Source organism: Lynx rufus, unplaced genomic scaffold (genome assembly GCF_022079265.1).
Source record: "Lynx rufus isolate CCGP_SWC_20201006 ecotype Redwood Valley unplaced genomic scaffold, mLynRuf1.p SCAF_32, whole genome shotgun sequence".
Taxonomy (NCBI): Eukaryota; Metazoa; Chordata; class Mammalia; order Carnivora; family Felidae; genus Lynx; species Lynx rufus.
Window position 1 is genome coordinate 2,292,428 of NW_025814848.1, and position 576,716 is coordinate 2,869,143.

At 46.9% G+C, this 576,716-nt stretch overlaps 2 protein-coding genes, 1 non-coding gene and 1 pseudogene across 3 annotated transcripts; all 4 read right to left on the reverse strand.

Annotated features, from left to right (window-relative positions):
• Positions 1 to 15,826: 15,826 nt before the first annotated feature.
• CUNH6orf118 (chromosome unknown C6orf118 homolog) lies at positions 15,827 to 43,521 on the reverse strand. The gene is made up of 10 exons (XM_047093137.1): positions 43,497 to 43,521; positions 36,741 to 37,423; positions 35,788 to 35,910; positions 34,900 to 34,959; positions 31,848 to 31,972; positions 25,396 to 25,454; positions 21,900 to 22,081; positions 18,835 to 18,888; positions 18,215 to 18,276; positions 15,827 to 15,935 (listed from the first exon to the last, which is right to left on the reverse strand). Exons 1-10 carry the CDS (start codon positions 43,519 to 43,521, stop codon positions 15,827 to 15,829), a joined length of 1,482 nt encoding a protein of 493 aa, XP_046949093.1.
• Positions 43,522 to 54,810: 11,289 nt separating this feature from the next.
• PDE10A (phosphodiesterase 10A) lies at positions 54,811 to 359,838 on the reverse strand. The gene is made up of 23 exons (XM_047093138.1): positions 358,989 to 359,838; positions 239,550 to 239,678; positions 178,483 to 178,511; positions 159,543 to 159,663; positions 158,479 to 158,528; positions 147,116 to 147,256; positions 144,098 to 144,253; positions 142,495 to 142,545; positions 141,410 to 141,468; positions 139,308 to 139,359; positions 131,162 to 131,304; positions 128,580 to 128,672; positions 125,634 to 125,820; positions 106,442 to 106,584; positions 103,816 to 103,899; positions 101,319 to 101,469; positions 97,936 to 98,091; positions 91,903 to 92,075; positions 73,087 to 73,198; positions 70,266 to 70,346; positions 66,578 to 66,666; positions 64,099 to 64,158; positions 54,811 to 54,877 (listed from the first exon to the last, which is right to left on the reverse strand). The coding sequence occupies exons 1-23, from the start codon at positions 359,836 to 359,838 to the stop codon at positions 54,811 to 54,813; spliced, it is 3,177 nt and encodes a 1,058-aa protein (XP_046949094.1).
• On the reverse strand, positions 129,106 to 129,178 carry TRNAK-CUU (transfer RNA lysine (anticodon CUU)). Its single transcript has one exon. It is a non-coding gene; the product is annotated as a tRNA-Lys (tRNA).
• Positions 359,839 to 450,098: 90,260 nt separating the features above from the next.
• Positions 450,099 to 451,792, reverse strand: LOC124521986 (glutathione S-transferase kappa 1-like; annotated as a pseudogene).
• Between the last annotated feature and the right edge of the window lie 124,924 nt (positions 451,793 to 576,716).

Here is a 576,716-nt window from a genome sequence, read left to right on the forward strand (position 1 = left end):
TTTTTAATTTTTTAAGTTTATTTATTTATGAGAAATAGAGACAGCATGAGCGGGGGAAAGGCAGAGAGAGGGAGGCACAGAATCCAAGGCAGGCTCCAGGCTCCAAGCTGTCAGTGCAGAGCCCGATGTGGGGCTGAAACTCACGAACTGTGAGATCACGACCTGAAGTTGGAGAAGTTGGACGCTCAACCGACTGAGTCACCCAGGCACCCTCCAAAATTTCTAACCCCCCAAAATTTCTAAGAGGAGCCAATATTACTTTTTTTTAATTGTTTTTAATGTTTATTTTATTTTTGAGAGAGAGAGAGAGAGAGGGACAGAGTGTGAACAGAGGAGGGGCAGAAAGAGAGAGAGGCACAGAATTCAGAGCAGACTCCAGGCTCTGAGCTGTCAGCACAGAGCCCAATGCGGGCTCAAACCCACAAACCGCGAGATCACGACCTGAGCTGAAGTCAGACACTCAACCAACGGAGCCACCCAGGCGCCCCAATATTACTTTTATAATAATAGCAAAACACATACTCTCAGAAAATAATATACATTCTGAAGTTTTACCCTTCCCCCTCCAGAAAAGCTCAACACCCTCATTTCCAAACCAGGGGAATGTAAGAATGAGTGAAAATTCTGTTAGTTGCTCAATCCATTTTTCAAAGATTGTCAAGAGAGTTTAATTTTAGGTTACAAGTGAATTACTGTCAAGAGAATGGGAAGGCAAGCCATCGACTGAGACCCGAGTTTTGCAAAAGACACATCTGATGCAGGACTGTCGTCCAAAACATGCAAAGAGCTCTTAAAACTCAACAATGAGGAAATATGAACAACCCGATTACAAAATGGGCAAAAGATCTGAACACACACCTCACCAAAGAAGACGTACAGATGACAAACCCCGTATGAAAAGATGCCCCATATCGTGTGCCATCGGGGAAATGCAAATGAGAACAAGGAGGTACCACTTTGCGCCGATCACAATGACCAAAGCCCAGAGCCCTGGGAACGCCAAACACTGGCGGAGATGTGGAGCCACAGAGCTTCCCTTACTGTTGGTGCGCGTGCAAGATGGCACAGCCACTTGGAAGGTAGTCTTGGAGTTCTTTACCAAATGAAATACAATCGTGCCAAATGCTCCAGCCACACTCCTTAGTATTAACCCAAATTAGTCGGATGCTTACGTCCACCCAAAAACCTGCATATTATAGCAGGTTTGTAGCAGCTTTGCTCGTCATTGCCCAAACCAACATGTCCTTCACAGGTGAGTGGATAAAGGAACTGCGGTAACTCCAAACGGTGGAATATTATTCAGCGCTGAAAAGGCACACGCTATCAGTCCACGAAAAGGCATAGAGGAAACATAAATGCATGTAACTCAGCAAAAGAGGCAAAGCTGAAAAGGCCACATACAGTATGATTCCAACCGTACGACATTTTGGGAAAGGCAAAACTACGGAGGCCGTGAAAATATCGGTGGTTGTCAGAGGTGGTTGGGGGAGGGATACGTATGCAGAGCACGGGTTTTTAGGGCAATAAACCTATTCTGTACGATGTTAAAGTGGTGATATGTCATTACACGCTGGTGGGGGCAGAGATGACTGGGGAAATCTCTGTCCTTGCTGCTCAATTTTGCTGTAAGCTAAAGCTACTCTAAAACATACCGTCTTTGAAAAAATAAAATAACGATTTATAAAGGTAAATAGACTGTCCCTGCCGTTAGGATTTCAAATCACTGCTTTTAACACAAAGAATAATGCGGAGATAGTGGAGAAGCCGGGAGAATAATCTTGAGGATCTATAAAGAGAACATTGCCCGGGCCCTTGGGTCCCCAAACACCCCAAAACCTGCCATCCACCACCTACGCCTGTCACCAGCCTGGGGCCAGCTACGTGCCTGGATTTACCTATAAAACATGCCAATAGGAGATCCTCTTTTTAAGTGCTACTAATGGAAGTTGCTTGCTATCCCTTGAAAAGAGTTCTGTCCTTTAAAGAAAACACAAATTCTCATCAAACCTAGTAAAGTAGCAAGAGAAACAAAGACACTGGCAGGTGCTTGTTCACTCCTCTTATGTATTTATTTTTTAAGTTTATTATGAGAGAGAGAGCGCAAGCAAGGGAGGGGCGGAGAGAGAGGGAGAGAGAGACTCCCAAGCAGCCTCCTTACTGTCAGTGCAGCGCCTGGCACGGGGTTCGATGCCACGAGCCGTGAGATCACGACCTGAGCTGAGATCGAGAGCTGAACGTTTAACCAAATGAGTCACGCAGGCGCTCCAAGAAAAGCAGCATTTCTTTAATGAGCTAAAAAGTGTCCAGAAACGCTAGATACTAAAAACGTCCTTGCAATCCTTACAATACTTCTATGTGTAATTAGAGTTTGCAGGTTATGTGACTTGATCTCTAACTTTGGCTCTAATGTACGAAGAAAATGCATGGAATTCCTTAGAAAATACATCCCCACCTTCTTCTCCAGCCAGCACACAGGCGGTGTTATGGGGTGGGGGCGGGAGCAGACTTAATATCTAACCTCAGCACCCCCCCCTTCATTTCCAAAACAAAACACAAAGCGGCCCGCAAGCGAGACGGCGTCACGACAGAATCCACTGCAACTCAGACTACCAGGAACGTCATTGTCCAGTGTCGTTCCCACCTAGTAACTAGTACCTCAGGTGCTGGGTAAGAGTGCTGGGATCACAGTCACACCTGCCCTCCTGTGTTGACACACCTGCCCCTCCTCACACTTCCTCCCAGGGATTCTAGGACTTTGGAGGACTGTCTCCCCCCACCCCCCCCCCCCACAGTAGGTTCCGGATTCCCCAGGGATTCTTGGCTTTTCCCGAGTCTCGTTTCATTCTAGCGCCGCCCCCCTCACCACACGCAGAGACCTGCCTTCAACGGTCCAGCGACATTCGAAACATCAACCCCCCCGCCCCCCACCCCGATGTCCCCTCTGACCGATGCCACCTCCCACTGTGCCTGGAGAGTGAGTCCCTGGGGCCCCAGCCCCGGAGTTTCTGATGCGGTACGTTGGGAGTGGATCTGAGAATGTCCCTTCCCAACACGTTCCCAGGGACGCTGGTGCTGCTGGTTAAGGAGCAGACCTGGAAAAGCACGGCCACACACGGCTGTTAGCACATCCCAAGGCAACGAGGAGTCCAAGTTCAGGGCACAGGCAAAGGGAATGGGGCCAGGAAAGAGACATAATAAAAGTCGCGCTAACACGAGCTGACATGGACTACTTCCTATGGTCCAGGCAGCATGTTAAATGCTTAAGCTTTATTTCCCCCATTTAATCCCCAGATGATTAATTACATGAAGGGAGATGATCATCACTGCGGTTTCCCAGACGGAGAAACACACAGACACGTAGAGCAGCTTGTGCAGCCGGGGCCGGGAGCCCTGGGGCCACCGCTTCTGGCCCACAGAGCGCCCCCAGCTCCCACATCTGGGCTGGAAACGCCAGATTCTCAGTTTCCCAGCTGTTCCACATGCCTCCCGTGAGCCCCTTCGGATCCACCGTCCTTCCTTCTCTGGCCTGCCCTGGAGAGGCAAGCCCTATCTGCACTTGACCAGCGCGGGTCTGCTGGGGACGGGCCCCGCTGGAGCCCCCAGCATGAACCGTGAGGCCACAGCACGTAACTGACCCTTTCCCCGGAGATCACCCCGGGGTTGCTGCGCCTCTGCCCTCTGCAGGTGGCCTCTCCTACATGCTGCCCTCCTTTAGGGGTCCAGGACTGCTCCCCATCGCTCAGTCCTCTGGCCCAGGTATGCCGACACTCCAGCAAAAGGACGAGGTGTGGGTTACTGCCCTGGCCCTTGTGGGTCTCTCACTGCAGCACCTCGGAAAACAGTTCTCTGTAAGTAAACTGTTCCGAGATTATCCTAATTTGAGGGTGCCTCCTTCCTGTAGTACGAGATCCGGGGGGAAGGCTGATGACAGCTCCCGGGAAAGTTTCTCTTCCCTGTAAAAGCAAGGAGCGACACAAAATACTCTCTTCCTTGGCCCTTGACCCATCAGGGAAGAAGTCTAAATATCAGGCCCAAATCCTAGAATGGCAGAACCAGGGAAGGGAGGGCGCTTGGATACTGGAAGGTGCTGTGCGGCCACTGGGCCAGTTCTGGGACTGCCCACCTCCGGGCTGCTGGACATTTAAAATAATATGTCTTTGGGGTGCCTGGGGGGCTCACTGAGTTGAGCATAGGACTCTTGATTTCAGCTTAGGTCATGATCCCTTGGGTCATTGAGCCCCATGTTGGACTCCGCCCTGAGCATAGAACATGCTTAAGATTCTTGCTCTCTTGGGGCGCCTGGGGGGCTCAGTCGGTTAAGCTGAGCTGACCAGCTCAGGTCATGATCTCACAGTTTGTGAGTTTGAGCCCCGTGTCGGGCTCTGTGCTGACAGCTCGGAGCCTGGAGCCTGCTTCAAATTCTGTGTCTCCCTCTCTCTCTGCCCCTCCCATGCTCACACTCTGTCTCTCTCTCAAGAATAAATAAACATCGGGGTGCCTGGGTGGCTCGGTCGGTTGAGTGTCCGACTTCAGCTCAGGTCATGATCTCACAGTTTGTGAGTTCGAGCCCCACATCGGGCTCTGTGCTGACCGCTCGGAGCCCAGAAACTGCTTCTGATTCTGTGTCTCCCTCTGTCTCTCTGCCCCTCCTCTGCTCATGCTATGTCTCTCTCAAAAATAAATAAACGTTAAAAAAATTTAAAAAAAGATTTTCTCTCTCTCTCTCTACCTCCTTCTACCCCTCTCCCCTACTTGCGCTCTCTCTCTCTCTCTCTCTCTCTCAAGTGATTTTGGAATAACTTGAATTTTTTTCATGTTTGTATTTTTTATTTTTGAGACGCAGAGAGACAGAGCGCCAGCGGGGGAGGGGCAGAGAGAGAGGGAGACACAGAGCCCAACACGGGGTTCGAACCCCATGAAGCGTGAGATCCTGACCTGAGCCCAAGTCAGACGCTTAACCGACCGAGCCACCCAGGCGCCCCTCTCGACTGCCAGCTTGGATTAGATTTCAGCAGTTTTTCTACTAACTGTCCGTTTTCTGTGCCAGGATCCCACCCCGGAACGCCCCATCGCACTTTGTTTTTGGTTTTGTGGTTTCCGTCCTTCCCAGAAACCATCTTTGGCCCCCCAGCCCCCCGGGGACATTCTCCTGGTGGCCGTCTGGCAGCTTTAGTGCTCTGGTGTTTCTGTAAGGTGCGGGCGCAGCTCTCGTGGGTTTCCACGGACCCCAGGAGGCAGGGCCTGAGGCCGCTGTCACCTCCCTTACGCACACACGGCTCCTCTCGCAACGCGCGCTGAGGACACTTTTCCTTCCCTGTGGGGTTGCGTTGCCGTCTTCCTCAAAAACGTCTGACCGTGTGAGTGAGTCTGTTTCTGGTCTCTTCCTATCGTTTTACCAATACCGCACACTCTCGATGAACTTTATGGGAAGTTTCGAAGGCAGGTGAGTGGAGTGCCTGCCTCTCGGTCCTTTCCACGTACATTTCAAAACGACCTGGTCAGGTTCTAGAGAAAAAGCACCCCCAGGACTTCTGTGCCCCCCAGAGAGGAGCTGGAGAGAAGAAGGGTGATACCGAGCGGTGTAAGTTACCCTTTCCTTCCGGGGCTTGGGGCTTCCAGAGCCAACTGTCATCGGGTTTAGAAAGAAAGCAGGAGCCCGTTAACACTGTCCACACTCGCGGCCACGACAGACTCTCAGGCTTCATGGTCTCAAGCAGCAAGCCCACTGCACGGCTCCCCGGTGTCTGTGCACCCCCACCATGGTGCCTCGCACACAGACTCAAACATCAGCCCACAGACCGTCGAAGTGAAAGCACGTGGTCCTTTCAGATGCCCAACTCCGAGGGGCGCCCGGGGGGCTCAGTCGGTTGAGCGTCCGGCTTCGGCTCGGGTCACGATCTCGCAGTTCGTGGGTTCGAGCCCCGCGTCGGGCTCCGTGCTGACGGCTCGGAGCCCGGAGCCTGCTTGGGATTCTGTGTCTCCCCTTCTCTCTGCCCCTCCCCTGCTCATTCTGTCTCTCCCTCTCTCTCAAAAATAAATAAACATTAACAAAACTTAGAATCTGGCAACCCTGTACAAGCGGACAGGCCCAAATTAAAGATGCCATCAAGTGCCGTTCAACAACTACCTGAACAAAAAGACTGATTTGTTATGATAGAAACTAGCATGTCCCTACCGACCTCATAACCAAACTAAGGCAGGCATACGCTTTAGAAAACTACGAAGACCTTTTTTTATTACAAATAACATAATTTCAACTTTCTTGTTGTTTTACTTGGAGAAACAAAGTAGCACTAATACTAGACGTCTTGTATATTCCTGACAGGTGAATAGATGCATGATTACTTAGAACCCGGAATCCAATTGTGTGAACTCTCTTCTTCCAAATAGAAATCAATGCTTTGTATTTGCTCAATGCAACACAAGGTACCATGGGCCCATTGCACAGAATTAAGATGAAAAACGCATACAACAAATGGTCGTGACATACTTGGGTAGTCAATAAGCAATTAAAAATAGTTACTGATGTGTCTCCCTCTCTCTCTGCCCTCCCCCCACCCGCTCTCACTCTCTCTCCCAAAAATAAATAATAAAACATTAAGAAAATAAAAAAATAGCTACTGAATATTTGCTACATGCCAGAGAACACACAGAAGGGGGAAAAAAAGAGGTAAGTCTAGTTCAAGATGCTCACTCTTGTTAATAAGCAAAGAAAATGAAATATTTTTAAAAGTTTCAGTAAAAATCGGGGTGCCTGGGTGGCTCAGTCATTGGAACATCTGACTCTTGCTTTCGGCTCAGGTCATGATCTCACTGTTCGAGGGATCGAGCCCCATGTCGGGCTCCACTCTAACAGTGCAGGGCCTGCTTGGGGTTCTCTCTCCTTCTCTCTGCCCCTCCCCTGCATCCCTGCATGCACACACATTCTCTCTCTCTCTCTCTCTCTCTCCCCCTCAAAAGAAATAAACTTGAATTTTTTTTTTAAATTACCATACTGCTCAAAACCATCTATATATTCAATGTAGTCCCCATCACAATTCTAATGGCATTTTTCACAGAAATAGAAAAACAATCCTACAATTTCTATAGAACCACAAAAAACCCTGAATAGCCAAAACAATCCCGAGAAAGAACGAAGCTGGAGGCATTATTCTTTCCGATTTCAAATTACACTAGGTTAACATAAAATAAACAAAACTTCTAGAATGTCTTAAAAGAAACGAAGAGAGTTTTATCTGAGCCCAAGTTAGGACGGCCATCCAGGATACGCCATCTTCACAAAGAAGAGAGCACTCTGGGAAAGGAACTTTTGGGGGAGGGTCATATACTTTGTTTACATTAAAAAGTGACAAATCGGGGAGCCTGGGTGGCGCAGTCTGTTAAGCGTCTGACTTCAGCCAGGACGCGTGAGTTCGAGCCCCGCGTCGGGCTCTGGGCTGATGGCTCAGAGCCTGGAGCCTGTTTCCGATTCTGTGTCTCCCTCTCTCTCTGCCCCTCCCCCGTTCATGCTCTGTCTCTCTCTGTCCCAAAAATAAATAAACGTTGAAAAAAAAAAAAGTTACAAATCAAAACCAAAGGACATTGCAGAAAGTTGCAGACCTTATCTTAACCTTCAGGTATATTCAGGGCCGTATGACTTTAATCTTATGAGAACCAGGGAAGTTTCTTCCTTTTTCTTATCTTTTGTGTTCAGAATGCTCCTTTTTGGTTATTTTCTTTAACAAAGCAGTGGTATCGTGTGTGCTTGGGGCAGAAATAGAGCACATGCTTTGAGGTTTTGCCGAGTCATTCTGACCTTGGTAAATGTTAAAGTACAGCTTCCCTGGGAGCCCAGGAGCAGAGTCCACAAACATGAAAAGTGGAAAACTTCCTTTATCAACTACAAAGCTATAATCAAACAGTGTGATACTGGCATTAAAATAGACACGTAGACCAACGGAAAGAATCGAGGTCCCGGAAATAAACGTCCACATGTACAATCCACTCACATTTGACAAGGGAGCCAGGAAGACTCGACAGATAAAGGAGAGCGTCTGCAATAAACGGTGTCAGGAAAATGGATAACCGCGTGCAGAAGAAAGAAATTGGACAGCTACCTTACATAACTCATGAAAGTTAACTCGAAATGGATTAAAGACTTAACGACTGAGTTCTGGAAAACTCCTGGAAGAAAACGGGGGCGGCGGGGGAAAGCAACTTAACATGGGTCTTGCCAATGATTTTTCTTTGGCTAAGACATCAAAAGCATCAACCACAAAAATGAAAATTAATAAATGGGACTACATCAAACTGAGAAGCTTCTGCACAGCAAAAGAAACCAACAACAAAATGGAAAGACAACCTACTGAAAGAGAGAAAATATCTGTAAATCACGTATCAGATAAGCGTTAGCATCTAAAATATGTAAAGAACTCCTTTCACCCAACAGCAAAATAACAAACAATCCAATTTAAAAATGGGCAGAGCCCTGAACGCTGCAATAAACGGAAGAGTGTGTATATATTTTCGAGTTAGTGTTTTTGTTTCCTATACCATATGATTACACTTCTATGTGAAATCTGAAAAACAAAACAAGCAAATGGAAAGGACTCATAAATACAGAGAACTGGTGGCTGCACGAAGGAAAAGGGGTGGGGGCGGAGGAGGGCATTAAGTACAAACTTCTAGCTCTAAAATAAATGAGTCACGGAGATGAAAAGTACAGCAGAGGGCAGAGAGTCAATATCATTGCAACAACCTCCTCTGGTGGCTACACTCGCTGCGGTAAGCATTGAGTAATATATAGAACTGCCCAGTCACTGTGTTGAAACTCACATAACATTGCGTGTCAACTGTTTACCTCGGTTTGAAAAAAAGACCTAGTAAGTGTTGTCAAAGAAGTGGAGAAAAGGGAACGCTTACGAACCGTTGGCGGGAGTGTGGCAAATTGGTGAAGCCACTGCAGAAAACAGTATGGAGATTCCTCAAAAAAATTAAACATAGAACTGCCCTATGATCAGAAATTCCGATTCTGGCTATAAATCCGAAAAAACTGAAATTAGTAGGTCAGAGATATCTACACACCCATGCTCATTACAGCATTATTCACGTAGTCGAGATATGGAAACAGACTGAAAGTCAACAAATGAATGGAATGAATGATGGAGATATATATATATGTGTAAATAAAATATATAAATACGCAATTTTTATATATGTCACACATCTGTATATACTCCATTATATATGTGTGTTATATATAATTATGTATTATATTACATTATATAATATGTACATCATATATAAAAGTAAAACGTATGCATGTATAACATATATTTTTTTATGTTCTATAGATGTGAATATATGTGTCCATTTGGGCATATATATAATGAAATATTACTCAGCCATGAGGAAGAAGGAAATCCTGCCATTTGGGACAACATGGATGAACTTGAGGGCATTATGCTAAGTAAAATAAGTCAGAGAGAGAAAGACAAATACTTTGTGGTCTCACTTATGTGTGGAATCTAGAAAAGCTCACGTCGTAAGGAGAATGGAATGATGGCTACCGGGGTGGGGGTGGGGTGAAGGAAAAGGGGAGGTAAGGGTCAAAGGGGGCAAATGTACAGTTACAAGATGAGCAAGTTCTGGCTATAATGTACAATACGGTGATTACGGTTCATAACCCTGCATGATATCCTTGAGAGTGGTTGCGAGTAAACGCGACGTGTTGTCCCCACAAAAGAATGGTAATTCTGTGATGTGACAGATGGGGTAGCTGACTCCACGGTGGTGACCGTTTCCCGGCATATAAACGTACGTACGTAGGCTTTAAAGTGACGGAATGTTATATGTCAAATGTCTCTCTCAGTAAAACTGGAGGGAAAAAAGAAGCTCTTCGCAGAACGGTCAAGGTCTCGGGCCCTGCACAACCCCAAACAGAGCAGAGACCTCCGATGGCCGCAGTGTCGATGCCAAATGAACAAACCTTTTAGAATATTTGGTTTTTTTTTTTTTTTTTTGAAAAAGGAAGAGAGTTTTATCGGAGCCCAAGCGAGGACACCTGCCGGGGATACACAATCTTCACGAAGAAGAGAGTGAAGGAACGTGTGAGACAGGACTGTGTATGTTTTTGTGCTATCAAGAATTAGGAACCCTCAGCAGCAAGGCCATTCCAGAAAACTGCAGAAAATTGATCTCACGCTTGCTGGATGGGCAAGGTCACAGGCTTCCCGGCTTGGGAACCCAGGGAGATATTTACTCTCTAGTTTGAAGTGTTTCTTTGAGGCCACTTGCTAACAAAGCAGATGTCCGATGCGAGCTCGGGGCAGAAACAGAGCCCGCGCTTTGAAGTTCGCTTAAGTCGTTGTGACCTTGGTAAGAGCACAGCTTCGCTGGGAGCCCGGGGGCAGGGCCCGCAAACATTAAGAGATGAACATTCCCCTTATGAGCAGATGTGAGGGCGCGAGGCCATTTACGGCAACGTGGCGAACGGCCAGCTGCTCAAACACGAGACACAGCACCTGGCAGGGGAGGAAGTCCAGAAGAACCTGGAGACAGAATTCTGGGTTAGAGGGAAGGGAGGGAGGCCCTGCAAACTGCTCTCCAGTCAGAACCCAGAAAGGCCTCTGAGGGTGCGGGGGGCAGCCCAGAGTGAGCGCAGCCCGGCAGGGAGAGGACAGCTGGGAACCGACGGGACCACCCCTAAGTCAGCACCCGGAAGAGACACCCGGCCTTGAAACTTACCGGCCCTCCTGCTCGGCGCCCACTTCACCTCCACAGTCACCGTCGTAACTCAAGGGCATTCACTCGCAGCTTCCAGTGGGTTACCTGGGGGCTCACTTCAACCCGAGCCCCCCCCCGCACCTGCCCTCCTGTACACCTGGGCCTGGGAGCCCTGTCTTCTTCCCGCTCGGTCCTCTCCTTCTGTCCTGACCCGGGACTCCAGGCTCCGGGCTCCCGCCCTGTTCACCTCCTCCTCCCTCTGGAGACCCTCCACGGGGGCTCCCCTCGTCCTCTGGATCCCGCTTCCACCCCCTGCTGACTCCCCGGGGTCTGTCTCCTCCCAGCACCCCGGGGCCACAGGCTCAGCTCCGCCGGACGTCTCCCTCTGGATGTAATTCCCCGGAGACGGCAAGCTTCGTCTGTCCCCAACTGAACTAACCTCTACCCTGTGTCCCCTGTCTTAGTGAAGGACAGCAGCAGCTGAGTTGCCATCCAAGCCAGACACCGGGAGTCACCTCGGAATCCTGCACCCCTTGGTTTCCTCATCCAGTCCCTCCCGCCGACTTAGACCCCTTGCACTTGGTCCCTCTTGTGTCCTCACTGCCACCCCCACGGCTCAGACTCACATCACCTCCAGCCTGGCCTCCCACAACAGTCTCCTCCTGGCATCCTTCTCTCCAGTCCCACCTCCCACAACACTTTTCTGGACAGTCTTATTTGACTCCATCCTTTCATTTTCCAGAACCACCAGCCCCCAGTGTCAGGAGATACACACACACACACACACACGCACGCACGCACACACCCCACAGCCATCACCACCACCAATGCCCACGCCAGTGCCTATCCGCTTGCCGTTTCACTCACACGGCTCCTTCTACCCACTCCTTCTACCACTCCCCTCATGGGAACATGAGGTAAGGAATAACCCACAGAGTCGACTGGGCTTTTTGTCCCTTGTCCCTCCTGGATAGTATGAATGACATCTGCGGGCTCATCTTTGTTCTCTCCTTACACCATCACGAATACCCCGCAGCCCCATGACAAATTATCGCATTCATTGCTTTACACAAAATATTAGATTGGGATGAAATTTAAATTCTAGAGAATACATTGAGAAATTTTAAATAATTCCCTGAGCTACAAAATAAGAATAATAACCGTAACCGACCTCATAGGATCACATGAGAATTAAAGAACACAGGCAAAGTGTATAGACCAGTGTCCCCTCTATGATGAGGGCTGAACAAGTGTCCGCATAACTGTCATTATGTAGCAATTGATAGAAAATAATATAACCAACGCTTATGAATCCGCTTTCAATATTAAACTACATTAAGATCTTAGAATATTTGCTTCATGTTCTTCTTTTTTAAAAGAAATAAAACACTACAGATACGGCTAAAATACTAAAGCCAGCCTGAGCCTTCCCGTTCCTCCCTCCTCTCTTCCCTACAGTTAATCGACATCCTAGAAGCAGTGAATTTCATACCAATGCATGTTTAATTATGTGTGCTTTTATTTTCTAATTATATTAATAGCACTACCATTGTGTGTACTCTCCTGAGACTTGCTTTTTTCAACCAACATTGTGTTTCGTATATTTCGCCACGTGGACATATTTAGCGCGATTTCTCTTATCTGCTTTGCGGTGTTCCACTTAAAGACTTGACCACCAGGACCATTCCTACCCGACTCAGAAACCATGGTGCTTCTTCTACAGTATCATTCAGTGAACACCAATAGATAAATATTTAGATGACAGATGATGATGATGATAGACAGATAGATAGATAGACAGGACAGATAGAGAACAAGAAAGAATGAGAGACAGAGCAATCTCCTTGCGACACTTTAGGGCAAACACAGCAAATCAAGATAGACTAGGTTGAGCTACAATAACAACTTGACCCTAACATCCACTGCCTGACTGAATAAAGCTCACGTGGTAATCGTGTTGCATATCCAAAATGGTGGGCTGTGTTTAAGAACTCGGTTCGCAGAGGATCCAGTGTCCCAGGAGCCTCACCACCTAGAATACAAGTCTTCACAGCTTCTGCCATAAATATCTCTTTCATAGTCTACACTCTGATTAACTCTCTCTCTCTGCTCGCTTATTTCTTTTCATAAAGCACAACGCCATCCTCTCTAAAGCAGACAAATCCCACCCTGTCACTACATCCAGCTCAAAGGCCAAGGTCCCCACGGGATACACAGTGCTTTCTCCATCAGTCGAGAACCAGGATAATTACAAGGAAGTTACAAATGGCTATTTATACAAAGGGTAAGAAGTCCTTGCTCCGTAGCCTTACAGAGAAGATTTTGTAAGGGTCCCCTACTAAGGAGCAGAGTGAAGTCCTGGCTGCATCAGGACAGAGCTCTCCTTCATCATCCTTGTCACTGGTTTGGTCCCCTTTTGTCCCCTTGGGCGTCTGTGAAGTGGCCTTTGGGGAATACATTCTCTTAGGGGATATGCGGTTTCCTTCCTTCCTGCTCCTCTTTGTGGATGTTCAGGGAACCCAGCGGTTAAAGCTTTTGAGCAGCAACGGACTTACTTACCTTGGGTTCCTGATCGCCTTTAATAGCAAAACTCCCTCAAAACTCAGTGCACATCCAACCTGTTTGCTTCCGGTCTGTTCCACGAGCCCACGACTCGCTTAGAGGTGCTCTCAGAGCCCTTTGCTTCCTCATCCTCACGGCCCAGAGGCTGTGGGGTTTGGTGGAAAGGCCGCACCTGTAATTCGTTCTTTACTTTCCGACACATAATCAGGCGGCGGCTCTTTCAAAATCTCACCTCGGACATCTGTAAATTCAAAGCCGCCCGCTTTTCCCACACGGAGAAGTCGCATTTCTGACCCCTGTATTCCCTTTTATTTCGTTTTACAAATACGCCCATCTTTGCAGAGTGCACCTTTCTTGTGTGCGATCACAACCATCCCACGTTGGCCCAAACAAGTTACACGGCCCTCGCGCAAGGAGGGCTGCAAGATGCTGGGGACACACAGGTATTCGGTGAGCTTTTTGCCAGATCACATCCCCCACCGTTCACGTCAACTCACACCTGCTCCAGCAGTGGGGAAGAATGTGCCCACCGGTGTCCTCGTACGCGTTTAGTTTATCAGGCTTTCTTTTTTGTTGCTGCTTTTCTTTTTTTTTTTTTTTTAATTTTTTTTTTCAACGTTTTTATTTATTTTTGGGACAGAGAGAGACAGAGCATGAACGGGGGAGGGGCAGAGAGAGAGGGAGACACAGAATCGGAAACAGGCTCCAGGCTCTGAGCCATCAGCCCAGAGCCCGACGCGGGGCTCGAACTCACGGACCGCAAGATCGTGACCTGGCTGAAGTCGGACGCCCAACCGACTGCGCCACCCAGGAGCCCCTGTTGCTGCTTTTCTTTTCACACGTCTGCCCCACAAACTGTCAACTCCCTAAGGATTGAGGCCACGTCTTCCTTTCCCCACTTCCCACAACTAGCCAACTGTCTGAAACAGACCCGTAATGTTGATCTGATGCATGTCGCTTGAATACATGAATGAATGCTAGGATAACTTATTGCTTTCTTTTCTTTTCTTTTTTTACTTCTATTGCTTTTCAATGAAAAGCTTACCAATCCAAAGGATACACACGACAAAGTGCCTGCTATCAGAGTTTGATCCCAGCTCTATTTTTTACCGTGTAGTTTAAGCAGATCAATTCACCACTTCCCATTTTCATTCTCTCCCCGGTATAATGGGAAATTTAGTGCCTACTTAATAAGATTCCGGTGAGCATATATAATCAATAGAAGGCAACTTGAACATAGGGAATTCAAAAACATTAGTAAAGTCCAATTTATTTCTGTATATGATAAACATCTGCTGTTTCAGCTGCCACCTTTTCGTCTCTAAAAGCAGAGTGAATCATGCCCCAGGAAGAGCTAATGGATTTAAACCTGTGGCAAGAACACCACCTGACATTGACCTCCTGGCCCACAGAAAGCAGACCCTGCCCATCTTGTTTCTCTCTCTCCCTGACCTCAAACTCTACTCTTCCAGGTTGGGATCAAATCCCTCATGTAACTCGACCCTTATGCCGATTTTCACAACAGCCCTGTATACGGTTGCCCAAAGAAATTGGGACTGGTACTGGGGCGCCTGGGGAGCTCAGTCGATTGAGCATCTGACTTTGGCTCAGGTCACGATCTCACAGTTCATGGGTTCGAGCCCCGCGTCGGGCTCTTTGCTGACAGCTCGGAGCCTGGAACCTGCTTCGGGTTCTGTGTCTCCCTCTCTCTCTGCCCCTCTCCTGCTCGTGCTCTGTCTCTCAAAAAAATACATAAATAAACATTAAAAAAATGCTTTTCAAGAAAGTGGACTTGTATTAACTCTAAGCGCTCAGGCCACATTATAGGCAAAGTGGGGGCCAAAAAAATCAAGTCACAACGTTGTCATGAAGATCACAATCAGTTGAGACGTGTGTGGTGCAAAGCCAGGCCAGGCTGGAATGTTTCAGAGCACTGCAACACTTACAATCAGTAAAGATGATTTAATTGAGTGAGTATTAACTACATGATCACTACATCTTATCAAATGTATGTATATAAACTTGCACTGACAAACAAGAAACATATTTGATCAAGCATAAGAGACTCTTAAAAACTGAGAACAAACTGAGGGTTGATGGGGAGTGGGAGGGAGGGGAGGCTAGGGGATGGGTATTGAGGAGGGCACCTTTTGGGATGAGCCCTGGGTGTTGTATGGAAACCAATATGACAATAAATTACATATATTGAAAAAAAAAGAAAAAGAAAAAAATATGAATCAAAGATTTAAATAAATAATAATAAGACAAAAAAAAGGAAACATATTTGATCTGTATTGTAGCAGGGATGAATTTCTTATTTCTATCAAATAAGCAAAAAGTAGTTTTCCTTGGAGAAAACTATTAAATGAAAGCAGAAAATACCCTAACAACTACTATTGTTATGAATATGTACACAAAGTAAAACTAATCACATGCACACATGTATTTATTCCAGTATCTTGATGCATATGGTGCATTAACTTTATTAGAAATTAAAACTGAAAAAAACTGACAAAATGAGATGTATCTTGATTACTTTATACATCTGCAGACATTCACGCTATGCACATGATGGCTGTGAATTTTCATGGGTCGTTTTTCCAGTCCCTTGAGGGCTGTTGTCTGTTTCCTTCAAGTTTACAAATTCCGTAATGAAATCCCAAAGGTTCCTTAAACACAACAAATGAATACGATAGATGAGAAAGAAAGTACCTTAAGCATAAAAGGAAATTTTTAAATAAACATCTATTTCGGCACATATTTACTCAAAGACACACGGCGAGACTTTGTAATCTTCCACTTTGATTCTAAAGGATTTTTTGTAGCATTTTGGCCTTGAGTGTAGCAAAGATTCTCCCTAACTAGGGGCCCAACCCCCTGCAGCATTTTCCAGACTACACACAGTGTGACAGCAGAAGCAGAATTCACCTTGAAGATCGTCATGTTTAAACCTTAGGTCCATTCGCTCTCGTGGCCAGAACTATGGAAGGAGCCTCCCCAGTTTGGTACTTTTAATTCCGTCTTCTTTTCCACTGAGGACACCCAATATGATCTAAGACCCGACAAAACCTGGATCCGCCCGTACGGTTCACTCAGCAACCATGCCAACACCTTTCTCTGGTGACTTTCTCTACGACGTAAACTGGAAAGTAGGGTGTTCTGTTTCATAGAGTCCTTTGCAGCTAAAGATGCCCTGGGGACACAGTGCTGGGCCATGAGATACGTGTGGATCCCTGGGAAGGGCCTTCCCCTCTCAATAAAACAGAAAAGCCTCATGATGAGAAGCTCCTTGGCCTTTGTCCCTTTCTTCCCCCTTTCTTCCTCCGTGGGACAGAGATTCATGCCTCTCGACAGGCATATTTAAAAAAAAATTTTAATGTTTATTCACTTTTGAAAGAGAGAGCATCAGTGGGGGAGGGACAGAGAGAGAGGGAGACACAGAATCTGAAGCAGGCTCTGGGCTCTGAGCTGTCAGCACAGAGCCCCACGCGGGACTCGAACTCACGGACCGCGAGATCGTGACCTGAGCCGAAGTCAGATGCTTAACCGACAGAGCCACCCAGGTTCCCCTGGAGACAGCCACATTGAGGAGGAAAACGATACTCAAGGGGAACAGAGAAGGAAGAGAGAAAGACACCAGTTCCCAATATTATCATTGAACCTAGGCGCCCTACAACTAAACGTCTTTTTTACTGTTTTTACAAATTAGTCTTTTCCATGCTTAAACCAGTAGTTTTCTGTTGCTCTCGGCCTTACCAAATCCTGAGATTTGAACTATAGGACCAACTGCAAGAAAATTAACCATAAAAGGCTAAACATGTAAAACAGATAATATAAATCAGACATTTCATTTTTAAATTAAAGTTGTCAGACCAATACCTATATAGGCTTCTTCAAAAATTTAATATCTCTAGGGGGCCTGGGGGAGCATCCAACGGTTGAGCATCCAACTTCGGCTCAGGTGATGATCTTGCAGTTTGTGAGTTCGAGCCCCACATTGGGCTCTGTGCTGACAGCTCAGAGCCTGGAGGCCGCTTCAGATTCTGTGTCTCCCCCTCTCTCTGCCCCTCCCCCGCTCATGCTCTGTCTCTGTCTCTCAATAAATAAATGTTTAAAAAAATTTTTTTTAATTTTTTTTTCAACGTTTTTTATTTTTTTGGGGGACAGAGAGAGACAGAGCATGAATGGGGGAGGGGCAGAGAGAGAGGGAGACACAGAATCGGAAACAGGCTCCAGGCTCTGAGCCGTCAGCCCAGAGCCCGATGCGGGGCTCGAACCCACGGACCGCGAGATCGTGACCTGGCTGAAGTCGGATGCTTAACCGACCGCGCCACCCAGGCGCCCCTAAAAAATTTTTTTAAATTTAATATCTCTAAAAGCTATATAATTTGAGAAAAGAAAGCCACCCCTAGTCACACATCTCCCCACTTTCCCGATCCTTGCCCATGAGAATTTAGTCTCAATTCTTCACTTCTTTCCAAATAATTTATTTCTATATTGCTAAACAATATATACTGACTGAGATTTAAATCTTGGGCTAAGCATTCTTTTATACGTGTGTGTGTGTGTGTGTGTGTATATATACATACATTTTTTAATGTTTATTTATTTTTGAAGGAGACAGAGACAGAGTATGAGTGGTGGGGGGTGGGCAGAGAGAGAGGGAGACACAGAATCCGAAGCAGGTTCCAAGCTCCAAGCTGTCAGCACAGAGCCTGACGCGGGGCTCGAACCCACGAACCATGAGATCGTGACCTGAGCCGAAGTCGAACGCTCAACCAACGGAGTTGGGCTAAGCATTCTTAAGCACAGGATGAAACATGTCTATTTAACACTCATGAATATAAACACTTCCAAAGTAGTGTTTAGTCTAATCTCGGTTTGAATGGATGGTTTTGAGAGTAGCATGAGATTGTCCCGCTTCTCCTATCATGACATCAATACTTACTGCTGCTCCCACTCACTTGTCTCATGCTTCTCTAGGTTCTGCTTCACATTGTTTTCAATAATCTACCAAGAATAAAAAATCATTGTTTCCGTATAATGGCATGGTATTGCTCATACATATCAACAAGAACATTGAACCAGAATGGAATACAATTTCCGGAATCAGGCATAACATACCATGTATCCCATATATAATACAGAGGAATATATATATATATATATCCTAGAAGTAGAACTATAACCACTTAAGCAGCAGATTCTTAGTACGAATTTTGGAGGGCTAGCCTGAAAGTCATTAGAGGAGCCAGTTCTCTACATTCCTTGTCACCACGTAAACTCATTACAGTTCATTGTTAGGTGTGGAAGGGTTAGAGGAACGGTCAATTCTGATTGGTATATCCAACTATTCAAAAAGGTTGTTTATTTTTTTCACTAACACATTAGGTTACACCTGTCCGGTTTTAAACTACTGTCTACATACTGAGATATTCCTAGCATTACAGAAATTATCGTTTAGAAAGATAATGCATATATTCTTATTTTGTATATGACACAATACAAGAAGCACACAGCACTAAGGGAAATATTTCTATTGAAAAACACTGATTCACATAAACTTACATGTATTTTCTTCTTTAAAATTCGATTTGCTGTTTCTAATTTTATAGCTTCAGTCTGAAGGAGAAATGGTTTTAAAAGTAAGATACTTGGTTAAGAATATATGTTAAATACTTTTCCCCACTTATGGAACAAAAATATGTAAATGATGTTATTCTAAGTTCAAAAGTAGCCAATAGCACATCATTTAAAAACATGAATAAACGAAGCGTGACTGGAAGGACAGGTAGTAAGACAGATCCTAGCCCTCTAGATCAAAAACGAGAGGACATAAGGGTTGATATTACAAAAACCTAGAGAATTTTAGGGAAATTCTAAAGCAGTTCCTCAATTTTCATAACTAATCACAGAATCTGTTAAAGTGGCTTGATACAATATAAAAATACAAATATCAATAAGTCACATATATACCAGCAATAACTGATTACAAACTGTAATGTAAAATGTTTTTAAAGTTTCCATTAACAATAGTAACAGATGCCATAAAGTCCCGAGAGCAAACATAAAAAATTAAGAGCCAATGCATAAAAATAAATTAAATATACGTAAAATGACCCTTGATGGGAGTGTGAATATTGTAAAGCTGTAACTTCTTCCCGAATTAATCTATAGGTTCGCTGTAAACACAACCAAAATACTGAGAGTATTATTACTGAAACTTGAAAAATATTTAATACTGTGAGTGAGAATATCCAAGATAATTGTGAGCAAAATAATGACGGGCAGAGGGTGTAAACATTTGCTCGTTCAGATTAGCAGTTACATCAGTGAACCTAGATAGTATATAATTAAAAACCTAAATTGAGCTTTCATCCCAATTCTACTGCTTTCTCACTGTGACCTCAATCAAGTTACTGAGTGTATCTGTGCTGTGGTTTCCTTATTTGAAAAAGAGGGTTAATAATGGCTTAGGGTTGTTGGAAATTATACGAAATAGTATTTTTTAAATGTTCACAGTAGTATCTGGCACACTGTAAATCCCTGGTGCATTTAGTTATTTTTTATTTTGGTTAGAAATGACATATTTCAGGGGCGCCTGGGTGGCTCAGTCGGTTAAGCGTCTGACTTCAGCTCAGGTCACGATCTCGTGGTTCGTGAGTTCGAGCCCCGCGAAGGGCTCTGTGTTGACAGCTCGGAGCCTGAAGCCTGCTTGGGTTCTGTGTCTCCTTCTCTCTGCCCCTCCCCCACTTGCAGTCTGCCTCTCTCTGTCTCTCAAAAATAAATAAATGTAAAAAAAAAGTTTTTTAAAAATAAATGACATATATCAAATCCAAAACCAGAAATGAATTATTTCATAAGAGAGTAAAAGCAATTCTATTGTAGCTTCTAGCATTTGATTTAAGGAGCAAAATATAAATAATAAATAGCTAAAGTAATATAAATTAGTGATATGGAACCCTTATACAGACTTTTCTATTTCCTAGATTCAATCCACTTCAAGAGGTTTTAATCATGAAGGAAAAATTTACATAATTTTACATTACATTTGTGATGTATCTTGTGACACATTTACATTATTACATGATTTAAAGCTATAACATATTTAAAGTTATATTATATAATTATATATACATTGCATAATATATAATACAATTTAATATAATATATTTAAAGTTATAATATATTTAAAACTATAACATATTATTTTCAATGTTTAAAAATTCGACTGTAAATTAGTGTTCATTCTCAGGACATTATGTCATTTAAAAAAGAATAGACTGTAGGGGTACCTGAGTGGCTTAGTCGGTTAACCCTCGACTTCGGTTAGGTCGTGATCTCATGTTCGTGGATTCGAACCCCGGGTCGGGCTCTGTGCTGACAGCTCAGAGCCTGGAGCCTGCTTTGGATTCTGTGTGTGTGTGTGTCTCTCTCTCTGCCCCTCCCCCCTCTCAAAATAAAGAAACAGAAAAAAAAAAAGGACTATAAACAAAATCACAGAAAGAAATCTGAACATACTATTTTAAAAGAAAGAGAGAGAGAAGTCAAAATAAGTTTAAACCACTACTAACTTCCTATACACTTTATAATTCTGCTTTTTAAAAAAATTTTAATGTTTATTTTTGAGAGAGAGAGAGAGAGAAAGAACATGAGTGGGAGGGGGCAGAGAGAGAGGGAGACACAGAATCTGAAGCAGCTCCAGGCTCTGAGCTGTCAGCACAGAGCCCGACGCGGGGCTTGAACTCATGAACCGCGAGATTGTGACCTGAGCCGAAGTCGGACATTCAACTGACTGAGCCACCCAGGCGTCCCTTTATAATTCTGCTTTTTAAAAAAAGATTGAAAAAATAGTGCTGGAAAAATCTATGTAATTATATAACCATGAGACAAAGAATAATCATATATCATTTATAAACTCTATAACAAAGTGGTAACATTGAGTCAGATATTGCACAAATTAATTAGGTTACAACATACAAAAAGTAGAGTACCATAACATTTCAAAACACAGACTACAATTTATATTATTCATCATTGGTTCGTCAAAATGGTTAGTAATAACTGTTAAAGACTACTTCTAGTATAGTAGACTTCCTTTTCCACGGCAGTAGTGAATTTCTATCTTCTAGCATAATTGTACAACTCACTGAAAATCTAACTATGAAGTTTCAGTGTGACACAATGAAAACTGTTAGGGCTTTGGAACCCCCAAAGTATTAAGCTCGAATCCCAGCTTTGCCACCTCTAACCTGTGTCACGTGGGGCAGGTAGTTCTGAACCCCTCTGAGCTTCAGCTCAAGCTACTTAGTACATATCGGATGACAATTGTCATCACCTTCATGACAAGCATCTTCTATACAAAATTGTTAAGAGACATCAATTGACCTGAAAGAGATCCACTTTGCACCTTACCAGAACTCTACATAATTTTCATCACCTTTATTTTTGTTGTTTTAGCTAGATCTCTTCATTATTCTAACCGTTTGCTACAAATGTTTTGCAATTAAAATATATTTGGACCCAACTGTCCATTATTTTTCACCCAATGGCCAAATGAAATTGCTTCAGGTGTTTGCCAACCTCTTCAGGCAAAAGAACAATGTAGACATTCAAATGAATAAACTACATACCTCTATGCTTTTAATCCTATTTTCAGTGATATGTGAAATTCCAGTATGAATCAGAGTCGTTTTAATTTCTCTTTCAAGAGCATGAATTTCATCCCATTTACTGAGTATTTCACACCTCTTCTTTTCAACCTTCTCAATAAGGGTAAGGTGATCCTCATCCATTACATTTTTCTTAGATGATTCTGAAAATATTTTTAAAAGCAAAGTATTACTGTGTTTAATATGTCGTCTCTTATGAATAGTATTATGCATTATTAACACTGGTGTATGTTATATACTGCCATATATAATGTGTGTATATATATATGTGTGTGTATAATATATATATAAAATATATAATGTGTATATATATATTATATATGTGTATATATATAATGTGTATAATGTGTATATATATGCATATATATGTTATATATATTATATATAATGTGTATATATATGCATATATATGTTATATATATTATATATAATGTGTATATATATAATATGTATAATGTGTGTATAATATATATATATTATATATACATAATGTGTGTATATATAATGTGTATGTGTATATATATATGTGTATAATATATATATTATATATTATATATAACGTGTATATATATGTGTATATATATGTGTGTATTATATATATATTATATATATATTACATATATATAAAGTGTGTATATATATATTGTGTATAATGTGTATAGTGTGTGTATATATATGTAATGCTAAAATATAATAATGTAAGTCAAGGTTCAAGCACATCAATAAAAATGATCTGATCCGAGAATGGGGACACGCCTCTTCTAATTCATTTATATTATCAAAAAGTATCTACTGAGTGCCCAATCTGAGCACCTAACACAGTGTGGGGAAGGTATGAGGACAACTCTGCAGAATCACGGCAAAGTCGATAACCAAATGATGAACAGGCGTTAGAGAGGCGGAAGGGGACGGGGAGACGGAGAGGGGGCGGAAGGGCAGATTTCAGCACATTTCAGTAAAAAGAAAGGTATGCAGTACTGTGGGGACTTTGAGGGCCAGGTGAGTGGCATCGGTAAATAACACTAGGAAGGAAGCAGGGGGAATTCCCGAAAAGGCCTTATAATCTATGTTGGGACATCAGTCGAAGCTGTGGAAGGCTTTTAGGCCGGGAGAAACACAACCACACAAAGGTCACTGTCTACAGCACCAAAAGTGGAAGAGAAAGAGCGAGGCTGGAACAGGAAAACCAGTCAGACAGCCACTGCCATCATTCAAACAAGATCAGATCAGGATGGTGCCTCTCGCCTAGAGAAGCGGAGAGATACAAAAATGATTTAAGGGACTGGAAACAAGGAGGGCTCACTGGATCTGAATGTAGAGGAAGAGGTAGATATCCAAGTAACCCCTAGGTTTCAGCTCTGCCACAGCTAGGGACAGATGCGGTGCGAAGGAAGTGAGTTCACTGCAGCAGAGAGGTAAGATTCCATGTTGGCCATTAACTCCAAGCTCTGCTGAGGTGGTTGATGGGGTGAGGAGGGAAAGATTTCTGCCACAGGTTTCCTGACTTGACCTCCATGTGTTTGGTGGTGTCATTCATTGAAACAGAGAGTTTAGTCTTGATGGTGTTGGGGCGAGGCACCTATGGGATACTCAAGTGGACACGTCCAGAGGGAAGTTGGATATACAAACCTGAAGCCAAAAAAGAGATCTGGGCTGGAAAGAGTTGGAATCAAAGATGTGTGTGTTGAACCAAAGACATGCCAAGGCTCCAACAGACATCAATATCTAAGGATTCAGAAAGGAGGTGGAGACATTGACAGTAACTCACTTGATTATACAGTACTTGAGTTACTAGAATGTAACTCATTAGAGGTAACTCACTAGAGCGGGAAGACAATTTTTTGAGAAAGAATGACTACCCCTTTCTGATAGAAAAAAAAAAAAGGCAAGTCGAAAGAGTGATAATGCTTACCTATACAAAATGAACAAGATGGAAACCACTGCCATCATTCAAACTTGCCAGATTTGGAGGAAGGGAAAACTCTGAAGGTGAGTTCTGAAATCTGGGGAATGAGCTAAACAGATGCATGAGGAACTAACCAAGCGGGTAGAAACAGCCATAGTTAAGCTTCTACCCACGAAGTCTGATCCCCACCTTAACCTAAGCTGAGCGTTTTAACCTGCAACAATTGACTGAGGGCACAGAAGTCAAAAGGGATGTGAAGTCACTAAAATGACCCAACTGTTACCCCTTTTCTACCTAAGGAGGAAGACTGAGGCACCAACATGGGGAAATTCCACAGGAAATGTATGGTTGGAGGAGAGGCTCCTGAATGAGAAAGCTTTGGGAAAAAAAGAAAAGGATGAACACAAGCCACAGATTTCTTCAATAGCACTGGAAAAGTGTCAGAAACAGCTAGAATCAAATATTTAGAAAAGCTTACTTCAGTTTTAGAAATTAGTAACATCCTCTTGCTTATTTTTTTATATCTTTCATTTTAGCCTGTTAGCAATTGACAATAAAGCCCTTAGATTTAAAAGAAAAATGGGACAAACACCATATGATTCCACTCGTAAATGGAATCTTAAGAAGAAGGAGGAGAAGGAGAAGAAGAAACAAACACAAAGCAGAATCAGACCTATAACTACAGAGAAAAAACTGATGGTGGGCAGAGGGAAGGGGATGGAGGGATGGATAAAGGGGGTGAAGGGGAGAGGGAGGCATAGGGCTCCAGTTACGGAATGAGTAAGTCATGGGAATGAAAAGCAGAGCATAAGGAATGCAGTCAATGATACTATAACAGCAATGTACCGGGGCTCATGGTAGCCGTGCTCGCGGTGAGTGCAGAGCATATGCATAAACTTGTCAAATCACCAAGTTGTGCACCTGAAACTAATGTAAACATTGTGTGTCGATGCTACTCAAATTAAAATTAAGAAAAAAGGGAAATGGTGGGCTTGTGTTAGGAGACAGCAAGGAAACGGAAAATGGTGAGCTGGAGTTCCATCCATGACCCGTGTGTAAGAGGATCCCAAGAATAGGCAACGTGGATGCAGGAGAAGGATGGACCCCACCACGCTCCGAGCCCTGAGAAGGAGTCAGAAGACGAGCACTGAGCCAGCCCCACAAGAGACCCTCGGAGGATGGCCAGCAGGTAAATCACACGGGTGTTGCTCACAGGAAGAAAGAACTAGCAGAAGGAAGCAAGAGACTCCAGCAAGAACCTTTGAGGCCAAGGTCTTCTAAGAACTTAAAACAGGTCATATCTGTGAGTATATCCTAAAAGCTGCTGGGGGGGTGGTGGTTTAAAAGCTTAACCAACTGAGCCACCCAGGCGCCCCTCATTTGGTCAGTTTCTCGGGCTCTCGTCCAAATGTCTTGGTCAAAACTTGACGGAATTCTTTCTACAGGAGGTCTTGGCTTAATTCAGTGTTCTACTAAAAACCACAAAGATCTGAGAGAAGAACGAATTAGTGCACAGGTTGTATCTGGCTCCCGAGAAACACAATTACTTGCCCGACTCTTCCTTAGCTGATTGCAGCAACGTGCGTTCCACCTCTAGTTCACTTCTGAGTCTACAGGTTTGATAATAAAAAGAGAGTAAAATATCAGAACTCCGTTTGCACCGTTCTTCGTCTATTTTATGCCACAGGTCTTTTTTTAAAAAAATTGACAAATACCAAGTGATCTCAGTTTCTATCAAAAAAGGTGATTTTGCACATCGACGTAAGATGAGAGCCTACAGCCGTCAAATTAAATAAACAAAAGGATACTTTCTTACCAAGATTGCACAAGCCACTAGCTGAAGAAGCTGGAAAATAAATAAATGATCTCCCATAGGGTTTATGGATATTATTTTGTTACTTGAATTTTCTACGAAGCAGGGAAGCAAAGAAACCAGCGTTTACACTCTGAGACGAACCAGAGACGAGGGCCAGTGGAAGCCCGTCACTGCTGTTGGAAGGCACACCGCATGTCCCCTGTGCATTTCGATTTCCTCCCACAGATACAATTCACAAATTCCAGTACATTTACGCTAAAAGTAAAATGCGAGAAATTTTAGGAGCGCCTAGGTGGCTCAGTCAGTTAAGCGTCCAACTCTCGCTGTGGCTCAGGTCACAATCTTACAGTCTGTGGGATCAAGCCCCACATTGGGCTCTGTGCTGAGCCTGAAGCCTGCTTGGGATTCTCTGTCTCCCTCTCTCTCTATATCCCTCTCCCTCCCGGACTCTCTCCTTCTCTCTCAAAACAAATAAATAAACTTAAAAAACATTTTAAAAGAAGGAAATGAAAACAGTTGTAATTTCTTTGTATCCTCCCCCTGGTTCCAAAGGAAAAAACAAAAACAAAAACACGAACACAATAATTAAACTAAATCAACTGTATTATCTCTGATTTGGAGGGAAAAAGATGGGGGCGCTAATATGTACAGAAAGCCCCTGCGATTTGGTTACCAACATCACTACCACAAATGAGTCGATGCTGCCTGCCTACAAGAGGCCTAATGGTTAAATATTTCCACATACGTTAGCTCATTGCATCAGAGATTAAAAGAAATAGAAAGGTATTATGACCCCCAATGTTAAGAGATTGAGATTAAGTGAATTAATAATAATCTTAACAGTCTTTTCAGCATGTAGATCCAGAGCATTTAGTTTCTAGAAATGTTTAATGTATTACAGTTTCAAGTGTGATGTTCTGTCCCATTGATTTTTCTTCTTCTGAGACTTTAATTATGTACAATGGATCTTCTTTGCCTGTCTTCCATTTCAACCACTTTTTCTCTGACTTTCTTTTCTTATCTCATTTTCATTCTCTTGCTTGTTCTCCCGCTTTTCTCTAACGCTCTTTATTGTAGTGTCACTCAAGACTATTCCTGCTGGGAGCATCATAATTTAGTCTGGATCTATGACATAATCTTGACTTTTCCAACTAGCTTTTCCTCAGTGGCCAAACCTTGATTCACATCTTCCTTTTTATTGCCATCCATTGCTGTGCTTATTGTTTACATTACTGACTCCAGATCGTTTTCATATCCAGAAACGCTCTTCAGGGAATATTTAAGTGTGGAGCGTTGTGGCAGTTTCCTTCTCCGACTTTTTGTTGTCGGCTGGCTGAGATTTTCATCAACTAAATTGCTTGGGCCCCCATTTTCTGTTCTCTCTTGAAGCCATTTGTACAGACAGAGATCACTTGCACCTCTGCACTGTGGTGGGCAGGGCTAGTGGTTCGGGGAGTGTGTGAGGTACGGGTTTCTAAATCCCCCTCCTCTGCTTCTTTTTCTCTTCAATGCACAGCTTTAAAGGATGCCGATCACTTCCTTTTAAACCTGTTCCCACCATATCATCATTTCGGAATTGGCTCTTTGCTTCCACACTCACTCCAAAGTCCTCTCCTTCTAAGTCAGTGCTCTGAGAGATCAACCAGTAACCTCTGTTATTATCTGTATTATTTAGGGAAGCTGCTCTCTCTCCCTCCCTCCTTCTCTCTCTTCCTCTCCCTCTATCTCTCCCTTCTGCCCCTCCCTTTCTTCCCCCACCCCCTATCCTTGTCTCTCTCTCCCTTTCCCTCTGCCTCCCTCCATTTCTCTCCTCACCCCTCTCTCTTTCTCTCCCTCCCTTTCAAGCCTCACCCCTCTGCCAGCAGAAGAGATATAATAAAGATTAGAGTAGAAATAAACAATATAGAATAAAAAAAAAACAGAGAACAGATCAATGAAACTAAGAGGTGGTTTCTTTGAAAAAAATAAACAAAATTGATAACCGGCTAGACTTCTCAAAAAGAAGAGATAGGGGATAAATAGATAAAATCACGAATGAAATTGGACTTACCACAACCAACCCTTCCAAAATACAAACAATTATCAGAGAATACGATGAAAAATTCTATGCCAGCAAACTGGACAACCTGGAAGAATTGGACAAACTCGTAGACACCCACACGCTGCCAAAACTCAAGTGGGAAGAAAGAGAAAACTTGGACAGACCCACAACTAGTGAAGAAATTGAATCAGTTATCAAAAATCTCCCAACAAATAAGAGTCCTGGGCCAGATGGCTTCCCAGGGGAATTCTACCAGACATTTAAAGCAGAGTTAATACCGATCTTTCTCAAGCTGTTCCAAAAAATAGAAACGGAAGGAAAGCTTCTGCACTCATTCTATGAAGCCAGCATTCCCTTGATTCCCAAACCAGACAGAGACTCCACAAAAAAGGAGAAGTACAGGCCAATTTCCCTGATGAAGAGGGATGCAAAAATGCAGCCCCTCCTGGGCTGCAGGGCTGGTACAGTATTTGCAAATCATTGTGATATATCACATTAATAAAATAAAAAATAAATAAAATAAAATAAAATAATAAATAAAAAGAAAGGATAAGAACCATATGATCCTGTCAATAGATGTAGAAAAAGTATTTGACAAAATACAGCAACTTTTCTTCACAAAAAACCCTCAAGAAAGTTGGGACAGAAGGAACATACTTAAACATCATAAAAGCCATATATGAAAAACCCACAGCTAACATAATGCTCAATGAAAACTGAGAGCTTTCCCCCTGAGATGAGATCAGGAACATGACAGGGATGTCCACTCTCACCACTGTTGTTTAACATAGTGTTGGAAGTCCTAGCCTCAGCAATCATACAACAAAATGAAATAAAAGGCATCAAAGCTGGCAAAGACGAAGTCAAACTTGCACTTTTCATAGACGACGTGATACTCTACATGGAAAACCCAAAAGATTCCACAAAAAAGCTGCTAGAACTGATATGCGAATTCAGCAGAGTCACAGGGCACAAAACCAATGTACAGAAATCAGTTGGCATTCCTATACAACAATAATGAAGCAAGAGAAAGATAAATCGAGAAATCTATCCCATTTGCAATTGCACCAAGAACCATAAAATACCTAGGAATAAACCTAACCAAAGAGGTAAAAGATATGTATGCCAAAAACTATAGAAAACGTATGAAGTAAATTGAAGAAGACACAAATAAATGGAAAAACATTCCATGCTCATGCATTGGAAGAATGGATATTGTTAAAATGTCAATACTACCCAAAGCAATCTACACATTCAATGCAATCCCGATCAAAATTGCACTGGCATTCTTCTCAAAGCTAGAACAAACAATCCTAAAATTTGTATGGAACCACAAAAGACCCTGAATAGCCAAAGTGATGTTGAAAAAAAAAAACCAAAGCGGGAGGCATCACAATCCCAGACTTTAGCCTCTACTACAAAGCTGTAACCATCAAGATGGTATGGTATTTGCACAAAAACAGACACACAGACCAGTGGAATAGAAAAGAGAACCCAGAATGTACCCACAAACGTATGGCCAACTAATCTTTGACAAAGCAGGAAAGAGTATCCAATGGAAAAAAGACAGTCTCTTTAGCAAATGGTGCTGGGAGAACTGGACAGCAACACGCAGAAGAATGAAACTAGACCACTTTCTTACACCATTCACAAAAATAAATTCAAAATGGATGAAAGACTTAAATGTGAGACAAGAAACCATCAAAACCCTAAAGGAGAAAATAGGCAACAGCCTCCTTGACTTCAGCCGCAGCAATTTCCTGCTCGACACGTCTCCAAAGGCAAGGGAATTAAAAGCAAAAATGGACTATTGGGACCTCATCAAGATAAAAAGCTTCTGCACTGCAAAGGAAACCATCAACAAAACTAAAAGGCAACCGACGGAATGGGAAAAGATATTCGCAAATGACATATCGGATAAAGGGTTACTCTCCAAAATCTATAAAGAACTTACCAAACTCCACACCCAAAAAACAAAACAAATAATCCAGTGAAGAAATGGGCAAAAGACATGAATAGACACTTCTGGAAAGAAGACATCCAGATGGCCAACCCACACATGAAAAGATGCTCAACATCACTCATCATCAGGGAAATACAAATCAAAGCCACGACGAGATATCACCTCACACCAGTCAGAGTGGCTAAAATGAACAAATCAGGAGACTCTAGATGCTGGCGAGGATATGGAGAAACGGAACCCTCCCGCACTGTTGGTGGGAGTGCAAACTGGTGCAGCCGCTCTGGAAAACAGTGTGGAGGGTCCTCAAAAAATTAAAACTAGAACTACCCTACAACCCAGCAACAATGCTACTAGGAATTTACCCAAGCGATACAGGAGTGCTGACTCATAGGGGCACATATACCCCAATATTTATAGCAGCACTTTCAACAATAGCCAAATTATGGAAAGAGCCCAAATGTCCATCAATGGATGAATGGATAAAGAAGATATGGTTTATATATACAATGGAATACTACTTGGCAATAAGGAAGAACGAAATCCCGCCATGTGCAGCAATGTGGATGGAACTGGAGGGTATTATGCTGAGTGAAATAAGTCAGGCAGAGAAAGACAGATACCACATGTTTTCACTCATGTGGAATCTGAGAAACTTAATAGAAGACCATGGGGGAGGGGAAGGGGGGAAAACAATAGTTTCAAACGGAGAGGGAGGGAGGTAAACCATCAGAGACTCTTAAATCCAGAGAACAAACTGAGGGTTGATGGGAGAGTGGGGGAAGGGAAAATGGGTGATGGGCATTAAGGAGGGCACCTGTTGGGATGAGCACTGGGTGTTGTATGGAAGCCATGAACCACGGGAATCTACCCCCAAAACCAAGAGCACACTTTACGCACCGTAGGTCAGCCAATTTGACAATAAATTATATTTAAAAAAATTATATTTTAAATTATATTTTAAAAAGACCTAAGTCAATGGAATGGCATCCCAGGATCACAGCTTGGAAGGCGCAATGTGGTCAAGGTGATGATACCCTCCCAGGCCATCTACCAATCAATTCAATCCCTACCAAAGTCCCAAAGGCCATTTCAGCAGAAATGAAAAGGACGTATCTTTAATACAAAGTCTGCAAAAGGGGGCGCCTTCGTGGCTCAGTCATTTCAGTGTCCAACTTCTGCTCAGGTCAATATCTCGTGGTTCATGAGTTCGAGCACCACATCCGGTGCATTGCTGTCAGCACAGAGCCCGCTTCAGATCCTCTGTCCTCCTCTCTCTCTGCCCCTTCCCCACTTGCTCTCTCAAAAACAAATCAACATTGAAAAAAAAAAAAACACCTCACTCCCCTCTCTCTCCTCCTTCCTCCTACCCCCTTTCTTTTTCTCCCCATCCCTCTATCCTTCTCTCTCCCTTTCCCTCTCTCTCCCTCCCACTCTCTCTTCACCTCTCTCCTTCTCTCTCTCACTGGTCTTGGAACATGTTATGTTTTCTACCAGTTGCATTGTTCTCCCTTCCCCCATTGCCCTTTCTGTCACAAAGGTTTGTAGAAAGACCGTAGATAACGATTCACTGCCGTTTGATGTGCCTTTTTCCATTTTCAGGTATTCTGAAGTCTAGATGCTTTTTGTCTTCTAGTTACACTGAAGGCACCGTTTCATTTTTTGGTTTTTGTTTTGTTTGGTTTGGTTTGGTTTGGTTTGGTTTGGTTTTTGTTTCCTGTTTTGTTTTCTTGAGTGTGCTGGCTTTGCTTCAATCTTTTTTTTTTTAACCCTCTACAAAACATGCGCCCTATCCAATTGTTATTTCATCTGGAAGACTATACAGAAAGGTCGAAAGATGTTTTTAAGTTAAGAGAAAATAATAGCCCATTCACGAAAGGTGTCTTGACTTTGCAGCCGGGTCATCTACCAGTAGGTCCCCAGGAGACCACCATGGAAGACGAGATTCCCTCGGAAGCCATCCCAAACCACCCTCCCCCATACAAACGCTGGGTTTGGTTGAATTTCCCAGTCACAGATGTGATGGCTTGGGAAAGGGGCCAGATGACAGGCACACTGTTAGCGAAGGCAACACATCTCACCCAACAATGCAGGAAAAAATGTAAATACACGCTTGTCACGTGGTTTTAATACATTGCACAATAGTATAATCCCAACGTAAATCAAATCAGACTGTCAACCCTCACTTGTCATTATGCTCCAGGGCAGCCTTGGTGGCCGTCACAATCGCCCTCAGCTCCTCCCTGGCCTGGTTGACATCTGCTGTCTTCACGGACCTCTTCTCCAGCCCCTTGGCATTAGCCAGCAGAGTCTAGGAGGACAAGGCCGTAACGGATGAGACGCACACAGGAAGGAATATTACAGTGTATTCAAGATATTTTGAGTCAAAATAGAAATTCTAGGTAAAACAGGTAAATAGAGAGGAAAATATGGGAGGGGGGATAACTCGTCATGTAAAGATCTGGACAAAATATTGTTTTAAAATTTATGAAGGCTTTATTTTATGAAGACATTTAAAAAGTGGTGGGGTTTCACCACAGGATGTGGAGACACAAAGATCCCTGCCTCTTTAGGTGATGGGCTGCCACATTTCCAGAAACAGAAAGAAAGAGGTGATGCCCTGTTGGCCAGGGAACTTTTCATGCTGGTGTCTGACTGAAATTAGCGCACATATGTTCATCTGGACTCAACGTGAAAAACCCAAGGAACAGGGTAGGCCGCCAACCGGAGCCTTTGCTTGTTCCTCTCAAACAAAAGCTTACTTTTCTGGGGCGCCTGGGTGGCTCAGCGAGTTAAGCATCTGACTCTTGGTTTTAGCTCAAGTCATGATCTCACAGTTCGTGAGAGGGAGCCCCGCGTCGGGCTCCGTGCCCCGACAGTGCGGATCCTACTTGGGATTCTCTCTCCCCCTCTCTCGGCCACTTCCCCACTCATGCTGCTCACTCGCTCGCTCTCTCTCAAAATAAATAAACTTTTAAAAAAAGGCTGTCTCTCCCTCTTCCTCTGCCCCTAAGATGAGGTAAGATAAAGTAAAATAGGGGCGCCTGGGTGGCGCAGTCGGTTAAGCGTCCGACTTCAGCCAGGTCACGATCTCGCGGTCCGTGAGTTCGAGCCCCGCGTCGGGCTCTGGGCTGATGGCTCAGAGCCTGGAGCCTGTTTCCGATTCTGTGTCTCCCTCTCTCTCTGCCCCTCCCCCGTTCATGCTCTGTCTCTCTCTGTCCCAAAAAAATAAATAAACGTTGAAAAAAAAAAAAAAAGATAAAGTAAAATAAGACAAAATAAAATTAAAATAAAATAATAAAATAATTACAGATGAAAAGAAAAGATTTAAGGAGTAAATCAGAACTGACCTCCTGTAAGGCTGTGATGTTTTTCAAATACAAGGCAACTGTACTTCCCAATTTATAAGACAGAATTCTTAAACTTTATTGAACTCAAAAAGTCAAAAGTAGTTTTAGTAATGCTACATCCTCTTAGTTTTTGTGAACGAGGGAGTTGATCTCGCAGTCTATTTTCCTTACTAGAACATCCACAGGCACGACCTCAGCCTGGAGGGGACACCTGGGGGCTGTCAGCAGTTAGGCGAGGACACCATGCACTTATACGTGCTGCATTATAGCTGTCACAATACACTTTTTTTTTAAGTTCATTTATTTATTTTAAGAGAGAGAGAATCCCAAGCAGGCTCCGTGCGTCAGCACGAACCCCAAGATCATGACCCGAGACGAGACGAAGAGTCGGATGCTTAACCAACTGAGCCACCCAGGGGCCCCCGCTGCAACACACTCGCCATGCTTTCCCTACGTGCTGTCTGGTAATTCCTGACATGGCACCATCTATGTTCCCAGACTGTTTCTATGTGGTTACTTCAGTGGTTTGGGAACAGAGATTTGTGTCAGTATATGTCCCGCTCTGATCTCTGCTCCCTATGTCTGTGTCCAGGTCCAAACTCCCCTCTTCTTATAAGGACACCAGTCGCTGGATTAGGACCCACCCTAAGGACCTCACCCTAACTTAATTATACTTGCACAGACCCTAGTTCCCAGTAAGGTCACACTCACAGCCCCCCGGGTGGACACGATGTTTTGGAGGACACTATTCAGCCCAGCACAGTTGCCTCATGGGAAAAGATGTATAATCTAGAAGGCCATTGCTAAGCATCAATGAGATAAGGACCACACACACACACACACACACACACACACACAAGCTATGGTAGCCAATGTACAATAAAGAACAGCTTAAAGTTGGAAATGCTGCTTTGAGATATTTATGGGGCATTTTCTTAGTTTTATATTGCTGTCATAACAAATACCCACAAAATTATTGGCCTAATACAAACTCCTCATCTCTGTCCTGTGGGGCAGAAGTCTGGTTGGTTCTGCTGGGCCCTGCTGGGGTCTCTCTGGGCAGAACTCTCGGTACCAGCTGGGCTCCCTTCCTTTCTGAAGGCTCTGGGGCGGACTGTCCTCCAGGATCACTCAGGTTGTCGGGCAGGGCCCACTTCGTTGCAGTTGTAGGACTTGAGGTCCTGTCCCTGTCGCCTGTCAGCTCCTGGACACCTCTCCCCAGGGCCCCACCTGGCCCCCCACCCCCATCCCAGAGCCCCCAGTGGCCACAGAATCCTTCCATCACAGGGAATCTCTCCGACTCCCCTTCTGGCCCCACCCAGGGAAGCAGACATAGGCCTCAGCTTGTAGGGGTCCGTGGGATTAGATTGGGCCCCCTAGGTAATTCAAGATAGTTTCCCTATCTTTAGGTCTGTAATCTGCCTGCCCCAGACACCTAAGTGTCAACATCCAATGGGATTATACCTGGACACAGGTATAATCTGGAACTCCCAGGAAGTATCTGGGTGCCATAGACAGAGCTGGGGATCATCAGTATAAAGGTGAGCAAATATATCGTACAACCAGAGAAAGAGGGAGAAAAGGGCAAGTGCTGAGTGAAACAGCCATGGGAGGACAGGGTTAATGAGCCAGAGAGATCCCTGAGAACTGGTGGCCAGAGACATTGGCACAACACGAGCAACGTGTATGCCCCTCCTCCACCCCACCGCTGGTGCTCACTGCGAGCAGAAGGTGAAGTCCTTACCCACAAGGCCCTCAGCTGGTCTCCAGCTTTTCTACTATGGAAGCAGATGGGGCCTCTTGGATTCTGAATGTTTTCTCCTGCCCGTGAAATATGAAAGAATGAAGAAACAGGCTCTATTTAGGCACTTGCATGATCATTCGTTACCTTATACTGTGATGCGGTCTGGGACCGCAGGAGTATTGCCATGTAGAGTTCGTATTCATCCTATACCAAAAAAAAAAAAAAAAAAAAAAATCCATTGAAAAAGTGTTTAACACTACTATGTAAGTTTCTTTGCATGTATAAATAATACGGAAGTTAAGGATGTCAGTCTAGATCATTTCAAAAATATAAAATGTTCCTTCAACATATTAACCAATACGCACAATAAAGTGTATAAAATCTCGCCAACCTGGAAGTAGGTCTGAATGTTAACTATGGACCACATCAGAAGAGTATCATCAAATACTCTGACACGCACACACAGCACGTGATCTCCTGCCATATGGGTGCTCTGGGGACTTGGGTCCTGCCGACCCGCCAGAGATGGGCTCCCTAGGGATGGGGACATTCTCTGGAGAACAGGCCACTGTATTCCTGCTTTTAAGTATCCTCGTCTTTAGGATTTGGATAAGAGAAAGATGTGTAAGAAACCCCGTTTCAACTTGCTTTTGATATGAAGCTCAACGTTCATCATGAAATCACAACAAACTTATAATTCCATAAGAATTTATATAAACTTATTATGCATAATTATAAATGTTTATATGTTATATATATATATACAACTTGTAAAAGTCTATAAATAATTGGGAAGCTTTAGAGGGAAAGAAAATGGGCTTAAGGAGTGAGCTAGCTGGTTGTTTATTCACATGTCCCACTGGTGATTTGCATGGCCATAAGCACATTACTTTGAGTCTGTGAGTCACTTTCCGTCTCTGTAAAATGGAAGCCATGATACTTGGCAGGAATTCTGTGAGAACAGCAATCCTGTGCACAGAATGTCATGTATGGCTCTCAACTGTTATGTGACAAATATACACTTATTATTACCTTAACTTCTTTCAAGATATCCCCAAATATCAAAGAACTATTGCAAATATCTTCAAAGACTTTTCCATAGACCTGCAGTCTGTTGAACTGTTGGGAGTCACATACACACACGTTTTGGAGCTCCTGGTGGAGAAACAGAACCAGACATTTCACGATGTCTTAATTTTCCTTTCCAAAGAGTTTCTCAGGGGGAGGAATGAGAATTTCCATGGGGTTTTCTATCAGCGGGTCCAGCTCATACCAGCCCAGAGCTGGGTCTGGGCAGAGCCAGGTGGCCAACCGAGGAGCCTGAGGATGTCTGTTTGCCTGATTGTCCAAGGCGTGTTTGTCTTTGTTTTCTTCATTCACCTCCTTGCACCCTGTATTTAAGGACTCACTGCACCCACAGGGTCCTTCTCTTTCCATTAGTCCTCTCAGCCAAACAGGTTTGGTTACTTCTCAGGCACACTGCTACTTCCTCTCTTCCCGTAGTCTCTCTCTTGCATCACATGCCCGGTCACTGTGCACGACTCACGGCCCCTGGGAGTTCACTAAAGCACCTCCCATCACACTAATTATCTTCCACAGACATGAGTGACTCCGGGCAGAATCTACCTCTGTCACCTGACTGTACCCCCGCCTCACTCTGCCCTCAGTGCTTTCATAGCAAGTTAGGCAAACCTTTCCTCAGATGCATCTGCTATCCATGAACATTGTATATCACAGTTGCCGGGCAGCGTCTGATGCTCTCCCTATGAAATCACCTCCAACTGATTAAGTTTCTGGATTTAGCCTTCTTCTACTTCTCCCCGTGGTGATTTACCTCGTGTCAGATGTTCCCAGCCGCTGGTGGATATCCTACATCCTACCCGGAAATGTAAATGAGGTGTCTGAATGCGGACGTCCACCCACAACATTTGGACACCCGGAACTCCCGCAGTGTGCCCATGCGACTGCAAGGTCAACCTCCTTACCTGTTCCAACTTCTTCTCATGCCGTGTCGCTGCCTGCCTCCCAGTGAAGTCGTTCTTCCGGAGATGGTGCTTCGCAAGAACTTCTTTTTGGAAACGCAAGAACTTCCTGTACTTGTCTGTCTTCGTCAGGCCGGCTAAGTACGAGCTGATGTACTGATACTCATCCTTACGTCGGGGAGGCATCACGCACTGACGGCTGGACTCCACCGCTCTGTACTTGAGAACCTTCATCTCTGGCAACCTCAGCTCTTCTCTCCTCCGCCGCTCGGGAGAACCCTCTCTCCTCGGAGACTTCCTTTGAATGAAATCCTCTTCTGCAGTGTGGGAACTATGCTCCGCGGGGTTCAAATACCTGAACAGCGGTGCGTTCTGTGCCTCATTGGGCCCCAGAGCTGTATTGATGGTAAAATAAGCCAGAGCGTCTTTCATCTTGGTGATCTCCTTATCGGATTTTCCGATCGGCTTTTCCACCTGGAAGATCTTTTCCCCTTTTGGTCTATTGGCGTTGGGCCAGTGATACAGGACGGTCTCAGGAGGCCTGTAGAGCTTATTGGGATTCAAGTGCCCAGAGGTGTAAAGATAGACATCCTCTCTGTGATCTTTCTGAAGCTTGTTCAGAAGTGTCCTTAGATTACATAAAGTCTGAACACCTGGCACCTCACAGTGTTTCCACCGCAGGTAAACTGGTCAGGAAAGATAATGAGAAATAAACTGGTCAGCAAAGATAATTAAGTCGGAGGTTCCACAATAAGACAATAAGACCGCTGTGCGTATCTGCTGGGCTGCTACCTCCCAGTCCCAGAGGAGGAGCTGACAGACACGAGAGGAAACAGCACGCAGGCCAGGCCTGCTGCAAACGGGGGGCTGCTAGGTGCACATGATGTGCAGGTCTGATCAGAGAGCCCAGGGCCCCGCAGGGGCGCACCCGGCTGGCTCAGTTGGTAGAGCGTAAGACTCTCGATCTTGGGGTGGGAGGTTTTAGTCCTATGTTGGGTGTGGAGATTACTTCAAAATAAAGTAAGACAGAGAGGGAGAGAAAGAGAGGAAAGAAAGAAAGAAAGAAAGAAAGAAAGAAAGAAAGAAAGAAAGAAAGAAAGAAAGAAAGAAAAGAAGGAAGGAGGAAAGGAAGAGAGAGAGAAAGAAAGGAGGGAGGGAGGAAGGGAGAAGGGGGGGAGAAAGGGAGAAAGAAGGAAAGAAAGAAAGAAACCAGGGCCCTACAAAGCCAAGAAGAAGGAGGATGGGGCTTTCGATTCAGCAGAGGGTTTCTTACAATGTTAGCAAAGGTTCTGAAAGGGAAGTTTAACGGCATAATTAGAATTCATAATGATGATGCTCAGAGACACCCAACGTAGGAAATAAACACAGGTGTTTTCTCTCTCGATACTGAAATGTCTCAGCGTCCCTGACCAAACCCCCAGGGACTGACAAGTCCGTCACCCCTTCTGCTCCCATCCCCGCTTGTAGAAGCTAAGGAGCCACGGAGTAAACCCCGTGGGAGAGCTGACGGGGACCCCAGCTCCTTCCACAAAGGGCCCAGCTTCTCCTATGTCCCCGTGGTGGGGTGCCACGTGGGCACATGGTCCAGGACATAAAACTGGAAAAACCTGGCTGTTTGAATCAGACTCCTAACCACGTGAGCTCTAAATGCTTACATAATCTCTCTGAATCATAATTTCTTCCTCTGAAAGATCAGGATAATCATCCTACTCAAAAGGGTTGATTGACAGCTAAATGGAATCGCTTTTGGCAAAGAAGCACACGGCCTAGAACAGACACTCCATGAACGGTATCTATTTTCAGGAAAGGACCACAGCACAGGGAACACCTTGCCAAATGCTTCTGGTAGAACCAGAGTTGACCCAGACTTCAACTCGAGGAAAGGAGATTTCGGCCACGCGCCGTGAGGGCCCCGGAGCCACGAGCATACGGCATAACTTTCCAGAGAACCCCGGAGGAGTAGCTGACCAGATCTGCGGTCCCACACGTCAACCTGGGCTGGGGAGGGCGCTGGCAACAGAGCCCTTGAGGGCCCACCCTGAACACCCCCCATCCAAGCGTTGCCCACATCCGTGACCCTGGGCCCCACGATGACTCCATCTGTGACTAGTTTCGTCCCCATGCTGTAAAAGGGAAGCAGAAGGACTTATGTGACCCACTCGGGTCCAGACACCTCTCGAGGCAGGTAGCGTGTTGGGTGGGCCTCACCTAATCACACGAAGATGGTCATAGAGGAGGGGTCAGAGGTCGGGGGGCATGAGGAGAACTGATCCCTGAATACAGCATTTGTACCAAACTGTTGGATCAGCTCTCTTATCCCACAAGTGCCTGGGCTCCAGGGGAGGGCTTTCTGGGACCCGTGCCACATCCAAACCCTGACCGGTCCACGTCCAGAAGCAGTGACAATAAATCAGGACACAGTATTTCCTGTGTTTTCACCTGTGAAAAGTAAGAAAGGCCCAGAGAACATGAAGAACCGGGGTAACTTCTGTTACCATATAACAAATTACTACAAACAGCAGCTTCAAACCCGTGTTTAGCTCAAGGTTATGTGGGTCCGGACTTCGGCCTGAAGGGGTTGGATTCTCCACTGGGGATATCACAACACAGATATCAAAATGTGGGCCTGGCTGAGCTCTTGGAAGCCTTGGAAGTGGGGTGGGGAACCTGCTTGCAGCCTTATTCCTATTGTTGAGCGAATTGAGTTCTCGCGACGGTAGGACCGAGGTCCCCACTTCCTCGTTGGCTGTTGGTGGGGGTCACGCTCAGCTCCTAGTGGCTGCCCTCGTTCTAAAAATATGACTTCCTTTTCCACATTTATTCATGAAGCAAAACAGTTAACTCTTGGTCTCTTTCTGAGACCCTTCATCCTTCATCCCTGAACCCCCTTCACATACTTCTCATGCTCCCCGACCTCTGACCCCTCCACTATGACCAGCTTTGTGTGATTAGATCAGGCCCACCCAACATGCTACCTGTCTTGAGGTCTCTGGTGCCGTGGGATACAGCACGATCGCAGAGCACTCCGTCCCCCTGTTCAAAGGCTTGGGGACTATGCCAAGTGTCCACGAGAGGTCAGGCAAACTTGAGCCATTCCAGAATTCTACCCACCTCGGGGATACTGCCAAGCCCAGACCACAGTCTCCCCTTCTCCCTGTTGGTTAGCTTCTTACTTCAAAGAAACCACTCATAAAATGTTAAAATATCAACAGAACATTTTTTCAAGACAGATGATCATACGTAATCAAAGGCATCAACACTTAAAGAAGGTGCTAAAACCACATCGTATTTGTTGGGCTTCTCCAGAGGACAGAACCAAAAGGGTGTAGAGAGAGAGAATATATAGAGATTTCTTCTAAGGAATCGGCTCACGTGATTATGCTACAAACCCACCTCATGCCCAAGGCGTTCTGCTGGAGAATTCCCTCTTGCTCTGGGGAGGGTCAGTGTTTATTCGAGTAAGGCCTTCGACAGCAGACGAGGCCCGCCCACATTTCAGAGAGCAATCTGCTCTACTCAAAGTCTACTGAGATAAATGTTACCTTCATCCAACAAACATCCTCAGCAGAGACATCCAGAATGAAATTTGACCAAACCATCTGGGCACCGTGGCCTAGCTGCGCTGAGAACTAAAATTCCCCATCACCCACATGATACCAACTCTCTTTGGAAAGCAGGAGAAAGAGGCATTTCTGGTGTTGTGCTATCCTGTCGATTTTATTTCCCAGGAGGCTTTGGAACCACCGGAAAATTAGCAAAATCATTCTCCTCAGAGCGGCCAGAGCAGAGGCCCAGGGCCGCGGGGAACCGGCCAAGCCAGGCTGGGTGCTTGAACTCCTGAAAGAATCTACAGGGGGAAGCCTCCATCTGTGCAGATACTCGGGTTGGTTTTGCCCCCTCCGGCATTTTAATCGCCTGTCGGGGGTCTACAACGCTTCTCGAGATCGTAATCCCTCTCTCCTGAACTCCGCACACGGCCTCGTCCTGTCCTCGTTCACTCTCTGCCACCAACCGTCACACGCTTCCGGGGCGATTTCGACAGTTCCTCCAGGGAAGAAACTGTGTTTTTATTAACATCAGCCGCGTCAGAAAGAGACCAAGAGTTAAATATAAAATTTTACTCCGCACCACACCGTGCTCTCTCCCTCAGAGGATTCCGCACCAGGAATCATGTTCGTTTTGTTTTGTTTAAGTTTATTTATTTATTTTGGGGGGGAGGGAGGGAGAGTCCCCAGCAGGCTCCACACTGCTCGCCTGGAGCCTGACATCGGGCCCGAACCCATGAACTGTGACATCATCGCCTGAGCTGAAATCAAGAGCCAGACACTTAACTGACTGAGCCCCCCAGGCGCCCCCATCCCACCGGGAATCCCAAAGTCCAGTAGGAATGAGCTATGAGTACCCGCGACAGGGAGACCGTGGGAGCGTCTATAGTGCGGTAGTGAGAAGCGGGAAAGCACCTCACCTTAATTATCCCGAAATCGCTGGGCCCGGAAGGCGGATTCGTGAGCCCACCTCCCATTTCTATGCTCCTAACAAAGGGACTTTGCAGAATTAAAGTTATGCCCTTAAAATAGGGTTTCCTGACTTACCTGGGGGGGCGCGATCTAATCCCATGGGCCCCTAACAGCACAGAACCTTCCCTGGCTGGGGCCAGAAGGGGAGTCGGAGAGATTCCCTGTGATGGAAGGATTCCGTGGCCACTGGGGGCTCTGGGATTAGGGGTGGGGGGCCAGGTGGGGCCCTGGGGAGAGGCGTCCAGGAGCTGACAGGCGACAGGGACAGGACCTCAAGCCCTACAACCGCAACGAAGTGGGTCCTGCCCGACCACCTGAGTGATCCTGGAGGACAGTCCGCCCCAGAGCCTTCAGAAAGGAAGGGAGCCCAGCTGGTACCGAGAGTTCTGCCCAGAGAGACCCCAGCAGGGCCCAGCAGAACCAACCAGACTTCTGCCCCACAGGACAGAGATGCGGAGTTTGGTTTGCTTTGTGTCACTACATCTGTGGTCATCCGTTACAGCAGCAGCAGAAAACGAACGAATACAGCAAGGGGAGTGCAGGCTACGCGGTATCCAGGACTGGACAGGCCAGTTGGTGATGACGGTCAGGGGAAGGCTTGCGGCCAGTGGGAGGGGTGGGAAAACCACCCAAGAGACTTGACAATTCGGGAGAGCCAGCACTGCGGGGAGAGGGGATGGGTGGCCACCCCTGAACACCATCGCCCCCTCCCTGGAACCCCCCACCCCAGGGTCCCCCACCCCCTAGATCCCAAAAGGAAGAACGCAGTGATGCCTCCCAAAGTCAGGGAGAAGCTTCAGTTCCTTTTATTATTATTAATTAGTTAATTCATTCAGCAGCACAAGCTGGGAAGGGGCAGAAATGGAGGGAGGGAGGGGGAGAAAAAGAGAGAGAGGGAGAGAGAGAGGGAGAGAGAGAGAGAGAGAGCCAAGCCACCTCCTCGCTGTCAGCACAGAGCCTGACTCCGGGGCTCAATCCCACCAACCTTGAGATCGAGATCGTGACCTGAGCCAAAAAGCAAGAGTCCGAGGCGAAACTGACTGAGCCCCCAGGCGCCCAGAGGCTTCAGTTTCTTTACCTACGTGTTAAACAAAAAAAAACAACCTCAAAAGCCTGGGACGCTGTAAATGTCTAACCACCGCCTGCGGCACAGCCTGTGCGAGGCCTCGGCCCTTACTTTTTTGCATTTCACCCGATCTCCTGGTGTGGGGCCGGCCTGGCAACGAATTTCTCCTCCTCCTTTTCACTGTACAGAATATGCACTTATTAAGAAATACCAAAACAAAAAACAAAAAAAAAAAAGGACGCGCTGGTGTATTTCCCACCACCGCGTGGCACGTTTTGCACACACCACGCAGCCGCCCCGTGACTGGAACCTTCTCGGGCAGTGCCGGGGTGGGGGGGGGGGGGGCGGCGCTTAGGGACCACGCACACAGACACTGCAAGGCCAGCGTGAGTGACCACGTCTGGGAGCCCCCGCCACCCCAAGGAGCCCCGCAGACACCGCGGGGGCGCGCGCAGAAACGCGTATTCCGCGCCAGGCCGTCTGAACAATCGGCCACCGTCCGTGGCGGGCAACGGACCTCTCGGTGCGCGGGCACAAAGGGACTCTGAAAGGGCTGAAACAGCGCACCTGGAAATCCATTCAGACCACGTGCCCGGGGACTGGAGATTATCATGGGCCATTATCGTGCAGAGTCTTTATTAAAAAAAAGGGGGGGACGGGGGTGGTGGAGAGGTTTCGCGAACACAGCTCGTCGAGTCATTGCACGGGGAACAGAAGAAAGGGTCCGAAACCACGGGAAACCACCTGGCGGGGCGGCCCGCCTGCGGTCTGCGGCTGCCCAGCGAGGCCCCGCAGGACGCGGCGCCGCGGGACGGGCCCCGAAGCGGGGCCCTTTACAAAGGGCGCTCCCAACGGCTTCTAGAAATCCCGCCCTCACCCCTCCTCCCGCCGGGGGACGCACACGAGCACGTGCCCACACGCACGCTCGAGTGCACACACGCACGTGCGCGCACACGACCTTGTTCCTTTGAACGTGACCCTGAGCTGTTCCGGGGAGGCACCGCATCCCCCGCCCCCCTCCGCACGCAGTCCCAAACCCGGGTGACCCGGCGGCCGAGGCGCAGCCGCCAGAAGCGGTTTCATTCGTCACACCAGGCTCAGGGCAGCCGGGGCCTGGACGATCACACCGCGAACGGACGTCAGGCGGCGCCCACGGCGCGCTCGGGGCGCACTTACACTCGGGCTCTGACTCCCGGGCCATCGTCGCTCCGCCGCAGCTCCCGGGAGCCCGCGGTTACCACGGAGACGGACAAACATTCGGAGCCCCGCCCCCGCGGGGAGGGGCCCTCTGCTGCTGGGCAACCGCCACCCGGCCCCGCCCTCCGCCCCTCCCTCCCTTATATGTCTTCTCAAACGGGAAGTACTACATTTCCCGGCTTATTATTATTATTATCATTTTTAATAAAACACTTCTTACGATTTGATAACCGTCAAAATACCCTTGTACGTTAATACTCTGCCAAAGCCTGAGGAGCACAAAAGGCAACTGGTCTTTGGCTGGCCATCTATTTTATAGAGCCCTGCGGGTTGCGCGATGCGCAACTCAGGCAACTGTACAAGGAGTTCCAGCACACAGTAGGTGCCTGTCACTAAGTTATCACTTAGTTATTTTTGTGTTATTTTCCATGACTCTCCTAGTAGGAAACTGAGATCACGTGAGGTAAAAACTTGGCCACGATCAGTTAGAAGAAGAGAAGAATGTAAACGCACCTCTGTTTGCAGCCTCTCATCAGGCTGTGACGTGTCAACGGAGGAAAAGCTAAAAATCTCTACGTTTCCTATCTCTGAGAACTGTCAATCTATTTAAATTTCTTGCAGCCAGGGAGAATTCAAGTGGCGTGGCGAGGTGGCGGCTGGTCTCAGACATGATTTCGGGCAGCCCCGAACTGCTGACCAGCTCCCCAGGGAGAAAGTGATGCTAAGGCGCATCGGTGTCCCAGAAATTTGGGCACAGAATCTTCTTTTATCCCCAGTGATGCTGGTCAGACACTTTGCGAACGTTTTGGAAACCATGCGGTTGCCCCGACCCTAGCGAACTCAAGCGGTCCATAATTAGGAACGTTTGAATTTGACCTGGAAAAAAATAATAAGAATAATAGCGGCAGTGTTTTCCTGGTTCTCTCTCTCCAACATTCACAGTCTTAGGCATCTGATCATAACTAGAAATACTGACATGAAAATGCCCACAAAAGGTAAGGACATCTAAGCACTGGCCCAGGACAGGAAAAGCGGTGTTCCCCACATTCCTTTAATTATAAATGAGGGTCAGGGATGTGGCAATCCAGGTGTTTGTATTACCAACCATTTGAGATGAAACCATGAGCTTTTCCGCTCCGAGTTGCTTAGCGACTTGGTGGCAGGCAGACGGGTGACAGAGGCATTCTCCTCTCTCCTTCCACAGGTGGGCTAAGGGGACAGGGCTCCCTGGCTTCGGGAGAGACTTCCACGAGAAGTGGGGGCCCCCGGGGCCAGTGGGTCACCCCCAGGGTTCAGCCTGTGCCGCCCTCACGCTGGCGCGAGAATGGATTTGGCTTATTCTACATGGAATTACCGAGTCTTGGTTTAGATCAGAAAGAAATTGATGTATTTGTTCCCAAGACCTGAGTTTCTCCCAAGTGACCCCTTATGGTCGGACACATACAGTTAAATTCATCCACCCTGCATCCACTAAAAATCAGGAAGCCAGTGGTCAAATCAACACCAAACATTAAAGCCCACTGCAGCTCTCCTGTTGCTAGAGATTTCAACAAAGTGAGGCACAAAGTTATCATTACCAGTGAAATGAAGTGACCTGCGCAAACCAGATCTTCCTCGAGGCCGGATTTCTATTTCTTTTTAATTTTTTTTTTCAACGTTTATTTATTTTTGGGACAGAGAGAGACAGAGCATGAACGGGGGAGGGGCAGAGAGAGAGGGAGACACAGAATGGGAAACAGGCTCCAGGCTCTGAGCCATCAGCCCAGAGCCCGACGCGGGGCTCGAACTCACGGACCGCGAGATCGTGACCTGGCTGAAGTCGGACGCCCAACCGACTGCGCCACCCAGGCGCCCCTGGATTTCTATTTCTATTCGTAGGAACGAATCCCCAGGAAGGGCTCGCCGGGCGAACTGCGCGCGCAGGCGTTTGGATTTGTGTTCTGCTATTGCGTCTTTTCAGCTCTAGGTGGCGCCGGAACACATCTTAAAACCCTCGCCTGCGTTCCTGCCTCCACGGGAGACTCGGGCCTTCATCCCAGGGAATTCCCTTGTCCACGGGTCCAAGAAGAAAACAGGAAGCGTTGTCTGCCCTGACCACTTTGCCAAGAATGCCGACACGCACGATTTGTTCCCTGCTCTACAGACGCCCGGGGCAGAGGAGACAAACCACTTCCGCGCAGGAGGCGGCAGAGGGAGCGCGCGGAGACAGGTGCACCGGGGCCCGGAGGAGGGCCGTCTGGGAGCGCTCCTGGAGGACCCCGCGTTCAAGGTGCCCACGACGGGCCTGCAGCAGGACGGGGCAGAGCCTCCTGTGCGGTCATTACAACCGACGGGTTGGAAACGTACTTGGCCAAAAGTGAACGTTTTTAGTTACGGCCTTTGCACCCATTGGAATGTGTTGTGCACGAACGGAAAAGGCCAAGACAACTTTTCGAGCACCTCTGTGCTTTCTAAGCTCCGGAGTGACAGAGCGGTGTGTTTAGGGAACTCCGGGGAGGGAGACTGTGGGCTGAGAGTCTGTGCCAGCCTGACAGGAGCACGTGGAAAGCGACGGGGAGTCTGGGAGCTGCAGAGGCCGGACGGCATCTCAGTTCGGTCCTGCCCACCGCAAGGAGCCCGGGGAGAATTCAGCACGCGGGGAGACCACAGATTTCCCTCTCCCTGCTGCTTCACCCTGTGGACGGTGAACGGGGGCAGTGACGAGTCAGGAACTGCATCCCAGCTCTGCACCCTTAAAAGTGCTGCGCGCACCGACACCCCCAAGTCTCCCCCCTCCGGCCTCACGCAGTGGAAGCGGACTCTCCATCCACCAAAGGGCCCAGGGGGCTGGGGTCCCTGCCCTTTGCCCTCCCCTCTCCAGGGGCCGCACCCGCCGGGAAGACTCTCCCCGCTGTTCGTTCTGTCGCCATCGGATGGAAGGTTTCCCGGAAAACAAACGTGTTCTTGTTCTTCCAATCTTGAAAATACAGGAGAGCGAAACCTTGGCTCTGACTCGGCACGTGTCGAAGGCAAAGGCCCCCTCACCCTGACCGGACCCAGCAGATCGCTGTCAGAGACCCGCCCGGGGAGGGCATGCGGCTGGCAGGTGCAGGTGGGTCGCCAACCCAGCGCGGCCTGACCCCGGGAGGGCAGGGTCTCCCGCCGGGCCCGTGTCTGCCGCAAGGGGCGCTGTCTCCTCGACTTTTGCCCCAAAGGTCCTTTAATGCAAAGAACTGTGTTTTTAGGTGGCGGGTAAGGACAAAGGAACGACAAGACCCAGAAAGATTGAAAAATGAAGAAGAAGGTGTAGCAGGGACACAGATCCCCCAGAAGGGTCCCCGTGACTCTCCCCACCCGTGTCCTCTGCAGGCCTCCTCCTCCTCCAAAAGTAAAACAAACCTTCATCCCATCACGTTTGTACATAAAACCGCATTTCTTTCCTTTCTTTTTTTAAAGTTTATTTTGAGATAGAGCAGAGGAGAGGCAGAGGGAGAGGGGGAGAGAGAATCCCAAGCAGGCTCTGTGCTGTTGCTGGCTCAGAGCCCGACTGGGGTCTCCATCTCATGAAGCGTCAGCTCCTGACCTGGGTCCAGATCAAGAGCCCGGGGCTCACAGGTTGATCCCCGGCCCCCCGGCGCCCTGACATGTCTTTCCTTTCAAACTGCCAGTTGCTACCTGTCTAAAACTGTTTCAGCGTTCCATCCAAATGTTTGTCTCACCTGTGAAAATTGCTGCCTTGGGCCAGGACGTGTCATTAAAAACAATGAAAATATGTTTGATGTAATGGCTTTTCACCTAACAGCGTGGTTTTCCAGAAGAATTTCAGCCATTAAGTGAGGGATGAAAACTCCGCCTACCAGCGCCTCCTTCCTCCGGAGCCTCTAGCCTGTCCTCAAAGACGACCCACATCCCTTGGGTAGCCTCCAGGAGGCAGGCGGGCCCACACGGGTGGGCGCAGCGACCCCCCTCCACGCTTCCCCTGCACACAGCACGGCCGGCCTCTCTCTCCGTCCTGGACCCGCCGTCCTTCTCTTACAAAAACATTTTGGAAATCATCCCACACCCGTACCTGTAGGGCCTTTTCTTTTTTCTTTCTTAAGTCTATTTATTTATTTTGAGAGAGAGATGTGGAAGGGCAGTGAGGGAGAGAGAGGGAGAGAATCCCAAAGAGCCTCCTTGCTTGTCAGAGCAGAGCCCGATGTGGGGCTCAAAGCCACGATCCATGAGATCATGGCCAGAACTGAAACCAAGAGCTGGATGCTTAACCGCCCGAGCCACCCAGGTGCCCCAAGAACCTGACTTGTAAAACAGCTGTATTGTATTCCATTCTATGTATAATCAGCACACAATTAACTGACGTTTCTTCTGTCTCCGCTCTTTTGTATTGAACTGCTGCGCTTGCCTTTAGACCATTCCTTCGGTGTGAGAATATGCAGGGAATGGGACTGTCCTCCACGGAGGCCGGGTCCACCGGTACCCGCCACAGGGAGGTGATGTGGGGCCCGGAGCCGACGGTCAAGAAAGAATTCTCGAGACGACGTTTTTGGTGCAAAAAGAGGTGTTTTTATTATGGCACGGGACGGGACCCGTGGGCAGGAAGAGCTGCCCTGGGGTCGTGAGGAGTGACTGATTATATACTTTTTGATTAGTGGGGGTGAGGGATAAGAAGGTCTCTAAGGAATTTGGAAGCAAAGCTTCCAGGACCTCGAGGGACTAGCTGCTGTTAAGTTTATTTACTTTACTTCTTTATTTATTCTAGTAAAACATTTGTCTTGAACGCCTTCAGGGGAACGGGCCACGTTTGAATGATGCTCGCTAACACGCATCTGGGGTGGGGGGGTTACGGCTACCCGAGGGAAGTAACACTAACCAGAGCGGAGGTGTCGTGGTAAGACAGTAAAGGAAGGCCTTGTTGGAGCTGGGGGACTGTCACAGTCTGCGAGCCTCAGTGACTCAGGACTCCTGTCTGGAGGCTGGGAGCTGCAGCAAAGTCCGGCCTTCGCTCCACTGCCTCCCCTCAAGGATGCCTGCCCCCCGCCACCCCAGCCCCACCCCACCCCCGCTTCCTCTCCCCCGAATAAGTGGCATCGATCAGTGTTACCGCACCTCGGGCCCCCGCCGATACGAAGCTGCCGATTGGCTGGTGAGGGAGGGAAAAATCTGCAATTAAACCGTGAAGGAAATAAGCAAGATGCGACGATTTTTAAAAGCAACGTCAGGCTTACTGTTTCAGGTCAGAGGACCAGAGAGGCCTCTCCGTGTTTCCTGTGGCTGCTCTGGCCACCACAGATTTAGTAGCTTACAACAGTACAAAGTCAGAAGTTCCGGCCAGGTTCACAGGATCGGATCCAGGAGCGGGCAGGGCGGCGTTCCCGGGGAGGCTCCAGGGGAGAATCTCTTCCCTTGCCTTTCTGGGGTCCAGACGAGGAGGGAGCGAAAGGCAAGCTGGGGGCAAAGCCAACACCCCACAGCTCCCCCCCCCCCACCCCAGGTGGGATCTGTGTGACCCTCCTCGGGCACTCCCGGCTGCCCGAGAACAAAGAAGAGGGAAAATCAAATGGCTAACTGATCACAGTCAGGCAGGACTGTGTAATGATTGACAAAAAACAAGGCAAGCTCCAGAAATTTACAGACTCAATTTCCTAGAGCCCTAACATCACCCTCCCCTCCACAGGATAGAAAATCTTACATATCAGTCACTCCTCACTACCCCAGTGCAGCCCACAGGTCCTGTCCCCGTGCTGTAATAAAAACACCTTCTTCTACCAAAACGACTCAAGAATCCCTTCTTGGCTGTTGGGTCCCAAACCGCAACACTTCCGACCACATCCCAGACGGGCCTGCATTCCTGGGCTCCTGGCCCCTTCTTCCGCCTTCAGGGTCATCGATAAGCCAGGGGGGGTGGATTCTTTCTGATGAGGTTTTTGGAGTATGGGGGGGGGGGTTCGTGGGGGCCCGAGCCGATGGCCAGGAAAGAATTCTTGAGACGTCTTTGGTGCCCCTCTCCCATTTAGAAATACTCTGGGGACTGCACTGGGTCCCCGTGGACAGGAGGGTCGTTCTCCTCATCCTCAAGTCACCTGAGAGCAGCCTTCACCCCGCCGGCTGGCCCTGACCTACCCTCCCGCTCCGGGCATCAGGTTGCGGACCCTTCTGGGGACGCCCATTCCGCCTCCCGGGGCCGCGCTCAGGACCAGAGAGGAGACGGCTGGAGTCTGGGCAGTGAATGGAAGGCAGAGACTGGCCTGGAGCGGGACGGACCCGCTGCTCCAGGTCGTCTCTGACAGGACGTGAAGGCCAGCTCGAGTAGGGGGCCGCAGATGGTCACGGATTGGGGCTCTGTTGAGTTTTGGTTGATGTTTCATGATGGGAGAGAGCGGAGCATGTTTAAGGAACGGGGCCCGCGGAGGAGGAAAGGTTGACAGTGTCCAAGGTGGAGGACGCTGGATCGCGTGGCCGGTACACCTCTCAAGGGTACACCTCTCAAAGGCACACGTCAGCTGCCAAAGGCAAGGGGGGCAGGAGCTCCCTGTCCCTGCGGGAAACAAAACGAAAGCAGCCGGCTACTCCATATTGTCTGCGGGCCTCCGGTCATTCTGATGTCAACGCGATGCTTGGGGAAAGTACACCTAAAAGCGAGCCGGCAGCTCCCACGCGGGATTGCGTGGTGGCACCGCCTTTGAGGCCCAGAACCCTCGCCAGAGTGCCTTTTTCCAGAAACTGGCGATCCTGGTATTAGGTGTGGCCTTTTAATTTCCCCGAGGGAGCGGCCCCGCGCAAGGGCAAACACAGGCCAACTGCTCAGCGATCCTGCCTGAGCCCTGCACCAGCCCAGCCCCCGCTGCAAACGGAGGGCGCTGCGCAAGGGGACCGGGACTCTCCGCCACCTGGTTCAAAACTTCTGGGCCTTGCTGATCACTTCCTGTTGCTTAGCCTTACTTCGCACGGCTTGTATTTCCACCGGAAGCTGAGGGTTGCTCACGGTAAGAACGAGAATCTCGGCCCATCCCTCCCTGAATGCGAAACTAGGCAGGAGCGGGGAGCTCACCTCGCTGGAGTCCCTGAGTCCCAGGTGTGACTGTCCCGCCCGACGGACGGGCCTTAAGGGTAAGGCAGGGTTTTCTTCACGTCCCCGAGCGCAGATGGTCAGGAAGGGCGGCGTGGCAGCCGTCCGGGTAGAAAAGTGGAGGAAAGGGGAATTCTTTGTTTTGTCTTCCCAAGGGGCGTTTTCCTGGCCATGTGCCCGAGGAAGGATTATTCTCCCGAGGTTGGGGTGGAGGGGACACGGTTACCGAGAGAAGAAATCGAGCCTGAGTTTAAGTCACTGTAAAAAGGGAAAGTGTGTCAGCAATGCTGTGCAAGTGACTCACGGAGCGCGCTGGCCGTGGGGACAGGGCGCAGGGGAGGGGGGTGAGAGCGCCCCCCCACCCCGGCGCCCTCAGCGCCCCTCCCCTCACCCCCCCCCCACTGGGGCCCCTCAGTGACCCCCTCCCACCACCCCCCGCTGGGCCCTCTCAGCGCCCCTCCCCCCCCACTGGGTCTGCTCATCGCCCCCTCCCCCCACCCCCCCTGGGTCCCCTGGGGGGAGGGCCCCCCTGGCACCCCAGAGGCTCGCACCTGCCGCTCCCCCCCCCACCCTAAGGACCCAGACCGCCCCCACTTCTCCACTGCACGTGTTCTGAGAGCCCAGAAGGATTCACACCCGACCCGGGGGGGTGGGGGGGAGGATTTTGAGAATCTTCAACAATTCTTTCTTTCTAGCAGCCCCCAAACTTAGTTGATCACGCTGTTTTCTTATTTTTCTTCTCTTTTCTTTTTCTTTTTTCTTTCCTTTCCTTTTCTTTCTTTCCTTTTCTTTTCTTTCTTTTTCTTTCCTTTCCTTTTCTTTCTTTCCTTTTGTTCTTTTCTTCTCTTTTCTTTCAAGGTAGGACTCTGATGAGACAACATGCTTTTAAAAAGCTAAATTCAGGGACACCTGGGTGGCTCAGTGGGTTAAGCCTCCAACTTTGGCTCAGGTCATGATCTCATGATTGGTGAGTTCAAGCCCAGCACCAGGCTCTGTGCTGGCCGCTCAGAGCCTGGAGCCCGTTTCAGAGTCTGTGTCTCCCTCTGTCTCTGCCCGCCCCCTGCTCACTCTCTCTCTCTCTCTCTCTCTCTCAAAAATAAACATTAGAAAAAATTAAGAAAAGCCAAATTCGTTTTATTCCCTTTCTAAGCCTCTTTGTCCTCAAATAGCACCAACGTGGTTGCTTTTGGGGAGATTGCAGGGTAAGGTCAAGCGGTATGATTTTTCTTTGTCCTCTGGGGACTTGTCTATCCCCACCTCTGGGGAGGGTTGTGACGCAGGCAGAGGACAGCGGTTGTTTGCAATGGCTCTCCTTTCTTGGGCTTGGTGTTTGTTTTGGAAAACTAATTTCTTGGGAGGAAGCATGGCTCCGGGAGAAGAAAAGAGCCTTTGCAGGGGAGAAGCAGAACAGGAGAGGAGCCTCCGAAACTTGAGACGAGAGGGTGGTAGGGGGCTTTCCCAGACCACCCAGCTCTCAAGGCACCGGGCGCGGTGCAGGAGATCTGAGTGGACCCCGAATGTCCAGGGGGTCCCCCGGAGTGCCCCGCACTGATCCCGCTCTCCGGCTGCCCTGGACAAAGGGCACCTCACGGGAACCGGTGTGGAGCAGAGGACTCCCTCCATGCAAAGCCCAGGGACTCTCACGTGAGCTCGAGTCCCTGCTGATACGTGACAGCAAGTTTCCCACCAGCCAGCAGGAAGGGAGTTGCAAGTCAGATGCGGGTTTTGAAAATGAATCGAACACTTTTGTACTCCTGTATTATAGGGTCAGACTCGTACGCACGAACGGTATCATGTGCTATTCTTTCAAAAAAGAACAGTAGAATGGACAGCCGCGTACCCACCACCCACATGCAAAACTTCACATTTTGACTTATTTGCTTTCTCTGTTTCTCTCTCCGTCCTGCTGAAACTTGTGACTCAGCAGCAGACATCATGAGTCGTTGGCCCTGAGTCCTGGAGCACACATCTGAAATACAGACCTCGTCCCGAAGCACAGGCCGTCTTTACACCTAAGAACTCCCAGTCCTTACCGGTTGTCTGCTAATACCCAGCCCAGTATTAAAACTTCCCTAATCACCCACAAAATATCAATTATAGCTCCCTTTTCAGACACGAATCCATACATTTGTTACCTCTTCTTTCAATAGCTTTACTGTATAATTTACAGACGACACAATTCACCCGTCTAAAGTGTCTCTTTTCACAAACGGTCCCACTTTTCCATTTCTGTTAATGACATTGACATTTGTCTCGTCAACTGCCCACTTTTGGGGTTTGTCAGGCTGTTTCCTTTTGTGCTGTGGTTGAACTTGCCCGCTGGCCTGTGTCGTCCGTCAAGTGGAGGTTGGGTTTAGGGTGGACGGTAAGAACACCTCGTGGCTGGTGATCCGTACCTTCTGTTACTGGTGATGTAGGATTTGGTCACTGCCTTGTGGGGGGCGGTGGTTACCACGCCGTCTTGTTGCTGTGACGGTAGGTCCTTCCCTCTGTGATTGGTGAGCGGGCTGTGATGTATACGTGGGGTCACGAAGCTGTCCAGTCTCACAGGAATCTTCCTTCCATGGGCTCTCCCTGCCTCATGGCTTACTTTTTCTCCTTAAGTGCGACTTTCCGAGGAAGGAGTTTGTGCGTGAGTCGCCCCCAAAACTGCCTAATGAACTCAGTCCTTTTTACTTTGCGTCTCAGTACGGACTTACAGAACTTTATTTATCCCATGGAAAGTCATCAATTATACTCATGATGCTTTTTCAAAGTTTTATCGAAATACATGTAATCTCTCACCAAGCACTCTTCCAAGGTGTGCATTCAGCGGTCAATGGCACGTCCACAGTGGAGTGGTTCGTGGTACATTCGCAGAGATGTGCGCCCACGGCTCTTCTCTCCAGGGGACATTCGTCGTCCCAGAACAAAGCCCACACGCGAGCAGAGGCTCTCCGTGTTCATTTCCCTGCCAGCCCGCAGCAACCGCTGACTCTTCTGTCTCTGCGAATTCACCTGCTCCAAACATTTCGTATAAATGGACTCATACGAAGTGTCGTCGTCGTGGCGTGTCAGCGCTTCCTCCCGTTTTGTGACCGAATGCCACTCTGTCGTGTGGCTCCAACACGTTTGAGTGTCCATTCGTCACGTGACAGACACTTGGCTTGTTTCCCCGTTTGGATATTCCGAGTGATGCTGCCGTGAACATCTGTGTACAACCTTTTGCGTAAACCTACGTATTCATTTCTCTTGGGTCTAGAACCGGGGGTAGAATTGCTGGGTTGTAGGGAAACGTTATGGTGAACATTTTGAGAAAGTGCCAACCTGTTTTCCCAAGTGGCCGCGCTGTTCCGCAGTCCCGCAAAAAAAAAAACAAAACAAAAACCATGGTGGCTGTAACTTCTCCACCTCTCCACCCTCCCTTGTTAGTGTCTTGTTTGTTCCGGCCATTTCTGTGGGTGTGATGTGGCCTTTCATTGCATTTCCCTAATAACTAATGGTGTTGAATGCCTGTTCATGTGCGTCTTGGCCATTTATAGATCTTCCTTCGAGAAATGTCTATTCAGATCCTTTGTCTATTTCTCGATTGGGTGACTTCCCTTTTTATCGTGGAGTTTTAACAACGGTTTAGGTATTTTGGATGCGAGACCCTTACCATATATGTGATTTGCAGCTATTTTCTTTCATTTTGTGCGTGGAGTTTTTACTCTTTTGATGGTGTCCTCTGAAGCAGAACTGTTCTTTTTGCAGTGAAGTCTGATGTTTCTATTTTTTCCTTTTGTTGCTGGTAGTTTTGGTGCCATAGCGAAGAGACCATTGCCTACCCCAAGGTCACTTCCATCAGTTATCTGCTAGAACGCCGTCTCATTAGACAGGTTCACCACCGTCCATCACCGCTCTGTCTCTCGCCTGCCCTGATTTTCTTGCTTGCAGTTGCCCCTACCTGACACGCTCCGTTCGCACTGGCTCGCCTGTCCCCCTCCGTCTTCCACACCGGACTGTCCCTTCCTTGAACGTAAAGCTTCTCTCGCTTTTTCCCGGGGCTGGATGCCCAGTGTCTGCAACAGAGCCAGGCTCATGGCGGGAAGTCACCATAGCCGAGGAAACGATGCCCAGGCAGAGCACAAGGCAAAACGGCCCCATGCCAGAGCCCAAGCGGGGCTGGCCAAATGCGTCAGAGCAAAGGCCCTGGGCGGCTGGAATCTTACAGAGCGCACTGGAGGACTGCAAAGGAGCCGACGCAAAACAAAGGCAAGACAAACAGATTTAAAAAGAGCAGAGATATCCTGGGAGGGCTCTGTGCGCTGGAGACTTTTTACAAACAGTAGGCGCCCTGAGACGGGAGAGCAAATCCTGGTGTGACGGTTCATTCCGTGTGTCAGCATCTGGCTGAGCGTCAGTCCAGGTGTGTCCGGGGAGGGGTGTGGCTGGACCACAACGGCGCTGGAATCGGTGAACTGCCCGCGCCCGGCTGTCCTCCCACGGGGGGCCAGCCCCTCCCACCGGCTGGAGGCCTGAGCAGAGCAAAAGGAGGAAAAAGGGGAATCTCGCTCTCTCTGCCCGACCCGGAGCTGGAACATCGGTCTCTCCTGCCCTTGGACTAGAACGTAAACCACAGCTTTCCGGGGTCTCCAGCTTGCAGGTGGCTGGTCACGGGGCTCCTCGGCTTTCAACACCGTGGGAGCCAGTCCTCGTAATAAATGCCTCTGTGTGTGTGTGTGTGTGTGTGTGTGCGTGTGTCAGTCAGGGTTCTCCTGAGAAACAGAACCAATGGGATGTACACACACACACACACACACATATATACACACATATGTAACGTGTATGTGTAGACATCCCACCAGCTCTGTTTCTCAGGAGCAACACAGAAATAACGACTAATACAGCTGGGCCGACCCCGATAGACTCTGAATGCTAGCAGGGCATCGAACAGGAGTAGCACTTTTATTCTGAAAGAAAAGCAACTTTAGGGAATTTGAATAATTCCGTTGGTGATGGCTGCACCTCACTGTGCTGTGTGGACCGAGATGTCAGCTCCTCCGTAAATCCTGTCTGTCGGGACAGCACGTAGGGGGGTGTCTCGGCCGGCCTGTGTAAAGAACAATCTAAGGAATTCTCTGAACCACTGGAACCAGAAATGTGAAACCGGGGATGGGATATGCCGGGATAGCAAATACACATTTCACTAGCCCTGACTTCAGTGACAAAAATGTGACTATTTTTCTAGAACCGTGTTCAATTTGCCTTGAATTCCTAATTTGTCCAATATAGGAAACTTTTTCTAATGTTTATTTTTGAGACAGAGAGAGAGAGAGAGAGTGCAAGCAGAGGAGGGGCAGAGAGAGAGGGAGACACAGAATCCGAAGCGGGCTCCAGGGACTGAGCTGTCAGCACAGAGCCCGACGCGGGGCTCGAACTCATGAACCGCGAGATCATGACCCGAGCCGAAGTCGGACGCTCAACCGACTGAGCCACTCAGGCGCCCCATTTCTAAAACCTTAAAAAAGACTCGGGCATAAAGAAGGCGAGACAGCTTTCGCCAAATAACTGAAAGGCTGTCAGATGGAAGAGGGAGGGGACTTATCCACGTGACACGCTCGTACCTTGGAGTAGAAATTATAAAGCTACAGATTTCTGGGCAACTTCAGATAGAATTTTCTGGCCACCAGAGCTGTCCAACAGTAGTCCGGCTTGTATTAGAGTATTACAGTATTACAGTACCCCTGGAGTGAGAAGTCGGATGACCACGTATCAGAAACGGCACGTAAAAGATCTTGTGTTGCGGCTGGAAGGTTGGACCAGTGCCCCCCCAGTCGTGGTTCCACGTGGACACAACTCAGTTCCCAGGAGGCTCAGGAAATGGGGTGTTCCGACGCATGCCTTTTACGGGGTCCTTTTTTTGGTCTACGGCCAGTCCGGGTCCAGAGACGCCTGCCAGGGTGAACAGGGGAAAGCTATTTTCTTGATGTACTTTAATTTTATTCACGTGTCTCAGTCCTTCCGTGTGCTGAAAGGTCTGAATCATTTTCTCCCCAGTGACTTAGCCTTTCCCATACGCTAAGAGCATTCTTCTGAGCAAGACTTCTACGTAATTAGTGATACAGACGTCAGAAAGACCAGATCCTGATTATGCGTAATTACCGTGTGAAAATTTAGAAGTGTGTGTTTCACATACGTTCCTGATGTTTCTTTTCTGGTCAGTTTCCTTTCTCTCCTCAACATCAGTGAGGGAAAAGCCTAAATCTGTCATGCAGCCGGTGAGAGGCTTCTTTTTTTGTGTTTTGACGACGGGAGAAGGGAGTAGAAGAGGAAGGCAGCATAGAGGTCACGGAACAACTCTGCTGTTCCAGCATCGCGCTTTGGTATTCTCATGAGAACAGCGTCAGCCGTGTGTTATTTGGGAAGTGTTTAAAAATCATGAAACGTGTGAGATTTTCAGGTCTGTAAATGAGTAGTTGCCCCTCTCTCGGAACCGTGACGATGTGGACATTAACTGCTGGGCAAGTGGCCAAGTATCAGAGGCTTCGGGGAGGTGAAGGGGTCAATTCGAAACCTATGGAAACGGTGTCTCCTGCTCCTAATTCCCCTCCTTCCACACGTCAAGTGCCCGGTAAGCATGTTGAATGCATGTTGGCCTGAGAAGTGTTGCTTTTTAGGGTTCCTTTCGCTTTAGGAAATGGGTACGACGGGGAAACGTTCCTCTCCTCAAAGCTCTTGAGTTACAGAAGGCTGGTGGAAAAATCAGCCATGGGCATATAAAGGATCCAGTTTCGATCAGCTGTCCAGGGTACCAGTCTACAGCCCGAATTACCAAAGAAGTTCATGGCTATATTAGCTCCTGAAATGTATGATAATAAATGCTTTTTATTCGGTTTCACGGGAAATGAATACTGAACAAAACTCCTGTCTACAACACAATACGGTGCTATGCACTCGGAGGGCGTTCTGTTAGTAAGAGTTGGGTGGGGGGGGCAGTTCCTTTTTAAGGGATTTCTACACTTTTGTCTAATTCACAAGGCTGTGGACTCCCATATTTAATACCATAACAGGTCTTTATTTCAGGAGACATTTATCGTGTTTGCTCCCGAATTTCGTCTTAATACCTTTCTGGTGACGGAGGGTCTGTGGATATACAATTGAACTCCTCACCCTTTCGGTCTTAAAGATTTATCGTTTGCCTGCCCACCTGATGGTCAGCAGAGATGTCAAATAAGCACAGTTTCTTGAAGCAGAGGTTTAAAGCTAAAGCCACGAGTGTGCTTATCGTGGTATACAGATTACGTGAGGTTTAGCCTAGAACATTTTCGTCGCTCTAGCAGAAGGAATCCCCGCACTTGCACACAGACACGTGCGTGCGACACGAGTCCTTCCCGCTCCTGAGTCTTCCCGCCCCCCCCCAACAATTTGGATGGTTTCTGGGGATCCCGAAGGCCAGGGAAGCTACTTTGGAAGTCTCAGGGTCAGCGCTCAGGGCCATTAGCTTTGTAACCTGATGCTTGAGTTGCTCTCAAATACTCTTCCAACCTTTCAAACGACACAATGGGATTCATAGATAATGTTACACGATTTCACATCGCACTCAGGCGGTCTCTTCCTTTCCGCTAGGAAACGGCTGCGGCAAACATACCACATCATGTCACCGTGGACCTGGGGTTTTCTGTGCAGACAAAGCCCGAGTGTTTGCAAACACGCTTCCGTGGAGCCAGCGTGTGTCCTCCCCAACGTACGGAACATCTCTTACCTTCCCCGCAAATGATAAAACGTGAAAGAGGATACTTTAAAAACTCTGTATTCAATTATTCACACCAAAGGATATCCATTAAAATTATGAACAGCTCTACATATATTTCATGTATCATACATATATATATATACTTTGTATGTATAGTTACATATCGACAAAAGGTTTCTTGCTGCTCTAAGCATGTGAGTAAAACAAAGCTACATTTTTCAGTGTAACACCCATATGTGCATATATACCGGCAGTCTGAATTATGAGTTTATTTACAACTGGCCTCGGTTATAATAAATGATGACTGTTCTATTATACAAACATAACAGTAAAGGTTTCTTTTAGGTACAAAGACTGCAAATGAAAACGTGAAAAAAATTACACACATGTACAATATTTATAATTTATAAATGCCAAGGTAAGACCTCTTTAAATTATTGCCCTTGCGCATTTTACAAAGATCTTTAATGTGTCATCCATACAAAATAATTGGGTTTGAAATCTGCCAACTCATCAACTACCATGAAGCCGGAAACTCTTTCTCCTTCCAAAAGAGAGCCCATTAAAACTTTGGATGCAGACCCATCACCCCCACAAATCTGTTTATCGAGCGCGCCGTGTTTCTGATGGCTCGTAGCCCATCTTACGCCCTAGCGGTGTGGGCTCAGCAAGATTACTGCCAGCAAATTCTTCGGCACCTTGACTAGGGAGGGAGATAGGATCTCTTCTATTCGTACGGACCTACAGAGAAAGCCACCTCTTCAGAAAGTTTCAAGAGGCTGCATTTCCATGAAGTTTGGGTAACTTTCACAGTGTTTTGGGTGAGCACGTTATTTCACACGGGTCACTGGGTCGGGTCCGGCGAGGCGGTGGAGGCATCGTATAGACATTCCTCCTACAAAGAAGTCTATCGTCCTTCCCACGCGCACACGAAATGGATACGCAGAACAGACACCACAGACAGATCGTATGGGAAACAATCCTGCCGATCTGGCTTTTACTCGGGCTGTTTGAGATACGGCACGGGACTGGCTTATCGTTCAAGCGGCTAAAGAAAACACCCACAAGTCGCAACGCCTGGGGTCTAGTCATCTTTCAGGTGGGCCGGAGTACCAGCTGGGGCGCTTTTCAACCTTAACTTGTAGTAGGAATGAAAACGGTCCGTTTAAACTTCTGCAGCTATACCTCAAAACCCTCAGCTGGCACCCCCCACCAGCCAACTGACGTCTCTACTCGCCACGGCGGACTGGGCTCTAACTTGGGGTCCGGGTCCTCGGGTGACACTCATCGACGCCCCGGGAGAGGCACGCTCGGGTCTAGCCCGCGTTCAGTGCCCGTTTTCCTGACCCTCGCCGTGAAGGTCGGTCACACCGCACGCTGGGTAGACAGCCCCGTGGTCCACCGAGGGGCCGAGGGGGGCGGAAACTTGACAGGCGAGCGAAGGGAGTGGTGCTTCTTTGAATTTCGAATACTGTTTCTTCGGGAACATTCTCGTCTTTCTCTTTGTCCCACCCCTTTACTTTAGAACCAGAACACAAATGAAACGTTTTTCTCTCTTTTCTGCTGTTTTTTTTTTTTTTACCGTCACGGAAATGCATCGAATGCTTCAGACAACCGAAATATCCAGTACAAAAAAAAAGGACAAAACACACAAAGTGTCAAGCACTGCCTGGGGGATCACTAATTCGAACTTAAGATGAAGTGGTGAAAGAAATCGGCAGAATGCGTCTCAGGGTAAATACTTAAGCGAAGGCAAAACGGAACAGCCACGCACTGCTGGGGAAGGGGGGCTGTCGACAACGGGTAATTCACATCTCACAGAGGTTTTTAAAGCCAGGCTGATAACTTGCAGCCAAAAGGGTCACACTAGTGCGACCGAAGGAAGGAGTCTTTCAAGAATTAAGCCCCAAATAAAACCAGCGCGGTGTAGAAAGCAAACACAGGTCCGAAACAGATACAGAAGTGATTTTCAAAATCCAAGTCATGCGTATGTACCTGAAGCCCAACGAAATCACACCGTAATCGTGTCGCAGTTCTTGGAAATGCTTGCAAAAAAGCCTGCATCTGAACGGTTCATTGGTTACAGTCATGAGGGTGTGTGCGAAGGACATCAAATAAAGGACAGAAATCTGAGGAGAGAACGGTCCTTCCCATTCAATTTGATCAAATTAACTACAGATGTGTCCCTTTAAATGTTTTTACTTATAATTAAGCAAGAAGAAGAAAACAATAAATCTATGAATAAAGACGTAAAATCACAGAGTTTAAAATAAAGGCACAGGCCCAGGCATGGCGAAGAATTTAGTCCTATTAAAGCTCAAACCTTAATTTTGAGTTAAAAGACCAGAAACGTAATAGTCAAACTAAATCTATTACAAAATCCAGGTAGCTAAGGATTTTATGCATCTATGTGTATCACGTACAAACATATCTAGAGTGCCCAATCATACCAATAAAGCAAAATTCACTGAGATTAATTGTGGAAAAGTAAAAAAAAAAAAGAATCTAAAGCTATCTAAAAAGCATGCTCAAAAGAGGAAACCTACGCTGAATAAATCCAGTTTCCAAGTAGTTCTGTCGTCGTCACCGTGAGAACACGTCACCTCGAGCGACACCGTACCATTTGCACAGACGCCTTCCCACGGAGGGAAGCGTCCAGAATGAGGACGGCTGTGCTGAGAAATCCAGCTTCGTCTCTCCTCCATGACTCTGACGAGCCTCACAGAGTGATGAGGGCTGGGATGTGGATCTCAATCTGGCCCATAAAAGGGCCACTTCTGAGACTGACTTTCCACATCCATTTATATTTGTTTAAGTTTTTCTAATGAATTAAACCAAAGTCAGCTATTAATTAATAAGATGCTTGGGAGTTTTAGAATTCTATTCCACTGCCTAAGTTCGATATTTCATGTTGCTGGCAGGCATTTCCAAGAAAATTTCTAGTTAAAAAATACAGTCAGTATCTCTGGGGAAGATGATGTACGAATTGCATTTGACAACAAAGCTGTGTCTATTATCCGTCAGCACAACCACTAACAATTTCCACAAATCGAACAAGCTACACATACTCACAGCTGGTTACCAAATTTATGCGGACGGAAGTTTTGGCCCCACATGAAATACCACCTTAATGAGAAACTTGTCAAAATTTCTGGTAATTAAAGCCATCTGCCCTTTGAAGAAAAGATCTGGGAGAAAGATGAGGACAGAACTCAAAAGTTTGTCTGCCAAAATATAAAAATACTCCTAACTGCATTGTTTCCAAAGCAGATTACTGACTAAATACCACTGCATCTTGGGCCCAGTTTAGGCCAATCTATGATTCCGAAGTAGTACTAAGGAATATTCATAGTTTACGTTAGAACGTAGTCCTTTGTTCAAACTTCGCTTTGATCATGAGGATACCTTAGGAGAAATCAGCCAGTCGATAAATCCACGTACATTTTTTCGGAAAGTTGTTCAAAGAACACATCACCTGACATAATACACCTGGCTATGCCAAAATACGAGAACTTTCTCGAATAATCTTCGAACGGCACTCTTAAAATGGAAAGATAGTCATAGGATTCCTCCCCCTCATGACTGTTTTCTGTATCAAAAAGCCCAATTCACGCATTCTTTTAAGATCCTTTTAATTAAACCCATCTTAAATGATACTTCCTCCCCTGGTCCCTTGCATTTCAGTCGTCGAGTTAAATTAGATGCCTGTACTAATTCTCGCGAGTGAGGTTCGATTTGGTGGGTCCAGTTTCATACATGCGGGTGCGGAAAAACATGCAACATTTTAGAATCCAATCCTGTAAACGCACTAACGTGAAAAGGGATGTTTTCTAGTCCGCTCTTTATCAAACAATATACATTTTCCAACACGCGTCAGTTTTTGAAGAAAGGGGCTCTTACTTTTTATTGATGTCTTGCATCTGTCTCCCTTATACATATGTCCTTTCATACATGTGTGTATATCTGCGTGCGTGCGCGTGTGTGTGTCTAATTACAGTGGTATTTCATTTTACCTCGTATTGCGTAACAGCAAATGGAGCCCCACATAGGGAAGATGGCAACTTTCAAAAGCCCACAGGGAAACTGAACACATAGTGTTAATTCTAAAATAAGAACGTTCACATGTAGCTAACTCTTCTACAACGTAAATCGTATTGTAGAAACATTTAATCTTTTTGGCAAAAACCATATGGATAATAATGTGTACATCACTGAATATGTAAAAGAGTATTTCCAAAATTGATTTTATTGAAAGTAATATGCCGGTCTCCTGCCACGGGAACAGTAGCTAAGCTATTTGTTATGAATCAGCCCATCACTTCTTGAGACTCGAATTCCTTCGGGGTCGGGACTAACCACAGCTTTGGAGGTGACCTTGCCATGGTGCTGAAAATCAACAGCATGAATGGGCACCAGAAGCGACTGGCTTGTAATCCTTGTACGAAGGGGTCCAGACTCTTGTGTATTCTTCAAAACGTTTACGCTGTACAGTAATAAGAGTCTACCCAAAATTATACAGAAGAAACTCTCCAAATCACAGGTTGCGGTGTAGATCCTTGACCTCGAGCAGAGGAAAGAGGACAGAAGTTAGCCCCGAAGCATCCGCACCGGGTTCCACTTCCCGGTCACGGACGGAGAGCGTGGGGAGTGCGACTGAGGAGCACAAAAGGGGACGAGCGGGTAGTGGGCACGGCAGATCAAAGTAAAAATTACACACGACTTAAATTTCACGGTTTAATGTGATTTTAAGAGAAACGTATGGTATTTTAATGAAAGAATTCGTAGAAGAAACCTCTCATTTTGAGTGTGAGTCTCAAATTTTGCAATGACACCAAGTGAAAATATAAAGAAATCATTATTAAAATTCACATTTTACATCCCCTAAGACCTGTCTGTTAAGAAAGACTCATATGCTTGGCTTTTGTTTTGTTCTTTATGCAAAGGGTTTAGAAAATTTGCCTACAATGATGGGAAAAAAAAAAACAACACCAACTAAAAAATATTCTTTGCCGTTTTTTGGTGGATACTTGTGGTTCGGAGATTTGTTATGGTGTATACTTGCCTCTTTTCTCAGGACAGAAAGTCTACCTCATTCAGTGTTCGACCTATTCATCTAAGCCCTTCAGTATAAACCTAAAGAACACACTTTCGTCCACCTAACTTTTAATTCACGAGGCTCTGAAACAGGAGTCTGACTACCGTCCATCGCTGATTGCAGAAAGACACTTCTTACGCTGTCCCCTCAATGACGCTTGTCCTGAGGCCGTCTGCTACACTTCACGCTAATTACAAGTAGGTCACACACAAACATTCACAACAGTAATATGTAAAAATTCCTATTTAGAACCAACAACGTCAAAGCAACATTGGTGTTAGAGCCAAAGTACAATATCAGAGTAGTACCATTTTAACCCCTCACTAGAAAGATACAATGGAAAAGTACCCCCTTCTGAATGATTGTTGTCCTATCCCATTAAGGCCTCAGCAATATGCGCCTATTAGAAAAGGCCAGTTCACAGGTCAAACGGGGTCACGTGGACAGCCGATCTGGCCCCGGGGTGGTCCTGGTTGGTCACCGTCTACGATGCGTTACAGACGAGACTGGCGGGGAGTCATCCACTTGCCGTGTTTCCCGATGTCACCTTGTCGAAGAGGTCTGCAGCCCAGTTACCAGGTGTAGGTTTCCCCCCCCCAAAAATAAAAGGAAGAAAAGTCAAAGAAGCAGGACGGGCGTCTTCAGGTGGGACAGCTGGTCGCGTAGCGGTCAGTCCCCCATCTTCACTGGCAGCTTCTCAGATGGCTCGTGGGCCCCCGGCTGGGACGAGACCCACACGGCACTCTCCTCCCCTCGGATCACCTTCTCCCACTGGCTCAGGTTATTCCTACGGATAAGAGATGCGGGGACAGGTGATGCTTGAAAAAGGATTTCCGGACTCGGGTCTCAGAATTTAACCACACCGCCCTGAGGCATAGCTGAGCAAGAGGGCTTTCTGGTGCCCTCCTGACTCCGATAATGGCTTTTGTGCCGTGGCCACGCAGGACCCCGCTAGGTCTCCCTGATGTGGCCCTGCACCTTGACTTACTCAGCAGAGCCTCAAGCCACCAAGGCGTGGGGGGGGGGGGCCGTTCCCACGAGCTCCAGGCAAGGGTACAAAAGGAGAGCTCAGCTCGGGACTTATCACCTCCTCATCAGTTAGAAAGGCTGACTGGAGGGGCGCCTGGGTGGCTCAGTCAGTTAAGCGTCCGACTCTTGGTTCCAGCTCAGGTCATGATCTCACAGTTCGTGAGTTCGAGCCCCAGGTCGGGCTCTGTGCTGACAGTGCAGAGCCTGCTTGGGATTCTCTCCCTCCCCCTCTCTGTGTCCCTCCCGTTTGCTCTCTCTCTCTCTCAAAATAAATAAACATTAAAAGAAAAAAAACTGACTTGGAAAGGGGCACAAGCCGTCGGGAGTACTACCCAGGAGCACGGAGAGAAATGGAAAGGAAGGGAGGCTCCAGCAGCAAAAACGTTCGCCAACAGCACCAACAGCCAGGAGCCCGTGCTCTGCAGGTGGAAACAGTGCGCCGCCTGGGCTCCCTGTCACGTCATACCCGAAACCGGAAGGCGGTCCTATTCCGAACACCGTGTCACATATAAAAATTCACCGTAAGTTACACGTGACACAAAAGTGGGAAGTCTCCTTGTTGCACTAAAGCCATCTTCGTGCTCTGGCAACCTCTGGTGTCGGGTGTCGGCTCCCCCCCCCCCCGGCCCTTCTCTCTCCGCATCTGCAGCTCAACCTTCCGGAACAGTGTGGCACAGCGTGGCCGCCACCACCGCGGGACCAACATCCTGCCTCCCGTGGTTAACCGGGAAGAGATCTTAGCAACATCTCCCGCCTTGCAGCTTGCTTTCTTCTACACAAAGTGCACGTGAGACACACAATTCACACAGAGCACACGCACGGGAAGACGCCTCTGGACAAAAGCAATCTCTAAAAACATAACCTGAAAACTGTAACGTTTTACCTTCTGTGCCACGTTATCGCATGATATTTTCCCGGAGCCTAAAGGGGGTTTTTGACATATCGGAAAAAAGACCCATACTAATTTTGCTCTCTCCTCGGACACCAGTGATACATGATGACTTTTTTAAGTGTTAAGAAGGTTAAAATGGCCTTTAACGGATTACGTGGTCCCGCCAAGTACAACGAAGCAAGAATGCGTCAAAGCTGCCGCGACAGAAGAATCCCAGTGTTGACCGTGATGATGATAATATACTAGAGAGTAGTCCCTTCTGTTGGTTCTAAGTATTTAGCATAAAACACAGATAACGTTTAGATAGGAAAAGACTTTGGACTGTTGCCTAGGTTCTCTTTAATCACCTGGATTTTGAGTGATTTCTCTTTGGTGGGGCACTGACTTTTCCAACTGATCCCATCAGGATTGAGTCCTAGTTAAACTCCCTGTTGTCCACAGGGCTTAGTCCTGGTGTAAAAAGATAATACTTTAATAAACTAACCACTGCTGAACGTCTGACGGTTCAACAAAATAGGCTGGGATGTCTTACATTCATGTTTAAAACTATCAGTGTGTCCACGCAGTCCCCCGCCCCCCCGCTCAGTGTGCCCACCCCAAGCCCCAGGGTGCTTCATGGTTAAGCTGTTAGGGAAATCAGCTGGACACCAGCTCACGTGCAGAATATCAGCACGTATGGCCGCTCTGCTCATAGCCCTTTGACATCCCCACAGGGGACTTCTTCTCGAAGTCAAATGGAAATCTTACAAAAATTCCAATGTCCTTAGCTGAGCTCATCCCTCAAAAGCGAGTGACGGTGAAGGGGCTCAGAGACGTCTGAGGCCAGGGTGGGTGACAGTCGGCTTACAGCTCTTCTGGGGAAAAGACAGAACTCCCCGAGGAAGAAGATCCCACGCTGGTTCCCGCTCCTCGTGTGCCTAATAAGCTGTGTGACTGAGGCGGAGCCCCTCCCCACAAGCAGCCTCGAACACACAGCACGGCCCCTGTCTTTTCACACACACACTGGCCATAGATCCCTGGGTCATAACAAACCAAATCCCAAGCCACACGCCTTCTGGCTCCTTTTTGGCGGTTGCGTGACTTTATGAATGTCCTTAACATTCATAAAGTGTACCTAGAAAAACACACGGCCCATAAAATTACGTCCATTGTAAACCTTCGGGAAGACACAACACACGCCGATGGGACAGAACAATCCTATATGGAGTCTTAGTCGTTTTTAAAACTGATGCCCCCCCCCCAAAAAAAATAAGACTAACATCCCAGCTTACGCCACGGTACGTACCTGCACGCCTGCAGGAGAGGCTCCGTGGGCGGGAAGATCTGGGTGAGGGTCGTATAGCAGGGGATGGCCACGGCGTTGTAGAAGCCCAACTGCCCCCGTGCAGAGCCACGGACAAGAAGACACAAGACCGCACGTTAGCGACTCTAGTGGATGCCGCTTCTCAAGCGAAGCTTCCACTTTTCCACTTCTCAAGCCTAACTACGGAATTAAGTGTTCTAGTGTTGCTCTGTGATATCTGGGCTCGGCGAATACCGCTGCGGAGGGCGTTCGAAATGCCTTAAAGTAGTTTTTGAAATAACACACAGGAAAAGAAGTTAAACCGAAACCCAAGGGCAACAGCCAGTGAGACTCCATTTATGGATCAGTCAAGTTATCAATTCAAGTACTGTTCTTGTTGCTGGTCAAAAAATTAGTTTTCTTTTTTTTTTTTTTTCTTTTTAATGTTTGTTTTTGAGAGAGAGAGAGAGACAGACAGAGCGGGAATGGGACAGGGGCAGAGAGAGAGGGAGACACAGAATCCGAAGCAGGCTCCAGGCTCTGAGCTGTCAGCACAGAACCTGATGCGGGGCTCGAACTCCGGGAACAGAGAGATCATGACCTGAGCCCAAGTCGGATGCTTACCCGACTGAGCCACCCAGGCGCCCCCAAAAGTTAGTTTTCTACCACAGACATTTCAGAGTCAAACCTGCTATTTTTCTACATGGAGGCCTCTTTATAACTTAATATTGGGGAATCAGCACAGGGTGTTTTGTGGGTCTGTTACCCTTGGCCTTTGGTGCATTGTTTGGTCTCCTGAGATGTTCTTAATCTCCCTCCCTTTTTTTTTTTTTGACCTACAACAAATCTCATTGACTATATCACAGTTCTTCTCAGGTTACAGTTCTTTTAATATGCCAGATTTCACAGTTTTTGATCTCTGACACTTAAAAAAAAATATTAAGGGACATTTTATTAGGAATTTCAGGCCACAGTAGAAATAAGTGCTTCCAGCCCAGACTGGGCTACTGAAGGCCAGATGAAAAAGACCTTTTAGACTGTTAGCAGGGAACACAGAGGGTCTAGCTACAATTACCACCAGATATGACTGCCTCTTTGGATGAGGTGACCCCCCAAAGCAGGGCTTACCAAATTCTTTTAAAAAAAAGTGAACTTCAATGAGATGCACCCAAGGTACAGAAGAGCGGACTCTCCTTGGTGGTTACTTTCTGCCTTCTGCTGCTGTGCAGACTATCTGCACTCAAACTCATACTGTAAATGGGTTCGGCAATTTTGGCATAAAGCCAAACTCTTCTCTTAATTCAATGGTGCTGGAACACGGTCCATTCTCCGACGGCACCTTCAGCCATCCTGGGCTTTCGGCTGGGACGAAAGCTTAACTATCCAGAAAGAACTCTGTTAGGTAGGTATCTACCCGTGCGATTGCTAGATTGTAGGGTAGCTCTATTTTTAAGTTAAATTTGTTTTTAATGTTTATCTACTCAGGGAGAGAGAGAGAGCACGGGCAGGGGAGGGGCAGAGAAACAGAGGGAGAGAGAGGATCCCAAGCACGCTCTAGTGTGGTCACGGCAGAGTCAGACGCCTCAATCTCATAAACTGTGAGACCACGGCCTGAGCCGCAATCAAGAGTTGGATTTTAACCGACCGAGCCACCCAGGCACCCCTTTAACTTTTTGAGGAACCTCTATTCTGTTTTCCAGAGTGGCTGTGCCACTTGGCATTCCCATCAATAGTGCATGAGGGTTCCTTTTTCTCCACATCCTTGCCGACACCTGTTGTTTCCTGTGTTGCTACTTTTAGCCACTTTGACAGGTGTGAGGTGATATCTCATTGTGGTTTGGATTTGTATTTCCCTGATGAGGAGTGATGTTGAGCATCTTTTCATGTGTCTGTTGGCCATCTGGATACCTTCTTTGGAAAAAATGTCTATTCACATCTTCTGCCTATGTCTTCACTGGATTATTTGGGTTTTTTTCGGTGTTGCATTTGATAAGTTCTTTATAGATTTTTGATACTAACCCTTTATCAGATATATCATTGATACAAAAGTACTGATTCAAAGGGGCCCATGCACCCCAATGTTTATAGTAGCATTATGAACAGCCTACTTATGGGAAGACCCCAAATGTCCATCGACAGATGAATGGATAAAGAGGATGTGGTTTATATACACAATGGAATATTATGTAACCATCAAAAAGAATGAAATCTTGCCATTTGCAATGACGTGGATGGAGCTAGAATGTATTACGCTAAGCAAGTAAGTCAGAGAGAGACAAATATCATATGATTTCACTCATATGTGGAATTTGCGAAGCAAAACAGATGAACACAGGGAAGAGGAAAAAAAGAGGAGAGGGAAACGAACCACAAGAGACTCTTGATGGTAGAGAAGAAACTGAGGGCTGCGGGAGGGGTGTGGGTGGGGGATGGGCTAGATGGGTGATGGGCATTAAGGAGGGCATTTGTTGAGATGAGCACTGGGTGTCGGATGTAGGTGATGGATCACTGGGTTCTACTCTTGAAACCAATATTGCCCTGTATGTTAACTAACTAGAATTTATATAAAAATTTGAAAAAGGAAAAAAAAAAGAACTTTGTCAGATCCCTATCTTAAGCCATTGTAGCAAGATAAGATTCAGAGGAATTAACAAATCAAATAGAAAGCCATGAAACATAGGGTGAGTAAAGAAAACAGAGGCAAATGCTTAATCACATGGTGGGACAGGACAGGATGAGCAGAGGCCAGGGAGGGCAGACAGGTCTCAGGAGCACCTACGTGGGAAAGCTCCATAAACAATATTAAAAAGAAACTAAACTGCAAAATACACACGAGACAGGCCTGCCAGGTGCACGTTCAGCAGGAAGGAACAACAGGCCCCCCCATCAGCAAAGCTGGCCAAGGACGCGAGCACCCCGTGGACGGAAGGCAGTGAGGAGGAGAAAGCCACAGGGCCTTTGCCTTTCTCTGTGCTGGCGTCTTCGAAACCTGTGGACCTGCCTGAACTGCTGTATTAATAGTAGGAAAACTTGAGACCTCATCCAAAACCATCATCCTGTGCGTTTTCTCAAATGTTTTCTAAACTAAATTCTAGGTTACAATTATTTGTCCGCAGCTAACTTCCTCGTGACGGCGTTTGAAGAACGGTACTTTCGAAAGACCGTGGGTCTGAGAAGTACCTTGTACCACACATGCACACACGCAGAACTGACAAGGCACAGAGCTGTCAAAACATCACAAAACTGACATCAACCATGGGGTAAGACCTGAACAAATATTAATTAATGTCAACTGACCGGAAGAGAAAACCCAACATGTACTAGAACACTGTGCGTTACTTGTTGGGAGGAGAGGACCTGATCAAAACTTAGAACGCTTCTCTCTAAAGGATACCTTTGCACGATGACGAAAGGTTTTCTGCTTGTTAAAAATATTAACAACTCAAATCCATCCATTCCTCTATTTCAAGTCACTGATTACTGTGCTCAGATCTGTAGCAAGAACTGAAGGCAGGAGCAGCTGTGGATTCCTGAAATCCAACTAGAACTTCCTGACCCTGGTCTTGTTACCCGCAAACTCCACCTGAGTAGAGATTTCCAGCCCTAGGCTCTGCAGGACGGTGGATACTTTTTATTCACGGATGACTCTGGGAGCGCCTCACGTTATCCGACCTTCCAGCAGGACCCATACCTGGCCCTGTGGGACCTCGTCCTTCTTGTCTCTGTCCATCATGGGGATGGGCTGTATTCCCAGCTTCTTCATCTCGTCACCCTAAGATAAACAGGGAAAGCCAAGATTGCTCAACTTATCAACGGTCACAAAGTTCTGACATTAACGAGTTCCCTTTATGCATGAATTTCCTTCAAAATGGATAACGTTTCTGGCTACTGATCCACACAAGCGTCAAAACAAAAACTTAACGTATCAGTTTGGCGTCTATCCTGATGCCGTCTGTTCCGGTTCCGCTGTGTGCGAGTTAGTGACAGGTACGACAAGAGGAGCAGAGTAACCAGGGAGGCCCAGTGATGGCCAACAGAGCCTGGAACAGACCTCGCGGCCTTCTCCTCACTTACGTTTCAAGGGAGTCTTCGTGTGTGTTGAACTGGACGGAGCGAGGCTCTAGAGAGAAATGTTGTATATCGAGAATAAACACGAGCCTGCTAGAATGGTGTAACTGGCTGTAAGCATGGCAAAGGTTATAATCACAGATGTTTATATTGAAGGCTGACTGTGTCGCAGCCTCTGGGGTAGGTAACCTGTGGCTACTCTTTCATTCAACCTTCACGGAATACTAGGGAGTTAGAAATTATTGTCCCCGTTTTATAGATTTGAAAAATTCTTTCCCTCTTTTTTAGTTATTTGTTAAAGACCGTTAAAATCTTTCTTAATACATCCCAACTTTTTCCTTACTACCCATGTCCCTCACATTTCTTAATTATTCGATTATTTTCATTATTTCGCAATCATGCTTACGTTTAGAAGTCAGATGCACAGAACTAAGGCCATCCTAGATTTGCTAAGGTCCAGAAATAAATGTCTATGACCCTCATGAAGATTTCCAGGTACAGGACAAAGGAAGCCGTCCTAACAACATGAAGGCACGTGAGCACAGCTTTTGCGATAGTGTGGTCGCTTTTAAATGTTAACGTCAGGGGTTCTCAAACTTTTTCGTTTTCCGTTCTGAGTGAGTGAAGCTAGCCAGGCCTCTTGCTCGAGGATACCACAAGTGCAGTACGTGAACAGATCTCGACTAAACAATGACCTGACTATGTACTATACTCCCAGACCAGGATAAATGCTAACCAGGAAAACAACAGAGTGTTGTGGAAGGTACACAACGGGGACCATCCCTAGAGCAAGGCCTGCCCAGGAAGGCTGCAGAGGGCAGGGCGGGGCCAGGGAAGCCGCCCTGGGTTGGCGACGAGAGGGCCTTGGGTCAGGGAGTCCAGACAGGTTGAGACATGGCATAGTCTGGAGGGGCAGTGGTCTGTGTAGATGAAATCCGTGCTTTCGGTCTTTATCACAACGGCACGCGGGGGCAGACCGTCAACAGCGCTAACGTGGCCACTAGCCCACAGATGGGGCAACCGAGGCACGGGGCTAGGTGGGGGGCTGGCCTGAGGCTTCATCCCCAAGTACAAAAGCAGGATTTTCATCTCAAGCAGCAGGACATCAACGACCACACTCTGAGTCACTGCTATTCTGACTCCAAGCGAAAAGGCAAGGACTCCGGTTAGAACGCTGCGGTAATTTGGGCGCAGGGCGGCCAAGTCCTGGAGCGGGGAGGCATGGTGGGTGCTGGGCAGAGAGTGGACCTAGCGAACCCCAGGGAGGTCAACAGGCAAGACGCAGCGACATCCGTCTCCTCTCATGGACTACAAGGTCCGTGAAGACGGTGTCCTTGGGCACACTGGGAGCTTGGTCAATCTCTCTGCGCCGTTTCATCAGTGCAGAATAGAGAGGGAAAAAAAATCTACGTAACACATCTGTCACATTTTCATTCGTGTTTTAGAATCCAAATATAGTTATTAAAGTATGGGTTATATCAGTTAAATAAAATTATCTGCAAAACAATAAGCTAGCTTTAGACCAGTTTCCTTATGTGGTATTTACCGAATGTACCTCACGCGAGAGTGTGTATGCACAATGTGTAAGGCATTCTGGAAAAATAACACAAGTATAATCAGCTCGAGGCCTGCGGTCCTCATGCAGCAAAAATTTTTCTCTTTGCCATCATGAAAACAATTTAATGTCATAAATGGTTTCTGCTAAATTTTCAACTGAATGGTTTTCTGGTTTTTACTTTTTACAACCATTCTTTCATACGGGTGAGGCCTAAGGTTTGAGTCACCAACTACCAAACTCTCCACCCTTCAAATTTAATTTTACTTCTTCCAACCAAATGAGGTACCCGAAGATTTAGTTTCACTCCCCCCACCTCACTGTAATCTTTGAATTTGCAGCAGCCTAGCTATTTGTGGATTCATTTGAACAAGAGAATATTCCACTTACTCGTGGACAATTCAGAAAGAAAACGGAGAAATAAAACACTGATATTTTGATCAGAAATAAAAATTTCTGATAATTTAGATAACCCAGTCAAGAAAAGGTATGAATGAAAGTAATATCCATGGTTGTTCCACGTATCAGGAGTTTTAGGAGTTCAAAGCACACATGCTCTGTAGAACTCCTAATTTGCAGCTGAATTAACTATCTGGGATATTCGCAGAAACTCGTACATCTCTGGTACAAGAGAATTATCCCCCAAATTTCCAAGTGCGGACACATACAGCATGTGACACTGAGGGACTCACAATGGGCTGTACGTCTGCGTAAATGTCTTTGTATCTGTGCAGAAATGCTAATTCCTCTACTGCACGTGATTGACAACGGTTTTCCGAAGGAACCAGCACCCAGAGCAACTAAGATACTGTTACTTAAATACCCGCACGTTTACGTTCTCGTCCAATTTGTTCTCATTTCCGCGTTCATATAAAAAGCGAAAACATACCTCAGCCCAGAATTCTGCATATATATCATTTGCTGTCAGTTTTGTAACCGGCCACAGTTTTGTTACGGAACAAAGATCACAGGCAGTCATCATCAAACCAATGACACGGTCTCTGGAACACAGGAACATAAAACGGGTCAGCGTGGCGTGGGCAAGACAGGCTAGAAAGACGTCTGCATTTTCAGGAAAAAGAGGCTTTAAGCAGGCATTCCTTCGCGACGAGGAGGAGGGAGCTGACGGTACAAAGCCAGCAGGCAGGGACGTGAGTGCAACGAAAGCGCGGCGTTAGCCCAACTGGAAGGGCATCGGTCACCTCGGTCACCGGCCGCGGGAAGGATTCGGCGCGTGTCCCTGCTGCCTGGGTACCACGGCTGAAACCAGAGAGGATGCAGGCATGTACCTAAACCCTAAGTCCTGTACTGCGCTTATACTGGGCCAGATTCACCCCTTCCACGGAGTTCTGGAAACGCACGGGGCAAAGAAACCCTGAAGAAAACCATCTACCCCGATCCTCTTGTTTCTGGAAGAGAAACGTGAGGTGCGAAGAAGTGAAGCGAGGTCCCCAAGGCGCGAGCAGCTGGAGACCAGGCCACAGCGGACACGGGTCTGTCCCCCGAGTCTGGGCTGGGCGGCGGGGGGGCTGTCGCCGGGCGCTGTGCGGACCCCGACCTCCGCGGCTTCGCACCCACACTCTGACTTCCCTTTTCCAAATATGGGTTGGTTTCATCCTTCCTCTCGAAGAAAAAGAAAACACTGCTTAAAGCCTTCCAGCGGACGTCCGCCCTGTAATTTTAAGGGATGTGGTGTAGAGACGTGTGTTCGCCCTGAAGGAAATCTACACCTACGGTCACCCCAACTGCTAATGAGGAAGGAATTTTCATATGCCGACTTTAACTTTTTTTTTTTTTTCAACGTTTTTTTTATTTATTTTTGGGACAGAGAGAGACAGAGCATGAACGGGGGAGGGGCAGAGAGAGAGGGAGACACAGAATCAGAAACAGGCTCCAGGCTCTGAGCCATCAGCCCAGAGCCCGACGCGGGGCTCGAACTCACGGACCGCGAGATCGTGACCTGGCTGAAGTCGGACGCTTAACCGACTGCGCCACCCAGGCGCCCCGCCGACTTTAACTTTTGTGAAGCAAATTACCTAAGTTTGAGAAGGCGAATGATGAAGAAAGATACAAAACTGTGTAGCGGGTGAGATGTGGCCATTGCCAACTCAGTGCAATGAGTCTTTGGGATCCGTGGCACCTAAAGGCTGCCTGCTTGTGGCTCACAGATGGTCCCCTTTGGGGGGCACAGTCCTGCCCTGGGTCCAGAGCCCATGTCGACGAGGGCACACGGCACCAACACCTATCCGTCGCTTTGGCAGAGTTTCCGATCTAGTGGTACCCGTTGGCACGATTCCTGGACGTCTGGGGGCCCCTGCTTTGTCTGTGACCTGCGTCTGGGATGCTGATCACTCACGACGTTCCTTAATTTCCCATCAGCCACTTCCTTCCTTTAGGCCATTTGCCTCAGTAACGATCTCTTCTACCATTTTACTTTTCATAAGAACACGTCTCTACTGGGGCAGAACGAGTAACTTTAAAAACGTTGATGAGACTTCTGTGTATCCTTCCTGTGACCCCAAACAGATGCCATGTAAAGTTCCAAACCCCTTAATGTGATCAGGAAACTCCCTATTTTCTTGATGAGCTAGTTTCCTAATCATTTTGCAGTTTCAAGGAAGAATATTTCTGGATTTGGGCTTCTAAACGGGTGAGTTTATTATCTGCTTATTCAACAGGGAAGTTCATTAAACAGAAATAGAACATGAAATAAACCGATTATTCTGTTTCATAAGATTGAAATAATCCAATCTCATTCAATCTGTATTCACATATATATCTCAACATTTCCTTCTCTTGGCTAAATATTCTAATAAGCTTTGTCTCAAAAAAGATTTTCTAGCTCATAAATCTATGAAACAAGGCATGTTAACAGAACCGGGCGCTGTAAAACACAAGGAACCAATTTCCTCCCTGGAAAGGATTTCACGGGTAGCGTTGGTACTCTTAGGGTTGAAAAGATTACGACCCAGTTGTCATTCAGATGTTACTGTCAAAACAACTTAGACAAAACAACTTAACAGTAGTTATTTTACTGTTAAGTAAATAAATAAATAAATAACAGATTACAATTTTTTTAATTAAATGCCTTTAATAAGTAAAATTACTTATTTTTCATTCTCAGTGACAAATCAGTTAGACGTTCACGGTTGTCTGGAAATATTAATGTAAAATGGAATCGTTTTATTTCTTTCTACGAGTGGGATATAGGCCCAATGGAGATAGATGAGTGATTCATAATGCATTCTAACAACCAACTGTCAAAGGGGTCGGGGTCACGGTTCAGTGTACTAATGATGCGACCTTACATAACCTAGCCACCGAAAGCAACAACGAGGCCAACGCAATGTCACAGATGATTCTGTGGTAAGTAATCTCAGGGGGTTTGACTACATTTATTTACTCCCAACATTCTGAACGTCTCTATGGATCAGGCCCAGTTCTAGTAACGAACCGAGTAGACCCTGCTCTTCCAGAACTAACATTCTAACAGGGAAAAGCAGAAAACCATGCCGAACGTTGCGCTGAACAGGTTTGTAAAAAGTGTTTTGAGAGGCAAAACCACGAAGCTCCGTGAGAGAGTCCTGAGAGAGATGAACAGGCATGCAAGTCCTGATGTGTCACGAACAAGTGTGGTGTGTTTGAGGAACAAACGACAAGCCGGTCTGGTGCACATCAGGTGCCGCCCAGTCTGGACACAAGGTGGGAGACTGTTGTTCCAAGTCAGAAGGTCAGACCGGGGAGGATGTGAGCAGGGGGGTGACACGGTCCAGGCTGTGGAGAGATCGCTGTGGACAATCACGCACACAACCTCAGGGGCCAGGGCAGATGGGGACAGACCGTTGAGGAGGACACCACAGCGGTCCAATGACAGCAGCATGACTCGATGGCAGGAGTGGACACAGGGAAGGGAGAGGAAGAGGGCTCCGGATATCCGCCTCTCACCAGGGGACACATTCGTCTTCTCGGAGCCATCCTAACCTGAAAATTCTCTTCCCACAGCGGAAGATCACAGGACCACAGAACTCCACACAGGTGGGTTACTGATGGGCAGAAAGGAAGCCCCAGCTCTCCCATACTGCCCCCCCCAGCGCCCTCCGACCCCCCCTTCTCTATAAAGTTCATCAGTCAAGGATGATGAATGATGTCCTATTGAAGAAAAGTAGAAACGCACAGCTGGACCAGATGAAACAGAATTAACTTTATAAAAGAGTTCAGGTAGAGACATGACGAAATATAAAGAATGAATTCTCTATGGGGCGCCTGGGGGGCTCAGTTGGGTGAGCATCTTTGGCTCAGGTCACGACCTCACGGACTGTGAGTTCAAGCCCCGGGTCGGGCTCTGTGCTGACAGCTCAGAGCCTGGAGCCTGCTTCGGATTCTGTGTCTTCCTCTCTCTCTGCTCCTCCCCTGCTCAGTCCCTCTCTCTCCTTAAATTTAAATAAACTTGGGGCGCCTGGGGGGCTCAATCGGGTGAGCATCTTCGGCTCAGGTCATGATCTCATGGTCTGTGAGTTCGAGCCCCACATTGGGCTTTTTGTGCTGACAGCTCAGAGACTGGAGCCTGCTTCGGATTCTGTGTCTTTGTCTCTCTCTCTGCCCCTTCCCTGCTTGTGCTCTGTCTCTCTCTCTCCCTCTCTCAAAAACAAATAAACATTTAAAAAAATTATAAAAAAAATGAATTCTCATATGGTTATTATTACATTTCCTTATTTGTGTTAATATCTGGAATTCAAGAAGAATGAATGGCTCGTTCAATTTCCATACCGAGCTGGGAACGGTAGACTCAGTGTCTCCAATTCCCTATCATCACTGCTCCCTAGGCTCTGACCTCATTCCGGTCTCCCAAATATCCACTAACATCTTAACAGTCGAATAACAGACACACAATGAAGTTTATTTAAAAACATACTTCCAGCTTATGGGCTACACACATTAAACTCACAGAGAGAAAAGTAGCTTTGGAGAAGCATCCTTTTTAAAGACTTTGCAGAGAACCCCTGGCCACTGTATGTGTGTGTGTGTGTGTGTGTGTGTGTGTGTGTGTGTGTGTATTTTTTTTTTTTTTTTTTTTTTTTTGGAGAAAGAGAAAGAGAGCACACAAGCAGGAAGAGGGGCAGAGACAGGAGAGAGAATCCCAAGCAGGCTCTGTGAGCGTGGCTCGATCCCATGACTGTGAGATCACGACTTGAGCTGATATGAAGGGTCAGATGCTTAACCGACTGAGCCACCCAGGCGCCCCTGGCCTATTCTAGAGCTTCATAAAAATGTTTTCACATAGTACACACTATTTCGCTCAACAAAGTATTTGTGTGACTCATTCATGTTGTTGCATGAATCGGCAGTTCCTAATTTTTTTTTTTTTATTGCTGGATAGAACAGTACTCCATTGTATAAATGTCACAAAGTGACTATCCATGCACCTGTTGTTGGAATTTGGGTTCCTTCCAGTTTAGATATATCATGAATAAGGCTGCTGTAAACATTTGTGTCTGAGTCTCTGTGTGAACAATATGCTTTTATTTCTCTTGAGTAACCTAAGAGTGGAATCACAAAGAAACACACATTTAGTTTTATAACAAACTTCCAAAGTTCTTTCCAAAGCAGCTGTACGTTTTACCCCCCCACAACCAGTATATTAGTATTTTAGCAGCTCCATATCGTTGCCAACAACTGGGTATCGTTGATCTTTTTAATGTGGCCAGTCTAGTGAATGTGTAGTGGCATATCATGGTATTAACTTGGTTTTCCTTACATCTAAATATGTTGAGCAAAATTTATGTTCTTAGTGGGGGTTGGGTCTGGAAAAAATCTTTCTATTGCAAGCACTAAAAAAAGGGGGAAAAAAAGAACGATAGATGATACAAAAAAGGAGAGAAAAGGGAATCATATAAAATAATCAATTAAAGCTACAAAAGGTGGGAAAAGAGTGGAAGACAAAAATAGGAAGAACAACTGAGAGGAATAGAAAACAGTAATAAGTATGACACATATTAACGCAACTGTATCAATAATTACTTTAAATGTCAGTGGTCTAAATATACCAATTAAAACAGGTCATCAGAGTAGACCGAAAAACAAGACCCAACCAGGCCATATGTTGTCTACAAAAAACTCAGATTAAATATAAAGACACATATAGATTAAAAGTCAATGAAAGGAGAAAGATACCAGGGAACATTATTCATAAGAAAATGGGAACAGCTATATTAATTTCAGACAGAACAGACTTCAGAGCATGGAAAGTTATCAGCAATAAAAAGGAGCATTTTATAATAATAAAGGGGTCAGTTCTCCACACAGAGAAGGAAACAGTCAACAACACTAAAAGGCAACCGACGGAACGGGAGAAGATATTTTCAAACAACATATCTGATAAAGGGTTAGTATCCAAAATCTATAAAGAACTTCTCAAACTCAACACCCAAAAAAACAAACAACCCAGTTAAGAAATGAGCAGAAGACACTGAAAAAAAATTTTCCAAGGAAGACATCCAGATGGTTAACAGAGACATGAAAAGATGCTCAACGTCACTCATCATCAGGGAAACAAATCAAAACCACGAGATACCGCCTCACACCAGTCAGAATGGCTAAAATTAACAACACAAGAAACAACAGGTGTTGCCAGGATGTGGAGAAAGGGGAACCCCTCTTGCACTGCTGGTGGGAATGAGAACTGGGGCAGCCACTCTGGAAAACAGTACGAAGGTTCCTCAAAAAGTTAAAAATAAAATTACCCTATGACCCAGCAACTGTGCTACTAGGTATTTACTCAAAGGATACAAAAATACAGATTCAAAGTGGTACCTGCACCCCAATGTTTAGAGCAGCATTATCAACAACAGCCAATCTCAGGAGAGAGCCCAAATGTCCACTGACTGATGAACAGATAAAGAAGACGTGTTATATGCATACAATGGATACAATGGAATATTACTCACCCACCAAGAGAACGAAATCTTGTCATTTGCAAGGACGTGGATGGAGACAGAATGTATTATGCTAAGCGAAATAAGTCAATCAGAGAAAGACAAATATCATATGATTTCACTCGTATGTGGAATTTGAGAAACAAAACAGATGAACATATGGGAAGGGTGGGGAGAGAAGAAAAGGAAACAAGCCATAAGAGATGCTTAACAACAGAGAACAAACTGAGGGGTGACAGAGGAAGGTCGGTGGGAGACGGGCTAAATGGGTGATGGGTATTAAGAAAGGCGCTTGTGATGAGCACTGGGTGTTGCATGCAAGTGATGAACCAATGATTTCTACTTCTGAAACCAATATTGCACTGTACACATTGACTAAAAAAAAGTCAAAAAAAAAAACTAAAAAAAGAAAAAAATGATAGAACTGCTAAGGACAAATAGATAAATCCACTATTATATCTGGAGACTTCAGATTATATCTGGAGACTCAGAAATGGACAGATCCGGTGAGGGCACGTGAGTATTCAATAACTTTATCAAACCACTGGATATAATTGACATCTGTAGTCTACTTTATCTAACAACTGTAGAAAACACATTCTTGTCAAACTCACTTGGAACATTCACAAAGACAGACTGTTTTCCAAGCCACAGAATACACCTTAACAAATTTAAAAGAATACAAATCATGCAGGGCATGCTCTTCGACAACAATGGAATTAACGACTTATCTAGTTATAGCTACCAGTGACAGAAAAATAGCTGGAAAAATCCCCCATATACCTGGAGATTAAATAAAGCACTTTGAAATAACACTCAGATCCTAGGAGAAATCGAGAAAAAATTTGAAATGTTTATGGCTAAATGAAAATGAAAACACAGCTTACGCAACTTCTGGGGCACAGGGAAAGAAGTGTTTGGAGAGAAATTGAAAACGCTGAATACGTGCACACTTTAATGAAGATAAAGTAAAAACATCTAAGCTTCTACTTCAGGAAACTAGAAAAAGAAGAGCCAAGTAAATCCAAATCCAAATGAAGCAGAAAAAAAGAAGAATTAGAGTAGAAATCAATGAACTTGAAAACAGGAAATCAATAGAGAAAATCAACCAAATCAAAAGCTGGGTTCTCTGAAACGATCAATAAAAATAAGCCTCTCTAGCCAGTCTAACTTACAACAACAACAAACCAAAGAGGTAATTTGTACTAGGAATTTGTATCTCATTCTCAGAAATGGGAGAGTGAATGTCACTACGGATTCCACGGCCACTAAAAGGACAATGAAGGGAATACTCTCAGCAACCCTATGCCCACAAATTTGATAACGTGGATGATATGGACCAATGTCTTGAATTTGCCAAAACAAACACAAGAAGAAATAGATAATCCAAATAGGCCGATATCTATTAAAGAAGTTGAATCAATAATTAACAACCTTCCAAAACAGAAACACCAGACCCAGATGGATTCAGATGGTGAATCCGACCAAATATTTAAGGAAGAAATTATACTAATTTTCTATAATCTCTTTCAGAGGACAGAAGCAGAGGAAACATGTCCTAACACATTCCATGAGGCCAGCATCACCCTAATACCAAAACTGTGCAAAGACATTACAAGGAAACTACAGAATGGTACTTCTCATGAGTATAATAAATGCAAAAATCCTCTATATGACATTAGCAAATCTAACACTGTATAAAAAGAATTATATACCATCCCAAGGATGAGTTATTCCAGGTATGTAAATAAATTTCAGTACTCAAAAATCAATTAATGTAATCCATCATACCAACAGACTAAAAAGAAAAATCACAGTATCCTGTCAGTAGATGCAGTAAAAACATTTGACAGAATCCAACAGTCATTCACGAGCTAAGCACGGGGGTTGCAGGGACTGTCTTAACTTGATAAATATCTACAAAAAACCTATAGTCAACATCATACTTAATGGTGGGAAACTCAAAGCTTTCTGACTAAGATCAGGAACAAGGCAAGAATGTTCTCTTTCACTACACCTTTTCAGTACTGTACTAGAAGTCCTTGCTAATGCAATAAGACAAGAAAAAGAAATAAGCGATATACTGTTTGAGAAAGAAGGACTAAAACTGTCTTCATTTACACATGGTATGACTGTCAATGTAGAAAGTTTGAAAGAATCAATAAAACCATTTCTGGAACTAATAAATGATTACAGCAAGGTCACAGGATACAAAGTTAACATAGCAAAGGCAATCATTTCCTATATACCAGCAAAGAACAAGTGACATTTGAAATTAAAAACACATTACTGTTTACATTAGAATCACCTACAAAATGAAATACATGTTCATAGGGAGAAGCAAAAGCCCCAGGATAGCCAACACAATATGGAAGGAAAACAAAGTTGGAGGACAGATACTACCTGACTTCAGTATTTACTATAAAGCTACAGTAATCAAGAAAATGAGGTAGTGGAGAAAGAATAAACAAACGTATCAACAGAACAGAGAGCCCAAAACAGATCCACATAAATATAGGAAAATCATCTGTGACAGAGGCAAAAGCAATACAGTGGAACAAAGTAGTCTTTTCAACAAAGGGTGTTGGAAAAACTGGACATCCACTTGCAAAAAAAAAAAAAAAAAAAAGAATCTAGACACAGACGTTAAACTCTTCACCAAAAATTGACTTAAAATGGATCATAGACGTAAGTGTAAAATACAAACCCAAAATACTCCTATACGGATACCAAAGAATAATCTTCTACTATCTTGAAGCTCTCTTCTACGGCTGGCATTACACTTTGTAAACACCTGGTACTCAGTAAGTGTTGGCATACAGATGGAAAGGCTGATGTCAGCCACTGTGCCTGAAAGTACTGCGTGCCCAGCCCTTGAGGACTGGCTGATGGGGAGTTCTCCCAGCTTCTGACTCCTGGTTGTGCTGCACAAGCCCCTGGCGGAGCCTCCACCCCCATGTGGCATCAGTTGATCTCCTGTCCTCTACGGCAGAGCTTGTTTTTTTTTCTTGCTGTACCCTCCCCCCATTCTGCGACTTCCTCCATGCTGTCCGTCTGTCTTTCTGCTGCTGCAAGTGTTTGCTCTGGCCTAGAAACACTGAGAACAGAAAACTATTCAGTTCTAGGCACGTGTACAAATTCTTCACCTTCCCAATAGCCTGGCCAGTTTCTTCTTACCAGGACGCAGTGAGTCTCCATCTCAGAATTTCTTGAGATTGGCGAGCTGAAGGCTCTTGCTCTTCTCTCAATGGCACCGGCCAGCTCTGATGACGTCCTCACTGAAGGGGCAGGCAACCATGGGATTCCAAGGGCTCCCAGGAACAGGAATGGAACAGAAGGAAGAAGGCCTCTTCTGGTGAAGCTCAAAGGCTCCCACCCTGCATACGGGCCCATGTGCCCGCACGTGCCCAGCTTGAGTCAGGACACTAAGCTCACCTTGCCCCATTGGTTTGGGTGTTAGTTCATGGCAGCTCTGATTACAGACAAGATCAAACCATACAGTTTTTGATTCCATGTAATGCTATAGTGAAAATGAGCTTAAAACTGCTTTCCACTATGGTCATTATGACTCTCTTACCTTCCCTTCTCCATGAAACCTTTCATGAATCATGGCTGGAGAATCTCACTATACCCCACTGTCCCAAGAAGCTGAAAGGTACGATTCCTGGTTTCTTTCCCCAGCAATGAACCCAGTCCTCCCTGCAGGACTGTTATCCCTGATCCAAGGTTAGAACATCCAGTAGGCCATGGCCTGGTAGGAGACGTTCCCTTACCTAATTGCTACCTATCCAAGAAGGACGACAGGTGTCTGGTGTAAATTTACCTGGGTGGGGATGAGACAGGACAAGGCAGCCAAACAGGCCCAAAAGGTGGCTGTCCCCTACCCAGGAAGCCTCAGGGAAGTCTCCAGGCCTGGCCAGGGTCTTCCCTCCCCAAACTCAAATCTATTTGCCCCCAGGGTCGGTTGGGCTCTTTTGAGTGGAGAAGACAGAAAAATCACTTAGGCCTCTGTATTAGTCTGTCAGGGTTGCTGCAACAAAGTACCACAGACTTGGTGGCTGAAACAACACAGCACTGTCTCACAGTTCTGGAGGCCAGAAGTCCAAGATCAAGATGTCTGCAAGGTGGGCTCCTTGTGAGGACCATGAGGGAAGGATCTGTTCCAGACCGTTCTTCTCGGCTTGCAGGTGGCCATCTTCTCCCTGTGTCTTCACACAGTCTTCTGCCATGTCTGTATCTCAATTTCTTCTTCTAAAGATCTCAGTCATACAGGATTAAGATCTACCTCTACGGCCTCATTTTGTCTACCTCTTTCAAGACTGTACCTTCAAATGCTGCCACATTCTGGGAATTAGGATTTCAACACAGGAGTTTTTTTTGGGGGGGGAGAGGGGTGGGGCGGGGGACACAATTCAGCCCATGGCAGTACCTAGAACAAAATTTTATTTTGAGGATGTTCCTGGTCTGGAGCTGAGCTGGGCCAATGTGGATGGCTGTTCCCGTCTCAATCTCTCTCAAACCTTCCCATTCCCTCAGATGAAGTCCAACATCCCTTTGTCTCTCTATAGAATTTGCACTGGGCAGAAGTAGGGCAAGTGGCTGTCTTGTCCTTTGTTGCATATCCAGCACCTGGTCCAGGCTTGGCACATTCACATGGTGTGGCTTGACTTTTGACTTCCTTAAAGGTTGTTTTGAAAATTATAAGTTCTTAACATGATAAAGTCCAATCTATCATTTGAAGATTAGTGTTTTTGTCTTGTTTCTTCCAGCTTCATTGAGATATGATTGACAAATAAAAGTTGTATATATTTAGGTTGTACGACATGGTGATTTGATACACGTATACACTGTGAAATGATTACCACAATCAAATTAATTAACACATCCTTCAGTGCAGTTACGTTTGTGTGTATAAGAACACTTAAGATCTACTCTCTTAGCAAAATTGCAAGTATAAAATACAGTATTATTAACTATAATCACCATGCTATACCTTAGATCCCCAGACATTTTTCATCTTACAACTGAAAGCATGTACCTTTTGACCAACATCTCTGAAGGTTAGTGCTTTCTGTGTGCCAAGGAATCTCTGCCTACCCAAGGTCATGAAGACTTTCTCTTATGTTTTATTCTAGAGATTTTATAAGTTTAGCTTTTACATTTAAGTCTATCATCCAACTGAAAACTCAGTAACTCAAGAGCCGTTTGTTGAAAAGACTATCTGTTCCTCCATTGAATTATTGACATCTCGGTTGAAAATCAACAGGCTACATAGTATGTCTTCTGTAACCTGTTCCCTGTTCCACCAATTTATTTGTCTACCCTAACACCAATATACACTGTCTTGATTACTAGTACTTTATAGTAAGCCTTGAAAGCAGGTAGTGTTAAGTCCTCCATTTAGGCTTTCGCTTTGTCAAAGTTGTCTGGACTCTTCTAGACCTTCTGTATTTCTATCTAAACCTGAGGTGAGCTTGTCAATGTCTACAAAAAAGCCTGATAGGGCTTCAACTGGGATTGGATTTTTGGAGGAGTATTTGCAGAGAATTGGCATCTTAGCAATACTGACTTTTGCAATTCATAATCATGACACATCAGTCTAGCCATATAGTGCTCTTTCTCTCAAAAATGTTCTGCATTTGTAGTATAGAGATTTATATATCATGTTAAATCTATTCAAGTGTTTTTTTTAAATGACATAGCAAGTAGAAGTGTTTTATTAGCTTCAGTTTCCAATTGATAGTTATTCATATATAAAAATAAATGATTTTTTTAAAATGTTGACCATATATCCCTGTAAACTTGCTAAATTCACTTATTAAGTCTAGCAGACTTTTTGGAGATTCCTTGCGATTTTATTTTTAGTAGATGATGGCATGTGATTTACAAATAAGGACAGATTTATTTTTTCCCTTCAACTCTTATGACTTTAATTCCTTTTCTCACTGTAATGCACTGGCTAGGACTCCCAGCTCAAAGTAGACTAGAAGTGATCATGGTGGGCATCCTTCATTTGCTTCTAGACTTGAGGAAAAAACCCTTATATACCACTATCATCATACTGGGTATAGTGTTTTGAAGATGCTCTTTAAGAAATTAAATAAGATCCCTTATATTCCTCGTTTGCTTAGATATTCCCCCCATTAATAAGGGTTTTGTCAAATGCTTTTTCTACAATCTTTTGAAATGATCATATAGTTTCTTCTTTATTTTGAATATTCCTGTGAATTATATTAGCAAATGCTATTCCTGAGATAAAAGCCACTTGTTATGTTTTATGTTTTTTTGTGTGTGACTGAAATTGTTAGACTTTGTTATAAATTTTACATCTATGTCTATGAAGCATATTGATCTTTAATTTACTATTTCTTTTTTTTCCTTTCTTTCAATGTTTATTTATTTTTGAGAGAGAGTGTTAGCAGGGGAGGACAGAGAGAGAGAGAGACACAAATCTGAAAGAGACTCCAGGCTCTAAGCTGCGCAGAGCCTGACGCAGGGCTCGAACTCAGGAATGCCGAGATCATGACCTCAGCTGAAGTCAGAAGCTTAACCGACTGAGCCACCCAGGCGCCCCTTTGATTTTTCTGTAATGTGCTTGTCAGATGTTGGTATCAGGATTATGCAGGCTTCATAAAATAAGGTGGTTACAATCCCCTTCTTCATAAACATTTTGTATAAGATTGATATTCTTTCTTCCACAAATGTTTGACAGAATTCACAAGTGAAACCATGAGAGAGCCACAGAGATTGTGGTCCCAAATCTGGATTCATATTTCCCTCATATCCTTAGTGACCTATGGACCAAGGTCAAAACAGAAACAGAAACCACCCTAAAAATGCTTAAAGGCACGAATCCCTAAGTTTAGAGTGATCCATGAAGAATTTAATTGGCTGCTAGAGTAACAGTCAATTATCTTCAGAGAAAGGTAACAGAATCCAGAAAGATAACACAGCATATTATCCACAATGTAGTAAATAAATAAATAAATCTTTGAAAAAACTGGAAAACGTACTCCATAATCTGGAGAAAAAATAGTCAACAAAAAAGGTTCATAGAAAACTCAGATGGTGAAAGTGTAGGAAGAACTTGTAAATAACTGATATGTCAAAGAATCTTCAGAAAAATATGTATTTGAGTACAAAGGGTGAAGACATAAGGAATTTTCAGAGACACATAAAAGCTACAAAAATAACCCAGAAGAAATCTCAGAACTGAAAAGCACACTATATAAGCTAAATAAACTAAAATACACCACTGGATGGAGTTAACAACAGACTGGGAAGAACCCTGGAAAGGATCAGTGGAATTAAAGACACAGACCAACCAATTAACCCAAACAGAGGGACAGAGAAGAGAAAGACTGAAACCACAATGCAGAGTTTTAGCAGCCTCTACTATCGCATTAAGCGATCTCTCACACGCATAATTGGAGCTGCAGGGAAAAAAGTGATAAATGGGGCAGAAAAAACATTTGAAGAAATATAACGGTGGAAAGTCGTCTACATGTCACTGAAATCGGCAGCCCACAGTCCCAGATGGCTCAGCGGAAGGACCTCAAGCAGGACCAGGAGCCCGAGGAAATCTTAAACAGCCAGGATACAAAGACATGTTATATACAGAAGAATCACCATTAGAATGACCACTGACTTCTCATCAGGAAACAAAAATGAAGGCCAGGAGACAACTGAACATTTTTAAAATGCTAAAAGAAAATCTGTCAACTTAGAATTGTCAGTCCTGCAAAAATCTCTGAAAAGTAAAGCCAAAATAAAGGTTTTTTTTTCAGATGAACAAAGGCCGAAAGAAACTGCTGTCAACACATACTTTAAGAAATGTTAAAGGAACTTCTCTAGACTAAAATAAGATGATACCAGATAGAAATCTGGAACTGCTCAAATAAATGCAAAGCACTGGAAACAGTGTGTGTGTGTATATATATATATATATGTGTATATATATATATATATATATGGGAAAATATGACAGATTATTTTTCTTTCTTTTTAACTCTTTAATAGCCAATTGACTATTTAATTGAAAATGTTAGCAACCTATCCGGGATACAGAACAAATGTATCAGTATAATACTTAGCAACAGCATAAAAGACAAAAAGGGGTGTAAGTGGGTTGTTTTTTAAGGTTTTTACATTATACAGAAATGGAATGATAGAAATTCAAAGACCCTGATAAAAACGAAGACTGTACATTCAAGAGCAACCACTTAAAACATAAAGAGGTGTAATGATAAAAGCCATTTAGAAGGGGCACCTGGGTGGCTCAGTCAGTTAAGCGTCCGACTTCGGCTCAGGTCATGATCTTGAGGTTCATGGGTTCGAGCCCCACGTCGGGCTCTGTGCTGACGGCTCAGACTGGAGCCTGCTTCGGATTCTGTGTCTCCCCCCCTCCCTGCCCCTCCCATGCTCATGCTCTGTCTCTCTTCGTCCCTTGATAGTAAATAAACGTTAAACTCAAGGCAGCTAACTCAAGGCAGGAGAGGAGGGACAAAGAACAAAGCGTTAAAGAGAAAACAAGCAAGGTAATGAGACAACCACACACACAGTAACTTTAAATGCAGACAGACTGAACAGTCCATTGTGAAGTTAGTGATTTCGGGCCTCAACTACTGCTGGGAACAAGACACACTGTAAATACCGAGACAGGGAGGATGACAGCACAGGGGCAGAAAAGAGTAAAACGGTAAGCATACAGAAGCTGGGGTGGCTCGTAACACAGAAGACCTCAAAGCAAGAAGTATTACAGACAAAAAGAGAACTGATTTGCCTGATAAGAGGGCAAATCACCAAGAACACACAACAAACATAAATGTGTAAGCACCTAATAAAGTTTCTAAACACATGACGTGAAATTGAGAAATATACAGACATTCATAACTTTATGGAGACTGGAAGTTGTATTTCCAGTTAAAAATGGGGGAAGAAACATTCATAGGTGATAAAAATCTGTAAAACGACTTATAAATTTTACCAAGAAACCGAGAGGACCTGTGTAGACAAACTATAAAATGTGGTCAGTATTAAAGACTCATGCCAATGTCTTTGAAGGCAATATACTTACATTTATAAACACAGCCACAATCAAAATGCCAACGTGGATATTTTTAACTGACAGCAGGATATTTTTTTCTTTCTAAGTATTCACAATGAGGGGGATAAAAGTCATGATGTCTATAATTTACATTCAAGTGGCACATTGCAAAAGAAAGGTAAAAATGTATGGTCAAATGCCAACAATTTTTGAATGCAGGAAGTGGGTATAAATTGCAGACTCTGAATATAATTTCTACTTCTTTGTAAGTCTGCAAATTTTTTAATAAAAATGTTAAAGATGCATTTATTAACTAACAATTTCAACAAAGTTTTTGGAAGGTAAATGGAAGATGAAGATTATCTTACCGGGTATGTTATGATAAATTTCAACACAGTTACAGTGATCAAAACAGTATGATCACAGTTGAGGATTAGATAATTACATTTAAATGATTTAAGGAATCCAAACAATTATTCAAGTTTATATGAGAACTTCAACCAGTGGAAGAATGAATTAATTAAACGGTATTGATTCAACCCACCGGGAATAAATAAAAGACATAACTTCAGAAGAACTAAGATCGAACTATGAAAGTCAAAATTATCAAAATATATGAATAGAATTTTAAGTACTATTTATATTACTGTGAGGACGGGGGAGGCCATTTGAAGCAAGACAGAAAACCAGATTTGATAAAAACAAATGAAAGATTTGGCCTCATGGAATTAAATTTCTTTATGGTCAGAAGAATTTCCGAATAGAATTTTTGAAAATGACCTAAAGAAAATGTTCGTGACATAGAGAAACTTTTAGTATCCTTAATAATATATATAATACAAACTGATTTATAAAAAAGTAAGCAATTCAACAAAAAATACAAAAGTTCTGAGCACACACATACATAGAAGTAGGAACAATAAATAGTCAACAAAAAAAGAAATGATCTTTAATGCAGTGAGCTATCAGAAAATGGCATTATTTAATGAGCAATGGTTTTCACCCATATGTTAGGACGAGTGTGAGTTTCTATAATCCTTTTAGAAAATGTATTATGTTCATAAATTTCTAGCACCATGCACTACACAACACATATTTTTAAAGGACCACTAGGTCGGGGCGCCTGGGTGGCGCAGTCGGTTAAGCGTCCGACTTCAGCCAGGTCATGATCTCGCGGTCCGTGGGTTCAAGCCGCGCGTTGGGCTCTGTGCTGACAGCTCAGAGCCTGGAGCCTGTTTTGGATTCTGTGTCTCCCTCTCTCTGACCCTCCCCCGTTCATGCTCTGTCTCTCTCTGTCTCAAAAATAAATAAACGTTAAAAAAATTTTTTTTTAAATAAATAAATAAAGGACCACTAGGTAACACTAACTAAGCAAGTTTATTGCAGCTTTATTTGTACTGCAAAACTAGAAATGTCTAACCATCAATATAGTCTAACCATCAATATAGGGAAAGGTTTAACAAGCCTTTATGTAGTACTCTATACAAGATGTTACATATATTTGTGTGTATATGTGTATATACATATGTATATACATATGTATACACACACACACACACACACACACACACACAAAGTGCCTGGGATGATATTATACCAAATAGACTGTTGGCATGGAGTGCAGAAGAACATAATATTCTTCTTCTAGCAAACCGTAAGAGACTCTTAACTATAGAGAACAAACTGAGGGTTGGTGGAAGAATGGGCTAAATGGGTGATGGGCAGGGTCCCCTGGGTGGCTCAGTCGGTTGGGCATCTGACTTCGGCTCAGGTCATGATCTCGCGGTTTGTGAGTTCGAGCCCCGCGTCGGGCTCTGTGCTGACAGCTCGGAGCCCGGAGCCTGCTTCGGATTCTGTGTCTCCCTCTCTCTGCTCCTCCCCAACTCATGCTCTCTCTCGATCACACTATGTTAACTAACTAGAATTTAAATAAAAATTTGAACAGAAATACAAAGAACATTCTTCTTATATATACTTCTGCCCTTGTTGAACTGTTAAGGCAAACATGCATTACCTTTAAAATTATTAACTGCCCCCAAATTATTTAATCTTCTACAACTAGACAGTATACACCACTAAGACACACACATATGCACTAAGCACAAAATATAATTTTTGCAATTAGATTTTTTAATTCTCTATTTTATAATACTTACTATTGTAACCATTTTGCTAAAAGTATATACAAGAAACTTGGTATTAATTACACGGTTCTTACTTATAACCTAAAAAAAAAAGACGTACGCACGTGGGTTTGGGTAAGCCGAAGACGACCTTCCTGCAGGGTAGTATTTTCCCCATCTTATCACCGCTATAAGAAAGAACTGTGAACAAACACCTGTTCCTACAAGAGCTGCACACAAAGCCCGTTGCAGGTTCAGAGACACGATCGTTGTAGATCACGGGCGTCCCCCGGGCTGCAGGTGGAAGACGATTGTGCTGGGAAGAACCTTTGTGGCCCTTCATGACACACTGATCCCTTCCATGATGCCGGGAGGGCCCTGACAGTGTGTTCAGACTGCCTGAGGGGAAAATAAGATGTCTCTGTTTTCTTGAAGCAAGGTTCCCCAGATTGTGTAAGTTTCAGGCTCCACAAAATCCAGATCTGCCTGTCTGAAGGCGGACTGAACCACCCACAACTGTGGCTTACCCAAAGGAATGGACAGCATTATATCCTGTGTATATAATATTCTTGAAGAGGGCAACTTTTATCCATAGTCATTAGTAGACTTCGTGTTTTGTGTTTGTGGTACCTGAGTGGATGGCTTCTAAAACCCTTCAAACAGACTCCTCCAGAAAGAAATGTTCCGATCAGTCCTTAACGCATCACGGAGGAAAAACGAAAGCACCCGGACAAAGAGAATACAGACCCAAGTTCAGCAGGACTGGAAGAGATCGCTAAATGGACGTCCACAAATCTCAGATAAAGATGGCATCACTTAAGATGGCCTTGGTCAGACACAGAAACAGCAAAGGGAAAGTCTTAGCGATAAAAGCTGGCGGTCACACCTCCCAAGTGACAAGCAGGAAGGTTAGCCAGCGGACCGAGGTCTAATGTACAGCCGGTGGCCAGCTTCACAGTGAACACACCTCAAGTATTTCTGAATCCACCGGGCAAGAGACACCTTCTCAGAAAAAATAATTTCCGACTAATTTCGCTGGCTGCATTAGAGCATTTTAAGTAATCTAACCCCTCTTGTGACTCCATGTCTGAAATGCGCTTCCGGATTGCCACTCGGCTTCCCAAGTGATCTGACCACACCGAGTGCCCATATTCTGATGCCGGTAACTAGAATACACGTTTGTAGATCAGTGAAACGGAATCCCGGTTTTACACGTCAATCACATTGGCTTGGCCAAGATGATCTGGTTTCTGAAAAATGAATCCGTTTTCATCGGAGTTTGAATCTGTGAAGCCCAAGACTGAAAACCCTGGACTGAAATAAATTCAAGGAGAGGCCTCTTGGCAAGCACCCGTTCCTGGGTGAGCAGTTGAAATCGCAATTCATATTTTAATTATCCCCACCGTGGACTCAGCAATCGTGTCAGACAAGGAAATACGCAAAGTCAGCATAAAGTGCACGTGACCCAAAAAGAAAACACACAATTTCTTTTACATTTCTGCTTTCAAATACAAACATATGCTAAACTGCATTTCTGTTTTTAAGGATACGCTCATTCCAGGTAATACTTCCTAGGCTTCTAAACTTTGAAAAATTATTTTTACCTATGCGATTGATTATTAAGGTTTAGCGATCCGGTCTGGTACATCTCCTCCAGCTGCTTCCTGTTTCCAAAGTACAAAGCAAGGTCTGTGGCAATGATGGCTTTACGGATGATCTCAAGCACCTGTTCGTATTCACTGGAGCTGAGGGTGGAGAAGATATTGTGCCCTTCCAGCTATGGAAAAAACACAAAGAAACACCACCAATAGGAAGCACAAGCTCTCATCTCACGACACATCCCCGTCCCGTCACGTGAAACAACACAGTTTGGCCAGTGGCATCTGGCACACAAATGACACGTTTGGGGGAAACAAAAGAACAGTTTGTAATGATGAAGGAAATCAACGTTGCGGTTTCTCTTTAGGCTACAAAACCCAAGCTACCGCGTAAATGCATCCTTTAACGACCGTAACATCATTCGCTACCACAAAATCCCAGGGATTCGAATACACACCTTGGTGTTGGATAGTTCTAGGAAGTAATTCAAGGACTAGAAAATGCATTTAAGTAAGAGACATTTCTTCTTAAACTAATGCAAGCCTTTGGTCATTTTTTATATTATACTGGAAATTAATGGGCTTAAAAAGTCACGTGTATCTTCATCCACTTCAAGTCTAATGAACAGTGAACACTTTTTCCATATCCTAAAACAAAATGTCCCACAACCTCAAAATAGTTAAGTTAGGCATATTAAAGTTTCTCTCTACAGGCAACAGCACTTTCACGTAAAGCACACGTCACTGAGGTGCAGACACTGGGGCCCAACCTCTCTTCTGTTCTCATGGGAGGTGGGACGGTAGACCGTCAGCCTAGACAAGACCAAAACGTGGGTCATTTGGACTCTATTTCCTCAGAAGCTATTCTTTTGCTTATGAAATCTCTTAAAAACTTTTTATAATAACTTCTTCCTCTGAGAATTATAAGCCTTTATTGGTAATTGAGATAAAAATGGGCCAATTTGTTCAAACAAGAAAGACTGAAATAATAAAGACGCATTCAACTGTGGGCTCATCAATTACTGTTCAATTATTCATGATTAGCCAACACAATCTTACTGTAATCAATGGTTAATTGCTTTCACTTGTTTTAAGCTATCTTTATTGGCTGATACAATACGTTAAAAACTTGAAATTATGAAAGTGTACTTTTTTACAAAGTCAGACATCTCACTAAAACATTGTCACCTTCCCACCATGCTGAAACAAGGCTGTACATGCACCACTCGTTTTCTTGTTCTTTTTTTTTAAGTTTATTGATTTATTTTGATAGGGAGAGAGAAAGAGAGAGAGAGAGAGAGAGCATGAGCAGGGGAGGGGCAGAGAGAGAAAGGGAGCGAGAGAATCCCAAGCAGGCTCCATGCTGTTGGCGCAGAGCCTGACATGGGGCTGCAGCTCACGAACCACGAGATCGTGACCTGACCCGAAATCAGGAGTCAGATCAGCCGACTGAGCTGCCCAGGTGCCCCTGCACCACTTGTTTTCTATCACCAGAATCTTTCTTACCTACTCTTAAGCTTTTATAAATATTTACATTATCCTATGATAAATGCAGCAAATGGAGTTAGTTCTAGTTGGCTATTTTCTTCTTTGAAGAGAGACAGTGGGGGAAGGGCCAGAGGAGAGAGAGAGAGAGAGAGAGAGAGAGAGAGAGAGAGAGAGAGAGAGAGAATCTCAGGCAGGCTCTGTGCTGACTTGGGGGCTCGAGCCCACGACCCTGGGATTGCGACCTGAGCCGAAGTCAAGAGTCGGATGCTCTGCCGACTGAGGCACCCAGGCGCCCCAGACTTGGGTATCTTGCAGACAATAACGATAGGAAGGCCTGATGTCTGCGGAACGTTTTAAATTGAGAAGGCGTTTTCATACGTGTGATTTCACTCTCAAGTCATAAAACCGCGCGACTGTGACGTCTGGCTGAGCTGAAGTATCTGCTGAAACAGCACAAGCCTCTTCTGTGACCACAGAGCAACGGCAGAGTTTCACATCGACCGGCTGCGTCGGCGATTTGAGCCGCACGATCTCACCGGCGGCCGCCTTCGCGGACGATCAACAGAGCCAAAGGGTACACGTGACGGCAGACAGGGCCTCGGCACAAGGAATAGCCACCAGCCCCGTCGGCCACCACGGGGAGGGGACTCGGGCTCTGGGAAGGCGGACGAACTCCGTGAGCCGTTAAGCCCCGTCCCACGTCCACTCGCCGAAATCTCAGCGCAGGAGGCTAAAGAGCCCCGCTCTGCCTGCTGCTACGAAGCCTGCTTTGCTCTCATCTGCCCCTAATTCCAGCGAGGCGGCTGGGCCGTTTCAATACTTTGTCACCCGCGCTCCCCAGCCATTACCACGTATCAGACTGGTGTGGGTCCTTGGAACACGTGCACCACTGTCAGGCTGTCTGAGGGGGAATCACACGTGACACGCATGTAATGCTTCATTCTATCAGCAACGGACCATTACGTGATGATGTCTAAATGTATTCTACCACACAGTTGACAAAACGGGGACCTCTTAGCCTGGGTTCCAGAAATCCTCTCAGGGACCACAAAGTTGTGAACTCACTGCAAATATATACATATATATATATATATATACACATATACATAAATAAATAAAATAAATAAATAAATATATATATATCACGTCCAGCATATGATATATTGTATATTATATATGATATTATATATATCATATCATATGCTGAACATGTCCTTCGTAAGCACAGTATTTCATCGGATTCTCAAAAGTGTAAGTGTCCATGATCTGTGGCAGAGGGAGACCCATTTTAAAGGATCTGTATATTTGTTGGCGACTTCAGTTTATTATGTCTTTGACTACTTTTTGATATTAAAGGGAATTCGGTGGAAAAGCTCAGGAGAGGATCTTTACAATGAAAAGTAGTAACTAGGATCCTTTTAGTTCCTCCTTCAATATTTTGCAAGAGCAAAGGCAATAAATGAACAACAAACAGTAAGAGGCCCCTTCCCTTCAAGAGGATCCAGTCTATACTCTTCAGCACGTTCTTTTCTTCCAAAGCACAGAAAATAAGGAGACACAGCGACCGCACGCAGCAGATAAACAGCTTGAACTCTTTTAAGAGCTCTAATTTCCCATCAGTGAGCTTGATGAAACCCCATTAATGCTTCTACGTATCAACTGGTAAGTTTCCCATAATCTCCCAGGTTACAGTGTCAGAGGTTTATTTTATGCTAATTCAAGCCGGGTGTGAGGGTACTTGCAGCACACTTAGCACCTACTCCAGCCGTGGCCCTAAACGAGGGAAGTGCACCCTTGGAGGAGTTCACAGTGTAGCGGGAGAGAGGCAGACAGGTGCAGTCAAGGGCTCCGGGAGAGCGTGGGCGGGGACACGGATTCCGAGGGACCAGGAGTCGCACGCGTACAGGGAGCAGCGTGCGACCACACGTGTTCGGTGGGAACCACACAATTTCCGTGCTGCTCAAGCGCATCGTCTCCACAGAGAAACGGTGACAGGGGGCCAGAGTTCCAACAGAGGCCTCATGTCAGAACCGAAATAATCATGGGAAGGTAGGTAGTAGGGTCACGACAGGAGGAGGCCTGTTTTAGGGTAATCATTGGCTACAACACGGGTAGCAGGTAGGGTAGGACGGGAGCAGGTGGGCATACTCACCCATCTGTCCTCGGCAGGCTTTTACAGATTATTATTAATCATAAATCGTTCTCCCCAAAGCCCTGTGCTGCTTAGCTCTATCAAAGAGATTCCTCAGGGAAGGCCTGGGAGCTCAGCTTTCAATACCCCATGCCCACCAAGCGAGCTCACCCCCCAGCCACGCGGCCCGGGTGGGTGCGAGTCTCACCACGGGAAGCCACAGGCTGAATCATTCGGGGGACGTGAGATGAACAAAGCCCGTGGCGTTGAGCATTCGCGACCGCCACAGCTTGATGCGCATTCTGGTATCTGATCACCTACTGTATCAAACCACGTGCTAGGACTGTAATTAAGAACTCAGGGTTTGGGGTCAAACAATTCTAGTTTTTAATCCTGGTCCGTTACTCACTAGCTGTATGATAAGGGACAAGTTACTTAACCTCTTCGATGTATATCACTCTCATCTGTAAAATGGAAATAAACGGTAATAAAAATCAATGTGCTAATATGTGCACAATTCTTAAGTTTCTGATTTATTTATGTATACTAAGTATTAAGTAATAACTATCAGAATATTTATACTGAATGCCTGATGAGTGATTGAATGATTACTCTGACGATGGTGGTGACGAAAAGGACCAAATCTCCAGGATGACTTCTGCAGTCAGAGCAGAGGGGGTAGTGAGGACACTCGGCAAATACACACCTATGCCCACAGCTCAGTTTGGTAGCCAAAGATCACGTCTATCCATTCAGAACGCATCCACAGAAAAGGACAGATTTAAGCTGGCCTCTGTACCATTATATACCAAATTATTTATCTTCGGTCGGGCCATGTTGACAGGGGAAGGATAGTTCCAGATCCACAGTCATTGGGTAGCCACGGTGATAAAGATCTGTGGAGATCAGGACAGCGGCAGGCAAAACCTTCCATAATCTTTTATACAGATACACAGAGGTATCACGGACGTCCATGCGATCTAACAATACAGTACTGTCTCATAGTTTAGTGACTGGAACCTGGAATTTTTACTGCTCCTCTCAGATATCACCTTAAATCGGTCAAGTCTGGAGCGGTCTTGACAAAACATAAAACTGTCCGGCCTTGGTGACGGGACGTTGGGGGCAAGGGGAACAACGACTCCAAGGTCATCCCCCTGTGGTGGCTGGGTGGTGGAGGCCGCCCCCATTTTGGTCACATCGGACGCTGAGTTGAGGTGTCTGGAGAGAGAAGTCTCCCTGCGCCCTGGTCTGAGACGCTGGTGTGACAGCCACAGCCTATCGGTGACCACGAGGACCCCAGAGAGAAGGCGGGGGGAGCAGGGAGAATGGCAGTGTGAGGGCAGAGCTCTGGACGCGGACCTCCCTCAGTCCACACTGCAAGCTCATGGCGGGGGGGGGGGGGGGGGGGAGGGTACAACTTGTCTTTGTTGTTACCACAACCCCTGGGCCTAAAATGGGTGTTGGCGGCTGGGAGGAGCTCAATGAATATGTTTGCTATCAAAATGGAATTCAAGGGGGCAGTTAGATGGGTCTGAGGAGAGCTACTCAGAGAAGTATCCTAAGCATAAAATGTCAAATCAGCAGAGAGTACGGTAATTTCCAGAAAAGGAAGGAAGCCTTTCCTGAACAGAGACAGGGCCATCTGTTTATGACCCTGATACGCCTTTCCCTGTCACAACCCCCACGGGAGGTTTTAGGTCACGTCAGGGTATGGATTCGGTGACGCCTGTCCGAGTCTAGGTCAAGTAGCAAGAACACCTTAAAGGCGGTAAGTTGAGGGGCGCCTGGGTGGCGCAGTCGGTTAAGCGTCCGACTTCAGCCAGGTCACGATCTCGCGGTCCGTGAGTTCGAGCCCCGCGTCAGGCTCTGGGCTGATGGCTCAGAGCCTGGAGCCTGTTTCCGATTCTGTGTCTCCCTCTCTCTCTGCCCCTCCCCGTTCATGCTCTGTCTCTCTCTGTCCCAAAAAAATAAATAAACGTTGAAAAAAAAAAATTAAAAAAAAAAAAGGCGGCAAGTTGAGAAGAATGCACACAAAAGAACAACTAAAAGGACTTCCGTGCACTTAAACCTGGACCTGCCCAACCCTCCAGGTATACGTCCAGTATGTCGGGGTTTGAGAACATGACGATCGTATGAAGAAATACAACACGCGAAACACACTTTGCCTTAGAGGAGCACCTACTTCAAACTCGAGCATGGCCGCAAAACAGATACGTATTCAAAACCTTCACCGAGGGTTCATGGTCAGAGCGCCCCACAATTACCTACTGAGGATATACACACGAGCTTCTGCGGGGACGTACAGCTGCAGCTGTTGAAGGAGGCCCAACCGAAACCCCGCGTTTACTCGGAACCACTAGAACCTCCCGGGAGGGGACCGCGGAGGCCGCGGGCGGGCAGGCGGTGTGAGGTCTCACCTGCAGGATGGACACCGTCTGGGAGAAGTGGTGCTGTTCCATGGTGGACGTAGAGTAGAGGGCGGCCAGGGGGTGATCAAATTTCTGCAGGTAGCTGTTACTGAAGCCCCTGTGGTCCAGGTCGTGACACAGACACGCAATTAGCAGCCCTTTGCGCTTAAAAAAAAAAAAAAATCCAGTGCACAGATGTTCAGAACAAAGAAGCGGATAGGAGAAGATTTACAGCTTATCATTCCTATCGTGGGGACAGAGTCCTGCCATTGGAACAGCCAACATCCTTAGGAATCTCTGACGTTCCACATGATCTGTCTTCTTTCTTAACCCCTTTCGTTGTTTTTCTGCTTTTAAAATAGACAATTGATCATTCTTGAGTGTTCCTGCCCAACTCCGGGGAAAAGTTCACGGTGGTTATCAAATTAAAGCAAACGTTCCCAAGAATTACAGGGCAAGGAACTCTGTAGGAGGGGACCGTTTCAGCATTTCATTCAAAACCCGTTCCGGGTTAAACTCCAACAATATCATTGTTATTACAAACAAACAAGGAAGAAAAGAAGTAAACCCTACGGCAGGTGAAAAAACGGCCAGCTGTACGGTGAGAGAGAGACCACAGAGTGGGTGCAAGGGGGTGAAGGGTTAATACAGCAAGGCAGGCCACAGAAAGTCCACGCGAGCAGACCTTTGCGGGAGCAAGGGAGAAGCAGGGGGTCCTGGGAGAGGAGCGCAGGGGTGGGTGCGGGGAGCAGGTGGGCCTGTCCCGACAGTCAGAGGGTCAGGAGGGAAGCAGGGCTGCAGGGAGGGGACAGAGAATCCTGGCAGAGAAGGGAGGCGGACCATCTTCTGTGGGAACCAGGGAAGGAAGACAGGGTTTCTGGCAGAGCAGTGGGCATTGTGCGGCCAAGGGGAGACAGCGACCGAAAAGGGCGAAACGCTGGGCGCTGACCCTCCGTTGGCACGGTGCAGGGCGCTGGTGACCTGGGCCGGAGCGTGTTCGGGGGGTGGGCCGGAGAAGATCGGGGAGAGCACTGGAGCCAGCCGCTGCGGCAGCTGTTCTGCGGGTTTGGGGAAACGGGGAGCTAAGAACTCGGGGGGGAGCCGAGCGGAAAGGCAGGCGGAGGGTGCGTTACGATGGAGGTGACAACGCGGTGCTCCCACACGCGGACCAGACAGTCCAGCAGAGACCGCACGGATGGAGGAGAGGAAGGGAAGAACCACCAGGGCAGGGACGAGGTCAAGTGGCAAGGCCAGCTCTGGACAGGAGCCTGGCGGGTGTTCGGTGAGTGGGTGGTCACAGCCCACAGAAGGCAGATGCTGGCAGGGAGGAGGGGGTCTGCAGAAACCCCACGAGGTTAGCTGTCCGTGTCCGCCCTGCCCCTTTCGTAGCCTCCCTGGGCACAACGGTTTCTCCTACAACCTAACGAGCAGGGGGGGCCTCCCGGACGCCCCTCCACTGCCACAGGCTCGCTGGCCATAGGATAACTGAATTACTCATGTTCTGAGCAGCACTTGGGTTTGCTGCAACATATTTTGTGCTGCTGTGTTACCCAGGATGAATCTGGTAAGAGATTCCAAGATTTTAAAATCTTGCACGATACACAAATAGAGAAAAACTACTATGTACCTCTTCTCAATTTTTTTTAATGTATTTTAGTTTTGTTGACGTAATATTCAATAGTTTTACTGAATGTATGCCAGAATTAAGCATGTGAAAATAATTCACGAGGTGAGGAGTTACTTTTGTTAATATGCTACTTTAACAAGATCAAATGATCATTTCTAACAGCTCTTTTAGAGATTAAATACCCTTTTTTAAAAAACATATTTAAAATGTTTACACATATTATTTTGGGATTATTTTCAGGCAAAAGGACCTGAGGTTTTGTGAAAACATAATGATGTAATTCTAAAAACAAACTAGGAGCTTAAACGAGAGTTAATTTGTGGCCACTACATTTTCGCACTTATCTTAAACTTTGCCATTTTTTTTAATGTACATTTCAACGCAACCTGAAAGATGGTTTCTACGGTTGTCAAAATCACAGACTATCCTCTGGCGAAGAAGACAATGAAATTGCTTTCTCTTTTTTTTAATGTTTGTTTGTTTGTTTATTTAGAGAGACAGAGAACGCATGAGTGGGAAGAGGTGCAGAGAGAGAGGAGAGAGAATCCCAAGCAGGTGCCATGCTGTCAGCACAGAGCCTAACGAGGGGCTCGATCCCACAACCATGAGATCGTTTCCTGAGCGGAAATCAAGAGTCGGATGCTTAACCCACTGAGCCACCCAGGCATTCCTGAAATTGCTTTCTTAGAAGGAACTGAATGGAAAAAATGCTGCATGTCTCAAAAATATGGGGTTTCATGGAGTGGAAAATCAGCATAATTTATATGAGAAAAGAATAAATTTCATTTTCTTGATAATAAATAAGTTGTTAGGCTAACCAAGATCTACCAAGAGATTAGCAATAAAAAAGCAAAAACGTCAACACTTTTTCTAAAATGCACTTTCCGAGTCTCCTGCCCAGACTGTGACTCTGGGGGGACGGGACGGGACGCGCACAGGATGGCCCTCAGGAGTGCCGGGCTCTAGTGTGAACGTGCCCGTGAGAGAAGGGCTGTGTCTTCGTCACCGAGCTGACAGCCTCCTTGTCGGCACGGCCAACATGTTCTCTGAAGCAGGGGAGGAGGAGGGCTAGGGAGGAGGGGAGGGGGATTCGAGTCGGGCTTTTTTTGCAGGCACCGCCAGGACCACACGGGGAAAGGACATGCTTGGCGGTCGGCTCGGCTGGGCCCGAGGTGCTCCCATCACGGAGGGGCGGGTGGGGCGGACGACACAGGGGCCGGCCAGCGGTGCAGGAAAGGACCAGGCAGCCCCAAATCTCTTAGTCTGTCCCCGGCTCTGGGTATGTAAAGTCAGGTGGGTCCGTGAAGCATCACAGAGCCCGGCTCCTCACGAGGCAGGAGATCATTTACGTCCTCACTGTTCTTCATGTTCTGGCTTCTCAAATCAGTAGGATTTGCCTACACTACCCAGGACACAAGGGCAGTGAGAAAAATCTACTTGGTTCGTGTAACAAAGACTTCCAGAAGACTGAAGCTTTAACAGGGAAAAAAAACTACAAAACTAGTGTTTCCTTGGCGGGGGGGAAGGGGGGTTGGGAATGTTTTGGTGAAGCTGGAATTTCTGTATCTACCTTTGTGATAGAAAATAATATGAAAAACACACGGGCACAGCCACTTTAAAAGCGTGCTCCTACGAAATTACCGAACCGTCCTGGGGGAACAGGTCACGGAGCCACATCCGGAAGGTGCTCCAGACATACAGCGTCTGAATCCACTCGTGTTATTTGAAATGGAGGGAAAAAAAAAAAAAGCGTGTGGACGCCCACCTCCAGGTCGGTGAAAAGCCCGTGGTTGTTCTGGAGTATGGCATACATGCAGTGCGCCACGGTGACCGCGTGTTTCCAGTTGTGGTAAGGAACCCTCCGGTAGTTCTTCTTCACGGACATGATGAAACGACACAACTTTTCGAGCTCGAAGCTGTGCGGAGAAGAGGAGAAACCGTTACGACAGAAACCGGTAAAGAGCCGATACGTTCTCGCTAGAGCTCTGGTTTAAACACGTACGTCTGGGGGCGCCTGGGAGGCTCAGTCAGTTAAGCATCCCACTCTTGGGTTCAGCTCAGGTCTCGAGCTCACTGTTCGTGGGATCGAGCCCCGTGTCAGGCTCTGTGCCGACAGCGCGGGGCCTGCTTGGGATTCATTCTCTCTCTCTCTCTCTCTCTCTCTCTCTCCCCCTCTCTTTGCCCCTCCTCCGCTCAGGTGCACCCATACCTTCTGTGTCTCAAAATGAAATAATAAACGTTAAAAAAAAGAAACACATCCATCTGTACCCGTATACACTTGCAACTATGAAAATGTGCACAGTGACTGGGTCCAGGAGCGCCAAAGCCTCTCTCATCACTTCCCTTCTGTTTCTCTGGCTGGTTAAGAGAGGAGGACTCTTTCAGAGCTTCTGATCTGATACAATCGCTGGCCCACCAGGGGGCCAGTACCAGAAGGGGCGTGTAGGAGCGTGTCGCTAACTCACTTCACCCTCACGTCCCCACACCGTGCTCAATAGACAGCAACGTATCATCACTCTGCTTAAGGGCATTGTGAGCTAATATTTTCCAAAAAAGCATATTCAGATTCCCAAACTTCAAATATAGCATAGGAATTTCCTAGATGAGTGATTATCCTCTCGAAGTATTGTGGTGCACTCAAATTATTAAGTGGCAAACGGCCACGCCAAAACCCTGACACTGTACATAGAATGATATGACGCGTTTTAAACGTTTTTTTAATGTCTGTTTATTTTTGAGAGACAGAGAACGCACGTGCCAGAGTTGGGGGGGAGGTGGAGAGAGAAAGGGGGGGGACCGAGGATGCAAAGCAGGCTCTGCGCTGACAGCAGAGAGCCCGACAAGGGGCTCGAACTCACAAACCGTGAGATCATGACCCGAGCCAAAGTTGGATGCTTAACCGACTGAGCCACCCGGGCGCCCAATGATACGTTTTTATCATGCAACATTGTTATTATATTTTATTTTCATATTTCATGTATTTCTACTTATTTAAGTCCCTACCAACTCTCTCAAGGAATTTATGGCAGCTTAAAATAAAAGCACATCAATATAGAACAAGGCTCTTTGAAACACCAGGAAGATGACAGTCCATAGAACTTCTAAAAATATATAACCTTTACTCTCCTCCACTGAAGATTTTTTTGAAATTTTTAAAAAAAGTTTTATTTATTTTTGACAGAGAGAGAGAGAGAGAGAGAGCGAGTGAGCATGAGCAGGGGAGGGGCAGAGAGAGAGGGAGACACAGAATCCGAAGCAGGCTCCAGGCTCCGAGCTGTCGGCACAGAGCCCGACGGGGGGCTCGAACTCACAGAGCACGAGATCATGACCTGAGCCAAAGTAGGACGCTCAACCGACTGAGCCGCCCAGGTGCCCCTCCACTGAAGATTTTCAAATGTCCTTGAAGAATAAGGTAGGTCATTTTTAAGAGTTCCAACGGGTCAAACTCTCAACTGATATCTAAGAAATAAGTGTTGTTAATTACCCTGTGTGCATTCTTTCAAAAGAGCAACTTATAAAAGTCACCAATAAAAGTAGGAGAAGGCAGAGAGTTCAATGGCAAAGGAGTGACAATTTAGCTTCAGAGAAACTAAGGGCCTCTATAAGCCACTTTATGATTAAATGAGTGAAAAAGAGAAAAAGAAAATTATTCCTTGCATTTTTTTTTAATTACTTGCATTTTAAGTATGTGTTTAAGTTGTAAAAACTTAAATGGAAAGTCATGAAAGGTCTATGGGACAGGCCACAAGAGGGGGAAAGACCCACAGGGAAAGGGAACCACAGTGAAATCACTATATAAAGCACTTGGCACTGAATTAGGAGACCTGTGTCCTTCACACCTGTTCGAACAAATACAGCATGTAGGTTGAAAGGTGATGCTAAATTTAATGCACATTTTCCAAAGACACACTTGAAAATAGTATGTAGTGATGTGGAGAAATAACCCCTACCTCTTCCCATTACACGGCCTAAGGTAATTTTCACCTGTATCTTTATCATCACCTAGTAGAGACACGGTCGTTAGCCAAGGGACAGCCACCCTGGCAAAGAGCTCAGGGGTAGCCCTAAGGGAAATCCAAATCCGAAAATCAACTTGTCCAGTAATCTCAGCCTTTTTTAATTTAAATATTAAAAACAGTTATTTATATAAAGCATCTTTTCAAATAGTTATCGACCAAGGAAGTGGCCAGGCATGTAGGCAGGGGGAGGAAGAGGTCATATCACTCAAGAGGTTAAGAAGGAAGTTTCTGGGTCATTCATACCAGGATGTCCCACAGGACCGATGGACCATGTAGACAAAAATCCCAGGCCACATGTTTTCAAAAGGACCAATGTCAAAGTGGAATCTGAAACGAAAGAACACAAGGCTGATTAGTAAATATAATTAGGGTAAACATAAACACAAATAAAGTAATTTAATTTTGTGTCTTTTAAGAAACTAAAAAACCACTGAGAGTCTAGCCATCTCTCTTCCTGCGTTCTTAGTCACATCTTTGTTGTATTAAATGTTTCCAGGAGGAAATTCCACACATTCCCTCAGGAACTTAGCCCAATATTTAAGCCATTGCTTAATCTTCTATGAAACAATCTCTAAAAAATGATGTTGCGGTCGTTATCAGAGCAATGAGAGCGTACAAAATAACTCTACTGTGAATCCTACATGTGTTTTACACAACTTACAGACAAGGGGGGAAAGCAATTTTTTTTAGAGTGGAAAATCATTCTATCTCCCATCTAAATCCAGAGAGAAACTTCATAAATACAAACATCCGAAGTTATTACCTATTTTCCATTTGCTAATTTAACTACTAAGATTTAACCTGCACAGACACGGCGGTAAACTATTGAAAAGAACCATCTTCCTCCAGTTACACTTCCGACGCCACACGTGTGAGTTTTCCACACCCAGCAATTCTCCAACCCTCTGCAGACACCAACCGATGATGCCCTCTAACGCAGTGTACTTCCGACCCCACCGCAGCTAGCGTAGCCTGCGCGGGTCACGGGCTCGGTCCCGCAATACTGCCCCCGGCTGCAGGTGCCAATCGCGAGGCCGTCCACCCCTCTGACCATCAGCTATAAAGCTGAGGTTCCCACAACCCCCACCTCGGGTGTTGCAAGGCAGAACGGCTCACAGAACTCAGGGGAGCACCTCACTTACTACTACCAGTTTATTATTAGGGATGCAAGTCAGGAACAGGCAAATGAAGAGATGCATGGGCCACGGCACGGGGGAAGGGGTGGGCTCTCAGGCCTCGGCAGGGGCACCACCCTCCTGGCACCTAATGTGTGTGCCAACCGGAGAGCCCTCCGAACCCCTTGTTGAGGGTTTCCGGAGGTTCCGTTCCACGGGCACATTTGCTTAAATCATTGGTCGCTGGTGACTGACTCAATCCCCAGCCCCTGTCCCTTCCCAGGAGGTCTGAGGGTGGGGCTGAAAATTACAACCCCCTAACCACGCGGTTGGCTCCTTGGACAACCGGCCCCCACCCTCCTAGAGTCCTTCAATAGCAGAAACTCAAGTGTGGTCGAACAAGGTTCATTCTGAACAAGGAAAGACACTTCTCTCACTCCAGTCATTCGGGAAACTCCAGGGGTTTAGGAGCTCTGAGCCAGGACCCGGCTCCCAAGACCAAATATACAGATTTCTTATTCTATCACAATGTGTATTGTACACAAACCATCAGAGGGTAAGTTGAGGCAAATAAGAAATCCTAAGAGCTTATTTGAGCAAAAATCTATTCCAGCAGGGCGGTGGGAAGCCTGTAGGGACAGGAACCAGCAGAGACCCCGGTGCAGAAACGCTGCAAGAGCCAAGAAAGGCAGTTGCTGCTGACTGCGGCTTCAGGCCCAGTTGGCTGTCCGTGCCTGGCCGTCCTCGGGGTTTCCATCACGTAGCCTTGAGGCCCTTTGGGTTTAGACTTTGGTTTGCTTACGCCAGCTGCTCCAGCATTAGAGTCACCTCAGTCTGATGGCCTTCTTGTTTAATGAACAGTTCCGATGATAGGGCAAGTGTCAGCTCTGGGTTACTTCTGAAGATCTCTGGTATGTAGTTGAGTGCTGGCTTGCACTTAAAAGTTTTAATTTTTAACGTTTATTTATTTTTGAGAGAGAGACAGAGTGAGAGCAGAGGAGGGGCAGAGAGAGAGAGAGAGGAAGATTGCTGGCTTGCACTTAGAATGAACATACATATCATCAGAGGTCCTACCACCAGGAACTCACATATATTAACACAGGATCAGAAAAGAAAATGTGAAAGGTGAACTCACTCTTACTAAATTCTAAAATTTAGTTTTTAAATTTAAAATTGCACGGGGGGCGCCTGGGTGGCGCAGTCGGTTAAGCGTCTGACTTCAGCCAGGTCATGATCTCCCGGTCCGTGAGTTCGAGCCCCGCGTCGGGCTCTGGGCTGACGGCTCAGAGCCTGGAGCCTGTTTCCGATTCTGTGTCTCCCTCTCTCTCTGCCCCTCCCCCGTTCATGCTCTGTCTCTCTCTGTCCCAAAAATAAATAAACGTTGAAAAAAAAAATTAAAAAAAAAAAATAAAATAAAATTGCACGGAAACAGAAACCTTTAGATCCCTGATCTTCAACGCCACTTTGAACATCAGGTACTATCTGGTGTGAAGTAGGCGGAAGACTAACGAGAAAAAGCTAACATCTCAGTTAACCCATTTCAAAATGGCGGTCAGATGTTTTTTCCTAAAGATAAAAGAGGCGTGGCCTTTCTTTCCACCTTCCATCACGAGAAGGGAAGTCACGGTGGAAGGGAAAATGGGAACCCACAGAGCACGTGTAACGTGGGGTCCATGACTCTAATTGTACACCCAGTTCGTGTCAGGCGGAATCAAGTTAAAACTGTTCCGGAAGCAACAGGACAAAACACTCACAACTCGATCTCCTTGCAGAGGCGCACCGGGAGGTTAAAGTGCATGAGGCCTTGCCACTCTTCCGCGGTACAGATGCTGTGGTAGGACAGCTTCTCCATCGTCACCCGGTAAATGCACTCGGAATGTCGGATCCTGTGATACATCTGGATGGCAAACCCGCAAAGTTAAGGGTAAATTAAATGAGCGTTTCAAGTAGTTATGTCACTAAAGTTCAGAATTCGGTACAAAAGAATCAGTCAGAACTATAACTGAAAACACTATTATTATCCATTAACTATGATCACCATACGTTTCCATATACAACGAAGACACCCACACATGTGCCTTTGAAGATACAAAACACCTCAGATTTTTTTAAATTGTATCTCCATTTTAAAAGGCTTATTAAATTCTGCAATTCTCTCTGGATAGTGAGATTATTTGGTATTTGGTGGTCCCTTTCTTCTTAGATTTCCAGCCTCCAGTACTGGGATAAACTCCAACGTCTGTTGTTTCTAGACCACCAAGTCTATGGTATTTTGTTACGGCACCCCAAACACACTGAGACAGAGACTAAATGAGTCAGGAGTTAAGACTGTTTTTCTAAGTCTTCTTTTAAAAATATTTATCTTAGGGGCACCCGGGTGGCTCAGTCGGTTAAGCGTCTGACTTCAGCTCAGGCCATGATCTCATAGTTTGTGGGTTCGAGCCCCGTGTCGGGCTCTGTGCTGACAGCTCAGAGCCTGGAGCCTGCTTTTGATTCTGTGTCTCCCCTCTCTCTCTGCCCCTCCCTGCTTATACTTTGCCTCTGCATCTTTCTCTCTCAAAAATAAATAAAGATTAAAAAATTAAAAAATATATATTTATCTTAATTCTTGGTGACGTCAAAGTCCTCGGGTCCACGCAGTCTCGACAATGTTTAATCGTGAAGTCCTTTATCAGTAAAAGAATTTTAGAGATGCATGCCTAATAAATGTATACTCCTTTAGCAATTACATGCACATACAATGTGTGGATATATTGTTTATACTAAAATAGAAATTTAAAAAGATAAAAAATAGAAAGTATGCATTTTTTAATATTTTATTACTGAATAAGACTTTGTTCTTATTAAACAATCACATATTTTATTTTATTTTTATTTTTTTTAAACAATCACATATTTTAAAATGAAAGCACGAATTACATGTATGTTGTCAGCTGTCAAGCTTTTTCTTTAATAATTTGTGCCACGGTGATGTTAAGGTCTGGGTTCAGTCTGATTTATTTCAATACTTAGATTTTGAGTTATACTATTCGAAAAAGATATGCCGAAAACTACGCAGTTCCATCCAAATGGAATAAACGTAGTACTGGCTGTTCTTAAACATCACACTCGGAGCTTTGTTCCCTAGCCACTAATATTTTTGGCTTAAATTCACATAACTTTCCATCTCCCCTGGTGAGTATCAGTTAATCCCGCAAACGAATTAGTTGCATCTTTATATATTATCGAACAGGTTCATTATGAAACTTAAAGAACTCTTCATGGAGAAGAGTTTAGTAAGTTAAAAGCTGTTTCATAAATCAAAATCGTAAAAAAAAAACATTCCATTTTAAAGGAAGAAAGAGAGGTAAAAGGGAATAAAGAAGAAAACAGAAAGCAACAAGACGGGGGATTTATCCTTAAACATAAAATGTGATAGTTGAAACATTCTGGGTAAGAGGCAAAAATTGCCAGACCGGATAAAAAACAAGACCCATCTTATGCGTTTTACCAAAAAATCCTACCTTAAAAATAAAGACCCAGATGAGGTAAAATGATGGAAATTATATACCATTTAATACCACTCAAAAGAAAGCTGGGGTGGCTGTATTACTATCAGATGAGGTAGATTTTGAGCAAAGACTATTAGCAGGGGTAAAGAAGGATAATTTTGAATGATAAAGGGGGTCGATTTGTCAAGAGGCCATGATGCTCTTAAACGTCAGCTGGTTTTCAACAGGTGCGCAGGGGCAAGGTGGTGCACAAAGGACAGTAAAGGTGACAGACGGTGCCAGGCCGACTGGACACCCACGCGCAAATAAATGCACGACTACCCTCACCTTGCACCCTATACAAAGTTGACTCAAAATGGATCACAGATGTAAATGTAAAACCTAAACTTCGAGAAGGAAACATAGGAGGAAATCTTTGTGACTTTAGGTTAGGCGAACATTTCTTTGATACAGTGCTAAACGGCATGATCATAAAAAGAAAACAACTAATAATTGGACTTCTTCAAGGTTAAGAACTGCTCTTAGAAAGAAACTGATAAGAGAATAACAAGACAAGCCAAACGCTGGAAGCAAATATTTGTAAATAACCTACTGATAAATGACTATTTACTTGGCAGCATGAAATACACAGCTGTCAGACCCAGGGGACCACGGGGCTATCAGACCCAGGGGACCAGAGGGTTATCAGCCTGGCTGAGCTTGTGGCTCATGGTTCTGGGATCTGAAGGCCTGTGTAGGAAGACAGACTTGGCTGTGCTCTGCGAGAGGATCTGCTGAATTAAGAGCTCTGTGAAGAGAAGAGAAGCCTGTGTGAGACTGTGTTGGAAAACAGTCCCTCCCCATTGAAGAAATGAAATCTTGACCTGTAGCTTACGTAGCTGGAGTTTCTCAGTGTATACTGTTGGCATATAATATTATAATTGTGAGCTAAAAAAGTAACAAACAAAACTGGTCTAAGAACAACGAACACTTGGGGTACACGGGCAAAGTTACAAGGCCCTGTGCATACCGGTCTCCCACAGAGGAAATAATTGCAGATGAATCTGAGTAAGTACGTAAATATCAAATAAATAAGAAAATGAATAAAAAAATTCAACAAAGGAGAGACCAACACAAGGCCGAATCCACAGATGGGTAATCCTAAGATCTGAGTTAACGAAAGACAATGGAGAGATTAAAAATATACCGTGGCAAAAATGTACCGTTTGGCACGTCACTTCCTATGCCTACAAAGCTCCTCTAGTTTACGGAAGCCACAAGCACCAAAAAGGCAAAGGAATGAGAATTATTTTTTCTTGACCAGATCCTAGGGAGATGTGTTTAAGATGCTTTCTTTCTTCAAGCCAGGCCCAAACAAACTATCATGGACAACCCAGAAAGAAACCTTTCCACGCTGAGATTTGCAAGTGTGACAATATTATTCTCCAGGCCCTTTGCTTGATGAAAAACCAACAGGGGAGCAGAAAAAAAAACATGTACAGACACAAATCTATATTATTTTTGGTGTTATGCTCCTACTAACAAGGACAGTTTAGTTTAGAAGAAAGCAAAGAGAATTAAGTCACAAGAAAAGTGACCCAAGCTGTGTGTCCTGACACGCTTCGTTGTATGGAAAATGGAGATGTCCTGTAAGATTCGCTGACTTCTCTTACTCTGTCAACGTACAGGTTTTCTCTTAGGGTAGGCCTCAAAGCTCCCTCTGTTAGCTCTTTCTTGCTACTTTCCAGTAAAAACTGAGGGAAATACCAATTAAAAAAAAAAAAAAAGCAGCTTAGCCCATGGAAACAACCCACCAGCTATATATGTAGCAATGAAGTGGGATTTTATGAAACGGACTACGATGACTATTCGCAAAACACAAATATCACGACTAACTAGAGCTAAGCACAAAGGGAGTATTGTTGAGAACCACGTCCTAAGAACCTTACCTACACTACCTGATTTAGTCCTAACGGCAAGCCCATGCTTGGTGTTATTGCTACTCGTTAGTTTAGGAAATAGACACTCAAAAGCAAACCAAATTTCTCAAGGTCCAAAGTGGGTAAGTTGGAAGCAATGGTCTTAAAATGGCCGGATTTCATTCTTTCTCATTGCCAAGTAGTATTCCATTGTATATATATACCACATCTTCTTTATTCATTTATCGGTGGATAGACATTTGGGATCTTTCCATTATTTGGCTATTGTTGAAAGCGCTGCTACAAACACTGGGGTACACGTGCCCCTGTGAATCAGTACTCCTGTATCCTTTGGATAAATTCCTAGTAGCGCTCCTGCTGGGTCGTAGGGTAGTTCTATTTTTAATTTCCGGAAGAATTTCCACATTGATTTCCAGAGCGACTGCACCAGCTTGCATTGCCACCAACAGTGCAAGAGGACTCCTCATTCTCCACATCCTCGCCAGCATCTGTTGTTGCCCGAGTTGTTAATTTTAGCCATTCTGACGGAGGTGGTATCTCATTGTGGTTTTGATTTGTATTTCCCTGATGATGAGCGATTTTGAGCATCTTTTCATGTGTCTGTCTTGCCATTTTCAACAATGTGGATGGAACTGGAGACTGCTATGCTAAGTGAAATAGGTCAGAGAAAGACAGATGTCGTATGTTTTCACTCATATGTGGAATTTGAGACACTTAACAGAAGACCATGGGAGAGGGGAAGGGGAAAAAGAAAATAGTTTCAAACAGAGAGGGAGACAAACCTTAAGAGACTCTTAAATACAGAGAACAAACTGAAGGTTGATGGGAGGGGTGATGGAGCGGTGGAGGGGAAAATGAGTGATGGGCATTGAGGAGGGCACTTGTCGGGATGAGCACCGGGTGTTGTATGGAAGCGATGAATCATGGGAATCTACTTCCGAAGCCAAGAGCCCACTGTATACACTGTATGTTAACTAACTTGACAATAAATTATATTTAGAAAAGCAAAAAAAATTAAAGTTAACACGTTAAAAAATTAAAAATTAAAGTTAACACGTTAAAAAATTAAAAATTCAGCAAAAATAAAATGCACATCTCTCTGATTTCTAGCTTGAGACAGAATAATATTCAGCAACCTTCAACTCAAAAAGTGATCAGAGAATGATTTAAAAGGGCAGAGGGAAAGAGTGTCAAATGTGAAAGAAAAACTGCACATCTGAAAGCGATGCCTTGAAAATCAACACAAGAATGGAAACTGCCTGTACTCAGCGCCTTGCGGCTTCAACAAATACAGACATACGTGTGAGACATGAAACCACCTAGGCTTCAGGGTCAGTTAATTCTTAATCTGTACCTAGCATAGGACCTAACACGTTCAAGCGTTCAGCTCCTATTTGGGGAATGAATAAATGGGCATATCATTTATAAACCTTATAGTCCTAGAGCCCCCCCAAAAATCTAAGTCCATTAAAACCCGTTACCTATACACTCGTAGATTTGGAAAAGGATTAAAAGGTTTCTATTTCGTGTTACCTATTTCGTGTTACCTAAAAGATGCAGTCTCAGAATTTTTATTCAGTCATTTTTTTCTAAGAGAATTCAAGTTAAGGATGTTAGAGGGGGGAAAAGTGGGTGTTACCATGTTCCTACAAACAAAGAGGTAAATTTTAGGTGGGTATTTCTTTTAATATTTATTAATTTATTTTGAAAGAGAGAGAGAAAGCAAGCAGCCTCCACACTGTCACTGCTGAGCCCAAGCGAGGCTCGGTCCCAGGAACGGTGAGATCATGACCTGAGCAGAAATCAGGAGTCGGACGCTTAACCAACTGAGTCCAAGCGTCCCTTGGCGGGTATTTCTGAGAAAAGTTTTGTTGAAGGTATGAAAAACTCAAGTGTTGTACCCAACATTCAGTTCATCATCTACAGACACAAATTCAACTTACGCAATTCTCCTCTGAAGTACACCACGAATTATTAAACTTTCTACCAACTTATTCCAAACTATTTGATTGATCCTATCTTTGCCTTCTCATTTACATTACATTGTCTGTGAAGGTGTTTCCTGAACTTTCCCCCATTCCGGCAAAATTTCACACTCTCTTAGGTACCACCTACTCTGTATCTTGTATAGAAAACTTAAAAACACGCCTTACTGTCTCTCCCTTCAGCAGTCTCAGGGAAGGGCAGTGTCATGTGAAAGGTCTACCTGCATTCAGACCCTGGCTCTCTCATACACATGCTGCTGTGTGACCTTGTGTAAATTGCTTAAACTCTGGACGGCTGTTTTTTCTTGTGCCAGATGGAAATGATAATAGCCTCACTCTGGACTGGTCTGAGACTGTGGTTTTTGTATGTAAAATGTCCAAAACAGAACCCGTCACGGAGTAAGTGTCGTACTGAGTTAAGAGTGGTTCTTACTATGATGATCTTACATTCACCGTCCGGGACAGAGAAGATACTCACTGCTTGGTTGGTGAATTCAGGAACGAATACAGGTTAAGCCATTTATTAAATCTGTCCCTAGCCAATTGGTTTCATTTTAATAATGATTTTCCCCCCCACATTCCTTTAATGGCAAATGGCTTCTGATCCAAACTGTAAAGATCTAACCTGCTTTAAAGGATTGCCTTCTCTAGGCAGAGGATGGAACAGGTATTATCGCTATCCTGTTGGCTTTCGGCATCGTTATCAAATTATTTACTTGAAAGCATAATATGCGTGACTAAATTAATTAACTCTTTTACTTTTAAAAGAGCTTTCAAGCTTTTTTAAAGTGGTTGTTGCCTTCCTGCTAACAGTACGATCATTATCTATTAATGAAATGGAGATGTTGCCAGTCAGAGGTATGCCCCCTGCATGATACAAGAGGTGTAATCAAAAGGAAGCACAGGAGAGCTAAAGAATAGGAGTGTTCATACGGCCCATGTGCCCTGCCTCTTGGACAAAACTTTTAATCAAAGACGACTGAGCCAAACAACAATAAGATATGCTGTTCTATTATCACGTTCACTGTTAGAAGCAATTTTCAGGGGCGCCTGGGTGGTTCAGTAGGTTAAGCATCTGACGTCACCTCAGGTCATGATCTCCCAGTTCGAGGGTTCAAGCCCCGCGTCGGGCTCTGCGCTGACAGCTCGGAGCCCGGAGCCTGCTTCGGATTCTGTGTCTCCCCCTCTCTCTGCCCCTCCCCCACTTGCACCGTCTATCTCTCTCTCTCTCTCTCTCTCTCTCTCAAAAATAAACATTAAACATTGTTTTTAAATAATAATAAGGAAGCAATTTTCATGTAGGAAACAGAATAATTTCAAGAGCGGAAGTATTTAAAAATTTCTAGGACCGACATACTTAATCTGACTCTGTATCAACGGACCATTAAAAAGTACTTCATCCTGGGGCGCCTGGGTGGGTCAGCCAACTGAATGTCAGACTCTTGGTTTCGGCTTAGGTCACGATCTCAGGGTTCACGGGTCCAAGCTCCACGTCAGGCTCCAGGCTGACAGTGCAGAGCCTGCTTGGGATCCTCTCTCTCCCTCTCCCTCTGCCCCTCTCCTGCTCGCGTGCTCTCTCTCTCAAAATAAACTTAAAAAAAAAAAAAAAGTACTTCCTTCGTACTAGTAGCACAAAGCTTTTCACATTTATGATCTTAATAAAAGTTTATGTATATCCTCTAGAAACAAATAGAACATTGAGGGAAAGACAAGGAGCCCACAGGTGTGATTAATGCTTAGGACAGAGTTCATTTACTACAAGGTGTTTTTCCTAAGCTTCGTATGATGGTTGGGGGGAGAATGCTCAAATGCGGAAGCAAATTTGCTCAAAAAAATCATGTCAGTGCCAGCACGAGGACCGGATTCAGGTCTTAGCCTCTACTCTCGTGGTCTGTGGACCACTCTTTTTAGTTGAAGAAGGTTCTGGAAAACCCCATTGTAAAGAAACCAGCGGCTGGCTTACCGAAACTGGGAACAGTCTTCTTTTTTATTTGGAAGGATTCGTGCTCCAACTAACAAAAGAAGTATTACTTTAAAGAAGACATGTGAGTTGGTCTTTTTCTGAATAGGAGCACTTTTGAAATAAACTCAGCTCCAAGAATCCCTCAGGCGGGAAGGCCAAGAAGGGAAGTGGAGAACAGGAGTCACCCTGGAGCAGGTTCAGATAAAGAGGCTGTTGTTTTGAGTTGGAGAACCTGTCCAAACAATATAATTTTTATAACTTTTAGTGAGAAGAAATATTGCGGTAACAAAACCAAAACAAAACAAAAAACAGTCACAAACTCCACAGAGAGCTGCCATTGCATCACACAGTTTGGCAACTTGGACCGTAAGTAATTTCCTAAAAAAAAAAAAAGAAAAAAAAAATCAGTGGAAAGACAGACTGCCTGTTAACTGAGTCAGGACTTTTCAGGAGTGTTATTTTTCTTGTGTAAATCTGGTTTTAGTGTGGTATAAACATTTAATCACGTTTGCACCCGGGTTTTATGATGCAACACCCTGCGGGTTTGGAGACCTTGGGACTCGCCGGGCCAGCCATTAATAACACGGCTGAATCAACTCAGGAGTGTTTTGTTTTGTTTTTAAATTAATTTATTGAAACTCATGTTAGTTAACAGACAGTGTAATATCGGTTTCAGGAGAATTTAATGATTCATCACTTACATACAACACCCAGGGCTCATCCCAGCAAGTGCCCTCCTTAATGCCCATCCCCCATCCGCCTCCTCTCCAGCACCCCTCAGCTTGTTCTCTGTATTTGGGTCTCTTACGATTGATCTCTCTCTCTGTTTTCATCTTACTTTTCTTTCCCCTCCCCGACGTTCATCTGTTTTGTTTCTTAAATTCCACATGAGTGAAACCATATATTTATCTTTCTCTGACTCATTTCACTTAGCATAATACCCTCTAGTTCCATCCACATTGTTGCAAATGGCAAGATTCATTCTTTTTGACGTCTAATATTCCATTGTGCGTGTGTACATGTACACGTAGATGTACCCCACGTATTCTTTGTCCATTTATCTATCGACAGACATTTGGGCTCTTTCTATACTTGGACTCTTGTGGACAGTGCTGTTATAAACATTGGGGTGCGTGTGCCCCTTTGTATCCTTCTGTACACCAAGCAGTGCAGTTGCTGGGTTGTAGGATAGTTCTATTTTTTATTTTTTGGAGGATCCTCCATACTCTTTTCCAGAGTGGCTGCACCGATCTGCATTTCCACCAACAGTGCAAAACAGTCCCCCTACCTCCGCATCCTTGCCAACGTCTATTGTTTCTTGAGTTGTTCACTTTATCCATTCTGACAGGTGTGAGGTGGCGTCTCATTGTTTTGATTCGTATTTCCCTAATGATAAGTGATTTTGAGCATCTTTTTATGTGTCTGTTAGCAATCTGGACATCTTAGGAAAAGTGTCTGTACGTGTCGTCTACCCATTTCTTCATCGGATTATTTGTTTTGTTTTTCAGGCGTTAAGCTTGGTAAGCTCTTTATAGATTTTGGGTATTAAGCCTTTATGCGCTTTGTAATTGGAAAATATCTTCCACTCTGTTGGCTGCCTTCGAGTTTTGTTGATTGCATCATTTGCTGTGCAGAAGCTTTTAATCTTGATGAAATCTCAAAGTTGACTTTTGCTTTTATTTCCCTTTCCTCTGGAGACATGTCTAGTAAGAAACTGCTGTGGCTGAGGTCAAAGAGGGTGCTACCTGTTTTCTCCTCTAGGATTTTGATGGATAGCAATCCATCTTATTAGGTCTTATTAGGTTGGGTCTTATTAGGTCTTATTAGGTTGGGTCTTATTTATTCAAACATAAATCCATTCTGAATTTACTTTTGTGTACGGTGTGAGAAAGTGGTCCAGTTTGATTCTTCTGTATGTTGCTGTCTGGTTTTCCCAGCACCACTTGCTGAAGAGACTGTCTTTTTTCCACTGGATACTCTTTCCTGCTTTGTCAAAGATTAGTTAGCCATACGTTTGTGGGTTCATTTCTGGGTTCTCTATTCTTTTTTTTTAACCTTTTTAAAGTTTAATTTTGAGAGAGACAGAAACGGCATGAGTGGTGGAGGGGGAGACGGAGTGGGGGAGAGGGAGAGCATCACAAGCAGGATCTGCACTGTGAGTGCAGAGCCCAACGAGGGGCTCAGACTCACAAACCGGGAGATCATGACCTGAGCTGAAATTGAGAGTTGGACGCTTAACCGACTGAGCCACCCAGGCGCCCCTGGGTTCTCTCTTCTGTTCCACTGATGTAGGTGTCGGTTTTTCTGCCAGTATCACACTGTGTTGATGATTACAGCTTTGTAATGCAGCTTGAAGTCCAAAATTGTGACGCCTCCAGCTCTGGCTTTCTTTTTCAACATGACTGTGGTTATCCGGGATCTTATCTGGTTCCATACAAATTTTAGAATTGTTTGCTCTAGCTCTGTGAAGAACGCTGGTGCTATTTTGATAGGGATTGCACTGAAGACATAGATTGCTTTGGGTAGTATCGACATTTTAGCAGTATTTGTTCTTCCAATCTACGAGCGTGGAACGTTTTTCCACTTCCTTGTGTCTTCAATTTCTTACATAAGCTTTCTATAGTTTTCAGAGTACAGATCTTTTACCTCTTTGGTTAGGTTTATTCCTAGGTATCTTGCGGTTTTTGGTGCAACTGTAGATAGGGTCGGTTCCTTGATTTCTCTTTCTGCTGCTTCATTATTGGTGTATAGAAATGCAACTGATTTCTGTACATTGATTTTTTATCCTCCGATTTTGCTGAATTCATGTATTAGTTCTAGCAGCGTTCTGAGGGAGTCTTTCAGGTTTTCCATGTAGAGCACCACGTCATGAGTGAAGAATGAAAGTTTGACTTCTTCTTTGCCAATCTGTTGTCTGATTGCTGAGGCGAGGACTTCCAGTACTATGTTGAACAACAGTAGTGAAAGTGGATATCCCTGTTATGTTCCTGACTTTAGGGGGAAAGCTCTCAGTTTTTCCCCATTGAGGATGATATTAGCTGTGGGTCTTTCATACATGACCTTTATGATGTTGAGTTATGTTCCTTCTATCCCTACTTTCTTGGGTTTTTTTTTATTAAGAAAAGATGTTGTACTTTGTCAAATGCTTTTTCTCCATCTATTGAGAGGATCATATGGTTCTTCTCCTTTCTTTTATTAATGTGGTACATCAGGTTGATTGATCTGTGAACACTGAACCAGCCCTGCAGCCCAGGAATAAATCCCAGTTGATGATGGTGAATAATTCTTTTAATGTACCGTAAAATTCGGTTTCCTATATCTTGTTGAGAATTTTTGCATCCAGGTTCATCAGGAATATTGGACTGTAATTCTCCTTTCTAGAGGGGTCTTTGTCTGGTTTTGCAACCAAGGTAATGCTGGCTTCATAGATAAGTTTGGAAGCTTTCCTTCCATTTCCATTTTTTGCAATAGTTTGAAAAGAAAAGGTATTAACTCTTTTAAATGTCTGGTAGAATTCCCCTAGGAAGCCATCTCACCCAGGACTCTTGTTTCTTGAGTGATTTTTGATAATTGATTCAATTTCTTTGCTGGTTATGGGCCTGTTCAGATTGTCTATTTCTTCCTGTTTCAGTTTTGGTACTGTTTGAGTTTCTAGGAGTTTTTCCATTTCTTCCAGATTGTCTAGTTTGTTGGCATGTAATTTTTCACAGTATTCTCTTATAATCGTTTGTATTTCTGTGGTGTTGCTTGTGATCTCTCCTCTTTCATTCACGATTTTATTTTTTTGTGTCCTCTCTTTTCTTTTTGACAAGTACAGCTAGGGATTTATCAGTTTTGTTTATGGTTCCAAAGAACTAGCATTTAGTTTCATTGATCTGTTCTGCTGGGTTTTTATTTGTTGGTTTCCATATCGTTTATTTCTGTTCTAATCTTTACTTTTTCCCTTCTTCTGTTGGCTTTAGGCTTTATTTGCTGCTTTTCTAGTTCCTTTAGGTATAAGGTGAGGTTGTGTATTTGGGACCTTCTTACTTCTTGAGAATTGCAATGCACTTCCCTCTTAGGACTGCCTTTGCTGCATCCCAAAGGATTTGGACTGTGGTGTTTTCATTTTCATTTGCTTCCAAGTATTTTTTTAACTTCTTCTTTAATTTCCTAATTGACCCATTCATTCTTGAGCAGGATGTTCTTTCACTTCTATGTATTTGAGGGCTTTTCAAAATTCTTTCTTGTGGTTGATTTTAAGTTTCATAGCGCTGTGATCTGAGAATATGCACAGTATGATCTCGATCTTCTTGTATCTGTTGAGGGCTGATTTGTGACCCAGATGTGATCTATTCTGGAGAATGTTCCAGGTACACTTGGGGAAAATGTGTATTCTGCTGCTTTAGGGTAAAATGTTCTGAATATATCTGTTAAATCCCTCTGTTCCAGTGTGTCATTCGCTGCCATTGTTTCCTTGTTGATTTTCTGCTTAGAGGATCTGTCCATTGTTGTAAGTGGGGTATTAAAGTCTCTTACTATCATGATATTATTAACAATGAGTTTCTATATGTTGGTTATTAACTGATTTGTATATCTGGGTGTTTTCAAGTTGGGGGCATAAATATTTACAATTGTTAGATCTCCTTGATGGATACACCCCTTAATTACGATATAATGACCTTCTTCATTTCTTGTTACAGTCTTTGTTTTAAATCTAGTTTGTCTGATAGAAGTATGGCGACTCTTTCTTTTGACCTCCAGAAGCATGGTAGATTGTTCTCCATCCCCTCACTTTCAATCTGAAGGTATTTAGCTCTAAAAAGAGTCCCTTGTCGGCAGCACATAGATGGATCTTTTTTTTTTCCTGTTTTTAAAAAGTCCATTCTGATACCCTAAGTCTTTTCATTGGGGCATTTAATCCATTTACATTCAGAGGGATTACTGAAAGATAGGAATTTAGTGCCATTGTGTTACCAGTAGACTTGGTGTTTCTGGTGATGTTCACTGGTCCTTTCTTGTCTTCGTTGCTTTTGGTCTTCTTTTCTCCACTTAGAGAATCCCCCTTAAAATTTCTTGCAGGGCTGCTTTAGTGGTCACGAACTCCTTTAGTTTTTGTTTGTCTGGGAAAGTCTGGATCTCTCCTATTCTGAATGACAGCCTTGCCGAGTAAAGGACTCTTAGTGCATATTTTTCCTATTCAGCATGTTGAATATTTCCTGCCACTCCCCTCTGGCCTGCCAAGTTTCAGTGGACAGGTCTGCTATATGTGTTTACCCTTGTAGGTGAAGGACCTTTGGGCCCTAGCTACTTTCAGAATTCTCTTTTTATATTTGTATTTTGTAAGTTTCACCATGAATTCTCCCTTTGTATTTTGCAAGTTTCACTATGATCAACAGTGTTGATCTATTTTTGTTGATTTTGAAGGGAGTCCTCTGTGCCTGTTGGACTTGGATGCCTGTTTCCTTCCCCAGATTGGGGAAGTTCTCAGCTATAATTTGTTCAAATGATCCTCTGCCCTGTTTTCCAGCTCTTCTTCTGGGACTCTCATAATACAGATATTGTTTTGTTTCATGGAATCACTTAGTTCTCTAAGTCTCCCCTTGTGATAGAATATCCTTTCCTTCTTTTTTTCAAGCGTTATTATTTTCCATAATTTTATCTTCTGTATCAATGATTCTTTCCTCTGCTTCCTTGATCCTCATTGTCAGTACGTCTAGTTTGTTTTGCATCCCAGTTATGGCATTTTTTATTTCATCCTGATTAGTTCTTAGGTCTTTGACCTCTGCACCAAGGGTTTCTCTGGTGTCTTCTATGCTTTTTTTTTTCAAACTCAGCTAGTAGTCTTATGACTGTTGTTCTAAGTTCTTGTTCAGATATATTGCATACATCTGTTTTGAGCGAGTCCCTGGCTGTGATTTCTTTTTGACCTTTCTTTTGGGGAGAATTCCTCTGTCTTGTCATTTTGGCTAAGTTTCTGTCTTTTGGGTGTTTCAGCAGTCCATCACCTTAACCACTAGGCCACCTCATCCCACTCTTTTGGGTGTTTTAAAAGCATGTTATTTTTCCTGCACCTGAGAGTACTGCTATATGAGAAAGACGTCATACACTGTCCAGGGCCTAGCACTCCAGGAAGTGTTTCTGGTGTATCTTATACGCATTCCTCTGCTCGTTCCCGCTTGTCAGTCCACTTCAGAGCTCCTCGCCTGTAGTGGGGAGTGTTTGAACCTTAATGAGGTGTGTTTTATTTGTTGAAGTACCCCTGAAAAAAAGTGTCGGTGGGGGGAAGCCTGATCCCCAAAAAGAGAGAAAATGAAAGGGAGCCAAAAAATAAACCCAGAGAATCAAAAAACATGAAGGCTGATTCCAAAGAAAAAGAAAGGAAAAAAAGAAGAAAAGAAAAAAGGAATAAAAAAGCCTGATGGAAAAAAAAGAGAAAAGGACATGACAAAACAAACAAGAAACTAGGAGCCTGATTCCAAAAGTACAAACGAAGAAGAAAGAAGAAAACAACTGTAGGTGTTGCTCTGAAGGAGCTGATTTTCAGAACACTTGGGGCCTGGAAGGTGCTGGCTGTGTTGGGCTTCAGGAGAGGCCTGCTGCGTTGGCTCAGGGTCAGTCTGGCCCCCACACATAAGCAGCTGGCAGGCCTGCGGCGGGGTGGGGTTCGGTGTAAACGGGTCCTGCCTCCACCGGGGGCCTGTGTGTTGCACTCTGAGGTCGCACCGTGTTGGTGTTGGGGGTAAGATGGCACCACCCCAATCTCTGGTCCTCGGACAGGGATCTCACACCCTGCCCTGTTCAGGCAGCCCTCACGGAATAGCGAGGGCGGTCAGCTCGCCCTGCGCCACGACTGTCCTGCCTTTTATCTTTGGCACAGGGCTGGGATTCAAAACTCAAAGTATTAAAAGCACGGGGCACCGCACGGATGTGCCCTCCTTCCTCTGGAGTCGAACCTCTCCACGCCGTGCGACGTCCTCTGTCCCTGAGAAACAGTCCCACGCCTGCACAGCGTGCGGAATCTATGGTGTAGCACCGCTGAAGGCAGCAAAGGTTATATTTCCTCTGGGTGCATTTTTGTCCCCTGCTGACAGAAGGCCTTTGGATGGCACCTGCAGGGTCTTTTATCCTTGGGAAGCAATAAACCCTCTTCCAACAGTACTCCAGGAAGGGGACTGTTCTCTCCCAGTGCGCCCCGGAGATCCTATACGCTCCGGGGCCGACTCCCTCCTCCCCAGGAGCACAGGCCACAGCTCCGCCCCGGAGAAAGTCATGCACTTCTAAAACCTCACAGTTTGAGCTCCAAGCGCTGTTTGCAAAAGAGAACTGGGACACTCAGTACTTCTCGCTCTCCCGTCTGTGGGCCGAAGAGGTTTTCCCCTTGTGCAAACTTTATGCCACACTTTCCCAATCCTTCCCTCTCTCTCTCCCTTTTGTCTCTCCACGGAAAGGGTTCCCTCCCCCTCCGTGGCACCGCCGTCTTTCTCTGCCCCAAATCATTTCCACGTACCTCCCACCTGTCACGCAGTCTCCCTCCAACTGTGGAGATCCTCGGCCACTCTGCAGATCCACTTCCCGGGTGTTCTAAAAATCTGACCTCAATAGAGCCGTGTTTGAGGGACGAGGAAAGCCCAGGGTCCCCCTGCTTCTCTGCCATCTTAACTCCTCCCCAACTCAGGAGTGTTTAAACCGACAGTGATGCGTTCTTCAAGGGACACGTGGAATCCCGGATAGACCTTAAGAGGACTGATTTCTACCTCCTTAACTTCCACACATACACTCACCTAAAAATGACTTTTTTCCACCTCCCATTTCAAATTAACCCCTTCCTTAAATTGCTCTAGTATAAAAACCTCCTAAAACAAATGGAAATATAAAATATGGCATTAATGAAATCTAATAATGGTTTCTAAAGCTTTCACAAAATATTGAAGGTGGACAGAAATAAATTTTCAGCCGATAGATCATTTAAAATAACTTTTGATCGACCATTGAAAATAACTTTTTCCATATCTTAGCTCAGGTGGAATTCAAATGAAGAGAAACTGCTAAAATAAAATGCTTTCCGTTATTTCCTTATTAATGAAAGCAATACTTCAGGCCTCCTTGGAAAGAAAAGGGACAAGTAGGAATAAAACTGATGTTGAATAGTGGGAATCGAGTTTTTCAGTGTCAAAGAAGAAAGTTCCAACGATGGCAATGAGATGGCTTGAAGGAATTCTGTGGTGTAAGAGCAGAGGTGTCAATACGTATCTCAGGGAAAGAGAGAAAGAGGAAGCGACTCCAGAGGCTTAGGTAAAATCTCTCTTCTCAAATGGTGAGAAAAAGGGAAAACGTTTCAGAGGAGAAACCTGTCCGACAGCACCTTAACCAAACGAGGAATCGAACGTCACCAAAGGATGTGTCCCTGCTCAGGGGTCTGCTGGGAACACATCAGCCTGTGAGAGTCCTGCCAAAATTATAACCTCAATATAATCGTGAGGAAACGTCAGACAAGTCCAAATTAAGAAACATTCTACAAAATCACCGGCCTATATGCTTAAAAAATACCCAGGTCGTGAAAGGCCAAGAGTAAGGAATGGGTCCAGACGAAAGGATGCTAAAGAAGTCTGTAGTTTAGGGACGCCTGGGGGGCTCAGTGGGTTAAGCGTCTGACTCCTGATTTCGAATCAGGTCACGATCTCAGGGTTCATGAGTTCGAGCCCCACGTCGAGTTCTGCGCGGACAGCTGTGGAGCCTGCTTGGGACTCTCTCTCTCCCCCTTTCTCTCTCCCCCTCCTCTGCTCACACACACACTCTCTCTCTCTCAAAATAAATAAACATAAAAAAGAAGAAGTTTGTAAGTAAGATACCTGGCATAGGTTAGGGGCTGAATTCAGTCCCCAAATTCCCATGTTGAAACCTTAAATCTGTAGTGCCTCAGAACGTGACATGTTTGGAGACAGGGCCTTTACGAGGCGATTAGGGTAAAATGAGGGCAAAAGGCTGGGCCTGAATTCGGTAGGACACGTGTCCTTCGGAGCAAAGGGGAACAGAACCCAGACGTGCACAGGAGGAGGACCGTACGTAGACACAGGGAGAAGAGGGCCACCTAGAGACCAAGGAGAGAGGCCTCAGAAGAAACCGAAGTCACTGACACACTGGGACTTGCAGTTGCCAGACTGTGGCTGATCACTTCCTATGGTCTAAGCCAGCCAGTCTACAGTGCGGGTCATGACAGTCCTGACAAACTTGTACGGTTCCAACAGGAATTTCTGGACTTTGAAATTCTGCAGTGGAAAAATGAGATGATGTACTTGTCTTTAGAAAATACAAACAAAAGTACTTGGGCGTTAGGGGACATTTTGTCTAAAACACGCTCTCAGATCAGAGAAACACAACATCTATGAATGGGATGGAGAGAGAAAAAGAAAGAAAGAAAGAAAGAAAGAAAGAAAGAAAGAAAGAAAGAAAGAAAGAAAGAAAGGAAGAAAGAAAGAAAGAAAAGAAGAAAATCAAGGTAAAAATGGCAACATACCAACACTGGGGAGCACAGGTAATGGTATGAGGGAACCTTTGTATTATTTTTGTAACGTTGCCTTCTGTCTGAAGTTATTTTAAAATAAAAAGTATAAAAAACTTACACTAAGCTTAGTTTCAGTCTAAAATAGGTAAAATGTATTTATAGGTATATTAACCATTTTTTAAGCCACAGACATCTTATTAGGATAGAATAGTTTCCAATAATTGATATTTTTTACTTTTGATAATCATTTATCAAAATTTCGTAACATGGTTACTTTGATCACATAATGACATATACTATCGCAAGCCAAAATTAGTTTTTAACACTTATTATACATGTTTTAGCTTATCTTAATAAATAAAACACTTTAAAGCATAAAACATGTTACATTAGATCAAACTTCTGTGGGGTACAGAAATACATATTCAGAGAGAGAAAAGAATGATGCTAGAGTTTACGATCATATGACCTTATTGTTATATATTTAAATGGACTATAATGTTCTCAAGTTGCTACAGTAGATTCCACCGGAAACATTTAAAAAAAAACCCATAAAGGGGTGCCTGGGTGGTTCAGTCGGTTAAGCATCCAACTTCAGCTCAGGTCATGATCTCACAGTTTTGTGAGTTCGAGGCCCGTGTCGGGCTCTGTGCTGACAGCTGGGAGCCCGGAGCCTGCTTCAGATTCTGTGTCTCTGGCTCTCTCTGTCCCTCCCCTGCTCATGCTCTCTCTCTGTCTCGAAAATAAATAAAAACACTAAAGAAAATTTAAAAAACCGATAAAAACCAATATTCAGGATATACTAGAAATTATATTCTCTGCAACTTTTTTAAAAGTTTACTTATTTATTTTGGGGGGAGGGCAGAGAGAGAGACAGAGAATCCCAAGCAGACTCTGTGCTGTCAGTGTAGAGCCTGACGCAGGCCTTGAACTCACAAACTGTGAGATCATGACTTGAACTGAAATCAAGACTCGGGCATGTAACCAACTAAGCCCCCCAGAGGTCCCCTCTCTGCAACTTTTAAACTAAAGAAAACAAATGTAAGCCTGTCTATATATAAATATATATGTATATATATATGTATATATATATATATATATATATATATACATATATATATAGATTTATGAGAAATACAGGTACAGAAAATGTTTAAAGCAAAAAGTATTTGCCGGCTCTACTAGTGTATTTCTGATGAACTGGGTGGCAGGAGAGGTCCCCGTGAGAGGGCACAGGGTGACGCAGAGGAGGGGTGTTTTTACTAAACAGCACTGAGTTGCATACGGTTGTCCCTAGTCACCAGAGTACTGCTTTTTGCCACTTTTGTTCCTAATCATCTCTCAGCTGTTTCCATCAGCTATGTGGCTGTCCCTATGGAACTCGAGGTTCTATCTCCAAAAAGTACACTTTTCCGCATTAGTATGGTGGTGACTCCCATTTACATTGGTTTAGCTTTGTAAAAGGTTACAATTTTCCCGGACTTTTAAATGCCAGTAATATCATTAAAGGATTATCAGAGTTTACCTAATACCAAATGTTTATCTCAACTATTTTAAAGTGAGGCCTAAAAAACAAACGGAAACTCACTTAATAGATCATTCAGCGACCAGGGCACATGTGTTGTGGGGGGGTCGAGCGCACTGACCCCTAATCTGACCACCGTGCTGAGACGTGCCCCACGCGGTCTCACGAGTGGGACTGTCCCGGGGGGGTGTCAACACAGGAGTCACTGCCATCTTTTGTACAAGACTCTCCAATGCAGGACATATGACAGACAGTAAGGGTTTAGATAACATTTCCTTACTCATTTCAGTAGATACCGTGACAGGTAAACCTTATATTTGAACATTGCACCTTTACATAACCACATTTTTGTTTTTAACAGATTCATCTTGAAACAAATGCAAATTATTAGAAGAGTTTTTTTTTTTTTTCTCCAAAGCATTTTAAGACCTCTCGTGAAATATGTACAACCAGGAATCACTTTTCTGGGTTATGAAGGAAATGCTGGGGCGGGGGGGTAAAACCTTTCCACTGCTTTACCTAAAAGGGTTCAAAGTGGATACGGAGTAGTAAAAAGACATTTAAAACAGCGTCACTTACATTGGCACAGTGTAGGGCTAACGCACAGAAGACAGCAAACATCTTGAAGTTGTTCTCGTCCGTTTTCGAGAAGGCACTACCGCTCAGTTTGTTGACCATCTGCACCACGCCTATGACACTCCCCCGACTCACGATGGGCATGCACAGTATGTTCCGCGTGGTGTAGCCCGTGTACAAGTCCACTTCCCTGTGGTAGCATTCGAGAGCAAAACACACACACACACACACACACACACACACACACACACAGAAGAAAGTGAACTATACATTCCGTCATAAGTCTCAAGTGAGTTTTGCGATTTACATGCTTCCATTACAAAGGAACTGTAATGGGGCCACTTAGCTTCTAAATTCAAGGACAGTGTGACATTTGGAAGTACTGAGCTAAAATCTTTTCAAACGCGTCCTAACCAATTTGTTCTTTTATTTTCAAGAGTTTTTCAGGACAGTCTCTAGGGGGCTTTCAGTTTATCATCCGGTGTTGAGAATCCAGCATGGTCAGGTCAACACAGACAAACCGGATGCAGAGGAAAAAATATAATAAATTCGGTAAAATAGCGTTCTTTTGGACTTGGCTGTATGTTATGAGAGATGTAACTTGCTAGTAAACAAACTTAAATGGGAGTTATCACCTTACGAATTTAGAGCAGGGGTCAGCACACTGCAGACTGTGGGCCAAAACAGCCCTCTGCTACTTTGTTAACATTTTTATTTCTTTAATGTATATTTATTTATTCATATGAGAAAGAGAGAGACAGAGAACGAGAGAGAATTAGAGAGCAGGGGAGGGGCAGAGAGAGAGGGAGGGAGAGAATCCCAAGCAGGCTCCGCAGCTGTCAGCACAGAGCCTGATGTGGGGCTCGAACTCACGATCCGTGAGATCATGACCTGAGCCGAAATCAAGAGTCAGACGCTTCACCGACGGAGCCCCCCGGGCGGCCCTGTTAACAGTTTTAATGGAACACAACCGCACCATTCTTGAATGGATTGTCACCACCCTGCAACACAGCTGAGGACTTGTGCCAGAGACGTTATGGCCCCAAATACTTACTAACTGATCCTTAATAGAAAATGTTTGCGGCCTCCTGATTTCGAGAAAATATTTTTTACAAATAGGACTCAGTTCCACAGACACAGCCAGATAGCTAGAGGCGGCCATTCGTGCCTGGCTTCCTGCACTTAGAGTAATGTTTTGAGACCGATCCATATCGTAGCAGGTACCACGGTACAAATGGTCCAGCACCTCTCATGGCTGCGCAGTGTCCCAGGGTATGGAATACCCATCTTATTTACCCACTCACCAGTTCACGGATATTAGTATTTGCTGACAGCCCGTTTTTTGGCAATTGTGAAAGATGCTGTTTTGCAGATGTGCAGACAAATCTCTGGGTGGATACGTGTTGTTTTTCTGGATCCCTCGGAGTGCAGCCGACTGAGTGCAGTCACTATGTGCTTAACTCTACAAGAAACTGCAGAACTGTTCTCCACAGTGGCTGCACCTTTATCCATTCCCACCAGCAAGGTATGAGAACCCAGGTTTCTCCACATCCTCGCCAGCACTTGCCGGGGCCACTTTTTAAAAACTATCCGTTCACACTGCTGTGTAACGAGATCTCATCGTCAAATTATATCTCCCTCACATCAGGCATCTTTTCATGTGTCTAATGGCCATTCATGCATCTTCTTTTGTGAAATGTTTGTTAAAATGTGGGGTTCTATTCATTACGGTAGAGTATCCTATTACAACGGAAGAGTTGTTTACATATTCTGGAGACAGTATTTTGTCAGATTCAAGCTTTGCAAATATTTTCTCACAGTCTGTTGTTTGCCTTTTCATGGTTCTTAAAAGTTGACCCATAAAATTTTTATCTAACAGTTTTATAAATAAGGATATATAAATATTTTCAATGTTTAAGCGCTAAAATAATAAGTTTGGGTTTTTTTTGGGAAAAAACCTGAGATTTTCTACATGCTCGTAATTTATGGATAAAACATTACTAAGATAAAGTTGTGTTTATATACAAGTTGCACATGTTCGTCATTAATCAAGTTTCTGAAAAAAATGCTTACTGTTTATTTAATTGCCTCTTAAAGTAAACCAAATGTTTGAATAGAACACTAACATCAAAATGTTTGAACTATTACTCCCTACCAGTCACAGCATCAATCTTGAGACTTTCAATTTTTAAGATTTGTTAAAATCAGATTATATAATTTGGTTTCTAATTCTCCAAAGAAACTCAAAACAAAATAAAAAACCTTTATAAGCCATCTGATATCCAACTTGAATAATATCCGATAAAAGCGGCAATCCATGGAGCCCCTGCTTTCTGTCTGTTGCAAAGTTGCCCGATCTCTTATGAGTATTTTCTCTAATTTTAGACAGGCGCGCGCGCGCACACACACACACACACACACACCCTACAAAATAGGCATCACTGTACCATTTTAAAGATGAGAAAACTGAGACTCCAAGAGATAAAGTAACTCACTCCAGGTCACTCCAGAGTTAATTAATGATGGGACAGGGATTCCAAGGTAGGAAATTTCATCAGGAGAGGTTACTGCCTTGTAAGGTACGGTTTGATGGAGAATATGCCCAGGAAAAAATGAGAACACTATAATATCAATAATAAAATGATAATAATAATAATAATAAAAATGAAAGCAGCCTTAGAAGTTTAAACTGCTCCTGTATAAATGTGTTTATCGCATCTTAATCTCCTGTAGCTGGATAGCATTAGTGGTTTGGAGTCCATCATTTTATAAATATCTGAAAACACTTGAGGACTGATAAGAGAGTTGGTTCAAAGAAAGTGTCACAGAGCGCCCAGGAGGAAGGACCTCACGGCGATGGCAGGTGGGGAACTGGGGGCGCGTCATTACAGAGGCTCCAGCCAAGTGGGACGTGACAGAGAGAAGGATGGGCCGTAAGCTATTTCTTACCTGTTGAAGCGTGGGTCTGCATAGGCATCTGGAATGTTCAGGACTTCCCCTGTTCTTGCTACCTGACCAGCAATCCCTTTCTCAATTGAAAATCTGCAGATATAAAACCAGAGGGACATGCTAATTAAAATATAGATGATGTCAAATAATTCGGAACATGGAACATTTCACCACCCACTAAAGAGTAAGCGAAAAAGCATGGTTTTAATTTAAATACTCGCACTAATTTTACGTTTACGTACTCAAAATCACCTTATTAGGACATAATACGGAAAGGTAAAGTAGAAAACCACTGCACGGTCATCACGGGAGAGCTTGTTGTAGGATATAATCCACAATACATTAAACTACACTGGGTCACAAGTTGAAATTGAACAATGAACTAGCAGTCTCCTCTCATGACCAATAATAATCTTTTATAGTTGCAAAGCACCTTGTAATTTACAAGACGCAATATAAGTTTTCTTTAACTATTTATACCTATTTTTATTTATTTATTTATTTGTTAATTTTTAAGTAGGCTCTATGCCCAGTACGGGGCTTGAACTCATGACCCTGAGATCAAGAGCCTCACGCTCTACCGACTGAGCCAGCCAGGCACTCCTGAACATAAATTTTCTTAACGAATTCTCACTGTGGTGTGAACGGAAGCCCATAAGGTTCAGTAATTTGTCAGTACTCCTAAAATACTGGTGGCACAACAGAAACGAGGTCCACACCAGTACACGTCCCACCACACCACACATATAGCCAAACTCATAGGTTAAACGAGAGTTTATACCTGACTTGAGACACTATGCAGGACTAGGACTTGAAGGCATTTATAACACAAGCGCTGCCTAAAAATAACACAACTTACAACGTCTAGTATCTTTAATTCTCTAATTTGCCACATTTAAAAACAGTCAAAATGCACGCTTTCTTTGATTACCCTTAATTATGTTTTGATATATCAGCGTTTTCTTTTACAAATATATTCTCATTTTATAGTTTTCTCGTTGTGATATCATCATAACTCATGTGCTCGCTTCAGAATTAGTTAAGAAAGATGTCTACAGTCTACGATATCTACAGATTTCAAAAGCTGGAAAATAATTTTCGTAATATTACATTTTCGACATTATAGGAAATCACTGTTCCTGAAATAAAGCTCAACTTTAAGGCTGTTCCCTAGGGGAAAAAATAAAAGGAAAGTCGACACAAAAGAGAATGAACTTTCTTAAAAGAGCAAAAAATGAACCTAACATTGCATAGAAAGCAAGCTTGTTTCGTCCTGGTTTTCTTGCGCTTCGAACAAGACGAACAGAACAAATTAGACGGCTGTAGGAAAAGAGTGTTAGAACCATTTCATGATTTATGCCTGATTTTCCTGCTTGGCTGCCTCTGTCAGCGGAGGCCCCGGCAAGGCAGGCGTTCACATCTACGGCTGGCATCAGCTGGCCACTGGAGCGAGCGCGGCCGGCACATTCCCCTCACTGTCTCTCCCAGGCCCGTCCACGCAAACTTCGAGTGACCGTCTCCAAAAGGAGATCGATACCAGCACCGTTAAGGGACACTGAGCCTTCGGCAAGAGAACTCCCTTCACCTAAATGACTACGTGCAGACTGACTTACTGAGGGGCTAAAGAGCAAATACGCCAGAAATAAAACAAGTAAAAATAACAAATCTAAACAGTGCCACGACTTCGGACTGTGAATGCCTGAGTGTGGAATGCAGGGCCCGGCACAGAAGGGGAAGCGCTCAGGGGCAGGGGCAGTGGCGAGGCCTGGCTCGGGGCCACACGCACGTTTCTGGCACCTGATCCGCTCTCTTACACGACAGACCAGAGAAGAGCGGAACTTAGTTCGTGAGGAATTGTGTTTTCCTACGGCGTTTGCAACCACCAGAGCGCCTTACGCTCTTGCGTGGAAAAACAGTTGCACGAGACGTATAAGCAAAGGAACGCAAGGACGATCTCTGGGCGTCAGTGACGGTGCTCCCCGCAGCGGTTCAGATTGTGCGACCTGACTGTGGCAGGCACGCCTTACAGTCAGACCCCATTCCGTCCATTTAAGCGACGGCAGCTGCCACTTAAGGAACGAAGAAGGCTGTAGTTTCCAGATGCAGCGGGCGTGTGCTATCTGACTGACCACACCAGCTGTTCGGTTACGGACTCGTGTGCTTAAGTCATTCAGTCTATCAGGTCCGTTTCCGCTACGGTCTGGACGCTGAGACCGCCGTCGGCTGGGAAGGGGCGGGGGCGATACCCCGCCGCTCCTACACAGAGGACCTGCAGACTCCAGGTGGGATGTCCCTTTACCTACCTGGGAGCACTAGTAAGTTTTTCCAACATGATTTCCAAAAGGACCGCCTCCGGAAGACGGCATTTCCAGGAGTGACGCTAAAGCTTCCTAGGCGCGGTTTCGCTGGCACTGCAATGTCATTCCCAGAAGTACTACCTTCAGGAGGCGGGTCCTGGTGGGAATGATATCACAGTATGACAAGTACTGTCAGCATACCTGTGAACAGGCACAGAAAGGTGGGTAACGGAACACCTGCACAGCCGCACTCGCAGTATAGGGACATTCTACTTCTAGCTGTACCTGATTTCTTTGGTCTTCTTGAAGACAGGTTTTCCTTCCTTTTCCTCTCCGATATCAAAAAGGTCTGAATATAACTCCTTGTTCTTATGGTCTACCTGGAAAAGTGCACAACGGTCGGCATTCACCAGATTTTTTGCATATATCTAAAGACAAACGATAAAGCGAGAGTGAGCCGACGAGAAATTCAGAGTTTAAAAGGCAAACGTTATCAGACATAAATCTAAATGTCAGCTGACCTATACTCCACCTGGGCAGCAAATGAGCGCGGTAACTAAACAAATGTGAGCATATAAACACTCTGTTAACGTGCTGACACCGGCCGGCACCGATACGGACAAACAAACAGCCGCGGGGTATGCACGTCGTGCTGTTGCCGACACCGCACGGGTCTCGAAGGGGCTGGAACGCAGTTACCGGCCCCGCCCCCTCAGAGCCCTTCCCTCACGCCGGTCCCTCTTCCAGAACCTCTGGGCTTACCCTTGTGCCCCCCGGGTGAGCCATTCTGCCGGGCTGGTATTTGCGACACGTCGGTCGTGAACAAAATACGAAACGTAATCTCTTGTGAAGTTCGTATTCACATTTGTTGCCCCTACTTGCTGCACTAACGATCCTGTGTAATTATTACTAAGCGTTTCCCGGGTGCCCACACATTTACACACTCCGGGTGCCTTGATTCACTTAATCCTCACGGTAATAACATTAAGTCAGGGAGCATTTTCATCTCCACTTTACGTGTGAGGACAACCGAGGCAGGAGGTAACTCCTCATCCACTATCCCATGGCCAGTCAATGGCAGACCGCGTGTTTGAACTCGCGCTAGCTACTTTCATGGCCTGGTTCTTGTAATAAAAACACCCTTTTCCATTTCTAACTGGAACACTCTGTTCACTTTGTCATTCACTTGTTCATCAGTCTCTTTCCGCAGTTACTTCTTTAATGCTAACATATCCCACTGACCCTGCCGGGTCGGGACTACGGCTGGAGAATTCCGGCAACCTCAGACCCCAGATTTTAGACATGAGATTTATTCCTTGGAGAAAAAGAGCTGATTCTTGGAGAAAAACAGCCATCACAAAAGTCTGTGCAAGAGGGACATGGGCCACCTTGTGGCCACCGGAAAATATATAATCTCATGTGAAACTAATTTATTGATTTAATGAAAAGAAGTCAGCATGGGTTAGATACACTGGTTCATCTCATATCATATACTTGTCTTTATAGATTGTACTCATTCACTGAGTTCAGGCTGTGCCAGGGACTGATTTTACTGCATATTAAGATTATGAGAACTTGACAGTTTGTCTCTTTCCATTAGCCTGTGAGTTCTGGGACAGCAGAAGCTGCTTCTTTTTCCCACAGTATTGCAAATGCCCAGCACAAGGCCTAGAGTAGAGGTCAGCTAACTAAGTCCATCAGCCAAAGCCAGGCCGTTGCCTGTTTTTATAGATAAAATTTTATTGGGAAAGGATTATGTTCATTCCTTTACGCAATGTTTAAGGCTGCTACAATAGCAGAGCTCAGTGTCTGCAATAGTGTTTGGCCCATGGAGCATAAAACTTTACCAGAAAGGTTTGCCAACCCTTAGGTTAAAACACATAAGCCCTCCGTAACCCAAGAAGTGTCAATAAATATTGGAGGAAGGATGAACGACATCAAGTTAGGGAGACAGTAATGGGACTGTGTTTTGGCAAACGGAAGAATCGCCCATTTATTCTGCAAACTCATGGTATCTTGAACTTTTAAATAATAACAATGGTCCTGAACTATTAGTGATTACGTTATGAAAAGCAAAATTTGCATCCCTACTGACTAGGTCATGTTAAATGCTTAATACTTTGGCACGTACTTATGTTAATAACTATAAAAATCTAAACAGAACGGCCAATTTTCTAGAAAAGTGAGTTGCCAAGTAATTGAAAAATCTGAGCAGAAATAGAATAATAGGGCTCCTGGGTGGCTCAGTCAGTTAAGAATCTGACTCTTGGTTTCGGCTCAGGTCATGATCTCACAGTGCGTGAGACTGAGGCCTGTGTCGGGCTCTGAGGGGACAGTGCGGAGCCTGCTTGGGATTCTTTCTCTCTGCCCCTCTATTTATTTCTCTCAAAGTAAATAAACATTAAAAAAAAAAAAGAAGAAGAAGAAACAGAATAATACAGACAATTGAAAAATTGTCAAAGCATTATCCCCAAAAAAGGCATCAGGCCCAAATGATCTCAACTATGAATCACTTAAGAATCTTCAACAAATAAATTTCCACCCTATGTTCAGAAAGAACACAAGTTTTTCAAGTTATTTTTGAAGCCCTGCTATGCCAAGGATACTGAAAATTAACAAAGATACTATAAAAAAGCAAATCACAGACCAATTTACCTTGGAACTCAGAGAAAACTCATAAATAAAAATTTTAGTAAATCAGACTTAGGAATTAATGTATTACAATATTTAAAAACTATTCAGAACTGTTCAGTATCATAAACTCTAATATTTCATAATAGCAATAAAACAAAGGAAGAGATGATGCAATTATCTTCATGTCGCCAAAAAGGCACGTGAAGCAATTCAGCCATCCTTCACGACAAAAACTTTGGTCAACGGAAACCGAAGACTGGATCCACACACACGTGTGTGTATGTGTACGTCTATACCCATATCCTAAGCCCCCACAATGTCTGGCTTTGACAACCGACGGGGCCACACCCGGCGGACCCACAGCGCTATGGGAACCTGGGACACTTGCCTTAAGGGGCTCACACACAGACTCACTCGCCTCAGGGACCAGCGCACAAGCAGCAGTTGGAGAAGCTCCTAGAATGTACCTGAAGGAGATTCATTTGCTAATTTTAAAGTGCCTGCCAGATGGGCAGGAGCCCTGGGGGACGCAAAAGCGCTGGTGCCTTTTCTGCACTCCCCCTGTACCTTAACAGCGCTGATGGGTGCACCCCAGAGGCCGTGAAAGCCGGTGGGTGCACCCCAGCCCAGCGCTGCCCGTCAGCCTCACTACCGCTGGCGGGCGTGAGCAGTCCACACAGGGGGTCCTCCTTGATCACCTGGCTCTGGCGGCCAGGGCGGGGGTGGGGGGCTTGCATCACCGGGGCCTACAGGACCGCCACAATCCAGGCTACCCCACGCCCCATCCCCCCAGGGCACGACACCGACAACAGACTGAAACACACCCCTCCTTCCTGTGAAAAAGGCCTGTGGACTTGTCACGGAGCTTGGACCCGAGGAGCCGTCGCAGGCTTGCCCACCTGGAGACCCCAGAGGAGCACCAGGGGCGGTTGGTCGAGGACGCCATCTTCGTGCTCTCCTCGGCCCTGTCACAGCTCGCCAGTACCTCTCAGAAAAGAGCTCGTACGCTCGTCTGGAGCCCCAAGTTTTACAAACGTCCCCCAGTTCAGCCGCCCTGGAGGCCAGCTCCACAGCTGAGGCCCACGTACGGTCGTACGTACATCTGCATCCTCTAAAAGCTGCTGCCTGACATTCTCCTTCTCGTCAGCCAGGAACGAGGCGCTGACACACCCTTCCGCGTGTAGCACTGTTAGGTCTTAGCACACCCTTCACGAGGGGGCCTACCAAGAATACATCCGGCTGTGGAGACGACCGCAAAGGTGTGAAAGACCATCAGGCACCAGGGGAAGCTGAACGATGAGGCCTGCACAAGGTGCCCCTGCAAGGCCGGGGGGAGACAGCTGTCTCACCTCGTACAGAGAAACAACACAGAGACGGGCGCCTGGGGTGGGGGGCTCTGTGGGTTGAGCGTCCGACTTCGGCTCAGCTCATGGTCTCACGGCCTGTGAGTCTGAGCCCCGCATGGGGCTCTGTGTTGACAGCTCGGAGCCTGGAGCCTGCTTCGGATTCTGTGTCTCCCTCTCTCTCTCTGCCCCTCCCCCGCTCACGCTCTCTCTCTCTCTCTCTCTCTCTCTCTCAAAAATAAATAAACATTTTTAAAAAAGAAAACAAACACAGAGAGTTGAGCAAAATGAAGAAAATAGAGAACATGTTCCAAACAAAGGAACAAGATAAAGCATCAGAAAAAGAAACTAATGAAATGGAGATCGGTAACTTAGATAGAACTCAAGAACGGTCATAAAGACGCTCACCCAACACGGGGAAGAGACCAACACAGTGAGAACGGACAACACACTCAATGATGAAAAGCTGAGAGCTTTCCTCTGAGATCAGGAATAAGACAAGGATGCCACTCTCGCCGTTTTGTTCAACAAAGTATTAGCACTTCTAGCCAGAATAGTGACGTAAGAGAAAGAAAAGGCATCCACATTCGATAAAAAGAAGTAAAACTGACATGATTTTATAGAGAGAAAACCCTAAACACTCCGCGGGCACACACGCACACACGCACACACACACGCACACGTGCGCGCGCACACACACACACACACACACAAAACCTTTTAGAACTAATGAACAACTTCAGTAAAACTGCAGGGTATAAAATGAACATACAGAAATCTGCTGCATTTCTATACACTAACAAATTATTAGAAACAGAAATTAAGAAAACAATCCCATTTACAACTGCATCAAAAGAATAAAATACCGAGGAACAAATTTCATCAAGGAAAGGAGAGACCTGTATGCTGGAAATTGTAAGACACTGATGAAAAAAGTTGAAGACACAAATAATTGGAAAGATACTCCATGCTCATGGGTTGGAGGAACTAATATTGTTAAGATGACTGTGTTATCCAAAACATCTACAGATTCCATGCAATCCCTATCAAAATCCCAATGGAATTTTTCACAGAACTAGAACAAAGAATCCTAAAATTCCACACACGATGCTTCAAATAGCCAAAGCAATCTTGAGAAAGAACCAAGAAGTATCACGGTCCCTGATTTCAAACGATATGACAAAGCTGTAATAATCAAAGCAGTATGGTTCTGGCATAAAGACAAAGTAGAGGGTCCACACAGATGGTCAATCTGTGACACAGGCGGCAAGAATATAAATGGGGAAAGGGTCGTCTCTTCCACAAAGGGTGCCGGGAAAACCAGACAGCCAGGATGCAAAGGAATGAAACTGGTCTAGTATTTTGTAACACATGAAAAAACTAACTCACAATGGATTAGAGGCTTGAATGGGAGACCTGAAACCATGAAATTACAAGAACAAAAATACAGGCAGTAAGTCCTCTGACCCTGGTCTTGGCAATGTTTTTTTTTTTTTTTCTTCTGGTTTGTTTTTTGTTTCTTTTTGTTTTTGGATCTGATTCCAAAAGCAACGGCAACAAAAGGAAAAGTGGGGATACACAAACAAGAAATCTTTTGCACAGCAAAGGAAACCATCAACAAAATGAAGAGGAGGTCTATTGAATGGGAGAAAATATTTACAAATCATGTATCCAGTAAGGGATGAACATCCAAAATATATAAAAAATGCATACAACGAAACAGCAAAACACAACAATCCAATTAACAAATGGGCAGAGGATTTGAACAGATATTTTTCCAAAAAAGACATCGGATGGTCAACAGGTATGTGAAAAAGATGCTTAATTAACATCATGAATCGTCACGAAAATGCAAACCAAAACCTCTATGACGTATTACCTAAAACTCTTGAAATCAAGAGTCAGAAGCGCAACTGACTGAGCCGCCCAGGTGTCCGAATTATGCCTCATTTAAAAAAAACATACAGGGGCGCCTGGGTGGCGCAGTCGGTTAAGCGTCCGACTTCAGCCAGGTCACGATCTCGCGGTCCGGGAGTTCGAGCCCCGCGTCGGGCTCTGGGCTGATGGCTCAGAGCCTGGAGCCTGTTTCCGATTCTGTGTCTCCCTCTCTCTCTGCCCCTCCCCCGTTCATGCTCTGTCTCTCTCTGTCCCAAAATAAATAAAAAACGTTGAAAAAAAAAATTTTTTTAAAAAAAACATACAATTTGCGGTAGTGGGTGACTCATTTGGTTGAGCGTCCAACTCTTGATTTCACTTCAGGTCACGATGACACGGTTCACGAGATAGAGCCCCAGGCTGACAGCACAGAGTCTGCTTGGGTTTCTCTCTCTCCCCTTCCTCACTTGTGCACAGGTGTCTCTCAAAATATATAAACATTAAAAAAAACCCCGCAATTAGGTAATAGAAAGAAGAGAGCGCATATATTTGATAAGGCAAATTTTCCTGTTCAGTGTGCTATTGAATATGTCGGAAAATCAAAAAAAAATCAACTGAAAAACAATCACAGGTTGTGAGAAAGGCTTCTTCTGTTTTAAGATCAGTGATGCTGAACATAACGTTCACATTTTCATTCTCCCCAAATAGAGGCTTTCAGTTTGAACTGGTACTCTTATGTGCTGAAATCAGAAATCCTAGACCTGTTTTGGGAACATTTATGAACTCCAAACATCAGAGGGTCATTCTAAAAGCCACCTGCCTCTCTCATTCATGCCCGCATGTATGCACGTGCACACACACGCGCACACACACGCAGCTTTACTCGTAAGTGGAAAGCAACTTCTCGATAACAAGAGTGGATTTAAGATCCAGTGAAAACAAGGCACACTGTTGGATGGAAGCAGGGAGAGTAACAAATTTTCCTCAGGGTGTAAGCTCCCATATCTCATCGTTAGGTATGTTGGTTGTAGGACCCCAGCAGATACTACGTAACTACTTAAGGACTTTTCCTCGTATTCCTAATTTGCTAGGAGTTTGCATCTACTGGGTGTTGAGTATTATAAAGTTTTTGTAATCCGTTCTTAAAATAATGTAATTTTTCTCCCTTTACTCAATTAGAATCGGGAACTACATTAATTTATTACTTAACGTCGAACTGCTCTTGCATTCCTGGGGTGAATGCTCCTTAGCTGATGCCACCTTTCCTCCTGGGTTTGCTGTTTATCACTGATTTTGGATGTTTGCGTCTATATTCCGCTCAATGGCTTTCCTTTTTTCTACCGTTGGGGAATATGAGCGTTAGGTCAAAAAGTCAAGGAATAGCCAGTGTCGGTGAGAACGGGGAGAAGCCGGAACCCGGGTGCACTGCTGACGGGAACAGAACCTGGTGCAACTGCACGGAAAACAGCCTAGCAGCTCCTCCGGAAGTGAAACACACAATCCCCGCGCGACCCGGCAGTGCCACTCCCTAAGTACGGAACAACTGAAAACACGTATTCAAGCGAAGAAAGCTATACAGATGTTCAAAGCAGTACTTTTCCCATCAGGCAAAATGTGGCAACAATCCAAACGTTTATCAGCTGACGATGGGCAAAGAACGTGCACGTCTATCCACATAACAGAGTATTATTCAGCCACAGAAATGAGTGAAGTGCTGATATTTGCTACAGCACGGGAGGACTTGAACACAGTACGGTAAGGGAAAAAAGCCAGGCACAAAACCCACATATTACATGATCTCTTTTATGGGAGATGTCTAGAACAGGTAAATCCACAGAAAAAGAATTAGGTTAGCGGTTGCTTAGGATGGGGGCGGGGGTGGGCAGGAAGGAGAATGGGGGCCTCAGTAGATGATGGCTAAAATGACACGGAGTGCATTTTTTAAGTAATGAAAATGTTCTAAATCGACTGGTGATGGCTTCACGTATCTTTGAATATGCTAAAAACCACTGAACTGACCTCTTGAAACGGATGAATAGTGTGGTATGTGAATTATATCTCAAGAAAAACTGTCTTAAAAAAGATAAATAATACAAGAACCAGTCAACAAGTATTTTCCCTAGTCAAGCTATGTTAATCCATGTATTTATATTTCTATATTCTTAATATTTTTCACTTCATAGAAGTCTACTTCCTGTGGCTTTCAGCTCCAAGTGCCCACTAGTCTTCCAGAAGAGAGGAACACGTAAGACTAAAACTAAACAGAACGAGCCTCAAGTGGTTGGGAATCCCCAGTACGGTCGATATGCACAAGGTCTTTTGGAGAATATAAGAAGGCACCGAATGTTTTTCAAAGTTTAGCTCGCCACTAAATAATGAAAAGCTCAGACATTTTCCCAAAAGTTACTCAAACCCCCTCACAATGAACAAAAGTCACAAAGAAATCAAACCAACACCTGTAGATCACTAAGTGCCGTCTTTCCATCATGATTTTAAGACAGCTTATGCCTCTAATAATGCATTAAAATGTTCCCCCATATATTAGGACATGAATCATTTTCGAACAAAAACCAACCTACCATTATGTGTTCAAGTAGAGAGTCTATTGCGACTATGTTATCAAAATATGTCCTGAAAAAAAAGGAACAGAAAACTGGTAATTACTCCAAATAGGAACACAGAACATCTTAAACTTTGCATACATTTCCCAGTTTTGTCTACGTTTAAGTAAAAAACGTAAAGATACATGTTGTTTGATTTTTGTCCTTTTGTGGAAACAACCAATAACAAGTTACTTTAGAGATAAATGAAACCTTATCAGTAACTTTGGTATGGAGTATCTAATTTCGGAGAGTATTTTATTGGTAAGTACCTATTTTGAGAGCAAGTCTGTAGCATTTAAGTAAAACTATGAAGGGATAAAATTGCTCACCATTTTTAATATTTTCATGAATAACTCTGATCTGAAATAAAAATGTTCAAATTTGCTTAATCTCATTAATACAGTTAAAATGTAAATTAGCACTGAAAACCTGGAAAGTTAAAACACAGTTGCACTGTACCGAGAAAGCCATGTAACTCACTGGAGAAGAAACGTCAGAATACAAGAAATAATGACGACCTGATCATTTTACACGAGTAACTTGCGTTCATTATTACAAACAGCAGGTAAATACTTAGGAGATACGTGGCAGCTACATTAAAATGTCAACCTGATAAACGAGGAATGAGTAGGCATGTATTCTAGGGGATATTTTAATATAGGATCTACTGGTTCCTGGGAACTTAGCAAGGGGCTCAGAATTAAGATAACTGAATAGTGATAAACAATGCCTTTCGCTTAAAAGACAAATTACCCAGCTCGGAGCCACTGAGACGCTGCTAATGTAACGTACCACAAGCAAAGGGGGAAGGCCCAGTGGGCTTCCCCGAGGGAAGAGATTTACAGGGGTCGAATCGGGCTGTGGAAGCCTTGCAAGGTGTTCAACTACACTAGCAAAGGAAGGTGAGTGGCTTCCCTTCCTGTGCGCTTGGGTGGTCAAGTCATGTGTCCCAGAAGTACTGTTTGATTCTGTCTCGGGGACACAGGGGCCTGGCGATCAAAGGAAAGCACCCTCATTCCCACGCTTCTCTAATTGCGTATTTCAAAACATCACGTAACACAAAGCAGCACCTTCAGACTAATGAGTGCTGGGGTCCCAACAGTCCTTGACGAGGAAGGTGTCAAGTGCCACCAAAGTGGCCCGTGCGGGAGAACGCGGTCCCGGCCCCTGCCGGTGGCCGTGGAACAGCAGGTACCTTATTGCTCCGTTAACTTGCCAGAGGACGTGGCCCTGAAGCGGCCACCTCCTGGGCCATTATTTCAGATTTCGGCCATTCAGCAGATGGCTCAGATCTACAGACAACCCCGCTGGGAGCAGGGGAACCAATACGAACCGACGCTGCGGTGAACGTCTCTACCTGCTTCCGCCCCCACCCAAGGAAGCTTTTCCAGGGCAAACTTCAGGGAAATGGAACATTTTCTCTCAGGTGGTATTTGAGCTCCCATACATGGGAAAATTAAAGTAATAGTAATATTGCCGATACGGGGGCGCCTGGGTGGCTCAGTCGGCGAAGCGTCCGACTCTCGGTTTCGGCTCAGGTCGTGATCTCATGGTTCGTGAGTTCCAGCCCCAGGTTGGCTCTGTGCTGACAGCGTAGAGCCTGCTTGGGATTCTCTGTCTCTCCTTCTCTCTCTTTCTCTGCCCCTCCCTGCTCACTTTCTCCCTCAAAACAAATAAATAAACTTAAAAAAGATATTGCTCATCTGGTTTAATTTACTGACATTTTCAGAAAATGCCAGAGAGGGTTTTTGGAAAATAATAAACTAGAACATTTCCTCTTCTACTGCTCTCGGCTTTCTCCTGCAAAAACAGAAATACTTAGTACCTTTAACATGCGCTAGTGAGTCTAATTAGAAGATATGCACCAAATTGCAAATAAGTATTATCGCATATACGTCTGCAATCCTTCCCTTGTACAGTGACCACGGGTGCGAACGTAACTTCACGGTCCGGGACGGGAACCTTTCTTACCAGACTACCGACTGCAGAATACACAGTACCTATTGCCGTCGGAGCCTGCACTGAGGGTAAACCCCTGATCCGGAAGAACTACGTCACCCCTAGAAACCAACACTTACTTGGATACGTCAAGTAGGAAGTCATTCAATTCGGTCTGCTTGGCAAGGCCTCTGCACACCTGCCAAAGAGAATGATGACTATTAATTGTAAGAGAGCTCCCCTTACGAAAAGGAACAATTCCAGAATACTATTTTCCCTCACTGTATTTTGAAAGACGTGACACGATCACTTTTTATAACATGGTAATACTATCAATGGCAAGTTGAGACTTGAGATACTTCAATCCCAAGTATCTACGGAAGGCTTACGTGTGCTAAGCTCTGTTTTACGCACTTTATTATCTCACTTAATCAGCGCAGAACACCATGGACTGGGGATTTGCTTTCCTCATTGAAGCAAGAAGTCGTGCAGAACCACGCTCCCGCTCCAGAGTCACTGAGGGACGGGGCCAGCATTCAGACCCAGGCGACCAACCTCCACGGCCGCTCTTTAAAACTACTTCCCACTTTACACGACTGACACGTGGGCACGCATTCCACTTATACGCGAGACGGTCAGGTCCGAGAGGTCCTTGCTCCCCACGCTATCACTCTCTGTGTGCTTTTTCTCCTCCTATCCCACAACCTGAGTTTGCTGGAACAGATTTTTCCGCAACAAAGAGAGGTGGAAGGTACGAGGGGAGAATTGTTTGGCTGCTGTGTCCCCGAATTCTGAGGCTGAGTTACTGGGAGACTCAATAAAGTCTGTGGTCTTTCCAATTAGAGCGTATTTTCAAGAGAAGCCAGTGTCTGAAATTGGACACGAAAGTTTCCATATACCATTTAGTTCAGAGGATGCCTTAATTTAGGAAATGGGACTCATGATAATATCAATGTTACTGCCAGCAGGAGGCCGTCAGTGGAAAGCAAATACTGTGACAGAGCCCACACCATTTACTGTACAAACGATTTATAGTCATACATAAATACACGGCAGTAATTGCAAGATATTTAAGGCAGGGAGTAAATAAATATAAGTGAGTAGACACAAGAGTTGAGAAATAACAAAACACCTAATATCCAAAAATGACACACTAGGGTCACTTAGTAAGCCCCCCCCCCCAGTGGGGCACCGGAGCCCCCGGGAAAACACCCCCGGGACACACCTGCACCTGATGGATGGCTACTGAAGCCCAGGCAAGATTTGCTGTCGCGACCTACAAAAAAAAGGGATGACACACGTTTTGATTAGTCACATGCAGAGACCCCAACACAGCGCCTCCAGCATAACCGCGTATGAGTAATTTCCTGAGCCCACTGAGTATCTGAATATTTTGCCAAACGCAGAGCATCGAATATGTAGAAGGTTTCTCTTTCGTATTTCCTGCTCCTTTATAATGGAGCCTAACGCTCTCTCGATCCTCTTAATTTGGGATAAAAAAGCAAGACAAAGGCTCGAGAGAGCTAGCCCCCGACGATTTTCACAGAAAATGATTACTTTCCAGTTGAACAAAAACACTATTAAAATGGCCTCGGTGACTAGCATAAAACGATGAAGTATTTGCAACCTTCTGCTGACAAGTTCTCAAATTCCTGGCCCTGCCGCTTCTTTTATTGTTCGTTCGCTTCCCCAACATTTGCTGGGTGCCTAGTAGGTACCGGGCACTCCTCTAGATGCCGGGGACCCGGCCACCAGCAGCGACACCGCAACAGCTCACGGCGGACCGTGGGAGAGAGAAAGACGAGGAGGAGAGTCAGCGAGGTGCACGGCGCGCCAGCTGCTGACAAGGGGCCAGAGAGAAAAGGAGGCACCAGAGGGAGAGGAAATGCTGGGGGAGCCGCCCGAGTCCACATGCAGTGCTCAGGGAAGGCCTCCTCCGCGAGAGGGCAGCACGTGGGGACAACTCCTGAGGGGGGCAGCTGGGTCAGGACGAGGACACGCAGAGCCCAGGCCGAGGGACAGCACGTGTGAGGGCTCCGAGCCGGAGCGGGTCAGCCTTGCTCGAGGGTCCAGCGTGGCTGGGGGAGGGGGGAGCAGGAGGTGGGGGTCATCCCGGTAAGTGGACAAGGCCCCTGAGGGACGGGCGCATATGCACCCTGGGAGTGACACACACATCCCGGCAGTAACTGGTTTTAGGGTTAATGAGCCAATTGTGATCCAGGGAATACTTCACGGAGCCCACTGGTTTCCAAATGTATTTGGTGCTGGAGCCTTTACTCAGGATACGCTCTAGGGAGAGGTCGTTTTTAAGAAAACTTTATAAAGACAACCAGAAAGTGAAAATTCTACAAAGGCATCCTGCTACTTTATTTAGTTCATAATACGGCATACTTCAATTTGTCTTGTTAGAATGGATTCCTACTAAAATAAATTATTGGGTTTCTTTTTTTATTAACGCGTAGGTATTATTTTTGAGAAAGAGAGACTGCCCATGCATACGACCTTGACTGGGGGAGGGGCAGAGAGCGAGGGAGACACAGAGTCCGAAGCAGGCTCCAGGTCCTGAGCTGTCAGCACAGAGCCCAAAGGCGGGGCTCGAGCTCACGAACGATGAGATCGTGACCTGAGCCGAAGCTGGACACTTAGCCGACTGAGCCACCCAGGCGCCCCTAGATTACTATACGTCTAATTGAATCAGTTTTCCCTCTAAATAAGTACAAAAGTTTTTAAAAACCATCAAAACGTTGTTAAGCAACGTGTGGTTTGCGCTCTTCACTCATCCATTAACTGAACAATATTAATGAGTAGCCTCAGCGGGCTAGCCTCACCTCCTGATGACTCATACAGAAGGCTTCTTTGCCCCAGTGCCGATACAGCTCAAGGATGCCAATCAAATCACCGATTGCAGTGACAATTGGTAAACAAAGAACAGACTGTATACGAGTCCCAGACTCCAGGCCAGTACCTCTTGGAAATCGTTCGTCCTGAAAAATAAAGGGAGAAAAGATACAAATTCAGTTTCAGTAAGAGATGGAATTGTTATGTTATGATTCTTATTTGTCAGAAATCGCCTAATACTTGCAGTAAAACACAGCTAGTCTCTTTAAAAGGAAAACCAAATGACAATGGACACTATAAACTGTATTATCTTAGGGGGCTTATCTTAGGGGGCACACGCAGCCCGATGTTTATGGCAGCACTATCGACAACAGCCAAACTACGGAAAGAGCCCAAATGTTCATCGACTAACAAACGGATCAAGAAGACGTGGTGCATGGATACAAGGGAATACTACTCAACCACCAAAGAGAATGAAATCGTGCCATTTGCCACGACGTGGATGGAACCAGGGTGTATTATGCTAAGCGAAATGCCTCAGAGACAAATACCATACGATTTCACTCATATGTGGAATTTAAGAAACAGAACAGGTGAATACATGGGAATGGGGGAAAAAGAGACAGGGACTGGATTTAAGACATTTTTAAATACAGAGAACAGACTGAGGGTTGTTGGAGGGCGGTGGGCGGGGGATGGGCTAGAAGGGTGAGGGGCATTAAGGACACTTGTTGAGATGAGCACAGGGTGTCATATGTGAGTGATGAAATCACTAAAGTCTACTTCTGAAACCAATTACTGTACTATATGTTAGCTAACTAGAATTTAAATAATAATTTGGGAAAAAAAAGTTTATCTTTAGGAACCTGGCACCTATACACTGATACTGCTTTAATGTTTCTTTATCCCTGTGGAGTAGAATTTACTTAATTAATGAATATATATTAATTTCATGCCATAATAAAAGGAATTATGCTGGCTAACACGTATTTATCCGTCACCGTCTATGTGCCGTAACTTTTCCGGGGCCTTTACCGGTATAATGTCACGAGTGAAAATGACTCCACGTGTAAACACCACAAGAAGGAAAGTTTATTGTTTCTTTTCTTTTTTTCAGGTTAGAATAATGTCAAAGTGTGTGGGTTTTTCAAAAAGTGTTTAATGTTTTATTTATTTTTGAGAGAGACAGAGACAGAGAGCAGGAGAGGGGCAGAGAGAGGGAGACACAGAGTTGGAAGCAGGCTCCAGGCTCTGAGCTGTCGGCACGGCTCAAACTCACAAATTGTGAGATTATGACCCGAGCAGAAGTCGGATGCTTAACCAACTGAACCACCCAGGCACCGCAAATAATGTCAAAGTGCACGTTAACGATGATCTTTCTGATTGAATCTCAAAGGCCCATATTAAGTATTCAAATCATCTAATAATTATCAATTACTTATAAAGAATGAAATTGGTCCTTTGACTTTAATAACTTTCTAGCTTAACAAATCACTCAAAGGAATACAGGGAAATCAAATGAATTAATCCCAAAACACTAATTCTCCTTATTGAATTTCTGCTGTTCTGTAGGAAGCTTTTCATAAATCAACAGCACAGATCAGTATTGCTGACTTATAGGTCTTTTGAAAGCTTGAATATACACCAGGACATGTTCAAGGGACAACCTATATGGTATCTTAACACTTTCCACAACTGCAGTGTATTTGAGATGGGACATCGTGTGAGTTTACAGTGCAAACATGCTGATTTGGCATATTCATATGTTGTAATATGACTGCCATTGTAGCAGTTTGCATTTCTATCTCGTCACGTGATTAGCCTACAACTAGATCTAGTCTTTCAGGGACCTTCATCATCTACATCCGCATCTATACAGATAACTGGAGGCAAAACCGCAATTAAAACCCAGGTCTCTCGACTCCGAGTTAGCACTTTCCAGAGCAATTTCCTTACACCTGTTTGCCTACCTGTCCATTTCAGCCTAAACTCAGGGAGTGACTCTTCATCACGAGGCTCACCTATCGCGTGGAAGACTGCACTAAGGGCTCCGTTTCGTCACGTTCCCTACGTCCGCGTCCTCCGTCAGTACCCTCCAGTATCGAGTCCGGGTTTGCTTACGTGATTCACTTGAACCAACGCGAGGGTGGGAAATGCGATACCAGCAGAGGCTTGAAAACTCACTTGCATGTTCCAAGTCTTCTCTGGAAGCCTTGCCACCATCGCTGAGAACATTCCAGGCTGGCCTTACTTAGGGGTGGGTGGGGTGGGGAGCTGGGGAGGTGTGGGAGTGACAAACACAGAGAACTGAGGCCATCTAAGGCCAGCCAGTTGACGTCAGTCGACGGCCAGTTGACGTCAGATGCACAAGCAAGCCTAGCTGAAGGTGGCCCAATCCAGGGCTCAGGAGAAGTGACAAGTGGCTGTTGGGTGACAGCACTGATACTCGGGCAGCACAGCCCTCAGCACCAGCTGACTCATTCGCGTGCATCTTGCTACGACATGAAACACAAAACAGTACTCATCCAGGGGCGCCTGGGGGGCTCAGTCAGTGAGACGACGGCTCAGGTCACGATCCCACGGTGCACAGGACGGAGCCCCGGGTCATGCTCTGCACTGACAGCAGGGAGCCTCCTCGGGATTCTCTCCCTCCCTCTCTCTGACCCTTCCTTGCTCGTGCTCTCTCTCTCTCAAAATAAATAAATAACCAAAAAACAAAACAAAACACCCATACCAATCATTTAGTTTACATGAATATAAACCTACAATTTATGTTCAAATGTACTGGTATGGACTGAAATAGGAGCTAAAAGTAGCCCTCGGTGGGTATCGTAAGATAGGATTTTCTGAGGACAAAAGTTCATTTACAAACAAATTCATTTATTGATCTGTATCTTGCTCTAATGCTTTTATAAAATGACTTGAATCGTAACAGCAAAATGATATGCCACCTGCATGAAATAAATATTTCAGGTTACGAATGTCACAAAAAGCAAAAAGCCATTTACCCCAAGGATGTCTTCCACGAGCAACGTTTTTCTGGATTTGGCCACGTAGGCAGAGATGGTGGTACCCTGGGCGATGGGCCCGGCAGGGATGAGCCGGGGTTTCCCTTCCTTGATTCCAGGAGGGGTGAACACACACAGACTCTAGAAGAAGGAAAGAACACGTCTTACGGATTTTACAGACCTCCCTGTACTTCCGCACTAACAGACAGACTCCTAGGTATTACTTATCAGTCACGAGGCATCTTTGAGCCAACGAAAACGAGGAAGATGTTTTGCAATGATCAAAGTGGGGTGTGTGAGGTGAAATTCTCTCCGGTATTCCCAATGGGACACAAAACACAGGCTTGATGTAGGACTAAAATCAATGTCCAGGCACAGCAAACCTCGCAAAATGGCCTCTTATCTCGATATATGGAAAATAATAAAATACAAAGTAAGTGGTCCTTGGGGTCCAGATACTGCCAAATGAGAAACAGAGAACATCGGGTCCAACCTGCCCCAGAGGCTGGCACACAGATCTGGAGACAGGATCAGTGACTACAAGTCAAGTTGTTCAGAACATTGTTTCTTCCTCTTTTTTTTATGACTCAATCACTCCATTCTTTAAACTGGCCTGACTATAAAATGACAGATTCAAAATACTCTCGATAAACATTTTGCTCTTCTCTGTGCAAAAAATTACGGACAAATCTGGGTGCATCTTTCCCTGTCAAATGACCAGGTGGGAAGGTAAAGTCCTGAAGGTATCTTAAAATAAATGTTTTTTTTTTAATATGATCAGTTATTTTTACTAAATCCAGTACTTTGAATAAATTTCTACTAAGAATTGCTAACCAAAACAAATCCCCTAGAGATTGGGGGCACTATTTTGACATCACTATATTACGATTATCTACTCAATTTGAAAAGTATTAAGGTTCAGTAAATTCTCCCAGCACTTTACTTTTATCTTAGACTGGACTGCTGTAAGTTAAAGCCTGAAGACCTGTGAAGCAGTAAGATTAGACAATCCTCTTAAGCTATACATGTTCCTATTAATACTTACTAAGCAAATTCTCGGTAAAGACATCGAATTGGATCTAATTATACACGTATTAGATCAGTGGTCTTCAAGGCTTTGTAATGTCAGAGAATACTTTCTTCCTATAAAATCTTAACTTATAATCACAGGAGAGTAAACCCTATAAACTCGAGCTACTTCAATCAGCCAGGAGTAGGGAGAAGGAAAGGAAAGCAAAGCATAGGCGCACCCCAACTGCTTGAAATAAGTCATTACTTACAGATTAGAGGTGAAGTTCAAAATATTTTTATTCATGCCTATAGCTCTATCAGTTTGGACTGTGCCTAAGTAGTATTTGCTATTAAGTACAATGCCTGTGAAAAATATTTTTAAAATGATTCTTATTAAGGGATTAAGTTTAAAACGCTTATTACAAGTTATGCACTTTTAAAAGATTTTTAAGATTTAACTACATATAAGATGGTAAATGACAACTTCACCTTATTTTTAGAGGTTAGACTTCAGTGTCGCTATTTTTAAAGTTACTATAATTCTATTACCCACCAATATGCACATGGCATAGATGATGTAATCAGATTTCTTACCATCACCACATGACAAGCCAGTGTGCCACCCTCTCTTAAGATTGAAAGAAGAGTAGAAAAATTATTCAAGAATGGGAAGACAGGATCATTGCAAGAAAAAGGTGTGAAGGATACGGTATATCTAGCCGGAAGAAAAATCAGAGTTAATGACGATTTTCTCAAACTATGAGAAAGTTAATCCTAAGAAAGCTGCCGAGAAACGTTCTCTTTCTTTACCAAAGACAGAAGGCAGGAAATGAACTTCAATTGAACTGAGGGCTTGCAGAGCTCCTACAGGACTTCCCATGGCCATGACTGTGACAGAAGGTAAACTCTGGGGCAGGCTCACAGCAGTGGTTTGGGCTTTTTTTTTTTTTTTTTTTTTTTTTTTTTTAAATAGTCTTTGGCTTTGTTTGTGTTTGAAGATCTGCAACAGACATGGTTTTTGGATGGCTTTGTGATATATGCCCTTCACGGCTAGATTTAATAATATCTTAAGTTACAATTAACCTTCAAAAGTCAATCATGAAAGAATAGCTTATACGTCCCTATATTACTAGGAGATCATGTATTAATATCATAAAATGTTTACTGCCTCTATAGAGTTCATATATGGGGCACAAGCAACAGATAAGCAAACACCGTACCAAGGTTGTCTGGAAAGCTAGTCTATGTATTGGGCTTCCTGACAATAAAAGGTTTGGAAATCTTTCAATTACTTGATTGAACCTGAAAAACCTGTAAACAATAAATAATTACCAAAAAATTAAGTAGCTCTTTACTGTGGAAACTTTATCCTTGTTTTACCAATTACCTTCTGATTTTTGTTCATATTTACGGGATAGAAATGTTTCCAAATGGGAGCCAAGGACAAATGCTAACAAGTACTGAATAAGTTGCCAGATGAAGGCCAAGGGCTCTGGCAGGAAGGGAGAAATGAGGACCAGCCTGGGACTGACACCAGTTTCTGACGTGGTTTCACTTTCTCCCCTGTGCATTAGGGGCTTTCCTGTTCTTTTTTTGTTTCTATGTTTTACTCCATACAATTTCCTGTGCAAAAGTTCCCTTCATAACATCCATTTCTGATTGAAGAGCAGTCACTGGCTTGAATTATGTGTTCAGTAATGGGTTCTTTATGACCTTCCCAGTTGTACGGACTGATTGGCAGCTATTATCACAAACAGAAAAAGTCAGTAACAAACTTGGCTTGAATTATGTGTTCAGTAATGGGTTCTTTATGACCTTCCCAGTTGTACGGACTGATTGGCAGCTATTATCACAAACAGAAAAAGTCAGTAACAAACCTCTGAATTAGAGGCTGAATTTTACAGGTATTCAAGGGATGGGGAAGATCTGTGAAACCTACCTTTATTTACCCTACAGAAATAAGCAAATGGACAGCTGTGTACTGAATAGTTACTCCCCAGTGGTTAAACTAACACCTCCACCAAATACTTGGGTCTCTTTCTGAATTCTCAACTCTGTGCCAGTAGACTGATTGGTCTACCATACCGTTTTAATTACGACAAGTTTGTAGTACATTTTGTGATCTGACAAGGCAAGTCTTGCTTTGGTTCTGAATGTTTCAAAACATTCACAGTTTATTTTATAAGATAGACTTTGCATTTTTCATTGGTAACGGGGGCTGCATTAATGCATTAACCAATAATGAGTGTAAGTTCTAGGGACACTTACAAAGGAAATAGTAACTTCATTTAAAAAAATCATTATGATCTTTGGCATATGGGTTTGACTGGGATGTTCATATGATTAAGATTAAAAAATATTATTTTTATAGGAGGGCGAAAGGAAACTTCTATCAAACATCGCTATGCAATATTTTAGAATGTATTAAGACTACTTACGCATGTACTTATAATACATAATTTATCTATAAAATCCAATGTTGAACTGAGTCTCTAAAATTAATTCTTTCTCTAACACTGTATAAATCTATGAAAGCTTTGATCACCACAAATATATTTTAGAGGCTAGAGATAAAAACAACTAAAAACAAGGAAAAATTCCAAAGTTTCAAACCAGAACCACCCCTACTCTTTCCAGAGAAGAAATCAACTGCACTCAGAGCATGCAACTTGACAAATACTGCTTATTTCTAAGATGAGGTAATTTAAAGCCGCTAAGATTGGTAACAGTTGTCATGAGCAGTAGATTGGCTCAGTGAAGCAATAAGGAAGCATTCAAATTATTAAAAAAAAAAAAAGCAAATTTGGAGAAATCAATTTGATGGAAAACGAACACTAGAAAAGACTATTACGATTTAATTAAAAAAAAAACTGATTTTTTGGTGAAATGGGAAAATCACTGACGTCAATTAGATACTTCCGGTGATAGACATTGTTCTCATCTTCCTTCCTATACGCAATTCAAAGATCACTTTATTCATGAAACTTCATTTCTTATGTTAAGGGTTCAACTCACAATCAGTTAAATTTTAGAAATACTTTTAAAAATATATCACTTAAGCTTACCCTTAAGTTGTTTTTCTCCCAAGACACTAGATGGCAGTGGTTAGTAAACGAATTTAGATCTATGCACGTGGGCATGACCACCTGGCCCCAAATCCACCTGGAATTTTAAAGACAGAACTAACTCTGCAGTATTCTTTTTAGACTTTTTTTTTTAAAGTTTGTTTGTTTCTTCTTCTTCTGAGAGAGAGAGAGAGAGAGAGAGATAATGGGAGGGGCAGAGAGAGAGAATCCCAAAGCCTGACGCAGAGCTTAAACTCACCCCAAACCAAGAGTCAGACATGTAACCAACTGAGCCACCCGGCACCCCCCACCCTGCAGGAGTCTTAAAATTAACCTACTGAAGTTCACTGTGCAGTTAAGAAAGTCACACGATTCCTTTAAACTACTTGCTATAAACTGATTCTAACACCAATATATGAAAAGCCAGGTACGAATGTACTATATGAATTAAAAATTTAGGAGTTTGAAAGGTTTTACGCTTTTCCAAACAACTCTTATTGAGAACACAAGAAAAAACTGTAATGATAATATTATAAAGGATGTTATATATCAGAGTAAAAGACCAGGTATGGAAGAGAAAAATGGTAAAAACAGTAAAAGTTTAATTAAGCAAAATCCTATCACAGGAAAACTAGGTTTCCAACAAGTATTTCAACAGCACCATGTACACATTGATGTCAGCCCCTGGTAAGGCTCAGGACATATAAATACACTCCTTCATGCCCCAACTCTGGACCTGTCGCAAACTACTCCTTCTACCTAAGAAAGTCCTTTATTTCCCGTCTTATCTACTAAGTGCGAGGTCTTCCAGGCCCCGCTGACACAGAGCTAATCATCGAGTTGTTTTTAAAGGGATCCCCCCCCAAGACCCCCTCAAATTCGGCATCCCAGAACACCTGGGGTTTCTCTCCGTTTGCACTCAAGACCAGATGTTATAATCAACTGTGGATTTCTCGATTTCCCCTATATTCTTTGATGACAGGAATGTTTTGTTTGGCTTTGTTTTGTTTTTTATAATCTTCGTATGCTCATCGATTCAGCATAGATTTTTGGCACATGAAAAGTATTTTAAGGGGCGCCTGGGTGGCGCAGTCGGTTAAGCGTCCGACTTCAGCCAGGTCACGATCTCGCGGTCCGTGGGTTCGAGCCCCGCGTCGGGCTCTGGGCTGATGGCTCAGAGCCTGGAGCCTGTTTCCGATTCTGTGTCTCCCTCTCTCTCTGCCCCTACCCCATTCATGCTCTGTCTCTCTCTGTCCCAAAAATAAATAAAAAAAACATTGAAAAAAAAAAAATAAAAAAAAAAAAAAAAAAAAAAAAAAAAGAAAAGTATTTTAAGTGGTTTGTTGAATGAATCGCATCCATGACATAACATTTAACCAACGGAAGTTAGATTAAGCTTCAGGAAGTTTAAGACTCTTGTCAAAGTCACAAAGTGGTGAACTGGAACTCACAGGGGCCAACTCCAGAATCATGATTCTTTGGGAAGCCGTCCTTCTTCCCAGCTCTGAAACAGCGTGCACAGCACGGGACCCGTCTTTCCTGAAGGGCTGGCGGGGGTGCGGGGGGGAAATGAAAGAGAAGAGCACTGGGGGTGGGGTGTTGAACGAGGGAGCCCATTCCGGCTCACCACTGCTCTCGGGGACAGCAAACTGCCCAAACAAGGTTGGTACTCAACAGCCTGCTGAATACATGTCCTACTCAAACAATAGCCTGCTGAATACATGTCCTACTGGCTTTTAGAAGAGCTTTTATTTTATTTTATTTTATTTTATTTTATTTTATTTTATTTTATTTTAGAAGAGCTTTATTTTAATACCGTTTTCAGTTTCTTCCATTCACTGGTCTATTAGGTTTTCTATTTGCATTAAACAGGACAATTTATATTTTCCTCAAAAACTGACCATTTTTTTCCCTACATTTTCACTTTTATTAGTACAAGTATCCTCTCATAATTTATCATTTTCATCCTGTTTTATTTTCTAAATTATTAAACATAAATAACTGTGTCTTCTCTTTTTGTTAATTAGGTCAATAAATACCTGATATCTGTATAAAGTCTTTAGATTCCCTTGTTTATATGGATTTTCTCTTTCTAAATCCATAGGTTAAAAAGGCACATCCCAAGGGGACAGATACTTTAATTTATGACTGTGTCTCTAGTACCTGAGGTTACTACCATGTAATCGTACCCAATAAAAATGTGTTGAATTCATGAATTAACTTATTTTGTCCCTTATTTATTAATGCTCAAAAATGCATACAAGATGCTTCGAGGATCTGCACTATCCACTGTGGACAGCCTTGCCCAGGGTTGTAGCAATACGACAATTCATTTTTGTAAACCTTATTGCCTGAATATCCCAGTAACTATATTTGTTTTTTTCCCAAGAAGTGACATTGCACATTAATTTTGTTTAATTTCCTTGTTTTTAGCCATTATGGGTATCTGAACTCTTCAATGGGGGCTAAACACATCAAAGTAGGATCTAACCCAAAGAGGAAAGGGAAACCCATGTTGGTAAATCCTAAAATTATATATATATATATATATACATATATATATATATATATATATATATGTATGTATACGTATATATATACACACACACACTTTTTGGATAAACCTACTTGCAGATATTACTAACATTCTCCAAATTGTATTTTTGCTTGTCAATCACTAAAACACTATTGTATATTTCTGTCCTTTTGGGGTTTTTTTGGTGTGACTGTTTTGCTTTACAAATTTTAATGCATCAACACTTACTGGGTAAACTAAGTAACAGGTCTTCCCTCGCTGCAGACTAAACCCTTCATAAATGCCAAGTGATCTCCTGCTCCAATTTAATGCTTTTATTCCCCAAACTCATCTTTGTCATTGATCCTGTGGTACTTTCTCTCCTTTTGTTTTCATTTTTCTGGAATAGGTCTGCTTCACCTAAAATTCTCTTTTTATTTTCAATCATTCTTAAGTCCTTTTCTATATGTGCCTCTATAAAAAAAACAGAAGACAGTTGTGAGTTTTTTAAACCTAACTTACAATTTTTTTCTTTCAGTAACTGGGTCTATCCTACTTGTAATTTTGTTGTGACATATTTTGGTAGAGAGTTCCACAATCTATTTTATGTTTTACTTTTAGTGTTTTAACACTATTTCGTTTGTTTTCTATCTTTTCCTGAACTTTCCATGTTTTCTTTAAATTTTTTCTCTCCAACAATATTAATGTGGGTTTTTAATTCTACTAGGGGAACTTCTGACATACATAAATTTTATTTAAGTTATATTTATCAATGCATCAATTTCAGAAATTAATTAATTTCTGCTGGTTCTTATTTATAAAAAAAGAAAACAATACTTTTATAAGTATAAGCATTTTATAATTCTCCCTGTGTCCATCTTAATCCTTGGAATTTTTGATACAGACTAAAAATTTTATCTCAGTCTGTTTGGGCTATCTTATTATAATTTTTTTCACTAAAGCATATACATTTTGTTATATATGTGAGTTATTTAAGTAAGGCTTTATAACTATGATTCAAAATCCTGAGGCAATTTAAAAAAGATTGACAAGGGGAGCCTGGGTGGCTCAGTCGGTTAAGCGTCCAACTTCAGCTCAGGTCATGATCTCGCAGTTTGTGAGTTCGAGCCCCGCATCGGGCTCTGTGCTGACAGCTCATGGCCCGGAGCCTGCTTCGGATTCTGTGTCTCCCTCTCTCTCCGCCCCTCCCCTGCTCACGCTCTGTCTTAAAAATAAATGAAACATTGAAAAATATATGTAAAATAAAATAAAAAAGATTTACAAATATCTATAACATGCCCCTTTTTACAAAGGAAGGAATAGAAGAAAATACATGTGTATCTGCTCATCCCGGCCAAAAAAAAAAAAAAAAAGCTTTATTTTATTAATATGGTTGGCTTACATATTAGAAGTATGTCAACATCTGTTCAAGCAATAGGGCAGATTAGATAATTTGATACTCCTGAAAAAATCAATTTAAAAAAATTTTAAAGGCTGGATAAAGTACATTTTCAATCCTTTCTAATGCATTGCTGGGCTGAGAAGAATGGACAGAATGCACAGGAATCTAAAAAGAAGTCAATAACGGAACTTGCGAGGCAAGCAAATCCCAAGTTGGATTTTTCTAGAGAGGGAGCAAAGCCTGGATGTACTGACCCTCCCTCAGGAAAGCACCGCGGGAGACAAGACCTGCTGGAGGCCAGGACCGGAACGGGCTGGCGCCTCATCGATGCTGGTGGTTACGGTCAATATAGCTACAGGCGCAAGGAGATTACTAGGACACCAGATTGTCTTGAATTTACTGCTGGAGGGAAAATGAAAATCTCTTCTGAGAAATCGTAACTGTGCATCACGTGGCTATGAGGCTGGAATCCATACTGCTCTGTAGTCTGAAAAAAAATCTCATGAGATAATTTAAAGTCGTGCTGGATTGGTATTGCCTTAGGTGACCGGCCAAAACGAATACATATCCTGTCTCCAGGAAAAGAACGTCAACACAACCCTCAAGAACACCCATTTTAAAAGGCCCGAGGAAGAGTATGATTCACGGTCAAAACATCAAACAAAATGAGACACACAAGCCAATAAGCCACCAGCTGTGACAGGTGGGTGAAACAAAAGCCAAGAAATGTAAATTCTGGGTGAATAAAAAACAATATAAAAGAGCTTTAGTTAATATATCCCAAGAAATAAAAGATAAACTTGAAAAAATATCCAGGGAATAAAAAACTATATTGAAGAACTGAGAGAAAATCAAAAAGAACCCGAAAGCAACTATGTTAAAGTCAACATACAGAGAGAGAATTTTTATTAATCTGAATTCTCTATCCGACAAAGATGTATTTCAAGGAAGTGTTGAAATAAAGACCTACTGCAACAAAAACTGAGAGACTCCCACCAGTGTACCCTCACTAAGGGAAATTCTACAGGATAGAAGAGACCCGATTCCAAATGGAAGACTTGAACGCACAGAAAGAAAAATGTGGCCGACCAAACACAGTAGTACCCCTAGGTCTCTGCTTTCACGAAGCGTACATTCTAGAGAGAGCCAGATGAACCAATTGTCCCACAAAGCACAAATGTACACTCACAGCTACGTTCTACGAAGGAGAAGCATGCGATACTAAGAAGGCTCGACAGAGTGAGATCTGACTCGGGAAGGTCAGAATTAGCCACATCTTGGCCACGCTCTCTGCTGTTCCCAGGCCACACGTGGACCAAGGAAGCAGTGACCCCAGAGAGAACCACGCCGAGTACCATTAGCTGACCTCGGGAATTCAGGAATGTAGAATAAAGAGCCGACTAGAGCCTGGATGGACAGACTATCATCCCCTCAATTAAGTGACAGAAGTAAAAGAATTAGAAGCGATATACATAGAATACGCTTTAGATGTTGTGGACACAGAAGGTTTTTCTAAGTCACATATTCCAGGAAGCTACTTCACGGAGGTCAATGTACAAACAAGCCTGCAAAAATAAAGCCAAACCTGCAGCCAAGTGACTAAGAGTCTGGGATCTGGGAATCTAAACCCAGGCTCTCCGGTCAAGCACTTCTTGAGGCTCTCACCGCCTGCAGACCCCTGGCCTCTTGTGGCCTGCCCTTTCTGACCTCCGAAACCACTCTTCCCCCACTACCCCCTCCAATTCTCTTTCACACACAGCAGAAGAGGGTCATCCCATGGGGCCCTCAGTGCCCGGGTTCACTCACTTCTTTTCGTGTCAACAGTTAGAAATGCTGAGTCCAGCATCCAGGTTTCATCAGAGCACTGGATTGGTCCAAGTTTGGGTCACAAACAGCTGTTACTGAAGGAAAAGGGTCACACAGCAGGTACTCAGCTGCCAAGGCCAAGCCCTGTGAGCTGTCTGCAGATCCCAGGGCGTCATAATGAGACTTGCACTCTCCTGATCGCACCGAGCTCACATACACACTGGTACGTTTTAAATACAATTGCAGATGATATACTAGTTTTTTTTTTTAAAGGAATTCTTGATTTTTAAATAAAAGTCCCAAAATTTTAGAAATAAGTTTTTAGAATGAACAGGGAAGAATGAGATCTCTTTGTTATTTTAGTAGCTTAGCCATTTAAAACTACCAGTGTCTGAAGTATCATTTAAAGTTTTTGGAAGCAGGAGTGGTATCTGAATAATTCAACTTAATGGAACTCTTGTCTCTGTACATGGAAGGCACTAGGAGAGATGCTGGGTGAATGCAAAGATTAGTAAGAAAAGGTCCTTGCCCCAAAGAGCTTTTAATCCTGTAACGTAAATTTTTACGATGCAAGGGGAGGGAACAAAAAGGATCAACGATGGGTTCAGTGAATCGGCCGGGCAACATTTTTGTGCAACGACTTTTCATCCTTTGCATTACTGTATTATTCACGAGCACCATTAAACGTCTCGGAATACTTACGTCTCTATTCCTATTACCATTTTATAAACCATAAATAGCACACATTCTGATTACTCATGAATACAAGCATCACAGTGCAAAAAGAAACCCCAAATCTCCAAGAACAATGCCTAACACATAAGAAATACACAGTGAAATTTTTCCAAATGTATTTATAAATGCTTTCTATACAGTTAACCTCTGAACGTAATTCTTATTGGCTCAGAATATTCTTTTAAGATGTCACGTGTGTGGTTTTAACGGCACAACAAAAATCAAATGCCAGTAAGCTGAACATCTTGAACGGCTTATGCACGCTGCATTTGACCATGGGCTGTGCTCTGAGTAAGCTGCAACAGAAACAGAGGCTCCAGCCTGTGGCACGCAACACTAAGACAGGCACACCACGGAACAGTGTGAGCTACGGCCACCGCGGCTCAGGGGTCTCCACGGCGTAACGCCGTCCCCGCACTGTTTCAGTGGCCTTCAGGAAGTCCAAAGAACTCACCTAAAAAATGCTCCACTTTCATCCTTGCTTTATTCTACTGCAGGCAGCGTGTTGAAAAGGGCATACGCCGTCCCTGACACCCCAGCCCACAGTGCGAAGCATCTTCTGTACAAAACGGTCTAGAGGTGCCATTCATAAGACAGGACACCACAGGCCCAAACCAAAACAGTGAGTCAACTGTGACATTTCACGCCCAAACGTTGCCACGCTGGTGAGATTGTCACCTGGCAACAACCGTAGACGGAAACGAAATACAAAATGAGTTTGAAGTACTTCATTGCCATGTGTGTGTGGTTTGCAGCCCAGCTGACCTTTTTCAAAGAGCTTATGACACGTTCTCATCTAGAGCACCCGAATCTAAATTCAGATACTTACGTTGTTGCACTCTCCAAGGAAATACAGTGCAAATCCATCAGCTTTTGTGGCTGCCAAAGTAATAAAAAAGGAAGAAACTCATCTCAATGGAAGAACAGACCACGTGTGAATTCTTTAAGGTGAGACCTCAGAGAGGAATCTCGTGAAAGGGCTTGTTAACATAAATAATGGTCATGCAGCGAATCGAGCCAACCAATTTATGGCTTTATTCAATGACATAGAACATTTTCATTCATTATTTATCAGCTATTGCAAACTTTCAGACGTGACATCCTCACATGCACACAGCAGCCAATGCACTACGCAATGATATGTTTGTGAAACTTTAAACGTTACAACTATTGGAAAACATGTTTCGTTTAGGAACTGGATTTAATTGTTAAAGTACTAAAAAATACCAGACACAATATTCATAATAATGAGTAATCAAGGCAAGCATCACCCAAAGAGGATGACGCACGTATCCATGCAGCCTCACGAAGAGAACACGGCTGAACTCTCCTAACACTGCTTCAGGGCCATGTGAAGGCAGTTCCCACGGCAGGTAACCGATATTCCTCCCGGAGGATCGCTTGCCTATAGACTCACGGTTCACTCCTTTTCACTCGTGCGGCCTTGGGTCAAATATTTGGCCTGCCTTTGCCACAGCTTCCCCATCAGAAAAGAGGTGATCAAAGTACGTATATCTGCCATCTGCCCCAATAAATTTAAAATGCTTTGTGTTGCTTAAAAATTAAGGATTTCCTTCGTAAAGATGTGACTTAATTCAACAAAACTACACGTTCCAAAGAAACTAGGCTTTATTTAGAAAGCATAGTATATTCCATTTGCACATCTGGCAGATACTTTTTTGAGACTGGGTAAGTTAGGAAGTTTTAGGTTTGACTCATTCTGGTCGTTTCAGAATAGAGTATTTTCACTTCAAACTTAGCCCGAGAATAGAAGCAAATAAATGACTTGCATTTGCCTTGTAGTAAGTATATTACTCTTTCCATTTTCTGCAACAGAATAAAAGACACTTTGGTTCAAAAGTTCTACAAGAAGGAATATAAAACATTTCTTACCTATTTTAATGATGCTGCTCAATTCATAAAGGAGTAACTGATTGTCTCCTCCTGTATCCAATCGCTGTTCGATATAGCTGTTTAATTCATACACAACTCCCTGCATATTCGTATCTTGGTACTTTTAATAAAAAAAAAAGAAGAAAGAAAGAAAGAAAAAGAAAGGGCATAATTAAATATAATAAGATAAAAATTCCTTAATTTATAAAACATTTTATTAATTACATAACTTTGTGTGTGTGTATGTATAATTTTATGCTTTTACACATTATGCTTTTAAAGAACATTTATTTAAATATTATAATCTACTAAAAAATTGATTGCAAATTAAATTGCTGTGACATAGAATTATTTACAGGGGTGCCTGGGTGGCTCAGTCAGTTAAGCCTCCGACTTCGGCTCAGGTCATGATCTCACAGCGCGTGAGTTCAAGCCTTGCATCTGTCTCTGTGCTGACAGCTCAGAGCCTGGAGCCTGTTTCAGATTCTGTCTCCCTCTCTCTCTGCCCCTCTCCTGTTCACGCTCTGTCTCTGTCTCTCAAAAATAAATAATAAATAAAAACTTAAAAAATTATCGGAGCGCCTGGGTGGTTCAGTCGGTTGAGTGTCCGACTTCAGTTCAGGTCACGATCTCACCGTTTGTTGAGTTCGAGCCCCATGTTGGGCTCTGTGCTGACAGTTCAGAGCCCGGAGCCTGCGCTGGATTCTGTGTCTCCTTCTCTCTCTGCCCCTCCCCCACCTGTGCTCTGTCTCTCTCTCTGTCTCTCAAAAATAAATCAAGGTAAAAAAAAAAAAATTTAAAAAAAGAATTATTTATAGGCGCCATGTATATTTCTATTAAAATATCAAGTGTTACAAATTACAACTTTATTTCTGAAGTTTTATATAGCTATTCGGTAAAAGTAGCATAAAAGTTTGCTAACCGAATGAAACACTGTAAAATGCTAGAATTGTCAACTGATCTGTGCTGCGCTGGGTAAAACGAAGGTTATTATTCTCCAGCCACCTGCCACGATGGGGCCACTACCCTGGTCCGATCCAAACTCTACCCCCGGCTCAGGAGGGAGCAGCTCTCATGGCCACCCCGTGGCAGGACCAGCTAGCTGCCCCTGGAAGCCCAAAGCTCCGGGCTGCAGGGACACCAGCAGTAGAGGGGTTTGGGGAAAAGGCGGACGCTAGATCTTAGCTACTCCAGCACAAGCTACCGCTGTGACTTCTCTCCAAGGACCCAAAGGCTATCTTCTAATAAGCTTCCTCACCACTAAGCTTGCCGCCCTAAGCCTGTTCTCCAAACAACAACCATGGTAAGTTGTATAAACAAAATAAAATTCTGTCACTTCCTGGCTTAAAGTCCTTCCCACTGCACTTAGAATAGCAGACTCCCCACGGGGTGGCCTCTCACATTCTACAAAATGCGGTCACTGTCTGCCTACGACACCGTCTCAAGCCCCCTTTCTCTTTCTTAACCACGCAGATATCTTTCGCTCCTAGAGGTCGATTACTCGCCATGCTTCTTCTTCCTTAAATTCCAGTGTAAGTGTCATATCAGTGTCAGGTGTCCGATATCACGATTTGGCAACTCCATGCATCGCCCAGGGCTCATCACAAGTGCACCCTTTAATCCCCATCACCTATTTCCCCCATCGTCCACCCCCCTCCGCTCTGGCAGCCATCAGTGTGTTCTCTATAGCGAAGAGTCTGTTTCTTGGTTTGTCCTTCTTCCTCTTTTTTAACCCCCCCCTTTGTTTTCCATTTGTTTCGTTTCTTAAATTCCACGTATGAGTGAAATCATATGCTCCTTGTCTTTTGCTGACTGACTGAGCTCAGCATGACGTCCTCTAGCTCCATCCACGTCGTTGCAAAGCACTGTTCTCAACGAACGGCTGGGGAATGAAGGGATGTGAATGAACAGACCAAAGAATGGATGAGTCAGTCCCTCAGTCATTCTGCCAACAGGTACCCGTGATCCTGGCAGTCTATCACACACCCTCCCCTGCACAGAAGAGATCCCAGGGCATTCACACAACAACGTGCAGTCAACGGAGATGCTGGGTTCCAGGGGCTTGTGCTGGCTTGGGAGTACGTTCCAAAAGTGGCCAACGCTTTTTCAAATACAACTGAAACACCAGACCTTCCTGGTATCTCTTCCAGTCTGAGCAAGACTGGACTGCTAGAGTGGATTTCTTCTAGAAGAATCCCCGAGCTGCATTATCACAGACGATCCCTGCACCAAGGCTGTGCGAAACACGGCCCGGAGGGTGCGCTGGCACGTGTGCGCAAGTGTGTGGTTGGGCCAAGAAGGCCCATCCAAGGGGGTTTCCTCAATGCACGGCGGGGGGTGGGGGTGGGGCCTGGCGCGGCAGGGCCATGTGGCTACGACAACACTCAGAGACGAAGCCGGGGTGGCTCGCATCCTGGACGGACCTGAAGCCGCCGTCGGAATGACCCGGCCAGGCGGCTGCCTGATCCCAGTGTCCCCGGAGCTGGGAGAGACAGGGTGGCCTGCTATCTTCTCATCCGTGTCCACGGGAAAAGTTCCGGGTTTCAGCGGACACAAGTTTGACTTGATTCTCCGCGGCAAGTCACGGTGCCTGGACGAATTCCAGGCTGGAGCCAATTCACAGGCCCAGGATCCTCTGAGTGAAGGAGGGGCAGGGGACGTCAGGGCAGCCAGGGGGCCGTAGTTCAGGTGCGTCTCAAACGCGAGCCCCAGCTGGCGTGCAAACCCCTGTGGTGACTGCAGTCCGGAACACACGTGTGCCCCAGGCGTCCCCAGAGGCTGACAGAATCCCACCCTGACGATCGTCGCCGAAAAGGGGTGAAGACGCAAGACCCGCAGAAGCCTGGAGCGACAGCTTCCCCAGGAGCGAGAACGACAGAAAGGAACTAGCACGCGGGACCCCAAGGCATCAGAACGGAAGCCCGCCGGCACGCCTTCCTTCTTGCGCTTGAACACCAGCCGCAAGACTGCCGGCCGCTCCTCCGAGACCCTCACCTAGTGCTGCCGCTCCCGTGTCTGCCCCCGGATCGGGCTCTCTGGGAGGTGCATTCTCTGCTCTGGCCTCTGCTGGGCCTCCTACCTGGGGTCCGCCTCCCCCCCTTTAACCCGGGCACCCTGTCGGCTTGGCTGCACCCGGCCGCACGCAGACCACAGGCCCCCCGACCAGGTGCTGTGGCTCCGTACCGCGCACGCCGTATCAGTCACAACTTCCCAGTTGCGGTCCGGCTGCAGATACTGCCCAGGTCCTCTGCTCGGGTAGACAGCCCGGTGTCAGGGCAAGGCCGGCAGAAAAAATCAAGAGCACTCTGAAAGCCCGATGCCCCCAAAGCGTGGCAGGGCCGTATGGGGTCGCAAAAGCCTATGCTGTTCCCTCACCATCTGTAAACAGCATCCTAACTCGACTGCTGCCAGTTTTGAGGAACTCCAGAGAAAAGATTCCGTCCTAACATACTCTCTCTCTCTTCCTCACCAGTAATTAGAAACATTTGCTGTACATTTTTTCCCCCAAAGTCCTGGGAAAGAGCTTATCGGAGACTGAGGCTAACCCAAAGGAGAGCGAGGCTAAGAGACACAGATTAAGTCATGAGGACAGCGTCTGAATCCCTAGATCCGGACACACAGAGACCCTCCTGCCTAAAAACCTCACGCTAGACACACGGTGTTCGCGAACCAATTCGTTCTTTGAACACTTTCTCTGTCTTCTGGGGAGGGGAACTGTAGCTGGTCTCAAGCTGGGTTCTCGGTCACCCGACAGGAGTCCCTATAAACACGATACACGGGCAGACCCCTTGCTCTGACCACGCACCTCGGAGAGCACAGCCGTTCCCGAGGCCTGGGTGTGGGGCGGAGAGGAACCAACAGCTGTTCCCCACCTCTTCTGGGCCGGACGGGGTGTCACCCGTGGGAACAAGGAGGCGATGCACAACACGGACAGCTTATCGCGGGGTTTCCTTCCGCCGTGCCTCCGAGCTTTCGTCTTCCCGTTTGCGAAACAAGGAGGTTAAAGCGCACTGCCTTTAAAATACTTTTCAACACGCGCTGTCTGTGATAATCTGTGCCCTAGGGTTTGAATTTCGTCGTCAGACTTCGAATTCTAATCTTTAACCTGGCGGACGGGTGAGTACACCCCGCTTCCTTTGATTCCTAGTGACACGATTGCATCATAAGAGCAGAATATCCTCTCATGGCTACTCTTGCATATTAATGTCCCATCAACTCTCCAACATTAAAGCCCCATCGACACAGCAAAGATGACTCACAAGAGCCAAGTGGTCAGTAGACGAATGAATCAAGACAATGCCACACACACACCATGTATGTATACAAACTAGAGGAGATATAATATCAGAATATTATTCAGTCCGTGGGGCGCCTGGGTGGCTCAGTCACAGTTACATGTCCGACTTCGGCTCAGGTCATGATCTCACGGCTCGTGACTCTGAGCCCCGTGTCGGGCTCTGTGCTGACAGCTCGCAGCCTGGAGCTGCTTCAGAATCTGTGTTTCCCTCTCTCTCTGCCCCTCCCCCCTGCTCATGCTCTGTGTCTCTCTCTCTCTCAAAAATAAACATGAAACAGAAGTCCAGTCCTAAAAAAGGAGGAAATCCTGCTAATTTGTGGTAACACAGATGAAACTAGAGGGCATTCTGCTAATTAAAATAAGCTAGACACAGAAAGACAAACGCTGTATTATCTCACTTACATGTGGAATCTAAAAGGCCAACCTCACAGAGTATAGATCAGATTGGCAGGTGTCCGGGGCTGGGGTGTGGGGGAAATGGGGGAGAAGACGGTCAAAGGTTACAAACTTTCTGGGGGGAATGCACACTGGTGCAGCCACTGTGGAAAACAGTCCAGAGGCTCCACAAGAAACTAAAAATAGAATTACCATATGACCCCGTCATTCTACTTCTGAGTTTTTTACCCAAAGATTATGAAAACACTAATTTGAAAAGCTGTACGCACCCTTACGCTTATAGCAGCATTACTGACGACAGGCAAAGCACGGAAGCAGCCCGAGTGCCCGTGAAAAGATGAACGGACAAAGAAGGTGTGGTGATACACAATGGGAGATTACGCAGCCATAAAAAAGGATGAGATCCTGCCATCTGCAACAATATGGATGGATCTAGACGGTATGATGCCAAGGGTCGGAGAAAGACAAATACCAGATGATTTCACTTATACGTGGGATTTAGGAAACAAAACAAAGAATGAGAAAAAGGAACAAAAACCAGACTCTTACGTACAGAGAACAAATCAATGGTTATCAGGAGAGAGGTGGGTGGGGGTGGGGAAAAGAGGTGCAAGGGACTAAAGAGTGCACGTATTGTGAGGAGCACCGGGTAACAGGTGGAACTGTTGAGTCACCGTATCCTACACCTGAAACTAACGTAGCACTGTGTGTCAATTACACCGGAATTAAAATGAAAAAGATGATCATTTAAAAAAAGAGACAGAGGAACTTAAAAGAGTAAAACAGACACAGACACATACCAATCCAGTGGCACATGTAACCGCTTAAGGACCCCGATTTGAACAAAACGACTTAAAAAGAATCTTTTCAGACAGTTGAGGGAAACTGAACATGGCCCGAGGATGAAGGTGTTGTTGCTACGTGGGACTGTCAGGCATGAACATGGCATGTAATTGAGGTTTTTGTGTAAAAAAAATGTCATTTCCCAATAGAAACCTATACAGAAGCCTTTAGGGCTGAAATTACACGATGACAGAGATTTGCTTTAAACTACACCAGCAATCAAAAAGGGGAGGGGATGTGCAGATGAAACGAACAGCCACGCGGTCATCACTGAAGCTGGGTGGCAGGTATGCGGTGGTCAGTATGCAATTCTCTCTTCTTTTACGTAGAGCAAGTGTCTATACACAAAAGGAAGTTAAAACGCAAAGAAAAGAAGAGACCAGGAACAGCCCAGGGAAGCACCGATCCCCCCGCTGCTCGTTTACTCAGCAGCCTTCCTTCGTGTCCACAGAAGACGGACACAACCCGCACCCTGTGTGAGTTTCAGAAAGCAAAGGACTTGGACGCAGCGTGGCCTTCAGCAGGTAGGGGACAAGCCAGCCAACTCTAGGACGTCTCTGCCCATTTGTGATAACTTCTACACAAGTGAACGTGAAATACTAACTATGCACACTGAATAAAAAAGCTTACAAACTTTCAGGTATAAGATGAGAAAGTTCTGGAATCTGATGTAAAGGACGGGTCTGGAACCAAAACTGCTGTAGTCCAAATGGAAAACCGCTGGAAGGAGCCTTCCGGTGCTGTCGCCACACACACCCCAGCCCTGGCGGGCACGGGTGCGTCCCTTAACTTGACTGCAGTGACCGCTTCGTAGGCACACGTGGATCAAGCCATCGTGTACTCGACGATGTACACGTGCGCTGAAGTATATACCATTCTCATTCGTCAAAAATAAAAATAAAATAATTTTTAAGCAAAAGAATCCTTCAGAAAATAATAAACATCTCAGTAAAAATAATAACAGCAACGACGACAAAGGACACGGAACATTTAATCTCTCCGTAAAATCTCCTTGGTCCTTCTGAATCAGTCTTTGCCCCCAAGGCTACCACTATTTGTGACTTTTGTCCCCTACAGATTAGCCTTGCCCGTTAGAATGTTATCTAAACGGACTCATGCAACGTGTCCCGTTTTGAACTCGAGTCTATCAGCCTGCCGCGAGATCACTGAGAGGCCGTCCACTGCCATGTCCCAGGGGTCTGTCCCTTCCACGGCTCGCCGCATGCTGTTGCGTGAACAAAAACAATGTGTTTCTCTGTTCTACCACTGTGGGTCGTATGGGATGTTTGTGTTTTCTGGCTCTGGGATATTATGAATAAAGCTGCTGCGAACATCTTCGTGTGAACCCAGAAGAACCCAGAAGTCTTCCTGTGGACACAGGTTTTCGATTATCTTAGGCAAATCTGTAAGAGTGAAATTCGTGGGTCGAAAAGTAAATGTATGTTTAACTTTACAAGAAACTGCCAAACCCTTTACGGTGCTCTATATTAAGTATGGTTATCAAAGTGATTTAGGTATTTTAGGCTAAAATAAATTACAAATAGGTCATCAGGTCACGCAAACACCACTGGCAGAAAAGTTCTAACCAAGAATGAGCTCTCACGTGGGACGATACACATTGGCTGTGAGCCTCAAAGGCAAAGTGAATGGGGGGGGTAGCAAAGAGGGTACCACTGACACTTTTACAAAAAAAGTTTTAAAATCCAAGCAGGGGCGCCTGGGTGGCTCAGTTGGTTAAGCATCTGACTCTTGATTTCAGCTCGGGTCACGATCTCATGGCTTTGTGGGCTCGAGCCCCGCGTCAGGCTCTCCACTGACAGCGAGAAGCCTGCTTGGGATTCTCTGTCTCTCCCTCTCTCTCTGCCCCTCCCCCACTTGCGCCATCCCTGTCGAAACAAATACACTTAAAAGAAGTTTTCGAATCCTAAATATCAACCAAGGGATTAGTACACTCATCCTGAGCTTATCCTAATACTATGCGGAAAAAGCAAGAGCAAAAGCAGCTGCCTTTACTCGTCCTGCTCTGTCATGAGCACAGAGGAAAAGCCACGCAGAAGTGTTTCGGGGTGTTCCACAGCAAGGCGGGTCCCCCATGGCGCAGGAGAAGCAAGTACACAGACAGCATCTTACAGAGACCCTGGAGACCACAGGAGAGCAAAGAGCAGAGTATAGGGTCGGGACTGAGCAGGAAAGACCTTACGCCGTGAGTTCCCGTTAAAAGTGGTAGAAACAAGCAGGCTGGGATCCCGAAAACCATGTCGGCTCAATGTAAGGGAAGAGAAATAATGGAAACTTAACAATCCTAAAGGACATTATTGTAAGTTTTCAAAGGGTTGTCTAGAATATGAACTAATTTCATTTAGGGCGAAAAAAGATCCATGAGAGGAAAGGCCCTTTCTTAACAATAATTTAGGAAAAGGGAGTCCGTGAGATACGACAGTTTTAAATCACTGAGGGACACTGAGGGCAAGCATTTCTGGAAGGTGTAAGAAGGCTAGTACGAAAGGATTAAGTTATCACAGCAGCTGAATGATAAACTTAAGCAAACCTGTCTAAGTGCTTAACTCAACAGATACCTTTCTGAACATCGCAGGTGATCAGATCTTTTTCAACCACGTATTCAGATAACGCCCCAACTCCCGTGAAATTTAAATCCTCGCTGGGGAAAACATAAGCGAACATCAGCTTGGGGGGCTGGGGGGTCAGACGGTGACGCTCAGATCACGATCTCACGGCTCCTGAGACCGAGCCCCGAGGGGGCTCTGTGCTGCCAGCTCAGAGCCCGCGTGGGATTCTCTCTCCCTCTCGATATAAACGAACAAATAAACACTTAAAAAAAGGCAACGACAGCACCTACGACAGAAGTAAAACACTTGCACGCCAGAAACCAGGCCTCGGGATGTGAGCCAGCCACAGTGAGCGACGCTGTTCTGTGTAGCGTGCGGTGCTCCCAGGGCGTGGACCCTAAGGACCCCCTCACGGGACGAGACACTGCGTGCTGGCGGTGTTCGCTGGACTCGGGTGTAGACACGTCCAGGCACCGGGGCTCCAGCCGCACGGGCGGGACTGAGAAAGTGACACGCGCGCCATCTCGCAGGCAGCAAAGCCGGGGTCCCCTCCCCTCCCGCGCAGCTGGCGCCCACGATCCCCCCTCCTTCGGAGGCGAAGCCCCACGCACCCGCCGCCTAAGACTTCTGTCCTCTCTCGCGCGGGCTCCCGCCGCTCCAATGAGATGCTGTGACGTCACCAGGGACCTCCACGTGTCCAGACCCCAAGGGTCACACGCGACCCCCGGGAGCAGGCGTGCGTGACGTCAGCCTGCTGCTCGGTGCGCACCGTGAACGCCCGCACCCCTGCCGCACGCCCACGCGGACGCCGCTCCGCTACCTCCTGTGCCACCCGTGTGAACGTCCTGTCGCCGGGCTGCTCGGCGCGTCCCCTTCTCTACTCGAGCCACGCTGGCGCCCTCGGCCATCCCCTCCAGCCCCACACCGTCACACCCCGTCCCCGGGCCGGCAGGTCCCACTCACTCGTATTACGCCCGGCCACCTCCTCACCTGCCCCGTCCAGAACCCTCTCAGCTCTCTCAAGCGGCACGCCAACCCTGGGCACCTGATGACCTCCCCCACCCCTCGACTTCCTGCACACACACCACTACCCACCCCCCCACTCCTGCCCCATGTATGGCAACCCACCCTCCCAGGGTCGGACAGACCCCCCCCCGGGCCAGCGTTTCCCCTCCTGTTCTACACCACGCATCCGGGGCAGCCAGCTCTACCTTCCAGATGCATCTAGAACTGCACCGACCACCCCAGGCGCCGCTCCCCACCCCCCTCATCGCTATCCTGCTCCAAACCCTCCTCCTCTCTTGCAGGATCACTGCGCCAACCTCCTCACCATCACCCTTGGCAATGAAAAATTATTCCTCTAAAGTGCTGCTGAATAAACTTACTTTGCATTTCTACCCTTAGGTCTGCACTAGTAAAAGCGGCCGATAGCTTTTTCTGTTTTGTATCATGCTCTAACTTTTGTGTCACGAATAAACTTTCCTCCTTGAACGAGTTCCTACCATAACGTTTGAAATACATACCTTATATCAGGTAGGAGTTTTCTTCTCTTTAATGTTTGGTGGAACTATCCAGTAAAACTTTCGGACATCAGGCCATTTTAGGTGGTTTTTACTAACTTTTCAGATTTTTCATCAGCTAATAGTATATTTAGGTTCCTAAACGCTTCTTCAGTTTTGATGACTTAACAATGTCCTCAAACTGACCATGACATCCAAATTTTCCAATGTATGCATATATAGTATTCGCTCTTAAATTATGAATGGTCTCCTTGTTTATAGTTATACTCCCTTTCTGATTCCTGAATTAAGGATTATATTTCTTGAATACATAGCCAAATATTGTCTATTTTGCTGATTAAGAAAATATGTTTTGCATTATTAATCACTTCTATATTTTAAATCAAGGACCAATGATTTCTTCTCTTATTAATTTCCCCCTCTTCTGCTTTTTAAAAGTTTACTTTTGGTGTTCTAATAAATGAACATAGGAATACAAATTTTCATCCTATTTTGGCTGCATCCCTTAAATTTGGTTGACTTTATCCCCAGTTTACATTTGAGGCTTTGAAATACTATTTTTTTAAAAGATCACCCAGATAAACAGTGGCCAAAGTAGCGATTCAAATCTAGGAATTCAAACCTAAGTGTGATTTACATTTACACTAGGATCAGACAAGCTCTTTTCAATGTATCACAACAAAAGGCACAGAGACGCAGTTCACACGAAAAGAAGACCAGCTATTTAACTATGGAAAGATGCTTATTTGCTCTAAGTAAAAATATTAAAACAATGTCACTGCCGGGGCGCCTGGGTGGCGTAGTCGGTTAAGCGTCCGACTTCAGCCAGGTCACGATCTCGCGGTCCGTGAGTTCGAGCCCCGCGTCAGGCTCTGGGCTGATGGCTCAGAGCCTGGAGCTTGTTTCCGATTCTGTGTCTCCCTCTCTCTCTGCCCCTCCCCCGTTCATGCTCTGTCTCTCTCTGTCCCAAAAATAAATAAACGTTGAAAAACAAAAACAAAAACAAAAAACAATGTCACTGCCATTTATACACAAGAAGATGTATAACTGTTAATTTGGCTAAAATGAAAGCACAAACTGGAAAAGTTGATAAATGTGTATTAAATGAGTATTAAATGCCATAAAATATGTCCGTTAACCTACTAACCTCAGATCCTGGCATTTTTCCTTTGGAAGTATTTCACAAGAATAAAATTTCCAGGGCGTCTGGGTGGCTCAGTCAGTTAAGCATCCAACTTCAGCTCAGGTCAGGATCTCACAGTTCATGAGTTCGAGTCCCCCATCAGGCTCAAGCCCTGCTTCAAGTAACCTCAAGCCCCGCTTTGGGCTCCACACTTTCTTTCCCTCTCTCTCTCTCTCTCTTCCCCTCGTGGGACTCTCTCTCTCTCAAAAATGAATAAGTAAATAAAACTGCCATACACATAAAGATAGTAAGTAAGTCTATGAAAAATTAGAAACAATCTAAAGATCCAACGATCCAACTGTGAGAAAGTAAACTAATACCACAGAGAAATTCAAGGGGATCGTTTCAGTCACTAAATATAATATGAGACTGCGTAACATAAGGACCTACTTACAGCATAATGCAAACTAAAAACACCAAAAAACACAACTGTATGTGCCCTGTAACTACTACTGCATAAATATGTGCCCGTGAAGAAAAGACCAGAAGGAAATCTTCGTTAACAGCCATCGCTGACGGCATTAAGGTGATCTTAATTTTATTTCAGAAGCGTAGTTCTGGTTTTTTCAAAAATGCAAGTGTAAGTGATTTTCAGTAGACTGAAGCAGCACTGGGTAAGGTGGATGGATGGGCACAGGATTCAAAGCACAGCTGTTAGAAGAGCCTTTGCAAAGAAAGTTAGTGCATGATACTCGACCTCAAATGCAGAAATAAGAGACACTGTGACACACAAACCAACAAACAAAAGAGGCTTATATCAAATAGCCTGAGTCTTCTCATAAATATAGAGTCAGCTATAATTTGAGAATGATGGAGACGAGGTTAGCGTTCATGATTCAGAGGGGAGGAAAAATCCTGAACACCTGCCACACAAAAGAAGTCTCATCAAGCTTACCAAAGGAAGGCAAAGAGCACCCGCACTTAGCAAAACAGCTCATACTTAATGGAAACAAACGACACAGCCAAGAGGAAATGGAGACATTCACAGCCGAGTATCCACAGTGCTTTTCCTAACACCGCTGCAATGTGCCCTCAGAAAATTCCACTCACAGGAAAATTCCACACCTATATCATAATGATCTGGTCAGTCCTTTAACGATTTCACAAGGCTCACATGCTTTTAATTTCCAGGGCATTCATTCATGTCACACGGTGTAATGGCATGCTCGCCCTGAAACGGATTCGGACAATAACTCTGGAAATCCCGAATTCTCACTCAGTGACTGGTTAGTCAAGGAGCACAGGTATGACGACATCAAGTCGGCTGCTGGTCAAGCTTTTACTTCCAGTCACATGATGTAGGAGGTTATCCGAACGTTCTTCACGCTTACTTTTTGAGAGAAGATGCGTCTCAATCATCCGTCCTGGATTTTATGCAGCATCTCAAGAGCGGTCGATTAAGGAAATACTACCCGCCAACCCCTCAGGGTCCAACACTCTTGATGCAAAATGTCGAGCAAAAGCAATTTTAAGTTGTAAAGAAGGAAGCACACAGATAGTACAAATGAAAACAAAAGAACCGAAGAGCAGGGAGAAAACTCCTTGTGTGAAATTACCAACACTTGCCTCAAGACAAATGCTCAATTTTATATAAACTCTTTGCCTTCCGCGAGAAACTGAGCACTGCTCTTACAACTGAGTTAGGAGTGAACGCATTTAGAAGTAAAATAATCTGTCTTGAGTTACCCAACTTCCTGTTAGGCTGGGTGAGGTCCCCACACCGCTGTTAGCATCTGTCGGTATTCAGACGTACCTCTTTACCACTTCGACTTTTGACTATCACAAAGCAGTAGGACTTCAATCCAATAAAACCAGATTCTATAAAGAGAAGGTTGAAATAAATCTCTGACAGTGAAATGAACAAACAAAAAAACAAAACCAAACCAAAGCAAGGGGTGGAGAAGAGAGAAGGAGAGAGGGAGGGAGGGAGGGAGGGAGGGAGGAAGGGAGAGGGAGAGAGAAGTCTGCAAATGTTTGCAGGCTACTGTTTTCTAGAGATCCCATCACATCTAAGAAAGCTCGGACCCACCATCACCTGGATGCCGGTCCTACTGCACACACCTACCGACCCGACCCACCTCCCCTCCTCCCTCCCTGCTGACAAGAACCCTTCCGCTGAGCCCTGGAACTCACTGTCCGTCATCAGCAAACCCTTTCTCCTCTTAAACTCCTCTGAGAGGAAAAACCGTTTACCTTTTTGCCCGGACTGGAAACCTTTCCTTCCCTCCCGGTCATACCGCTTCCTAGACTGAAGCGGATTATCACACGATGCAAAATTAAGCTGCAGAACGTATGATTGTGGGTATGAGGCACGTCACGCAGAAATTCTTAATAAATACAGTAACCGATATTTTACAAACACGAGCAAGACACTGACTATCTCAGGAAAAGCGATGAGTCACAAGTTGCGATTCCATTACAATCTCTCCCCTCTCACTTGGTCAAGAACTAAAGATAAAAACAGAGAAACGGGGCAACTGCCACCGTTGGTGGCCACGTGCCACCAATTTCAAGGTGACATTAAACTAGTGACACCAAACTGAAAACAGGCACCAAGGGCCGACTCAAAATTGCCCGTCCTGAGAACAGCACCGTTGCATGAAGTCAGTAGCAAATGCTCTGGGGAAACTGATGACCCAGGACGCCAACTGCCGTGAGCTCCCCCTGCTTACGCCGCAGGGCCCCGTGTTTAGAAATGCACTGAGCAGAAATCCAAGGGAACCAGGATTCACTAACGGAATTGAGCGTTCCTTCAGTTTTACAAAATTACTCAACAGACCGGATGTAGCCGTACTGTTTCCCAGGCCAGGTGAAAACGACAACACTGCAAAGAAATCTTGATTCCAGTACAAGCGGTTTGTTTCCCTTAACCTACAGACAAGTGACAGATAAGCTTCTCCTGTGGGGATGTCCACAACTCTGTTCGATCACTGTTCTCCTGGGTCACCCCCCAATGAACTGGTGTCATTGAACGTCACTCGCTGGGATTCCATCACAGTATCCGAAAGGAGAACTCGGACAACACTCACACTTACGGTATGCAGAGACGAGGAACTTCTACCTCTGAACACCAAACCTAGCATCATTCGAGGATAAACAAACATAAAAAATAGAAGCCGACAACGTAGCCTCTTAACATAAATAACAATATCAGAGAGAAAGGAAAACCACCAAAAATACGCAAGGTGTCGGTCGGTATTACAGGAGGATGCCCAGGACAAAGCTGACTGTGGGTGTCGTGAGAGGGAGAATCGGTGCAAGATGAAGTTTGGGAAAGCAGCTGCTTTCAAAAAATTAACGAGTTAGTAAGAATTTATCGATGATGTCAAAAGGCACACTGAAATGAAGAGAAAGAACCAAAATACAGAAGGAACTTTAATTAAAAAGAGCCATTGTACGTTTAAGCAGAATCAGCACCAGTACAGAATTATGCTGCCAAAGTCCATGTCGATGATGCAGAGAGAAAATCCGAGTGGTTCTTCTAAGATACGTTAGGAGAACGGGAGAAGAGAAAGACCGGATATCTGGTGATCTGGAAGAGAACAAAATAAAGAGGACAGCCCCAATGGGCCAAGAAAGACACACACAAAACACGCTGAACGAAAGCAGGACTTGTAAAATGGATTCAGAAAGCTCATCGCGTGCCAGGCTCAATTAACAAAAGCTAAAACATTTACATACGACCTGGGACAAGTAATGAATTCTAACAGCAAATGACAGTTTGCTAAATATTCAGAAAAGAAAACAGCAACATTTACAAGGGAAAAAAAAATCAAGACGTAACGGAACATATCTACAGCATTTTGAGAGACAGAGATGATATCCAAGAATTCTAGACCCAGCTAGAATCTGGTTATGTCCTAGCAACTCTGCATCCAAATACACTTCTTATCCTGGTATTTTCTCTCCCTTTCCTGGTCATGATTGTTTTGACTTACAAGCTGGAACCACGTCAACATAGCACCAACAGTAATAACACAAGAAAAGATTGATCGTGCTGATTAGATGCAAACGAGTGACAGATGTGGCTGACAGCACATCCCTCCAGATGTTGGCCTGCTCAGCCTCTGTGACCTGGGCTTTCCTGCACTTGGCCCTAGCCTCCTCCTCCTGATGGCCTCCCTGCCCTGCACGCTGCAGGCAGCCTCCCGTCTCAGGCCTCTGCACCTGCTGTGCCACTGCCTGGAAGGCTGTACTTGCCCACCCCCCCCCCCGTACCCCCCAACCCCCGGCAAGGTTCACGGCCTCATGTCTCTTCTGTCCGTCCTCAGTCACCGCCCTCGTGAGCCACGCCTGGCTGCACGTGCCCGCATGCAGCCCGACACCGCGCACCCTGGTTCTGTCTCTACCGCATCCATTACCATGGGACCCAGTGCACGCGTTCGGCACTTGTGTTTACCGACTCCTCCCCACACTGATGGAAACACTGCGATGGGAGAAGTTCCGCCTAGTTTCCTCCTTGACGGGCCCAGAGGAAGGGGGATCAGTCTCTACGTGGCGAGTGAGTGACGGTGTGTGACCAGAAGAGTACAGCCGACTGCTCAGGATTATGCTGACTTTAGCAAAGGCGTCTGACACAGCATCTCCCATCCTTCTTACGGGTGAAATCTCCACGCGTGGCACTGCCCCCTTTATTCAATAAACTGAAAAGGGGGCGTAGGAAAACACCTTGGAAACATGACTCAAATTTGTAGCTTCAAAACAGAGAAATAGAGAATGTTAGGTAGCAGAGGTAAGACTTTCCTCAAAATGCTGGGATGGTTCAAAACCAGGTAAAATGCAGCTTAAATAAATGTACAGCCTTAGAGTTAAATTTATTTATTTTTAATCTGTGACAAAGAACTTTTCTTTTTTTCCTTTTTTAATTTTCTTTAGTGTTTATTTTTGAGAGCAAGAGCGTGAGTAGGGGAGGAGCAGAGAGAGAGAGAGGGAAACACAGAATCCGAAGCAGGCTCCAGGCTCCGAGCTGTCCGCACAGAGCCCGATGCGGGGCTCGAACTCACGGACCGCGAGATCATGACCTGAGCCGAAGTCGGACACTCAACCGACTGAGCCCCCCAGGCGCCCTGTGACAAAGAAGTTTTCTTGGTTCTCTTCACTTTACTGACTTTTCCTTCTTAATCTCCTTTGCGAAACTTTCCATGTCTCCTCCACGAAACAACCGGAGTGTCCAGAGTTTAGTGCTCAGACCCTTTTTCTCCAAAGACAAACTGCCTCAGTGATGTCGTTTTGTCCCCTGGCACTGTCCATGAGACACCGTCCCCCAGGAACCTCTACGTCTCTAGCCATGACCTTTCCTCCCGGCTCAACAGAAGCACCTTCTTTCTAACCATCTCTGTGATGTCTGTCTGAGAAGTCCAGTCTCACCAGCCTCACTCCCCGACACTCGTCCTGCTGTCCCCCCCACTCCGAGTTACTTGTAAAGAAAAACTTCTTTCTAGCAGGTGCTGACACCAAATGAGCCAGGAGTCGTTCCTGAGCCCTGTCTTCTTACCACAGATAAGCCGTGAGCAAAGCCTGTGAGCTCTTGCTTCCTAGTACACCTGACGAATGCTCACACCCCACGGTTAAAGCCCGCACGCCAGCCATCACCACCCCCTGCCTGCACCCCCTAAACTACCCTCAGGCCTTCTGTGCCCACGCTCTCCCCACTGTGTATACTCTCAGCCCAGCAGCTACGGGGACTCGCCTAATGTTTAAGTTAGACTGTGACCCAGAGACACCTGGGTGGCTCAGTCGGTTAGGCACCCAACTTTGGCTTAGGTCATGATCTTGTGGACCGTGAGTTCGAGCCCCTTGTAGGGCTCTGTGAGGACAGCTCAGAGCCTGGAGCCTGCTTTGGATTCTGCGTCTCCCTCTCTCGCTGCCCCTCTCTTGCTCGTGTGCGCGCTCTCTCTCTCTCTCTCTCTCTCTCAAAAATAAACATTAACAAATTTGTTTTTAAAGTTAGACCGTGACCCAGTGGTTTCCAATCGTTCTCAGAATTCCACCCACAGCCTGTGCAGTGAGTTCCCAGGCCTGAACCCCCCCCCTTCTACTCCGGCCCCAGCCCTCGCTGCCCTTCTGCCCTTCGTCTCCTCCTTCTGGACGGTTTTCTTATTCCCTCCGGTCTCTGCTCAACTGTCAACTTCTCAAATAAACTCCCCCGACCACACTCTGTCTACAAGTCTCTTTACAAAGGGAATTCTCCCTTAAAACCGTATTACAGATGCACTGTTTCCAAGGAGTTACCTGTCCCACCTCACGGTCTCGGCGTCCTGCCACAATGGGTCTGTAATGTCAAGTCACAGCTGCTGCCTTCTAAAAACGTACTGATAATGTACCCTTTGTCTAGAGAGCGTCAGCCAGACTCTAAGGAAGCATTTTGAGAAACTGTTTTAAAAGTATGTTTCACCAGAAAAGAGAGGACACAATCCCTCTACTCAAAGATGCTTTGCCCAGAAAGAGGCGCACTGAGGATGCCATGACACGGTCATTATCTGAATCCGAGATGTCCTGCAGCGATATTTTGTGTAACTAAAATACACAGAAACGTATTCAGTAAAAAAAAAAAAAAAAAAAAAAAAAAGGCCACTCTTCGCCTATACAACTGTTCTACCCAAATATAACCTAGTTTATATTTAAAGGAGTGGGATGCGATCGCGAAATCGGTTATAGCACCGCGGTAGGAAATCTCTGTATCTGGGGACACTGGAGGCAAAGGAAGAGGGTTCTGGAGAACAAGGGAACAGAGTTAACATCCTGACATAAGCCGAGGACAGAAATACAATTCCAACCGTTGTCAGCACAATAGAATGTCGGGAAAACACACAGATCGGCTACAACAACCCTATTCCTTTCCCCACCTCCCTCAAAACAACACCAAAATCTAAAATTTCTTCAGAATTGTAAACGCTAAACTGAGGGTAGGCATTCCTTATAGTTTAAGTCAAAAACCAAGAAGGACGACTGGTGAGCCAACTGGAGCTTCCTTCCCGACTGCCCTGATTCACTCACAAAGTGCACAGAGCTGCTTCAGACATGTGACAAGACAGTGGCACTCCAGCAGCTTACGACCCGACCCGCGCTCGCTTCTCAGCCGCCCTCTTTGTCCTCAAGCATCACGTCTTAGCCTTTGCCGCTCCTCCCAGGGGACACAGAAGCTCCAGGCTGACCCTTCCGGCCCCTGCTACACCTTGGAGCACCCAGACTGGGGAACTTCCCACTTGCGAGCTCTGTTAACCTGTGGCGGTCTCCGATCCAACCCCGTAGAGGTTGCTGTGGACGGAGGGGATGGTGCCCAGCCTGCAGGGATGGCCTGGTCATTTTTGAACTTCCTTTCTTCAGATTTTCTAAAGTAAAGGAAGATACCTGTGCAGGTGAGCCTATGAAGAGCACTTCAGCTTGTATTTTATAATAGCGATGTCTCCCCTAAAGTCGCGTCCAACGCAATTCAAACTGAGTATTTCCGCTACTGAATCCACGATTAAGATCTTTATGGATACAGTATAATTAAAATGTGTTTCTACGTAATTCGTTATGACTCTGCAGTCCAAGGACAGCATGCTCCGGGCTTTCGGTACTCGTGCCCCATCAACTCTTAAGTTTGCTAGGTCTCTTAAAGTTCCCCCTAAGTCATTTCTCTTGGACGTGAAAACGGCGCATTTCATGTTTCCTAAAAGTACGGAGGAAGGTCACGTCTTGAACACACAAGTGGCCACCTCCTGTTGTCCCAGAGAGAAGGTGCATGAACTCAAAGGCAGGGGATGGGCAGGTAACGGGCACCTTGCGGGGGAGCGTGGGGAGGGGAGCCTGGGCTGGGAAAACGCTGTGCCGGTCGGTGTCGGCTTGTCTTACGGTTTCTCAAGAGAAGCCAGAAATCCAGTCCTTCCACGCAGTCTCTCGGTGCCTCATGCCGGCAACCCATTCAGAAAACCCCATGAGCATGTGCAGGCCAGACGAGACGCAGCTGTTGGCCGTGCATGGTTTGGGGCCTCCAGTTGCCAACCACTCATGAGCAATGCTCCGGAGAGGACAGGCAGTGCTCGTCGTTCTGTTTCTAGTGCTTGAACATGTGAGAGCACTGCGGACACGAACGTCCGAGAGTATTCATTTCCCACACGGTGGGAGCAGGAATTGTATTCGCGTTACTTACCCTGCTGACTTCCTTAGGAGCCGATTCATCTGGGGGAAAAGGAAGGGAAAACACAATTAGAGACTCTGAGTAGCTTCTGAAATGCAGACTATGTCATTCACGCTCAATAAACTAGAAGGCCGTCTGGCTATGCTTCCTATTACAAAATCTAAGAATTTGGCCTCAACCGTCCGTCAAGTAAAGGTTACACATGATAGAGTTAGAGGTACGTGCGAAGCTGGAGGGAAAATGAAATACCACTGGTCGTTTTCGAGACTGCCTTGTTAGAGGCTCTGAAACCGCAGCGTCTGCAAACAACCTTCTAGATGCCACAACCGCACGGACATCGCAAGTGACCCTTAACGTCTGTGCTGCCGGGTTAATTACAGCATTCCTTCCCTGCTGGAAGAAGACGCGTCCCCGCACGGCACCCTGGTGGAGGCTCGAAGACCCCGGTCCACGATGCCGCTCTGCACCGTGGGTCCCGGGGGCGCTGGGGGCCTGCCTGGGCCAGCCTGTCGGCAGTGGTACCGCAAAGCGAGCCTGGTGGATGGGTGGCGCCTGGTCTAGGTGAGACGCTCGGGACGGCTCTCCCCCGGGGGGGGAGGGGGGGGCTGGCCACGTGACCCGAACATGCCTACGTGGCCAACAGGGTACAAGGAACAAAGTGGCCAAGACGCTGCTCGAGGTCACTGGTTCCGACCCACAGCACACGCATGTGGCCCTCGCCGAGAGGCACTGGACCGGAGCCGTCCCTGGGAGGCCACCCGGAATTCAGTGCTACTGCCGACTCGCGTCCTCACCAACCAGATCGTGTCTAAGTAGCAACATTAGCGCACACCGAACACGCCCCAGAGCTCGTGTGCTCCGTGACTCGAAAGCACCGCCGGACTTATCCCGACGCTGGCAAAACCGCGCCCCCCGAGTTCAAACGGGGTTTGCGCTTCCTCTTTCGACATCCTTACGAAGTAAACGGCTGAGTCCCGTCGTTTGCTTTTTCCTCATCTTTCTCCAACTCGCTGCTTATTTCCACAGACACCAACTCCGGTGCCAAACCGCACGGCAACCGGCAGCCTCCAGACCCGCCCCTGAATCCAGTACCTGCCCTGGCGACCGTACTCCACACGCACGCAGGCGCGCGCACGCACAGAAACGCACACACGCATGCGTACAGCCACGCACGCGCAAGCAGGTGCGCACACGCGGAGGCGCACAGGAACTCACCCACGCACGCGTACAGCCACGTGCATGCAGGCGCACCCATGCGCACCCGGGCACACTTGCACCCACGTCCGTCCTGTCCCTCAGATGCTTCAGAACGGAAAGGCAATCAGATTTCAAAGCTGGCTGCATAACGACTTCACCTGGGGCCGTTCGGAAATGACCAAGTGTGGCACCCCTGGGGAGCAGATGGGCAACACGCAGCCCTCAGTTTTGCAAGTATTCCATTAATACACACTTGTTGACGACATACTCCTTCTAATTGTTCCCTAGCGATTTGAGTACTGCATCTGACTGCCCCGAGAAGATCCATCCCTAAGCACGTTACAGGAAAAAAACTTACGTTGCCCTCCACGCGGAAATGCCATCACAGCAGTAGTCTACCTACTCTTCGACTCTCAACCCCTTACCTCTCCTGAAGCCCCCTGGAGACGGGAGGGAACCATTCGATTTGATCATTACCGCCAATTTCTTAAACGGATTCGAAAGGGAGGAAGGCTTCTACGTTTTTAATTTTTATCTAAGACCTTCTATTAAGTGTGGTCAAACGTCCCAATGGATTAGGAAGCACATAATGAAAAGCAGCCGTTGTACAAACAGGTTTACTCTCCGGACCGAATGGCCTTCCCGACTGTGGCATGTGGATCCTTCCCCTCTCCAGTCATCACTAAGATCTGAAGGCTGGTTCAGATGTTCCCTTTGGTTTCTCCTTTAGTTGTACTTGGCACTTCTCAAACTTGAGCGTGCGTAAGACGCTCCACCAGGATGTATTTATAAAAACCGACTAGTGTTTGCTTTAGGGGCAATATAAAGTATTTGAAAGAAAAAATTTTACCCATAGCTGATTTCTAGGTTCCCACCATACGCAAGGATTCACAAATGTACCCCTATCTCTCCCTCCGACTCAGGAGTCAAGTTTTGTTAAATGGATGTCATATCTATTATACTTAGGGAACGTGGTATTTTAGCGGAAGAAATTAATGGGCACAGTGAAATCTGCTGGAAGAAGGAAGCTGCTTCCTCTTTCCTAAATGCGGAATATTCACGTAGCTGAACTCTCTTGCCCAAAGAAAATGCACACACGTGGAAGAGAGCTCTTAGAATGTCTCCCCTATGGAAGAGTGGTGCCTCAAGGACAGAGACCAGGGGCTTGGGGCATGCACCACCGTTGGAAGCCCACACCCGCAGTCACCTGGGACACTGCTTCGGGCAAGCTGGCCGACTCCTTTGGCCACCTTACAAGTCTGAACTGAAAGAACATCCTGCCGCCATAATTCGCTTCTGAAAAACAACTTTCCCCACAAAGACATTTTCAAAGTAACGGAGCAGAAAATCACCCCATCCTCCTCATGCAAAACATCTCACCGTCGCAGGGGAAGAGCCCAGGGCTCAGACTGTCTCCTGAGAGCCCACGACTGCCACGTCTCGGTGCCCTTCCAACACGCACCGAGGACTGAACTGTCGCCACCACGGAGCACAGAGTTCAGCAGGAAAGCTTGTTTAAAAATGAAAGGTGTTGGGGATCATGGAAAAGTAAGGAACTCCCATGGATGCAAGATTCTGAATAATTCACGAGCATCGAATTAGTAACAAGAATGTTCACAAGAGCAGATATGGATTTTTACGCAGCTGTAGGGGTTCGATCAACATTTGTTTATTCAACAGATATGTACCATGGAATCGTTATGTGGCGGGCATGATCCCTGTTCTCAAGGCGCTCACACTCTGGCAGGATAAATAAACAAGAAAACAAAACCTAATTTGAGAGCGGGATTGTTTACAACTGTTTAAAGAGACACTTATTTTTTAACAACAGGAGAAAAAAAAGAAAGCATCTTCAATCTCAACATTATTTTAGTAACTTTTCAATGTCTTAGGGAGATAGCTCATGGAATAAAAAACCGAATTTCATTTCTATAAATAAATGTTCCCTTTGCTTTCTCCTTTAGTTTTGCTTGGTGCTTCTCAAACTTGAGCGTGCATAAGGCGCTCCACCAGGATGTATTTATAAAAAGCAACTAGTTTTTTGCTTTAGGGACAATTTGAAGTATTTGATTCATGGGGATTACCTTCATGGGAAGTAGTTAACTTTGACTATTTTATAAATCTTTAAAACTCTGCATACATTCGTACTTTTATTTTTGTGATCACTTTTGCTATTTCCTTGATATGAAGTGGGATTTCAGGAATGAACACACACATAATTAGAACGTAAAGGAACTTCTACTATGTGACGGCTGATTTAAGTTCTGTGGCTGCTTATCATGTCCTTCTTTACTCTGTGGTTAGCCTGTGGCTTTATTACTCTACGTCCAGAGAAGGTATTTTGACCAATCCCTACTTTTTAAATTGATCGATCATTTCCTTGAAGTATAACATACACTTTTACTAAATCTTCCTTGGGTAAGTTCTCTACTTTCAGCGCTCACTCTACCGGAGAAGACAGAAGTCCAAGATGTCACAAATTGGTATTATGCATCCGAAGAAGAGACACAATGACCAGAAGTGACAGAAATTGGTGTTCTCTGGAAGGACTTCCCTGTGCCTCTATCACTTTGCCTTCTGGGCTTTGCAGGCATTCTAATACTCCTAGATGGAGCATATCTGTCTTCCTGTTATGGAAAATACTTAGTTCCTGTGAAAATTAATACGCCAGCCATCTTTTCACTATACAGTTGATCACTGAACATGGGTTCGAACTGAACAGGTCCACTGATAACATGGGTGTTTTTTTTAATAAATACAGCGTAGTTCTGTAAATGTATTTTCTCTTATGATCGTATAATATTTTCTGTTCTCTAGTTTACCCTGTAGTAAGACCACCGTACATCCATTAACTTACAAAATACGTGTTAATCTACTGTTTCCAGGATTGGTAAGGCTTCTTCTGGTCAACAGTAGGCTATTAGGGGTTATGTTTTCTCGATGTTCGACCACAGTGGGGGTGGGGGGAGGCAGGTCGGCACCCCGAAGCCCCTCGTGGCTCGGGAGCTGGCACGGCTCCCTTCAGCCTCCTCCGGGTGCTTCTGGCATTCCGCAATAGCCGTGGCGCTAACTGTCTAAAGTCAGCTGTCTTCTTACAACAAAGCACTCTGAATGATTCCATCCCCACGCATTTACCAAGCACCTAATGCTGCCAGACGCTGAATAAACGTCTCAGTTGGCGCGGTCCGAAGGGAAGGCCTTACATCTCACGGCTTCGAGACATCCACCTGCACAGTGACCCACCCCAGCGGGTGGCGGGAGCCGGCTCCAAGTCATGGGGGAGGCAAATGGAAACCAGCCGACCATGAAGCCTGCTCAGCCTAGGGGCTCCCACGCATGCGAGTTAATTTCCCTATGTCTTTAGCCAGTCTTATAAGCTAAAACTAAAAACACTTCAAAAAAGCATGAAGGAAATGTAACGAGACGTTCCTAGGATATTACGTTTATACCACTCAATTAATACACTGCTACTTAAAATAAAGGCTTAAGAAAGCTCTTCCATTCCTACCAAAAAATAAACAAATTCCTTTGCTTAGGATTGAAGTCCTCACAGTTTGGTTCTGCTCTCTTTTTCCCACTGGAATACACAACACACAGGACCCCCTTCCGCCCCAGTAAGACTGGTCTTTCCAGAGCCCCAAGCAGGATTTGCTACCTCTTAACTCAAAATCTTCATACCTTGAAACTACAATTATTGAGTATCCCCATTACGTGCCTGGTACTCTTGTAGGTGCCTGCAACACACCTCAGAACAAGGGAAAGAGAAGGCAATCCCTGTCCTCATGAAGCTTAATTCTAAAGGCCGGAGGGAGTCCATAAACATGATAAAAAACTAAATTATCCGGCGAGTTCCAAGTGGTCCTGCCTCAAAGTGGAAACAAAGCAAAGCAGATTAGGAAGCATCAGAGAGCGACGGGGAAAGGGCAGGAGCAGCACTAAGTGCAGCACTAAGGTGGTCTCAGTGTGGGCCCAGCGCGGGCAGGGAGTTGTAAAAGCAGCTACCTGAGGGAAAAGCATTCTAGGCAGAGGGATCAGCCCGAGCAAAGCCCCTGAGACATGAGTGTCCCTGCAGTTTCTTGCCGCCAAAGTTGATTCCCCCTTCTTTCAAGAATTAGCTCAATTTGGATTTCGCCCATGAGGCCCTCTCAAAAGCAACAGGCCCACCACATCCTTCACTGTTTTTATGCACTCCTCTCCTGCTGAGAAAGCAGAGTGCTACAGAAAAAAAAGAAAAGAAAAGAAAACGAAAAGAAAAGAAAAGAAAAGAAAAGAAAAGAAAGGGAAAAGAAAGGGAAAAGAAAAGAAAAGGGAAAAGAAAAGAAAGGGAAAAGAAAAGAAAAGAAAAGAAAAGAAAAGAAAAGAAAAGAAAAGAAAAGAAAAGAAAAGAAAAAAGAAAGAAAAAACCTGCGAAAAAAATTTTAAAAAATTACAAATAAAAAATTATTGAGCTTTCCTAAAACTCTTACAATGTCTGTGCATTTTAGGAAATATCTTTATCACGTTGCTTCAATATCAGGGATGAGGAGAAATGAGAAATCCAAAGCTTACGTCTTACTTATCACAATGGCAAAGCCTATAGCATCTACACGGTCTGGGAGTTTTCTGAGGATGGGAGAACCGTCCCAGGACGTACTGGCCACCTCCAGATTCCCAAGATTCTCCAGACTATTTGTGATTCCATGAAGTCTGGCTCGTCACACGCTACCATGTCAGCAGAGATCTCAACTGAAAACCGAAAATAGTAGAAGATCCTGGCACTAAATAGATGATCAGCACTAAGAATTCCGAAAAAGGCTTCAATTTTACGGACTCGATCTTTTTTCAAATTGCAATCGCAATGAGGAAAACTAAGAACAAGCTGGAAGTGTGCTGCCCGAGTTTCTAGTTGTCAGCAAACCTCTGACTTCACTTTACGAATGTGTCTAAGTCACTCGTGGGTCTGCTGTGGCCTGATTACTACTAACTCAAGTCTCTCCCCTCTTTGGAATTCTCTAAAGCCGCTCCAAGGAAACATAGAGTAAGGACGACCGGATTATGTGTCCACAGAGTTGTTGCACGCTCACTGCACTCACTCCAGAACATCGAGTGTGCGGGAGACGGAGGGAGTTGAGAATTCTGCCTTTCTTTTTGAGTTCCTAAGTGCAATGAAAACAGCAAGGCTTTTAAAAGAGTCTCATTGTATTAAAATTTTTTTTTATCAAAAAAAATCCTCAGCATCTGGAGAAAGGTGAGGATCGTGAGGGGTTCTCTTTCTGCCTGAGACAGGCTGGGCGGGGCAGCCCAGGAGACCCGCTCAGGGAGCTGGTCCGGCCAGGCCGGGGGGCAAGGTGGTCTCGGTGGGAAGAGGGCAGCAGGCCATATGCAGGTGAGGGCGGTCGGTGTGAAGTTCACTTACATCAGGGAACTGCTTTTCTCTAGGAAAATGTTCATTTATATCGGACGCTATGTTTTCTTTACCACCCAAAGGAATAAGAGAAACCAGGCGACTGCTCAGTGCTCCCGAGATACTAACAAAAAATACTAGAACCGAAAAAACTAGAACTGAAAAGAATTTAACTGTCCACAATTTTTAGCACACTGGCTCCTTCTTGTTACCACAATCCTACTTCTTCAACGTTTCTGGTATCCGTTAAGAAATTACGACTTTTAGGTAATTCTGTATTAAAAGACTTTTGCGTTTCAAAGGCAGCAGTTTATAGCAATGAATCATTGAGTGCTTACTTTCCCTTTGTCTGAGGCTTGTTATGGGTAACATTGCCTACAGTAGGAAAATAATAGGCCACTTCTGTTCACGCAGGATTAACTGCTACAGAAACTTCCAGTCATAAACAAGTAGAAAACCAGACAAAATACATGAAACAAAAGCTTTTAGACACTGGTCACACCAGGCAGTTCAACACGGTCATCCCAGAGATAAAACATTTGAAAAGAACCTCCACGCTCATTCGGAATAAACACTCACAGCAACGAGGAATTTAGTGGGATCTTGTTACCCTTACAAAGGGCGCCTGTGAGAAACCTACAGGTGCCGCCATACCTGATGGTGAAAGATTTAAATCCTTCCCTCTTACTGTCTCTGTGCAACATTATCCTGGAGGTTCTAGCCAGCAAAATAAAACACAAAAGTGAGTGTGTGTGTGTGTGTGTGTGTGTGTACCTGGACAGGTAGACATACACATATAAACTTGTAAGTTGCATAAAATGTATATTACATGTAAATATCATATATGTGGTGTACAAGGGATTGGAAAGCAAAAAATAACACTCTTTATTCACAGAGGACGCGAGCCCTCAGCTAGAAAGTCCTAAGGAATCTTCCCAAAAACCCACTAGGATGAATCAGTGAAGTTAGTAAGGTCGTGAAGTGCAAGATGAAAAAAAAAAAAAATCAAGGACCAAATAGAGACACACACTGTGAGGATAATGCCGATGGCCAAGAAAAGCCAAGTCAATTCAGAAAACTAAAGAAGTTGGAGAAGCCCCACAACATCCCAAGAGTCTCTGCAGCGATTATCAGCCAAAGCCGGGTGGTACTTTTCTCCACATCCTCAGCAGTACTTATCTCTTGTCTACTTGGTCACATCTCATTGTAGTTTCTATTCGTATGTCCCTGATGATGAGTGATATTAACGTTCCATAATTTATGTATGATTTTATTTCTCACTTATACCTCGGCAAAGCTGAAACAAAAAGAAAATAGTGCAATGGCACTAACATAATGACGGACATGCAGTTCAGTGAGCCCCAACAGAATCCAGAAATAGACGTATCCAGACATGTGATTTTTCAACAGAGCTACCAAAGTGATTCACTGGAGAAAAATCATCTTTTTAACAAATGCTTCTGGAAGAAATAGATATTGATGTGGAAAATAACAAAAACAAAAATTTGACCCTTACCTTACATCACATATACAAGTTTACTTGAAATGAATCACTGACCTATATACAAGAGTGAAAACTATATAACATAAGAGAAAATCTTGAGTTAAGCATATTTCTTGGATTAGAATAAAAAAACTATAGAGGAAAAAATGACAAGACAGACTTTATCAAAATTAAACATATTGGCTCTTCAAAAAGACTGTCGAGGAAACAAAAAGACCACAAAAGGAGAGATACAGAGGATTACGTATCTAACAAAAAACTTATACCCAAAATATATAAAGCGATCTTACAACTCAATATTAAGATAATGAATATCCCCAACTTAAAAATGGGCAAAATATTGGGACACCTGGGTGGCTCAGTCAATTAGGTGTCTAACTCTTGATTTCGGCTCAGCTCACGACGTCACGGTTCGCGAGATCGGGTCCCGTGTCAGACTCTGTGCGGACAGCACGGAGCCTACTTGGGGTTCTCTCTCTTCCTCTCTCTGTCCCTGCCCCATGCATTCATTCTCTCTCTCTCTCAAAATAAGTAAACAAATAATAAATATAAATAAATAAGCATATATAAACATATATTTATAAAATAATATAAATCAATATAAATCAAAATCAGCAAAACATCTGAACAGATGCTTCACAAAAAAAGACCTAGAAACGGCAAACAAATTCATTTAAAAAATGGCCAATGTCTTCAGATATTTGGGAAAGAAATGCAAACTGCTGCTACCATAAGACACCATCCACACCCATTAGAACATAAAGGAAACGGGAAAAATGGGAAGCAACTGGACACTTGTGAGCTGCTCAAAGTGTGCTCTACCCAAGTAACAAAACATCCCTGAGCAACAGAAACGAAGAAAGCAGCACACCGGTGACCCAGAGACGCGTCACGCTAAGTGAGGGAAAGCACACACGAACACTACACACGGGAAGATGCATCTACAGGAAACCGTGGAAGCAGGACAAAGGCAGATCGGGGGCTGCGGGGACTAGAGACGGGGGACAGAGGGGAGACTGGCTGCACAGGGGGACACGGAGACATTCTACGACGGCAGAAATGTTGGCGTGGTGGTGGTCACGTGAAAACTCAATGAACTATACACTTACAATCGGTCAGATTTACCGTACATAAGATACACCTAATAAGCCGATTAAGCAGAAAGCGGTGTCGTGGCTTTAGCTCAGCGTGAAGCCGTTCTTTGCTCCACAGTTGGCTTGTGTTTCCCTCAAGACGCCATCCTGACCAGAATGTCCTCTTGACCCCCCCCCACTTCGGGGCCAGCCGGGGCCCTGGGGAGAAGGGAGGGTTGTGTCCCGCCATCCCCTCTGTCAGTCCCACGATCACCAACCTGGGAGTCGTCCCTCCGTATTTGCTAAGAACCTCACCACCTGACCAGTTTCATTCCTTTCCCTCGAAGCTGCCTCCAGTCATTCCGTAGGGCTCTCCGTCCACACGGAAGAACACACAGGGCAGAGGACAAGCAAAACCAAAGGAATTTCACAGGGAAGCGTAAAGTCGCTCTGGCAATAGGCTCTCAGATTCAGTGAGGGTTTCAGGCAAGACGCAGGGCTGGTAGCACGAGCCAGAGCCCGTACGGAGGCCTAGGAGACAGGGGAGAGCCTCTGTCCCCACCCTTTGTGAATTAACAGGCTCTGAGACACGGCAGCCCTTAGATGTCTGACCGGTGGGTTCAACGGAAGGAGGACAGTGTGGGAAGGTCAAAGCCTACTCACTATCGCTACCACAACGTTCTCTAAATTCCCCTCCATGCCCAGTTCTCTGATGCAAGAAAGGAGTTTGTCAGAAGCTGCCCAAGACTGGACTCTTACATGCACACCTTGGAAAACAGGTTGGCAGCTTCTGAAATCCTAGTCCTGGGTATTTATCTAAGACTAAGTATGCAAAACACCAAGTATCCAAGAAACACCAAGCTAGTGCAAAAAAAAAAAAAAAAAAAAAAAAAGGTTTTAAAGTAGAACTAACTGAGACCTTCAATTGCTAAGATTATATGTTTCCTACTACTAGTAGGAAATGGAATCCAGGAGCAAGAGGAGATCAGATACACAAAATTACAGACGCTTCTGCACATCTAGTTCCAGGTCAATCTTAATGCTGCACTTACACAAGGAAGACTAAAGAATCAGCGGGGGAGGGGCAGAGAGCGAGGGAGACACAGAATCCCAAGCAGGCTCCGGGCTCCGAGCTGTCGGCACAGAGCCCGACGCGGGGCTCGAACTCACGGACCGCGAGATCATGACCTGAGCCGAAGTCGGACGCATTTTAATGTAAGAATATGACTTGTTGGGGCTCCTGGGCGGCTCGGTCGGTTGAGCGTCCGACTTCGGCTCAGGTCATGATCTCGTGGTCTGTGAGTTTGCCCCTCCCCCGCTCATGCTGTCTCTCTCTGTCTCAGAAATAAAGAAAAACATTTAAAAAAATAATAAAATAAAATAATCAAAATGCGTTAAAGACCAATATTATGACCTCTTTCTATTAACACTATAGAAAATTAACCAAAAAAGCTGCAGTATTGAGTATCTAGAATTTAAAAGTAAGTATAGCATTTTTTATCTGAGATAAATGATAATAAACTCTTCACCTCTACTAAGAGCCTGGGCCGACACACTTGAGGTCTCTAAAACCGGCTGTGGTTCTGGGTCTCAGGTGGAGCCAGGACCACGGGTGGATCGGGGGTTTCCAACCTGGCACCGCCATTCGCTTGTCACCAGAGGACCTGCAGCGTTTGGTGCTATTGCGATCTAAATTTTGGAGCTTCCAGTAGTTTCCAAACTTTTTCTAACAGGGCAAGGTTCTCTTTTCAAATAAAATCTCATATGGAATAAACCGACAGATTAAATAGGTGGAAAGAAACACAGTAGCAGATCCTGTAATTGGCTTAGTATCGATCCCAGCCTCCTGTAAGATCTCCTTCCTGCCCCGGAGGTTAAAAACCACGCTGCCAAATTTCCTCGCGCCTGACCAGAGTTACCACTAATGTGAGACTGAGTGCAGAACTGAGTTGACGGGAAGACAGACAGGGGTAAGCTCCCCCCTTTCCTGGGAGGATCAAAGCAAAGACACATGGATCTATAGCCACCAGATTCCTACCTCCCCGGGCTTCCCGGAGCGAAGCAAGTAGTTTGCAGTCCCCGGGGGAGGAGGAACCTCTAGGGCCTGGAAGTCTTTCTCGGTCACTCTTCCCACAGTTGGTCCCTTCAGCCCTTCTGATAATTTTTAAGTCGCTCAATATCTTTCTCTCTGTTTAAACTAGCTTAGATTGGTTCCTGTTACCTATAACCAAACCTTACAGAAGTATTTTATCAGGAAAAATTCACTCTCAAAGTTACAAATTATTACCTATCTCATTATGAAGTCAACAAATGAGAAGAAGCTGTTTGGATGAACATAAAAGTTTGAAACACACATTATGGAAGACACCTGCAGTCTTACATCAGGCTCAGAATTACATTCATTTCTGGATTTTTTTTTTTCCTCAGGGACCCATAATGGTTCACACAGATAACAAGATACGAGAGAGACAACACTGTTTTGGAAAGTTTGTGGTTGTCTCATAGACTTCCTTACAAATTCAAAGTCTCTTGATTGAAATGACTCAGAAACTTGACAGATACGTTTTACAAAATTTTCTTTCAAAGTTGAATCTCTAAACACGCAGCCAGTACAAACACAAATTTCTCATAACAAGAAACATACAAACACACAATAAACCAACTCTTGCATATGTTTTTGTGATTGGAATATGTACTGAATTAACTTTTTTGAAACAAACTCGGGCAGGGGCACCTGGGTGGCTCAGTCGGTTGGCCAGAAGCCCTGAAGCCCTTCTGTAGAAGGCTGGAATTAAGAACAGCGTGAAAGCCACTACTGCTCACGTGATCCCATTTCCATCTTTTTTATGCCACAATTAAAGAGAAAAGAGAACACTGCTAATCCTAGGTCTGTGAATGACTTGTAAGATGAACTCCATTCAAATATAATAAGCACAGGGGGTTCAGGTATGAGGCACTTGGCCCAGATAACCATGCGTTAAATCCAAGAACACAAGACTTACATACATTCAGGGTGCGTAAATTTCAACCCCCCAAATATTTCCCTGGGGTTGAAATTTTAGCATTTCATCTCTCTCATTTACTACCGTGTAAACACTTAAATGTTTTCAGTTTTAGTTCTAAATAACATTCATTGGAATCCCCTGCTGTACGGAGATGTCATCTGCTGAGCAGATGACAACTCCTTAGGAAGGAAGGAAGGCCCAGCCCGGTGCACCCCCAGCAGAAAGTGTGGCCCCTGCCCCACACTTCTCTGTCCTACACTGGCTTTTGTTTTCTCTGTTACTTACTAATATACCATGCGCCCATTTATTATTTAATCGCTTCGTCTTCCCTCCATCCCCACCTACAGTGAAAATTCAAGGAGGGCAAAGACGTCTCTTGTGGAGTTCTTTAAGTTCAGCACCTAGAACTGTGTCTGATGCAAGGTAGAGGATTCTAAATGAATGAACGGCTGTTAAATGAACGGCTGTATATAACCACTTGATCATATTTATCCAGGGGTATAAATAGGGTATATAAGTTTATTGATAATTATGAATATTTATCCAATGCCTACTATGTTCTCAGCCTGAAATATCAAAAGATATATTATTTTCTAGCAATGAACCGAATCACACTCATTTAATAATTTCACACCTGCCACAGCACCAAAAGTACAGGGTAAATGAAATCAGTAACATACAACAGACCTGAAGCCACTATTAGAGGAACAGAAAATTTAAACAACCCTCTGATATAGGTCAAAGAATTTATCCACACGTGGCATTACAGAGGCTTCGAATCTACTAGGAAATATTTTTATAAAATGCTGATAAAGTAATGATTTAAAATCAGCAGACAACTCAAATGAACGTTTAAAAATATAAAAGCACGTAACCATTTCAGAAGGTTCGCGGCTGTAGAAATGGGAGCCGAGATCTTAATATAAAAATAACCTGGAGGTTTAGGACAAAATGGCACCTAATGCTATGATAATCTTCTTAGCACCACCTTAGAAAACATAATGTTCACTAATGTTATAGCAGGAAGGAAAAAATGACGAGGAGCTTTGATAGGTGGGTTTTATTTTAATACTGTGAAAGAATAAAATACTAAATCCTGATATTTGTACACAAACAAGCCTAATACATGTAAAGGATCACCTCCCAGGATTTTATTAGGAAGTGAAAGGATTTTATTTCCTGTTAGATGATTACTCTTTTTCACCGCACTGCTACCCTCCATGGGTGAATGAAAATGGTCAGCTACACCACCGTTTCTCTAAAACCTCATCAGCTTCCATCATTAAATCCTTAGGCAAATAAGGAGGAAATATAGATCCGTGGACCCAACTATGCTTTCAACGAAAGAAAAATGTTTCATAGCTGCAAATTTACTTGCAATGGCAATTTAGACGGTGTTAGTCTATCTTACATTACTTTAGCGTGATCTACGTTTCTTAAAGTGAGGCATGACCCTCCCTGGGGCATGACTTTGTCTCCCAGGTACTGGTGAATGCTTCAAAAACAACTACTGAATGGAGGCAGGAACATCACTTGATGGCCCGCATTGGTTTGCAGGACAAAGGGGCAGTGAGAAAGATGCACGGTTACTAGAAGTTCTTCCGAACAAGACCATCGTCTTGATGGCAAGAGCGGCGGGAAATCCAGGAACACTTGCTGAGGAGGCCAGGACTACCCTGGAACAGGTTTAAGGTAAGAAAGCAGAAATCGTGCCAATGCGATTGTCCCTCCCATTGTATATTCCCAGTTGCTGCATGTGCTGTCCTCCCCAGACATACCCTTTCTTTCAGCATTTCTGACTTTTTTTATTAAAATTTTTTTAAAGTTTATTTATTATTAAGAGACAGAGAGACACAGAGTGTGAGCAAGGGAGGGGCAGAGAGAGAGGGAGACACAGAATCTGAAGCTGGCTCCAGGCTCCGAGATGTCAGCACAGAGCCCGACGCGGGACTCAAACCCATGAACTGCGAGATCATGACCTGAGCCGAAGTCGGTCGCCCAACTGACTGAGCCACCCAGGCGCCCCATTTCTGCCTTTTAAAAAAATCATTTCTAACACGTGCTGGGTAAACATTTTCAAAAATTGCTTATGCTACTTTCACTTCTATGATCCTTGTAAAAATAAGTTCTATTTCCATTTAGATCTGTCACAATAATGCTGTAAGACAGTCAGCGACCCAAATGTTTAGAGCAAAAAGGTCCGTGTACATAAATTATTTCTAAAAACAAGAAAACATAACAAAGTAAAAGAAAAAGTTAACGGGGTAAATTATGTTTCTATAGTCTAGTAAGTTCAACAGCTGTTTGGAATAGTTCAAACAACCTTTCCTAGGTATCCTGATTATTTTATTTGTCTAAGATTATAGTGAGCACATTGCAAATATCTGAAGAAATCAAGTAAGAACATTCTATAGATTTCAGTCATGTTCAAAAATATAAACTTTTATTATTTCATTTTTAATATATAAATATGTAAAAGGCAGAAAAACTAGAAAATACAAATAAATGAAGACGAAATTTAAATCATGAAGTACAATACAAAAATCAGACTTACACATCATAGAAGTTTTAGGTGGCGCCTATATTGTTTCCATGCTTCAATATGCAAGTAAATATAATTCACATTTCATAAAATAGTGTCATTCTATAGTAAACTTATATTTCATTTGCTTTTTTTTTTTTTTTTTTTTTTTTTTTTTTTTTTTAATTTTTTTTTTCAACGTTTTTATTTTATTTTTGGGACAGAGAGAGACAGAGCATGAACGGGGGAGGGGCAGAGAGAGAGGGAGACACAGAATCGGAAACAGGCTCCAGGCTCTGAGCCATCAGCCCAGAGCCCGACGCGGGACTCGAACTCACGGACCGCGAGATCGTGACCTGGCTGAAGTCGGACGCTTAACCGACTGCGCCACCCAGGCGCCCTCATTTGCTTTTTAAAAACTAAAAATACCAGCGTCCTTATACGTAAGTAAATATAGGTACAACATGATCATTTTATGATTATGCCACATAGATTATGCTACATTGTGTACGTGCTATGTAGCATTCCATTGGCCAAATTATATTCACTAATGTCGCTCTCTCTGTCACACACACACACACACACACACGTGGACTTGTGCACGAGTTCCCAGTGTCCTACACAATGCAAAAAAAAAAAAAAAACCAAAAAAAAAAAATCTTGCCTGCCCGAGTGTATGTGTGTGTATTTTTCATGCTAACACAGTTAAGTTCTTAAATCTTTGGTTTCCACTGACACCATTGATGCTTCTGTAAATGTTTAAAAAGCACAGCTTTTCCTCAATAGGATGTCTGATTCAAATAATATCTTCATACCTAGCTAGAAATTTTCCGTTAAAACTTTTTTAATCCACAGAGGGGAAAATTGTAGGGCTAAACGATACCTCGGAGAGGGTGTAGTCCACGCTCACGATACCAGAGCCTCACAACCTCCTAAAAGACCACGTGACCTTGGTGCCCTCCCCCTGGCCCAACACTCCCCACGCTCCCCCCGTCTGCAGGTTAAACCATCTTTTTCCTCGCTAAAATGAAGTCACTTACGTGAGACAAATGGCTGGCTCTGTTTTGTTCAGTGCTCTCCCTCCTGTGCCTGGCTTCCCACTTGGACACGGACGAGTTGTTCCTTATCTATTTGGTGAATAAAATTCATCAGTCGATACTAGAGTCTCTCTAACGACTGCTGGTCCAAATGGTCACCTGGGTCGCCAAACTCCCCGCTTACATATTCCTACTGCTACACAAAGGCTTGCACGCTGCTTGGGTGTTACATACACCTGCACTCGTCCCTTGGAATTGCGGGAAGAGCACCTCCCGGGGGCTGTGGGGAGACCGGGACAGGGCTACGGTCTCCCTTCCCAACCCAGTTTAATCATCTAAAAAAAAAAAAGATAGATTCAGTCCATTTTACAGACAGTACTCAGGAGCCAAAGAAGGGTCACAATCAGGGACATTCTGGAGGGGGCTCACGTTTCAAAGGGCAAAGACGGTGGGAGTTCCAGATAAAAGGCAATGGCATTCCCAGGACTCCGAGGAACAAGGGGACAGGTGGTGACCAGGCCTGAAGACACGGAGCTCGGGCAGGGCCGCCAGCACGGGAAGCTTAGCCGGCAGGTGCGAGGCTGGAAGGCCGGGACGGAACGTCTCTGCAGGAGTCAACGAGGCGGGCAGTGTGGGTGAGGGCGGGGTACAACCCTGAAACCGTCCTGTGCGAGACCATCAGGCCATCCCTGAGGCTGCTGCCCTCGGAGAAAGTCTACGGAGGGGCCCAAACTCCGGCTCTGCCCACGGGACGAGCAGTGTTCAAGCCCGCACTGAAACCGTCCTGTGCACTGGGGACAGGGACGCACACAGAGAACAGGTGGGTCACCCTGAAGACCAAGGACGGCACCGGAGGGGAGGGAGGCGGGGCGGGGCTGGCCAGACCGCGCCAGGCGCGGAGCGGCCCACCCCCTGTCCTCCCTGTCACAGCTGCAGTGGTCGTGCTCGAGGCCGAAGCCTTAAAATGTAGGTTTGGGAAAGGATCGAGCTCCCGTGTCCTCTAAGAAACGTCTTCAACGGTTTGGCAAGGCCTGACCGCCTTTGAGGAAAACCACAGACCTCCTCTCAGAAAATTAAATGCACGCTCCCCAGCTCCGCGTAGGACGTCGGAGGGGCTACGCGGACCCCAGGTTGACTTTGGGATTGTCTGGCTGTAAACCGGTTCCATTCACAAGTTGGTAGATATGAACACACCTTAATTACGAGTTCCCAAAACTTGTCTCGTGTGGTGCTTTGAATATCCTGAAGGTAGCATGCGTCCAGACACGTGATACAGACACAACCGATGGAACGATACCAAAACGTATCGTACACACAGGCATAATCTCACTGCTCCCGTTGTCCAATCCACGCTGCCTCCCTCGTGGCGACCGATGCTCCCCCTCTGGGGGCCATCTTGTCCCACCTGTTCCCACTCGCCTAGAAGCACAGCCATGTAATCAAAGTACTTGGGGTTTTTTCTCACCAACACGGCCTTGAACCGCACACGTTACACGGCAGCTTACTTCCGTCACTTCGAATTCCACGGATATTCTCTCGACAAGAGAGCCACCCATCTCTGCACGAAGTCTACAACGTTCCGTAAGGCAACCACACCGCCGTTTCCTCACCATCCCCTGTGCACAGTCGGTCGGGTTGATTTCAGTATCTCACCGCTGCGATAAATATTTTGGCGTATACATCTTCATTCTCTCTAGAAAGCACCGCGCGTTCCTTCAAAGCAAAAAGTGACTGCACTCTGGTGTCTCTGTTGGGGAAACCCGGCCTCCGTTCTAGTTTTTTTCTAACCAGCGATCGATCGTCAGTTCAGCAGGTATCTACCAGCAACCTTGGCTGTGACCTACATGCTACTGACCAACACCGTTCGGTGCCCCTGGAGTGAGTTCTGGCTGAGACTGCCTGCCATCCCTCCTGCCTCACAAGTGTCTCTCCGCTTCCCTACCTGGCACGGGCTTCTTGCAGGGCTAAAATGCCATTCTGTCTCTGCAGCACGGGTGGGCTGAGCAGGAACTCCCACGAGGTCCCGATTTGGGCAGGAGGTTCGTGGACAGGTACAGACCCTGCCCTTGTGGCTCCTGCAGTCCAGGAGAGCTGCGACTCCGCCTGGACAGACGGACTCCCCTGCACGTCCACACCCCATGCCCTTGAACTGAGAAGGCACAGAACCACAGTGAGCAGGGCAGAAGGTGGAGACCCGAGGACAAAGCCTCCTGACTTCCCACGCCTCACAAATGCTGGGGATTGAGATAACACGGTATTTGTAAACTCATGTTCCTGTACCCCCGATACGCATGAGTCAGTGGACTTCCATCGGGATCCGCCTGGAAGACAGACGCCACGGGCATCAGGGTCCACCCGTCCCGAGCCACATTCAGCAAGTGTCTCCAGGACATTCTGCATCTAGCAGGGTGTCGGCCCATCTCCTGCCAGATTTGTCCAGATCCCTGCCCCGATGGGAACTGCTGAGGCCTCTGCGCACTGCCTGTCAACCCAGCTGACGGACGTGAAGCAGGGATGCTCCCCCCCTCGCCCCTGTGTGGGGTCGCCGCACGGCCTCAGTGGATTTCTGACTATTAGTCTCCCAAGTCCTATGATGAAAGCAGAACGTAGCAAAAAGAGCAGACGTTGCTCACGGAACAACGTTTCTGTGGGACGGTGTCGTCCTTGAGAAAACTCCGGATGACGATACAACACATCACGGGAAAGAAAAAAAAATGATGCTCCCGAGCATCAAATCATAGCTGAATGGTTGTCAGCTGCTTTTTTATCCTTCCTACTTCGCTTTTCAAATTAAACATTTAACGACATACTTCTTGAGAACTAACAAGTTTTATTAAGAGTTCCTATTCTCTGGGTGTCTTCTAAGTTAATGAGAATATTTTTAAAATTGTTTTGAGTTCGGTGGACACGCAATGGCACATTAGTTTCAGGTGTATGGACGCAGTGACTCAACTTCTTTAGACACTAGGCTGTACTCACCACAAACGTAGCTGCCACTGTCACCCCACGCACCACGAGTCCAGTGTCCCTGACTATATATATTCCCTGTGCTGTGCCTCTTACTCCCGTGACTTACTCACTCCGTAACGGGAAGCCTGTCCCTCCCTCTCCCCTTCACCCATCTCCCCCCGCCCCTATGGCCACCATCAGTTCATTCTTTGGATTTATACATCTGAGTCTGCTTTTTTGTTTATTCATGTTTTTAGATCCCCCATATGAGTCATATGTATTTGCCTTTCCTAGTCTGACTTATTTCATTAGCCTAATACCCTCTAGGTCCATCTGCGGGGCGCCTGGGAGGCTCAGTGGGTCAAGCGTCTGACTTCAACTCCGGTCAGGATCTCACGGTTCAGGAGTTCGAGCCCTGCTGTCAGCACAGACTCTGCCTCGGATCCACTGTTCCCCTCTCTCTTTACTCTTCTGCCGCCTGAACATCTCTCTCTTTCAAAAATAAACATTTTAGGGGCGCCTGGGTGGCGCAGTCGGTTAAGCGTCCGACTTCAGCCAGGTCACGATCTCGCGGTCCGTGAGTTCGAGCCCCGCGTCAGGCTCTGGGCTGATGGCTCAGAGCCTGGAGCCTGTTTCCGATTCTGTGTCTCCCTCTCTCTCTGCCCCTCCCCCGTTCATGCTCTGTCTCTCTCTGTCCCAAAAAAAATAAACAAACGTTGAAAAAAAAATTTTTTTTAAATAAACATTTTAAATAAACGCCCTCTAGGTCCATCTATATTGTCATAAATGGCCCAATCCCATCCTTTTTAATGGTGCTTAATATTCCACTGTGTGTGTGTGTGTGTGTGTGTGTGTGTGTGTGTGTGTGTGCATCACATCTTCCTTATCCATCCTTGTATCCGTGGACACTTAGGTTGCTTCTGTATCCTGGCTACTGTCAATAACACTGCAGTGAACACAGCAGTGCATTTTTAGCTTTTCAAATCAGTGTTTTCATTTTCTTTGGGTAAATATGCAGGACACCATCCACCAAATACAAAGGCAGCCTACTGAGTGGGACAAGATATCTGAGAATGACATATCCAATAAGGGGTTAATATCCAAAATACATAAAGAATTTTCATAACTCAACGTGCCCCAAACAAATCACCCAACTAAAAAATAGGCAGGGGACCTGAATAGACGTTGGTTCAGAAAAGACACACAGATGGCCAATAGACGAATGGCCAATAGACAAATGCAAACATGCTCAATATGACTAACTATCAGAAAATTCAAATCGAAACCACAATGAGGGATCACCTTACGTTGGTCAGAATGTCTACAATCAAAAAGATAAGAAATAATAAGTGCCGGAGAAGATGTGCAGAAAAAGAAACATTCGTACACTGATGGAAATGGTAAATTGGTACAGTCATCCTGGGAAAAGAGTATGGAGGTTCCTCAAAAAATTAAAAACAGTAATATCATATGACCCGTATTTAAAATTTGTTTGGTCCCTGGGGCTCCTCGGTGGCTCTGTTGGTCGAGCATCCAGTTCTGGTCGTGATCTCACAGTCACGGGATCGAGCCCATGCTGAAGCGTGGAGCCTGCTTGGGATTCTCTCTCTCCCTCCCTCTGCCCCTCCACCACTTGTGCTCTCTCTTAAAATAAATGAACATTAGAAATAAAATTTGGTCCCTTAAAAAATGCTTTGAACATCTTACACAGAACTGTCTTATCAACAAATTCTGTGCTATTCACAAAATGTCATCCAAGAAGAAACCGTGTTTTCTGTAGCTCAAATGAACTACCTCAAAAAAGAATATGCACACACATATTTTTTTAAAAACCACTTGAATAATTGTTTCAAAGACTACATCTAAAAAAAAAAAAGAAGAACCAGGAAAGACTCTGTCTAAATAAGGCCCAGAAGGATGGCGGGCGGGTTTCTCAAATTGGAAAGCAGCATTTTAAAAAGTCGTTACTGGGGCACCTGGGTGGCTCAGTTGGTTGAGCGTCTGACTCTTGATTTCGGCTTAGGTCATGATCCCAGGGTTGTGGGATTGAGCCCCGCATCAGGGTCCGTGCTGAGTGTGGAGCCTGTTTGGGATTCTCGCCCTCTCTCTCTGTCTCTCTCTCTCTGCCTATCTCCCCCACACGTGAGCTCTTTCTCTCTTTCTCAAATAAAATTAAAAAAAATTAAATAACTGATTAACTGATATTAAACCAACCTGATATTCCCACTTGGTCATACTGTATCACCTTTTTTATATGTTACTGAATTTGGTTTCCTAATTTGTTTAAAGACTATTCACGCATATACATGAGGGACACTGATCTACAGTTTTCTCGTGATGCCTTAGTCTGGCTTTCACAGAGTAATACAGGACTCACAGAACAAGTTGGGAAGTTTTCCTCCTCCTCTGTTTTCTGAAAGAGTTTGTAAAAGGTTGGCATTACTCCACTTGAAAGGTCTGCTACGATTTCCCAGTAGAGTCAACAGGGAACAAGCTTTTTGTTGTGTGAAGACATTTAATCATTATACGCCTATTCCGACTGTCTATTTGTCGCTGAGTCAGTTTTGGTGATTGGCATCTTTCCAGGAACTGTTTCATTTGAGTTGTCGAATTCTGGCATAAGCGGTGAGGGGCGCCTGGGGGGCTCCGTCGGTCAAGTGTCCACCTTCGGCTCAGGCCAAGATCTCACAGTTTACGGGTTTGAGCCCCAGGTTGGGCTCTTTGTTAACGGTACAGGGCCTGCTCGGGACTCTCTTTCCCTCTCTCTCTCTCTCTCTCTGCCCCTCCCCGATTCGCACTTTCTTTCTCTCTCTCTCTCTCTCAAGATAAACAACTTTTATACATAAATAAACTAATTAATTAATTCTGGCATAAGGTTGTTCACCCCCCATCCACGGCAGATGGGTCTGTCCTCCAGAAGGGAAGGAGCATACCTAACACTTCTGTCATTTTCAGGTGTCATTTTCAGGTCTGCTCGAGTTCTAGGTGGCGCCCGGGTGTTTCCCGAGGGTTGACCAGCAGAAGCTGTGAAGATTTCTCCACCCTAGGGACAGGTTTGCCTCAATCTTGATTGAGATCTCAGGCTGGTGCATCCAGCTACTGACCCAGCCTTCCCCACTCCCCAACCCCCGAAACGCCACGGGGTTGGGGGGAAGGGAGTCGCCCGCCACGCCAAACTGAGTAAACCCTTTAACTCAGCACCTCGGCACCGACCAGGCACGGGCCAGGGGTAGTGCAAGCAGCCCCAGGCCATAACACGAAAAGTGCCCACAAGTTCTTGCCTGAAGGTCACGGTTTTCAAGTCATAAATGCTTCTCGCGTTGTCATATGCCTTTCACGGACATCCAGAGACCAAAATGGCTGTTTTTGTCCAGCTGTGCATTTATAATTGTTTTGGGGAAAAGCACTGGCCACGTTCTTCACTCAGCCACAGCTACAAGTCTAACTTTGCATTCAAACTCATCATTTTTACTACGGAGCAGCAATCGTCAGTGTGGTTCCAAGACTTCCGGGCTCCCAGAGCCTGTTCAGAGGCTCCCGGGTAAAAACGGTTTTCATAACAATACTAAAATGTCACGTGCTGGGGCGCCTGGGTGGCTCGGTCCGATGGGCGTCTGACTTCGGCTCAGGTCATGGTCCCGTGGTTTGTGAGTTCAAGCCCCGCGTCGGGTTCACTGCTGTCAGTACAGAGCCTGCTTTCGATCCTGTGTCCCTGCCTCTCTCTGCCCCTTCCCTACTCGTTCTCTCTCTCTCTCAAAAATAAATAAACATAAAAAAAAACCCTTTAAAATGTCATTTGCCTATCTCTCCTTTTCTCAGCAGCATACATTGTATTTTCAGGAGCTACAGGATACTCTCATAATTCGTGGACTGCATCTTTAGTTTTCTAACATTTTCTAAGTTGTTCTCAGGTCGCAGGTTTAGGACGGAAACGTGTTTTCGGAGGTTGGCTCATGTTCTCAAGACTCGCACGTGCTATTCTCTGGTGTCTTTGGTTACAGGCGTGATAGTCTTTGTCACTTCCATTGACATCCAACAAATAGTTCTCTTGAAATCGCAGGTGGTCTTTGCACCCCATGGACACATAGAAGGCATTACACCGAGAGGCAGACACTTCAGTTAGAAAATAAACAAGTCACGGGGATGAAAAGCACAGCGCGGGGAACACGGTCAACACCAGTGTCATAACTCTGTAGGGCGGCAGATGGCGGCCACACCTGTCACGGTGAGCATCGCATGGGGCACGGACGCGTCCAATCCCAGTCGGGACGCCGGTAACTAATGCAGCACCGTGTATCAACTCCACCTCGAGTAAAAAGTATCCACCAGCTACAACTGCTATCATTTACCACTGAATGTTTTCATTATTTTATCCTCAAGTAAAATAGATTTATAGTGTATTTTCTTACGTGTAACAAACGATCATGGGCTTGAAAAAGGGAATCTCAGGAAACTCATTTTCTCAACCCACAGCCACACTAGTTGTGTTGCACGACACTTAAGAAAGATGAAACCGACCTATCAGAAGACTCTCTGACCCATGGAAGGGAGGGATCTACACCAAAGACACGGGGTGATACTGTAAATCCGAAACAAAAATAGGATAAAATATCACTCTCTTGGCTTCAATAATTCGCCTTATCCTATCTTCTGCCACAGAACATTTGCAAACGGTATTGGGCTACCAGTTAAGTTGCAAGGTTCTTCTGAGGCCAATCATTCGGTGTACAGAAAGAAAAAGGAACTGAATATATTAAACACAGACAAGACACGCTTTTACAAGCCCCCAAATGGTCTGTTACAGCTTTTCAAACTAGAAATGCCCAAACCACCGGCTTCGGGGCGAGTTTACTATTCGGCGCTGACTGGAGAAACGCACAGAGCCGCTGAGAAAGTAATCAAGGCCGTGGGGTGGGCACGGCCAAATGCCTGCCGCAGGAAAGGTCAGTACGCAATTCACAATCCTGTCCCTTTTCCACGGATACAGTAGCTCATTGGAGACTTAACTGCACACACACAGAATTAACGACTACAAATCTGAAGGAGTCTATCGACGTGTCTGCAGTCATCGCTTTCACCCTATTTGTCTGAAGTCAGCTCGTATTAGTCATCAAGAGCTTTTATGTGATTCTTGGACAACAAACACGAGAGGAGCTGAAATATCAAAGCGCTGGACAACTTTTTCAAGGATCCTAGTTCACGCCGGAGCAACGGGGCTGACACCTGTTTTGGTAAAACTGCCGGAGGCTGGCACAAATCAAGGTAACGATGTCAAACTGCACCAGCGGTCATTGTGTTTTTTGACGCCACACACCCGCAAAAACCGTAAATGTTCTATGTAAGTTATTACGCAGCGAGCACGGGAGGTAATGACCTATTCTAAGTGGCGAGTAACCTTTTGATCTCTCACACGCCGATAGGAACAGCAATGCCAGTTTCGCTTGAGGACGACCTTGATGTAGGAGGCCAGTACCGCTCCCCTTGCCCACTGACCATCAACGGAAGGCAAGAGTCACCAACAGGATCCGAGTGGGTCACGTCGGGAGCAGCCTCTCCTCCCCGCCCCTTTGGGTTATCACAGGTGCAGATTCACCTGCACTGCAGCCTGAAGTGTTGCAGACGGACTGCTTGCTCTGGGCCCCCGTCACAGCCCAGCCTTTTGTGTTATCCAGTGTAGAGGACGGAAAAGGTTCTCAGGTGTGGAATATGCTTCCAGAACCTAACTAGGCTACCAGCAGTAGGCTAACTGCTTCGTGGTAACAGGTTTCAGATGCAGTTATTCACCGTGCGGGCAATGGCCCGGGACCACGGAACACCTACAAATTTTGCTGACTTGAGGAGGACTTCCTAATCATGGTGGGGTTCACCTCCGGTGGCAGGTGGGTAACCATTTCACAAATGACTCCCTGGAGAAACTATGCTCTGATTGGTAGCATTTCCCAATTTCTGGGGTGCAAATACCCCAATGATGTACTAAAACCAGCCTGCATAGGCTTATAAGGGCCAACTATAAAACTTTTAGGAATCCTGCAAGCTGGTTAATATAGCCATTATTTAAAATTTAATTATATTATTATATCTTATAAGATGAGTAAATACAATCCAACGGAAGGAAATATATGACAAGATTGCCTAAGGGGAGAAAGAGGATTCTGGGAAGACAGTAGAGTAGGAAGCACCAGGAATCGGTCTCCTCCTCCAGACGACAATGTCACTGGCAGAAACTGTTCCATACGACTATTTTAATACGAGTGTATTAAAGGCTCGACATTTTCAGGGACTACTAGGATGGTAAATTACAGTTCAGTTTGGTCAACTTCAGCTCTTAGCACAGTAGCAGCTACCCATCGCCACCCCCATGGCAGGGAGCTGGGCACAGTATTCCTGGAGTTGCTTCTACACAGCCTACGGCAGTCGGCGTGAACAAAAAGGGCCCTGTCCTCCAAATATCCAGGATCTCTGCTCTGATCACTGATCTCGGAAGTGCTACTTCAGATCTCGGAAGTACAAAGAGGCGAGCAGTCATTGTTACTGCGCTGCCCCGATTATTGCAAAGGTCTCTCCTCTGGCTAAAGAGACTTTCTGGGAAATTAAGGAACTGGTCTTCTTTTTATCCACCCTTCATTTTCTCATTTTCTCCTCTGGGAGCCAGGAATTAAAGACATTCAAAAGCAACTGCATAGACCATGCATACCTAGGGAAAGAAGCAGGCTGAGAAAAGACCTGAGAACCCTGTAAGCTCACATCGTCGGCTGATCCTCAGGACAGAAATAGCCTATAAAAGGCAAAAGCAAAACAAATTAAAAAAACCCTGGAGAAGAGGTGAACTGATTTCCAGAGCCATCTATTATGTTCAAGCATCTAATTTTAAACGACAACAACAACAAAATCAAAAGGCACGCAAAGAAATAATAGAGGATAGCTTACTCAAAAAAATCAATCAATCAACACAGTCCCAACAGAGACCTAACGGCAGATCTATAAACAAAGACTTTAAGAGACTCTCGTCACCATGCTCAAGCTGAACAGAACTTAAGGGGCCTGTAGGACACTATCAACTGGATCAAGGTACACGTTGTGGGAGTTCCGGAAGAGGAGAATATTTAAAGAAACAAACTACCCAAACTTGATGAAAGACATGAATGTAAACATCCAAGAAACTTAACAAATTCCAAGTGAGGTGTACTCAGGGACGCACACAACGTGTGTCATAATCAAATGTTCAAAAGACAAAGAGAGAATCTTGAAAGCGGAAAACAAGTGATTCATCACATACAAGGGATCCTCAGTAAGATAATGAACAGATTTCTCCTCAGGAAATTGGGAGGCTTGAAGGCAGCGGGCCAACAAATTCGAAGTGCAGAAAGGAAACAAAAATTGTCCGCTGGCATCATTTTACCAATGGTTTGCAACTCCAGTGTTTCTTTTTTACATCGTTTAAGAGACGAATGTATTTTTTTTTTAATTATTACTCTACTGGTGTTACTGTAACTTTGGTTTGTTTGTAACTCCACATTTTGTTTCCCATATGAAATGAATGCATTTAAAATAATTATTAGTTTGGGGCGCCTGGGTGGCTCAGTCGGTTGGGTGTCTGACTTCGGCTCAGGTCATGATCTCTCGGTTCGTGAATTTGAGCCCCGCGTCGGGCTCTGTGCTGATGGCTCGGAGCCTGGAGCCTGCTTCGGATTCTGTGTCTCCCTCTTTCTCTGGCCCTTCCCCTCTTGAGCTCTGTCTCTCTCTCTCTCTCTCTCAAAAATAAATAAACATTAAAAAAAAATTTTTAATAATAAAATAATTATTAGTTTATGTTTCGAAGCACACAATGTATAAAAATGTAATTCTGTGACATAAATAACTGAGAGGGCTTGGAATAGAGCTTAAAGGAGCAGAATTTTTGTATATTACTGAAGTTAAGGTGGTATAAATTCAAGTGTTATCACTCTAGGATATCAAATGTAATCAGCGTGGTAACAACCACAAAGAAATAGCTATAGAACACACACAGCACGCACGCACACACACACACACACACTAAGGAATTTAAATGTGTCACAACAATAAAATTTAGCTAAACACAAAATAGGACAAAGATGAGGGACAGAAAAAAAAACCAGTATAAGACTTGTGAAAAAGAACTAGGAAAACACAAGTAATTTCCTCTTTATCAGGAGTCATTTTAAATGTAAACAGTTTAAACTCTCTAATCACAATACAGAGATTGGCAGAATAGATTAAAAACATTATACAACTATATGCCATCTAAAAGAGGCTCACTTTAGATACAAAGACACAGATAGGTTGAAAGTGAAAGGTCAGAAAAAGATATTCCATACACATAATAGCCAAGAGAGAGCAAAGATGGGTATGACTATCAGACAAAATAGATTTTAAATCAAAAATGCTGACAAGAGACAGAGAAAATTACACATTAATTTGTAATAGAGCAACAAGATATCATAATTACAAACTTTTAAGCACCTAATAAAAGATCATCAAAATACAGGAAGCAGAAATTAACAGAACTGAAGAGAGACATAGGCAGTTCTACAGTAATAGTTGGAAACCTCAATACCCTACTCTCCAGGATGGATAAGCCAATCAGACAGAAGAGAAGCTAAAAAAAAAAAAAAAAATAGAGGAATTGAACAACATAATAACCCAACTATGTCTGAACGACATATACAGAATACTACCCAACAACAACAGAATACACATTCTTTTCAAGGGCACATGGGACATTTCACAGGACCACATTAGACCGCAAATAAAGTCTCAAGACACTTTAAAAGGTAGATTCAAAGCATCTTCTCCAACTACAACTGAGATGAAGTTCTGTCAGTAACAAAAGGAATACTGGACAATTCACAAATTTGTAGCAAGTAAACAAGACACTCTTAAAAAAAACAATGTGAAGAAGAAATCACAATGGAAATTAGAAAATACTTAAAAATGAATGAAAACAACACAACATACCAAGACTTCTGGGACACAGAGAAACCACTGTTTACATTAATATTTATATTATTATAACTGTCAATGCTTGTGCTAAAAACATTAATAAGAAAGCTCTCAAAGCAACTACTTAACTTTACAACTATAGTAACTAGAAAAAGAAGAACTAAGTCCAGAATCAGCCGGAGGAAAAATATTATAAAGATTATAGCAGAGGTAAATGAAAAAGAACAGAAAAACCATACAGAAAAATCCACAAAATCAAAAACTGTTTCTTTGAAAGGATCAACAAAATTGACAAGTCCTAGATAGAGGGACTAAAGAAAAAAGAAAGAAGATTCCAGTTACTAAAATCATGTGGGGACACGACTAACAATTCTACAGAAATAAAAAGGATGGAAAGAGAAGTACTAGAAACAATTATATACCAAGACATTGGATAACCTCGATGAAGTGCATAAATTCTTAGAAACACAAACCTACCAAGAATAAACGATGAAGAAAAAGAAAATGTGAGGAGACTGGTGACTAATAGGAGACTGAATCAATAATCAAAAACCTGGGACGCCTGGGTGGCGCAGTCGGTTAAGCGTCTGACTCTTGATTTTAGCTCAGGTCATGATCTCACGCTTGGTAAGTTCAAGCCCCACATCGGGCTCTGCACGGCCACTGTGGAGCCTGCTTGGGATTCTCTCTCTCTCCCTCTATCTGTGCCTTTCCCCTGTGCATGCTCTCTCTCTCTCCAAGTAAATAAATGAACTTAAAAAAATAATCAAAAATCTCCCAACCAAGGAAAGCCCTGAACAGGATAGCTTCATTGGTGAATGCTATCCAACATGTAAGGAAGGGCTAATGCTAATCTTTTATAAACTTCTCAAAAAATAAAAAATAAAAACAAAAAACAAAACAACAAAGAGGAAAGAAAACTTCCTAACTCACTGCTTGAGGCCAGCATTACCTTGATAGCTCAACATACAAATACTGGTCAATACAATAGGCCACATTGACAGAAAGAAGGAAAACAAAACTACATGATCTCTGAATTGATTCAGAAGCTGCGTTTGACAAAATTGAACACCTTTTTATGACAAAAACACTCAACAAACTAGGAACAGAAAGAAACCACTCCAACAAAATAAAAGCCCCAGTATAAAAAGCTCATAGCAAATATGTCCAGTGGTGACAGAGGAAAACGTTTCTCTCTGATCAAAAACAAAACACGGATGCCCGCTTTCTACACTTCTGTTCAACACAGAACAGGCACTGGAAGTTCTACCAGAGTAATTAGAAAGGAAAAAAATATAAATAAATAAAAGGCATCTATACTGGAAAGTAGTAAAATTATCTGTGTTCACAGAGGATATGTTTTCATATGGTAAAAAAACAACCTAAAAATTCCACACAACAAAACTGTGTTGGATTTAATAAATGAATTCAGCAAAGTAGCAGGATACGAAGTCGACACACAGAAAGCACTTGGATTTCTGTACACTAACAGTGAACAATCCAGAAAGGAAACCAAGAAAACAATGTCATTTACAAGACCATTAAAAAGAATCAAATATTTAGGAATCAACTTAAACAAGGAGGTAAAAGACTTGCACAATGAAAGCTACACAACATTGATGAAATAAAGTAAAGAAGACTTGAATAAGTGCAAACACAACCCACATTCGTAGAGGGGAAGATGTAGACTATTACGACGTCAGTACTACCCGAAGTGATCAACAGATTCTGTGCAATCCACATCAAAATCCCAAATACGACTTTTGGAAAAATAGAAAAACCTTTCCTGGAATTCATATGGAATCTCAAGGGACCCCCAGAAGCCAAAACAATCTTCAAAAGGAAGAACGAAGCTGGAGGACTCACACTTTCTGATTTTAAAACTTACTAGAAAACTATACTATGGTAATCAAAATCACTGAGGGACTGGCACCAAGGCAGACATACAGACCAACAGAATAAAAAGCCCAGACATAAACTTGCTCATATACTAGTCAAATGATTTTTGACAAGAGTGTTGAAACCACTCAATTGTGAAACAGTCTTTTCGACCAACGGGCGTTGGGAAAACTGGATACTCGCATGCAAAGAGAGAGAAGAGCCTTACGCAACACCACATTGAAAGATTAGCTCAGAATAGATCAAATACCTAAACACAAGAGTTAAAACTACAAAACGCTTAAAAGAAAACAAAGTGCAGAAGCTTCATGACATTAGATTTGGCCCTGATTTCTTGGATACAAAGGTACAGATAACCAAAGAAAAAATAGCAGATCTGAACTTCATGAAAACTTGAACAAACTGTGTATCAAAAGACACTATCGACAGAGTAGAAAGGCAGCCCACGGAACTGGAGAAAATATTTGTGAGTCACGTATCCCATAAGGGATGGCGATCCAGAATATACAGATAACTCCTAAAACTCAACAACAACAAAAACAACCTGATTAAAAAATGGGCAAAGGACTTGAGTGAACATTTCCCCAAAGAAGACAAGTAAGCCAGTAAGTGCATGGAAAGATGCCCGGTGTCACGAATCATTAGGAAAACTGAGATCAAAACTTGAAGATACCACGTCACACCCATTATGCTGGCTACTGTCGAAACAATAGAAAACAGCAAGTGTTGGCAAGGGTGTGGAGAAAACTTCCAGCACTTTCAGCAGGCGGCGGGAGACGGCCCTCGGTGCCACTGCCGTGAAGGCGGTAGGGCGGCTCCACAATCAAACACAGAGTGACTGCGGCGCCCTTCGCTCAGCTGGCTTTTAGGGAACAAAAACTCCCGAGCTATGAGTAAGACGAGCACATCGTATTTTACATGCCCAGCTGTATCAGAAAATATGACGTTAGTGCATCATCGAATTAAAGACATTAAATGAATGTATATATTATGAACAAGTCACTGCATACAGCACTTACAGGGAGCAGGCAGAATTCTCTCTTTAGACCATAACTTCTTAAAAGATTTTAGTCTTTCATTAAAAGTCAGCGATAGGAGAGCTGGGAGATTCTGACAATGAAATAGGTCTCCAATTTAAAAAAAAAATTTTTTTTTTAGTGTTTATTTATTTTTGAGAGACAGGGAGAGACAGCGTGAGCAGGGGAGGGGCAGAGAGAGAAGGAGACACAGAATAAAGCAGGCTCCAGGCTCCGAGCTGTCAGCACAGAGCCCGATGCGGGGCTCAACTCATAGACCATGAGATCACGACCTGAGCCTAAGTCGGAGGCTCAACTGACTGAGCCACCCAGGCGCCCCAATAGGTCTCCAATTTTTAAAACTCATACTCCCTTATACTCTGAAAAATTGAGAACCTCAGAAAACCTTTATTTACGTGTAAGTATTGATATCTGCTATAACAGAAACAAAAACCTTGGGGCGCTTGGGTGGCTCAGTCGGTTAAGCGTCTGACTTCGGCTCAGGTCATGATCTCACGGTCTGTGGGTTCGAGCCCCGTGTCGGGCTCTGTGCTGACAGCTCAGCCTGGAGCCTGCTTCTGATAATGTGTCTCCCTCTCACTCTGTCTCTCTCTCAAAAATAAACAAACATTAAAACATTTTTAAAAAAAGAAACAAAGACCATTAAAAATGTATATTTTTCAATTTTAAAATAATATTAATAGGGACGCCTGGGTGGCGCAGTCGGTTGAGCATCCGACTTCAGCCAGGTCACGATCTCGCGGTCCGTGAGTTCGAGCCCCGCGTCAGGCTCTGGGCTGATGGCTCGGAGCCTGGAGCCTGTTTCCGATTCTGTGTCTCCCTCTCTCTCTGCCCCTCCCCCGTTCATGCTCTGTCTCGCTCTGTCCCAAAAATAAAAAAATAAAAAACGTTGAAAATAAAAAAAAATTAAAAAAAATAATAATATTAATAATCCCACAGAAAACACACATACACAATTTATGAAAAAATAACTATTTTCCAAAGCAAAAAAAAAAATGTACTGGGAAGAGGTCCGTTGTTTTATATTTTATAAATCTTCTTAAAGTCTTAACTGAGAAGGCTGGCTTCTCTAATCTGCCTCTGCATTTAATATTTTGTGACCTGTTATTCTGGTGGAACCGAATGAAGAAAATCCGACCTCACAAACGTACATAGTTGGAGAAAGGAGGAGTATTTTTAAAGGCTTTTCACAGCTGTACGTATTCTTTGAAATGAAACCAAGCTTTGGCAAGGAGTAGTTTCCTGCAGATTGGCTGCAAGGTGGATTTGGACCGTTTGGACCTTTTTACTTGGTTGGTAGAGCGGATGCTGTGAATTTTCACCCAGAGGCCCTGGAGCAACGAGGAACTAACTCATCCCCGCTCTGAACGGCGCCGGCGGAGGACCCGGTTCCTCTAGGAGGACTGCCTCGAGTGGGGACAGCCAGCTCACTCAAAGTCACGCCCATCCAGGGGGCAGACTCTCCGGAGCCTTAGCCAACTGTGGGGGTGGACCCAGCCCCAGACCTGAGCCCACTCAGGCCACCCAACTTTAGGATTACATGGAGGGCTGGCTCAACTCTGTGGAGAACTTACCCAGACACCCTGTTCAACTCCTCCCTCTGCCAGACCCTTCCTTTTTCCCTTTTCTTTTCTTTTTTTTTTTTAATGTCTATTTTTGAGAGAGAGAGAGAGACAGAGAGAGACAGAGCATGAGCATGAGCAGGGGAGGGGCAGAGAGAAAGGGAGACACAGAATCTGAAGCAGCTCCAGGCTCCGAGCTGTCGGCACAGAGCCCGATGAGGGGCTCGAACCCACAAACTAGAGGCTTAAACGACTGTCCCGGTCCTTCCTTTCTTTTCCATTTCCATCTCGTTCCCCATCCTCTCCTCTGCAGGTGTTGATCCCCTGAAAATTCTGACAAACCTCCCCCACGCTAAACTCCGCTTCAGAGTCGGGTTTCCCAGGAAACCCACCTTGTGACAAGAAGTCTAGAAATGTCTCAGGGCTTGAGGTGACAGGGGAGCGCTCCGTGGGTACAGACCGGCCAGTTTTTCAAAATTATTTCAATATTCAGTATGAGCAGAGTTGTGTTCGTGAGGGGAGTCACAGACCTACCTACAGTTCACAGATCCAGTCACCTCCTTACTGGTCCCTTCTGGCCAAATCGCCTCCCTTCCTAATCTATCCATCTTAAATGCCAGATCATTAACTCTTCCCTCACCTACACTCTTTCTTCTACGTTTCTGTGGCAAAACCACAACCCCAATTACATTCCACTTTTTGTCGACCTGGCGGCTGGACACATGCAACTGAACTTGGTTGGGAGAAAGCCCCAAATCACGCTGACTGCTAATCAATTTCAGTTGACGAAATCCAGTCCTCAAGGGGGGAGGGGGCGCGTCCATGCTGCCAAACCATCATCACACAGATATGGCGCATTCATGGCCCTGCCTGGCCACTCCCCACCTTCCGCTCTGTTCTCAAACGTCCCATGCCTCCTCCCCCCATCTCACCATTTTAAGTTGAACGCTTGGAAGGTGTCTAGGAAAACCGCCATCTTCCACCACCGTCCACGTGTCTCCCCATCACAGCGGCGTCAATACCTTTGGCCTTTCCTCCTATTGCGATGAACGCACGGACTGTCCTTGCCCATCTAGGAAGTCATGGCTCCAGCGATCCCCCCTCTCTCGGGCATCAACAATTTTTCCGCACTCTCGGAACATTCTCCAGCACCATACCATCCCCTTGTTTCGCCCAGGTTAAAAACAAAACAAACAAAAACAAAACAAACTAAACGAAAGCATCCCACTCCAGTTACCATTCCCTTTCTCCTCTTCCTTTACGATAAACCTTAAGACCCGCGCATATGCCTCACCTCCACGTCCTCTCTTCCACGCTCTCCTAAACCCAGCCCAACCCACACTGCCACGTCACCAAAACTAGACTTAGCAAAATCCCTGCTACCCCCACAGAGCTGGAGTGCTCGGTTCTTCATCCTCCGCTCATCAGGTTCACAAGCAGCATCTGACGCAACTGTTCGGTCTATGCTACAGGTTTTCTGCCCTTGGCACCCGGGACACCGCGCTCCCTCGGTTATCTTAGCTCACGGGCCACTCCCTTTCTGTTCCCGCTGTTAGTTCCTTTTCCCCAAAATATTATGTTCAAGTGCTACCAGGCCGAGTGCTTACAGACCATCTATACTCAACTCCCTTGGTGATCTCACCCAGTCTCGTGGCTCTAAATGCCATTTATACGCTCGTGATTCCCCAATTTATATCTTCAGTTCTAACCACACTTGGAACGTCAGACGTCAGGCCTACCTGACTCCAGGTGTGTCTAATAAACACCTCACGCTCACTACGTCCAGAACTGAACTCCTGATGCCTAGCTTCCCCTCCGCCCCAATGTGCTCTTTTCATATTCTTCCCGTCTTCAAACTTCTATTTCTGAAATAAAGACTAAAGAGATGCTTTCAAGTTAAAAATTGGTGTTAAAATAGGTTCAACACATCTGTTGTTATGAAGTAATTACGTGTCTATTAAGGCATGAATTACTTTTATGTGGACATTCAAACAGAGAAATGGGAATCTTCAACACTGTAAGTCATCCTTATAAATTACTGTCCTGCTTTAATGTTTTTAATTATCTCACAGAAGAAACTGCATCGCTCTTGGACAAAGCTAACTTAACCTATATTAAATGAATGGATCTATCCCAGGACTCAAATCTCATTTGACAGTTTAGCATCACACAATCTCAACTGGATCAGTCAAATCGGGAGGAGAATATAAAATTTCCACACTGGCTTTATAGGTTAATAGGTTGAAATTAAAAAAAAAAAAAAAAAAAAAAGCATGTGCTTTCTCTATACAAATCATCATTTCCAAAATTAGTAAATACACATTTCCAAAATTTGGTTGTATTAGAACATCTACAAAAATTAGAATGTGAAGAATCTGACCGCAGAGTTGTATTTATTAAGAAAGTAGGAAAGAATAAATATGTTTTTAAATGACAATAAATGCAAAAGATAACATACTTCAACTTTACATTACGTTAACATTATTGGGGCGTCAGAACCCCAGCCTGACCATATAGCATTTAATTAGAACTGATTGACCAGCATGTAGTAAACCCACGAGAGAATGAATGGAGGAGTAGATAAGAAACACACTGAGTGTAGGGGCGCCTGGGTGGCTCAGTCGGTTAAATGTCCGACTTCAGCTCAGGTCATGATCTCCCAGTTCGTGAGTTCGAGCCCCGCGTCGGGCTCTGTGCTGACAGCTCAGGGACTAGAGCCTGCTTTGGATTCTGTGTCTCCCTCTCTCTCGGCCCTCCCCTGCTCATGCTCGGTCTCTTTCTGTCTCAAAAAGAAATAAAAACATTAAAAAAAAATTTTTTTTAAATACACTGAGTGTATAAACTGAGAGTCAACCAATCAATTAAGCTACACACTCTGAAGACAGTGTGACCAGTTTTAATTAAAGCCCACTTTAATAACAGCCTAGCCTCTGTGTGTCTGGAAACTGAGTCTAGCCATGCATTATTATCAAGAAATAAGCGTATAATCACACTGTGATTATGATAATATTGAAATTAAGCATAATTCTTGCAACTCTAGACATTTTCCAGAAATAATTTTTAGAGTTAATAATATCCCTCCTAATTTTTTTAAAAAAAACATACTTCCATTAACACCACAGACACATAAGTGCGATCAAATTAACAATTTCCAACTAAGTTTACTATCCCAAAAAGCATGAAAGCACAGTGAGAATTCAAGGTGAATATGTGATCATTCTAATGTTCTAACAGTGCAGAAAAGCAGCAGAATGGCAGCAAATTGCCTGAATACTGTAATTTTAATTATATTTACTGACTACGATTACCTATAACCATACTTTCTTAGTCTAAACCCCAGTGTCAAAAGTATAACATAAAACTCCTGAACAGATTCACATTAATGACTGCTTAAGTTTGAGTTACATTATTCCCAAAGATCTACCCACATCAAAAAGCTCTTTCTCTCCTATCTTTATTGATCAAAGAACCTTCTCCTGCCATCATAGAAAACAGCCGCACTTGATGGCAGTAGTTTTGATGACAATGTAAAATCACTTAGCAGTCTGACACCACTTCACATTTGAAAAAAACGCAAGGACAAATTATAAGCAACTTTTACATTTCCAGCGTAATTTTCCATCAGTGGAAAAGAATGAGGCTCATACATGAGCTTCTTGGGCTTTGAAATAAGTCACAGGCTTCTTTGTTATCATTTATCAAAATAAAATCATTAAGGAAAAACTCTAAACACTGAAAAAGGCATTTAAAATAACAAATACGTTTCACTTTGAATTACACACAGAAGTATTTCCTTTACCATGCTGGACAGCAACAAAGCCATAGTAGGATAAAGGACCAATCTTTAGGCAATGGACCATGGGTACAAATGACTCATTTTCTGTGTTGAACAATATATGAATTACTCTAAAGTCTCCAGTTTCCAATTAATATTTTTTAAAAAACTATAGTTTTCACATGATGAGCTAACAAGCTTCTGTCACAATTTTATCGTTAATCACAACTGATCTCATTATAGACATTAGAGTACTTTTGAACTATTCATTCACTCAATCTTTCATTCATTCAATAAGTATTTAATACACCCCCATTATATCCAACACTGCATAAGATATTACAAGCTTGGCCAATACTTGGAGAGTTCTGCCACCAAATGCTTCCTCTGTATAATTTAGAGACTAGTAAAGAAAGTACATTTTTATGAAAGGTAAGCTAGGTAGGAGAAGTATGAAATGGATTGCCTTCTCCAGATATTTAAACACATACTGTGACAAGTCTTAAATGGACTCAGATCCCTATCCCTACCCTCAGACCAAAACAGAAGACAAGACTGGTCAACACAGAAAAATATTCCAGTAAAAACAATTATGACCAAGAATTTCCCGTGAAATCTCTTATTCTAAGGAATTATTTAAAATAGCATTGGGGCGCCTGGGTGGCTCAGTCGGTTAAGCGTCCGACTTCGGCTCAGGTCATGATCTCACGGTCCGTGAGTTCGAGCCCCGCGTCGGGCTCTGTGCTGACAGCTCGGAGCCTGGGGCTTGCTTCTGTTTCTGTGTCTCCCCCTCTCTCTGCCCCTCCCCCGCCCATGCTCTGTCTCTTTCTGTCTCAAAAAGAAATAAAAACATTAAAAAAAATAGCATTAAAAGTATTCACAATCCCCCCAAACTGGAAATAACTAAATGGGCTTTAGCAGACGGATGGACGAGCAAACCGGGGTACGTCCACAACACAGAACACTGCCTAGGGCTTTGTGAGTAATTAGTATGCGTCAGGTGCTGATCCCTACGTTTGCCCTGTGAAGGAAGTTTTACCTCATTTTATCTTTTATTTTTATTGAGATATAATTGACAAACATTATATTAGCTTCAGATGTACATATATACAAATGATGATTCACTCTTTGTATATGTTGCAAAATGATCACCACAGTAAGTCTAGTTAATATCCGTCAACATACGTAGTTAGAATTTCTTTAACCTCATTTTAGAAATGAGGCAACAGTAGTTTTAGTACAGAAATTAAATGAGGTCATTCAGCTAAATATTAAGTGACAGACCCCAGGCTTAAACTCAGAGCTGTCTGATTCCAAAGCCGTTTGCTGAAACGCCGTTTGCTGAATGCTATGACGTGGCTGGAAAATACTGTCTTCTAAAAAAAAAAATCACAGCTTGATTCCAATCCACAAATTACGAGAGGAGAGCAAATTAATGAGAATAAATACAGGACACAAACTAAAAGGACAAAAATGAGTAGCTGGGCTCCAATGAAGAAAACTCTTTTCTCATTGGAAAAAAAAATAATTAGAGACAGTATTTAACAAATGTCTGCGATTTATCAGGAAGCCATAATTTCACCGGGTGCTGCGGAAATCCACAGAACAGAACTTTTTTACGTTGATATCAGTGTCATTTACGAACTAGAAGAGGCAGCAAGTATTTCTTCCTTTGAAGGATGGAACAATCCAGCCTCTGCTTCAACGAAGGCATTCAAGAACGAAACGATGGAAACCAGACCTTCAGATACAGTACGGGCTGCCCACGACGAAAACCGGGCTTACGGTTTGGGACGAATGAGCTCTCTAGCGCTTGTTAAGGCCTCTGTTGCAAAGTTATTACCACCTGCAGTTCTGGCCCAAGGAGTTGTAACGACAGAAGTGAATCAAATCTGTCTATTCACACTAAGTAAAATGATAAAAAAATTTTCTAAAATACAATAGTACTTTCATACGTGCTTACTCTATTGAAGGCTGTAGTAAAACTCAAGAGGGTATGGGCAAAATTATTTTAGGTGACGAAAACAGAATTCAGACATCATTAAAGCCAAGACGTAAAATAAGTTCAAGCAATCTGAAACTGGGAAGGAACTACGGGAATTAAAATTCGTGGCACTGAAGACCTCACCCTGTTTAAGCAGACAGATGTGAGAACCTCTGCTCCGGGAAGGCTAATCCCTGAGAACCCCCAGAGGAGTCTGGGGGCGGGGGCGCGACTTCATGGCCAAGGAGAGGGCCCAGCCCGGGGCGGGCGGGTCAGGCCCCTGCCCTGCCTCGTCAGGCCTCCGTCCAGCCTCCCCTCTGCTTCCCGCTGTTCATGTGAACGGCTCTCCACCTGCTTCACAAAAACTGCCTTTGGTTTCAAGTTAAAGGTATTCCTGGATGTGAGAGTTAAATGGAAAACAGGGAAAGAAGAACTCTGCCCTCAGCTTTCTTTTAACCTGTGAAACTGATGGGTCTCTAAGAATTCCTGGGGTTCCTTTGCTGCAGCTGTGACGGTTGTTAAAAATATTTCTTTCCTTCAAGTTGGGGGTAGAAATTCTGTGACACGACTTTTTCCTTTTTTTTTTTTTTTCTTTTTATTAATACTCTCACCACCGGCTGGTTAGGTGAGGGAAAAAAATCTCTAAGTACTATCTTACAGAAACCTTTTTCTAAACGCTCCTTTGCATCTTTCATTTGGGGCTCTGGAGTACTGCAAGGTGCTGGAAAACGGAAAGGTCTGGGGAGCCTATCTCACAAAATGAAAACGTGGACAGGAGTTCAGAGGTCTTCACGCTGCCTCTGCTCCCCTCAAGTCTTATCAACTAAGCCACATGAGCACCGTGCTGCCTTTTCAGTTATGAAAGTCCATTCAGAACGGAAATCCTGAGGTGCCCCCGAACCCGTATCAGGGCTGAATGAGGACCTCTGCCCACTTCTTTCTGCAAAGTAACTAAATTACCTCCTCCTTCAAATATACCTTTTTTTTTGTTTCTCATAGGAGGTGAACAATAGTTTGAAGCATATTCTATCAAAAAAATCTCAATAGACTACTCATTGTCTGAATTTATTTTTTCTTGAGAGAGAGAGAGAGAGACAGAGAGAGAGAGAGAGAGAGATGGGCAGAGAGAAAGAGAGACAGAACCCGAAGCAGGCTCCAGGCTCTGAGCTGTCAGCAGAGAGCCCGACGCAGGGCTCGAACCCACGAACCGTGAAATCATGACCTGAGCCGAAGCCGGACGCTTAACTGACTGAGCCACCCAGGTGCCCCGCGAAAGAGAGAATCTTAAGCAGGTTCCACGCTCAGCACAGAACCTGGCGTGGGACACGATCCCACAACCTGGGAACAGGATCTGAGCTGAAATCAAGAATCAGACACTTAACTGAATGAGCCACCCAGGTACCCCGGATCTGAAAATTTTTTATAACTTTCAAGATGTAAGTCACGCGATCACCTTAAATACCCCCTTTACTTTTGAAAAGACTCCCAATTCTATCACCTAGAATCCTAGGTGGTCATTTCATAGAGCACAGACGTAGTGGAACGCACATGAAATCAGCAGCAGGAGGTGACTCCGCTCGCAGGACTTCACGCACAATGCTGGAACCAAGTTCTAAGGTGCCTGTCGGTCAGACAGAGCACCTAGGAAAGCGAAGCCCACGGATTTCTGAGCTCAAGCACTAAAAGCCCCCGATTCTCTGGGCCCAGACCCGGTCAGCAGCTTACAGTAGAACAAGACACGTGTATTGTGTAATTTTACCCTTAGGTAAGCAGTCAGTCAGTCACTGGACTCGTTCACTCAATGACGCTTCCTGAGTGGGTGACGGATGAAGAAGAACGTCACGAGGACACGTCCTGAGCCCGGGAGCCTGCTGATCACAGTGCACGGGGACAAGAGCTCAGCAAAGTCATCACCCGAGGGCGGGTCCAAACCCTCTCAGGCTCTAAGATGCGCCCCAGTATTGGGTTTGTGTGGTTGTTTATAAAATTTACAAAAGTCAGGCATTTTTGACTCTGACCTGCCTCTGTCACATGTGGGGCATGTTGAGAGGGACCGGGCAGGTGGAGCGTTTTCAGGACCCAGCCAAAGGGAAATTGATCTGGGGGCGTATTTAATTTGGATTTAGTGGGATGTGTTTGAGTGGTTTAGTCACTTCCATGACGGTTAAACTATTACTTACCCTCCCAGGAATACCCCTAACATGTCCTGTGACACCAGACTAGGGCAGGGACACCGGATATCAGCGACAAACTGGTTAACATGTGTTGTCAATCCGAGGAAAACAAGAAAAACTGGAAAACCCCTAAAATATTATAGCTTACAGATGAAAAAAGTTTGAGGCAGATTTCCCCACATTTGGTAACAATCCTAAAATATTTACACGGCTTTATCAATAATGAGTTGTAAAGTTAAAAGAAAATTTTCCAAATTAGCAAAACAAATTTTATCTTATTTTTCTCAATCATGCTAGCAGAAGATTATTTTTCCATCCTCTCTATGTGAAACAAATATACAAAAGTGTCATTGGGAGAGTCCAAGAGTGTGCAGCAAAAAAAAAAGTAGTATAAGGTTACGTGAGGGAATAAATTAATATAGCTTTGTATTAATTTTATGGATTTGTGTGATGTTTGTGATATGTTCCAACTTTAAAAAATTCTTAATTTATGGTATTTCTTTTCTCAATCCAAAGAAATATTCACATTTATGCCAAATTTTCTTATATATATATATGTACATATATATTATACATATACATGTATATATATATTTTATATGTATATACATATATACTATATATATACATATATTTTATATGTATATACATATATACTATATATATACATACACTTTATATGTATATACATATATACTATATATATATACATACACTTTATATGTATATACATATATACTATATACATATACTTTATATGTATATACATATATACTATATATATATACTTTATATGTATATACATATATACTATATATATACATATATTTTATATGTATATACATATATACTATATATATACATATATTTTGTATGTATATACATATATACTATATATATACATATATTTTATATGTATATACATGTATATATATATTTTACATACATATATTTACTTATTTTGAGACAGAAAGAGGTGGGGGGCAGAGGGGTAGAGAAAGAGGGACAGAGAGAGAATCCTAAGCAGGCTCCTCCCTGTCAGCATAGAACCTGATGTGGGGCTTAAGACTCGTGAACCATGAGATCATGATCTGAGCCAAAATCAAGAGTCAGACACATAACTCACTGAGCTTCCCAGGTAACGCAAAAGAGACCTTCTTAAAGAAAACTTGGTATATGGGGCACCGGGGTGGCTCAGTCAGTTAAGCGTCCAACTCTTGATTTTGGCTCGGGTCGTGATCTCACAGTTCATGAAGTTGAGCCCCACGCTGGGCTCTGTGCTGACAGCACGGAGCCTGCTTAGGATTCTCTCTCTCTGCCCTTCCCTGTTCGTGCTCTCTCCCCTTCAAAATAAATAAATATTAAAAAAAAAAAAGAAGGTCTCTCCCTCTCTCCAGCCTGGTAAAACACGAATCTACTCCCTACGTACAGAATCACCCAAGCTACGAAAGCCAGCCAGTGGTGATGTAGGCAGCATGTGGGCGCATCTAAGTCAACCTGGGAATACCCCCTAAAGACTCCCAAGAAGATGGGATAGTTGAATTAAAGTTTAATGAAAATATTTTCATTGTGTAAAATATGCATAAAATTACCATTTGATCCATTTTATAGTTCAGTGGTATTTAATGTTTCACAGTATTGCGCAATCTCTGAGCTTTCTCGTCTCGTAAAAATGAAAAGTCTGTGCCCATTAACCACTCACTCGCCATCCCCTCCCCTCCCAGCCCCTGGCACCCACCATTCTACTTCTGCCTCCAAGAATCTGACTAGTCAAGACACCCCATGTAAGTGGAACATACAATATTTGCCCTTTTGTAACTGGTCTATTTCATTTGGCATAATTTCCTCAAGGTTCGTCCGTGTGGAAGCATGCGTCAGAATTTCCTTCCTTTTTAAGGCTGAATAATGTTCCGCCATGTGCGTATATCACACGTGGCATCCATCCACGCCTCAGTGGACACCCGGGTTGCTTACACCATTTGACCATTGCAAATAGTACGACTCTGCTCACAGATGTATAACTATCTCTTCCGGCCCCCGCTTTCGCTTCTTTTGCACACGCACCCGGAAGGGGGACTGCTGGATCGTATGGCGAGCTTAGTTTTAGTTTTCTGAGAAACCGCCCCAGTTACTCACAGCAATCGCTTCATTTGACATTCCTACCAGCGGCGCATGAGGGTTTCAATCGCTCCACGGTCTCGCCAACACCTGTTACTTTCTGGGTCGTGCTCAATGTTACTACGGCCATCCCAATGGGTGTGAGATGGTATCTCACTGTGGTTTTGATTTGCATTTCCCTGATGATGAGTGATGTTGAACACCTTTTCATGTACTAACCTGGCAATCTGTGTATCTTCTTAAAGAAATATCTATCCGAGTCCTTTGTTCTTTTTTAAATCTGGGGTTTTCTTGTTAAGTTGTATGAGTTCTTTAGATGGCCTTACCAGATGCATGCTTTATAGATATTTTCTCTTATTTCATGGGTTGCCTTTTCACTCTGCGGACTGTCTCCTGAGATGCATACGCTGAATGTGAAGGACAAGTGTGGATAATCAAAACAAGGGAGGGGCGCCTGGGTGGCTCAGTTGGTTAGGCGTCTGACTTCAGGTCAGGTTATGATCTCACGGCTCGTGAGTTCGAGCCCCGCCTCGGGCTCTGTGCTGACAGCTCGGAGCCCGGAGCCTGCTTCCGATTCTGCGTCTCCTCCTCTCTCTCTGCCCCTCCCCCACTCGTGCTCGCTCTCCCTCTCTCTCAAAAATAAGTAAACATTAAAAAAAATAATAAAAAAGTAAAACCAGGGAGGGGGGGAAAAGGGCATCGATGTCAGTTGTGCTAGTATGGGAGCATGAAACAAAATCCTGTGTTGGTATTCTGTGTAGATTAAACGCAGGGTGCGTGTGAAGAAAGAGAAACAAATGTAGATGGGAAGAATGGCCATGAAAAGTCAGCTTCCAAATTGCCTTGAATGGACTCTGAACTCTATCCCCAAAGTTCTGCACCAACGTAGGATTTTAGCCGTGGGCGTAACATGGGAAAATAGTAAGGGCAAACGCAGGAGTTTACATTTTCAAGCACCCACTGTAACATCAGCACAGAGGACAGATTTTAGAAAGGTTCTTTTGCAAAGACCCCATGTACATCTCAGCCAGGCAGGCTCCGTACACTGGCTGGAACAGCCACCCCTTCCCGCCGTCCCCGCTCTGCGAAAGCTCCCTGCTCCCTGCCGTGACCGACCACAGTGCGTCTTCCACTGCAGCTACTTGCTCTGTCAGTCGTCTTGGGAAAAACCCATCTGATAAAAGCAATGCGACAAAGACGTTACAATCCAGGAACAACTTGACATGTAAAACCTCTCGGATGTACGAGCAGTTTAAAAAGCGGCTGGCTGGGTAAGGAAATGTCTTCTCTCAGTGGCGAGCCCCCTTTTCTGCGGACAGCTAAAACAAAAACATGTGTAAACCGATATAAAGTCTTCATTTTATTGCCAAATGAAAAACAAATCGGTAATGTGACCATAGAAATACTTCCTCATGAGAAAATGGACTACTTGGCAGGCATCAAAATATCAGGCTCTTGGCATATTTGAAAAGTAGCCACCGGAAGGTGCCTCTTTACCTCTTTGCCTTGAAATTAGATCATGAAACACGCAGCAGATTCTGTTGCCTTACCAATGACCATTTCTTCTTCCTCACCAAAGGTGCCACGAGGTGCTAAAGTGTCTTCCTTCTGAGGGCTGATGGAGCGGAGGTGGGTGGGGGACGGGCTAAAAGGGTGACGGGCATTGAGGAGGGCACCTGTTGCGACGAGCACCGGGTGCTGTATGTAAGCGATGAATCACTGGGTTCTCCTCCTGAAGCCATTATTCCCCTATACGTTCACTAACTTGGATTTCAATAAAATTAAAAAAAAAAAAAAATAGACGACGGGACAAAAAATTAAATCAAATCAAATCAATCAATCAACTGTTTTTCTTCCGGTCGCCCTGTGCTCAAGGAAGGAGTCATCTTCCCACCCTGGTCTAGGGAATGTTAGTTGGGAGGCCAGTTCTACGAACTCTGTTTTCCTGGTGACGGACTGACCGATGGTGCAAATCAGGCAGGCGGAGTACATAGACAGGCCCCCCACACACACTTTCCATACCTGCTACTGTCTGCCCACCGTGGAATGTTACGGCATAATGTTGCGAATAAATACCCCGTATGACAATGTAGACAGTCAAAGCGACTCTGCGTGATTCCGGAAGCACCGGAAGGTCAGTGCCAGGTAACCAAATACAGAGCGTGCGTTCCACTCCTGTGACACTTCACCTACACGTCTCAAATAAGGAAGCTGGGAGGCAGTAGGTAAAGGACATCCTCCTGGCAGATTCTAGGCCAGACCAGGCAAGAAAAAAAGCTGTCACCGTACCCCACGTCCCCCCCCTCCCCAGACGGCCTCACTAATCAAAGATAACATCACTCTTCCCTACTGAACATGGATACAGCCTCAGAGTCCTTACTAATCTCCTTCCACCTAATGGCAATCACCAAGTAGCTGTCTAATTATTGCCTATTTGCTATCCCGCACCTTGCTAACATTTGCCGGATACAGAGAGCCTGGAGACTCAGGGTTATACAACCGTCACATTGGAATAACCTCTTTAGGGTAGCATTTGCCCAGCAAATGTCTCCACATCCTTGTGCGAGGCCCCTGAGTGGGACTCTGCCAATAGGGAATCCACCAGACCTTTCAGAGCCAATCTCTAGAGCTGGTGTCATTACCCTGAAGTCAGGCTCGCGTTGTGCCACGTGTTGGCCTAAGCAAGGGGAAACGGTGTCATGGCTAAGGGTCCAGCCTCTAGGGGCGCCTGGGTGGCTCGGTCAGTCTGACTTCGGCTCAGGTCATGATCTCAGGGTTGGTGAGTTGGAGCCAACTGACAGTGCAGAGCCTGCTTGGGATTCTCTCCCTCCCTCCCTCCCTCTCTCTTTCTCTCTCTCTCTCTCTTTCTCTCTCTCTCCTCCTCCTCCTCCACCAACTCATGCTTTTTTTGTTTCTCTCTCAGAATAAATAAATAAACTTAAAAAAAAAAAAAGAGTACAGCCTCTAGGGTAAAAACACCGTGTTTGTATCCCAAATCTGATGCTTCACCACCTTATTTCATTTGCCTCATCTTTAAAATGGGGATGATGATAATATCCTTCTCGTAACACTTTGTTAAGGGTTACCTGAGTTAACAGAAGTAATGCATTTAGAATCGTGGTTGACAAACAGGTGCAATGTATTTGCTATTATATTTTGAAAATTTAATCTTTACACAAATTTACAACTCTACTAAGATCTTTGGTTTCTTTTTTTTAAACTATTTGAGTAAGTTAATACACTTTTTTAATCCGTAGGCACATCTCCTCTACCTGCTCCTTCCTGTTTTTTGGTTGTTTTCTTAATAGCATAAAAATACAATTTTAAACTTTTCTTCTTATAAAAAGTATGGGGAGTTTCTGCAATCTCATGGGCTTTGCTACACTGACTCATTATCTTTTCTATAAATGTTTACTAGTCAGGAATTAAATCCATTTCATAATGCTGTAATTTTATTAGTAATCCCCAGTTTTACTGAAACTCTGCATGTCCATATATAACTTACGTGTATCCCTTCATTCAATAAATATTTAGAGCAAGAATCCTACATAACAGAATACTGTTCTAGGCAATGGACTTGCAGTTCTTAAATTTAGCAAAAATGATTTAAATATATGCTGCATGTAACACTTTTAAATGTGTATGGGCAAAGTATAATAAGCCTTTTTTATGTGAAAACAATATTATAAGAAAAAAATAGGGCCGCTTAGGTGGCTCAGTCGGTTGAGTCTCCATCTGACTTCGGCTCAGGTCATGATCTCGCGGTCCCTGGGTTTGAGCCCCGCGTCGGGCTCTGTGCTGACAGCTCAGAGGCTGGAGCCCATCTCAGATTCTGTGTCTTCCTCTCCCTTTCTGCCCCACCCCCACTCTCACTCTGTCGCTCTCTGTCTCTCTCTCTACAAAATAAACAAAAAAATTTTTTAAAAAGAAAAAATATTTTGCATCCAAAGCCACTTCTCTAACTTCCTCTTTAGAGCATCACACACAAAAAAGAACTGAAGTTACAAACCTTAGAAATTACCAGTGTTTAACACATTCCACCTTAAATTTTAGAATTTCATATAAAAATTTTATAAAGACAGTTCTAATAGGACTTATTCTAGAACTTAATTTTCTGAGCCCCACCGTAAAATGATGTACAAAACACTGAATAGGCACTACAGTATGAGGATAATCATGAACCAAACTGAAATCTCAGTGCCTCCACTGACATTTAAAAGAATATTTTAATTTTTTTCACGTTTTTTTTATCTCTGAGAGGGAGAGAGAGACACAGCACAAGCAGGGGAGGGGCAGAAAGAGAGGGAGACACAGAATCCGAAGCAGGCTCCGGGCTCCGAGCTGTCAGCACAGAGCCCGCCGCGGGGCTCGAACCCAGGAACCGCGAGATCATGACCTGAGCTGAAGTCAGATGCTTAACCCACTGAGCCACTCAGGCGCCCCTAAAAGAATATTTTAAGGCTGTGAGTGAGAAGTAGTATTAACTCCATCTCAAATAATTCTCATGCATATGTAATTATGAAAATATGGTTGTTTGCAAGTGTTTTAAATCTTTAAGTGAAAAACATCACATAAATTCCAAAGTAAGTAGTTTTGACTATGATTGACCTAAGGAGATTCAAATTTTAAAACCCTTACCCTGAGATCAACGCCTCAAACAGCCCTAGAATTAATGGCTCCTTATTGATTGCAAGCGTTTGGTGTTTACAATTAGTCAAAGACAAAGCATTCCTTTCATCATTTTTATCACTTCCTGTTCCACTGTTTTGGAAGTGTGAGAACTGTCCTTATTTTGTTGTGTCTCTGCACAGTGTTCTGGGCTTTATGAGTCATTCTTAATAACGTTTCACGATTTACACAGATTGGAGGGATGAGGGCTTTCCCTCCTCCCGAATCTGGTCCACGCCGTGTGCACTTTCCTCCAAATACATTCGGCATTTTTCCATTTAGGTTTTAACTTGTGCCAAAACCAAAGGGAGCGTTCGTTTACTCCGCTTGAAAATGTCAAAGTTGTACGGGTTCAATAAAAAGTTTGCGGCAGAACTTTACTCCTTGATGTTTCACAAACACAGGCATGCACAGTTTTTGCTTCCGTTTCAAAAGATTGAGCAACTGCATTACGAGATCTGTAAGTTACTGATACTGACGTCACCAGCACGTGGGTGGGAACAATTGGCTGGAGATTGAAACTTTGCTGCACTGATTTTTTTCATACTGAACAAGGCACTATAGAGGGTAAAAATCCGTTCAAAATCTATCTTATCAAATCTCCTTCAATCCTGTACATAACCTCATGTTGCCCTTCAGATAAACTCCAAAGCCTTTAAACACAACCTCAGAGGTCCTGCACAACTGGTCTCTGCTCACCTCTGTGTCCAGCTCCTTCGTGATGCTGCACAGGGCTCTCCCCCCCGGCCCTGGGGAGTGCTCCCCACTCATGCTCCCTCTCTTCCAACCAGCAAACTCATCCTGCAGACCTCGCACTCTACTGTCCCACAGAACCCTGTCCTAGCTGCAACACAGTAAGAGCTCGTTACATTAACTCATTATACGCCAACCTTCCTTTTTTAGCACTTTCTCCCTAAACTTTGTCCAGTTTTATGGCAATATGATCGACATACCACACACTGTAGAAGTTAGGGTGTACAGAGTAATTATCTGACTTCATAGATCAGGAAATGATGATTACAGTAAGTTCAGTTAACATCCATCATCCACGTAGACACAAAAAGTGTCCTTTTCCTTATGAGGAGCACTTTTAGGACCCACTCTCATAACAACTTTCTTCTGCATCATACCTCAGTGTTAGCTACAGTCATCACGCTGTGCACCTTACGTCCCTGGCACGTATTTATAATTGGACGTTTGTGCTTTGGACCACCTTCCTCCAGTTCCCCCTCAAACCACCCCAAACTCCGGTAAACACAAATCTGATCCCTTTTAGTGTTTTTTTTTTTTTTATGCCACATAAAAGTAAGACCATACAGTATTTAGCTCTGTCTGACGGACTTTACGCAGCACAATGTCCTCAGAGTGGAACCACGCAGCTCCAAGTGGTAGGATTTCTTCCCTTGTCACAGCCAAATGATATTCCACGTGCACAGAGACCACCGCTGTTTTATCCTTTCATCCGTTGGTGGACACTTCAATGTCTTGGCTACTGTAAATAAGGCTGCAGTGAACATAAGGACGAAGATAGTTCTTCTACACCGGTGTGTTCGCTTCCTTCAGACATATTCTCAGCAGTGGAACTGCTGGTTCGTAGGGTAGTTCTATTTTTAATCTTTTAGGACCCTCCAGACTGTTTTCCACAGAGGCGGTACCCGCTGACATTCCACCAACGACGCGCGAGGGCCCCCTTTCCTCTCCATCCTCACCAGCATTTGTTATGTCATCGTTGTAAATTTCATGAAGTCTTTAGCGCAGCGAACATGCGGTATTGTATTCGTTTCGGGTGTACAAGGTAGTGAGTCGACAATTGTGTGCGTTACTCCCGGCTCGTCCTAAGCGTGCTCTTTAATCCCCATCACCACCTAGTTCACCCATCCCTCCACCCACCTCCCTTCCGGTAAGCGTCAGCTCGTTCTCCAGAGTTGGTTTCTCTTTTCTTCCCTGTGTTTCTCACAGGCCACATAGGAGTGAGACATATGGCATTCGTCTTCTACTAAATGACTTACTTCACTTAGGATTACACTCTGTAAGTGCATCCTTATCACCGTAAATGGCAAGATTTCATCCTTCTTTACGGCTGAATAAAATCCCATTGTATACACACACTCCTTTATCCATTCACCTATCAACGGACATTTGGTTCACGTCCATAGTGGACTCTTTTTTTTGTATTCTTTGGGGAAATACCCAGCAGTGTGATTACTGGATTGTACAGTTGCTCTATTTTTAATTTTTTGAGTAACCTCCAAACTGTTTCCCACAAGGGCTGTACCAGTTTGCATTCCCAAAGCTAGTGCAGGAGGGTTCCTTTTTCTTCACATCCTTGCCAACGTTTGCTGTTTCTCGTGTCGTCGATTTTAGCCATTCTGATAGGTGTGAGGTGACATCTTATTGTAGTTTTTTTTAATTTATATTTCCCTGATCATGAGGGATGGAGCATCTTTTCATGTATCTGTTGGCCATCTGGATGTCTTCTTTAGAAAAACATCTATTCATATCTTCTGCCTTTAATTGATTATTTGTTTTGAGGGTGTTGAGCTGTGCATGTTATATATTTTGGATATAAACACCTTATTGGATATGTCATTTGCAGTATCTTCTCCCATTCAAATAGGTTGCCTTTTAGTTTTGCTGACTGTTTCCTTTGCTATGTAGAAATTTTATTTTGACATAATGCCAGTAGTTTAATTTTGCTTTCATTTCCCCTGCCTCAGGGGACATACCTAGAAAACCGTTGCCACAGCCTATGTCAGACCTTACTGCCTGTGCTCTCTTATAGGATTTTTACACTTTCAGGTCTCACATTTAGGTCTTCAATCCATTTTTACTTTATTCTTTGTGTACGGCATAAGAAAGTGGTCCCGTTTATTTCTTTTGCATGTAGCCGTCCAGTTGTCCCAACACCCTTTGTTGAAGAGACTGTCTGTTTCTCACTGGATATTCTTTCCTACATTATCAAAGATTAATTGACCATATAGTTGTGGGTTCATTTCGGGGTTCTATTCTGTTCTATGGATCTGTATGTCTATTTTTGTGCAAGTAGCATACTGTTTAGATCACTACAGCTTTGTAATACAACCTGATGTCTGGACCAGTGATGCCTCCAGCTCTGCTTTCCTTTTTCAAGATTGACTTGGCAATTTGGGTTTGTTTTTTTTGTGTGTGTGTGTGTGTGGTTCCATATGAATTTTAGGATGTTTTCTGTTGTTCTAGTTTTGTGAAAAACGCTGTTAGTATTTTGACAGGGATGATTAGATCTGTAGATGGCTTTGGGTGGGATAGACATCTTAACAATATTTGTTCTTCTAATCCATGAGCATGGGATGTCTTTCCATTTCTTTGTGTCTTCATCAATTTCTTTCATCAGTGTTTTATCAGAGGATAGGTCTCTCACCTCCTTGGTTAGGTTTATTCCTAGGTGTCTTACGATTCTTAAAACAACTGTAAATAGGATATCTTTCCTGATTCCTTTTTCTGCGGCTTCAATATTTGTGTGTCGAAACGGAACAGATTTCTGCACGTTGATTCTGTATCCTGCAACTTTACTGAATTCCTTGATCAGCTCGAGTAGATCTTCCGTGGAGTCTTTCACGGTATCTGTAAACAGGAAAAGTTTTACTTCTTCCTTGCTAATTTGGATGCCTTGTATTCCTTTTTCTTCTCTGACTGCCGTGGCTAGGACTTCAAGTATGAGGCTGGATAAAATGGTGAGAGTAGACATCTTTGTCTTGGTCCTGACCTTAGGGGAAACAGTTTTTCACCCCTGAGTAGAAGGGTAGCTGTGAGTTTTTTATATATGACCTTTATCATGTTGAGGTGTGTTCCCTCTAAACCTACTTTCTTGAGAGCTTTTATCATGAATGGATGTTGTACTTTGTCAAATGCTTTTTCTGCATCTACTGAAATGTCCCCATGGTTTTTTTGTCCGTTCTCTTACCGACGTGATGCAGGACAATGACTGATTCTATTGCATCCCGCTTGATTGTGGCAAATGATTTTTTTAAATGTATTGTTGGATTTGGTTTGCTAATATTTTGTTGAGGATTTTTGATTTTTGCATTTATGCTCATCAGAGATTTTGGCCTTTAGTTCTCTTCTGTCATGTCTCTATCTGCCTTTGGTATCAGGGTAATTAACGTAGGCCTCGTCGAATGAATTTGGAAATTTTCCCTCCTCTTCCATTTTTTGGAATAGTTTGAGAAGAACAGGTATTAACTCTTCTTTAAATGTCTGGTAGAATTCACCATCTGGTCCCGAACTTTTCTTCCTTGGGAGTTTTTTTGTTTTTATTAGAGATTACATTTTATTGCTGGAAATTGGTCTGTTCGAAATTTTTATTTAAATCTTTATTTTATATTGGGGCGCCTGGGTGGCTTGGTCGGTTAAGCGTCCGACTTCGGCTCAGGTCATGATCTCACGGTCTGTGAGTTCAAGGCCCGTGTCGGGCTCTGTGCTGACAGCTCAGAGCCTGAAGCCTGCTTCCGATTCTGTGTCTCCCTCTCTCTCTGCTCCTCCCCTGTTCATGCTCTGTCTCTCTCTGTCTCAAAAATAAATCTTTATTTTATTGAGAGAGAGAGAGAGAGAGAGAGAGCGAGCAGGCACAGGGGAGGGGCAGAGAGTGAGGGAAAGAGAGAATCCCAAACAGAGGTTCAAACTCATGAACCATGAGATCATGACCTGAGCTGATATCAAGAGTCGGATGTTAACTGACTGAGCCACCCAGTCGCCCCCATTCTGCTCAAATTTTCTATTTCTTCCTAGTTCAAGTTTGGAAGGTTGCATGTTTCTAGAAATTTATCCATTTTTTTCTATGTTTTCCAATTTGCTGGCATATAATTTTTTTTAAATATTCTCTTATAATCCTTTGTATTTCTGTGGGGTCAGTTATTTTTCCTCTTCCATTTCTGATTTTGCTTTTTGAGCTCCCTCTCTCTCTTTTCTTTGATGAGTCTGGCTAAAGGTTTATCAATCTTGTTGATCTTTTCAAAGAACCAGCTCCTGATTTCACTGATCTGTTCTATTGTGGGTTTTTTTTGTTTTGTTTTGTTTTGTTTTTTAGTTTCGATTTTGTATGTTTCTGCTCTAATCTCTATTATTTCCTTCCTTCTACTGGTTTGGGGGTTTGTCAGTTCCCTTTCTAGCTCCTTTAGGTGTGAGGGTAGATTGATTATCTGATATTTTTCTTGCTTCTTGAGGTAGGCCTGTACTGCTATAAACTTCCCTCTTAGAACCACTTTTGTTGCATCCCAAAGATTTTGGACCTGTCTCTTCTCTTTTTTGATGCTAGCCATTCTAGCAAGAGCTGATACCTTACTGTTGTTTTGATTTTCATTTCCCTAGTTGGTGATGTTGAACATCTTTTCATGTACCTGTTGGCCATTCCTATATATTCTTTGGAAAAATGTCTACTTGGGTCCCTCGCCCCGTTTTAATTGGATTATTTGTTTCATGTTTTGTTTTTGTTTTTGTTTTTTCTTTTGCTGTTGACTTACATGAGTTCCTTATATATTTTGGATATTAACCTCTTATCACACAGATGGTTTTACCATTCATAGGTTGTCTTTTCACTGGTGAGTTTTCCTTTTGATGTGCAAAGGCTTTTTAGTTTGATGTAGTCCCACTTATTTATGTTTGCTTTTGTTGCTGTGCTCTAGGTGTCCTATCCAAATATTATTGCCAAGACCCATGTGAAGGAACTTTTTTCCTATGTTTTCCTCTAGAAGTTTTATGGTTTCAGGTCTTCCATTTAAATCTCTGACCTATTTTGAGTTAACTGTCATGAATGGTGTAAGATAGAGGTCAAGTTTCATCTCTTCCCATGTGAATGTCCGATTTTCCCAGCACCATTTAACGAACAGACTGTCCTTTCTCCACGGAGTATAACTGACTCTACTGTGAAATATTAGTTGACCTCATATACTTATTTATTTCTGAGCTTTATTCTGTTCCACTGGCCTATTTTTTTTTTTATGCCAGTATCATACTGTTTTGCTTAATATATCCTGAAATCAGAAAGTGTAATTCCTCCTGCTTCATTCTTCCTTCTCAGGAATGCTTTGGCTATTCAGTCTTTTGTAGTTTCATATAAATTTTAGGTTTGTTTCTTCTACTTCTGTGAAGACATGCCATTGGAATCTTGATAGGAATTGCACTGAATCTACAGATGGCTTTTGGTAGTACTGACATTTTAACAGTATTAATTCTTCCAACTTATACATACAGGATAATCTCCATTTACTTGTGCCTTCTCCAATTTCTTTCATCAGTTGTCTTGTAATTTTCAGACCAGAGCTTTCGCCTCCTGGAGCAAATGTATTCCTAAGTGTTTTATTATTTTTGATATTACTATAAATGGCATCACTTTCTTTTTTAGATAATTTGTTGTTTGTGTATAGAAACAGTACTGATTTTTCCATATTAATTTTGTGTCCTGCAACTTTATTGAATTCATTGATAAGACCTAATAATAATTTTTTGGTGGAGGTCTTTAGGACCTTCTGTATATAAAATCATGCCATCTGCAAATAGAGACATTTTACCTCTTCCTTTCCAATCGGATACATTTTACTTCTTTTTCTTGCCTAACTCCTCAGGCTAGGACTTCTGGTACCATATTGAATAGACGTGTCAAGAGCGGACAGCTTTGTCTTGTTCCTGATCTTAGAGAAAATGCTTTCAACCTTAGCATGTTATATAATTTACTTAGGATGGAGGGACTGGGTGAAACCGGTCAAAAGTTACAAACTTCAAATTATAAGGATGTAATGTACAACGTGATGACTATAGTTAACATTGCTGTATGGTATATTTGAAAGTCACTAAGAGAATAAATTGTAAACTTTTCATTTTGTGCCCCCTGTAGAAACACTACGTTCCATTACAACTGAATTCATGTCCAGTGCTTAGCAACTGCAAAACACACAGTAGATAGTTGGTAACTTTTAGTAAAATGAATGAATTTTAAACCAAAAATGATGACCCTGGGACAGAAATTGAGCTGTGTGTTTTTCTAGACCCCATTTCAGCCACCAACTTCCTATGTAACAGTCTTAATGACCAATGATAACATATTAGTGAGGGAGAAGCAAAATGCAGAGAAAAGCCAATAAGGGACTGGGAAATATACATTGTTTATTATACCTTGCAATGGAAAAGTAATCAAACAAGCAGAGGATAATTGGTGTAAACTGAATTAGAATGACTGAAACCTGGGGAAAAACCTTCCATACAAGAAACTCTAGAAGTTCCTTCTGATGTTTACTCTATTTCTTTTTTATTAAAAAAGCAACATATACAAGAATATAAACTTATAAATCCCCCAAATCCAGAAACAACCACAATGACATATTTAACTAGCTCTTCGTCTACACAATTATATGTATGATTATTACCTTGTAAAAGACAGCACTATATCCTGTTCTGCAACTCACCATGCTTCAGTGAAGCTACCAATTAAAACACCTATTTTAGGGGTTTTTTTTTTTTTCCACTTTTCCTATTACAGTCAATGTGGAACATGAATAACCAGTTAAAATGAGAGCAGAAAGACAAAACATTTTAACACTCCCTTCTCCCCACTCTTAAAATACGAAAAATATTCCAACCCTCCCTCCCAGGCTATCCCAGAAGCAAACCACAGCAAGCCCCACAGTCCTGCCTTGGATGCTACCAGCCAACACCAGCACCGCGTTCGCCCTTGCCCAGGCCCTCCGTGCCCAGGCCCTCCGTGCCCAGGCCCTCCGTGCCCAGGACGGGGGCTCTCAAATGTTAAACTTGCACTAGAATTACCTGAGGGGGCTTATCAAAACACAGATTTTAGGTCCCACTGCAGGAGTTTCTGACTCCGGGGGTTTTGAGTGAGATGAGGCCTATGGCATTTCTAACTAGTTCCCGGAGGATGTCCACGGTGATGTGGGAATCCCACCAGAGAATCGGTGGCCTCGATGAAGAACCAATGCCCACAAAGAGCCTTCTCAATCTGCACACCTCTTAGTGGCCTCGGTTCTCCCAGCATGGTCCTGAAAACCCACACTGCACCACTCAACACTGGATTACACAGCCTCGGTTGCTGTACTCTCACAGTACCTTCTTTCCACACCAGAAGATTACGCGTCCCTTAAGGACAGTACACACAAGGAACATGGCTCCTGTGACTCACCAGGACCCCGGGACACAGCAAATAGATGCATCTGCTTAATCCACAGGCCCCACCTGACTAGCTAAAAGCAAACAATGTGCATCTTAAAATCTCGAGCAAATTTATTTCTAGTAAAAATTTCTGTTTGCTAGACATTGGGCTACATGTTTTCCAACATCCACACCAACAAATCCTGAAACGATCTTACTCTCTGATTATGTGTTTATTATCTGTGTTCTCCTATCAGAAAGTGACCTTCGAGGGAGCAAGTTTTTAGCCCTTGTTCTCTAATTACGTTCCCATAGTAGGTACTCAGGATTTCATTCATTCATTCATTCATTCATTCATTCATTCAAGAGAAAGAGAACAGAAGCATGAGAGAGGGGCAGAGGCAAAGGAAGAGAAGAATCCCAAGCAGGCTCTAACCAAGATCATGACCCGCGACGAAATCAAGAGGCGGACTCTTAACCGACTGAGCCATCCAAGAGCCCCTCAAGAAATACTTGCTAATCGGCATACTGAATCATTGGTTAGGGAAATAAGTAGTATCTGCTCACATTCCAGCTACAACTTGGCCACTCAACTAGAAATTATTATTCAATCTTTAATCAAATAATCTAGATCACTGTGAAACGTTCGGGCAGCTTTTAAAAAGTAGATTCAAAAACTGAGAAATGGTTATACCACTCATCTCTCACAAGTTTTCATTTGAGTTTTAAAAACCTGTGTTAAGTAAAACATCAACTTAAATGTTGAAATACATTCTATTAAGTAGATGCAATAATTTTAATTCAACATCCTTTTCTATTACATGGACAATCAGAAAATACGATTTTTACTCAAAGAAACACCGATGAAAATAAAGTACTTTCAAAAATCCACTAGCTCATAACATTTTCGTTCATTAGAATCACTTATAAACAAAATTTCTGCCGAGGAAATGCAGTAATGATGTCGAATGTACAAATAATGGGTACCGGTGGTAGGAACTTTACAGATACTGCAAAAACTGCTTCCGAAATCAATCTAGCTTGTAACAAAGCTACTAAAATTATTTGAACTAGTTTCATAATCACTAACAATGTGTGATGACCTGAATTAATCTTTAAAATTATCAAAATCCCAATCAACTTGATTAGATTGCTACAGAGCCCAAACACTCTCAAAAAGAATATATTAAAGATACACCTTTGCACTCAGATGAACAATTAACAGAATTCATGGAATACATCAAGTAACTCTTTGCAAATGAACTTTATCCCCCTTCTAGTAACCAGATTGTGAACTTATGATTATTTATAATGCAAATCAAGGCATTCAACACATTTTGTTTCCATTCCAAAAAAGAAAATAAAAAGACCGAGATATGAAATTTCTATGTGAAGACGTAACTTCCATAATCGACACAAAGCAATTTCAAGGAGAAGAAAGTGCACGAAATGAAGTTCCAAGTAAACCATTTCAATGATGTGGGTTTTTCCTTATTCATGATATGGACTAATAGTTAACACGTAATTTATTAGTGTCCTACTTACTAAAACCTTCTAACGTTGCATGCCTTGGCAAACTAATTCATGCCCCATTAATTTAATATCCCGCGACATTATAAACACTAGCACAGAAACCATCTGTTACACGCTAAGCAGGACTAATGCTCCTGAATCTGCATTTCAGGCTGCATATAGTGGGTTTAGGGGACAGGATGGAAATCTCACTAATTCTAGGTAAGAAGTATTTAGTAGTTTTATTTGAATGAAAATTGTTCCATCTCTAGAATCATGGAGAGGTGAAAAATATGGAGTAACTCCATCCTCTGAGGAAAAAAAAAAAAAGGAAGCCATTCATGTATTTGTTGAAAATATTTAAGGCAGGTGACAGCACCAATGTTTTCATTATTAATTATTGGACATGTATGGGCACACTGACGGTGAGATGGTTTGCTATTTGATATTTCAGACATATAAACACAGTAGTAACAAATTCTTGGACATAAAAGACACTGCTACTCATGATTCTTAAAGGACTTGGGTTCAATCAATCGCCCTCTTCAATACCAAAAAGCTTCCCTTTAGAATACGAATATCACAGTTACGTTTTGGGGGTTTTAAACAAAGCCCATGTATTTTAAATATTATTCTAATACCAGGAGATGCCAAATACAGTCATACTGGCTGTACATACGTTTTTACTAACGTAGAACTAAGTTTTTTACATTAGAAGCCAAAAGGGGACATCGCTGAGAGTCCAAGTAATTCAGGATTCTTCCCGAGCATAACTGAAATACTGAAATGGCATTAGGGACGTCAAACTGTGTTCCGTCTTGGAACCTTCCCACCGGAAATGCAAAGGGTAGGATCTTCATCGTATCCTAACGTTGATTTATCACTTTGACAGTTCTGCCTTGATACTTGTGGAGATGTTAAATAGTTTAGTAATCTAAGTCTGGATGAGTACCAGCTGGGCCTGTCAAATGTACCTTGCGTAAAAATTAACAAAAAGCACAAAATTTAGTAAAACAACTCAATTCATGACCTAGGTAACTTTGTTTTCTTCCTGAAAGTTTTCCCAAATCCAAGTATGGCTGTGAGTTACGGGTACAGTCCCCGATACTTTCAGGGAATATTTATACACTCTCTAAATGAGAACCTAAAGTTTTAAAAGAAAGAACCCCTACCTCCAATTCCCGGCATCGCTTGAAAACCACCTGTTTGGGATTTTGGATCCGAGGTCCACCTCCAAAAGGCAATTTGCCTCGCAAGTACAGATAGAACTCTGCGCATTTAAAATGCAAATGTTATGAAAGCAGGGAAATCAAACTGAGAACAGTAACAGTACAGAGTCTGAAAATGTCAATCTCTGAAGACACTGGGGGGTTCGGCTTTCCCCAACCCCCTTCTCTGCCAACACAGAGCAGAGCGATTGGCTGTGGGGCGGACCCCTCTGCAGACCATCTGGCTCAGAGCCCCCGGGCCTGGACTATGTCCAGCCTCGGTCAGACTAACCGGAAGGAGGCAGAAACTTACGACTCTCTTCGACTGGTCTGAGCACCAACTCGCCGGAAACCTAACCATCCAGAATCTCAATAGCGCTTTACAGAGTTTGCTACGTACACGAAAAGACAACGCACCGGGCGGGATTTACAAATCACACTATAGAATCCCTTCCCTCTGGAAGCTTTCCAGCGAGCAGGGGGAGACAGGAAGAGCATGAAAGTAGTTCTGGTTCCACGCACAATACTGACAACCGGTGGCCACTCGGAGGTTGAGACTCCAACCCTCCTTTGTTCGTTCATTCAAAACGTTCAGAGCGCCCCTCCCCGCGGCATCGGGGGTGCTGCCGGCGAGGGATACACAAGTAACTGCGACTCCCGCGGCCAGTGCCCCCCAGGGGCTCACCGGTACCGTCCGGGGATCACCCTCGACCCAGCAAGGGAAGGCGGCCACGTAAGCCTCGCTCGCTGCCGGCAGATGTGAACGGTCAACACCCGCAAAAACCCCGGACGCTACAGCCGCCCTGGTCACGCAGACCCGGTGCACCGGGAGTACCGCCGCGGGGCAATCGGCCCCCCACTCCGTCTTCAGCTTCTCTGAGCCCCGAACGAGCAAGGCGCTCGATAGAACAGCACGTGCACGAAGGAAGGCCAGCGGTTTGGACAGCGTGACGTCATCGTGACGCCATCGCGACAAAACCGCTTGCAAGCAGCGTGCCAGCCGGACGTGTGAGAAGCAGACGTCATCTGGTATTCACCCATTCGCTTGAATCTGAAATTTCGCAGATGGCCTTTCTCGGAACGGAGTACCGCACCCCTTCACGTGACCTCCCCGTAGTGTAGACCACTTCCACACGAGGCCGGCTTATCCGTGGTTGAAAAATAAGCTACGTGAGCGTTTACCGAGTCCTTGTGCATAAAGCACGGTTTCCCTCCGTCCGCTTTCTCTCACTAAACTGACACAAAGGGAAACGATCCGGACAGGCCCGACTTTCAATAATATTCTTCCAGAACTCCTGTCTCTCACGCTTTCTGTTCCCGGGTCTGGCGTGGAAACAGAAATACCCACCCCCCCCCCCCCCCAAAAGCCCTCTCCACAAAAATGTCCTTCCTCCGAGCATTTCCCACGAAGCCCCTTGGAAGGAGAAGGAGGCCTCGTTGAGGAGAACACAAAATTGTAAAAAGAGCAAGGGCGCGATGGAGAAGAGACACAAGGCTTCAGCCTTAATCCAGAATCACACACAAGACACGAGGACCCGGAACTGGCTTTTAGTAGTTCCGCACACGTGGGCGGGGCTGTCCTCAGGCCACGCCCACAGGGTTAGCCCTAAACCTGGGTTGCCAGGGGCTGCAGGGGCTGCGTCCTGAGTCCCGAGACGGTTCTCCCAGTTGGAAGGGGCGCAGGGGCCCAGCCGCCGGCAGGCAGGCAGGCGTACCATGAAAGGTTCCTTTGTAGTGTTTCCACCCTAAGCTGCGCGCAGCCTGTCTGCAGGGGCCCCACCGCTACAGGGAAGCCCCAGGTCACACGCATTCAGCTTCTCTTGGTTCCTGATCCCAGCAGTGGTCCTGAGCCCTCCGGGGGGCCACCAAGCGAGATGGCCTCTGTGTGAGGACAATTTTGTCTTCAGGTACAAGGGAGCACTGCTTCAGCTCCACTCTGCTATTCTCAATAATCATTTACCTCTTGAGTGGATGTACTCAACAGTGTAAAGTAGTATTTGGATTAACTAATACAGAAAACAGATTTGAAAGACACGGAATGGCACATCCAAATAGTTATAAAAATCTAAGGGTCGTTTAACAACATCACTGTAACACTAAGACGCGACGCAAGATTTGTCATCTTCTGAGCCCTATACTCAATTTCCCATCTCGTAAATATCCCTTATTCTTGCACTATATTATTATCCATCATTATACAGCAAGTTGATGAAATCTGCATCTTTATATGAGGTGCCTTAAACACAACTGAGTCACACGTTCAAAGCGTCAAACATCTCAGACTGCTTCCAAATGTCTGAGGTATGTTATAGCTGAATATGCCACATCAAGCTTTGTTCTCACTATTAAAAGCTGTGATTGTTTTCAAAAAAAAATGCTACGTTCGTTTCTGCAATTTATTTCTATTTCTCTCTCCCTCTCAATCCGCACACACACACAGACTCACGTACATGTACTGTAAATCTAATTTGTGTTTCAATGTCAAAAGCTCTCTTTTGTAAAGGTTTCTTTATTATAAAAACTCTGCAAGAAAATTATAGACACTTTGAAAATTAGAGGAAACTCAGCCCAAGGAGCGTACGAGGGCCACAGATCTAACAGCATAACATCTTAATAATGATCATTTATAAGCTTTACTTACGGCATTCTGTTACACTAAATAAATTTCCAGAAAAAATAGCATATATTTGTTTCTAGCATAAAAGTTCTTCATAGAGTCGAAATCACATGTAATATAAATTTCTACTATAAGAAGAACATTCTGGGAAACACGAAGTCTTATTTGGCCAAATATAAATTCATTTAAAACTATGCCACAATATTCAAATCCAATATATTAACACATGTTCAGCTTGGGAGGAAATTTATTTCACTTCCCATCCCTTTTGAGTCCACATTTCTTTTGTCATAAATATAACAGCATCTTAAGTTCATGAGTGTGAACAAAATGTCTAACGCAAAGTCAAGAGTTCTCTTCCTACTGTGTCCACGTGAAAATTATTTAATGATTTCTCTTTGCAAAATGCAGTAATATAAATACGTTTTTGAAATATAAAGAACATTTGCATAATCATTAATAGCAACTGCTGAACAAAATCAAGGCTAATAGTACCTTCTGCATTTTCAACATGTCATATCCAAATCAATTTTCACAAGTCCTTTGCCAAGTTTTTGTAGCCAAGGATCTTACTTCAGTGGATTTATTTCCTCTCATTCTAACTTCTTTTATCTTTTGAAACACAGTCAAACTTTTACAGAGTTAAAAATGCTAATTCTGTCTACTTTATACTTTCTAGCATGTACTAAACACTCGGTTTTGTTTGTTTGTTTTTGTCACCGTAAACTAGAAAACAATCCCCGCTCGATCCGAATGAGATCTTACCTTCTGGTTTGTTGTTTTTCCTCTTCAGCCATTTTTCTACGGTCTCGGCACTAACGCTCTCAGATACAAACTCATCTAACACCTGGGGATGAAGGGAAAGATACGCCTTCACTTTTTCATCTGTCAGACCTGGGAAAGAATTAAAAAGAGTAACATTAACCTGGATGACACCTCTGTGAGCATCAAACATATAGAAAAATGGCCCGTTATGCTAAGATTGATCTGAAATATAAAAAGAACACAAAGATGTGTACACATACATGGAATATTATCCATCCACAAAGAGGACTTAAGTCCTGATACATGTTACAACACAGGGGAAACCCGAAAACAGTATGGTAAATAAAAAAACCCAAACACCAAGGATAGATATCCTCGGATTCCACTTCTATGAACTACCTAGAACAGGCAAATTCACAGAGACAAAGTAGATTAGGAGTTACCAGGGACTGAGGGAGGGGAGGATGGGGAATTTACTACTTAATCGGTTTCCAGGGAAGGCAAAGTTGTAGAAGGAGACAGAGATCATGGTCACAGTACACACGGGGAGTGTAATTAATGCCAATGAATTATACACTTGCAATGTTCAAAATGGCAAGTTTTAGGTTATGTATATTTTGCCAGTATAAAAAAAAATAGTAAAAATGGCAAAAGTTAAAACTTTAGCAACTTGAAACTACAGACATGGGGCGCCTGGGCAGCTCAGTCGGGTAAGCGTCTGACTTCAGCTCAGGTCATGATCTCACAGTTCACGAGTTCGAGCCCCGCACTGGGCTCTGTGCTGACAGCTCGGAGCCTGGAGCCTGCTTCGGATTCTGTGTCTCCCTCTCTCTGCCCCTCCCTTGCCTGTGCTATGTCTCTCTCTCTCTCTCTCAAAAATAAATAAACATTAAAAAACATTTTTTTTAAGCTACAGGCGTTACATCACGTTACACAGCTGCTTTCCAACAGCACCTTTCAGTGTGTACTTGGGCCGGCACTGTGCTCCCGTGCTGTGCAGGGAAGCCTCACCAAGCACTCAGATCTTTCTGGAAATAGTAACCACTGCTTTCAATACTCAAGGTGAGTGAGACTCAAGGAGGGGAAGTGAACAGGAGAATATAATACTGGTGCGGTTGAGGTGCTAAAAAGGTGTTCGCGGCACAAACTCACGTCTTTCGTTGTTGGCGGCACAAAGTATCCTTTCTCTCGGGCACGGAATCCAATGGTATTAACAACAATCAGCTCAGGATGATCAACTGTTCCCTGCTATTCCATGTTATGTGGTCAGTGTCAGTGAAATCAATTTTCGGTCTGATAACAACTGTTGAATATACACACGGGATTTTCAGGCCAAGTGCTTTTGCACATTTTCATGCTGAACACACAAAATCGTGTGTTGTGAGACTGGTGCTTCGTGCTGGTACGCCATTCATCAGCCAACTCCAAATCACAGACAGGCTGTCAATAATTGTAAATCTGTGACGGCAATTATTTTTCACTACCGTGTCCCCTCTGTGAATTACTCAATAAATTACCATCCTTAGGGACAGTCAGATAGAAAAGGAAATAGAAAATTGTACTTTCAGTTGACCAAAAGAAGAAAAGGAAGCATATCCTTATGACTCCAGGGAATAAGCTGCCTGTTCCCGACATCAGACCAGCCACAGAATTAACATGTGTTAATTAATTCTGCCGGGGACTAAAGTCACAACCCCTACGATGCTTCGATGCTTCGAGAGAATGGTATAGTCGAGAAGGCAAATAATTTCTTCAATGAATTCACTACTAAAACAGTCAATTTACGCTACAGACAGATGGATAGCTACGGATGTATAATTACACAGTTGTATTAGACAAAAGAAAACTCTGACCCTGTCTGGCCAGGGGGCAAAAGAGTCCCCGTTGTGTAAAATTCAGTTTGAGAAGTTCTACCAGGTGCTGAAGATAAGACTCAATAAAGTGAGAGGGGGCTCTCCTGACAGAATAAATCACAGTCCCCAGGTACAAAAGGCACAGGACGTTGAAGTAAACTGACGGCTGACTTGACCTCCAAGAAGACAGACAATGCAAATTTCACACTCTCTTCAACGGTGTCCTTTGGTCCTTCACAGCGGTTCATGTCTGACACTTGATTCCTTCCTAAAACTTCATCACTTTTGTGACTGTTCTTGTCCCAACTTCCTATCTGCTCCTTACTTCAGCTTTCTCCTCGCTCATCTAGGACGATGACAGCAAAATGTGAAGCAGGAACCCTAATGTATTTTTGATCTCTGGTCCCTGGACATTCTTCCATCTGGACTCGAAACGAAGTGAGTCACCTCCATCCCCTTCTTCCCAAAGTGGTTTCAACTCTCAGCTCTCCTCTTTTCTGCTGCCAGTGCTCCCCAGTGTCCCAGAGACCCAGGCCGGAAATAGAAAGTCGGCACTGACTCATTCTCCTGGTGGTCTCCGTTCATCTTACTGCACTACGATACCCATCCTGTTTGCCATCTTGCGTATGACATTAAAGGGCTTGTGTCTGGGGCGCCTGGGTGGCGCAGTCGGTTAAGCGTCCGACTTCAGCCAGGTCACGATCTCGCGGTCCGGGAGTTCGAGCCCCGCGTCAGGCTCTGGGCTGATGGCTCGGAGCCTGGAGCCTGTTTCCCATTCTGTGTCTCCCTCTCTCTCTCTACCCCTCCCCCGTTCATGCTCTGTCTCTCTCTGTCCCAAAAATAAATAAAAAACGTTGAAAAAAAAATTAAAAAAAAAATAAATAAATAAATAAAGGGCTTGTGTCTAAAACATACAAAGAACACTTACAACTCGACAAGAAGAAAACAGGCAACCCAATTAAAACTGAGTCGAGATCTGAACAGACATTTCATCGGAAAAGATACAGATACGATAAATAAGCACATGAAAAGATGCCCATCTGTCCTTCGTGAAGTGAGGTTAAAAGTGAGATCCCACTATATACACCTGTGAGAATGGCTAACGTTGGACTATCATTTTTGGCAAGGATACGGGGCACTGACATTCCTCATTCGCTGCTGGTGAGAATGCAAAACGGGAATGACTTTGGAAGACTGGCAGCTTCTTTACAAAGCCAGATACGATCTTAGCGTGTGACCTGGCACCCACACTACTAGGTGCTTAGCCGGCTGACCTGACACTTACGTCCCCACAAAACCTGCGTGTGAACGCGGACAGCAGCTTTATTCACCGCCATCCCGAATGGAAGGTGCCGAAACGGTCTTGCAGCAGGGCAGTGGACACACAAGCTGTGGCGCCTCCGCACAATGAGATATTATTTATATTAAAGAGAAAATGTGCCAACGAGCCACGAAAAAATATGGATTAGGCTTCGACGCGTATTGCTAAGTGCAAAGGACTAGTGCGCAAAGGCCGCGTGTTGTGTAATTCTAATTATACGATGCTGTGGAAAAGGCCAAACTACAGCCGGAGAGAACAGAGAGACCCACGGCTGCCAGGGCTGTAGGGAAGGGAGAAAGACGCACACGGCATCTCTGCGGGTGAGAAAACTACCCCACATGACCCTCTGATGGTGAGGAAGGGCGTATTCATCAGAACTCACAGGTGTAGTAAAATTTTAAGAAAACACTGGGAAAAGTCAGGCTGTCTAATGGGAGGCAGCATACGGCCAAAGAATCTGAATGCATTACAAATGTATGAAACCACCTCAGCAAAGGAAGAGGGGGGATAAGGTGCTGAGCTAAGTAACTTGAGAAATGAGCGGAGTCTGTAAGACTAAAAGCAAAAGAAATTCCACGGAGTGCATGTACTCGAGTTGATCGAGTAGAATTTAACAATTCTCACACCACGAGTCATTTATCCCGGAACTGAACAATTAAATAAGTGCATGGTGGGAATGAGGCTTCTCAGCGGTAGAGTAAGCAAGAGGAGGAGTCTAGAATGATCTATGGGATAACGGATTAGAGTTCGACACATCAGTATGGACTCCTATTTAAATTAACACAGGCAGAGATGCTTACACATTCAAATACTGGTAGGTAGGCTCTATATACACTCAGGTCAGTAGACATACGTCCATTTGCTCGTTAGGTTAGCTGAGAGGGCCTAGAAGCAACAATAAGCCAGTACCCACAAGTTCACGTAGCACCCAGATCTTTGCTTCTAATACCACTCCCCAATAAAAGGAACCACAGCTCCTTGGAGAAATGGCCGAGTCTAGGAGCAGTGCACAAGATACGGAAGATGAGCCGTCAAGTAAGGGAGTTATACGCAAAACGATGGGGTATGTCAAGGATACAAAAGCTGATTGAAAGAGTCCCCAGTTATTAAAACGGGGAGCCATTTGAGTAGCAAAATAAAGCCATGGATGATAATCCAAAGAGTGAAATAATAACCCTTCCTAGAGGCTGAATGTTTGTGTGCCATCCTCCAAACTCCTGTGTTAAAACCCTAATTGCCAAAGGTGATGGCGCTAGTGGGTGGGGCCTCCGCGAAATGCCTCAGCCATGAGGGTGGGACCTCATGAACGGGATTCTCGCTTCCTAAGAGGCTCCAGAGACCCCTGGACTCTTTCCACCGCGCGCAGATACACGAAGTCCGTGACCTGAAAGCAGGCCCTCACCCAACCAAGCAGGTGCCATGACCTGAGACTTCCAGCCTCAGAACTGTAGGCAATACATTTCTGTTGTCTAGACGCCACCCGGTCTGTGGTATCATAGCAGCCTGAATGGACTAAGACGGCCCCAGAGTCCATGCTGATATAAATAAATGACTGAATAAATAAACAGAGAAGAACAAATAACCACTCAGAAGAATTCCAAACAATCTACGTAGACACTGCCCTTCAGGAGGCAGAGGATAACTCCCCACTCCTTGACTCTTCTTTTGTATAAATTACTCAAAACTAAATTTTTTTTTTTAATTTTTTTTTTCAACGTTTATTTATTTTTGGGACAGAGAGAGACAGAGCATGAACAGGGGAGGGGCAGAGAGAGAGGGAGACACAGAACCAGAAACAGGCTCCAGGCTCTGAGCCATCAGCCCAGAGCCCGACGCGGGGCTCGAACTCACGGACCGCGAGATCGTGACCTGGCTGCAGTCGGACGCTTAACCGACTGCGCCACCCAGGCGCCCCAAAACTAAATTTTTAAAGATCAGTTGAGTCATAAATGAGTTACGGCGTCTAAGTAAACATCTAGGCTAAAAAAGTTCATCAAATCCTGTATTCAATTACGGAGAAGGAATGACAGGTCACACACGCCGTTTTGGCTGGAAATGCCATTTAGGATTCCAAAGAGTATCACCTGGCTTTACCTCTCAAAGGTCTCAAAAAATCGGAGTACAATTTTCTTCCCAAATTACCAATCACATCTCATGAAAATAACTACCTCCTTCAGCAAGAGGGGCATCATGGTAGCGGGAGGCATTATGGCCTGGCGATCAAAAGTACGGGCACAACTTAGCTTCCTTTTCTCACCTGCTGACCCGGGCAAAGTGCCTCACCTCTCAGCCTGGCTTCCTATTTGCACGGGAATGAGATTCAAATGGGAATGGGAATAATAACAGAATCTACCTCATGGGTCATTACAACAACTCAATAACATAATCAATTCACAGACACCATTTCTGCCCGGTCCATTCAAGAACGGTACCAAAAATGATGTTTTTTTTACCTGTATGAAGCCAATGTTTACATTTGTCTAGAGGCTCTAATCACAGGTTTGTAACGTTTCATTTCTCTACCATTAAAACTCCAGATTTTCTAAAACTTCCATTTTTTACAGTATTTTACTTTTAGGTAATCTCTACACGCACCGTGGGGCTCGAACCCACACCCTGAGATCAAGAGTTGCACGCTCCAACTGAGCCAGCCAGGCACCCCTAAACTTCCATTTTTATCGTAGCATTTAATGTATACTCCAGGCCCTTAGCCATCAAAAGCAACCTCCCTCACTTTTTTTCTAACGTTTTATCCACCTTTACTTGCTATCAACATCCAATTTTGCAAAGAACCTTCGGGCCAACACAGGACCAACCCAGAATAAGATACGGAAATAACAACTCCCCACTCTTGGAAAGTGGTACATGTATGGATGTTTTTGTTTGGTTTCTGACTTTGGTTTAATGTTTCCATAGCTTCCCATGGCCTGTACGTTCCGCTTATGTCAAAAAAAAAATTATTGTTTTTTATTTGTTTGCTTTTGTTTTTTTGCGAATAAACCCAGTGAAAGCCAGAAGGTTAGACCAGGGCGGTCCTTAGCACACAGTAGCATCCAACGATTACAAATTTGCCACCAAAACTCCACACGAGGAATCCCACAGATTACAAGTAACATGCAATTTTTTTTTAATATTTTTTTTCAACGTTTATTTATTTTTGGGACAGAGAGAGACAGAGCATGAACGGGGGAGGGGCAGAGAGAGAGGGAGACACAGAATCGGAAACAGGCTCCAGGCTCCGAGCCATCAGCCCAGAGCCTGACGCGGGGCTCGAACTCCCGGACCGCGAGATCGTGACCTGGCTGAAGTCGGACGCTTAACCGACTGCGCCACCCAGGCGCCCCAAGTAACGTGCAACTTTGAAACAACGTACATAAAAAATACTTCACGGGGCGCCTGGGTGGCTCAGCGGGTTAAGCAAGCAAAGCTTGATTTCAGCCCGGGTCACGACCACGTTTGTAAGACGGGGCCCCAAGTCCGGCCCTGCGATGACAGTGTGGAGCCTGCTTGGGATTCTCCGGCAGGGGTGCTGAGGGGCAGAGGTTGGGGCAGGGGTGCAGACAGAAGGGGAAGCACAAAGACCCTGACACACTGAACGTGCGCACGGAGTTAGAGACCGCTGGATGAATTTCCTTATTTCCATACCGCCCACCGAAGACGCCACGAAGGATTGCAACCTAAACAAAACCAACGCGAAAACAGCAGAGTGGGTCATGGAACGGTGAGCTGGAGCACTGAACCTGAAGGCAGGTAACAAAGAGCAAAACAAAGACTGATAAGGAGATTTGTAAAGACAGTCGATTCCGTGGCCGGTGGTAACTGAGCCAACAACCTGAGGAACAGATAAGGAACAGCTTTCTTTCGGTGCCGAGTAACTCTTCTCAAGAAACAGACACACAGGTAGAAGCCACAGGGATTCCTCCTACTTCGGTATTTTATTAGGGGACCACAGGGTGATAACGAAAAGGATTAGCTTCGCCGTGTTTCCGTCAGTGGTAATGCAGAGTATCAGGGACGAAATGCTAAGATCAGTCCCATTCATTCTTCATCTTTTTTTAAACCCAGTACAAACACTACTTTCCTTCATCTCAGCAGAAATCTCACGAGCCTCTCGTCGTACCACCCTTTTGGTTACTGCTGTCTGCAACCTACAAGTTCAGTTTTTTCCAATGGAGACTCCGTATCCGTGTGTGTGCGCGTGTGCGCCCGTGCACACACTCACACACACACACACACACACACAACCACACGAAAACACATAATGGGCTCTCATGTCCTCAACACCCAGCTTCAACAATAATCAACTCGTAGCCAATATTTTCCATCTGTGCCCCCCACCCACTCTCTTCTCATATAATTTTGAAACAATCTCATGCATCATTTCAGTACGTTCATAGATGTCAACGTCTATCTCTGAAAAACAACTATTCTAACCACGAATGTTATTATCACACGCATGGAGATATTAGTCATTATTTTTAATACCACCGACATCCAGATGTTGAAGTTCCTATTTTTCACTGTTTGTTTTAAGTAGCTTAAATGAACCCAGACCTTGGTAAGGTCTATATGCTACAGTTGGAGTTCTTTGGTATTTTCCCGAGGTCTCTCTTATCCCATCTGTTTTGTTGTCCCCATTATAATTTATTATTGAAGAAAACACATCTTTTGTTCTATGCTTTTCTACAGTCTGTGTTTATCTCACTGTGCCCCTATGGTGGTGTTTACGATGTTTATCTGCTCTTTGCGTTTCCTGAAAACTGAAGTTAGATCTAGAGACAAACTGAGGTTCAACTTGGGGAGGGAGGGGTGCGGGGGGGGGCAAGTTTCAAAGTGGTGCTGTGCTCTTCTGTCAAAAGGCTTATACCGTCTGGCTGTCTCTCTCTGTCTGCGACATTAGCAGCATCTATGATCCAAGAGTTACTAATTGGTTAGGGCTTGAAAACGGTGATTTCCTAATCCTGTAATGCGTTCTTCACTTATTAACTGAAATATCACAAAGAGAAACGGCACCTTGTTAACTATTCAGTTTGTATAAACAAGACTGGGTAAATGCTTAATTTGTTCCCCTTTATTTACAATTTTCACAGGGAATTGGTTCAGTAGCAATCTCTTGTAGGTGAGCAACTAACAAAAATAGTATTAGTACGAAATCACAGATTTGAAAACATCTGATCTGTTTCTTCAGCTGTAGTTACAGGCCTAAGTTGGAGAGACCGAGGTTTGGTTCCAGACCGCCACAACAAAGCAAATATCTCAACCTCGACGGCTGCTGACCGATCAGTGGTGGACACTGGCCGATCAGAGCGGTGCACGCTGAAGCCTAGGGCGCTGGTGTCCATTTCAAATGTAAAACAAGATAACAACGAACTTGAACTCTTCCTTTCACAGACGATTTTTCTGCAGCACACGATTCTGTTTAATAGCATTCTACCCACAGAACTTCTTTCAAAATTTGAGTCAATCCTGGGGCGCCTGGGTGGCTCAGTGGGTTAAGCGTCCAACTCCGGCTCAGGTCACGATCTTGGGGTTCATGAGTTCGAGCCCCGCGTCGGGCTCTGTGCTGACAGCTCGGAGCCTGGAGCCTGCTTCGGATTCTGTGTCTCCCTCTCTCTCTGCCCCTCCCCTGCTCACGCTGTCTCTCCCGGTCTCTCAAAAATAAACAAATAAATAAATGTAAACAACAACAACAACAACAACAAGAAACATTTGAGTCAATCCTCTCAAACCTGCCGCTGCTTTATCAACTAAGTTTATAGCATATTCGAAATCCTGTTGTTGTTTCAACAGCCTTCACAGCATCTTCACCAGGCGCAGGGTCCATCTCAAGAAACCACTTTCTTTGTTCATCCGTAAGAAGTAACTCCTCATCCGTTCAAGTTTCATCATGACACTCCAGCCACTTAGTCCCATCTTTAGGCTCTGCTTCTAATCCTAGTTTTCTTGCTATTTCCACCATAGCTGCAGTCACCGCCTCCACTGAAGTCTTGAACCCCTCAAAGTCCTCTATGAGGGTTGGATCAACTTCTTCCAAACTCCATTAAATACCAGTATCAGACTGGTATTCTGATCTCTTCTCATGAACTATGAATACTCTTCATGGCGTCTAGAATGGTGAATCCTTTCCACGGGGTTTTTAGTTTACTTTGCCCACATCCATCAGAGGAATCACTATCTACGGCAGCTATAGCCTTAGGAAGTGTATTTCTTTCTTTCTTTCTCTTTCTTTTTCTCTTTCTTTCTTTCTGTCTTTCTTTCTCTTTCTTTTTCTCTTTCTTTTTCTTTCTCTTTCTTTCTCTTTCTTTGTCTTTCTTTCTTTCTTTCTTTCTTTAACGTTCATTTGTTTTTGAGAGACAGAGAAACAGATAGGGCACGAGCAGGGAAGGGGCAGAGAGAGAGAGGGAGACACAGAATCCGAAGCAGGCTCCAGGCTCTGAGCTGTCAGCACAGAGCCCGACACCGGGCTCAAACTCACGAACTGGGAGATCATGACCTGAGCCGAAGTCAGACGCTTAACCAACTGAGCCACCCAGGCACCCCGGAAATATATTTCTTAAATAGTAAGACTCGAGGGTCAAAACTACTCCTTGATCCATGGGCTGCAGGACGGATGCTGGATTAGCAGGCACGAAAACAACATTCCTCTGGCTGTCCATCTCCATCAGAGCTCTTGGGTGACCAGGCACATTATCAACGAGCAGTCCTATTTTTTAAAAAATCTTTCTCTGAGCAGCAGGCTTAAAGTATTCAGTAAACCATGTTGCAAACAGACGTGCTGCCATTCAGGTTTCATGGCTCCATTTGTAGAACGTAAGGCAAAGCAGGTCCGTACATTCTGAAGGGCCCTACTGATGAAGTGGAGAAGCAGGAAAATGTTCACCGTCAGTCCAGAAGGCTGACCTATGGCCTGCACAGGTCCCGGAAGGATCAGATACACCCTGGCGGCTACATTCTTAAAGCGTCTCATGACTGCCTGTCCAACAGCCTCACCGATAGTTCACATCAAACTGACAAGCACCTGGGAAATCTTGCAAAAGCGGTTTTACAAGTAGAAATTCAAAAAACCATTTACGATCTAATACCTCCCGCGCGTCCTCTCCCACTCGAGCATGTAACCACCAGCTTCACGCGGCCAAGGCAGCTCTTTCTCCCTGTAGGTCCTGTCTTCATGCTACTTAAATTAACTTCCTAAGCTGCACCCTACAACGTTTGTTTATTTTTGGGACAGAGGGAGATAGAGCATGAGCAGGGGAGGGGCAGAGAGAGAGACACAGAATCGGAAGCAGGCTCCAGGCTCCGAGCTGTCAGCACAGAGCCCAAGGTGGGGCTCGAACCCACGAACCGCGAGATCATGACCTGAGCCGAAGTTGGATGTTCAACCGACGGAGCCACCCAGGCGCCCCCCTAAACTGCACCCTGAAATGTCGTAAGGATTCTTTCCTGAGACACCTGGGTGGCTCTGTCGGTTAAGCATCCGACTCTTGATTTCAGCTCAGGTCAGGAGCTCACACTTGCCCGAGTTTGAGGCCCCGGGTCAGGCTCTGCACAGAGCCCACGTGACAGCCTCCCTGTCTCTGCCCCCCCCGCCCCCCGCACTCTGTCTCTTTCACAATAAATAAATAAACTTAAAAAAAACCACAAAACTCTTTCCTGACCTTCTTGAGCATCAGGCTCAACGGAAACGCAACACTATGGTTTCTGGAACAGTAAACGGGCATCGGCCTGAAGCTGGGCACCGACTTCTTTCAGCTACAACAGTCCACGATGGCATCTGCCTCCAACAGAAGGCACTTTTGTCTACATTGAAAATCTAGACTTAGCGTAGCCACCTTCATCAATCATCTCCGCTCCATCTTCGGGATGATTTGCCGCCTCACCTGGACCTCTGATGTCACGGAGGCGGCTCGTTTGCCGACGCCTCATGCACCGATCCTTCCAGCGTCAGACTCTCCTCCTGCAGCTTCCTCACCTCTCTCGGCCTTCAGCAAAGTCCGGAGAATTAAGGCCTTGCTCTGGGCCGGTCTCGGCTTAGGGGAAACAGGGCTCACTTCATCTATCCAGGCTACGAGAACTTTCTCCATTTCAGCAATAAGGCTGCTTCGCTTGCGTATCATTTGCGCGTTCATTGGAGCAGCACTCTTAGTTTCATCCAAGAACCTTTCTTTTGATTTCACAACGTGGCTCCCTGGTGGATGCAAAAGGCCCAGCAGTTGGCCTTTCTCAGCTTTCAACACGCCCTCCTCAGGAAGCGATGTGAAGTGAAGGACGTGGGACTCCACCGTAGGGTGTGGGGTAACTGGCCTCATTTCGATCCTGCCGTGTTTCAGGGGCTCGGGAGGCCCCCAGAGAGGGGCACACGGGGAACGGCTGGTCCATGAAAGAGTCAGAAAGCACAGTTATCGAGTAAGTGTGCCATCGCACCCGGGCGCCCTCCATGGTGCCCCGAAACAGTTACAACGGTAACATCCTGATCACCGTAACAAACACGGTAATAACGAGAAAGGGTGAAGTATGCCAAGAATTGCCAAAACGTGCCTCGGAGACACAAAGCGAGCAAGCGCCGTCGGAAAAACGGTAAACTTGGCGGATGCGGCGTCGCCACAAACCTTCAACTCGTACAACAAACAAACGCATTCTTTGTGAGGTACAATAAAACGAGGTGTGCCTGTACATGGGTCGTCACCCTCGCACTATAAAAAGGGAAAATGAACACAGACAAGTAGTTGGATCCGTTTTCTACTGGCCACGGGGCCAATAATGGAGGTGGGAACAAAGATAACAAGCCTAAAAACTCGCCTTTTTCTTTTTTAATGTGTATTTATTTTTGAGGGAAATGAGCAAGTGAGCAGGGGAGGGGAGAGAGAGAGAGGGAGACAGAGGATGACAAGCGGGCTCCACACCAACAGCACAGTGCCGGACGCGGGGCCTGAACTCAGGAACCGTGAGATCACGACCTGAGCCGAAGTCAGACCCGAAAGCGGCTGAGCCCCACCCCGGGGCGTCCTGAAAACTCACCTCTCAAAGCACAATTGCCCTGTTTCTTCCGTTCTCTCCTGTCTGATCTTAATATATTTTAACAGGATCACCACCGACTAGTGTCACCCCCCCAATGTGTAATTATGTCACACGTTTTAACTCAATTTATAAATTGAAACACCTGACCGCGCAATCTGAGACTCTGATATGAGGGTGGGAAGAAAATCTGGGAGCAGAAACGGCCCGAGTCATGGGCTAGCCCTGAAAATCGGTCTAATCTGAGCCTCTGCTGTCACCCACGCCCTTCTTTCCTTACAGGTGCGGCCCCTTCCCTGCCGTGCTCTCTGTCTGGCTAGGAGCACCCAGCCAGTCTAAAGGCACCTTCCCGGAGACCTGTCACTAGGCACCCCTTCTGCACCCACTGCCCTGCTCCATGAGCCCTCCCTCTAGTCGCTGTGACACTCCAAGGCCTCGGCCCACGCTGGAACCTTCCTTTCGGTTAGCGTGATCTTATAAGCTGCAGCCTTCTCCAAGGAGACAACCAGCTCCACGAGGGCAGGGACTGATGTTCCGACATCAGCTACGCGGCACGGCCCCCGGACCCTGACCGTCCACCGCTATCCACGCAGCACGGTCCCGGGCTCTGTGCGGAAAAGACAACACGGGGGCCTGAGACCGCTCCCGTCCTAGAGGCCGCCGGCGGGCCCCGAGAACGCGGCTCTGGAGCAGCCCCGAGGGCCCCCGTGCCCGGGATGCCGGTGTGGACAGCACAGCTGATGCCCAACACGCGTTCTCCTTCCAGGAGTCCGCAGGTGTGGACAGTGCCGGGGGGGAGGGTGCCTATGCGACCAGCCCCAGGAAAAACACGGAGTCCCAAGTCTCTGTTGAGTCCTCCTGGTAGACGGCACTTTACACGTGTTGTCACAATTGTTGCTGAGGAATCCGAGCTCCCCGTGACGTCCCTGAGACAGGACTGCTGGCCGCACAGGCCAGGTCTCCCGGGTCGTGGCCTCGTGCACCTTCCCCTTGCCGATGTTGCATTGTCTGCCCTTTTGCCGTAAGAAATCTTAACCATGAGTATGACCACACGCTGCGTCCCGCAGTCACCCTCACAAGTTACGAAAGTTACAAAAACCGTCTCGGGAGCGCCCGGCACAGGAGCACGGTCGTTAAATGAATTAACCAACGAGTCATTCTTTGTCTTGATGTGACCTCCCAGAAGTGCAGATGTGTGTGCTCGAAGCCGTGCCGAGTCCTGCAAGATCACGTCCTGCAAGGTGCGTCCAGGCCTGTGTCCAAGGGTCCAAGGAAAAGACCCCTCCTCCTGTCAGCCCACTGCTCCTACTCAAGTTCCCAATCTTCCTTGAGACCAGATGAGAGTCTCTCTTTCTCTAGCACTACCCTTCATGTTTCTTTTTCCATCCAAACAGTTTACGGTCTACAGGGTTTTCTGAAAAATTAGAACGTCTTTATGTTTTGAATATGCTTTCCTAATTGTGACATCCTCCAGCCCACCTAGACTGTAACACCAGTTCAGGAAATATATCCTTGTGAATAGTGCAACATGGAACCCTTTATATCCATGTGTTTCCCCACAAAGTGCTACTACACATGAGCTTATGAATATAAGGCTTTATAGAGCAGTTTCTTCCACCCGTTTATCAAAAAAGGGAAGGGAAAATGGGCTCTAAAGGTAATTTCTTCTTTGGGCTTCTTTAATGAAAAAGGCAAAATCCTTTCCATGCCATAAATAAAGGTTATCATGTGCCAGATGTCAATGGTTTTCAGTATCACTGACATGACTCCAAAGTTATAACAAAACACATAGATTAGATGCTTCTCTGGATTTTGTCAAGCCCCACAGCCAATGATGTCACTGTTTTCAACCAAGGAGGAAAAACAGGTAGGAAAGTAAGAACAGAGGCCTTATTATTTTCCCCAGAAAAAGGAAAACAATCCTAAAAATCACGTTGGCCCACAAAAGACCGCGCCGAGCCTCAGGGAATGCTGAGAGAATACAACAATGACGATTTCAAACTTAACTGCAAATTTATAGTAATCAAAACTGTATGGTGCTGGCAGCGAGAGCCCGGAAATAGACCTTCACATACACACTCAACTCGTAACTGACAAGGGAGCCTCCAAGACTGAAGGGGACAAGACAGCCTCTTCAACGAGTAGTGCTGGGAAAACTGAAGAACCACCCACAGAAGAATAAAATCGGATCCTTATTTTACACCACGAACAAAAATGAACTCAAAATATAATAAAGACTTAAAAGAAGACCTGAAGCTGGGGTGCCTGGGTAGCTCACTTGGTTAAGCATCCGACTCTATTTCAGCTCTGGTCATGATCCCAAGGTCATGGGCTTGAGCCCTGCATCAGGCTCCGTGCTGAGCGTGGAGCCTGCTTGGGATTCTCCCTCTCTCTCGCTCTCTCGCTCTCTCCCTTCCGTGGCCCCTTTCCCCAGCTTGTTCTCTCTCTCAAATAAAATAAAATACGACCTGAAACCATAAAACTCCTAGAAGAAAACATGGAAAAAGCTCCTTGACATTGGTCTTGACAATGATTTTATGGAAATGACACCCAAAGCACAAGCAACAGAAGCAAAAGTAGGCAGGACGACCTCAAACTCAAAACCTCCTGCACGGCAAAAAAAAAACAAAAAAAAACAAAAAAAAACAAAAAAAAACAAAAAAAAAACCGTCAGCAAAATAAAAAGGCAGCCTATGCGTAAGAGAAAATATTTGCAAACTAGTTGATAAGGGATTAATATTCAAAACATATAAGGAATTCATATAGTTCAAAAACAAAACCAAAAAAAACCAATCTGATTAAAAAATGAGCAAAGGACCTGAATAGACATTTTTCCAAAGAGCACATAAAAATGGTCACCAGATACACAAAAAGATGCTCGGAGAAAAACAAACACCACGTGATCTCTCACATGCAGAATTTAAGTAACAAATCAATCGAGCAAACAAAGGAAAGAGAGGCCAAAAAACAGACTGGTAAATACAGGCCACAAACTGGTGGTCGCCAGAGGGGAGGGGGGTCGGGGGTGGGGACAGAGAAATCGGGTGAGGAGGACACCTGTGGTGATGAGCGCTGAGAAACGCACGGAATCGGTGAATCGTCACACTGTACGCCTGAAACTAACACAACACTGTATGTTAATTACACTAGAATCAAAAAAAAAAAAAAAGAAAAGAAAAGATGCTCAACATCACTCATCATCGGGGAAACGCCATCGAAACCACAATGAGGTATCAACCGCACATGTGAGAAGGACCATCATCAAAACAGGAAATAGCAAGTGTCGGCATTTTCGTGGGAAAAGGGGAACCCTTGTGCACTGCTGGTGGGACTGTAACTGGGTGCAGCCACTGTGGGAAACAGTATGGAGGCTCCTCAGACGACAGCAACCCCACGTCCGGGTATACACCTGAGGGAAATCCAATCCCTGTCTTGACGAGATGTTGGCATCCCTATGTTCATTGCAGCGTCATTCCCAACAACCAGGCCACGGACACAACCTAACCGTCCAACAGCAGATGAATGAATCAAGAAGGCGGGGTGTTAACACACACACGCACGCACACACACACACAGGAATATTACTCAGCCATAAAAGAAGAAGGAAACTGCCTTTTGTGACAAGACAGATGGACCTTGAGGATGTTGTATTCACTTAAATAAGGCAGACAGAGGAAGACAAATACTGTATGATGTCATTTATAGGTAGAACCTAAAGAAGCCAAACTCAAAGAAATACAGACTGGAATGGGGGTCGCCAGAAGCTGGCGGGGGAGGGAGTCAGCGTACAAACATATCGCTATAAGTTCTGGGGATCTAATGTGCAGCCTGGGGACTATAATTAACAAAGCCATCCTATACATCTGACAGTTGTTAAGAGAGTAGGTCCTAAAAGTTATCGCCCCACACAAAAAACGCGGGGGGTGGTGATGTTAACTGACCTTCTCGTGGTAATCATCTCTCAGTATATACATGTACGGAATCATCAACTTGTGCACTTCACAACTATACAGAAGACAATCATATCTCAATAAAGTTGAAAAAATCTAATGCCTTATAATAATTATCCCTGCCTTCCATCCACCTCACCTAAATAATCTCTTCCTACCCAAGTACATTCCTACAGAAAGACGATTCGCCTACGACCTAAAGCAGTCATTGAATGAACCTTGATGGAATATATTGCCAGGATTCTGACCTACATAAATGACTATTTATTCCAAGTGAATTAACAGCTGCAGGGTGCTTTGGTTGCAGAGGAGACACTGCTTCTAACGATCCTAATTTGCGAGGGCAAATCCCCCACTGCAGTATTTCTAAGCCAAAATAAAATTAAATATGTGCTTCCCCTTGGCTGAGAACATCAATGAAACTTTCTTTAACTGAGAAAGGCACATAAAAACCTAAGCTGCTCAAAGTGATAAGGATGAAAACAACAATTTTTCAACTAAAATTAAAAGAATTAGCTTAAGTACACCAAAATTCACCCTCTTCATGACTCATAAAACTACATTTCCAAAGGAAAGTCTAAAAACAGAGGCAGATATTCAGGCACAGGTTATGCAGGACAAAGGGTTTAAGACTCACCTCTTTACCTCAAGTTCAGTTATAAATCCAAAGTAACCTGGCGGGAGGCAGCACACCCTCGCTCCCCAGGTTCTGAGCTACCAGACCCAAGCTCAAATATGGGCTATGTGCACAAAGAAAGTCACTTAACCCTCTAAGACTCCTCGTCCCCACGAACAAAAGATGGGCCCAATCATGGGACCTACTCCCTGGGGAGTAGGGATATAGGGATATCTGTAGGAATACAGGCAAAGATGTGCACACATCCGAAGTGGTTAGTGAATTATATTTAATGACATCCATCCAAACCAGTAAGAAATCCTAGAATTTAAGTTTTTGACCGAAATCCAAATGTAATTTGACCTCACAAAACCCGTACTTACCTATATTTGGCGCATACTTCATCTAGGTGTTTTTCAGAAATAGTAACGCTTTAGATATACCCGTGACTGTTTAAACTGACAATTATGAAACGCAGGGACTGCCCAGCTAACCCGTATACCTGACCGCTCACCGCACAGGAACCCAGGCAGGTCTAAATTCAAGAGCTCCCAGGCAGGACCACACAAGCATAGGTGCCAAAGACTGGATTAAGTCAATCAACTACTGGAAAGAGCCAGAGGATCATGGAGTTCAAGGGCATGGATATAACGACGCTGCACAGAGTGCAGAGGGTGAGGTTAGCTGAGGGCAAATCCATAAGTAAACCTGAGGGCTGTCTTGAAGGCGGTAATCGGTGAATCAGAAGATGGGTAACAACAGGAAAGGAGCAAACGGGCTAGAGATCAAGACAGAAGCAATCCAAGAAAGTTCAAGGTTTGGGCCCTGAAGACAGCTGGGATGGACAAAACTCCCTTTTCTGGATGGTGGTGACACCGGGGAAACGGTTCGAGAGTTGGGATGGTTGATCTGGAGGAAAGGCACAAGGACCGAGCAGCCATCGACTCTGAAAAGCAGCAGGTCGAGTCAATGTTATTAACATGATCCGTACGGTAACATCAACCAATGGACGGAGAGCCAACTCTGTCCCCAAAAGCGAAAGTGGTTCCTCCGATGTTGGACAACAGCCCCTGCACACAGAAAAGCCGAATGCTGAATAAATACACTCGGCACCTCGGCCACAAAACACGCAACGAATCCGTGGACCATCGTCTCAGCTACCGACCAACACACTTACACTAATAACAAGAAAAATTTTAAACCTACTACTAGATACTGATATCTTTGGTGAAGCGTTTGCTAAAATGTTACAAAAAAAAATTAATGATAAGCACTGCCATGGAAATAAACCTTACAGTAGTATACAGTGCTTGAAGAAAGCTTTTTAAAAGCACTTTACAAAGGAGAGAAAATCAGTTTCATGTGATGCAATTTAATGTGCTGAAATAGAACAGAAAAGTGGAGAAAAGAGAAACATACCAAAAAAAAAAAAGATGCTGCAAGACATACACAGACAGACTTTGAATCAATAAGCACAGTGTTCGCTGTTTTACGACCAGGACTTAGAGAAGACAGTCAGAATGACAACAGTCATTTCTCAGGCCCGTTTAATGCCCCGGTGATTATGTTCTTTTAGTATTCACATCAGCATCTTTCTTTAGCTGAGTTTAAAAGAAGTATACCCTAAAAGTGAAAGTACACAAATTCCGTATGTTAGGGATTTCTATAAACAATTCCTAATTTTACTTGCCAAAAGGAATTTTAAAAGTCATGTATTCACATACAAATTTGAAACGAAGAAAATGAAAGAATACCGACATCTCGTCAAAAGGACTGAAAGTCGTTTTTCTTTACTAGAAAGCATACCTTCTTAAGATTTTGTATTATAAATTGATCCAGCAATTGTATTTTTCTGAACTTCCTCTGTGACAGTATGTTATTACTTTTTTACGCTTCTGCAACGTAATTGATTTAAAAATATTATTGAGGTCTTACGTGCCAGGGATCATACCGTGTTTCAGGATGAAATCAGGGAACGCAAGAAAAAGTCGGAAGACCAGTCAGATAACCGTGCTGCAAGGCTGATAAAGTACGTCGACTGAATGCAGAATGTGCCCGACACCAGTCCTTCTACACACTGAGATTCAGCAAACGTTTACTGAATGCGTACTAAGAACGGGACGTACCTATGTGGTTCAGGTACAATAAGCAAACAATATCCTTAAGCTTACGGAGTCTCAAAATTCTCTTTACTACTGGGTAAGGCTAGCCAACGAGAGCTAGCAACAAATTTAAAAAGACAACGAAGGGGCAGGAAACGCCAAAGGTGACTCCACCATTTCCAGCTCAGGTAACTGACGGTGACTTGAAACACAGGAGGTAACAGACGATTCACGGAAAAGAGAGCGGTTTTGGTTTGAGATGTGCCAGACTGCGGTGGCCCACGAGATTATCTGTACGGTGATGGCTACCAAGCAGTAGGAAATCTACGTCTGCAGCTCAGAAGAAAGGAGGGGCTACGCGGTACATACTGGAAGTCGTCCACATTGATACCAGATGTACAAATGAATCAGATTTCCCAGGAATACTGCATTACAACCTACAGAGCCAAAGAAAATGTTAATCTGCATCTCTGACCTCTTTTTTAAAATCAGGGAAGAAAAGAGGGGCACCCGGGTGGCTCAGTCGGTTGAGCGCCCCACTTCGGCTCAGGTCACGATCTCGCGGTCCATGAGTTCGAGCCCCACGTCGGGCTCTGTGCTGACAGCTCAGAGCCCGGAGCCTGCTTCCGATTCTGTGTCTCCCTCTCTCTCTGCCCCTAACCCACTCGCATTCTGTCTCTCTCTCAAAAATAAATATTTAAGAAAAACATTTTTTTTAATTTTTTTAAACCATAATGAGATATCACTTCACACCTGTTAGAAAGGCTAAAATCAAGACCACAGGGAACAGTGAGCGATGGCAAATATGGAGAGTAAAAGGAATCCTCACGTACTGTTGTTAGTGGGAATGCAAACTGGTGCAGCCACTTAGAAAACAGTATGGAGGAGGTTCCTCACAAAATTTGGAAACAATTACTGTATAATCCAGTAATTCCACTACTGGGTATTTACTCAAAGAATATGAAAAGACTCATTCGAAAAGATATATGCACCCCTGTAGTTATTGCAGCATTATTTGCAATAGCCAAATTATGGAAGTATCCCAAGTGTCCATCAACAGATGAATGGATAAAGAAGATGTGGTTTATATACACACACATATACAATGGAATATTACTCAGCCAAAAAACAAAACAAAACAAAACAAAACAATGAAATCTTGCCATTCGCAACACCATGAATGGAGCTAGAGTATACTGCTAACTGAAATAAGTCAGAGAAAGGCAAATACCATACAACTTCACTCAAGTGTAATTTAAGAAACAAAATGAATGCACAAAGACAAAAAAAAGAGAGAGAGAGAGAGAGACAAGCCAAGAAACAGACTCTTCACCACAGAGAACGAGCTGACGGCTACGAGTGGGGAGGTGGGGGGGGGGAGGGTGAACTAGGTGATGGGGATTAACGAGACGAGCCCTGAGTAATGTGCAGAACCGCTGAAACGAATATGACGCTGTATATCAACTATGCTGGAATTAAAATTTTTACATAATTATAAAACTTATGCCATTCTAAACATTCAAGGCATGTATACACTTTTTTTCAGGTGGACTCTAGAGTCAGCCTTTGGATCCAACCCCTCTTTATTCAAATCATGCAGATTCAAGACCGTCACCTACAGAAAGGCCTTCGGTGACCAGCAGTACCCTAAGATTCAGGGCCCGCGCCCCGTGTAATACGCACGGCTGTGAATCTGACGGGTTCTACTCTCATCGTCAGGATGTGTTACACCAGAGCCTGGCATTAAAATAAGGAGATGACCCAGCTGGGTCTGACCTGAGCCCACGAGCCCTTTTAGGAGCCAAGATTTTCTCCCGCTGGTGCTGGTGGCAGAAGAGGAAAGGCGGGCCGGAAGCACAAGGAGGGCCCAAGGCGCCTCGGCTGCCTCGAAGATGAGAAGCCACGTGTCGAGGACGGCAGACAGGCTCCGGGTGCGGGGGGGAGCCCCACACGGACGGCCGGCGAGGGGATGGGGACCTCGGTCCCACAATCACAAGGAACTGAATTCGGTCAATGGCAAGAATGAGTTTGGGAGCAGAGCTTTCCCGAGAGCCTCGAGGTGAGAATTCAGTACGGCGGACGCCTTAATGTTAGCCTTGCGATAACGTGAGCCAACGAAACAACACAAAACAGGCCATACGGCTCCAGTTTTAGTCCACAGAACCGCGAGCTAATAAACGGGCACTGTTTTCAGCCACTGAGTTTGCAGTGATTTGTTTTGCAAAAAATAGATCACCAATATGCTTCTGAAAGCTGGATTATTTTTATGACTATTCCAGTTTAAGAGGAATTTTTTTAAAGTTTATTTATTTTTTTGAGGGAGACAGAGAGAAAGAGCGTGAGCAGGGGAGGAGCACAGAGACAGGGAGACACGGAATCCAAATCAGGGTCCAGGCTCCGAGCTGTCAGTACACAGCCCGACGTGGGGCTCGAACCCACGCACCGCGAGATCATGACCTGAGCCGAAGTCAGACGCTTAACCGACTGAGCCATCCAGGCACCCCAGTAAAGAGGAATTTTTAATGCAGTTCCCAAACTATGTTACCTATAACCAATTTAACAAAAAGTGTAACTACCAACAGTTGTGAAAGATGTAGACATTTTTTCTTTTTTTTAATGTTTATTTATTTTTGAGACGGAGACAGAGTGTGAGCGGGGGAGGGGCGGGGGAGGGGAGAGGGAGACACAGAATCTAAAGTAGGCTCTAGGCTCTGAGCTGTCAGCACAGAGCCTGTGTGGGGCTCGAACCCACAAACTGTGACATCACGACCTGAGCTGAAGTCAGACGCTCAACAAACTGAGCCACCCAGGTGCCCTGACATTGTTTTCGTTAATAAACATACAAACTCAGAAGAGAACCTCTCCATCTTCCCTATCTCATATGAGCGGTAAAAGGCAGAAGGAGATAAGCACAGAAGTTCTGAAGGAGCATGTGCGTGATTATGATGATGGGAGGCACCAACTGGTAGTGAAATATTCCTGAAAGGCTACACTTTGTGAAAACAAGTATTCATTCAACTCGCTATAACACTCCCAGCACACCAAAGCAAGCATCTAATCCATATTCCCTGAAGGGCATGGGCAGAAGACTGTACGTTCCAAAGGGAATCGCATAAAGCAGATTGTATTAGTCAGCTTGGAATGTTATGGTGGAGAGAGCGCTTGTCCTCTGGGGCCTCTTCTTAGGAAGAACACTAATCCTACGGGATTACGGGCTCACTCTTATGACATCATTCAGTCTTAATTATTTCCTTACTCCAAATACAGTCACATTGGAGGTTAAGGCTTCAACATATGAATTTGAGGGGAACACAGTTCAGTCCACAGCAGCGGGGATTCTCATCTAAATATCTTAAATTATTTCACTTGGTGATATATTCTCAAAAAAAGGTATTTTAAAATTACTTAAATTTTAAAACATCAATAAATGCAAAACATGGGCAGATATCGTTAAGTTTCAGTTTAAAGGGGTATTAAACACCTATTTGAGTGGGAATATGTGGTTACAAGATACTAATATCAAAGGCTCCGTTAGCAGGCAAACAGGTGAACAACCCAAGGAGGGGATAAACCCATAAAAGGTTAGACAGTCAGCAATATACTGAGAATCGGCTTTTTAAAAAAAGCATATGGTTTGGGGACGCCTGGGTGGCTCAGCGGGTTAAGCATCTGGCTCTTGGTTTCAGCTCAGGTCACGATCTCAAAGTTTCATGGGTTTGTGCCCCGCATCAGGCTCCGCACTGATGGTGCAAAGCCAGCTTGGGATTCCCTGTCTCCCTCTCAAAATAAATACACTTAAAAAAAAAGGCTTATTGAATAACTGTGCCTATCTTACTTAAAAAAAAAAAAGCATATGGTTTCACTAGTTAATTATCTCAAATATTTAAGAAAATAATAGCAATCCACACAAAGTCGAGAAGGAAGATGACCCAAACTCATGAGGCATCTTGCCCTGATATCAACGACCAATATGCCTCATGAACACAGAACAAAAATCCTTAACAAAATATTAGAAAATTAAATCTAACAGCACAGAATAAGGAATATGCGCCACCATCGAGAAGGTTTTCCCCCAGAAATTTGAGTTTTGTTTAACATCCAAAAATCAATTAACACGACACGTCAAGTTAATAGAATAAAGGACAAAAACCGTATCATCATATAAATGGATACAGAGTTCTATGACAAAATCGATTATATTCGTGATATAAACTCCCAGCAAAGTAAAAACAGAAAGGAGTTTTCTTGACCAGATAAAAGGCATGCATGAAAATGTACAGCAAACATCATAGTTCATGGTCAAAAGCTTTCTTCAGACAAGGAACAAGGCAAAGCGGTCAGCTTGTCAGCTCTCGTCATTTCCATTCAACACTGTACTAATGGTTCCAGCTAGGGTAATAAAGCCAGAAAAAAAGCGAAAGGAAGTAAAAGCATATAGATTAACAAAGAAGTAAAGTGGCATATACCTGCAAGCAACATACATAAAAATCCTAAAGAGTCTACAAAAAATTACGAAAATAAGCATACTGAGGTCACAGGATAGAATTCACCCTGAAAAATCAATTAGTTTGCTAAACATTAGGAATAACCAAAAATGAACATAAGCAATAGCATCAGAAAGAATAAAATACATAGAAATAACTCACAAAATAGGTTTGAGATCCACCCTCTGAAAACTAAGAACACTGCAACCACAAAGTATATACCATGTACATCAGTATCATCAGGATGTCTGTCCCCTCCAGACTGATCTATAGCTTTTTGTAAGAAACTGAGAAGCTGATCCAAAAACATGTCTGGATTCAGAAGACCTAAAATAACCAGAACAATTGTGAAAAAGAGAAGGAGAAGACTTCCGTATCTGAGATTGACACCCACTATAAAAGCTAGGGCAGTATATCGATAATACACTCTTACAGTATGCCACTCTACCTAAAATGGTCGAATCCATGCATTTCCAAAATAAAACTTCTGCAAAACCTTCCCCTTAAGAGTCTCTGTCATCTCTATAAGTAACAACTCCAGTCTCCCAGTTGCTCAGGGCAAAACCTCCCGGTCATCCTTGACCCTGTCTCTCGCTCACTAGGTCCAGCTGGCACCCAATCCAGAATCCAACCACTCAACACCTTTACTCCTGCTCGCCAGGCTCTAGCCGCCTCCTCGCTCACCTGCACCTTTCGGTAGTTTGCTGAATCCTAAATGGTTCCCTGGCCCTCCATCACTGTATTCTCTACACTGCAACGGAGGGATCCTGTGAAAATTTAAGTCAGACCAGATCACCCCACAGCTCAAGTGGCTTCCACATCAGAGTCATGGCCAGTCCCCCAAACAACCTCCACGGCCCTCCCATCGCTATTTTCCCTCTTGCTCACCTCAGTCCATGCCAGGAGTGCTGCCCCAGGGCATTTGCACATGGGTGTCCTTGCCTGGGAAGCTCTTGGCCCAGTTGTCCAAATGACCCACCCCCCCAACTCCTTCACATCTCAACCCACTCCACTGTCATTTTCTCACGGATGGCTCCCTGGCTGCCCTTTGTAAAACTGCCAATTATTCCACCCCCCCCCCAAAAAAAACAAACAAATGCACAGAAAGTCTCCTCTCTGTTTTATCTTTCTTTTAGTATCTACAGCCAACACACCAGTTTTATTTTCTTCACTACTTCATTCCCAGCCTACAAGAGTGCCTGGCATATAATAAATACCTAACACATTATCTGCCGAATGAATGAACGTGTGTGTCTTTTGACAACTCCTATTTTGAAAATTCAGCAAACTAACTTTTTTATATAAATAAGCATATGGTTCAAAATAAGACTTGGTTAAATCACGTAAGACTTTAGAATCCGGAGAGAAGAATCGGAAAGCTTCGGAAAACAGAAATGACGACAAAAGCAGAAGTTTATTACTGTAAAAGGAGTATGGCTTTTTTTCTGGGATAGCAGGTTAAAGCGTTTCAGGTGTTTTAGAACTCAATCTTCGAGCGGTGCGCCTGGCCGGCTCGGTCACAAGAGCACGCGACTCCTGATATCAGGGTTGTGAGTTCCAGCCCCATGTGGGGTATAGCGATTGTAAAAGAAAATATATGAACTTAAAAGCAAAAAAAAAAAAAAAAAAAAAAAAAAAAAAAGAGGGGCGCCCGGGGGGCTCAGTCAGTTAGGCATCCGACGTCGGCTCAGGTCATGATCTCACGGTTCGTGGGTTCGAGCCCTGCGCTGAGCTCTGTGCTGACAGCTTGGAGCCTGGAGTCAGCTTCAGATTCTGTGTCTGCCCTTTCCCCACTCGTATTCTGTGTGCATCCTCTCTCTCAAAAAATAAATAAATAAACATGAAAAGAAAGAAAGAAAACGTGGGGAGGAATTATGACACCTGCCCTTTAACTGTAAACTGAAATCACTACAATTATTGCAGATTGTCAAAACTCACAGACCTCGGGTATTTTGTTCACCAGAAAACTACCTCTGCCTGCAAAATCTAAGAAGCTACAGTCATAGAATTTGGCACCGTCTTCCAGTAGTTGCCAAATTATAACCATTATTTACCAAATTCTGCTGTAGAGGTAAGAGATGTATTTTTTAAGTCAGTGAGTTTCTATTTCAGAAATACCCAGTATTTCTGTGGCTAAAAATGAAATCTAATAAAAGTTGACAAGTTTGTCTTCGACAATTGAAACAGAAATATGCATTTGGGGGAAAAATACTAAAAATACACCTTCCACTGCTACACAATATGGTCTTCATAATGTCTCTTAAAATAGAGAAATAGACTCGTATCGCCCACCAAGGGAGAAATTGTGAGCAACTGTTCTTGCAGAAAATTAAAAGAAAAAAAAAAACTCCTATAACAAATAAAAGCTCTCGGTTTTCATCTTCCAAAAGGATCATTTTTAAAGATCCAAGAGGGGGCTCTGTTGGTTAAGCGGCCGACTTCGGCTCAGGTCATGATCTGGTGGTCTGTGAGTTCGAGCCCCGCGTCGGGCTCCGTGCTGACAGCTGGGAGCCTGGAGCCTGCTTCGGACTCTGTGTCTCCCCCTCTCTCTGTGCCCCTCCTCTGCTCGTGCTCTGTCTCTCTTGCTCTCAAAAATGAATAAAACATAAAACAATTAAAAAAATAAATAAAGACCCAAGAGGCATCATACATCAAGGAGTTCCCCCCAAGACTACAACTCTGACAAGATTATTTCTTTCTCCTCACTCTCCAAATCTTGACCTTGCTGTTCAACAAGTCTTGATCCCATCAACAAAAGGCCCAGCCTTTTGAGTCTGCAGGCTCAGGCCATGCTGAGGCCCTCCGCTCCACAGGACACTTGGACGTTTCAGTCCCTGTGGCTCCACGCTGTGAGGGCCGCACATCCAGGAGAAGCTCAAAACGCACATCGGTAGGTCCTCTCGCGGTAAGTGCGGTCAAGCCGCCTCTGACTTCAATGCTGAAAGAGCTTTTAATCCTTACGAATAACAAGGTCTTAACTCCCCTCACACACTGTGGACAACTGATCACTGAAATCAGGCCAATAATCACCAAGATGAAGTCATCAGAGACCAACCACATGAACGTCAATTCCGTATTTAAACCCAGGAAATCCCTCTCCTTAGCACACAAAATTTTATGAACTAATTTCAGTAACATTAGTTTCCCCGGGTCACATAGGAAGTTTTTTTCATCACTTTTCAGCGGCACTGTGTATTGTTTCAAAATTCTGTAAGAAACTTAAATGATTTAAATGTTATAATGGAATTCAATTCTATCAGATAAAAAGACTCCCAGAAAGACAACACATTTTCTAACGTAATTACACTGAAAAATAAAGTAACACTGATATGATCTGAGGCTGATGTCAGAAAAAGCATCTATGCTCTCCCCAAGCTGTTCCTCAGCAAAAGAACTAAACTAGACCAGCACAGCAATCATTAGTTTACTAGACACACAAGCTGTTTATTTTAATAATAAAAACAATTCTAATGTTTAAAAGATTTCAAAAGATGGAAACCAAATGTTTATTCACATTCAAACGGAGGGCGCGGCACCATGGAGAAACAGAAGATAGCGTGTTCTTAAATCTCACCCACGAAGAAAAGTAATGGATTTGTCCCTTTTCAATCAATACGTGAAACCTCCGGATTCTCCAACTGATTTACATTAAAACACAGAGCCTATCATTAGCTCTTCTTCAATACAACCTTCGGGTAAGTATCTTTACAACAATTTAAACCAAAGGTGAAAAAAAAATCTGGAGAGTATCAAAGAACATTCCTTGTTAATCCCACCCATCAAGAATGACAACCCACGTTTCTTCAAGACGTGTGTGCAAAAGCAGCTGATTTACTCAGCCTCTGGACTCCCTTGCTGCTCCGTTCCGTCCTCACCCCACCACACCGTTCCCGGCACCCCGGCATGACCCGTGTTGTGTGACCAGAGTCAGTAACCTGAGTCACCCGAGAACGAGAGTTTGTCACACTCAGATCCTTGGATTCCCGGCTTCCTGGCCTGGCACATGGTAAGTCTAAAACCACTGCTCTCAGCCAGGGGTGATCTCGTCCCCAGGAAGACATGTGGCGAGCGGTATCTGGAGATATTCTGTGTTGTCAAGGCAGGACGGGAGGGGCAGGGGGACGGGCACTGGCGTCTCGCGGGTACCAGCCAGGGATGCTGTTCAACATCCTACCACGCACGGGCTGGACCCACACAAAGCGCCAGTGGCGCTGAGGTTGAGAAATCCTGTTTGAGTGACTTTTGCTGCAAGAACGGATTCTACAGCTTGCCCACACGTGGAGGTCTCAGAAGAACATAAAGAAGTAAGCGAGGGGGGGAAGGGAGGGAGGAGAAAAGAAAGAAGAGGACGGCTGGACGTTACAAGAGCAGCCTAGTGACTCCTGTGGGGATGTGCTACAAGAAATGCAGCTGAAGACGTGGACAGAATGCTGCTTTCGCGGTCTTGGCATCTGGAATTGAGGACTCCAGGTCACCTCTCAACCAGAAGGCCTATGAGATTACGGCAATTCCAAACCACGGAGGGGCTGTTACAGGTTGAACTGCATCCCCCCCAGATTCCTACATCCAAGCTCTAACCCCCGGGACCTCGGGACGCGACCTGCTTTGGAAACAGGGTCAGGGGAGACGTACTGGTTGAAACGAGATCCTGCTGGAATCGCGCGGGCCCTACACGCAGCGTGACTGGTGTCCTTACACAAGCAAGGCCCCGCAAGGGGACAGCATGTGAAAACGGAAGCAGGCGTCCGGGTGGCCGTGCCACACGCCCAGGGACACCAAGACGGCCAGCGAAGCGTCAGAGGCCGGGAGAGGGGCCTGGAACGGAGGTCTTCCCTCTGGTCCTCAGGAGGAGGCCGCCCTGCCAAAGCCTGCTTTCTGATCCCAGCTTCCAGAATAGGGAGAGTCCGCTTCTGCTGTTTACGGCGCACGGTCTGTGGTAGTTGGGGTGGCAGCCGTACGGAACCAAGACGGGCCGTCCTCTGAAGGCCCGGAGGACCTGGGCGGTCTTCCACGGGCGGACGGCCCAGGGGGTCCGACTGGTTTCGTCTCTATCACGGTCACGGCTACCGTGGCGGACAGACATCCTCCGCACGGCGGTGAGCATAAACAGCAGGAGTCCAACCGTGAGGTATCTGTGGCTAAACTAATTTCTTCAGTGCTCTGGGAATAAACTCACGATTGATTATGTGTCCCAACAGAGATAGGAAATACCCTAGTTCAAATTACAATCCGGAATTTATTCGGCTTTCCCGTTTTAAGAAGATAAAGTATAACGAATAATTTTTTTTAAAGGGAAGAAAAAAAAAAACAACAGAAGAAAGGTCACAAGGAAGTGATCTGGACTGAGAAGTGCTCCCAGAGTTTTCCAGAAACCTCGAGTAGTTTCCCAGGCTGGAGTCCACTAACCCCAAGTCAATGAGCTCCAAGGCGCCCCAGGAACTCCCTTACATGTCCGTGAATGGTGCTTTCTTGAACACAAGGGCATTTTCCCGGGGGAACGGTCCACACGCGTACCTCGGAATCTCAAAGACTTCTACAGTCCCGTCAACTGAGCTAGAACCCGATCCTTTTCCTTCAATCACGTCCTAAAGCTCACAGACCACATACGCTTCCTCTGCTGACTGGACATTTTGGTTTGACTTTTCTTTTTTAATGTTTATTTATTTTTGAGAGACAGAGAGAGACAGAGCATGAGCAGGGCAGGGGCAGGGAGAGAGGGAGACATAGAATCCGAAGCGGGCTCCGGGCTCTGAGCCATCAGCACAGAGCCCGATGCAGGGCTGGAACCCACGAACCACGGATTGACTTTATTAACCAAGTAAACCATCTCTCTGCAATGCAGTCCCCAAGTTTGATCAAGTAAATTCTATCACATTCTCACAGAAGAGCGATGTATCTTTTTTTTTTTTTTTTTTTGCTTTAACATTTGAAACACTGTATTAACTGAAAGCTCTCTGAAGGGTGTCTATTCCTCTCCCTGTAGGACGATGGTACACCATTCTCCCCTCTCCACATCGGCAAACACACAGTGAGAAAAGAAGTACGTTTGAAATGCACGTTGAGGTCCATTTCTGAAACCCAGGACTTTATTTTTTTTAATCATCCAAATAATGGTGTTTCTCCTCCTGTGATATGAACTTTAGACAAGTGTGTAAAATATTACCTTCAGGGTAATTTCAGTACTTACTTTCTGGAGATTAAATATCCCCAAGCAAAATACAGTAGGAGGAAAACTTCCTCCTAAGATACGTGTGTATCTGGTGACGAGGTCTAGATATGAACTTCCTGCGGCACCGCAGATAAACAAAAGCGGTGCGCTCCCAACTCCCAAATCCAGGAGGAGCGAGGGCACAGAGGTAGCGACGGTCAGCACATCCAAGGCACGGCGACAACACACGTCCTCCAGCGTCCCGCCGAGCAGCGGGGCAGGGCCTGTGGGGAGCAGGGGCAGGGCCCGCTTCTCCTCAGGGAAGTCCCCGCACCCCCTCGAGGCCTGAACCCAAAAGAAAAACAATCTTCTCGCGGCGCCTGCAGGGCTCAGTCGGTTAAGCATCCGACTCTTGGTTTCGGCTCAGGTCACGATCTCACGGTTCGTGGGTTCGAGCCCCACGTTGGGCTCTGGGCTGACCGCTCGGAGCCCGCTTGGGATTCTCTCCCTCCCCCCCCCCCCCCGTGTCCCCCTCTCTCTCAAAATAAATAAGTAAACTTAAAAATAAGAAGGGAATCAATCTTCTCAGCAGGCCCTGGTGGGTGCTTCCCTCCAGATGAGAAGGGGTGCCCACCAGCACAGCAGAGAGGCGGGGAGAGCATGACAGGGAGGAGTCCGGCAACCCCGCTCATTCAGAAAGTACCGCCAGGGAGAGAACTCGGCAGGGGATGACAGCGGAAGTTGTTAGCGTCCCGGGGGGGAAGAAACAACACTCAGCCAAGCTGCCTGAGCCCCGGGTGCAGTTTCGTACACGAGGAGGAGAAGCAGGAAACCAAAACGAAGAGGGAGACAGAAGGAGCGGGGCAGACGACCTAAGAGAAGCGGGGGAGCAGGAGTGGGGGGAGCATCTAGGCATCAGCTGTCCTGACGCTCCTTCCACGCCCCAATGGGACCCGCACGGAGCTCTGCTCTACAAACAGAACCACCTCCGTGTGTTCCCATTCCACAGATGGGAAAACCGGGGCAAAGAGAGGCCACGTCGCTCGGCGGGTAGGTGGCTTAGCCTGACTCCAGAGTTTGGTTCTAGATCACTGTGCTGTGATTAAGATGGTCTTTGCACGTTCCCTGGGCACCTAAAAATTATACTTTCTATAGGCCAATTTAGATTTTCAGTTCCAAGTGATCATAATGAATTAAAGGTTCCATTCCTACTGTATGCAGACCTCTCACAGGAGGAAAAGAGTTATTAAATAGTGTTTCTGTACCCAACAACCAATAATATATTCATGTACAAATTCTTATTATCCAGGCTATTCTTCAATTGTAATCTTTATTTATGATCATTACATTCATCAAACCTTTCCTCTCAAATCTGAAGCTAAGAAAGTACATAAGGAAGGATTTTTATCCCCTCAAAAAAGTATTTTCATTGCATCTTTGCTCATTCTAGTATGTTCCCACAAGCTCTGCACACCGGCAAGCCCGCCTGCCCGCCTCTCCTCCCTCATCCTCCCCAACCAGTCCTCTCTCCTGCTCTCCGGCCCTCTCTCTCCTGCTCTCCGGGGCTATGAGAACATTCCCGGCCTGGGCGGTTCCCTCTGACTTTTCTGTTCTCTTTTCCTTTCTTGCTCTCCTCTAGATTTAACAAGACTCCTTCCCTTTCCATCCCCCAGGCCCACAGCCGTTCACAGTCCCATAGCTGGCGTTAGCACTACTGGAAACGGTGTGAATTATTTACACGATTATCTGCTCTCTGCCCAGCCCGGCTACAACAGAAGCCTCCTGAGAACAGGCACTTTACGGGTTTGACTCCCTTCACTCCACACACGGTACAGTGCCTAAGAGGTGTTCAAATATCTGTTGAATGAGTTTTCCCACGGTTCATTCAGCTAAGAGACTTGACAAACTGATTACGTTTCACTTTCTTTAGGAATAAAGAGCAGAAGCAAGACTGAAGAGTCCAACCCGCCTTTAACAGGTAAACTGGTTTTGTTTCACATTTAGAAACTAGAACAGTCTATGGCTCCTAAAACGGAACACAAGAACCCAACGGGAGACACAAAAAGGTATTCTGGGTGGATATATTAACATCCAAAACTAAAGACGAGGCGTTCTCAGAATGCCAAATTCTACTTGGGCTTGGGAGTTGGGCAAGTACGTGATTAACCGCACACGCGGGTCCCGAGGACGTACGCTTCTACCTTTCCTCTGACGCCAGGGGTGCCTGGGCCTCTCACCACAAACGCTCAGGCCTCAGAAAAGGCAGGGTTACCAAAAGCACGAGACTCGTGTGCCTCTGTGCCCAGGGTAAACTGTGTCATTACAACGCAGTTTGCGTCGCTCGGCTGCACCACTCTTAAACACCAGTTAGGGTGAAGTCTCTCCTGAAGCTGGGCCAGCTTGTCGTCCGTCCAGCCCGGCATCTGGGAGACCGTCTAAACACGCAAGCCATTTTGCAAATGAACACTTCACAGATTCAGCGCAGGTACATCATCACGGGCAATGCAACCCTAAATACACAGCTCACTGGCAAGGAGTCAAGCACACGAGTTCAAATATGAAGCGTGGAACACGCCCACTATTTTGGACAAAAAGGAACCGGGTCTTCCTGTGGTGGGTCCGACAGACTCACACACACACACGTAAACATAAAATAAGGTGCATATGTGCACGTGTATCAGACACACAGAAACAATTTGAGGTCTCGGTCCTACCACTAACAGGTAGAATAATCTGGCAAGTCAGGTAGCCTTCCTAAGACGTTTGCTCACCTATGAAGTAATTACATAGCCATCTCATGGCTCTGATGAGAACTGAAAATAACACGTAAAGGACAGGACACTTGGGTCACAGAAATGGTACCTATAATGATGACACAAATGAAGACACACAAACCCACCCCCCTCCCCCCACCTCAACCACATAGGTTCGAGCTTGTATTCTCTCTCTTTCTCCTGGGAATCCTGAGTCTTCAAGTAGAAGGGACTACTCTTTGTGACTTTGTAAGAAATATGAAAATGAAATATCTCTTAGGCATAAAACACTTGTCTGAAATGTTTCTCCCCCAAAAGTCCTTGAAAAAAAAAAAATCCTCAACTCCAACTCCCTATTCTTCAGAATAAGTACTGACAGTCGAGACTTTCAAGCAAAGGTGTGCCGAGAAGCCCAAGCCCGTTCTCCAAAGCAGGGCCGCCGAGAGCGCTGGGGCCTGCCCCCTGCTGCACGAAGGACTGGCAGGGGAGCTGGGAGGCGGCCACGGCCCTCTAGTCCCGCTTCCCTTGGGCGCACGTGAACTCCAGGGTGAGAACGGGGCTGACAAGACCGCTCTGACACTCCTGCTCAGACAGGGAAAGGTTTTGACTAGAGACGTCTTTCTGATAAAAGAGATTATGCAGCAACAATTTATGTTACCAATCCTTCCTCAAACTCTTCAGACTTAAGAGTTAGAAATACCATCCGTGGCCACCTGCCCAGGAATGTCCCATGCCTGAATGAGCTAGAGACACCTACCGCCGACAGCTCAGCTCCTGTCTAGTCCAACACATGAGGTGGCCCACCGCCCCCCCAAAGGACTCCACGCTACGCTCAGAGGACGCTGCCACAACGACTTATTTAATCAATGCAGATTAAGTACCATACACTCTGTCTCTCGTTTTTTGCTATGTCCTTGTAAGTTACTATCAAGTAATTCACTGACTAGGAGCTTATCTGACACCTAACGATGTCTTCCTAAGATCCAAACGTTTTATCCTCCACTTGCCAAACAGAAATGCAATAGATAAATCAGGGTTTCTTTGTGGGAGAGAGAAATCGACTCTTCCTCCCTAACAATCTTAATTAAAGAGGAGAAGCCAGGGGCGCCTGGGGGGCTCACTCGGTTGAGCGTCTGACTTCGGCTCAGGTCATGATCTCACAGTCTGTGGGTTCAAGCCCCGCGTCGGGCTCTGTGCTGACAGCTCAGAGCCTGGAGCCTGCTTCCGATCCTGTGTCTCCCTCCCTCTCTGCTCCTCCCCCACTCTCACTTTGTCTCACTCTGTCTCTCAAAAATAAATAAATGTAAAAAAAAAAGTTAAAAAAAAAAAAAAAAAGAGGAGAAGCCAGGGACTAGAATTGGGCTTATACTAAACATTTTCTTCTAAGTATGTAAAAAAATTATGACATTATCATCAAAGTGCATTACAAGAGGAGACTTTATACTGTGGTATTTATGCATTGAGAAGTCAGGAATTTCCTTTAAGAAATAAAATGGGTAACATTCCAGGGGAAATACACAAAAATACATAATAAAGACATATAAGACTACAGACCAAAAATATCCCGGGACAAGGAGCATTTCACTGAATCCATTCTATTTCCAAGTTTTAAAAAGCCATGTATATACAAATTCTGAGACTATTTTACCGATGTATAACTTCACTTCTCAACAAGACATACAAAATTAGGACTGTTAAGAATCAACGTGGAACATAAAAGCCAAGTCTTAGAAGCAGAAGCAAGCTGGAAATCACCGAATGCCTCCTTTTATAAGTGAAGCAGCCACAGCCCAGCTAAGTGACCGAGCAGGTGTGACAGAAGGAGCACCCAGATGCCCCACATCTCAGTGTAACATCATTCCACCTAACAATTCTGAACCTTTGGGTTTTTTCATTTTTTAAAAAAAGGCATTCCTCCTGGCCCTTTTTTAAGTCTCTCAGCAGCTTTCACAGGGCGTGCTGAGCTCCAAACTGTTACTGGTGATAAAGACATTTCCTGTCTCTGACACGGTAACATACTGCTAGGCTGTTACCAACTTTTTAGTTCAAAGGACTGCAGAGGAAATATTTTTAACAGGGCCAAGGGTATCTTTAAAAATAATGAATCGTTCACATCCCTCCTATAATCTATAGGAGCTTTGGGGGAAACAATTATAGTGACTCTCACTGAAATACATTCAAGTCTAACAGAATGAGTGCCAATTCCATTTTTTACAGAATTTTTTGAGGGCAGTTTTAGGTTTCCCAGTAAAACTGAGAAGAAGATTCAAAGAACTGCCACAGGCCCACCCCCACACACGCACAGCCTCCCCCACCGTCGACGTCCTGCACTACATGGGACAGAAGTTACAATCAATGACCCTGTGCGGACACATCCTCCTCACTCAGAAGCCCACGGCTGAGGGGCGCCTGGGTGGGTCAGTTGGTTAAGCGTCCGACGCCTGACCCTGGTTCAGGTCGTGATCTCATGGTTTGTGAGTTTGAGCCCCAGGTCGGGCTGTGTGCTACCACGGTGGAGCCGGCTTGGGATCCTCTCTCTCCCTCTCTCTCTCCCTCTCACTCTCTCTCACAATAACTAAAACTCAGAAAAATAAAAAAATGAAGTCCACGGCCGACGGTATAGTTCACACGCAGAACTCCACGGGTCTGGACAAATGCAGGACCACACATATCCGTCATTTCGGCACCGCGCGCAGTACTGTCACTGACAAACGGTCCTCTACGCTCTGCCTGTTCCTCCCTCCCCACACTTCCAACCCCTCACCTTTCTACTGACGCCACAGTTTTGCCTTTTCTAGAACGTCCTATAGTCAAAATCATATGGCACGTAACCTTTACAGAGTGTTTTCTTTCACTTAGTAATAGGCATTTAAAATTCTCCCGCGTCGTATCACAGCTTGACCGCTCGTTTTAGCCCCAGGTCATATGAGCTTTTTGTATATTTTAGGTACTAGTCCTGCCCCAGTCCCACCTCCTGCAAACAGTTTCAACCAGCCTGCAGTTTGTCTTCTCCTTCTCTTGACGTGGTCTTTCAGAGGGCAAACGTTTTTAATTTAATTAAGTCCAGCTTACCGATCTTTCTGTCATGGGCCCGATATCTCTTTCAGCCTTTGGGGGTGTAACTAAAAAGCCGTTGCTCAGAAACAGAGTCATGTAGGGCTTCTGCTACGCTCTTCTAGGAGTTTCATGGTTTCCCATTCCACATGTAGGTCTATGATCCATCTTGGGGTAGTTTTTGGTGAAGGGTGTAAGATCTATGTCTAGAATCTTGTTGTTGTTTTGGGGTTTCTGCATGTGAACGTCCGGCTGTTCCAGCACCATCTGCCGAAGCAACCATCCTTTCCCTCGTGCACTGCCCTTGCTCCTTTGAGCTGATCACATCTTTGTGGGCCTATTCTGTTCTGCTCATCTATTTATCTACTTGTTCTCACCAATACCTCATAGTCTTGTTACTGTAGTTTCACAGTAAGTCAAGATGCTGGGTATTATCAGTCCTCCAATTTTGTTCTTCTTCAAGACTATGTTGGCTACTCTGGGTCTTTGGCCCTCTATATAAACTTCCCAATCAGTGTGCTAATATCTACCGAACAACCTGCTGGGATTTGGACGGGGATTGCATTTACTATGTAGATCCAGTTGGAAAGAAGTGACATCTTGGCACCCGTTCTCCCTATGCAGGAACACGGACTATCTTTCCATTTACTCAGTTCCCTGGTTTCATTCATCAGAGTTTTGTGGGTTTCCTCGGATTCTGTATATATTTTCTTAGGTCTGTATCTAAGTATTTCATTTTGGGGGGTGCTAACATAAATGGTATCAGACGTTTAATTTAAAACCCCCTTGTTCAGGGGCGCCTAGGTGGCTCAGTCGATTGAGCTTCTGACTTCGGCTCAGGTCATGATCTTGCAGTCTGTGAGTTCGAGTCCCACGTCGGGCTCTGTACAGACAGCTCACAGCCTGGAGCCTGTTTCGGATTCTGTGTCTCCCTCTCTCTCTGCCCCTCCCCTGCTCGTGCTCTGGCTCTCTCTCTCTCAAAAATAAATAAACATTTAAAAAAAAATTTTTTAAATAAATAAATAAATAAATAAATAAATAAATAAATAAATAAATAAAATTCCCTCGTTCATTGCTGGTACACAGGAAACCAACTGATTTCTGCGTATGAACTTTAGATCTCTGCAACCCGGCTACTGCAGCTTATTCATTCCAGGAGTAGTTTTGCTGGTTCTTTCAAATTTTCTACATAGCCAATCATAATATCTGTGATAGAAGACTTTCATTTCTTCCTTCCCAATCTGTGTTACCTTTATTTCCTTTTCTTGTCTTATTGCATTAACTAGAACTTCCAGTACAAGGTTGAAAAGAAACAGTGAGAGGGAACATCTCTGTCTGGCACCCGATCTTAATGAGAAAACATCAACTTTCTCATCGTTAAGGATGATGCTAGCTGTAGGTTTTTTGTAGACAGACTGACTTAGCAAAAATGGCAAAGCAGGGAGCTTAAAGGGCCTGTCCCTCCACAGAAACACCCCCCACCCCGAAAAAAGAGCAAAAACTGGCCAAGTCAACTTTGTCAGAACTTTGAAAAACAGTCAGATGTTTACAGTAACGAGAGAGACTGAATCCAGGAAAATTCAACTTAAAAACGGATGAAGAGCTTTGCGCCGTTTTAACTGCCTTTGCTGCGCCCCCTCCCTTGCTCAGCAGTGGGCCTGAGGATGGCAGCCCGTTTCCAGGGTTGGACCCTGGTCCCCGGTTCCAGAGAGCACAAAGCAGACCTCACTCTCAGGATCCTGGTGGGCCGTGTGACGTGTCTGGGGGCTCTCTGGAGGACGCACCTCAAATACGTGACTTTGCTTCACCTAATTCAGAACTCTCTTGGGCAGAAGGTAGCCCCTCAAATGCTTTCCTGGAAACCACTGAAAAGCAAAGGAATCACCCACTGCTGGGGTAGGGTTTCGGGGGGAAAGGGGACGGCAAAATGTTACAGCTGAAGCCAACAACAGACACACTTGAAAACCCGGGAGGAAAAGCTGGGGAGACAGAACACTGCTCCCAACTTACACCAGGGATGGCACACATGCTAAGAAAAGAGCCGAGAAGGCCCTAAAGTGTCAAATTCTGACCTCTGGCTGATGTTCAGCCTCAATGCAAACAGAAAGCAAAGACTAAGGCAGTTGTAAAACACAAGGCTGGGCATCAAAACGTGTCCCAGCACAGAGCCAATATACAAAGACAGGGAGAGTTGTGATTTTCCCTTCTTTGTGGCTCCAGATATTCACCGAGATCTCTTCTCCACACAGCAGCTGACCGTATTTAAAGGAGAAGAGACTTCAGAGAGCACACATGATAAACAACAGTTTAGAAAAGTAGTTTTCCCTGAAGAAATAAGAATGTTTGCGTCCACTGCAAAACATCTGCACAGGAACGTTTACAGCAGCTCTACTCGAAATTACCAAAATCTAGAAACAACCCCCATGTCCTTCAATGGGTGAGTGGTTCGACACACTGTGGTGCCACCATACGTATATATAGAAATACACATAATGACCAAAAAGGGTAAGACTGGTACGAGTAAAATAAAAGTAATAAACTAAATTTATCTCATCAAAGAAAAACTGCATCACGCTGTACAGAATCTTCTAAAAAGCTGCCTGTGAAGTTAACTATAAATCAAATTCATTTTCCTAACCATTTCTATCATAAAAATAGGTTCCGCACAGAAAAAAAACGTAAAGCTACATAATTAAAGAGATTACTTTGGGGCGCCTGGGTGGCGCAGTCGGTTAAGCGTCCGACTTCAGCCAGGTCACGATCTCACGGTCCGTGGGTTCGAGCCCCGCGTCGGGCTCTGGGCTGATGGCCCAGAGCCTGGAGCCTGTTTCCGATTCCGTGTCTCCCTCTCTCTCTGCCCCTCCCCCGTTCATGCTCTGTCTCGCTCTGTCCCAAAAATAAAAAAAAATAAAAAAAAAACGTTAAAAAAAAAAAAAGAGAGATTACTTTGTCGTAATAACATAATAACCATAATAAAGAAGCGCGAATACACACTGACATTACTTTTAAAGGAACAGTCTCCATCTAGTTTAACTGACTGGCGAACTGAAGAAACACACGCTTACTATCAAACTACTCCCCCATGCCTCCCTGGTTGCACAGATCCTCCTGGTGGGATTTTACAGGTGCCCGACACACATCCGTGTGCTGACGTGAGCGAAAAGGTAGGAAGGCAAAGGTAGCATCCGAGGACTCCGGGGTGCTGGCTACTCGGTGAGCCTCTGCACACCTGACTGAAGATACGGCCTCCGCTCTCAACTTGCTATCTTACAGATGTTTTCTTAAGTTCAAAAGTACAAGACAGAAAAACGCTTAAACGCTAAATTCTGCATTAGCCAGTCAAAGCGCAAGAGCATTTCAGGGCTAACGAGTTCTCACGTTCCCGTTTATAATCGCTTAGGCGGCACCAGGTTCTACGCTCCGTATATTCACCTTCCCCACGTGTAACCCTCCTTTTGCGCGCTGTCCTCCCTCTCGCCCCGCTTTCCCTCCTTCTCCTCCATTTGGCAAACCAGACAACTGAGGGTCAGACACATTAAAAGATCCGTCCGAAGTCAAACAACTAGTCAACAGCAACCACAGAATTAAAACCCGGTGAGGTTGGCTTGAAATAAAACAATAATACAGTCCTTTTTTTCTTCGTCCCCACTCAGGATTTCTAAATGTAGTGAGGGAGTCACCAACATCTGGTGAAGTCTGGTGACTTCCCTGAGTCACAGAGGGCTACCAGAGCGGGGTGAGATCTGAACCGAGTCCGCAAGGACTAAGGACAGTGGCCAGAGGGAGAAGGAAGGCTATCGGACAAAGGAACAGCCCGGGTCGGAGTCTGGCCTGAGTGTTGGGCATACTGCAGGTTAAAGCAATCACACTTTTAAAAAACACACCTATAGGGGGCGCCTGGGTGGTTCAGCCAGTTAAGCATCTGACCTCAGCTCAGGTCATGATCTCACGGTTCAGGGGTTCGAGCTCTGCATCGGGCTCTGTGCTGACAACTGCTTCAGATTCTGGGTCTCCCTCTGTCTCTGCCCACCTCCCCACTGGTGCGCTGTCTCTGTCTTTCAAAAATAAGTGTTAAAAACAAATTTTAAAAACACACCCAGCTTTTGTATGTAAAATATGGCAAAATGAACAAGTCCAAATCCCATTCACATCCCCATATACTGCTGGTGGGAGTGTAAATCGGTACAATCGTGTTGGAAAAGCATTCGGCAGCATCTAGAGAAGGTGCACTTACGCATGCCCTGTCATCCAACAGCCCCACCCTCCGGCAACACAGACCTTCTGTCCACCAAGACACAACCAGTACTAGAATACTGAAGGAGCACCGAAAACACCAATCATCCAACGACAGTAGAATCCAAAAATAGGGGCGCCTGCGTGGCTCAGTCGGTTGAGCGTCCGACTTTGGCCCAGGTCACGATCTCATGGTTCATGAGTTTGAGCCCCGCGTCAGGCTCCACGCTGACAGCTCAGAGCCTGGAGCCCGCTTTGGATTCTGTGTCTCCCTCGCTCTCTGCCCCTCCCCAACTAGACCTCTGTCTCTGTCGCTCAAAAATAAACAAACGTTAAAATAAATAAATACAATAAAAAAAAAAAAAACTGGTCCGTCATACACTGGAACACCATACAACAAGAACAAACCAGTTACAACCGCATGCAACAAAATGTGTGAAGTTCGCAAACAGAATGCTGAACAGAAGAAACGAGAGACCAACAGTACGTACTGCACGATCCTGCCTACAAACCGTTTTTTTAAATTCCCACCTATAACAGGTCATAGAAAGTGGTCATCCTTAGGTATAGGAACTGCAAGGGGGCACAGTAGGAGCTTTGGAATTATTACTATTATCACCCCCATTTCTCAGTCAAGGAAACTAAGGTTCAGAGAGGTTACGTTACTTACAATTAAGTAAGTGGTAGAAATGGCATTCAAATCCAGATTTATGAAATTTTTAGAAATATACAGCCATGAGGGAGGCTGGGCGGCTCAGTCGATTAAATGTCTGATTTCGACTCGGGTCAGAATCTCACAGTTCATGAGTCTGAGACCCGTGTCAGCTTCTGCACTGACAGCACAGAGCCTGCTTGGAATTCTCTCTCTCACTCTCTCTCTCTCTCGCTCTCGCTCTCTCTCTGCCCCTCTCCCACTCAATTGTGTGAATGTGCTCTCAAAAAAAAAAAAAAAAACCAACAAAAATACACACACACACGCACACACACACACACACACAGGGCCATGGATTAAAAGCTACTCAGGAAAACCATCATGTTTTCCACCAGCGTGAAGCCTTCATAATGAGCTGTGACCGCGAACAGTGCCTTTTCTAGGCTCTTCCCTTCCACACAAACATCTGTTTGTCACCTCTAAGAAACCATTCCCAATCTCCCCCTACACTCTCATCAGACTCTGTAACTAGCTTGTCTTAAAATTACTTTTCAATAACTTTGTAAAAACCATCATTTATGGAGGGCTAAGTGCCAGGCGTTTCATCAGCCTTTTCTCAGTAAGGATATGGGGGTTCGAGACAGAAATAATCCAGTGTCACATAGCTAAAAAATACTGAAACTCAGATCCAAACCCAAGACTTTCTGAATCCAAATCCAAAGCTCTACTTACTTACTCTATTATGTTTCCAGCTTTCATTTCACCTTATTGGTAGTGATCGATTTATCTACTTTGACCTCAAGATTCTCGAACTTATTCATTTATATCATCTGCTCTAAATAAAGGGCCTAGCAAACAACAGGTGCTCAGGGAAGGTTTTCAAAAGAACTGAGTCGTCAGTAGGTGCAATTTCCTCCAAAGATAAAAAAAATAAAGGTTCTATTATACTACGTCAGTGCTTATTAGATCACTCAAATATTCACCAAATGCCTATGCCCCCAGACACCCTGACATTTTCTGCAGAAATAACTAAAAACACACTATTCTCTTACAAAGTTTATAGGAACAGGGTAGCTATTAGCGACATGTGCTTACAGAGCACGTGGAAAGTTGCTACTCCAAAGTGAGATCCGCTCTCAGTCTAAAATACACACTGGCTTTCAAAGACAACAGTACAAATGAAAAAAATATAAAATATCTCTTCACATAATCTTTGTACTAACTACATGCTAAAACTCTAATATTTTGGAAATATTAAATTAAGTATATTATTGAAATTAACTTTCACGGTTTACTTTTTTAAACTAGCTGCTAGAAAATTTTAACTTAGTACGTGGTTCACGTTGTATTTCCACGGGACAGCACTGCTCTAAGGACCCTTTTTTACCTCTTTATTCAAGATCTCTTTCCGTTAACTTAGACTTTTAAAATGCACACTGAGTCTAAGTGACGGTCCACTCAGCTGCCATCCTAGGTCTTGGCTTCCACGTGAAGCAGTGACCTCACTATTTTTTCCTTTCCTTGCGAGAGTGTTATCAGACTGGTTAGTATTCAAAGGACATGGTCCCACTTTGCCAAACTACTTAAATACCGATTTTGACTTTACTGTTGTTAAGTGACTATCGTGTGTACAACAAATAACACTCCTGATTTATATAAAGTAAGGTGTATCAATATAATACTTCTTTAATATTCTTCATATCAGTACATCATCTCTTGCGATGATACTGAAAGCCTGGAGGTGGGTAGGGCTATTATTCTTACCCCTTTTCTGATGCAAAGCCTGAGACAAAAGTGAGTGACTTGCCCGAGAACAGAAGGCTTGTCATTGGCAGAGAGCAGACTCCAACCAGGTTTTCAGACCCATCTCAGCGGTGCTTCAGAATAAGCAATTAGTCTTTGTATTAGCTTCCTGCAGGGGCCATAACAAATCACCACTAACGGGAGACCTCGAACAACAGAACTTCATTCCCTCGCAGCTCTGGAGGCCAGAACTCGGAAGCCCAGGCAGAGCCTGCCTGGGCCGTACCCCTGGGGGCCGTCTGGAAGACTGTTTCCGGCTGCTGGCACCTCCTGACCCTGTAGCCTCATCCCTTTAATCTCTGCCTCTCCTGACACCCCCTTTCCCATCACACTGCCACTTCCTCTTTCGGCTGTGATATCTCCCTCTCTCTTATAAAGACACTTGTTGGATTTCATGTCCATCCAAGTAATCCAGGATGAACTCATCACAAGATGCTTAACTTGATTGCACCTGCTAAGACTCTCTTTCCCAACAAGGTAACAGCCACAGGTTCTGGGTTTAGGACGTGGACACATGGAGGGTGGTAGGGATTCGGGGGGGGGGGGGGGGAGGGGCGGGGACCATTCAACCCCCTGCTTGCCTTTAGCCCCTAGAGCCTCTGGTCTGGACAGGAGCTTGACTCTGTCCTCCAGTTCATAAGTCCTGACTTTTCTTCCCAGGAAGGATAAAAACAAAACACTATGATGACTGATTAGGGAAAAAGTAAGGATTTGGAGAATCAGGCAGACCTGGACCCAAAAAGGTGCCTCAACGTTTGGTAACTGTGTGACTTTGGAAAAACAATTCCATCTCCCTAGGTCTCAGTTCTATCTTCTCTGATAAAGTAACACCTCCCTGATGGGATTCTATGATCATTAAATTAAAAAACAAGAAACAAACAAACAACAACAACAAAAAAAAACAAAGGAAACCATCAGCACTGTGCCAGTATCACCTTGGCCCCTGCACCACCTTCTCTTCCAGATTTATGCTTTCGGTCAAGTGATGTCTAGGGTCGTATCTCACAGTGAGTGTTATTTAGAAAGCCCAGCACCCATCTGTTATGTGCAGCCTTAAGAAAATCTATGGTGTATGGAACCAGAAAAGACCCCAAATAGCCAAAGCAATCTTGAAAAAGAAAACCAAAGCAGGAGGCCTCACAATCCCAGACTTCAAGCTATACTACAAGGCTGTAATCATCAAGACAGTGTGGTACTGGCACAAGAACAGACACTCAGACCAATGGAATAGAATAGAGAACCCAGAAATGGACCCACAAACGTATGGCCAACTCACGTTTGACAAAGCAGAAAAGAATAGCCAATGGAATAAAGACAGTCTCTTCAGCAAGTGGTGCTGGGAAAACTGGACAGTGACATGCAGAAGAATGAACCCGAACCACTTTCTTACACCATACCCAAAAATAAACTCAAAGTAGATGAAAGACCTCAGTGTAAGACAGGAAGCCATCAAAATCCTCAAGGAGAAAGCGGGCAAAAACCTCTTTAATCTCGGCCGCAGCAACTTCTTACTCAACACGTCTCCTGAGGCAAGGGAAACAAAAGCGAAAATGAACTAATAGGACCTCATCAAAATAAAAAGCTTCTGCACAGCGAAGGAAAAAATCAGCAAATCTAAAAGGCAACCGACAGAATGGGAAAAGATATTTGCAAATGACATATCAGATAAAGGGTTAGTATCCAAAATCTATAAAGAACTTCTCAAACTCAACACCCAAAAAACAAACAGTCCAGTGAAGAAATGGGCAAAAGACATGAACAGACACTTCTCCAAGGAAGACATCCCAATGGCCAACCAACACATGAAAAAATCCTCAATATCGCTCATCATCAGGGAAATACAAATCAAAACCACGATGAGATACCACCTGACACCTGGCAGAATGGCTAACATGAACAACTCAGGCAACAACAGATGTTGGCGAGGATGCGGAGAGAGAGGATCTCTTTTGCACTGTTGGTGGGAATGCAAGCTGGTGCAGCCGCTCTGGAAAACAGTATGGAGGTTCCTCAAAAAACTAAAAATAGAACTACCCTACGACCCAGCAATTGCACCGCTGGGCATTTATCCAAGGGATACAGGTGTGCTGTTTCGAAGGAACACATGCACCCCCATGGTTACAGCAGCACTATTGACAATAGCCAAAGTATGGAAAGAGCCCAAATGTCCATCGATGGATGAATGGATAAAGAAAATGTGGTATATATACACAATGGAGTATTACTCGGCAATCGAAAAGAATGAAATTTAGCCATTTGCAACTACATGGATGGAACCAGAGGGTATTATGCTCAGCGAAATTAGTCAGAGAAAGACAAATATGATATGACTTCACTCATATGAGGAATTTAAGGTACAAAACAGATGAACATAAGGGAAGAGAAACAAAAATAATATAAAAACAGGGAGGGGGAAAAACATAAGACACTCTTAAATATGGAGAACAAACTGAGGGTTGCTGGAGGGGGTGTGGGAGGGGGGATGGGCTAAATGGGTAAGGGGCACTAAGGAATCTACTCCTGGAATCATTGATTCACTATATGCTAACTAATTTGGATGTAAATTTTAAAAAAGAAAAAAGAAAATTAAAAAAAGAAAATCTATGGTGTAAAAATATAAAAATCTGAATTTACTAAAAGGATGAGTTATCATATGCTCTACAAAAGGTTCCTTTGACTTAGAAAAGAATTCAACATCTAGGTTTACCTTCAATACCAAAGCAAATCTGCAAACCTCTGTTAAAGATTCGCTTGCTCTGCAAACAGCTTACGCCCAAGAAAGGCTTTATTAAGAAGAGTCCACCTGCATAAAGGAGGAGCTAATTTGCAGTTTCTTACTAATCAGCCCTTTCTCCTGCTGTGACCGGTGCCATAAGGAAGAAAGAACACTGCTGGCCTCGTCGCAAACTTACCACACGGATCAAAGTGGTTTTCTTCAAAGAAAGCTGAAGCCGACCTGGCCGACTGGTGATCTGATCCTTATTTGCTGATGTTAATTGGTCTTTGAAGACACTATTGATCTGAAGATATTTTTGACCCACATTTCCTGAAAATATTAAAGTTAAATAGGGCGGAGAGAAGTGTTACCAGGAGAGTCCAGTCACAGCATTTTGGCTCAGGAAATAACACTGACAGGACTGTGCTCTATATGCCGAAAACACTAGAAAGTCATAGGAGGCCACGTAAAAGGGTAGAATCCAAGGTGACCGTGTCCTCTGGCAACCCCTGCAAACTAATAAAGTCTCTGAAAAATCTAACGATTTTTTTAAAAGGCAGAATGAATCTTTTAAATAACCGCGTAAATATTGCGCCCCCAAAAAACGAACATGGAAAAAGAGACTATTAATCTGATCTGACATCTAAAACATGCAACTGTCTGACCACACTCTCCCTCCTGCTTAAATGCAGTTGCCCCCACGAGAGAAACCACCGAGACAAATGGGAGAGCCCCTGGTAACGATCGATGCAACGCACATGATGCGTCTTACCATACGCTTTCAAAAATACAAACATGAAATTACAATTCCATTATCTTCCTATTTTAATATCAAGAAGCTAGAACGCTTTATCTAAGAGAAGTATGTATTCAGAACCAAAATCAACCTTCTCAAGGATTCCTTCGTTTTAAAATCAGAATCACTTGATTCTGTTTAATAACAGTTTATAAACTTCTTTCTCAACCTAAAAGAGTCTTCAAAGTTTTTGTTGGAAGACCTAAGCTATGTAGGATGTTCAGTACGTCAATTTTCCAAACACTGACTGAAGTCTCTCTCCACAGGTAGCCTGATCTTCAAAGGCAGAAACTACCATCTTATTCATCTTCTTTTCCCCAGAGCCTGGAATTACCGTGGATTCTTGTCCGTATAAAGTCCACACGAACACCACATTAGCAAATACTGAACCACTCATCACCCCCAAGGGGAAATACAGGGTTAGTTAGGCTCCTGGGAACTTCTAGTCACAACATTTTCATTCAACTGACCAATACGTAGCCCTGATTTATGTGTGTGTCTATGTAAAGACACCTTATTTAATATACATTATTGATTCGTTAATGTCGAAGTCACCGCCAACAGCACCCTAATGCATGCCTGGACAAAGCTTCCATAATACCATCTGCATTTTCTCCATAAGGCACATCACAGCCTTTTTGTGCTTAAGAACACTGGATTCGATGGCACTTCGGACTCGGCGTGGGGGCCTTTTTAAACAGCCAAATCACAACTAAAAAGCACAAAAATGAGAAATACAGGACATTACACTGATTTCATTTACGGAACGGCTAACTGAAATTGAGAAGGCAGAGTGTTGCATCGTCGAACCTCAGCCTGGAAGGCACACGTGGGATGAGTCCAATTTTCCGCCGCTCTGCGTGTGCACGTGTCCACGAATGACGGCAAAAGCACGAATACCGATTTGGGGGTTACAGATAATTTTAGTGAGTAGACATCCGCAAATACAGAATCCGTAAATAATGAGGACTGACTCTGTTTTCACATAGTAGGCATCTGACGAATATTTTAGAACTGAATTGAGTAAGTGCTCCCATTACTTCCAGTAATTTCATTATTAATAATGATTATTATTAAAATCATTGTATTCTTGTAATCCCATCTAAGACACGCCCGTTTTACACTGAATCCACTGGGGCAGGAAGCTGTCCACATCAAGACCCACGCTATCCGTCAGCAGTCAAGCTAACCAACTGAGTCTGTGGGAACCAAGCCTCTGCCAACAGGCTATTTTCTTTGTCGATTCTACTAGTTCTTTGCTGATAAATGTGAAAACACGGAACAGCACACGCCATGAGATTCTGCTGGGAAACGAAGGGATCAAGTCCTGCCAATAGACCGGAACAAGAAATTACACACCGCTTAGGCGTCGGCACTGAGACACTAAACACATTCATTCCTGTGCTTAAGCGTCAATATCACCGCTATGGATAAAGTCATCACCGAGGGGAAAGTAAGGTCAGAGTGCTGACAGAACGTAAGTTCTTTTCACACTTTGTCCTTGGAAAGACAGTTCTCTGATTTGTGACTGTAGCCATTTTCAAACACGGCGATATCCGAGAAGCATCTTACTTCACCTCTTAGACAAACCGATTTGACTCTTCGAGCAAGTTCTCACTCACACGCGTTCGGTGACGAGCCGATTGGCCCGCTCGGTCTCAGAGCCCACGGTCATCCTCCACGGGGCAGCAAATACAGCAGAAGTTTCCAGCCACCTGCTCCCGCAACGGCTTTTCCTCCTCGGCTCACGTACACGCCCCTCAACCTGCTACCTCCCTGTCAATATCGTGCCCCCCTCCCCCCAGTTCTTCACCATCCGTGAGCCAAATTCTCCCTGGTGGCGAAGGAGTGCCAGGATTTCGATTCTGCACACCACCCGTGTAAGCCTCCCGCACACGGCACATCTGATTTCTGGAAAGGTTCGTGAATGTCACCTATTAGCTCTGAGACTCCCAATTCCCTGCCTCAACTCTGAATCACTTTTCTTTTTTTTTTTTTTTTAATTTTTTTTTTTGACGTTTATTTTTGAGACAGAGAGAGACAAAGCATGAATGGGAGAGGGTCAGAGAGAGGGAGACACAGAATCTGAAACAGGCTCCAGGCTCTGAGCTGTCAGCACAGAGCCCGACGCGGGGCTCGAACTCACGGACCGCGAGATCGTGACCTGAGCCGAAGTCGGCCGCTTAACCGACTGAGCCACCCAGGCGCCCCCTGAATCACTTTTCTGACAATAAGTTAACGGCTGTTGAAAAGGGACATGATTTTTCTGGTCACTGACACCAGCTAACTCACGGAATAAAATTCCACCTGTGCAAGACAGCTTGCCAGGTTTTTCTCTGAGCTCGGCCACTTCCGGACCCACGGAGCAAGTTCATCCTTCAATGCCTCAACTTCCTTGCCTGTAAAATGGGGCTAACGATAGTATCTACAGCCCACAGGACTGCTGTAAGGATTAAATGAGGAGAAGAGATTACAACTGCTCAAAACAGTGCTCAGCAAATGTTGGCCGTCACTAACACACGAATATAAAATATCAGTTTATAGAAGTCAAAAAACAAATTACTGTATTGCTATAAAAGTGGCCTCAGTAGAATATCATAGCTTAAGGACAGACCTGGAGAAATTCAGTGGCATTTCTAAATTCCCAAGACACTTTCTTGACTTCCTTGGTGATAGAAGTATAGATGTTAAACAGATAATTCCTGCTTCTAATTGGTTGTACATGCTGATTACTGTGATCTATAATTCTCATTGCTAACTTCATTCAACTAGGGTATATTTGGAAATGTAAAATTAGGCAATAATGCAGAACTTGAATTGCACTAATCTGAGCTGATCTCAGGATGAGCAACTAATAATTTTTGGTATATAGTGAGCTAGGTTATTCAGGTTTATAGACCTTTCATTTTGATATGGGCCCCTTGGGCTCCCTTTTTAAATTTTTTTTATTAAGTTTATACATTTAGTTTTTGAGAGTGAGAGGGCAACCTAGGGAGAGAGGGAGAGAGAGAGAGAGAGAGAGAGAGAGAGAGAGAGAGAGAGAGAGAGAGAACGAATCCCACGCAGGCTCCATACTGTCAGCGCAGAGCCCGATGTGGGGCTCAAACCCATGAACTGTAAGATCATGACCTAAGCTGAAATCAAGAGTCAGATGCTTAACCACCCAGGCGCCCCAAATTGGGCTCCCTTTTTTAACAAGAGAGGCACAAAATTCCAGGTTTGAATGTTATCTTTCCTCTTTAGGATTTCATAATGAGCCATTGATACAGTTAAGCATTTTACTGGATGACATACTGTTCAGACTTTATCACTATAATGACAATTTGGCTCTAGAACATGCTCCGTCTGGATTTTTTTTTTTTTTAATGAGTAGAGAGAATATGTTTGGCATATGTACCAGTAGATTATCACCAGTCTTGAACAGCTAAATCTCATGAATCTCATATTCCTCCTCATTTCAGCGTAAATGCCAGTAAATATGTTGCGACACATGGCCTGCCAGATGTTGTGTTGCTGAACGATCTCAGTCCGTGGTCAGTCTCTCCCCTTCCCCATAGGTTCCAAAAGACAGAGGTGAAGGTACAGATATTGAGGACAGTGTATATAAGTTTTTGTACTGGCCACCTACTGAACTACCCCGTTCATCGTATCTGCCAGCGTTCTTTTTTCACAAAAAAATACCGAATGTGAAGCCTCGTAAGGGGTAACAAACATACCACAGAATACCATGCACGATGAATTAAACATATTTTCGCTAACAAACATCCATTTCTGCCAAACAATTCAGAAAGAATACTAAACTGTTTAAGCAGACAGGAACCTGGCCTACAGTCAAGAACAGCAATATAGTTGAAAGAGAAAGACTTCAGTAGAGCTGCTTTTGCAGACAAAGAGCCGTTTCCCACTCTGCACAAAGTGTGGGAAAGGAGCCAAGGGCACTGCTTATCAGCTGTCTGACATCAGAGCAGGGCTGTGTGCGTCAGCCGGCCCAGGAGGGACCCCTGGCTTATGGCAAAGGCCCGTGTGCTTCTTCTCTTATCAGTTTACAGCGTCTGGCACCTTCGGCCATTCCTGTGTGAACCCAAGAGGCAGGGAGGTGTGTAATTGTCGGGTAGGGTGTAGGCTAAAGTTGTGAGCTAAGCAGGTTTGAGCCACTGAGGAATGAAACAAACAGCCTAACATACTACATTAATTACAATAAAAGTTTCTGCCCTCAAATTCAACCTTTAAAGCAAGTGTTTCATTTTTTAAAAAGGTGCTCTAGCTATACATGACAACTCTCTCCACTTAACGCAGATGTACGTCAGAGTTCTAGTTCCAGAAGAGTCATCCCGTTAAACTCCATTTAGGAGAGTTAGAGAGACAGCGATCTGTTAGAAAATGTGCATGTAACGCTTACGTTAGCTCCATTGAAACAGGTGTTTGGGGGCTGAGAATCGGATTAAAACTGCTTTCAAGTGCTCGCCAACGTGTGCATCTGGAAACACGGGGTCTGAAAGGCAGGCGGAGGCACACCCAGTGACCCGGTGGGGCTCAGGCATAGCCCTCCAACCAGGAGCGAGAATTTCCTGAAGAGGGAAACTGCCTTCTAGAAACTACCCACAATTAATTTTTAAAAACACCTGACTTAAAATTACCTTAAGTTTTTAATATTTGAAGAAATATCACACTTGCTAACCCAAAATTAAGCTTGTCGACGTAATAAACTCGCGTTTTGAAGATCCAAAACAAAAGACTTCTACGGACTAGTTTCAATTCAGCTTGTACGTCAAATAGTCCTCTATTAAAAAACTACAAGGTGTTTATTCCATGATTTATAGCTGTCTCCAGTTACACTTCACGAACGACATGGGACCCTGCTGACACAGCCAATAAAACAGACTTAAGAAATTACAAACCTACTGCTTATTATCCCTTCAAGCTTCCGTGTTAAATTCAAATGAAAATCATCAACTTGCACCCAGATACTCCCTTCTGTGGGTTGGGAGTCATGATGTCATAAACCTCGACCAAGTAGAAACCTGGTTCTCTCCTTCTGGGACAAAAAATCCCCTCACTGCCCACACCTTCTGTTAAGGGCTGAAAGGCGTCCCCACAAAATTCTACGTAGAAGCCCTAACCCTCAATGGGAGGACCCCTGGAGATGGGGCTCCTGGGGAGGGGATGAGGTCACCGAGCGGGGCCCCCGGGGCGGGATTCGCGCCCTTCTGCGAAGACAAGCCACGCGAGCGCGTGGCAAGAAGAGGGCCGTGTGCAAGCCGGGAAGAGAACTCTCATCAGGAACTGGAACAGCCTGGACCTTGACCCTGGCCTTCCAGCCAGAACTGTGAGAATAGGCGGCCGTTGTGTCAGCCCCCCAGTCTAGGGCACCTTGTCACAGCAGCCGAGCGGACCAACACCCCTTTTCCTGTCCTCACACCTCAGTCCTCCTCTCATTCCTACGGAGTCGGCTCTGTGCCCTCACCCGCACCCTTCCATCTGTGTCCCCGGCCTTCTCGGCCATCTCCGCCGCCCTACTGAGCGTGAAGAATTGTCGCAGCGATGCCTCAGCTACCACCACGGAATCCCTTGCCTATCCCTGCACAACGTAAACCCAAACATCCAAGTCCTTTCTCTGGCCTCAATTGTTCAGAGGAGACCGCACAGCTGTGCCAAACCCTCAATTTCTCCCGGGATGACTCCGTGTCCTGGTCCCCAGGACAGAACCAAGACTTCCTTCACTCTTCCGCACCCACACACATCGTTGTCTCCCTGACACGTGACCTGACTGCTTTGATTTCCGGGAGGATCCTTCCCTTTTCCTCCTCAGCATCTCTCTGAACCGTTACCCGCATCCTACCTTCTCCCTTACCCCAGCCAGCTCTTCCCCTCCCCCGCACCCCCCTCCCCCGGGACCCCGGAGATCCCTTCTTTGTTTCTTTCACTCGATTATCCCTTTCCACATCTCAGGTCCTCAAACTCTTTTCATCCCCTTCTCACAGATTTCTAATACGCTCGGGCGCCCACCAATCCCGACGTGACAACAATCAAACTTCCCTCAAGCCGGGGAAACTCATCACGTATTCTCTTTTTCCTTCTTCCACCATCCCGCGCTCGCCGTCCTGCCCTCAGTCAGATTCGCGCCTCCATCACCACACTGTGACATCAGACCCCATCGCTGCCCTGGAACAGCTTTCGGAGATTCGAGCCAAACTTCCCTGAGCAGTTCAATCCGATCATCTCGGCCTCCTGACGGCCTCAGTCTTCACCTGCTCAGACTCAGCCATATCAGATGTTAGGAACCAATCCCGTGCTTTCTTGATAATTTCTCCTACGTAACACACCAGAGAAGGTCTGTTATCCAACAATCAATTTGCCTAAAGCAAATAAATCATCGCACAGACTATACCCATCCTGAGAAGCGTAAAATGAAAAACAGCCAACCAGAACTTCACAGAGACTCTCAAAATCTGTTACAACCCATCCGATACTAAACGCTGCAAGCTCTAGAAAACAATAAAAACCTGCCAACGATGCCGTAAGGAGTCACTGAGGGTTGATGTCCAAAAAACGTCAACGTACGCACAAAACAAGTTTCAGTCGATCGGTAATTTTAAGACACTGGCAGATTAACACTTAGGGCTACAAAGTACTAGTCTGCTACCTACCGAAGTGGCCCTTCCAAGTGTCTTTTGCTGACTTAGAGCCTCTACTCACCTGTTAAATGTTGGGATTTTGTCTCTCCTATCCTCATTCTATATCCTTTTCCTTCCAAGTCTTCTCAACCCCCATGTCTTCAACTGTCACATCTCTGTGGGTGACTTCTACATCTGTACTTTTAGCTTCTAAACAACAACAACAAAAATCAAATAACGATCAGATAATTGATACCTTACCTTCCTGCATCTTTACTTGCCCCTCTTCTGCACCCCATCTCTAAGTGAACCGCCCTCCCACCCCCCGCCAGTCACCGAAGCCAACTAGCCCAGCCATCCTGCAATCTACTCCCTCCCTCAGTCCTCAGGCACGCATAAGCCGCTGAATCCTGGTCCTCCTACCTCCAGGACACCTCTGCACCCTAGTAGCCTGTTCAATTCTCACCGTGACTGCCCCCTGACCCCCGTAGCAGCCCTTTCCTCTCCTCACACCAGGGAAGGTCACTGTGGCCACTCCAGAACAAATCCTGATTGGACAAATCGATCATGAGAGCAACCTGGTCCCCTGCGAGTCAGCCGGTTAGCCACTCTCCCTCCAACACGCTAACCAGGCTACAGTGAGAGCATCTATCTCGCCACCATCAGAGCAAAGCCAACTGGCAGAGTCGGTGCAGCAAAGAAGCAGATCCTAGGAATGTCAATGAGCCACGAATTCATCAGCCCTGGAGCTGCCCTGCCTCGGGGCTCCTGGTTTGAGCGCATCACCTTTCGTACTCTTCAAGCGATCTGGATGGGTTGCAACCTAAAGGTACCCGATTAAGGACACAGTCCTGTGAACCAGCCCTACCGCCTCCCCCGCCCCCACCACAGTTAACTAGCGTTTCTGCTCTCAGGTCTCCGGGTCAGCATCTCTGCACGCTACCCTGGGTGGGGGAACCCACCCCCTGGGGACGCGCAGGTCGGCAGGACGGACACCGGGAGCACAGGCCCTCGGGGCGGCCGGCCTGCCACCCCACACTGCACGCGGGTCCACGGCCAGGGACACCGGGAAGCTGCGAGCAGGCTGGGCAGGTCCTGAGGCTGTGGCCGTCCGCGTCCGGACGACCCCACGCCTCCACGGGCCGCGGGGCCCCTAACACGCCAGCACCCACGCGCGGACCCTTCACCGCGTACTCTGGGGCCCACCTCCCGGCCGCCCTGCACCGGGAGGTCCACCCAGACCCCGCCCGGGGTCCCTCCGGGGCCTCCACGCCCCACCAGCCGCCATACCCGACGGCAGGGCGGGGGGAGGCGGGCACTTCCGGTGACGTCACGCGCAGGCCGGAAGTACAGCCCGGCCGCCGGCGTCTCGGGGACCCGGAGTTTTCCTCCGACTGAGGTGGGCACGCGGCCTGGAACCCGGGACCCACAACTGGAGGACGGGCTGAAGAAACAAGAACACCTGGAAGACTGTTTAAACAAGCAACATTGCACAGCCCCTTGCCCCTGCCAGCACCCCTCCCCCCTCCCCCCGCACCCCCGGCTGAAAAAGAACACACGAGGATGCCACTCTCCTCGGTGGGCTGCGAGATGCAGGGGCAACACGGCTGAGTAACCTGCTGGGTTCCCGCGGTGCGCGGAGCTGCAGGCCCAGGGAGGCCGCATCCCTGTTCGTTCAGTGGCCGCGGGTGTCTTGTTATCCGCGTGGGTAAACTGGACCCCTTGCCCCTCCCCGAGGCCTTTTCCTCCCCGCAAGAATCCAGGCGTGTCGGTGACTTTAAGATCCTCTTCTGCGAACACCACAACCCGGTGGCACACTGACAGTTTTGTAGGGTGGGAGCAATGCGCGTTTTAAGGTTTTAAGCAAAAGGGCAATAATCTGTTTCACATTTGTATTTTAAAATGCAGCATTTAGTCAGTTGCTCGCTGTTTCAAAACCAAGTGAAAAAACTCAGATATGGAAGCACCTCCACGACCTGGAGCCAAATACACCCTCCTCTCCCCCTCCCCCTCCCCTCTGCTCCGACTCTAAGTACTGCCGCCCATTCCCACCTCAATCCTCTCCTAACAAATATGCATGCCCTCCTCGGCCACCGAACTTTCTCTACTTCTGTTCTTACATGCATAATACAAAGTCACTGTCTCCACCTGATTTCTCTCCATGTCTGCCTTAAAGCTCTGTCTGAGGGTCAACCATCCGGCTGTGCAAGATAATGTAAGACATCAGTGCCACTCCTGTCCTTAAGGTGTTCATAGTCAGACCACTAAGAACACAGCGTTGGAACAACCGTGCAAGAGGCCTAAAGGAAAAGGGAGAACAGACTTACCAGTTGACTAAAGGTGGTAGGCCCATGGGGATGAACCCGGTTTTCCACCTCCAGTAGCTATGTGTATGGCACCACTACCCAATGAGAAAGAACACGAGAACTTCAAATTTGGACAGGTTAAATTCTACAATTTTTAGTATAGTAAGAAAAACAGATGAAAATAGACCTTAATTTCCTTTGTAGATCCATTATAATGACAGTGAGGGAAGAAAACCCAAGTAAAAAGGCCTGTCAACTGTTCAGTTCTAACCTGCCATATCTCTAACGCCCATAAAAATGGAAACATTGAGTTGTCTATTGAAGCCTTATAATTGAGAACAGTTTGGACCATTTAATACTAATTTGAGTTATCAGCACACTTGGACAGAGGGATAGCGCTATGGACTGAATGTGTGTGTTCCCTGAAAATCCGTACGTTGAAGCCCTAATCTTCAGTGTTTCAAGGTGAAACCTTTGGGAGGTAATGAGCTCATGATGGTGGAGGCCTCCAGATGGGATTAGTGCTCCAGAAGAGACAGGAGAGACTTTCTCTCACCCTCTCTCTCTGCCATGAGGATAATGGAGGAAGGTGGCCGTCTGCAAACTCTCAGTAGGAGAACTCTCAGTACGAGCCAAATCCTCCTGCACCTCCAGAATCAGCCTGTGCCTCCAGAAAGGAGGAGCATAAATGTCTGTGGTTTAGACCACCCAGCCTACGTATTTGTAACAGCAGCCCAAACTGAGTAAGAGGGGAATATGCATGTCACTGAAAAGGTATGATAAACAGAATTAACAAAACAGTGAATTTCTCGTAATGTGCTGCTAAGGCATTCAAGCTTTGAGAAATTTCCTTTGAGGATTCTGATGAGCAAAAGTGCTAAATCCTACTGGGGGTGGGGATTAATTTATTCTGTTTGGCACAAAGGATTTGAATAGCCCTACGCTGATCTCATATTTAAAGCAGAAAAAAGGAAGCAATCAGTAGTTTCGAGAGGAGCATTGAGTACAAGTCCAAGGACAAGGAATTTTGTTCTGGCCATTTCATGAACTTGCCACACAAGCCTAGAAAAATCACAAAAGGTAATTTTAGTGATTTGGCTTTTATCTCTTCACCCAACGATGCATTGATTAGTCCATTCAACAACTGTTTTTGAGCGTCAACAAAATGCCAGGTACTAGAAATCTAGAGATAATAAAAACAGGGTCCTTGGGGCGCCTGGGTGGCTCAGTGGGTTAAGCGTCTGACTTCGGCTCAGGTCATGATCTCACGGTTCGTGAGTTCCAGCCCGGCATCGGGCTCTGTGCTGACAGCTCAGAGCCTGGAGCCTGCTTCAGATTCTGTGTCTCCCTCTTTCTCTGCCCCTCCCCCACTCATGTTCAGTCTTTCATTTCTAGAAGTACAAAGCAATACAATAAAAAGTAAGCAAACTATAGCAAAAGTGTTAAAGTTAATGCAAGGTTAAAAACACAAAACCAATGGGAAAATAAAAACTGTGAGGAGGGCTTCGTAAGTAGGAGCCTATGTTTTAAATCATTATACTTCACAAATCTCTAGCTCAATTTAATAACAAGTTAGAGATCCATATTTCAAATTAAGTACATTTTTCCAAGATGAATTTGTTCTTATCAAATGAACTACTCACCAAGTCTTAATAAATCTACCTATTTTAAAAGCACAATAAAAGATGAAATTTAAAAAGGTTTTGAGAAAACATACTGAATATAAAAATGGGACTCGATTCGAAAGAACGAAAATCATACATACACCAAAGGAAACAACACAGATTCATGAATCATGGGAACAGATGCCCAAAAAACTCCAAATTCTACTCTTTGGGGATTTTTATTAGCTATACAATCAAGTATAGATGATTCTTTCTGAGCTTTTATTTCTTGAACTTCATTTTGTTGGCCTTTTCAAATTGTTATACATTCAAAAATTAAAGCAATATAAAGACGGTATACACAGAGAAGTCTGATTGTCACCAGACCCCCCCTCCCCCCGCCACCAACACACGCACAAATTATGATTTCCTGTGTATCTTGCCAATGTTCCTTCAGGTAGCAAATAATGAACTTGCATGAATGCAAGCGAAGCACATCAACTGTACCCACCACCAAAATACCAGCCTTCACAAGCTGCTTGATTCATGCAAAGCTTTTCTGAGCCAACTGCTTACGATAATAACAGTCAACATTTGTCGAGTGCCTACCATGTACCAGGATGTACCAGGCAGTATTCTAATCACTTTCCATTTATTAAATTATTTAATCTTCAAAATGACCCTATGACAGATCAGTAGGTCTACGTCTTACAGAAGAGGAAAAGAGGACTAAGAGACTAAGTAACTAGCTAAAGTTTACCCAGCAAATACGTAACTGAGCCATGTTTCCAATGAGTGTGCCTTCGGATTCCATAGTCTCGAATTCCTACTCTCCTCCTACCTGTCAACCTTACTGCCTCTCAACCGTTCACAGGTTAAAAGCCAAATGTTGTGGTTGGCCAAAAAATAACCTTTCAAAAGACGGCCGTGCCTCCTCCCCGGAACCTGGGGATGTTACTTTATATGGTGAAACATGAAATTAAAGATTTTGAGAGGAAGAGCTTAGCCCGCATTCTCCAGGTGGGCCCCTAAATGTTCACACCTTCAAGGTATCCCACACAGCGCTATAGCCGCTCAAATAATTCTCTTCCCAGGAAAGCGGAAAGAAAAAGACAAGAATGCACAAATTGTGTTAAAGTATATATGGGGAGAAACCAATCAGAACAATTCAAGGAGAAAGCTGCACACCAAACACTGGGCTCTCAAATTTAAATTTAATAGTTAAATTGCTCATCTTTCGCAGCAGTTTAAGGAAAACCAAATGAGGAATTTCCTTTCGGCTCTAGGTTCTTCGATGGGGATAAGTTAGTTTTGCTATAAACATTTAGCATTTATTCCCGAGGAAGATGAAGACATTTCTCAATTTACTGCACTGTATCATTTTATTAACACTAGCAGGACTGATAGAAAAACTAACCACTGCATGTCTCATCAAGTAAAAACTGTAAGAAACCTAGCAGTTAGCAAGTTCTAGGCCCACCCATCGTGACTGAGGGCCAAATGTGGAGGAAAACTCCAGGCTCGTACCTCACAAGGGAAAATACTGTTTATCAGGCGGGCGGGGGGGGACCTTATTTTCATAGAGCACCCGAGAGCAGAGTTAGAAAACACTGAAACGTATGCAAACCTACACAGCTTAAAAGTTTTTGCAACCGGGATTAACAAATCTACCAAAATGCTTGTTATTTCTTAGAAATAACAACAAGATTTAGTCAGTCTTAAAGCATACAGCTTAATAGAATGCTACATTGAATGCAGCCTTAAAAGCCTTCCTCCAAAAAGCCTTTCTGGTCCCAGTTTGTCAGATGATCACGTATGACCTTGGATAAACCGACTTTAAATCCATCCGTAAGTAAGTTGGTGGTTTCCCCAAATTTAAAGTATGAATGATTTCTTTTCCTCCTTCCCTGATTCATATGATAGAAGAACTAAGGCATAAGTCCTCCGGGAAAGCCCTGTTCAAAAGCAAACCAAAACAAGACATACTTTTCACATGCCTTCCAGGAAAAAGAAATGACTATTTCTGCCTTTTTAGAATTCAGGCTGCAAACTACAGAGGTTAAATGAAGACAAGCACCTTATAAAAGGTCTCCACACAGAAACACCCAGAAAACACTGCTGCCCAGCTATCAGAACCCTGTGGGTCTCAGAGATCCAGCGACCAGAGCTGAGTTCCACCCCTGCAAGTACAATGCTCCCTTGACATTTTGTTTCTGTTGCCAATCCTATGAAACTAGATGACCCTATTCTATTTTAACCAGTATTAGCCTTTATACTTTCCCTATTACCAACCAGAAATGTTATCTTCTGTCCTTAAGGGAATTTATAAAGTTGAACAAATATTGCTTTAAAAACTGGATGGGTTTTCTTTCTAACTACATGTCTACTGCATTTCAAATTGAGTTATTCTGGTTATAACAGACACTAGGAGAAAATACCTCTCCCATCCCCACCCCTCCCCAGCCTTGGCTTAATACTAGAGCAAAATCCTGGTGGCATTAAACTACGGAGGAGTGAGAAAAATGAATATACCGGGTCCCCTGCCATCCAAGTCAGTGCTTTCAAATATATTCCAAGATAAATATGAACTAAAACGCCTGCATTTAAGCTACATTGGGAGAGACACTAAAAATAAATTGCATTTAAAAAAGCACTGTTTTAAGAAAGCGTGGACGTGTAACTCAATCACAACAACCACGAGGAAATCATAGATTTTTACAGCTATTTCCCCTCGGTTAACAAAGTGCTTGAATCAAAACGAATTCGACAATGGGACAGAGTTGTTTCGCCCAGATACCTTCCCGTGGCATCGTATCAGGATTCGTTATAAACGAGCACGGTCAAAAGGGAATCACGCTGCAACCTTCTTGCCTATAAATCTTCACAGCCAGCACCAAGGGGGCTTTTCTCCCCAAGCCCCCCAAATAGCTGAAAGCATCTCAAGCGCTTTCCCTGACAAGTATTTTGAGCACGCCTCTGTCAGTTTTTCAAGGCAGAACTTGGAATAAGGTTTAAGTTTTGTACTTGGAATAAAGCTGGTGCGGTAGTCCCGGGTCAATGGAGAAATTGTTTGTTTATTGTTTTGTCTTGCTTTGCTCTACTCTAGTAAACCTGTCAGTCAGTACTGGCTGTGGTCTCTCCTTCAAAGCCCAGGGTTTCCAGTAACAAGAACCACAGCTGGATGGGACGGGCTGCCAGAGATGTGAACGACCACAAGCATTACTCATCCGGTCCTGCCCTGCTCTGCAATCTTGGCCCAAAGGCAATGTCACGTTCACCTCACACTTGGGACACACAAGCGAAGAGCTCACACAGCTCCTCGGAAGACCCTTAAAAATGCTAATGTAGCCGCTGAATATAGAGCAGCCTGACGTAAATTAAAAATATAACCTACCTGAGATTGCCTTCAACGGGTTTTATGCCGTGTGCCAGAAGGAACTTAATCCACAAAGCCGACCCAGTCACTCAGTAGTCTTTTTGTTTAAAAGACTACACTGTGTGTTTGTAACAAAGATCTCAAATATCTACTTTAAAATACAAATAAAAATGCTGTTACACTTAAAAAAACATTCGTTATAGTATAGTCGGTTTTAATTGAAATCCACAAATATATATGTATCATATATATATATGAATGATACAGTTCAAAATGCCCTCATTAGGGAAGTTGATGATATGATTCAATTTTTTTTTTAATTAAAAAAAATGTTTAACGTTTATTTATTATTGAGAAACAGAGAGAGTGCATGAGCATGGGAGGGACAGACAGAAGGGGAGACACAGAGTCTGAAGCAGGATCCAGGCTCTGAGCCCCGGACGCGGGGCTCAAACTCACAAATCGCGAGATCACGACCTGAGCCGAAGACAGACGCTTAACCTACTGAGCCCCCAGATGCCCCTATATGATTCAATATTCTAAAATGAGCAAAAGCAGCATGAATATGGGATACTACAATAAAACAATTTTTAAAATATCAATTCACATATCGACTATTACATCAACAAAATCTACAGGTAGTATTAGGACATTACATAAGTCACATTTCAATTCCTTTAAAGTCTTACAGTAAATATTTATGTTTTAATAAAGAGATTTTGATTGTAACTTAAGAAATTTTAAAAAGGCAAATGCACTCCTAAACTATTCATCTTGTAAGGACACTGACCTTATGAGTCATGTAGGTGATTCTGATTAAGGTAAGGATGCGAAGAGTACCGAGTCAAAATTCCAGACGCGCTGAACACTTTCCTGATTTCTTGTTCTATCGCAGCCCACAAAACAAATTATTCTAAGTGTGCTAAATCATCAATATTAATACTTGTACCAGGAGATGAGATTCTTGCTGAATTAAACTGGCCTGTAGTACATGAGCTTTCTATTAATTGCTTTCTACATGGATTACTTGACATAAATTTTTTTTCATTCCTGGTAAGGAAGAACTCTATAGTATTGGATTTGAATTAGAGGTAGCAGTATTTAATAAACAATAAACTTAGTAAGTAAATATATATATATATATATATATATATATATATATATATATATTTTTTTTTTTTTTTTTTGGCTTTAAATACTGAAAACCCCTTAATGGAATAACACCCAAATTGCAGTGAGCACATCTAGTGCTCAAGTCTTGGTGACTAAATACCCTTCTCCGTTAACAGGACCAAGGCTCCTTGGAGAAATGGCTGATTCCTGGTATGAAATAGGAAAACATAAAGTAAATGTGGAAAAATCTGTGCTAGAAGGCCAAGAAACACCTAAGACTAACAGGCAGTATGGGCACCGGACTAAGAAAATGTTCTGCAAGGATTCGTACAAGCCAAATCTGGGGCAGTTTGAGGATCAGAAATCATATATATAGCTATGGGCTGTAATACATTAAATACAAAAGGAGAATGGATAAATGTGGTAATGTATTATTGTACATTGAAACGTACAAGAAACTCACGAGTCCATGTTAATACCCAAAGTAAAACAAGGAAGGGGGTAGCTCTTATGTACAAGATAATTCAAAATTTAAATGAGGAGGGAATACTGGAATCTTTCAAAACACATCCTTTTGTAAACCTCAAAGTAACAGTTCAAGCAAAATTCATCAACAAATGGGAAAACCACTTGAATAACTGGGTGTTGAGAACTAACAGTCCCACCACCTGCAAGTACCATTACCCAGATCACTCATTACAAAGGAGAAAAGATACCTTTACAGTAGAGACATCTGGCTGACACCAACTGAACCTGAGGGCAAATTTAGCATCACTAAAAATAGAACGGACATTATGTGATACAGTGAAAATGTGTGCTAAGCCAGAGAACCATATACTCTCCTGCATAGTTTGAAAGAGAAGTAGCATCTAAAGGGATGGCAGGAGGGAAGGCTGGTAAAACAAGACCCAGACCGTGAAGTAGGGATTATCTCCAACCTACGGATGAAGAAACGGAACTTCAGAGAAGTCGGATAACTCTCTCAGAATCCAGTCTCATCATTGGCCGAGCTGAAGTTCGCACCAAGTCCGTCTGGTCTAAAACCCAGATGCTTTTGACTACAGGAGCCTGGCAACCTCAACCCGATCGTCCATTCTCGCACATTTTGCAAAGCAACTTGGCCAAAACTTTGACGCTATCCTTCATGACTTTCTCCCCACCTCCACACCCCATGCACCAGGCTGTACCTGTTGGCTGCACCTTTAAAATATATTCACGACCCCACCACGGCTCATCCAGTCTACTGCCTACTGTGGCCCAGGCCACCATGATCCTTTGCCTGGACTGCTCACTGGCCTCCTAACTTGTCTCCCTGTGTCTGCTTCTCAACGCAGAAGCCGGAATGGTGTAAGTCAGAACAGGTCATTTCTCTCCTTACAAACCCTTTCACGGCTTCCTATGTTATTCAAAGAACAGACAAAACTTTTAATGGGGCTCTGAATACCCTACACAATCTTTCTTTTGTCCCTTACTCTCTCACTCTGGCCTCTCTGCTTCGCCTCCCAATATTCCAGCCATGCTCTCAAATCAGGTTTTTACACTTGCTCCTGGTTCCCTTGGAAAACCTGGTCACGAGGAATCTGCATGGCTCACCTGCTTGACATCTTTGCTCAGATCTTACCTTCTTGGTACAGCCTTCCCTGCTTGTATCAAAAGTGTAAGTACACTCCATCTCCCCCTTCACTGTTGCGTTTTTCTCCCGAGCACTCACCTCCAACCTGATGCACGATTTACTTATTTTAATTTTTTTTAACGTGTATTCCATTTTTGAGAGACAAAGAGAGCCACAGCACGAGCAGGGGAACAGCAGAGAGAGGGGGAGACAGAATCCGAAGCAGGCTCCGGGCCCTGAGCTGTCAGCACAGAGCCCAACTGGGGGCCCCTGGGGGTGGTTCAGTCGGTTCAGCGTCTGACTCTTGATTTCGCCTCAGGCCGTGATCTCACGGTTTCTGAGTTCGAGCTCCGTGTCAGGCTCTGCAGTACAGAGCCTGCTGGGGATCCTCTCTCTCCCTCTCTCTCTGCCCCTCCCCTGCACCCTCTCTCTTGTCTCTTTCTCGTTCTCTCAGAATAAACACCAAAAACAAAACAAAAAAACACTTTAAAAAGACTTTTACCCCACTTATTTTTGGTTGAGGGGGGAAGAAAAACGAAACCTGTCAATCCACTGGTTAATTAAAATACCAATATGTATTTTGGCAACTCTTTAATTGCATCTGAGAATGGTTAAAATTTCGTTCTGCGAAAGTTTAGAGGCAAACTTTATTACTCATAATTGAATTTCTGTTCTTATTTCCACATTTTGGAAAGAGATCGCTCCATGTGACTAGCTATATCAAAGAGATCTTAAAAATATAACTTTTAAGAGTTACGGGCAAACGCACTGGTAACTTACTGTCAAAGTTATCTCTTCAAACAGGAAAAGCAACTGACAAAATACTCTTCAGCAAAACTGTACTTAAAAGTTGCCAAACTTAAAACATTGGTTCAGAAGTGGTTCCCCATCACGAAAAAGGAAGTTCTTCCCCTGATCGGTAAAGAAGGTACCAACGTGTGACGTTGGGCCACGGGCTCGTCCTAAGGTTCAGATGTGTAAAATGGTCATGATAATGAGAGCAACCTCAGAGGGATTATCGTAAAGGATAATAAGGATAACGGATGTAAAACTTTTAATATACTGCCTAGAATGTGATAGTTGCTCAATAAATTGTTCCTCGGGTTCTTCTATTTTCCGCTAAGCTTATACAGGGGGTACAATCACAAATCCTTTTTCAAAGAAAAAAGTTCCATCATCTCTCGATTTTTTTCGGATAGACATTACTAATCGCAGATGAGCGGTTAGAAACTTGGTTCACTACCAGCCAGGAGCCACTGGGCTGTGGAGCTCAAAGGCAAATACGTCGTGACTGGCCTTGCACCCGTTCACCCTCTGTCGTCTCTGGAAGAGATCTCCAGTCGTCTCTCTGGAATGCCTTCCTCTCACCTGCCACCCCACCCAGATGCGCCTCCCAACCCTTCAGAGAGGTGAGCCGCAAGCCCTTCCAGAAAGTACCTCCACAGCAGCCCGAACTCTGACCCAGACAGCCCAGCACCTTCTGATCTCTCCTCCTCGCCGGTTAACTTCAGAATCGCTGCGTTACAGGACGATCGGGGATGAACTTGAAAGAACACGCTCAACCCCTCCCTACGGTGACCTCCAGGGTCTCCGCCACGTGTGTTCCACGCGCGCTGCCCAAAACCGCGCAGGGGGAAACCGGGCACCCGGCACGGCCGCCCTGACCTTCAGAAGGCGACGGGACCTGCGCGTGCACTCTGTGCCCAGTGTACCCCCCTCGCCTGCAAGCGGGTTGGACGTGTCCCTGCGGCACAGATGCAGGGCGCCCTTCCCGCGCGTCGGACCAACAGCATCCCAGCCGGCTCTGGCTGGGTCCCCATCGGCCCTTCTTGTGCGTCTTGGAATGAGCAACAGTCGGAGGAAGCCTTAAAGCCCCTGCCTCCGTCACGAGCCCCACGCTGACTAGGAAGACCTTAGGGGCGCCTCTGTGTCACTGCCGTGTCATAAAACAGCTACTTCGAGAGGCCCAGGGCCTTTCAACAGGCTTAGCAGAGCACCGGGTACACCGTAAGCGCCTAATAAGCATTCGCTGCCGCCTCCTTTGGACAGGCCCCCTCCTCACCATATAATGTGGCCATACCACAGTTGGCCGCTAACCGCCAGGGCACGCGGGCACAGGCAGGAGCGCTTCTCGGGCCACCAGCTCGGAGCCTCTAAGCAGGCCTCCCTGGCCTCCTGGGCAGCCTGACCCCTCCGGGCCGCACCGGGCATGCGGGCAGCCCTGGGGGCAGAGACTTGCACGGGCCCCCAGATCACCTCCTTCCCACGCAGAGTCACAGCGGGCACCAGTGGGGACTTCTCCTGCCCAACTCTCACAGGCCAAGGATCCACCAACCGCCCTCCAACAGATTCCAACTGCCGAGGCGGAGGCCGACCTCGTTCCCTTCGGCGCCGCTGACATCACAGTGCGTGCCTGGAATCTTCGCCGGACCGCACGTCACACGCCCCTGCCCGGTCAGAGGCCTTCATCTGGCTCGGTCTACGCTTCCCACCCACACGGGCACCTGGCCCCTTACACTCACCCACCTTCACCCCTCCGGGGATTCCGGGGGACACTCACTGGGTTTTTGGCACTACGGGGGGACCCACGGCCAAGAGAGCCTGCAGACTTTTCCAGCATGCTAACCACTCCGCAGAGAAAGAGAAAGAGAGAGAGAGAGAGAGAGAGAGAGGCCAGCCAGCGCACAGTTCTAAAGCACGACTGTCTGCGACGGTGACAGTGAATGAGCTCTCTGTAAAGTGAGGTTTCAAGATCAGGGAAAACTGAATCCAAAGACAAAGTGGGTTGTCCACTGAGGGTCCTTGTTTCTATTTAAAAAGCCAAAACGCGTGTGTTTGTGTGCGTGTGTGGATGTCCTAACGTGTCCCACAACTGACAACATCCCAACTCTTCCCGGCCGGGCTCACTGTGACGAAATCACAGCTGCCTTCCTCCCCCCTCTTCTGCTGTGGGACCACACTCCCCGCGCGTTGACTTCCTTGCTGCGTCCTTCTCCCTGGGTCCCGCGGAGCTTCGCGTCGGCAGATCTACGTCCGTGTATTTCCTCATCAAACCTGCCACTCACGCAACGCATGCTCTAGAAAGCTCTTGAGACCACTTCATCAAGGACACAGAAGAGTATCTGCCCACAGACGTATCCACAGGGCCCGCCACGCTGCCTCTACTCACTGGGACAGGATCGTTATCAAGTATAACCACACAGAAGTATTTCCAGTACGGCTCCCAGGCTATTCCCTCCACGCTTGTGCCCCAAATAAGGAACTAATTCTTGAAACACACCTAAGGCAGAAAGCAACATTAGCCAAATCTCGTGTCCGAAGATGTATGTAAATACGACTTTGATATTTTCCCCCTAGCTACTCAAATGCAGTAACATTAATATGTTGTTTTGCAAACAGTTCTGTACGACCCATAATTTGCCAACATTCACTGAGGGCTTGCTACGTAATGCTGCGTTTTACGTCACTTAGTGACATAAATAGAATTCTAATACGCGATGCTTCCAACTGCCCTAGGAAGGAGAAAGGAGGAAGCCAGTGCACAAAAACCGGAGACTCCTAGACTCTAAGACGCAGTTGCCCCAGCCCCCAAACTCACTTCACAAGAGTCACTGCTTTCGAGATGTCCTTGTCTCTCGACGCCCCACTCGCGGACATTTTTACACTAAGAACTTGCCAACAGACAACTTCTAGTCCTTCAAAAAACTTCACCTTGATTAGTCAGGCAGGCTGTTCTCTGATGTTTTTATTTTGTTCTCCATGCATTAAATAACCAGTAAGGTCTGCCATGCCTGCCTCATTTATTATTGATATTTTATGATTATACGGTTTCCTCTCAAAGTCTCTCGGTATAAAGAGTTCCATACTGAAGAGCCTCACGACTACTGCAGTATTGAACCCAACTTTATGCTGGTTTCAGTAACCATTGTTATATGGTAGATGTCAGAAAATGAAGGAGAAAAATTGCGTTTATAATCCATATTTTTAAATTTTTTTAACGTTTATTTGAGAGAGAGAGAGAGAGAGAGAGCAGGGCAGGGGAAGAGAGAGAGGGAGACAGAATCTGAAGCAGGCTCCGGGCTCCGATCTGTCAGCACAGAGCCCGACGCGGGGCTTGAACTCATGGACCGTGAGACCATGACCCGAGCCGAAGTCAGATGCTTAACCGACTGAGCCACCCCAGAGGCCCCTATAATCAATACTTTTTTTAAAAGCAGACACCACGATCAGGGTATGCTGAGCAAAACAGGTGGCTGAGACCGGTCTGTACTTTCCGTGCTGTCCTTTTCTCTGTTCACCACTCACCCGGCCCCGGCCGTCTCCATAGGCCTCGCCAGGGACAGGAACGTCAGTCAAGAAAGTAACTCTAGCTGAGGTCTCAGGCCATGGTAGCAAACACGGGCAGCAAACCAGTCCCCCCGCCGCCAGCCCACACGGCCGCCCCACCCACCTCTGCAACCCACGTTACCCCCTTTCTCAACTGAACACTCGAGAGAGCCAGCAGCCACCTTAAGGAAGTGACACTGCACTATCAACCTCCTGGCCCCTGGGACTTCGTTAACAAGTTGTACCACTGTAGGGGCGCCCGGGGGGCTCAGTCGGTGAAGCCTCCGACTTCGGCTCAGGTCACGATCTCAACAGTTCCCGAGTTCAAGCCCCACGTGGGGCTCTGTGCTGACGGCTCGGAGCCTGGAGCCTGCTTCCGATTCTGTGTCTCCCTCTTTCTCTCTGCCCCTCCCCGCCCTCGAAAGTAGATAAACATTTAAAAAAATTTTTAAAAGAACGTTGCAACCTGTACTCTTCCTGTTCAAGACCATCATTGCACGCACACGCGGTTTAAGACACCGGGGGAAAGTTAACAGGGTCACGTACGGGGAGGGGAATTTCTCCCTTTATGCCGAACGTTGTTCACATCAATGAGTTTTCTAAGTGAATAATCACGACACGAGAAAGGAACGTCAACAGTAATAAAAAGCTATCAGAAAACGAACCTCTTCTGCATTCCTAACCTTTATTACAAACTTCTCGCTCACATTCACCAAATCCAAAACTTGGTAGCTCTCCTGGGCTCCTGCTTTCCCTCACGTGTGAAATTTTAGAAACAAACACATCTTTATCAATTTGAACTCCTCAGAATCGTTTACGTCTATTCTCGCCACCCCGTCCCCTCTACCTTAATTTGAGCCGTCATCATGTCGCTCTACGGCAGTCTACTAACCGGCTTCCTGTCCTTCACCTTGGACCCCCCTCCCCCCACCCCCGACTCCGCCCTTGGCATTGCTTCCACACTTCCAGAACCTACACTAAAAGAAGGAAGCAAGCCGGCCAGCCAGCAAGCCACGGCACAGGTTCAACCCGTCCAGCGATGCCTTCCGGTTTGTGCAGAATTCAGTCAGCTCAGTCTGCCCAGGACAGCTGCCAAAACATCATCGCCCACCATGTCCCCCACTGTCCTCCATGTTTTTCTAAGAATAAGCTTCTTACGCCTCCCTCGATCTTCCATGATTTTGTTCATGCTATCTCCCTTAGCCCGGAATGTGCCTCCCTTGCCTATCTCCGCTGACAGGAAAATTACTTCTGATTAGGAACTCGAGCCAAGCGTCACCTCCTCCATCAAAGTCTTCTCCTTGTCCCTCAAATGGAAGGCTCCTTCCTCTGTGCTCAAGCTGCCACTGAATCAATAAAATCAAACAGGAGCCCCGTGTACTGGACGCCGTTGGTTCCGGGAACTTCAAACGCTGCGTGCATCCCATATTAACGCTACTTGGAGGTAGGCACCCTTCTGCATTTTATATCTTATAAAATGTTGAAACCGCTCCCATCTGAGGAATGACAAAACAGAAGTCAGATGGGTTGGGTGGGAGGGCAGGAGAGCGAGAACTTGTCCAAAACCTTACAGTAAAAGAGACTTTGCTACCAAATATTCCCAGCTACCCACTAGGTTGCATCACTTTTATTAACGTTTCATTGTACTTAACTTGCTTAAATTTCTCCCTTTCTCTGCAAAATCCCAATCTTCTTGGGGACAGGGACTATTTCTGATTCATGCTTGGATCCTCAGGCCTAGTACAGAGCTGGACACACAACTGGTCGCTGGGCAATGCAGCCACGTGAGTCAGGGAGGGCGCAGTCTGAAGGGGTACAGGCTTTGGGGTCACACACCATGACCCTGAACAAATGATTTCAGCTCCAAGCCTCAGTGTCCCTACAAGTGCAAAAGTGATGAAACGAACTTTGTATAAGGGCTACTGAAAAGATGTCATGAGATAACACAGATAAAGCACCCGACACACAGCCTGGAACGCAGCAGATTCTCAAAAATGCGGTCAATGGTTACAATATCAACGAAGAAAAAGAAACTCACGATAGGGGCAAGCATCAGCCGTAATGGCTAAGTTTTGCCAATGTAACAAACTATCCCAGCATCTTAGTACCTCAGAACACCAGGGATTTCTTTGCACTCACTCAACTTGCCCATGGAAGTCCTGGTGGCTTACCTCTACTTGGCTCTCACTCAAGAACTCAGAATAGGGGTGCCTGGGTGGCACAAGTCGGTCGAGCGTCTGAATTCGGCTCGGGTCATGATCTCTCGGTCCATGAGTTCGAGCCCCGCGTCGGGCTCTGTGCTGACAGCTCGGAGCCTGGAGCCTGCTTCGGATTCTGTGTCTCCCTCTCTCTCTCTGCTCCTTCCCCACTCGCACTCTGTCTTTCTCTCTCCCTCTCTCAAAAATAAAGATTAAAAAAAGAAGAACTCAGAATAAAACCTCATATGGAATGTCACTGCCTACCATGACAGGGGAAGAGAACACGGTAAACCGTGAACTGGCTATTAAAGACACCTCACCTCCTTCCACATTTTATTGGTCAGGGCAAGCCACATGATCATAAGCTTGAAGGAGGGGGAGAAACGGAGTCTTGTGTTGACGACTGACCACAGGGGGAATGGAAAAGCATTTCTTAGAGTAGTAGGTGAACCGGGTGTATCTACAAGTGGGAGGAAAGTTGAGGGTAGGCAGAGGGACAAGAATGGACAGGGGTCGGCACAGACCAAAGGGTAAGTCAGGTCTGGAGATGGGCATCTGTGGTGTGGCGTCATGTGGCTGAAACACAGGATGTGTGGGGACTGCAGGAGCCCGGGCCAATCAACGAAGATAGGTTGACTCAGACTGCTGAGGGCATTTATGCTATAACAACGGTCATATGAGTGGTGGGGACCCAGGAGATCGGAATGGTATTTGGAATTAAGTATGATCATTATAGCGTTCTTGATATTCCAATAGGAAGTGTATTTATTCTGTTGTTACCTTGTCATAATTATTTTATTTACTGATTTTTTATTTTAGACAGGGTGTGAGCAGGGGCGAGGGGCAGAGAGAGAGAGAGGGTGGGAAAGAGAGAGAAAATCTCAAAGTAGGCTCCTTGCTCAGTGCAGAGCCCGACGCGGGGCTTGATCCCACGACCCTGGGATGATGACCTGAGCCGGAACCAAGAGTCGGATGCTCAACCGACTGAGCCACTCAGGAGCCCCCACCTTGTCATAATTATACTCACTTTCTATTTTTCTTGCTTCACAACCTGGAAATAGCAACATCACTTTTTTCAAAGTATTATTTCCACTTAGATGGAGAAAAAAGTTAACTTCCAGAAATCCACTGACAATAGGACCTAAAGACGTGCACACCCATCACCACAAAGAAAGAGCGGCTTCTCCTCACTGGAAAGGGTTACACTACGCACCCCGTCCTTGCTTGAGTGTAGACAATGAAGCTTGTTTTTTTTTATTTTTTTTTAATGTTCATTTATTTTGAGGGAGAGAGATAGGGTGAGCAGGGGGAGGGGCAGAGAGAGAAAGAGACACAGGATCAGAAGCAGGCTCCAGGGTCCGAGCTGCCGGCACAGAGCCCGACGCGGGGCTCGAACCCACGGACCGCGAGATCATGACCTGAGCCGAAGTCAGACGCTCACCCCACTGAGCCACCCAGGCGCCCCTCCAACTTCAAGTTTTAATGAAATGTCTTTTCGTACAAACAGCTGAGGGCCCACATCAGTGTTCCAGTCAGTCCCAACACTGTTCCTGACCCCCGGCTCCGCTTGTAACTCTCTCCTAAAACCATGTTCTTTTCCACCGAACGAAATGCCGGTGTTTGTTTCTCCACCTTTTCCACTGCCAGAGACAAGACTCGCCACTCATACTAGCTAAGCAAAAACAAAACAGAACGACCAAAACAAAAGGTGTGCAGCTCTGAGGCCGTCACCCAGCCCAGTGGCCAACTGTGTGCAAAAGAGAAGTACGGGACCACTGTACTAAACCACGGAGATCTTCAGGGCACCTGTTACTACGTTATGACGGAGCCTGTCCCGACCGTCAGGACACACGGGACCGACAGCATGCCCACCCCTCTGCTTCACCACCGCGGTGGAACAAGAAAACTGCATCACCTGTGGTCCTGCCAGTCCTGAGGACAGACCCTGAGCAGCACTGATGGGGTCGAATCCTTGGCCCAGATGACGGGACACTATGGAGTGCCAGCCCCGATTCCCAGGCCTTCTAACGCAGCAGGAGAGGAAGGCCTGCCACCAGAGGGGCGTGGGAGAGAGAAAGCAGCACGTACTAACCCATAGGATTCTCTCTCTCTCTACCACCAACTTCTCGTCTTGAGTAAACACCCGCTAGCTTATCAGCATCGTAAGTGCAGCCATCACGTATGTTCATTGCCTTGAAAGCAACAGGAAGAAAATTCTCGATAAATATTAATCCAGTTTCTCTAAGAAAGCCTGCCACAATGTTTGGATCGAACAAGCTACGTTTGTTTTGTACGACTGGGAGTGCAATAAAATAAAGATCACGCACCGAGGCGTAACGAAGATCACGCACTGTTTGGCTTATTCGATCTCGTTCATTCAAACTCAAGTCTCTTTCCCACCATATGAAGACTTGCCTGATTCTGTTTGAAAATTAAACCGTTGGGAGGGCCTGGGCATCTCATCCGGTTAAGCATCTGACTCTCGATTTCATTCGGCTCAGGTCACGATCTCTTGGTTCACGAGATCGAGCCTCATACTGGGCTCTGCACGGACATCGAGAGCCTGCTTGGGATTCTCACCCTTCTCTCTCTGCCCCTCCCTTGCAGGCACACACACAGTCTCTCTCTCTCTCTCTCTCTCTGTCCTCTCTCTCTGTCGAAATAAATAAACATTTAAAAAAGAAAAGTATACTGTCCTCACGATTTGCCGCAGAGAGCTTCAGTTGGTTTCCAAGATCAGATACTATCTTCCCTGCTTCTTTTGCATGCTCCTATACCCCCCTTTCCCTAGTACGGACACATACATCGTAAACGTGTGAAAGACAAATTTCATTTAGGGTTCCGGAAGTCACCCGGTATACGGAACGATACCACTAGGAACGAATGCCCACACAAGGGCATCGCGCTAAGTGACCTACTCTGAATCTGAAAGTGGACCAAATGAGCCCCATGTTGCCCCAAGAAGAGTAGAAAGTAGTTTTTGATGTGAAATCTGCGTTCTTCCCCTATTTCTCTGAACGACTGCGACCCGAGGGGAGGAGCTTTTCATTCCCTTCCCCAACCCCACCATGTAAATAAACGTCCGGGCACTTTCCTCTTCCACAGATGCTGTGAAACCGTCTTCGCATCCGAAGATGATATGAGAAGTACAGCTGTATGGCTTTGTCCCACCGAGACGAACGCTGGTTTAAAGCATACGTTACGAAATTACTCACACAGCCAGCAAGAGAAAGTCGCCTCGCTGTTATTTCTTTCATGAATAACCATAAAAATACCTAGGCATCCACACATCAGAAACTAAACCCTACCATTTTAGCAGGTAGGGCATAAATTCAAGCAGAATGACACAAGAGCTATCAGCAAAGTCCTTGATTACATGTGCAATCGGAGACAATGCTTGAAGCTGAAGGTGCATTCAAATCTGACACACGACGCATCTAAAAATTCAAACAGAAAAGGATATTTCCTCTTTACGTAGGAGATCGTGGCTCTTTTATACCTACTTTTCCTGCATACAGGCATCCTTTGAACTGAAAACCAAATCTCTCGCTTTGTTTTTGTTCCTCGTATCACACGGTGAACTAGAAGGGAATGTTAGTTTCCCAGCAGCAGCTGCCTCTTCAAGAGTAATGTTGTATATTCTTTGTGTGTGTTTGGATTTTTATTTACGTTTCACGCTCGGTAACTCACTGGCCAACGAACTGATAACTTAGTTGATTACAGTCAAGACATCTCCTACTCGTAGACGCTGAGGAAGCCCACAGAACTGTAAAGTGGAGGTTGTAAAACGTATTATTTGCCACAACTAAGCGTGGAACTACCTAAGTGAGTCCATATGAGAGTTCCTCATCTGAACAGGAATACGAAAGTGAAAGACATAGTAATATTTTAATTAACAACTGTACCCCAGCCTTTAGTTCTCTCCCTTCAGCCTCAGCCTCCCATATTTGCTAACACCCACTTATTATTTTGACTCATCTATCCAACAAACATTCAGATGCAGTTTGAACTGAACTCAACGTCTCCCTCCCCAGGCCAGCCCTTCTCCTGGGACCCTTTTCTCCACGCCCATATGTGAAGCCCGGAAGTCGTCCTGTGTTCCCAGCCACCCTCCCATCTCTGACACGTGCAGCCACAGCCCCAAGTTGTGCTAACTATGGCACACAGACATCTCTCAAGTGTTTCCACTCGTCCCATCCCTTCTGTCACTTAGGGTCCCACGCACTTCTGGACTCTTTCTCCACTCTAACTACTCGGTCTTAAATCCTGCCCCTCCAAACCACTGTTCACAGACGCCAAGTAATCCTTGTAAATGCTACTTTTATGCTTCGTGCTCCCATCCTTAAAAACCATTAGCCAATTCTCATCATTTGGAGATGAAGCCGAAACTGTTAAAAGAACGAAGCCCAAAGTTAGTAGAAGAAAGAAAGTAACAAAGACTAGTGCAGCAATAAATGAAACGGAGATTAAAAACACAACAGAAACGATCAATGAAACTAATAGCTGGTTTGTCAAAAAGATGAACAAAATTGGCATACCTTTAGCTAAACTCACTGGGGAAAAAAGATAGAGTACTCAAAATCAGAAATGCAAGAGATGTTACAACTGATACAACAATATACAAAGGGGCATAATAGACAGATATACACAATCCTATGCCAACAAACTGGACAACCTAGAAGAAGAAATGGGTAAATTCCTAGAAACGTACAACCTACCAAACTGCGTGATGATGAAATGGAAAATGGGAACTAGCAAGAAGACTGCGTCAGTCACCAAAAACCTCCCAACAAACAAAAGCCCACAAGAATTAATAACAATCCAGGGGCACCTGGGTGGCTCGGTAGGTTAGGGGTCCAACTTCAGCTCAGGTCACGATCTCACGGTCCCTGAGTTTGAGCCCCGCGTCAGGCTCTCTGCCGTCGGTTCAGAGCCTGCTTCAGATCCTCTGTCTCCCTCTCTCTCTGCCCTTCCTTGGCTCTCTCTCAAAAATAAAACATTTAAAGAAAATCCACAAATCCATGTGATACATCACTGTAACAAAATGAAGGATAAAAATCATATGATCATCTCAATAGATGGAGAAAGCGCGTGTGAGGAAATTCAACATCCATTTATGATGAAAACTCTCAACAAAGCAGATACAGACAAAATGTACCTCAACGCGATAAAGACAACATATGACAAGCCCCCAGCTAACATCATACTCAATGGTTAAAAGCTGAAAGCTTTTCCTCTAAGATCCGGAACAGACAAGGATGTCCACAGTTTTGGAAGCCCAGCCAGAGCAGCTGGGCAAGAAAAAGAAATAAAAAGCGTCCAAGTTGGAAAGGAAGAAGTAAAACTGTCACTATTTGCAGATAACATACTGCTATACATAGAAAATCCTAGAGACTCCATCAAAAAACTGTTAGAATAAGCGAATTCAGTGAAGGTGCACAATACAAAATCGGAATACAAAACTCAGCTGTTTCCATACACTGATAACAAACTATCAGAGAGATTAAGAAAACAGTCCCATTTACCGCTGCCTCAAAAAGAATAAAATACGTAATAAAATCAACCAAGGAAGCAAAAGACTGCACATTGAAAACTATAGGACATCAGTGAGTGGAACGGAAGAGAATACAAATAAATGGAAAGATACTCTGTGTTCACACGTTAGAAAAGTTAATATAGTTAAAATGTCCGTACTACCCCAAGCAACATACAGATTCAATGAAATCTTCATCAAAACCCCAAGAGTACTTCTCACGGAAGTAGAACAATCCTGGAATTTGTAGGGAACCACAAAAGACCCTGCAGAGCCAAAGCAACCTTGAGGATAAAGAGCAAAGCTGGAGGCATCACACCCCTTATTTTTCAAACTATGTTACAAAGCTGTAGTAATTAAAACAGTATGGTGCTGGTATAGAAACAGACACATGTGTCAATGGAACAGAACAGACAGCCCATAAATAAACCCATGCATATAGTCCACTGATTTATGACAAAGGAACCAAGAACATACAACGGGGAAAAGACAGGCTCTTCAACACATGGTGTTGGGAAAACTGGACAGCCACGTACATGCAACAGAACGAAACTGGACCACTGTCTTACATCATAGACAAAACTTAACTCGAGGGCTTGAACATAAGACCTAAAACCATAAAACGCCTAGACGAAAACACAGGTGGTAAGCCCCCTGACGTCAGTCTCAGGATATTTTTAAATCTGACACCAAAAGCAAGGCAACAAAAGCAAAAATAAATAAGTGGGACTATGTCAAACTAAAATACTTCTGCACTGCCAGGAAACCATCAAGAAAATGAAAAGGCAACCGACTGAATGGGAGAAGATATTTACAAATCATGTATCCCGTAAGGGGTTAATATCTCAACTATACAAAGAACTCCTACAACTAAATAGCAAAAACAATCTGATTAATAAATGGGCAGAAGATCTGAACACACATTTTCCAAAGGAGATAGACAGATGGGCAACAGATACATAAGATGCTCAACCTCGCTAACCGTCAGGGAAACGCAAATCAAAACCACAGTGAGAGAGGACCTCACACTCGTTAGAACAGCTATTATCAAAAAGACAAGAAATAACAACCGTTGACAATGACAGAGACAGAGAGGGAAAAAAACCTTTGCGGAATGTAAACTGGTGCAACTATGACGAAGTACAGTATGGAAATTCCTCAAAACATTAAAAACAGGGGCATCTGGGTGGCTCAGTCAGTTGAGCATCTGACTCTTGATCTCGGCTCAGGTCATGATCTCACGGTTTGCGAGACAAACCCCGCGTCGGGCTCTGTGCTGACAGCGTGGAGCCTGCCTGGGATTCTCTCCCTCCCTCTACCTCTGCCCTCCCTGATCATGTTCTCTCTCTCTCTCTCAAAATAAACAGATAAACTTAAAAATAATACCTATAAAAAGATTAAAAATAATAGAACTACCATATGCTACAGAAATCCTACTTCTGGGTTTTTATCGAAAGAAAACGAAAAATACGTCTGCACTCCCATATTCACCGCGACAATGTTTACAACAGCCCAGATACAGAGACAACCTAAGTGTCCACGGGTGGGTGAATAGGTAAAGAAATTGTGGTGCATATACACAGTGGAATATTACTCAGCCTTAAAAAAAAAAGTCATCTTGCGATCTGTAATAATACGAATGGACTTCAAGGGCATTTTGCTAAGAGAATTAAATCAGAGAAAGAAAAGTACAACAGGATCTCTCTTATATGTAGAGTCTGAAAACAAAAACTCCAACAAACTCATAGATACAGAGAACCGATTGGAGGTTGCAACAGGCAGAGGGTTAGGGGTGAGAAATGAGTGATGGGATTTTTGTGGTGTTTTTTTTTTTTTTTTTTTTTTTTTAGCTCAAATATATTGAATAAAATTTTAAAAACAAAGCGCATCTCTGGTACATACAAAAATAAATAAATAAATAAATAAATAAATGTCAATATGGCTTCTAAATATCTGATCCCAAATCACCTCTTCAGCTTCACCCCCCACCACTCAGCTCCCTACTATAAACTCCAAGCGCCCGGACCTCCATGGTAGGTCGTGCGTCCACGGGTAGGTCGTGCGTGTGTCTCATGCCTGGCCTTGACTCTTGCAGGACACCCTCCCTCCCACCCCCCTTCTTCCCCACCTGCTGGTTAACTCCTACTTGTCCTTCAAGACTCGCCGTGACCCATTCCAGTGGGTTTTCCCCCAACACACCAAACCACCAAGCCATTATCAGGTGTTCTCCGATCTTGTCTCTGGAACCGAGACTTGCCTTCCTCTGTTCACTGTTCTATTTCCAGCACCTAGAAGAGTTTCTGGCACACAGGAGGCACTCACTAACTATCTGAATTAAATGAAGCGGGATGGAGAACACGTTAAAACCCCTGCACAGACTCGGGGAGTCTCCTGATGAAACAGAAACAAGGAATGCTAAGCGTGGGAACTGCTCATTGTCAAGAATGGGATGAAACAGGAATCAAAGCAAAATGTTAAATCCATTGGGTGGAATTTGCAAAAATACATAGAAAATAAATAGCCTCACCCCATTCATTATTTTAAGACAAAGCAAATTTGATAAGGTAGCTAACTGTCATAACAATTAGGCGAAACCTATCATTTTACGTGTCAGTGTTCCAAAAACACGTTTTATGCAGACACTCTCAACAAACTCTTGCTGGATGTTTCTGATACCGAAGTGATGAAGAGAAGTTTGGATATCTTCCATATGTGACACACAGAAGCAAACGGCAAAGATTATCCGGCTCTGATGAAAGCAGTGAGATATTATCACTTTGTGGGTTTGATAAAAGAAGAAGGAAAAAAAAAGCGATGATACGGCATCAGATGTGTGAGTCTGATATTCTTTTACGTAGGATACTTAAAGTCGTCTCTTGAAACTCCTTTTAGCAAAGCAGTATTTTGGGCATAAGAACAAGACTTAATTCAGTTCAGGTTAATTTTATCAGCTTACCCACCACTCAGTGTGTTTTGCTAAAATTCAAGTGTCTTTTCACTTTTCTGCTGCTCTGGTTCGGCCCCTCCCTCCGCGTCCTCTGCCTGAGTTTACACCATTCCCCGTCTGTGGTCACTTTCATTTTCTGGTTCCTGTGATCTAACCCCCTGGGTCTGCAGCATCGCAGGGGAACGTATGCATCACACGCTGAAGACCAAAGTGGAGGGAAAGAAAGAAAGCAAAACCTATTTTCATTGATTCACGTTAGATTTTGTAATCCTGGATTTTACCCACAGACTTCAATTTTCTTCCTTTAGTTTTTACGCCCGATTTGCAGTTTGGCAACACTGGCTTTCTAGTAAGTTCCCTGAACTTCATTTCGTCTGTTCTTCCCTCCGAGGGCACACAAGGCATTCTCCAGGTCAGCTGTGTCATTGGTCCCTATCCGCACGACACGGGACGCAAGTCAGCAGAACTGAATGTAAGCCGTGCCTGGCACGTCTAGTCTCCTTACCCGAAACCCTGCCGGGAACCAATTTATAAAATTATTCTGAAAATAAGTGCTGTCTTCAGTGCAAGGCCCAGTCCCAAAGAGGCCGAAGCCCCCTAACCATAGTCAGCAAGGAGGCAGCACAAGGTCCCAGGAAACAGCCTTCAACAGCCACTGCGTGATTTCAGGAAATAGCAGCTCCTTGGTAGCCACAGTCAACACTCTTTAAAAGACAATTGCACCTCTTCCCCAAGTGGTTTCACTCCTTTGGAGAAGCATTTTCTTCAGGCAGACAGCCTAACGGGGGTGGGCCTTCTGTGCAAGATTCTAAAGTTTGTGTTAGCAACTATTACAAAATACAGGTTAACACATCCAGAAGAGGCAATGTCATTGCTACAAGCACAAATTCGTGTCCTACTAGCAAATTATTACACGGCCACTGAACGTCCGAAGACTAGCTTCCTTCTAGCACAAATGCATTTCGCCAACAGACGACGTATCACGATCGGTTTCTCCCGAGTCCCACAATTCAAAACGCACTACAGTTTCCTCCACAAATGGACCAGCGGGTTCCTAAACAACAGAGAAAAAAAAGGCACACACGATATGGTGCACCACCCGTATTTTCACAAAAAGTTCTCAACGCCATTCAACTCTCTGAGATCATTTTTTCAACGTATGCCACTGAAAATATTTTACTTTTGAATTATCCCGGCAGACGTCTCTCGCGTGGATGCAGAATGAGTCAGTGCTGTTCCCGTGTTAGATGCCTAGAATCAACACGAAGGGCATGGCTTCAAGCAAACGTATCTTCCTACCAGAAGGGTTCGTAACAACACAAGACTGACCTTTCCCCAGATGCGCTTTCCCACGTGCGGTTACGTCTGCATCAAACCGGAATGCTGGAGCAGCACAGGTTCAAGCACGGCAAAAGCCTGCAAGGGCACAGGTTCCCCTGGAAGGAAGAGTCCCTACGCATCACCTGACTCCATCAGGCAAGCGGGCCCCTTGCGATGGCAGAATGCCGAAGGAGGCAGGGCCGCGATTTCGGGAAGGGGTCAGCCTTAGGAACCGCGGTATCGACTGCGATGCCACACCTCTTCAACTCCATAGGAACGATTTACATCTGGCCAGCCATCGGCCCTCTGTACTGAAGGCGGGAGGGGGAGGGGAAGCGGGAGCCTGTAGCCCTGCTCCTTGGCAAGTGTGGTACCCACGGACAGCCCTCCGGCTTGCTGGGAGCGAGGGGTTTCTCAGTAATAGGATGCTCTGAGCCGAAAGAGGGAAAGCCCCGGGCCAGCCAGGACCCACCGGTCAGCCTACCCAGGGCACATGTGACTAAGCCAAGGGAAGCGTCAGCCAAACACAAGGTCCATCTTTCGCCACTTTAATTTCAATACAGTTAACACACAGGGTTGTTAGTTTCGGGCGTACGATATAGAGAGTCAACGCTTCCGTACGTTCCTCAGGGCTCATCGGTATACGTGTACTCCTTAATCTCCATCACTGATGTCCCCCACCCCCCGCCCAACCTCCCCTCAGGTAACCATCAGCGTGTTGTCTATAGTTAAGAGTCACTTTGGGGGTTTCTTCTTTCCTTTCTTCATTTGTTTCTTAAGTTCCACATACGAGTGAAATCATACGGTTTTTCTCTCTCTCTTATTGATTTAGCATCATACCCTAGCTCCAACCCTGTTGTTGCAAATGGCAAGATTTCATTCTTTTTTGTGGCCGAATAATATTCCATTGTATATTCATATCACGCCTTCGCTATCCATTCATCCACCGATGGACACGTGGGTTGCTTCCCTAATTTAGCTATTGTAAATAGTGCTGCTATGAACACCCGGGTTCACGTATCCCTTGGATTTAGTGTTTTTGTACTGAGTAAATACCCAGGAGTTCAATTACTGGATCGTGGGGTAGCTCTGTTTTCAACTTTCTGAGGAACTCCCGTATCGTTTTCCATAGTGGCTGCACCAGTGTGCATTCCCAACAACAGTGCAGCAGGGTTCCTACTTTTCTCTACATCCTCACCAACATTTGTTGCTTCTTGTGTATCTGATTTTAGCCACTCTGACAGGTGCGAGGCGATAACCTCATTGTACTTTTGATACGCATTTCCCTAATGGTGAGTGGCACTGAGCACTTTTTCATGTGTCTATTGGCCCTCCGGATGTCTTCTTTGGAGAACTATCTCCCTGTCTTCTGCCGGTTTTAATCGGATTATTGGTTTGGGAGATATTGAGTTGTATAAGTTCTTTATATACTTTGGATACTAACCCTTTATCAGATATGTCATTTGCAAATATCTTCTCCCATTCGGCAGTTTGCCTTTTAGTTTGTTGACTGTTTCCTTTGCTGTGCAGAAGCTTTTTATTTTGATGAGATCCCAACAGTTTATTTTTGCTTTTATTTCCCTGGTCTCAGGAGACATATCGGGAAAAATTTTGCTATGGCCCATGTGAGAGACATTACCACCTGTGGTTTCTTCTAGGATTTTCATGGTTTCAGGTCTCACATTTAGGTCTTTCATCCATTTTGAGTTTTGTTTTGTTTTGTTTTTTCTGTATGGTGTAAGAAAGGGGTCCAGTTTCATTCTTTTACATGTAGATGTCCAGTTTTCCCAAAACCATTTGTTTAAGAAACTATCTTTCTGCCATGGAATATTCGTTCCTGCTTTGTCAAAGAGTAACTGACCATATAATGTGGGTTGATTTCTGGGTCTTCTCTTCTGTTCCATTGATCTGTAGGTCTACTCAGTATTATACTGTTTTAATGACTACAGTTTTGAAAAATTTTTTTTTTCAACGTTTATTTATTTTTGGGACAGAGAGAGACAGAGCATGAACGGGGGAGGGGCAGAGAGAGAGGGAGACACAGAATCGGAAACAGGCTCCAGGCTCTGAGCCATCAGCCCAGAGCCTGACGCGGGGCTCGAACTCACGGACCGCGAGATCGTGACCTGGCTGAAGTCGGACGCTTAACCGACTGCGCCACCCAGGCGCCCCATGACTACAGTTTTGAAATATACCTTGAAATCTGGAATTGTGATGCATCCAGCTTTAGTTTTCTTTCTCAAAATTGCTCACAAAATCAATCTTTTTTAAATTTATATTTATTTCGACAGAGAGGGTGAGAATGAGCAGGGAAGGGACACAGAGAGAGGGAGAGAGAGAATCCCAAGCAGGTCCCGTGCTGTCAGCACAGAGCCCAACGCAGGGGTCAAAACCACGAACCATGAGATCACGATCCGAGCCTAAATCAAGAGTCAGACACTCAACCGACTGAGGCACCCAGGTACCCCACAAAATCAGTAAATAATAAAGAATAAACACCACTGCCCTTCTGCCTTTAGGATCCACATGTATTTGCACACTTCTCCGTAGTGAAGCGGACTGTCGACAGTGGAATAATCACACAAAAATTAAGGCTGCTTTTCCCTAAAATAAGTTACATATATTGTTAGAAAAGTGACCAATAAAACCATCAGAAGAATACACTGAGCCTGCTTCTCTGATAATATACAGACATATACGTACACACTGTGTGTTGTTACATGTGTTTGCTACATTGGTAAATCTGCTACGTAAGAAAACCAACTACGGTTATAGACCACATAACTGTAGTAATTTGGAGGTTTTCTCACTCTATGATGGCATAACAAAATGCTAACTTAGAAGTTACACAGGCAGAAAAGAAACTGGGGCAGAATTCACCCTGATAGCAACCCTCGAGTCTAAATCCCAGAGCCTGCATCTGGCCCGAAACCTGCCCATTCCGCAAACACAGAAAAGGCACTTGAAGATTCTCCAGACGTGGTCCTGTGTTGCCCATCTGTATTAGCCTCCTTCTCCTCCCACCACAGCGGCTCACGTCCATGTCAGACATAAAACCGGCTGCAGTTCACATGCAAATAGCCTGCCTTCCTGGAGGAGACAATGGTCCACTGTGAAGGAAGGACCAGGAACAGAGAGGGGGAAAAAAGTCACTTGAGCCGGAAGATCCAAGAAGCACATGGGTCTTTTCCACAAGAGGGGGTTCAGGACCCCTCCAGTTATACCTGCACACGAGTCAGCCCTGCCCCTTGGCCCCCACCTTGACCAGATACCATCCCTGGGGCAAGACCATGGTGACCAGTACTGGCCTCCCGTCCTCTTGTAATAGGCTCGTTCACGTGAGCTTCACGGCCAGCGGCGTGAACCCTCCGATGAGGTGTGAAGGACGGCACGGGCTGGATAAGCATCAAAGTGCAAAAAGTCAAAAGCAATGCTATGTGGGTAACAACCAGAAGAACCTCTGAGTGCAGACGGGCCGTGGGCCCGTGCCCTGCTTAGCACGGGAGCGATGTGTAGGGTACTGATCAAGTGTAGACGAATCTTAAGAATCAGACAAACCCGGAGCGCCCCGGACAAGTTACTGAAACTGGTGTGGCGTGGCATCTAAAATCCCTAGATGACGGGGAGGTTGCAGGGATTACGTGAGGTGACATATCTGATCAGCACCCAATGAGAGCTATCCTGCCCTATCGAGGCCTCAACACGCACTGAGCTACAATCTTGCAGTGAAGAATCCGTTTCAAAAATGCCAAGACACATTGTAACCTTTCCCTATTCGTATCCCTTCACACATCGCCATTACTCGTGTGGTTTTCCTATCAATTCTTATTCTCTACTTTTAAAAAAACTGGCTCAGTATTCTGGGCCATGACACTTTTTATTTTTGTTTTTAACCATGGACCAGTGTCTGTGTCCGTGGAATACAGACACCAGATTGTTTTCTTTCGTGTCTCCTCTCCCACCCTGACGCCACCCCAGCAGTGTGTGAATATGGGGAGGTGAGACAGGGAGGAGAAATGGAAGAGGAGAGGGGTGCCCAGGGGGCGCAGTCGGTTAAGCGTCCGACTTCTGCTCAGGTCATGATCTCACGGTTTGTGAGTTCGAGCCCCGCGTCGGGCTCTGTGCTGACAGCTCGGAGCCCGGAGCCTGCTTCGGATGCTGTGTTTCCTTCTCTCTCTGCCCTCCCCCGACTCACGCTCTGTCTCTCTCTGTCAAAAATAAATAAACACATGGGGCACCTGGGTGGCTCAGTCGGCTGAGCGTCCGACTTCAGCTCAGGTCATGATCTCACAGTCCGTGAGTTTAAGCCCCGCATCGGGCTCTGTGCGACAGCACGGAGCCCGGAGCCTGCTTCGGATTCTGTGTCTCCCTCTCTCTCTGCCCCTCCCCCGTTCATGCTCTGTCTCTCTCGGTCTCAAAAATAAATAAAACATTAAAAAAAATTTTTTTTAAATAAAATAAATAAACATAAAAAATAAATAAATAAATAAATAAAAGTATGAATTGCCTATAATGCTCACAATATACACTTTAGAAGGTCAAAAGGCATTCTTCTGACATTGAAAAGACCTTCTGTCTTTCGAATCTGGCAAGCTGTGTGGGATCCTCATCTGTAAAGGAATATGGGAGGTTGATCGAGAAGACCAAATCCCAGACGCAGAGAGGCCTCTCCCTCGTCTGTCACACCCACTGTTACTAACTGATAGGTTACTTTCCTAAACTGTTTTCCTTTCTTCCCAGGAGAGCCAGGCCGTGGTGCCCAGCTGTTTTGTCACACATCAGGCTAGATGTTATTGTGAAGGTACGTTTTAGATGCGATGGACATTTAAATTTTTTTTTTCAACGTTTATTTATTTTTGGGACAGAGAGAGACAGAGCATGAACGGGGGAGGGGCAGAGAGAGAGGGAGACACAGAATCGGAAACAGGCTCCAGGCTCTGAGCCATCAGCCCAGAGCCTGACGCGGGGCTCGAACTCACGGACCGCGAGATCGTGACCTGGCTGAAGTTGGACGCTTAACCGACTGCGCCACCCAGGCGCCCCATAGATGCGATGGACATTTAAATCAGGCGACTCTGGGTAAAACGGAGGACCTTCCGTAAATGTGGTGGGCCTCGTCCAATCAGTCAAAGGCCTTGAGGGCAAAGACTGAGGTTTCCTCCAAGGAGGAATTCTCAAGACTGCAACACAGAAACCCTGCCCAAGTTTCCAGCCTGCTGCCCTACAAAATTTGGACTCTGAGACTGCAAACACTAGCGTTTGCCTGAACTTCCAGCCTGCCCTACAAACTTTAGATTTGCCAACCCCCACAATCACGTGAGCCAACTCCTTAAAGTGAGTCTGCCTGTCTCTGTCTCTCTCTCTCTCTCTCTCTCTGCGCTCACACCCCCACAACTGGCTCTGATTGGAGTTGGTCTGTTTCCCCGGGCGGCCCGAACTAACACGCTTCCTCTCCGCCCTAAATACCTAATAAAGTCCATATGGTAGAACACACACAAGTATGCAAGCACGTGCACGCGCACGCACGCACACACACAGGGGAGCCAGCAGAAAACACCTGCTGCTGAAAAGTTTATGCCAGAAAGAAACCCTGTAAAGGAAGAAATTCCTTTATGATCAACTTAGATCTAAGGGACTCTCATGCCCTGTGCCTTCTAACCTATGGCACAGGAAGTGCAGAGAGGAGGAGAGAGAGAGAGAGAGAGGAAACCAGAGGAATCTAAACACTGGCAAAAAGCAAATGCTTGGGAGCGCCTGGGGGCTCAGTGGGTTGAGCATCTGACTTCAGCTCAGGTCACGATCTCACAGTTCGTGGGTTCGAGCCCCAGGTCTGGCTCTGTGCAGACAGCACCGAGCCTCCTTCTGATTCTCTGTCCCTCTCTCTCTCCCCCCCTCCCTCCCTCCCTCTCTCTCTCAAAAATAAATAAACATTTAAAAAAAAAAAGCAAATGCTTGAAATTATCAAAGAAAGCACATTACAAACATAAGCTTTTAAAAATGGCACAAAATTATGAAAACATTTTAAAGAACAATGAAATGGTAGCTGGGAATACATCACAGAAGATAAAGCCTAGAGTTCAGTGACTGCAACTTACTAATAAGGTTGCCTCTCAATCTTTCACTTGAAAGCAGTTTATTCTTCTTGCTTGATACACGGTGCTAAACCTCACTTATCTGGAGTATTAGCCAATGAGGAGGTACGTCAGCATAACAAACAAAAACAACTGTAAATGATAAAAACCTCCAATCATCAGGATTTAAGAGACTACTCCAGAGTTAGAACCTTCAACTTCAGAAATCAAGAGAACAGTACCACCTGGGATCAGCTTTGCCCCGGTTCTCTCCGCGTTCAGAGGCCTCATGATGTAACCTGACATTTTTTTCCCCTTATATATTCAGCGAGGATTACCACCAGCCCCTCACCGGGATGTACGGAGGCTTAACTACAATAACCCAGGCAAAATGTTCAGGACGGTGCCTGACACAGAAGTTCCATCTACTTCTATCCAGAAAAGGGTCAGCGATACGAGTCTGCTCTGATTTGGGAGTCACGGTGACATACATCATTTTCAAGCAAAGTTTCAAAGGCTTCTACCCAAAATGGTTCATTTTTTTCAAGTGCGGCACTTGAAAAGGTGGCGAAACCCACTAAACTGGTCTAAACCTCCAGAATGACAGATTATAGAGATTCTGCAATTACATTTTCCTCAGAGTAACGAGAACTGCAATGCTCTGAATACTCGAAGTGCCAGACTTAAAAAAAAAAGAATCCACACATTGAAAAGACCCCTTACTTAACTGAAAGCAGACCTTTGTGTTAAAAAGGCACAGACTTTTGTCCCAGTTAGAATCCCTGATACCACGATTGTCACGGTGTGTGTGTGTGTGTGTGTGTGTGTGTGTGTGGTTTTTTAAATACAGAGATAAATGACTTTACCCTATTTCAGGATTTTTAATGTGCAAGTGGGTAGATGGTGTGGGAGGGCGTGATGAGTAACCGTGGAGAGAACTTTTGCAGAGCTCCTAAGAGTCGAAAAGTTAGGCTGTGCAGGGAGAGAGCGGGAGAACGAGCGAGATAGAGAGGGAGAAACACTCGACAGAATCAGCTAGAACACAGAGAAACTTAATTACAAAGGGCCCATGGCATAGCATGTGTTCTTTGTTCCCCTTAGACAACAATATGACAACAAAATTAGGAAAAAAATTCCAGAAAGCTGCCTGCCACCCAAAGTGTGACCTTAACAGCACATAAGGTTCCACAGAAAAACGTTTCTGCCAACCTGGGGCTCGTAAATATCACCATCGGTCCTGCATTTGGAAAGCCAGAAGTCACGTCCTTTGAATGACACATTCAAACCGAAACCTTTTATTTTCTTAATTAGATATAAATTAATTTATACACCGTCCAAGTAAAGCAGGAAGAAACATTAAAAACTACTTTCAATTAGCCCAGTTTGGAGTTAGGAGGTTTCTCTTAATTAAAGCACACTTGAGAATTTTAATCAGCTGAGAAGCAGCAATTGCTTTCAATTTAAAAACTAACAAGAATAAATTGTTATCATATTAAATCATTTTTCCTGTAGCAGTTTCATTTTGGTTTCAATTAAACCCCACTGTCGATATAAAGAACTCAGTCGCAATTAGGAAGAATCGTCCGTGAGCCACTCGTCATCCAAAACCACTTCACGTTCCTTGAAACCTTTAACTTCAGTACAAAAGCAGGGAATCCAAGCGTGGCTATTTCACCATTGATTTGAACGTACTTGGAGCTGTAATTATGGGGAAAACGGATTTTAGTCATTCCATGCGATTTAACATATAATGACTTGCAGGAACCATACAGACTTGGCCTTGCTCCTTCCCCTGCCTTCTGCTGAATGAATGATTGAGGGACGTAGGTGTGTGGATGGAATAGAAGTTTCTCCAGGTAGATCTCTGGAGCCTTTATTTTATCTGGATGAAGATTAAGCAAAGCTTCCCACCGTCTGTACTGCCCAGGAAGTGGGGCTGAAGTAGAAGAGTGGGGTTGGCGGGGGTCGAGCTTTCCATGACGGACATGAGCATATCCACAGTCAACTAGGTCCATTGAAATATCCATACTACTTGGGTTTTAACAGTCATATTGAGATATAATCCACACGCCACATAACTAACTCATTTAAAGTGTACAATTCGATGGTCTGTGGCATATTTTTTTCAATTGTGGTTAAAAAGTATGTAACAAAATTTGCCATTTTGACCATTCGTTTGTTTTTGTTCTATTTTAGAGAGACAGACACGGCGCACGTGACAGGGGAGAAGGGCAGAGGGAGAGAGAGAATCTTAAGCAGGCTCCACCCTCAGAGGGAGCCCGACTCAGGACTTGATCCCACGACCCTGGGATCATGACCTGAGCCAAAATCAAAAGTCAGATGTCCACCCAGGCGCCCCCATTTCCACCATTTTTAAGTGCGTACTTCAATGGCAGTCATTACGTTCACGATGTTGTGTAACCACTGCCGTAGGGTTAGGGTTTCAAAACTTTTTCAGCACCCCAAACAGAAACTCTGCGACCATTAAATAATAATCTCCTATTCTCTCCTCCCCCCACCCCATGGTAACCTATTCTACTTTCTGTCTCAATAAATTTGCTGGATAATCTGTATAAGTGGAATCACACAGTATTTATCCTTTTGTATCCGGCATAATGTGTTTGAGATTCATCCATGTTGTGGCATGTGTCAGAATTTCTGTCCTTTTTAAGGCTGAATAATATTCAACTGCATAGACAGATAGATAGATAGATAGACCCTACTTTGTTTATCCATTCATCTGCTGATGGACACCTGGGGTGTTTGGACCCTTGACTGTTGTGAGTAATGCTGTGATGAACATTAACATTCAAGTATTTGTTCTAATCCCAGGTTAGGGTTCCTTCGGACACACACCTAGGAGTGGAATTGCTGGGTCACGTGGTAATTCTATGTTTAGCATTTGAAGAACCACCAAACTGTTTGCCCTTCTGGCTGAACTGATTTATATTCCCAGCAGCAGCATACAAGGGTTCTAAGTTCTCCACATCCTTCCCATTTTACCCATTATAGCTATTGTAGTAGGTGAGGGACGCTATCTCATTCTGCTTCTGATTTGCATTTTCCTAATGACTGATGACGAGCATCTTTTCATGTGCTTATTGGCAATTTGTTTATCTTCTTTAGAGAAATATCTATCCAAGTCCTTTGAGCATTTTGTAATTGAGTTGTCTTTTTGTTGTGGAGTTATAGAAGTTCTTTGTATCTTTTCTGGATATTAAACCTTCATCAGATTTCCAAGTATCTCCTCCCACTCCATAGGTTGTCTTTTCACTTGCTTGATAGTGTCCCCTTAACACACAAAAGTTCTTCATTTTGATGAGGCCCAATGTATCTATTTTTTTCTTTTGTTGCTTGTGCTTCTGGTGTCCTATCTAGAATCCACTGCCCCCAGCAGTTGTTTGTGAAGGAAGTCTGTCCTTATCATGCTTTGTTCTAGTTGTTATCCTACATCCCATGCTGACAAGGCTCCCGTCCTGACCGCCATGACTAACCCTGGTAGGATGCCTTTACAGAGCGTATTTGGAGAAGAAATTTTTTTCTGCTGAAAATTCTTAGAGGCACGTACACTTGACTACCCTATCATTTTGATACAGATAGGGAACAAGGTGAAGTAATCTCATGGAAAGCATGATGCCTGCAGCCTACAGAAAGATCTATGGTGTAGGGCCTTTCTACGCACGGAGAGCGGGTCTTCTGGGTAGAAAGGGGGAAGAATAAAGGCAATCTTGGGGAGACAGAAGAAAAAGCACAGCTCTTCCAGAATCAGCTGGACGGGGTCCTTATGCGCACGGAGCCTAACGCTCTCTGTCTAGCTCTCCTGCAAGCCAGTCCAGTGCGACGCATTTTATTTTAACAATAACTATTGCCATCAAAATAATTACACTTATGTTTTCCTGTGCAGTGTGTGTGAGGCCAACGTTTTCTTTTGATCAGACAGAGGAAGGTTCATTTCAGCTTAGCCACTTGGCATTTCATTAATGCGTGCATCATCCTTAATGTCTACCTGGGGGAAGGGGTGAGACATTTAAAAAAAAAAAATCAATCCTCTTGGCATTGGTTACAGTGAGACAATCTGAACAATAACGAACTGTCATCAGTCATTTCCTTCCAAAAATAAATGGTGCCTTATCTGCATCAGTACAGATTTATTGATTACAGTATGTCTGAATTAAATAATCTCCCACATTTTTATTACCCGATGAAATGTTATAGAATCGTAGATAAATACTATTACACACGTAATTTAAAACTATCATGAAGAGTGAAGAGGGGAGAAAGGAGACGACCCCCCAAAGCGGTGTGTGTGTGCTAGGAAGTGTCTTACAAACGTCTGTCAGGTATTTAGATCTCTTCAAAAAACCTAACTTCTTTTTTTTAAGTTTATTTATTTTGGGAGAGCGAGGGAGAGAGCGCACAAGCGGGTGAGGGGCAGAGAGCAAGAGAGACTGAGTCCCAAGCAGGTTCCGTGCCATCAGCACAGAGCCCGACGTGGGGCTCGAACCCATGAGCGGTGAGATCATGACTTGAGCCGAGATCAAGAATCAGACACCTAACCGAGGCCCCTGAAATCCAACCTTAACAAAAGTAACCTCAGATGCAGAAGTGGAGTACAAACCACCACCACCACTAATGCTCCAAGGGGACGGTGACATAACTATTTATTTACAGAGGGCACCAAGAGGCTGAGCTAAAGGAGGCCCGCTAAGCAGGGGGCCACAGAAGCTAGGCTGCTTTCCAGTCCAAGGACGCAGAATTCCAGGCCAAGTAGAAAGCTCCGGAAGGAGGCTGAGAAGTCAAACGTCAGCTAACAGCTAGTCAGAGTGCCTGGACCATGGAGACGGTGGGACCTCTCTCCCTGGAAAGAGCTTTCCTTCCGCCGTAACTTTGAACAAACTTCCTACACACCAGAGACTCACTGCTTGGAGGACGAGACCCCTGAAGAAAAGACAACTGTGCCCTGCACCTTCCCGGTTGACAAGAAGCTGTAAGGGGAGGGCTCGCCGCAATCACCGTATTTCAAAAAGCCACCCAAGCTGATCCTCTCCATTAAGTTAATGTCCCTGACACACAGCTCCGAAGTGGCCTCTCCACGCCCTGTGCTGCCACAGGAACAGACACCTGGGGACCTCAGGAGCCCGGTGGCTTCGGTGCAGAAGAGGGTTAGGAGGGACGTGAAGGTTCAAGCGATGGGGTCCCTCCTGGGAGCGGGAAGGAGCACGACAACAAAAATGATCTGCCTCGGTATCTTGAGAAGGTGGGATCTCTTTGGTAGAGACATTATCAACTTTCTACTTACAGGCTAACCCCTTCTTCATAATTACAGAAATTACAGGCTGGAAAAAAAGCAAAAAAGTCTCCTTGGAAGAAAGAAAGAATGCGGTAATTAACAAAAGCAACCAACAAATAAACATTTAGAAACCCAGCATTTATGTCTCCAAAGGAAACAGGGAACAGGAGTTCGGAGGAGTACTGGAGAAAAGGAATGGTTTAGATCATTTTTCTTTATAAACACTCCTCTTCTCACACAATCGGTATGTCCCTGAAGCTATGTATAAAAACAGAATCCTTACCAATCGAATTCAAAATTCCGTTTTCTTTTTATTTTTTTATTTATTTTTTTTCCTTTTGATTTTGGCTCAGCTCATGATATCACTGTCATGCTCCACACTGGGCTTGAGCCTGCTTGAGATCCTCTCTCCCTCTGCATTTTCTTTTTAATTCTATCAGTGGAACTATTGCTTTCCAAAATGAATGTCCTGAGTGGTTCTCAAAGTAAAGATCGCATCAGCAGGTGCTGGGCCCCACTCTCAGAGTTCCTGGTTCAGTAGATCTGGGGCGGGACCCAGGGCACTGGTAGAACCTCTACCTCAGGCCAGCTTGGCCAATTCCGAGGTGTTTGTCTGGCGTGGGGTGCGGGATGTGCCTGCAGCACCGCCCAGGTGAAGTTCATCTGTGCTGGTGGAGTATCACGTCACGAGTTGCCACGCTGCAGGTGCTGGCTGGTCCTTCCAAGAAAGAACACGGCTCGCTCGGCAGAAGGAGCCCGGATGTTTTGGGAGAAAGACCCACCGCTGGCCCTCAATCCCGCGTGACCATGAAATGCTGGCTTCTCATGCAAAACAAGGGCAAAACACCCTGCTGTTTCCGGATTGTACTAAGTGGTAACAAACGACCTTGCTCCGGACGGTACGCGCTGTGAGTGTTCATAAAGTACAGGGAGAAAACATACATTGAACAGAAATGAGAGGGGCACCTGGGTGGCTCAGTCGGTTAAGCGTCCGACTTCGGCTCAGGTCATGATCTCACGGTCCGTGAGTTCGAGCCCCGCGTCGGGCTCTGGGCTGACAGCTCAGAGCCTGGAGCCTGTTTCAGATTCTGTGTCTCCCTCTCTCTCGGAACCTCCCCCGTTCATACTCTGTCTCTGTCTCAAAAATAAATAAACATTAAAAAAAATAAAAAAAAAAAAAAGAAATGAGAAAGAAAGCAAAAGAGAAGAGGAAAATACGATAGCGGAAATAGGGATGAGAGGAAACTCACGCTGCAGAACGTGACCCACACACTACAGATAAGCCACCGATTTGACTGTAAACTTCCGGCAGCATGGCAAAAGTACAAACTGCTCATTCACACCGCTCAGGGTCCACAGAACGAAAGCAGACCGTTCGTTCTGGGCAAACGGAACACTGTTCCTGCTGTCCGGAGAATGAGCGCATTGACAGGGTCACAGGCCGTGGTCTGGGTGGGTCCGCGGGTCTCTGGCCTGTCTTAACTCAAGCCTGGATGTGGCAATCATCGCTCTACGGTGCCTCCTGAAAGTGGGGTCCAAACCCCCCCCAACCGCCACTTAAACGAAGACCCACTTGCCTTAATCAAGAGTGGAGAGAGAGGGGGCAGGGAACATGCTAGAACCGCCAAGCTGCACATGGAGTGGAACCACCCCACCTCCGCCCAGAAGCAGCGAGTGTCTTCCCCCGGGGCAGGGGAAGTCTTCTCCTTGGAAAAGGGCTTGGATTCATTCTGGTGGAGACACGAGCAGGTGAGTGAGAGCCCAGAAGAAGCGAGTGTCCTGGACGCACGCCTCGCATAGAGAACGGATTTCTGAAAGGCATCAGAAGAAGGTAATATCCCCAAAGGGAGCTTCCTTGTTATAATCTTTGCGAGGAGCAGTGGTTATTATTTTTATCATTTTAGGAGACTGAACGTAGGCACCAATTTAGTCTTGGCATAAACATACCATCACAGATTGCATTTGTCGGCACAGCACAAAGTCAAGCGTGCGTGTGTGTGTGTTCACTGCAGTTGGGAAGGAGGGGGAGTTCGATGGTGTGCTGCCTCTTACTGGATGTACGCTCAGCCCCTTCCATCGGTGATCAGGTGAGGAAACTTGCAAACACTCTTAGGTCCATGTTTGTAGACAATTAACTTAGGAAAAGTCTGGCCCGAGCAAGTATCAGGCCAGATTTGTAAATTACAGCATCTGACACAGGAAGCGGCTGCTTTGAGTTAAGAGTACATTTACAGGTCTTTTAATTTACCCCAAAGGGGACGTGTGACAAATCTCAACATTCTCTTACCTATGCATTTTGTCAATTTTTCTCAAAGACGTGGGGTTACTTCCTAGAAGAGTTTCACTTATATCCAAATAAATGAGCAGGTCTGTTCAAATCAAAAACGTGGAAGATCATAATCCTTGGTGAGATATAGAATCTGGGGCATTCAAGGAAAAAAAGATCCCTTTAACAACCACCTGAGGAATAATCATAAACCGAAAATAAAGAGATAGGCATATCACGTTCTAAGTTAACGATAACCAAAGCTTCTGTTTTCCTGACAGAAAAGTGTTACTGTACAATTAGAGTAAGCTTCCTGGATGCAATGTTTCAAAGAGTAAACATTCAAAATAACTGCAAATATCACAAGCGAAGCGTTATCGTTATGTGAGCATCTCAATGTCACGTGAGCCCTTCCCATGACCTCTAGGACGTCCCTTCCCATTTGTTCTCTGTTTTTCTATAGATTCCAAATGTGTAATTCTATCTGTGGATAGACATTTACATGCATGCACTCAAGAAAAAAATCTCTTGTTCACCTCAGGTCATATGATGCATACAACGAAAAGAATCCCGTATTTTTTATCCTGGGGTTAGCACACATCCTGGAAAACGTCTCACATGCTCGCCCCACACACATTTTATCATGTTAGCAAACATCCAAGTGAGTTCACTGGCTCCTTGCAAAGAAAATCTTGACCCACAACATACATACACACACGCGCGCACACGCACACACGCGCGCGCGCACACACACACACACACACACACCTCCAGACAAAATAACAATTATTCTGAGGAGCAAACGGAGGGTGAAAATAAGGAAACGTGATTTGATAAGTTATATTTATGGAATCCAGAGTCTTCCTACCGACATAGAATTATGAGGATTAAACATCAATCATAAAAAAAGCAGCACTCTAATCGTATTACAATTTACAGCTCTTTGGAAAAGCTTCACAAGGAAAACCTCAGTCGGCAGCAGCCCTTACAGGAAACCTGACATTCCAGACGTTCCGTGGCCCCGTGGCCAAGCTCTAAGTGAATCCCAGGAACAGCAGCTGTCTGTTCCGTCTACTTCCCACTGCAAACGAAATACTCGCTATTCACACGGGGGAATCTGCCGCACAGGCAATCGTGTTGCGAAGACGGGACAGACTGTTTATGCGCCACACGAACTCGTTTGTGAAGAATGAATTGGAGGTACAGCAATGAGCCCCCTTTGCTTACTTTAATCAGGCATTATTCTATCTACCGTCCAAACCTCCCGCCTTCCAGACCAGCCCCAGTCCCGCCCCTCCTCACCTCGGAAGACCGGGCGGTCTATGGAGAGGGCACAGGGGTGAGTCAACCTCCACGGGGGCTGAGTGACAGTCACCGGGTCACCTGACACCTCAAAACTGATTTTATGTAAAAAACGGCCTACCTTTAGCAAGATGGCTATGACCACACCTGAGATGATTAATGTGGGAGTCCTCCATAACAGAAATAACAGCTGGTGGGTATTCAGTGCGTGGTCCTACGCACCGAATATTTAGCTAATTTAATCCTAGGAACAAGGTGATATTCTTTCTATTCCGTTTCATAGAGGAGGTAAGTGGGGCAAGACGAAATTACGCAACTGATTTGTCAGAGACAGTAGGTGACGGGCCAGGATGGGGGGCTGCGGAGAGGGTGGCGAAGAAGAGGAACACGGCCATCGCCCACGTGTCCTGCCCACCGCCAACCCCCCACCCCCACCCCCGCCAGGCCTGCCTTGGCTTCCAGTGTGTGTTCATGGCCAAATCAACCCATCTATGACATGCGCGGATCGTACCTGACCATGAATGACGGACAGCAACCTGTCCTCACCTCCCCCAAACTGGCCCTCTATGGCGGACGGCGGTAACATCCCCACAGAGATGTCACAACATTACCCGTGTCTGCCATGAGAGTTCAGTCACTGTTCATCAAATACTTTTGGGAGCACCTATGTATCAGGCAGCATAACAGCATCAGAAAGACAAAGGCGTCGATTTTGTATGCAAAAGGCTCTACGCCAACACTACCAATTTCTTCCTCCAAGGGTGCAGAAATAAAGAACCCAGGCACCCTCCTATCGCGAGTGTGCGCCTTCCTGGCACAGGCAGGAGAGATCCTCCCAGATTTGGACTAAAGCCTTTGCGGAGCGATCACTGAATTCCCTGGGGAATGATATTTACAACAAAGCGGGCGGGGGGGGTGCAAAGCAGAAGGCAAAATCTGGCTTGAGTTTCGCCTAACAGCCAAAAAATAATTTCTACAACTGTGCCTGGTCTCTACGTCTTGAAGCAAAAAAATGCTTGTTAGCAACTATTCTCCATAATCCAAGTTTCCCATAAGGTTCTTATTCCAGTCTGCACCTCCCTTCTCCGGTCCCATGCTTGGTGTTAGTAAATGCTGTCAGTAACATCGCTCCCAAAAATGGGTCAGAATTTCTTGATGCTGGATGAAAGGGCCCAACTCAAAATGGAGTTCAATCAGACTTCAAGACTGTGTCTTATGTGAAATGCCTGGGTGTAAAGCCTCCTACTTTTTGCCCCCCCCCACGCCCCCTCCCAAAAAAAACCCAAAACTATTTTACTCTTTTCTGTTTGGAAACAATTCTAATAATGAAGCACAACACCCTTCCCCTGTTTTTTATAACCACTTTACAATTCTGATCACTTAGCAGTCAAAACTAAATGAAAACAAAAGCTAAATGCAAAAGGATTTTAACAATGAGGAAGGAAGGAAGGAAGGAAGGAAGGAAGGAAGGAGGAAGGAAGGAGGAAGGAAGGATGGAAAGAAGGAGGAAGGAAGGAGAAAGGAAGGAAGGAATGAGGAAGGAAACGAATGAAGGAAGGAGGAAGGAAATTAAGGAAAGAAGGAAGGAGGGAGGGAGGACGGAAGGAGGAAGGAAATGAATGAAAGAAGGAGGAAGGAAGGAGGAAGGAAATTAAGGAAAGAAAGAAGGAGGGAGGGAGGAAGGAAGGAGGAAGTAAAGAAGGAAGGAAGAAGGAAGGAAGGAGGAAGGAAGGAATGAGCAAGGAAGGAAGGAAGGAAGAGGGGAGGAGGAAGGAAAGAAGGAAGGAGGAAGGAAGAAGGAAAGAAGGAAGGAAGGAAAGAAGGAAGGAGGAAGGAGGGAGGGAGGAAGGAAGGAAGGAGGAAGGAAAGAAACAAGAAGGAAGGAGGAAGGAAGGAAGGAAGAAGGAAGGAAGGAAAGAACAAAGGAAGGAGGGAGGGAGGGAGGAAGGAGGGAAGATAGAAGGAAGGAGGAAGGAAGGGAGGAAGGAAGGAGGAAGGAAGGAAGGAAGGAAGGAAGGAAGGAAGGAAGGAAGGAAGTTTAAGAAGGAAGAGCTCAAGTCATTTTTGTATCACAGAAAATCTAGCTTTAAAAGAAAAATAATTTCCCTTATGGGGGACCTGGGTGGCTCAGTCGGTGAGCGTCCAACTTCGGCTCAGGTCATGATCTTGCCATTCCGGAGTTCCAGCCCGGCGTCGGGGTCTGTACTGACAGCTCAGAGCCTGGAGTGTGTATGTCTCCCTCTCCTGCCCCACCTCCACTCATGCTCCGTCTCTCTCTCTCTCTCAAAAATAAACAAGGATTATAAAAAAAACATATCAAAAAAATAAAAAGAAAAGAAAATTTCCTCAAACTCATTATTGCCACCGCTGTGGCGCATTCTGAAAGAAAGTACGTAAGCCGTACTCGTGTGCTCGGATCAGCTAATCTGCACCAGTGTCTGGGAGAGAACGTTAATGCTGTATTTTCTATGTTGTTAACATAGCTACGCAGATAAATGCAAAAATAAAACAAAAAATTTTTAAAGCATGTACTACGAAATCTTAAAACTTGATCATTTAAATATATACTAGTCAAAATTGGTAAAAGTTAAGTTCGTCATCCCAAGGTTAATTCACCCACACAACACCCACACCGTATAATAAGGTATGTATTTAGTTGCCTACCTAGCAACCTAAAATAGAATATGCGAACAACAATGGCAAATTAAGTACTATGCTCAGAGAGAACTAGTCTCCCGGTACCCAGAACACACACTTGCCACTCAAACATTATATAACAATGAGAATTATTAACTTTTATATTCTGTGTCCCCCAGATCTTGTAACAATGCCCTAACCATGCATCACATTTGCGCCGAAGTTTACCGTTTAGAAAGCACTTTCACGTTCATTATTTCCTCTTTATCCAGGCAAAAACGTAAGGGAGGGAGGGCGAGAGGAGAGAAGGAGAGAAACATTCAGAAACTCCCCCTACCAGGAGACAGAGGAACTAACATCCAAACTGTTTGACCTTCAAGCTCCGGGTCATTCGATCCCACGTCTTACCTCCTTTACAGGACGCCCTGACACCTTCAGAGGACAGATTTGCTGCTCTAGGCTTTTCACTCATTATCTTACTGTGCACCACTGTAAACTCAAGAGATGAACTTTATCTTTATAGGAAGCAGCACCTGTTACACTTCTCAACTGCGCTTATTAAGGAAGACGAAACATGAAGGGAGACGTAAAACACAACCTCTGCGGCGTCAGGTGAACCGAAGTACACTATTTACTCAATAAACATACATCATTTATCAAATAAGTACAGCTATATTATCCTAGGTCAATAAAGGTGATAGGAGAGTAAAGGTCGCTACCCAAGAAACGCCTCTCAGGCACAAAGATTATCCTAAACTGGTTAACTTTTAAGAAACAGCAACACAAGAAAAGCTCTGAAAACCAAGGAAAGCTCACCCTGTTGTAAGAGACATTTACATGTATAAGGGAAATCTCCATTTGTAAGGGTATCTCCCTCAGCACCAGGGAGAGGAGGAAGGCTTTAAATCTCTAGAAGGCCAAGACTCAAATCCGCATAATAATCACACCCTTGTTTACCGTGGGGAACCTGGTCCCCACCAGAACGGACTCCCCACCCCCAACATCTTTCGTCTTTACCTGGAGATGGGACTTAAGGTGATAGCTCAGGCCATTTGGGGGGAGTAACTCGTTTTCCTGGGTCTCTCCAACACATACAGGGGATCTATGTGTTATTAAACTTTTGTTTGATTTTCTCCCGCTAATCTGCCTCATGTCAGTTTGATTCTTGGACCGTCTAGAAAAACCTTGAAGGGCAGAGGAACATTTGTTCCTCCCCCAACGAGGACTACAAGTAAAACTGTCACGTCACTTTATCAACTAATTGGATTGCCAAATTTAGACAAGCTTACTCACGGCCCTCCAACATGGGAAGAGAAGCAGCTAATGACTTTAGCTCAACGAAAAAGTAAAGAGCATGAAAACAAAGTAAAAACGCAGGAGAACTCCCAGGACATCCCTCTTAACTGCGACCAAGCTCTGCGGTCCTCCGCTGCCTGCCCTCTGGGCTTTCTCGTTCCCAACGGCTGAAAGGACATCATATTCTTATATCTGGAAGTCAGACACGTACAGCAAAGTTTTGATAAACCATGCAAGGGTGTACCTAAGATACTGACCTAGATCACACACAGCTTGTGTAAGTAAGAGTTTATACATTTGTTTATAAACAATTACTGATTGAAAATAATTTATAAGTCTGGCAGAGAATAAGATACGTCACCCAGCCAGTGCAGTACCTTACGCGGGCTGTTACTTTGCCCTGCGGCCAACCGGAAAATACGAAGAATGCGTACACGCAGAAAATAACGATCAGCCATCCAAGGTCCCTACTCCCCTAAGCGCTGCCCACACAGTCAGAAGGGCTGTTCTTCATCCAGGGGCTGGCCCGCGGTTCCCATCTGCAGGGCTCAGAGCTTACCCACAAATGTGGTCCTCTGCTCGACCTGACCAGAGAGGAAGGGGGGCACCACGCTGCCTAGGGGACAGAGGGGACACAGGCTTTCCTGGGCAGCACGTGAACACCAGCACAGGGTGACTGATGCACACGGACCCACAGAGGAAGAAAAAAAAAATGGGGGGAAAAAAAACCTAAAAGTTGGAAAAAAGGTGAGCAAAACCCCAGAACTGTCTTAATTATGTATCAAGTGCTAGCTAGAGCGGCAAAGAGAACTATAAGCCTTAAGAGTTCTTTACAAGGCATTTCTATGTTATAAGAGAACAATAATTAATGCTCAATGACAGGTAAGATAGAAGAAGGGCACCACACATTTTTGAAAGGCTCTTATGCAAAATAACTAAAATCATTAGAAGTAGGGGCTTTAAAATTACACTTGAGTTACCCGGAAAACACCCTGGCCCCAGGAAGGCCAGATCGGGGAGGCCACGACGGGTGATGGCGCACAAAGGCAGCGTCCGCTCCCTCAGCCCACGTCTTCCTACGGCACAGGCAAGGTCCCAGGACCGTGCCTCAGTGGGACCAGTTCCGGGGGCCAAGCTCTTAGGTTCCGGGACTTACTTAGCTTATGATTTGTCCGCTTTGGACTGTCTTAAGAACCAAACGAGATCACGGATGATATAAAACAATTCAGAAAACAGGTGATCTTTCCAGATCTGGAAAGCGTGGCTATCCACGGAACTTCATCCGCGGAACTGTCCAGCTTACGGAGTCGCCTGCACGGCAGGCCAGCAGCACCTGCCTCCTGGGGCCACCCCTTCCTCCATTTCAGGGGCATGTCCTCCTGTGAACTGGGTTTCGTCCGCCATCTGTCAAGGAGGCCATCATAAACTCCCACGTGCACTTCCTCTGCTCCCCCTGCGGGGAATGTGGCACGTCACCGTGGCCCTGGGGAAGGCAGCAACCGCGACACCACTGGCCCAAGATGCCAGCTCAGGCCCCCACACCTGTCGGTCCTGCGCCAGAACACCCTCCCGCCCACAACCCACTTCCTGCCAAGCGACCACACTGGCTGATCAGACTTCCCCTCCTCCTCTGACTCGTCCTCCCTTGGGGACCCCATCCCACTCGCCCACGTTGGTTCAGCCACCAGGTGCACTGGTGTCTTGCAGGTCGTAGTGTATAGGTCGCCCTTTATGGCCTTCGGATCCTTGGGTGGGGGGAATGCCCTCTGGCCCAGGAATCCACTCGCACCCCAGCACCCCACTCGCTAATCCAGGCCCAGGGCCCCTGAGCATGCGCTCCCTCTCTTGCAACATACTAAACTTCCAAAACATTTGGTAGGCTCCCAAGAAGACATACAAACATGTTTATCACAAGTTTAAATACGTGCAAACATGTATATATGTATTTATTTTTTTACAGCAAATACGCTCTATACGCATTTTTGTCAAAACCTTGGAGGTGAGGCATAGTTCATTCAGTTAAGGTCTACCGTAGAACTTCACCAGAAAGCTAATCTTCAATGAGGTCAGACCTGATTTCTGTCTGGAAAGGTTATTCTATAATTCAGGTACACGTTCTCACTTGCAACCCCGTGACAACGTCTCACTTCTGAATTATAATTCAAAGATGGATGGATGGATGGATGGGTGGATGGATGGATGGATGGACGGACGGACAGACGGACGGACAGAAACACAGGGGCCCTGCAGTTCGTAACCCTGACGAAATACATTTGGCCTCACCCGCCGAAGCCCTCCTTGCTTTGCTCTGCCTGGATTCTCACCCACAGAACCTTCTCAGACCGCACCCCAGCTTCATCCCCCACACGTGCACTCTGGGACAGCGAACCACAGTGAGGTTCTGGGTAGGAAAGAGTCTTTTTCTTCTTTTGGAAATGGGAGAGGAGCACGCGTGAAACAGCAGACAGGGAGAGCCAGCAGACCTGCTGTTCGGCAGCATTCTCGGGCAAATTCAGTTTGAAAAGGGTCGACACGAACGTTGAGCATAGAGAAATTCATTTCTCTACAGTAATCTTTGCCCAAGTACGCTCTCAAAAGTGGGTGCACCAGGGGCGCCTGGGTGGCTCAGTCGGTTAAGTGTCCGGCTCTTGATTTCGGCTCAGGTCATGATCTCACGGTTTGTGAGTTCGAGCCCCACGTCGGGCTCTGCGTTGATGGCGTGGAGCCTGCTTCGGATTCTGTCTCTCCTTCTCTCTGCCCCTTACCTGCTTGTGGTCCTTCTGTCCCAAAATAAATACACTTAAAAAAAAAAAAAAGAATTCCCATTTCAAGCAATCCCGTAACCCTGGAACATCCCCATCATCTCCTCTAGGTGAAGGGCGTTCCCAGTATCCCCGTCTGCTGCGTTTATCCCCGGGCATCATACATATGAAGGGAGGCCCCAGTGGTTCTCCCTCTGTAACGCAGCCATTACACGATTCATTCATTACCCCACAGGCTGGCGTTCCTCGACAATGGTGTATTCTAACACCTCGTGATACATTGTCCTACGTCACACATACAACATGTTATACGCTCAGCACAGGACCCCTGCTAAAATCATCCTAACGTATCTAAATCATAAGTAAGGCCAGATTATCCAAATCTCCACTAGGATCACTAATCAACACTTTGGGGGAAAAAAAAAGGAAAACACAAGAATGCATGGGACACAGGGATTCCTTGACAAAACTGGCCACTCTGAGCACACCGCCATCGACCTCCGTGAGCATTAACCTAGTAATCCACAAAACAGGACACGGCAGTCAATATCCTCTCTCCGAGCAGGTTCACCGTCCACACAAAAAGTAAAGCATTCCGCCAAAAGAAAGCGCACACACGTCCTACAGTTCTCGGAGATGCCTGCAAATATATTTGTATGTGTCTCTTGACTTCTACCTTATTCTTTGTAAAGTGACTTAGGACCACAAGACACTAAAAGGGAGAGAACCATGGATACAAATTCTACGCAGAAAGCCCCAAAGTTCCTTTTTCGTGACAATGCTGCCCTTATGACACCCGCGAGATCATGACCTGAAGCGAAATCGGACAGTTAACCAACTGAGCCACCCAGGCATCCTGATTTAGTATTTATTTTAAAGTAGTCTAGGGGCGCCTGGGTGGCGCAGTCGGTTAAGCGTCCGACTTCAGCCAGGTCACGATCTCGCGGTCCGTGAGTTCGAGCCCCGCGTCGGGCTCTGGGCTGATGGCTCAGAGCCTGGAGCCTGTTTCCGATTCTGTGTCTCCCTCTCTCTCTGCCCCTCGCCCGTTCATGCTCTGTCTCTCTCTGTCCCAAAAATAAATAAACGTTGAAAAAAAAAAAAACTTTAAAGTAGTCTCTTTATCATGAGGCTTATGCAGTCACCATACTTGTGAATAATTAATAGCGCTGATTAATAATGTAATCAATGCTGTATATAACCTGATTCAGAAAAAAGCAATGATATACTTTACTAAACTAAATCCCATCTGTGCCAAATTTTTAAGTAAAGCTACACTCCCTACAATTTTGAAATATTATTTACAACAATCACTTGGAAAGGCTGAGGACTAGGAACCCGAAAATGTGGAAACTTGATCATCTGAATGCTCTCTGAATAGAATGTTCTGATTTATTTAACATTCTCTCTAACGGAGTGTTAATTGCAAAACCTTTTCTGTTCTCAAACTGTTGCTAAAATCCTTTTCAAAATGTGTCATGTCCATGTTCCTTCCCATACAGCTTACAAGAATATAAATCAAACTTTCTTTTTTTAAAAAAATTCATTTTTATGTTTATTTAATTTAGAGAGGGGCGGCAGAGTCGGAGAGCGAGAGAGAGAGAGAGAGAATATCCCAAGCAGACTCCAGACTCCAGCTGTCAGCCCAGAACCCAAAGTGGGGCTCGAACTCAGGAACTGTGAGATCATGACTTGAGCGGAGATCAAGAGTCAGCTGCTTAACTGACTGAGCCACCCAGGTGTCCCTAGGTAACCTTTCTTTGATACTGAAACGCCTTGCCGCCAGATAAACGAATTGTCACCTTGAAACATCGTCTATAAGGGGTGCCTGGGTGGCTCAGTCGGTTGAGCGTCCGACTTCGGCTCAGGTCACGATCTCGCGGTCCGTGAGTTCGAGCCCCACGTCGGGCTCGGTGCTGACGGCTCGGAGCCTGGAGCCTGCTTCCGATTCTGTGTCTCCCTCTCTCTCTGACCCTTCCCGGCTCTGTGCACGTGCTCTCTCTCCCAAAAATAAATAAATAAATAAATAAATATTAAAACAAACAGACGCCGTATGTATGTAGAACATACAGAGCACAACTGTTTGGAATTCTATCGATCTGAAGAAAACTCTTGGAACTTGAATTAATACTTTTTAAAAAACCATCTGCCTCAGACTCTATGAATGGAATGAAGGCAGTAAACAGGGTCTCCTCTGGGTGTCGTCTTAGCAGCAGAAGCCAGGTCCCCTGCCCCCAGGCCTCTCCTGATGACTGCCCAGCAGCGGGGCTTGCTACAGGCGAGGGGACAGTCACCTGCGGTGTCCGCGGCTCCCTCGGGTGCAAACCCTGAGCCTCCCCACTTTAGGAGAGCTCGCGTGGCCCTCCGGCAAGAAGAGTCTGGAAGTACAGGGCTGGTCCTCCCCAAAACAGCCCTCCCCCAGCCAGAGGAGGCCAGGGGTGAACGCCCCCCAGCCCCACACACTTGACCTGGGAGGAAGGAGTCCCTGCCAGGATCCAGCCCTTTTCTGCCCACATCTCAATGCAATTAAGTCACCTTCTGGTGGCCGCAACTCCGGTCTGGGACCCTCCCGTACGTAGCTGCCCCCTCCCTCCTACTGGAATCACCTCTCAAATAAATCACCCGCCCTAATCCCAAGGTCTGCTTTCAGGGAACACCAAAGAAACTGGAATTCTTCCAAAGCTCTCTTTGGGGAAACTTGAGGAATGAAGAGAAGGAGCGCAGCCTAGGGCTCTGACACAGACACACGGCCACACTCACGTCCGGGGAAACCCAGAGGCGCCATCGTCGGAGCTCGTGAGCAGTTCATGGACACGGACACCAGCCCAGCACGAACCTCCACCCAGAACAAGCCCCCGCACGCCTACAAAGATCCCCAGATTCTTCCACCCGAGGACACTCCCAGGACACTCCTTAGCAAGTCGGGAAAGGAAGGCAAAATCGCCCAGCGAGCTAAGCAGCAGGTCAAACCCTAAAATAGGAGCGAGGTCTTCTCTGGAAAGCGGGCCAGCCTGGCACAGGCCGGCGAGCAGGACGCGGGGCCGCAAGGACGTTCCCTGCAGACCCTGTCACAGAGTCGGTTTCCTCTGAAAACCAGAAGCAATGTGTTAAGGATTTCTGAAAACCGCTCTGTGTTCGCTTCTGGTTTTCACACTAAAAACCTAAACTGGGCTTCTCGTACTTAGAATCAAAACAAAAATTTTACAGAAGTAAACTGTCTTCAACTTAAGAAAACTGCGAGGTAGGAGGCCTTACAAGAGATGTGCTATTTCTCCTCCGGAGGAAGAGTATTGGGGGGAAACGAACATCTACTGAGAGCCCATTTTACCGAGCAGGCAACTGGCAATCTGGGGAATTAAGCAGAGTTGACATCCGAGCCCAAACTTTACTCCAAAATCCAGGCTTCCAGTGTCCCACACGGCTTCTTGGGGACCCCTCATTCAGTATACACTCGGTAGTCATCTGAGATACACAGACAGCAAACCTCAAGCTCCCGATGTCAGGGACAGAGAGATGAACTGGCCATCAGTTTTGGTATCAGGACGGGGCATCACCGCCCAGGTGCTCCGTACGAAGAACAGAAGGAAGGAGGGGCACACTCACCAGGCGGCATAGTTGAATGCCCGTCTGGAATTTCTTTTAATGCTTACGAACTGTTACCTGCTGAAAAGCAGAAGGCAGTTACATAACTTTTTTTTTTCAAATGTATTTGCCCACTCCACAGTATTAAAGGATTCCAAAATATCATGACAGATAAAAGTGTAATTCCTCAAATTATTTGTGAAATTTTAAACTAAAATACTATAATAATAGGTTTCAGATAAATGCAAACCAGATTTAAGTTTATTTATTTATTCAGAGAGAAAGAACATGTGTGCATGAGTTGGGCAGGTGCAGGGAGAGAGGGAGGGAGAGAACCCCAAGCAGACCCTACGCTGTCAGTGGAGCCCGATGTAGGGCTCGAACTCACAAACTCACGAACCCGAACCGTGAGATCATGACCTGAGCTGAAACCAAGAGTCAGACGTTCAACTGACTGAGCCACCCAGGTGCCCCTGTAGAAAGTTTTTTAAAGGTATCTAAAATGTAGACTCACAGAGCTCCCGGCTGGCTCAGTCAGTAGAGCGTGGGACTCTTGATCTCAGGGTTGCGAGTTCGAGCCCCACGTTGGGTGTGGAGATTATTTCAAAACAAAATCTTCCAAAAGATAATAAAATAAAATGTAGACTCAAAATTCACCCTCAAGGAGACCATGGCTAACGGGTACCTTCTTACCTTTCCAGAATTTAATTTTGGAATTAAATTCCAGAAGAAAAATGGAATACACAGATAGGAATAAGAGCACTCATGTAGTTAGCTAAGAATACAGACCAACAGGGGCGCCTGGGTGGCTTGGTCGGTTGGGCATCCGACTTCGGCTCAGGTCATGATCTCACGGTCCGTGAGTTCGAGCCCCACGTCAGGCTCTGGGCTGACGGCTCAGAGCCTGGAGCCTGCTTCTCATTCTGTGTCTCCCTCTCTCTCTGCTCCTCCCCCGTTCATGCTCTGTCTCTCTCTGGCTCAAAAATAAATAAACGTTAAAAAAAAATAAAAAATAAAAATAAAAAAGAATACAGACCAACAGGGGCGCCTGGGTGGCTCAGTCCCTTAAGCATGTGACTTTGGCTCAGGTCATGATCTCACGGTTCAGGAGTTCAAGCCCTGCGTGGGGCTCTCTGCCGTCAGCGCAGAGCCTGCTTTGAATCCTCTGTCCTTCCCCCCCCCTCCCCGCCCCTCCCCTGCTCATGTGCACAAGGTCTCTCTCTCTCAAATAAACATAAAAAAAGAAAAAAGAATATAGACCACCAATCTACAAAACCCTGAAGTAAATAACCAGTTGCAAAGAAAAAAGCTAAACCATACAAACTGAGTGTGAGTTACAGTGTCCTCTGGATAACGGGCCCAGAGATGTGAGACACATCTTCCCAAGGCACACACCTCACCTGAGCCTTTCCCGGGCTGCAGAGCTCCCCCCGCCCCCCGCCGTCCCCCACCCCAACCTCAAGCAGCAGGGAGGCCCCCTGGAAGCATTCCTCTGCAGTCAGGCCAAGGGAATGTGAGCAATTCAGACACCCAAGAGAACAGAGGTCACATCTGCTGGGGGTGCAGGAGATCCATAAATGGGGAAAAACGACTATAACAGCAGCTCCAAAACTAGATTCCCCTAAATGGAAGAATTCTAATGACAATCACTTTTTTTTCCCGAGTTCTTTCTCTTTCCAGAAATTCTTCCCTTTTATTTTCAACACATTGCCCTTTAATTCTTTGCCAAGAAAGGGGAACGGGTCTCAGACTCCAGCCACTTCCTGGTATCTGTGTTTCCAGAAGCTGTGCTTCCTGTGACTATAAAGAAACGCCTTCCCCAGCCAACCGGATGCTTTGGGTGCCCTCTGCTTCATCTCCCTGCCACCTGCAAAGGTCCTCGTGGGGGGCGGCCACGCCACCCTCTCGAGAAAGGCTGTCTCCCGGGGCTCACTCAGAGTCCCAGGCGGTGACGATGGCCCACGTGCTCCGGCACTTACTCTGTCCAAGGCACTACTGTTAATACTTGACGTTATGTCATTTCATCCCCAGGGCGTCGTAGGACAGTCCACTGAGGGCTTGTCCTACCCCAGGTCCTTGGTAACCGCCTAACAAATAGAGATGTATACCCACTTTTTTTTTTTTAATTTTTTAAGTTTATTTATTCATTTCGAGAGAGACAGAGGCAGCATGAGTCAGGGACAGGCAGAGAAAGAGAGAGCAAGAGAGAGGATCCCCGGCAGGCTCCACGCTGCCAGCACGAACCCGACGCGGGGCTTGAACTCACGAAGGGCGAGATCAATGAAACCAAGAGTCGGACGGACGCTTCGCCGACTGAGCCCCCCAGGCGCCCCCAGAGACGCACACCCACCTCTAAAACATCTGTTTCTTACCGAGAAGCTGCCAGCACCAAGAGACTGAGACACATCAACAAGGGCCGACACTGTGTCGGTAAAGAAAACAAAAAAACGAACAAGAGTAGACCGTCGGTGTCTCTTTCCACAGAGGCACCTCCTCTGCGGGGTTTGTTTCCACCTGACAACGAAAGGCATTTGTAAAAGGTCGAGCTCATCCCGAAAGCCCGTACTCTGTGGCTCACTGTATTAGCAACACGAGGTACTTCCCGCCAGACTGCACCCAGATAACAAGAAGTCATACTAATTCCAAATCGCAAAGATTTGGCGAGGATACGTTCTGCAAGGTTCCAACACAACACAAAGACAATTAACAAAATCACGGAGGAAGAAAAAATGACAGATTTCCAAACGATGGCCCATTTGATAAAAAGAACAGAACAGTTACGAAACACAGAAGGTGCCAAAACTCTACAGCTATAGCAGAATCACAGGAGAAACTTAATTCAACCAGAGCACGCACATTAATAGGGGCCGACTGTAACATAAGGACTTTCCCAGTGATCTGAACAACTCCCTGAAGGCATCTGCACGGCTCAATCCTTTCCCCACCCATCCCTGTCCCCATGCTGGTGAGGGGACAGCCGCAGTCATCAGGGTTTTCCCTGAACACCCCAGGCTGCTCTGGAAAAAAACAGCGCCTTCCAGAAAGAGGCCTAAATCAGTGCAAAGCTGACAAGCTGTACATCTGCAAGGCTTAGGGTGTGGGGCACGGAGAGACCCCGGGAGCATGAATATACGGGCCAGAAAAGTTTGGGAGGGGAGAAGGCCGACATTTAAGGTTAGGAAAGGGTTTTCACAGAATCCAGTAACTAGGAAGGAAGTAGCAGCTAAAATAAAACCAATGGCTGGACTGGGAGGAAATAATATTAAGTGATAAGACAAAGAAAATGTCAGCAGTAGAAAGCAAAACACAGGAAAACAGGCAGGGCTGGAATCCAAGCCAGGGAGGAAGGAAGAAACCCACTTAGAGACTTAAAACGGTGAGTATTAACTTGAAACTCGGAATAAAATCAGGGAAGGGACGAAACGGGAGGGTCTGAAGCATTCAGTCCCACCACGAAAGGCCCAGCCCGAGGAAGGGTTTCGGAGGTCAAGGACTGCCTTTCATCTGGGCTGCCCGGAGCGGCTCCCACACCAGCCCGGTGCCGACGGATGAGTGAAGGCTCAAGTTCATGCTGTCCCTGCCCTGGATGAAAAGCCAAATCACTGGGACGCTAGACAGGATCCTAAGAAACCGCCGTGGCCTCTGCGGAATGGTGCTAAGTGAGAAGACGATGCGAGGCTCCGCTTCCCTTCACTGCAAGAGACTCAGAATGTGAAACCCACGTCTCCACAGGGAAGACACTGGGGTTCTTGCCAACACGCAGCGATTTCGCCCAGATGAAGCTGGCTGGGAAGCTCTCCAGGGGCCTCCACAAAACTTCGTATCTCAACTGTGAGCCATAGACCGTATCAGAGTCGGAAAGTACGTTAAAATAGAAGTGGGGTTTTTTCTTTTTCCGGTTCAGGTCGGTGCATGACGGACACAAGGAGCTGACAGGACCAGGGGTGCTGATGCCCATGGTTTTGTTTTGTTTTGTTTTGTTTTTTAATATTCACAGTCTGACATTTGGGGCTCTTGCGTAGAAATATGTGGGAGGCTAGAGGAAGACAGAAGTCAAGTGAACAGAGTTCAGGGGCTGAAAAAGCAAACTGTGATCTCAGTAGGAAGATGATAAAAAACACAGCAACAAGGGAAGACAGGATCAACCACAGAGCAGGGCGACTGGCGGTTAAGTGGCATTTCAGTGAATTCTTATTTGGAAGTTTAATTTTTGAGTTGAGAGTAAATGATGTTACTCCTGGTCCCCATTGCCATCCACACCACCGAGCAGGGGTGGTCAACGGTTCCCTGAGTTTCTACCCAGTTTCCATAGGCAATTTACAAACAGACAAGGGTCCACTTTCACTGCCCGGCCTAACACGGGAATGTGTACGTGTGCACGTACACAATTTCCTTCTTTCCTATAGCAACGTACCCGGAAGATCCTTAGTATATTTGTGTCTCTGCTGCAAATTTCATTTAGCCAAGCCCCTGCGGATAGATCTTTATGTGGTTTTCAATACTCTCTTTCAAATGATGCTGCAATGTTTTCATACCTCGCTAAGTCATTGTGCCCACGTGTGAATGTACCTGAATGATAAGTTCCCAGGAGAATTATTGGGTCGGGGGGTACATGCATTTTTAATACCGATCGATACGGCCAAATTGCCCGCTGTGAAGGCTGTTCCAACCAATACTCCCACCAGGAATGTAGGGGAATACGAGACTTGCCAATGGGTATTATAAAGTTTATTGATCTTTGCAAATCTGACAGGTGAAAATGGTACCATGGTGTTATTTTAAATAGCATGTATTTTATCATTATGAGGTTGAACATCATTTCATTTTTTTTTAACGTTTATTTATTTTTGAGACAGAGAGAGACAGAGCATGAACAGGGGAGGGGCAGAGAGAGAGGGACACACAGAATCTGAAACAGGCTGCAGGCTCTGAGCGGTCAGCACAGTGCCTGACGCGGGGCTCGAACTCACGGACCGTGAGATCATGACCTGAGCCGGACGCTTAACCGACCAAGCCACCCAGGTGCCCCACATCATTTCATTTTTTACATGGCCGTTTATTTCTTTCCCTAGGAACTATCTGTTCATGTCCTTTGACTATTTTTTATTAGGTTCTTTTACTTTCTTTCATTTCTTTCACTTAACCATTTCCTGGAGTTCATCGTGTATCAAAGGAGTCAGCCCTACGCTGAGATACGAGCGGTTAATGCTTCTTTCCAGAATGGACAATTTTGGTTTTTTCTACATGACTTCCTAGTTGTCCCCAAACCATTTTATTCAATAGTCTATTTTTACTCCTTGTAGAAAGATGACACTTTAAAATAGTCTAAATTCCTTCATGTGTCTGGGTCTGTTTTAAGAGTTTTCTATTCTGTTGCACTGGTTTATCTAGTCACATGTCACTACCACATTGTTTTAATTGCTGAGGTTTTTAAAACGAGGTCTTTCCTTAATCTGCCTTAAAATAATTGGATAGGTTTAATCATGAGACGCAAAGAGTATTATCCCAAAAAGGCACGATGACCAATGAGACAAGAACGTTTCTGAGAGTAAACTTCTGGTCTTGGGACAAAAAGAAACTCTGAAAATGGATAGACTCCTGACAGCAATGATAAAATACGCAATTACCAACTCTAGGGGGCCACGGCAATCAAGCCTTGTGGATATCGTTTTAAATGTTTATTTTGGAAGCTGCCGAACTATTAACACAGAAACACGTAATTACGTCCCGTACAAATACATTCGATTTGAATTCCACACACTCGTGATGCTTTTTGCCGGCGGACCGACCTGCTCTTTGTGCAAAATGGCTTCTCGCACAGGACTTACCAACTCTTAAAAGTCCAAATGTGCTTGTGGTTTTAGAAATAATTCATGATATCCAGCACATGGCATTGTTTCAGCACTTCATAAGCAACCCTTTCTCTTTGCTAGCGTGGAAAATGTTTCTGTCAAAGTAAAAAGCTTTTTATCACTGCCTCAGGAAATAAAACAGAGGCATCCAGAATGCTCTGTACACACGTCTCCCTCCTTCCCATCAGCTCGTGCTGAGCTCACCGCCCCGGTGGCCCCGGTGCAGGAACACGCTGTGTTCTCGGTAACTCAGAAGCCCCGGTCATTGGTGCCAAAGAGCGTATTTGGACGATATAGGGAAAAAAAGTGAATCAGATGATGTTTCAAGTTATGCTAAAACTGGACAACCACATTACTTATTTCATTACTGCCTTCCTTTGGGGGAAATTAACATTCTTAAAGGACCATTTTGATCACACTCTCCCACCTAAACACCTTCGCTCACTTATTCATTAGACCTATTGTCTAATTGCTTGGCAATGTACTAGGCATTGAGGTTAAGAGAATGAATGAAACATGCTCCCTGCCCACGGGAAGGCAGGGAGACAAACACTAAGTGGAAAAGTACAAGCACCAAGCATTGCGGGGTGAGGGGTGGCGACACCGAGGAGGGGATTCGGGAGGCCTGCGGATGGCCACTGGACGGAGCCACCCCCCCCGCCCCCCAAAGATGTCTGGGCCTGTAGGAAGCGGAGGGGAGACGAGGTAGAGGCAGAGAGGGACTCACAGCACAGAGAGCTTCGTCCCGTGGGCGATGATGCCGTTAAAGAGCGTTCTCTCACCTGCGCACCCCTCTCCAATGGTCCCTGCCCAGAAGGTGTCATAATTGCTTCCGATCTTGCCCGGACCCCGTGTTAGACAGCAGCTCCCCGAAGGCAGGGAGGAGCTCTGTGCAGATGCACTTATCGCCAGTGAGTAGGACAGCGACGGGAACACAGACCCTGCATGAACATTTGCCTGTTACGTGACCGCATGACACGGTGGTCTTGGGCGCCTCCCACCCCGTCCCCGTTATAAGCACAGGGTGACCCCCACACGAAGACTGGACGGCCTTTGCCCAGTCTGTCACGCCGGCTTGATCTCCCACTTCTCCTCTGCGTCAAGCCCTCGCACCAAACCACCCTGCGCCCCTGGGCCTCCGTCTAGGCCCTTCCATCTCTGGGGCACCTTTCCCTCCCTCAGCTCCAGGCACCGCACACATTTCCACCCGCAGGACCCCCCCTCCTCCAACTTCTTCCTGCTGGGCAGTCGTCATCAGGACTTGCACTGAGAGCTCCAAAGTGTCCACACTTCATAGTTCCGCGTATTTGCGCCTGGACCGAGCGTGTGCATTTACTCCTGCAATTCGCACGTGGTCACTGGGCCAGCGGGAGTCCCAGGACCTTCCTCCTAAACAGCTCTCGTCACCCCCCTCCCGGGCGGACTGTCCAGCTACTGCCCCCCACAGGGGCCCCGCGGGGACCCTCCGGCCGGGCCGCCGCAGGCGGCTCATCTCCTGTCGGTTTCCCGCCCCCCCCTGCACCTGACGCCCCGCGGCACCCACACCTCCTCCCGCAGCTCTCGACCTGGGAAGAGGCCGCTGCCAGTGTCCCGCTTCCTTCTCCTTTCTTCAAACACCTCGGCAGTAACATTGTCGCGTCCGTCCCACCTGCAGAAAAGCCAGCTCTCCGCTCCGGGCCGGGGTGAGGCCTGAGGCCAGGGCCGCTCTCCCCTTTCCTGCCCTCAGGACTTCGAGGGCCCTGTGCCTTCGTCTCCGCTGACTCTTCACCCCCCAAAAACGGGCCTCCGTGTCTGCCCCCCCGGGGCTGTGCTCCCGTACTTGACCTCGGGGGCATCTGACCTCTCCGGTGCCCCCTTCCCACGCGGGTGGGGCCGGTTCTGATGCGTTTCTCCTCCTCTCTGCCTCAACCCCCACTCCGGCCTCCCATGGCTCTTCCTTCTGCTCCTGGGACACAGTCCACTGTGCCTTTGGCTCCCAGTGGTCACAGCAGGTCACCATTCACAACGGCCACTGTGTCATTCCACACCCCCTACGGGGGAAGCCACCGCGACCTACAGCCGTCTGGGCTGGACTCCTCCAAGCTCTGCCCGCAGGACCTCACGGTGCACAGGGACCCCGGGGCCACACATGCACTGGAGCCCCCAGGTCACCCCTGCACAGGGACCCCCAGGGCCATGCTCACACTGGAGCCCCAGGCCACCCTTGCACAGGGACCTCAGGGCCACCCTTGCACAGGGACCTCAGGGCCACACTCGCACTGGAGCCCCCAGGTCACCCTTGCACAGGGACCTCGGGGCCACACTCGCACTGGACTCCAGGGCCACACACGCACTAGAGCCCCCAGGTCACGCCTGCACAGGGACCCCGGGGCTATGCTCGCACTAGAACCCCCGGGCCACCCTTGCACAGGGACCCTCGGGGCCACACTCGTACAGGGACCCCGGGGTCACACTCACACTGGAGCCCCCAGGTCACCCCTGCACAGGGACCCCGGGGCCATGCTCGCACTGGAGCCCCCAGGTCACCCTTGCACAGGGACCCCCAGAGCCACCCTTGCACAGGGACCCCGGGGCCATGCTCACACTGGAGCCCCCGGGTCACCCTTGCACAGGGACCCCCAGGGCCACGCTCTCACTGGAGCTCCCAGGCCACCCTTGCACAGGGACCCCGGGGCCACACTCACACTGGAGCCCCCAGGTCACCCCTGCACAGGGACCCCGGGGCCACACCCACACTGGAGCCCCCAGGTCACCCTTGCACAGGGACCCCCGGGGCCACAGTCGCACAGGGACCCCGGGGCCACACTCGCACTGGAGCCCCAAGCCACCCTTGCACAGGGACCCCGGGGTCACACTCGCACAGGGACCCCCAGGGCCATGCTCGCAGTGGGGCCACGGCCGCCCTCGCACAGGGACCCTGGGGCCACGCCTGCACTGGAGCCCCAGGTCACCCTCGCACAAGGACACCAGGGCCACGCTTGCACTGGAGCCCCTGGGTCACCCCTGCACAGGGACCCCCGGGGCCACACTCACACTGGAGTCCCCGAGCCACCCTCGCACAGGGACCCTAGGGCCACACTTGCACTGGGGCCCCTGGGTCACCCCTGCACAGGGACCCCAGGGCCACGCTCACACTGGAGTCCCCGGGCCACGCTCGCACAGGGACCCCGGGGCCACGCTCGCACTGGAGCCCCAAGCCACCCTTGCACAGGGACCCCGGGGTCACACTCGCACAGGGACCCCGGGGTCACACTCGCACAGGGACCCCAGGGCCACCCTCGCACAGGGACCCTGGGGCCACGCCTGCACTGGAGCCCCAGGTCACCCTCGCACAAGGACACCAGGGCCACGCTCGCACTGGAGCCCCAGGCCACCCCCGCACAGGGACCCAGGGGCCACGCTCGCACTGGGGCCACGGCCGCCCTCACCCTGGGGGCCAACCCCGTGACTGTAAGCACCAGGACCACTCTCTGCTCCCAGCCTCCATCCAGGCACCCGCCCTCCGACTGCCAGACTTTACTCACCAGCTGCCTTCTTGGCGTCTCCACTAAGTGGTGCCGCGGGCACCTCGGACTTAAGGCCGCCGAACACAACGCCCGCTCCCTGGCCGTCCTGGCTGCCCCTTCCTTTTCCCTCTGTCCACACACCCGTCCCACCCTGCCTCCCAGCGCCTCCCGAAGCCACATTCCAGCTCCAAGCTGTCACCCCCCCACCCCCGTCTCCTGCCCTGCCCACCACAGTGGCCCACGTGCGCTCCGTCTCCCCCACAGCCCCTCCGTTCACTCACCAGACCACAGCTAGAACGGGCTTCTTAGATCAGAGCACACAAGCCCCCCCGGCTCAAAACCTTCCAGGACCTTCCCCTGCTGGTGCAGCCACGTGCAACTTCCCCCCAACTTGCGAAGCCCCACGCTGGCCCGTGGGCTCCGTCCGCTCCGCTGGGTGCCCCTGCGCCTCATTCTGTCCTCTAACCTGCCCCTCCCTCTGCCTGGGACACCGCACGCCTGGCCGCACCGGCCGCTCAGAGCCCAGTGAAGGTCCCCTCCCCAGAGAGACCGCCACAGGCCACGTGAACTGAAGGAGCCACCCCGGCAACTCCGGATTTTAACCTAACGCGTAGCTCTGGTGATATTCGGCACTTCTGATGCTCAACGGGGCTTCTTTCCTTTGCGTGCTTGATGGGTTGGCGTCTACACCACAGAGTGCAGGCACCCTACGGTCAGAAACCCCCATCACCAACCACAGCGCTTACCCAAGAGCAGGTTGGCGATTCTGATGCTTCCTGTTCGTTTCTTCCTTTTCTCTGGGCAAGGACCCACCACCAGCACCAGCCCCAAACTCACTCACTCTCTCTCTCTCACACACACACCCCTTCCCAATCCAGAATGGAACCACCTGCCTTACCCAGTCCCTACGGCTTCTGTTCCAGGTGCATGCTCCTAGTCTCCCTTCGGCCTCCAGCCTGACCTCACTGGCAGAGGACACCAGCCCCCCGACCCTGGCCACACAGAAGCCCAGTGGAACCACAGGACGTGGCGTCTCCCTGCCTCTCTACCTTACCTCTCCTCTCGGCGTGTGGTCTTTCAGAGAGGTTCACGCTAAAGGAGAAGCAGGACATCTCGAGTGTCAACCCAGGAGAAGCGTCTCTCCTCACCACCCCCTCCCCATGCCTCACCCCGAGCTGTTTTCTGACAGCAGCCTCTGGATGGGGCCCTCGGCTGGCCAGCATTGGGTCCCCAAGGCTTCGCTCCCCCACGCCCCGGGGCCACCCTTGCACAGGGACCCTGGCTGGAAGCACCCCGCCGCCTCAGACCCCTGCTGGCTCCTCGGTGAGATCTTTTCAGGGCCCCCCAATCAGAAAGCGCTCAGCCCTCCGTCCCCAGGACATCCTGTCCTGCCTCTGCCAGGCAGTGACCATGTGCGCAAGCCCTGCCTGTCCCTCCTGCGAGCCGTGTGCTCCCGAGAGCAAAGACTCTGTCTCACACACAGCGGATTCCTGGCACCCTAGGACAGAGGCCAAGGCCAAGTCAGTTTTCAATGAGTGGCCTTCAATTTCTAAGCTCCTTCTACACAAGCACCATGTTGTTTTCTGGGTTTTTTCACCTTTGAATTTCCAAAATAAATACGCGAGCGCCTTCGATAGGTACGTCGGCCGCTCCTGGTCTCAGGATACAACCAAGAGAGCCGAGGTCCTGCCTGAGGCTCTCACCAAGCTTGCTTTCTGCACTGAAGGACGGGCAATAATAAACAAGCAAGGCAGTAAACGAGCAAGAGAATTCCAGAAAGCGGTAGATGCTACAAATCAAATCAGAGTGCTAGGCATCGTGTTTCCTCAGTAAGATCTCGAGCTGCTCTGTCACTAGGGGGTTTTCCCTTACACCAATTTAGATCAGCTGGGGGAGCCTGATTTACATTTTAAAAGGAAATTAAAATGTTTTGAATCACAACTAAGAGCTTTCCTTTTAAGGGAAAAATATTCCTTTTTCATGAAAATGTTTTTTTTCTTTCTCTCTCAGACGGCAAGAACTGTTTTTACACAAACAAAAATTAACCATGTATTAATTGATGAAATGCTTGTCACACCAGGTTTCACCTGCTTTCACAGTAAACAAAGTCCTAACATTTGCTTAATTATCTAGTGCAGTGCATTTTTTTCCTTGTGATAAGGAAGGACTTTTGAGATCCACATTCTTTATTTCTTTTTTAATTTTTTTTAATGTTTATTCTTTTTTTTTTTTTTTTTGAGAGACAAGGAGAGAAAGAGCAGGGGAGGGGCAGAGAGATACACACACAGAATCCAAAGCAGCCTCCAGGCTCCGAGCTGTCAGCACAGAGCCCGACCCGGGGCTCGAACTCATGACCGACTGAGCCACCCAGGCGCCCCTTGAGATCCACATTCTTAGCAACTTTCAAATCCGCAACACTGTATTATCAACTACAGTCACCACGTTGTTACATTGCCAGGGCTTACTCATCTTATGGAAATGCATGTCTTTTCCTGAGGGATACAAAAAGGTTGATACGTAAAATTATCTCAGGTTAAGGCTCCAGACTGACGGAAGACGCGGTCTTCTACTGTTTCCACTGCCTCTCACTTAGATTTGCAGGGATTATCTTTGTTCACGTAGGTCGTTTGAAACTAAAAAAGGAGCGCTGCGAAATTTAAATTAACGAGCCAACACAGTTCCCCACCGTTTAAACAGCTCGGCCCCGGGGCTTTTAAGCCCTTCTATGTGCTCCGGCCAGAACAGACCCTGTCGTCTCCAGGGACAGAGTTCTGCCATGACCTGCACCCTGGCCTGGCAGGAAAAATTCACAACTCTGCCTTGCTGGTTGTCTTGGGACGTATCCAGATCTGTATTTCAAGTCCTCTGAAGGAACAGTCCTCATTATTTTCATCTCTCGCCAACAACCTACACCCAGTAGGGGCTCAATATTTACCTGCTGGCTGCCTGTTAGCGGACTTGACCTCCGAGACGCGTGTGTGGAGTGCACGCACAAACCTGCCGTGTCATTTTCCTTGCTCCCTCCGTCCCCTCTTTGACCAGCCAGCACCTTCCTCTTCCTACAGCTCTGCACCATTCGCAGTGGCCCGGCTGCAGAGACAGGGGCATCTGTGAAGGAGACTTGCCGACTTCTGAACGTCCTCAAGTCTTGTCCCCCTAGGGATATCTCCCGCACCTTCCACCACAGCACCGAATGCAGGCAAGGGGAGCCATATTTTCCAGAAAACTGCAGCTTATACTGGTCTATCGCAGCATGACTTTCTAGCTCTCCTCTGCACACACACACACACACACACACACTGGCAAAGTGGACTTCTCCATTCTCTCTGGGAGAATCTGGATTCTTCAGGTGCAGATTCTGTTCTATTCCAGCCAACAACTTTCCAAGCAGTGACGGGCTGAAGCCCAGAGCCTGAGGGCAAGGTCAGAGGTCAACATGTGAAGGTAGTTGGCTGACGAGGGGGGAGGGGGAGAGTCGGGCATGGCTTGATGAGGGTGGCCTGTGACCACTGACCTTCTAGAGCTGGGCATCAATGCTACACCTGCTTCCAGGAGGCTCCTCGCGGGCACGGCAGGGCCAGGGCAGTCCCCGGCAACCGGCAGTAGGCTTGAATAAGCACTTGCTCCGTGCATTTGCGGACTGAACCAGTGAGTCAGCGGGAACCGAAACGCACAGCCAAAATGGACAGGAGCGGAACCAGGATATCAAACTTCCAAACACGACTTGCTTTTTGTCAACGACGGAAATGAAACCGGCATTCCTAGAAACAGTAACTGGACACGGCAGCCTTTACGTGACAACTTGACTGTCAGACCCAGGAGAGACCAACCGGAAAGGGAATAAAGGGAATACGCACGCAACAATTAAGGCACACCTGTATACGTTTGGGCATTTTTACATTCTTAGAGAATCCAGAATTTTTTTTTCAAAAAGGCTCATTTTTACCGACAAACGTGAAAAAAGTCTGCCGAGATTTCAGTACTCGGCAGTTCCGACAGGCGTGGTTTATCCTGTAGTGAGACAGAAACAAAGACCCCACAAGCAGCAGAGCAGAAACCGGCCACCGACCTTTGGGCACCCCTCCACCTCGTCCCATTTCTGCCTGAGGCAGGTCTAACAAGAGATTTTGCTCAAGAGCAGCCCCTTCATACTCACGACCCAGGTAATGTCCCAGAGAAGCCTTTTATAGCCTCCTGTTCTTACTCAAACCCCAGGCTGCTCCTCGCTGGCTTGGTCAGCGGGAAGAAAACAGATACACAAAGACAAAATCCCAGCAACTCTTGAGTGTGTTCATCCGCGGTCCTCTCCCAGCCAGAACTTTTGGCAGAGTGGGTCCCTCCTGATGGCCTTCTTCTCTAGGTCCTCTGTCCTTCCAAAGGGGAAGCCTGCTGGGTCCCCCTAGGACAGCCCCAGCCAGCCTGAACTGTTCATCTTTATCCCGCCCCAGACATCCCTGGCAAATGCCCCCACCCCAAAGTAACAAACTGCAGTAAGGGGCAACAAACAGAAACCTCAACATTTTCGAGAACTCGGTTCCATCTCAATGCCTGCCCCCATCTTCTTACGACTCCCCTCTCCCCCAAAACAGTGTTCATCCCAGATGAATGGAGGTAACCTTCCCTTCCCCCCCCCCCCAACACACTCCAGCTACCAAACGTGAGAAGCAGATGTTTATGTAGAACGCACAGTGCAGGTGGAAGGGGACAGACAGGAACCCCAGTCCCAGGCCCACGGCTTACCCAACGCACTTCAGAGCTCCTTGGGAGCTCACCCCACCGAAAATTCGGGGCAAATCGTTGTCCGTTTCAGTAAGAAAAAATGCCCGCAACTAAGGGCAGCAGGCCCGGCCCCTCGTGCCCAGACCACGTCCCTCCCCAACTGAGCATCTAAGAGTCAACCACGACCCGCGGGTGGGGGGGCTGGAGGAGCTGGGGAGCTGCACGTCAGACAAGGGGAGACGCCTGCTAGAGGGGTCGGGGGCGGGGGGGGCAGTGCAAGGCCCACGTCCGGCGTCCTATCAGGTCCGCCGGCAAGTAGCAGAGACCGCCGCCGGCAGCCGGTGGCCGAGGCGCGCGCGGCGCGAGAGGCCACTGGGCCACGCGGCCGCGGTGGTTCCGCCCGCGCCCGGGAGGCGGGATCGCTGGGGGCTGCTGGGCCCGCGCAGGACCCGCTCGCAGGCCCAGGGGCTGCACCCCAGGGGCGCTCAGGCGGGCAGCGAACCCAGACAAGTGCCGGCAGCGAGGTAGGGCTGGACCCCAAGTGCCCAGAGGCGAAGACTGGCCGGGGCTGGGGAACGAGCGGCAGACGGGAGCCAGAAGCCAAAACGGCGACCCTGGAGAGTGTGCCGAGAGCAGGCGCCGCGGAAACGCGGTTCCCTAGCGAGCAGCAGACAAAGGCTCGGGTGCGCACGCGGTGGACGGTGGCGCCCGGGCCCCGCGCTGAGGGCCGCGAAAACCCGCGCCCACCCCGGCCGGGGCCGGAGTCGCCCGGTGCCCCGCGGGCGCGACCTCCGCCGTCCCCCACTCCCGGCTGCGGGTCTCCGGCCCTCACCTTGCTCGCCCTCCATCCGCGACAACGGCGATCCCCCCTTCCGCGCACCGGGTGTCTCTTCCCTCGGCATCTCCCGCCTCCTGCCTTCTAGCAAACCTCTGCCTTGACTATTCTGCTCAGCCTTGCCCCCCTCCCCCGCGACACGCCTTCCACCACCCCTGCTCCCGCGCGCTCTCAGCCCCGCACCCGGGGCCGGGGAGGCGGGGCGGCCGCGGTCGGCCCGGGGGTCCGAACCGGCGGCGCCTTTCTCCTCCACCCTGACGCCCCATTGTCCTTGCCTCAGCAGCCCAAGCACCAGCTCAAGCCCAGGATCGAGACAAAGTGGACTCTGGGCGAAGGTGCACCCGTTTCACTCTGCTGGTCCAGGCTCCGGAACAGGGTCACTGCAGGGGGGCGGGGAGGGGGGAAGCGGCCCCCGCGCCCACACCGACCCCGGGGGGCCGCGACTGCCTTCACCGTGGGGAGCGCGGAGCTCGGGGTCCCGGCCTGCCCTCCCTCGGCCCGGGGACCCAGCGGGCGGGACCCCCCAAGCGCAAGCCCACCGGTCCCAGGCTAAGGAGAGAGAAGCCCGGCGTAAGGGGTCACGGAGTGGAGACCAGGACGACGTGCCGGGCAAGTGTGGCCACAAACAGCACCGGGGGACCCGAGGCCGGCGGCGGGTCCCGCCCTCACCGCGCGGCGCCCGCCGCCCTGCCCGGTCACCCGTCGTCCCCCCCACCCCACCCCCCGGTAAGCGCGCGGAGCCTGGGAAACCCGGGCGTCCCGGCGCGGACGGACGCTCCCGCGCGCCACCAACGCGCCCCGAGCCCCCCGCGAAGCCCGCTGGGCGCCCAGTGTCCCCCCCCCCCAAGCCCGGCCGCGGGAAACGAGGAGCCCGGCACTTACTGGGGCTCAGGAAACACTCCGTCAACCTTCGGAAGCAGCTCGCGTTATTAGAAGGTCCATCTTCCATGTCGGAGCCGAAGAGCAGGGGCGACGCGGCGGCGAGGGCGAAGCCGGCGCCTCGGGGCCGCCGCGGGGTTCGGCCGCCGCCGCCTGGGCTGGGGCCGGGGCAGCCCCCGCCGGCGCCCGGGAAGCCGGGGGAGCCCGCGCGGCGGGCGGCCGGGCCGAGCGGGAGCCGGAGCCCGGCGCGGGCCGGGAGCAGCAAACCCTGAAGCGCGGAGCAGAGGAAGAGCCGCCGCCGCCCGCCGCCGCGGGGACTGCCGCCGGGAGGGACGCTCAAGCGAGCTGCCGCCGGGGCTCCGCCGCCGCCAGCATCGCCGCCGCCTCCTCCAGCCGCCGCCGCCGCGCCCTCCCTTCCTGGGAGACGCACGGGGAGGTGAAAGGCAGATGAGGAGGGGAGAAGAGAAGGAGGGGGCGGGGGGGGCGGCGGCCAGAAGTAAAAGGAAGATGGAGAGGAGGAGGAGGAGGGGACAGGGGAGGAGAGGGCGAGCGCGAAGGGAGCGCGGGCCGAGACCCAGCCGCCGCCGCCGCCGCGCGCACACGGGGCGCCCGGGCCCCCGGCGGGGCCGGCGCGGCCTGCGGAGGAGGGGGGCGGGCGCGGGGGCGCGGCTCGCTCGGCCCGGCCGCGGCCAGGCCGTTCGGGGGCCGGGCCCGGGCCCGCCGCGCTCCCCCCGCCGGCCGCGCCGCGCCAGGGCTCCGGGCGGAGTTTGCCGGGGCCGGGGCCGGGCTCGTCCTCGGCCGCCGGCAGGGGGGCCTGGGGGCGGGGAGCGAGCGGCTCCGCGGGGCTGGCCATGGCCCTCCTCCCCGGGCCGCGCGGCGGGGCCGGCCGCCGGCGGGAGGGGCGCGCCGCGGGCCCGGACTCGGCGGGCTCCGCCCCCGCGGGACCTGCCCTCCCCGGCCGGTCGGCCCGAGCGCGGGTCCGGTCCTCCTCTCCGGTCTTCCGCCGCCCCTCGCGGCCCAGTCCTCACATGGCGTCCCGCTCCGGGTGCGGGAGGACCTGGGGCCGGGCGCGAGTCCCCGGCGGCCGGCTGGCGCGCGCGATCGGCGTGCTCCCGGCCGGGGCGAGGGGCCGCGGAGACGCTGCCTGCAAGCGTGGCGTGGTTTGTGCGCGCTCCGGCGGCCGAGCCTCGGCGACTGCTCGAAAGCAGCGGAGAAAAGCGCCGCAGTGCCGCTGCCCGTGGAGGAGGTGGCGGCGGCGGCGGCGGCGGCGGCTGCAGAAGACGCCCACTGGCGGAGCGGGCGCTCCCCACGCCGCCCGCGCCCGCGCCCACGTAGCGCGCCCCGCCGCCGCTGGGTCCCCCGGCGCCGGGTCCCCGCACCCCCGCGGGCCTCTGCGGACGCCGGGCGTCCCGGCTGGGGTGGGGGGCGGGGGAGCTCCTGCGTCTCTGCGGGGCGTCGTCACATCTGGGTCTGGTGTTCCGGGTTCTAAATCCGCCGCCCAGCAGCTGCGCCAGCAGCTGTGCTCCGCTGGGCAAGCCACGTCGGCCTGCCCCTCGCCCGAGCCAGGGAACCCTCCTGGTGGCTGGCCAGCAGCTCCGACCGAGCTGGGCTCAGAGCTCCCGGGAGAGGAGTTCAAACTCGGACGTTTGGTTGGAGTTTAAATCAACGCACAGTGTTTCCCATAAACTAAGATTCAGTAAGTCTGTTCATCCCCGCGACTCCCTTTGCGATACACGCTTTAGAACGAACTTGGTGTGCACAGCCCAGTTTGCCCCGGGTGAGGTCAGAGAATGGACAGGGCAAACTGTGGCTCAAAAAAGAAACACTGTAAGATCGTCACCCCAAAGCCCTGAGGACCGCCTCGTCACCTGCGGCTCTTTTGCACAACATCACCCACCCCACCCCCGCTCCCTCCTTCCCAGCCCGAATCCAAACAGTTGCTGCCGACGGGGAATGTGCCGCCCAATGGGCGCTCAGAACTAGAAGCCGCCAGAAGTTTGGGAAGTTCAAGCGCCCGAGCGCACTGATGCGCAGGTGCCTGCGTCCGGGAAGGCGCGCTGCGCGGGGTCACCAATGCACTCGGGGTCCGACAGGGGGGCGGCAGGCCTGCTGCCCCACGGTGGGACGGGCTGTCCAGACTCCCTCGACCAGGTCCCCTTCCCAGGAGTGGAGCGCGCGCACCGGAGCCCAACTTGCACGACGGGCAGGGCGGGCACCTGAGCGCAAGGCGTGCGCGGCGGTGCGGCCGCGTGGCTGACACAGGGCCCGGGGCCCGGCGTGCGCCCTGCAGCCGGGCGTTTCTCGCTTTCCATGGCTTCTTCCGACCGTCCAGCTTCCAGGTGTTTTTATTTTGAAGCGTGCTCCAGATCCTTCCCTAGTCCCTGCTTCTTCCCCACTCCCATCCAGACACCCACAGTGGGAAAGGACATAGTTGTATTTGCACCAGACTGGGCAAGTGGGGCGCCTGGGACTTGATGCGACTCCCCTCTCCCAGCAAAGGCTGTGGGCGTTTCAGCAACCGCGGGGCGCACGCGGAGCGCTGTCCGTAGCGGGCGTCAAGCCCTGGCTCTCACTAGATCGTAATCCCTAAATTTGCGAAACAGGAAAAAGAGTCTGGTGACTCTTACCTTGCAGAGTGGGTATTTTTACCGCTGCCTTTGCTTTTTTTTCGACGAAGAAAAAACTAGAACAGTGCTGCCGGGTCTGGTGCCGAAGCCGCCGGGCCGTCGCATCGGAGAGGCGCAGACCCGGACTCCGGGATTCTCGTGGGCGTCGGGACTCCGCGCCCGCTGCGGACTTGGCCTCGCGGGCAGGGTCTCCCCAAGGCTCGAGGGCACGCGTTTCTCCTCGAAGTGTTTGCTGTTCGTTCTTTTACGCGCCAAACGTTTCTTCTCGTCGGTTACGTTTCTTTTGTTGCCTTTTGGAGCGGTTAAAGTGACCTTCCCATTGTAAGAAAATGTACAAGTAATTCGAATACAAGCCTCCATATGGGCGCGGGAAGCGGGGCGGGAACCATCAAATACTTGTTCTCTGGGTCTTTTTAAAATCAGAACGCAAACTTTAGTATTTTCTCTAACCCCTTTCTGGCATCAAACTTCATTCTATTTTCCGTCCTTCTTTCCTCCAAACGCTTGCTGGAAGGCACGCATTTCCTGGACAAATCAAAAATGACAAAGCATGACAACGGAAAAGGAACACGCTGAGGAGGTGTTTACAGATTATCGATTACACGGGTTCAGTAACTCCCTACTTAATGCTGGAGTTGGGCTCTGTTAACAGAAGTGTGGCAGGCACCGCGTCACGTGTCCTTTCTTCAGGAAAGCTTGTTTACTCCAAGATGTAAATTGCAAACCCGCGGATGTAAACGCTCTGTCACTCACCCTTGTGTTCAGGTGTCGCAACACCTGTGGAATGTGTTTCTGGTGCATTCTTTTCCTTCCCTTTGAACTTCTCTAGTGATATATCAGAAAAGGGGAAAGATGTCACTAAACATTTGGTACTGCAAACCTTTTATGAATAAACACATTGGCCCCAAATTCAGTGAGCGCCGCGTTCCAATAGTCCCCATGACATTTGCGATGCAGTTACATGTCCAAATGTTACCAGATTGCACTGCAATTTAAACACGACTGAAATTATTAGTTGTAACTCCAGGGGCACGGGATTCACGCCAGCACAGTGCTCTTTGTGAAATAAACAACTTTCCTCATTTTCAACTGAGAAAATGCTAGCCTACTGCAAAGCATAAAAACTAAAATAACATTAGGAAGGCAGTTAACGCTAGTAAAGTTGCCAGAATTATGATGATTGATGTTAAAAGCATTTGTCTCTGCCCTTCACCAAGAAGAATGATCAGGAAAGAAGTTTATATTGGTAATGAAACCTTATGCTTCCTTCAGTATCTGCCTGTTTATCATCTAATTTGATTTATTTGTTCTTAAAAGGATCTTAAAACGTGGGTCAAGGTAGAGCCTAAGGTATTTTAAAATGATTTCCTCCTAAAACTGTGAAATTTCTTTATAATAACCATCCACTCCTTTTAGTAGCTTGAAAGTTAAACTTATAATAAATATGGTTTTTATTTCATTAAATTTTGGTCAACAGGCAGGCCAGTGTCTTAATTCATTTTATTTAACAACTTTTGTTACTAGTGCTGACAGCTGTAAACTTCACATTGCCAACTGATTGAATAACCTGCTTTTTCTTTTCAAATATTTCTTTAGAAAGACAGAAACTAAAGGTTGATTAAATATTAAACACATCTACTTACACAGATAAAGTCTATGAAAAAGACACATTCTTTGACACATTTACCTGGATTTTAAATTTTATGACTTACAGAAGTACATGGTTATCGGAGCAAAATAATTAATAAGCAGGTAGCTCTTGTTCCCACGCCCAAAAGAAACATGTGGGTTTTACAGTCCGATTTTCAATTTAATTGCTAGTAAATTATCAATTTATATGTCCCCCAGGTGTGATAGGTCATCCCAACAACGCTCTGCATTCTGATGAAATAATTTATTAGTGATTATCTGGCATGTGAAAAATGGAGTTCAGCTGTCAGGCATCTACTCACGACCTCCCAAACCCACCAACTCCCCCGCTACGAGTTCTGAGTTTGTCTTTCCGGGAAGCCTCCTTCGATTTTCCTCGTCCCTAATCCACCATAGCTGTGTCGGGGTAGACTCCTGAAACTGCTGTGATTTTATCAGCACACATGAATATTTTGCATTAAATCTCCTAAGAAACGTAATGCGTGTATAATTTGCATCGACAATTCTGTTTTAAAGTTTGAAGTCAGTGTCCTGCTACCCTTACCACTCATAACCTTTAATAAAGGCCATCATACAGTAGGTGCTCAATGATTGCTCCCCTACCTTCCACCTGCATGCTCACTGCTTACAAATTTCTGTTAGTGTTGATGTTAACAAATCTTGACTTAAGTGAGGGATGCATTCTTACAGTATTGTTGTAGTCAAGCCTAAAAAACAAAGGTCATTATAATTTCAGTAAGAAAATAGTATTATATAAAGTCAGTCCACTGGATGGCACAGTCTTGAAAATAGACAAAGATGATTTAAAAGACAATTTCTTCAGCTACCCTTCATATTCCTAGATCTTCAGGTTACATTTTTTTATGAATTCAGTCTAATGAACTATAAAAGAAAGTACAATTTTATATTGCCTTACGTTATAAAACAAGTAAAAACCAGTATATTATTTCACATTTAAAAAACCAAAATAGTGTGGGGCGCCTGGGTGACTCAGTCGGTTGGGCGTCTGACTTCGGCTCAGGTCATGATCTCACCCTTCATGAGTTCGAGCCCCTCGTCGGGCTCTGTGCTGACAGCTCAGAGCCCGGAGCCTCCTTCGGATTCTGTGTCTCCCTCTCTCTGCCCCTCCCCCGCTTGTGCTCTGTCCCTCTCTGTCTCTCAAAAATGAATAAATGTAAAAAAAAAAAAACTTTTTTTAATAAAAAAAATCAAAATAGTGTTTACTTTTCGATGAGAATATTTTTGATCTTAGGCAGATTATTAAACCATTAATATTCCAAACACATCTTCCTAAGTGTCCATACCTGCCATAAAGAGGGTTCAGGGTGTTTCTTGATACATAAGATTCAAGCGGAAATTTTCATTAATCAAAAGCAAAGCATTTCATTCCCTCCTAAAAAATAGGCTCTGCTTAATGTCTAATGAGCATCTAGCCCTGAGGATACCGGTGTGAGAAAGAACTGTTGTGGTTATGTAATCAATACCAAGTTCCGGTGATAACCATGTAAGCATTAACTCTTACATAACACTGCTGTGTTATGACATCGAACTAGATTTTGAAGCTGTTTCCATTCAAAAAAAATATCAAATCGCTTTAGAGAGCCACTGTGATCTGTAGCCTGCTGAAGTAGCCGTCATGTCTTAAAAACGTGCAAACTAGACTATAATCATGTTGTGTTTAAATAATAACCAGTGCTGTTTAAACAATCAACACTTCTATCAAAGTGGAACCACAAGTCAGAGATACCAATTACACCTGAGACTATGTTTGAAGAGTCCAAGAAGCACAGTATGAGAGAATTATTTGTATAGCTATGCACACACATACACACACACACATATACCTAAGAGAAAGAAATTCCCAAAAGAAAGAAATACTTCTTTAAGACAGTCACAGCCCAGTGAACGCATTTAAATAGAAAGTGACCACAGGGGGCATTCAGGATAAAAAGGTAGGCTAGGGAATGGCTTCAATTAATAAAGTTAATTAATGATAAATTAGAGAAAGGTCACCAAAGTTCCTACTGAGTCTGCCCCACCACGAGGAGGACATTGGTGCCAGCACAAATCACTGTGTGGATTGTTAATGTTAAGCCTGTCTTCATCCGTGGCTTGGGAATCCTTTCCTTGTAAACATTATTGTAGTATAATACCCATATTTTTACAATGAACCAAGGAGTCTGATGCACTTTTGGGGAAAAGAAAAATTGTTGGCTCTTCCAGATTTGTCTCAAAAATAAGGACCAAAAAATGGCTCACTAAATCCAGAGAATTCTTTTCTGTTCATCTCAAAAAAGAAAAGAAGGAGGAGGAGGAGGAAGAGGAGGAGGAGGAGAAACCAGCCATGGCCTGGGGCACAAGTGGGCACTCTGAGTTGTGTGCCAGTCTAGACCAGGATTGGACGGGCATTTAAGGGCATGCGGGGAGGCCAAGTTCATCCACATGGGTGAATTGTTCTGACCCTGACTTATAAAGACCCGTTTCTCCCTGAGTTTCTCTTATTAAAGTGCCCAGAGGAAAAGGAGAGAGAAGGTTTCACGCTGGTGTGCATTCTACAAAGTCAGACGCACAGTTCCCAGGCAATATCCCAAGGATTTGGACTTAGGAGGCAGAAGGCCCTTGTCTACACAGCCAGCCTGACTTGCTGGTCCACACACATCCAGTATCTCTTAAAGCAGCAGGTTACACGGGAGCTATACCTAGAACTTTGTATATGAGATCCTTGGAAGTGGACCCGTATAAGAAAAAGACAACTACAGGGGCGCCTCAGTGGCCCAGTCGGTTAAGCGTCCGACTTCGGCTCAGGTCATGATCTCACGGTTCATGAGTTTGAGCCCCGCATCGGGCTCTGGGCTGACAGCTCGGAGCCTGGAGCCCGCTTCGGATTCTGTGTCTCCCTCTCTGCCCCACCTCTGCTCGTGCTGTCTCTCTGTCTCTCAAAAATAAATAAACGTTAAAAAAAATTTTTTTTAAGAAAAAAATAACTACAGAAGCTGAAAGATAAGCAGCCTTTGTGTTCAGAGACATCGGACTTTGGACAGAGCCAGAGAAATCTGTTAGGAGCCAGCATGTATAGGGTAGGCAGTTAAAGAAAAAAGTGGAGACAACATATCTTCCATAATCTCTGGACACATCCATTTCCTTTGGTTCAGAAATTGGGGTTTAATAACTTTGTGCTTGTGTGTTGCACTAATTACATTTTTTTTAATGTTTATTTATTTTTGAGAGACAGAGACAGAATGCAAGCTGGGGAGGGATAGAGAGAGAGGGGGAGACACAGAATTTGAAGCAGGCTTCAGGCTCCGAGCTGTCAGCACCTAGCCCGATGTGTGACTCAAACTCATGAGCTGCGAGATCATGACCCGAGCTGAAGTCGGGTGCTTAACCGACTGAGCCACTCAGGCACCCATGTGTTGCACGGATTAATATTGTACCCAACAACAAAGGTAAAGTCAAAAGAGTGGGATGTCCTCTCCAGACAGCTCATTTGCATCCTCATTATGCTCCCAGCATGAAACAATCTTTCAATAGGGCTTCGTTGTTCCAAACAGAAGAGCCACAGCTGTATTACAAATCTGTAAGCATCAAGACACTATGGTACTGGCACAAAAACAGACACTCAGATCAATGGAACAGACTAGAGAACCCAGAAATGGACCCACAAACGAATGGCCAACTAATCTTCGACAAAGCAGGAAAGAATATTCAATGGAATAAGGACAGTCTCTTCAGCAAGTGGTGCTGGGAAAACTGGACAGCGACGTGCAGAAGAATGAACCCGGACCACTTTCTTACGCCAAACACAAAAATAAACTCAAAATGGATGAAAGACCTCAATGTGAGACAAGAAGCCATCAAAATCCTCGAGAAGAAAGCGGGCAAAAACCTCTTTGATCTTGGCCACAGCAACTTCTTACTCAACACGTCTCCAGGAGGCAAGGGAAACAAAAGCAAAAATGAACTGTTGGGACCTCATCAAGATAAAAAGCTTTTGCACAGTGAAGGAAATAGTCAACAAAACTAAAAGGCAACCAACAGAATGGGAGAAGATATCTGCAAATGGCATATCAGATAAAGGGTTAGTATTCAAAATCTATAAAGAACTTATCAAACTCAACACCCCCCCAAAAAAAATAGTCCAGTGAAGAAATGGGCAAAAGACATGAATAGACACTTCTCCAAAGAAGACATCCAGATGGCCAACCGACACATGAAAAGATGCTCAACCTCACTCATCATCAGGGAAATACAGATCAAAACCACAATGAGATACCACCTCACACCTGGCAGAATGGCTAACATGAACAACTCAGGCAACAACAGATGTTGGCGAGGATGCGGAGAAAGAGGATCTCTTTTGCACTGTTGGTGGGAATGCAAGCTGGTGCAGCCGCTCTGGAAAACAGTATGGAGGTTCCTCAAAAAACTAAAAATAGAACTACCCTGCGACCCAGCAATTGCACTATTAGGCATTTATCCGTGGGATACAGGTGTGCTGTTTCGAAGGGACACATGCACCCCAGTGTTTATAGCAGCACTGTCGACAACAGCCAAAGTATGGAAAGAGCCCAGATGTCCATCGATGGATGAATGGATAAAGAAGATGTGATATATGTATACAATGGAGTATTACTCGGCAATCAAAAAGAATGAAATCTTGCCATTTGCAACTATGTGGGTGGAACCAGAAGGTATTATACTAAGCGAAATTAGTCAGAGAAAGACAAATAGCATACGACTCCACTCACATGAGGACTTTAAGATACAAAACAGATGAACATAAGGGAAGGGAAGCAAAAATAATGTAAAACCAGGGAGGGGGACAACACATAAGAAACTCTTAAATATGGAGAACAAACCGAGGGTTGCTGGAGGGGTTTTGGAGGGGGGGTGGGCTAAATGGGTAAGAGGCACTAAGGAATCTACTCCTGAAATCATTGTCGCACTATATGCTAACTATATTGGATGTAAATTTAAAAAGTAAATAAAATAAAATAAAATAAAATAAAATAAAATAAAATAAAATGAAATGAAATGAAATAAAATAAAATAAAATAAAATAAAATAAAATAAAATAAAATAAAATAAAATAAAATAACAGAATAGCCAGTGAGTATGGGCACAGGCCAACCACTGGAAGGGTCCTGAATTCACCACTTTAGCAATAAAACTGGGCTTGGCCCAATTTCATCTCTGACTTCCTGAAGTTGCACAAGGAATCTCCCTATCTGTCCTCTACCAAATTTCACCTGTCTCTTCACCGACGGCAGGTCTCCAGTCAGATTATTGCAATCCAGTGGCGTGCATGAAAGTTTACTGTTCTCCTTCTCCCTTCTAGCACTGCATTCTGGTAGAAATTTCCACTGGAAGTTTCCAGAGATCTCTACCTAGGAGTCTTGCGCCCCTGGTACATTATCCTGCATTATGACTGTCAGTGTTCAAAACAATCCTACGTAAGGACCCTGACCCCACTCACATCACCCACCATCAATGCTATCAGTAAGAAAAAACAATTTTTTGGCTTATCAACCCGAGTTTAAAAAATATACCACAAAGCCAAACATACCTCCTGATTTGAAATCTCCATGATAATTCTCCATCTTACTTTTTCCTTATGAGATGTTAGTCTGCTGTGCACGGAGAGCCTCGGGCTGAGGGGCAGGAGTGTGCCCCTCAGCAGGCACGTGCCCACTTTACAGAAGGACCCGCCGAGCAAGCCTCTGCAGCATTGACAGTTTGCTGCTGTTGCTCTCCAAGTGACACCGGCCATTTGTGAATGGCCCCAGCTGGCCCAAGTCCGAGTCTATCCACTTGCGGTCAAACAGGGTGGGAAGGTAACATCTGGAGGCTGTATTTGCCCCGGCTCTGCCACCTGGCAGGGGGCCAGGAAGAATCCTGCCACACACGGATGGTGACGGTGGCCTGTCTCGTATCAGAGAGAGAAAGCTTCAGATGGGAAGCAATTTGCAGGCTGGGTGAGACCGTGTCCATCCTGTCTTTCCAAGCGGTGTGAGGGTGAGCCTTGCTCCCCGAGTGTCTGGATCTCAGGACGCGTGTCTTGTGGTACCCCTAACACACTTCCTAACCCGAGCCATCAGAAAACGCAGCGGAGCGAAATACAGGGGGAAGAGCGTCTCGAAGGCACTTCTGTCACGGTTACCGTTTTCCCCTCCGTGGAGTCAAGGCCTCGTCACAGGCACGCCGAGCACTGCAGTGGACCGTCATTCACCCACAGGCAACTCATTTGATACCGAAAGTCTAGAAATGTTAACGTGCGCATTCGAAAAAATTCTCTCGCTTGGTTTAAAAACCAAGTGGAATTAGGGGTGCCTGGGTGGCTCAGTGGGTTAAGCGTCAGACTTCGTTTGGCTCAGGTCCTGATCTCACGGTCCGTGGATTCGAGCCCCGGATCGGGCCCTGTGCGGACGGCTCAGAGCCTGGATCCCGCTTCGGATTCTGTGTCTCCCTCTCTCTCTGCCCCTCCCCTGCTCATGCGCGCGCTCTCTCTCTCTCTCTCTCAAAAATAAACATTAAAAAAATGTGTTAATGGGATTGAACAAATTAAAACCAAGTTAAAAATGACTCTGATTTTATCTAATAATCTCATATAATTGACAAATCCTGACACAATCACCTTAATTTAAATGTGAATGTCTTCCTCTGAATTCCTTGTCCGAGTTTCTGGAGTTAGCAGAAGGAGGTTTACGGGAAGCGGCAAGCGGTTCAGGTTCCAGGGAGTGGAGGAGGCAGATACTTCCCGGGCCCTGAGAACAGCCCAGTGGGCCAGCATTCCCCATGCCTTAGGCGCGGGGCAAGAATGGGAAGAAATGTGCTCAAACATGACGAGACGTTAACAGCGGCAGGGGGACCATGGATTACGGCAGAGTCTCGGCATATGCAGGAGAAGTTGATGGTATCCTCTTGCAGGTGCAAGGAGTCTGTTGATCGTACGGACAACACGATCAATAGCGTAGCTTTCTCGCTAGCTACTGACGCCTGTATGTATCTGTGGCCTCCGGGTACCTGATACCCTTTCGGATTAGGCTACCCCGGTGAAGAGACGAATTTCATACGTTTTCCATGTGTCAGTGTTCCGTCACCCTGTTTTGGCAAAAAGTTCACTGTTTTTGAAGAATAAGTGGTAAGGGATGCTTGCTATAAATTCCCAAAGTCGACTGGTTTCTGCAAGTATCATCCAGTGATAGGCAAGAGTGAAACCCTCGTCTATTTTTAACGGTTTTGACTACTGTCCTAACCCGCTTTCCCCAAGACTGGTAAACTTGGGTGATTTTATTTTTATTAAGAAAAGTTTTTTGGGGGGGGCGCCTGGGTGGCGCAGTCGGTTAAGCGTCCGACTTCAGCCAGGTCACGATCTCGCGGTCCGTGAGTTCGAGCCCCGCGTCGGGCTCTGGGCTGATGGCTCGGAGCCTGGAGCCTGTTTCCGATTCTGTGTCTCCCTCTCTCTCTGCCCCTCCCCCGTTCATGCTCTGTCTCTCTCTGTCCCAAAAATAAATAAACGTTGAAAAAAAATTTAAAAAAATTATTTTTTCTTAACATTTAATTTTTTATCTGGTAAACATACTTATTTTTGAAAGAGAGAGAGAGAAATTACCTAACTGGGGGAGGGGCAGAGAGAGGGAGACACAGAATCCGAAGCAGGCTCCAGGCTCTGAGTTGTCAGCACAGAGCCCGACGCGGGGCTCGAACCCACGAACCGCGAGATTATGACCTGGGCTGAAGTCGGACGCGTAACCGACTGAGCCACCCAGGTGCCCGGGTAATTTTATTTTTTTTAGGGATGCCCTGAGCACAATAGCCCAAGAGTGATCACAGGGCACTATCAGCCCTGAAGAGCACAAATACAGCCCAGGGGCTTTGCCCACTTGGTCCCAAGACCTGAACACCATTCACACGGCCACTTGTGAGCTAAGTCAACCCAGGAGGAGAAGATGACTTATTCATTCTGCCGACTATTTTGTGTATCTCTCTATGCCCGTGTTCATTATGACTGCGCTCAGAAGACACAATTCATTTACCCCCATAACCGCTCATAACAGCCCTCAGAGGTGGAAGCGTTTATGGCTAGGACGCAGGCCCATTTCGTAGATTTTTCACACATAGCATAAGCCTGAGGAAAAGCAGCCAAGGCAGGCAAATTAGAGCTCTTGATTTCCCCTTTAGTTATATATCGTGTGCTTTATTCTCTAAGACAGGATGTTAACGTTCAGTATTTCTGGATTTCTGTTTATTAAGGTGAGATCAGCTACACAGGGCTCAACAAAAATGCTCTTCCCATATGAAAGCAAGCGTGCATATGAAATCACTCTCGTTTATAGCCGGGTTAGTATATATCCTCTGAAAGTCAGCCCGTCTGTTTTCTGTCAAACTCCATCTCTTAAGTGACTGTAAAACACAGGTCAAGTCTGCTTTTATTTTTGAACTCTGATTTCAACAAGCCCAACATAAGTAAGTCTTCAACAGAGAGATGAGCACAAGGAGATGACTAAAATATCCCTTTGAGTCTTGATTTAGAAACTGATTCTAGATACAAAAAAGATTTCCTAAAGCTTATCAGAAAACTCATTACCTGCATAAAGGTATCGCCCCTCATATATCTCTAACCGGTCAATGGTATAAAGCAACGTCTTTCAGCTTGACCGAAGTTTTTTTGTTTTCTAATATTCATTTTTGAGAGACAGAGACAGACAGACAGAACACAGTGGGGGAGGGGCAGAGAGAGAGGGAGACACAGAATCCGAAGCAGGCTCCAGGCTCCGAGCTGTCCGCACAGAGCCCAATGCAGGGCTGGAACTCACAAGTTGCGAGATCATCCTGTGCTGAAGTCAGATGCCCAACGGACTGAGCCACCCAGGCACCCCTTGACCAAGTTTTTGTTTTTTCTTTTTCATGTTTTTTTATTTATTTTTGATTGCAAGAGAGACAGAGCATCAGCAGGGGAGGGGCAGAGAGAGAGGGGGGAGACACACAGAATCCGAAGCAGGCTCCAGGCTCTGAGCTGTCAGCACCGAGCCCGGCACCGGGCTCAAACCCACGAGCCGTGAGATCGTGATCTGAGCGGAAGTCTGACACTTAACCGACTGAGCCACCCAGGCGCCCCAACCCTTGACCAAAGCTTTTGAACCAGACTCTGGCAATTCGCTGTGGCCAACTGGAGTTGTGAGCGTCTATTGGGATAGAGAAGAGTCCTTCCCTTTGCCCTTAACAGTGGATTGAAAAAAGGTAGCAGCAGTGGGCCCACCCCCACCCCTAGCAATTAAACCTGAAACTAACTGGGGCGCCTGGGTGGCTCAGTCGGTTAAGCGTCCGACTTCCGCTCAGGTCACGATCTCGCGGTCCGTGAGTTCGAGCCCCGCGTTGGGCTCTGTGCTGACCGCCTGGAGCCTGTTTCGGATTCTGTGTCTCCCTCTCTCTCTGACCCTCCTCCATTCATGCTCTGTCTCTCTCTGTCTCAAAAATAAATAAACGTTAAAAAATTAAAAAAAAAAACCTGAAACTAACCAATTAACACTTCCCAGAGCTGTCATTTTACCTCAACTTCCCCAGAAAACAGTCACCGAGCAATGTATCACCCTGAAGAAAATATAATTAGTGACTTAAAAAAATTTTTTTTTCGAATCTTGGCTTGTAAACTTCACATTTTCTCTTAAAACACTGCAGGGTAGAAGAATTGCGATCCAATTCCTTGGCGCTGTGATGGCATTAATGTGGTTGTGCGCGCCAGAAGACGGAGCGGTATGTGAATTCTATTTGCTGGGGGTAAATCTCGATGGTGTGGCAAAAGTGTAGGTTCACAGTCACAAAATTAGAATCGAAAGTTTTGGAACCACAGACAAATCCAAAATTAGTGTAAATGGTTTTTAAACAGGAGCGCACACTAAATGGAGCAAGTTCTAGGGCTGTTGTTTAGAAGCTTCCAGAGAGCCCAGACCAGTGGTAGTACATGAGCTTGGGATGGCGAAAAAATGAAAGGGGACAAAATCATGATTTGTTTGTTAAATAAGCCATCACCGGGTACAGCAGAACCCTGAAGAAGGTATAATTGGTGAAAATTCAAACTCTCCAACCGACAAGACTGAAGAAGGAGAAAAGGGTGTTGTCATGACGAGTGAAGCTCACACAGATTCCCCAGGAGGGAGCGGTCTCTGCCTGAATGCTGATGCAGCACTGGGGTCACAAAAGTCAGGGGTCTGTAACTCCACTTTGGCGCAGAAAGATCGATTCCAAAAATGAGAAAAGCAGAGCTGTTAAATTTTACTTATTTACTTGTCTTTATTTATTCATGCGTTTGATCTACATATCTTCTCTGCTGGTTTTGGAAGGATGAGGGTTAAAACCTAGGTCCCCGAAGGGCAGGAGTGACTGTGGTATGGTGGGGTGAGGCGGACCCCGCTGAGATCCTGAGACCCTCCACCCACCGCTCTGGCCTCTGTGGCCACTGTGGTTTCAAAGAATCATTCGGGGCGCCTGGGTGGCTCAGTCGGTTGAGCATCTGACTTCGGCTCAGGTCATGATCTCACAGGTTCATGAGTTCGAGCCCTGTGTCGGGCTCTGTGCTGACGGCTAAGAGCCTGGAACCCGCTTCAGATTCTGTGTCTCCCTCTCTCTGCCCCTCCCCCACTCATGCTCTCTGTCAAAAATAAACAGTGGAAAAGAAAAAGAATCAGGTCATGCATTTGCCTCCAGATTCTCTTACTTTATATATTAGTTCCCGTTGTTTATGATTCCCTTCTTCCAGTTTTTTCTTTTGTTTTGCAATTATTCACACTGTGCACTTGCCTCCTTTAGTTTTAGTCTCTCTTCTTTCCTGTTGAAGGCATTTCTGTTCATACATTTTCCCTGAGTTGAGCATTCAAGGATCTCATAGTCTTCAAATTAAAATATCCCCCCTTTCATATGTTTCTAGACGATTCTTTACATATATATATTTAAATATATATTGTATATATTTGTACTATATATATATTTATATTTAAATATTTTTATATATATTTATATTTAAATATATATATATTTTTTTAATGTTTATTTATTGTTCAGAGAGAGGGAGAGAGAGAGAGTACAAGTGGGGGAGGGGTGGTAAGAGAGGGAGACACAGAATCTGAAGCAGGCTCCAGGCTCGGAGCTGTCAGCACAGAGTCTCACACGGGGCTCAAACCTATGGACCACGAGATCACGACCTGTGCCGAAGATGGACGCTTAACAGACCGAGCCCCCCAGGCAGCCTTCCAGATGGTTCTTAATTTCAGTTTTCATATCCTCCCTGATGCATGCGTGGGTTATATGGAAGTGTGATAATCAATTTCCAAGCGGTAAAGAATATCGTCAACCACATTATTATTTGATTTTATTTTGGATTATAGTAGAAGAGCGTGGCCTGTAAACCTTTAATTTTGAACTTTAAAGTGTTCTTTGTGTCCATACACAGGCTCAACCTTTATAAAGGTCCGGTGGGGAAGGAGGCTTTGAGTGTGGCAGACTCACGCAGAAGCCACTTCCTGTCTCTTTTCTGGAGGCGCTTCCGGGTCCAAATCTTGCTTTTACCTCCTTCCAGCGGTGCCTGGCATGTCCTCAGCACTCGCTAGATAGAAACATTACCAGAAAAGGAAATTGGTCTCTGGGGTCGGAACAGACTTGGTTTTGAATTCTAGATCGGCCACACCCTTGCAGCCCTTGGGCAAGTCACTTCAGAAGTATGAGGATTCGGAGAGAAAACACAAGGAAACTGCTAGACCAATGCGTAGCATGGAGCCAATGCCCACTGACTGGGACCTGCTCTTTGTCCTAGAGTTTGTCTCGTGGACAGCCTAGACTGGCTTGAGTTCTAGCTCATGAGCTCTTAGCCCTACTGATGATTCTTGAGGCTCAAGAAAGCCAACGCACTCGTCCCGAAAGCAAGCGAAGCGTCCAAGGGGTTTTTCTTCCCAACAAGACCGCAGAGCGCGTATAGCCTCCCATCTTTGAACACTGTAACACTAACTTTCCACAACCGCTTTCAGTTAGGGATTTTTCACGTGGTGTGTGGGTGTCCCCATCCCAATTCTCAACGCTGTAAAAGTGGTTTTATTCTGAGCGCATCTTCCTTATCCACTTGTAGACCTCACTTTCCCCCCCGGAGCCCATCTTCGTCGGTCCCGATGCCCACAGCGTGCACCAACCCATTGCCCCTGGGACCTTCCCTTTTGGGGAAAAAGAATCAAAACGTTCAAGGCTGAGTTTTTTACCATACATCATCTTAATGATGAGAATCGAAGTGAAGACATCAACATAATTTGCTTTCAGAGCATCAATCGTTTTCTCCACTCCTGTGTCTGCCTTTAAAATATGGCTAAATTGTTGCTATTCCGCGAACAGTCAACTCTTCATATGGTTTTGAGAGCCTGAGATTTAAGTATCTGCTTTGTTTGCTTGTTTTTGTTTTAGAGGACAAAACCATAAAGCTTCCCGTTTCATCCTTGGAAAGTCTAAGCAAAATACGACCGCGCTTAGACATGTGTGGGTCTCAAATAAGATTTATTTTTATTTCGTAAGAGTGAAGTATATTATTCTCCAAGCAGATTCTGTGTATTGAGAAGAGGAAAGAAGCCTTTAAAATATTTAATTCAAATTTTTCTTGGATGATCTGTATTCTATGTTTAGCTAAAATGGGATAATTTTAAATCAGATGTACAAAACTCTCAGAGGTGCCCACATGTGTGGACGCCCCCAGAGGAGACTGGCAAACTAAAAAGGAATCCCTTCTCTTCCCTGATTTACCTCCGTCAGGCGCATAAGGAAAACCCAGAAATGCTGCGTGAGGATTCGGGGGCAGCTGACCGCAGACCCGGGTTCCATTCAAGGAAATCAGTCACGCATTCGCGGAACGGACATCGACTGGCTGCCTTCCATATTCCAGGCATTGCTCTGGGCACTTGGGAGACACGAGGGAGCCAAACAGACAACCTCCCCACAGCCCTCGTGGAGTTGGTCTTCTAGAATGGAAAATAAAAAGCAATAAACCTCATCAACGAGTCGATTAGGGAATGTGGTGGACGTGGTCAGTGCAGGGGCAGACAAAGAGCACGGTGAGGCAGGTCCGTGGCACTGGACGGGTCTGCAGAGAGGGGCAGGGCGGCCGGTCGGTGAGCCACGACCTGGCAGAGGTGAGGGCGAGCTTGCGGGTACGTGGGCAAGAGGGCCCCGGGCAGAGGGGATGGCCCGGGTGAAGGCCCATGGGGAGGGCACGTGTGGCTTCCCAAGGAGTAGCAGAGACATCAGGTGCCTGGATCAGATGAGAAGGGAGAGGGTGGGGGGTGGCCCCGAGACAGGAAGGTCACGGAGTCCAGCCCACGTGTGCCGTTCAGGCCACTGCCCTTGGTTTCCTTCCTCGTGAAATGGGGAAGCACTCGTGGGCTCACATGATCTGACTTTCGTTTTTAAAAAAAAACCATCTAGGGGCGCCTGGGTGGCGCAGTCGGTTAAGCGTCCGACTTCAGCCAGGTCACGATCTCGCGGTCCGTGAGTTCGAGCCCCGCGTCAGGCTCTGGGCTGATGGCTCAGAGCCTGGAGCCTGCTTCCGATTCTGTGTCTCCCTCTCTCTCTGCCCCTCCCCCGTTCATGCTCTGTCTCTCTCTGTCCCAAAAATAAATAAAAGTTGAAAAAAAAATAAAAATAAAAAAAATAAAAAAAATAAAAAAACCATCTACAGGGGCGCCTGGGTGGCACAGTCGGTTAAGCGTCCGACTTCAGCCAGGTCACGATCTCGCGGTCCGTGAGTTCGAGCCCCGCGTCGGGCTCTGGGCTGATGGCTCAGAGCCTGGAGCCTGTTTCCGATTCTGTGTCTCCCTCTCTCTCTGCCCCTCCCCCATTCATGCTCTGTCTCTCTCTGTCCCAAAAATAAATAAACGTTGAAAAAAAAAATTAAAAAAAAAAAAAAAACCATCTACAGGGGCGCCTGGGTGGCTCAGTCGATTAAGCGTCCGACTTTGGCTCAGGTCACGATCTCTCGGGCCCTGGGTTCGAGCCCCGCGTCGGGCTCTGTGCGGACAGCTCGGAGCCCGGAGCCTGCTTCGGATTCTGTGTCTCCCTCTCTCTCCGCCCCTCCCCTGCTCATGCTCTGTTTCTGTCTTTCTCTCTCAAAAAAATAAATAAACATTAAAAATTTTTTGATACAAAATAGAAAAATCATCTACATTGTATGTACATATTTTTCCCTGAACTGCTCTCTAGAAGGATGGGGGCCATGAGATGGACAAAGTGGCGATCCACATTCGTGCTCCCTTCCTGTGTGCCGGAGAGGGGGCCAAGACCTTCAGGAGCCCCAGAGAGGGCTGGGCCACCCAGGGGCCGCCTCTTACGCAGGACGCACACTAACACGTTCCCCCCAAGCGGAGCTGTTCTGCTAACAGCTTTCAAAGAAGTACAAGATCCTCCTTAAACGACGACGGTTCATCTTACGTGGGATTTGGCTTGGCCGAGGCGCCCAAATGTCTGGTCAGTTACTAGTCTGGATGTTTCTGTGAAGGCATCTCTCAGATGAGATTAGTATTTAAATCAGTAGACTCTGAGTCTCTCTGTGTCCCTCTCTTTCTCTCCCCCCCGCCCCACTGCTTCTCTGCCCCACCTGACTAATACTCGTCCCTGCACTTCCTTCCCTGTGATCACCACCTCTGTGTTCAGACCTTTCGCTTCCGTATTTAGGCGGCTGGGAGAGGGATTCCAGTTTCTCTCTTCAGAAGCAATAACCTTTGGGGATTTTTTTTTTTAATTTTTTTTTAAGTTTATTTATTTTTGAGAGAAGGAGAGACAGAGCGTGAGCAGGGGAGGAGCAGAGAGAGAGAGGGAGACACAGAATCCGAGGCAGGCTCCGGGCTCCGAGCTGTCAGCACAGGGCCGGACGTGGGGCTTGAACCCCCAAACCGTGAGATCATGACCTCGGACACTCCACCGACTGAGTCACTCAGGCGCCCCTATTTTTTTTTAATTCAAACCAGACGTGTAAAAGCTCAAATCCTCACCACCGTTTCATTTGGATTCCAAAATAAGGTTATTAAAAATGGTTCCCCCCACCGCCCCGCCTTGGCTTGCAGAAACCGTCCCTCCTGTGCTGCCCGATCCACGCCAACCCCCAGCCACCCACACTCCGCTTCTCGCTCTCATTCTCTCTTTGTACTGACAGGTTTTGTGGTTTTGTGCATTAGCTGTTACCAGAAAAGAAAAAAAAATTCCCTTTGAATGATAAATTAGCATGCACGTTCGCTTTTACACGTGGTAGAAATTCTAGCCTAGCAACAGCCACCAAATCCACTGTCATCCACAAGGCTCTGGTCTGTTTTCTTCTAGAAAGATGTAAAGCAGTCAGCCAGACTTTTCTCGAGTCTTTTATGCCGAGGGGAGCATTAGGAGATGAAAGAAGATGGGAGGTCGTCTAGAAAGAAATCACGCCGAGAGGATCCATCTGGAGAGTCTGAATTTTCCTAAGCGTATTTGATCCCATTACGTGTGACAGATGCACGAAGGACGCAGCCTGTGGTCAGCTCAGGTAAGTGTCCAGGTGTCCAACGTGAGGGGACTGTTTGTTTACACCCCGGTTCTCAAGGTGCACATAACAACACCCACCGGCACCCACCACAGGCACCCCACGGTCCCCAGGGTGTCCGGTGCGAGGCATCGGCACGTGGATCAAATCGGTTTCTCTTCGAAACGACCTCACCAGATGGGGACGCCCAAATGCACACCAGGTGGAGAAATACTAGGAGAGGAGTCAGTATCCCTAAAACTAACCAGGCTGATGAGTCTTGGTTTATGCCCAGGTGACCTGATCCTTCCCTTAATGTTCTTTATGCCATTGGTACCGGCAGAGAAAAACATGGGGCACCAAAGTGGGTTCAGAAAAGGTGTAAAGACCCCCCTACCAGCCTTCACACCCAGCCTGGAGAAGGATACGGGCAGGAGAGGCTGTTTCATCAGGGCGAGCCCAGGTTCTGGTGCCCTCCTTTCCCACCGGCCCTTGAGGGGCTGTGAGCGTGCCTCCTTCTCCCGCCAGGATCCCTCCAGAGATGCTATCGATAGAGCCAGGCAGGGCTCCCAAAGCTCTCAAAGTACTGAACGCCACGGAAACACTTCACAGTCTCCGTAAGGATTGAGGCTATTCGATGTCACAGTTCGGGGAAATGTACAGATAGAAGTTAGACCAATAAAATTGCTGGCACTCAACTGTTTTTGACCTACCGAAGTGGTATTTTTTTATGGTTCATCCTCATACAGAACTATGCCTTCTTCCACTTTCCTTTTAGGACACAGAACCACAAGATTTCATGTGTCCAGTTCAGGGTGCAGAGAGAGAAGGTTCTCTCTGGCATTCTAGAATAGTCTTCATCTATGGTCACTATGGGTAATGTTAGAGTACCCACGGTAGATACTTTGGATACTATTTGGATTCTATTGGGTATCTATGGTGGGTATTGAGTACTATTGGATATTCATTGTGGATACTATTGTGTACTATTTAGTACTCATGGTAGGTACTGTTGGGTGCTTTCGGGTACCTATGGTGGGTACTACTGTGTGCTGTTGGGTATTGTTATGGATACCATTGAGTCCTGGAATGCCAACAAAACCAACCATGAATCTTGTTATTTGGTTCTTCTCTTAAGGAGAATAACATATGATTGGGAGAAGTGAAAAAACTCCATCATGAAATTTCTTCTCCAAACTTTTGGGAGTAACAAGGCAAAGGGAGATTGAATGCCTACTATAAAATTTTGCAAGTTCTAAAATGTGAGTTACTGCCAAAAAAGCAAAAAGGGTCACAGTTCAGCTGTAGCAACCTCCACTGGGCAAACAAGGTGAAAAAATATAATCTCTCCATTCCAAAGGCAGACTTCCAGCTACGACTGGAGATGCTTTCCCTGAAGATAGGTATCTTTCAACAACAATAAGAAAAAAAAAAAAAAAGAAAATGGAGTCTTGCTTACATAAATTGATCTTGAACTTCAGGCACAGTCTGTGGACAATCTTTACATAAAGATATAGGAACCTTGAAAAATTTCTACCACTATGCGATATATACACCCCAAAATGCTTCCTTTCAAAAATACTCATTACCTTATGCCTAAAAACATCTATTTCCTCCTATAAACTTTAGGGTGGCCAACTTGAAGAAAATGATTTTATGTGCTAATATCTTTACATGGCTATCGAACCTACCATTCTGAAGACTCTCAAGTTACTTTGTAAATTGCCCATGAAAGTCCCCACACAGGTCACACATGGGACTGTCCATGAGACAGTGGTACCAACCGGCTTCGAGCCTCCGTCCTTATAACAACACCTGTATTTAGAGAGCACTTCAGGGACATCAGTTTCCCTCCTCATCCAACAGGCCCACGTGAGTCTATATGATCAAATCAGTTTGCAAATGGAGAACAGAGACATTTGCTATTCAGAAAGGAATAAAAAGCCAGCTTCCTAATACTTGGTCCATGTGGCTGTAGACCAAAAAAAAAAAAAAAAAGACCATTTTATTTTATTTTTTAATTTCTTTTTACATTTATTCATTTTTGAGAGACAGAGAGAGACAGAGCGCTAGTGGGGGAGGGGCAGAGAGAGAGGGAGACACAGAACCCGAGCAGGCTCCGGGCTCCGAGCTGTCCGCACAGAGCCCGACACAGGGCTCGAACTCACAGACCGTGAGACCATGACCTGAGCCGAAGTCAGATGCTTAACTGGCTGAGCCACCCAGGCACCCCCAAAAAAACACCATTTTAAAAGAAAATTTCAAAATGATGTTTTAGGCATCAATACTAACATCAATAATTGTTCTGGAAAGATGTGTGCGTGCGTGTGTGTGTGTGTGTGTGTGTTTTTCCTCAAAGCAGTGGTTCAGAATCATCTGCAGGATCTCAGAAAAACAGATCGCCACACCCCAGAGAGTTTCTGCTTTAATCTGGGGTGGGGCTGAGGATGTACATTTTTAATAAGTTCCCAAGGGATATGGATACTACTTGCCTAAAGCTATAAAGAAATCTCTATTTCACATACTTCCCTCCTGCTTCTAAGAGCAAATTGCCTACAGGATGTAGTCAGCATCTCCGGGTAAGAGTTCCGAAATACACTTGCGTTTACGCAGCACCGACACAAGGCCTGGCCTTTGCAGACACGACTGCAGACAGAACCGGTCAGTCTCACAAAGCCATTTGTCACCACTGGTTGGTTCTGCTCTCACAGAGCTGCTGGAGGAAGACAGGAAGCTTAGACAGGGTCACTGAGACCCCAAACCAACTTGATGATAATCTGTCCACTTGGATTAATGACAATGAGTCGAATTTTTCTGTGACCACTTATCATCATCAAAGGAAGGTGTAACAGCTCACAGCACAGTGGGTGTAATTCCAGAAAACCTACTTCATGATGAAACTGCTCTAAGTTGTCCTTGATCCAGTTTTTACTTGCTTATTTTTCACCAATCGATCAAAACAGCCAAATTTATCTAAGGGCCACATTTACCATCACCCGGAAATACGATCAACAGCCACGGTCTGGAATCCGGCTGCCAGCTGGTACGTCCCTGCTTCCAGAAAGCTGCACCCGGACTTCAGGCGTGGGTTAGACGGACCTCTGATTTGCTCCTGTGGACACCTAAATTTCCCCCAGTTGAGCAGTTGTCTTAACACCGTCTGCTTCCTCGTCGGCTTCGTCCTCACCCCTCACCTTTTACGCCCAGTGCACATTTGACGCCCAAGTGTAAAAGTGGGGCAGAGACCAGGTCCACTCCGACCACTGTGCTAACGCATAACCCAACTGTTACCATACAGTGTGAATCCACACAAACGTTTGCTGAATGAAGACCGAAGCGGTAGACAGTGACTCACAGGGAGAGGTCTCCGAGGGACCGAGTATCAGAACGCCGACGCAGATCTCAAGTGGGAGGAGGGAGCAGGACCCAAAAGAACACAGCTCAGGGCGCACGGAAGACCCTGGGGTGGGCGTCCCCAGTACAGACTTCTGGAAAACAGCCCAATTTGGGGTGCCTGCGTGGCTCAGCAGGTTAAGCGTCGGACTTCAGCCAGGGTCATGATCTCACGGTCCGCGAGTTCAAGCCCCGCGTCAGGCTCTGTGCTGACGGCTCGGAGCCCGGAGTCTGCTTCGGATTCTGTGTCTCCTTCTCTCTCTGTGCCCCCCCCCCTCACCCCCCCGGCTCATGCTCGGTCTCTGTCTCAAAAATAAAGAAAACTTTAAAAAAAAAATTGACAACAACGAAAAGAAAACAGCCCAATCAACTGGTACCCGGAAGGAAACGTCAGACAGACAAGGACCTGTTCAACCACAACAACAAGCGTGCACACGCACGCACACACACATGCACAACTGTATGGAGTGAGGTGCTTTGCCAGCATGATGGAGTGAGGTGCTACCAGGGGCAGAACCGAGTACAGATGGATGGCAGAGCCCTGGAACATCATTTATTGAAAACAGACCCGTCAAGCTTTTGGTTGTCTTCCTGTTATTTGATCTTTCTGTGCCTTTCCACACGCCTTGTACACCCCATGCTCCTTCTCTTCCAGCTGCCCTGGCTTCCTGGCTGCCTCTCAAGCACGCCAGGCATCCACGAAGTCGCTCTGGGCCTTTGCACCTGCCGTCCCCTCCATCTAGTATGCTCTTTGCCTACCCATCCATGTTGTCCTCTCCTTCGTCTTGTTGGCGAAGGTCACCTTCCCCATGGCATCCCCTGATCACAGGACACGTCTTCTCACCACATACCTCATCCCCTCTCCTGCTTCGTCTCCTGATATACTCCATGGTTACTCAGTTACTCCCTGGGTCTGTCCCACTAGGATCCCCGAGGGCTGGGAGCTGTGCTCACAGCTGTCCCCCAGAGCACAGGGCAGCCTGGTACGCGTGGGTACTTGGAGAAACGCTTGTTCCACACGTGCACATCTGCGACATGGCTGAGCCCTGCCCCGGCCACACACCTGGCGGTCACTAAATATTTGTCAAGGAATAAGTGAATGAATTATTGACTACTCCGAGGCAGTTCCCTAGATTTCATGCCGAAGCGGCCCCCTCCTGGACAAGCCATCCTCACTGTTGCTGAGTTACCGCGGGCGCCAGTGACATCGTGTATTGTTTCTGAACCATGGCTCAGCGGGGTTCAGGCGCTTGCTCTCGCCCACGTGACTGCAGTACTGTAGTGAGTTTCCTGGCAGCGTGAGAAGAACCTTCAAGAACCTGTGTCTGGGCATTATGGTGATGTTCCCCAAAGGCCACATTCAAAGGGTAAATGCGTGGCGTGAATCACTGAGGTTTGATATTTTAACAGAACTTACTTGATGTTAAAATTACACTGGAAGTTCTATACCCCATGTCATAATTTTAGTCTCCTTTCTGATCGATTTTGTCACCCTATCGGTCTTTGGAATAACACTGGGATCAGTTGAATCAGTGAAGTAATTGTGGAGCTACAAGACGTTCACCTGACCTCCCCGAAGTCAAATATGTAGCCATAAAGAGACAGAACACCTTTATTAGCTCCAAGTCATACAGCTATGAGTTTTGAAATTATTTAACTAAAGATACTCACGATACGCAGCAATTGCACTACTAGGAATTTATCCAAATGATAGAAAAGTGCTGATTTGAAGAGGCATGTGCCCCAATGTTCATAGTAGCGCTATCAGCAACCGACAAATTATGGAAAGAGCCCAAATGTCCGCCACTGATGAATGGATAAAGAAGATGTGGTATATATATATACGATGGAATGTTACACGGCAATGAGAAAGAATGAAATCTTGCCATTTGCGACAACGTGGATGGAACTAGAGTGTATTAACGCTAAGAGAAATAAGTCAGTCAGAGAAAGACAAATACCATATGATTTCGCTCATATGTCGAATTTGAGAAACTCAACAGATGAACGTAGGGGAAGGGAAGGAAAAATAAGATAAACACAGAGAGGGAGGCAAATCATAAGAGGTTCTTCAATACAGAGAACACACTGAGGGTTGCTGGAGGAAGGGCGGGGAAGGGGAATGGGCTAGACGGGTGATGGGCATTAGGGAGGGCACTTTTCGGGATGAGCACTGGGTGTCATGTGGAAGGGATGAATCACTGGGTTCTACTCCCGAAGCCAAGACTACACTGTACATTCACTAATTGAATTTAAATTTGAAAAAATTAAATTAAAAAAAGAGAAAGAAACAGGCTAAGAAAATGCCCTATTTAACTGTATTACTTTCCTTTTTGAAATCCATGTATAGCTTTGAAAGTTTCAGAACTGCCGAATTCCACTTCAGCAAGTGTTTGTTTTAAAAAAGAAAAAAAAAACTTCGTTCATTTTGAGAGAGAGAGAGACCGGAAGTGGGGAAGGGGCAGAGAGAGAGGGAAAGAGAGAATCTCAAACAGGATCCGCACTGTCAGTGCAGGGCCCAATGTGGGGCTCGATCCCACAAACCACGATATCATGACCCGGGCCGAAATCAGGAGTCGGATCCTTAACCCACCGAGCTACCCAGGTGCCCCGGCAAAGGTTTCACTGTACGGATGCCTGAAGCATCAGGACACGTAAGCCTGTAGTAAACTATCTTGCTTCTGTTTAGATCTTACAGTAACTGACTCACCGGACACCTGCTAACTTACAATTTAGAAACTTCACCAGAAGAGAACCATTTCACCAGCACCATAAAACAGATCAAAAGGATGGCCTATGGTTGCAGGTAAGTCAAAGGATCCTTCCGTGAGGAGGCTTACGGTGTGTGTTCTGCCTTCTTCGAAGGCTGTAATTCAGCCGATAATTCCAAAGCTAAGGTGCAAGTTAAATGAGAAGGGCCTGCCTGTTCGTCAGCATTGGTCAGAGACGGACAACGCCTGCCTTTTCTTTGGAGCAAACGTCTTATGTCAGTTCCCGGAAGGCTTCTCCACCAGAACCCGGAGGGTTCTACTTGCGTGGCCAAGCATTCAAGGAGCAGCTCCCTCCCGTGAGTAAGCTCCCACAGAGGACGCGCCCAAGACGCCCGGTCTGGCGGGAGGGCGGCTGGGGGGAAAGAGAACTTCAGCCAGGCGCCAAGTACTACATCCACCATCTCCGAGGATGCTGAAGCCAGAGGAATGCTTCTCCGACGCATGCAGGGGGCAGAACGCCTGAAGGACACGGCGCTCTTTTGAACACGCTTACATTTCGATACCTAAAATGTAAAAGCAGGATTTATAATATGACCTACTTGATTCACTGTCACTGCAGATTCCAGCAGAGACAGGTGGTAACAGAAGCCATTAAGCAAAAGCAATAATATGAAAATGAGGAAACAGGACCAAGGAGCCTAATTGTTTTGGGGAGCAAAGAAAGAGGCAGCGATTTGTCAGTTTTAACGGGGGCCCCTCAGAGGCCTGGCTGGAAACGACTGTAGCAGAATCCTGAGCGGCCTCTCCACGCTCTAAACGTGCATGGGCGCACACGCACGCACACAGACGGGCCGGCTGTGTCTTTCACACTCAGGTGGGCGCATCCGTGAAAGCACTAACACGTGAACGACTGCGGGCTGTCTTTCCTCATCATTCCATAGCGAGCCCTCTGGGATCCGGCGATACGATGTATTTGCACTCTCAGCCTGGAAAACTCTGGAGTCTTTTGTGCTGGGCCCGTGCCTGATGAACAAATATTTCCTTATTTGATTTCCCCGCGAGGCTGACTCTTCGCAGATGTCCGCTGCTCTCAGTCTCGCTGCTTCTCATCTTTGCAGCCACATTTGTGGTTTGAGGCCTCTCCACCTTCGGGAGCACGCAGAGAAGTCGCGTTCTTGTTCAGGGAGGAGCCGCCCCCTCCCCCCCCCCCCCCCAGAGTCGGGCTCATCCGTTTGGTTTGGAACATGAGGGTGGGCCCTGAATTCTTGCAGCAGCAGCAGCATTAACAACTTCTTATAAAGAAGGCAGAGTACAGCACCTTCTCAAACAAAAGGCCATAGTATCAGAAGCCTATGCTGGGAAGGGACACAGCCTTTTCTTTCCCCAATCAAATCACAGACTGTGTGTATTTGTTCTTTTTCCCCTCATTTGTTAGGAAGTGCTTTTTAGAAAACCCTTAGCCCAATAGATGTTCGCAATTTGAATGAGAGGACAAACATAAGCATACGCGTAATTGACGTGTTTGCTGACTTTAGTGGCCATTAGCATCGTCGTACGACGGGCACCGGCTCTGACCCAAACGTGTGTCTGTAGAATAAGCTTCTCCGTTAAGTGCTATCAGGTATACTCCAGGAAGGTCTGGGGAAATGTGAAATAGTCTGATGTTAAGCAGACGGACAGGAATAACACAGAAACCAAAACAATGGTTCTTTTAGTCGACTTTTACAATTCTCTCTATTCAAAGGTTTAACACACCAACAATAACTCCCACTACGGTGGATGCCCTCACCCTCCTTTCTCTCCCCGCTCCCTCCTGCTGCATGCGCAGTCTCCCCACCCCACCCAGCTCCCAGGCATCACCCAGGGGCAGGCTGCCCGGTGGAGGAGGCAGCTTGTTGTGCGAAAGCTGAGCATTCACAATACTGAACTTCGGAAGATTTCTTAACTGTGGGATCAGAGCCCCCAGCTGAGGGACCCCGAAGTGCGTCTTTAAAATCAAGATGAGCGACCACGACTTTGTATATCACGCGGACATGAGAAGAATTACAAAATCCAGAAGGTCAGGAAATGACAGTTTTCTGCTCCGAGCAATCATCCGGCATCCTGAGACAATCTCGAAATGGTGTATCGTCTAACCGATCCGACCTTCCCCCGGATTCCATCAGCAAAGTGCGGTTTTCAACACTGACGTTCACTAGTTGGGTAGTGATACCAAGGGACTGACTTTAAAACGATTCTTGCCGTAAGTATAAAACGCAGGGACTCACATTTGCATAATGCGTCAGGCTTTATCTTTTCTAAGTCGCTCCTGTGAAATGTCACAATTCAGATGCGCAGCCTTAGATCCGGAGGGTAAGGTTCCCAGAGAGGTTATTATTTTTTAAACAAACGCTACGTGGTGCTTACGCTTTGCCAGACATTATTTGAAGCGTTTCCCAAATATTCACTCATCTAATCATCCAACAGCCTCGAGAAGTAGGGGCTAGAAAACAGAGCCACGCAGAGGCAGGGAGCTCTCAGCGGTCTCCGCTGGGGAGTTGCAGAATCAGGGTCTGAGCCGGGACTGTCTGCTTCCACAGCCCCGGCCCTAAACCACCACCCCGGGGCTGGCCGGTGGACCCCACACACGTGACCGTGGGCCGGGGCTTCACGTGAGACACTGACAGCATGCGACAGGGACCCCGCGTGGATGTGCATCTCGCAAGAGCAGGGCTTCAAGGAAGGATGTCCGGCTTGTGTGTCCCCCTCCAGGGATGCACTTTCAACACCTGAAAGACTGCTTTGTGAGCCTTTGAAAAGAAGTTTAGGGGGAGAAGACGCACGCTGAAGAGTTGGCCTGAGCGTGTCAATGGTTCTCGCGTCTTCAGGCTCATCCCAAGCCCTCGGATTTGGCCCCGTGCGTGAGAGGTTGTGGTGAAGTAAGTGAGGAAGCCCCACAAGGTGCCCCTGACAGCTCAGGGGGTGTCCCGGCTGGAAGCTCAGGCCGGAAGCCCTGCGAAGACAGGTCTCAGCCCTGCCAGCGGGGCACCGTGTCAATTGCTCTTCAGTGCTGAATTCCAGCCACATAACCATTGCTGTTGCCAAGCAGTGGGACGGAAAACGTGCGGTCTGGAAAGACCTCCAGGCCGCACTGCTATTTGAAGAAAGCAAGATGAAGAGCGGGGAATGTAGAATGCTACCTTTTGTGGAAGGGAAGAGGAGAAAATCGTATGCAGTCATGTTTGCGTTATTGTGCAGCGAAACTCTGTAAAGCTAGGAAAGGCAGACCCGTCTCAGGCGTCCGCGAGGCGCTCGTGTCTTCCCGGTAGTAAGTAACATCGTGACCCTGCCTTTCTTTCACTGGCTACTTTTATTTATTTATTTATTGTTTACGTTTATTTATTTACTTTTGAGAGGGAGTGAGCGAGCAGGGGAGGCGCGGAGAGAGAAAGGGAAACGGCCAATCCCAAGCAGGCTCCCAGCCCGACCCGGGGCTCGAACGCACGGACCATGAGCACGTGACCCAGGCCGAAACCAAAAGCCACAGGCGCCCCCACCGGCTCCCTTCGGATGCACCGTGTCTGCTGGGTGTGTGATCCGTGGGGTGCTGCGTGCCTCCTACCTGCGAGACCTGTCGTTTTCTCTCGGTCACAGCAGAACCGGCAAGAGGCCGGAGCCGAACACGCGGCCGCCTCTCGCCAAAGCTCATGATCCTCCCACCCCGTGTCGCCTCTCATTTCACGTCAGGGTCAGAGAGTTTCGGCCCCAGCCGCCCTCTGCTGCTCCACAGGGGCCACTCCTGACGTCCCCCTGGCTTTCCACCCTCACGGTCTGGCCTTCCGCGCGGTGCACGGGCTCACCCCCGTGGGAAATGACCCGCCTCCGGCCGCGGGCCCGTCCAGTGCCGTTCTCCCCGCGCATGTCCTCGAAGCGCACACGAAACGTGTTGCAGCTTGCCTGGCCTCGGGGGTCCCTGCCCTCGGCCTCGCCCTGCTCCCACCCATCTCCTCTGTGAGGACCGGGAGCTCTACGAACGGTGAGATCGGATCGGGCCACCTCCTCGGCTCGTGGGGGCCGAGCGCAAGCCTGGTGTGTCCGTAGGGTCTTGGGAGGCTCTGCAGCCCCATCGCCCACCCCCCGCCGGCTCCCGGAAGTGCAGGATCGCCCACCCCCCGCCGGCTCCCGGAAGGGCAGGATCGCCCACCCCCCGCCGGCTCCCGGAAGGGCAGGATCGCCCACCCCCCCCGCCGGCTCCCGGAAGGGCAGGATCGCCCACCCCCCCGCCGGCTCCCGGAAGGGCAGGATCGCCCCCCACCCGCGGGCTCCCGGAAGGGCAGGATCGCCCCCCACCCGCGGGCTCCCGGAAGGGCAGGATCGCCCCCCACCCGCGGGCTCCCGGAAGGGCAGGATCGCCCACCCCCCGCCGGCTCCCGGAAGGGCAGGATCGCCCCCCACCCGCGGGCTCCCGGAAGGGCAGGATCGCCCACCCCCCGCGGGCTCCCGGAAGTGCAGGATCGCCCACCCCCCGCCGGCTCCCGGAAGGGCAGGATCGCCCCCCACCCGCGGGCTCCCGGAAGTGCAGGATCGCCCACCCCCCGCCGGCTCCCGGAAGGGCAGGATCGCCCCCCACCCGCGGGCTCCCGGAAGTGCAGGATCGCCCACCCCCCGCCGGCTCCCGGAAGGGCAGGATCGCCCCCCACCCGCGGGCTCCCGGAAGTGCAGGATCGCCCACCCCCCGCCGGCTCCCGGAAGGGCAGGATCGCCCACCCCCTGCCGGCTCCCGGAAGGGCAGAACTGCTTCTCCCTTCGAGCGCTGGCCTGCACCCGCCAGGCACCCGCACAAGCTCCTCTCGTCTCCTCCAAACCTTCACGTCCTTGTCTGCCCGCTCGCCTCTGCTCAGCCCCGGCCTCCCTTGAGCCTCCAGCCTCCATCAGGATCCCCAGGAGGGACTGCTGCTGCCTTCGCCTCCCGGAGAGGCTCCCCCATGCAGCCTGAAGCACCCGGCTACTGGGGCTACTCGGTGTCCCTGCTGGGCTGTAAGCTCTGAGTCAATGCTGTTTACCATTTCATCTTCTGCTTTTAAAACAAGCACTCAGTAAGCACTCCCCGAATTAATGGGTTTTAATTATATCCTTGACACTTTTTGAATGCACACCAAATGAATTGATAAGCAGGCAGCTTCTGTCATCCCTTGAAGGCTGCGCAGTGATTCAGCCCTTGAATAGGTCCTTTTCTGCTCAGTAATTTTAGGTTAAAAGACGGAGCTTTTTAAAGTACCTAATCAGTGGCAACACCAACCGTCAAATCCGGATCCAGGTAGTGGCCCAGTGAGCGTTCCGCTCACTTGTGCAAAAGTGCGGGGGGGGGGGGCAATGTGGTGTGGCAACGAGGGGGCTAGGTGGAGGGAGGTGCAGGCTGACCTCAGCCCCGATCCAGATCTGCCTGCCCCGGGGCACAGGCCTCGGGTACATCCCAGCCTCCTGGAGGCTCCTAGGGGAGCCTTAGGCTGGGACACCAGGTACAATCACGTACCTTTCCGCTGGGAGAGTTATGCCTGATTTCAAAGCAGACCTTTGTGCTGTGAAGAGGGACAGGCATTCCCACATCTTTGAAACTCCCCAGCACAGGACAGGACTCTTCGGGAGGTCTCTTGCATGCCCTCTGTCACGATAATTTGGCCATTACAAAGACTTCTCCTGGGGCAGCCACAGGCACCAGCTTCTGGGTCACTGTCCCCACTGGGCACAGTCCCAGGATCCCACAGCCCTCTCTCCTCTGCTGGTCTTTCCACCTGCCTTGTGCGTAAATACATCTGGTGAAATGTTCCTCCCCAAACCTTAGTCCAGAAAGTATCTCCTGGGAAGTCACGCATGTCTCACACAAAAGCCCTGTTCACCTTAGACAGTCTGTGTTGAGAAGATTCCTACCTGTAAAGTACGCAGGCATCTTTGGCCATAAAGTATCACTCCTTCCTTGCTTTCCTAACAGAATAAAAATTCTTGTAACAAAAGTATTGTCCAGTACAGCCAGGAGTGGAATATTGCATTTTGTTTCCAAACCCCACCTAAGTCTGTAATGGCTGTTATGTGCTCTAATTTTTTTTAAGTTTATTTATTTATTTTTTGAGACAGAGGGAGAGAGAGAGAGAGCTGGAAGACAGAGACAGAGGGAGAGAGAGAGAATCCCGAGCAAACTCAGCGCTGTCGGTGCAGAACCAGAAGCGGGGCTCAGTCTCCCGAACCAAGAGATCATGACCTGAGCTGAAATCAAGAGTCACCCAGGCAGCCCTGTGCTCTAATTTGTTTTAAGTGTTGAATCTATGGATCAATGATTTCTCACTGGCTTTGGGGATTTGAGTTTCACTGTGGATCCCCATGCAATGGTTAGTTCAGATTTGTATTGTTTCTGGGGAATATTGTGTGAAATCATGAGTTAGGTGAAACATTTAAAATTGCAGTGAATTTTTTAATGAAAGAGATAGGAGACAAGTCCAGCACTCCACATAACTTATCATGGTTTCTCTTTATGCTGTTATTTAAAAACCCGCACCTGATGTAAAGGTTGTTCAGTAATCGGTGAGGGCCTGATTTGTTTGAACAGTGCTCCCTGATCGAAAAGAACAGCTTTGTAATCTCCACATCTGGGCATTAACTAAATTCATCTCAGGGGTCATTTTTTTTCTGGGACCAGTTAACTTCAGGCAAGAAGGTAACATGACTCCGGGGCCTTTAACAGTTTTCAGACTTCAAATAATGCCTGCTGTTCTCATAATGCTCAGAAAAGTTCTCAGAAGTTTTTCCCAGCTAACAATTATATGAAATCAACATGTATGTGTATATATATGTATATATGTATATATATACATATATATGTACATATATATAAACATATATGGACATATATAAGCATATATATAAATATACATATATATATATAATTCTTTTAAGTTTATGTATTTGAGAGAGAGAGAGAGCAGGAGAGGGGCAGAGAGAGAGAGTCCCAAGCAGGCTCCACACTGTAGGCATGGAGCCTCATGTGGGGCTCAAACCCACAAACCATGAGATCATGACCCGAGCTTCAATCAAGAGTCAAGTGCTTAACTGACTGAGCCACCTAGGCGCTCCGGAAATCAATTTATTATATGATTTTCCTACAATGTATTCTGAATTTGATAAATCTAGTTTGAAGTAAATATTTTAGTTTTAATGGATACAAGTTGAAACATCTCATAAAACCACAGGGCAATAATGTTGGATAATACATAATTCAAGACACTATAATGTAATATAAACCGGAAAGAAAGGTGACTCATTATATAACAGGCTTCCTGCCTTTGGGGCACAGTGCACAGGTATAGCTCACTATAAGTGAATTAAATACAGAGACACACTTCCAAAATCAGAGACGTAGAGAATCCTTTTATTTTTTTAAACGTTATCCTCAACCTTATCGTTAACCAATTTCCAAGCCGTGTGCACCATGACTGACTGGAGTACCACAGGCAACGTGGGCCAGGGCGGTGAGGGTCCACTCTGGAAAGCGTGCTGGGAAACGGAGCAGGGAGGGGGGACAGGCAGTGTGAAGGGGCCGGGAGTACTTTGCCACCGATGGAGGGAAGTCAGATCCAAAAATGGCACTGTTGAATCACGCGGCCCTACAGGTTCGAGTCCACTGGTCCCCGACCCCACTGCTCCCCGACCCCACATCCAGTGTCCTATAACAGTGGCAGGTGGAGGGAGAGGCACAGGGGCAGGAGAGCCACACCACGTGGTGACTGAGTGGCCACGAGGGCCACCTGTCTCCATTTACAAGAAAGGGGAGTGTCGTGTGCGCGAAGCTCCTGTCCCGCTATACACTTCTCTGAGTCCGAAATTCACCCAGTATGGTTTTGTTTTGTTTGCTGCTAAACTATCTGGGACAGAGGATGGGTGAGGAGAGAATGTGGACGGTAAAGAGAAGACGCAAAATCACAACAAAATCAAGCTCCCGAACCGAACGGAACAAAGCCTGCCCACAGAGAAGGCCAACTCCCTAAAAGCACAATTGTAACCAATGCTGTTCAAGCTGGCGGCCTCCCCCTGCATTTGGCCCAGCCTTCAGTTCGATCAATGATGGGATTTCCCCCCACCAGGAACAAATCTCTTCTGTGAAAATGAAGTCAATGAGGAATGCTGTTTCTTTCTGTCATTTTCCCCTGAGGTGCACAACGAGACCGAGATGAGGGTCCTGCCTCTACGAAAAACCACGTGCACAATGCTCACACTGCGTCTTTTAGGAGGGACGTCCTGCATGGCAACGTGAGGACCTCTGTGGCCTCCTTCCCAGGAGACCTGGGGAGGACTATTGCAAAAACCCAGACATCTAAAGCCTCCGCGGAAGGCCCTAAGGGCACACAGCAAATGAAGGAACATCTGTTCGAGAAACTCCATGGGAATTCATTCAGAAGGCCAGTGTCCGCGGCACTTGGGCTGAGGTGGTAGCCTCTCCACTCCTCCGGGCTCAGCAAGGGGGAGACTTCACTCCAGAAGGCTGCAGCCAGACCTCGGGCATCACCCCGCCGCCCCCCACCAGCCCCCGGGCACAGGGCTTTCTTCCCAGGAGGAGGGAATATATAGAATATATATGAGTTTCTCATTCTCCCAGCTGCCCGTGTCCCGGCTGAGCGCAGCCGAGGGGGGTCTCCCTCCTTCTGGCCAGACCCCCCCACCCGTGGAACGCGGCCTTTACCTTGACGCAGCAGGCCGAGAGCCCTCCCCTAGCTGGGTAGGGGTGGTTCCACGCCAGGAGAGGCGAGCAAGGAGGACCCGCCCGCCTTCCACACATCCTCCCTCACAGGCACGCGGCTGCTGGAGCACAGGTGTCACTCTGAGAGAAGTTCAGGGCTGTCCCACTCCCAGCCCTGGCTCAGAGACTTGGCCTGGGGGGTGGGGAGAAGCAGGCCTGACCCAGATAGCTCCCCTCTCCTCCCAAGGCACTGACTGCCTTTGCAGCAGGGCCGGAGAATTTACACCCGGGGGCCCCTCAAGAGCAGTAGAGGTTGTGGCGAGAGGCAACCAGGGGGACCTTCTTGATTTTAAGACCGAGGCCGCCTAGACTGCCGCCGGCTAGCTTGCAGGAGAGGAGCAGGAAGTCAGACAGCTGGCAGGAGCCTCCCTAGGGTCGGAATATCAAACATGACCTCAGAAACTTTTCCTTTAAAGGAGCCAGAATTTGATTGGATTAGTCTGTGAAGCAATTTATGCCCCAGGGCAGTGTTGAAAACAACTGAACGATAGGCCAGGAAGGCATTGGTGGAGTTTAACAGCTGTGTGTGGACAAGAAAGGCAGGAAAAGGGCCCCGGCAGCACCCCTGCCCCCCAGGGTGACTGTGCACCCAAAGCTGTGTCTCTCTAAGGAGACTATCAGAAGCTTGTGCTGTGTGTGTGTGTGTGTGTGTGTGTGTGTGTGTGTGTGTGTGAGAGAGAGAGAGAGAGAGACTACGCTAAAATAATCCAACCACTATGATAGGGAAAAATAGGATAAAATAGGCAGAGGGGAAAGGTTGGGACCTGAGGTCCCTGGGTGGAGAAAAACACATTTTGGAACAATGCTGGGAGGGTCTGACCACTGCAGACCCCCTCAAGGGTAAGGTTCCTCTCCAGCATGAAACAGACCCCACCTACTCCCCCTCAGGTTCCCCTCAGGAATCTTACAAAAGACCTAACTAAGAATAAGAAATAGACCATAAAACACATGACCCACAAGGAATGATATGGCCATAGACCAGCCCTCATACAACCAAGATGAGCCAATCAGGAATGGACCTCCCAGCACCCAGAGCTATCAAGCCAATAAGGGTGGGACCTGGGAAGGAACAAGAGGGAAGGGAGGGGGGAGGGCCGACCAGAACCTTCGAAAACAAGGACCCTTGCCTATAGTCCGTGGGTATTCACTTTTGAATGTCCCCTCTTTATAAAGAGAGCTTTCCTCAGAAACTGGTTGTAAGAGTAACCAGGTGACAGATTAATATATATATATACATATATATATATATATATATATATATGTATGTATATATATATTTACTTATTTTGAGAGAAAGAGAACACTTGAGCAGGGGAGCGAAGGAGACAGAGAATCCCAAGTGCTGGCAGCTCAGAGCCTGATATGGGACTCGAACACATGAACCATTAGATCATGACCAGAGCCAAAACCAAGAGTCAGACACAACTGAATGAGCCCCCCAGATGCCCTGGATTTACCAGATTTACCAAGATATTTCAAAGTAGTCATAGATATGTTCACAGAACTAAAGGATGCCATGATTGAAGAAGGAAGGGAAGGTGTGGTGATGTTGCATCACATCTAGAGCACCAATAAAGAAAGAGAAATTATGGAAAAGAACCAGGTGGAAACTAGAGAGCTGAAAAGCACAATAAAAACTTGGTCAGGAGCCGAACAGAACATATGAACTGGCAAGAGAAAGAATTAGCAAACTTGAGGATAGACTGATAGAGATTTTGTAAGCGGAAGGACAGAGAGAAAAAAAGAATAAGGAAAATGAACAGAGCCTCGAAGAAAAGTGGGGTATCATTTAGCACACCAACACACGTATAAAGGAAGTACCAGAAGGAGAGAAAACAGAAGGAAAAAATATTCAAATTCATAAACGTTCCCAATTTATTGAAGGACAATAACCAATTACCTACATCCCTAGAAAGCTGAATGAACTCCAAATCTGCTAAACTCAGAGACTTATAGACAGATATATCAAGTAAAAACGTTAAATGTCAAAGACAAGGAGAAAATCTTGAAAATAAGAGAAAAACAATGCACATCCAAGGGAACCCCAGTAAGGGGACAGCTGACTTCTCAGCAGAAGCAATGGAGGCCAGAGGGCGGTGGAATAACATATTCAAAGTGCTTGAAAGAGAACAAAACCGTCAACAAAGAATTCAATTCACAGCAAAGGTATACTTCAAAAATAAAGGGGAAATAAAAACTTTTTCTAAGGCAAAACTGGGATAATTTGTTGCGACCAGACCCATTTCATGAGAAATACTAAAGAATGTTCTTTAGGCAGAATATCATAATTCTAATCCACATGAACAAAGACCACTGGTAAAAGGAATTATATAATTATAGGAGACACTATAAATGCATGTTTTTCTCCTTTCTTAGGTCCCCTATAAAGCATGAAATAATTTTATAAAAAGTTTTATAAAATAAGTATACAGTCTGTTGTTGGGCCTGTAACATATAAAAATAGAATAGAACCATCATGTATTTGTCAATCATAGTAGAAAGGAAACGAAGTCGGGGGCAGAGTTGTAATTGCTAAGGAAACGATGACAGGTGGTAAAGTAATTATAAGGAAGTAGGTTTGGGTTTGTAATACAATAGATGTAATATGTATAACCACACCATAAAAAAGGGGGAAAGGGAACAGAGCTATATAGGAGTAACAGTCCTACATATCACTGGAATTAAGCTAGTATAAATTTGAAGCTGCTTCTGATACGATATATGTGGTATGCCCTAGAGCAACCACTAAAATGTAACTCAAAAATATAGAGTGGCCACTTCACCCTGACTAGGATGACGATGATCAAAACAAAACAAAAACAAAAACAAAAACAACAAAAGCAAAAACAAACCCCAGAAAATGGCAACGGTTGACAAGGATGTGGAGAGAATGAAGGCTTTGGTCATTGCTGGTGGAAATGTAAAATGATGCCAGCTGCTATGGAAAATGACACAGCAACTTTTCAAGACTTTAAACAGTTCTACTTCTGTGTATATGTCTGAAAGGAGTGGATGCGGGGATTCAAACAGATATTTGTACACCCATGCTTTTAGCCTCATGCACAACAGCCACAAGGTGGAAGCAATCCAAGGGCCTGCTGATGGATGGATAGATAAATAAATGGTGATGTATACTCACAATGAAATACCATTCAGAATGGTTGACCTGGCAAATTTTATGTTATGTATATTTTACCACAATAAAAAAAGAATTGTGTTTGGGGCGCCTGGGTGGCGCAGTCGGTTAGGCGTCCGACTTCAGCCAGGTCACGATCTCGCGGTCCACGAGTTCGAGCCCCGCGTCGGGCTCTGGGCTGATGGCTCAGAGCCTGGAGCCTGTTTCCAATTCTGTGTCTCCCTCTCTCTCTGCCCCTCCCCTGTTCATGCTCTCTCTGTCCCAAAAATGAATAAACGTTGAAAAAAAAAATTAAAAAAAAAAAAAGAATTGTGTTTATAGGTGAAAAGATACAAAGAAAACATGCCATCCTTACTCGGTCACCACTCCTACTGACAGCAGTGAGTACTGGTTCCCATCAGCCCTTTAGAATAACACTTAAGAGAACTCTTTTATTCCTCAGGCTTGGCTTTATAAAATTAATGTCATGAAGTGAGTCCCTCTTTTCTCTTCAAACTCCCAACCTCCTACTATTCCCCCCACCCGCATTTCCTTAGTATCTAACAGAATTTTAAGCGGTGTGCATCTCTCTCCTAAACACCAATGAGATTATTCAATAATAACACTCGTTGCTCAAGGCACCTTTGGTTGAGAAGTCACAGGAGAAGCAGGGGACTCCTTGAATCTAGTCATCAATCTCCTCTGTCTCTGCAGCAACACTTAGGTTAAGCTTTAAATTCTAGTTCCTTTCCCAGTGTTATGAAAAGTGAAAACTGAAAAAAATAACCCTAATAATGGCTACTACCTAAGGTGAAGGCAGGCAACCTAGACCGGCGCCATATAAAAGGAATACTACTTGTAATCACAAATGAGAGACATAGCCTGATATAGTAGAAAGAGTGACAGGTTTGAAATCATAAAGACAAAAACAGAGTGAAAATCATCATTAATGAGATTAAAGCTCTACATTAGAAAATATTCATTCAGTGTCAAAGAGTACAGAAAAAGAGAAATTAAAAAAATATATATATATAAAGATAAATAGAAGAGACATGAGATATATAGAAAACAAAAAAGGAAAATGGCAAGCTATAATAAATCCAACTATATTAATAATCACATTAAATGTAAATGGATTAAACAATCCAATCGAAAAGCAGAGGTTGAGTGCATGAAAAACAAAACATAACCCACCGATTTGTTGTCTACAGAAGACACATTTTAGACTCAGATACAAATAGTTTTAAAGTGAAAGACTGAAAAACATGCATCAGGCAAACAGCAACCACCGGAAAGCAGAAGGGACTGTAATAATAGCAAAGTAGACTTTAAAACAAACAAACAACAATGTTCCTAGAGATAAAGAGGGACATTTTATAATGATGGAAAGTTCAACCCATCAGAAAGCTGTAACAATTACAAAGATATACGTACCTAATGACAGAGCATTAAAATACACGAAACAAAAACTGACAGAATTGAAGACAGAAATGGGAAAATTCAACAATAATAGTTAAAGACTTCAATACCCCAATTTCAATAATGGATAGAACAATAAGACAGAAGATCAACAAGGAAATGGAAGAATAACAGTATAAACCAACTAGATCTAACCGATTTGTACAGAACACTTCACCTAATGGCAGCAGACTACAGTCTTCCTCAAGGGCACTGGAAACATTCTGCAGGATAGACCATCTGCTAGGCCATAAAACAACCTCAATAAGTTCAAAAGAATACAAATGCTGGAAAGTATTTTCTCTGGCCACAGTGGAATGAAATCAGAAATCAAGAACATGGAGAAATTCGGGAAACCCACAAATAGGAGAAAAGTAAACAACACACTCCCAAACAATCAAGGGGTCAAAGAAGAAATAAAAAGGAAATTGGAAAATACTTCCAGATGAATGAAAATAAAGACACAACATACCAAAAACTTATGGGTGCAGCTAATGCGGTACTTGGAGGGAAATTTATAGCCTAGATCAATAAAGCAGAAAGGTCTCAAATCAGTAACCTAAGCTTCCACCTTAAGACGTAAGAAAAAGAAGAGTCAACTGCACCTGAAGGAGAGAATCACAAAGATTAGGGTGGAGATTACTGACATGGAGAACAGAAACAGAATATAGGAAATCAGTGAAGCCAAACACTGGTACACAAATGTTCATAACAGCGTTATTCACAATAGCCAAAAGGTGGAAATAACCCAAATGTCCCTTAGTTGATGGATGGACAGAAAAAATGGGGCATATTCCTAAAATGGGGGAATTATTCATCCATAAAAGGGAATGAAATACTGACACCCGTGCTCAGTGAAAAATGACAGACAGAAAAGACACACACAATGTCGTCCCGTTCACATGGACGTCCAGAATGGGAAAATCTATAGAGCAGATTCCTGGTTGTTTAGGGATGTGGGACAGAGAGGGGGCAAGGGCATGTGGTATGGAGCTAAAGGGCATGAGATTTCTTTTTGAAGTAATAAAAATATTCTAAGACCCACCATGGTGAGGATTGTGCATACCCATGAATACAGCCAAACCTATGAAGCTCTGTGTTTCTATGGGTGAATTATACCTAAATAGAGCTGCTTTAAAAAAAAATATAACCTCACTTAGAGGCTCCTGACATTAGCACATACACAGCATAAGTATATACACAGTACCTTTTTGAGGTCACATCATATGGAATATAAGAAAATCTAGGGTCTGGAGCCTGGGTGGCTCAGTCAGTTGAGTGTCCAAGTCTTGATTTTGACTCAGGTCGTGAACCCAGGATTGTGGGATCAAGTCCTGCATCGCGCTGAGTGTGGAGCCTGCTTAGGATCCTCTGTCTGTCTGTCTGTCTGTCTGTCTCTCTCTCTCTGCCCCTCCTCATCCCACTCATGATCTCTATTTCTCTCTAAGAAAAGAAAAAAGAAAAAAAAAGAAAATCTGGGGCAAGAAATTAAAATGCCATTTATCACCCAATATATTATATACATGGGGCACTGGAAAGAATTAGTCAGATTTGAATTTAAATGATCTTTTGCTGCAGAGTACATGGTATATCCTATGCAGTTTTATTTATGCCTAGTTTTATAAGGATCATCCTTGGCCTCCAATTGTACTTGGAATGAAATCCCAAGTGCACTTCTTCCAAGTAGATTTAGCAAGTCTACCATCGCAGGAAGTATTTTATCATCAGCTTATCTTCGACTTCAAAATAACATTTAAATCATGCAACTTACCAGTGTCCTTGTACCCCTAGAAGGACCTCTGAGGAAGAAGTCACTGGTTCGTATTTAAAGGAGTCTTTCTCTCAGCTAGAGAATGAGATCGTCATGCTGATGACCGGACAGGTAGATACCAGGGAGTGAAAGTGACACGTCTGAAGCATTCGTTGATGCAAGGTGGTTGGGAGATTGTAGGGTATTCGACTTATTTGGGGTGACACTGGCACCTGTCAATATTATAGCCAGGGGGACAGGGACAGAGGTCCCGTTGGTAGTGCTGAACCCTTTTGTGCCCGTAGGTTGGAGGGACCCAGTCGAATGCCCTGCCTATTGGAATAAACAGATCGTTATGAGGCACCCCTCTGTTCCAGGCAGACAGAAGGAGCGGTATTTTGTTCAGCAAGCTCCTGACTTCAGAAGCCTGGGAGTGCACGCCACCTGTGTGGGCACCACCGACACAGACCGTCCACCTCAGTCGCGGTTGGTTCCGTGCCTTCTGCAGGGGTGTCCCCGTCGTCCTCTGATCGCGAGCGGAACCGAACAGCCCACGACCTGAGTCACTCTCACGGCTCTTCACACGTTCTCAGACTCAGTTAAATACTAAACCTCGCACTCTGCCGGCCACTGGGCAGTTCTGTTCCAATTAAGCTTGGATACGTGGTTTTCTTGGATTCTTACCAAAACTGTGGTGTTGAATTTCTCACACGTTCTGACACCGTGCCTGGTAGCGGGGAGACAGGCGTCAATAGATGGGTTTCTACCAGCAGGAAAGTCAGAGTCTGGAGAGGGGGAGACATCAATAGCTGCAGAATACCAAGACACGTGAGAGCGAACTATCTTGGTGTCAGGAGGGGGGATGATCTACTCGTCCTGCGTGCGTGTGCCTGTGCAGCGGGCTCTGGGGAGACTTCGCGGACTTGAGATGAATCTAGAAGAATGACTGCCAGAGAAACGCCAGGAGAGAAATTTTGCAGGCAGCGGGTCCTCCCACGCTGGCAAGAAGATGCCAGGCGGGGAACCCGCGGGCAGCCTGGCCCCGGGTCCTGCAGGTCAGGTGCAAGGGGGCGGGTGGGGAGGAGGACGGCGCCAGATCAGCTGTGTTAGCGTATTTTCCTACCTTCTGTCAAGGGGCAAACACTCCCGGGGGCCCCTGGTGGGTGGGGCTACCTCAGGGTCAGGGTCAGGGTCAGGTTCCGGTGAATTCAGAACATGCCCCGCGGCACAGTCAGCCTGCGGATCAACTCCGTGCGCAGTTAAGTGCCAAAGAAGGCCATGAAAGCAGAAAGCAGGTACATTTTTAAAATGTAGCTTCCTAAAAACTCCCTGCCCTTTCGGGGCGCCTGGGTGGCGCAGTCGGTTAAGCGTCCGACTTCAGCCAGGTCACGATCTCGCGGTCCAGGAGTTCGAGCCCCGCGTCAGGCTCTGGGCTGACGGCTCAGAGCCTGGAGCCTGTTTCCGATTCTGTGCCTCCCTCTCTCTCTGCCCCTCCCCCGTTCATGCTCTGTCTCTCTCTGTCCCAAAAATAAATAAACGTTGAAAAAAAAAAAATTCTTTAAAAAAACTCCCTGCCCTTTCTCCACTTCCTCCTGACGGCGACCACTTTTAACTTACAATGAAGCCAGGCCGCGTTCCCGGCTTGCTGACGTCAATGGGCTTTTCGCCTGAGTAAGGACCTCACGGCGGACCCGAGGGGACTGATTCTAATCTCCGGCACGTGGGCTGGCCGCATCCCTGCAAACCTGGCCGACCAGCCAGCACACCCGTAAGTGGGACAGCGCTGCCCTCCTAGGGCCTACGCGCACACACGAGCCCGGCAAAGAAGGAGGAGATTTCCTGTAACGTTTCAGAAATCTGCTTGTCAAGACACGGACGGTTAAGATGCACTCATTCGTCGGGGGAGAGTGACAGCGTGCGGCCCGCTCCCGAATGTGCCAAGCTGACAAGCGTCACAAAATTCAAAGGAACAGAAGTAGAACAAGACCAAGGCGGCCGTCCGTCACGCACCGGGGACCAGAGCTGGCAGCCAGCCGTTCCCCCTGGAGACGGCTGCGGTTCCCAAGTCCTGTGAGGGAGCTCGGCCGGTCCGGGGCCAGGTCCTGCGATGCTCCCTCTCGTTGTCTCATCTGCACCACAATCAGGTGAGCATAAGGCCTCTGATCTCACTCCGAAGGATCTAACTCCCAGGACCGCGACTCGCCCTGGGAAAGGTCAACCGCTGAAAACAGGTCGGTGATCACCCACTGCCAGAATCTTTATTAAGTAAAAAAAAAAAAATTTTTAATGCTTATTGTATTTTTGAGACAGAGAGAGAGAGAGAGAGAGAGAGCACACGAGCGGGGGAGGAGCAGAGAGAGAGGGAGACACTGAATCCGAAGCAGGCTCCGGGCTCCGAGCTGTGAGCACAGAGTCCCACGCGGGGCTCGAACCCACGGACCATGAGATCATGACCTGAGCGGAAGTAGGTGCTTAACCGACTGCATCACCCTGGCGCCCCTTATTTTTTTATTCCAAAGAAACGTCTGGAAGCCCACTGGTCTTCAACGTGCCCGCGCAGCCTGAAATGCTTCGGACGGATCAGCTGCAGTCTTTTTCGAGTAAAATGCACCTATTTCACAGACTCACAAAAAACAAACTCACTTTGGAGAAGGAAGGTTGTGTTGTGTTGCAGAGGCCAGGTTCTTGGGTTGTTTGCAAGCTTGCAAATAATTATTTCTGGTTATTCAGACAGACAAAACCGTCACCACCCCCCGAGCGGAAGAGTGTAACTCTAACTGCCGTCACACTGCCTTACACCCGACGTGGGGTCCAGGACAACAGGGCCGTGTTCCTTCCTTTAGAGGGACCATCGTGGGGCTTCTGCAGCTGCAATATTGGGCTGATATCGTTGTTGCCTCAGCCTCACGCAGGCGTAGTGAGGGACAAAATCATGCATGTCATGGCACCAGGTCTGAGAGCCAGTAGAAGGTCGTGTGGGTGAAGCCATAAGACCACAAAGGTGACACATGCCTAGGTGGCCCTTGGTCGCTTACTTGCTGTTCATTCACTGTTTCCCCTTCATGAGTTCCAAAGAAAGACAACGCATAGTGGAGATCGTACATCAGCTCAAAGCTTTCAAAAGCGAGTTCAAGAGTTGTTGCAGACAAGACGCTAAATCCTCACACATGCTGATCTGATCTCTTCGGGGAACACGGATATGAAACATTACCCGCTCGAACGCTCAGAAACTGTCCAGTTCCCTCTGACTCCAAAGATCACACTGGACCTCGCTCTTTGCTGTGTAAATCCTGGGCTTGGGCCGAAAGCAACAAAACGGGGTCTCCCGTCTCCCTTTCCCCGTCCCGCCTCTTCTGTACCTCCCGACCGTCACTCCTTCCCGCCGCTGCCTCTCGCTCCCTCTGGTGCCCCCTTCCCGACCCTCGCTGATGGCCGTGGGATGGCGCGGGGGCTGAGAAGCCCACTGGGGCCCATCCAGCCGTCTCTCCTTGTGTTCAAATCCCGCGGGGTTCTTGAAGATGGACTGCTGCTGGCTGGACCCACCGCCGTGAGGATGTGATTTCCCAAGCCGCAAAGTCAGATCGTCCAGAATGGACGGAACCACCTGCTGCAGGAGTAGCCAAGTCATGGAAAACGCAGCTTCTGGCATCTTCTCTCACATAAACCCAAACATATTCGCACACGTGCACCAGGGAGGGAGTAAACGCAGCATCGGCAGCGTCACACAGCACCCTATGTTGTCCCTAACAGAGAAATTCCGTATATGTTTGGGAACGGGTTCAAGTCTGCGGGCTCCGGGCCAGCAAACGCCGTGGGTGTTGTTGGCTGCGGTCCTGGGACGCCCACTGCCAAACGAGCAGACTCGCGCGACGGCAACGGCTTTTGGAGGGACCTGCTTTGCCCCCCCCCCCCCCGCCAAAGAAAGGGGGAGCAGTGTGGTGACCAGGAAAGAAAGGGAGGGGGGGCCGGGGCACCTGCTTCAATTGCAAACCAGCCCACACCACCAACGTCAGGTCCAAACAGGGAGCGTGTGGCGAGGATAACTTCAAGGAAAGCTGGCGGCAAACACAGTAGGACGGGCACGTCCCTGCCACCGCGGCTTTCTTTGAACGAGGTCCCTTCCAAGAAGAGTTCACACAGAGTTTACACGAAGTACCCTATTTGTCACAACTAAAACCCCCGAGAGGCATTTGTGTCCCGACCGTCACACCTGTAAATCCGCCAACGTGCAGACCGTTGAAGAGGGGACATCCATCAATGTGCTGTGATCCACAGCAAAAACCCTGCTGATTAGGTTTTGTGAGTGGGTGTCACAGAACAGGAAATGCCCTTCGTTTTCTGTCTCTCTGAAAAGAGCCAGAGATCAAATACACACACAAAGAGATGCGACACCAAGCAGATGAACGAAAACATCTTTCCTGCTCTGGGCTTGATCATCCCACGCTTTAGGTCAAGGAAGACAAAGCGACACCCTGAAGAGAAATACGACAAATGAGCCCCATCGCTGGAGGTCAATAGCCACCTACACAACTGCAGTGAGCATCCGCGGTTCCCTCGGTCTCCGGGTCAACCTGATTCTGTCTCTGCCCTCGAAATCCTCTCCTTTTTTTTTCTTTTTAATATTTTAAATGTTTATTTGTTTTGAGAGACAGCGCATGAGCAGGGGAAGGGGAGAGGGAGACGGACACACAGAATCCGAAGCAGGCTCCGGGCTCCGAGCTGTCAGCACAGAGCCCGATGCGGGGCCTGAACTCACAAACCGCGAGCCCAATGGAGGGCTCGAACTCATGAACCGCGAGATCATGACCTGAACTGAAGTTGGACGCTTAATGGCTGAACAATCCAGGTACCCCTAAATCCTCTCCTTTTAAAGGGCATCCCCTTTTCACTGCAGACCCCACTGCCCTCGGTGCCAGGTCTCAAAAGGCAAACCTCCGTCTCAAGGTGGTTCTCTCCCCTGCAACCCCAGCGCCCAGCACTACCCGTTTCACAGCACGGTTCTCTCACCACATGAGGGTGCCTGAGCCACCGGCCACCCACCAGGTCCCAGGCGCCCGCCCCTGGCCCCCAAGACGGTGCCATTGGGACAGGATTCGGGGAGTCTCTTGAAGGTCTCGGAGACAAACCCTTTTACACGAGGGATGTTGTTTTAGGCTTCGTTAAGTTTCCCCATAGCGCCTTAGCATGACCCAAATGCAGCCCAGGTCCTCAGAAAAGACTCCTTGGGGTGGTAAGACATTTCCATGAATTTGGGGGACTGTTCAAACAATGGGATGGAACATAATTGTGCTATGCCAAATATAATAGTCACTGGGCCTTTAGCTACAAAAGTAGTCATATACAGCTTCTGGTTGTAATTCTTCTGACGTATAGAGGTTATTACCATTTACGAAACAGATAATTTTGATGAAAGGTAAGATATGAAGTCTATTTTTTATTTTTATTTATTTTTTTTTTCAACGTTTATTTATTTTTGGGACATCTCTCAGAGAGAGACAGAGCATGAACGGGGGAGGGGCAGAGAGAGAGGGAGACACAGAAATCGGAAACAGGCTCCAGGCTCTGAGCCATCAGCCCAGAGCCCGACGCGGGGCTCGAACCCACGGACCGCGAGATCGTGACCTGGCTGAAGTCGGACGCTTAACCGACTGCGCCACCCAGGCGCCCCTGAAGTCTATTTTTTAAAAAGGATTCCATAACTTTAAAACCGTGGCCAATGCCTGTGCACCATTAATATAATAACTAAAGCAATCATTTGCTAAAGGAGGACGGCTTCATTTAAACATTGCAAATTTTACTTCCTTGGGTTCAGATTGAGATTGCTTAGGATAACACAGGTGTGACAAGAGAGGAGGAATAGAGGACAGAGCCTCGCCTTTCCAAGAACTTGGAGGCAGAAGGAAATGTTTGTCCCCCGAGGGGGCAGCCAGCCTCCTGAACTCTAATAACAGAACTCTAATAACATCAGTGATGGAAACACATCCCAGGAAAATTCGGAGGCAGGGCCGACAAGGTGCCGTGGTTTCAGAAAAGCACATTTTAGGGATGTGTGGCTCTGCGGCGAGGAGAAAAGATGAAGTCTAAGAAGCAAAAGCATTTCTATCACCAGAAACACATCCTCAACCGGGCAGCAAGGGTATCTCAAGGAGGTGAGCTGTGGTCTGGACGAAACACCCTTCAAGACCGTTCTTCCCCTTTGCCTTAATTGTGTGTTCCCTAAGCAAACGTCTGATGACTGTGTTGGCATGTCAGATGTCTCGATAGCAGGAAAGAGTTTTCCATGGATCCCGGGCAGGAGCATTACGAGACGGAACTTCTTGCCATTACAAGTCAATAGATTAGCATTCTAATACGTACTTAAGGTGGAAGTCTGATGTTACGCAGTATGATTGATCTACAACTAAATGTAGGGATTGGGCCAGAGTCAAAGTCACCGTCCCTTCCCGTTTCTATCCTGCCTCGATCCCTAATGATTCACTTTGGCCTTAATGTTAACATTCCTCCTCATTATAATGTCCAAGTATAATTAAATCAATACATCTTGCTAGGAGATTCCTGGCAGCCAAGAGGAAAAGGGAAACCTTGGAGGCTAATTAGTTCTCATTACCTAACGAAAGGATCCTTTAGGAACAAGTATTAGGAGACATTAAACTCCTATCTTCATTTACCATCCAGACTTTAAGGAGAAAAAGACTTGTGAATAACAGTTTTACACGGTTTCACTCAAGGAAACGCGGATTTTTCAAAAGTGTTTTTATAGAATGAAACATTCATCTTACACTTAACCCCAAGGCTATCCCTATCAGAGCAAGTGATTTAGAATTTAGCTAAGTCTTTCAGGGCGCCTGGATGGCTCTGGCAGGTAACCATCTGACTCTCGATTTCGGCTCAGGTCATGATGTCAAGTTCGTGGGATCAAGCCCGTGTCAGGCTCTGGGCTGATGGTGCGGTGCCTGCTTGGGATTCTCTCTCTCTCTCTCTCTCTCTCTCTCTCTCTCTCTCTTTCTCTGCCCCTCCCCTGCTTGCATGCTCTGTCTCAAAATAAACCAATAAACTTACTTGAAAAAATACCCTTTCCCTCCGGATGCAGAGCAGTGCCACCCCACAGAAGGTGACAGTGCAAATCATCCACTTCTCTGCTCTCCCACAACTAGCCACTCGCCGCACGCGACTACTGAGCCCCTGAGATGTGGCGGTGCGAGTGAGACAGAACACGTTTTAATTTCACTGAATTTTAATGAACCTGAGTAACAACAGTCACACGGGGCAAATGGCTACCCAGCAATGTCAGGGTAAGAACTAATTAGACACCAGAACTGAATTTTGTGGGTGTGCGTGCTGCTCACAGTGGTAGCTTCTCCCTTTAAGAGAGAACGGGGTCGTTCTCCCTTTAAGGCACCTGCCCCGGGAGGGATGAGCAGCCTTTGCCTCTGATCAAGGCTGAACGGAAACACGCCGATTTTGGTCTTGATCCTCCCACAGGGAGGAGAAAATCTCCCCCTGGCTGCAAGACGTCAGCATTTGCTGCTGGTGAGGTTCGGCCCGTCTGCCCCTGCCCCATATTAAAACACAAACACCAAACCACTGGACCTCCCCCTCCCCTGTCGGCTATCACCCACTTCTTGGTTCTTTATTTTACTTTTGAATGTTTATTTATTTATTTTAAGAGAGAGAGACAGAGAGAGAATCCCAAGCGTTCTCCATACTGTCAGCACAGAGCCCATCTCGGGGCTTGAACCCAGGAACCGTGAGATCATGACCTGAGCCTAAATCGAAAGGATCCTGAGCCCCCGGGCGCCCCCTTTGTTCTTTAAAATGAAGCTCCTGGACGTTTCCTGCCTCCCCTCCTCCTCCCCTTCTGCCCTGGGGCCTCTCAGGCTCTCCCTGCACTGAAGGTCTTGTCAAGGTCACCGGTCTATGTGGGATCCACACCCCCAAGTCCTGCTACCAGTTCTCCCGTGCATTTGCCAGTCGTTTGCTTTCGCCTCGAAATGCTTCCGCCTCTCGGTTTGGGGGCCACCTTACCCCCCGTCTCCCTCCTGCTCTCGGCCCATTTCCCCATTAGGGTTCACTGGCAGTGCTCCCTAACCTCACCTTCCACTGTCCGCTCGGCAGCTTGGGGACGTCGGAAAGGCTCCTCCCTCCCAGCACGTCCAAAACAGAGCCCCGTTTCTCCCCTGCCCTGTATCTGCCCTGCCCCGCCCATCAGGACGAAGGGACCCAGGGCAGAAAACCAAAGCAAAAGACAACAGTTCACCGGGAATATTCCTTCTCGCTCTCTCCTCGTACCTCCCTCCGATCTACCAGCTAGGCTCGTCAAGTCAAGGGTATCTTCAAAATCCCCGTTCTCACCCGGTCACCCTGCCCAAGCCAAGGCCGTGCCATTTCTCTGTCTTCCATCTCTGCTTTCCCGCCTGCTGTCCTGAGCACCCTTCAGGTAAGACCAAGCCACCTTCCGAATTTCAAACCGAATCACATGTCTCCTTTGCTTCAAACTTTCCCAACACGTGGAGACCACAACCTGTGGCCTCCAGGGACGCTCCGATCTCGCTCTTTCCTGAACCTATGCCCTCCCCTCCCCCGTGCTGCCCTGCCCGCCGTGCTGCTCTGCCTTGAACTCCCCAACTCACACCTGCCTCCACACTCACCAGCCGGCCCGGATCGCTCTTCCTCCAGGTCCTCATGGGCGAGCAGAGGTCGCCACAACTGTTCCAGATCCAGCTGGGCCTCGAGCCCCACACTCTTTCCTCACCCTGCTTCACTCTCGTCACTCCCGGAAACTACAACATTTGCTGACTTACCTTCTGTCCTCCAACTAGAATGTAAGCCCGTGGACACAGGGCCCACATCGGGTCCTAACTGGATTCCCAGGACCAAGGATCAAACTTGCACCCGGAGGGGGCTACAGAATATTTCCAGAAGAATGAACGGACATCGCCCCTGGAGCCACACTCAGAGCTAAATGGAGTTCTCTGCTGGCCCTATGCAAAGCTCTTCTGGTTTTTATAAATATACAAAAAAAGACAGCCAAGAACTTATAAGCGTGCCCTCTTACAAACATGCCTAAACATACAAACGGATCGCTTTTCAGAATGGTCACCACCTTCTCTACATCAGAGGCAGAGAAAGGCACATTTGTTTTGTATTGTAGGAGCTTTGCCTCCGAGGTTCTAATAGTCGCGTTTCATGAAAAATTTCCGGTCAATTAAGAACTCTGTTGTTGGGTATTTTGTTTCACCATAAAAGCCATCAGATGAAAATAACGTAAATGGTTTTTGTGCTGAAAATACCCTTGTTTGATAGTGATTGAGGACGTCACTCTTCGCTGTAATATTAAAGGACTAGTTTGGCAGTGGGATTAATCAAGAAGGTGCCTGACTTAACTTCAAAATATAAGAGAGATAAAAAGCAAAGTTTAGCAGTCAAGGAAATCCTCAAAAACGCAAGAACAGTTGTAAAAGAGGAAAAAGCCAGCCAGGTGTTTTGGAAATCTCTTGTAAGCCTGCTCGTCCTGAACATCGAGAAGTCCCGTATCTTTCCTAATCATGGACAGCTTTCTCGGGTTCTCCACCCATGAGACCCCCACTCAGGGTCTCTCCTCGGAGAGAACACCAAGGCGAAGGGCAAGAAGGGTCCCAGGGGGCTCTCTGTACCTGTCGCCTTGCAGGGCTCCAAGCTGCCTTCCGCTGGGTCATCGCCCATCTGCGCCCAGGTGTCCACACTGCTCCTCAGAGTCGGCAAAGTCGGTCCTTTGCTCCCACTCCTCAGTGTGAAGGGAAGACAGCTGGCTGGAAGGGACAACGGGACACGATATTAATGTCGACTACCCCTGACACGGACCGTTTTCATCAGGAGCGGGGCTCCTCCTGGAAGTCTCCAGTCGCGGACCGTCCGTCTGGGAGATGGGCGTGGTGTGGCCAGGCCTTAAGTGAGTGCCGTCCTGGCTAACAGGGTCTGAGAAACACTTTCCTGGATCCGTACCCCCAGGGGACCAGCCTCACGGTAAAACCAGGAAGGAGCAACTCAGAGGAGTGCCCCTGGCAGCAGATTCTGGGGAACCGCACCTCCCTGGCAGACCTGGAGCCCGGGCCACCCAGGATGCGAGTTCATGCAAGCAATGCTCGTCTCCGTGGCATCTTCCGAGTCATTTGCCGTAAAGCAAGAGCGCACTTGCTCCCATAGGGAGAAACCACAGCGTGCTGAAGTTGTATAGCAGCGACCAGGAGACAGCATCTTGGGAGATTTTATGGGTTTAATTCAGAAATGTGTGACGGGGAGAGGGGGCGCTTAGCCAGCCCTTTTTCACGGCCATAGAAGCTTGCTCTCATTAAGGAGGACGATGAGGCTGGGGACCACTGAACATTGAGGGCAGAAGAGCTGGGGGAGGAGCACCGGGGCACAGGCAAGGAGTCAGGAGAGGACAGAGGGGAGACAGAGGCCAGGCTTGGAGATGAGATCATCGAAGCAAACACCACCAGAACTTTGGCAAACACTGGAGCTTCTAAATGTTCCATCCCATCATCCCGGGGCCCCCAACAGCAGTGCCGAGAGAGGCGCGGGAAGGCCCCTCCCCGACATGTGTATTTGTGGGGCTGTAGCTGTGAGCTCGTGTCTGTGAGCCTCTGTCACTGTCCTTACCTTTCACGCACAACTAGCAGGACCCAGACAAGGACACAGAGGTCGGAGGTGAACAATCATAGGACAGTCAACGGTAAGTCACTGCTAAGTCCCACGTACAGATGTCAGAATGCTTTACCGGCGGGACGAAGACTTTGGAGACGTAGTAAACATTTTGCATTGCGACGTCCCATAAGACCGTGAAATCTTTCCCGACAGCTTTACGATGGTGTAACTAACACAGAACCAGAACCACAGCACGTGGACAGCGACAGCTTCTGGCCGGTGTAGACACCTCTGAAACCATCATCAGCGCAACATTTAGTCATGACGCTTGCGTGGAAATGAAAACACGAAACGGAGCGAAGACCGCAGTCGGATGTCCTGTGTCTCAGCCTCAGTTTCCGCCCTCCCCACCCAGCATGGGACCACCCGCCTCCCGCGCCTGCCTCACGGAGTCAAGGAGGACCCAAGTGGTCGGACAGGGCTGTTTCGTACTCAGGCCACCCCGTCTGCCCGGAGCCTGTGGGATGGAAACCCAGTAACCAGGAGGCCCGGGCTGCTGGGGGGTGGGGGGAGCCCTGGGGGCGCCGGCAGGCCCAGGCTGGCCTCTCCTGAGCCCCCAGCCCCCCCGTCCTGCGTGTCAGATCTCCCGTGCGTCCTTCAGACTGCCGTATGCTCTGACAGTATCTGGGTCTAGACCACCAGGGCCAGACTTTCTTCCTAAAATAAGAATAGATCGTGGTCAAATTCAACCGTGACAAGTGCAGATAAGATAAATTAAAGGTCGGTGGGAGGTGTCGCTCACCATGAAATCCCAGGCAGGTGGGGGCGGTGGGGGGGGGGAGGGATACAGCCCTACTTTCACCCACACAGCCGGAATGGTGTCCAGGTATCGGTTTCAGGCGTTTAGGGGCCCGTTGTCAGACTAGGGGAAAGAGGAATCAAATGGCCAAGGGGATCTTTGCAGCCCTGGAGAGAAATCCATGAATTGGCCTGACAATGAAGTGGGAGTCTGCTGTGAGACTGGAGGCCACCCAGCATGTAAGGTTGGGGGGCAGTTACTGTTCGACATAAAAGTGATGGGTGTATGAACCGATCTCACCGCAGGGGCACACAAGGGGTGTGTGTGTGAGTGTGTGTGTGTGTGTGTGTGTGTGTGTGGGTGAGCACAAGAGGTGTCGCTCTGGGTTCAGGTTGACTCCCCCAGGCAGCAACTTGTCGAGAAGAAGGTCCCGGGAGAGGACCTCCAGAATGCTGCACGGCTGGGAGGGACAGACAGACCCCGGACGGGAGCCCCCGAGCAGGACGGCTGCAGGAGAGCGCTGGGCTCCTGGTGGACGGGGCCGGCAGCCGGGACAGGATGTGGGGCCAGAACTGGAGCCAGGCGGCCCCTGGGTGAGCCCTCGGTGGGGGCCGGGGGCCGCTGACCCTCACGCGGGGGTCATGTGCTGTGCCCTGTTCACACCCCAAACTGGTGAGGTTTAGGGACATACAAATTATGAAAGTTTTTGAGACAAGCGACCCGATTTTTATCAGGGTGAAAATCACGATGTAAAATTTTTTTAAATAAGATCAAAAACATTCACCCTGGAGCCATACCCTGCCCACGCTCTCAACATCAGACAACGGGAGCGCCAGGAGCGTCCGAGGAGCATCGCCTAAATTTGAGCCAATGTTGCATCGAGACACTTTCTGCCCCCGAATCAACCATTCAGCGGATGCCAGGAATGCTGTGTTTCGGGGCCACCGAAAAGGGCAAGTTTCCCTGAAGGAGAAGGAGCCTGCAGGAAAGGAACAGATTCCGTGAGTACGGAAGGGAGAAGCAGGGGAGCGAGGGGAGGTGGAGAGGACGCACACACACAGGTGCACACGCACGCAGACACGCTCACACACGTAGCACACGCCGAGCCTCTTTCAGCGTGGGAGAGGTTAGGTAGCCTAGAAGGCCGGCCAGATGCATGAAGGCAGTATAAACCTGCCTGACAGGACGTGGGGATGAGGAAATCCCCTAAGGCGCTGGGGAGCCTCCTTCCTCCAGGCTGCCGGCTGCCGGGCACGGTGTTCGGTGTTCGGGAAGGTTTGGAGCTCAGTCCTCACTTCCCAGGCACCTAAGGGCTTCTCCCGTGGCTCCGCAGTTACTGCTGCAAATTGCTCTCCCCCGGGGCCTTATTCTATTCCACCAGAGCAGGTAGATTTCCCTTTCTTCTGTGCAAAGCGACTGGGATTGACTGTGACATTAAATGCAGGCTCATTTACCGCGGACGTCCTCCCCCTTAGAGTCTGGGCCGCACGGCAGCCGACACACACCGAGAACAAACAATGAGAACGGAAGTCTCACAGAAAGACCACTGAGTCATTCTCTCATCCAGACTCAGGAAGCCCAGGTGAAGGTCCCGCCTGTCCCCACCCGGACCGACACCAACCACCAGTCGAGTCGGGGAGTCCCTCTGACCTTTGAGGCCTGGGTTGTAAGTTTGCACAGCTGTGAAATTCACAGGTTACTTGCAACTGAGTTGGTGTGTGAAATTCACAGCATGATGCCTTTATACAGCGGGCTCCTTCCTTCTCTTTTACTGTTTGAATCTGCTCTTGTGTGTTGCAGGGCAAGGTGGGGAGGGGGCTTCCGGGTGAGGCTCAACCCCCTGGACGCCCAGGGATGGGTGCTGAGGTTGGGGGGAAGCACCTGACCTTGTGGGAGGAAGGTGGGAGCCGTGCCAGCGTCTGTTACAGGCAGGTTTCAGAGGATCAGGCCTGAGAACAAGGTAGGAAAAACAAAGAGATGGGCAAAGACCAGAGAATTCTGTCCTGAAGAAAGGAGAGGGGAGGCACCCAAGATGATTTTGAACGTCTGAGTGAAAAGAGCTATCTGTAGACCAAAGTCTTTTTTTTTTTAAGTTTATTTATTTATTTTAAGAGAGAGACCATGAGAGCGTGAGTGGGGTGGGCAGAGAAAGAGAGGGAGAGAGAGAATCCCAAGCAGGCTCCACACTGTCAGCACAGAGCCCAACGCGGGGCTTGAACTCAGGAACCCTGAGATCATGACCTGAGCCGAAATCAAGAGTCGGACCCTTAACCGACTGAGCCACCCAGGCGCCCCCAAAGTCTTTTCAATGACTATTGCTCATTTAAAATTAAAAAAAAAAACTGTGATAAACGTATATGACACGACATTTACCATTTCAACCATCTTAAAGGGCTTGGCTCTGTGGCATGAAGTGCATTCGCATGGTTGTTCGAACATCACCACCGTCCTTCTCCAACACGCTGTGTCTTCTCACACCGAACCCCTGTGCCCATTAACCCCTGACCCCCCATGTTCTCCGCCGGCCTGTGGAAACCACGATTCTGCTTTCTGTTTCTACAAGTCTGACGACTGTAGGAATTTCATATAAATGGAATCGCGCAATACCCCATTGTCCTTTTATGACTGGCTTATTTCACTTTACAAAACGTCCAAGGTCCATCTATGTTATAGCATGTGTCAGAATCTCCTTCCTTTTTTTCTTGTAAGTTTATCTGTTTATTTTGAGAGAGAGAGAGAGAGAGCATGTGCAAGTGGAGGGGGGACAGAGAGAGGGAAAGAGAATCCTAGCACGCTCCACACAGCCTGGAGCTCGATGTGGGGCTTGAACTCACTGTCTGCGAGATCATGACCTGGGCTGAAGTCGGCTGCTTAACCAGCTGAGCCACCCAGGCGCCCAAGTTTTGTTTGATTTTTAAAAAATGATAGCATACAGGGGCGCCCGGATGGCTCAGTCGGTTAAGCATCCGACTTCGGCTCAGGTCATGGTCTCATGGTTCATGAGTTCAAGCCCCGTGTCGGGCTCTGTGCTGATAGCTCGGAGCCCAGAGCCCCCTTCGGATTCTGTGTCTCCCTCTCTGTCTGTTCCTCCCCTGCTTGCGCTCTGTCTCTCTCTGTCTCTCTCAAAAATAAAAATTAAGAAAAAAAATTTTTTAATGGTAGTATATACAGTTTGGGGTGATTTTTTGACTTATCTATAATTCTCAGAATTCCAGTGTGGTCACGTTCAGGGTCACCACCAGCTTATACAATCCCCAATGTGTGTATGCAAAGGTGCCCCCTTGGCACAGAGCAGCCCCAGGCCAGCACAGGGCAGAATGGGGTGGATTTCAGCCCACGTACCACTTTACCAAGGGCAGCTTACCACAGACAACTGAAAATCACACAGTAGCTCTGCTCTAAAAAGTATTTAAACAGTGTAAAGAAACAAAAAGGAATAAAAAATGGGACAAAAAAACCACCCCTATCTGAAATTCTCCTAAAATCAAGCCTCGTATCATGAATGTCCTGTGAGTTATTTCTCAACTTCCGGTTTGAATGTGAATATAATAATAAATAATACACAATGGCTGAAATCAACACCAATGTATCTAACACTCTGAGCAACGCCCTTAGATAACACGGGAGTTGCCCGACCTGGGGAAACAGTCATCCTCTTGAAGGAAGGCCTGGCGAGGCATTTTGGGTAGTTTTTAGCTCATTGAACCAATGATTTGACGTGATTGCCGAGAGGTAAGGCACCGCCATGGGTGAATGAAATGCAAATCCATTCCCAACAACCGGAAGACAGTCCGGACCACCATGCGCTCTGGCCGGGCCACTTCCGCAGGACTGTTCTCAGACCCCAGGTCTAAGGAGGTCCCTGACTGCATTCACGCAGAATCTTGAAAATGGCAAAGAAATCACATGGGCCTTATGTACGGTTGCCCGTAAATAGTCTCAGAACTTAAGAACGTCATACAAAACAGTAATTTATCAGATTGTTTTCAAAGGAAAGTGTTTCAAAAATGTTGAGCGGAGACTGGTCGGCCGGATAGAAAGAAGGACTTTCTAATTCCAATGAGGCCATTCGGGGACCAAATGCACAGCCTCGCCCTAGGAGGATTGGAACGAGGCCCCTGTGGGGTGGGACAGGAGGGCAGGTTGGAGGGTCTCCTCGCTCTGACTGAGACCAGCTCCCTGTGTGAAGTATTTAGGACTTACTGCCTCTCATCACTTCCCTGGAACCTGTGGCCAGGAAAGTACACTTCAAAAATATTTGATTTGGGTGTTCGGTGCGGAATGATTTCATCCCCCATCCAGTCACTCCTCCTTCGCTTGAAAACACTGTATTGCTTTTTATTTGCTTCAAGGTAAATGACACTTGGGGTCTGAATGAAGACCCAGGAGACTTTCCTGAGAAGAATGGTAGGCTTAAACGGCCCAACTGCTGGGAGAGAGAGGGACTTCTGTCACTCTTATTTCCTGTCCGTGTTCTAAGAGCCTCTGACACAAGTGCTTCCAGATTCCATCACTGGTCCACAATGGATTAAAAAGCAATACGATCCAGATGCTTTTTCTGGTAAACAGCTCCTTTGTGGGAAGAGTAAACAGAACAGGATATTCACTGACCGCCCCTGTGACACTCACTCACGGCTGAGAGCCGCTCTCTGTGCCCCTGCACCCAGGAGGAAGCCTTCCGGCTGTTCCAGACCCATCGGCACACATTGTCTCGGACAGCTCTGCTCTCTTCTTTTTAACGCGCTCATTGAGTATATTTTAAGCGACGAGGTGAAGACAGCCTATAAAAAAGATGCCAGTATATAAATTAAGGGAATCTAAGTGCCTAAGAAAACTCCCAAAGCTACTAAAAATTTCCTCTGAGAATTCCTTGCTACAGTCTCGCCACACCGAGCCGTATCTCGCTGATGCTGAAATTACACGTTTCAGGACGTTTCAACTATCTTCTAAACCTAGGGACTCCAGAGTCATTTCTTCCATGAGCACGAAACTACAAATTTGCATGTTTAAGCAAATGCATTTGTCCCCAATTTTTCAAGCGGCACAGAACGATTTACATGATGATGTCAGCTCATTCCACCCGATGAATCTCATCGTGACACTATATAAATCTCATGGAAATCTAGTCCCAAGGCACATCCGGTGTTGTCACAAAAAGCACATAAGATGGGTCTTCTTTGCTATATTCAGCATTATCTGCGGAAAGCAGAAGGTGGTTCCCTTTCACCTAATCCCGCTGCATTCGCTTGTACCTCTGACACTATCATTAATGTTAGCTCGCATTCATTCCAGAATAATGCCAGGCGAGGTAAGATCCTTGTGAAGTCTGGTATATGCAAAGTTCTACCGAGCGCCTTGAAAACCCAGAGCGAACAGCATGCTATACCTTTGCAGGTACCGAGGCACGGTCTACTGATCTTACAAATCCTGCCATAAAACTCGTTCCAGAATAAACAGGTATGTATTTTGCACCCAGAAGCTTAATTTGAACTATATCAAAAAAAAATTTTTTTTTAATGTGTATTCGCTTTTTTTTGGGAGACAGAGACAGAGAGTGAGCGGGGAAGGGGCAGAGAGAGAGGGAGACACAGAATCCGAAGCAGACTCTGGGCTCCGAGCCATCGGCACAGAGCCGGACGCGGGGCTCGAACTCACAGACCCTGAGATCATGACCCGAGCCGACGTTGGACGCTTAACCAGCTGAGCCGCCCAGGTGCATTTTTGTTTGAATTCAACGTAATTCCTCTTGATTCGATACAACCCAAATGTGAACACACTGATGAGAGAACACACCCCTGCTTTCGAGAAGAAAGCAAACGATTAGCCCTCACACCCCAGACCTCTGGTTACCCCCAGTCCAGTTGGGGCACGAGACCAACACACAGGTAACAGCTTCAAAGGCGGCGGTGTGAGCCACGGTCCCGCGGCGGCCAGCGGTGGCTCAGAGGAGGGGAGTGTCCCCCGCTGAGGCCAGGCCGTGGAACTCTGACCCGGGTCCAGTTACAATTCTGAGATCTACTCCCGCTGATCCCCGATTACTTCCTGTCTCTCCTGTGCCCACTTCTGCCCTTACGTGCTCTCTCTCCCTGTTTGCTCAGTGCACGACAGGGTGCTTGCCACCGGGCGCACAAAGATCTCTGAGTCCTTTACATTTAAAACATGACCCATCCTACAAAAATAGGCCGGATTCATTGTCGTTTTTCACTTCAAAGCCCACTCACTCACGCCCAGTTGGAGGGACTTGCCCCTTGCTCTGGATGGCAGGGGCAGCAAGCAGTACCCGGGGATCCCAGCTCCTGTCTGGCCGGCTCAGGAGCCCCTGTGGGGCGGCGTGAATTCTGAAACCCTCAAGGATCAAAGGAGAGCACATTTTGCTGCCGTTGCTAACAATCCTACACTTTAAATTCCATCCTTTAAAAACAGCGGTGAGACGAATAACCCTTAGCCTTTTCCAGAGCAGTCAGGTAGGACATGAATTTTAACTATCTCGTTTTGAGCTCGGTCGACAAAACAAAGGCTGTTTCTGATTAGCTGCCTCCAATTGGTTACTTAAACACTTTCAAGCCAATTTTTGAGGGTGTGGGAACGGCCAAGGAATCAAATAAAGGTTTGATTATTTCTTTCTTTTTCCCTTGGAGGTCAGTCTATGAATTTTATTCAAATAATAAAAGCTCTCCGTGAGATGCTGAAGAAAGAAAAAAAAAGAACTTTATTTCGCTGAGAAACGCACGCCATGAATTATGTAAGCCGTTCCAGAAGCAGGACCATTCACGTTCTCCAGCAAAGGCCACAGGCTTGAAGTGCGAGCCTGCAGCCCATCAAAAGTAAAAGGAAAGCACAGCTGAGTGTCACTCGGCCACGAGCGTAAGGGACCTTCTTCTGTGTGCAGGCAGGGGCCTCACCCTGGGAAGACGGGAGCCTGGGCGGCTGCCATATACTCGCCACGCAAATCTGGGCACTTTATTTAAAATCGCAAAATGGCAACAGGACAGTAAATGTCACCTCGTCTACTGTCCCAGGGGCTCAGATTTTGCAGCTATCAAGGGAGGTTATAAAATCGTTCCTATTCTCCCCGGGGCCGTTTTGGAGACAGAGCGTCACAGACGTGGGAGGCAGCGAGGAAACGAGGCGGGATGAGAGACACGCAAAATCCGCGGTCACTCCTGTTACCACCACCCCGGGGGACCCGTGGGTAGGCAGCTAGACTTGGAAAAAGACCGGCTAAGACCCAGGCTTGTGATCTTGCCTTTGCTAACAGGAAATCGGAAGCGCTTCTTTGTGATGTCGTTGTGAGAGCCACCAAGTCCTAGCCTTTGCATTTGCCCAGGGAAATTCCAAAGTTGCTTTAATCACCCCTCATCACTCCTCTAAGATGCGTGCACAAGGGTAATGAGTTTGCTCGAATTTCCCTGTACTACCAACGATCGGGGAGAAGGAGAAACGCAGGGGGGAGTCACAGGGAAGCAGGTGCAGCATTCGGAAGTCAGGAGACTACGGATCATCACGCGGACGACACAGGCGCCCAGGGCTGTCTTTCCCACCAAAGCAGACACAGGCTCCCTGAACAGGGACGCGGAGGGCCGAGACGTCGGGGGCCGCTCATTAAGGAGGATTTCCTCCTGGTGCGTAATTTTCAGGATACATGAGGCTCGTACGTCAGACGCAAGGACTTGGTTCGTGTCCCTGAAAGTACAGGGCTGTTTCTTGTTTCTTGTTCTTCTTAAACTGGTCGTTGCCTTTTTTTTTTTTTATTACTTTATTTTGAGAGAGAGGAGAGAGAGAGAGAGAGAGAGAGAGACAGAGACAGAGACAGAGAGACAGAGAGACAGAGAGACAGAGAGAGAGAGAGAGAGAGAGAGAGAGTCCCAACCAGGCTCCTCGTAGTCTGTGTAGGGCTTGACATGGGGCTCGAACTCAAGAACCGAGAGATCGTGACCTGAGCCGAAATCAAGAGTCAGACGCTCATCCGACCGAGCCCCCCAGGTGCCCCTTGTACCTACTAGAAAAATCAACCATCCATCCTCGCTTATCCGTTCTGGGTACCGTGTAACTGGAGCCGTGCCCTGCACCTGCTGCCTTCTGTCCACCTTGCTTCCCCAAAACACACAGTGTTTCTGCTACGCTTGAGCCCAGGGTGGGTCCTACTTGTCTCCAGGAAGGCATCTCCTTTGTCGGCAAACATCCGACATCCGTTTTTAAGGAATCTGGCAGGGGAAGGAGTGAGCTCCAGGGCTTTGAAGGCTCCTGCCCGCGCTGTGCGTGCTGTGTGAGTGGAGTTGAAGCACGCGATCCGCCTTCTTCAGAGGCCGGCCCTCATTGCCGGGAAAATGTGGTCTTAGGAATAAATAACAGCTGTTTCTACCTGACTGAGTACAGATGAGCACGGAGTAGACTGCATCACTACGCATATGCGGGACAGGCAGGAAGAGGAGAAACCAAGGAGCCATACGGTTTACGGGATAGATGTCTGGGGTTCGAAGAACAGAGACCGGTCCCAGCTCGTGGAGGAAAAGAGGGCGGGTGAATCCAGGGACTCTAGCGGGTCTCTGTTATCTGAAGCAATCACACAAATAAGTTAGGAACTATCTTACAGAATTGTAAAACCCTATCATGTGAGCAAAAATGAAACTGTTCCCCCCCTGGGGTAAAAGAATTATCCTCAACAGTTAGATGGGGACCCTCAACATTTTATATTAGTATAAGTATAGCCGGGCTTATAAGTAAGCAAAATAAATGATGAGCCAGATGGTATCGTCCAAGCAATGCCGGCAAAAACTCGGGGTGTGAGGGGAAAGCGGGGGGCGGGGGGAGGTCTGCCACCAGTCAGCGGTTCCGAGTTCGAATGGGGTCTGGGCCAGCTGCCTCTGCTGGTTCCCGTGTGAGAGCGGGGCGGTGGGAGACTGTGGTCAGACCCCACCTCGCCCTGAGGATCAGCTTCCTTGGGCCGGACCCGCCCTTCCCCTCCCCCCCCGGGGCGCAGAGTGACAGCGGATGCCCCTTGCCGAGCTCGGCACGCAGAGCGACGTTTCCCAAGAGTCACGGAGCCAAGCCGGCACGCTGACGTTTCCCTTTGGGAAAACATTCTCCACTTGTGACCAGACTGGAGATTACAGAGAAGGCCAAACGTGTCCCAAACCAACGGAACAAAAAATAACCCCAAGGGCGCATGGGCCAGTCTAGGGAGAACAGAATAGACGTACAGCGCCGTGTCGATGCATGGTCCAAATGGAAAGGGTCCCCCCGGAGCACCGGACGCGTTCCCGGCCGTGATGCCCGCACACCAGAGACCCCGGGGAGCAGCTGAAGCCCGACTTCACACAGAAGCACGGGCCACACGAGCTCAGTGACTAACAGAGGGGGGGGGGGGTTCTTGGGGATTGACGCTTCTTTCCTTCTCGGACGCACATACTGAAGTTGAGGCCAAATTTTACTGAATGTTGTCTCACGACTCTTACTCGGGAGCCTTCGTCAGAAGTCAGTGTGCAGGGCTTGTCGGAGAAACCAAAACACCGCCCGGTGAATCATGTGCAACCCGAGCTTGCTGAAGGCAACGGGCCTCTGCAGGAGCCCGGCGATTTTTGTAAAGACAATTCTTTTTTTTTCTTAATGTTTATTAATTTTTGAGAGAGAGAGAGAGAGAGAAAGAGAGAGACAGAGAGAGAGAGTGAGTGCGGGAGGGGCAGAGAGAGAGGGAGACACAGAATCCAAAGCAGGCCCCAGGCTGTCAGCACAGAGCCTGACGTGTGGCTCGAACTCACGAACCACGAGATCATGACTTGAGCTGAAGCTGGACGCTTAACCGACTGAGCCACCCAGTCGTCCCCTGAAGACAATTCTAGCTGTCTCTTTTCTCTTCCAACCTGTCTCTAAAAGATTTCAGGGTCTGGGAAGGAACCTCTATGAGAAGCCGACCCCACGTTGACGGAGGGCCATGGGAGTGTCCCAGGAATGGGCCAGCTTACGGTTTCTCTTCCAAAGGCAGAGGTCACCATGTTGCACCCCAAAATCCAAAATGTCCATGGAAATTTGGGGGGGAATCGATAGGAGGAAGATGGGTTAGAAGATCAAAAATTATAAAAGACATGAATAAATCATTTGCTTTCTTGGTCAATCACTTGATTCACTGCAAGGAAAACTCTTGGCATGTTGGTTTATTTAATGAAACTTAACTTGGATAATCCATGCTTCCAAAGAAAATTGAGGACTTTGGGGGGGACCAGCTGCTTTTCATCTTATGCTGCTGAAAAGACCAAAATTCAAAGCTGCTTTGTGAGTTTGCAGAAAGGAAGAAGAGAAATGGCTTTAAGTTTGTTTTTTTTTGTTTGTTTGTTTTGGGTTTTTTTTTAATGTTTTTTTTTTTTGAGAGAGAGAGAGAGAGAGAGACAGAGCATGAGTGGGGGAGGGGCAGAGAGAGAAAGTCTCACACACACACACACACACACACACACACACACACACACACACACACACCCTGAAACAGGCTCCAGGCTCTGAGCTACCAGCACAGACCCCAATGCAGGGCTGGAACTTGGGAACAAAGAGATCATGACCTGAACTGAAGTCAGACGCTCAACCAACTGAGCCACCCAGGTGCCCCTTGTTTTGTTTTGTTTTGGTTTTTTCTCAGACAACTAGGTCTCGGTCTTTAGCAGTAAACTAGGCAAAAATCCAACAGTGCAAGGAACACTCGCCCACCTCAGCTCACACACGCCTTCCAGAAGGGACAACAGTGGTGATGGGGGTGCATGGCAGGAGTTCTGTGCCCCTGCGGTCTCTCCCGATGCCCATCACCCGGAGGAAGTCTGTCCCCTGGCCAAGAGTCTGGGGCTCCTTCCCAGTGCTCCCCATCAGGACACCTGGTGCTCTCTCTCTCTCCCTCTCTTTCATTTTATTTGGTTCCTCCTCATGCTCCCCCAGAACAGCTCCTGGTACACATCTCCCCGTGGGAGAGGAGGACACAAGTATAAGACTGCCCTCACCCCTCCCCTCAGGAGTGACATGTGGGTACCCTGACACTGGCTTTCCTGCTTCCACTTGGAGCTTTCCAGAAACAACACACGTTTTGGGAAATGCGACGGTTTGAAGACAAAGGATCCGTCTGGGATTGCAACAAGCCGCTTTCCACCAGGCGAAACCCACCCCTTGAGACTGCGAGTGACAGGGCAGTGCCTGGGGGCGGCGGGAGCAAAAGGCACCTGTCAGCCACCCAGAGTGGAGTCGGATGCAGGGGCGTGTGAAACGGCCCAAAGAAGATAGCAGGGAAGGTGGCCTTGGCTTCAGAGAGGCTGCGGACCACATCCAAAGCCGCTGACGTCCTCACGGGAAATTTAAACCACTTCTGGGGCCAAAGAGAACACATCCCTTGGGCGGAGCTAGACCCCGAGTCCTTCATTGGTTCAGACTCTGCTTTCTCTATTAGCCAATTCATATTATGTAAGCGTTATAGACATTTACTATAAAAGAAAGTACAGCTATTTGGAATGGAGCTAATTAAGGAGAGGTTAGGGGAAAAATGGATATATTTAAAGCAGTGAAAATTCAATTTCAGTGAAATTGAACATCAACCTTCTCTGCATGGAAAATCCCCAAAATATAGCAGTGGCATTTTCTCATCCTGATTTTGTTCTCCTGACTTACAGACGTGAGGGGATGAAAGGAAACATCAGAATATCTGGACGAATTATTTGAAGTGACCGTCTCTGATATGGAGAACCGGAAATGTGTTTTTAAGCAAGGATCGTGTTGGGAGACATTTAAAGATAAATCGAGATAATAAACTAACAAACATTCACCACCTGTTCCTACCCCGGGGCGGGGGGGGGGGGGGTAGTAATAAATATTCACCTGACTTGGGTAACAGGGATCCAAAGTCCCTACGGATCACCGTACTGATGTGGTCAGAGCCTTAATACGCCTGTGACTTAGATGTTTTAAAGCCACATGCTCAGCAAGGCCTAGAGTAGTGACGGCCAGTAGCGATTTCTTTAAAAAGGGGGGCCTGGGGGCACCTGGGCAGCTCAGCCGGTTAAGCCTCCAACTCTTGATCTCGGCTCAGGTCATGATTCCGCGGTTCGTGAGATCGAGCCCCCTGCCAGGCTCTGCGCTGACAGTGGGAAGCCTGCTTGGGATTCTCTCTCTCCCTCTCTCTCTCTCCCCCCTCCCCCGCTCGCATGTCGGCTCACTCTCTCTCAAAATAAATAAATAAGCATTTAGCATGCATAAATAAGTAAATAAATAAATAAATAAACAAACAGGGACGCCTTTTCAAACAATCGTAAAGGGTACGTATTGATAGTCCTCATAAGTCCTCCTACCAGTTCTCAAATAACCACACCTGCTGTGGACTATTCAACAACAGCAACACCGACATTTCCCAGGTGACTTGAGAGGGCAAAGGAGGCTAGCTTCAGAATGCCGGGTAACATCACCAGCTAGAAGACAGTGACCCATCTCGGTTGTGATAAGTTGTCTTTGGAAGGCAACGAATAGACAGATGTATGTGTGCATATATATACGTAAATGAATAAGTGAAAGTCACATATGGATGCATATGTTTTCAACAAATGTGCTACCTATATGTATTTCTTTTTTTTTTTTTTTCAACGTTTATTTATTTTTGGGACAGAGAGAGGCAGAGCATGAATGGGGGAGGGGCAGAGAGAGAGGGAGACACAGAATCGGAAACAGGCTCCAGGCTCTGAGCCATCAGCCCAGAGCCTGACGCGGGGCTCGAACCCACGGACCGTGAGATCAGGACCTGTGCGGGAGTCAGAGGGGCTCAACCGACTGAGCCACCCAGGCGCCCCTCTGCCCCCTTTTAGCAGTGTAGTCATGGGTGACTTATCTAATCTTCCCGTGCCTCAGTTTCCTGATCTGCCACAGGGAGGAACTGGACGGCATCGCTGTGAAGACTGTGAGTTCGGGCGTTGACACTCAGCCCCATGTCTAGCACACAGTAAGTGCTCAAGGAGACTTGCTTGCCATCTTCGCAGTAAAGCAGATACACAGCAGGCTCGGTATTTTACATGAAAGTTTTACCCAGAATCAAGAATCAGGGTAAGAAGTGGCCAGTGACGATATCTCTGTGTTTCTGGCGAAACAGCTGTTCAAGATACGACCGTGGTTTTCAGATCTCTTTCTGGGAAGCTCACAAAATTAACTTTCCTGGTTTTGGTTTGGGCGTGGACCATTCGAGTTCTCTTACCAGAAAGGGACAGGTGCACCCAGCCCTGGTGCGGACGGACCCCAGAGGAAACGCCCTTTCACTGTGGGTGAATGAACTCATCCTGTCCTCTCGCTGGCCGTGGCTGTCAGGGAGCGTGACGAGGAGATTGTTTACACAGCCGGAGGAACTGGACTTGGCTTTCTCACAAGAACCACCTTATCTCGTCTGTTATTCCATGCCTGCCCCCCCTGCTTTACCATATAGGTTTTCCCTGGCGGAAGCCAACTCAGAATGACACCCTGGCAGGCTTTCCTATCTTGACAACTCTCTTAAGGGGTCTGCTGGTATATTGGCTCTTAGACCCCTGCTCCCCAGTGACAGTTCTCTGCGATGCCAGCTCCCGGTCCGGACGATTAACTTCCACCTGCTCTAAATCCCAACGGTTCTCATGGCCAACGAACGCCGCATCGTTCCAGAAACGGCATGCCCCCACAAGCCCAACACAGTAGTGGTCAGCGCTCCAGATGCTCCGGTTTCCTTCCCGCTACAACGAGCCACGTAAGCCGTGCTCTCGTCCTGCTGCCAACCTCGCCAGCCGTGCCCCGTCAACACCTGATCTGTGAAACAGAACCAGGCAAGAAGCTATTCCTTGAAGGATAGCCAGGATGGTGATTTACTTTTTGCACATATCACCTTAGGTTACAAAGAGCTTCTTCGGGCCGAGATGAAGAGGAGAGGCTCTTCCTATTTTGTGGTTGCACTTGTGCGGACTCGTTCACGGTGTAATCCGGTATTCTGTTTTCAGCGGTGTTGCGTTGGGCTGGCTGGTCCTCATTCGCCACGAAACCGACTTTTCTACCAACAAACTCGCTTCCGCAGCATGCCAAGGTGTCCTCAGGATAAGTGGCAATGTCTATAAAGTGCTTGGAGTTCTCCGAAGAAAAAGCACCGAAGAATAGAGCATTAGCACGCTATTATTCTCATAAAGAGTGGGTGGAATTGCAAAGAGGAATCATGTCAAAGATGTAAGGAAACTTAAAAGTCTGAGACTTTAAAAGGCTGGGATTATTAAAACACCCAGTGGTTTGACAGGAGAAAATTGAACTGTTCTCCTGTCTCAAAAACTATGATGCCACTTTCTCATCACTTGCTGTACCCCACAATCTCTTCCTCCCGCACCAAGCTTTCGCCTAAGTCGAGAAAGCTCCATATACGAAACCTTATCGTGCAGACATACCATGCAATGACAGTCTGGTTTCGGCAGAAGAAAAACTATGCTATGTCCATGGCAGCCCCCACAGTCATGGGTATGTGCAGGACCCTAAATGCGACACCCGTGTGCCCAGGCAATTTTTAGCTTCTGTTCATGGATATGGAGTGAGGTTTGGGGTCCATGCGAGCAGAGAGGTGGAGCTGAGCTCTCAGATTAAAGCCAGGGCTCTCCAAGGGCTACATCCACATGGAAGAAGGAAACTAGAAGGATCGATCTACTGGAGGAGAGAACCCAAGGGCCATATCTTTCCCTGGGCTCTTGGTGAAAAGAAAGCTGAGAAATAAACACCTGATGTATGCACCCAGCATTTGTCATCTAAAATTATACTGTGTGCGGTGTGGGAGCCCACCTGCTGGGGAAGAAGCCTAAGGAGGGGTCTCGGGGAGGTGATCCTCCTGGGACCCCTTCCAAGAACAAGAGCAAATCCCTCTGGAAGGACATCGCCACCACCCAAGCCACGCTCGCTTCCCATAGAAAAAGAGGCCAGGGTGAAAACAACAAAAGGGGAGACTATACACGACAGAGACTCTGTACACATGAACATTAGCACTCCCCCAAGTTTCAGACATGAGAACAAGAGAAAAGCTCTATGGCTATTTGAAATTCTGAGACAGAAAAGGATTCCGAACTGCAATCAAAAAATAAAACATTACGAAGAAAGGCAGATTTGGAAATGAACCAAATAATAGCTTCTAGAAGTAAGAATCCAGTCACTGAAAATAGAGGAAAACACAGCATATTGGATGAAGTCTATGGGAGCAAACGCGTGAACCGGGAGGTAGACGTGAGGATTACCTAGAACACGGCTAGATCCATGAGCTAGGGAAGAGGAAAGGAACGTAACGGGGTGTGAAACACAGAAGGGGAACATCCAGCATACCCTCAGTCAAAGCGCTAGAAGAAGACGGAGAGGATGCCAGAGATGTTTTCAGAGATGACGGTAGAGAATTCTCAAGATGGCTGAAAGAAAGAATTCTCAGATGAGTAAACCATCAAAGTTCTAAGCAGGTTAGATATCCACACACTTGAATTCTGTAGTGGTCAGCGCTCTCCAGAGAAACCCAGCCAATAGGAAATATATACACATACGTGTAGAGAGGTTTATAGTAAGAAATCGGCCCATCTGATTATGGAGGCTGGCGAGTCCCAGATCTGCCAAAATGGCGTCCCAGTTGGAGTGTGAAGGCTGGAAGCGGCCATAGAACCAAGAGGAGACCTGGGGTTCCAGCTGGAAGGCCGCCCAGCAGGAGAACTCTCTCTCACTGGGAAGGTCAGCATTTTGTCTAGTCAAGTCTTCAACAGATTGGATGATGGAGCCCACCCACATTATGAAAGGCAATCGGATTTTCTCAGTCTACCAACTTAGTGTTAACCTCGCCCCAAAATACCCTCAGACAGACAGATCTGCAATCATCTTTGAGTATCTGGGGACCCAGTGGCCCAGTCAAATTAGTCCCATAAAATTAACCATCATGGACTCTTTATTAGTGAAACTACAGAACACCAAAGGTGAAAGAACACAATTAAAATAACGAGAGAAAGAAGATACTTGACCTACAAAGGAATGACACTTGAGCCTCCAGGGTCGTCTTCACAGATCCGAAGGTATTTGCCGTAATATCTTCAAAGTGATGAGAAAAAATAAGTGTTAATATAGAATTTTTTACTCCGTCTTATTCAAGAGCGAAGGGCAAAAAAAAAGGGGGGGGGCGCCTGGGTGGCTCAGTCGGTTGAGCGTCCGACCTCGGCTCAGGTCATGATCTCGCGGTCTGTGAGTTCGAGCCCTGCTTCGGATTCTGTGTCTCCCTCTCTCTCTGCCCCTCCCCCCTCAAGCTCTGTCTGTCTCTGTCTCAAAAATAAATAAATAAATAAATAAATAAATAAATAAATAATTTTTTTAAAAAGATTATCACAGGAGGACAAGGACTAAGAGAGGACAAGTGACTTGGCAGTAGGGAGTAAAGCTGACTATAAGCATATCCAATTGCTGGCAGTTTTACTCCATGGATGATGCATTAAAAAAAAAAGATGTCAACTTACAACATTCCAAAGTCTGCACAGCAATATTACGTACGATGTAAGAATACATACATACACAGTAGAAGTTTCTATGGCTTTTAAAATCATAGTAAAAGCATGTGAATAAAAGCCGCAAATTTAGGTTTGTGGTTTCTCATGGAGAGGAAGAGAAGGAAATAGGATTGGTTATGGGTACAGAGAAAAATGTATTTATACCCGTAATGATTCACTGTTTGAAAAAATACTGCAGAGCATGGCTTCTAAACTTACAAGGTCAAAAACCATAGACCAAGGGGTCTTCCTTGAGATTTTATTTCAATTTTTCTAATATTTCCCTTGTAACGATGACACATTGAAACCCTAAAATGCAGAATGCCATTAAGTTTTTTTTAATGTTTGTTTATTTTTGAGAGAGAGAGACTGAGGTGTGAGGGAGGGGCAGAGAGAGGGAGACACAGACTCGGAAGCAGGCTCCAGGCTCCGAGCTGTCAGCACAGAGCCCGACACGGGGCTCGAACTCATGAACCACGAGATCGTGACCTGAGCGGAAGTCGGACACTGAGCTGACTAAGCCACACAGGTGCCCCTCAACTTGTTTATTTTTGATAAGTTTCCAGTTGTGAGTTCCCGGCCTAACAGACACAGATGCTTTTATTTAAAGGCAGTATTCTGATTTACAATATCATTAGTCAGTTTTCAAGATACCCTTTTCCTTGCAACCTCTCTGGCACTCATTTCACTTTAAAAATGACTTTTGCTAGTTTAAACAGGATTGAAACGATAGCCTATTGGTGCTTTAATTTAATTTTCCAAAAGATCAATAAAAGTAATCTCTTGACATCAGGAGCTCAGAATTGTGGGCAAGTTTCTGTCACAGTTTCTTTATGTAAAGTGTCTTTGGATTTTCTTTACACATTTACACAGTCTTTCAGCATGGATGATGCGCTGTCTCTATCGACCCTGGCCCATCACATTTATCACAAATATTTCTCTGAGTTTTAAAGGTTTTCCGTTTTATTTTAGTTGTACTGGTTTCCGTGGCACAAAATTCAGTTCTTTCACCTTTTCCTTTGTAATCCCTCAAATTGCTTCGATTATTAGAACATCGTCATTTCTGAAGAGTTAACTAAGATCCTTTCAACACCAGTAACGATACCTTTACTATTGTCCTGATCTAAAAAGAGATAAACTCCTGACTCACATATGATTAGAAAAGTTGGTTTGCTCCCTGGAACCCACTACTCCACGTACTATAAATACGTTTAATTCATCATATCAAATGTAGTCGCGTAATGGCAGAACTCAAGTCTGGTTGATTGACTACACGCAACACGTATCTTAGCTTTCTCTAGAACCGCGTCCATGAAGACTTCCACAACTTTGAGCAAACTGCCTCGTGTGGGCAGCCCTTTTCTTTTTTTTTTTTTTTCAATCTTTATTTATTTTTAGGACAGAGAGAGACAGAGCATGAACGGGGGAGGGGCAGAGAGAGAGGGAGACACAGAATCGGAAACAGGCTCCAGGCTCCGAGCCATCAGCCCAGAGCCTGACGCGGGGCTAGAACTCACGGACCGCGAGATCGTGACCTGGCTGAAGTCAGACGCTTAACCGACTGCGCCACCCAGGCGCCCCAAGGGCAGCCCTTTTCCAGTCTCTCCTGGCACAGTCTAGCAGAAGATCGGGGAACTGGCCGTCATGTAAGGCTACCTGAGTGACTGTTGCATGAATGCCTCCTGGCTCCAAGTGGGTAGGAAGGCGGTGTTAGGGCCGACCCTGGGGCTCAAATATTTTACAATTTACTGAGGGGGCCTGGAGACGTGGAAAGTCAGGGAAGAAGGTCATAAGCGTCAGATCCAAACGTTGTGATCCCAACGCTGAGTGTCTAGTTCAGAAGGGCCAGAGCAGTGTGGATGGACTCATAAGGTGATCTGTTCTCCAAAGACTATTTCTTAAATATGATTAAAAAAAAAAAAAAACACCCAGTAAGACAGGCCAGGATAAATTAATACAAGAAGAAACTGGGACTTTAGGAGGCAAATTGGAGAGCATTAAATTAAAGCCAAGGCCCACAACCTCAGATTATTTGCTTTACTTTCTAGAAAGTGGCTGGAGACTTCCTGACACATGAGGTCACACGGGAAAATACTCTAAACTCACAGTGTGCACATGATTAAAAATGACCATTCGCTAGAAGAGATCAGATGGGCCTGGACCCTTGCGTCCAAAACCCGAACTTCCCCTCAATAATTTCCCGACACGCCCAGGATAATAAGCATCCGCTCACAGCAAGGCAGGCAAATGACTCAAGAATGCAATCCCTAGACGGGATTTTACAAGGAACAAAGTTAAGTGAAGGCCAGAAAGCCAGAGTTCTGGTCATTTAGCCTGACTGCAGGACACTATTCAGAGTAGTTCCGGTGTTGAGAATAACTGGGTAAGAGCCAAGGCGTGATCAGGGGGTGGGGAGGGCGGGGATGGGTGAGACAGGTCAAGGGGATGGAGAGGCACAAAATTCTAGTCATAAAATAAACAAGTCATTTATTTTATAAAACAAAATAAAATAAAAATTTTATTTTTTATAAAATAAAAAAGTACAGCGTAGGGGGTATAGTCAGTAATGTTGTAATGACGTACGGTGACGGATGGTGACTCCACTTGGGAGCTGAGCACAGGTAGAGAACGGTCGAATCACTGTGTCGCACACTGAAACTAATATGACATTGTATGGCCGCTACGCTTCGATGAAATAGAAAGTTTTAAAGTTTTCTAAGTTTTTAAAAAATATAAGCAGTAAATAAAACGTACTGAGTGCTTTCTGGCATGCATTAAGATAATCACAGGGCTTGGGGTGCCTGGGGGGTTCAGTCGGTTAAGCATCCGACTTCAGCTCAGGTCACGATCTCACAGTTCGTGGGTTCGAGCCCCGCGTCGGGCTCTGTGCTGACAGCTCGGAGCCCGGAGCCTGCTTCGGATTCTGTGTCCCCCTCTCTTTCTGCCTCTCCCCCACTTGTGCTCTCTCTCTCTCTCTCTCTCAAAAATAAATACAATGTAAAAAAAAAAAGATAATCACAGGGCTTTTATCAAATCCACTAGGTACGATTTCTCACCAAGCAAACTGGCAAAAACCTAAAGCATGCACGAGCTAGAGAGAGCGTGGATCCATTTCTAATAGGTTGATGTGGTTGATTACGCCAACAACTAATGTTAAAATGTCCATGCAACTCGGTCATAATTTTTAAAAAAAGTTCCGTCAGATTCAGTCTGCTCATTTGTTTAGAATTACTGCTTCTATGTTCATAAGAGGGACTGGCTTACAGTTTACTTTTTCCCCTACGTCCCTGTCTGGCGTTTCATATGATATCAGAAATGTCACATCGACGTCCACCAGCATTGTCAATATGCAACGCAGTACTCTCCAGTACCGGAGAAAGAAATCATGTGACCTGTTGGAAAGGAACACATAAAGTTGTCATATTTACAGATGACATTGCTAACTGCGCAGAACCCAGGGAAACTTGAGCACAGATTGTTACAACGGATTCAAATTTGTTGGATAAAAGACCAGGTGCCTCCCTACAGCTAGTAACAACGGTTTAGAAAATGCCGTTTAAATAATATGCTGTTTCGACAGCATCCAACAGTACAGACCCACTCGTGCTAAATCTGATAAAAGGAGCTAGTTCTTTTGAAGGAAGAGATTATCATCATGTCACCGAAGAACATTTTTAAAAGACCTAAAGAGACGGAGCAGTACCACAGTCCTAAGACGAGAAGGATCGTTACTCTAAAGCTGTCAGTTCTTCCAAGTCTATCTTTTAGGTTCTACCCAATTCCAGTGTGATTCTCCACCGGGTCTCTCTGACAAGATGACTCTAAGATTACTGTGGAAGGACTAGTTAAGGGGCACCTGCCATGCCAGATGTCAAGACACTTCAGTCTATGATGTACAAGACAAGGTGACTTGGGCAGAGATGGCCGACCGGTGGAACAGAAGACAGAACCTAGAAACAGACTCAGATATATGTCCATGGAAATTAAAAATATGACAGGCGTACAATACGTTTTGAAATAAAGTGCTTGCACAATTGGTTTTCGTGTCGAGCAAGATAATAAAATTGGCTCCCTACTATGTATTATATATAGAAAAAAATTCAGGTGGGGGAGAAAACCCTACTATAAAACAAAAACTTGAACACACTCAGAGGAAAATTTGGAAGAGGGTCATTAGGCTGTAGGAGCACAAATCATATAAATAATGGTTGGCAAAAGTGAGAACTTTCAAATCAAAAACTGCCGTTCATCAAAAGGAACGATAAATAGTGAGAATAAAACGACACAAACAGCAGGAAGGCGCTTCTGAATATAAACACAAACGGAAGAGCACAAGTGTCTGGACTATTAAAGAACAACAAATCAATTAGGAAGGACATCAAAGACCCACTGGAAAATAAGCAAAGAAACGAAAATAAGCAAATACTCAATAAACATGAAAATATGCTTAAATCCGCTAGTCACAAAACATCATAATCAAGACCACTAGGTACGATTTCTCACCAAGCAAACTGGCAAAAACCTAAAACATGCCCGAGCTAGAGAGAGCGTGGATCCGTTTCTAATAGGTTGATGTGGTCGATTACGCCAACAACTAATGTTAAAATCCCATGCGACTTGGTCATAATTTGCACACACTATGGATCCTTTTCTCATTGGTGTAATGACTTTGGGAGGCAGTGTGACATCAGCAGGTAAAAAGTGAAGAAATATCTATTCATGACCGAATAATTACACTTCTTTTTTTTTTTTTTAATATAATTTATTGTCAAGTTAGCTAACATACGGTGTTGACAGTGTGCTCTTGGTTTCGGGGACAGATTCCCGTGATTCATCGCTTCCATGCAACGCCCAGTGCCCATCCCAACAGTGCCCTCCTCAGTGCCCATCACCCAAGTTCCCCTCCCCCCATTAACCCTCAGTTTGCTCTCTGTATTTAAGAGTCTCTTACGGGTTTGCCTCCCTCTCTAGATAACCTATCTTTAAACCCATCTCATACATATGCACAAGGAGATATGTACCCAAAATAGAAGCATTTTATAATAGAAAAAAAAATCAAAGCAAGAAGCAAATGTTCCTCACCAGAAAAACAAATAAATCGAAGCATATCTGTGTAACAGAATCTCACATAACTTTAGAAAAATAAATGCACTTGAGCTGTATACACACGAGCATCCGAAAAGAGCAAGGCACAGAGGATCACACAACATTTCTTCTGTATGGTTTATAAATCTGCAATGCTTTACCAAATGTTGTTTAGACACATGCGCACATGTTGCCAACGAATCAAGGCATACCAGAGAATGACCGACACCAAATTTAGGACAGTGCTTATCTGTGCTGCGGAAGGACAGCCATGAGACTGGGGAGGAGACCGTGTGGGGGGAGGGCGGCAGGGAGAAGGATGCCTGTGCAACTCTTTTTTTTACACGTTAAGTTGGGTGGAGTTGCACGGTTGTTCGTTATACCGTTTTTTATATCTCTCTGCATGCCCGAGATAATTGGCATACATCCACGGTGATGACATTTGTGTGTGCGCACAGGTATGGGTGTGGACGCGGGTGTGTGGGGCCCCGCCCAACAAATTCTGTAAGCAGAGGCCAGGAATCTGCGGTTTTGAAAAGCATCTCAGGAGTGAGAGCAAGGGGCAGCTTGAAAATAACAAGCACAGCACGTGTCCTTGAAGACTTTTTGGCCCGATAAACAAATATTAATAATGGCCGGGGAGATAAAAATGGCGCAACAAAGACACCAGAAACAACAGAGACAGTGATATGTATGTGGGTCAAGGCGGGGGACAGTGTTAGACTTATGTGGGGTAAAGTAATTAACTCATTCATTCGAGATTCCGTGAACGACCATTTTCGTCCCGGGCATCATACAGAGTTGCGGGAATAGTGCCTGGAACCGGCTGGGCAAAAAAAAGCATATACGGTTTCTATGCTTCTGTGAACAAAGATTCAAGTGAGTAGGACACAGGGGAACTTGTTCCCTGAAGCAAGACCACCAGAGAGGGCTTTTCCTAGCGAAATGCTTTTCCTAGCATTTCTTCGTTCCTTCGACAAACAGTCATTAAGCAAAGGGTGTGGGTCAGGAGCGCTGGTGCTGGAAGACGAACGCCCACGGACCCCGGTGCTTCTGTCCATGGTCAAGGAGGAGCAGGTCAAGGCCGACACGGGGCCGACACGGAACAGCTGCTGGGGGCAGGCAGGGACCAGGCTGACTCAGGGATCAGCCAAGTTCACCCTCCACTTGATGTAAGAACACTTAGGTAGGCGCCAAGGTATCCACGCACGTGATGGCCATCTTTCAAAACAAAGACATATACAGAAGGAACTAGCAAGTTGCAGAAGGTTGTAAGTCTCTGAGATACGTGTAACACTGTGAACTCTCTGAAAACCCGATCTGATTCTAGGATGTTTTACTAAATTGCTGAAAGAATTTTACTTGTGAAAGTGCTCCCGAAAAAATTTAGTGTTTAAAAAAAAAAACATTAAGTGTAAAAAAAGTTTGTTTTTTTTTAATTTTTTTTAACGTTCATTTATTTTTGAGACAGAGAGAGACGGAGCATGAGCAGGGAAGGGGCAGAGAGAGAGGGAGACACAGAATCGGAAACAGGGGCCGGGCTCCGAGCTGTCAGCCCACAACCCGACGCGGGGCTCGAACTCACGGACCGCGAGATCGTGACCTGAGTTGAAGTTGGACGCTTAACCGACTGAGCTACCCAGGCACCCCAAAAAAGTCTTTTTTAAAACCTCATTGCAAAGCTTGCCTTCAAACATTTTCTATGCCCTCTTCCTGATCAGAATAGGCTGTATCTTAGAATTATATAAACTTAGAAAATTCACAAAATTAAAGAGATCACCACAAATGTACAACCTAGAGAAAGTGGTTGATTCTTCAGCATATTTCCTCAGCATACTTTGCTTTAAAATAAATCTTACAAATTAAAAAAAATTGTTTTCTCTAATCAACTAAATTACATTTTAAAATAAAAATATTTAAAAATTAATATCATCTTTATTCATTTTTTAATTTTTTTAATGTTTATTTTTGAAAGAGAGAGAGAGAGACAGAGTGTGCGCAGGGGAGGGGCAGAGAGAGGGGGAGACACAGAATCCGAAGCAGGGGCCGGGCTCCGAGCAGTCAGCACAGAGACCGACGCGAGGCTTGAACCCGTGAACAGGGAGATCGTGACCTGAGCCGAAGTCGGACGCTTAACCGACCGAGCCACCCAGGCGCCCTCCAAATCGTATCATTTTTAAATTATAAAAGAAACATAGGCTTTCAGTTGAGGATGTCGGGCTAAGCACATATATTTGTCTCTACTCCCTCACAAGACTCCGTTAAATGTGCCACCAGGGCACCCGATGCGTCAGACAGTGTCCAAAATATCATGTTCACGTTCACTCAATCTTTACGTCAACACTGTGAAGTGAGCGCGATGTTAGGCCTATTTTACAGAAGAGGAAACCGAGGTAAGATTACATTGCGAGTTAGTGGCGGAGACGATCTTTGAACTCAGGCAATCCAGCTCAAGTCTGTGCTCAACGTGGTAAAAAGTAAAGTAATTATTTTTTAACGTTTGGGGTAAACGAATCCACAACATCAAAAAGAACGGAAGGGACAATCAGGAGAGGAGAGAGTTTGACAGATTTCCCGACGGCAGGAGATGAGCCTGTTGGTCGATAAAACCCAAGAGGACGTGGCCGGTGGGCCCGAGCAGGGGTCCTGCATGAGGCAGCCCTGTGCCCCGGGCTGTGAGCCCACAGGTAGGACCAGGAAGGCGGGACAGGGCTCACCGCAGGTGACAGACCGGTCCCTTCATCCCCACTCTGTTCTCCGCACCCCAGAAAATAAAACAGGGCTCGTGCGGCTCGGCATTGATCACATTGTCTGGGCATCCCAGCACTCTGGATAACCTCTCTCACGCTGGCCCGTCCAGCTCCTTGCTCGCTCACCGTCTGGGTGGGCCTCCGAGGGACAGCCCTGCCCCCTTCCACCCACCTTCCACGGAAGCTGCCACGGAGCCGTCCTGCTCACAGCAGAGACCGGCACGGAGACAGACCCACTAAGCTACGAGTAGAGAAGCGACGCCAGACCCCAGAGAAGGTGCCCTGGTCCGTCTTTCTTCAATATGAACTTTTTGTCTCCAAAAAGGCCCATTAGCATTTAGTTGTCAATTCCACTTTCAGTATTTATGCTGGTTGAGTATTTGGAACACAGAAGCGTCGAGATGCATCTTACCCCGCAAATGGATACACAAACCACTAGAAAATACTAAGTGCTAAGCTACCTAAGGCTCTGGGAGAATGGGAGAGGTGTGGTTTGGGCTCTGTACTTGCATTTTGTTGCGTGGTTTCTTTTTTTCTTTTCTTTTTTTAAGTCTATTAATTTATTTTGAAAGAGAGAGAGAGGGCGCACGCACGCGCGCAAGTGGGAGGGGGCAGAGAGAAGAGAGAGAATCCCAAGCAGGCTCCGAGCCATCAGTGCAGAGCCCGATGCGGGGCTCGAACTCACAAACTGTGAGATCATGACCTGAACTGAGATCAAGAGTTGGACACTTAACCGACTGAGCCGCCCACGTGCCTCTTGCTGTGCGGTTTCTAACAGCCTCATGTGAGTGCGTGCGAGTTCTCTCCTTGCACGGGATCCGGAAGGTTTGCACTCTTTTCCCCTTTCAAGTATTTTCCTTCCCCTAAACCTCAGAGTCACCGATTCCGCTAACAGTGAAATAACACTGCTATCTCAATGTCAAAAACATGATATAAATATTTCTGTTTTCTTGTCTGTGCCAAAAGGTTTTCTATGTGGGCTGTTGTCTGGAGATGGGCAAAACTCACAGCAGAAAATAGGTGTCGAGAAATGGCGCAGAACCCAGTAGGGGTTCAAGAAGCCTAGTGCTGAAATCTGAGCACCCACATCAGGGGTGTGTGTGTGTGTGTGTGTGTGTGTGTGTGTCTGTGCGATCTGACACACCAGTGAAGAGGCACTCTGATTCGGAAATAGAATTACATCATCCCGAGGGACCAGCTGGAGAAGCAGTAGAATGTGGTTCGATGCACGGACTTAGGCGTGGTCTTCTGATGTCTGCCATTGCGACTGTGCAATTCAGGCAAGTTACTTAGCCCCTCTCTGCCTCAGTTTCCTCATATGTGAAATGAGGATAAGAGAATAAATCTTGTAAAGCTGCTGTGAGTAAATGAGGTAATGCATATTAGAGTTAATTCACATGAGAATTGAATTGGGTCCGGGCAAGGTCCTCAATAAAGACATGCCGTCAACATCACCACCATCACCATAACCACGATCACCATCATCGTCACCATCACCATCATCGTCACCATCATCACCATCACTACCCTTACCCTCATCCGTGGACTATTTCTTCAAGTGAAGTTATTAAGAAACGATAAGTACAAAGTGAACAACTAAAAGCTCCTAAAACATTGGTCAGACTCCAAATGTTTCCCGTTGGATGCACCGTTTTATGCACATCCCTCCCCTCCCGGTATACTTACAAACTAATTCTGGCCACCACCCAAATCTAGCTTTCTAAAACATTTATTGGTGTACGAAAAACACTTCCTTTTTTACATCCTTGCCTTTGAGTATCGACCATTTCTGCTATTAAATGGGCAAAGAGAAATATCACTACTGATTCTCAAATGTCTTACATTTCCAACTCAAACATTGGCTCATTCTTTCCTTAGCATTGATTGGCCACTTCCGGAAGTTACCTGGCCGAACCCGTGACTGGTGTTTAGGTGGAGAATCTCAGAAGGGGAGCGACTGTCCTCACTGACCCACTTAGGGCTCCCCGAGTGCGATCTGAGCGGGGAGCCCGTGGGGCTGAGGGAACGGAAATGCTGGCGGCAGGGGGGGGGCACGGCCTGAGGACAGAGGAGGAAGGTGGGCGACAAGCCCTGTTCTAGTGGACGCGGACCTGCCGACCAAGGAGGCAGAGGACGACAGCCTCAGCTCACGCAGAGAGCAGTGAGCGCGTGGGAACAACCTGCACTCCAGGGGAGAAATAGAAGGGACCCAAAACAAAGTGGTCAAACGTGGCAAGGGCAAAGTGAAAGTGGTTTCTTCCCAGGGACTTCCTGGACTCTTAGCAGCACAGAGGAGGCAGAAGGAGGCTGGTGGCAGGAGGGGGCCACTTGGGGGCTGGGGCTGGGGGTGCCCGGGGGCTGGGGGCGGCCTCCGGGGGCAGGGGAGGGGCAGGGCTCCCCGGCCTGGGGCTGGGGCTGGCTGGCTGGGCTCACTCTCCCCACGCAGGGAGCAGGTAGTCAGGTCACCCCAAGCCCTGCTGTGACCCTAGATGTTCACAAGGGGACGGACAGAGCGGAATAGACACCGCACACCCGGCTTCCACCCCACTGAGGCCCTTGGCCCGGCTGGAGGATGGTGACCCTTTGTCTTTTCCTTCCGTTGGTTCCATTTCAGACACAATGTTATCTCACATCCGTCTCCCCAGACACAGCCCGCTGAGATGCACAGGGCGTGGTGTCCCCCGGACCCCAGGCACAGCCTCCGAGGCCCTGGGCACCGGGCACCGACTCCCCAGTTCTAGAAGCTTCTTCGAGGGTTCTGGGACGCACCCTTTTCCAGCAGCCACAGCATTCAGCACCCCGTGTGTGCCTCTGTGGAGCCGCGGGGGCCTGGAGGGGCAGGGGGGGCCGGCACAGCAGGACAGAGGGCCGAGGGCCCAGGGCAGGTGCAGCCAGTTTTCGGGGCAAGTGTCAGAGAAGTTGGGGTGGCGGCTGCCTGGGGTACCCGGGAGAGTTCCCAGCGGCCAGAGGCCATGACGTGCCCCCTGCCTGCCCCACCTGTCCGTGCAAACTTCAGGCCCCAGGCACACGTTTGCCCCTAGATTCCTTTAGGTGCCCTGAACCTCTTCAACACGCTGCCGTCGCTGCCTTCGCGGGAGCTGTCACCAGGCGAGGCCAGCCTGGGGGAACCTGCAGAGCCCCCCCCCCCTGCAGCACACACCAGGAGGCCGGCTGCCCCCCCCCAGGCTCGGAGCCAGCGCCCCTGCTCAGCTAGGCCTGGACTCCTGAGCCAGAGAAACCTGGGGGGGTGAGGAGTGGGGGTAACAATGGCACACTGCTTTAAACCACTGGGATCCGGGGGCACTCGTTACCCAGCGAAAGATGACCAGTATAATTTGTTCTGTTACTTACGCCCAAAACAGTGTTAACAAACCAGCAGAACAGGAGTATTTAAAACCCACACATTCCTTTAGACACCGAAGGGCCCCGAGCGGAAGGAAACATCGTCCAATGTCAGTATCTGTAAGGAAGAAGCCTTTTAGCAGATGCTACTGAAAATCTGAGCTACGTTCACCTAGAGACCTGTGTCCTCAGACACTGTTCTTTCATTCTTATGGGAACATCGGTTCCAAATTTACATCACATTCGGAGACACTGTGCTCATTTATTTGCTATGGACACATATTAAAAGATGTATCCATCTGTAACCGTAAACTATCTTTACTGAAAAGGAAAATAGCATTTGAGAGAAATTTTAGGAACATATGAGTCGATGATCAATGAAATGCTTTTTGAACAATATGTGAAACTGAATTCCGGAATCCTAAGGAACCGAAACAAATTAAATCCTTCGAAATTTAACCAGTAAGTCGATGCCATCTTGGATCGACTCAGTAGCAAATGAACTCATGTACTTTAAACATCAACCCACAGGGCGTTTGTAGGTTTGATCCAGGGAACTCGCTTCCCCACGGCCGAGGGCCACACTCTTGGTCGGAGGCCACCTGAGGGGGCAGGCTTATCAGACAAATTCTAAGCAGGACTTTTATTTCACATTGTGGAAGGCTCACGTAAACAGCTTTCCTTGACCTGAGCCAAGGGTAGAATTTTGGTTTTGTTTTCAATAAAAATATTTTTTAAACTCTCAGGTTTCATTTCTTATAGAATAGACACATGTTATTTTAGTGTTTAGGGGTTTTTTTCCACCACAGATGCTAACTTGTTTAAATTTTGACTAAATCCATTACAACTGTGTATTGTACGCATATTAAAATTTTGTATATCTTCCTTGAAGTGACCAAATCTCATGAATCCATGGTGCTCCTTGGAATCGACAATGCTGCTCCCCTGAAATATACAGAAATGCTAATGGTCACACACATCCCCCGTCCCCACCCCCCACCCCCGGATTGGGATAAGCATAGTGACAATCAACCAGAAATAAAAAAAGCATAAATCATAATTCTTATACAATAATTCACTTCATTTTCTTATATCCGTAAACTCCCAAATGTCAAACTAGCAAGATACGTAATTCAAATAGGCAGTCCCTTTGTCAAATGTTTCACATAAGTTTTTTATCATTAGGCCTCCCTCTTTTTCTAACAACTATGAAAGTTCCAGAATTGTCCATAGTGCATATGGCACAGGGGCTGATGCAGTGTTTCCGTGAGAGACAGCGAGCTTGAGAACCACTTCTTTTTTTTTTTTTTTTTTAATTTTTTTTCAACGTTTATTTATTTATTTTTGGGACAGAGAGAGACAGAGCATGAACGGGGGAGGGGCAGAGAGAGAGGGAGACACAGAATCGGAAACAGGCTCCAGGCTCTGAGCCATCAGCCCAGAGCCCGACGCGGGGCTCGAACTCCCGGACCTCGAGATCGTGACCTGGCTGAAGACGGACGCTTAACCGACTGCGCCACCCAGGCGCCCCGAGAACCACTTCTTATGTGGTTCAGTCACCAGCCACCCGCCGAACTTCACCTTCCTTGGACGATGTACTAACTTGTCTCCCTGCAGGATACTAGGCTTCTGAAGGTGCTGGTGACCACTCATGTTTGTAACCCAGCGTCTGGCACACAGTTGGTGCTTAATAAGGGACTGTGGAACGGAGCCTCCAATGTTTTTGAAACACAGATTGAAAATATCCTCCCAGAAAACAAACCAGAACAGAACATTTTCCTGGTATAAAGAGAGGATCAGGGCGCCCGGGTGGCTCAGTCGGGTAAGGTCCGACTTTGACTCAGGTCATGATGTCACGATTTGTGGGTTCCAGCCCCGCGTCGGGCTCTGTGCTCACAGCTCGGAGCCCGGAGCCTGCTTCGGATTCTGTGTCTCCCTCTCTCTCTGCCCCTCCCCTGTTGTGCTCTGGTTCCACTCTCAGAAATAAAAACATTAAAAAAAAAGGAGAGAAGACCTAATATTCCTGAAACGAATACCGATAATAAATCAGTATGCTGTCGGAGACAAACGTCGCTCTAGAAGTGGTTTTAGAAAAAAGTACGTTTAAACTTTAATACAACCGTTCTTATAGATACGGGTCGCCAAAACATACCTAAAAGGGTGGCCAAGCACATGGGTTGTGGAAGCACACAGCTTCATCCTCTCCACTCACCCCGTGAGCTCTGCCAAGTCATGTAGTCTCTTTTTAATTCTTTTAAATTAAAAAACATTTTTTAAAGTTTGCTTATTTATTTTGAGAGAGACAGAGAGAGTGGGAGTGGGGGAGGGGCAGAGACAGAGGGAGAGAGAAAATCCGAAGCAGGCTCCAGGCTCAGCTGTCAGCGCAGAGCCTGATGCGGGGCTCGAACTCAAGAAACTGCAACATTGTGACCCGAGCTGAAACCAGGAGTTGGATGCTTAACCAACAGAGCCACCCAGGCGCCGCATTTTTTGTTTTTGTTTTTGTTTTTTTTTTTGACAGGAGAGAGAAAGAGAGGCAGAGGGAGAGAGGGAGACAAAGGATCCCAAGCAGGCTCTGTACAGGCAGCAGAGAACCCACTGTGGGTCTCGAGCTCATGACCTGAGCCCAAGTTGGACACTCAACTGAGCCACCCGGGCGCCCCCAGCCTCTTAAGCCCCAGTTTCCTTATCTGTGGAGTTACAGTAATAATGGTACCTCCTTCATCATCTTGTTGCAAGAGTCAAGTAAATAAAATATATAAAGCACTTAGGTGATCACCCTTTTGGGCTCAAGAATACAGGTTATTTTGCTCCCGAACCTGAACATGCATCATAAATCAAATCATTTAATGAAGCCAGAATTCGCATTTCTGGGGCACCAAGAATAAGCTTCTCTCAGATGGCCTTTATCTTGAATTTTTTTTTTTACTGCAATTATAAAAAGTAAATTGTTTCAATAACAAAAGTTTGTTTTTAAAATTGAACAGAAGCTCCAAGAAGTAAAGTAGAGTTTTCTCTACACAGACATGCTTAGTGAATGCACAATATTTGAAGTTCCAGGAAGACTAATAAAACCACTGGGAAGTTGGGGACAAGGATAATTGACAATAAAAATTCACAGCTGTCTTTGAAGAGTTGTGTTTTTGGAGCCATTATTAATAAGAATCAGCTTCAGGAGTGGGGAAAAAAAAGAGGTTTTAGAAGTGATGCGAATTAATATTCCAAGCTGCATTATGGCAGGAAAGCGATGACTTATCGATATCTTTGATGCCTAGGAAGAATGGACATCTGATATGCAATGTTGCTGATTTTATTTTATGCTTCAGCCAGTGAGGCATGACGGAGCTGGGCTATGTACTATAATAAAACAATATGTATTAGTGGTCACTTAACAACAACCCCAGATCCTCCTTATTTTGCACAAATCACTTTTTAATATGAAATCGCCACACAGTTCACTTTAAATGTTGTACAATTTTATTCATCAATTATGCCTCAATGAAGCTGAAATAAAAAGAATAAAGATCCCCATGCCCTACCCGCCCCCCCCAAAATCTCATTGAAAATACTTGTGTAATTTTTGTTGATTTTAACGTGAACCCACAAGCTAGGAGTGGTGGCAGAAAAGGACCACATCCATGTCTTAGACATGTTCTTCCTCTACTTTAGGTATGAAAGAACGTAAGAAAAAAGACACAGTTCCCTCCACTCTCCACGCGGGATGTGATAGGACAAAGCAGAAATAAATTCCCATAACTATTTTTCTTTTTCTAGAAAGCTTCTCTTAGGATGTACTCATGTCCTCTGTTCACAGGAAACCAGATGAAACTGACATGCAGCGCACCCCCCCCCCCGCCCCCCGCCCCGCCCCCCACGGGGACCGTGCTCAGAAGGTCCAGGTCCTGAGTGTTTCTGTGCTGGCTCGTGAAAAGCCGCACTTTTAATGAAATCGCTTACTAGCAATTATTATTTCATGCTAACAGGGTCCTGACTCTCACCATACTGTGAAATAGTAATTACAAGTTACCACCTTTCAAGTGCTTAATTAAACTTACTCGTAAGACTCGCAACATAAACGGTTGGCCTGGGGAAATGAGGTCTCCGAAACGATCACATGACTGGGCATCTCAGGAGCAAGCTCTGTGTGTTTATACAAGTCTTTCTCCGAAGACTTCTCTCTATAAATGTCATTCTACCATCACTCAAAGACACTGCTACTAGAATCACTCTTTTCCTTAAAACACAGCGCAAAAAGCAGGGTGTCTAGTCTTCATTATCAAACAAGCTTCAAAGCTGTTCTTTACCTAGTAATTTGGAGGAATGGCTGATAAACAGTGATTGAAACTACAGAACAGTAGGGTAAAGGGAATGAATGGAGCTACCCCAGGAGACAGGGAAATGCCACTCATCTGGAAGAGGCAGGACAGCTGGCCACGTAACTCCATGTGGCGCTCGCTGATGGAGACAGGACGTGGAGAGCGCCCCCCCCACCCCCAGGCACTGTGGCTGTGCACATCTGGGATGGACTTTGCACGGTGTTGGGAGTTCCTGTCTGGTGGCAAGTTCCGAGGAGGAACGTGAACTCGGCATTCTAGAGAAGCCCAGCCCTGGATGGAACCCCCAATGACTCAAATAACGATATGCTAGAAATGTTGGGGAAATAATTTTTAAAAAATCAATATAAAAAAAGACCGGGTAAGTTCTTTGGGGAGGATAAAGATGTCCAGAAGCACTTTTCTCCAGCAGATTTCCTACTTTAAAAATGTTTGCTTAGTTTTTGAGAGGTTATGCATTCACAGTGTTCAAAAAAAATGATAAGAAGTCACATATGAACAGCTCACCTCCCGTCCATTCACCATTACTACCCACTACCCCCGAATAGCTGAGCACAGTTATTGCTTTCTTTTCTGTCTCCTTCCAGATTTTTATGCAGATCTAAGCAAATACGAATATGTGCTTCCCTCTGTTACAACACAAAGTTGAGCACTGTAGATTTGTCTCGTAATAACGCATCTTTGAGGTCCTTCCGATTCAGTATGTAGACTTCACTCCTTTTGTAACAATGGGGAGGGGCAGGTGGATGGACAGAGCAAACTTTCAGTTCCACCCTGGTGGGCATTTAGGTTGTTTCTAGTCTCTGCTGCTGGAGACAACGTCACAGTGAATTGGCACATGCGGCAGGTGGTTTAAAGCTACTCAGGGGCTCCTGGGTGGCGTGGTCGGTTGTGTCTGACTCTCGATTTCGGCTCAGGTCATGATCTCATGGTTCGTGAGTTCGAGCCCTGAGCAGGGCTCTGTGCTGACAGTGTGGAGCCTCCTTGGGATTCTCTCTCTCTCTCTCTCTCTCTCTCTGTCTCTCTCCCCCTCTCTCTCTGCTCCTCCCCCACTCATGGTGTCTCTTTCAAAATAAATAAACTTAAAAAAAAACAGGTAAAAAATGAAGCTATTCAAAGCATCATACATCTTTGTACTTTTGATGGATGTGGCCAGACCGTTCTTTGCTGGCAATATATGACTATGCCCATTTTCTTAAAACCTTGTTTTTTTCAAGTTGTACATGACAAATGGTATCTCAGTGGGGAGGCTGAGCACTGTTCATATGTTTATGGGTCACTCTTATTTCCTTTTCTGTGAATTCAGTGTTCGTGTCTTTTGTGCCCCTCCCTTCTTCTGTTAATATATCAGTCTTCTTCTTGTTGTCTTGTGGGAGTTACCAATTTCTTTTCCATTTTTTTCCTTTCTGTTTTACTTTGTTTATGGTGTATTGGAGGAGTTCTCTTTTTAAACAAGGTTAAATATATCAATCATACCTTTCATGCCATCTTCTTTTTTTTAATATAATTTAACTTTATTTTTTTATTTTTTAAGATTTACATCCAAATCAGTTAGTAATAGTGAAGCAATGATTTCAGGAGTAAATTCCTTAATGCCCCTTACCCATTTAGCCCATCCCCCCTCCCACAACCCCTCCAGCAACCCTGAGTTTGTTCTCCAGATTTATGAGTCTCTTTTGTTTTGTCCCTCTCCTTGGTTTTATATTATTTTTGTTTCCCTTCCCTTATGTTCATCTGTTTTGCCTCTTAAAGTCCTCCTATGAGTGAAGTCATATGATTTTTGTCTTTCTCTGACTAATTTCACTTAGCATAATACCCTCCAATTCCATCCACATAGTTGCCAATGGCAAGATTTCATTCCTTTTGATTGCCAAGTAATACTCCATTGTATATATAAACCACATTTTCTTTCTCCACTCATCCATCAATGGACATTGGGGCTCTTTCCATACTTTGGCTATTGTCGATAGTGCTGCTATAAACACTGGGGTGCATATGCCTCTTCGAAACAGCACCCCTGTATCCCGTGGATAAATGCCTAATAGTGCAATTGCTGGGTCGTAGGGTAGTTCTATTTTTAGTTTTTTGAGGAACCTCCATACTGTTTTCCAGAGTGGCTTCACCAGCTTGCATTCCCACTAGCAATGCAAAAGAGATCCTCTTTCTCCGCATCCTCGCCAACATCTGTTGTTGCCTGAGTTGTTCATGTTAGCCATTCTGCCAGATGTCAGGTGGTATCTCATTGTGGTTTTGATTTGTATTTCCCCGATGATGAGTGATGTGGAGCATTTTTTCATGTGTCGGTTGGCCATCTGGATGTCTTCCTTAGAGAAGTGTCTATTCATGTCTTTTGCCCATTTCTTCACTGGACTATTTTTTTTGGGGGGGTGTTGAGTTTGATAAGTTCTTTGTAGATTTTGGATACTAACCCTTTATCTGATATGTCATTTGCAAATATCTTCTCCCATTCTGTCGGTTGCCTTTTAGTTTTGCTGATTGTTTCCTTCGCTGTGCAGAAGCTTTTAAATTTGATGAGGTCCTATTAGTTCATTTTTGCTTTTGTTTCCCTTGCCTCTGGAGACATGTTGAGTAAGAAGTTGCTGCGGGCAAGATCAAAGAGGTTTTTGCCTGCTTTCTCCTCGAGGATTTTGATTGCTTCCTGTCTTACATTGAGGTCTTTCATCCACTTTGAGTTTATTTTTGTGTCTGGGGTAAGAAAGTGGTCCAGGTTCATTCTTCTGCATTTTGCTGTCCAGTTTTCCCAGCACCAGTTGCTGAAGAGACTGTCTTTATTCCATTGGATATTCTTCCTGCTTTGTCAAAGATTAGTTTCCCATATGTTTGTGGGTCCATTTCTGGGTTCTCTATTCTATTCCATTGGTCTGAGTGTCTGTTCTTGTGCCAGTACCATACTGTCTTGATGATTACAGCTTTGTAGTATAGCTTGAGGTCTGGGATTGTGATGCCTCCTGCTTTGGTTTCCTTTTTCAAGATTGCTTTGGCTATTCGGGGTCTTTTCTGGTTCCATACAAATTTTAGGATTATTTGTTCTAGCTCTGTGAAGAAATGCTGGTGTTACTTTGATAGGATTGAATATGTAGATTGCTTTGGGTAGTATCGACATCTTACCAATATTTGTTCTTCCTATCCAGGAGCATGGAATCTTTTTCCATTTCTTTGTGTCTTCTTCAATTTCTTTCATAAGCTTTCTATAGTTTTCAGTGTATAGATTTTTCACCTCTTTGGTTAGATTTATTCCTAGGTATTTTATGGTTTTTGGTGCAACTGTAAATGGGATCGATTCCTTGATTTCTCTTTCTGTTGCTTCATTGTTGGTGTATAGGAATGCAACTGATTTCTGTGCATTGATTTTCTATCCTGCAACTTTGCTGAATTCATGAATCAGTTCTAGAAGTTTTTTGGTGGAATCTTTTGGGTTTTCCATATAGAGTATCATGTCATCTGTGAAGAGTGAAAGTTTGACTTCCTCCTGGCCGATTTGGATGCCATTTATTTCTTTGCATCGTCTGATTGCAGAGTGCCAAGCCTTCCAACACTATGTTGAATAACAGTGTCGAGAGTGGACATCCCTGTCTTGTTCCTGACCTTAGGGGGAAAGCTCTCATTTTTCCCCCATTGAGGATGATATAAGTGTTGGGTTGCTCGTATATGGTTTTTATCATCTTGAGGTATGATCCTTCTATCCCTACTTTCTTGAGGACTTTTATCAAGAAAGGATGCTGTATTTTGTCAAATGCTTTCTCTGCATCTACTGAGAGGATCATATGGTTCTTGTCCTTTCTTTTATTGATGTGATGAATCACATTAATTGCTTTGTGGATATTGAACCAGCCCTACATCCCAGGTAAAAATCCCACTTGGTCGTGGTGAATAATTTTTTTAATGTATTGCTGGATCCAGTTGGCTAATATCTTGTTGAGGATTTTTGCATCCATGTTCATCAGGGAAATTGGTCTATAGTTCTCCTTTTTAGTGGGGTCTCTGTCTGGTTTTGGAATCATGCCTTCTGAATTTTCAAATACAGTTAGAAAGGCCATTACTTTGCTGTGTTTATAAAAGAATTCTTATATTTCTTCTAGAGTTTTGATGACTTTTTTTAAAATTTAAATCTTTTATTCATTTAGGATTTATCCTGAGGCGCAGCATGAAATATAGATCCATGTACGGGTTTTTTCTAGATGGCAAAAATATTTTCTTTAAAATTTTTTTAAAACATATTTATTCTTGAGAGAGAGACAGAGTGTGAGTGGGGGAGGAGCAGAGAGAGGGAGACACAGAATGCGAAGCAGGTTCCAGGCTCCAAGCTGTCAGCACGGAGCCTTACGTGGGGCTCGAAACCACGAACCGAGAGAACATGACCTGAGCTGAAGTCGGATGCTTAACTGAGTGAGCCAGCCAGGCGCCCCAGCAATATTTTCTGATACCATTTATTGACCAGTCCATTCAGGGGATACAAAATTCTCTCATGTGTTTGGGCCTACTTCTGGACTTTCTATTCTCCTGCACTGAATTAGGTGTATCATATGCCTTTATCGTGGTTTTAATTACTGAGGTTTTATTTCTGTAGGGCAACTTTCAATGTATTTATTTTGCCATGTGAGCTTTAGAATCACCTTATCTTCTTAAAAATAATTTTCATATGTTTATTGGAATACTGATTTATAAAATAATTTAAAGGGAATTAGCAAGTTTATAAGGTTGATTTTTCTTCTGAAAAAATGATATGCTTATTTTGATTTCTAATTTTTTTTAATGTTTATTTATTTTTGAGAGAGAGGGCACACAAGCAGGGGAGGAGCAGAGAGAGAGGGAGACACAGAATGGAAAGCAGGTTCCAGGCTCCAAGCTGTCAGCACAGAGCCCAACACGGGGCTCGAAACCATGAACCGAGAGATCATGACCTGAACTGAAGCTGGACGCTCAACCAACTGAGCCACCCAGGCACCCCTGGTTTCTAATCATTTTCAGGCGCATTTGTAGTTCTCCAGAGGAAAAATCCCTAAAAAATGGCAGGAAATTGAACCTTCATGTGTATTGTTTCTTTGACGAGGCTCTTTCAGAAGGTTCGTGCATCGCCAACCTTGTTGCCCAATCTGGTTTACTCAAGGTCTGCACCTCAGTCCCTTATTCTAGACAGCCATGGCATTTGTTGCCCTGAAGTCTGGTGCGACTTCCCCTTACCATGTCGTGAGGTTTGGAAAACATTCATTTACTTACAGCAAAATGAAAAGATACCAGACAGGCTTAAGTTGCTGTAAGTGCAGATGTCTGAGCAGACTGTGTGATGTGATGCCCACGGTGTGCTGGCCGCTGGCGAGAGAAAGGGGCCCTGGGAACCCCGTGCCCGCTTCTCGAGACGGGGACAATCCCGTGATGCCTGCAGCGGTTGTGAGACTTCGTCACTCGGGCAGTTCTGCCCAGGTGAAGGGGGGGAAACTTTTTGGGACATGTCCAAAAATACATTTTAGAAAGAAGATGGGACACAGAACAAAGTGTTTCATGCAGACTTTGGGGTGTTTTTAATAACCTTAGATGGTATTCAAGTGTCCCAGGCTACTTCCTGACAGAGGTGAGCGTCGTGATGCATGACAAATGCAATGCAAGGAATAAAGGTGCGGGGACATCCTGAATCCACGGATTCTCACTTGGCATGAGAGGATGGGGTCCGGCCAAGTGAGGACCTGCCCACTTTTCAGGGCCAAACCATCCCTCACTGGGGCCCGGCACACAGTGTGTTGCCTTTTTCACAAGGAGAGAAGCGATGGGCTCTCTAAGACCTGGGTTTGTCTCCTTCCGCTCTGTGACAATGTGGCCCCAAAGGTGCAAACCCACTCCCAAGGTGAAGAAAAGAGTATTAGGGATCAGCATGCCACAACGCATCGCCTTGTTCATGGGTTTCCAAAGACCATTTGCAGCCGGCAGAGTTCTTCACCTATTGGATAGATCATGACATAGCCACGTCTGAAAAGACCTTCCCTGAAGGTGACCTAGTCCAATCTCCTCACTGAAAGTGTGGAAAATTACACCCAGAGCAGTTTGTGAAGTGCCCCGATCATGTAGGTCCCTGGGCCTCCGCGGTGGCTTTAATTACTTTTCCACTCTCATCTTTTTCATGTTTACTAAACGATACTTGAGGTGGGCTGAAAGGTGAGCTCTAAACCACATCCGGGAAGAAATTCTGTTTCTGTTTCACCTCATATAAAATCATTTTGTGCTCAATTGTACATATTGATAAAAATCAACGTGTCCAACCAATGCTAATTTCAGGGGGTTTTTTTAATTTTTTTTTTAACGTTTATTTATTTTTGAGACAGAGAGAGACAGAGCATGAACGGGGGAGGGTCAGAGAGAGGGAGACACAGAATCTGAAACAGGCTCCAGGCTCCGAGCTGTCAGCACAGAGCCCGTCGCGGGGCTCGAACTCACGGACCGCGAGATCGTGACCTGAGCCGAAGTCGGCTGCTTAACCGACTGAGCCACCCAGGCGCCCCTAATTTCAGTTTTTTATTTTTGAACCTAAAGGGATTCTGATTCTAGAATAAATCGTATGCGATCTAACCCCATGACTCTTCTCTAGAAATGTTTTCTTTTTAAGGACCAAAGACACCCCTTAAGTTATTTTACTTCCTTCTCTTTCCATGTACAGTCAACACAGCAAGAGTTGCCCAGTCACAAAGCTTTCTCATCTTGGAGTGTGATATATTTTTTACGCCTGATGGCATTAGGCTTATTCTGGGAGACGCAGAGCTTGGGGCTCTTGAAAGGCATCTGTGAGGCACGGAAGTAAGAGCAGCCACGAGACTAAAGGCAGAGGGTGTCCCACACAGCCCCCTCCCCGGCGTCCCCAGGGCCACAGAGGAGCCTCTGTCAGACAGGGAAACCAGACTCCTAGCGTCACATGGTGGAAGAAGGGTAAGCACACGGTCTGCTGTTTGCTTGCGGTAGTTTGTTTCCCCTTGCCCATCCTTAAAGTCTGGCATTTATGGCTTCTCTGCCGGCCGGTGTCCCAGGGTTCCATCCAGGCCGAGCCCAACAGCACGTGGCTTTGGCCGTCCAGATGCGCCAGGCGGACGGGCAGCCCAAAGGCCCCGTATTTGCGGGCTGCCTCGAGGTCTCCTCCAGTTCCCTCTTCACCTTTGGTGTCGAGATCGTCTCCAGAAGTCCCCGGGGAAGGTTCTGTAGAGGCGCCAGCCTTCTCTGCGGCGGCCAGGATGCTCTGGGTCTCCGTGGTTCATCCCGTGGCCAGACGCGCACCCACGGCTCCCCGGACGCCTTCTCAGCATCTCCGGGGGCTCCAGCTTCACGGTGGCGAGGGATCGCATGGCCGATAAACTTTGTTTTTCAAGGATCACAGAGAAGAAATCCTTGGGGGACTGGATAGGAGGCTGGACACGCCGCCCGGGGAGCCTGACGTCATTTCTGGGGGTCGGGCTTTGCAGGGAAGCAGAGCTGGCGGCTTGTTTCCATCTTCCATGAGCGCTGCGATGAGACTCGGGCATAACCGCAGGTTGGTGTTCCCGAAGTTTCTATCAGCACAGGCCCTCCAGCCAGGCGCAGGGGACAGTGCGGCACAGAGGAGCTCCAAGGGGGCGCAGCAGAGGCCCCAGGCCGCAGCAGCACACGCTTCCTATCCCTGGCTGGAGTTTAACTGTGATTTCATTCATTCTTCCTCCACTGTCTCCCAGCCCGGAGCAAGTGAGCGGAAGGCCAGCCGGTCCCCCAGCCGGTCCCTGGGCCGCTCCCTGCGGCCGCGGGGAGAACTCCCGGCACGCACCTCCGCCTGCTGATTCCTCGAAACTCATTTCCAAGCTAGTTGCTCCCAAACGTGGAATTGGCTGCTGCGCCAATGCCAACGTTAAAGAAAAAACATGCGCGAGGATTGCGCTTCCCCCCAGATATTCATCACCATCCTTCGACGTCCCATCTGCTACTGACTCTACAAGGTTCGAACTTGTTTCTTTGCTTTGTCGGTGGGCACTTTTCATCCAGTTCTTTACTGTGAAGCTCTAAGGTTCCTAAGTGCTCTCTACTCAAACTTTATTTCCAGGAGGCGTCTTATTACATATAAAGGGGCAATTTACGATGCACTGTATATTTAATAGAATGACAGTGTTTGTGTATCCCAGCCAGCAGGGTGATGCTAATGACGCTGGTATTATAAGTCTAACTGTATATATAAAATATGTATAACTGATGTCGTAATTATTAGTACCGTCATCATAACTGACATTTCATGAGCGCTCCCGGCGTGCCCGGTGCTTCTCCAAGCTCAGGCCTGCCGTGGACACGGTCAGGTGATCCGTGGCTTTGCCTTTGTGCCAGACGCGGCCACTGGATTTCCCAAGGGCATTGGTTCGCACCATCACGCTGCTCCCTTTAGAAAAACGTATTCTAATGTTTCTTTCCTTTATTTTGAATGATGAAACCTAACTTAGAAGCAAACAGTTCCATATGAATTAACTCTTCTCTGTGGCCACGTTCATGGCTTTTGCCTTCTCAGGACTCACGGTTCACCGAAAGCATTTATTTCAACCTTGGCTTCTTTCCTCCTTCTTCCTCTACCTTCTTCCCTTCCAGCATCCTTCCTTTCCGGCATCCTTCCCTTTCTACTTCAAGCAATTATTCATTAGACTGCCCCACTTTAAAGATGAGAAAGTTGGGGCGTCTGGATGGCTCAGTCGGTTGAGCGGCCGACTTCGGCTCAGGTCATGATCTCGCGGTCCGTGAGTTCGAGCCCCGCGTCGGGCTCTGTGCTGACAGCTCAGAGCCTGGAGCCTGTTTCAGATTCTGTGTCTCCCTCTCTCTGACCCTCCCCCGTTCATGCTCTGTCTCTCTCTGTCTCAAAAATAAATAAACGTTAAAAAAAAATTAAAAAAAAAAAAAAAGATGAGAAAGTTAAGGCCTGGGTACGTTTCCTATATCACACGGCTGTTTAGTTGGCCTGGGCCAGGTTTGTTGATCTCCTCCCCATGCTTCTCTCATTATACCTGCTCACAGGTTTTCAATAAATATTATTGAACGATGACTGAGTGAAGTGTGTGTGCTAAGCATCTTGCTGGATGCATTCAAAAGAATAAAATAGGGGGGCCTTCCAGACTGGAGGGAGATTAAGGGCTAACACTTGTGCCCTCTGATTGTGCCCCATTTTTATCTAATCCTTTAAAACGGGCATTATCATGATCACTTTAAAGGTGAGATCATTGAGTTCACAGAAATTTAGGGACTTGTCCCAGGTCCCACAGCTGGCAAGCCACAGGGCAGGGGCCCAGAGTTTGGGAGGTTGTGGGTTTGGGATCTGCCCAGGGCCAGTTGGCCTCAAAGCCCATTTCTGGTCTGCCCCAAAAAGTTTACGCTCAATTTCATAGAGATGACTGAAAACACAGGAAGGTAAGAAGGGACGTTACATTTCCCACTGCAGCTAGAAAATGTAAATGCCCCAGAAATTCACACACACGAAGTAAGTCAAGTAATGACCTTGGGAAGTCAGGGGAACGGTATCAGATAATAATTCCCCCGTCAGTTAATATTCTTTACTCTGTCAGCGGGTCACCGGCAAGATCTCTGCTGGGTCCTTCATAATTTTGTAAGAATGTTTTTCAATTTCCCCTCAGTTTTGCTTGATATACAAGTCTGGTTTTTTCTTTTTTGTTGTTATTTTTTAAAATGTTTCTTTATTGACGTAGAGAGAGAGAGAGGGAGAGAGAGAGAGAGAGAGAGAATGCAGGGGAGGGGCAGAGAGAGAAGGAGAGAGAGAATCCCAAGCAGCCTCTATGCTCTCAGCACAGAGCCTGCCGTGGGGCTTGATCCCACAGACTGTGAGATCATGACCTGAGCTGAAACCGAGAGTCGGACACTTAACCAACTGAGCCACCCAGGCGCCTCTGGCTTTTTCTTTAGATTCAAAATGGTCAACATGAGGTCAAGATATCATGTCACAACTAGATGCTTAAAAATAGCAGATTAAAGGGGCGCCTAGGTGGCTCAGTCGGTTAAGCGTCTGACTTCGGCTCAGGTCACGATCTCGCGGTCCGTGAGTCCGAGCCCCGCGTCGGGCTCTGGGCTGATGGCTCAGAGCCTGGAGCCTGTTTCGGATTCTGCGTCTCCCTCTCTCTCTGACCCTCCCCCGTTCATGCTCTGTCTCTCTCTGTCCCAAAAATAAATAAACGTTGAAAAAAAAATTAAAAAAAAATAGATTAAAAAAGCAGGCTCCGTTATTATAAACATAAAAAGCTTGGTGTTTTGATGCGAATAATTAATATGTAATTATAAGCCATATGCATATTATATCTGCTATAATTAATACAGCAGTTAACAAAATATCATTTTTTTCCAAGAAAAATGAGATGTAAACTATCATATCAATATTTTGTTCAATTTTTTAACTTTCTCTTTAAAGTTTATATATTAACTTTGAGAGAGAGAAAGAGAGAGCTGGGGAGGGGCAGAGAGAAAGAATTCTAAGCAGGCTCCACACTACCAGCATGAAGCCCAACGTGGGGCCCGAACTCAGGAACTGCGAGATCACGACCTGGGCCAAAATCTACAGTCGGATGCTTAACCGACTGAGCCACCCAGACGCCCCTATAAATATTTAAACAATACATCGGCTGTGTGGCCAGAACTACGGTCAGTGACCGGAAGTAGCTGTGTGCCTGGTCAATGACCATCGGCTTCCACCCCTCGTGGAAATCCAGCGTGTGGCCTTTCCAAATAACACCTTTTTAAAGGTTCATTACCACTCACGATCAGTGGTTACCAGACGTTTAGCGTTCAGACACATTTTCAAGAAAAGATGGTGGGGCTGGGGGAGACACGAGAAAGCCAATTTCCAGTTTTGTAAACCTGTTCTGTAACTATGTTTTACAGTCACATCACACAATGGATCCTTGCAAAACAGTGAATTAGAACACAGACATACAGCAACTGCTAGGCTGTAAGTGTCACTCTGTGAAAATTTCACTATGCATTCTTTTTCTTCTGTCACTTTAGACTGGGAAAAGCTTTGTCACTCACCCATAATTGTTCTCAGGCAAATAATTAGCACCCTTTTCTACGTGGCCTATATTCAGCTTTGTCAGCCAGCTCTGGGGAGAGTGTCCCTCTCCCCCCAACAGCGGGTGTCCCACACTCCTGCTGCGAATGTTTCAGACATGGAGATTCCCCCAAGGTCTTGCACACAACAGAGAGTAAGAAGGAAGGAAAGGAGCAAGGAAGGAAAAGGACAAAGAAAAGGGGAAGGAGGGAAAACAAAAGAAAAAAGGAACCTACTCCAGCAATGACAAAAACTTTTAAAGTCTGGGAATGAGAATAAAGGAAATTGTTTATGCCAAAAATTGGCCACAGACGAACACAAGGCTTGGTCTAAAATCTGGTGACTCACTGACCCATATGTGATCAGGATTTGTAGGACACAGTCAGCGCTCATTAGCAGCTGGGACGTTTGCACAGTTACTGGAGGATGGCCTGTGTCCGGGGTCCCTCCCCCCCCAGCCCAGTATTCACACTATTGGTCGGCAACTCTCCAGAGGGCCATCGGCTCACCTGTTTCTTCCTTCCTTAAAGACATCGCCAAAATGTTTTTCTCCTGAAAATCCCACTGTGAGAGTTCTTGTATTTTGGGGATTTCGTTCAAATATTTCATATCGCTATTCATTTCATATTTTTCTGCCCTATCTGTCTAGCCAAACAATCAGGTTTTACTATTTTTTGTGATGTTTATTTATTTTTGAGAGAGAGAGAGACTGAGCACAAGCAAGGGAGGGGCAGAGAGAAGGAGACACAGAACCCGCAGCAGGCTCCAGGCTCCGAGCCATCAGCACAGAACTTGAAGCAGGGCTCGAACTCGCGAACTGCGAGATCATGACCTGAGCTGAAGTCAGATGCTTAACCGACTGAGCCCCCCGGGGCGCCCCCATCATACAGTTTTAAAGAGTAGTATCCAGGCCTACTTAAGTGGCTTTGTGTTACTCGCACTGAAGGACACAAATGTTTCAGCACTGCGCATTCTACCTGGTCTGACCTTGAGCTGGAGGCACAGAAAACCTTTTGCCCACGGTAACAGCTACGTCTGAATGAATGTGTCCATGGTCCAGTGCTGTTCTGAGAGCAATGCAGCTTGACGACAATCGGAAGGTAGAAATAATAACTTCCATTTCATTACTCCCCATATTATACATGAAGAAACTGAGGCCCGAGATCCCCCTCAGCTAGCGCATGGCGGAGTGCGTTAACAGCGTGCCTGACTACCTTGAAATGCTGCCTTTATGTGACAAAATCCAGGTCACCACAGACTGTAGGAGAAAACCTGTGGTTGGAGCAGTGCGGCAGGGGGATTAAACGTTTGGGCTGTGCCAGGGGAAGAGCCGGGATCCGAATCTCTGCTTGGATTCTTAGCGGTTGTCTTTGGGCATTTTACTTATCATTTTGAATCTCAGTTCTACCACCTGGAAAAGAAGGAATATTAGCATTTTCCTCAGATGCGCTCAAGAAATGAGAGGTATCATTACAAACCAATTTAGGAAATCATACTGGTTTTAATATATTCTAGTGCCAAAAATCTGTTTGCAAAAAAAAAAAAAAAAATCAAGCCCTGTAGATGAGGCGATATTACTGTGATTATTATCCCTTTGGGAAAATCTACAGAGTTTAGATACAGCCTTTTTTTTTTTTAACATTTTATTTATTTTTGAGACAGGGAGAGACAGAGCATGAACAGGGGAGGGTCAGAGAGAGGGAGACACAGAATCTGAAACAGGCTCCAGGCTCTGAGCTGTCAGCACAGAGCCCGACGCGGGGCTCGAACTCACGGACCGCGAGATCATGACCTGAGCCGAAGTTGGCCGCTTAACCAACTGAGCCACCCAGGTGCCCCAGATACAGCCTTTCAAAAATATTCTATGGCCATTAATTTAAACAGTGAAGTTTGTTGAAAACTTTCTGCTTTTGGTTTGAAAAATCTAGTTTAGGGGCGCCTAGGTGGCTCAGTCAGTTAAGCGTCCGACTCTAGATTCCGGCTCAGGTCACGATCTCATGGTTTGTGAGTTCGAGCCCCGCTTCGGGCTCCACACTGACAGTGCCGAGCCCACTTGGGATTCTCTCTCTCCCCCCCCTCTCTCGGCCCCTACCCCACTTGTGCTCTCTCTCCTTCAAAACAAATAAATAAAACTGAAAAACATAAAAATCTAGTTTAGTTTTCTAAAACATCTCCTCTGAAAGCACAAGAAAATATTTTTAAAGACAGCGTCAGTAAAATCCCAGTAGGTAAATGGCCACACACCTGTCCTTAGTTCCTAACTGCTGGCACCTGTCCCTCTACCTTATTGTACAGTCCCCGTCCCCGTGGCCACTGTCTCTGCAGTATAATCCCAGGTGAGAGTGTCAAGGAACACGGGTACGAGAAAACAGCCACCGTTACTGACAGGCCACAAAGACTGGAGCCACGAGAAAGGGGTTTGCTGACAGCTGCTTTTGCACCTCGAAATAAAACGTCGAGCCTGGAAAGAGCACACTTTTCCTGATAGGCAGGTTCATCCTTGTATATGCTTATCGTACCTACTAACACGTGGCTTACAGGGCCTCAGAAGAGCCTTGTTTGAAGTCTGGTTTGTTAATTTGGTTTCGTGCCCAGCTGGAAAGCCCCACAGAAAGTGTAGACGGTGGCCTGGAAACCCTAGCAGATAATCCAAAGGCGTCTGCAAATTAAGGTCAGTTCTGCATGCAATTGTGTTCTGCTAACTAGTCGGGTTGTTTATTTTTTTATGCCCTCTTTCTTATTGTTTACATGTCATGTGGAAAACCACTTCCTGCAAGCTGTCTGTCCGGGCTGGGATTTTATAGAACCCAGGAAATGAAGTCACCAGACCTGTAGGCATGGGGGTATTTAAACACAGATGCAAAGATGGAGACGAATAAATGGAAATAAATGTGCTTCACGGTTGGCCAGGGCGCACAGAATCATTCCATTTATTTCAAACTTTGGACACGTGTGGGAACGCTATGTGACTCAGGGCTCTTCTGTGCAGCCGTTGAAAGATTATATAACAGGCAATTTTGACTTAAAAAGATGCTAACTACTCGAGTCTTTCAAACTTCTCGTTGTTTTATAATTGAATTGGCTGGCTCACAAACAGCACACTCTACTTCTAATTTTCAGTTTTAGCTCAAGTGAAAAGAGATGCCTTCTACCCCAAAACACCTCTCCTTACGTTCTGCCACTTGTGCTCAGATTCTTTCCCTCTGTTGGGTCAGATGGCCCTGCAAACAAATGACTTGTTATGAGCTTAAGGGGTCACAGAGAGAAAACAAGAATTATGTCCACGTAAATGTACATTTATTTTAGAATATTTGATTGCGGGGCACCTGGGTGGTTCGGTCGGTTGAGCATCCGACTTTGGCTCAGGTCACCGTCTCACGGTCCGTGGGTTCGAGCCCCGCGTCGGGCTCTGTGCTGACAGCTCAGAGCCTAGATCCTGCTTTCGATTCTGGGTCTCCCTCTCTCTCTGCCCCTCCCCGCTTGTGCTCTGTCTCTCTCTCTCTCTCTCTCTCTCTCTCTCTCAAAAACAAACATTTAAAAAATAAATAAAAAACAAAATATTTGATTGGGATATAATATACGCCTACAGAGCATCAGACGCACCCTTTAAAAGCGCACCTTATTCAGTGGGGTCCGTACTCTCCCAAGGCTGTGTGGCCATTACCACCATCTACTTCCAGAACATGCCTCACCCCCAAGGGAAAGGCCACACCGGTGAGAATTCACTCTCTGTCCATTCTGTGCCCAGCTCCTGGCAATCATTCGCCTACGTCCGTCTCTGTGGCTCCGCCCACCCCAGGCCCTTCATGGAAGTGGAATCACGCAGTGGGTGGTCACTGTGACGGGCTTCTTTCGCTTGGCATGGTCTTCTTAAGGCTCATCCATGTTGCAGCATGTTATCGGTGCTTCCTCCTTTTTATGGCTGAATAACCATGTTCCATGGTGTGAACATACCCCATTTTGTTGATCTATCGGTAGATAGACATTTGGGCTGTTTCCACTTTGGTGCTATTCTCCCATTACTCCTATCAACGCTCCAATATGAGTTTTCACGTGAATGCACAATTTCAGTGACCTTGGGTATATATTTACTGGTGGCACTGGGAGGCCATATAGGGTGTCTGTATGTTTAACTCTTCGAGAAACTGCCACACTGTTTTCCATAGTGGCTGCACCATTTTTCCTCTCCCATCAATGGTGCACAAGGGGTTCCAATTTTCCCACGCCCTTCCTGGCATTTGATGCCTGTATATTTCATGTTAACCATCCTAATGGGTGCGAAGGAGTGTCTCAAGGTGATTTTGATTTGCATTTATCTAGTGACTAATGGTGTCGAGCATTTTTTCATGTGTCTGTTGGCCATTTATTTGTATGTCTTCCTGAGAGAAATATCTATTCATTTTTAACTACTAACCATTTGTCCTTTTATTGTTGAGTCCAAGAGCTCTTTATATATTCCAGACAGTAGATCCTGTGATTTGCAAATATGTCCTCCCACCTGTGGGTTGGTCTTCTCATTTTGATAATGTGCTTTGAAGTACAAACATCTTTGATTTTGATGAGGCCTGGTTTCTGTTTGTTCCCTCGACGTCTGCGCTTTCACTGTCCTATGTAGGAAAGCATTGTCTATACTGAACCCATACAGTTTACATCTATGTTTCTTCTAAGGGCTTTATAGTTTTAGCTTTCACATTAAGGCCTTTGATCTATTTTGGGGTAATTTTGGTATGTGGTATAAGGTAGTCATTTGTTTTGAATGTGCTCACTTGGGGCACCTGGGTGGCTCAGTCGATTGAGCATCCGACTTTGGGTCGGGTCATGATCTCACGGTTGGTGAGTTCAAGCCCCGCGTCAGGCTCTCTGCTGTCAGCACAGAGCCCACCTCAGATCCTCTGTCTGCCTCTCTGCATCTCCCCCACTCATGCGCGCTCTCTCTCTCTCTCTCAAAAATAAATAAACATTGTTTCATTTATCTCTCAAACATTTCCATACTTATAGGGAAATGCAAGATTATGCCTTAATAGCATCAGAACACCTATGGAAAGAATCCTATCGTGTGGTATTTCGAAGAACTTTTGAAGCTTAACCTGTCACAAACAAATGATAAATATGTCAATAATGATAACGTAGGGCTAGAAATCCAAAGAGTACTCGGGGAAAAAAGACAGGGAGTCCAGACTGGTCTGTGAAATCAGTTTTCCTTGAACGTCAACGAAGGGCAGTTAACGTACTAACCCCACCCAAAGCCTTGCCGCGTCCGCGTTTGAACCAGATTTTTCGATATTAAGCCAGAGAAACACTGTGACCGTGTAATCATCTTTGTTATTCTCACACTTTCCTCCCTTTGTCTAAATGAAAGCCAGACAAAACACACAGGCATTGGGTTCCACAAAGGCAAGTATGTTACATGCTAAGTGAAAACAGTACGAAGCAAACTGTCAAGTTCGTATGTGTATTTTGGTTTCTGGTCCACAAAGAATCTACATGAAACTGCGTCTTTTTCTTCATTACAAGTTAAAAAGTATCGTGGAAACATTTCCATTTCAGCCCTGCTTATGAAATATGTATATTCTAGACTAACGTTGCCCAGTAGCACTTTCTGTGATGATGGAATGTTCTAGATCTGTGCTGCCCATACGTGTGGCCATCATAGGGGGCTACGGGGTGCTTGAAAGGTGGCCAAACCAGCTGAGGAATTACATTTTTAATGTTATCTACTTTTAATTAAGACAAATTCAAATACCCACAAGTAACTGATGGTTCCACCATCTGATAGCCAGAGTCTGGCCCCCGCCAAACCACGCACATGAATTTTAGACTCGACGGGGTGGTCCGTTGAAACTATAACCTATATCAAAAAAGGAAAAAGTTGAGATATAGCGCTTGTGGTAATTTGTATTGGTTAATTTAAACAGTGATACATGTTGCTACAATCCCTTCCTTTTTCTCTGCCAAAGAAAAGAGTATATGCAGACTTCTGGCTGGATATACCCTATATGCTGCCAAGCGTGTAACTAAAATTAAGCGAAAGTTTAATTGCTAATAGTTTTTTTTTATACCCTGTGAAAATCTTGGAAAGCACGTAATCATAGAAATCACATTCAAATAAAAATGTAAAAACATTAGCAAGTTTGTCTGTGAGCAGAGTGTCTCATATCTAAACAAAGATTATAGAGCATTTTCTCACACGGAATTGAGAAGAGAAAGGGGCCTCCGTGCTCTATTCTAAGAACTATCTAGCCCACTTCTTAGCACTTCAGCCTTTGTGAGTTTGTGTGCGCGATCTAAATATAACAAGCTATTCACGTAGCACGCTACGCTCAAGCATTGTGGGGGACTCTACAGACACCAGCTCCTTGTAGATGAAAAGACTGTCCTTAATCTATAATGTGATTGATTTTTTCTTATGATATAATTCCAGAAAGTACTCACAGATATAGTAACATCTGAAGAAAACAATTTCTCTGCTCACAAAAGGAATCCTGGCGAGATCTTAGTTTCAATCTCCATGAGAACATTACAATAAAAATATTACCAAATAAAAACAAAGCAAAGCTAAATGCAGAATTACAAAGAAAAAAAAAAAAAGGTAGGCTTTTCTTCTCAGGACTAGAAAAGAGTCCCAAGCCCTAGGAGGGCCCGCTGACAGTGAATCAAAGTGTCACATCAGATGGCGTCACATCTCTGAGCGCTCAGGGACTTAGGAATCGTCAAGGGACATCTGCTTTGTTAAAAAAGAAAACAAATACACAGAGAGGTGTTGCATGGAAAATGCTAGTCTCCCTCCCAACCCCCAATCACCATATCCACTGCCGAGATAAAACCACATTTTCCTTGTATCCTTCCAGAATGCTCTCTGTATGGAAATTTATATGTAACAGGCAGCCTTCTATTGCAAGAAGCTATGTAAGTTTCAGGGGCTTGAAGCTATGCTCTGAGTTTCCATCCCAGAAACAATGGAGTCACTTTGGATTCTGTTCACAGGACACACAGCTTGTCCTTCCAGGAGGGTGTCAGGGTCACGGCTCCGGGTTCATCATCCCTGCTCTAAAGGTGTTTACCAGCCTGAATTCAAGCTGGCCTCTCCACCGTCCTCCGTGTCCCCTCGGAGGATGTCACTTCACGTGGATGTCACTTCATTCTCTAACCACTGATGTCATGACTTTAGCACAGGGGAAAGGCTAAGTGAGGAACAGAAAGAGCTGGCCGCCCCAGCCCAGGTGCACACGGCCCCCTCACACGCACCCCTGCAGGTCCCGCTAACCCCACCAACAGGCCTGCAAGGTATGCCCTCACTCCTCGCCCGAGGCCTGTGCTCCCCGTGGGACACAGTCCTCCCCGGGGACACAGTCCTCCCCGGGGGACACAGTGCAGGTGGCAGAATCCGATTTACAGACAGAGGTGTCAAGGGCAGGGCTCATGTTTTGTTACTATTTCCGTCTGTCATGCCCAGTACGACCTATGACTGAAAGACAGGACCCCAAATAGACGCTGCTTCTGTACTGATTGAACTGTGGGGAGCCCCAGGGACCCCACAGGGGCCGCTCTGTTACCACAGAGTGAAAGAAAGCTGAGAGTTGAACCGGCTTCACTCTGTGGCAACTCCAAGGCCCGGGGGCCAGAGATGGTCCCGGCAGCTGGCCACACACGTTGGCCGCCGCGGGGTCTCAGCGGCCTCACGGCTACCAGTGTGGCTCTGGCCACATGTCTCCGGGCCCTGCAGATGGGAGCGAGGCCCGGCTCACGGGCACATCCCTGAACCCCCAGGCCCGACAGCCACCTTCTGATGTGGGGCAGCGGCCTGGTGGAGGTTTCTGCCGACTCCCACTCATTTCCTCCAACAACCTTACTACGTTGGTCAACAATTCTGTAAGGGAAACAAGGAATACATCTGTGAAAATGGCAAAAAATGTAACTCCCAGATCCTGATCTCACGTGGATCAAATCTCCGGTGTAAAAAGAGAAACCAAACGCAAAGGAAGCAAAAGGAGAATCTGGAAAGCCCTGCGCCCCTCCCCCGCCTCAGTGAGGCTCCAGCTCAGAAGCTGGTGGCAGCACCGGGGGGAGTCTGTGGACCCCCCGGCCCTGTCTGCACGAGGACACCGCGGGGGCCTAACCACAGCCACGCCCGGGCTAACTCCAGTGGCCACCGGCCGTGGACTGAGCCCGTGTGACCCGCACAGGGCCGGGGCTGGGCGGACAGGCCCACAGAGCGTGGCCCGGCGGATATTCACCGTACGCATGTTATTGGGCTTGAAGTGCTTCTTTAAAAGATCCGCCTGCAATGTTCGTAGTTCCGCGAGACTAAAACAATGTTTAACCCTGATAACATCTTATGGAAACAACGCAAAATGCTTTTGGGCCCAGCGACAAGGCGAACAATAAAGCATTGTATGGTTTGAAGAAAGTCCGGCAAGGAAACTACCCCGCTTTCCAGGGATTACGTCTAGAGCTCCAGGGAGAAGCGCTTCAGTGATTAAATGCAGCCTAGTTAGGCTAAATGCTCCTTTTATGGCCCTCAACGCTTTTACGTCCGCCTGTCTCGTCTAGCAAAGCCCTAGAACATAAGGGAAAGAGCCCAAGAACTTGAACCCCTCCTCCCAACCCTTTGCTTCCTAGGTCTGAGTTTCTGCGTCACATCGGAAGTTCTAGAGACGGCCCTCAGCCCCCTGTCCTCTGATGCTTTCTATGTCTTTCCGAGCTTCCCGTCTCACCTACAAAGAGGACCGGCTTAGCCCCAGGGGTGCAGCCTTACCTGGGTCACCACTTTCCCTCTCTGGGTCTCTCTGTCTTCATTTGTACACAGGGTCCCTCCCCTGCTCTGTGATCTAATGATTATCATCATTTCTCATTACATATTTGAATGGGAACTTTACTCCCCAAACGAATCTACTTAGGCGAAGACAGTTTCCGGTTTCCGGGGACAAAGGCTGGGACTCTTTCTTTAGCATAACAAGGGAGGAAGTCTGTGCTCCATTTTGCTGGGAAGCAAGAATTCGTGATGGAGGGAAAATCTGTAGGTCAGGGTATTTCAGAAGATGCAAAATTTTAGCATCTGGAGGCGCCCACGGTGAAACAGGCCGACCCCTTCCAGCCTTGCAACATGCGAAGGTGTAGGAATGCATCTGGCCCCCAAACCACTCTTTTCACAGACATCAGTGGAGGGAGTTCTTTACCCACAGTTACGTGATTCCTTCAGCAGACTCGTTCTTGTCATTTCCCTCGGCCAGATCCTTTTCTTAAGTCGATAGGCAAAATGATCTGTGAAAACACGTATCCACACTCCGAATTTTCATTTCAAATGCCTTCGGGTTCAAATCAGTGAGCTTTTGCTCACTGTTTGTCTACTCAAACGGCACAAGTGATTGTTTTAAAATATGCTCATGCATACCTGGTCTCTTACCTCTTGGCAGAAGAAATAATCCTTTTTGTGCTCGAAAATATCATTTCTCTTATTTGTTTAAGCAATCAATGCATGTCAACATTACGAGTCCTCTTAGAAGTTTCCACATCTGAAATAATGAAGGAAGTTTGCCTCGTGTTGCTATGACAGAAATGTCTGAAAAGTTGATCTTATGTTTTGTGACGACAACGTGTTCCCCGTTGCTTGACTGTTTCTTCCCATATTCTCAACAGTATAAACTTTAGAAGTCAGAAAGTACTTCTAATTTCCAAATGTTTATTTTTTTCTTTCTATGGATCACATCTTGGAAAAGTTCAGATCCTCAGGTTTAGTGATTTTGATGAGGACATAGCCAAAACTAAAAATAAAGAAGAAAAGAGGCTTCTGCTCTAAATGAGTTCCCCACTCATAAAAGGCTAGCTTGGGTTAATTTGTTTATTGTCAAATTTTTCAGGTGACAATCTCCTAAGAAGCAGGTAAGAGAAGGAAGGAGAGGCTTTCCGGAATTTTGACCACGGCTGACAGCAAAAATATCTGTCAGTGTGACAGTAAGTAAATGGAAAGGAAAAACCCATAAAATCTAGATATAACAACTCAGAACCACACAGGGCCATTTGTAACAAGGAAAAATCACCCTTACCCCTGGAAAATCTTCAAAGAGATGTATCACAACCAATCACGCGATGCAATAAGCAGGCTCAACATGTTTTGTTTTTTCTTTCCTTTTTAAGGTTGAGAAGTGTTCACGACGTCATTTTGGAAAAACTTCCTTCAAAACTTTTCAATTAAAAAAAGATCTGGCGATTGTGTAGGAAATTCACTTGCCTGTTACACCAGCGTCTTTAAGAATCTCCAATGAGGGGCCTTTCCAATTTATTAATTTTTTTTTCAACGTTTATTTATTTTTAGGACAGAGAGAGACAGAGCATGAATGGGGGAGGGGCAGAGAGAGAGGGAGACACAGAATTGGAAACAGGCTCCAGGTTCCGAGCCATCAGCCCAGAGCCCGATGCGGGGCTCGAACTCACGGACCGCGAGATCGTGACCTGGCTGAAGTCGGACGCTTAACCGACTGCGCCACCCAGGCGCCCCGGGCCTTTCCAATTTAAACACTCTCCCCTGCAAGCCAAATTGGAAAACAACAACAACAACACTACAGCAGAATGTCAGCGGAAACGGGCAGAACTTCTAGACGTGTAAAGGTAAAATGAACGTGACTTGGACAGAATTATCTTTGACTTTCGTACTTCCTTTGCATTCCAAGTCCCTTTTGAAAGTGACTATTCAATACGAATAGTTTTTCAATAACAGGAATTAGAATGTTAAGGGGACAAAGCAAATTGTGGGGCACAGAAATAATCGTGTGTTGTTATGCGCATTTTAAAAGCATGCACAAGAGACTCCATGTTGCTCTTGAATATACACATAAAAGTTAAACGGAAATGAACACACCAGGTCCCTAAATGCCACTGCCTCTGGACCACCGTCAGGAGGCTCAGAATGTTACTGATAACTTTCCTTCACCTGGAACAAAGGATCACTAGGTGGAAGCAAAAGTGACAGTGACAAGATTAGAACTCTTCATTCCAGAGGGTTGGAGTACAGCTCTCTGCTTAATTATTTACTTTTACTTTTTTAGGGTTTTTTTTTTGTTGTTCCTTTAATAATTCTATTAAAAAAAAAGAATTCCCAGAGAGCTCACCAAAGCAGTAGCTCTGGGCAATGAGTTTTTAGAACTTTTCAGAGGCCAGTAACTTTACGTGGGGCATCTTTCTGAATCACCATTTAGAAGAGAACACGGAACACAAACACAAGCATCTGTGAAATGCCTTTGGGCTGAGTGACAAGAGAGCTGGCGTGCCTTACCGGTGGGCTTGTAAAATAATCCATAGTCTATCAAATGGAAACGGTGAGTATTTCCAGAGAGCCAAGTGAAAAAGAAAAAAAGGCTCCTACTCTATCTCAGTGATTGTATCAAGTCGATGGGGGCAAACAAAGCACACCCTTCAGAAACATGTCAGAGGAACGGCCTGTTGCTACAACAAGGAGTCGGTGTGGTCATCGCCGCTGGGAGCCAGAGGCCAGGTAGTCCCGAACTCTCCAGAACATGGGCGTCTTCCTACCGGAGCTCTCTCTGCTGCACAATGGCATCTGCCCGGACACTTCCTTAGCAACCGTTTCACACCCTGACTTTGAAATCATCCACTATTTTGGCAACAGGATGAGAATTCGCCGTTCATGAACTTCTAAAAGGTCATCGGCTGAAAACAAGCCTGTTTCCTTTGACTCACCCCCTTCCTTATTCGGGAAGCCTACCCATCGCACTGAAGACAAAACCTCACTTCTTGAGGAGAAAATAATGCACTTGCCGCATTTGTGAAATGGGGACACAACATTTTATTTGGGGGATATGAGAAAAAAATATCCTGGTGTCGACTGCCCACGCTTTCTTACTCTACTGTTGATGGAAGGTAAGAACAGCACACGGAGAGCAAACCATTTTGTCTAAACAATTTAAAACTTTTATGGTTTATCCTCAATGTCGGTTATTAAAGTATACTTATAAATCTCATACTTTGCAAAAGTACACAGGTAATTGATATTAAACTTTTTAAAAAATTTATTTATCTATCTTGAGAGAGAGAGAGAGAGCGGAGAAGGGACAGAGAGGGGGGGGAAGAGAGAGAATCCCAAGCAGGCTCCACGCTATCAAAGCAGAGCCCTACTCAGGGCTTGATCTCACAAACTGTAGAGCCATGAGATCATGACCTGAGCTGAAATCAAGAGTCAGACACTTAACTGATTAAGCCATCCAGATGCCCTGATATTTTTTTTTTAATTTTTTTTTCAACGTTTATTTATTTTTGGGACAGAGAGAGACAGAGCATGAACAGGGGAGGGGCAGAGAGAGAGGGAGACACAGAATCGGAAACAGGCTCCAGGCTCTGAGCCATCAGCCCAGAGCCCGACGCGGGGCTCGAACCCACGGACCGCGAAATCGTGACCTGGCTGAAGTCGGACGCTTAACCGACTGCGCCACCCAGGCGCCCCGAGATGCCCTGATATTTAACTTTTAAGTAGTATTCGGATTTAAGACTTACATTTAATTTTCAGAAAAAAAAAAAAAAAAAAAGGCCAACGATTGTATTACTTCCAGAAAGGGACTGTCCCATATTCTTGCAAAACTCATTTGATAATAAATTCAATCAGCTTCCACATTGCCAGAGTCTTCAAACAATTTCACCAGGTAGTTTTGAGAAGACACAGGAGAAATTTGCTCATAGTATTGAGCTCCTTTTATTTATTAACTATTTTCAAAACATCCTATGTGATGAGAAAAAAATACCAAAACTGTTTCTTACCAAAGATTTTTAGCTGTGAAATTCACACTAATTAAAATAAGCTTATTTTTAGATTGGTTCTTGTGAGCTCTATAAATCAAGTAGCTTTTTCTGGCTAATTATGTATATGTATAATACACATGTAAATTTTTCCAAAGCATAAAAAGGCAACAAAAATAAGAAAATCTGAGAACGCCCGTAACATGTCTCCCTGCTAGTGAATTACAGTCATGTCCAAACAGACTCAAGACGTTCAGAAGTCGGGAGGCACCTGGCCGGCTCAGTCAGCGGAGCCCATGACTCTTGACTTTGGGGTCACGAGTTCAAGCCCCAAGCTGGGCATACAGATGACTTAACTGAATAAAACTTAAAAAAAAAACCCTCCGAAGTTGATATAACCACGGGTCACTTTGGCCCATTTCCACGGAAGCACATACAGTGGTAAAACACAGAAGGCAGATGAACGTTTTGTAAATAAAAGAGTTGTTTTCGTTCCAACTCCTTACAAAATAGGGCATCATTTTTTGATGTCCATGCTTTCCGTCCCTCCTTCCATCCCTCCTTCCGTCCCTCCTTCCCTCTCTCCCTCCCCCCAGGGCCTTGTTTTCAGCTCTGAAAACATCCAGGGGTCTGATCCCAGCCCCGTGAGAAACTCACAGGTGAGTCAGCAGAATGGAGGGGAGTTGGCAGAGAACTTCCGTGTTACAGACGGGAAACTGAGGCCCGGGGCTGGTGAGAAACCGCCCCAGGGCTGACCAAGTCGGCACCAGGACCCTGGCTGTTTTTCTCTCCGGGGAGGGATGCGCGTCATAAAGTCAACCCTACGTATCTGTGTTTTTTTTCTCTCATGCTCTTCCCTTTAAAAATAAGGAGAAGTGGATTTGGCAGGTGGGGGTGGGGAAAGGAAGCTCTGGAAGCTGCTCCCGGGATCTCTAAAACACACGAATGCCCGGCATGCTCACTCGTTTCCTGAAGAGCGGGGTGCAGCCCAGAGGGAGGGTGCCCACTGACCTCAGCTCTCCTCTGGAGGACCCGCACTTGGGGACCTGGGGAGCAGAGAGGCTGGCACTCTGGGCCGGGTGGCCAATTTGCTGCAAAGTGGCCCAGGCCGCATTCGAGTAGCAAGAAAGCTTGTCTTTTGCCAGCATGTGTACTGATGTGAGGTGATGTGGAGGCATGACCCGCCAAGGGTCATGGGTCCCAAGGGACGCAGCGGCCGGTTTTTCTCTCGAGGAAGGAGTTGTTGTAGCTGCGGTTTTCACACACGACCCTTTTCTGAGGACTGGCCGTGACAAGGCACACGATCTAACGGCTGAGAAGACAGCCAGAATCTCATCTTGGCCATCGGCGGCGGTCTGTCTCCAGGAAGGAGGGAGCGAGATGCCGACTTACTCTAAGCAAGACGGCGGAGCTGTGCACCTTCTGTTGAACGGACAGAAGTGCTCTCTTGACTCTAGAGAAAGTGCCAGACGTGCAAACCTACCCTGAAGCCAACTAGACAGATAAGGGGCATTACATCTGAGTGTTTTATTCTGTGGTATTGAATACACACAAGAGCATGCCGGTAGAAACACAGAGGTAGGTCCTAAAGCACGAAACTAAACTGGCCGCCAAGAGTCACGCGCAGGGCGGGAACAGGAACGTTTCCAGGGTCATTGCAACCTCGGCCTGCTCCTCCTGGCCTGTCCGCCTCCTCTCGCCAGAGGACCTCCGTTTTTAACATTTGTGTTCATGATCACCTCCTTTAAAGAAAGTTTTATCACATAGGTGTCTCTTTTTAAAAAATGTTTAATTTTGAGGGAGGGAGAGAGAGCATGAGCAGAGGAGGGGCAGAGACAGAGGGGGGTACAGAGGATCTGAAGCAGGTTCTGCACTGACACAGAGCCCAATGTGGGGCCCGGACTCAGGAACCGTGAGATCACGTGACCAGAGCTGAAACCATGAGTCGGACGCTCCGCCGACCGAGCCATCTGGGCGCCCCAGGTGAGTATCTCTTGAACGCTGCATTATTTAGCTCGGCTTGCTTTGGGGTCTAAAGAAAACGCATCACCATACCAAAAGCAACCTCTTGCAACATGCTTGTTTCCACTCAGAATTTTGTTTCTAAGCCTCCTCCTCGTGACGACGCATAGAAGATTTCCGCTTCTGCACCGCGTTCCCTTTTGTGACGAGAACAATTTTCACTCACCCGTCCCAGTGCTGGGCTTGCGGCTTGCCTCCCAGTGTGCTGTGCATCTCTCAGGATGTGTGCTTCCCTGAGCCTTCTTCCTGGGGCACAGGTGCCGGGGTTTCCCTAATGAGCACACCCGGGAGTGGACGTGCTGCCCGCCGCGCGGGTGACCCAACTTCAGGAAGGGCGCCGGACTGTCGTCCAGAGCTCGAAGCCAACCGGCTTTCCCACCAATAATGTAAGGATTGCCACTGATCTCTGTCCTTGCCGATTCTTTTAAGTGTTTATAGGGGCGCCTGGGTGGCTCAGTCGGTTAAGTGTCCGACTTCGGCTCAGGTCACGATCTCACTGTCCGTGGGTTCGAGCCCCGCGTCGGGCTCTGTGCTGACAGCTCAGAGCCTGGAGCCTGTTTCAGATTCTGTGTCTCCCTCTCTCTGACCCTCCCCCATTCATGCTCTGTCTCTCTCTCTCTCAAAAATAAATAAATGTTAAAAAAAATTAAAAAAAAAAAATAAAGTGTTTGTCAAACCAGTAGGTACAAATTGCGTCTCATCCACGTTTGCGTGATTCCTAAAGAGGCTCAGCACCTCTGTGTATTTTCATTGGTCATTGTGTTTCTTCTGTGAATTCCCTGATTGTATCTTTTGCCTCTCTATTTTCAGTTGGGTTGTCCGTTTTTTTAAATCGATTTTAAGGGTCCCTTGTATACTCCGGATCCTACTCTCTTGTGGATCATTCGTGTTGCAAGCGTCTTGTCTCAACGTGTGTCTTGTACTTTCTCCGTGTTACCTTTTGATGAGCAGGTGTTTCCAATTTTTAAAAATTTTGATTTGTTTATTAGACATTTTTTAGTGTTTCTTTATTCTTGGATAAGTAGAGTGTTTCTTTATTCTTGGATAAGTAAACAGAGCCAGAGCGCAAGCAGGGGAGGGGCAGGGACAGAGGGAGACACCGAGTCCGAAGCAGGCTCCAGGCTCTGAGCTGTCAGCACAGAGCCCGACGTGGGGCTCGAACCCACAAACCACAAGATCATGGCCTGAGCCAGAGTTGGATGCCTAACCAACTGAGCCACTCACATGCCCTTATTTATTTACTTTTCAAAGCTTATTTTATTTTGAGAGAGACAGAGACAGCATGACTGGGGGAGGGGCAGAGAGAGAGAGAGAGGGAGAGAGAGAGAGAGAGAGAGAGAGAGAATCCCAAGCAGGCTCCACACTAACAATGCAGAGCCTGAGGCGGGGCTTGAACTCACGAACCATGAGATTATCATGACCTGAGTTGAAACCAAGAGTTGGATGCTTAACCGACGGAGCTACCCAGGCACCCCAGATGTTCCTAATCTAAATGGAGCCGTGCCTTTATCTATAATTTCTTTTGTGGGTAATGCTTTTAGTTTTTGTTGAGGATAACCTTCCCTGCCCAGAGTCAGAAAGATATTTTTAAAGTTTTAAAATCTTGCCTTTCCCACGTAAGTCTTTAATCCATCAGGAATTCATGGTGTGAGGGTGTGAGATAAGGATCGGGTTTTTCCTTCTCCCTCCATGTTTAACAAAGTCCCCCAACCACCCCTTAGTTGGCCTCCTCCTTTTTCATTGTTTTTATTCCTGTCTTCTCTTTATTTTATTTTTTAAATTTAAAGCCAAGTTAGTTAACACGTAGTGTAATGATTCCAGGAGTAGAATTTAGTGATTCATCACTTACATATGACACCCAGTGCTCATCCCAGCAAGTGCCCTCCTTAATGCCCATCCCCCATTTAGCCCATCCCCTCCCACCTCCCCTCCTTCAACCCTCAGTTTGTTCTCTGCATTTTAGAGTCTCTTATGGTTTGCCTGGCCTCCTCCTTTTACAAGTGATACGGAAGGCTCATTTTCACCATGACAGGAAAGGAAGTCATGTCTGGCTCACGATAATGGAAAGAACTTCTGTAGTGACGACTGTGTGTGTGTGTGTGTGTGTGTGTGTGTGTAAATAAAGGTCATTTTTTAGGGTAAAGGGGGGAACTCCTCTCATCCCCAGAGTCACATCATTTCTGCAGTTTCTTACTAGATCTACCTCAAGTCAGGTGCGAAATGTGGTATTTGTTTCTGATTGCAATACTGCATTGACGACTCAATTAATTCCTTTCCCAACAACTGTATTTTAATGGCAAGTCAAAGAGTCACACGCTTTGCTTTCTAAATATTGCTTGACTGTTTGGGGGTGGCGGATATAAAGTTAATTCATTTTATTTTTTGTTTGCACTTGCTGGAATTGACCGTACAGATCCCGACATCGGGCAGACCGGCAGACGAGACTCTGGGCACCTAGCAGACCTGAATTCACTTTCAGGCGTCAGGGTGCAGTCTGGGCTCACAGCCCACAGGGGCCTTTTCAGCTCCTACCTGCTACCTCCTACTCCTTCCCACGTGGCCACAGCGAGCTCCTTCGCCAACTTGCTAGAAAGGAGCATTTGCTACCCTGCAATTCACTGCTGCCTCTCTACTCCACGGGGCACATTTACAGAGCACCTGCTGTGTGCCGTGCCTGCTGGCCTCCTAAAGGACACAGAGCGTAACGAGGACATTTGTGCTGCCTTCGCTCGTATAACCTCGTGCTCTAGGTTTGCTGTTACGGATTCACACCGTCCGTCTCGGGCATCCTCATCCGTGTAATGTGACACGCCCCCCAGTGTCCTGCTGTTCTCCCGCCTACCTCCGGGATGAGGTCAGCAACCTCCCTGGAGTTTTCCACTCTACGCTTCTCATTGACATCTTCCTAACCCTCGGTATCATTTCACTTACTCTCTGATGGGTCAACACTCTAACTTTGAATCAGTGATTAAAAAAAAATTATTTATTTATTTTGCGAGGGGGACGGGGGAGAGAGGGAGAGAGAGAGAGAATCCCAAGAAAGCTCAGTGCTGTCAGCGCGGAGCCCGATGCGGGGCTCGATCTCATGAACTGAGAGATCACGACCTAAGCCGAAACCAAGAGTCGGATGCTTAACCAACTGAGCCACCCAGGCACCCTGAATCAGTGATTTTTTTTTTTCCAACGTTTATTTATTATTTTTTTTTTTTTTGGGACAGAGAGAGACAGAGCATGAATGGGGGAGGGGCAGAGAGAGAGGGAGACACAGAATCGGAAACAGGCTCCAGGCTCCGAGCCATCAGCCCAGAGCCTGACGCGGGGCTCGAACTCACGGACCGCGAGATCGTGACCTGGCTGAAGTCGGACGCTTAACCGACTGCGCCACCCAGGCGCCCCCTGAATCAGTGATTTTTAAAAAACAGAACAAAATTCGTACGGCCTTCATCTTGGTACTCCAAATACACTGCCTTGGCAGACTTTATGAGCACCTGGGCCAGCACCGACTCCAGCCTTGAGAACTCAGCACATTCTTGATTCACCGCAAACTTCTCGCCCGCTACCTCGTACAGTCTCTTGCCTACCACATCTGCTCTTGTGTTCCGACGACAAATATTTTAAGCATTGGTGACACACTGAATAAGATGTAGCCCTTGCCCACCAGGTGCTCACAGACAAGTGGGGCACACAGGAACACAGACGGAGTACTGTGGACAGTCTGGTGAGTTCCAAGACGCAGAAATGAACAACCTGTGATGGGGCACATCCGGAGGGGCATCTATGCTCTTCAGGGTCGGGTGCAGAGGGTTCATTGACAATGTCCTGGAAGGGAGCTGGACTCGGCAGGGCCAGGAGGAAGAGTGTGTGATGTACAGAGGGTAAAACGTGAGCACAGAAAGAAGAGAAATGTGTCAGGGTGAACGTAGACGGCTTCAAATGGTTCCAGAGCTTCTCCCCTACCTCCTCGGAAACTTCCCTCGTTTTACCCTCTCCCTCTTGTGTCCACACCTCTCTTCTACTGGCTCGTTCTTTCCCGTCCACAGGGTTTCAAGGTCTCCACTGTTCTGGATGTCCTTTCAGCTCCAGGGAAGCTCTGCAGGGGCTCGCTGCCCCTACCTTATTCTCCTCCCCACTCCCCAGGTTGACTCTAGGCTAGAGAAAATACCACCTGCCTTGCAGGCCACTGGTGTTCACCTCATCGACTGACGGAAAGGCTCCTTGGATCTGATATTCTTGGGCCTTCTGGAAGCTCCTCATTTCATTGCCATAAAGCTGGCCTTACTGGGGTGGACTCCAGTCTCTCTAAACCTCCGTTTCCTCGTCGCACCTTCAGAAGTGGATGCTCCTCTACAGCCTGTTGAAGATCCTCTGACTTTCTCTGCTCGCTCCCTTCACACGAGTTTTGTCTGTTCTCATAGCTTCAGCTCCATGCCTCTGTTCACGACTCCGATTAACGTATTTTTTTTTCTCCCCAAGCTCTAGCCTCTCTGACCACATCCCTGGTTTTCAGCCCCATCTGGAAACTCCAACACCACCTCAAATTCAAGCTATTTAAATTGTACAATGTCATTTGTGTCTTGTAAGTCGTTCTCTGTTTTCATGTCCAAGATGATACCCTTAGAAACTACTTTGGTGCTTTTTAAAATGTTTGTTTTAAGTGGGCTCCATGCCCAACATGGGGCTTAAACTCACGACCCTGAGATCAAGAGTTGCACACTGGGTCATCCAGGCATCCTTCGAAATTGCTTTTGCGTCTAAAATCTTCCTCACCCTTGACTTGGTCCATCAGAGCAAGCCCAGTCTTTCCTTCCACTGTGTAACGTCATTTCCAGGCACTCCTTCCTGCCCAGCCTCCTTTCCACGCTCCCAACTCAGATGTGCACTCCGATGTGCACACAACGGGCCCTCTCTGGTCCATTCCCTTATGCTAAGGCCACCAGATTTCTTCCCTAAGGAACCACTGAAGTTCTCTTGTTCATAAACTTCAGAAGGAAGCCTCCACAGTCTTAGCAAACCCATCTTACTGGCCTTTTGTGCATCACTTACCAAAATCAATGTGATATCCATGCACCTGGGGCAACTTGTTATCCTAGAACATTTATTTTCATTGTTTCCCTTTCTTTTCTTTTCCCGGGGCATTACTTATGCGTGGGATGCCTTTCATCTCATTATCATATTTATCAGTCCAAAAAAATTTGAGGTGACTGCTGTCTGTAAGTCATTGTCCATGGTCTTTGGTAAAGACAAATTCAGTCTAAGTTGACAAAGGTGAAACTTACAAGCAATATAACATAGTGGTAGAAAGAGTGCTGTTTTTAAGCCCTGAGAGTTTCCACTTCCAGGTGAGAAGGAGTGAATATATCCTCCCTTGTCTCTTTTGCTAAATGCAGCTATAAAACGCGGGCCATGTGAATCAATAAACTATTTGTGGTCCCTGAAAATTATACAATAGTGGGTGGATGGAGAAAAAAAGACCAGGATTTGAAATACCCCTGGAGAGGTGAGCTAACCCATCCCACACCCAGCCCACCCCACCCCACCCCGTATTCCCTCTGCGAGCACAGCACAGCTGATACCTAGGGGAAGGTGTCCGATGCCTGGTCCCTAGACTGTGGGAATGACGTCGCCTTTCCTTGCCTCTGCTCCCCAGGCCCCAGGCCATCTGGTGCTGCCGGTGGTGCAGGCAGACTCTCAGACTCGCAGGGCATCCGGAGCCCCCCTGGAGTCAAAACTCCGAGGGCTGAGATCTCCCTGCAAACAGTGGAGCCATGATCCCATGACAAGGGGTAAACTTCCCCTGCCCTTTTCTCTTTTCATCCCCCACCGCTTGGCCCACACAAGAAGCCACACTCAGGATCCAGTCCAAAAATCACTCAGCACACAACACCCAGGAAAACCTCAACCTGCGTGAGAAAAGACGGGCAACCGACGGCAGAGCAGGAATGGGACGGGGGTTGCTATTCAAAGGCGTCAGGTTATCCAGAGGGACATCTGTAACCCGGAGAGGATCCGGACGACCACGGGGAATTCTTCATTTACCTTATACGAGAGGTTCCATGCTGGCTGCAGTACGTTCCCTGCCTCGGGACAGATGCCTGTTCTTGCCTCCAGTCAGAATGTTCCATTGTCTTTCCCACCCTCTCCCTGTATTCCATATCTTCCCCTTCTCAGATTATTCCCATTTGTGCCTCTAAGCCGGGCAAGTTTGCATTCAAGGGTGAGGTGCCTGGAGTTCTCCTAAGAAAACTAAAATTTAACAATAATAAAAATAATCTTGGCCAGTATTTTTTTTTTTTTTTGCCTAAACATTTGGTGTGAAAATGCAATAAAATGCAGTAGTCTTTAATATTCAAAAAGGCCAGTCGTTTCCTTTCAAATCGTAATTGAAAATTTTCATGCTTAATGAATCCCAATATGTAAAGTAATTAATAGAGACGCCGAATCTGGTAAAGTGTCAAAAACGAGTTTATAGCCAAAACGAGTTTATCATGAGAGAACAGTTCATCAATCCCTAATGTGATTAATTTGTGATGCTGCGCTTTCCGGATGATACATTAGAGTCTGTGTTATATAAAATAGGAATACACGTGACAGCAGTAGGTAGAAATGGTGAAGTAAGATAGCGTAGTCATACCGATGCCCAGAAAATGTCCCGTCAGACCTTGGGTTCCCGGGACTACTGGTAGCGAACTTGAGGGGCACACAGCACACTGCACGTTTAACAATGCCTGAAGAAAGCATCACCTATGAGAATTTATTTGGACCATCTCTGTGCTCTTTCTAGTTGCCAGATTCTCACACTAAATAATGGTTGAGCTCATATTATGTGCACAGGGCTGGGCCTTGTCTTCCCGTTGGCTGACTTTGCCTGAGGTCTTGGGCTCTCTTCTGTTGTATTTAATATCATTTCTTTTTTTTTTTTTCATGTTTATTTATTTTTGAGAGAAAGAGAGACAGCGTGAGCAGGGGAGGGGCAGAGAGAGAGGGAGACACAGAATCCGAAGCAGGCTCCAGGTTCTGAGCTGTCAGCACAGAGCCCGACGCGGGGCTCGAACTCACAAGCCATGAGATCATGACCTGAGCCGAAGTCAGATGCTCAACAGACTGAGCCACCAAAGCGCCCCGTGCTTAATATCATTTCCGACCACGACTGTGTCTCTACTCAGTGTTTGCCTCGTGATTGCTTAACTTTCTCTATCCATTTGGTATCTGACCACTGTCTGGTTCATCTCTGGTTTAAATTTGCTCCTTATTTGGTGCACTCAGCCCCAAGTCTGGGTGTTGATAAATGAACCAAAGGGCAAAGAAATGGTATTACTGGCTCAGGGGTTGATGTGATAAAGGAAATAAAGTATACACACACTAACATCACATTACGGTGAGCACCTGTGGTTGGCAGAATGATACCTCCCCGCCAAGATGTCCACGTTCTAATCTCTGGAACCTGTGAATGGTTCCTTCCTCGGTGACAGGAAATGTGAGGGTGTGATTACATTAGGGACCTTGAGATGGGGAGATTATCTTGGATTATCCCAGTGAGCCCAGTGTAACCACGAGGCTCCTCAAAAGTGAAAGGTGATGTCAGAAAAGGAAGCAGAGGGAGATGTGACTCCGGAAGAGGAGGTCAGGGTGATTTTATGGAGGGAAGACTCCATAGGACATTGCTGGCTTTAAAGACGGAGGAAGGAGCCACAAGCCAAGCAACAGAGGTGGTCTTTAGAAACTCAAAAAGCCAAGGAAACCAATTTTCCTCTAGAGATGCAAGAAGGAACACAGCCTGCCAACAGCCTGTCATTGGACTTTTAACCCACGGAACTGTAAGACAATAAATTTATGCGGTCTTAGGCCCCTACATTTTTGGTTAATTGTTATTATATCAGCCATAGAAAAATAACAGAATGTCCCAAATATTAAGGGCAAAAAAATTCCGATTGAGGAGAAAGACTCAAGAATCTGGGATGAAGGTAGTCGATTGGCTGGTGACACTAAGTATAATCTGAAAGTTCTTCTTCTTTTTTTTTTTTAAGCTGAAAGTTCTAATTAAAGAATGTTCGCCTTGAATTCTTTAAATCAAAAGTTTCTTAATAATTCAAAATCTAATCACAAAGTTAGCATATAGCTCGGTAAAAGGACTAAGTCACATGACTCACTGACAAGTTAATTGTCCTCGGGGATTTTACTGCCATCCTCCTCATGAATTTGATTTACTGTTTCAGAGAAATCATATTGCTAATTTAAGACTCCCTCACAGGCATTGCCATAGACATCCCACCTCACTGCAATTTACAGAAATTTACTTGGTCCTCGTAACTGAAAGTCACAGTATAACCTACTCAGAGGGTCCAGAGCAGGGCCAAGGTGTGGGAAATCTGATCAAGTGAATTACCAGCTGCCTAAAACAGGGTGAGCCCAGGGGCTCTGATCTGACGTGTAGACGGGTTGCACTCTGAGCTGGAGATCAACACGGTTTCCCTATTTTTCACTTGACCTTCAGAGTTGAACACTGGACTCAATTATCTAACCCTCCCCCGACATTTCCTGTGGAACTTGGACTTCTGCTAACTCGATTCATCATATTTCCCTTGGGTCCACGTATAACGTAGAAAGCATCATAGATGAGTTTTGAAACTAAAACGCCCATTCAGAGGAATATTGAGAACTACTCTCACTGGGCACCCAGTGACGTACTTACTGGTGCAACAGACCAGCCCCTGCAGAGGCATCGTGACTTAATCGACACACATCATGCGGAAACCACACAACACATTCCAAAAGTCAAGTTCAATTTTTCGTGTAGGGATTCTGCGCAATTTTGAAAATGCTCTCGAATACAAAGAAAAGAAGAAAGTGATCTATCCAAGAATAGACTTGTATGCTGTTTTCACACCACTGCATTTCTTGAACAATTACCTTGTACTGCTCTCTGATGTTCCACACGTACTTTTCTTGCCTTAGAAATTAACAGGTATATGACTTACATGTGCTAGAGAATTATGTAGCCCTCCGAAGCAGTGACCGTTTTATGGCTGCCTGGTGATATGAAATAATGTTTGAAATATTTTATTCCGTTAGCATATATTGGTAAGTTGATGCTCTGCCTGAAACCCATTACTGAAGAGATTAAAATCATCAAGGTTTCACCCCATCTGTCCAGCTGCACATTCCCAGGTAGCTGTTACAGAATGTAATGGAAATTACTAGCACAGCCATAATTTTAGTCCTAATGCCTTAATATTATGTCTTATTAGTCACCCTAGGATGTGTCCTCTTTATTAAAAAAATTTTTTTTAATGTTTACTTATGTTTTGAAAGAGAGAGACAGAGTGTGAGTGGGGGAGGGGCAGAGAGAGGGAGGCACAGAATCGGAAGCAGGCTCCAGGCTCCGAGCTGTCAGCACAGAGCCCGACATGGGGCTTGAACTCACAAACCGCGAGACCATGACCAGCCGAAGTTGGATGCTTAACCAACTGAGCCACCAGGCACCCCAGGATGTGTCCTCTTCAAATGCTGGGAGCAGGTCCTTTGAATTTTTTTCTTCCACCAGAGCATGTAACATGGCTCACTTCCACTCTTTCGTGCCATGTCTACAGAATGAATGAATCAAGTAAGAAGCAGAAATGTATGCATTGAAGAGGAGGCCACTTCCTCAGACAGAGGCTTTGTAGCAGTTTGGTGATTCTGTTATAAGCGTAGGTTCTAGAGTACTGATGGGCACTGATCACAGAAGAGAAGATCCTTTTCGAGAAGGAAGCTTTCTTTCCCAGAAGCACAGAAGGAAAGCATAAGAGCCTGGTAGGATTACTGGTTTAGAGAAAACTCGCATTTGGAACGAACCAGAATGCGTGCTGTGCAAAGCCATGGCTGGCTGTGGACAGGTGAGTTTAAGGCATCTGCAGACACATAGTTGGAGATCCAGAAGGACTGGAAGAACTCATCTAGCTCAACCCCACTCATTTTAGAGAAGAGATAACTAGAATAAACGAGGTTAAGTGACTTGTCAACTTCAAACCGCTAGTTAACTTGAATGGCAGGAGCAACTCAGATCGGCTGACATGAGATGAACGGACTGGTGTCAGGAGAAAGCAAGAGGAGGCCATGAGAACATGCCTCCTAATTCATTGGATCTGTGATGCTCCATTTCAGTTCAGTGAAACTCTGTCCATTGGCCCTCTCGGCTATTTATCAACAACCCCCCTCACATGTCCACCTTCCTGGTATTTGCTTTCTCCTTTCTCCTTTTCAACATTAACTTCCCGCTTGCTCTCTGACGACACTCGTCTTTCTTGTGACAATTAAATCCTTTCTTCTCCTTTCCAATTTTAGCCCGTTCCACAAAGGAAAGGAAGTTAGGACAACTGAAGAAATTTAAATAATTCAAACGCCAAACTTTGAATATGATAGAATATAAACTAATAGACAAAACAATTCATATTGTCCCCATTTTTAATAGGAGTTCAATGTAAACAGTAGCAAATAATGCCAAATCTCTTACTTCAACATGCACTTGAACATCACCTTTCAGACAGCAGTCAGCTCAAACGTCTCCAATAACTTTGCTATTATTTTGTTCTCTCCCATGCAGACCACGTGGGATATGGGGATAGCCAGGGGCATGGGGATAGCCATGGGGATAGCAAGGGAGACTGAGTTTGAGATGGGAACTGTGTACAGAGAAGAGGGGGTGAACACAAACACAAGGGGCTGCCAGGGTAAAATCGCTTTCGTGGGTCAGGTCCCATTAACACAGATCAAACAAGATCAAGGCGCAGCTGGGCTGCGACTCTTCAGTACCTGGGAGAGTTCCCGGTGGATAGGCAACTGGGGAAGACCAGAAGTGAATGTGCCCCTTTACCCCCAAAAGTCTCGAAGGCCCTCTTCCATTAGGACAAGTCCTAACGCCAAAGAGGGAGGATAGATTATCATCCATTCAAACATCAAGATTTAAATTTGGTGGGAGAATCCAGCCTTCTTGTAAACTTCAAAAAGACTAATTCCTTCATCTCTGCTTTACTTTTCATAAAATATTAGGCATTGGACAATTTAGGCAACTGTCAGGCCTCAGTCTCCTAATCTGGAAAATGGGCACAGAATACTTCCCTCATAGGGTTGCCACGAGAAGGGAGGGAGGTTATGCACATTAAATGCCTAACACAATGTTGACCATATACCTCCTCACTAAATCATAACAGTCACTCTTCCTCTCCTTCCCCCTCTCTCTCTTTTTTTGCCATCTACTTCTTTTCTAAATTGGAGGCAGATATTCTGATAAAGCAGAGACTTTAAAATTAGCTTGCTAGGGGCGCCTGGGTGGCGCAGTCGGTTAAGCGTCCGACTTCAGCCAGGTCACGATCTCGCGGTCCGTGAGTTCGAGCCCCGCGTCGGGCTCTGGGCTGATGGCTCGGAGCCTGGAGCCTGTTTCCGATTCTGTGTCTCCCTCTCTCTCTGACCCTCCCCCGTTCATGCTCTGTCTCTCTCTGTCCCAAATAAATAAATAAACGTTGAAAAAAAAAATTTTTTTAAAAAATAAAATTAGCTTGCTCTTTGATTCCATAGTTAGATCTAGTTGATAGAACAAACTTAAGTTACCTAGTTGATAAAACTGAGAAAACTCAAGAGAGTTCTTGATTAATATCATAGATATACCCTCACAAAGACAGACTTAATTTTTAAAAGTCTTAACGATGCGGCGCCTGGGTGGCTCAGTTTGTTTAGTGTCCGACTTTGGCTCAGGTCATGATCTCGAGGTTCATGGGTTCAAGCCCCACATCAGACACGCTGCTGTCAGCGCAGATCCCGCTTTGGATCCTCTGTCCCCCTCTCTCTGCCCCTCCTCTGCTCATGCTCACTCTCTCTCAAATTGAATAAACATTAAAAAAATAATAAAAGTCTTAATGATTAAAACCATCATTATTGTTGTTATTGTGCCTTTATTTATTACATCAAATTCTCATCCACTGGGCATTACCAAAATTTAAGAGCCTCTAAATCCATTGCCTATAAGAAGATAATCTTTTGTCAAATCTCTGCACCTTGTAAAAGAGGATTCGTTTTAAATCAAAATATTACAAACATCTTTCAAGAACAGAACTACTTATTAGAGGAGGAAAAAGAGAATTAGGGATGAAGTGAGACTTCCGGTCAGTGTTTCCCAAATATAGCACGTTAGCATCGCCTGAGGGACTTTCGAAATACAGATTCACTGTGATGTGCTAACACGCCTCTGTGGCTGGTATTTCAGCAAGGTGATCACGATGTGCAACCACGTTTGGAAGGCACGGATGGAGTTCGGGACAAGCATGTTTCCAATAACGGCTTCTGATCAAGATTTTTACAGCACTTGTTTCCATAACTTGTTTCAAAACTGCTTTACTAACTCTTTTTAATTAGTGGTCGTCATATTCCCCATATGAACAGCATTCCTCAACATTCCCAATGAGCGGCAATGCCTAAGATACAGACCTGAAAGATATGTTCCAGAATAATGTTTTAGCCAAGGAACCAATGTGTTGAGAAGCCACGCTACGTGGAAGAAAGTAACCGAAGACATAATCCCAGACCCTAAAATAGTGCACGTGCAGTTGCAGAGATAATTTCACACATAACTAAGTCTAAGCTGTGGAGTGCACAGTGCATGCCCAGGGGTTCACGGGGGGCTGACCGAGTGGGGACAGATGTTCACGATACAGTGGTGACTGTATTTCCAAACTCACTGAACAACGGGGAAAAAGAGTCATTATGACACCCAAGGCCAGTGTCTGTGCAGAGCAGTATCATTTTCTAGAACACGGCTAACTCATCCTGAAGATTAAGTCAACACCGACTTGAGTGAGTGTCTAAGTAACTGAAATTTATACGTGAGGAATAAAAAAGCATTTTTCCTTCACATAAAGACTTATATTCCACATTATGGGAAATGGGAAGTATGTCTTCCAGCAGCTTTTAGAAAAAAAAAAAAAATGGGCTCTTTTACGTGAATGAGTCTGAATCTCACCCAATGGCACTTCAAGTTTTTGTTCCTGGATTTTGGTGGTATCCTATGGAACTGATCTCAGATTTCTCTTAATCAGAAAAGAGAGTAGAGTTTTCCACGTCTGACCTTAGAAGCCCCAAACAACTCCAAATGGATGGGCCCAGCGCTTGAATACAAAACTGGACATTTACAGATGTCTTTCTTTTTGAATGCTTTTGATATTTACTAATATTTTCTTATTTCAAACTGGGTTACTCATTTCAAATCTTCACATGCAATTATAATGATAAGAAAATCAGAAACTTTTCTATAGCTAAAATTAGTATATGCAAACATTTTCTTGCTTTGTTTTAGAAAATGTATCTGACTAATTACATTATTCCTTCTACTGCAAATTATTCTCAATGGGTATTTTCAAATTCGATGGAATGAAGAAGACATTACAGTTGGTGGCATAAAAAATGCAAAGATGAATAAAACATGAGCTAAAGAAGGTAAGGTTTAATAAATTCCCAGTAGAAGTATTAACAAAATACTATGATCAGGGCATTAGCAATAAATAGCCATTAAAAATTCTTACCAAGAGAATTTCTTTCTTTCTTTCTTTCTTTCTTTCTTTCTTTCTTTCTTTCTTTCTTTCTTTCTCTTTCTTTCTTTCTTTCTTTTCCTTCCTTCCTTCCTTCCTTCCTTTCTTTTTTTAAGTTTATTTATTTATTTGAGAGAGAGGGAGAGAGAGAGAATCCCAAGAAGGCTCCGTGCTGTCAGCACAGAACCCAGCGTGGGGCTCGATCTCCCAAACCATGAGATCACAACCTGAGTGGAAATCAAGAGTTGGACGCTTAACTAGCTGAGCCACCCAGGTGCCCCCAAACAAGACAATTTCTGAAGCTGAAAGACCCAAGTGGTTTTGAGTGTTAATAAATACTACATTTTTAAAAGAAATAGGATGAAATGATGACCTTCGCCCACATTAGGAACTGAAGGTTGGAGACAACTGACGAAGACATTGCAGCTTGAATGACAGCCCGACCCACCTGACTTTGCTGTCCTCCATCCATCTCTGCGTCCCCAGCTAGCACGGTAAGCACGCAGGACGTGCTCCAAGATCACTGACCACAAGAATAAATGAAACAATAGAAGATAAGCAGGTGCGTAAAGGGGCGGGGGGTATCCTATTTACGGTCTCTCCGTGACACGAGAAGTTTAAAAACCTCCAGCCTGAAGGATAAGGACGGCTGCCTGCACTAGTATCCGGGCTTGCCCGGAATTACACAGCGCCGTGTAGATTGCTTCAGCATGACGGTAAGTACCCAGCAGCGTGAGTTTCAAGCTCCCTGTCTATAGCCACTTTTACTGTCACTACTCAGTCATCTAAATCCAGTTGATAAAAGCTATTGACTTCTTACTACGTGCCAGGCCACTCGCAGGCACGCCGCTCAGAGAGAAGTGTGCGTCCATCCGAGGACGTGCCGAACGCTCATGGGCACTTTGGTCAGGAGCCTGGTCTCAAATCAGGGAATAAGTATGTTAAACGCCTTTCAACACTCCTTGACCAAGCCGTTGCAGATCTTGAATCTGTCCCCTTCAGGTGCACAGCACAGCAGACAAGAGACCACCTTTGCGCTCCTCAGTAAACGCCTGACTTACAGACACCCACCCGAGATGACCATTTACATGTGTGTTCATCAATCATGTGACCCACCTCTACCAAGATGGGAAAACACCCTTGCCACATTAAGTGAAAATGCAGGTTATGGCTGTATGGATCATTCCATTCTTGCTAGTAACATAGAACGTGTATATCGTGTGCCCACATATAGAGCATCTGGAAGAAAATACAGTAAAATAGAAGACTGGTGAGATTAGATGTAGTTTTAATTTTTTTCTAACTCCTTTTCTGACATTCTTGGAACGACCACGCATTACTTTTGCAATCAGGAAAAGAGCTATTTGCTTTATTTTGAAGGGTGGAAAAATGACAATACCCAATTTAACGTATAACTCAACGATTATGTTTTGCTTTGCCGATCAAATATTACATATCCCTTTTTGGAATGTACCTCTTTCCTAAGTAATGTTTCTGTTTCTGTTAGCTTTCAGGGTATATTTTATCCAAGAAGCCTCAAACTCACATCCTTGTAGGACTTAAACTCTTTCCTTACATTTGAAGAAATAATTCAGGAATATTGCCAACTGATTCTAGAAGAAGCAACTCAGTTTTAGGCATTAACCTGGAGATGTTTATTTGAACACTATATTTAACATTTTTTCATCTATAATTTAAACTGCCATTGACATGCAATGACCTTTCTAGGTTTGAGACTTGGAATTCAGGGTGTATAGAGGGCACAAATGGAAGCCTGGTTCTGGCAACATCCCCACAGAGACAAAGCAGGGAGAGGTTGCAGAAAAAGGTCATGAACAAGACATGACTTAGGGCGGTCACATAGCTACTGTTCCAGCCCAGGGGGGAGGGTGTCGGGGCGGGGGAAGGGCAAAGCATCTTCTGGGGAATTCTGACCCACCATGGAGACGACGAGGCGGTAAGGTCTGGAATTCAGAATTGGGGTAGTGTGTGAATGTGTCTGTTGCAGCAAAATGCTGGTTAATAACTGGCCTAAAAGTAACACAGCAGTTAATACATTTTCTTTCATTTGAATCTAAAGCATATTTTTCGATCAACAGATTCTGCTTCATAATAAGCCTCTTGGAAATAGCAGTGTAGTCCTATCTGTGCAAACAGACTAAAACTTCTACTTCACCACAGATAGCCAAGCTCGGCGAACATTTCGGTCCGTTCACGAAGCACGATTGAAACTCACGTTTAGCCTCTGAAACCAATTCGGAAACATACGCATTCATGGTTTTGTTAACTGTTCCTCTGGGGCCTTGATGCACAATAGAAGAAGTTTACCAATCAAATGTCACAGTCTTTTACTCTTGGCCACTAATGCTCTTAATCAAGACGTATCACTTTCATCAAACCAAATCCCTGCATTAGAAAATGATGTGAGCAAAACAGCAAATACGAATTGTGCTACTGTCTGACATGCATGAACCTGGACAGATCAAGAAGTGTGTTTTTTCCTGTGCGTGGGGGCCTCCCAAATCCAGAACCGACGCTGTGCAAGCTGTAGCTCGTTCTCTCTCTCTCTCTCTCTCTCTCTCTGAAAAGATTGACAACTTATATCTTTGTTTTTTGCCACAGATATGCTTCCTCTTTGTCTTCTCCTTCAGATTCTCACTTAAAGTTTGATCACATATATATGAGCGTATGTGTCTATGTATGTGGTTTGTTCACACTGTCGCTACGTGATTGATAATTTGACACTTGATTTAAACGGATAATCAAAGTGTGTGTTTTTGGGTGTGAGAAAGAGAGGGAGGGTGGGGGGGAGGGAGAGAGAGGCCACTTTGGGGCACTGCAACGTTCAACTTGTGTGAGCTACGGGCAAAGAGAGAGGAGAGCACTGTGTAGACACAGAAACTCTGCAAGCCAGTTTCTATGGCCACTCCCGTCATCCCAGAATGAAAATGTAGTTCGTAGTATATTTTTACAAATACCCAGAAAGGTCTTCTAACTTCTAATAAAATTGTTCTGTGGCTTAACACTTGGCTTTCTTCAGCGGGACGTAGGTGAGGATTCCTGTTTTGGACAGAATGTTTGTTATCTCCCCCACCCCAAATTCTCACAGCGAATCCTGACCCCGCAGTGTGCTGGGAGACCAGACAGCCCCCTGCGCCCGTCTCCGGGAGACAAGACCAGTGTCTGGACCTGGAAGCGGGGCTCACCGGACACAACTCTGCCAGCCCCTTGGTCTCAGACTCTCGACCTCCAGAAATGTGAGAAATCAGGGTGTGTGAATTAAGTCACGGAAAGTATGGTATTCTATTACAGCAGCCCAAACGGACTCAGACAATGGCAAACGCTGGAGAACAATATCTATTTCCATAATCATAGTGACACATTGTTTTCTCCTTAGCTGCTCGAGAAGATTCAGGAGAAAGAGGGAGGGGGGAAGAAAATACACATTTGGAGAGATTTTCTAACTATTACCTGGAGCACTGCTGTGAACACAGTGATCAGTTTGAATACCTGTCTGGGGAAGGAGGCGCATTTTTTGTTTTTTTTTTCCTCTTTTAATCTAAGAAGGTTTGAAAAAATATGAAATTATAATGAACCACGAAGCACCCATAGTACTTTTTGGCATTAAAATTAATGACAAAATTCTGTGAGTGTCAGTGTGTGTGTGTGTGTGTGTGTGTGTGTGAGATCTTCTTGGTGGGTAAGGTAGGGGTAAATTGGGGGGTTGGGATAAATTGGGGGCTGGGGCAGTGACTGCAAATACATACAATGTCCAGGTTGTAGAAAGGAGAAATGGAAGGTTAAAAAAAAACAACAGAGAAGAAAGAGATTCATTCTACCGTTTTAACAGAAACGTTATTCGACTCTCAGACAAGGATCTGAGAAGCTGCCACAGGCTTCCCGAGCTGCTGCCCCCTGTCACCGGGTGAGCGTCTGCAATGACTGCACGGTGCCCCCCGCCCCCTCGGCAGGCCCCCCTTCCCTACCCACCCCTGCCCGGGCTCCACGAGGAGCAAGCACACTCCAGAGAGCCGAATCCTATTCCGGAGGTTTCATCAAAGGCTCCAGTATTCCAAGGCACGACGCTTACAAAAACAAAGACACCCATCCGGGTCCTGGTGGGGTCGGGCAAACTTCCATGTTTGAGCAGGGATCTTCTCGTCCTGTGTCCTGTGGTCACCCCTGGAAGGGGGCTGAGGAGCCCTCCCAGGGGGCCCTCTGTCTGGAGGGACCTATTTGGGGGCCTCGATGGTCACAAAGACTCCCTGTGTTCTGGCACCGGCAGGGCCACACGGTGGGGGAGGGGCCTCTATTTAGTGCTCTATTTAATTTCTGGGGCAGGAACAGTATTAAATAGAGGCCCCTCCCCCACACCGAAGGGACCCTCGAGTGAGGTCAACAGGGGGACCAGACAGACCCATCGGCAGGTGCTCTAGGTGACAGGACCCAGGGCTTTGGGGGTTTGGGAGACCGCCTGCGAGGGAGGAAGCGAACACGCTCCGAGCTTGTCCTCTGTGCCCACAGCCCCTGAGCTCATTCGCAGACGTTCCCTCCTGCCATTATTTCAGGGGCACGCTGGCTGCCTCTCCCCCGGATGAGACAGCAGCACCCCGTCGGGACCGGTTATTTGTCCCATCAGAGCCGCACAGCTGGCGGTGGGAATACGGTGATCCCAGCCTCCCTGTGTCTCCGATGTGGGACCCGGTGTGTGGTGAAACCAACCCCGACAGGAAGCACCTGCAGAAGGATCTAGAACCCAGGTGTGCGAGGCTGGTCCCCGCCCCCCCCCCCACACACACACCACGGCCTCACTAAACAGAGGGGCTACAGGGGGTAAAGTCCCCAGTAGTGATTCCAGGGGAACACGGCCTGAGCAGCCCTGGACTGTGGACCATCAAACACACACGCGCAGCAAAGCCGCGAGGTCGGAGGTCGCGTCGCTCACGACACCGCTTCCCTAGGGAAGCTCAGGTTGGACTAGGCCTGCGAGGGCCGCAGAGGGGAGACGTGCTCATCCACCTGTTAAGTGGCTCACGAGCTGCTCGGGGGACTTGTCCCGAGCAGCTCTCATCAGGTCTGACACGTAGTCTTCACTGGGGGGTTCTCGCTCTTTGCTTTCGTTGCCTGCTGTCACTCCCCGGGGACCCCTGCTTTTGTCACGTGCCAGTGACTTCAGGTAGGCTGACCCTTGTCCTGGGCGTCCTGCGTGCGGCCGACTTGCTCTGCTGTTTTCCACCCTGGCCGCCTCCAAGGTGGCGCCCTTGGGGACAGCATCCCAGCGAGGCCCTGCAGGCCTGTGTCCCTCCCAGCTCCGCTCTCCTTCGTGCTGTGACGCCGAGGCTCAAGGGCCGGAAGACGACAGCCGTGGCATCCACACTCAGAGTCCGGGAGGAGCGTTCTCTCTCTCGGCCGTGGCCAGCTTGCGGGGCCACGGGAGCGGTGTCTCGGTGACTCCAGAGACATACGTGCCTTCAGGGACTTTCGGTTTTGGATTTCCGTGTGATTTTTACTCTCCGCCTCTTGAGGCTGTGTGCTCAGCCCCACAGGACGCAGATCACATGCTCCCATCGTCTGGGACAAACGCCTCGCCGGTGGTCCAAGCGCCTCGCCCGGACCGCACCGCCCCAGCTCCCCATACATGCTGATTCTCAGGCCTGGATGCACCACCCCACCCCCGCCCCCGCCTGCCCTGCCTGCCCCAACCCAAGAGGACAAATGTGAGCGCCTGCAGGCGGCCCCGGGTGCCAGTCTCGGGGGCGAATCCTGTAGTCAGACACAAAGGGCGTGGGAGAGGGAGCAGACATTTGCCATCATGGCCACCACCCCAGCGACAGTCCACGGTGACTCCAGGAGCCACATCTGTGAGCCCATCAATGGCCCTCCTCCGGCTCCACCCCTGGGGCTCACTCTCTGCTCCAAATGGTTATTCGTTTGCCCCCAGGGGGCACTGTCCCTGCCTCTTCTTAGAAACTGGCACCCAGTCCCCACTGTTGGATTCCTGATGCGACCGCACGTTCCACAGGGTTCCGTCTTGGGGCCACGGCTCGTCTCTGATTCTTCACCTCCGGGACCCCACCCCTGCCCTGGCCTTAAATGCCGTCTCTCTGGTGACCACACCCGAGTCCGTGTCTCAGCCCAGACCTCACCCTGAACTCCAGACCCGAGGACCCAACAACAGCCTACTCCATTTCCACGTGGATGTAACACCCACGTCGGATTTAACACAGTCCGAAAAGGACCTCTTGACCATCCCAGGCAAATCTCCTCTTGCCCCCAGCCCTGCCGTCCGCTCCATCGGGAGATGGAAAGTAGCCTTCCAGGGGCTCAGGCAGAAGCTACAAGCCCACCTTGACATTTCTCCCCCCACCAGCTTCTACGCTAGCAGCGGATCTGACCGGCTGTGGCTGAAAAATGGATTAGAAATGCATCCGCTCCCACCATCACCTACAATCTTTCATGTTCTAATCCTGCAACGGCTTTGCTCCCACACTCAGAGTCCGAGTTTCCCCCCTGCTCCACAAGCCACGCGCGATCTGGTTCCCTGCTGCCCATCCACGCCTCCTTGCCCCCTCCACCTCAACCACACTGTCCTCCCTGCGGTCCCCAGACACACTCAGCACATTCCCACCTCCCAGCCCTGCCCTTCTTGCTCCTCTACCCTCGCCCCAGATCTCCGCCCGGCTTAGTTCCTCCTTGTGTTGGAGCTTCCCTTAGATGCTGGCTTCTCAGAGACACCTTCCCTGACTACTCTTTGTACAGCACCATAGCCTTCCACGGTCATGTTCCTTCTTGGTGCTGGCTATCATCAGCTTGCTTACTGACCGCCATTCCTAAGTAGAACGTCGGTTCCTTAAGTCCAGGGATCTTGCCTTTGTTCACAGACGCAGACAGAGAAGGAGAAACAACTGGAACACACGTACCCGAGACCACGGAGACCCCGCTCTGTGCAAAGGTATTTGTAGGCGGGCGGTGGGGGTGGGGCAAGGAATGATGTTAATGGGAAAAGAGTATCGTATTCAGGCACAAAGGGGAAGAGACTGGCTTTGGGCAGGGAGCACAGTATTCCTTATTTATTAGGGATTGGACTAAGGCTAAGCCAAACAGAGGTGGAACTAAGAATCCAGGAAGACTAGAGTTGCATAAGAGTTAAAAGTCTAAGCGACAACACAGTGTTGAAGAATAAAGTCAAGGAACCAATATTACACAACTTCAAGATCACTCTAAAGGTGCAATACCAAAGACAAAAGAGGAGACAAACAGACCTACGGAGTAAAATAGAGAGTCCAGAGATAGACCCACACAAATACAGTCGACGGATCTCTAACAAAGGTGTAAAGGCAATTCAATGGAGAAAGGGGGTCTTGTCCACATAAGATGCTAGTACAGGTGGGAACCCATGTGTAAAAATATGAATCTGGACACTGACCTTATGTCCTTCACAAAAGTTAAGTCAACATGGATCATCGACCTAAAGGTAAAATGCAAAACTATAAACCTTCTAGAAGATAACATACAAGAAAATCTAAAGTGACCTTGGGTTTGGTGATGATTTTGTAGATGCCACACCAAAGACACAATCCATGAAAGAAAGAATTGAGAAGCTGGAGGCCGCCTGGGGGGCTCAGTTGGTTGAGCTTCTGACTTCGGCTCAGGTCACGATCTCGCGGTTTTGGAGTTTGAGCCCCGCATCGGGCTCGCTGCTGTTCGTGCAGAGTCCACTTTCAATCCTCTGTCCCCCTCTCCCTCTGCCCCTCCCCTGCTTGCATGCTCTCTCTCAAAAATAAGTAAAACACTTTAAATAAATTTTAAAAAAGAACGGATAACCTGGACTTCATTAAAATTACAAAATTTCTGCTCTGCGAAAGATACTGTCTATAGAATGACAAGACAAGCCACAGACTGGGAGAAAATATTTGCGAAACACACATCTGATAAAGAACTGTATCTCACGTATACAAAGAACATTCACAACTCAACAACAACAAGACACGACACGACACGACCCAAATAAAAACTGGCAAAAGAACTGAATAGACACCTCATCGAAGAAGATACGCCAATTGAAAATAAGCATATGGAAAGATACTCAGTATCCTGGGTCCTTAGGGAGATGCAAAATAAAACAGCCATGAGATGATAAGCAAGACGGAACCCTAATGTACAGCATAGGCTTTAGTTAGTAATAACGTATCAATATTGGTTCAGCGTTTGTGACAAATGTGCCACACTCATGGAAGATGTTAAAAGTAGGGCAAAGGGGGTGGGGAGAATGGCAGAGGAGATTGACGGGAATGCTCTGTACTTTTTGCTCAATTTTTTCTCTAAACCTAACACTGCTCCAAAAAAATTAAAATCTATCAAAAAAAATAGGGGCACGGACAGGAGTATTTTATCTTAGGGCTAGGCACACATGGCCAATAGTTCAAAAATTAATGTCATCTTTCTACAATCACCTAATGACAAAGAACTATGGCGGCGGGATCACGGAGGAAGAGGGTGGCAGTGTGGCCGTTGTTCATGCAAACACACCAAATGGGGATGGGACGTGTGGGCTACCTTTAGGTCATTCTTGTAGCATTGTATTGACTCAGCTCATCTATTTTACTGACAAACACATATTTAAAGGACTTAAGAATTTCTTTTATTTTCTAACCAATAGAAGTCCCATCGAAGGAAAGTGTCTGCAAATGTTCCCTGTTGGGTAGGAAGGACCCCGGCAGGCACAGTGGAGGAAGGATGGCCACCCTCAATATCTGTGAAAAATTATATCTTTATTTGGGGCACCTGGGTGGCTCAGTCAGTTAAATGTCTGACCTCAGCTCAGGTCATGATCTCACGGTCCATGAGTTCGAGCCCCGCGTTGGGCTCCATGCTGATGATGCAGAGCCTGCTTGAGATTCTCTCTCTCTCCCTCTCTGTGTCCCTTCCCTGCTCTCTCTGTCTCTCAAAAATGAATAAACTTAAAAAAAATAAAAAAGAATGTGATCTTTATTTCAGTGCAAATGAAACTGCTCGAAAACAGCAGAGTGTACAAAAAGGCGAAAGCAAAACGCTCGAGTTATTTTACACGAATGACCTTACAGACCATCCTGGGCCAAATATTTCAAATGGGCTTTTTCCGTGGGAGGGATCAGTCCCCTAAGACAGTGAAGTCCCAGCTGAGAGCCGAACGTTACCCACGTGGTGCACACTTACCACCACACTTCTCTCTACCCTTCTCCCCACCCGCTGGTCTCTGGAAGAAGTCAGGGCCTGGTAGGAAAAGTAAAAACTCACTACGAAGAAGATAAAATTCCATTCTACAGAGTCAGAATTCCTGTCCTCAGAAATAGACGATGTAATGCAAAGCCTTTTCAGGAGCACCTGTTTTGCCCTCGATCCCCCTGGATCACGCACCTGGACGGGGACCCCACGGGCCGGCGGGGGCACCAGCTTCCCGGGCACCGGGCTCTGCTCTCGCTTAGCTCCGTGGCTCCCCGCGATCATGTGCCACGAGCTTTACCGGGGGCGGGGAGGGGGGGTGCTGAGCCCTTCAGGCAGCCATCAGTCACTCGTACCCCCGGCCCTCTGTCCAACCTCCTGGGGCGTCCCTGCCTACCGCGCCACACACCCCGTTACTCGAGATTCCAGGGGCGCACCGGCTACTTCTGCGCGGCCCCGCCCCTCCGGCGAGTCACAAACAGGCACAAATGGGCCACAGGCTGGCATTTCGCGTTTTCGCTTCTGTCTGGAGCTCTCCGGTGTTAAAAGAGAGCAGAGACCAGGTTTTAAAGATTTCTACATCCAAGTCCCTCGAAGGAAAAGGAGGTGTGCCCAAAAGTTCACAAAAATCATAGCAACTGACATGTTTCCGGCATTTACTACAGGCCAGCTGCTGGGACCGGCATTTCACTCCCATCATCTCATTTTGTCTTCACAAAATCGGTTTAAAACAGGGATGAGTTTCGTTGTACAGATCCAAACACAGAGTCTCACAAAAAGTAGAACCTGCCTGACGTCTCAATGCTAGAGGCAGACAGGATCCAAACCCTGGCTGACTCCGTGTGCCGGTGTTGTTCACGACCACGCAGCTCCACTCTGTAGGCGCACTCGCACGCACACACACTCACAATACACAGCACCTGCACACTCACACCCACACTTGCATGTGCACATGCATTCACACACGTGCACTCACACATGCGCACTCCCGTTCACTCACTCTCAGACACGCACGCGGACTGGTTTCCCATTTAACAACACGATCACCTAACACTGACCCCGTTAGACCGTCCGAGAACTGGTCTCTCCCAGACACCACCCCACTCTCAGAGCACCTCGAAAACGAAGGTGATTTTATCACTGGAGTTTACAGATCACTGGGAGTAAGGGAAACTTTCTGGCACAAGGAACTCACGGTACCGATGAAAAAGATCTACCAAACTAGTAATGACTAAACACAAATGTGCCATTGTTTTGTGCTGCACACAGTCCTATAGCAGAAAAAAATTAAAATTATACAGATACTGTATTAGAAAAGCCAACCTTATGTGACACGGGCTTATTTTAGAGCTCTGTCAAAACAGAACTGTCATTTCAACGTCAAAAAGGGAGTTAATTTTTCTGCATCTACATACCCCGTTCTTGCCAACAATTGTTCCCGTCATCTCGCGGCACCTGAACTGAATTTTCTGGAGGTGGTTCTGAAGGGGCTGTGGCAAAAGGCACCCCCTCTGGAGGGGAACCTGCCAACACCTTTGTCTCGCTCTTTCCTCCACTTTTTCCCCCGCTCCTCCTGCTGGGAAGTCGCTAGCTCTTCTCCTGTCCTCCGCGTGCCCGTTTGCCATCAAGCTGTCTGAGGACAATGGTGACGGCTAGTGACCCTCGTGGGCTGTCACACTGAAGCACCCGGGGTGGCCGTGCTGGCGACTCAGGGGTCTTTGCGGGGCATCACTGGCCTGGATCAAAATGGGCCAGCGCCCCACATCGATTCCTCACTCTCCTGCCTGGAAAGGTCATGGACTGTGACCCGGGCACACAAAGGAGGTCAAAAAAGAACGACCCTTACAGTCCGTTCCTCCCCACATGCATTCAGATTGTCCTTTGGGTCAGGCCTGCATCTACGATACACATTCGGGATTTGGGGTTTTGTCGATTTTCACCTTTGATTTTCTCGACGTTCGTCCGCGAGTTGCTGAACTCAACACAATCAAAACGGAACTCTTGATTTTACAACCAGACTGCATCTTGCACACCTCTCTTCAATTCGCCTGAAATTTGGAGAAAAGATTTCCTCACATCTTGTTGGCCACTCGCTTGCCCAACTGGGCCAAACAGAGCTTTTCCCCCAGATGCTGGAGCCAAAATCTTTCCTCTGCTCCTGCCCAGAGTGTACGAGTAAACCCACCAGGGCCATGCGTGCGAATCAATTAAAATTCGGTAATGTCATTTAGAATGAAATACCCCAATCATCCCTTGATGCCTTGCATGACGGGGCTTATTTTTTGTTTTTCCAAACCCAGATCGCTTCTTTCCCCTCAAGTTCATGACACCGAAGCTGTGGATAAACCAGGCCAATTCTTCTGTAGAATGCTGTACTTTCTGGACCTGACCCGTGGTGCCATTTTATCTTCCCGCCCCCGCAATTCCTGCCTACTGGACGTCAGATACAAAGAGGGTCCCCTAATCATTTGTCATCCACACCGCAGTACTGTTGTGAGTGAAGAAGGGATTCATTACTACCTACACCTGGATAACAAGCATGACACAGGAAAAGGTGTGGACAGCAAACAGATGTGTGCTGACCCTTGGTCTAAAGGCTTGAGTTGAGTCTGGGTGAGCTATGGGGCAATACTTCTAAGGTGACACTGTGTCTTTCACCTTGTCACAGTGCTGAGATTGATTACCTGGTGAAGTGGTGATCATCGGATCCTCTAGTGCACGTGCATGGTTTCACTATTTGCAATTAATACCTAATTTGTGGGGTGATTATTTTATAGGGCACCTTGAGGATATCTTCTCTCCAGCACCTTGCACCTAATTGTTTTAGGACCCACTGATGAAACTTATCAATGCTATTGTTTCCTTGGGGCTCGCGGAATGGTGTTTTCTAAGTCCGTCCTTTATCCTGGATGTGTTACAGTTTGTATCTTTTTCATAATGAAGAGCTTCCTCTCAATACTCAGAGAAAACTTAGTCCCTCCTACAAAGACAAGGCAGAGTCCTCCCCTTTAGTCTGCCATGTTCAGGTTGAGGACTTGGGATGACAGTCACCTCAAATCGGGATTCAATTTTTAATATGATCATAAGGTATATCACAGTCTGAAAATGTAGCAAATGGCTAAAGCATTGTAGTCAGTATTAAAATGGAAACAGACGTATCTAGAACATACGCTTGGGTGCCTGGGTGTCTCAGTCGGTTAAGTATCCGACACTTGATTTTAAGCATCCGACTCTTGATTTCAGTTCAGGTCATGATCTCATGGCTTATGGCTTTGAGCCTCATGTCAGGCTCTGCATTGACAGTGCAGAGCCTGCTTGGGATTCTCTCTCCCCTCTCTTTCTGCCTCTCCCCTGCTCTCCCTCTCCCAAAATAAATGAATAAACTTAAAACAAAGAGAATATGCTCTTGGTCTTTGGTCTTAACATAATGAAAGCCAAATGCTATGTCTACACCCCGAAAGTGGCTTGTTTCTGAGCAGAGAGCAGAACACGTTATGGTGTCCTGTGAGTGCTGTTTCCTTCACTCCATTTGGTAGGATATAATCTAAGTATTCTGAGCAGAGAGCAGTCAAGGTAGGTGAGGGTGTCAGTAAGTTCAGGTCATGTTCTATTAGTGGGAAAACCTTCAAGTTAAAGGTTCATAGAGGTAGTAATTTTCCCCTCTTTCCATTCAATTGAAGAAATAGTTATTGAAGTCCTGCAGGGTGCCAGATATATGCTATGCTTTCGTACATATTTGTATCTATGTCATAAAAAAAAAAGTCCATGCTTAGCTGGAAAATCTGGAAACTCTCAAAGTTTAAGATTCTGTTAACATTACATGTCTCAAAAACATTCTAATCATCAAGACTGATTTTAAAAACATAGTAAAGGGGGTGCCCGGGTGGCTCAGTGGGTTAAGCGGCTGACTTCGGCTCAGGTCATCATCTCATGGTTCGAGAGTTCAAGCCCAGCGTCGGGAAGGCTTTCTGCTGTCAACACAGAGCCTGCTTTGGGTCCTCTGTCTCCCTCTCTCTCTGATCCCCCCACTCTCACATGATTTCTCTCTCTCTCTCAAAAATAAATAAATATTAAAACACACACACACACACACAGTAAAGCTCCTAATTATATTTTGCCCATTTGCTTCAAAAAAGTGGGTCGGGTATACTTAAATCAAGGTGGGAGTTAAATCAAGGTGAAACTGTAACAGAGACATTGTGGGGAAAACCAGGCACAGACTCAGCAGAGTCTTTTAAATGTCTGGTGTTTCTATCGCCTGGGCCCGGTGGGTCCCAGACAGAGCTGGGGCGTTCTGTCCTGTGTGTGTTAGAACGTGGCCATTTTGGTCACTTCCAGACCTCACAAGAAGACAGAATCCAAGCATTCATGTGTTTGCAGAACCCACACCATCGTTCAAAGTTTCCAAATAGCAGTTGTCTCTTCAGATGGTGGCCGAAGGAAGACGTGTGGGCGGGGAGGGAAGAATCTGGAATCCACCACAAAATGTGCCACTGCCTCAACATGGAGAGCAAAACATGAAAATCTTCATGTGAAAATAAAATTTTTTTAATGGTGTCAATCATCAAAGTTAACTCTAAACCAGTAGCATGCTAAGAGGTGTTTAATTAATTTGAATGAGGATGTGAGATTAGTGACAAATTAATGACAATGGAACTCCATGGGAACAGCAACCATTTAAATTTAAATGCTGGCCAAAAACAAACCAAAAAGAAAAAAGAAAAAACCCAAAAAACGCCAAAGCTGGAATTTCCAAGGCAGCCTCCAAAGCCCACCTCCAATCTGGAGCTCAGATAGGCTTCTGCAACGAAGGGTAAAGTGAAAGAAAAAAACACAGTGGCTGGACAACCGGACAGAGAGGGTAGGTCTGTGCCTCTGATGGCTGTTACCACTGCCTCCTGCCAGCTGCGGGTGGGCTTTGTCAGTCTGTGTGTGTGTGTGTGTGTGTGTGTGTGTGTGTGTGTATGTGTTGGTGGGAGATTTAAAATCTTACCAAACAAAGGAGTCTGTGTAAAATACATAAGCCGCATAGGGGAGCAGAGTTTAGAGGTAAGTTTCTTCTTACAGTTTAAAGTCTGTGTTTAAGGGCAATTTGTTTGTCCTGCGTCTTGGTGACATCTAACTTCATCTCGTTCTTCCTCAAATAACAGGAAGGACTTCCCTCGAAGAGGCTTGTCTTTTGTGTGGAATTTATTGCACCTCTGTCCACAAAGCAATGGTTCACCCATCCGCTAATGAGGCCATCCATTCAGTCAATATGCCCTGCACGTCCATGTGATTAGCGTCACGCCAGATTTGAACGGTGTCCCCCACGGTCTTCTTATCCAAGAGGTGACCCATTTCATCATGAACCATCTTCAGAAACGGATGGTGATTGTCTTTTAGACGTGACAAGTGAAGTGAGTACGCGCCTGGGCCAGACCACCTCCTTCCCTCTTTTACAGATATGAATATTCTTACTAAATGGATGTTAACTCTGGGGAGCGTAAGCGCCCAAACCCTTTATGTGTGGACCATAGAAAACATGTTTGTTCCTGCTTTTTGGCCCACGTTTTACATTGTTAACCGGGTCATCTGGACGGTGTGGTGGCTCCTCTGGGACGTCTGTCAGGCTATTCCTGTTTTGTTCTTGTGAGCACATACTGAAGACAAATCCAATGGCAGACGTCCTGGAATTTCACATTTCCCCAGGAGTAGATTTCAGTCACTCCTAGTTCGAGAGAGAGAGACCCTCGGCACTTTCTTTCTGAGCAGATGTGCTCAGAATCCAGAGTTACTAGCTCCATAAACCAGGCTAGGGAATTTTTCAAAAACAAGTATACTCACGTGATTCACCGAGCAAGGAGGGACGACCCTGTGAGCCCCGAACTTGAGCAGGAGAGAAGAAGCCTAGACTTTGCCGGTACTTGCCGGGAGCTGAGGGATGCATAACTCGGGCTCCTTCTCCTCGTGAGGGACTATATTATGTCACAGGAGCCTGGGGACCGTCTGCCCGTAAAAGTGCAACGAAACCGGGAAACTGCACACTGAGAGCTGGAAACATCACCACGTGGGGGGGGGGCGCACACACAGAAGGGCTCACGGGATTCTGGACCGAGAGCCCCTCCGGTCCCCATACAACAGCCTGAGCCCCAAAAGGAACTCCACAAAGTGTGGTCGGCTAAGCCTCAGAGCTTCTTCCAGAAACCGGTGGTAGTGATGATTGACCTACGTAGCTGGAAGGCCCTTGGGAACCTACAGTCAAATCCCACCATGTTAAGGTTGGAGTTTATGGTCCTGGTACCATGACGTCTAGCTTAACGTAACTCAGGGAAGGGAAGTGACTTGTCCACGGCCACACTGTCAATTACTGGCCAAGGTACAACTAAAACGATGCCCCGTTTTGTACCACTAGAGCAATAGATTGGAAGAGGTTACTGACGATGATTCCCCACATCTACAGACTGCATTGCCATTTTGAATCCACCTGTAAGGCAACATACGGCCTGAGGGGACACGGGGCGGGGGGGCCCATTGCTGTCATGGAAATGATGAGGGAAGAGATCACTGAAAAGTGAAATTACTCTTGGAACAGAGCTGGGCTGGAGTCTCCATCTCCCGGATCCCATGCTGGAACCACCACTAGTGCACCAGATCGGAGGCTCACTATAAAAGCATTAATTTTTAGCAGTCATCTGGCCTGCTTAGATCTTTCTTAAGTTTATTTATTTGAGAGAGAGAGAGAGAGAGAGAGCAGGGGAGGGGCAGAGAGACAGGGAGAAACAGAATCCCAAGCAGGCTCTGCGCTGTCAGCACAGAGCCCAATGTGGGGCTCGAACTCACGAACTGCGAGATCATGACCTGAGCCGAAACCGAGAGTCGGACGCTTAACCAACTGAGCCACCCAGGCACCCCCCTGCTTAGATCTTATAAACGGCCGTGTATCATCAGCGCTCACGAATTATTCTCTGAAATCTCTTAAGCAGATGTCTGTCTCTACCGAGAACTTGACTCGTGTAGGGGTCCATAGAGGAGCCCTGAGTACATCAGCATCACTGAAACGGGCAGCATTTCAAATCATCCCCTACTTTTTGCTTTCTCTGGTTCACGGTGACTTGGCTAAGGAACTCTAAGGCAACATTTTGTGTTGAGATACAGGAATTGCTAAATTATTAGGACACAGTCACCGTCTTCACACGAAGATGCAAACACCCACAAGTTTAAACACATTTTTGAGCCAAATAGGCACTGTATCTCTAGTTAATGCTTGTTAGGTATTTTGCTATGGAGCCATGGGGACAAAGGTTTCTACAGCAGAAGCTTCTAGCTTTTTGTGTTTTCTCCTATCAAAGATCCAAATAAAAGCTGGTCTGAGCTACGAGGTTGTTTCTGGTTTGGAGTGATCTGTCAATGGTCACTTCGAGTCATGAATGAGACGGCCTCTCCCCCAAGTGACCCAATGGGTCCTCAAGGTGGGGGGTCATGATATCGACACAGGAGAAGCGCGTGCAGAGAAGAGGTGGGTGAAGGTGATTCTTTCGGTTGCCGTTAAGCACGTTGAGCCAAAAGCGTGTTATTCCAGCGATCCCCGTGACCATCACTGCATCACTCAGGCTGAGTCTCTCTCCTCCCCTTGATTATCATCTTAGTAGCCATCCACTCATCGCCCTGCCTTAGCCTCTCCTCCTGGAAGCCATCTGCCTCCTGCTGTGAGGTTCATCTTCCTCCCACATGACTTCTGCTGCACACACAACAATCCGGAGGGGCTACCTGCCTGCTGCATCAGACCCGATCCGCGACCCACGGTCGAGCTAACATCCACCTCTACGTTCCGCACTTCACAGCTGGGACCTGGCTCTGTGATCACCTGGACTGAGATGCCTATTAACTCAACTCTTGCCCCAGGCCCCTGCAGGGACACTTAGATGCTGACACGAAAACCTCTGCCCTCTGGGGGACACGGGTGTGCCAACACATAAATGATGATTCTGCTCGGGAGGGGTAGGCTGAGCTCAGTGTCAAGTTCAGCCACTCCTTCCGTGAGCTTATACAATCATCGGGACCCTCTTTAAGAAAAATATGACAGATGTATGACTACGAAATCAGGTCCTGGACCTTGCAGGGGCCTGTGCACGTGACGGGTCCTCACGCATAGGCTTTATTAACTTCATGGACAATCTGCCGCCCGGCTCAATTTACGTGTGCGGACACTGCAAGGCGGGTGCCCTGACCACCCACCACCAGCTCTTTATCTCGCTCCAAAGACTTTGATCTAGTACGTTCCACCTACAGGCTCCTTTCCCTAGCCAAATTCTACCAACTGGACCGGACCCCACTCATCCCGACTTCTCCATGAAGACACCCCTGATTGCATTATTTTCCCTTCATTCTCTCTCTCTTCAATGTCCTAATGCTAATGGTGGCCCTATACCTACATACAGGGTCTCACGAAAAACGTTTGGATTGTTCCGGGTTAGACTTATTGGGGCAGTTTGATGATCAGTTCTAAGAGGGCATGATTTGGTTTTATGGCTTAACGTCCAACATATGATGGATGCTTACGACTTGCTTGCATCACAAGGAATGGTTGACCTTGACAATTCCACCTTCAAAACCAATGCTTAGTGGCACCAAGGGGCATATTTTTTATAGGGCATGCGGTCCTACCAGGTGAATCAACTCTGAACATAAACTGGGATCCTCCCCCCAGATTTATCTGTCCCACACTTAATTCTCTAGGATTGCGTGTTTGCTCTGCTCTCTTGTCATTCGACTTATTCTCCTTGGAGGGGGAGGGGGTTGTCTCAATGCCTCTCATGACTTCAACTGTTTTGTATGTGTGAGGACCCCAGATCTATATTTCTAGGCCAGCACTTTCCCCCCCGAGCTCCCAGCTCCTTTATCTAACTATTCTTTCACATCTCTGAGTCCCTAAGGAAACCATACAGATCGAATCCATAACTAAGTACAGGAACGCGGCCGTGAAAAAGACAAAACCTACAAAGTGTGTTGGAACCATTTTGATGTCTGTGCGTCTGTGCTAGGTGAGAAACTCCCCAAAGGCAGAGGTGAGTCTCGTCCATCTGTAAATGCTTAGCACGTCACCTCATCTGGAACAGAGTAGGAATTACGCAAGTCTTTGGATTAATAAATAATGTGCAAAAACATGAACAGTTCCTGCCGTGCATTGTGAAAAGTGGTACTGCATCTAAATGCTCCCTTGGAGTTTTCACGGGGCACAGGCTCCACCATGTTCCAGTCAAAGACGTCTTCGGATGGGGTGCCCATCACACTCCCTCCCCCATCTCCAGCATATATTCTTTTTTTTTTTTTTTTTTTCAACGTTTATTTATTTTTGGGACAGAGAGAGACAGAGCATGAACGGGGGAGGGGCAGAGAGAGAGGGAGACACAGAATCAGAAACAGGCTCCAGGCTCCGAGCCATCAGCCCAGAGCCTGACGCGGGGCTCGAACTCACGGACCGCGAGATCGTGACCTGGCTGAAGTCGGACGCTTAACCGACTGCGCCACCCAGGCGCCCCTATATTCTTTTTTTTTAATTTTATTTTAATATTTATTTTTGAGAGACAGAGAGAGACAGAGCATGAGCAGGGGAGGGGAGGAGAGAGAGGGAGACACAGAATCCAAAGCAGACTCCAGGCTCCGAGCTGGGCTCCAACCCACGGACCGCGAGATCCTGATCTGAGCCGAAGTTGGGCGCTCGACCGACTGAGCCGCCCAGGCGCCCCCAGCATGTATGTTTCCATACATACAGGTACAGTTACTAGAACTGGCAGAACCTTGCATTTTCCTACCTGGAGGAGGCATGCTTGAATTTGCCTCCCAGCGCCCCTCCCTCGCCCCCTCCTGCGCTGGGCCTTCTCACTATACTCTGTATGTGACTCGCTTCTAAAAAAAAAAAATCTCTACTTCTCTCTCCTTCCTACATGAAAGAACCGTTGTTTTTGACACCAAGAACGTAAAGGTAGATGTTTTTGAAGAAGGAACTAAAAAATGAAAGGAAGAAACAAACCTGTGTTTAACCAAGAACCGTTCTTCAATTTGATTTCACTTTATGAGTGAAAACATGGGTTTAACAAGTTAAATACTAAGGAACCCCAGAAATAGGTGTGCTCGGAGGGTGGGCTGATGGGGTAGGTTGATAGGAAAGATTTAATGGGATATATTTTCTCAAAACAATGACTCATCCTATATTCAAAGGTCCTCGAATTGTAATATTTTCTTCCGAATCCACATTACGGTGTTGACAGCTGCTCCAATGTACTTGAATTCCATCCTGATGTTATAATTTTCTGACTTTCAATCACTCGTTTGTTTTCATTTGTTTTGTTTCGTGTTTTGGTCCCTAGGCGGGCTAAGAAGACACAAATGCTCATGCTGTGTTATTAAGAGGTACCAGGTGGGGGACAGATGGCCCACCCTTAGAAGAGGGGTCCGTGACGGAGCCCCCACCTCACCAGAAGCGCTCCAAGGAAGAAGGGGTCTCTGGAAAAGTGGCCAGGGTCCACTTCCTCTAAGGTCAAGAAGCTATGGAAAACCCGAGGTGCTGACAGGTGGGGTGCCTGGTGAGGGGGGCAGAGGGTGAGGGAGAAAGGCACGGGGCGCACTTCAGGGTGCAGGAGTGGGGGGGCTGGGGGCACAGTGCGATGGGGGGACAGCCTGGCAGAGCGAGCGTGGAGCCAGGTGTAGAAGCCCGTCCTGCCCTTTAACGTGGGAGTGAACTTTGGACGGCGGCAGGGTATCTCCAGGGTGCCTGGGGCAAAGAGGACGCACCTGTCCCGGAGGAGAAGGTTCCAAGCAGGTGGCACAGCGACTGGGAGCGCCTGGGCCGCCGTGGGCTAGCGCAGGTGTCCAGGGGATGAGACCAGCCTGGGCCGCCCTCCCTGCAGGCACCTCTGCGGGCCCGGCACCTGGAGCTCCAGTAGCTCAGATGCAGGGGGGAAGTGGGAGAGGGCCAAACGCCAAGGACAAAAGACAAATGAAAGGAAAGGACTGTCTAAAAGTGAAAAGGCCCCAGTGGGGGAAGAAAGAGCCACCTCCTCCAGCCACGGAGCAGGCCAGGGAGTCCGTCTTTCTTCTGGGTCACCCTCCCCTCCCAAGGGCTTTCTCCCCATCTCAAAACCCATCCCCTACCTCACCAGTCCCCCCCCCGCCCCCTCCCCAGCCAGGAATCCCTTTGAACTCGATTTACAAGTATATTTATTTATTTTTTTAGTGTTTATTTTGAGAGAGAAAGTGTGCAAGTGGGGGAGGGGCCGAGAGAGAGGAGAGAAAGAATCCTAAGCAGGATCCCGACGCAGGGCTTGAACTCACGACGAACTGTGAGATCATGACCCGAGCCGAAACCAACAGTCGGACACTCAGCCGACTGAGCCACCCAGGGGCGCCTACAAGCATATTTAAATAATGTTTTAAGGTGTCAGGAATGAAAGGGAGGGGTCCTAAAATGGCCCGAGAGGGCGCCTGCCTCAAGGCCTCACCTGTGGGTCTCCCCTTCGTACCTTCTGCTTCAGTCCATCAACATGGCCTCTCACGGCCAGTGAATGTGCATTTTTAGGTCATTCCCATTGAATTAGGTAATATTTGGCAAAGCTGACTGAATCCCTTTGGGACTTCTTTATCATACTTAAATGTCTCAATAATTTATTTAAACAAGAGTCTGTGAAGCAACACAAGAGGTGAGGGACGGGGTCAGGTTTGCAATCCATCACCCCGGGGCTGAGCCCTGACCCTCCCTGTTCCTGAGTTCTGCAGATACTGCTCGCATGACCTCATGTCTCAGCCTATTCCCTCATCCAAAGGAAGAGAAGAATCTCGTACATCTTATGCTTCTGAAGAGTCAGATAAGAGCCTATTTCCAGCACTCACCATTGAATTGAATGCATATTATGATCAATAATATTGATCATGTCAAACGTTAGCTCTTCCTCGGCTTGCTCCCACCCCAAGGTGTTCTGTGGGGTCCTTTCCTTTCAGGAGATCTGAACCGTCCATACCTCGTTGAGTTCCTCTGGAATACACACAACAGTTGGCCCCATATGTTTACCGTCCAAAGAATGAATTAAACTGCTGGCAGCATAAGAGGTTTCAGCCTCGACTTCCAGAATTCTGAGATCTGATGTAAGAGAAGGTCTGCAATTTACCCATTAGAGCCTGGATGGGTGGCTCCTGTGTCCAGAACCGAGGGCTATCCGCCTTAGTCTAACCCAGATGAGGCCTCCCGCTACCCCGCCCTCTTTGACCACGTGACTCATCCTTGTCCCACGTGATGGAAACGTGGCATTGGTACATCCAAAGATCTGTAAGAGGGTACGCTCTTCGTGCTTTGAGATCGCCACCTGAAACCGTCAGGATCGCTGTCCAGAATCGCCGCAGACAGAAAGGGGCCAGTAACGTCTAATGTTCATCCCCTCAGGGACCCGCCCTTACGGATGCCCATACAGAGCACACCTGCTATTTCTGTGCCCACGTTAGTCTCAGGATGTTACCCTGGGTTGTACTGACATGTTGGAAAGTTAGCACGGGCTGATGGAAGCTTGTCCATTCTCAACCCAGTGATCTAGTGACCCTTCTCATCCGGAGCCACTGGACCTAGGAGCCACGTTTATTAAGCTTGGAAATGTGGGCAACATGGTTGTGTTCATTCTTTTGGTCCAAAAATAAATTTCGGGGTTTTTTTTTTTAGGCCTTCGAGTCTCTTCAGTGGTCAGCTAACACTACGAAAATAAACACTTCTGGTTTTAGAATATAAACGTCAACGTGGGCCTAATTAATTAGTTGAATTTTGCCAGATTACACATTTTACACATTATCTACAGATCCCTCGCCACCCCCAGGGGTTACGTTCTCGAAATGTTCCTCGACTGGCAAAACCCAGGCCCCTGAGCACAGAGGCACTCGAAGAACAACGTGTCAGAGGAAAATAATAAAAATAGTATCGAGCATATTTTTTATAAAAAGCAAAGCACATTGCCAGAGGCACCCATTTCTATGCTATAACAGATTCTTTAGTGATAAAAACCCAGTAAGGACCCTTCCTCCAGAAACACATGTCAGGTTTACCATCAATGGTATAGTGAACAGGGGGCACTTGAGTCAGTCATCGTTGGACTGAAACGTAACATGTGTTTCTTCCTGATCCCCTATTGAAGAGTTAAAGGTTTGGCAAAAACGACTGTGTAACTGCTTGGCCTTTAAAGAAAGGATCGAACGAGCAAGAATACCCTCTCTGGGCTTGCCCTCATCTGTGTGTTCTCACGCCAGGGTGTGAACTGGCGATTTTCTGCACCCCTCACAGATGTGCCCACACGTCTGCCGGGGGCAGGATCAGTGTAGGTGGTGCTCTTTGGTGTCAAAGTTTTAACCGTGGGGTATAACTAAGGCAAAACCACCACGGTGAGAGGCTCCTGCATGGCATCGGTGTGGCCTTTTACATGAATCGAGCACCTTTGTTCAAAGGACCCCCGTTCTTCCCATCTGTGCCAGCCGGCCGGTGTAGCAGCCGCGGCAGGGGCAGGGGGACACCCGTCCCTTCCTGGGTCGCGTACTCTGCTGCCCAGATGGTGTCAGGTCCTCCTGGAACATGGGGCCTTCACGGACCCTGAGGCTCACTTCCCATATGTGAACTGACACTGACTATTCTAGGTGTCCCCAGCGCAGCCTAGATGCTGCTGCTCATGTTTCTTCGGCACTTGGTGGACACGCCGTGTGGCCCAGATGAGCTCCCGCGACCTTCCCGAGACTTGGTGACGGTCCTCCTCGGTGGGGCCACAACTCACAGAGGCCCCCGGCCCTTTCCTCAAACACTGTGAGCCACAGCCTTCTAGGACCTTCCTTGCACACGGATGACAAATGTACCTTTGAAACTAACCAGCTGCTTCAGCTATTGAATTTTATTTAGTAATTTTTTAAAGCTTATTTATTTATTTTTCGCAAGAAAGAGAGAGAGAGAGAGAGAGAGTGCCAAGCAGGGTCCGTGCTGTCAGTACAGAGCCCTGTGCTGGGCTCCGTCCCATGAACCATGAGATCATGACCTGAGCCACAATCAAGTCAGACGTTTAACCGACGGAGCCACCCAGGCGCCCCTTGCTTTATTTCGTAAATTTAAAAAGCAAGTTGATCATAAAACAACAGGAATTGAAGTGCTTGAACTGATCCCTTAGAAACTTATTTCTTTGCACACAGCAAACACATGGGTATCACATGCTACCGTGAGGGACACTGTCCAGTGACTAGGCACTATGTATCAGATTTTGCAAGTTCCCCGTCCTTCCATCACAGAGACAGCTTGGGGACCAGCGTGAGTCACCACCCCATCCAAACGTACGGACAACTTGAGACGACATTCCTCCCGTCGGCCACCGATCATTTTAACGAATGCACTTGAGTCTCTCTCAGAAAGAAACAAGCCCACACTGTGCATAAGTCAAAGACCGAGACACGGGCAAAGCCTGCATATTGCTCGATACGAGCAGGGAGCCCGTGGACAGGCGGGACGCTGGCACGTGCTGGGATCTTCCCCAAGCTGACAGAGGCAATCGCTGTCCTTCTGTATTCCTACGCCTCCCCGTGCACTCGGGGCTGGCGCGGGCTCCTGAGGACATACGCTGTGTCCCGCCCCGTGTCCCCTGTGTTCCTTACATCCGTGCCTTTCCACCCCGTCTGCCGTGCAGTGCCGGCAGGGTCCCAGCGGCCCTCTTGGCAGGAGAGCAGCGAGGACACTTAATGGAAATGGAAATTTGGAGAGGGGCCTTGGGGGCAGGCAGGGCTGGAGGGAGGCCGGGACCAGGATGGCACGAGGTCAAGCCAGAGGTGTGGCTCGTGGAAATGCTGACGAAAAACTGGAAAGAAGAAAAGGGCAAGTTCAGCCTCAACCTCTCGCTTGTTTCGAGTTTTAGAGACATGTGAGGAGAACGTGCCCGACCTCCCCAAAGTCCTCTTAGAGACGCAGATTTGAGCCGAAGACACAGGGGGCTACAGGGTTAGCGAGGACGGCTCCCGCACAGGAGGGCCACAACCCCGGGCGGTGCAAGGTGGCAGGGGGACATTTCAGTTTGGGGGGGGGGGCTCCGTGGTTTCTGGAGCCAGGCGCGCCTCGTGCCCGGCTCAAACGGGTCTGCAAAGCCACATCCCCCTTTTCTCTGCCACTAAGTCCAAAGCTCAGGCTTTCTGCCGAGAATGGACAGTTGCTGCAGGGCTGAGAGAGGGAGAAGGTCCAATAGAAAGAAAAGGATTATATTCCAGAGGCCTCTCGTGAAGCCTTTCAGCGGAGGCAGACGGACCCCGCTGGGCGCGGCCAAATATTTCCACGGCCTCGTTTTCACCGCCTGTGTTCCCTTCCCCACCTTGCTTTGTGGTCATGCCGCCTCTCGCTCCAGGCCTGAGCTCACTTGCCTGGGAAAGCTCTCAGGAAGCTGCGTCTTGGATGCCCCCCGGGTCCCGGGCAGTGGGAGGACCACCCTGGGTGGGCACACTGGGCACCGGTCGCCTCTGTGGGCCCAGAGGAGCCTTCACTTACTGCCAGGAGCTCTGGGCTCCTGTAAGAACCACGCCAATTTGAAACGGGCCCCTGTTCTCCTGGTTCTACAGGCCACGGAGTAAAGCAAGTAGGGGAGGGAAGTGATGGATTGCACGGGCAGGTGTCGTCGAGGATGGAGAGGGGCTGGGGACGGGCGGGGACCGGGCCAGCCCTAATTCCACCACTACCCGGGGGCTGCAGAGAAACCTATGAACCGTTCTGGGCCCCCACTGTCCTCGCCGGAAACTGGAAAAGTTAGATCAGTTCACGAATCTTTTCCAGCCTGTGGTTCTGCCTCAGTTTTTCTCCTGCTACGATTATGCTTGACAGGGGATAAGGAACTGCGGGGTTCCTTCTCATGGCTAAGGCTAAGGCACCACTCCAGACAGACGCAGGGGCCCAGTGTCCCGGCAGAGCAGAGATGCCTTTCGTCTTCGCTTGCCTAAGGCAATCAAAACAGGAGATCCTTGCTTATTGTCAACTGATTTGCCCTCTGGCCTCTGCGTGGGTCACCGTGGAAAGCACTCTCCAAACCCCTCCGAACTCTCCTCCGCTGAAAACCACGAAGGCTGCGTGTTAAAACGGCAGGCTACCCAACATGGATGGAACTGGAGAGCGTTATGCCAAGTGAAATAAGTCATACAGAGAAGGACAGATTCCATATGTTTTCACTCCTATGTAGATCCTGAGAAACTTAACAGAAGACCATGGGGGGAGGGGAAGAAAAAAAAATGGTTAGAGAGGGAGGGAGCCAAAACATAAGAGACTCCTAAAAACTGAGAACAAACTGAGGGTTGATGGGGGGTGGGACGGAGGGGTGGGCGGGTGATGGGTATTGAGGGCACCTGTTGGGATGAGCACTGGGTGTTGTATGGAAACCACTTTGACAATAAATTTCATAATAAAAAAAAAAAGAAAATGGCAGGCTACAATTTTTCTTTCATGTGAAGTACAAGACATTGTTGCTTGCTAACATTCTTTGACATAACACTGGCAACGTGGACGTGGACGTGGAACAGAATTAGAGCATTCTACGTCCAACATTTTGTCACAGTGGGGCTCCGTTAAGGAGGTACCTGACGCCTGTCAGTAAATCATCCCCAATGTTGGCCACTACAGATTCTGCAACAAATTATTTCAAAGTGCTATAGCTAAGTATTCTTTGCTACAGGAGTAAAACGTCAGTGCGCCCAGCCCCTGTGGCAGAGAACCCTGCCCTGAGCTGGGAGGCTCTAAGGCCTGCAGCTTTGCAACAAAATGAAGCTCTGTTCTTCCCTGATGGGGCAGCCGAGGCACTGGCCAGCCGGGCGTCCCGTGCAGCGTCACTCCTGCCACCCATCCACCCTCCCCCCTGCGGCTATCCCTGGCCTCTATGTCTCTGGAGCACCTCCCTGGCACCCCATCCTCCTCATAGCCCCCCTCCGAGCCCTGTGCGCCTGCTCGCCCCCGCTCTGCGCCCTCCCCCTTCTCGCACCCACACGCAGGGCAGGGCCGGTCCAATCGCTCCTGGTGCATCCACCACCCCTAGCTCTCTCGCTGGGGGGCAGGGGCGCTCTGAGATTTCTGGCCCCACTGTGACTCCCAGCAAGCCTGTTGGGTGTTTAATGGACAAACCAAACAAAAAAGGATGCCTTGGGGCCACGTCCTAGCATTTGCAGGAAACGAGGCCTCGCCGCTTGGCTCCTCGCTGGCTCTGCCGTCCGGTGAAACGCACAACCACACGCACATTGAGATCTGCCACGGAAAGGGGGGGGTCAGGAGTCTCCACGTAGAAAATTAATGAAGCGACCCATGAAATGAGTTCCCAGAGGCAGCCGAAAGCACAAAGATAAGTCCCCCAAACAACAGACTTGGTGTGTCCCCCCAGACAATGAATAAATTCACTCTGGGCGCAGCACGATGGAATATGTTGGCCGGACGTAGAAGACACTTGGCTGGCCGACCTTCCCGTGGGCTCTCAGAAGGCTCCACTCTGGACCAGGGACGCGTCCGTCGCCCCACCCCCAGAAGGAGGATTTCTACATCAACACTCGCTGGTCTCAGACTTGGCAAGGCAGGTGGTTCAGGAGAGGTGAACTAGAATTATTCCCCCCTGACCCATCTGTTTTGAAAACATTAAATTCCGACACAGAAGCAGAGAGAACACAGGCTTGCTCTGGGATCAACACGTAACCGTCTCAAGGCTTTTGTCTGTGGATATTTCCTCTTTCATCTTTGCGTAAACAAGATGTCCAAAGTCTATGCTGATGAGATTAAGCAGTTTGACATGTGACCACTGGCTGAATATTTTATGAATGTTGGTTCTCCGCTCCCTGAGGACACGGAAAGGGGGCTTCGCTTCCCGTCCTGGCATCGCCTCCTCATGGTCTTGATTACTTGCCCACACTCCAATGTCTGCTGTTTGTCCCGTAGGCACCTCCTCAGAGTGCAAAACTGTCACTGACCAACTGTAACCCCCATGTGCAGAGTTGCGACAACACAGCATTGCTGGCCGTGGCCCTGGATGTCCACGTTCCGTCTCCAGGATCTACTGAACAGTTGACCAGCCTCCTGTGATGCTTCTCTGCCTGTAACCACCCAGCAGCCCACGTCCTGGGAACGCGTGCCTCTCCTCACCCCCTGTCTCCCTCTTGTCTCAGCGAGGACTTTCCCCCAGGACTCCGCCCGCCTCTGGAAAGGACACTATGCCTTCTGCTCAAATTGCCTCTCCTGACGCCATCTTGGCAGCTACTACGAGATTAATCTTCTGAACGTAGTTTCTTCATTTAACATTTGCCGGTTAAAAGAAGGCAAACGCAGCACAAACGGTCTAGAGGCTAAGGTCCGAACGGCTTAGATGGGACGAAAGACCACTAGCAATCACATCAGATGGTCTTTCCAACCTGCCTTCCCCCTGTCCTCGTCACAAATCTTCGCTCAGGCCAAGCAGGCCTTGAGACAGCCACAGGAAATAGCTTTTCCTGTCCCCACGCCCTCGCCTAGGCTGTGTTGACTGTCCCTCCACCATTCCGGAAGGCTCACCGGAATTCCCCACCCTTCCTATTCGTTCCCTGGGCCACCGAGCTGTGCGGCCACCCTCCCCTCGGTCACCACTTGTCCTATCCATGTCCTGTGGGTGTCCTGCAGGCCGGGGTCCCCCTCCTCTGACCAGAGCAGGGAGACAGCAGGTTCACTAACCCACGGTGCTAGCAACCTGCCCCCACAGCTGGGGGCCCCCGGCATGTGTGCTCATCTACAGAGTGTGCTCCCGATGGGGACGTCCTCCTCACCAGTGCTCCCCTGACCACCTCCACTGACATAGTTCATTGTTAATTTAATGTTACACCGATGGTTTTGGGTTGTAATGGGCCAATGTCTTCACTGTAAATCACCTCAAGTTCTTTGGGGAGGTGGGAAAGGTAGAAATAGATCCAGCTTCTGTCACTGACTTCTTTTCTCTCCACTCAGCCATTGGATTACCAATGCTGTAGGTGCCAGATAAGTATTTTTCAGAGGATAATAATACATTGTCCAGACAACACATTTTATTTCTCGTCTCCAGGCTCAGTGTTTTAAAGGGAAATAGATTTTTTAAATAACGTCAGTAAAACTGATTAGTCATCAATCAAGGAACACTGAAGATCCTGAAAGGGGAAAAAAGTGTCCTCTCACTAAATGAATATCCTACAACTCTAGGTGAAAGAGGAAAATTGACTTTTTTCCCACACTGACTAGCACTGTTCACTGAGCACGCGATTGTAGTTGATCAATGAGCTATTTTTGCAAAACGAGTAGTGGCTTTTTCAAGAGTTTCAAGTTGCTTCACTAAAATTTAAGGTAGCAGTATCATAGTAAATGATTAGCGAAATGTAAGTTGGAAATCTAAAATTGAATAAAATGAGAAATGTCTAAAACGAAATCTTTCCTTCAAATTATTATACAATTTATTCATCACCTAGAGATTCTTTATATTCCTTTCGACTCTCTATATAAAAACCTGCAAAGAAGTTACAATGATCATTATTCTGCAAGGAGGAAGTTGAGTCTGAGAGAGGTTGTATAACTTTTTACCAAGAATTATCTTTAGATCCTCTAAAAGAGCTGCGTTGGCATGATATTCTGTATAAATGTAATTTTAAAATGATGCCAAAATTAAATGCTTGACAATAAATCTAACAATGTGTGCAAGGCATGTATGAGGAAAACCACAAAACTCTGATGAGCAAAATCAAAGAAGAACTAAATAAATGGAGAGACATTCCATGTTCATGGATAGGAAGCCTCAATATTGTCAAGATGGCAATAATTCCCAAATTGATCTACAGATTCAGTACAATCCCAGTAAAACTCTCACCAAGTTAGTTTGTGGTTATTGACAAATTGATTCTAAGCCTTATATAGAAAACAAAAGACCCAGAAGAGTCAACACAATAGTGAAGAAGAACAAAGGTGGAGGACTGACACAACCTGACTTCAAGACTTACTATAGGGGCGCCTGGGTGGCGCAGTCGGTTAAGCGTCCGACTTCAGCCAGGTTACGATCTCGCGGTCCGTGAGTTCGAGCCCCGCGTCAGGCTCTGGGCTGATGGCTCAGAGCCTGGAGCCTGTTTCCGATTCTGTGTCTCCCTCTCTCTCTGCCCCTCCCCCGTTCATGCTCTGTCTCTCTCTGTCCCAAAAATAAATAAACATTGAAAAAAAAAATTAAAAAAAAAAAAAGACTTACTATAAAGCTACAGGAATCAAGACCATGTGGGAGTGGCAAAAGAACAGACAAACAGATCCATGGAACAGAACAGAGAGCTCAGAAATAGGCTCAATGAATACAGTCACCTGGTCTTTGGCGAAGGAGCAAAGACCATACAACGGAGCAAAGATGGTCTTTTTAACAAACGGTGCTGGAACCATGGACACCCATGTGCACAAAAATGAATCCAGACACAGATGTTACACCCTTCACAAAAACTAATCCAAAATGGATCAGAGACCATGCAAAATGCAAAACCAACATGTAAAATGCAAACCCTAAAACTCCTGGAAGATAAAGCAGGAGAAAACCTAAATGAACTGGGGTAACGATGACTTTTTTTTTTAGATACAGCACCAAAGGCATGATCCCTGAAAAAAACAAAAATTGGTAAGCTAGACCTCGTTAAAATGAACAACGTCAGGGGCGCCTGCATGGCTCAAGTCTGTTGAGCATCCGACTTCGGCTCAGGTCATGATCTCGCGGTTCGTGAGTTCAAGTCCCACGTCGGGCTCTGTGCTGACAGCTCGGAGCCTGGAGCCTGCTTCGGATTCTGTGTCTCCCTCTCTCTGTGCCCCTCCCCCACTCACGCTCTGTCTCTCTCTGCCTCTCGAAAATAAAGAAACGTAATAAAAAAGTTTTTTTTTAAAAATGAACAACTTCAGCTCTGCAAAAGTCAGTGTTAAAAAAATGAGAAGACAAAGCACAGACTGGGAGAGTCTACTTGCAAATAACACATCCGATAAAGGACTGCTACCTAAAATATACGAAGAACCTTAAAACTCAAGGAAACAAACAATCCGATTAAAAGGCCTTAACAGATACTTCACCAGAAAAGACACGCGGAAGGAAAAGAAACCTATGCAAAGAGGCTCAGTACCATACGTCATCAGGGAAATGCAAATTAAAAAAAAAAAGCAACGAGATGCCACAACACACATATTAGGAGGACCCGAATCCAGAACACTGACAACACCAAATGTTGGTGAGGGTGTGAAGAAACAGGAATTCTCACTCATTGCTGGTGGAATGCAAAGCGGGCTCCGCCTCTCTGGCAGTTTCTTACAAAACTAAGCATAATCTTATCATATAATCCAGCCGTCTTGCTCTTTGGTATTTACTCAAAGGAGTTGAAAAGTTATGTCTCTACAAAAACCTGCATGCAGATGTTTATAACAGCTCTGTTCATAACTGCCAAAACTTGGAAGCCACCCAGATAGTCTGTAGTAGGTGAATGGATAAATAGACTGATACAGCCAGACAATGGAATATTGTTCAGCACAAAAAAGAAAGGAGCTATCAAGTCATAAAAAAGCATAGAGGAACCTCAAAGGCCTATTACTACCTGAAGGAAGCCAGTCTAAAAAGACGACACACTTTCTGAAGAGGGGCGGATGTAGTGAACTGATTTGAGTTTACGGAAGGGTTGTGTGCCGATGGTGTTATTGAACGTATGGTGTATATTTCCCCTTTTAAAAATCCAACAAATACTGAATTTGGCAGGATATCGAGCCCCAAGGGTTTTGGGTATGGGTCTGTGGGCTTGCAGCGTGGAGATTCTGGTCCACAGTCGGAAAGAACAGGAGCTCGGTGGTCAGGGTGCCTGGGTTCTCGCCCTACCGTTCGCTATCACACGGCTTGTCCTCACCCAGCCACGCCAAACCTCCTTCCATTGACCATAAACAGAATGGAACGATACCAGCCTTGCCTTCCACCCGGGATTATTATGAATGTCAAATTAAAACAGCAGATGAAAGCCTATAAAGTGACTCATAAAAAGATTTCATTCCAGAGTTACATGTTTGGACCAATGGAGAAAGACAAGGAGTCATATTTATTTCTGATAAATTATTTCCCGGCCATTTCTGCCATGATTTCCATATTCTTGAAATTCTGATTCGCCGAACAGGGTTTAAAAGTTTTAAATTTCCTTACATAGGAATACAATAAAGCAGAAACCAAAATCTAACATTTATAACAACTTGTTCATACAGTCAGTTCGGGTTCTTCATTGCCAAAAACAAACCAAACCGAAACGAAATGGAGCAAAAAGAAAAACCAAACCCATGTGGAAAAATGACTGTAGCAGAGTGAACAATAAGCCAGTCCACGACGAACAGAATGTCAAGAAAGGTCTTTAATATCCCCCATCGCGTGCGCGAGACTAGCTGTGGCATTAGCTCTGTTCCTCTGCTTGTGCCCCGATAAATCTGGCATTATGTGGTAACTGACAAAGGAAATGTCGAGGCTCGCTGCCCTATTTCTACAGATGATCCTCGGCATCAGAAAGATGAATAAATCACACGATGAAAATGGACGCTCTGCGTGCATCTATCCTTCCGTAAAGGGACTGAGAGTTTACAAAAATGCCTATTTCTGGTTGTCTGTTCAAACGAAAGAATAAACACTGCCAGGGTCAACATTACAAGCAGAAAGAGAGAAAATAAGCAAGGAATGAATCCTTTCCATCATCGTGTGTTCCAGTGCCCTGTGCCCGGCTCCTGAAACACTGAATCCGTAAATATCTGGCGGCTGAGTCAATTGGATAACGACGGGGGGTGGGGGCGATCTCTTCCCTGCTGTTCTGCCCCAAATGATGGAATTCAGGGCATTCTTATTTTTTATCCTTAAGGTGGTACGCATTTTAACCGGGGTTGGGGATCTCGTTATGGAAATCAGGATTTCAGATTTGGCAGAGGTCAAGAACAATTTAGAAACCAACTGGTGTATCATTGATACTGTTGTGCAGGAAAATCGCCCAGAGAGGAGCGAGCACAAGATCAGTCTTTCTTGCGTGATGGGGGAGGGCTGGGTAGGAGGGAGTCCTGAGTCACCCAGCTTGGGGCTTGCATGTCACGCAAGTTTCAACCAGAGTGAAGGGGGGGCAGGGGCCGGAGAGCTCAAAGCAGGTGCTGAGGTCCTGGCTGCGTGACGTCATCTAGAGACTGGTCTTTGAGTACTGTATTTGGCTTTCCAACTTCAAGTTCTATTTCTTGCGCTCACAGTCTGATAGAAGCAGGAAAAAACATACAGGATAGGAAATATAGGAAAAAATATATAGTTGTTTGCACCAGCCCACTTTATTCCCTTTTACACTGTGTCTGGGGAGAAGCTGTGGTCCACGGGGTGCGAGGGTGGTGCAGCGGGGGCGCCCGACACCCCGCTCGTGGCCCGAGCTCATTCCGCTGACCTGCTTCATTCCATCCGAGTCCCTTTGCCTGCCTCGTACCTCACACCTCATGCCTCCCAAAGCTGTCTGTCTCCGTGGCAGAACCAGCCCCTGGCGAAACACCTAGAGTCGTCTTTCAGCTGAGTATCTATTGATTGTTTGTTACGTCCTCACTCTGCTCGCTCCCTTAGAGGGCTTCGTGTTTAACAGGGCTGCTACTGTCTCGGGGCTTAGGAATCCTTCCGTCTGTTGAGAGAGAGGCAGCCAGAGCAGGGGTTAAGATGTGCTCTGGAGGCAAGCTGCTTGGGTTTGAAGTTCATCACCTCCAATTCCTAGGGAGCGTGGAGCTTCGTCACGGGTGGGCATGTGCTGGACATGGGCAGAGGGCTGAGAAGGAAGCCCCCAGAGGGGTGATGGCCACGCTACGCTAGGGACAGTGACGAGCCGGGGGGGGAACAGCGGTGGAGTAGTAATGACAGTTCTAGCTGCAAATGGTTGGAACCCGACGTAAGAAGGACAAAAACCTGGAGGGAACATTCAACGACCACGTTACAGGAAGCACAGAGTAACTGGAATGAGAAACTCAAACGGTCTCCAGACGCTCTCACCTCTTGGTTCTCTCCGCTTGGCGGCTACCTCCTCCTTCCCGCAGGAGACCTGAGCGCTTCAGGTGGAAGAGAACGGGGCGGCTTGTAGCTCTGGAGTTCAGATCTAACTCTGCAGCCCCAAAAGAGGTTATCCCCGGGGCCACAAATCCTGAGAAGACATTCACTGGCCCAGGAGGATCAAGGGCTCACCCCTGGACCAAGGCGCTGTGAACAGGAGGCTCACGTTTCTACTGGAGCTGCTGGTTTGCAACGAGGGGAAGGCAGGAGGATGTGGAGGATGCTTCGGAGAAGAAGAGACAGCCGGGGGCAGCCGGTCCGGAGAACCTCCACCCACCCGCACCCACACCCCCCACAGCTGCGACAAGCCAGACACAACGCTAGACTCTAAGATAAGGTCAGCTGGGGGTGGCCCTGGGCGTCAGGTGGAAGAGCACAGGGGCCAGCGTGACGTCGTGAGGCCGTAGGTGTCTGTCACCGCCCGTGATCAGCCGCAGAATGAACCAACGCGGGCACAGACAGCACGTCCGTCCTTGCCACACGACGCCACCCGGTCGCTGCACCTCACGTGAACCGAGGAACACCGGCTCTGGAAACAGGAGAACCGGACTCGGGTTCTGACTCCGCCAGCGAGGTTGGAAAAACAGCTTCAACGCCGAACCTTCGGTTTCCTGACGTGTAGAGTGACAGATGCCCCCTGATCGTCTCACAGGGATCTGGCGGTGGCCGGGACGGCACAGGCGAAATGTTCCTGGGTGCCGGAAGGGGAGTGGAGCAAGCCCACCCGGCCCGACCTGCCCGGCAGCTTAGGGATGACGCTCCCCTGCTGTCGATGATCGGATCGTTTCCGGGGAGAGATACGGACACGCCAACCCGGTAGCGTCCACCCCTCCTCACACCTGCTCCCAGAGGCCGGGGGGGTTCTCAGCCCCGTTTTCCAGGGAGGACTCTGTTGCAACAAGGCGGCCGCTGGCTAATGAAGGGGCGACTGTCCCGCCTTCCCCGCGCCCTCCTGCTCCCTGCAAACTGGCATGGACTCCCTCCCCTCCAGCTCCCCCTCCCCCGGCAACCCGCTTTCCTCCCAGACTCCCCTTCTGGTGAGAAGCCAAAGCGGAAAAGGAGGAAGAAGGAGAAACTGAAGAAAGCCACGAAGTTTAAAATCACGTTACACCCTTGCAGACCTGCCTCCCCACCCCGGGGATGCGTCCCTCTGTGTTCGCTGGGGGGTGGCAACCCTGGAACGAGACGCATCAGGCAGACACAGCTGCTCCCGGGTTGCTCCTGGAGCTCCCGCCAGACTGCGTCTCCGTGACCTTGCCTTACGCGCTTCCCACCCCGGCTGCAAGGTCATTGAGGTAAGGCTCTGAAAACACCCTGTCCCCGCCCCCAGTGCCGGATATGGAATCTGCTGCAAGAAGGGTTTCTCCAGGGGGCGCCTGGCTGGCCCAGTGGGTAGAGCACGTGACTCTTGATTTCGGGGTCCCGAGTTCAAACCCCACCTTGGGTGCCGAGATTACTTCAAAATAAAATCTCTAAAAAAACAAAACAAAACAAAAACAGAGAAGGGTTTCTAAAATGAATAGCTGGCTGAAATAATAATACTAAAGATGTTTACTAGGTTGTCTGATGCCCCTCATCTCTATTTATATTTACTAATCTGTGGTTAATACTGTATTCAGAAACGTATTAACAGTGGCACTGTTTTAAAAAATTTTTTTTCTTAAAATTTTTTTTTTAAGTTTATTTATTTATTTTTGAGAGAGAGACAGAGTGAGCAGGAAGGGTCAGAGAGAGAGGGGGAGAGAGAGAATCCCAAGCAGGCTCCGCACTGTCAGCACAGAGCCCGAGGTGGGGCTCGAATTCACAAACCCTGAGATCATCACCTGAGCCGAAACCAAGAGTCGGACGCTTAACTGACTGAGCCACCCAGGCGCCCCTAAAACTCTTTTTTAAAAATCCCCCGAAACACAAGTTACTAATATAAAATCCAGGAGGGAACTTTTTAAAAGAAACATCTTTTGAATACAACAAATTATATTTGGCAAAAATGTATGTTTGTTACTACAGATGCAACCATCAAAGATGAGATAGAAAAATGTTTCTGATATATTAGTAAAAAGTAGATTAAGTGTATGCATGATTTGAATTCGTTTTTTGTTAGAAAAATAACGAATGAAGGAACCACAAAGATCTATAGCAAAATGTTCTAACAGGATTATTATCACTGATACAAGATTAAGGATGCTTTTAATTTTTACTTATTTATATTTCAAAACTCTCCTCCAGTGAACAGATACTAATTTTCATAGAAAAGAACAGTGGGCATCTTTTGTAAACTCCCGCAAATCACCAGTTCAAAAGTTCATCATAAGTGACCATTTGTTTTCTCTCCTGTCTCCCGTATTTTTAAAAAATTTGTTAAATTTTTTACTTAGTTTTGAGAAAGAGACAGAGCACAAGCAGTGGAAGGGCAGAGAAAGGGAGACACAGGATCGGAAGCAGGCTCCAGGCTCTGAGCTGTCAGCACAGAGCCCAAGGTGGGGCTTGAACCCATGAACTGCGAGATCATGGCCTGAGCCGAAGCCGGACGCTTAACCGGCTGAGCCCCCCCGGGCGCCCCTCCCTGTATTTTCTGAGCTCTAGATTTGTTTGTGTTTCCTAAAACTGAATGTTATCAGCTCCCTAATTAAATGTAAACCTTGAATTTCTCCAGTTTATTTAAACTTGAGCGCGCGGGCATGTGAAAACCAGTCCTGGGGCTCAGCGCATCACGGCAGAGAGATGCCACTCGGCAGGTGCGTGGTTACGGACTCCCCAGGACTCCTGCTTCTGCAGGGTGACTGGTATCCAGCATTTCACTGGCACAAGAGATCGCTTTAGAAAAAGCAGTAGATAAATAGCAAGTCAAGAAGGTAAATGACATAGTCATGAATCCAGGACTTTAATTCCTTAATCATGTTTCAGGTGGACTCTCCCTGAAACGTTCTCTCATAATCGTGCTGCATTTGGTTTAAAGAAACCCTGCGGTACTCCTAATATTCCTATTCACCACAGCGATACGCAGTAGGCTTCAAACGTGGGTAAATACTAAGGTCTGGCGAGTGGATAAAATAAATTTAAGACAGGCTATTTTGTAATTGAGAATCAATACACATTATAATCTTATTCTATTAGGCTTGAATTAATCGTGCCGTCAACATTTTAATCTCAGAGGCTACTCAAAGACGGCTAAAAGCTACTTATTAAGTGCTAACGAGCTGGATTAAAACAAATGTTTATCATATATGGCATTATAAATCTATTCACACCTCTGACAACTGGAAAGTAGTTAAGACCACACCATGCCTGCAGATAGCAGTATGTGCAAAACTTGCAGCTGAAAAAAATACTGAGTGCATTTTGTCCAGGACAGAATCTTAGAACCAGCTTTTTATTTTTTTTAATTTTTTTTTCAACGTTTATTTATTTTTGGGACAGAGAGAGACAGAGCATGAACGGGGGAGGGGCAGAGAGAGAAGGAGACACAGAATCGGAAACAGGCTCCAGGCTCTGAGCCATCAGCCCAGAGCCTGACGCGGGGCTCGAACTCATGGACCGCAAGATCGTGATCTGGCTGAAGTCGGACGCTTAACCGACTGCGCCACCCAGGCGCCCCTAGAACCAGCTTTTCAAAGGGGATCATGAGATCACGACCTGAGCCAAAATCAAGAGTCAGACACTTAACCAACTGAGCCACCCAGACGCCCCTCATTGTAGTTTTGATCTGTATTTCCCCGATGATGAGTGATGTTGAGCACCTTTTCATGTGTCTGTTGGCCATCTGTGTGTCTTCTTTGGAAGAACGTCTATTCGTGTTCTGCTCATTTTTTAATTGGATTATTTGTTTTTTTGAGTGTTGAATTTTACAAGTTCTTTATGCATTTTGGAGACTAACCCTTTATCGGATACGTCATTTGCAAATATCTTCTCCCATTCCATCGGGTGCCTTTTAGTTTTGCTGATTGTTTCCCTCTCTGTGCAGGAGCTTTTAATTCTGATGTAGTCTCAATAGTTTATTTTCGCTTTTGTTTCCTTTGCCTCAGGAGACGTATCTAGAAAAAGTTGCTACCGCCAATGGCAGAGGAATGACTGCCTGTGCCTTCTTCAAGGACTTTCACGGTCTCAGGTCTCACAGTTAGGTCTTTAATCCATTTTGAGCTCAAGAAATTGTTGAATAAGGAAATGCAGCACTGGAAATTATTTTTGAAAAGACCCAACGTCCCAGCCAGCCTTGAGGCCACGGGCGAACATGTACATGTGTACCATCCAGAATATCTTTGTGTGTGTGTGTGCGTATGTGTGTGCGTGTGTGTGTATGTGTGTTTTACATCTTTCCCACTGCTCCGCTGCAAAGAAGGACTTATTTATTTATTTATTTTTATTGAGTGTGCAGCAAGCCCGTTCAGATGAAGAGGAGAAGTATACCTGGGATGAAGGAAACCACTTCCTTTTCCATTGCATAAACCACAACAAACAAACCACCAAATCCTCGAGCAGGTTACCGCACTTCTAGAAGAGACCCCAGAAGATAGTAAGTGCTCAGTAAATACTGTTGTGGATTTCGACAGCTTGATTTTTGATCTGTCTTCCCAAACGCCTAGCACATTCCCCCATCCTTCTCGCTCTCCCTCAGAAGTGCTGACCCTGGACAGAGGAATGAAGGTATGGGGCGGGGGGGTGGGGGGTCGGGGCTGGGATGGGGCAGGCTGGGGCCGTGGAACCGTGGAGTAGCTGTTACCTGTTCAGTCAGTGGCCACAGCCGAGAGGAAGGACGCAGATTCTAACAACAGATCCCGAGCCACATTCGTGACCCGGGCGAATGGTGCCTCGACGGTGGGGTTGGCCCCTCACGGCTCTGCCCTCACGTTCGGTTTCCCTACATGCCTCTCCTCAGTGTGCGCCTCGCCTCCCGTTTGCCACGTTCAGAACAAACGTGGGAAGTCATTATCTTGACAGCGTGGCTAAAAGAATGGAAGCCACTTCCAGTGATGAAGCATTTAATGTTTTAATTACTGATAATTATGATGCTGCCAAGGAACGTGGAAGATGGCATTATTTAAACGTAGGAGACAAGTTTAAATTATGCTAATGTGTTTCAGCTTGCCTATGATTTGTGGGTTTTTTTTTTTTTTGACAGAGTATAAAGACTCAGATAACTGACTTGAGTGAGTTGCTGGGTGGTTTCTCTGCATGACAGCAATGACATTCTTGAGCTGAAGGCAGGCAGGTGCCGTGAGGAGCCACCAGCCACGCAGAAGGTGGCCTCCGAAAGGTCAACTCCAGGCTTCAGCAAACCTGACGCTGTTCTGAGTTCGAAGTTTCCGAACCTGGCAAAAACTTTCCCTGTTAATCTCAGACCTCCAAACTTCAAACTTCTGCTTTAAAGGATACGTACGCATTCCAGTATGTTCAGACTCACGCATAGTGATCCTTTTAACTGCTGCACAAATTTTTGTTTCATTCCGTTGCTTAGTTTAAAAGTCCCATGGGATTTGAATTCGGAAATGCCTAAGTTCAGCCTGTGGTTCTACTACGTCAATGTTTGAGATCCTCAGAAAGTTACTTGCTCTCTTGGTCACTTCAAAAAGGCTGAGTCTTTCCCCAGGGGGTCACGAACTTAAATTTGGTAAAAGATGAAACAAAAAACAAACGAAAGAATCATTTGCAACGAAAAAACTGCATCTCAAAATATCAGATGGTACGACCAAATGAAGTTTTGATTGGGATACTATATATTTAAGAAGCTTTGCTTTGGGCAAAGGTTATGTAACTGTTATATAATTCACATGCACAACCATTAAAAACACTCTTTGCAAACAGCCTATGTTTACCCCATCATAATTCTCGTCCAGATCCTCCGATTCCTGACCTACCGTGAACCACTCGATCTGAATCTTCATCTCAGAGCAAAGAATGTAGCCTTCTTTGTATTTGCAAGTACCAGCCTGGTTCACAAACCTTTGTTAACATGTCAACATCACGAAGTGGTTGATAGGATTTGGGTATTTCTCGTAAGACGATCTGTGGCAGCATCGATCGTGGTATTTTTCAGGGCAACCTACTGTCTTCTTTCTTGCAAAAAAAATTTTTTTAATTTCATTTTCACCCACTGCATTTTTTGCACACTGCTGCACATAGTCAGAAGGTGATCGTTCTATCGAAAGTACTGATCCTAAATCTCTTGAGTCACAGAGGTGCTCCCTGGCTTCAGGCAGACAATGCTTTCAAGTAGCCTTTTTTCTGCGGACGCGCTCAGAACAGTGAACTCTCTGGGCTGGTCTCAGTCTCCCGGAAGTGAGAGAGCCACGGGCAGGGAGACTGGGGCCCTTCACATTTTAATGCTTCGACTTTTTCACTCGTTACAAAGGAAAAGTTACCCCCCTCCCCCACACCAGCTGTCAGTTGCTCACGTAACTACCAGCAGGCACGTGGCTGTGTACCTGGATTCCGTGTGCCAGCAATGTGCACGTTTCTGGACAAACTGAAACCTCTCTTTTAAAAATGTTTATTTCTGAGAGATAGAGGGAGGGAGAGAATCCCAAGAAGCAGGCTTTGCACTGTCAGCTCAGAGCCCCATGTGGGGCTCGATCCCAGGAACGGTGAGGTCATGACCTGAGCTGAAATCAAGAGTTGGATGCTTCACCGACTGAGCCCGCAGGCACCCCTGAAACCACTTTTTATCATGGCTCAAATCTGGGCAACTCGCCCTGAGTCCTATGAGCCCGGCCCAGACCACTGCAGGGGACTCACTGCTCTCGCTGCACCTGCCCTACGGGCCCCCTTCACCCCGCCCACCCGTGACACAGCCAACTCCTCGCCCTGACTCAGAGCCTTTGCATTTGCTGTTCCCTCTGCCTGGAATGCTGTTCCTCCAGATGGTCACATGACTTGTGCAGTCACTTCATTCAGATCTCTGTCCAAATGTCATCCCTGGAGAGAAGCCCTGTCTCCTATCCAAAACACTGTACATGAACGACCCCACCACACATGCCCACCTCATCCCTCACTGGCCCTCACGCTCGCATTTTGTTTTCTTTTTCTTTTCTTTCTTTTTTTTTTTTCATGATACCCACGAACATTGACACTACATTCCAGTTACTTGTTCCGTGTTTTACCGCTCGGCCCCATGCCGTGAGCTCTGGAGAACAGGGGCTCTGTCTCATTCATTTACGGCTGCACCCCAGGGCCCGCAGTCAAATGTGTTCCCAGAGCAGGGCTCGGGGCCTACGCATCTGTGACGCAGTGGATGAAATCAGACAGACCCTTCCCCTCAAGTTGCTTACGGTTCAGGAAATGAGACGGGCCAGCGCGAGAGAAAAGTATTCCTGACAGGAGATCTGTAGCGAAGACCGAGAGAACCCGTATCCGTGAGCTATGCTCTGTGCTCTGAGCCTCCGGTCAAGCTGGTCACCTCCACAGGGTTCCTAAGTTTGGGTCCTTCTGGGTTCACGCCCACGGCGAGGACAGGGCATTCGGTGGCTGACTTAGGGCAGATCTGCTTTCCTGCCATCACGTCACACGTGGTAGCAGGGCCACATTCAAAGGTACCATGTGACCCACTGGCCACGGCCACTGTAGGGGGAAGAGGAAGAACCCACGGCGCCCACGCCCTGGGTGCCAGGCGGGTGTCAAACTCCTCCTTGCTCACCTGACTTAAATCGTAGGTTCTGGGGCGCCTGGGTGGCTAAGTCGGTTAAGTGTCCGACTTTAGCTCAGGTCACGATCCCACAGTTCGTGAGTTCGAGCCTCATGTCGGGCTCTGTGCTGACAGCTGGGAGCCTGGAGCCCGCTTCGGATTCTTGCGTCTCCCTCTCTCTCTGCCCCTCCCCTGCTCACACTCTGTCTGTGTCTCTCGAAAATAAGTAAACGTTAAAAAAAAAAAAATCCAAGGTTCAGCTTGTTGAAGTCACCAGCTCAAAGGCACCTAACCCAGAGGTGTAGACCTGTACCCCCTGCAGGTAGGGTCCCCATCTACGGTGTTCGGATGAACAGAACTCCTTGTTGTTGCCCCGGGGAAGATCTCAGCCACCACCACCTTCAACAGGGGACAAGAAACCTGACACGTGTGGTGGCCGAGTGGCTCTTTCTCGTCTCTCAGGGTCAAGTAGCTTTTAGCAGCACAAGAAAAGATGAAGTGATTTGAGGGCTTACGTCATCACTCCTGCAAGTGGGCCTCCAGCTGTGTGGTCCCCAAGCCCCGATTTAGATCAGCTGAAAACGGTCCAGCCGCATTGTGGTTCCTTGACATTTGAGAGAGGAAGCCTGACGTCCTGGAGCCCATCCCTTACGTCCAGTCTAAAGAAGATTCCAGCTGTGCTCCTCGGGCCATCCGGGCGGCCACGGAGGCAAGAGCAACACACACAAACTGCCCGAGAGGCTGGCCTGAGGCCGGCTGGGAGAACAGGGTGACCACAGACCCGCCCCGGGTGCCCCTCCTGCTGGCCAGCTCAGAGCTAGTCAACTGCAGGAGGTCCGTGAGCGACTCTGCTGTGGCCCCCGCGGCCTGGGCATCCCCGTGCAGGGGTCTGTCCTCCGGACACCCACCAGGGGTGGGAGAGTCACCACCACCAGGAACACCTGCCTCTCAAACACCAACCCGGACGGAAGTCAAACCTCAAACCGAAAGGGCCAGAGGCATTCAACGCTCCCAACTTTCTATCACTCCTCTTCTGTCTTCTCAATTTTCTTAGTAGGATCTTGCCTCAAAAATTAATGTCAAGAAACTCCTTTTGTCCTCAGGAATACTAAAACATTAGATCATAATTTTGATCAGCAACACAATTTCAAAAGAGAAAGGATTCTCAAGCTCCTTAGAAATGAACCCCACACACCTCGGTTCCAATTTCCTGTTCTCACAGCACAAAAGGACAGTTTTGCACTGTGTCAGCCTTTGAAATGTCCTGTTTTTCTCCTCCTTTTTTCCTCAGGTTGTGTTTCTCACTCAGGGAGCCGATAAAACGTCCCCACTTTCCATTTTCCCTCCAAATACAACACACGGCTGTGGACTCCCAGGGAACGCGGCAGGTGCACGATCGGAGCCTTGTTCCTCTGTCCCCACGGCCGCCCTGCCACGCCCTCCGGGTATGCCTGCCCTAACCGCCTGCGGGAGCCCCCACGACCCTGTCCACACGTCCCCGCCGGTCACACGTAGGCTGGGTCACACGTGGGTCCCCCTGGCGCCTCCGGGGTTGGGCTGGAGACGGGGACCCCGCAGACATTGCGCACCGCTGCCTGGGAGCCACGAGGGGGCAGGGCGGGGGGAGGCACGGAGGGGACCCCCGGAGAGGGCACGGAGGGGGCGCCCAGGGGGCCCGGAGGGACAAGTGGCCGGGAGGGAGGGTAGGGAGTGGGCACGGAGAGAGCCGGGAGGTGGCGGATGGGCTGGATGAGGGAGGGGCGCAGCCAGGCGGGTCCCAGCAGACCCCACCTCTCGCGTTGGCGGCTGGGGGGCGGGGGGGAGGGGGGCGCAGGGCGGGGACGGGGGCAGGTGCACCCTCCCCCCACCGCCGGCCAGGGTCCCTGCGCTCACCCCGTCCGCGAAGGACATGCGCACAGACACGCGCACAGACTGCAGAGCCGCGTCCCCCACTCCCCCCACATCCTTCCCAGTCCCCCAGCGTCTCCCCACTCTCCCCGCGTCCCCCCAGTCCCCCGGCGTCCCCCCCCCCCCACTGTCTCTACATCCCCCGCAGTACCCCCGCGTCCCCCCAGTCTCCCATCGGGTCCTCCAGTCCCCTGCACCCCCCCCACTCCCTGCTGGGACCCCACTCCCCCCACTTCCCCACGTCTCCCCCTAGTCCCTCCCACCCTCCCCTGACCTGAGAGGTGACACCGGAACCCACCCGCGGGTGCTGCCCACGCAGACACCCCTCTCTAACCCGCCGGACGGTGTCCTCACCGCTTCCCCCAGAAGCAATCACGGCTAAACCCAACGGCCTGCAGAAAAAAATTACATTTAGGAACAGATTTTCAGCCACTAAGATCTGATCGGACCCAGGTCCAATAGTATTTCCTGGGCGCTCAAAATTGAGGTGATGTTCTTATTAAACACACATCACTTATTTTTTCTTAATGTTTATTTATTCTTGAGAGAGAGCATGGGGGAGGGGCGGAGGGAGCGTGGGGGAGGGGCGGAGGGAGCGTGGGGGAGGGGCGGAGGGAGCGTGGGGGAGGGGCGGAGGGAGCGTGGGGGAGGGGCAGAGAGAGCGTGAGAGAGAGAGAGAGGGAAACACAGACCTTGAGGCAGGCTCGAGGCGCCGAGCCGTCAGCACAGAGCTCACTCGGTGTTTGAACCCCGAACCATGAGCTCATGACCTGAGCGGAATTCCAACGCTTACCAGGACGGAGCCACCCAATGGCCCCCCCACGTTACTTATTTTGATACCTGGCTTTCAGTCTATTTTGTTTGCAATGCATTCTAAAGATTAGTTACAAAAACGGATTGTCCATTCACTCCCACCCTAAGGACTGTGGTCTAGAAAGAGCGCGGATCCCTCCAGCGGGGACCCTCGGTGAGTCCCACACGCTCCCCACGCCGGAGAGAAAGCACGGAGAGCTGGCTCAGGAGGGGGAGCCCCCCCCCGCCCCCCGCAAGAGATCATTCTGTCTAGAGAAGCATGAGCCCCCAGCAGCCCTGCCCAGAAGGATTTCAGCCCAGGGCAAGAAAATCATCCAATACCGACTTGACCGCAAGTTAGCTCTGAAACATACACGTCATCCGGGGATCTCGAGACAGAAATGAAGGGAGGTGAAGGGAGGTGAAACTCAGGTGAAAATATAGGAATACATATCCTAAGTGTATGCGCACATTTCTGATACAGACACATATCCCGTTAACCCTGAGCAGAGGTTGATGCTGCCATTGTAGAGACGAAAATTCTTTGGTAAAATGCGCAAGATCGCACACGCAGAGAAACCTGCAGTTTGAAAACCTGAATGCGGTTTTGTCCCTTTGTTAGAACGGGCCGGTCCAAGCCTGAACCGAACCTTCCGCGGCCGTTAACTGGCGTCGTCCGGGCACCAGGCCCGCAGGTGCAGAGGCATCTACAGGCACTGTGCTCACTTCGCCCCCAACACCAGCTTTCCCATCCCGGGTGAGGACTCCAGCCCCCTCTCACCAACATCCTTTTACTCTGTAACAGCTGACACATCTTCAAGGAAGAACAAAGCTTTTCGCTCTGCCAGGAGACAAAAGGCTGAATTCAAGTCAATCAGCGGGTGAACCAGCGCACCAGAGCACGTCTCCCAGTCCTGCCTCCGCTGGGTTTTAACTGGGGTAGCGCCGGTCAGGGCGAAGGGCGAGGGCGCGCGGAGGGCCAGGAGCCGTCCCGGGCTTCCTTCCCAGGACGCAGGGGCATCCCCAGTGTCCCTGTGGATGAGACACGCCCCAGGGAAGCTCTGTGGCCACTGCCAAGAGCCCACCCACAGGCCACTCTGGTCCCCTGATGTCACCGCTCCCCCAGTGGAGCCGCCCCAGGCACCCCTGCTGGGTCCTGGAGGACCCAGTAACCTAAGGGGTTAGGGATTCAGCCAGACCTGCAGTCATGCTGTAAAAGCAAGTGCAGAGTTAGGGGTTGATGCTCTTATCGCTCTCAGTGAAGTGATCAGCGGGAATCGGAGCTCGCGGGTTCCAGCAGCCGGACTTGAGTCGTTCCTGCTTAAAACACTGACAGGCTCCTTCCGTGATTCCCTAAGATGAGGTCCTGGTGTCCCAGGGGAAGGGAGCACTTCCACCATCAGGAGCAGGCTCCGTGAAACGTGTTACCTCCAACCAGGCACGGAGCTCACAAAGCAGGCTGCCTCCTCTGAAAGGGCAGAGCCAGGCACCCCTTCCATCAGGACTGTGATCAAAACCAGGATGAGCTTCGAGATCATCTGATGAAGAGACCCCGCTTGGAACACCCTGGGAACTTTTCTGCTTCCCGAAGCTGCCTTTGCTCGAAGGCCGGCTGCCTTTGCTCGAAGGCCGACTCCCTCTTACGGCGGTGGCTACGTGACAAGGAAAGGCCACCTCTCTCTGACATTTGTGGGTGCCGCGTCCTGTCTGCGGGAGGGGCCGGAAGCCCCCACTCTTAGCTCCACGGCTGCAGGGCAACACCTCCGGGAGAAAGGCCATCTCAGCTGCATCTGCGGGTGGGAACATTCGTGGACGAAACTGCACAGACAGAGGACCCATGAGAATCTAAATGGAGGGCCTGCTTCCCGGGCAGTGGTAATAAGCTGAAGCTCCAGGTCCCGGCCCCAAATATTCTAGAAATCTTGCTCTAGAGATGACACGTTGACACCTGGAAACTCGGAATCTTGCAAAAGCAACTGGGAAATTGGTGAACATTCTGTGGGTCAGAAATGCTCTTTCTAACTAGACGTGTAAAGTTTATTAAGTGATCATGAAAACAGAACCACCACTTTGTCTGTATTGTTTTTGGTAGTAAATGCTTCGGGGAATCGTCTGCTAAGTTTCCTCCAGCTCCAAGCTGGGCTCCAAACAAACTGTCACCCGCCACCCACCCCTCCCTTGAGTGGGAGTCATGTCACCTAAACATTGGAGACACAAGCAAAAACACTGACGATCGTCCACAGTAATAATGAGTAATGCTCTCGTCTAGAATGTGTACAAGAACCAGCTCCTCTGGTCCTTTCCCAAACCTCAGGTGGATGTCCGTGCAGAAGCCTGCACACGTGATGTTAGGGAGCCGTGCTGGACGGTGTCACTGTCACACTGAGGGCTCGCGACATGCTCAGGGGTGGGGGTGGGGGGCCCGCCCCTGTCCCCAGGAGAGATATGCCCCCATAAGTTGTCTGTGTGACACTGGAACTTCGTGTCTTAGGGAGTCAGGCCCGCGTCACCTCTAACGTCCATCCCTCCGTGTGGATCGTGAAGAAAAGATAAGAGATGTCTGCTATCCTTTGTGAGACACGACCCGAGCACCTGAGACCATACAAGCAAAGAAGGAGCTGAGTAAACCCCAGTTCTCCTCCGTCCCCTGGGCAGGGGATCTGCAGGTGCTTACAGGGTCAGACGGATGCAAATGGGTAATTCTCACCAAATCCAGAAGCTGATTTTAGAGCATTAATCCTAAGCAGGTTGGAATTGTCAGATCTTTAACCCCCATAAATTGCATGCAAACCTACCCTCCAACTTTGAGAAGGAGCCATAGAAAACAAGGTTTGTTTGTCTCTGCAAAGCAAGGTTTCTTGTCTCTGCCAACCTCCAGGCCCTGATCCTGACCGGTAACTAGATGACATTTTATCTACATAAAGTAGCCTAACATAACTTTTAAAAACAGATTCCTATCTCTCTGGTCAGAAATTATTACCAGTCCCTTCTGGTAAGAAATTATGGCCCAGGATAGGAATTCACACTTAAATTTACCTTTAATATTTTGTAAAGTTTCTGTATACTTAAAAATTTCAGGAATCATTTTTTTTTAAAATCTTTGTTAATGGTTTCTGGGATAGTTATCGATACTTTATATTATGTCTTTCCTTCGTACCTCACAAATTTCTCCACTCTCTCTTCCACCTGTCAAGATGTCCTATTGTTTTGTTTTGTTTTTTTAAAGACAAAAACACAGGGGTGCCTGGGTGGCTCTGTCGGTTGAGCCTCTGGCTTCGGCTCAGGTCATGATCTCATGGTCTGTGGGTTCGAGTCCCGCATCGGGCTCTGTGCTGATGGCTCGGGGCCTGGAGCCCGCTTCGGATTCTGTGTCTCCCTCTCTCTCTGCCCCTCCCCTGCTCATGCTCTGTCTCTCTCACTCTCAAAAATGAATAAATGTTAAAAAAAATTTTTTTTTTAAAAGACAAAAACACACAAACAATGAAAAAACACACAAACATCATCCAATGCCAGGTCAATAGGAAGTCAGAGGAGATACCACAGAGCTATGTTTATCCGTCTTAACGATAGCCCACCACGGAATTTTAAGAAAGTCGGTCTTCTTAAGTATCTACAACTGCCATACGAGGAAATGTAAGGTCTTAGCTAACTTAGCAAGTTTACGAAGTAACTTATCTATAGAACCAGATTTAGAATCTTGATTTTAAAACCTTTTTGAGTTTATGATTTTTCCTGATGATTTCCAGAACGGCACTAAGCAGGGATCTCCTCTTGGGCAAAACTGTATTCTATGTTCCCCGGGAGGATGCCTCTGCCCTCCTGACCCCCTGCCTCCCCAGCTTGTCCCAGCTACCTCAGCCTGCTGGGCTCCGAGCCCCACCGATTTCTGATTTCTCCGAGGTCCCAAACAACCCAAGGCGTCACCTTCTCTGCCCTTAATGCAAAGCCCTCTGCCCTCAGGGTGGACCACCCTTGTCAGGAGATGGCAATGAAGTCGGTTAACCTCATTTCATCAGCCGCGGCCAGCACGCAACAGGTGAAGGTTCGCAAGAGGCGTTTCCGGGCTTAACCGGGTCCAACTGGCAGTGTGCTGAGACATTTCCTGGTGACAAAAGGTGGGCTGGATCCCTTACATATTCTAGGTGACCTCCTCCCACACGATTTCAAGTCTGAATGCTGAAGTGGCCACAGCGCTTGTGAACGGGGGTCCCCGCTCGACCAGGACCGGTCTACCGCTGGAGCGGGTGCTGTGCTCGGTACCGTGCGCACCTCCGCCCCACCTGCTGCGAGCTGGACCGGAAGTCATTCACACTGCCACTAGTCCAAGACCAGATAAATACGCCCCTCGCTCTGATTCTCATATTCCTAGGTCATCTTTCTTCTCTTTAGTTGTAGGAGTTTTCAATGAATAAAAATGACATTAACGCATTTCTGTAGCTCCTGTTCTCGGGATCTTCAGTAAGCAACAAAACTCAAGTTATCTTTGGAAGGAGCAGCGAAGAAACATGAGCCATTTCTCTCCCCCTTTGTGTGGGTTTTGGGGGTCCTTGACCAGGAGCAAAGGGTTATTTGTCCAGCCTTGACTGTGACTCACCAGCCCACATACCAGGGCAAAATTATGTGTCTTTGTTAAGTTCCTGCCGTTCCCAGGGTAGAGAGGTGGGAAAGAAGGGAGGGCAGACCACCCTTAGACGCTGGAGGACACCCGTGGGGCCCCCCCAGACAAATGAGGGAATGTGAAGGCTGGGGGACGCCTGGATCCTCCCGGGGCCGCGACAAAACAGCCTGTCTGGGCTCTGACTCAGCAACGGTAACATCCCCCGTGACCTGGGGCACGAGCGGGACTGCTCGCCCAGGGACCCTTCGACTCCAGGGCGGGCAGTACGCACCCCAGGGTTCCCTAAGTCCCCTGGATGCAGGGACACGGGGGCCGAGGGAGCGGCTGCTCAACCGGCTGACCTGAGCTGGCTGGAGTGCAGACACTATTCTCAGCCGGGAGCGTTCTTTCCTGCATCTTACGCCACGGGCCCGAACTGGCAATGGCAGAGAAGCCCAGCCCTGTGCAAGTTCTGGGTTCCGTTCTAGGTAGCAGTCGGTGAAGGTCAGGTGTCAGAGCGGAGGGACCAAGGCCAAAAGTGTGTGACCCCAGGAAAGGTGCGGACAGGTGTGCCCCCAAGTACGAGCTGAGGGTGTGCGGGGGAAGAAGACACAGACGGGTGTGTCAGGAGCCAAAGGGTTCACACCGGACGTAAGACGGTGAGGTTGTCTTGCCAGGACCGGGTAAATTCACTCCGGCCTCAGCAGCAGACGACCGGGAGACGTGCCAGGCAGGCAGGCAGCCGGGGGACCGGGCCGGAGAGGGACCAGAGCCGGCAGTTTCGCCCCCAGAGTGGCTGGAAGGGAGCAGGAAGCACACTCAACACGCTGAGCAGACAGTGAGGCCGACCTCCTTCCAGAGGCTTCCGGAGGGTGAGCTCTGGAGACGCTTACAGGCCAGGCACGGCCACCACCTGGGCCACCTGCACGCCGTCCCCAGTGACCGCACAGAGCACCTGTCCTGTGGAGCCTGTCTGCAGCCCCATCAGCCGGGCCAGGTACGCAGGTGACCGGCAGGCACCATCCCAGGTGGGGGACCCCCCCCCCAGACTGGGGGACGGGCTCAACAAACGCTGTGCATCTCTTGGCGCGTTGCCGGGGCCGGACGCCGAACTTTCCACACGGACAGGCCTGGCTCTTCAGCTGCCCCGCGGCAGCCGCAGGGGACAGAGGTGGGGTCCAGCTGCACTTGTGGCCCGGAAGTGCCACCACCAAGTGGCCGGGTGTCTGGGCGGGGCCTGGGCCTTTTCGCCCTTCCTGCCGCGCCTGTCCTCGAGCCCCCTTCTGGAGAGCTCCGTGAACAAACCCTGAGAAGCGTGCCGGACAGGGACCGGAGGGGCCTCCCGGCCACACGTGTGAGTGTCAGTTCAAGACCCTCCTACAAACGGCGGGACTGCGGGCGAGTCACTTACCAACCCCGACGCTGCTCTGAGGGCGGCAGGGCCTCGCTCCCCCCGCCCCCCCACCCCGTGCTGAATGCCCTGCCCCCTCTCATATCCAGACCGGCCGAGGAGGCAGCGAGGGTGTCCCTGGAGGGCGGCAGGGGCTGCGCTCGCGTCAGGCCCCGACGAGTACAAAGTCCTGCTACGGGGTTATGGGGGGTGGGGCGGGGCGGGTCAGGCCCGCCCAGGGCTCAGAATACAGGGGCCGAGAGAGCAGAGGGCACCTGAGAAGCGCTGGCCGGACCCACACCGCGGGCTGCACACGGAGGTCGGAGGGAGCGAGCCCGGAGGTGAGCAAGCAATGTCCTCAGCCTCAGAGGTTCTGGGTGGTGCCAGCGGCTAAGCCTGCCAGGACGGCGCCGAACCCTGGTCGCCCCCTCCCACTCCGCCCTCCCGGAGACCTCGGCTAGACTATTCTCAGCAATTCTGAGAAGGAAACTTGGTTTCTGAACGCTTGGTTTTCTTCGCGCTTCTTCCCCAAACGCCTCGGGATGTCCCCATGCAAGAGCGGGGCTGTGGCACATGTGACTTGTCCTGCAGCAAAGGCGAGGACAGGAGTAGCTGGGGCTGTGATGCTTCCTTCTTCCCCTGCTGGTCTAAGTGCTTGGACACGGCCGAGCCCCGGAGGCCTCAGTGCAGGGGCGCCTGGGGGGCTCAGTGGGTTAAGCGTCTCACTTCAGCTCAGGTAACCGTCTCACGGCGCGTGGGTTCGAGCCCCGTGTCGGGCTCCGTGCTGACCACTCAGAGCCTGGAGCCTGCTGCAGATTCTGTGTCTCCTTCTCTCTCTGCCCCTCCCCTGCTCACACTCTGTCTCTCAAAAATACATAATAAATATAAAAAAAAAAAAAAAAAAAGAAGAAGAAGCCTCAGTGTAGACTCTGGGTCTGGCTTCCTACCACCTTCCAGGGACGGCATCCTCGCTCTGCTTACTGAACCGGGCGAGGACTCTGCACTGTGACACTGGCGTGCATCAGGAGACACATCTGGAGCAGACAGCACCTGGGGAGTCCTGCAGGGGCAGGCCGAGGGGGAGGGGAGGAGGGGGAAGGGAAGGAGGGGGAGGGGAGGAAGGGGGAGAAGGAAGGAGGAGGGGGAGAAGGAAGGAGGAGGGGGAAGGGAAGGAGGGGGAGGGGAGGAAGGGGGAGAAGGAAGGAGGAGGGGGAAGGGAAGGAGGGGGAGGGAGGAAGGGGGAGAAGGAAGGAGGAGGGGGAAGGGAAGGGGGGGAGGGGAGGAGAAGAAGGAGGAAGGGAGGGAGGGAAGGAGAGGATGGGGGGAGGGAGGGGAGGGGAGATGAAGGAGGAGGGGGCAGGGAAGGAGGGGGAGGGGAAGAAGGGGGAGAAGGAAGGAGGAGGGGAAAGGGAAGGAGGGGGAGGGGAGGAGAAGAAGGAGGAGGGGAGGGAGGGAAGGAGAGGATGGGGGGGAGGGAGGGGAGGGGAGATGAAGGAGGAGGGGGCAGGGAAGGAGGGGGAGGGGGAGGGGAAGAAGGGGGAGAAGGAAGGAGGAGGGGGAAGGGAAGGAGGGGAAGGGGAGGAGAAGAAGGAGGAGGGGAGGGAGGGAAGGAGAGGATGGGGGGAGGGAGGGGAGAGGAGATGAAGGAGGAGGGGGCAGGGAAGGAGGGGGAGGGGGAGGGGAAGAAGGGGGAGAAGGAAGGAGGAGGGGGAAGGGAAGGAGGGGAGGGGAGGAAGGGGGAGGGGAGATGAAGGAGGAGGAGAAAGAGAAGGAGAGGGAGGGGGAGGGGAAGAAGGAGGAGGGGAGGGAGGGAAGGAGAGGATGGGGGAGGGGAGGAAGGGGGAGGGGAGGAAGGGGGAGGAGAAGGAAGGGGGAGGGGAGAGGACGGAGGAGGGGGAAGGGAAAGAGGGGGAGGGGGAGGGGAAGAAGGAGGAGGAGAGGGAGGGAAGGAGAGGATGGGGAGGGGAGAAAGGGGGAAGAGAAGGAAGGGGGAGGGGAGGAAGGGGGAGGGGAGGAAGGGGGAGGGGAGGAAGGGGGAGGGGGACGGGAAGGAGAGGGAGAGGAGAGTAGGAAGGAGGAGGGGAAGCGGAGTGGGAGGGAAGGGGGCAGGGGAGAGTCTCCTCAGGGCCTGAAAGGAATGAACTGGAAGAAGGAAAGGTGGGGCCAGGTGGGGAGCACCCATCTTAAGGACAGAGAGTCACTGATGACCCCAGAGAATGAAAACCTTCCACAGCTCCCTCAAAAGAAAAAAGCAAATAAAACCCAACCCTCTGGCCTGCTCTGAATACTCAGCTGAGGTATGAAATGGCCACTTCTGCAGGTCAAAATAGTCAAATACTAGCAATGTCGTTGTGTGCGTCGGCCTAACGCGGGGCCACCCCACTGTCTGGACAGGCCACTCTCTCAAGTGGCCTTCCCTCTTTTTCCCCCCTGTCCACAGCGTTCGCCTTCCAAGCCGGCAGGAGCCGTGCGTTCTGGTGAGGGGGTGTTGTCTGGGACGCCCTGCCCCCCGCCCCCGCCCCCGCCCCCGGGCCCACCGTACAAATCTTTCCTTTCCGAGGAATGTTCGTCTATCCGCTTCCAAGGGCCCCCCGCTGCATCCATCTGGTGGAGCTCTGGCCACGGCCAGGTTGGCACGTCAGGCCTCTGGGGTCTTTCCCGGCCGCTGGCAACAAGGGACAAGCCCCTTGATCCTGACCGTGAACGGATGCTCACCTACGTGACGCTGTAGCTCTTTTTGGCCACGCTGATCATTCTCAGCATCACTTTCAAATTGATCCCACATTAACACCCACCCGCATCCCAGATGGGTCCCTGAGAGAATCATGCCACGGGATGGTGACCGTCCACTGGTCACGGGTGGCCCAGGCCCAGGATTAGAAATGGGACTCTCTGGTCTGCTTGGGCCTCAGGGACGTACTGCCTTCTAGAAGCTTCACGGTCAGGAAGGGGCAGAGGGGTGTGGAAACTCCTCTCTCACAGGAGGACCTAAACATTCTCCAGAACTGCAGGACAACAAAAAGTCTGAAGAGGGAAACCGAAGGCCCAGAGAAATGAAATGCTGTAAGGAAGAAGATTTGAGTGTTTACTAAGAAGGTAACTCACAGGCTTTGGTGTTATTTGTGTAGTGATGCATGGCCACGGAGTTAAAATGGTATACTGTCTTCCTTGGTAATCTTTTCCCTTTTATTTATAATTTTCCTTACTTTCTCTGTTCTCAAACATCCCTTCACTCGCTGCATCATAAATTATGTGGTTCTAGGTTCAACCTTTGCCCAAGGGTGTCATTTGAAAACGCAAGGAAACGTTTGCTGTCAGAGGTTATGTTAGAAAAACAGATTGATCCAGGTTACCCCACTAGTTGTGAATGATGTCTAAGGCAGGGGGTCCTGAGGTTCCTCTGGGTAACCCACCAACGTGGGCCTGGCTCACATCTCTCGTTTTTAAAAACAGGGCATTGGGGCGCCTGGGTGGCGCAGTCGGTTGAGCGTCCGACTTCAGCCAGGTCACGATCTCGCGGTCCATGAGTTCGAGCCCCGCATCGGGCTCTGGGCTGATGGCTCGGAGCCTGGAGCCTGCTTCCGATTCTGTGTTTCCCTCTCTCTCTGCCCCTCCCCCGTTCATGCTCTGTCTCTCTCTGTCCCAAAAATAAATAAAAACGTTGAAAAAAAAAATTTAAAAAAAAAAAAATAATAAAATAAAAACAGGGCATTGCCAGTAACTCCGACCGGAAGTTGATCGGAGAAGGTCGGAACAGCTGGGCTTTGTTCTGCCCGTGAACCGTAGCACATGGCCTTGAGCCACTGTAATTGTAGGGTTCACGTAACAGCAAGACACAATTTACGACCTTGGGGGAAATAGCTTTTCACATCAAAATTATACCATCGTATTTATCATTTCCTGTAGTTACCAAAACCCACATTAATGGGACACCTTTTGGTCTAAATGAGCTTAAGCCAAGAAATGATGAATGTAAACTAGGGTTTTCTATTTTTTTTTTGACCTGTTATTCTTTAAATACTTAATTCAGGTCTTTTTTTACATAATATTTTTACACTTTTTGATTGAGCTACAATTCATACACCATGAAATTCTCCCCTTTAACGTCTACAATCCGGTGATTTTTAGCATATTCACAAGATGGCACAATTATCACCGCTAATTCCAGAACATTCCCATCAGCCCCAAAGAAATCTCGTACCCACTGGTAGTCATTCCTCAGAGTCCCCTTCCGCCAGCCCCAGGCAACCACTCCTTTCAAGATAATTTGTTCTAATTCAGTAAGAATGGCTTTGGGACTGTTTCAGCTGCTTTGGATGACACACGGTACCACAAAGTGGATACTTGGGTGGATTTAGAAAAACTGGGTCCCAATTCCATTTATGTGACTGTCAGGCAGCCCACTGAAGCGCTCCTCTGTCTCCTCGTCTACACCGTGTGGATCGCAAGCCACTTAGGCGGAGCTGGTGTGGCAACGAGAGGAGGAAGTCTGTGTCAAAGCCCCCGGTGCCCCGAGGACACTCAACGATCTTTAAAGAACAAAACAGGCTCCTGCTCTCAAGGGGGGTCACAGTCTCCCCGGTTCCACAGGACTGTCTGCGGAGGCCGGGAGGTTGTGTGAGCCGGTGGCGGGAGGCTTCCCGGCGTCCACCCGAGTCCTGCTCTGTGGGGCAGCCTGGAGTCTGGACTTCGTTTGAGGATCGGTTGAGGGGTGGGGGGTGGTTCTCTCTTCCTCCAGACCTGGCACCGTGTGGCTCTGAGGGCTGGAGCCTCTGTACCCACTTGGGCTGCCCAGCTGAGGACCGGTCTACTCAGGGAGGCGGGACAACCCGAGGTGGCTGCGGAGAAGGGTGCTCAGAAGCCCATTTCTGGGCAGTCCTGGGAGCCTGCGGGTGCCCGTTACTTTCTTTTTTCTTTTTTTTTTTTTTAACGTTTTATTTATTTTTGAGACAGAGAGAGACAGAGCATGAACGGGGCAGGGGCAGAGAGAGAGGGAGACGCAGAATCCGAAGCAGGCTCCAGGCTCCGAGCCGTCAGCCCAGAGCCCGACGCGGGGCTCGAACTCACGGACCGCGAGATCGTGACCTGGCTGAAGTCGGCCGCTTAACCGACTGAGCCACCCAGGCGCCCCATCCTGCGGGTGCCCTTTACTTTCTAAGCCAGTTTGGGTTGAGGTCACCTTGGCTAAACCAAACCACGGTCTCCGGTGACCCAATCACTAATCTAGCTGCTGACACAAAGGGGGCTTGTGGATGTGATTAAGGACCCTAACTGGTCAACCTGAGCTTAATCAAAAGGGAGATTAACCCGAGTGGATGTGGCCTAATCAGATGAGCCCTTTGAAGGGGGCTCAGACCTTCCTCGAGTCAGAGGCCCCAAAACCCCCTTGCCCACTGTTCCAGCCCATCCCGCCTTCCTGAGCCCTGCCTTGGACTTGGGACTGGCTTACCCAGCCCCGACAAGCACGTGAGCCAATTCCTAGCAATAAATCCCCGAGGATGTGCACGTGCACACATCTATACGAATGTCCTCCTTCTGCTCCCTTGGCTGGATCCTGACTGCCACACTGGTCATCTTTTAGTTACCACCAGGCACGCCCTGTCTGGGTCCACAGCACTGCGCAGTCCTGAAGGAGAAGGGGACGCACACACAGACCCGGCCTGGGGCCGGCCCCATCACGCCCTCTTTGTGCTGCCTCCGCGACTCCGGGATCCCCAGGCCACTGCTCCTCGAAGACGCTGCCTACGCCCTCTCTCAACCTCAGGCTCAGCCCGCGGGGAAACAAACGAGGGGTCTTTGCAGGGCCGGGTGGCCAGGCCCCTGCGTTAAGGGCTACAAGATACCCCACAGCAGGACAGGATACACAGTGGGGTTCAGACTCTGAGAATCAGCCCCGTTCCGGAGATGCCACCTCAAAGGGACACTGACACAGGCGGATGTCAACCAGAAAGGCAGCGGGCGGCTCACCTTCCGCCACGTGGATCCTCACATATCTGCTGAGTTACCAAGCGGTCCCAGTCCACGGAAGTCACCGCTAAGAACACTCCTGGCTGACGCGTCTGTCTGAGGGAGCCTGCAAGGAACGCTCGTCGTGCAGGATGGGCGCTGGCCGTGTTCCAGCCTGAGACCGGCCCCCCCACCCCTCTCCTGACGTCGGAAGTCGGACGGCTAAGACTCGGAAACCCAACTCCACGTGCCGCGTCATCTCCCCAGGACCGACGTGAATTCACCCCTTCTTTTACGTTGTCCTGACCCCTCCACCCTCCCTTCTTCCACAGGCTTCTTCTCATGCAGGTTGGGTCCAGGGCCTGCACGTTCAACGCCGCCCCTCCCCATTACTGTATCGTCCGGCAAAATCCCTATTCCAGAAGAACCTCACGTCTGCTTCCCCTGGATCAGTGCGGGGGTCCAGATGTGACGGGAGCCTGGTATGAGCCCGTACTTGTGAGGTGACAACTTAAAACAGCTCCAGGAGCCAGCAGCGCTCCACGGTGGCTTCTCGAGACTACTTTGTCGTCCGCTGTCTGCAAATCGGACTTTTTTCCGTCCTCCTCTCACCTCCTCTCTCAGTCATGACATGACCCCACTTCCCACGTCCATCCCATCCGTTAGAGGAGACAGTGCTCCCCTTCTTCCGGGCTCACCCTGCGGATCCCAGCTCCGGCTTTCCACCTGCCAGGGAGCTCGGTAACAGCCGCGACCCGCCCCCCGGGACAGAGGCTGCTCACTGAGAGCGGGGGACGCTTCTCGCCGAGTGGGGGGTCCTCAAGCTCTCCCGCAAACACCAGCAGCAAGCCTGACTGCCGTCGCATGTGTCCTCCAGCCGGCTCCTCGCCGCCCCCCTCCCCGTTACCAAGGCCTCACAGCGATGTGTCGGAGCTGGCCGTCCGTGTCCTCACTCTCTGTGCGTCATTTGACCCGCAAGAGTCTGGTTTCTGCCCTCTCCCTCTGCAGACTCAGCCCCTTTTCCTAAATTCAATGGAGATTTCCAGCCTTCATCTCCCTAGACCTCTTAGGCGGCCACCCTCCTCCCGTCTCCCTCTGGTGGCGTCGAGGCCACGGCCTCCCCAGGCTCCCTGGTCGCACTCTGTGCCTCTGCTCTGATCTAGACCTCTCCTCCGAACGCCGGCACAGTCCCCAACGTCCACCTGGCATGTCCCCTGGGATGTCCCAAAGACACCTCAGGTCCAAGGAGACCAAGCCCAGAGTCCAGCCCACCCTCAGCGAGCCTTCTCTGGGGGGTGCGATCCATCCGCTTGGACAAGCCTAGACCTTCTCTGCACCGCCCCACCCCCCACGCTGAATCCTGCACTAAAGACCAGTTGACTCCACTCTCTAAATATCTCAACTCCATCTACTTCCCACCCCGCCAGTATCCGCCTGGTGCAGGCTCTTCTAGACTCTTCCACACCCCGATCACTGCCTCCATTCTGCCCTCCCAGCTGCAGCCAGACGTTTTCCAGGATGGAAATCCGATGCTGTTCCTTCTCTTTCTTCGGAGGCTCAGGGTTAAAATCCTCAGCATGGCCTAAATGCACTTGTACAAGGTCTCAGGTCCGGCGGCCACATCTTCTCCCACCTCCTGTCACGTCACCACGCCCTGGGCCCGTGCCCCGGCCACACGTCCCTGCCAGCTCCACGTGCACCATCCCACATGTCACCTGTGGGGCTCGCCACGCGCAGTTCCTCTGCCTGGAACCTCGGTCCCTCCTCTATCCTTCCTTCCGATTTCACTCAGGAACCCCTTCCTCTGAGAAGGCTCTCGGGACCTCCTCGCCCCACTTCAGCTCCGCCAATCACTCCGCCCTCGACAAGCTCACCGTCCAGATGCTTAGTCACACCTGGTCTTGCCCGAGATTCAGCTTTTCCTGCTCACAGCTGACTCCCAGCTCCTGGCTCGGCCCAGGGCCCGCAGGAGTGCTCCCCAAACATCCGTCCGAGGAACGAACCAGTCAATGCGAGCGATTAACGCGATCCAGTGGTAAGCGACAGAAACGCGGTCGCGAAAGAGATTTCCGAAGGAGTCGCGATGTCTGGCCACGTTCAGCGAGGGGAACAAAGCCCCCCGTTTGAATGGAAGAAGAGATACCAGGTTTCTTGATAGAGAATCTGCGTCCCGACTCCACTAGATGTATTCCGTAAACCCTCCGGAGAAACGAAATCACTAGCTGCACACGCCTCCCGTGTGGGCTGGGATAGCGCTAGACCCTGGCCACACGGTGCAGGCGGGAAGAAAAGGAGAGGGAGTGTGGCAGAAGGGTCAGCTCTGGGCTGGCAGACTCGGTTCCGGACGGTGCTACGCTGTGTGCACACAGGGGCCAGTGACACACGGGCTCAGAGCCCCCGTCCCCCCCTCTGAGAGCTGCACAGCAGGAGGCAAAGATGACTCTGGGGAGGGGGGCCGGCAGATGACGGCAGAAGCATCTGGAAAAGAAGGGCGGTCATTTTATTCTTTTTTTTTTTAATTTTTTTTAATGTTTTTATTTATTTTTGAGACAGAGAGAGACAGAGCATGAGCGGGGAGGGGCAGAGAGAGAGGGAGACACAGAATCCGAAGCAGGCTCCAGGCTCCGAGCTGTCAGCACAGGGCCCGACGCGGGGCTCGAACTCACGAACCCCGAGTTCATGACCTGAGCTGAGGTCAGATGCTTAACTGATTGAGCCACCCAGGTGCTCCTTTAATTTTTTTAAAAGCTGTTACATTTATTTTAGAGAGAGAGTGTGAGTCGGGGAGGGGCAGAGAGAGGGGGAGACACAGAATCCTAAGCAGGCTCCAGGCTCTGAGCCGTCAGCCCAGAGCCTGACGCGGGGCTCGAACTCACGAACTGTGAGATCATGACCTGAGCCGAAGTTGGGTGCTTAACCGACTGAGCCACCCAGGTGCCCCACTTTATTCTTTAAGCCACCATTCAGTCCGTTAGTCAGCAAACGCTTATGAAGCATCCACTTGGTACCCGGGAGGCACGGAGGTGGGACATTCAAGTGACAACAGGCAAATCACTCCCTTCAGGGCCTCCTGCCTCCAGGGGCCACTGCAGAGGACAGTGCAATCATCCGAGTGACTTAGATCCTGCTGGCGGACAGAAGCCCAGGACTGAGCGGAGAAGAAGCCGCAGGAAGTAGAAACAAACAGGAAAACACAATGAGATGCCACTCACACCCACTAGGGTGGTGTTACTTTAAAAACAAAAAAAAAAGCAAAGAAAGAAGACAGAAAGTGCTGGTGGGGACTGGAGGCATGGGATGCCCCGTGCGGCGGCTGGTGGGAAGTCGTAACCTGGGGCGGCCACTGTGGAAACCAGGGTGGCGGTTCTCGAAGAAATTACACCTCAAATTACACGCGATGCAGCAGTCCCACTTCTGGTTACACACCCCAGAGGGGCTGGAACGAGAGGGGAATTCAAGACACTGCGCGTCTGAGTAGCTGGCTCAGAAAACACTTGAGAATCAGCACGGCTATTTTCGCCAAGTCAAGGTTAAAGAGAGGAGCCCAAGGCATTCAAAAGCAAGGTATTGAGCTGAGTAAAAGACTGTGAATCTGCCCTTGGAATTTTGGTTCCCTTTTTTCAACTTCGTGCTCTAGGAATATTCATTCCCTCACGTGGGGAGTGATGATTAAGTTTGCGCCAAGTGCTCAGCATCACAGGGCAGAGAGAACAGATAGAGCCTTGTCTGCGGTCAGCTTCCAAGCTCCCAGCCACAGGGCTGCCCGGTCCTCCCCCTCCCCTGCAGAGCAGATGCGGGGAAGGGTGTCTCTAAAGGAAGGAACAGCGTGTGCAAAGTCCCTGCAGAACACGATGAACGTGAGAAGGCACTAGCACCAGCACCCCCAAATTCCCCACACGGTCCTCAAGGACACCTTAAGAAACTCCATCAAATTCCCGCCCCAGTGTCCTTTTATGGTCCCTCAGTCGCAGGAGAAACCCGAGGTCTCCAGCCTAGCTCACGGGATTTCACATTCCAAGCCTGGCTCGCCTCTTCCGCCTTCTCCTGCCACGTGCTCTACGAATCACGGTTCCGCCACACAGCAAAGCTCACAGTTCCCTGTTATTTCTGTGCCACTGACCTTGCCATCTGTCAGGCCTGAAAAAGCTCCTTCAGCCCCTCCCTCTCCTGCAGGGTAACGTTCACTCGCCCTTCAAGACCTAGATCAGATCTCGCCTCCTCCGGGAAGCCCACCGGCATTCTGTCTCTAGTGAGACTCCTGTTATGGACCCTAAAGCTACATGCTCTGTTTCCTTCTCTGTTTGCCTCCTTTGCCTGCGTCTGAGCCTCAGAGGACCCAATCCGTGTCCTTCCCACGGCAGCAGGCACGCTACCCAGTGCCCAGCACGGGGGAGACAGCCAACACTTTTCCAATGTCTTCTGTTGTTTTGACTTTTTTTGTTGTTTTCTGGAACCCAGTGTGATGTCAACTAATCAACTGTTTCTTCTGTGACTTTGAATTGTCAGATGCAGAGCCTAGGGTTTATTCTGCACCATCCAGGGTGCCCAACGTTCAAGCTGGTGCCCGCTGTGGTCCAGACACCTGCCTCCCTCTGCCACTGTCCCTTATCTGAGCCTGGTTCCCAAGACTCCCTCTGATTCTTTGAGTGAGCTGATGTCCTTCCAGTTAAGTTCCTTCTTTTTTTTTTTTTTTTTTAAGTTTATGGACGTATTTTAAGAGAGACAGAGCACAAGGGGGGGATGGGCAGAGAGAGAGGGAGAGGGAGAGAATCCCATACAGGCTCCACACTGTCAGCCCAGAGCCTGATGCGGGGCTCAAACTCACACACCGCGAGACCTGACCTGAACCCAAGTCGGACGCCTAACCCGCTGAGCCACCCAGGTGCTCCTTCTTTGCTTCTGAATTGGTTCTTATTATTTGCAAACAAGAACCCTGAAACGAATGAAAATATGTGACATCTGTGGCCGTCCATGGATTTTTTTTTTTTTCCAGGCTCGTAAACATTTCCTAGTTTGACTGGACCAGTTCAGTGAAAAGAACACTTCTCAAAAGTCCTGAAACTCTCCTTTCAGGCGCCAGACTCTACAACTGACTCCCGATGTGGCCTTGACGGAGTCATTTCAACACCTACTTCCCCACAAGGATGCCCCTGGGATTAATGAGTTAATAGTCAAAGTCCTCTGTGCTTTAAATAGTGCCTCCGGGCAAGGAGAGAGCGGAGCCGCAAAGAAATCATGAAGAGGTTCCTTAAGAAGCATCACACTCGTCTCAAACTTGAAATGAGAAATTGAGGACAATGGCCAATTTTCCCCTCAAGAAGTGGTCAAGACTTTTTGAGTGTAAGAAATTGAGAGGAGAGAAGACACACAAAAATGCCAATGAGGTTTGGTTTCTTCCAACCCCAGTTTTCAGTAGGTTGGCGAACCACCCGCTTCCAGGGCCCAGTCTGTGCGGCTCGGCCGCTCCGGAGGCGGGGCGGGCACTCCGGCCTCCGTGCACATGTGAGTCCCGGTGACTCTTGGCCCCTGCTTCCCTGAGTTTCTCCCCGCTCTCCTTCTCCTCCTCCTCCTCCTCCGCGTCCCTCTGCCTCCTCCCCGCCCTCCTCCTCCTCCCCCTCTGCCTCCCCCGGCACCAATCCCGGGTACCTCTCATCACGCTGGGCATGCCGGGCCGGGGTGCTGTTGTCTGTGGACCCACCTTCCGCCAAGAACGAAGCATTGGAAGGCACAGATGTTTCCTTTTGCTCAGCAGGGATCTTGTCTGGGGTCATTCTAGAGCTGATCCTTCCTCCTGCCCCCCCAATACTACTTACTTCCTTACCCTTCTCCTCAAGCAGGACTCCCGGTCGTTAGCACGTAAGGAACAGCAGATACCCACCTAAGCACAGCCGTGGACGTGACTGAGCCAGCTGAAAGCGTGGCTTCCTCCCCACCTACCCCTCCTCCCAAGTCACCAGCTGGGAGCTGGACGCAGGACGCAGGACGCAGGGACTCAGTGGCAGGTGGCAAACGTTTGTCCAGGGCACTCTAGAACACGGTGCTCTCGTGACCCACGTTCCCCCTTCCTACCAGTAAAAGAAGTCTAGCCCACTCCTTTTTTTGATCTACTTATTTTTACAAATTATATACAGAGGAAAAGTACTAACAAATAACGTGCATGATACAATATGCACTAAAATACGAAATTCCACAAGGGTAATGTACAAATATCTAGAAACATCCTCCTCCTTTCTTTTCACTCCCCAGCGAGGGTCCGTGAGCACCCCTGGTGTGAGAGCTTCCCACTTTGGACGTCGCCCTTCCAGAGCTTAAGTGGAGGAGAATCTGCCTGCACTCTTCCTTCGTAGGGAATTCAAATTTCAGTTACATTTGACTGTTTAAAAGACCATGTTTTATTCACATGGGTTGGGTTGGCATCTCAGCACAGTACTTTGCAAACAGTAGGTTATCAGTCAATTAATTTAATTTTAGGACTTTGAATGGCTGTTTTTCCAACTCACTTCTGGGTCTCAGTTCCCTTCTGCATCGTTACCATTACAAAACCCAGCGTTATCCTGTCTTCTAGCTCAGCAGTGGAAATCAGTGCATTGATTATAGACCAGAGGACAGGGCAGGCCCTCCCCAGAGCCCCTGCTGCCCATTCCTCCTCGTCCACCGCCCCCAGAGGGCTCGGACCAGACAGTGTGCTGGCCCAGGCTGGGCGACTTGGCCGGCCGACTTCCGAGTGTCCTGGGTGGACCTCAGGCCAGCCTGAACACCTGCACGAATTCCCCCTCGCTGACCCCGAGCCAAGGGCACTTAGATTAGCCCTGGTCAGGTGAGGTGGCCCTTCTGTCTCCGATGTACGAGAGTCTGATGGGAAGGCCTGCACCTCCCGTCGGAACACCAATGACCAAAGGCAGGCAGGCCCTTGCTGGGGTCTACTTAGTGCTGGGTGTGGAGGAAGAAGGCCCGGCAGGCACAAATCCGCTCAAACGGCACTTCTCAGCCCAAGAAAGCTGCAGAGTTCATGAGTGAGAAGCAGTATTCAGTCATAGCTGCGAATAAATGACTAGGGAATCCCAGGCTGCCATCTTACTCTTTCACGGTCACAGAAGAGCTGGGAACAAGTTCACGTTTGTCCGGAGAAGGTGCAAGTAACTATATGCTTGCTTATTCTCTTTTATAATTTTTTTAACGTTTATTCATTTTTGAGAGACAGAGAGACCGAGCGTGAACGGGGGAGGGTCAGAGAGAGAGGGAGACACAGAATCCGAAGCAGACTCCAGGCTCCCAGCTGTCAGCACAGAGCCCGACGCGGGGCTCGAACTCACGGACCGCGAGATCATGACCTGAGCCGAAGTCGGACACTCAACCGACTGAGCCACCCAGGTGCCTCTATCCTTGCTTATTTTAATATGAAGGTAATTAAAACACAAAACCAAAAACTCTTAAACTATGAATTTGATGTAAATTATGCCAAGAGTTCATCTCTGTTGTGATTTTGCTCACTCTGAACGGCTACGCGATCTTGCTGCCCCTGTGTTCCTCACCCCCGTGTAGCTACTTTAGAAAAACTTTGCTAAGGAAAAAAAAAAAAAAAGGAAAATATATGCACAATTTGGAAAAGATTTTATAGATGTGCTGAAAAAAGTGAACTTGTGTAATGTAACAATGGTCCTTTCCCCCTGAAATCATATATACTTGATAGCTTAAATCTAAACAAAATCTCAGTGCGCTTGTCTTTGACATATTAAAAACTTGAAAGATAACGTTACACATTTTTTTAAAATGTTAAAACTGTCACAATCAATCAACCAGACAAAAAGCCGGGTAATTCAGAGGGAGAGATGAAAAGGCTGATCCGTCTATCTTCACCCAGTCTGGTGATGTAACTACATGACTTCCATTAAATGAGCCACTTAGTGCCACCAATGTACCCATTAGAACCCCTGTAATTACCGTTATGAGGGGCTTGGCAGTTAAATCTCTGCATATACTAAGGAACGTAAGCATTCATATTTAAATCCAACTTGCACACAGCCCCAGAAACATCCACCTACTTTAACTCTCTAAGTGAGTTAAAACGAGTATCAGACAGAAGGAAGTTTACTTTGGAAATTCACCAGGGCCTCCTCTGGGTCAGCAGTATGGGACAGTTGCCACTTCTGATTTCAACTTCGGTGAAGCTGACACCACTCCATGGTTCACTACGAGCCAAGGACTACACTAGGCACTTTATTCCTCTTTGTTCTCGTCACCGTCTTACGCAGCACAGAGAGGGGAAGCGACCTGTCCGTGGGCACACAGCAAGCTAGCAGTGGAAGAGGCCAGACTCCAGAGGCCAGATCTCTGTGAAAATCGGAGAGATTTTTCCTGGCACACCCGTCCAGGTTCTTCCGGGAGGTGGAGGAGGGCAGAACGCCCATGCACCCCAGCATCCCCACGGCACCGGCCGGCGTGAAAGCACCAGATGGGTCAGGGTCCGCCCCCCAAGGGGCACACTTGAAAAGACATCGGCCCACAGAGGCTTTACGAAACCCCAGCGCCAAACGAGGTTGGGGGCAGTACAAGCTGAAGGAGTTTGGGGCGGGAGAGCAGCGAGCTCAAGGGTGGCTTGGAAAAGTTAAAGGGGATCCCTAGAAAGTCCGGAAGCCCGGGACAGGGCATGTCGGACTGGGAATGTAAGGAGCTGAGGAGCCGAGACTCACATCAGAGGAGGCCAAGGGACCGGCCGAGAGAAGGAGAGAATTTCTCCGCAGGAACGGTTGGGGTGGGGCAGGAGGGCAGCAACGAACGCGGAGACACAGCCCCGAGCTTTCTCCTGGAGCCACAGGGCCATCAGGGAAGGACTGCGCGGGGCAGTGGATGGTCAAGCGGGTGCTCGGAGAAACCTATGCTGGCCGCGAGGGGTCATGCGGGGCAAGAGGTCCCAACAAGAGAAGAGTGAGGGCCTGTACGGGGAGCTGTGCACACACACCAGAAGGGAAGGTCCCAGGCCCCCAGGGCGGGCGGCTTCCCGAAGGGGGAGTGCCGGGTGTGAAGCAGAGAGGACGAGGACGCTCACCGGAGATGCGGCGCGGGAGGGGACAAAGCGGAGTCTAGTCGTAGCGTGAACTCGAGTTTCTCCAACTAGGCCAATCTGCTGGAAAGAGCCTCCCCCCCCAACCCCCCACCCCGAAAAAAATAGGCCTTTTCTACTGGGGACTGGAGGGCTGCGAGGGGCTGGGTTTGAGCTGTGGAGTCCAAAGTCATTCACCGCAAGGTCACGGGCAAGGTCAGAGGGCCTCAGAGCACTGACGGGATGGGAGCAGGAAGGAGGCTGGGGGCAGCTGACCGGTCTAAGTCCAGGTGCAAGTTCTGGGCAGGGGTGGGGGGGGGGAGGCCTTCTTTGGCAAGCTTACCATTAGGAGCTCAGGAGAAGCAGGTTGTATAATATGCAAATTGCTAATCAGTGAAATTTAACAGGGAGCATCTAAGGTGTTCCAAGTCACTCCGTTTTCCATTTTCGAAGATGAACATAAGATACCTAACGCCCTCTCATTGAACCTGAGTTTCGAAATGTCATGAGTTACCACAAGGCTAGAATTTGAAGTTCTTGATTTAAAGTTAACTTAAAACTCCAGTATGTTTTAAAACCAGAAGGCAGGATGGGAAAAACGTTTACACCCTATTCAGTTTGACTCATACATTTCATTGTCTTTCACTGTTATACCCAATTCTTGTCTTTACTCTTTTTTAAAACTTTTTATTTTATTTTCTATGTTTAGGCTTTTTAATGTTTATCTATTTTTGAGAGAGAGAGAGAGAGCAAGCAGGGGAGGGGCAGAGAGAGAGGGAGACACAGAATCCGAAGCAGGCACCAGGCTACTAGCTGTCAGCATGGAGCCCGATGCCGGGCTTGAACTTATGAACGGTGAGATCATGACCTGAGCTGAAGTCGGACGCTCAACCAACTAGCCAACCGGGTGCCCCTATCTTTAGGTTTTTTAGAGAGAGAAAGAGAGCAAATGGGTGAGGGGGCCAGGGGGGAGTGAGGCAGGGAGAGAGAAGGAGAGGGGGGGGGGAGAGAGAGAGAGAGAGAGAGAGAGAGAGAGAGAGAGAGAGAGAATCTCAAGCAGACTTCATGCTCACCATGGAGCCTGATGAGGGGCTCGATCTCACAACTGGGAGATCATGACCTGAGCTGAAACCAAGAGTCAGATGCTCAACCAACTGAGCCACCCAGGGGCCCCTTGTTTCTTTTTTTTTTTTTTTAATGTTTATTCATTTTTGAAAGACAGAGCATGTGCAGGGGAGGGGCAGAGAGAGAGGGAGACACAGAATCCAAACCAGGCTCCAGGCTCTGAGCTGTCAGCCCAACATGGGGCTTGAACTCACAGACCAAGAGATCATGACCTGAGCTGAAGTCAAAGGCCTAACCGACTGAGGCACCCAGGTGCCCCTTGATTTCACATTTTTTTTTAATGTTTATTCATTTTTGAAAGACAGAGCATGTGCAGGGGAGGGGCAGAGAGAGAGGGAGACACAGAATCCAAACCAGGCTCCAGGCTCCGAGCTGTCAGCACAGAGCCCGACGCGGGGCTTGAACCCACGAACTGCAAGATCATGACCTGAGCCAAAGTTGGACACTTAACCCACTGAGCCACCCAGATGCCCCTTTACTCTTTAATCATAATTTGAGGAGGTTGAAAAGAATTACATTGAAGAAATAACAGTGTGAAAATACCAGCATCACTGGGAAGAGAGCAGGGAGCCCCCAACTTTGGTGTAAAAATTGCCAGGGAGTTTGTTACAACGCTGACGTCTTGGATGCACCTTTTGACAGAGTGCTGTATATTCTCGGCTTTGTATTTATGGAATCGTTAACTGTTATGTTCATTAGCGTCAGGACAACTTATTGAAGAGTTACATAAAACATGCACAGAGGGTCTAATTCTACACCTAACGACTCCTGCAGATGTAAAGCCTTCTTGTGAGTTACCCGGCAGGGAGGGGGGCCGTGCTGTGTCTTTGCGGCTCACTGTGATTAGCTCTCAACCATGCTCCTTTTGGAGATGAGAGCAGGTAATGAAAAACGGAAACAGGTTAAATACTAGGGGTCCGATCTTCAGAGGTTCCGTGAACCTGAGACACAAAGTGGCAGGTCCCGGTCTGAGCATCATACATGCAGCATTAGCAACAAATCGTCAGACTTTAAATTTCACCGCAGGGGGCTAGTCCAGTCCGGACTGAAAGAAAGGAAAGAAAAGGAAAATGGCAGTGGAGGTGATTTCTACGCCAAAATCACAAGGGTCAAGTTCATGACGGCCACATTAATGCAATTGTAAGCAGAGGCACCTTATAGGAGGGCCTTTAACAAACCATTCTCAGGGAACTAAAAAAAGAGAAAGAAAAAGTGCCCATGAGAAAGGATTGAGAAGAGATGCAATCAGGATAAGGAAAACAAGAGTGCTGAATTGGGACAAGCCACTGTCCTCCACTGAGCATCACAGAACATTTGCCCCACACCCAGGTGGCTAATCATACCCATTCTGAAAGCTGGAAAACATCCCAGAAATGACACATCATTGACCAGTTTCACCCACAACGTTGCTGGGCCAACCCCTTCAACCCACTTATTTGGAGAAGTATGCGCGAGAACTCATCAGACCGTCGGGACCCAGGAAATGCGTTTCTAACAGCTCTGCTTAGTGCACTCAACAGGGATGTGTCTCCCCTTTCCACTTAGAGGCTGCCTGTGAGACATTATTTATGTGCTGTTAAACCTCATAAGGAAAATATTAACGCTTCTTGGAATCAACTGAACCTACCAAACAAGCATTACATTGTATCATTTGATGGACAACTTCCTATGGTGCATAAATCTGCCAACATCGGCTAAATATGTAAGTGATTTATTACATTCTCTTTGCTGTGTTTAATAAGATGACTATAAATTTGACCAATGACTAGGTATGAGACCTCCAAACTCTCATTAATTAGCTACATAGGAATGTCTCAATGCAAAAAAAAAAAAAAAAAAAAAAATTCCACCGAGGCTGTCTGTAGCACACAGCAATTCAAAAGTGAGTACTGAGATAGGAAAAGGTACCTGAATGTGGGGAATAAATCTGCAAGAGATCCTTCAGGGATCCTTCAGGGCAGTTTCCAGAATGCGCGATGGCGCATAATCAGTCGTGGTCATCGCTTGGTGAGGCTTATGGGATCTAACAGAAAACGGGTTCTTTGTGGACGTCCCGAAGCAGATCAGACGTGGTAAAGCAAACACCATCATTTCACCCAGGGGCCCCAGGAAAGCTGTGCCCTGTGGGGTGGGGGCCCCAAGCTACACCCCTCTGCTTTTAGACCTAGGCCGTGCTGCCAGATTTTGAGAGAAGCCTGTGATTAGCATTCCTACCCCCCCCACCCCCATCAGAAGCACAGAGTGATGTGCTTACAGTGAGTAAACAAAATTGTGTCAACCCGGGGGAATTGTCCTCACAAGGGAAGCCCTCCCAAAGGGGCGAGTTACTCCGTTTGCAACAAGGCCAGCACAGAGAGCTTTGATTAGCCCATCACTGGGGTCAGAGCAGGTGCAAGCCGGTCCAGGGACAGGAGGGACTGCTCTGCTCCTGCAGGCACGGCACGAGGGCGACGCTTGTCTCAGGGCCCCTCTCTTCCTTCTTTCACCTCAGACTCGAGGCGCACTAGGCCCAGAAAGCTCCCTGAGGAACGCCAAGCAGAGTTGCTTCTCCTTGCAGTGGTTTGCGGAAGGAGGACATGGGAGCCGTCGAGATGAACGATTTGGAAACCGAATAAAAGCAAACATGGATGAGAAAGGAAGGCCACGAGCCCCGTGGGGGTAGCACCGAGCCACCCAATCCCCACTGCCTCCTTTCCCTGGGAAGAAAACCCCGCAGCCCCAACACCCCGCCCTATTCGTCTGAGATACCGTGGCCCCTCACACAGTTCGAAGTATTTTTTTTTTAGACGTAGTAAGTGGCGTTTCTATTTCTGAATGTTTTCCCCAGCCAGGCACCCATTGGAACCACGGTGGCCGGAGTCGCTGGCCTATCTGTGGATAGGGTGGAAGGAGGCCCCAGACACACACCTGGGGCATTTCTTTTCAAGATGGCAGAGGGATTGCTCACTCCAGCAGTCCTTCTGTTGACAGGGCCTTCCCAAACAAGGAGTTATTTTCCGATCCTACCACAGAAACGCAATCGCCGCAGATACGTTACGTTCATTTCCTGGCCCTTAGGATTTATACACCAGCAATGATGACGCACAGGCAAGGAAGGGCACAAAACCTCGTACCTGCTGAGGATCTCAGAAGGACTCAGCAATAGCCCGGTTATCCTAGGAAAGCCTGGTGAACACAGGAGCTGTAGCTAAGCTGACCCAAGTGGCTACAGCGTATTCAAAGTGGGAGGGTTCTGCTGTATTAGGCGTGTTTTCACCATCATCTAGAACATGTCTCTAGCAATGTTATCAGACATCGTACAAAACACAGTAGCACAAAAGTATGGCAAAGTCACTGCCTCACATAAAAACCATCTGATGTGAGGTCATAACAGGTTAGTAACGTGCGTAAAAAACAGGTAGGAAGATACATTTGTGAGCAGGCAAGGAGATAAATCCTAAATCTGAAATAAATTAATCTTTAAATCTGAAAACAGTCAAGGGCAACTGGGTGACTCCTTCCAATACACAGGCTTGCCTCTGACATCCTTTCTGATCATGTGTGCCTTGCTTTGAAGTGAATTCACTCCCAGATGGTAAGCCCAGGGGTTTTTTGTTTGTTTTTTGGGGGTAGGGAGGGGGTGGAGGTTGGCAGCAGTTACGAAAAGAAAGAACGCAGATGATTTTTAAATTTATCAAGGAAACGAGAACAAAGTTAACTTAAATCTAAACCGTTAAGATGTCAATCGCCCTATTTTTTGGCCCTAAACAGATCTGCCCGGATCTCAGTCTTGACTTCACTGGGTCTTCTGGTTACAAGTTATTGTGTTCAATCCAAATTTGCCTTTCAGTGGCATAGGTCAAGTTCGCTAAAGTCTCACGGACCTTTCAGAAGGGACACAGCACCAATTAGCAAAGCGTTTCTCGTTATTGATTCCATCGGCCAAAAACATTATTATTGCCTTCGCCCAGCACTGGTGATTACATTTACATAGGATAGCTTTTTTTTTTTTTTTAATTTTTTTTTTTCAACATTTATTTATTTTTGGGACAGAGAGAGACAGAGCATGAACGGGGGAGGGGCAGAGAGAGAGGGAGACACAGAATCGGAAACAGGCTCCAGGCTCTGAGCCATCAGCCCAGAGCCCGACGCGGGGCTCGAACTCACGGACCGCGAGATCGTGACCTGGCTGAAGTCGGACGCTTAACCGACTGCGCCACCCAGGCGCCCCTAGGATAGCTTTTTTATTCATTTTTTTTCTCAGGTAGAAGCTTGGGAAATAAATGCATCACAAGGAGAAATCAATCGGCAGGACCAGCTCAGTCATTTTTGCCCTGACTCATTCATTTGACAAGCGTTTCTTGAGCGCCTCCCGTGCTGGCACCTGTTCTGGGCTAGCAACAGGGGCTACCTTCCCTGTCTCCCCAGCAGTTTCCATCTGGGGTAATTTGGAGGGTGTGTCCATGGGAGGCCGGACATCAGGATCCTCTGTGGGTGCTGGGAGGAGGAGGCCTGCCATGTGAACGGGACCATCAGGGAAGGTCTTCCAGAGAGGGTGACCCCCGAACGATGACCCTAAGGCTGTGGCGGTGAGAAGCACGCTGGTGTACTCCAGGGGAGCAAGGAGACTGGGATGCCGGAGGGAAGCGGACACGAGCTCAGAGGGGCAGAGGGGGAGAGTGGGGTCCACCCTGAGGACCTCGGTAGGACCTCGGCCTTTCCTCTGCCCGAGATGGGTTTTGAGCAGAGAGGTGACGCAACCTGGCTTATACTCGAAGGCCCACCCCCTGGCTGTGTTGAGAGAAGACGGTAGGGGTCAAGGTCAGCAGGATGAAAGTCGAGTCACGGAACTCCTCCAAGCCCCACCTCCCTCTTCTGTACACAGAGGGTGACGATGTTGGGGCCTCCTCATGCTTCCTTGTGATGACTGCACGAGATAACGCAGGCAGGGGACCTGACCTCCTATGTGCCGTGGAGTAAAATCTTAGTAAATGTCGTGTTTGTTATCATTACGTTGGCTGACGGTTATCGGCAACCGGGTTTAGTAAGCGCCCAGGAAACTCACCTGAAATAAGCCAACACTGAGACCCATCCGGTAATACTTTCCTGGTAACAAATTCTGCACGCCTGAAGATGGGGAGTGAGGCTGTGGGACACTCACCGGGGCACCCCCAGCACTGAGACGAACGAACACGGGGGTGTCCCTGCCCAGGTCCCCTGCAGACTCCTGATGGTAAGTCTCCAGCACTCTTTCCTTCTGTCTACACAAGCTGAATCCATAAGGCCGTGTGGTTGGCAGAATGATAACCCCTGAAGGTGCCCTGGTCCCTGTCCCCGCACCTGTTGCTGGGTCACCTCACCTGGATCTCAGACTTCCCGCCTCCAGAGCTGGGAGGGAGTCCACTTCCATTGCGTAAGCCCCAGATGTGTGGTGTTTGCCACAGCACACTCCTGCTGGCCTCGTCCACCATTCACGGCTGTCTCCCACTAACTGCTCCGCTCCGGGTCCAGGCTGGTTCTCCTGGCCCCTATGGGATTTGGGGACCTCGATTCCCATTCTTTGCCCCGATTTTGACTAAGGGTTTCCATCCACCCCCTTTGGTGCCGACACCTGCTAGCAGCTTCCCCCCTCCCACCCCCCGCCTCCCGTCTTCAGCAGAACAGGGCACCCTCCCCTCCATCCCACCCCCTTCCTACGCCCCTTGCCAGCTCTCTCATCTTTGCTCTTGGAACTCCTTTCACATTCTTAAAAGTGACTGAGAGCTCCAAAGAGCTTGGGTTTGTATGGGTTTTATCTGTATTGATATACAGCCACGTTATAAATTGACGCGGAGAAAATGCAAAACTATTTTTAAAAGCAAGGAACCCATGATACATGAATACAGACAACACATGTTTTCAAAAGCAGAAAAAAGTTTAGGGAGAGAGTGGCACTGTTTCACATTTTACAAATTTCTTTAGCATCTGGATTAATGGAAGGCAATAGATCTTTAAAAACGCCCTTGCAGGGGCGCCTGGGGGGGTTCAGTCGGTTTGAGTGTCCAGCTTTGGCTCAGGTCATGATCTCACAGTTTGTGAGTTCGAGCCCCACGTCGGCCTCTGTGCTGACAGCTTGGAGCCTGGAGCCTGGAGCCTGCTTTGGATTCTGTGTCTTCCTCTCTCTGCCCCTCCCCTGCCCATTCTCTCTCTCTCTCTCTCTGTCCCTCTCTCTCAAAAATAAACATTTAAAAATTTTAAAAAATACACATAAGAATGTCTTTGCATTCATTCTGTTGAGATATTTTGCTTTTATTGGACTTGCATGAAGATCCAGCCTCGTACAGACAAGTGGTTGGGAAAGGGAGGAGTACGTTAATAACCTTTTCAGAAAATTGTGGGTATTTTTCTTTGGTAATATGCCAAAACTCATGAAGTAGCAGCTTCTTAAAAGCCAGCTGCAGCATGGAATCTGAACCAATAATCGTGACCTTTTTGGGCTCTGGACCCTTAAAATCCAGAAATCGATCTTGAACTTTGAGTCGATCTTTTACCCATTACCCATTCCCAATTTGTGACATCATTTCTTGGTCACTTAGAAAATACTGGTTCACTCAGTTACACGATATTAAAAAATCACAGCCTCGATACCAGTCTATCAGGGAAGTTCGTAAGTACTGAGAAGCGGGCTTATGGTGGCCCAACACAAGTTCCTAATTTTCAATTCTAATTTTCCCTCAAAAGCTTGAATTTTATCATCAGGCACAAATACTGTCACTTATTTTTCTTGGAGTGACAGTCTCCCGGTTCTTTGTGGAGAAGTCTGCCAAATACGCACATCTGAACGAGAGTTTGTCGGTTGTCCTCAAGTAAAAATGGCGACTTACGAAAAAAGTCGGCAGCTCGGTTTGCTCTGTGACGTTGCACACGATTCTTCTCCAAGACAATCGATGGAATTCTGTAAACAATTGGAGGGTCCATGCGCCCTCCCATTCATCACACAAAATATTAAAAAGATGCACCCAATGGCAATGCAAGCTGGTGCAGCCACTCTCCAGAACAGTAGGGAGGTTCCTCAAAAAACTAAAAATAGAGCTACCCTACGACCCAGCAATTGCCCTACTAGGCATTTATCCAAGGGATACAGGTGTGCTGTTTCGAAGGGACACATGCACCCCCATGTTTATAGCAGCACTATCGACAAGAGGCAAAGTATGGAAAGAGCCCCAATGTCCATCTATGGATGAATGGATAAGGAAGATGTGGTATATACATATATATATATATATATATATATATATATATATATATATATACACACACAATGGAGTATTACTCAGCAATCAAAAAGAATGAAATCTTGCCATTGGCAACTACGTGGATGGAACTGGAGGGTATTATGCTAAGCGAAATTAGAGAAAGACAAAAATCATATGACTTCACTCATAGGATGACTTTAAGAGACAAAACAGATGAACATAAGGGAAGGGAAACAAAAATAATATAATACCAGGGAGGGGGACAAAACAGAAGAGACTCATAAATCTGGAAAACAAACAGAGGGTTACTGGAGGGGGTGTGGGAGGGGGGATGGGCTAAATGGGGAAGGGGCATTAAGGAACCTACTCCTGAAATCATTGTTGCACTATATGCTAACTAATTTGGATGTAAATTAAAAAAAAATAAAACAAAAAAAAGAGAAAAGAAACTCTGCAAATACTAACTCCCTAAAAACAAGTAAATTTATGAGAGTTAAAAAAAAGATGCACCCAAGTGTCAAGGTCTCACAAAGCTAACCGTTTTACAGGTTCCTCAAGGGCATTATTAGGTGACAGTGTTTTGTTCTTTGCTTTACTACGAGAGCCGAATGGTAATGACCCTGAGCCATGCCGGGCACCAGTCCTTTCTGTCACCGTTGGCTTCTACACGGCCAGGGCAAATGTCAGCCTACTCAGAGATCAGACAACGTCTTCGCACTTTTGTGGGAAGACTTGTGGCCTCTCAACGCTCCCCCCCACAAAAGTGTGGGGAACCCCCGGGGCTCCTGGACCGCCTTTGCAGAGCAGAATTGGCAGACTTATTCCCTGGGAATTGGCTTCTTATTCCCTGGGATCCTTCGAACCGTTTATCATGGATAGCTGAGAACTCTGTTGGACCCCTCACACACTGTAAAAACGATATTAAAATTAATTAACTTTAGTTATACATCTTTCCTATAAATGCGGTATGTTTTCAAAATAAAACGTATTCACAGCGTCAGGTTTGGGGAAGGTGAAGCAGTGGCGTCTGGAGGGGGGGTGCCCTCTGCTGGTCAGCACAGGAAATGACTGGCCCGGAAAGCAGAGGTCTCTGTGCCTTTGAGGGTCCATCCAGCCCTTTTATTGAGCTCCTTCAAAGAGGCAGATTCAGGGTATTCAACATTCTAAAACCACATGCTTCCTTTGCTTTTCAATATGAAAGTGTTTTGAAAGAATCAAGATTATTATGGTAGAACCTAACATGATCAAAGATATTTGGTGAGGGGCACCTGGGTGGCTCAGTCGGTTAAGCGTCCGACTTCAGCTCAGGTCACAATCTCCGGTTTGGAGTTCGAGCCCCGCGTCAGGCTCTGTGCTGACAGCTCAGAGCCCAGAGCCTGCTTTGGATTCTGTGTCTCCTCCTCTCCCTGCCCCTCCCCTGCTCATGCTCTGTCTCGTCTCTGTCTTTCAAAAATAAATAAATACACGTTAAAAAAATATTTGGTGACATTCAATTTTCTGTAACCTAGCTGCATAGCTCGTTAGGAAACTTATTTACTTGTGTGTGTGCTTGTTTGTTTATCTACTTATTTATCTATTTGTATTTGAAAGCGAGAGAACACAAGCGGGGGAGAGAGGCAGAAGCCAGGAGAGAGAGAGGGAGAGAGAGAGAATGAGAGAGACAGAGACACAGAGAATCCCAAGCAGGTTCCATGCTGTCAGCACAGAGCCTGACACGGGGCTCGATCCCATGAGCGACTGAGCCCCCCAGGCTCCCCTCGTTAGGAAACTTAAAAGCAAAACCAAAAGTAGTCTCCTTGTTGCTTATCTTCATGAACCACTGACGTTTGGATGAAGTAGATATTTTGATCAGAGCACTGTGTACGTGTGAAGGGAGTAAAAGGGAGCCAACAGATAGATTTCAGGAAGAGAACACATAACAGAAAGACTACTTTTCATTTACGTACAAGGGACAACTCTCTCCCTAATAAACACAATTGTCACCACAGCACACGCCAGCTCTTGTTACGGTCCCGCGAATGCCGCGTGAGGATTGAAACTCTTCTAAGAGTCGCTCAGGTTTTGGGTAAATTCTCAATGACGCTCCCTCACGAAGTAGAGGAAAGCAACTGAACTATTTTATACGTAGCAGGAGTCCACTTGGTTCCAGGAGATGTGGGCTAATGTTCTGAATGGTTTTCCATGGTCCCCGAATGGTTCTGCCGTTTGAGAAAGTCACCCTGGCTGGTCCCATACACACACCGTGTAAGTGGGTAGACGTCACCGGGCACTAACTGAGCACCGACGACGCGCTAGGCACCCCGTCGGGCTCTGGGAAGAGTCAAAGGTTGAGAGGTGTGCTTCAGCTCTGCTACACGCACAATCTAGTGATCCCCCAGAACTGCCAGCACAAGGTGGGCCACTGGAGGTGGGCCCTCTGAACAGGGACTTTGGGTGTCGAGAGAGGGAAGGTGTCATGACACAGCAGGTGGGACCGGAGCTGGTTTTGAGAACTGTTGGATTGTAACAGGCACCAGTGGGAGGTGGAATGTTCCGGACTGGCACAGCACACGAGCAAAAGCTTTAAGTCGGACGTGTTCTGGAAGTATTTTGGAAATGAGAATTCATGAAGCATCACTTATTAAAAGTATGTGACCCGGACTGATGGTTTCATATGCCTAAGAGGAACGATGATGTCTGCAGCGTTTTCCCCGAAGCGTGCACATTCGGCTCGGAATCGTGGCTCGGGCCCCAGCAGCCTCCACAAGGGCCCCACTCCCGTACTCTATCTCGCCTGCCGTGGGGAGCCCCACCTCGTGGAGTTGGGGGGAGGGGTGCTGGAGGCGGACGGTGTGCTGGGAAGCCCTCTTCGATGGTTCTGGATGTCGGGCTTGAACACGGACACGGGCTTTCTTGAGCTGAGCCAGTGAGCAGATCGGAAGTGAGCACTTAAACTTGGCCGATCCCGCTTAAAAGGCGCGGCAGTTTGCTCCTTCCTCTGCCCCTGCAGGGCTTGTGATAGCACGTGGCTACGGTTCACGGTACCTCCAGGTTTGATGAGGAAGGAAATCATCTCACCTCTGCTGGCTGGCCTCCTTAAAAAGCTCCGGCGCCTAGACCCTGGCGTGAAAACTTCGGTTGTTTTATCCTAACAGGTGTTCGCCGTGCCGAACGTGGCAAGGAGAAGCCGCCGGAAGTCACAGAAGCGGTCTTCTCTAACATCCACCTGTGGCGTGAAGACCATTTTCCACTCTTCCCCTTTAAAAACCTCACGTGATCCCTTTCCCACGGCCCCCATCAGTGTGGGGAACGTGGCTCCAGTCCCCACGGACAGCGCTGAACAGATGCCCTCTCAGCAGCACCGTCGGCCCTTGTCTGCCCCCGCTGTGGTTCCTGCGAGGGCCGGCCAAGGACAGGAGTCGCCCGGACGAGCTTCTGATCCTCTCCATACGCTGTACCCCGATGCCCGCGGCAAATCCGCTCTGTGCCCCAAAGCTGGTCCTCGGTCATCCGCTTCTCCTAGGTAACATCATCGCGCGTGGCTCGTGAGTTGGCTTCAAAAACCTCTTTTCCGGAGACACGGGGATGCAGTTACAGAACACCAAAAAGTGGCAGTGCACTTGGCCGTCAGGCGTGAGCCGGCTCGTTCTCTGCCCATCGGCGTCTTCACCAAAAATGTGCTTACTGTGCTCCCTTCACCCCTGGGGGGGCGGCACCTGCCCTCTCACGCCCATGCCCCTGACACTGGGTGACCCTGAACGGAGTCATTTGGTCAAGATGCCCGCCCCTCCCCCCAGCAGCTCACGTTGCTGCTTCTCTGCACACAGATCTGCCGTTAACTGGGAGGCTTCTCCACCTTCCCACCCAGCGCTGCAGCCTGGGGCTCCCGCTGGTGCCTGTGACTTTGAACCACACCCCGCGGTCTTACGACTCCTTTTCCCACAGTGTAAAAATAATCCTCGCACAAGGGAAAGCACCGTTCCGTGTGTGTTCTAGAAACAGTCATCCGCTCTATCCAAAGGGCCACCATGTTTGAATGAAAGTGACATAAAGGGCTTGATGGTGTCACAGCACGAACTGAGAGAGTCATAATGGAAACACACTAAAGACGAGGACTCAATGGGTCATTGAGAAAACCCAAGTTTCAGAAACTGGCATTTTCTCTCAAAATGTGTCTGTCTCGAGCTGGTTCTCCCCAACCATCCAATGTGCAGCTGCTGTTTGCATTTACACTGGGGCTGTGCTCCCTGTTCCCACTCAGGATATTAGTTGGTTTACTTTTATTTTTATTTCTTTATTTTTGAGAGAGAGAGGTGGGGGGAGAGGGAGAGAGAGAATCCCAAGAGGGTGCCACACTCAGCACAAGAGCCCGATGCGGGGCTCGAACCCATGAACTGTGAGATCTTGACCTGAGCCAAAAGAAAAAGTCGGGCACTCAATCTGCTGAGCCACCTGGGCGCCCACAAGGTATTATTTCGAACTGCAGTATTCACATGGCCATAAGACTGCTTCTACATTGTAGGGGCGCCTGGGTGGCCCAGTCAATTGGGCGTCCCACTTCAGCTCAGGTCATGATCTCATGGTCCGGGAGTTCGAGCCCCGCGACGGGCTCTGTGCTGACAGCTGGGAGCCTGGAGCCTGCTTCCGATTCTGTGTCTCCCTCTCTCTCTGCCCCTCCCCTGCTCGTTCTCTGTCTCTCCGTGTCTCTCAAAAAGAAATGAAAACATTAAAAAAAAATTAAAAAGTAAAATCTACTTCCCCTGTCGGCCGTGGGTTAGCAGGGACAGAGACAAACCCGTGAAAGCAATTTTTGTAGCTCGCCTAGAACTCTTAGGAAGGTAACCATTATTCAGAACAGAACAGGATTTCGTAAATACGCCCGTCAGTCTCACTCTTCAAATCGTCGACCGTGTGCGACCCAAATGACTTACCACCGGTGCTCTGAAACCACCGAGCCCCTTGGAAGACGGCCAGAGACCCGAATGATTCACTAGCCACACTCGGGAAACATTCATTAGGAGCACAGCTGTCAGGGTCAGCCAGGGCCCGGGTCCCCAGGCCCAGGCGGGCAGGTGCCTCGAGTAGAGACTATCTCCTGGCGGAGATGTGCACGGCGCAGATGAGCAGCTGCAAAGCCAGCAGCGGTAGCCCCCGGCAGCCGCGAGGTCCCTCCCGGCCCGAGGACCACGGCACAACACTCCGCACGCGGAGGACCCTGGGGGAGACGCGTGGCCGAGACGCGGCCGGCCACCTGAACGTCCAGCCGCAGTGGGCGGCGCACCAGGCCCCCGAGCCACACGAAGGAGGGGACGGTAGACCGCATCCGCCGACGACACCGCGTAGCTTGGGTTCAGCTGACAGCAGCGCCTGAGACGGAGGCTCGGGTGCAGGTAGTTTAGGTGGCAAGTGACCTCAGGGAACAGGGCGGTGAGAAAGGGACAGAGGAAAAGCCAAAGCAAGGATGCAGTTTGGAAGCTGCCACCGAGCAAGAGGGGTTGCGGTCTGCCAGGAGCCCGCGAGAAGCGCCCACCCGGGGCGTTCATCCCTGGCCCCCGGGGCCCGTGGCGAGGGCTTCCTTGGATGCATGTGTTACGGGGCGTGTACACAGGCCAGGCGGGTCGCCAGGGGGGAAGGCAGTGGGCCGTGGGCCAGGCGGCACACGGCTTGAGGAAGGGCCTCCGGTGAGTCTGAAGGAGCACCCGCGGGACCACACATGGCAGCCAGGCTCACGGGTGGACGGAGGTGAACGGGCAGAAGGGGGTAGATGGGTTCGGAGGCGGATGCCTGGGTGGCTGGGCGGGTGGACGGAGGCACCCGTGAAGGCGTTAGTGGGTCAGCGGATTCAGGCCAGAAGCTGGCCGGTGTGGACCATCTCAGGAGAGCCCTGAATGCCGGGGTGAGGGGTCCTGCGTCGCAAGAAAGGCAGCCGGGCCTCACGCGGTGTCCCGCCCGGAAGGGTCACCCGAGCCCAGGGTGGACGCAAGGCCGCCCTGCCCGCTGCTGCCCCCACCCCCGCGGTCACCGGACGAGTTCGCCCAGCGCCCTCCACAGCCTCACCTCCCACTTTGCGGAGGAGAAGCGCTCGGGATGCCAACTTTCCTCGTGAGAGAGAGAGCACCAAACCCAGACCGTAACCAGAGTCTGTGACCAAGGGCTTCTCTCACAAAGACTTCTCAGGAGTCAGGAGTCTACACTCCCAGGTTCAAGGGGACGGTAAGCTAGGGGGGACATGGTCCACAGAAGCACCTCAGACTTTCAGATGAACCCTGGGGAACATTTCATCACCAAGCTTCTGCAATTTTGAAAATATCGAGAAGAAGACATCACGCGTTTCTTGGCCCGGCAGCTGACACACCGGGGTGACCAAGGGGCAGATCACCGCGGCCACCCTGCGTGTGCAGAAAATATCCGCACCCGGGAAATTTCAGAAAATCCCGTTTTCCTTCTGCCACCATGTTTTCTCAGAATGAAACGTTCCTATTGATTTAATGCCAGCAGACCAAGCCCTCTCGGACCCAGGAGGCTCGGGCAGGAAAGGGGCCCGGAGGCCGGCTCGTTCCGAGGTCCCCCACCGCTGGGCTGCATGAAATGACTCTGGAGATAATCACGGATGCGAAGACCCAGCCAATCTGGAAATCCGTGTTTTCTGGCCCCCAACGCTTCTGGGCACAGCACTTCCGGGAAAAGAGCTCAGAGCCCACCCCGTGGGGGGCCGTCTGAAGCCCACCTTCCCCGCACAGCAGCGCTGGCCGCCCAGACCTGGCGCGGGAGGGCGCCCTCCCGGCTCACCCCCCCCTGCCTCCAGCAGCTCCTGGCTCCCAGCCGGAGTCTGTCTCCTTGGGCACCCAGCCCTGCATCTGACTGTCCTTCCAGCCACCAGAAGAATGAGGATCGGCCTCTGGTCTCTAGCGCCTGTCCCAGTGCCTTGCTTTGATGTCGGTAAAGGGGTCTTTAGGGGTTGATAGAGACCACTGGCAGCCACTTTTATTCTGTAAATAAACATCCATTTTATGAAGATCACACAATTAGCAAATCTAATTTCTCTGACCTCTTCAAGATCAACTTACAAGTCATTTTTATTCTTTTTATTATCCACATTATTAGTTCCGCAGTCGGGGGTCTTTGGTTAGTGCCCCTCTGTTAACGCTGAGTCAGCCAAACTCCCTCAGACACTCAGCTGTATTTACAAATTTAGCGCCTCAAGTTTCCCTGGACATTGTATGCCTCATCTGTAAATGGACTCTGCCCCATTTTCTTGTCAAGCCCTCCAGGCCCCTGGCTGACACACGGCCTTTCCGAAGATGTAAAACAACCCCAGTGAATCGATGATTACATGTGTGAATCTCAACGTTTTAGTAAACGTTTGGTAAACGTTTTAGTCCTTACAAACTAAAAATCACAGTCATAATTTAAAGTAAATTACTCAACAGAAAGACTCACGAGGGTCATCTATCAGATTCTTTTTTTAAAATATAATTTATTGACAAACTGGTTTCCATACAACACCCAGTGCTCATCCCAACAGGTGCCCTCCTCAATGCCCATCACCCACTTTCCCCTCTCCCCCACCCCCATCAACCCTCAATTTGCTCTCAGTATCCAAGAGTCTCTTATGGTTTGCCTCTTTAATTTAACACATTCTCTAACAAAGACATGCAGAGATCATTCCTAAGGTTCACACAAAAGTATTAGGACAATGGGTTGATTACCTTAATTACCGTTATGTAATTCGAAGGCTTCCAGGGGTTAAAAACATTCACGCACAAAGAGAGCACTCAACATGTGAAAGGAGCTGGGCTCACCAATGTCCCAAGAAACCTGGCATTTCATCTCAGTGGGCTACTTCCATCCCGGCCAGAGAGTTTTGACCAGGTCCTGAACTTCGGGGGGGGGGGGGGGGGTCAGCACTTGGTTACAGCAAACAATGACCTCCCTGCCACCTCCCCAACCAACCAGCACGGCACTTAAGGTTTCCATCCCTTCCACAAAACTCAGATTCTTCTACGGGTCAGGAGAAGGATACCACTTGTAAGGCTTTTTGCTATCGCACAACACTGCATTCCACTCTTGTCTCCCCGAGTGCGTGCCAAGTACAGGGAAATGTGAAGCCGTCCCTCTGTGAACTGGCCCCCATTGTGAAAGCTGCATCCGATCCCTTGGGGCTCCTTAGGGACACTGGGGTAAGGGGAATGATAAAAGGGTTGCTGAGGACAAGGATCCCTGAACGAAAATGCATTTGCAGCCCCTTTCCTGCCTTTGCAACGTGGTGTCGATCTGTGTGTGTGTATGTGTGTGTGTGTGTGTGTGTGTGTATGTAAAGAACAATTATGTTTCGTAAGGCAACAAAACCAGATTAGAACAATTCATTATGCAGACTTCTCCCCAAATTGTAGGGCAGGTAATTCTGTGTCTGAGTGCCGCCTGCTTTGTGCCTGGAGGTCAAGAACAACGCTCAGGGTTATAAGACGGACGCCACAACTTTCACTGGTATGCGGCTTTCCAGCCGCATAGCTCACGTACACACACAAAACAGATTTGTGCTGCTGTTTTTTTTGTTTGTTTGTTTTTTGCAAACAAGCACGGAGAAAGAAAACGGGATGGAAGTAACTTTCGTCTTAAGCATCTTGTTCTGTATTATTTAAGCTTCTGTGAAAACCGTGGCATAAGTGTAGGTCCTGTGGCTTTTGAATCAATTAACTGTATTTCAGAATCATATTTGGTTAATTAGTGAATATTTCATAGGGTGGGGAGCTAAAAGCACATAAGGAAGTGGAGACGAAGAAAATTCTTTGCACCCAGAGGTCTTGGGAAGCATCATCTCATAAAACTGCTCCTGGACACACCGGTCAGGTTCTGAGTCCCACCCAGGGTCCCGTGCTGTCGAGATCGCAGGGGCCGCCTATCGGGGACCCTCCGTGGGGGAGGCCAGTCTAGCGGAGGGCTGTCTGCTCTGGAGATGACAAGTGGGGAAGGGAATGTCTCCTGGCATTGATGGTAAGAGCCTTGACCGTAACCCTTCTTCTTTTGGCGGACTGTGACTTCACCACTGAGTTGGACCAGCGGTTTGGCCACGGCAGCCATGTTGCCTCCAAGACATCCACGTGGTAAGGCGGGGACCTGTGGGGCGAGACGGAGACACTGACCACCCCAGGGGACACATTCTGAGCTGCCTGTGTCTACGAGTGTTGTACCTAGGAGACACTCAAATTAGCATTTATTCCCGTCAGAGTAAGGCTTTTAAAGGACTCGATTGCCAGGGGATACGCAAATTTCACAAATCCTTTGTGCATCCGAAACTGTGGGGACACTGAAATCCCTGTATGGATCCTTCAGCGGGTAAAGCGAGAAAGGAAGGAACCCCCAAATCGGAGGGAGGTACTCCCGGCTTTGACCACTTAAATCGTGCTCCCGGGAGTGTGCTCCCCGAACCCAGGGGCTGGGCCATCCGAGCTGCTGCCTTAGGAACACAAAACTCCAGGCTCAATACAGAAACATCCTTTGAGGGTAGAATCTTCATTGTTAAAAAGCACTTCACTGGTTCTCAAGTCAACTTTGAAAATCACTATTGTAAAGATACTAAGTCGATTCCTGTCATCCAGTCGTGTTCTATACGGTCACTGTGGGCACCACATTGGTGGGTACTGAACGATCTCCCTGGGGGCGGGGCACAGGCCTAGGCGCCTACGGGACCCTGCTCACCACACTGTCATCAAACAATCAATACAGAACCTTATTTATCTTTTTTTTTTTTTTTTTTTTTTAAAACTCCTTTTTCTTTTTATTTTTTTTTTTTAATTTTTTTTTTTTTCAACGTTTATTTATTTTTGGGACAGAGAGAGACAGAGCATGAACGGGGGAGGGGCAGAGAGAGAGGGAGACACAGAATCGGAAACAGGCTCCAGGCTCTGAGCCATCAGCCCAGAGCCCGACGCGGGGCTCGAACTCACGGACCGCGAGATCGTGACCTGGCTGAAGTCGGACGCTTAACCGACTGCGCCACCCAGGCGCCCCACAGAACCTTATTTAATGTGTGCTTCTATCTGGAGACACTGTACCTAATATAGATTTGATTCATCAACATCAAACGCCTGGTCAACAGCACATGGCCATCCCTATGTATCCGTGACTGTGAACTAACCATAACTATCAATCCTGCCTGAGCAAAGCTTCTCGAACCCAGGGATTTTCCCCAGAAGGCACATCACAGCCCTCTAGTGCTTAGGAATGGACAGAACTTTAGACAATGCTTGGGGGTCTTTTAAAGAAACAACTGCGGCAGGCGCCTGGGTGGCTCAGTCCGTTAAAGTGTCCGACTCTGACTCAGGTCATGATGTCACGGTTCGTGGGTTCAAGCCCCGCGTCAGGCTCTGGGCTGACAGCTTGGGGCCTGGAGCCTGCTTCCGGTTCTGTGTCTCCCTCTCTCTCTGCCCCTCCCCTGCTCACACTCTGTCTTTCTCTATCTCTCAAGAATAAACATTAAAAATTTTTTAAAAAAGGAAAAAGAAACTGTGGCAAAATGTATATACCAAAGATGTACCAGTCAATACATTCACACTGTTGTGTGACCACCACCACGTCCACGTCTAGAACTTCCATCATCCCAAATTCCATATCCGTTAAACAGTAATTTCCTATTCCTCCCTACCTTGCGAGCCATTTCAAACGGCAAAGTCACCAACCAGAGGCACAAACCCGTGAAAAGCGGGGCACTAGATACACCAGGAAGGGTTACTCGGTCACAGTACAAGCCGGGACAAGAGGACAGAGTGTCACCGCCTTGCTTGACTTCAGGTGGACACACGTGTATCAGGCCACGCGCGTGTTTTTACTTCCCCCCAGATATCCGAAAGTGAGCCGAAGCAACGTGAGTATCGATTTGGGGGTTGCGGATGGACTTTAACAAGTAGGCGGATCGGTAAGTCCACACCCACGAGCAACGAGGATCTAGCGTGCATTCATGACTTGGCTGGGCACAGCCTCCCTGACCACGACGGGTGCTGGACAGGACTGCGGGCCCACAGAGGACTCGTGTTGTAGGCACTGAGGGCAGCTAAGGGCTTTTGTCTGGAAGGAATCGGGCACGTGCTGCTAACAGCCCACTGAAGGAGCGTGTGCTATAGTGGCCTTAGAGGCTCCCGGCGCCTCATCAGACGGGTCACCTGGTAGACAAAGCTGGAGTCCCCGGAAGGACTGGGTGCACTCATCCCTCCAATCAACATTTACTGAGCGCCTGCAATCTGCCAGGATGCTGCGGGGACCTCCCTGCCCTCTGGGGCTGAGGCGCTCGTCAGCAGACAACGAATAGGATGAATAGTGAAACATAAACACACAGCCTGTTTATGGAGCGAACCGAGGTAAGGGAGGGGGGCTGCGTTTCAGACGGAGAGGAAACATGGATGATGAGGCAGGGCGCCCGGTGGGTGCCTGGGAGAGCTCTTAGGGTGGAGGCTGAAATTGCAAAACCCCGAGGCAGGTGCTGAGGGGCGGAGTCTAGCAGAGGAGGGTGTGGACATCAGGGCCCGAGTTCAAGTGTCCAGGGCAGGTGAAGAGAAGACGAGCCCGTGAGGGTTCTGAGCAGAGAAGTGACCACCTCCAAAGCCCTACCCCGAGGATGGCTGTGACAGCCATGGGGAGGACAGACGGGGAGGTAGGTGGAAGGGAAGGAGGGCAGAGGCAGAGAGCCCAGAGAGAGGCCACCACCGTCCTCCAGCCAGAGAAGGGGACGCAGGGGTCAGATGAGAAGGGACTGCACTCGGCACGGATTTTGATGGCGGAGGGGACAGAGGTGTCCTTCAGGACGGAACCCCACATCCATTCTCCACGGATGGACGTGTCCACAGATGGCCGAGAACAAAACTGACATAAACAATGACTGGGAAGGGTTCTGTTGCCTTGTTTTTAAGGAAACCTCCCTTCCTTCCCCCTGCCATTTCTGCACTTTACATGCTCCCCGGGGGACACAGCCTTCCTCCCCCAGCGCTCACGGAAACCTCTCCGGAGGCTTCACCTGCGGGAAATGCCCGCAGCTCAGCGATAGGGCCCGGGGTTCCGCAGCCACTGCTACAGTGAAGGCAGAAGGCCAGTCCCCACCCCCCAACTTCACCCCTTCCCACCTTCCCCGGGGAAAGAGGAATTTGTGAATAATACAGAGAGAGAAAGAGAGGAACCAATAAATACAGTTCCCTTGAGAGCTTAAATAGTTGACTTCTTATTATTAAAAAATGTGCTAAAGCACTTAAAAATAATCCATGCTCTCCTTCCACTTACCTTGAGCGTCTGCTGTAAGTTGTTTAAATGGCACCGGTTCATGGGCTGCAGAAAACTAGGGAGGGATCCCAAAAGAGGCAGTTTGAGGTGCAGGGAGACAGGCTTTAGCAATCTTGCTCATCTGAGTCTAATCTCACAGACTTGCACACTTATCTCAAAGATGGGTTTATAAGGGCGCCTGGACGGCTCAGTCGGTTGAGCGTCCGATTTTGGCTCAGGCCGCGATCTCGCGGTTTGTGAGTTCGGGCCCCACGTCGGGCTGGCTGCCATCAGTGCAGAGCGTCCACTTTGGATCTGTCTCCCTCTCTCTTTCTCTCAAAAATAAATAAACGTTAAGAAAAAGATGGGTTTATAGTGAATGCCCCCCATGCATTACCAGATACCCACATGGCCGCCCAGCCATTGCCCCCAAACTAAAGGGTGACGATGAAACCGAAGTAACGACAGTTCACGAGGAAGAGAAGCCAGACGTGCGGTGAATGACAGCCCCACACACTCAGGACAACGCCAGCGGGTGCGATGACGACAATGTGTCCTGCAGAAAATCGGGAAGGTGCCGTCTGCCTGTGCGAGGCACCTGTCCTGGGCCCCAGCGACACTGGCTTGGAGCCTCAGCCACATGCCTTTAACTTGAATTTCCACATCGCACATTTTAGCAACTCCTCAATAATCTCCAAAATGCCTTGGGTAGCACGCAACCTGAAACTCCGGTTTCGGCCTGCTAGAGCAGGAAATGTGAACCCGGCCGTGCTGGGGAGCGGTCTGTGTCCCTCGGGGGTCCCCTGACTTGGGGCCGGCTCCTTCTGCATTCGCTGTGTTCTCGTTTCTATCGCTGCCAGCATCCATAAAGGGCACGCAGGGACACAGCATTGGGAAGCTCATCCCGCCCTGTCCCCGGCTGCCGTGGAGGACGCACTCAGGGAGCCCCAAACGAAGCCCATGTGAGAACGTATCTCTGGAGCTGAAGACTGGAAAATGGGCTGTAGGTGAGGAGGAAGAAGGGCCATCTGGTCCCCTCTGACACCGATTAGTCACTGCCCATATCTACCTCTTAACTTCGGCTGGAAGTTCAGAGCTTCATTTGAGGCGGAACACCAGCAGCCTATGGTGACACACAGAGCCTTTATCTCCTCTCCCTCCCGGTCCCAGCGTTGTCTCATTTATACCTCCTCAGCTGCCGATGTGTAAGTTCTTACTCGTATCTCACAATTACTTCATCGTATGAGAATCAGTCATCGGTCCCCTCACCACCAAGCAATGAACAAAGAAAAACGAGCGCGGACACGTTATACTGACATAAAAGACGACACAGACAGAAGACGCATCAACACGCAGGTGTGCAGGGCACGGTACTTCCAGAGGCCAGAAACAGAATGGAGCCTTGTGAGTGCGGTTGCTGAGGGTGAGCGTGCGGTGTGGATGGATGGGTGACCAAAGGACCCCCGAGCCAGAGGTGGGGTCGTGAGTGCAGGAAGCGTGGCCGCGTGAGCATCGTGGAAGGCCCCCGAGGCACAGACCGTACTCAGTGTCTACAGGAAAAGGTGATCACCGAGACGGGCCAGGTGGAGAGTAACGGAGCTGTGGGAGGCAGGGAGGCCGTGGGCTGGCTCTGTTGCCTTCTCATCTGGACCCAAATCTAAGCCTTCTCTCCTCCAGCCCGTGCCCTCCCCAGCAGCCAGAGAGACCTTTCTCAAAAAACCATCTCATCTTGCCATCATCTGTGGAAAAGACTTCACACACTTCCCATCGTCTTAAGGTTTTCAGGGAAAGTTGCGAAAGACTCTGACAAAATTATACGCTATTGTAAACAAACAAACAAAAAAATGATCGAAATGAACGAACCGAGAACCAAGTGGGGAAATGTGTTTGCTATAAATGGGACCAAGGGCGTTGGGTAAAGACCTCACATGCTGTGCCCTGCCTGCTCCCGTCCCCACCAGAATGGGCAAAGGACAGGAAGAGGACCATGAGAAAACTGTTGAATAAAAACAAAGAGTAAGCGTTCAACTTCATTAGTTAAGGACTGAGACGTAAGAGAATTAGCTTTCCCACCTAGCAAATTGGCAAAGAATTTTCAATGATTCATTGTGAGAAACAAACTCTCATAGGCTGCTAGTGGAGACAAAGTTCACGTCCACCTTCCCCCTGACAAGCACCGAGAGCCTGAAAGATATTTATACATTTCAATCTATTTATTTCATTTCTAGGAATTTAACCTAAAACATTGAGATGTGAACTGATATTTAAATATAAAGATGTTGACAGCATGTTAGAATAGCAAAAACTCTGCATGTCCAAACATAGAGAAATAGTTAAGTGAATCATGATAGAATATTATGTGACCATAAAAAGATGTGAAATAGACAGGGGCGCCTGGGTGGCTCAGTCGGTTGAGCATCCGACTTCGGCTCAGGTCGTGATCTCACGGTCTGTGAGCTCAAGCCCGGGTCGGGCTCTGTGCTGACAGCTCGGAGCCTGGAGCCTGCTTCTGATTCTGTGTCCCCCTCTCTCTCTGCCCCTCCCCTGCTCATGCTCTGTTTCTCTCTCTGTCAAAAATACATAAACATTAAAAAAAATTTAAAAAAAGATGTGAAATAGATAAATTTCAGGAAGGTAGGAAAATGCTCATAACAGAATGTTACGTGGGCTTTGAAAACTCGGTGTATGAAACCATCTGCACAGCGTGACCCAAGTAAATTAAAATGTTAAGGGGGACTATCTTGGGGTCATGACGTACGGATTCATGATTTTACTTCCTGAACTTTTTTGTCTTTGTATTCCTGGTGTCCTAGAACACGCATGCTTTGGTTTTTAACCTTTACAAAAAAGCAATAAAAGCTACAAATAATTTTAACGTAAAGGAAGGGGTGGGGGGGCAGGGACAGGAGAGCCACTGGTCACATTGAGACGGCAGAGCTCTTATTACCTGGTCAAGGTGAACGTAGGGAGATGCCAGGGACAGGGTCAAGTCGAGAGTAACTCAAGTTCACACAGCTGACTGGCTGATACCTAGCAACTGGGGGGGTGGAGGGAATCAGAAGACACTTTGAGGGGACTGTACGGGGTGCCTAAGACCAGTATCGGCAACGCTGAATTTGAGGTGCTCTCGCGATGGTTGGTGAAGGTGACAAGCAGGAAGTGCGCCACTGGCAGGCGGTGGTGGGAATGCACACATCTCCTGGCAGGGAGGGAATACTTGAGTGGAAGCCCAAGGCAGCACCTGCCAACTCCCAGGATGGTGGCCGTGGGCTGAAGCTCCTCGAAGAAGCTCCCTGGGGGGAGTAAGATTAGATCTCACAGACCAACATCGTAGTGCAGGTGGGAAAAAGGGGGACATTCCAGGGAGAGACCAGGGGAGACGTAAGCAAAGGTGGAAATCGAGGTGCTTCCGAGAAAATGTCAAAGTCGGGTAAAGGTTCTCAATGGAGAATAGCAAATCTGGAAAATTCCCCTGGACCCAGATTGGGGAGAGGCTGACAGTCAGAAGTGACTGCCTTATACTCACTTGGGACTCTATTCAACTTAGCGCATCTTCACCCTCGTGAAACCTCACAGACAGGGTGATGCCACACAGGCTGGACAATGCCTTTACGAAATAACTTCGTGTCTGTTTCTGCTGGCACAATTCTCTTAGTTTTATCATATTTGTAATAGTCTCTTTTCATTTGTTTAATAAATGCAAGTAAATAAAAAATCTTTTCCTTAAACACAAACCTACTAACTAGAAAAGCTACTGAGAAGTACAGAGGTACTTCGCAGCAAGGAGACCCCTCACTTTTATGGACCTCAGTGGTCACATTAGGATGGGATTTTACCGTGTTACTGGCATTCCAACATTCACTGAGCACACAGGTGAGAGCCGGGGACATGCGTTGGCTCCCTCTCCGGCATCATCCCCCCTTCCTTCTATAGGACCCCGAGTGTGCTAACCTAACCCTAACCGTAGCCCACACTACACGGGCAGGACTGTCCCCTCCCCAGCCCCAGAGGTGGGACCCTCCCCATGATCTAACACCAATCAGTTACTTTGTCCCCTTGGCTCGAGGGACTGGCTCAGGTGGGCAGGTGAGTCACTAGCCGTGAGGAAATATGTTGGGCTAAGCTGCAAAGGGGACTGTGTTGTCTTCAACACGAGCCAGGGCAGTGAAGGTGACAGAGGAGATTCCCTGGGAAGGAGAGGGCTGCAGCTGAATCCCCAGACACATTCAGTGCGAGTTCTTCAGTGGGACGGGGGTGTCCTGAGACCACAGGGCAAAGGGGGTCCATAACCAGCAGCCACACCCACAGAGCCGGCTCCTGGACCCCGTGGCATTGAATGGAGTCGATTCCGAGGCTAGCCCCTGGAGTCAGCACTGAAGGAGGAATTGTGCTTGCTGAGGGGGACGCCTGGTAGAGGAAGGAAACAAGGTCATATGCCGGAAAATGGAGTTTTTCCAGCATTATCTGCAAGGTTTATTCATTGGCCTCATGCCTGGCTGAGGGGAAACAGAAGCACCCCTGGGGGGGTTACGTCAACGTCACCTCCTCTGCTCCAAACCTCTTACCTCAACCCTCAAGGCTTTCACCTCCTTACAAGGTGAGTTCTCGACACATTCAGAACCCAAAACTACTGCAATACTTCTGGAAACAGAACAAAACCCGACAGGTTCTTGGCTCTGGCTTTACATTGCTCTGCCCGGAGGGTCAGCTGACCACTCTCCGTTTTCTTTTGAACACTCTCAAAATGGTGATCATCCATCACTTCGTGTTATAAATTCAGAGCCTGAAAGGCAACAGGTTTTTAAGATTCTGCCTTCCCCCAAGAGAGAGCAAACATTTGCTGAGCTCATTTATAAAACTGAGATTTGTAACAGCTAGCCTGTACTTTTGGGTTTTAAAGAACTTTCCTTAACACACACACACACACACACACACACACACACACACACACACACTGTCATTTGAGATTGATGTCGATATTTTAATTGACATAAAATTCTTGCCATCGAGATCTGTCATTTTGATGATCTATGTTCTTAGAGGAGATGTGAAGGACGCATTTTAAAACTCAGGTGTACAAAAAAAGTCGTCCTCCTTAACATGGATGATGTAAGATTAGCCTTTCCCTTTTTCTTTTGCTCACAATTCACTGAAACACATACTGTGAAGGAAAGCTGGTAAGTGCCTGAAAGTAAACTATTCGTTCACGACTGGATTTTTAAAAATATTAATCATTTAGGAATTCAAAGTGTGTGCATGTTTTGAGACTCTGTTAAGAATTATGATAAGGGAGGTGAGGGAAAAATAATATAAAAACAGAGAGGGAGTTGAACCACAAGAGACTCTTAAATACAAAGAACAAACTGAGGTTGATGGAGGGAGGGAGGTGGGGGGTGGGCTAGGCGGGTGATGGGCATTAAGGCGGGCACCTGTTGGGATGAGCACTGGGTGTTACATGTAAGTGATGAATCACTAAATTCTGTTCCTGAAATCATTACTACACTATACGTCAACTAACTTGGATTTAAATTAAGAAATAAAAACAACAACAAAACAGTGTGGAAATCCTTCCAAGCCAACTTGTAAAGATATGACTCGTTATTTTTAGTGGCATCATGCTTTAATGCAGCCATTGCTTTATTGGTGGGTTTTTATTTTATTGCAATATGAACACACTCAATGGCAAAAGAAAAATAAAGTATTCTGACAGAGAGAGATAAACAAAAAAAAGAATTAGGGGCACGTGGATGACTCAGTCAGTTGAGCATCCGACTTCAGCTCAGGGCATGATCTCCCGGTTTGTGAGTTTGAGCCCCGCATCGGGCTCTGTGCTGACATCTCAGAGCCCGGAGCCTGCTTAGGATTCTGTGTCTCCCTCCCTCCCTGCCCCTCCCCTGCTCATGCTGTGTCTCTCTCTGTCAAAAATAAAAGAAACATCAAAAAAAAATTATAATGAAAATTCTGGGGTTTTTTTCCCCATAAATGGAACACATAAGAAAATGCAGTCTTTTCCTTGGTAGCTCATTCACCTACACGGGGGACGAGGGCTTGCTTGGCATTAGGAAAAAAAATGGTCAGGGGTGCCTATGGGGCTCAGTTAAGCATCTGACTCTTGGTTTCTGCTCAGGTCACGATCTCACGGTTTGTGAGTTTGAGCCCCGCGTCAGGCTCTGCACGGACAGCACAGAGCCTGCTTGGGATTCTCTCTCTCCCTCTCTCTCTCACTCTCTCTCTGCCTCTATCCCCCCCACCCCCCACTGCTTGCTCGAGCTCTCTCTCTCTTTCAAAATAAATTAAAAAAAAGAAAAAAGTTGTTCAGCTGGACCCAGTTCTCAGATCTGAGGTTCAGCTCCCAAGACACGCTAACCATGGCACGAATTTGTTCCATGACGTCACTTCCTCTTCTGTGCAAGATAAGAAAGGTGGGGGGCGCCTGGGTGGCGCAGTCGGTTAAGCGTCCGACTTCAGCCAGGTCACGATCTCACGGTCCGTGAGTTCGAGCCCCGCGTCGGGCTCTGGGCTGATGGCTCAGAGCCTGGAGCCTGTTTCCGATTCTGTGTCTCCCTCTCTCTCTGCCCCTCCCCTGTTCATGCTCTGTCTCTCTCTGTCCCAAAAATAAATAAACGTGGAAAAAAAAATTAAAAAAAAAAAAAAGATAAGAAAGGTGGCATTACTAGGTTTGCCAGAAACGGTCACGAGCTGACTATTAAAACGGTTCTGAAACAAAAAATTGTATAAATGACAGTGCTGGCGACGGATGTGAAATGTACATTTTACATATTTTCTTAATATGGTTTTGCAAAAGTCTGCACACTCCACAGTATTCCCAACTGAAATTAGGAAGTGGAGGGAAAACTTAAATATATCTCAAGCCCCTAAAAACTTCCACCGAATTCTCAGTGGCGTATAGGAGATTCAGTGTGACGCACTCGGTCCACACTGAGATGTCGGGATCCCTCCCCAGAGAAGACCCCAAATCCCCAAAGGCAACTTATAACCTTGTTTGCTCCCTTGCCTCTCCGGGGCTCCAAAGCAGAGGAGTATTTGGTCCAAGAAAGGACACTGGGCGGGGTCAGTAGGGACACTGGTTAACATCAAACTGGTCAGTTTCCTAGAGAGGAATAGGAAGCAGGAAAAAAGGACTTCAAAAGCAAAGCACGTGCACAATTTTTAAGACTAATGCAAAAGGCGAGCAGAGGCAATCACGAAAGAGGGCTTGCTTGGGGGGTTTCTGGTGTGGGTCGAGGTCAGCCGTTCAGGGGCAGACCTGACCCTGTGTTTACTAAATAAATTGGTATCTTCTCCAATTCTTCCAAAATGACTGGTTTCTGACATCCTTGCATGGGCACTTTCGATATCAGGGTGACATCAGGGGGCAGGTACCCTGTGTCTCTCTCCCCCGGGTCACTGGCGCAGTTGAGATCACTGTAGGAGAAGACACCCGAGGGTTTTAATCCCTGTCACGACTGCGATCGCTGCATAAAGCAATACAGAAATCCACGGAAATACCACACAGGTTACGTTTCTTTGTCATCGGTCATGACCAGTCCCGTCAGATCATAGACCAATACCCGGTATCAGTAAATGCCCAGGAGTTTATATGGCGGGCTCAGCTTCACGCGGGGATATCTGAGTCTCTAGGAATGATTTAAGTCCTACAGACGGATTTACCTTACTAGCCTTCAGAGAATTAAAATTTCAGATCCTCACTGACCAACACAAGACGGAGGCCATCAGTTCGAGAAGTGCTTACTCAGGAAGCCGCCCATCCCAGAGGCTGCACACGCACTAGTTTCCAGTCCTTGCTTTGAACACCCAGTTTGTTCTTTTTTCCGTCATCCTCAGATTGCGGGCAATTCGCTGTGATGTGCTTGGTTTTTGATTTCTAGGAAGATCACTTTTCTTTTGCTGTTTTGTCTTAACCCAGAGATGTTGCCTAATTAGATGCTTTCTAATTGCTCTGCCTGCCTTCTCTGTTGGTTTTTAAGAGTGGGGTTTGGATTTGGGAGAAATGAAGTGACTTTGTGGTGGAAAAGCGATACAGGGCAGAGCAGGGACTAGAACGCAACGTTCCCGACAGCGAGCCCAACGCTCGACTGTAACATACTTGCGCGAAGTGGCTTTTTGGAGAAACTTTCACGGATAACATGAGATGGGCCTTTGAGTTTGGAAGCTGCAATGAGAATGTAAAATGACTCTTACAGGGGTGTCTGGGGGGCTCAGTCGGTTAAGCATCTGGCTCTTAATCTCGGCTCAGGTCACGATCTCATGGTTCCTGGGTTCGAGCCCCATATCAGGGTCCATGCTGACAGTGCAGAGCCTGCTTGGGATTCTCTCTGCCCCTCCCCTGCTCTCTCCCTCCTCTCTCTCTCTCTCTCAAAATAAGGAAATGAACTTAAAAAAAAAATAAAATGACTCTCACATATCTGGATGTTGCTTAGAAACTCCTGAAGTAATGAATACTACAAACATTCATTGTGTGTCTGATACGTGCCCAACACCAGGGACTTGCTGGGCTTCTAGGGCCATTTAAACACAGCAGGCCTGCCCCAAGGTCGGGAGGCCAGCATGTGACACAGGACACAGAAGGGGTAAAAGCGGGGAGGAGAGAGGTCTACTTACAAATCTGATACGTATATTTTGTAAAAAAAAAAAAAAAAAAAAAACAACCAGTGATGAGCCCACTAACTCATCACAGATGTTGTCAAATGAAGAAGAAAGGAGAATCTAGGCATTGCTTAATTCAGATGCTGGCACGTTTAAAATAAAGGAGCATGCCATTCTGATTCGAGGATGAGCTCTTTTCTTT

Excerpts from the sequence above, each read along its gene's own strand:
- CUNH6orf118 (XM_047093137.1), bottom strand. The coding sequence starts at position 43,521 with ATGGCCCGGGAGTCAGAGCCCGAGT. Across the intron at positions 37,424-43,496 it reads CCGGGAGTCAGAGCCCGAGT|TTTACCTGCGGTGGAAACAC; the intron begins GTAAGTGCGCCC and ends TTTCCTGACCAG. Across the intron at positions 22,082-25,395 it reads ATCAGCTAAGGAAGAGTCGG|AATCATCTAAGAAAAATGTA; the intron begins GCAAGTAATTGT and ends AAATATTTTCAG.
- PDE10A (XM_047093138.1), bottom strand. The coding sequence starts at position 359,838 with ATGGCCAGCCCCGCGGAGCCGCTCGCTCCCCGCCCCCAGGCCCCCCTG. Across the intron at positions 128,673-131,161 it reads AAGAAGACCAAAGAAATCAG|ATTTTCAATTGAGAAAGGGA; the intron begins GTACAGCTAGAA and ends TTATATCTGCAG. Across the intron at positions 92,076-97,935 it reads AGACGGTGTCCATCCTGCAG|CTGGAAGGGCACAATATCTT; the intron begins GTGAGACCTCAC and ends TTTTTTCCATAG.